Source organism: Chrysoperla carnea, chromosome 5 (assembly GCF_905475395.1).
Source record: "Chrysoperla carnea chromosome 5, inChrCarn1.1, whole genome shotgun sequence".
In the NCBI taxonomy this organism is placed as follows: Eukaryota; Metazoa; Arthropoda; class Insecta; order Neuroptera; family Chrysopidae; genus Chrysoperla; species Chrysoperla carnea.
The window spans coordinates 61,025,535-61,602,250 of record NC_058341.1 but is presented as its reverse complement, the minus strand read 5'-3'; the positions used below and the strand labels follow the sequence as shown (position 1 = coordinate 61,602,250).

At 29.8% G+C, this 576,716-nt stretch overlaps 17 protein-coding genes and 1 non-coding gene across 18 annotated transcripts; 7 read left to right on the top strand and 11 right to left on the bottom strand.

Annotated features, from left to right (window-relative positions):
• The first annotated feature begins 7,172 nt into the window (after nt 1–7,172).
• LOC123301281 lies at nt 7,173–13,010 on the top strand. Its single transcript, XM_044884016.1, has 4 exons — nt 7,173–7,247; nt 8,695–9,334; nt 10,542–11,390; nt 12,619–13,010. The coding sequence occupies exons 1-4, from the start codon at nt 7,173–7,175 to the stop codon at nt 13,008–13,010; spliced, it is 1,956 nt and encodes a 651-aa protein (XP_044739951.1).
• A 6,814-nt stretch (nt 13,011–19,824) lies between these two features.
• On the top strand, nt 19,825–23,253 carry LOC123301006 (aquaporin-11). Its single transcript, XM_044883716.1, has 4 exons — nt 19,825–20,113; nt 21,331–21,605; nt 22,669–22,813; nt 22,878–23,253. Exons 1-4 carry the CDS (start codon nt 19,933–19,935, stop codon nt 23,069–23,071), a joined length of 795 nt encoding a protein of 264 aa, XP_044739651.1. The 5' UTR covers nt 19,825–19,932; the 3' UTR covers nt 23,072–23,253.
• Nucleotides 23,254–24,088: 835 nt separating this feature from the next.
• On the bottom strand, nt 24,089–40,810 carry LOC123300993 (protein I'm not dead yet-like). Its single transcript, XM_044883698.1, has 14 exons — nt 40,744–40,810; nt 37,157–37,272; nt 35,780–35,891; nt 34,895–35,160; nt 34,042–34,156; nt 32,889–32,962; nt 31,705–31,836; nt 30,885–31,049; nt 29,440–29,646; nt 29,283–29,377; nt 28,046–28,132; nt 27,784–27,977; nt 26,800–26,937; nt 24,089–24,217 (listed from the first exon to the last, which is right to left on the bottom strand). The coding sequence occupies exons 2-14, from the start codon at nt 37,234–37,236 to the stop codon at nt 24,128–24,130; spliced, it is 1,755 nt and encodes a 584-aa protein (XP_044739633.1). The 5' UTR covers nt 37,237–37,272; nt 40,744–40,810; the 3' UTR covers nt 24,089–24,127.
• A 1,525-nt stretch (nt 40,811–42,335) lies between these two features.
• On the bottom strand, nt 42,336–102,742 carry LOC123300994 (protein I'm not dead yet-like). The gene is made up of 13 exons (XM_044883699.1): nt 102,611–102,742; nt 54,148–54,259; nt 53,818–54,083; nt 53,069–53,183; nt 50,914–50,987; nt 48,146–48,277; nt 47,939–48,085; nt 46,865–47,071; nt 46,711–46,805; nt 45,142–45,228; nt 44,866–45,059; nt 43,568–43,705; nt 42,336–42,514 (listed from the first exon to the last, which is right to left on the bottom strand). Exons 1-13 carry the CDS (start codon nt 102,628–102,630, stop codon nt 42,425–42,427), a joined length of 1,677 nt encoding a protein of 558 aa, XP_044739634.1. The 5' UTR covers nt 102,631–102,742; the 3' UTR covers nt 42,336–42,424.
• Nucleotides 102,743–107,445: 4,703 nt separating this feature from the next.
• LOC123300833 (GPI transamidase component PIG-S) lies at nt 107,446–171,143 on the top strand. Its single transcript, XM_044883479.1, has 9 exons — nt 107,446–107,595; nt 152,852–153,082; nt 155,143–155,346; nt 158,660–158,878; nt 159,597–159,896; nt 161,795–161,985; nt 162,363–162,536; nt 169,245–169,417; nt 170,942–171,143. Exons 1-9 carry the CDS (start codon nt 107,559–107,561, stop codon nt 171,054–171,056), a joined length of 1,644 nt encoding a protein of 547 aa, XP_044739414.1. The 5' UTR covers nt 107,446–107,558; the 3' UTR covers nt 171,057–171,143.
• On the bottom strand, nt 108,759–120,532 carry LOC123300831 (protein I'm not dead yet-like). Its single transcript, XM_044883478.1, has 14 exons — nt 120,379–120,532; nt 119,609–119,721; nt 118,407–118,518; nt 117,392–117,657; nt 116,198–116,312; nt 115,673–115,746; nt 115,020–115,151; nt 113,932–114,066; nt 113,296–113,502; nt 112,448–112,542; nt 111,476–111,565; nt 110,848–111,041; nt 110,641–110,778; nt 108,759–109,086 (listed from the first exon to the last, which is right to left on the bottom strand). Exons 2-14 carry the CDS (start codon nt 119,665–119,667, stop codon nt 108,958–108,960), a joined length of 1,746 nt encoding a protein of 581 aa, XP_044739413.1. The 5' UTR covers nt 119,668–119,721; nt 120,379–120,532; the 3' UTR covers nt 108,759–108,957.
• LOC123300834 lies at nt 155,572–157,502 on the bottom strand. Its single transcript, XM_044883480.1, has 2 exons — nt 156,989–157,502; nt 155,572–155,638 (listed from the first exon to the last, which is right to left on the bottom strand). Exons 1-2 carry the CDS (start codon nt 157,385–157,387, stop codon nt 155,630–155,632), a joined length of 408 nt encoding a protein of 135 aa, XP_044739415.1. The 5' UTR covers nt 157,388–157,502; the 3' UTR covers nt 155,572–155,629.
• Nucleotides 171,144–176,129: 4,986 nt separating the features above from the next.
• LOC123301280 (zinc finger protein 665) lies at nt 176,130–211,610 on the bottom strand. Its single transcript, XM_044884014.1, has 11 exons — nt 211,351–211,610; nt 187,099–187,293; nt 186,984–187,031; nt 186,100–186,376; nt 184,878–185,157; nt 184,188–184,332; nt 184,044–184,126; nt 183,238–183,348; nt 179,265–179,315; nt 177,770–178,659; nt 176,130–176,167 (listed from the first exon to the last, which is right to left on the bottom strand). Exons 2-11 carry the CDS (start codon nt 187,273–187,275, stop codon nt 176,130–176,132), a joined length of 2,100 nt encoding a protein of 699 aa, XP_044739949.1. The 5' UTR covers nt 187,276–187,293; nt 211,351–211,610.
• LOC123301279 lies at nt 190,995–195,580 on the top strand. The gene is made up of 5 exons (XM_044884013.1): nt 190,995–191,072; nt 191,259–191,739; nt 191,799–192,100; nt 192,165–192,910; nt 195,568–195,580. The coding sequence occupies exons 1-5, from the start codon at nt 190,995–190,997 to the stop codon at nt 195,578–195,580; spliced, it is 1,620 nt and encodes a 539-aa protein (XP_044739948.1).
• Nucleotides 198,940–199,555, bottom strand: LOC123301278. Its single transcript, XM_044884012.1, has 2 exons — nt 199,490–199,555; nt 198,940–199,434 (listed from the first exon to the last, which is right to left on the bottom strand). Exons 1-2 carry the CDS (start codon nt 199,553–199,555, stop codon nt 198,940–198,942), a joined length of 561 nt encoding a protein of 186 aa, XP_044739947.1.
• An 18,531-nt stretch (nt 211,611–230,141) lies between the features above and the next one.
• Nucleotides 230,142–233,732, top strand: LOC123301276 (BTB/POZ domain-containing protein 2-like). Its single transcript, XM_044884011.1, has 3 exons — nt 230,142–231,399; nt 232,433–232,547; nt 233,662–233,732. The coding sequence occupies exons 1-3, from the start codon at nt 230,179–230,181 to the stop codon at nt 233,730–233,732; spliced, it is 1,407 nt and encodes a 468-aa protein (XP_044739946.1). The 5' UTR covers nt 230,142–230,178.
• A 35-nt stretch (nt 233,733–233,767) lies between these two features.
• LOC123301275 lies at nt 233,768–236,713 on the bottom strand. The gene is made up of 4 exons (XM_044884010.1): nt 236,616–236,713; nt 234,646–234,840; nt 233,980–234,121; nt 233,768–233,902 (listed from the first exon to the last, which is right to left on the bottom strand). Exons 1-4 carry the CDS (start codon nt 236,711–236,713, stop codon nt 233,768–233,770), a joined length of 570 nt encoding a protein of 189 aa, XP_044739945.1.
• A 2,211-nt stretch (nt 236,714–238,924) lies between these two features.
• On the bottom strand, nt 238,925–245,659 carry LOC123301538 (cylicin-2-like). The gene is made up of 4 exons (XM_044884314.1): nt 245,553–245,659; nt 245,034–245,481; nt 239,791–241,263; nt 238,925–239,170 (listed from the first exon to the last, which is right to left on the bottom strand). The coding sequence occupies exons 2-4, from the start codon at nt 245,437–245,439 to the stop codon at nt 239,046–239,048; spliced, it is 2,004 nt and encodes a 667-aa protein (XP_044740249.1). The 5' UTR covers nt 245,440–245,481; nt 245,553–245,659; the 3' UTR covers nt 238,925–239,045.
• Nucleotides 245,660–246,836: 1,177 nt separating this feature from the next.
• Nucleotides 246,837–258,338, top strand: LOC123301537 (eukaryotic translation initiation factor 3 subunit C). The gene is made up of 12 exons (XM_044884313.1): nt 246,837–246,954; nt 247,135–247,244; nt 247,424–247,556; nt 249,197–249,484; nt 249,548–249,758; nt 249,818–249,971; nt 251,052–251,314; nt 252,143–252,506; nt 253,369–254,058; nt 256,760–256,963; nt 257,965–258,132; nt 258,197–258,338. Exons 2-12 carry the CDS (start codon nt 247,152–247,154, stop codon nt 258,302–258,304), a joined length of 2,676 nt encoding a protein of 891 aa, XP_044740248.1. The 5' UTR covers nt 246,837–246,954; nt 247,135–247,151; the 3' UTR covers nt 258,305–258,338.
• Nucleotides 258,339–260,766: 2,428 nt separating this feature from the next.
• LOC123299603 (cytospin-A) lies at nt 260,767–437,026 on the top strand. The gene is made up of 16 exons (XM_044881864.1): nt 260,767–260,784; nt 260,873–260,924; nt 321,888–322,003; nt 325,591–326,211; nt 415,768–416,128; nt 417,441–417,605; nt 418,237–418,604; nt 420,504–421,218; nt 421,286–421,555; nt 423,442–423,604; nt 423,836–424,522; nt 427,133–427,327; nt 430,074–430,334; nt 430,498–430,617; nt 434,816–435,090; nt 436,688–437,026. Exons 2-16 carry the CDS (start codon nt 260,880–260,882, stop codon nt 436,775–436,777), a joined length of 4,452 nt encoding a protein of 1,483 aa, XP_044737799.1. The 5' UTR covers nt 260,767–260,784; nt 260,873–260,879; the 3' UTR covers nt 436,778–437,026.
• Trnal-uag lies at nt 260,995–261,074 on the bottom strand. The gene has a single exon. It is a non-coding gene; the product is annotated as a tRNA-Leu (tRNA).
• A 32,253-nt stretch (nt 437,027–469,279) lies between the features above and the next one.
• On the bottom strand, nt 469,280–556,485 carry LOC123301274 (pancreatic lipase-related protein 2-like). The gene is made up of 6 exons (XM_044884009.1): nt 556,324–556,485; nt 552,393–552,651; nt 550,614–550,953; nt 548,511–548,658; nt 547,906–547,967; nt 469,280–469,347 (listed from the first exon to the last, which is right to left on the bottom strand). Exons 1-6 carry the CDS (start codon nt 556,431–556,433, stop codon nt 469,280–469,282), a joined length of 987 nt encoding a protein of 328 aa, XP_044739944.1. The 5' UTR covers nt 556,434–556,485.
• Nucleotides 556,486–557,874: 1,389 nt separating this feature from the next.
• On the bottom strand, nt 557,875–562,994 carry LOC123300727. Its single transcript, XM_044883357.1, has 5 exons — nt 562,868–562,994; nt 561,707–561,965; nt 560,600–560,939; nt 559,625–559,772; nt 557,875–558,122 (listed from the first exon to the last, which is right to left on the bottom strand). The coding sequence occupies exons 1-5, from the start codon at nt 562,975–562,977 to the stop codon at nt 557,978–557,980; spliced, it is 1,002 nt and encodes a 333-aa protein (XP_044739292.1). The 5' UTR covers nt 562,978–562,994; the 3' UTR covers nt 557,875–557,977.
• Nucleotides 562,995–576,716: the final 13,722 nt, after the last annotated feature.

Sequence of the window (576,716 nt, the reverse complement as noted above, 5' to 3'; positions counted from 1 at the left end):
ATTTGGGGGGGCTAGCGTGACGTCAACCTAGCCCCCCCCAATTTCAATCGTCGATTCCTGCCAAACGGCTGGAGCACAAAAATCGGGAATAGAGCAACTAATTAGCACATAAATAGCACAAAATTCTCATATATTCACTTTTTCAATTTGTGTCGTCATAACGATTTGGGGGGGCTAGCGTGACGTCAACCTAGCCCCCCCAAATTCAATCGTCGATTCCTGCCAAACGGCTGGAGCACAAAAATCGGGAATAGAGCAACTAATTAGCACATAAATAGCACAAAATTTTTTGGGTTGAGCCAATTTGGTTTGCGATGGTGGGGGGGCTAGGGTGACATGGGTCCTATATCTTTATAATAATTATATTTTTTGTAGGGGTGTCACTGAAAAAATGCATCGATGTTTTTATTCGATATAATGCATCGAGGCTATGCATGTATCGATCTTTTTCTAACAAACTGTAGTCAACCCTCAGACCAGTGTTGGATTAGAGGGAAAAGGTACAGTGGACAAAATCTATAAATAGACAAGTCTTCGGTAATGAACTTGGTGCTCCCTTATGGTACCCTTTTATACAAATTTGTATTTTTCGTCCTTTTTTTTTTAGTCTTCGTATAGGCACTTTGGGCTCTCTTGTAATGCCCTGTTTCTAGGATCCACTGGGCAACTGGACTACCTTTGTCCATCTGTTAAACTTTGTTACCATTGATTCGATGGTTTATGAAAATACATCGAAACATCGAGTAAATAATATCAATTCTCAAAACATCGGATTGATTCGATGCAAAAAACGGACATCGAATGAATTCAAAGCATCGATGTGTATCGAATATCCCTACTTTTTGTACATATTAGTGTAAAAAAATTGGATCATTTGTGTAAAAAATTGCCTTTTGGGTGAATCAAATTATCTTCATTTACAAACTTGCCTTGTTTTGTATTTGTTAATATTTACTGGCTAATTAATCCTATATGCTGTAAGCGTATGGGTCCCAAAAAACTGCTAGTTTTAGAATTTAGCGAATAGACAAATGTCTAAATTGATAGACGAAAAATTCGACGTGGTTGTTGGTGAGTGCAAGTACAGCAATAACAAACAAACAGTGAGATAAAAAAATCACAAACAATCTACAAATATTGCAAATAGTATTAGGAAAACAGAGAAATAAATTATTTTCGTATCACACAGCCCCCACACAATATCAATACTAACAGTGTACATTGCGCTATCTTTGTGAAGTATAGTAAACTGTTATAAATTACCTGCTGTACAAAATAATATATTGTTCTTAGTTCTTATTTACAAAAATAGATGGCACTAGCTCAATACATATTAAAGAAAATACTAGTACAAGGAAATTAAATAAATGTATATGGTAATAACGAAAAAAGTTTTGCATTCTTGAAATTTTCAACAGTTGTTTAGAAGATTGTTAAAACTTTGCACCAAATCGGCCAATGCGGTGGTGCCGGCACCTTTTTTGGGGAACGAGGAGTTGTTGAGAGTTTTAATTAGTTTTTACTTATTTCAAAAAAATTATGCATCTAATAAAAAAAATTCAAAAAAAAGGTCTAGCTGATTTAATTGTGTACATTTTTGTTACTTTTTCGACTTTCTACTACTCTAAAATTACTACTCTAAAATCATGGACTAAGCGAGTACAACCAGTGGTACTACAAATGTTTTCTTATACTGGAATCTTTTCGAGTGAGCTTCGAAGTATAATAATGCATTTTATAATTGCATTTTAAATAGACCATAAAATTATTCTAAATTCACAATTCGGTTAATAGTGATGCAAATGATTCCAAATTTATAACACGGGGTTTTTTGGGGTCGCTGAACACGAATACACGAATACAAAATTGGTCTCCAAGGTATTTGGTGCTCTGGGTGAATGGTATCCCCGTCGCCTCTTAGAGGTACGGGAAATTCCTTATATCCTTATATAATCAGTAAAAAGTTACTCGGGGGCTTTTGGGGTCGTTAAATACAAATATCGCGACAGAATTGGTCTATAAGTTCCCTGGTGCCCAAGGTGAATGGTATCTACGTCATATCTTGGTGTCCCGGTAAATTCGTTCTATAATCAGTCCAATTCCACCAATTCTGTGAATTGTGAATTTAAGTCACAAAATTACAAATATAAATCAATTAAATCAGAAAATTTCCTGACGCTCTATCGAATCGAATACAGAAAACCGCATTTTAATCCGTGATACTGGTCAAATTTTTCGAACTTTGACTGTTTTAAGTGTTTTGTTTCCGCGACTAAGAGAATTGTGTGTTGATGGCATCAGATCTTTAACTGACTACATGTTTAATTACATATTGTACACGCAACAATGTGTGACACTTTTTTTTTCGCTAAAAGGATTCTTATGTCATTTTAATTTTATGATTTTATCTGATTGTTAACGAAGGCAATTCATTGAAAACGTTTTATCTACTTTTTTGTAGTATTTGTTAATTATGTATGTAGAATATGATAAATTCAAGAATTGTGATATCTCTATATAAAAATGGGTCTAAAATATTAACAGCTTCATTACAAAATAAACAATTTTGAATAAAAGTAAATAAAGTTTCTTCAAAGAGCAGAAGCATCAAAATTTCGGTAGGTAACTAGCGTTATTTCTTTATCGTTCTAAATTGCTTTATTAATTAAATGAAATGTATTAGGGTATATAGTTTTATATAGTTAAGCTTTTCAATAGTTAAATTAAAAATTTTGAACATAAAAAAAATATTTAATCTGTATAAAAACTCACGGTAAAGCACTAAAAGTATGGTCCAGTGCACTTACGTTAATCGTAGTGGGGTGACCCAAAAGTTTTGACACTAGATTTTTCATTCAATAGGGGGTTGTTTGGAGACCTTTAATCTGATTTTCGAGATTTTCGGATTGCGTATTGGGGTAATTAACACTTTCGCTGCCATCTTGAAAAATGACTTTCTTTATGTTTTAAGATGCACTATTAAAAAACTATTTGCAAAAAACTGTTACAAAAAGAAACTCTAGACAAAATTTTTGACTTTGAACACGAATACCTACTTTTTCTATCAATCGTTTTATCGTAACGTGAACTTTGACATAAATGGGTTTAAATATAAAACGCAAGCAATTCCAACAACATCAAAATCATCAAATTTGAATTAATAGAACGCAAGATATGGGCCAAAACGTAAAAAAAGCCAAAAGTCAATGGAAGAAAACTACCTGGTTTTGAGATTTGTATTATACGTGTGGGTACTTTAATACGTTGCCCGCGGACTGCCGCTTTTGCAATTTTTACTGCTGTTTTCAAATCTGTCGGTTTTTTCAATGCATTTTGCCTTCTCACCGATTGAATTAAATTCCCTAGCTGCAGCCTTCTCACCGATTGAATTAAATTCCCTAGCTCGTTTCCAAGCTGCTTCAGCTAATTGGTTATCTGCTAGATGACGCTCCTTCAAATATTTACTTTTCGAATCAGTGATATTAGGAACTATACAAGCCTGATCCAATAAGTTTCTTGGTTTATCACCATGTGTTAATCGCATCTGAAGTTTAGTTTTAGGTCCATAACTAAAATAAGTTTGTATGTGTAACTCAACCGATAATTGGCAAATCAATACTAGTTTTTTTTTAAAAATTGGATGAGGATATAGCAAGGGCTGATAAATTGGGACTCAGTATATAACCTTGGCCGAAGCTTAGGCAAACATTGGCATATTTTGGCTCATTAGATTTGGTTGAAGCTTGGAAAAGGAGCCCAATCTCGATTCTATCGTCAAGTATTACTATTTTCGTAGCACATGCCTTCTAGTTATATTTACAGAAAGAGCTTACGCAATCTAGTTGAACTAGACATTCATTATGAATTTAATAAATCTACTAACATACTTTTTTAATAAAAGCAAAAAAAAAAAAATGTCAATATTTGAAGTAGAATTGAAAGAAATACTGTCATTTCATTTTTTGAATATTTACTTATCATCATATAATTTATTTATACAGAGGGTTTATTTATTGTAAAAATTCGTAATGTGAAAACATTCATTGAAAATGTTTTAAACAGAATTTTTAACTTTTAATTTTATTTGCGATTCACAAGAACTTTGAGAAAAGTAGAAAAGAGATGCGTTCGGTTGAAATTATTGTATTCTATGAAGCTATTAGCTGGAGAGGTGTGTGGCTTTTTTGAGTATATATTTGAGGCACATTGAAAATATTAAAATGATAATTTGCGATTGTGTGGATGGTGAAATCGACAACCTGGTTGGGAGGTTAGGGAGCGTTAGTGACCCATGAAATTTTTAATTTGCAATTTTTCCTAAAAAAAGCCTGGCAGATGATTTAAATGATATTTAAATCACCTGCCAGGCTATTTAAGTCCCCACCAAATAATGGCAAGCGATGATATTTCGTATGGTTCAATATTAAACTTTAAAATGGTGTAGGTTTCAAAGCGCCTCAAGAACATTTTTTACATAGGAAAAATTGTAAATTAAAAATTTCATAGCTCACTAACACCCCCAAATCTCCCAGCCAGGTTGTCAATTTCACCATCCACACATTGACAAGTTATCGACTTTAATATTTTCAATGTGCCTCAAATATGTACTCAAAAAAGCCAGTCAGTTCTTAGACCATATATGTCATTTGGCGTTTTTCGTCACGACCTTTACGATTCAGGGCTTCATCAATTATGGTTTGTAAGTTTAAAACTATTCCGATAAGTGTTATTTGTCAAATTGAGTTTTTTATGTTAAATAAAATTTCAAAAAAAAAAAAATTTATTGCAATTCTTAAATTTACAGAAAATCTTTAAAATTTACGGAAAATCGTTCTAATTTATTCAATAGTTCAATATTTCAAAATACAAAATTTAAAGTTCTTCGACAAATAACATCCTTCAGAACATTGAACATATCTTTATATAAATATTAAACTGATAAAAAAATTTATTGATGAATTCAATTAAAGAAAATTTTTATTTCCCTTAACTTTAATTAATTGTATAGAGCTTTACTTTGTAGAACTCCACAATTAGGATTTTGAAGAAATAAAACTTCTATTTTTCTTGACTTAAACTGACAGTTTTGAAAATTTCTATGATAGATGAAACATGTCAACATATTTTAAATTATAAAAATATTAAAAAATAAAAAGAAAAAATTATAGTGGAAAGAAAATTAGAAGTTTTATTTCTTCAAAATCCTTCTCTAACTTTGCTTATTATAAAACTTTTCATTTCAACTGGTTTATTCTGCCTGTAAATATTTGGGACACCTCTATTTATATAACTAAGAAAGTTTACCAAAACATGTTAAAATAAAAATTTGTCGCTTGTTCAAAGTGTTTAAGTTAGATTAACACCCTATATAAATCAATTAATAAATTGAATCACAAATAAAACGAAGCTTTTGAGTAAAACGCCGTTAAGGACACAACATTAATTTTCTATGTTACAATATTGAGCTTCTTTATTACTGTAGTATCAAACATTCATTGAAAAAATTCCGGACTAAGGCTGAATTTTGTACAAAATTTCCATAAATCTACGTGCTGCAAAAGGTGATAAATGGTCTCGAATAACAGTAGTATTTATTTTTTTCAAAAAATAATAAAGACAAATTCCCAAAGATCAGCCTTCCTTGAGATAATACCATCGAGAAAGGTAAGATAATTGTTACTTTTGTTTAACGCGTACTTATACTCGTTAAACTCGAGGTAACATACAGTCTTTTTAGAAATTAATCCGTCAGCACTCGCGTTATGGGTATTTCGCTTACGCTCGATTTAAAATATAAATAACTTTTATAAGCTTTTGGGTCTTCATATAATTTTATCAATTTTTCAAGTATGCTATAATCTTTTTAAATTTTTTTTTTTTCAAATCCTACAGAAATTGTGAGAATTTATCTCATCACGAGAGTAAAGGTGTAAGAAAAAAATATAGAAAATTTTCAGGCCTGTTCGTCTACTTTTGTTTAAAAAAACTTGTGCTAGAAATATGATGATATAATATTTTCACTCTCAAATATCATTCAATAATCACGTAATCAAACTATTTTTAATTAGCTAGTGTAATAAAAAATAACATTTAAGACCCGAAATATTTGACGCGCGTGTACAGAACGCATGAGAAAACCATCTCTCATCACGCGACTAAAGATTTTGACGGGATAACTATTACCAATATTAAAAATTTGAGCTGTAAGTCGGATTTGAATGCGGTTTTCGGTATTCGATTCGTTAGAGTGTCAGGAATTTTTTTTTGACCTATTCTGATTTATAAGAAATTAAAAATATGCAATTAGCATAAGTAATATGCATTTTATAATTGCATTTTAAATTAACCGTTAATATAAAATTCATAATATGGTTAATAGTGATGAAAATGATTTCAAGCTTGTTATATGAGGGATTTTGGGGTCCATGAACACGAGTAATATGACAGAATTGGTCTCAGAGGTACCTGGTGCACCAGTATCCCCATCGCCTCTTGGAGTTTTGTAAAAATTCGTCATATAATCAGTCCAAACTCGTTACTCGATAGTTTTTTGGGGTCGACTACAATAATATCGTGGCGAAATAGGTCCCAGAGGTACCTGGTGCAACGGTATCCCCGTCGTCTCCTGGAGTTTTCGAGAAATTTCAGGAGGCGGTGGCGATACTGTTGCACCAGGTACCTCTGAGATCAATTCTGTCACGATATTCGTGTTCAGCTATCCCATAAACCCTCTAGTAACGAGTTTTTTTGTCTACATTCATGAAATTATAATAAAATTCATCATCAAAGTTGAAAATAAGGTACAAATAATTTCAACCGTAAGTCTAAAATTGCCTTAGCGCTCATACTACCTTAAAACTTTTTTGTATATTTTTTCTCGGGGTGAAAAAAATAATTTTATATAAGAAAGCTAAAATTAATATTATTTTAATTTTATAAATTTTTACAGAAAATTAAGCTAATAAATTTGTTCTAGTTTGCAGTTTTTCAAAATGTTTTGGATTACATTATTTGTTGTTTGGATAATTATATTAAATTATATCAATGGTTTAAATCGATATAATTTAAAAGGACCGACACGTCAACAAAGAATTGGTGATTGTATATTAAATTTTTCTCTGCAAAATTTTGATAAGAGCTATGGTCTGCTGGGAATATCATCCAGTTTTAACATGACATCACCCACAGCAGAGATTGAAAAATATGTTATTGTTAAATTACATAACGCGGGTATTTGGCCAATTGAGGTAATCATACTAATAGGTATACAGTGCATCAGGATTGAAATGCCTTGACTTGAAACACTTTAATACGATAAATGACCTAGAACTTATTATAAATATTATCGAAGATAATAAATGAGAACTCTAGGATATGTCGAAATAAATTTCCTAGATCAGTTTTTTGTATTTTTAAAATACGTATTTTCGACTACCAAGTAGTCATCATCAGTAAGAATTAGCTAGTGAATGTTACTCTTTGCTAATTTGGTGGCGGACTGCACACTGTTACTTTCGTGTATTTACAATTTATACTGTTCACAGTATCTGTCAAATTGTAGTATCAGTGGCGCTAGCCAATCAACTTCCATCAGTTGACTGGTGCTGGCCAATGAGCGAGATACTTGTGCGCAAGCCCTTTCGAGTATTTTTTGACGTTTAAAATAATAAATTACAAATCAAACCTAAATTAAAAAACTATAAATAAATCATAAAAATAAATAATCCTTTATTTTTATAACGTATTCACAATTTTTAGAAATTCAACCTTGATTTTGCAATTTTTATTAGATCCGAATTTGGAATAGGTCCTTTGTCCAAGTTCATTGCTTCATTACCCATCTTTTGAATGAAGATGCTTTCATAAGCGTCTAATTCGCAAGGATTGGGTACTGATTTCAGGAGCTTAAGGTTTGATTTGTCAATTTTGTGGTCGTTTTCGATAACGTGAGCGGCTACACATGATTTTTCAATTCTTCCATATTTTAAATGGCCCATATGTTCTTTGAATCTTGTGATAATTTGTCTTCTACTCTGTCTTCTACAAATTAAAATCTTGTTTTCATATTTTTAAGAGCACGATTCTGTAATTGTCGGGGTTATAGCCCCTTTAGAGGGGGCCATATTCAATATAATGTGATAGTACATTACCTATAACTAGCGGACGATCAAGACGCTTCTAACGATACCTCATTTTTCAAATTATGATAAGTAGTTTAGAAGCTAGGTCCAAACAGATGAACATAAATACATATCGGTCAAACATATAACCCTCGCCATTGTATAGTCGGAACGATTCGACCGAAATTTATGAAATTCTTTTCGAATCATATCACCGCTATATAGTATCGATCAGGAAAGAATTTAAGAAAAAACTCGCCCGACTCGCAACGACTCCACCGAATGTAATGAAATAATTTTCAAATCACATTGCCGTTAATACGCTTTGATCGGTACCTCAACAAAGTCGATATAACTTTTTGTTCGCGTGATATCGATGACGTAAAAATGACTACGAACGTACACACACATATTTCTTCTTCAAATTGGAATGAATACCTTGTCCTAACTATGAAACGTAAAGATATGCTGAAAATTTCGATTTCGAAAATCGGACCCATTACAATAGCTTTCTATACTGTTAATAACTATTTACTGCAGTTACAAAACTCTATCCATATATTTAATATTTCAGATTGTTAATGACGACGATGATAAACCCAAAAGTGATCGTAAAACAGTGATAAATCCAGACGATATAATACCATCCGATCAGGATTTTGCATCAAAGCGTAAAAATAGTTTTTATATATTGATATTCGATACTTGGATACGTTTTAAAGAACAAATGTCCGATGTATTCGAATCAAAATCATATAATCCAAGTGCAAATTTTCTCATTTACGTACATAATGTACACACACAATTTACAGCATTCGCACAACAAGTCTTAGAATATTTATGGCAAAATCAGTGTCTAAACGCAGTAGTCTTATTGCCTTCGTTACATAACGATACAGTGAATGCATACACTTTGGATGTGTATAATCCGGCGAAAATATGTGGAACGAATCTCACCTGTAGGCGAACCGCAACATGCTCAAATGGTATCATCAAAAATACAACTACATACTTATTTAATAATAAAGTACCAGCGGATTCACATGGTTGTACAATACCAGCGGTTGCAATGACATGGCCACCATTTGTTATAAATGCAAGCGCAGAAACTGATCCTGGTATGGAGATTTATGTATTGAAAGCGATTGGTCAATATTTTAATTTCACTGTGAATTTTACACAAAGTGCAAATCCGTGGGGTCGGCGTAAAAATGGTATTGATAAGTATTGAATTTTTAATAAAACAATTATACCAAAAGTGAAGTTCATATTTTGACCTTCTGATATTGATACATACCAAAGGAGTAGTCAGAAACACTTACTCATAGAGATAATATACATATAAAAGACAAGTCAGCATAAAATCCGTCCGCAGAAATAAAAGAGACAGAGGGAGTTGCGGTAGCTGTTGTCTGATAGAGACAAATGCTACCCACTGTTTTTTTATGCTACCCACTGTTTTTATTTATTATGAGAAAATCGCAGTAGCTGTTGTTAACACATGACTGACATAGACGCTACCCAATTTATATTTTTTGCAGCCATTTCCATTTATATTCTAGGATTCACGTGGAAAAATCCATGAACCCTGACTTTCTGCCGCGTGGTAAATAAACTCCTGAGTCGATGTGGAGCATTTTCTCCCAAGGGCGGCAATTTTCGACATTTTCTAGATAGAGGGAAGGGTAGAAATAAAATGAATAAAATTAGAAAACATTTTCTGCTCTTTGCCAAATAAGTTTCCTGGTGATCGCCCTTAATGTTACGTAATGTTAGCAGACATATCTCCCCTTCCCTCACGGGCTAATATCAATGAATGATTAGAGAGCTTATGACTCCCTAGTATTTCAAGTTTTAGTTATTTTCGAAATATACAGAGTGATACGAAACGAATATAATTTTAAAATGTACAAACAATAATCTTCCATCTATTCATGAAAGAAAATTTTGTCAAAAGCAAGCCGTTCTGCCATAATCTTACGTGTCGTATAGCGTGAACAACCCTGTATATGTACAACGAGAGAAAATGCTTCACATTGATTCAAGAGCTTATTTACCACGCGGCAGAAAGTTTGGGCTCATGGTTTTTTGTTCGTGCTATATTCTAGAATATTACACAGCTGTCTCCTCTATATACAGGGTGTCTTGTTTAAGGTGATATATGCTTGAAATTCGATAAATAAAATTAATCGAGGAAAATGCTTCAATCAAAAAATGTTCGTTTCAAAGATTTCAGGTTCAATTAAAACCTCACTCTCATTCATTACTGACAAACATTAAATGAACGCTTTAAATTATAAAGTAATTCTTTATAAATACGTGAACATTTGTTTGTAAACCGAATAGTTTAAATAGTAATTTGATAGCAAAAATCTAGCTTTTTTTTTAACTAAGACCTATAAGTTTGTTTTTCTTTATCAGGTACATGGACGGGCTTATTTTCAAAAATACAAAAAAATGAAGCAATGATTGCTCTTGGAAATATATTCTCGAACCAACAAATATATGAAGATTTTTACATTTCAACGCCATATTACAGTTCTTGCGTTGTTTGGTACGTACCAATTGCTGAATTGGTACCTAGATGGCGAAGTATTGCTGCAATATTTAAATTATCCGTTTGGATATCATTAATTTGTACGTTATTCGCCAGTGCAATCTCATGGTATTGTTTAGCAAAATATAGTAAGACTGATATTGGATTACGGGATATTGGAATATGTCTTTTAAATGGATTGTGTATTGTATTTGGAATATCGACACCAACACGACCCTTATCCGCATTAATTCGTGCCATTTTTTTAATGGTCAGCGTTTATGGCATCCATATTAATGCATTCTATCAAGCGAGTCTAATACGAATTTTAACAGATCCCCCACGAGAACATCAAATTTCCAATTTACACGAATTAGTCACATCATCGTTAAAGTTTGGTGGAACACCAAATTTTCGTTCATTCTATAATGAGTCAAATGAAACGATTTCGAAATATATTTTTGATAATTATGAGATAATTGAGAATTATACAACACCACACCCTTATTTACAAAAAGTGACAACAACGAAGAAATATGCAACATTAGCGAATAAATTCTTTTTCGATTTTTATGTTGCACGAGGTGATAAATCTGTATGCGATAGTACACATTGTCCAGCTATTTATAGTTTCAAGCAAAATGTTTTATGTTATACAATTAATATGGTAGCCACAAAAGGTTTTCCGTACATGGAGGGTATCAATAATTTGATACTATTATTTCGAGAAAATGGTTAGTAATAAAAATAAGTTACTTAAAATAAAATAATTCCTTAAATCATAGGCGTCACCAAAGGAGGGCAGATAGGGTCAGCTGCCCCCTCTAGAGATTCTTAAAAATGATTCATTCTACTCATTTCATTTAAAAATATAATATTCTACTGAATTCAAACTTTCATTTTCATTTAAATCGCATTTCTGATAAATTAATGATAAAAAAAGATTTAATTTTAAAACACTACCATTTTCGCGTTTTCCTCTCTGCTATATTTTGATTTGAATGATTTGTCAAAATAATTCATAGTCTGTATCTTTCAGGTTGCTCCTCCCCACTGGCATATTGCCTGGCGACACCCTTGCCTCAAATAATATTAAATTTAAAGAAACTCGCGACATAAAATCAGATCTGATCGATTCGTTTCTGGAATCGTTCTCCGAAACAGTGGAACCAATTCAGATTTTTTTTTTAAGCTAATTTGATCAAGAGTGTTCTTAGTTATGCTTCAAGAAAATCTGCTCATACGTTAGAGAGTAATCACCCTTTTCTAGTTGTAATAGCTTACGGAATCCTAAACTCGGACTTGAATCATAGCCAAGAACACTCTCGGTCAAATTACCTTTCAAACAAAAAAAAAATCAATATCGGTTCATCTGTTTTGGAGCTACGATGCACTCTTTTTAATTGGGGGAGAGACAATACCTCTTGAAATTTTTTTTGTATAAGCAATCCTTTGGATAATTCATTTGAATTCAAGTAACTATAGAATTCTAATGTGTAGACAATGTAAACAAATGACACCACAGTGTTGTCCATATGTCTATAGTCGATGACCATAGCTTAAGAGCGTATTTCTTTACAATTTAAATTCAAAAGTGCCTGGTTTACTTTTGTCTAAAACCCAATAGGTGAGGAGCTATGTGCACTATTATATTTAACAATAACGTCAGAACCTTGTTGAGTATTACAATTTTTTGTATTGCTAACACAAATGTAGTAAAAATTTTAGTTCAAATGTCCCCCGACTACCTTTTTTTTACCTTAGTACAAGCAAACAATTGAAACCATATTTAAAAATTGGGTAAGGAGCATGTCCTTGAAAGGAGACCATGTTACATCATTATATATATGTTAAGCAAAAATTTCGCAATACCAAGCTCTTAAAAAAACTAGCAATTGAGTACAGGAAAATTCTGAAACGATTTATATTTCTCCAAGTGAAATATATATTTAATTTTTACAGGTGTTCTAGAAAAATGGATGAAGGATATACAAAGTGCTTTACGACGTACATCTGGTCAGCGTAGTTCAGCTACGGTTGCTGCAGCTGTAGCAGCTAATATAACTACCTCCAAAATAGATACAGATATGGACGACTCTTCAACAACGTTAATCGAATCAAATGACAAAACCATTATTTTAACATTAGATCATTTACAAAGTGCATTTGCATTTTTTACTTTAGGCATCTTCTTTAGTTGTATTGTCTTTGTCATCGAATTTTTAACAAATTGTGAAGGGGTGATTAAATATATTTATTATCTGCGTGCTATGAAAGTAAAAGTATATTCTCAATTGAAAACAATGTGTCGATATAAGAGAGAAGTTAAAAAGGTTGTGATTAAAAAAAAGTAAAGTTGGTCTTCGTACAAAATCAGTTTTCCATGTGTAACATAACAGGGCAGAATCCATTTCTTGAAATGTATTACTTTTTCTGATAATAATTGGAATATAAGTGTTTATTAAAAATTTCAGCAAAATGTTGCGAGTTGATTATTTTTCTATCACTACAATATAATTAAATACGTTTGCAAAAAAACAGCCATTAGAAGTAAATTTTTTTAATTAATCAACATACTTTCTGATTACAGTTTATGATATTTCTAACAACAAGAGCCCAAAAATATTTCAAGTTGTCGACATTTAACATGTAAAGGATAGGAATTGATACTCTTTTGGAGATATTTTTAAAAATTCTTAGTTCGAGTTTTTTCTGTAGAAAATAATTTGGCACTCAAAGCCAAAAAGTGTCTAATTGACCGTTTAGTTTACGAAAAAAAAAAAGATTACTTTTTGACGAATATTTAGTAGAATGGAGAAGTGAATTGTATAAGCGACAACGTCATTGAATTTACTTCGTGTGTTGTAACTATGACATGTTGATACCACAGTGAATCAGATTGACAATATATGATAGTATTCGTTGTAGTGTCTTCAAATTTATGTACCACTATTTAGAGAACTATATTTTTTCTCTTTTAAAGATATCGCGTTCTGTCTTATGTCGATAGAAACGAATTTAATCAATTAAATACCAGTGCTGATCGACAAACCCGGCGATCAATTTGCACATGGATTAATTGCAAATATGTTGTTGGTGAACGTTAGGTGATTATACATTGTTAAGGATTCTTAACTTTACTGGTAATTTTATTATATTAAAATATGTTAAAATATTGATTGGAATAAATAAATAAATTTGTTTGTAAATTGTAAATAAAAGCTTTTTCAAAATATTTTAATTTATTATTTTACAAGATCTCCAATCCTATATCCAAAATAGGAGCTGCTTTTGTCACTTTCATAATTTTTATTAAATTTGTCTCTACATAAAATCACCATACGTTAAAAAATTTATTTGGTGGATTTTTACAACATTTTCTTTGATCACTGATATTTTTATGCATAAAACGTCTTATATCTGTGTGACTTGATATAACAGGAGGACAAGTGGAGTGGAGGTCTAGTGAGGACTTCTGTACAGTAGGCTAATTCCAGTGAAATTATGAAATATTAAATAAAACTGATATTGAATCTGTCACAACACTTAAATGACTTGATGTGTGATAGTTGAGGGTGGTTAAACAAAAATATATGATTACTGTTCTGGTTGTCAATGAAATTAGTAGGTAATTAGTGAAACAAAAATTTCCGGTATACAGTGGCGAAGTTCGCCTTGGAGGGGCTCTGTATCAAAATTAGTTGGGGGTTCAAAAGAAGGGTAAAGATTTCTCATAAAAGAAAAAAAATGCTTGCATTAATTTCAAATAAATATTTATTGATTATAAGTTATCACTTCCTCCTAGAAATTCAGCTAGTCAAACAATTCAAATTAAATACACACTTTTCTTACCTTTTTTCGACAAATTGATTTATCAAATCGTCTATTGCTTACACACTTAAGGGCCTCTGTAGGCCGGAGGCCCCGTATCATTGATACGGCCGATACGGCGGAAGCAGCTACACCTCTGCCGGTATATCTACTTTTTTGTTTGTTTTGAATTCTTTGCTATCCTGATATAAAGTGGGCAAAGCTGGTTATGAAATAATGACTATAGAGTGGGAATAGGAAAGTAGTCTCTGGATAAGAATTTGCTGCTTATTATATACTCCAATAAACGAGGAGAAAAAAAGACGAAATATCTAAATTTTGACCTATAGCTCCGATTTCTCTAAAAATTTAGGATTAAGATTTGTTCATCCTCTAGATCAAAAGCTATAGGGTGCCTAGAGGTGCTTTTGCCCATCGGGTGGTAATCACTCTTTCTAAAGAGTGGAACATTATATGTTGAAAATGGCAAGAGGAATCGATAAAGCGGTGATATCTAAGCAAAAAGTGTTATTTAAGTATATTTCGAAAAGTCAATACTTTCCAAGGTATTGGCGATTGAAATTTGAAGTATTTAACGTTAAATAACTGAAAAATTTTGCGTTTTTTGAAAAACGTATACCACAATCTTTTTAAAGTACTATGAAAAACCTTGAAAATGAAAAAAGTTTCAAGTCTATTGAAGGAAAATTAAAGAAGTATGAAAAGAAAGTTGTTCGTACTTTTTTTTTATGTTCTATTCAGCAACAAAACTGATGAATTTACTACGGACTCGACAATAGTATCAAGCTGCTATATTACCTGTATTAATACCTTTGGAGTAAATTTTAAACTGCAGCAAAATGTGGAAAACTGTAAATTTTTTGTTCATGCGAAGCTATATGAAAATTTTTATTCTAGACGCAAAATATAGCTTGACGCTTTTTTAACTTATATAATTTACAAATTTTTGGGCGAAGTAATATACAGGAAAAATACCTATTATATTCATTCTTGCATGAAATAAACGTCATGTCAATTAGTTTAAAAAGACCTTGATATTACAAATGTGGATATATAAAAATTATTTTTTGTTACATAATTACAACAATGTCATGACTATATAAACAGATGCTATGTACATACATACAAACGTTTAGGGACATCACTAATAAATGAATTCAAAATACAATTGTTGAAAACAGTACGAGACCCATATACTAGGATCTTAAAATAGACAATTGGTTTTGACGCACTATTATGAATATATTAAATAAGTTTAGTGAGTGTAGTTGAAATGATGTCTTGTTCTTTCTAGTCCAGTGTGGTACTGTTTGTGTTACTTAGACAAAGATAATTTCAGCACACTGAAATAAAAATTATCTTTTTATTCTTACACTTAGTGTACTACACCGAACTAAAAAGAACATGCATATGTACAAAAGTTATCTGTATTGGACGAATTCAAACATTTTATTAGCTTTTTTAACCATAACGCGATGTTAGTTAGCTCGAATAACATACTTTAAGTCTTTACAACATGGAATATGACTCGGTAAATTGTAAACCTTACTAAGAGTATTCATTTTCGAGAAGCAGGGTATCGATGTTTCAAAATGAAAATATGATAAGTTAAATATTTTTTTGAGATTCCTGTCATAAAAATAATAGAAAAAGGACATATAGATGTATGGTTAAAGGCTTTGCATTTTCGAGATATACGATCAAGTATTCGGATGTTTGTTCCAAAACTTTGATAGAATTTCTGAAAAGAGGAAAGTCTTTCACCCAGGGTTGTCTTTTCAGCCATTTCAGCCATTTGAAGATCGTCAGCTCTTTTCAAGTTTATGAGTAGATATGAGGAAAATGAAACGTGGGTGTTTTAATTTAAACTTTATTCTTGTTTAATTCAATAAAAAAAAAACTCATAGCACAAGAGCGTAGCGCAGAGATTGAAAAAATAACACATTTTTCTTATAATTGAATATTGCATTTTTAATTTTTCAATAATTTTTATTACGAAAACTAAGCGCCCAGAAAACAAATTACAAGAGTTAAAAATTTTTGTACTTTGTGCAAACCAGTTTGTATACAGAGTGTCTTTTTTAAGTTGACATATGTTAGAAACTCGAAAAATAACTTTTATCGATAAAAATATTTCAAGCGAAAAATGTTGGGTGTGTAGGTGCACATCTTACGCAGGCATTAAACTTGACCTAGGTTTTCAAGTTGAAACAAAAGCTGACTCTAGTCCATAACTGATAATCGATAGATGAACACTTTAAATTAGAAAATTGTTATTGATTAAAAAAGTAATATTTTTCTGCAAACCATACAACAGTGTAGGAAAAACGTACTGAAAAGTTTTACTCAAAATTATTTTCTCCTATCAAGCCTGTTATTTAATATAATTGTTTCTGCGAAATCTAGGCAATCTTCGAAAAAATTTTGCCAATAAATAATAAAGTCGTCAGTTTTTCTATAAAGAACATTTTTGTTCAAATTGAATTAATAAACGCACAAAAAGCTAGACTTTTGCTACCAATTTCTGTCTAAATTATTCGGTTTACAAAAAAATGTTTCAAACAAATAATTTTTGTGTATTTATAAAGAACAATTTTCTAATTTAAGACGTTCATCTAATGTTTGACAGTTATGAATCAGAGTCAGGTTTTAATTGAACCGAAAAACTACGAATCGAATTCAATGTCGATATAAGAATATACTTTTGAATTTTTTACGTTTGAAGCATATTCCTCGGTTAAATTTATTTATGGAGTTTCAAGCATATGTCAACTTAAAAAGGACACTCTGTACAGGGTCAAAGGTCTTTATTTACTAAAATAAATGTATTCAGACGGTACCCAAGACGCCATTCCCATTGGTCAGCTCTAGACTATTAATGCTTAGCTATTGTGATTAAAAAGTTCGTAATCATTTTTCACTATTAATCGGTTTTACTTTATGCCAGCACTGTGCTAAATACACATAATGTATTATGGGTAAACATTTCAGGCAATATCCAAATTCGATTATTGAGGATAACATAGGTGTATTTTATACTAAGTGATTGTATACAATTACTGATATATTTTTGATTGTAACAAATTATTATGAATGTCATTTTCGATGGTAACGTACATAAAAAATAAGCATTTATTTTAAAATATGTAATTCATACCAATGCACCTTCCACAACTATCCAAACCTCCAGCTTCGTATTGGCTAAAGCATAGTCTCGTTGAAAATGGGTGTCAATGGCAACATTTTTAGTGACCCTAAAGAGCAACGTTGGTTTTGTGCTTACCTACTGTAACAAAAAAGCTACTAAAACCGACTACTTCTGAATCATCGTAAATCCGCGGAAAAGGTTCTGTCTGGCTTTCCTTGATCCTCTGTTTTGCGTAAGTGATATTGTTTCCGTATTATAATCCCATTGAATTATCCTAAATGCTTCAAGTTTAACATATTCATTTCTAATAAGACGTCCCAAAATGTTCCAGATTATATATTATAACTAACTAATACTAACTTTTTATCAGCGATTATTAATCTAAATGAACACCTAAAGTTCTAATTATTCATTAAAAGCTAATAATATTAGTCTGTCCGCTAAACACATACTTTTCTCCTGTTTCTAGCTCAATTAGTCCTATGTCCCAGTAGCTCGCCGCGTTAGGGTTTGAATTGCAAAATATCATTTCTTACAAATACATCGTGTATCAGGAATCTGTACACTGCCAGTTTTGAGATTTGTACATATAATATTGTAACCATTGTTTTCAATTTATCTTGCGATGACAAAATATACTGTGCAAAAGAATATTTATTTGCTAATTTAAACTATACATAGTATATTTTTTTTCAATTACTGTACCTATTATAATATATATATTACATTTTACAAGTTACAATTGATAAATGGTAAGTAACCAGGTGGTCAAAATTGGAACTACTGAAAAAGTGATCCACTTCCTGTTTAATAGTAAAAATTTTTATCACCAGTTAGTGGGATTTATCTGATTTGAATTTGAATATTTTTATTAGCCTTAAAAAATGATAAGTATTGCATTTGATAATCGAAATTGTAACTACTGAATTTGGACCTTCTTCTGAGTTTAATTAGAACGAATTATTATCGACAGTTGGCGAGATTCAATTCTCAGTTATCAATATTAGATAAAATCTTTATTTAAGCTTCTGATTTTCGATTTTTAAAGAAGCATCCCTCACATACTGCTTGTGAGAAGAATAATTAGAGTTCGCTTTTGTAAATATTATGAACCATACGAAGTTAAAAAACCATAGTATCACAGACATTTTAGCAAACATTGATGCGTATTTGTCCTGAAATTATTTACATGGGGTTTTCATATACAAACGATCATTCCATTTTTCACCAACTTAGAGTGGGGGTAGCAGGGTGAAAAAACTTTACGACCTTTTCTCATACCTACCGAATGCCATTAAAAAATATCATTAATATCGAACCAGCTGTTTCGGAGGATTTTAAACAGAAACACCGTGACACGAGATTTTTATAAAGGATGTCCCACGGTGACCGCCCAGTAGAATTTCTGAACAACTAGATATAATAGAAATCTGAAAATTGGTATTCCCCCATAACTGCTTGGGATAAATCCGCCTAAAATATTTTCATATTTGTGACACTTCCGGTTATACCAGAAGTTGACCCTATTTATTTTTAATGTCCTATTTATTTATACACAACTTAAGTCAATAATTTTGTGTATCTTTCGTAATAAAGTGGCCCCCCCTAATCGTTAAGGTTTTCGAGATAAACGATATTTATTCGAAGTTTTGCAGCAAATATCAGTATAGCCGCAAGTGTCACAAATCTGAAAATACTTTCGGCGGATATATCCCAAGCAGTTATGGTGGAATTTTAATTTTCAGATTTCTATTATGTCTGGTTCTCCAGAAACTTCTAATCGGCCATAACCGTGGGACACTATGTTAGATAATAATTTGAATAGCGTAATGTACGAATATGACACAGGAACTTTTGGTATTTTCCAGGCAATGTGACTGCGATCATTACAAGTAATTTTTTAATAAACCAGCATCATACTTTGGTACTACGAAACCTGCAATAAAATGTAGACTTGAAGAATTAATTTTTCTAAAATATCCTCTTTCATATATTCTAGAGAGCCAGCCGTACTATTAGACAGTTATTTACAGCATTAAAAATATAATCAACACATATTTTAATATGTGGACGTTATCGGTCTCTAATTTAAAAATAATATCGAAGAAAACACTGTTGTGAAAATATGCAATTATAAAATCTATAAAAAAGAATTTTTTTTTGACTTTTGAATTATGTAATTAATTAACAATCTTTGTGTATTTTATTAAGTAAGTGCGAAAAAATGAATATGTTCTATGGAAAAATAAAATATTAGAATCGGTCAAAAGTAAGAGATATATTTTTCACAAGCGAAAATGACGACGGAGCTCTCAAATTTAATTATTTCATTATTGTATATGGTATTAACGTCAGTATTAGCGACATTTGCTAGAAAATTAGTGAAAAAAACTATTGAAAATGAATTTGTTCAGGAATTATTCAATGAAGCAATTGCTTCTGCTGAGTTATGTGCTTGTTGTTTTGAACTGATCATAGGTAAGTAAAAGATAGTATAAGAATTTCCTTAATCAGATAACAAATTATCTTAAGTCTATATTGTTTCCGAAAACATTGACTTATGCACCATATCGGAGGTCAACAAGGAGGGTTGATGTGCGTTATAAATCGTAAATAGAAATATCACTGCAGCCAATATGCCCGGCATAAGCTGAATCAAATTTTAATGTCAGAAGAATTACGGCAGTCGAATTAGATCAAAAGTAGGGTTGTCCCGGAAAAATTACCGCGCAAAAATTTGCCTTCGGAAATCGTTGGACGGGCTCGCTGGCAGTCTACATATCGGTTTTCAGGATTTCAACCCTGTTACGACATACGCGATCTTGAATTTGAGGATGAATTTTAGTTTATTGAATAACTCGTTTATTTTCAATTTTACACGATAAATGGTTATAACCAAAGTTATTAGCAATTAAATTTCCTACAATTTTGGCCATTGTCAATTTGAGAACTGCTCGAATAAGATGACATCGATAGTGATTAAAACTTAGCGTCAGAACGAGTTACTACCGACCCTCTTGAGCTTCTAGGCGAAGTCATCGATAGTAATGATGAAGACTCAGATAACTCAAACTTGGCTGGACCATCGGCTTAACGTTCCAAACAGGCATACTTGGAATTTTGAAGGTTTTTCAAAATAATGTAGGTACTGAAAAAAAATAAGTTATTTTATTTACAAAAGTTATTTAAAAATTGAACAAAAAATGTGCACCATTACTTCAGCTAGAACATTTATTTAAACTTTTTTTTATTTGACACATAGTTTTTTTGTAAATTGTAAAAAACTGCACACCTCTTTCAAATTTCGCATTAATTTGCCTCCCAAAAGTTATGCACACTTCCTGTAATTGCGCATACCCGGATGGCACGCCAAAAGAAAGTATTAAAATGATTTCAAACTTCCTACCGATATTTTGTCCAGAACCTTTTGTATGTAAGATTAACTCACGGGCAAATTTTATAATAACTAAAACTGCTACAAACATCATAGTTTACGAGATATTTGAAAAAACCTATTTTCGCGACCTTTGATCTTGAATAATTTTTTTACGCACATGATTTTGCAATGGGCTTTTCATTTTTTAAGCCGATCGGCTGTTTTTTTGTCTTATTTATCTGGGTTATTAGCATCTAATGAGGGGTGAATATAACTTTAGTGACGAAGCTGTTCTGCTAATATGTTCATTTTTTTATAGTTGCGGATAATTATGGAGTATCTTCGTATGCAATATGCTTATTTATTTTAACAATATGGTGGGCAAATCAATGGGAAAATGCTACAGCATGTCCATATACGCATTTGGAGGATGTAGTGAATGGAACAACTACATTACGTGTAGCAATATTTAAAATATGGGCACAACTTACAGGTGGATGCCTAGTGTTTCGATATATTCAATTGTTGTGGAGTTTAGAATTAGCCAGCACACATGCTGGGCGAGCCTATGAAGATTGTACAGCCGATTTGCAGGCAAGTTATTCATTACAAATTTTACTATTGCCACGATAATATTATTAAAATATCTTAGAGCAGGCGTTAGATAGTGTTGGGTGTGCAAAAATCGAGGGCCACATTTTGTCAATTCGTTCTTTTTCATATAAGCTTATAGATAAATATTCCGGATGTTGCCCAAAACCCTATTGGTTCATTCCTCCTTTTCATCCCTACTTTCCACAGAAACAGTTAAGTGTTTTTTGAATCAAATAAAGCTGAGCCGAGGTTTTTTGAGTAATTTTACGTCAAAAAGGCTCCTTGTGATTTTTTCCTAAAGTTCATAGTTTTTGAGTTATTAACAGTTTAATGTTTGGAAAAATTCCAGAAAGTATATTTCCAAAGATTAAAATTAATGAAAATAAATTTTTGTGCTTTTCGAAATATTAAAATCATTTCACATTTTATAAAGTTCTGGAGACTAATTAATTACAGATTGATTGATTCTAAAGCGTCAATTTTCATTGTTAAAAATTGTTTAATTATCTAAATAGACCATGAGTTTGACAGCAAAATTAATAAAAAAATTATTTTTTTGAAACACTTACAAAATTTAAAAAACCCTCGACAAATTTTTCGGTTATGGAATCTAAACTCGCACTTGAAACATATATAAGAACACTCTCCATTAAATTACCGTTTTTCTTAAAGTATTTTCAAGATCGTCGCAACTTTTTAAGTTTTTTCGGGTATGAAACCCTAAACTTGCTCTTGAAATATAGCTAAGAACACTCTCCGTTAAACACCACTCTCTTTTAATAGCGAGTAACACCGTAGGGCGCAGATACTTGAAATAATATAATACAGGTAATAGAGAAGTTCGGTACTCTTATCCATAATACACTAAATTACAGGAGTTATTTTTTAATAGGTTTAGTATCACCTGTTGAATGATAATGCACAAAATTCTTTCAAATTTTTTTTCTCAAAATGGCAGCTAATACAAAGAGAATACTTCCTTTAATTTAATGCAAGAAAAAACTCTCTATTATCTGTATTAAAAAGCTTCTGATGAAATTTCATCACATTTTTATAATTTTAGGTTCCTATGATCTTTGGAGCAATTGTGGAGTGTGCAGCCACATGCTTGTGTCGTCTAGGATCTAATGTTATATCCGATAATCTTAGTAATACAAAAGTTGCCGTAGTTCTGGATTCATTTGTAGGAACATCGTTAGTTGTTGCCGGTATGTATCATTATTGAAAAGAAATTATTATTAGCATCTATTTAAAATTATATTGATTTTTCAGCCTTTAATTATTCGGGTGGATATTTTAATCCAGTTTTAGCAACAGCATTGAAATATGGTTGTGCTGGTAACACATTTACTGAACATATGGTTGTTTATTGGTTTGGAGCAATTGCTGGATCAATTGCATCCATTTACATTTATCAGTCATCCATAGTTAAGCAATTGTTAGGTCAAAAATCAAAAATTGAATAAATAATTTATTTTTTTATGTGAATTAAGGACATTTTATTATACGGATAGTAAGTAAACGTGTTCAAGGGCAGTTACTCACATGTCAAATAAATACCACAATACTCGAAATAAAATTGTATATTGAAAAATTTATGTCAATAAAAATTTAAATATATACCACACCTCCGTGTGACCAAACTAAATTCTTGATTAATACCATTTCTTTTCTTAAACGCTGATTGTGCCTGAATGTACCTTTAACAAAAAAATGCATTGTTTCTTTTTTTTTTTTGGGTTAGATCCATTATATATTTTTATCTAATATCATTTTTTTCCTTGGAATTTCTCAATAGGTCAATGCAGTTTCAAAAAAGCCTGTGTAGTCAGGTTACTCCCACCACTTTGGGGCGAGGGGTTCAATACATTTGTGTCCGCTCCTAAGAATCGGTATTTAACATTTCTGTTACTTAAGTTTTTTCAATAAATTGAGCCCTTTCTGAAATTTTTTACCCTAAAGTTTAAAATAACGAATTTTTGCCCTGTTAAATCTAATCGGTTCATCTCATCGGCTTTTATGAATTTCTTCTAAGAAACAAATGTTTTTATTATATATTTTTTGCTCATAAGCAACCCACTCCCCCATCCCCGTATTTTTAGTTTTTACCCTTTATATTCTGGAACAATCCTTTATTAGTTGCATTAGTTGCGGAGGCCAGCGCGAAGTTAGCCCTCGCATATATAAAATTGAATACCTCGAAAATAGGGCGGTACAAAACAGTGAAATTCAAAAAAAAAAAAAAAAAAAAAAAAACGAACCATATCTTCAAATTCTTTAAGAACAAAGCGGGGGCTAAATTTTTGGGGGTTATTAAATCGATTGAATTAAACAACTATTTTATTCAATGAAGACACTTTTCTTTAAAAAAAATCAAGTAAACAATTACACTGATTTATAAAACACTTTACAAAACATTTTATAACAGGTTTAGTGAACTTTTTACTCTCCATAACCATACGAAAATTCCCACTTGTAAATTATTAATTTACCTTGATTTCCTGTCCAAAAATATCCGAAATTTACCATTTGTATATTAATTTACCATAAGTCATTACTGCAAGAATGTAAACAAACATTGCCATAACACTTACAATGATACCACACTTTGCCTACAAAATAATAGAGTATCTTTATGCAATAAGTAGTTCTAAAACAAGTTGACATGTCGCAGTCTCAGTCAACTATCTTAATTAGCCATACTATTAACTTCCTAGTCTTTATACTAAACGGCGCGCTCTAATGAAAGAGTGAAGTTGAAAGAGTTCAGACACTTTGAAAATTTGAATGCGAAAGAACAGACATAAAAATTATAGGGTATTATCGTTAGTCAAAAATAAATCATGAAATTTGAAAAAAGTTATAATTTATGTAAAAATATACTTAAATATTCTGATTTCGAGTCATAAAAGCACATTTTACTTTTAAAATATTAAAATTAAAAGTCGTAATTTTTAAACTGTATATCACGTGATCAAAAACGCGGGCAAGTCTTGCTGTGATGTCATAGCGGTATGAGTCATAGACCATCAATTAGTTCAGTGTAGACAGTTGGGTATAATATATACATAGATAATAAGTATTTATATTTATTATAATCAGATGTCTATGAATATATCTGTCAAAAGTTTTTTGTGATATTTCGTATAGTGATACCCATATTACGTCATCAAATTGGATGCCCGCGTTTTTGACAGTTTAAAAAAGGTTTAATATTTAATTTAATTTTTTGGCAAGAAGTGGATGCCCGCGTTTTTGACAGTTTAAAAAAGGATTAATATTTAATTTAGTTTTTAGTGGCTTTTTATTAGCAAAATCAACATTTTGAAGTTATTTTTCAAAAATAGTGGAATACCCTACTGTAAATATAATGCACTAAGTTACAGGAGTTATATAATAAAAACGAGCTATGCATAGTGTAATGATGAAAATTAAACAGGTAAATATGTAAAAAATAATTAATTGTATGAAAGTAAGAGGATTTAAGAACAATTATTAAATTCCGATGGGAATAAATTTTTATTATACGCTACGTTTTATGCTTGAATAAGCACTTCTTCTGGTGATCTATAATCAAAAATATCAAAATAGAATGTTGGAGGTCACGCTACTCAAATAAAGTTAATAAAAATTGATAAAAAATCAATACTACATATCATAAAGTAGGCCGAAAAGCATTTAGTGCATTTACATTCAGTACGTGGCACTGGTAAATTTATCTTATCTTATATATTTAAACGAACAATTCTTGTATATATATATTTACGATCTTGGAAATGGCTCCAACGATTTTCATGAAAATGAGTATGTAGGGGTTTTTTGGGGCGATAAGTCGATCTAACAAGGTTTCATTTTAAAAAAACGTCGTTTTATTCGTTTTTTAATGAAAAACTGAAACATACATCGCAAAATATGACTCTTCCTGACATCTTTTGGTGTATATCGTAGTTAATGAAATAAACGACATTACCGGGATATTCAAAATGGTATTTGTGTGGAGACATTTTAAACGGTCTTATACAATATAATTAAATCTTTATGGGTCTTATATTAGTGATAAAATTTGTGTCTTTTTAACTCAAAAAACACCGAGCAAAGCTCGGTCATCCAGATATTTTCAATAAAAAAAAAGTGAAAACAAACAATTTACTGAGTTAATAGATGAAATACCCTGTATAGAAAGTATTGAATTTCACTGCATGCATTATTTTTTTATAAATAAGAAAAGTTTAAAAACCAAAGCTATGATATTTAGTTTTCGAAAGTATTTTCTTAAATTTATTTTGTCGGTTTTCGAGAATGTTTCTCAAGACCACTATTTGAAGCTACCTACAAATTTTCAAATGCATATTTTTTATAGTTTTAGAGAAAATGTACACCAAAGTTTTGTCCTAATTTGCGCCCCCACTGGTAAACAGTTTACAAAAAAATGTTTCATACAAAAGTTATTTATTTTTGTATATAATGAACATTTTTTACGTTCAAACTTTTGTTTTATCTCTAACGGTTAACAAGGTCTTAACTTATGTTGCTCACTTGCGAACTCAAACTCATTTTTTACTTCCTGAGCACGCTTCGAAAATTTCAGCTTGAACAGACAGACAGACAGACCGACATACAACCGAACATAAACTATTTAGGTTATTTTATGAATACCCAAACAAAATTTCATTCGACACTATAACATTTTTAAGCGTTACAAACTTGAAACTAAACTTAGTATACCTTGATACTAGGTAAAATTATCCTGTAATTTAGTGCAAGAAAAAATTCTTTACTATCTGTATTAATATGTATAATTACAGAGAGTTGGAGCAATTCAGTATAGTCCTTTTGAAATTGACAATGAAATGTTTTATATTATCATTTTTATATTGTGATTTTACATGACAACACGTGGATAATCACAATATACAGATTTGCACCTTTTGGCAATTGAGAAGTGTTAACACACATACTTATCCACTTAACGAACCAAATTTACGCTCATGGGTGACATTAAAACTTTTATTGCCAACTTCCAAAAGCGCTGTACTTATAACTGAATTACATAAACTCTGATTATCCCGGAGACTTGAATAAATGGAACTCTGATGTAACTTTTTCTAATTCTTTTTAAATAGTAACAAAATAACTTTTTTAATTGAAATGTTCCTTAATATTGGTTTTGGTGTATAACATTGAGCATATTTACCATCTGGGGTGTTGGAATATTCACGAATCCTGCAGCAACAGCATTTGGTGGCGTTCCTACTGGTAACATAAAGGAAAACGAACAAGCTATTGCAGTTGGCAAAGCTAAAAATTGTGGATCTATTTTCAAATTTTCAGACTGAAACATAAAGATTATTAAGAAAATCACATTTTGTAACATAGTGATGTCTAATTAGACGTAAAATACAAGTAACCTTCGAGCTCCGCTACGCTGAACGGGTTCAAATAGTTTTTTTTCTTTTATTTTTAGCATAAAATATTTAAAGGTTTCCCACTTGAAAATTATCGTTTTGTCCCTACACTGGAACCTGTGAGGTTGAAAGATGGCCTAAGAATGTTTACCATAGACATAGTAATATTAGACTACGAGATTCATATACTTTCTATGTTGAAAAGTTGTGCCAACTTTGGAAAGAGTCCTTGATCTAAGGTAGCGCTATGTATAATCTATTTACTATCTATAGTAGAGTATAGTAGAGATGGTAGAGATCTATCCTATCTACTATCTATCTACTAATATTGGAACATGAATTTCATCGAATACGTACTCTAAATATATAATCTCTTAGATGTGTGCATTTTTATTTACAAATACCTCAAGATTTATTAGGTTTAAATCACAAAAATTGTGATGACCCGGTGAACTTCGATTCACCTACAGTTTATTTAATTGAAACTATTGATCAGCGATTATTAATCTTAACATACAGTTTCAATTAATTAATATCCATGCTATGTTAAGCCCGCCTACTAAGTCTGTTAAGCTCACCCCCTGCATAGCCCGCGCGCTAAACACAAATTTTACTACTATTACTTGGACAGGCATTCGGCCTTCAACCTGGCTGAAGTCTTTGACAGTGAAGTTCGCTGCCCTCACATATAGCTCTAATAAATACCTATTAACAATACATGAATAATAATAAATACTACCTCAATACTATTCGACTATAAATTAAGTACATACCAAACTTAGGCATATGGGAACTACAATATTACAGATGGCAACATTAGCTGATAGTTCTGTCATAAATGAAGCAATTGTTGCAATTGTTCCCATTATTACCCAATCGGGTAATACTTTCATCACACTTAACCAATCGCCAATCATATCATTCATGCCAGACTGCTTTGATCCTAATGCAAGGGCAAAACCACCTCCTAAAAAATTGTATTAAATTTAGTTGCAAAGTTAACTTTTTGAAATTTTAGACTAAATGAAAATTCACCCAGAAGAAACATAAGTCCCCATGGCGTCTTTTGATGCAATAATTTCCAAGTAATTAGAGGTTCACTTTTTTGTGGCCACTTTGTTCCTGAAAACCATAAATTTTGTTTAGATACTTCAACGGCAATTTTTTCAGGAGCTGTTCAATTTCCATAGGTTTAGGGGCAGGAATAGTATTTGAAATAAATTTCAAAAAGGCTGTTTATTTGAGGGGTTATTGTTAAAGTCGTGTCTAACAACTTTTCCTCCACGAAAATTTTTGTGTAACCAGCTCATTCACGTGGCATGAACAATTTTTAATTACGCAGTAGAATTAAAATGAAAAATAAAATAGTCATAATTTATTGAGTATATCAGAAAACATGGCCATGAATTGTATTTCGTTTACCATTTTTACAGAAACTTTGGATTGGTGGTTCAAAATGATGCTCATATATGGTGCAGTAAAATGTCAGAAAAAATTAAAAATGTGTCAGATTTTTAAATTTAAAAATATATATATATATATATATATATATATATATATATATATATATATATATATATATATATATATATATATATATTTATAAATCATGAGTTAAATTATTCCTCAGTCTGATTTGTGGCCTATAATACTGGACAGTTTCATTCAAATCCATTCAGTAGTTTTTGCATGAAAGTGTAATAAACAATTAAACAAAAGTTGCTCGAAATTAACAATTATAACTCTAAAAATTCTGAAAAATGTCTAAAAATTCTACAAATTGACATAGCTTTGATCACTGTAACATATGGACCAAGTAAATTTGTGAATTTGTTTTTTTTTTTTTCATTTTATTTTTTACTCTCTCATTTCGTGATTTAGTGGGAACGTCGTTAATTCTCTACCAACAATTTCCAACAATTTTGCAAATAAAGTTGGGATTTTAAAAATTATTCAAAAAAATGAAATACATAGATATAACAAATTTTGTATTTAACCTTTGTAATAAACAAAGACGATTCGGCTTAGACTCGATTTAGCATCTAGTTTCCTGAATTCACCTAGGAATTGTGATCAGGTAGAAAATTTTAGTTCGTTTTTATTATTATTCGTTAAAAATAGCAATTTTCTTTAAACAAGTAGTCATAATCGATCCGCTATTTTGAACTCTCCACTTGCTACGTAACAACCAGGATCAGTAACTTCGGGAAAAATTCCCTAGAAAAGTCTGTTTAATTTTGAAAAAAGCAATTTTGACACTATAGGTACTTACGATCACTTGTACATGCTTTCAAAAACGTTGGTTTTGCAGGAACAAGAAACATTAATATTATAATAAAAAAAGCCACACTTCCATCGTTTATTTTCCTATATAATCCACAAAAACTGTCAAGTATCTATCATAAAACTTAAATACATAAAAATCTTACACGCTGGAAATTGCTTTTCCATAACCGGGCATAAATCCAGGCTCAAGAAAAAACCATAAAATAATACACAATAGAAAAAAAAACAATACCCATGATTCATGCCATGTTATTGTTCCCAAATCATTATACTTCTGTTTTAATATTGTTCTGGCGGTACTTTTTAACTCTTTACCTTTTTGTACCATTTTATATCCTTCCGAGTTTTTTCTAAAAATTATGTTAAAATCGTGCTATTTAAAACAAACGTTTGGAACAAATTATAAATAACTCAAAGTATAAGACAAAAAAAATTAGATTCTCATTTATTGAAATCGAAGTAGCAGTAATAAATAGAAATATAATAATGTAACCAAACCTGAAGTTAATTCTACGAAAATAAGTCTGCCGGAAAATTCTTTTTTCTAAGTACAGAATTTTATTCCGATAAAATGAAAGAAAGTATCATTTTTGAATAAGATTTTTGGAATGTACATGATTTGAAACAAAATTATGACCGATAAACGAATTTTGGTCGCAAACAGAAATTTTTTAGCCAATTTTAGTGTAGAAAAAAGTTTTACACTAAAATTTTGTTTTAGGATACAAAACTTACGATAAAAAAAAAATCCAATATTATCGGAGAATGTCAGTTTTTAAAGCAGAAATTTTTCATTCGCCGCATATTATTCAGGTTAAAATTTAGTAATTTCGATAACTACATATTATCAAATTCTTTTGTCTTTTTTTATTAATTTATTCATTTTTCTAACTTCAAATTTGGAAAAATAAAAACGACAAAGAGAATCAAAATTCTATTTTTTATTCTAGGTGTTCCATTATAGTTGAATCACACATTTTTCTGCTAAAGGGTTCATTCAAAAAAAATGTCTCCTATATTAGTTACATCTATTAATGCAGCTAAGGGGGAAGCAGGGTGAGCAATGCCCACTCTACGCATTTCATTGCAAATCCTATTTAGACTAATCGAATTTTCAAAAAATTTATAGTTTAAGTCCAATCTTAGTACTTTGACATAAATGGGTTTGAACATAAAACGCAGGCAAGTCCAACGCCATCAAATTTGAATGAATAGAACGCAAGATATGGGTTAAAACGTAAAAAAGTCATTTTCCAAGATTGTGGCGAAAATTTAAGGTTTCCAAACAACCCCTATTGAATGAGTGAATAAAAAAATCTAGTGTCAAAACTTTTGGGTCACCCCTCTACAATTTACGTAAGAGCACTCGACTATATTCATTTTTATCAAAGAGCAAAGTTTCTTACGCTTTGTACCGATCACAAGTATCGATTTTTCGATATTGAAAATCAAACATTTAAATGTTAATGTTATATTATTTAAAAAAATTACGCTCCCTGGAAGAAAAATTTCTGGCTCCATTATGATGGATCATCCTATATAAGTATATAAATATATCCAAGATCTTGATGTTGGTTAAAAAATTTACCTGAATAGACCGAGGTACATCATTTCTAATATGAGAAATGTTAAACAATTTATTATAAACATTATGGGACCATTGAAAGCGATCCATAAAGCGAAGTTAACACCTTTTGGCTTGTAATCATACCAATAGCTGGAGGTGTCATTTTTGACCTTTTCTTTTAAATCCCTGCAAATAAAATTATTTTAGATTTAACATTCATTTTGGCATTCTAATCTTATTTAACTAAACGAGTAAGGAAAATAAATCGTAATCCCTGTCAGGGCGTACGCGACATTTTGTGGCATCAAATTCTATATAAAACATATCTAGCTCTGACTTATAATGTCATTCCCCTAGATTTGATAATTTACAAGAAAATTGATAAAAAAACTATACATTTCGGATTTCTTTTACTTTCAAAACTATAAATTTATCAAAAAAGTGAAATTATTGACCAAAGATGGCACGATTTTAGGAAGTTGGGCAGAATCCGTGTAATCGGACATTGTATTCGTAATTAGCGCTTAAAGTACCTCCTAGATAACAGTTTGGGCAATAAATACTAAGTTTTCTGTTTAGTTTCGAAAACTGGAATTTCGGGGCAAAAATTAGATGACAATTTTAAGCCAAAATAAGCATTTCCAAAAAACTTAAGTCTGCATATGCACTCCACTAGGGCCCTATGCCCCCTTATGACTAGCTTAAGTTGGTTCTGTTTCCCCACTTTTCCCCTTTCGATACTTTTTGCTAAAAAAAAGTACGAAAATGAGGATAATTATCAGGAAGATAAAATAATCGAAAGATTTTATGACATAATTGGTAGGATTTAAAAAAAACTTACTCTTCATGTCCTTCAAATAACCCAACGTATGTTAAATTTGTTCCAGTTCCTACTATGGTGGCACATCCTCCAATTGTAGATGAATATGCTGCTGCTAGAAAGTACGCCAGTGTAGAATCAGTCGGAACTCGTCTGTTAAAAATAAACAATTTTAGATAACTCCCTTCCGAGTGTCAAGCGGGTCATCCTATCAATTGAAGTCTACTGTTCCGAGGTATTTTCTACTAAATTTTTATCTACTAAATTCGAATATTAATGGGGAATTTCATATATAATGGATATTTACCGATTTCAAAAAATGGAGGCTTCTAGTTTTGGTCTTTGTATGTACGAAAGAGTAAGTGCATGGGCGACAAACATCAGAAAAATTCTTCGTATTTCGATGCGGTTTTCAAAAGTGAAATGACCCCCACTTCCTAAGGTTGTGAGTTGTATTGATAATATAAGTGAAACTTTGCTGATTGAAAATTGTGAAATAAAATTAATTTGATTCATTCAAACTTTGATATTTAATTTATATCCGAAAGTTGATTTATCGACAGTACCGTATTCGATTAAAGTAAAATCCCATTGAAATGGTAACGAAACGGAGGCTTTTTTTGTCATCGGTTAATGTCTCTTATTTTTTAATAAATCTTCTTTTCAATAAATAATATTCAAAATTATTGATTGATTTACTTCCTTTTAATTCACAGGCCAAAGACTGCTCATTGAAATAAACTTTTGGCGATTTTTGAGACATACGGGGAAATTTTTTGAAAAATCTTAAAAAAATTAAATTGCTAAACACTTTCTTCCTTGTGCTAGAACCTTATTTTATGATTTTATAAACACCTATACCAAAATTTTGTTCGTAGCATCAATATTTTTAAGCTTTACAAACTTGGGACTAAAATTAGTAGGTATTATGATAAATATATTTATTGTAAATAATTCCTAAAACTAAAAAAAAAAAAATTATAAAGAAGAATAATTAATTTTAAATTTGTTGCGCTGTTTTTCTTATTAGTTTGCGGTTTTTCAATATAAGATCGCGCAATTTCCTTCGGAATTATTTCAGACAATCCTGAAACGAGGTATAAAATCATGGAAGCCAACAAAAAAATTATCACTAATATTACATAATGTCATCTGTTGCAATCAACATTTTTTGAATTTACTTTTATTTGAACAAGAACACTCACTTTGCTTGTTTTTCCGCTTCTGGTAATTGTTGCTCTTCTTCAGATAGTGGTTTATACAATGAGCCCATACCTTGCTGTAAAGTTAATCGTTTTAGAAGCTTATTATTTATTTGTGTAGTAAATTTTGCATTCGACAAACATCAATAATTCTACGATTGACCTATAAAAGGTCCATTGCAAAATCATGTGCGCAAAAAAAAAAAAATTCAATGGTCAAAAGTTATTATTAAAATTAACTTTACGGCAGTTTAACTATTTATTCACTAGTTAATTTTGCATAAAAAAGTTGTGGACAAAATATCCGTAGAAGCAATAGTTCTTAAGATATTTGGCCGAAAAAAATTTACTTAAAAAAATAACAAAAAAAAAAAAAAAAAAATATTTTTAATTTTTATATATATTTTTTTATATTGTTAATTTATAAAATATTTGATATTTTTCGTGTAGTAGAGTAAGCGTGGACTTACTCTAACTTTTCTCAGTTAAATATTTCGAAAACTACTTCTTCCTCGAAAAATTTTGTAAGGAACCATTTTCTGAAATTTAACTCACAAATGCAGAGGCACATAATGGAAACCCTGAATTTGATCTTGACCATTCGTGTCAAGTTGTTGGTAATTTTTATGACAACCTTTGTTTTTAGGGTCACGTATCCAAAGGGCTACCAACTGGATCCAATTACTAAGACTCTTTGCCTGTCTGTCTGTCAGAGGGCTGTAATTGCTGTAAAAGTATGTAATTTCTATAACAAAATAATTCAGTACCAGAAGAGACACCTACTATCTTTGGTAATCGGAAAACATAGACCCGGAAAAAATAGATCTAAAATATAGATCCAGAGTAGGTATTGTTGTAACTACGAGTTGGTTGGTTTGAGTTTGTCGACTATAGAGGAGTTGGTTGGGTTCTGAAGTTTTTAGCCCTTGCACGTTCAAAAATTGGACACTATTACAGAAATTTATTTTTGCCTAATTTTTCCGGTCTATCTTTTCCTAAATCTACTATCTTTATAACACTAAGTAGTTTGATCTCTGCAACTATTGTGAATATTGATGTATCTAGTTAATTTTCAAAGCCATCACTTAAGTCATAAAACTCCTTTAACTTTTCTCTAAAATACTATGTATGCACTTACCAAATGTTTAGATTTTACCTTTTCTAATTCTTCTAAAACCGCTTTGATAATTGGACACATCATTGCTGTAGCAGCTGTATTTGACATCCACCAGGAAATAAACATTGTAATCGTCATTATACCAAAATGTAATCTAAAAGGGTAAGAATATCTAGTTTCAATGAGTGTTTGGCTATTTTGAATGCGGAGTTTTTTGAAAAAAGAACTTTGTTTTTTAAAGTTCAATTTTTAAGTAATCTTAGTGCCCTACCCTAAAATCCTCAATTTTATACGTGTAGTCCGGAATTTCATACAATGTCTGATTTATTCTGAAAGTCTTCTAGTAGTCGAGTCCAAAAACTTATAAAAATGCAGTCTTTATAAGTTTTACATAGACCTTTTCAGAGTGATCCAGAATTTTTCAGATTTACTCAGTCTTCTAAAATTGTTTTTCAGAACACTGCAAGATTAAATTAGACTATTGGTAGAAAATTCCACCAGGGCAGTTTTTATGGATTTTCGTTTAATTATACAATATTTATATGATAGTTCACATATAAACATACTAATTAATAAATTAACATCGATTTATTAATTATAACATAGATTCGATAATACAGAAAGATAACGGACATGATAAAATTGTAATGCTTGCCATTCGGCTACCGATTTAATGTTCCCCTCAAGTTAAATTTGTGTAATTATTTTATGTATTTTTCATTATTGTCGAAAAATAACCGAGAAGATGAGTCTGAATGAACCAAAAATCAATTCTACGAGTGTAAAATGTCCCGTATATCTCGGGTAGGACTTTCAAGATCCAGAAAAATCATTTAAATATAGGCGCTATTACGTCCATACTAATACAAATTAATATTAAAGAATTACTTACCTTCTGGGGCTACATCCAATAAGAAGAATGAAACCTAGTGCAATACGATAATGTAATCTGCTATGCTCAACAGCCAAAGCAACCATAATACCACCAATAAACATTACATTCGTTTTGTTCATATATTCTTTGGTTACTATAGCTGTCGGTACAATGCTCATCGCTGGCAAATAGACAATAGGCAATGTGGACGATATTGCTAATGGTATACATTCAGTAACCCAATAACCTGCCATTACAAGTACCAAATACAAACATCGATAAGCCTGAAAAATTTAAACCAAAAATTTTAATAGACTAGTTAATGAGTTAAAATCATTATCAAGCATATTATTTGTGGTTTTTTATGGTTTCCCATAGATGTTACGGTGAATACCAAGATAGATAGACAGACATACAAATTACAAATTAAAGACAGCCATAACCGGATATCTAGAGGGCCCGAGTTCGCGTCCCAGTTTCGATGTGATTTTTACGTTTCTTTCTATTGGTTCAAATAAAAACATCTTGTTAACTGCCGGTTATAAAAAAACACAAGCATAAGTTTTTAATTTAAAGTTAAATTTTCTAACAAGTTCGCCTAAACAAATAAAAATTTACAAATTAATCGCAAATATAGGCATTAAAAAAAGCAATTTTCGTATGTGTACCTACTGTATGGAAAATTCACTTTTTATTACTGTAATTTAAAAAAAAATTTATAGAGAGCGATGTACAGCGCAGTATTTAAAAAACCACATTCACCTCTACGTTTGAGGTGTTCCAATTGTTTACACTTCGTAAAATAAATCGAGTGTCTACCGATTCTGTGAGTCTGACTAATTTTGCCTTTTAACAAGCGTACTTTTTTTTTTTTACTTAAATTTCAATACAAAAAAGCCTTACTTTGTCATGAAAATTTAAAAACAATACCGGACACCATATTATAGGCCAAATTACACTGAATAGAGCTTTCCAATATGTTTTCGTAAAATTCCAATATATTTCGGAACGGGAACTGAAATGTATAACTTTTTTTTAAATCATAGTTTTAAAAGATACTATTTCGAATAAATTAGTTTTATCTCTAGTTGTGGATAAAAATAGTTAATTTTTTAAAACAAGTATGTATAAAAATTTGTTTATATAAAATATAATCCAAAAAATGTTTTCAGGAAATTGGAGAAAAATCGATATTTAATTCGAAATATTCTAGAGTTTTCATTTATTATCTTTGATGAGGGAAAATGGAAATTTGACGTCTTCTTGTTATGCTAAAGCTATGCTAATGTTCATACTATAATGTTTTGTCTATTGCCTATATTGTAAAATTTTCTTAATTTTTGTACATTTTGTTTATTCTGAATTTTATGTAAATTACATCTTTTTAAGGAATTACATTTTCTGTTTAAATAAGTTTTTTAATATCGTCAATTGTATAATTTAATAATCTACGAATTCCTTGTGTGTAGAATCGTTTTAGCGACGTTCGCAGAAATATTTCATTTGATCATATTAACCAATTGGAGTTCAGACAATAATTTCAACATTTATGTAATTGCAGTGCCTATTTGCCTAATTATTTAAAAAAAAAGGCCATAAAAATTACGATTTACTTTAAAAAAATCTTATTTCTAACAAAATCATTCTGAATAACTTAAAGATAATATTGCGCGGACAATGTAATCCTTTTACAGTAAAAAAAAAAAGCGAGTGAAATTCAAATAAAATAAAGGTGAATACAGGTAAAAATAGAATGCCACACCCCTTGGTGTCATCACCCCTGCACTAGCAAATATATACAGCGTTGCTGGATACTAACTCAGCATTAAAAAAAAATTTGTGATATTGTGATTTCCGGTCAATCTCCGAAGCCCTACGTGATTTATTTCTGTACGACAGTTATGTAATTCGTTTCGAATACTTATGCAGAGCTTCAATCCATCAACGCCGTACATATTTGATGGTGCAGAGGTAAGGCACCAAGGGGCGTGGCATTCATATTCTTACGGTACCAACATGTACCGTGCAAAACTGACGCCATTTAATTGTGCTAAAATTTACTTTTACATTTAGGAGCATCTTTTTCAACATGATTCATTTCAACACTTGAAGTCTTTTGTATTCTTGAAATTCAAATATGGAAGGAATATAAATACATAGAAAAGCTGAGGGTGAACTTAATAGATACCAATGGCCATCGCTTTGACTTAGATGTAGAATTAAAAAAGCTTCATATTAAATATATTTTATGCTAAAAACAAAATAAAAATTTTTACTCACGCAGGGGGAGGCGGCGGTTCAGGTTGTTCTGGATCTACTGGCTCCACTGGCTCTTTTGGTTTGGTTTTCTTTTGTCCCATTTCGGATATTCATGAATAAAACTAAAATTATTGTGTCTAAAAACAAAACTTCATTTGGACAGAGAACTTTTTATTTCGTATATGGGCAGAGTGTCCCAAAACTATCACATTAAGAGATCAGAAGAGTGATATAGACTTAAAACTTCGTGAATAGCCTCCGTTTGGTTAAGTCTATCAAACTTTTTCTCTACATTTTTTCGAAAGTGCTGCGTTTTCAAATGAGCATGATCACGTCATATTTAAGCAATCGATCTAAGGAAACGCAGCACGAAATTTTTTGTACACTAAGTCAGCTTGACAACATCAATAATTATTAAACAATAGAATATTTTTTCCGACAAAGATATTGCATCGATTAGCTTCTTTACCACGACGATCATGCCGTATTTAAGCATTTTTAATACATGCATGATTCACTTTTATTGAATTGTTTAATATCTATTATTAATGTTATCAAGTGATCATGGTATCCGGTAAATTCGATACTCCGTTTTTTCAGACCGATAGCTTAAAAATGACGTCATCATGCTCATTTGAGAACGCAACAAGTTCGAAAAAAGTTGTATAGAGAACTAAGTGGCTTCACCAAAAGGAGGCCACTGACGCAGTTTCAAGTATGTATTGATCATTTAACAAAAAGGGTGCTGTCCCGCAGACTACTGCAACATCCTAGAGCAGTAAAACACATAAATTTATGTATTTCAACAATTAACTCAGTCAATTGTTTTTTTTTCACTTGTTTTTCTTAATTTCAATTTTTCGTACACAAATTTGTAATATTGAATCCTTAAATTTTTATATCCCCTTTTGTATCGCTACATTTTGGGCGTGACATTAAAATGGGATCACTCAAGCAGTATGTATATACAGTGTGTCCCCGGATAGAGGTAACTATACTTGTAAATTTTCTTATTTTGCATTTTAAGAAAAAGAGTCATTCTTTATAAAAAGTTTTGCTTATTATTAAAAGTATGTAGGAATATTTAAAATTTCTAAATAATGTACAGGGTAGCCAAAAATTTGGTATCACTATTTTTTTTTTGTTAAACTACCCTTCGTTTTTAAATGTTGACAAAATGTTACTAAAAAAAGTTACTCGAAATTAACAATTATGACTCTATAGCTATACAAAATATCAAGAAGATCTTTCCAACTTTGACAATTCCATTCTTATAGTGAATGTTTATCCGAGAAAATAAATTTTCTTTTTAATTTTCTAAACTAGAATTGATAATTAATTAATTGATTTATTAATATTTTCTTTCTTACGTTTTTTATAATTAGAGCTTTTGTTCAAATAAAAAATGATTCTATAATGAAAGTACACGGATCTTCTTGATATTTTGTATAGAGTCATAATTGTTAATTGCGAGTAACTTTTCTTAGTAACATTTTGACAACTTATAAAAAAGAAGGGTAGTTTACCAAAAATAAAAATAGAAATATCACTGCCACCAATTTCAACGAGAAGCTTAAGCTACTATCCTCCCTGGCAAACACTTAACATTCATTGTGATTGGGAATGGAGCCAGTATGACAGACCATCAACGCCATCAAAAATTTACCGATCGCTATTCCGATTAATGAAGGAGAAATATAAAGATTTTGATGAATATTATACTGACGGATCCGTTGTAGATAATCGAGCAGGATATGCGGTGACAACCGAAACAGCTGTATTATCCACCCAACGCTTGAACAACCTTTGCTCCATCTTCACCTGTGAAATCTCAGCCATTATCTATGCATTAAAAACCGTCACAACAAAAAATTACAATCCAAGAACGTCATCTACTCCGATTCCAACTCCGCACTGAAAGCTATCAGCAACCAGAATAGTACCCATTCACTAGTACATATAGCTCAGCAACTCATAGACGAAACAACAAATCAAGGTTCCAGTGTTGTACTAGCATGGATCCCAGCACACCAAGGAATACAAGGCAACGAATTAGCCGACCAATCAGCTAAGGAAGCCACACGAAGTGAAGATATAACAAATACAACAGTAACACATTGTGAAGCTAAGAAACACATAAAAAATGTAATAATGCAACACTGGAAGCAAAAATGGCTACAACTTTTACCGACTAAGCTCCATGCAATACGCGATAATATTTTCGACAAGCTACCAACCCTTGACCGCCAAAAATATTGTACAATCATTAGATTACGGATTGGACACACGAACATGAGCCATATTCATCTCATAACCAAAAGTAACCCAAACCGACAACGCAATAATATCGGTGAATCACGTTCTTTCACAATGTCAGGGATACCAGCATCAAAGAAACAAAAATGGATTACCCTCGGAAGCCAAGGATATCCTCAATGATCCCAAATATTTCCCGAGTCTCTTCAAGTTTATTAAGGACAATGCCTTAATTATATGAACACATTTTGTATTAATAATAACACATGTAAATAATGTATAAGTCTCTGCGGTCGCTAATGACCTAGACGTTAAAAGCGGCCTTAAATAAAAAAAAAAAAATTAGTGATTCCAAATTTTTAAGAAGTTTAAACATTATTAAGAAGTTTTAAATATACGTACATACTTTTCAGAATAAGCAAAACTTCTTATAAAGAATGACTTTTTTCTTAAAATGAAAAATAAGGAAATTTACAAGTATAGTTAACTCTATCCGGGGACACACTATATAACTAGCCACACCCAATGTACAGGGTGGGCCATTTTAATTGATACATCTAAATATTTCGTTTTTTAGGTAACCAATCAATAAATAACTTAAACAAAAAATGCAGTTTAATGGGGGACATTATGTTCTGACATCAGATTGGGCCTAGTTCTTCGGGTTTCTTTAATAGCCAATTTAGATCCTAAGCGGTAAGAGCTATAGAGGAAATTAGAAAGTTGTTCCTCATAAAAAAAACTAACAATTTTTGTTGAAAACATTTTTTCGAAAAACAATAGATTTCGGAAGAGAAGAAACACGCTAACTACGGAAAAATACTTTTGCTTAAAGTTGTCAAGGGCAATAGAGGACATGCGCCTGTGTCCATAACTTTGACCAACAATTATCCACTTTTGACCTACAACTTTAACCGTATTTTATTTCGATTAAATGCAATAATACATATTTCTAAGTCGCATTTCCTTCGAAAGCTGACGTTTTTCGAAAAAATGTTTTGGACCATTGCTAGTTTTTATGAGGATCAACTTTCTAATTTAAAATATTATTATATCTCTTACCGTTTAGGATCTAATTTGACTATTAAAGAAACCCCAAGAACTAAGTCCACTCTGATGTCAAAATATGATGACATCCATCAAACACTGCAACTTTTATTCAACTTATTTTTTGATTGTTTAACTACAAAACGTGATATTTAGGTGTATAGATAAAAATGGTCCACCATGTATAATTCTCCAGTAGGATTGTGGTTTTACATGTCTATCTCTATTACAGGGTTCATTTCCCTCATTTTTAGCTCAAAATGACCATTTAAAAAAATGCATACTTGGAAATTAAAATTTCTTACCTTTAATACTAGATTAGTAAGTTCGTATATCACCGTAATGAACAATAGCGTCACGTCTATCTAAAACGCTAGTTTCTAAAATGACAGTTTTGACCAAAAAAAAATCCATAAATGAATAAATTGTGAAAATTTATTTATTCAATTGTATAAGCCTTGGTAACGTAGGAAATAAAAAACCAAAGTGATTTGCATATGGAAGTGAATCAACTTGGAAAAACCACTTTATTGGCGGCGACATAGCGTCGAATAAAATATATATGTTACAGTCAAAACTCTTAGCCGGACAAAACTACTCTTAAGTGGCAAAATCAGTCAAATGTAGCTTTGACTGCATAGTTTAGTCAATAGTAGTTTTGACTGAAAATCATTGATTATTAGGGCTTTTGGCAGTAAATTTGCGGTCAAAAGTGATTTTGACTGACTTTGTGAACGGATCCTAATTGTACAAAGGAAATTATATTTGAGCACGACGGCTCGAGCTAGATACTCGAGAATTCATTAAAGGCACGGAGGCCGCGCGTTTTCATGGGAATACCTTCATTAAAATCTACTTTGGAGTGAAGAATTTAAATTAACCTTTCGATTGGAATGGCCAACCCGTAAAGAATTGTAAAATCAGAAAACTCCTACCAGTCAAAAATACCTTTGACTGGAAAAAATAAGCAAAGTACTTCTCGGTCTATAGTAGTTTTCGATCTTTAGACTGAAAACCATTGGTTAAAAGTGCTTTTGACTGTATATTTGCGGTCAAAAGTGGTTTTGACTGACGATTTAGGACAAAACTAGATTTAATCGATTGAGAGCCAGTCAAATTTACTTTTAGTTGATACGAAAGCTTGTAACGTTTACGAGAGTTTATTTGGAAATGCTGAATTTCTGATATCTCTTCTCTTATTGAAATTAGGAAGGGATGTAATATGAGAGCAATTGCGTCACTTAATTGTCAGACAATTATGATTTATATTGGTAAAATGACAAATTATTTGGTAAAAATTGTCTTAAAATGATTTTAAAATTAGCAACTTTCGTAACTTTATTCGGTAATAATTCAACCCTACTTATTTTCAAACACAAATTAAATGTCCAAAATCCATCAACATTTTCGTGGCGTTGCTAGCTCTTATACCAAATTGTTTGGAATGGAAATAAAACTATTTATATATGATTTATATATTTAATATTGCGAAATTGTTTATTAGAAAGGTATGGTATTACAACTGATATAATTATCAAAGCTAAAAAGTAAAGAAAAAAACGAAAATGTGCACAATTACTTCAGCTACAACTTTTATTCGAATTTTTTATTTATTTGTTACATAGTTTTTTTGTAATTTGCTGTAAACTAATTTTTTTATCCCCTAAAAAAGAGGTTTATGCCCCACCCCAGTGAGAAGTCGCTTTTTTGGTACGAAGTTGTTACAATCAACATCTGAGTCAAATTTCAAAGATGCAACACTTTTTTCAAGATACATATTTAATTTTGTTGTCCGAAATTAATATATACTACTTTGTTTTATATTAAATGAATATTTAAATTAAACACTTCTTAATCAGTCAAGACATCTTTTTTTTAAATAAAAATCAAACACACAATTACTTATAAACACTTTATAAAACATTTTAAGAAGTTCAGTTCACTTCAGTTTTAACATTGGATTTTCTTTCCATAACCATTCAAAATTTACCAACTATAGATGTATTTACCATAAGTCATTACTGCAGCAATATAAACGGTCATAGCCATCACACTTACAACAATGCCAGCTTTTGCCTAAAATAAAACGGAATAATATTATTTTTTACTGATACAGTAGAAAAGATTCCAAGAATATGCAAAATAATCTGTTATTTTTTTCATAATCCTAAATGCATTTATGTAGCCAAAAAACTTTAGTCGATTTTTGGCACTTTTCAAGGTTGCCTCAATATAAAAATATTGTCTGCCACTTTTAGCATTTCGGACAACCAATACCATGGATAAACGATGTCCAAGACGGCCACGAACAACAATTCTAGTTTTTTTTTGCACAAGTTGAGTTATAGCCAAGAGGTCCTTAGGCAAAAGTCTTACCACTCGGCAGACCAACCCATGTGTTATAATCTTGTTATAACATTTCTCTAACTATAGTGTTTTGTATTTATAATGAATTTTCCACCGTTTAGAGCGTCTCAAAAATTTAAACTTGGAGGTATTCGAGCTCGTTGATTACGAATTTAAGTTTATATAAAATACTCTGAACTTATAAGATCAAGTTGCTGAAGAAGTCTCAATAAATGAGACGAAACGTACAACAGGATCAACTGTAAATTCCTAGTCCAACTGTGATTCAATTTGTTCATATACTTTTCGTTTTGTACGTCATAAACAATTTTAAATTTATATAAAACTTTTTAGATGGTACTAAAAAAAAGTATTCACTGAAACTATTTGTCAACTCCAAAGGAAAATATGAGTATTCATAAAAAATTACTGTCAGGTAAACCAAAATGAATTTTTGTAAACCCATCTTTTTCTTCCTTTTCTTTCCTTTGGAAGGCAAGATTCTAGTTCGTAGTTCTCACAAAATTTGATGGAAAAAATAGAACTTGTATCAAGATAAACATTGAACTTTCCTTTTACAAACAAGCTCGAATTTACGATTGCCATAAAAAACTTCGAGTCTTAAAATATATTATGAGTAACGTATCTTCAAGCTTTTTTAGACTTCAGATTTTTTTACTCTTAAAATGAGCCCTGTGTAATTTTATGGAAACGAGAGTATCGCGTCTTCATTCTTCAAGAATTTTTTGTTGATATTCGGTTTATAATATTAATTATATTTACCATTTGGGCTGTTGGAATATTCACATATCCTGCCGCAACGGCATTTGGTGGAGTTCCTACTGGTAACATGAAGGAAAACGAACATGCTATTGCAGTTGGCATAGATAAAAACAGTGGATCTATCATCAAATTTTTGGACTAAAAAAATAATAAAGATTAGTGCATAATAAATATGTAAAAACAAAATTTATCAGACTTTTAAATTATTTGTTTTGGTGGAAACTGACATATTGTGATCGAAAAATGAGTTAAACTTACAATACATCCGTACAACTTTATAAGTTATGGTAAGTCCACACGATACCAACTTCACATTGACTTCTTTACAATTTTATCAGCGCAACAAATCAGTGCAAACCAAAGTCGGTATGATGGTAAAGTCTTTTACAAGAACATTTTTACTCAGACTTTCAATCTGTACAGATATCTGTACAAACAATAGTCTGTATCGTGTGAACCAACCATTACTCTGTTATTCACAAAAATGAAAATATTAATTTATTGAACTTACTAAAAGTAAGATAAATGTATCCGAAAAAGACCTTACTCCCTTGTATTTCGACATGGAAAGTCTTAGGTTTCAATATTATAATCCCTTAATTTTAATAACACCCCAGTTCCATTGCAACGCGCTTTTTTTCAAACAACAATTTCCTCAAAATAGAATTTTTTTCGTGTTATTCATTATCCAGTAGCACTTTTAGTCGTCTGTATAGTTAGGTACTTAATTTCGATCAGTATTATATCAGATGTTGTGGGGGTGAGTCCAGATTTTGTTTATTTCGCGGTCGTCCAAGGATACCAGGCTCAAATAAAATAAGGTATAATATTGAATCCCACATTCATAACTTTCCACCCCGAAATCCTAATTGTAAATTTAGTTAATATATTTTTCTTAATAGGAAATTTTTTGGCTAATTTCACTGTAGTAATAAACAAGGATATTAAAATAATTTTTGTAATAAAATTGGTTTTTCTATTTTTTAACCCCCGGCCTAAAAAAAGGAGTTTGACTGCTATGTGTGTGTGCCTGTCTGTTTGTCTGTGGCATCGTAGCGCCTAAGCGGATGAACCTTCTTTTTTGGTTTGGTTTGAAAGGTAACTTAATGGGGAGTGTTCTTAGCTATCTTTCAACTTCGAGTTTAGGGTTCCGTACTCGAAAAAACTAAAAAGTTAGTGATGATCTTCAAAATCGTCTCAGCTTGGAAAAGGCTTTAAGGAAAAAGATAATTTAATGGGGGTTTGTTAAATTTTGTAAATTTTACTTGTATACGATTTAATCTAAATTATTTACATACCAAAGATAGAGCTATGGGAGCAACAATATTACAAATGGCAACGTTTGATGACAGTTCGGTCATAAATGATGCGATTATTGCAATCAAAGCCATAATTATCCAATCAGGTAATACATGCATTGCACTTAACCATTCTCCAATCATTGTGGACATACCAGATTTTTCTGATCCCAATGCTAGAGCAAAACCACCACCTACAAAAATTCAATTTTATTAGTTAAAAATGTTGACTTCCCAGAGTAGTTTTCAAATAATTCAAGACAAAAAAAACTTTACCCAAAAGGAACATTAGTCCCCATGGACATTTTTGATGTAATAATTTCCAAGTAATTAGTGGTTCACTTGATTTTGGACACTCTTTTTCTGAAAATTAAATAATTTCTTTAGATATAATTTAACGGAAATGGTTTTAATAAACAGTGACTGGATTTAATACTTTTTTTAATTTAATTTTAAATATGTTATTATTATGCTGAGAAGTCGAACCAAAATCTTTCTTATGAGGAAAAATTGCTTCAGAAAAGTGGTGTAGTTCAAAGTATCGAAAATTAATATAGTAATTTTCTTGGAAAAAATATTATTATTTATTTATAAAATCGGAATATTAATCTATACCTAAGGCAGGTCCACACACTGCGTTTAACACGAAGTTTTGTCTGCACAGTTCAACACATTGCAGATATAACGTTGCGTGTAGATTGGAAAAGTTTTGAATTCGGCGCGAAGATGGCATATTTGCATCGATAACTGAGCTAGATGCTATGTGCCATCAAGTATGATGGAACGATTGAATTTGTCAATTTAATGCCATAGATTGAACTGTGAATAATGATTTTAATTCCTTCGTCGATTCCTCGTCATATACAAATTCATAAATTTAACAGTGGTGACGAAGAGTAAACGGCATTTGCGTATGGAAAAGTATTTAATAATGTAGGATGGTGGGGTAACACTACATCGAAGAAAACGGTCCTATCATGTGGTGATATTGCTGTCCTCATAAAAGTATTTTCTTTGATGATATGCGGTGTCACTAATTCCAATAAATTAGTATACGTGCCTTTTTCAATTCTCTTTAATTAAGATTACTAGACAAGATATTTGTCAATATTTAGTTTACGTTGTATGTATCAAATTAAAAACATCAAATATAATCGAATAGACCATGATGTAAATAAATATCGTATGCATGATTAAAAGTAAACAAAAACAATAAATAAGTAATAATAATAAATAAGTGGATAAACAAAGTAAAAAATTCATTGACCTGAAAAAATTGCATTCGTGTTTAGAACTCGAATAGCCTAATTGGTAGGGCGCTTGACATAAATCCAAGAAGTCCGGTTTCGAATCCTTGTTCGAGTGTATTTTTTTCAATTCTCTTTAATTACGTGCCTATGTTAATCACGTAATTCACGCAGTAACCTTATATGGAAAAATTTCTGCCATCTTAAAAAAATTTAGCCACTTCCGCGACCACTTAGAACGCTGGGTACTTCTGAGACGTTTCATTTTTTTTTTTTTTTGTAGCAAGACACCATGCCAAAATTAACCTCCTCCATGACAATATCACACAAAATATAAAAAATAGCGAAATATACAGATATATAAAAATTGCAACGATTTCATTTCGTCTTAAGACTGCGCAGACAAAAGGTTGTGCAAAACGTAGGGTGTGGGACTACTTTAAGATTTTCTGAATAAGAATCAATTGACAAAATGAAATGAAAATTCAGAATATCAGTATAACATATATCAAATTCATAATGACTCGAAAGCAGTTCTCAAACAAATTGATGTCTCCTTTAAAATTAAAAAATGCCAGTTTCAGTTATATATACTTACGATCTTTTGAACAAGCATTCAGAAAATATGGTTTTGCAGGAATGAGAAACATTATTATTACAATAAAGAAAGCTACACTTCCATCGCCTATTTTCCTAAAAATCCACAAAAATTATCAATTATTTATCTATAAGATTGTAGTAAAAAATCTTACACACTGGAAATTGCTTGTGCAAATCCGGGCATAAATCCAGGATCACGGAAAAACCATAAAAGTATACATAGTACAAACAAAAACAAAACCCACGACTCATGCCATGAGATCGTTCCCAAATCTTTAAACTTCTGTTTCAACACTTCTCTTGCAGTTCCTTTTAATTCTTTACCTTTTTGTACTAATGCATACGCTTCTGAATTTTTCCTAAAAAAAATTACATTTTAAAACAATATGGCTTTGAAACAAACGAAATGTAAGGCTAAAACCAGTTGCAAGAAAAGATGAGACACAAAAATTTTGTTCTCCTTTTTTTTCAATAGAAATATATTAATAAACTTTAAAATTTTCAATTACAAATATGGAAATTGATTGGGTTGATTTTTCTTGGTGTAACCTGGGCTGTTCCATTTGGAAGAACAAAAATTATTATACGCTTGGCGTGCCTATTTCATAAAAAACACTGACAATCAATCTTTGATGTAAAGTTTCAATATTGTTTAATGTATTTCAAAAAAAAAAAAGAAAAAAAACAATTTTTAGTGCCCTTTTTTTCTTGCAGTTGTGTTTGTCTAAAATAATAAATTGGGGCGATAATTGAAGACTGCCGACAAAAGTTTAAATTAAAACCATAGAGATATTATATAGAGTTCGTGGAAATACAGTGAGAGTGTCCGCAGGTAAGAGAGATAACACTGCCAGGCTACCGTATAATTTCCTCACGTTATCATATGATACTTAGAGGAGATACGGTAGCTTAGCAGCGTTTTCTCTCTGACCTATAGACTCTGTCACTTATGGCTAGCATAGGTACTCGCCTTATCCATTTTGTTCAATAATATCTCTATGCTTAAAATTATGCAATATATACGTCGCAGCTAACTAGTTAATTAACCGTTTTTTACTAAACAATCAAACAGTTAGGCAAACGACTTGGATCGATTACGATCAACTACTTGTCCAGTCTAGTCATTTAAAATTAGTTTCACCTGGCGCTGAAACCGACACCCCAGCAACAATATTGTAAACAATAAAAGTTTTCAACATCTTAGAGTGGTAATTAGAAAAAATTACCTGAATAAACCGAGATACATGTATTCTAATATGAAATATGTTAATACATTTATGATAATCATTACGGGAGCATTAAAAACAATCCATAAAGAGAAGTTAACACCTTGTGACTTGTAATCTTTCCAATCAGTAAGATTTTTTAAACTCCTGAAAATGAAATTTAATTAAAAATATTATCGAACATAGCGTTTTTTAAAAAATAATTACTCTTCATGTCTTTCAAATAATCCACGGTATGTTAAATTTGTTCCAGTTCCTACTATGGTGGCACATCCTCCAATTGTAGATGAATATGCTGCTGCTAGAAAGTAGGCCATTGTAGTATCTGTCGGAACTTGTCTGAAAAATTTTCAATAATTTTAGTGATACTATCAGGCGGGTTTTTGTGATGGTAGCGCCAACCGGGCTCCCATATTCGAGGGCTCAAGCAAGATATTTTTATATCTACTGGATCCGATTATTATTTGATCTTTTCGAGGGTTTCCGTTTCTTTTTATTAAAGAAAATTGTTCATTTCATGATCCACTGCTATAAAAATGCATAAATATTTAGGTAAAAAATTTTTATAAATAATTTGATTTTTAAATTTTCTATAAATAATTTAAGGCTATATCGAGATGATTCGCAAAGTAAATCGAACTAGCTAGGGAAAATAAAAATGAACAAGAGGTATCGTGGGAACTCGGTGGGAGCTATGTTCCTTTCATTATGTATTATTGAATAACAAGAACAATGGAGGAATGGTAATAACATTAATTATATTTATTTAAATTCATAAAAATGATTATTTAAACTATAAAATAATATAATATTTTTGCATATTTTAAAAATTCACGGCAAACTGAATCCATTGAAAAATTTTTTGGTCAAGCCTCCCTACACATAAACAAATTAAAACAATACCTTGCGATAAGCAATATAGTTTCAAAAAGTGGTAGAACTATGCATATTAGAAAAAAATCTACTCTTTAAAAGCCAATTATTTTATTTCAACGTCCATAAATAAAACTTTTCGATACAATTATAACATTATTCTGAACCAAACGGAATCAAATATTATGAAGAAATTGATTGATTTTCAACAGCCCCGATTTGGTCTATTTTACCTTCATATCGAGGTAAAATGAATTATTACATATAGAAAAACAAAAAAATTAAAGAAAAATGTATAGAAATAAACTTCAGTCAAAGAAAATTGTTAAGAGCTTTTTCAATGTGAACATTATAACTTCATTATCATAATTATTATCGATGCCAGTGACCCAGAGATTTACAATGAGCTCATAATTGTGCCCGGTTCAAAGTTTAATTAACACTTGTTGAAATCACGAGCGATCATTTGGTCACACATAAAAAACATAGTAAGAAACACAATTCAACTAAAGGCTAATAATATATGTAGTTTTTTTATTTTTTTTACATAAAACTAAAAAAATCGTTTTCCTCAATAGAAGCTTGTGAAAATAAATCACAACTTTGACCGAACGCAGAGGAATAATAACTAATATTCTAGCCTAAGAAACGAATAGATGGCACCAATAGTTTATAAGTTATATAAGCCCGGTTCGACTTCCTTTCTCCTAATTAGTTATACAATGTATGTTAGGTAAATTTTATTGTGTGTCCGTCCTGAAGGGGATAATATTTGGACATTATCCACTTAGAGAGCTGTGTGAGTAGCTGAGAATTTTGTTAAGAGTTATATACAGGGCGATACAGTTAATCGAGTCAAGCAATTGTTTTTTTGCCTTTTTTCAAAAAATATTTAGTACCTACTAAAGTTTTGTCATTCGGAGGAGGAAATCTATCAACAATAAAATGTCTTTATAATTGGGTGGTTTTGTGTTCAAGTGAAGGTCGACTTCATTTTTTAAATAAAAACTTTTTTTTTTAGTAGATTCGTTTTTCTTGGTAAAATTGTGAAACCTTTTTTGGAAATTTTTTTTCCTGCGTTTCAATTTTTTAATTTTCTTTTTTATATTTGACTTTGAAGATGTTAGTAAGTCACAACCATAGAGATAATACAGTTAGAGAACGCAAGGGTTTTGCTAGCCTGTAAGCGGATGCGTTATGCGAAGCAAGAGAGAAGACTGTCAGTGAGTTCCTCTGTGTCCTTGTCATAATCATATGTACATATATTGTTTATTATATGTATTAGTAAGTATAAGTATATGTATTAAACAAGGACACAGATGAACTCACTGGCAGTCTTCTCTCTCGCTTCCCATATCGCATCCACTTATAGGCTAGCGTTCTCTATCTGTCATATCTATGGTCACAAAAATCTATGGTATTTACTGCTTCTATTTGTATAAAATATTTTAATAATTTTGAAACCAATTTAAAAGGAGAGTTAACAATAATTACTTCTTATTTTTCCTAATAACGGTAGACTCCCTTAATATGGTTCACTATCACTGATATAAGAACATAATTACGGGAATTATAAAGACGATAATTTAAAGAAAATAATTAATGTAAAATAGTTTGAAAAATCTTTAAAACGATTTATTTATTCATTCCAATCAATATTTTAACATATTTAAATATAAAAAAACTTAAAAATCCTTAATAATGTATCAGTTTAACCTTAAGTACACAGACAAAATATTTGTAATGAAACCAGATGTTAACTGATCGCTCATTTTTTCGACGGGTTTTCAATTGATTAGATTCGTTCAAAAGTTGATTTTTTTTATTCATATTTCAGTTCTAGAGGCTGTGTTATTGTTTAAAACTAAAAATTTATTTAGCGTTTCTTAATTTTTGATTAAAATAAAAGACTCCCGAAATAACGTAGGTACTACCCCATAATAATGTACATTTACCTTAATTCGGCTTTTTATAATAATTTTAAATAACACTTTCATGGTTCGCGTTTCTTATAACTCTTTACATTTTACTCAACTCAATACAAACTAGACGTTACGACAAACAGTATTTGCATTTCCTGTTATTAAAACAAATACACTTACCTTGCTTGTTTTTCTGCCTCTGGTAGTTGAGCTTCTTCATCAGAGAGTGGTTTATACACTGAGCCCATACCTTGCTAAATAAACACCATTTAATTTATTTTTCACATGATGGGTGTATTAAAGAAAACTTCAGAGTTCTTATGGGGAATGGATTTCGGCAAAATTGGTTGAACATTTTGTTGAAAGTAATTCTAATTAACAGGCCTTATCTCTGTATGAACTAGATTCGAGCATTTTCAGGATTAAAGGATCATTTCCCACATATATAATTCAGAAATGAGTTAACAAAAATTGTTGGTATATATTTTTACGATAAACTTGATGCGCATTCAATCTCTAGAATAAAGAGAGTTTTTTTAAGTTTGGACGAGTAGTTTTGGGGTTAATCATCATTTTTCTTGATTGGAGTGTTCTGTGTTTGGAATACCAACAGTCGAATTAAGTTGTGTAATGAACAGTTTTTGACATATACAGAGTGCCTTTTTTAAGTTGATATATGCTTGAAACTCGAAAAATAACTTTTATCGATACAAATGCTTCAAATAAAAAATGTTGGGTGGGTAATAGCACATCTAAATATTAAACTTGACCTAGGTTTTCAAGCTTAATCAAAAGCTCACTCTGCTTCATAATTGGTAATCGATATATGAATACTTTACATTAGAAATTAATTAAAAAAATAACATTTTTGTTCGAAACATTATTTCAATCGTACAGTTTAGGCAAAAACGGACTAAAAAATTTTAACCAAAATTGTTTTTTCGTATCAAAATTGTCATTTTGCATAATCGTTTCTGTGAAAAATAGACACCATTCGAAAAAATTTTTCAATTAATCCAATAAAAGTGGTTTGTTTTTTTATAAAGACCATTTTTGTGCAAATTGAATGAACAAACGCACAAAAAGCTAGATTTTTGCTATTAATTATTGTCTAAACTAACCGGTAACAAAAAAATGTTTCAAACAAAAAATGTTAGCGTATTTTTAAAGAACAACTTTCTAATTTAAGTATCCAATGTTTGTCAGTTATGAATCAGTGTAAGGTTTTAATTGAACCTAAAAACTTTCCGGTATAAGGTGTGAGCCTTTGAAACTAATATTTTTCGTTTGAAGCATTTTCCTTGATTAAATTTATTTATCGAGTTTTAAGCATATGGCAACTTAAAAAAGAAGACACTCCGTATAGCGTCAAAGGTCTTTATCTCCGTATTAACTAAATTAGAGTGTTTTCAGGTTTAAAGGATAAACTATTGTATCTTCATGTCTAACATGGAAATAAGTCCCTGAATACATGAGCACATACATATGCCTAAATCTAGTTTACTAGTCTGGCATGTAATAACTTAAAACTTGGTTACTTTACCATCAACTGCAATTTCATCATCCTTTTCATTAGGTGAGTAGGAAACAAAAAGCTGGTTTTTACAACTTTCTGAAATCTTGTGTAAATCCTGATTTTTAACATTTTTACTTCATGAATATGTCCATATGGACTGAAATTATTCATTATTTTAAGTATATTTAATGTCACTATCCCATTAGTCCCTTAGTGTATGATACGACTAATTGTTTTTGAAAAATATGCTTCGTATTCCCCTCATATTGTCTCATTTTTTGTTAATACATTTTTTTAAATTTGGATAAAATGCTTTAATTGCATATTTTGAATACGTATCGAATTTAGAGTAAATATATGCTAGTCATCTGTTTACTAATTTCTAAACACTATATTTCGGAATTTCCTTCCTTCCGGAATTTCCGGAACAGGAGAATGTTGGAAACTAGTTCATAGAGAAATAGGAAAGTTAAACCCAAATATCTCAAAAACTGTTCACTACTTACCGTTGCGTCCATTGAAACTTTTAATAAGCATGTTAAGAATTACTTTCCACCAAACTTTCAGCTAATTTAGCTCCCACTGGGAGGATCCAGGTAGCTTTACGAACATTAAAAAAAAACAGCAGTGTCAATCGTGACGTGGGGGCTGAAAAAACTCAAGCTACCTTGAAAGTGAGGTTGCACATTAATCATTATAGAGTTTTATCCTAGAAGCCTAGACGTTTAAAATTTAAACTTTTTTAAATAGTTAGTGCAGAAGGATACCAACTTAAATACACAAATAAACAGGGTATATTTAGAATAATAATAATTTTACCTTTTCTAATTCTTCTAAAACTGCTTTTATAATTGGACACATCATTGCCGTAGCAGCTGTATTTGACATCCAGCAGGAAACAAACATTGTAATCATCATAACACCAAAATGTAATCTAAAATAAGTGAAAATATTAACGGATGGGTTTTGCACGAAGTTAGAATCAATATATTCACTATTTGCTGGTGGAAAACGCTGGAGGCATACAAATTATGCTCGATGATTTGAGCTCCATTTATAAGGACGTATGTCTAATAATAATAAATCTCAGCAAAACAGAGTTCATTTTCAACTCCCTACAGTTAACGAACTTAAAAACCATTGAAAAAACTTATATCTATGCAGAATAGTTCAAACGAAATGGCAAAATCATGGAAAACGTTTGCTCCTTCAGTCCTTCAAACGCATACTTAAGGGCGGTATACCAATAAATCTAAAGAGGAAGGTGGTGGATGGCTGAGTACTACCAGTGCTAGCGTATGGATCTCAAGTTTCGATACTAGCTAAAAAAGACATATTTTGTAGTTTTGCACATCATACGATTTAAGTGGCAATGGGCGAGACATGTGTCGAGGCTTAGGAGTATGCGCTGGATTAAAAACTACAACTTGGGCACCTTATAATTTCAAAGTAAGGAAGGACGCTAGAAATATTACTATTTCATTGGCTAAATTTTGATAGTGGTTGAATATTCTAAATTTCGTGATTTGATACATTAATTTCTAAGCAAATTTAGATTAGTGACTTACCTCCTTGGACTACATCCAACAAGAAGGATAAAACCTAACGCAATACGATAATGTAATCTGCTATGCTCAACAGCCAAAGCAACCATAATACCACCCAGAAACATTACATTCGTTTCTTTAAAATATTCTCTGGTTACATCATTTGAAGATAGGATGCTCATTGCTGGAAAATAGACAATAGGCAATGTGGAAGATATTGCTAATGGAATACATTCAGTAACCCAATAACCTGCCATTACAAGTACCAAATATAAGCATCGATAAGCCTGAAAAATGAAAACAAAAATTTAGTTTAACTTTATTTAAAAAAAATACAAAAAAACAGCTTACCTTATCATTCCAATGAAGAAACAATACTGGAGACCATATTATAGGCCAAACTATACTGAATATACCTCTCCAATATGTTTTTAGAAAATTCCAGGCTAATCGTTTACTAGTTCTGCAATTTCAAGAAATTTTTTATTTATTTTCAAATCAATCCTATTTTAAATTAACATTTTTTACCAACAACTTTTTATTTTCAAACAAAACAATTTTGACCGAGTTATTATTTGTTGTTTCTTAAAATTTTGTGAAAATATTAATCTTCTAAAATGATCATCGACCTTTAGATTGATGGTAGCATATTCAGGTATTTCTGAAAGTATCGCTTGATGTAACTAAATTGCAAAAATACCGAGGTTGGCGATGAAATCAATAGGTTGGCCAGAATTGGTATTCCTGTCTTCGATTAAGCGTCAATTAAATCGAATAAATCAAACCAATTTGTTTCCTAAGTCTCGATCAAGAAAGAATAGTAAATCATATCTTGCTCTTGCCCAAATCTTAACCAAATCTACCAAGCCAAGCTTTGGCTAAGACTATTCATTCAAGTCTTGATTTGTCAGGTCTTGCCCAAGTGTGTTCACTCAAACCTTGGTGTTTTGAGTTTTGGGCATTTTTAGATTTGGATTAGCTAGGCATGGAGGATGAGAACTTTCGTTTTGGACAATTTGCTCCCTTTCATATGAAATGCTTTGAAATATTGATGGTAGGCACAAAATTGAGTCACCGGTGTTTATCGCCTAATAAATTCATTTTCGCCTGTCTGTATTCCTTGACCGTTAACAATATAGCTCAAAAAATTTCAGTTTGTGACCGAACAACGTCCAACAGTGTGTTCCTTAGATACATAACGCATATTTAGAGACATAAGAAAACAAATACAACAAGTGAATATTAACAATTGACTGAATTAATTGTTGAAATACTCTGTATGGACAGTGTCGAATACCAAACCTTCTATGATGGTTTTCGAATACTAAACCTTATAAAATGGTGACCATCAGGCTGCCCTTTCGAGATAACGAATTTTCAATCTACCCCTCTTCATATCATTCGATAGGTTTGGTATGAAATGAATTAATAGACTAAGTAGTTGAAGGTACCTATAAATTTTCAATCTACCTTGTATAGTTTTGGTGAAAATGGAAACTTATGTTCTAGCCTTATTTGCGCACTCTCGGCTAAACAAAGATGTTTACAAGAAACATTTTTTGTAGGGAACATTTAAGCTCGATATTTATTATCATGCTGCCAGGCGGAGAGATGGACGGTCAGACGAAAATGGACTTATTAGATGATTTTATTACTATACCAAAATTATGTTCGTTCATGAATATTTCTAGGCGTTACAAACTTGGGACTAGAATTACTATGCCTTGATAAAAAATTTCTTTGTTTTTTAACAAAGTACAATTCAAATAATTATTATACTATATATATGTAATATATATCAAGGTATACTAAGTTTAGTTTCAAGTTTGTAATGCTGAAAAATATTGTTCCTACGAACAAAATTTTGGTGTAGGTGTTCATAAATTCTCCTAAAGAGCCCATTTCCGGATTTCTGTATGTCAATACAATAGGTCAAAAACAAAAATAGATATCAAGCTGAAATTTTTATAGCGTGCTACTGACGTAAAAGTGAGGTTGAGTTCTTAAATAAGGAACATAGGCTTGTCCGTATTACAAATACAATAAATCGTTAGCGATATAACAAAAGTTTAAATATAAAAAATTTTCTTTATGAAAAAATAAATCACTTTTTTTGAAACATTTTTTCGTAAACATAACTGTTTACCCGGGAGGGCGAAAATTTTGGTATCTATGGACAAAACTTTGGTATCTATTTTCTTCAAAACTATAAAAGGTAGGTAGTTGAAAATTTGCAGGTAACTTCAACTCATGGTCATGTGAAACATTGATCTTGTTAGAACATACTTTCGAAAATTTTCGAAATCTTCGAAAAGCAAATATTATTGTGTTTGTTTATTAAACTCTTCTTATTTATGAAAAAATAATATAAGCCCTGACAATTAACTCTTTCTATACAGGGTATTTCAACAATTTACTCAGTCAATTTGTTTTCACTTGTTTTATAATACATTCTTATATAAGTGTACTAGCTGTGAACTACCCGCTTTGCTGGGCAACATTCCCACTTTCACCCCTCCCCCCATATTCCATATCCTTTTCTAGGTCACTATCTATCACCTAACTAAATTTCATCAAAATCCGTTCAGCCGTTTAGGCATGATAGAGCAAAACTCCCAGCAAAAACCATAAAAAAATCACTAACTCAATTCAGTTTTCTGCCTACTTCCTACCCCCTAAGTACGATGACGTGATCATTTTGATCTTATATCCGTTTTTAGGTAACCATCTATTACCTTACTAAATTTCATCAAAATCTGTTCAGCCGTTTAGACGTGAAAGAGCAAAAGTCCCAACAAAAACGACTAAAAACCACTAACTCAATTTAGTTATCTGCCTACTGCCTACCCCCTAAGAACGATGGCGTGATTATTTAGAGCCTATGACCATTTCTAGGTTATCATCTATCACCATACCAAATTTCATCAATATCCGTTCAGCCGTTTAGGCGTGAAAGAGTAACAGACAGACAGACAGACAGACAGAGTTACTTTCGCATTTATAATATTAGTATGGATTTTGTATATTTTAATACTCAAGCATAATAATTAAGGTATAAGGTAAGGTAGGGTGTTTAAACAATTAACTTAGTTGTTATTTTCATTCCTTTAGAAGTTGTGAGTTAAATATGCCCTTGTTTCATAAAGTCAGTAATAATTAGTTGATATGCTCTCTGTTTTCATTACCAATTCATTACCATAAATAAAACAATCACGCACGAGTTTAATGTTATTTTGGACGTGTGTTTAATTTATATTTTTTGGATTAATAAATAGTTATATTAGGTGTCAATTCAAAACATTATATTTAAGTATTCATTGTTACGTCATTCAAAATTACCTTGCTTATAATGTCAAACCTTTACCTAAATTTGTATCCTTTCATAATAGAATAGGATCATACACTGTGATAAAGAAAAGGTCAAGTATTTGTTATAATTGTTAATAAGCATATGAAAATAATAAAATTAGCTATTTTACTCATTTTATTTACGGTAGGAAATGAAGCATTTAAGGTTGCAATTCTATGAAACAATATGATTTTTAGTAGGCTCAGGCTCAAAATGTTCGAATGAATGTGTAGAACAAAGTCATATAGAAAGTCTGGTAAAAGCTCACTTTTTAATCAATATGACTTTGTTCTTAATACTAACATTTTGAGCATGATCCCATACAAAATTATGTTGTTCCATAGATTGGTTTTTCGCCGGCTTCATTTCTTAGATTATTTATAACTAAATATTCAATGAAATTTAATTTCTTCTTTGGGTTTGCACCCTTTCAAATTTGAGCAAGAGTTGTCAGAAGCTTGGTTCCTAGTTTTTGAGACCTGGTTCCGATCTCCAGGCAATTCACTGTAGCGTATAAAATTTTAAACTTTAATAGCCTACAAGAAGTTTTAGATATTGTTAAGAATATTCAGGGATTAATTCAAAAACTTGGATTTTAATATAAACAATTTATTTTTTACATTGCTTATTTTAAATAAATTCGAAAATGTTTTTTTTTCACATTACATTCATTCAACACTAGAAAGTTGTTCCTTATTAAAAAGATTTTTCCATTCCACATTTTTTGTTCGAAAGTATTTGGAAAAACTGTTTAGTTTAGGCAGAAATTAAATGCAAAGTTTTATCAAAATCGTAATTTTGCGTCTTCAGTGGAATACAGGCGCTTTTGGGAACATTTTTTCCAGTGGTTTTTAGTTTAGGCGTAAACTGAGTGCAAAGTTTTATCAAAATCGTGATTTTGCTTCTTCTGTGGAATCAAGGCGCTTTTGGGGAAATTTTTGTTAGTAGTGTTTTTTGTTTGTAATTAAACCATTTTACAAAGATTAAAATAATATGATTTTATATAAATAAAAAATATTAAGACTTTAAATAAGTGAGAATGCGAACCTATTAGTAACAACTATATTTTTGAGAATCTGTTACTCAGAAAAAGATCGTCCAATCGCAATCAAATTTGGCATGCATAATCTTATCAACTAAACGGTTGCTTCAAAATTGACCGAGGAAAACCGAGCTTTTTCGTGTTAAGATTGTGCATGCCAAATATTGGGACAATTATTTTTGAGTAATAATTTAAAAGACGCTATAAGGTCGACTTTCTTCCATCTATTAACCAGATGAGACATATTTTTTATGAAATTTTATTGATTGATAAACACGTCTGTGATATACCTTGCCTATATAATTTTAATCGATTTTGTTTTATAACGGTTTTTTGCAGGCAAGCCTAAGCCATTATTTTCGATATTAACAGATTAACAGATCGGTGTAGTTACCTATATTGACTTCCAGTATGAACAAGTAATGCATGGCGTTTACTACAATGCTGGTGTGGTATAGAGACAGAAACTATAATGTCTATGTTAGCATAAGCAATACTACAGTATTGAATAGGACTTTTCATAAGAAATATTGTGGGTATCGCTAACCAGTATGGGCCTGGCGCCCATATAGCTTTGACTCGTACTTCATAACAATTGCTGATGTTACTATTCCCTCAATACAGTACACAGTATGGCGTTCACACCGATACTGACATAGTGATATCCACAAAAATTTCTTACCATGTAGATTGCAAAAACATCCTTAGCCCGAGGTGAAATAGAGAAGCGGGCGAATCTTTTATCAACAAAAATCCATTCTATGGATCAAAAAACATATTAAATGATTTATATCTCGACTAAACACTCTCCGCAGAGCATCTGCTAAGGCTTGCGGGAATACATCGCTCAATAGCGCGAAAAGTATAACAACTTAACAAAAAATTACAGAAGAAATTTTGAATGAAGAAAACTTCATACTGCTTAGAATTTACAAGCAAAAGGTTTTTTTTCTTATTTTGAGGCGCGATTTCTACAAAATGGTTCTCTTTAGGAAAAAATCACTCTAGAAACTTTGAATTTTGCTCACATATATAACAAATAAGATAAAAAATTTTGAATCTAGGTACCGGGTCTTATAAACCATCAATTCTACGGGTCAAAAAACATAGAAAATGGGTTCATGGTCATAGAACCTTTGCTTTGCTAGTGACTGGAGTAAACCAGTATCTATAAAATATTTGTTATGAGTACATAATTCTGTGAATTGGTGCTTAGTATTATGATTCTGAAGTTATGGAGCTGGTTTCCAGTTACAAATAATAAACTATGTTTATAATATAAAGTAATTGTTATCAATTGATTTTCAAAAAATTTGTTGATTTTTTAATTGTTTGTAGGTATTATGGTTGACTAATTTTTCACAAACTTCAGTATATAGAGCAGGAAGTTATTTTGCATAAAAATGTATGCTAAATTTGCATTTTAAGACTGCCCACATGAATGGCAAGTGGGAGTCGTTGGCGATAATAGAAAGTTCCTTATCATAACCCGAATGAATAAACAGTCGGTCACATGTCGTTCAAACATTGTGAAAGGTTGAATATTTAAACAATTTTCATTTTAACAATATTAAAGCATGGAATATCTAGAAACATTAGTTTAATTTATTAATTTTGACTGAGTGTATACATAACTTTTTTATGTGAGCTACCACACAAACGCTAGCCCGCGTTGAGTTGAATAAAGTAGGTTTGGAATCAAAAAAGTCATTTTTGTATAAAATTAGATATAGCCTAAGAAGGGCAAGCAAGTTTTGCTTACGAAAAGCGACAAGGTTAGTCAAACAAGTGCCGGAACATCAGATAGTCAACCGGGCACCGTAGGTCTGAGCGGAGAATCAAACATTTTTGCAAGGGCCAACCACGTGGCTGATGTTTTGCCAGAATGTGAAAAGTAATGTTAAAAAAAGTTTGCCAAAACATCAACCAGGCAACCGTATACAGTAAATCTGGATGGAGTGCCAAACAGGCATGAAACAATTGTTGGTATCAAATGATGCATAAACTTGATACAGTGACCCTCTGCTTTATTATACAATTTTCTGAAATACATGCATACATTTGTATAATTTGTTAACCTTCGTCAATTAACCATGCATAAAGTATTTTTTAATTAGTAAAAATGCGTCCTGCAATCTTATTTTGTCTTAATATATGTTTTTTTGAAGTAAAATTCCTTCTAGAACGCTATAATAGCCAACCAGTGGTTATATTATTTTAACTTTTTTCTCTTTTTAGCAAAAATGATAGACAGAAAAATAAATTTTAATCCATAATGAAAATTTGACTTTTTTCGTTTGAAAGTACGAAAATACAATAAAAATTTCTATGCGGCGTACGTTTCCATTCATGATTTTCTCCGAAATTATGGAAGATACTAGATAGTAGGTTAAAATATGCCTTTATCAGTATTAAGCAAGGAGCTATTTATAAAACAAGGAAACACAGATTTTGACCTCACAGTGCTAACTGGAAATTTTATGCTTAACAACTTTTATCCAAAGTATTTTTTCGACTGCAAATTTTTTAGAAACTATGAAACATAATAAAAAGTTTATATAAACAAATCGAAATTTTACGCCCGATAACTTTGGACCTGTTTTTTCTCCTAAATGCATAGCTTTCTCTAAAAAATTGACTGATTTTTCCGAAATTTCTTTCTGCACATATAAAAATTTTTATTCTACAGGTAAAAAGTAAAAAAAAATAGTATAGGTGGCATTTCTGCATACATAACTTCAGCAAATTCTACTTAATTGAATGGGACTAAACGAAAATTTTTTGTGAAGTGTAAATAGCAATATTTATTAGCAATAGAGAGGTTGCATGTTTTTTAATTTTATTTTCTTTTGAAAGTTTACTAAGAATTACAAAGAAAAATTTTTCATTGAAAGATTTTTCATGTAATTTTACAATAGAAAATGATTTTTCTAAACTATAAATTCAAACGCCAGTGACGTCAACACATTGTTTTAGAAACGTTACCGCACGAAGAAATGATAAAATAACATGCAAAATAATAAATGATTTGTCTAATTAAACGTAATTTTCCATAGTAAGTTTGTTACTACTAATAAAAATTTACCGTGATTCCTTACAGCCACCACGGGTGTAAATACGTCACTACGGTTTTTTTTATTCAAAAATATAACTTTTTTTTTTATTAATAATTAATGACAAAATGGAATTATTAATTTAGAAAAAAAAAATTATAGATGAATTATTCTTTCATTTATACACATATATGAATTTGTGGTAAAAGAAATTTATGCAAGTTCTCTATTTATTAATTATTTATCATCCGCTTATATATTAAGAAAAAATCACGGTATGTGAAAGGATATAGTAAAGGACAACAAGAAATTACGTGGACAGATTTGGTTTTTCCTATCGAAAAAACCCTGTCTGCGGTTTTATATTTTTCTACTATATTGGATATAGCATGTATACAATTGAAAACAACAACACGCGAAAAGAGAATATAAAATTCCATAGAGAATATTCCACGATTACCTAAAATTCCATAGTCCCTATCATAGACAATAAATTATAATATATATTATATATTATAGTATAATATAAATATTTATTATCTATGGCCCCTATGGTATTGTATTAATTATATTATTTTAGAGAAATTAGAATATTCATTATTCGAAAAAATAATTTTAAAAACTTTCTATTGTCATAAATGTACGAAATTTACGAGTTTTCCTAAAAACGAAAGGAAAAACTGTAATTCTAATTACAAAATCAGATGGAAAATTCAATTTCAAATACTTGTCATCTTTGTTTTTTTTTACCTACTTAAGTTGGCTTCATACAGAAAACTTTTTTGTAATAAGGTTTACGAAAAAAGGTGTTTTGGCCTCAACGTATTCACTTTCGCATTGATACAAAATTCTTTAAATTTGAAATGTTCAAAAGATTCCTATCGAACTTTTTCTGTACAACTCTGTAGAGAAAAAGAACAGTACCTCTGTGTCACAAAAACACAAGGATTTGCATAGAGATTCATGACACCGAAATTCATTCGATGTCAAAAGTGAATACCTGAATGTTAATTATCGAAAGCAGAGATTTTTATAGAGAACAACTTTTGTTCGCAAACCTAATATACAATAAAAAAGTTCACCAACTTAATTATAGACACCCTTAAATTTTTTGAAGACGTTAGAATTTTTTTTATTTATTTCTCATTTTTCTGCATTATAAAAAAATTCTTCTTATTTAAATTTTCATCCATTTTTATCTTCGTTTGCTGCATAGTAAAAAGAAATATAATTATAAGGAACTAGGAGGAATCTATCTCTAACGATTAGCAAAATGGTTTATACGGACCCAAGACCCAATTGACTTCATTTACGTGCACAAGCACATTTTTTTCGTCCTGAGCACGTAATAAAACTTCTCTTTTCGTTTCTGATTTATCGTGATGACGGACGGGAGGACAGGAGGATGAACAACCGGAAATGGACTAATTAGGTGATTTTATGAACTCCTATACTAAAATTTTGTTCGTATCATCAATATTTCTACACGTTACAAACTGGAGACTAAAATTAGTGTATACCTACCTTAGTATATATCTCATAAATACAAGGTATAAAAATGATATCAAAACATTCGCTAAAACAGTAAAATTTTGAATTATATATTTTTAAAATTTCGGGAAATTAGTTGAATAATAAAGCGCCATGCGTCCTGAAACTGAGCACTCAATCTACAGTTTTACATAGGTATTATTAAAAACATTAATTGAAGAATCATTTTCTGTTTCATTTCGGTTAACATTTTCTAAACGTTACAAATTGCACTTATAAAAATGATATTAATTTTTGTACTCTGTATACAGTACAAAAATCCTTGACATTTCTTTTAAGAAAAATTTATAAAAAAACTACGCAATTTAGGCAGTTCAAATTACATTATATGGTAGTCAATCTTATCTCAATGTAATATTTAAACTAATTACATGACGGCCAAATTTTATTACTGCACCATTGATTTTTCAATAAATTAGTAATTACAAATTTTACTACGCTAATAAATCAAAGTTTTTTACAGTAAAACGACGAGCAATTAATGTATACGACAAAATGTGGGGAAAAAATGCACCTTTTAATATATTGTAATAATTATTTGAAAATTATTTTTTTTTACATATTTCTAATAAATCGTTCTTATATACATTAAGAATTTCCATTCTGCATGTTCTCTGTTTTAGTGTGGTGGCGAGGGGGTATGTATGGTTATATAACTTTCTTATATGATGTATGGGGGTGTATGGTTAACGTCAAAAAGTATGGTGTTACCTAGTTATCACTATCACTACATAGTATAAAACAAAGTCTCTTCCCGCTGACTGTCCCTATGTATGCTAAGACTTTTAAAACTACGCAACAAATTTTGATGCAGTTATCTTAAGGTGATTGTAAACCTACAGTATTGTAAAAAACTTTTGGTTTATTGCACGGCACATACATATAAACCAAATACATGCTTTGTATTCAAGTAATGTGTTATTTTTAGCTTTACAATACCACGCAACTACAAAAATATATAATCTATTACGTGCAAGCGCTGCTTATAAATTTGATAATTTAGATATCTTCTTCAATCATCAATATTCTAACTATTGTCGTCTCTGTTCTTCAATCGATGGATCTTCGATGAACTCATAATTAAATTAAAATTTTGTTGTTATATCTTCGACAACCTTAAATTTTTATGGTATTATTATAAACTACAAGATTATTAAATATTTTAAATAGTTTTTTATCACACTCTCTAGATTTTTTTATATAGAAATATCCAATTGAAAAGGATAACCTGTATGATTCATCATTTTTTCAGCCAACTTTGAACGATAAAATAATAATAAAAAGCCCGATGACCTAGGAATTCTTGGAAACTTTGCTAGTCAAAAAATGTATTTATAAAGTTTTATTGAAATCCCTAGTATTATTCAATCCTTGCATACCTTCTTAAATAAATATAGAGTGATCCCAAGAGGAAGTTTTATATGTATTATACATGCATAATACAGTAGATAAACACTGATAATTTTAGAGGTTTCTAATATAATGTCGTGAATAATCTGTAGTATATTTAGTATTAGAATTGCACCCGTGTGAAGCCGGGGCGGGTAGCTCTTGATATTTTAGATACGATCAGCTATTGCAAAAAAATTTTCTAATCAATTTAATTATTAATAAAAAATTTATTAATATACGAATAATAAATCAAGGTTTGTCAAATGAAATTTAAAAAGAAATCAGTTTTATAGATGCCATGAATCAGTTTATGGGCATGCCCGTGCGTAATATATAATAATATCTCAATGTCAGTGTATTTAAACTATTTTGTTGTTGTTTGTCCTTCTACTAGAACTAGATCAAAACAAAACAACTACACACAGTCACGAATTGACATTGCTTTCATGTCCCAAAACAACTGCAAGCCCATAGATAAAATATATGTGCAAGCCCGAAGAGTGGCATAGATCCCTTTATATCTGCTTACTTATTACATTTTAAGAAACACTGTAAAAGATTCCATGCTTACCTTTGATAACATAATAGTACAACCAAATTGAAGCTATAATAATTGAAGGCATGCAAACCGCAGAGGACGAAAGGGCTCAAAGAATTACATAAAAAAGAGAAAAGTTACAGGAAATATCTGTATTTTTTTCCAAATTATTAAGTTTTAAGCACAAAACACTTGAAAATTTTCGACATTCGCCGCTCGTATGCTAGAAGTGAAAAATGTCAGGAAAACTCCAGTCCAGTAGTTTGAAATACAGATTTTCCGTGATTTCAAACTACATACCTTAATAAAAATAAGTATAATATTACACAAAAAACTAGAATCCTCCACAAAAAAGAAAATCGATTTTCCTTACATCAGAAAGTTGCTCTGCAGTCTTGAAAATGAGACTTTTTCCGATCAATTTTCTTGGAAACTTTACGGCCTAAGTGATTGAAAGACTTAAGTGGTCTAAGTAGTAGGACTTGATCAGAATGATACCTTCACATTTTTCCCATTACGATTGGTTAATTTTGGAGTAAATGCCCCACTCATGAAGTTCTTCGGATCGTATTGTCTCAGTTTTAGTGATTATAAAATTTGTTCGTGAATTAATTCTACATAAAAAAGATTCTGTACAAAATATCCGTAGAAGCAATAATTCTTAAGATATCAAGCTGAAAAAAAAAATTAAAAAAAAAAAAAAAAAATTAAAAAAATTAAATATTTTTAATTTATAAAATATTTTTAATATTTTTGTATAGTAAAGAATGTGAGTTACTCTACTTTTCTCAGTTAAATATTTCGAAAAGTATTACTTCTACGAAAATTTGGTAAAGCATCTTTTTTGTGTAAAACTTATTCGCAAACAAATTTTATAATAGCTGAAACTGCATTAAACTTAAAAGCTTACGACATAATTGAAAAATACCCATTTTTGCGACCTTTGACCTTGAATTTTTTATTTGTCGCACATGATTTTGTAATGGAGAGGTCATTTCTTGCATCCGAATAAGGATAATTCCGATGACAAAACATCATTTGGATTTTTTAAGCAGAAAAAACTTTATTTTCCCGGGCTATTTAATAAATTGATAAATAATAATAAATCAAACTAAATTCACTGTAAAATTTTATTGAACTTTAACCTATAAATATTTTATTGTACGTATTAATAAATATAATATTTTAATATAGCCATTCAAAAAAAAAAAAAAAAAAAATGAACCACAAGCTATACGAAAGTGTAAATGAGAAATAAACAAGCCGTGGTGGATTTGGCCTTTAGAGGCCATATCAATAAATCTGATTAAGAAAATTATTGTATTTAATTATTGATCAATTAAAGCATAATTTATTTTCTATAACTGCATATCAATGGTAATATACATGGTGGACCATTTTAATATATCATGGCTAATAGCTCATTTTGTAATTAGCCACTAAAAAAATATCTTAAAAAAGTTGCAGAATTTTGATGGGGGACAACATTTTCTGACATCAGATAGAACCTAGTTCTACGGTTTGCGTTAATAGTCAATTTAAATCCTAAAAGGTAAGAGATAAAATTACACCTTAAATTAGAAAGTTGATCTTCATAAAAAAAATTAACATTATTATTTAAAACATTATTTAAAACAGTTTTTAGAAAATCATTACCTTTCGGAGAAAATGCGACAAAGAGAGATTAAAATGGTCCACCCTATATACTAAACAAACACGCTCCTTGTAAAATCCAAATATAGTAATTATTTTAATGATTACTAAGTAAAATTTTATCAATTGATTGAAGAACATGAAAACTAACTCTAATTTTAACTTTATTAGGGCTCGATTGGTGAACTTCACCTTTCTTACATGTACAGGAAAAAGTAATTTTTTTGGGAGTTTTTTCATTTTTCCGGGGAGTTGCAATGAAAAAGTTAAAATTTCGTGTCGAGTGCATAAACTGCATTTTTCTAGCATGTCTAGAAGTGTCTAGGACTTTGTACATGTCAGTAAGTGAGTCAGTCAGTTTCACTTTAGGAATTTGCAATAGCACGGTTACATTTAGACTGGAATAATTGGTCTCGCTTTTTGATTTTCATAAATTCCTAAAATTCCTAACTTAAGGTTATAAAAATTTCAAAATGCCTCAAAAACATTTTTATAATAAAGAAATTTTCCTTTAAAGTTCAAGGGTTCGAAGGGTGCCAGACTTCAACTATCTTACTTAGAGATCCTTCAAGGACAATTTCCTTAGTTCGTCAAGAATGTACTTCAAATTGTTCACCAACTCTCCTACTAGTTGACGTTGACGCCAACGTACTGCTGCTGTTCTTAAACAGCTCCAGGTAGTAAAAAATAGAAAAGAAATGAACCCAACCCTATGTAGGGGCTGATCGGTGAGCATCACCTACTGAAATTTACTTCAGGGTCTCATTAATACACACGTATACAAAATGGCATCGCTTTATTATACCAGAGTACCGGGCAAGTTAAGGCGTCTTTACTTGCTTTGACTACTACCTAGGAGGTTGCGGGTTCGAATCCAGGCAGTTGCTATGTGGACAAAAATAGTTAATGGGGTGGTGAATTGATCACACTGTCTTCGCTTGGATAAGAAAAAGGTAACCAAGAAGTAATAAATAAAGATCAAAGATAATGATGTGGGTGGCCTCTGTTATAGACGTGGTCTGAGAAACGGAGGTTACACCCCATTATCATTATGGCAGAATAAAGAGGTCAAAGTTTTTAAATTGTTTACTATTGTTAATAAATATTTAATCCATCATGTCAATCCAACTGTAATTATTTCTGATTTAATAAAAATCATATAAAATTTCCATAATTTTTATACCATGCATATATGAAATATACATAGTATATTAAGTTTAGTCCCAAGTTTGTAACGCTTAAAAATAATGATGCTAGGAAAAAAATTTTGTCATAGGTGTTCATAAAATCACCTAATTAGTCCATTTCCGGTTGTCCGTCCGTCCGTCCGTCTGTGGTCACGATAACTCAAAAACGAAAAAAGATATCGAGCTGAAATTTTTACAGCGTACTCAGGACGTAAAAAGTGAGGTCAAGTTCGTAAATGAGCATTATAGGTCAATTCGGTCTTGGGTCCGTAGGACCCATCTTGTAAACCGTTAGAGATAGATCAAAAGTTTAAATGTAAAAAATGTTCCTTATAAAAAAATAAAAAACTTTTGTTTGAAACATTTTTTTGTAAACATCACTGTTTACCCACGAGAGCGTTAATAAGGTGCAAATTTTATAGTATGTATTAATATAGGAATTGTGTGTTGCCTATTTAAAAGTGAATATCTTTTGTTATTTACGTGACGTCAAAAAACAAACAATTGCGCATCAACACTGTCTATATATTTTTGTATGTGTTATGTGATAAAGAAATCAACACTGACTATGCATGGTATTTCAACAATTAACTCAGTCAATTGTTTCTTTTCACTTGTTTTTATATTACAATTTAACATTAACAATCAATTGTTTTTCTAAAAACATGCCGAACCCATTTAATGGATCACTGATTCTGTAATCTAACTGACATAAAATAGTTATAATATCTTCTTCTATATCCGTGTTTACAAATCTTTTAAATAATTATTAGCAATTTCGAATATTAACAGGCACCATTATAGACCACAAGGCCATGCTAAAATCGGGTGAAATGGGCCACCAGCAATCATGCAAGCTCGGATCCAACCCTCAAACAAAGTGATGGGCACGGCATAACACCCGATAATCCAAATGCGAATCGGAGTATGAACTCGCTTATGATCAATATAGTATGTTCCTATAAAGGTTTACAAAGTACATGACGCCCTGACCAAGATTTTGTACAGTGTATTTGTAAATTAATAAACCTGTAAAATGATAGTTTGTTCGCTTACAAAAATTACAAAAGTAAATGTACGCTTGTTTGCACATCACAGTGTCACATTTAGACTCTAAACTACTGAACCAATTTTGATGAAATTTCTACAACTTCAAATTAAATTAAACGCCAGTATACATTTTACATTAAATAATTTTATTTAGGTTCTTTACTTAGATAACAAATTCAAGCATTCAAAGTGTTGATAATATCATCGATTTCCAGGTGTTTAGGAACACAAGAAGCAATAATATATCCTGTCCCATTGAGGTTTATGCCAATCAAGATTTTACCCCGTGAAGTGTAAAAAACGATCATCTATCTACAGTAGCTACGCTGGCCGGAAAAGTTACGCTACAAATCTTGGTCGCATACACATTCTGTTTTCCATTTGGCCATCCAGAATCATCCAGTGGTACATCGGAACCACTTTTTTCACTGCCTGGATATCGATATTCAACTATACTTGACACCAACCATTCGTTCATTGATAACAGAATCTAATTTAGGAGTATTTAATTGATTTCCGAAAGTGTTCTTCTACTCTTCTACAGATTTCGTTTCGGATTTTTTTTCGATTTTTGGAATCTGCAAGTTTAAAAAAAAATGTTCCACCAAAAATTATCAGACGGGTATTCAGTATGAAATTAGAAACAATAGACTAACTATTTAAAGCGATTCATTGTTCTTTTATTATAATTTTATTAAATGATGAGTCTATTTAGGTGATGGGCATGCCCATTATGCCCATGAGGGCGGATTCGCCACTGGAATCATGTTGAAAAAGATAGTCCTATATGTAGAAATAACTTTCAGCACCATAGCGATAGTTTTGCGCGGTACAATGTCACTCCCCTTGGTGCCTCACCACCAAACATGTACGGCGTTGGTAGATACTAACTCTGCATAGGTATTTGAAGCGAATTACGTAAATGTAGTACATAAATAAATCCGGTAACTTCGATGCCGGAAGTTAAAAAAACTTTTGATCTCCTGTCAATTTTAAAATCTATTCTTGTTTATTTCTGTACGGTAATTATTTTATTCGCTTGGAATACTTATGCAGAGCGAGAATCCAGCAACGCCGTTCATATTTGCTGTTGCTGGAGTGAGATACCAAGGGGTGTGACATCTATATTTTTACCAGTACTCACCTGTATCGCGAAACATTGACGCCATGGTGCTTAAAGTTGCTTTTACATATAGGAGCATCTTTTTGAAAATGTTTTCTGGTGGGTCATTTCACCCGAAAAATTCCAGCATGGGCTTGTGGTCTATTAGTGAAATTTAAAAGCTAATAGAATTAATGGTTTGAATATTCTGATTTGAGTATCAGTATTTGGAAATGAAACGTTTAAAAATTATGAAACAAGTTTCAAATAAACATTTTTTGGCTTTGAATAGAACATTTTTTAGATAATGAATTTATAATAAATAAGTAATCAAAATAATAAAAAATAATTTTATTAGTGTATGAATACAAAATTTTTTTTATTTGAACTTGCGTTCATTCTCAAGAGATTTAATCGGTAGTATTTTTGGTAGTATGTACTACCAAAAACCTTATATAAGTTTAATTAATGAATTTATGTTCTTGTCGCTTACTCAGTGTGTTCATTTAAAAAATATCCACCCTTCATAACTCTTGCCCTGATTTTGTTTAAGATGAAAATTCAAAAATGATACCTAGAGAGTTTTAGGTTTCGTCTCTTCACCCTCCAGCCACCCAAAATTTGAAAAGTCATAAAATTATCTATTCAACCTTAAAATAGACTACACAGAAAATGGAATTCATATCTTCCAATTTCTGTAGTAGTCTACCTTTCAAATTTCATATGGAACCCCTACATTTTGATACATCATTTAAAAGGGCATAAAATCTAAAATTCTCTAGGTACCATTTTTGAACTTCCCCTTCGATATCTAAACTGACATATTTTCACTCAAAACAATCATCACATTAGGTCAAGAGTTATTAAGGGTGGATACCTTTAAAAAATCCGGTACCACTGCAAAATAAAATAATCTGCGACTTTGTGGTAGTGTAGTGGATATTTGTAGCCGTCGAAAAACCAGGATGATGATCTTCGACGGCATACTGATGATTTTCGCAAAGTATTAGTTAACAAAAACATTTTCTAGGATTGTAGTGTAAATAAAAGAAGGATTGATAATTTTTCTTTATATTTTCGTTTTATCTTTTTTTTAAAATGCTGTTACCTTGTAGTTTTCTCCAATTTTGTTACATAGTAACCTTACTTCCTCGACAAGAAAGGATTTTTAAGAAGAGTGATTTTGGCGCACATTGAAAAAAATTGTCTGTTGTCCTTTGGGTAACTAGATCGAAAATATTGTATTTGAAAATTATTTTTCCAGGCGGAATTTTTTTCAAATAGTATCACAATTGTTGTTTATTTTTCTATTAATATTTATTTTGTAAAATGTAAAAAAATGCATGTTTACTTTGACCAGTATCAATATTTATTAAAAGTATAAATAATAGAAAACTTGCATTAATTTTTTCTTACCACAAATTCATAAATAAATGAAAGAAAAATTTATCTATATTTAAGTATTTTTTTTTAAATTAATAATTCAATGTTTTTATTAATTATTAATAAAAAAGAGTTCTATTTTTGAATAAAAAAGCGGTAGTGACGTATTTACACTCTTTGAGGCTGTGAGCCAATCGGAATCACGTTAAATTTACATTTTTCGGTTTTTATTTCAATGAAAAATTACGTTATAATATTATGAAATCAGTTCAGAAACAAACCACTTATCATTCTGCACGTTATTTTATTATTTCTCCTTGCGATGGCGTACCTTAAGCCATGTGTTGACATCACTGGCGTTTGAATTTGTAGTTATAAAAATTCAATTGTAAAATTACATGAAAAATCAATTTTTAAAAAAAGTTTTTGTAAATTTTTTATAGTAATTTTTAGTAAACTTTCGAAAAAAAAATAAAACTAAAAAAGATGGAACTTCTCATGGAGATTATTCAATATTAAATTAAAGCTATAAATAATTGAGATGGAGTTCCAGTACTTTTTTATAGGAAATTTCTACATATTCAAGGGTCAACTTTTATTTTACATTAATGCAAATTGTATTTTTCAAACTGTTAGTATAAAACTTAAAGATTCTTTTGTATAAATAAATTGTTTATCTAAAAAATATAAATCTAAAAAATATTTATATTCCCGTTTTTGAAAAAAAAAAAAAAAAAAAAAAACGTTAAATAGAATTGTAATCGAGCAAGGGAATTTTTTATCACCCTGAAATTTTGGGATACTACATTTTAGAGTACGCCGATTCCTAAAATGAAATAAACTAGTGAAAAACAAACAATGGACTGAGTTAACTGCTGAAATACATTGTATATGCAGTGTTGATTACGCAATCGTTTTTTATTTACGTCATTTAAGTAAGGAAAGATATTTCCTCTTGGATCCACAGTCATGTATATACAGGAGGTCTTTTTTAACTTGACATTTGCAAAAAATTTATGAAGAAATTTTAAAAAATTCTCAATGATTTCGTGTTTAACTAAAAAGCACTTTTTCACATTCTATGAATATTCTTAAAAAACAACAGCTCTCGCAACAAAAATCAATGGGAATATCTGTTATTTTTTGCTCGAATCACTCTTAAATCGAATCCGGAGAACTAAGTTAAAGCTGATGTCAGAACATGATATCTCCCATCAATCTCTGCAACTTTTTGAAAAGATATTTTTTGATTGGTTAGCTACAAACCGAGCTATTAGCCACAATAAATTAAAATGGCCCACCCTGTATATTATTGAAACATGAAAACTTATTTCGAGAAATAGGAAATTTTTTTATTAAATTTTTTTTAAAAACAATACAAAAGTGTTACAATCAATATTTATAAAAGAAGTTAAGTTTTCTAATGCAAAAACATTTTATCACTCAGGCTATAGTCCACTTAGATTATATATACATAACGTAGAATTCCAAAAGGCATATCATATGCAACAATTTTCCATTACAGTGTAATACCATATATTGTGTGTTTTTTAAATCATTTCTCATAGCACATCAATGAGTGTGAGAGAATACATACTATTAGATGACTGCTTGCATGTTTGCATTGCTGCTATTGTACTGCTTCTGTTCACAAGCATGGAAACAGGCATATGATAGTATCTTTCTTATACATATTGCTTAACGTAGTTCCAGCATGGTATTTGCAGTTTCTATGTTAAAGCAATGGTACAATTTTTTTTTCGACAGAATTTAACGAAAAATTAAATTTAAGAATTTAATAATGCTTACTATTAATTCCCAAAGTTTCAGAAATTTTGACCGTTTAAAATGGGAAATAATTATGCCAACGTCCCAATTTCGATCAATTTACGTCAAAATTAATATCTCGAAAGTGAAAATTAATTTCTAAATTTTTTTTTTAGAATTGTATTGTATAAACATTTTTTTCTACTTTTTCTTCAATATATAATAATATCATAAAAAATAGTTGGAGAGACCGGACATTTTACATGCTTTAAATGGGACATGACCCTCAAAATCGCGAACTTTGTCTTTAAATATCTCGCGATCTAAACGGTCAAAAATTATGAAATTTTAGGAATTCATAAATAAAGCTATTATAAACCCGAGAAAAAAAATTCGGCCAAATCTGTCGAAAAGTGATTTCATGCTGGTACTACCTTAAGTACTCTCTCAAACTCATTTATGCTGTATTAGAAAATGATACAAAACACACAGTATACTTTTTTACAAAAAACAAACATGTGTCAAATTTTCAAAGGCTATGAAATGATTCATTGCGAAATCGTTTCTATGCACGGTCAACTCGAATTTGCTCAGTTATTTAAAATCAAGTTTGTATTTATAACTCTGTATTTTTATTTAATAAAAAGCTTTTATTTAACTTCACTTGTATATATATGTCCTGGAATTTTGAAATCAATATTTCACCCATTTCCATTGAACCATCGGCCTGAAATGTATCGGCATTGAACGATTGGTTTTCATGACAATACACGTGTATGGTAGGTATGATATGATTTTACCATGGCTGCCACCACATTTTATATACATACGCTTTTATTTTTAAGTTCAATGTATGTACTAGAATTTTTCAATCAATTTTTCACCCACTTATACTGAAGCTATCGGTCTGAAATCACATATGTTTGGTTCTCAGGACAAGCACGTTTATGTTACGTATGACCTGATTTTCCCATGGCTTCCACCATATTTTATGTTCATACGCTTTTTAGTTTTAGGTCCTATGTATGTCTTGGAATTTTGCAGTCAACATTTCACCCACTTCTATTGAAGCTATCGGTCCGAAATTTGGAACATATATTTGGTTCTCGGGACAACCACATTTATGGCAAATATGGCCTAATTACCTTGAAAATTAAAACCACTTTTTTAGAGACAAGCTGTTATTGTACTAAAAAGTAGAAAATAAATTTTCTTACGAGTTACTCATAAAATACTATTTGTAAAAGCTTGAAGAGCTCCGAATCTTGAATATTTTAAGTTGAGCGCGTTCAGATTTTACAAATCTCATGTGTGAGTGACTCATAAGAAAATAAAAAAATTACAAACTTTTTATTTACTACTTTTTAGTACAATAAAAACTTGCCCCTAAAAAATTATTTTTTACCCGACTGAAAAGAGAGGTAACGTGTTTATCAGTCTATGTATGTTTGTTCCTTTGAGACACCAAAGCGTAGGCTGATTTTAAGGATTTTTACATCAATTGATCTGTCGTAATCTTGCGAGTGTCACTAAAAGACATAGCAAAAATTGAAAATTCAATATCGCGACAACTAGACGCCATATTGTGAAAAAATGATTGTCGATTAACTATATCAAGTGGAGTATCATTAAATAGGTAATTAATAAACAAATTTATTGACTTAACAATCATTAAAATCGTTCCATGCGTTTGGTTTCATAGCGCCACAAAGCACAAAATATACATACATACATAGGCTGAAAAAGAAAGTCGACGAACTACTTTATGTGGGGAACCATTGAATAGGTATTTAAACATCCTTACTGAAAAGTTCAAAATAATACAAATAAATTTAAACCCAACTGCGTTAAATATGAATTGAAAAGAAAAAAAAACAAGTCCAGTAGTTTGTATAGCAACTTTAACAGTTGGGACCCATTAAAATTTAGACCAGATAAAATCTTTCCAATAATGGGTCCCGAATGTTAAAGCCACTATGTCGCTACTGGATTTTTTCTTTTCACTTTATATTTAATGCAGCCGAGTTTTTTTATTTTTTCATTTTTTATTTAAATTTTTTACTATGATATGATGATGAACTAGAATAACTTACACTGTTAAGTATCTAATAATATAGCATTTGCATTGATTTGGGTGGGAATTATTACTTGACCCAGTCAATGAATAATAATAATAATGTTTATTAATAAGTAAATATTAAATAATCATAATTAAATTTTAATTAATGCAGATATAATAATAGTACAGGAAATATAGATATTTTACTTAAAAAAAGTGTTTGGGGGCATGCCTTGAGTTTAAAGCCGAGTTTTCGTATTCGTGTTGGTGGAGCAAGATACAACCCCGTGTCAATACACGGGTAAGTTGGTTTTTATTAGTTATCTTTGTTGCAATCGCATGTACAGTCAAGTTCTATATGTCAATTATTTGGAATTTTGAGATGGTAGGTCAATAAGGCCAAAGACAATGGCCGGTCAAATGCCAAATGTGAGAGATAGTTTTCGTTTAATAATAAATACTGAATAACTGATATATTTTTTCGTTCATTTATACTTACCTATTCATGGTTTGATACCTTTTACAGACACTGAAAAGTAGGTCAATAAGATCAATGACATCGGGCGGTTAAAGGTCAAATGTGAGAAGTAGTTTTCGTTTATTGATAAATACTGTATAACTGACATGTTTTTCCGTTCATTTAGACTTCAAACCTGTTGATAGGTTTGAAACCTATTACAGAACCTAAAAAGTAAAAAATAAAAAAAAAGCGTTTAAAAAAACCCATTTAAAAAAACTAAAAAGTTTAATATAACTTAATAAGCAATCCCTGGACAATCATTGTTCTACAAGATGTACGGCGGAAACAAATCCAATGATTCTTTGAATTTCTATCGTTGCAAGCGTTTTCTTCAATCTGCAAAGAAAAATAATTTCTATTTGGATTCTCGACCACCTACTGAAGATGCTGTTCACATCCACGCGTATAGAGTATATCATCAGGTTCAAGAGTGGATGGGAAAGATTTAGAAGACTGGGGTTGGAAAAAAACAAAGAACATTTTTACATATTAAATAATCACAATTAAATGGTAATTAATGTAGATATAATAATAGTACAGTAAATATAGATATTTTGCTTAAAAAAAAAACTTCAGGGTTGAAAATTTTAGGGGGTGTTTGGGGGGCATGCCCTGAGCAGGGCCCCCGCAAGGGCTACTGACGCCTATGTGCAAAAAGCTATTTTGGCGCCCCTTAAGGCATTTTGAATTAAGTATTAAATTGACAATAAAAATAACTTTAAATATAAAAATTAAGAAGATAACTTTTTTGTATGCACTTGTTGCACAGTCTAGTAAACATGTTCTCGCAAGTCTCGCAACAAAGGAATCGAGAGTAACTGGATGATTTACTAATAAAATAAACTCTTTCACCGTGTCAAAAAGCATCGAAACCTCAAAAGGACTGAGACAAGGATGCCAGCTCTCAGCGATCTTGTTCATACTGTTTATGAATGACCTACCTGATGCCCTAGAAGAAGTTGATACAATAGCACCTTGTATTAAAAACTATGAAATCAAAACCTTGATGTATGCTGATGATATAGCGCTATTTTCTGAATCGCCAGGTGGCATGAATCGGGCATTAAATACAGTTTCTGAATATTGCGATAAGTGGAGACTAACAATAAACGCCCAGAAAACCAAAATGCTAGTCATAAGCAAAGGAAGTAGGGCAAGCAAAAAAGAAATGTTTTTCATTGGAGAAAAGAAAATCGAAATAGTTAATAAATTTAAATACTTAGGAGTATTTTTAACACATAATGGTAGCTGGAAATTTCATCAACAGCAAATGATACTTAAATCGAAACAAGCCCTCATATCTCTGAGAAAGTATATCTATAAACTCAAAAGCTTACCGGTTAAGATTATTCTCATGTTATTTAATACGCTGATTATACCCATTCTATCGTATGGTAGCCAAATTTGGGGAGCACAAAAAATTGAATATGAAAATGAAGTATTTTGTAATAAATTTTATAAAGAAATATTAGGAATATCAAAATCATCATGCAACAGCGGGGTTCTAGTAGAAATTGGAAGAAAACCGATTGCAGCGCATTTTATCTCACTATCATTGGCTTATTATGGAAGAATTAAAAATGGCAACAAAAAACTACAACAAGCAGGTCTTGCATGCGGATTAGAAACTAATATAAAAGAACAATTAAATCTTATGGAAATGACAGCTAAAAATTGCGAAAATTGGACAAAAGGAAGAATAAAAAAACAAGTGCAGGAATACTATCTAAAAAAAGTATTACATGAAGTGAACTCTATGGTATCAATGCAGATGTTCTCATGCATACCCCATTTCGAAACTGGCGCACCATATCTAAATATATTAAATAGAGACCAGAGGAGAATCCTAGCTTCGTTCAGACTAAACACTTACGCCTGGAACTATGTACGAAATTCATTAGGAGACAAGATGTGTGTTCTATGTGGTGGGCTAGAGTCTGGACAACATTTACTTATGGATTGTGAAGGTACCAGAGGAACAGAAAGAGATAGGGTTTCTGCAATGGGATTGAATAACCTAACGAACATTTTAAATGTTTCTGAGTATGATAAAGCAATAGTAGTGACGACTTATATTAATTTCATTCTATCGAAGAGGAAAAGTTTGTTGTTTTGATGGCCAGGTTTGATGCTTTACACACATTAAAAATATGAGAATTAAGATTTTAAATATAAAGAATTTTATGTTATTTTATTTAGTTTTATTTTATTTTTCATATATTGTAACACAAAATGTAAGTTTGTAATGATTGATTTGCTTTTTGTATATCAATAAAGAATATATATATAATAAAATTTCGTGTGTATGGTAGAGGGGCCCTGGCTGTAAAACGGAGTTTTCGTATTCGCGGTGGCAGGAGGAAGATACAACAACGTGTCAATACAGGGGTAAGTTGGATTTTATTAGTTATCTTTGTTGCTATCACACGTACAGTCAAGTTCTATGTATCCAATTTTTGGAATTTTGATTTTCTATCGATTGGTAACAAGAATCGTAGGTCAATAAGGACAGTGCGCGGTCAAATGTCAAATGTGAGAGATAGTTTTCGTTTAATAATAAATACTGAATAACTGATATGTTTTTCGTTCATTTATTTGTACTTCGAACCTATTGATAGGTTTGAAACCTATTACATACACTAAAAATGAGGTAAAGGAGGTCATTAAGGTCAATGGCATTTCAAAGATCAAATGTGAACGGTTGTTTTCATTTATTGATAAATATTTGTTTATTGATAAAATTGTGACTCGATAATCAATTTTAATGCACAGTTTTTATGCTTGCAACGTCGTTCTTTTGAATGGACAACTTCCGACTTCTTTGTATTCGTCATTGCTTCCGAATATTTCACCATGGTCCTTTTCTATCGAATCACCTTCATCTTATTTAAGATTTACTAGCAGGCTTTTGTCGTTGCAACAAAATCATTATCTTTTCATTGGAGAAATTAATTACTCCAAGCTGGAGTATTGGGCGATGTTGTTGCAAGCGGTGCCGGTAGATGGTACACAAATTGGAGAGCATTCCAAATCAGTTTTTCGACATTCACAGGCCTTCCCACAGTCAGTTTTCCACGTGCATGAAATCAGTTTCATCAAACTTGGCGGCGCTGGTTTTTTTTTTAGCAATAAATAGGAATATAATTGTTCTTTTTTTTTTCTTACCACAGCCTTCCAAATCTTTCCCACCCCCTCTTGAACCTGATAATTTACTCTATACGCGTGGATGTGAGCAGCATCTTCAGTAGGTGGTAGAGAATCCCAACAGAAATTACTTTTCTTTGCAGATTGAAGAAAGCGCTTGCAACGATAGAAATTCAAGGACTCCTTGGTCTTGCTTCCGCCGTACAGCTTGTAGAACAATGATTGTCCAGCGATGGGTTATTAAGTTATTTTAACTTATTCGTTTTTTTTAAAGTGGGTTTGTTTTAAACGTAGTTTTTTGTATTTTTTACTTTTTAGGTTCTGTAATAGCTTTAAAACCTATCAATAGGTTTGAAGTCTAAATGAACGAAGTAGGTCAGTTATACAGTATTTATCAATAGACGAAAGCTACCTTTCACATTTGACCTTTGACCACTCATTGTCATTGACCTAAGATTCTCTTAATTTTGTTACCATTCGATAGATAATCAAAATTCCAAAAAATTTATATATAGAACTTGACTGTACGTTCGATAGCATCAAGGATAACTAATAAAAACCAACTCACCCCTTTATTGCCACGCAGTTGTATCTTCCCCACTACCACGAATACGAAAACTCGGTTTTAGACTCAAGGCATGCCCCCAAACACCCCCTAAAAATTTCAACCATTAAATTTTTTTTTTTAAGCAAAACATATTTTCGTGTTCATATTTACTGTAGTATAATTGTTCGATTAATTAGCATTTTATGCATTTTAATTAATCAATAAACTTTTTTACGTTAATTGTGATACAATAAATTGTTTTCATTGACCTTGCCCTTGAATAAAGCATTTAAATGAATCAAATGCGATTTTCATTATTTCTTTAATTGAATTTTATTATTGTTTTAATTTTGATTTTTTTTTTTTACATTTTAGTAAAATTAGTAATTCGGTCAGTCGTATTTTTTTGTTAGGTCATTCCCTGACATAAGTTAAGATAGTAGAGGATTGTGGGCCACAGTGAATAAAAACCATTTTTGTCCATTTAAAAAGGAAATACATATGAAGATATGAAGATCTAAAATGCAAATAGATATGAAGATCTAAAATGCAAGGAATTTAGAAAAATGAAGGTTAAGATAGGTATACATATACATTACAACAGTCCTAAATATAAAATTTCCACATAGGGCTAATTAACTGAGTTATGCGAAATACACACTAGCATGAAAGCTGTTATTCAAGATATGCTACTCTAAATGTATTTACTAATCGCTTCCACCATATTTAATACACATATGTTTTAAGTCTTAAGGTAGTTGTCGTGGTATGTAAATAAATATTTGCGCGCTGTAAAAGTATACGAGCTTGTAGCTAAGTGGCCCATATTATTTAAGCAAGCCTGTATTCGTGGAGACGTTACACATATAATATTCATGTGTACGTAACCAACACTAATCCTAACACTCTTCTGTCTGACTCGCTACTATGTATACTCGCTACTACTTCTTTCTGTCTGACTCGCTACTATGTATACTTGCTTATAAATTGTTGAACTTTAAACCATTTTTTAAAAACAGCTAGACGATCAAAAATTTTTTTAAATTTTTTTCTTGAATCGAAACAAATCAATGTTAGTTATCAATGACTGTTATTGATCAATGACTGTTAGTTTTTGAAAAATATCTGACAATTAGTTTGTTTTTTATAAATTAATAACTGATGCAAAAGTATAAAGAGTGTATACCATACATTTTAAATATCGAACTTTTAATGAAATTTATCTCGAATTCTAGACGGTCAATCAGTAATTGTATAATCAAGTCTTTAGTAAGTACACAAAAATTTAAAATTTTCTGACGCTACTCAAATATCGCGACAACAACCTTAAATGAAAATTTGAATAAAAAATACTTTTTGATGATCTAGTTTTTATTGCACTAAAAAGTAGGAAAATATTTCTTCTTAGAGTTACTTATACACGACTATATTTGTAAAAGTTTGAGGCGCTCCGAATCATCCTTGATATTTTAAATTGAGTGCATCTAGCTTCTACAAATAGTAGTGACTGAAAGAAAAAATTATTTTCTACTTTTTGGTAAAATAAAGCTTGTCCTTAAAAAGTATTTTTATATGAAGTTTTTTATTTTGTGACACAAGTTTTTTGAATAACTCGACGACCGTACATCTTATTAAATATAATATGTGATTAAAAAATTAAGTTAATACAATAGTGAAGAGATAAATTTCGAAGATTCTTTTTTTCTTAAATCAATATTTGCCGACCTATACATTATTAAAGATAGAATTTTGTTTACCGAAAACGTTAGGCGAAATTTTCAACATGATTGACGACATCAAATTTGAACGTAATGATTCAGCGATACTGCATGGTATGAATTTTCAATATACCAATATCGTATTTTTAAGAGAGCAGAACCATAACCAAACGCCCCTGAAGGGTGCGGTAAGTGAAATTTTTTGCAAAATATGCACAAAAAGAAAATAATTTTAAAGTACCGATTTCAATAAATAATTTCCTTTTAAACAATAACCCTTTGAAGGCAACGCCACTGAATCGATTTTTATTTAAAGATATGGCTAGTATCGACTTCAAAGCTTAATTATACACAAGGTAACAATTGATTGGAGTCGGTAATTGTGCATTTTTCGTCGGTCTAGAAACATGCTTAAAAAACAAAATACATGAAACGCTAAAAATTTTGTTTTAAACTTTCATTTTCATTTAACACATGGTTTTCAAGCCATTTAGGGAAAACTGATTTTAAGGTAGACAAGTGAGAACAAAAATTGTTGAAATACCATGTATAGGCAGTGTTGATTACACAATCGTTTGTTTTTATTACCTACGTCATGTAAGTAAAGAAAGGTAGTCACTCTTACATGCAAAGTAATCAGAATATCTTTCTTCTCACTTCCTCAGGAAATATAGTATTCTATATGCTATAAACAAACAAACACATGCATAATATATGCAACGTATAAATTGAAAATATATACAATACCTGTAAACATAGATACTTTTTAATGTATCTAACTTAATAGGGTACTTTCGGTAGTGAAAAATAAATCATGAAATTTGAAAAAAGTTAAAATTTATGTAAAAATATACTTAAATATTCTTATTTCGAGTCATAAAAGTACAATTTTCTTTTATAATATTAAAATTAAAAATCATAATTTTTGAACTGTATATCACGTGACCTAAAACGCGGGCAAGCCCTGATGTGATGTCATATCGGTATGAACCATATAGTGTAGACAGCTGGATATAATATATCCATAGATAATATGTATTTATATTTATTATAATTAGTTGTCTATGAATATATCTGTCAAACTTATCTGTGTTATTTTGTATAATGATACCGATATTACGTCACCAAATTGGATGCCCCGTTTTTGACAGTTTAAGAAAGGTTTAAAATTTAAGTTTTTGGCAAGAAAGCGTGTGTATTCTTCCGAAATAAATTTTTGGTGGCTTATTATTAACAAAATCAACATTTTGAAATACTTTCTCAAATATAGTAGAATACCCTATTTGCGCCCTCACGGGTAAACGATGATGTTTGCGAAATAAATGTTTCAAACAAAACAAAAATTTCAGCTTGCCATATCTTTTCGCTTTTGAGTTATCTTGTTGACGGACAGACAGACAGACAACCGGAAATGGACTAAATAGGTGATTTTATGAACACCTATAACAAAATTTTGTTCGTAGTATCAATATTTTTAAGCGATACAAACTTGGGAATAAACTTAGTATACCTTGATATATTTCATATATACATGAAATAAAAATCCACCCCCTATCTCCGTGCAAGGAGTTTCATCGTGGCACAGTCTTTGAAAATAAATGTTTGGGTGCATAGAGTTTTCATATCAAGCTTTTTTGGCGCCTATGTTCCGAAGTCCTTATTAATACGTTAGCAAATAATTACCCTCATTCTAAAATAAAAATAATTAGTTTGTAAATCAATCTTTACACTCGGCGCGGTGTAGGTAGAAAGGAATTGTGCTATACATATACACATAGTGTGTTATAAGATTTACACCAAGTGTACCTAAATTACCTGTGCAAAAAGGATCTATTATAATACTACCGTATGTTTTGCAATCATTTTCATAAAATATAATGATTATTGAATACAAAAAGTTTGTCTAGACATAATTAGCTCTTAAATCGTCTGTCTTCTAATCGATTTAACGAGAAATATTATTAATTAAAACCAAATCTATAATAAGTATAATACCATAATTTAACTTATATTATAAATATTATATGATTTTAATGTTTATGAGTTAGATTTATAAAAGAACAGGCATGATAACGGAAAGATTACTCGTTTTTATGAATCTAAATTGTCACCAATCATTGTAAACTAGCGGTTTGCAAACCTATGCCTGCAATTTTTGAAAGAATAAAGTAATAATTGTATATTTAGTGATTTTGTTTTCCATTTATTAGGGCTCTATTGGCAAATAGCACAAAATAAAACCTGTTTGTATCTCAAAAACAAAAAAGATATAACATCGAAAAAAATAAGCTTAAGAAAGAATTAGAAAACATACAGGGTGTCATTTTTATATTGACATATACTTGAAACTCGAAAAATAAGTTTTATAGATAAAAATGCTTGGGTCTACAGGCGCACATCTTACGCAAGCATTAAACTTGACTCAGGTTTTCAAACTCAATGAAAAGTTCACTCTACTATACAAGCGGTAATCGATAGATGAACATTTTAAATTAGAAAGTTGCTATTGATTAAAAACATTTTTCCGCAAACCGTACAGTTTAGGCAAAAACGGACTGAAAAGTTTTCCCCAAAAATTGTTTTTCGTATGCGGAATCTAGACACATTCCGAAAACACATTCAAAAAAAAAATTAAAGTGGTTTGTTTTTCTATAAAGACCATTTTTGGTCATAAATTGAATGAAGAAACTCGCAAAAGGCTATGATATGGAGTTTCTTATAGGATCCAAAAGGGCATTTTTGCTATCAATTATGGTCTAAACTATTCGGTTTACAAAAAAAATGTTTCAACCAAATATGTTTTTCGCTTTTATAAAGAAGAACTTTCTAATTTAAAGTGTTCGTCTAATGTTTTCCAGTTATGAATTAGAGGGAGGATTTAGTTGAACCGGAAAACTTAGATTGAATTCTATACCCGTATAAGATGTGTGCTTTTGAAATTAACATATTTCCTTCGAAGTAATTTCATCGATTAAACTTATTTTTCGAGCTTCACGCATATGTCAAATTAAAAAAGCACCCTGTGTATCCAATTAAGTCGGTACATATGTAGAACGCAATAGGAAACAAGTGAAAACAAACAATTGACTGTGTTAATTGTTGAAATACCATGTATAGACAGTGCTGTTTACTCTATCACATTACACATATATACATGTCACACATATATAACTGATATACCCATTTAATACACAATTTGCGCATAATTTGCGCTCTCACGGGTAAACAGTTATGTTAACATAAATTTCGATTTTTGCCCCAAATTCCTAGATCAGTTTTTTGTATTTTTAAAATACGTATTTTCGACTACCAAGTATAGTCATCATCAGTAAGAAGTTAACGTTAACGTTAACAATTATGTTAACGAAAAAATGTTTCAAACAAAAGTTGTTTATTTTTTTCTAAGGAACATTTCTTACATTTTAACTTTTGTTCTATGACTAACGTTTTACAAGATGGGTCCGGACCCAAGACCCAATTGACCCATGTTACTCATTTACGAACTTGACCTCACTTTTAAAGTCCGAAGCACGCTATAAATTAAATATATAAATTTCAGCTCGATATCTCTTTCCGTTTTTAAGTAATCAAGATAACAGACGGACAGACAGATGACAGACATACAGACAGGCAGACAGACAACCGGAAATGGACTAATTAGGGGATTTTAGGAACACCTATACCAAAATTTTGTTCATAGTATTAATATTTTTAAGCGTTACAAACTTGGGATTAAACTTAATATACCTTGGTATATTTCATATATACATGGTATAATAGTCAGATATCAATTTTTTGCATTCGTATTACGTTATACGATATTTGTCGAGAAATGTAAATTTTGATCAATAAAGTATCATTATTTTTACAACATTTATTGAAAGAAGACAATATTAATTAACAGTTAGATATCCAATATTATCCATCTACCATGAAAATAAAGATTTTGTTATTTTTACCAACTCTTCTCTGTATTAGAATTGATTATTTACGTCAATACAAATCGACATTTAATCAAGGATGCACTGACATATTCTGTGTGATACACTGGTATCAATTTATCTACTCGTCGATCTGTAGACATAATTATATCAATGCTAATACAGAGAAGAATTAGTACAAATAACAAAATTTATTTTGATTGATCTACGAGTGATCAAATGATATTTGCAATTTTAATATACCAAAACATAAAATTTTTACATATCTCGTTTAGTGATTAGCATGAAGAAAACATAAATAATAATCATAAGAAAATTTCACATTATAAAATTAATAATATGGCCCCCAACGGGCATACCCACCCCGCCTACTTATCATTTATCAATAAGCCATGACTCTAATAGCCGAACTAGACTGTTAATATTATATTATTTCAAAATTGAACTTTGAGCCTACATTTATATGTTTTTAATTTATATTCTAATTTCCTTGAAATGTTTATAATTATTTATAAATGAAGTTCAATGTTTTGATTTGAAAATACTAAAAATAATAATTGATACCTGCATTTACCTACCATTATTATTCTAAATAATAATAATACTATAATAGTAATAATTATCAATAATTTACAATTATATAGAAGTAGGTAAGCCCTAATGGCGCCTAATAAACAGTAATATTTGTAATAATCATCGTTAATTAAGATTTTTAAGTTGCTACAGACACCATTAAAAACTAAAAATTTCATAATTATTAACTTAAAATTTTGAGAAACTGCTCTTAAGTAGATATGCAAGGATTGAATAAATTTAGAGATTTCAATAAAACTTTGTAAATACATTTTTTGATTAACAAAGTTTCTAAAAATCACAAAAAATTCCTGGGTCATCGGGCTTTTTATTATTATTTATGGTTCAAAGTTGGCTAAAAAAATGATGAATCATAGAGGTTATACTTTTCAATTGAATATTTCTATATGAAAAAATCTAGAGAGTGTGAAAAAAAGATATCTTAAATATTTAGACAATCTTGTAGTTTATAATAATACAATAAAAATATTAGGTTGTCGATGATGTAGAAACAAAATTTTAATTTTATTACGAGTTCATCGAAGATCCATCATTTGATGAACAGAGACGACTAATTTTGTTAGAGTTGAAGAGAGATATCTATATTATCAAATTTATAAGCAGCGCTTGCACACAATATATTATATATTTTTGTAGTTGCGTGGTATTGTAAAGCTTAAAATAACACAATATTTGACTACAAAGCATGTATTTGGTTTATATGTAGGTATGTACCGTGTAATAAACCAAAAATTTTTTACAATCCTGTAGGGAAAAAGTCTAAAAATTACCATATGATGTGGTTAAGCGATTTTCGGTCAATTTTTCTCTATGAAAACAAATTGAATCAAAGCAAAACAGTCCGAAAAATTAACCAGGCCTTTGGCAATGATAGTGTTAGTACATGCACAGTTCGACGTTTGTTTACCAAATTTTTGTTCCGGAGATTTTAACCTCGAAGTTGAGCCCCGATGTGGTCGACTTAAACGGCGCAAGGGATGGCGCAAGAACTGGGCTACAGCACCTATGTGGTTTTTGTATGTTTAAAAACGTATTGGATAGGTCTAAAGGCTCGAAAATTGGGTATACTATAACTTTCTGAAACCGAACCAAACCATCACAGCAGAGTCCTATTGCATGGAAATCGAGGAAATGTACCGAAAATTGGGTCAGCAGTAGCCCGCACTGGTCAACAGAAGAGTTCCGATCTTGCTTAACGGCAACACCTCACCCAGCATACTCTCAAGACCTCTCGCCAAACAACTACCATCTTTTCAAGAACTTTGATAACTTTCTCACTGGTAGAACCTTCGCCAATCAAGACCAGGCTAAAACGGCCCTCCTCGACTTCATCGAATCCCGAGCACCAATTTGTATGTCGACGGAACTAATCGACTTGTGTTACGTTGACAAATGGCGCTTATTTAGAATAAATTGAATAAGTATTCATTGAGATATGACAGTTTAAAGTAGACTCACAAAAACGAACAAAACTTTTGAAACAACCTAGCTTTAAAAAAGAAATGCCCGGAACATTTTGAGAGTTAAATTTTTAGTGAATCAATCGATTGAATACATAATCCCTTCCTATTCCAATTCAATCTGACGCGTGGTTTACAGACCAAAAAAAGGTACCAAAATGATCAGAAAAATTTGCTGAACACGATAAACGCAAAAAAAAACGGGGTCTATAAAAATAGAAATCTCAACCAAAGTTTAATGGGTGGCAAAGTTTAAGATTAAAATGGTATTTAAAACAAAAATTGATTTTATACGTATAAACGAAGAACTAATAGTCATATTGCTTTAAGGCAATAAAAATCTAAATTAAAAAAATAGGTAGGTATTCTAGTTTTTAAATAGTGTAAACACATAAAATTTATCTTCTTTCAAAAGACAAGATACTATAATTGGGCAAGCAAAAATAGGCGGTTTAATGCGCATTTGCTTTTATGCAAATGTGGAACGCATCAAAATATTTTGTGTATAGTAGGAAATTAGAAACGGAAAAATCCAATCAAAAGTCCATTTTATCAAAAACAAGCGGCAACTCCAATTATATCCTCGGATTTTTCCAATTTATTAATTTTGTTATAGGATAAGTTGGCTTGTTATCTTGATAATCCAATTAACTTACGGAGAAAAAATGTTAAATTTTACAAAATTGCTATCAGAAATTAAAAAATACGTTGCTATAGAAGAAAACAAGCCAAGAAACATACAGTTTTCTTGTTTACGGCTGATCAATGGCTATAAGTAAACCTAAAAAATTCGAAAAAGTCTAAAAAAGCACGATTTTCTTCCGATAAAAAAAATTGACGTCAGATGCAAAAATAATTATAAGGGTTCTAGATCTCAAAAAAACCTATCATTGACGTCTAGTAAGTCCGATTTGGATGCGTAGATGCCGAAAAAACTTGAAAAAATGAACGAAAATAGTCGTTTTTACATTTGTTATAACTTTTTTCTTTTTCGATTTTAACTTTGATATTTGGTGAAGTTATAAGTAATATGTTCACAAATCTTCAGTTTTTTTTATCAATAAATTTTGGAAAATTTTGAAATATCATTTTTCGAAATTTTACTTAAAAAAACATATTTCGTAAAAACTTTTCTCTTTGTCGAGGGATTATGGTACAGCAGTTTTTCGGGTCTTAATCTCTTCGTCTATACTTCTTCGATCATGATTTTTTAGCAGCAATTGAAACATATATAGAAACATCCGATTTTAACGGGATCATACCCGTAGCTTCACGAAAACTAACAAATGCAAATATTTTTTTAATTTAAAGTAAGTATTTATTAAAAACGTCTTCAAGTTTCAGAGGTCTACGAATTTTTTTTTAGCGCTAAAAACTTATCCCAAAAAAGTGAACTTTTTAAGAAGCCCAATTTCGGCATCAAAAATTAAAAAATTGCACTTGCTGTTTTTTTTTCGAAAGAATGCGCTATTCCCAAAAACTTTCAAAATTTTTTGCTGAAAAAAAAACTGAAGATTTGCGAACCTATTACTCATTACTTCACCAAATATCAACTTTAAAATCGAAAAAGAAAAAAAGTTATAAACAAATGTAAAAACGACTATTTTCGCTCATTTTTCGCTCAAGTTTTTTCGGCATCTACGCATCCAATTCGGACTTACCAGACGTCAATCGATAGACTTTTTTGAAATCTAGAACTTCTCTATTTAATTTTCTTACATTGGATGTCAACTTTGTTTTTATGGCAATTTTTATGGATGTCAACTAATACTTTTGCGAATTTTTTTAGTTAACTTAGCCATTGATTAGCCGTAAACCAAAAACGCTTTGTTTTTTGGCATGTTTTCTTCTATAACAACGTTTTTTTTTTTTCTGATACCAATTTTGTCACTCGTTTCGCAGATTAATTGGATTATGTGTTTTGAATAAGTTTCTTTATGAAATACATATAGTAGAGTGAAATTACGCCTTGTGTATGGATTAAAAGTTCGAGCAGTGAAACTTTGGGGTTTTTCTTTTCACATCAAAATAAGTATTTTTTGAAATTTTTTACTTTCGCGGAGTGGTGCAATGTTTAAAAAATAAAATGGCGTCAAAAATGGAATTTTTTTCAGAAATTTTATCATTTTTATTTTATATTCGCAAAAGGGGACATCGGTGGATATCCAAATTTGGTAGGTTTGTAGTCAATGTTAAGAACTACTCCTCATATTTTTTTGGGGGGGTTTCGTCCCTTCCCCTCCCAGTTATATATATATGTATACATACATATGGTAAAACAGTTCATTTGACTGTAACTTGAAAAATATTTGATTGATTTTAATGAAACTAATATCAATAGTAGGTTTCATTACTTACAACTTTCGGTTAAAATTTTAGCGAAATCCGTTACATAGTTCGGCCAAAATTTCCAATTTAGTAAATTGCTTAAAATGGCTGCCATTTTATGCCATTTTGTCCTACGAGGTTAAATTTTTTTTTAAATTGTAGCATTTTTTATTATCTTTCGATTTTATAATAAGTGGCTTACCCGTAAAATGACTCCTTGATCCATATTTTTGCGAAAAACGGAAAATTTAACACTTTCTGGAAATAATTGTTTGGGGGGTGTATGGACTGGCTTTGGGGGGTGTTTTTTGCTTTGGCATGAGAAAACTATTTTTAAAAGAGGTCTATATGGTTTAAAGCAAAATTTTTAAGTTTTAACCCCCGCGCTGTAAGGGGGAAGTGGTGTATGAAATAAATGTATCTTAAAAGATTTTAAAAAGAGGTCAAAATAGCGACCCCCAAAACCCCTTTATACGTCATAAAAATTTTGAATTTGCAAAAAATATAAAAGCGGGAGGGGAAGGGGTGGATGTTGTAAAAAGTGCTATATTAATAAAAACATCTAAAATTTTGGGTTACTTTATCATTTTAAACTATTTTGACCTCTTTTTAAAATCTTTTAAGATACATTTATTTCATACACCACTTCCCCCTTACAGCGCGGGGGTTAAAACTTAAAAATTTTGCTTTAAACCATATAGAAATAAGTTCTCTTTTAAAAATAGTTTTCTCATGCCAAAGCAAAAAACACCCCCCAAAGCCAGTCCATACACCCCCCAAACAATTATTTCCAGAAAGTGTTAAATTTTCCGTTTTTCGCAAAAATATGGATCAAGGAGTCATTTTACGGGTAAGCCACTTATTATAAAATCGAAAGATAATAAAAAATGCTACAATTTAAAAAAAAATTTAACCTCGTAGGACAAAATGGCATAAAATGGCAGCCATTTTAAGCAATTTATTAAATTGGAAATTTTGGCCGAACTATGTAACGGATTTCGCTAAAATTTTAACCGAAAGTTGTAAGTAATGAAACCTACTATTGATATTAGTTTCATTAAAATCAATCAAATATTTTTCAAGTTACAGTCAAATGAACTGTTTTACCATATGTATGTATACATATATATATAACTGGGAGGGGAAGGGACGAAACCCCCCCAAAAAAATATGAGGAGTAGTTCTTAACATTGACTACAAACCTACCAAATTTGGATATCCACCGATGTCCCCTTTTGCGAATATAAAATAAAAATGATAAAATTTCTGAAAAAAATTCCATTTTTGACGCCATTTTGTTTTTTAAACATGTTGCACCACTCCGCGAAAGTAAAAAATTTCAAAAAATACTTATTTTGATGTGAAAAGAAAAACCCCAAAGTTTCGCTGCTCGAACTTTTAATCCATATAACAGCCTTTTTTTGCTTAGATTTACTCCAGTAATATTCTTATTTTTATAATTAAATAATTTTTACTTTTTTTTAAACATGTTATCATTGTTAAATAAATAAATATTATATACAAAATTAAAATTAACTTTTAAGTTTATTTAAATTTGAATATAATAAAAATTAAAATAACTCATGAGCAGCAAAGCCCCATCGCTAATGACACATTTCCCCCTCGTTAGATACTTATTATTATAAGTTAATTTTTATTGAAAACGGATTTTGTCTTTTCATGTTTTTGAACACAGAAAATCTTTTCTTAAAAAGGCGAGAAGGGTGTCCAGGGAGTCGATACTACCAAAAAACAATTCCATAACATTAAATCAATTCTCAAATATATTTTCTACTCTTTAGCTCAATTTGGAAAAGTTTTGGAGGTGTGTATAGCAGGCCTGTAAATAAAATCAATAACAAAATTTCTCCAAAAGTCTAAGGAGTCTAAAATAACAGTCATTTTTGATTATTTTTAGTTGAATTTTCAGTGAATTTTTGATATTTTGAAACATAGATTTTTAAGTCACCGCGCAAATCCATTGAGACTTCAATATCCTCTCACTTTTGCGACTTTTTAAACAATGTTTAATAACAATAAATTGTAATTTTACACTTTTTATGAAATTCGGTCCTATTACGTACGAATTAATAAGCTAATAATACGAGCATTGCCCGTACGTGGCTACGAGTCTGGTGTAAAGCCTTAAAAACCACGAAAAACTAACTTTGCGGCGTAAGAAAGGAAGTCATGGTGCTGAGAAGTTTACAGATACAGAAGACATTTTCTTGACATAATTCAATCTATATGTACATTTTCAAACCACGGGCACAATTTGAAAAGGCTGTCGAGGAGGGCTATGCTTTAACAAGTCAGAAAAATCTATTCTATTTCGATATAAAAACGGGAGGGAGACTAGTGACATCTCCAAAAAGCACTCTCTTGACTCAATCTCTTCTCTGTACAGATTATCAATTCTTAAGCTCAATTTGACGGGACCGCAAAGACACGTAAAACTTCAAAAACGCCGAAAAAACGGTTTCCTCCTGGGAATTCCCTCCAAACTGTGGAAATGAATCCCGGATTTTATAATATCATTCTGTTTAGTCAATATTTCGTACCCAATTTCACCTCATTTGGAAAGGAACCCTAAACCGGACTGAAGATGGCCAACAGGATTTCAACTGCTCAATAACTCAATCACCCTGTATCTATATTTTACAGAGATAATTTTAGAAGATTCAAAGATAATTTTGGAAGATTAAAGATATTTTGTGAATATTGAAAAAACGCCTGCTTAGAAAAATTGAAAATTTTCATTAAAAGCTAAGGATCTTTCATGATTTTAAGCTTATCTTGATAAATACGAAAACTGCTTTAAAGATGTGGGTGTGGCATCACCACATTTCAAGAAAAAAATATCTAGCGCCATTGTCTTATTGCGAAGACAATAATGTTATGGAATGCTCCATGCTTGGGCTATTGTGTGCCAAATTTTTCTTCAGAAGCAGTTTTGGTATTATTCACAATAATTTCTTTTTCCTCTAAATAATGTCAAAACGATTCTGTATCTAGAAAAAGGCACTCTCTCAGTTATAAATATCATTATTTTAATGTTATCACCACATCAGACATTCCAAAGCTCCATAAATAGTGCTCTAAGTAATAAAACGGATGTATAATACACAAACCCCACCTCTCTCCGTTGACATTTAGTGTATAAGTTTATATTTTTGGAGAAAATATGACTAAAGAATTATTTACCAATAGATTATACTTATTTGAAATAGAAAATCTTAAAATCCTTCAATAAAATACTGAAGGATTCATAAATTTACAAAAGTTTTCTCGTGGCAACGTTACGTAAATACTTCCTTACTTACAGTGCAAAGGAATAATGTGAAAAAAGCAAGCCAATTTATATTATCAACCGCAATAAGCCGTATCAACAAGTTTCTGTAGTAAATTATTATAGTGGTCCGAATATTATCAGCTCAATTGATTGATTTCCATTTATTTTAAAAACGCAATATTAGTCGTTAATGGTAGGTCCGCACGATACCAACTTCACACAGACTTCTATAGAACTTTGTCTGCGCAACAAATCAATGCAAATCATAGTCGGTATGATGGTAAAGTCTTACTTGAACATTTTTACTCAGACTTTCAGTCTGTACAAACAATAGTCTGTATCGGGTGGACCCACCATAACTGTTCAAAAGTTTATATCTGAATTGGAATAACACTAAAATTTTAGAGGAATTTGTAATTAAAGATGCACAAGCGCCAGGCCAATTTTGGATAAAAGGCTTGATTTTTTTTATATGAAGTTGGACTAAGTCTAAATCAATTCTGAAAATTTTAGGAGTTGTCCGATTATTTAAATAAATAAATGACTGCAAAAGTAGGAATTTAACATTGGTCTTATGAGAAAACAATAGATGGATGATATGTTTTCATAGATTTCTCCAAAACTAGTCGGTGCAAATTTAAAAAAAAATATTTAAATTAACCGGCCGACTAATTAAAGATGTATGAGCTAATGATAGTGGGGACACAAATTTTAAAAATTATATTTGTTCAATTTTGATAATGAATTATGTTATAACTTGACAATATAAGAGGAAAAGTAAGAATAAATTTTTCGATATCTGGAATAATTTTCAAAATATCGAAAATGGATTTTTTTTTTAACTATTCAGCTTCCGATATTTCGAAAACCAAGACAGATATCGAAAAATTGTATTCTAATTTTTCGTGTACATTCATGAAGTAATAACAAAATTCATCATCAAAGTTGAAAATAAGATACAATAAATTTCAACCACAAGTTTAAACTTGCCTTGGCGCTCGTCGTACTACCTTAAAATAAAAAAAATTTATTTTATTATTATTATTATTGATTAAATCTTAAATTTCATCTAAAATTAATTTCCTTTGTTATTATTTTACATTTACTTACCTACCTAATAGTAATCGAGAAATTTCAAATATTTCTTAAATTCACAAATCACTCTAATAGGGTATTATCGTTAGTCAAAAACAAATTATGAAATTTGAAAAAAGTTAAAATTTATGTAAAAATATCCTTAAATATTCTGATTTAAACTGTATATCATGTGACCTAAAACGCGGACAAGCCATGATGTAATGTCATATCGGTATGAACCATAGACCATCAATTAGTTCAGTGTGGACAGATGGGTATAATATATCCATAATCAATATTATAGTTGTCTGTGTTATTTCGTATAATGATACCGATATTACGTCACCAAATTGGTTTAAAAAAGGTTTAAAATTTAATTTAAGTTTTTGGCAAGAAAGCGTGTGTATTTTTCCGAAATAAATCTTTGGTGGCTTTTTTTATTAACAAAATCAACATTTTGAAGTACTTTTTCAAAAATAGTAGAATACCTTATTCCCTTAATACAAAAATGATCAAATGAAAATAATTAAATAAAATTTGCAAGATTAAAGTTGTTTTTCAGATAGGAATTTTTTAATTTATAATTCAGATTTATTTTCCAACAATACTAGTCAATTCTAGCTTGAGGGAATTTGTTTTCCATTATCTTTTAACAAAAACAGAATATAATTAAAAAAAAAAAAAAACAAACTTAGGAAAAATTATAAGAATTGCTTTTAGTCAAGTAGTCTCTTTCCGCAAAGTTATTCGTTCGGCGTGACACACAGATAAACTCTTTTTTTAAATTTAAAAAGGAAGCCGTTTCCAAAAAATGTTGAATTAATTTTTTTGCAGCCACTTGCGAGACTGTAACATTCTAGATATTTTGTTAACATATTATTTTATAATTTCATATTTTGAGTTTAATTTTGAATGTTAACAACTTTCTCCAATAAAATTTTTCCATAAAATAAATAATAAATATATTTTGCTCTTGTAGACAATATTCAATACATTTTTTATGCCAATCTTCTTTTTTAACTTTTTATAAAGAATGACTTTTTTTTCGTAAAACCCGTAATTAAAATTTTTTCCTTATAATAATAATATGTAATAAATATTTGTGTTCGACCATTACAAATATTTATTTATTAATTATAATAAATATTTGGTATATACAAAATGTTAAAATTAACATTAATTTTTAATTTTTCTTTAACAGATTCATCTTAATTACAGAGAATTGAAAAAACTACACTCGAACCAGGACTCGAACCCGGACTTCTTGGATTCATGTCAAGCGCCCTTCCAATTAGGCTATTTGAGTTCTAGACACGAATGCAATTTTTTCAACTCAATGAATTTTTTTTAATTTGTTTATCCTCTTATTTATTATTATTACTTATTGTTTATGAATCCAAGAAGTCCGGGTTCGAGTCCTGGTTCGAGTGTATTTTTTTCAATTCTCTTTAATTAAGATTACTAGACAAGATATTTGTCAATATTTAGTTTACGCCTGTATGTAACATATTACATCAAAATATAGTCGAATAGACCATGATGTAAATATCGTGTGTATGATTAAATGTAAACAACAACAATAAGTAATAGATTCATCTTACTTTGTATTAATAGGAGGAATCTTGTTATAAATTCGTATAATATAATTAATTAATTGGACCGTTAAATCTTTTTGTAAGATTGCTATCATTAGTTCTTAAATTATCTTTAAATTTAGTATCATAATTTTGATTAAATTGCTTGTCAATGAACAAATGAGGATACTTTTAAAAAAAATTACCGATTCCATTACCTGTAGATCGAATAGAGTTAATATTTTAAGATATTTAAAAATGGGCTTACAGTGAGCTTGGGATCCAGCTCCTACCATGGTCCATAAGCATATTCTTTTAGTAACAAATAGCTTTGGCATATGAATGGAAACCCCCCCCCTATAACAAACCCATACCAAAGGTGGGACTCAATAAAAGAATAAAATATATTTTTTAATTTGTTCATTGTATTTTCTAAGTCATTTTTCTATTTTTTTCTATTTGTCAATGATTACACCCAGAAACATGACTTATGTAAATGTAATATTTCCAAAAGATGGATGATATAATGTACTATCTATTGCTCTGTATGCTGCGAATGTTTCAAATTTGATGTATTGTGTTTTTTCTATTTTTAACTTAAACCCGTTATCAATAAACCATTTAGTACACCAAGTAGTGACTTATCCACCGATAAGAACAAGTTATTCTCATCTATATCTGCATACGGGATACTCACATCGTAAGCAAAGAGTAAGCCTTACGTTCCACTCCTATAAAATCATTATAAACAATATGAAACTCAAAGGACCAAGGGTGGATCCTTGCGGCACGCCTATGTTTACTTTTTTTAATTCATAATAAACAACGTGGTACCGACCTCCAGATGCAGTAGATATTTGTACCATCTGTTGACAGATATGACTTAATTAATTCTAGAGCTACAATTAATTACTTTTTACGTCCTGAGCACGATATAAAAATATAAGCTTTATATCTTATTTCGTTTTTGAGTTTCATGTTCATAGACGGACAACCGGAAATTATTATTAATAATTATAGTAAACTAAATCCGTGGATATAAGTACTAAATAAATATTTATATCACATTTGGAATTTTTTTTAAGCTAATTTTTTTTTCGATTATGTAAGACAAATGCTAACTTTTTACGTGCTTGACTCATTTTCCCTAAATGTTTTTTTTTTTAATTTAAAACCCCGTATTAGTTATGGGAAATCAATCTCGGTAGTATCTAGATCCAAATTGCTAATTTAGGCACGATGACCAAAATACAAACGTGTTTTATTTATGAGCGTTGAAATCACTGTGAAAAAAGTATATGCATTCTCTAGCAATATTTTTTGGAAAAAATCTTCTAAAATAAGAACAAAAAAAAATGATTTTAATGACAGACCGCCCTATTGATACGCAGAAAATAATTGCTAATTGTAAAGGATGAGACTTGTACGAACGGAATGGGCAATTACTTATGCCCCCCACTGCCGCGTCGCTCGGAAAACTGTGCGGGCAGAGACTATTTATCCTACTTAACTGAACAGAAATCTTATAATATTTCCTAAGTTTAGTTTTTATAACCTGTATTTATGAAATACAGGATGTCTTTTTAACTTGACATTGCGTGAAACTTGAAAAATAAGTTTAATCGTAGAAAATGCTTCAAACGAAAAATGTTAACTTCAAACGCACACATAAGTTTTCCGGGTCAATCAACAGAATAATTTAGGCAGTAATTGATTTAACGAACCTGTAAAAAACTACATATCATATCTCTTTGCGCGTTTCTTTATTCAATTTGAACAAAAATGAAAGGAGAAAACATATAAAAAAACCAATTTTGGGTATAAGTTTTCAGTTCGTTTTTGCCTAAACTGTATGGTTTGCGGAAAAATTTTTCGAACAAAAAATGTTTTCCTTTTTAATCTATGACAGTTTTCTAATTTAAAGTGTTCTTTTATCTATTACCAGGTATTGAATAGAGTGAGCTTCTCATTGAGCCTGAAAAACTGAGTCAAGTTTAATGTCTGCATAAGATGTACACCTATAGACCCAACAGTTTTTGCTTGACGCATTTTAGTGATAAACCTTATTTTTCGAATTTCAAGGAAATGTCAACTTAAAAAAGCCATTCTGTATATATCAAGGTATACTAATAGTCGCAAGGCAAGTTGATAACGCTTAAAAATAGACCACTTTCGGTTGTCCGTCTGTCTGTCTGTCTGTCCGTCTATCAACGCGATAACTCAAAAATGAAAAAAGATATAAAGCTTAAATTTTTATATCGTGCTCAGGACGTAAAAAGTAAATGAGCAACATGTAAACCGTTAGAGATAGATCAAAAGTTAAAATGTAAAAAATGTTCGTTATAAAAAAAAAAAACTTTTGTTTGAAACATTTCTTCATAAACATCATTGTTTACCCGTTAGGGCGTAAATTCTTCGGTGGAAAAAACTTCGGTGGCCATTTAGTCACAGAAACTATAAAAGAATTAAATTATAAAAATTTGCAGGTATTTGTTATTATTTTTCAACTAGTTGTCTTGTGAAACATTCTCGAAAATTTCTTCTTTAAAATTATATTTTGTTTTTGTTAATAGATAATGGAAAAAAATTTCCCTCAAGCAAGAATTTACTAGTTTTGTAGGAAAAAAATTTGAATCATAAATTAAAAAATTCCTTTTGGAAAAACAACTTAATCTTGTTAAATTTAATTAGGAATAATAAATTGGTTTAACAAGTTTTAATTAGTATAATAAGAGGGTTTTTTAGTGCCGGAACACTAAAAATATAAAATAAAATAAATAATTTAAAAAATCAAAAACCCGACTGCGTTAATTAAAAAAGAAACAAGGCTAGTAGTCTACATAGTGATTGAAGTCGGATTTTTTTAAATAGTTTTCTTTTTTAATTGTCATGGTTAAAAAATTTACTATTTAAAAAAATCCAAAATCTAAATCAAAAATTTGACCTTAAAAATAACAAACATATCGTTTTTTTTTTAATTATTGGTAATAAAAATCTGTTTATATATATTTTCCATTAATTTTAATTTGATTTTCAAAATTAAGAATATTTAATGATATTATGGCCATAAAATAAAAATTTTCATTTAAACAGTAATTTTTTACAATCAAAAAATAAATAATTTTCTTAATTAACATTCTTAACTTGTTTAGACTTTTTGGAATGCCAACACGATAAGATCGATTATATTAGCTTTTGGCTCTACGGTGATTGAACACTATATTGAGTAGGATAAGTAATTTATTTGTTTAGCTTTCTGCGTGTTGAGGGAGAATGGACATGAAAAAATCATTATTCGAAAGAGGAACGTTCATTTTTAAGAAAAATTTCTTTATTAACAAGTTAAATTTACAAAATTTAAAAAACTCCCGACAAATACGATTTATTTCTTGTAAACCGATTTTTGGAAACTTAGCTATAAATTGTTCATGCAATCAAGGTGGTTCGACCGTTTAAGGGCTACGATGCCACTGAAAAACACACAGACGCACAGATAAACACTTTAAACTTATAACACTCCTTTTTAAGTCTTTATCAAGGTGATGGTCAAGTACGTCAGATGAGATGAAAAGGTTAATTAGAGATTAGCTATCATTTTTTGGAACAAATGTTTGGAAATATTTTAATTGAAATTGAAATATTTGATTTGAGTTTGTTCTTTTGAATTATTTTTTTAAATTAGGCTAATTATTTTACCATTTCACTTTTCAAAATGAATTGAGCGAGGCACGGGAGCCAGATTAATTTGACAATTTATTTCCATATTAATTATTTATTTGCTAAAATTATACGTCATGCCTTTTCCAAACTGAATCGATTTTGAAGATCACCTACAATTTTTTAGTTTTTTCGAGAACGGAACTCTAAGCTCGCACTTGAAACATAACTAAGAACACTCTCCGTTAAATTACCTTTCAAATGAAACAAAAAAAAATTAAAATCGGTTCATCCCTTTAGGCACTACAACGCCACAGACAAGACACATACACATAGCGGTCAAACTTATAACACCCCTTTTTTTAATTCAGGAGTTAAATAAATGTTTTAGAGGCGTTTTGAAATTTGTATATCCTTAAGTTAGGTATTTAAGGAATTAAAAAATCAAAAAGCCAGACTAATCAGTCAGGTCTAAATGTTAATCAGATAATAAATATAATAAAATATAGTGGACTTGGCGAAGAAAGTAGAATCCTAATTATGGAGTTCCACAAAGTAAAGCTTTCTACAATTAATTATTTTGTAAAATGTTTTTTTTAACAAATCAAAATAATGTTCTTGAGGCACTCAAGTAAATGTAGCTTCTTAAAATTTTATATTGAAGCTTATTTCATAACGAATAATTTGAGCTTAATTAATTTGTTCGAGCTTTACTTTGTGGAAGTTCATATTTAATAAAACGATAAAATATATCACTGCATATTTTAATAAATTTATTTGCAATACCTTTCACGATTTATTCTAAGGTTTTTTTAATTTAAAAAACCGAATGTTTTACTTTTTTTAAATCATCATCAGGTAGAAAAGATCAGCTCTGGTGATGCTTTTAAACAAGTGAAGCAATTGTATCTATCGTTTTTTTTAATTAATAAAAAACCTTAAAACAAATCGTGGAAAATTGCAAATCAATTTATTAAAATATATAGGAATTTATTAATTTAGATACTCTTTGATCTATAGAAGTGGAGATATAAGCGTAAATCTTAATAAAAATATTCGCTTTTGTTATAAATTGTTAAAAAAAAAACAAATGAATCAGATGTCTGATCGCAGCAAAATTATTTTCCTGAAATTCTGCATAAAATAAATTTTTCACCCACTTTGGTTGTTACGAAAAAATAATTCAACAATAAAATATAGACCACAAGCCCACGCGGAAATTTTCGGGTGAAATGACCCACCAGGAAACATGTTGAAAAACATGCTTTTGTACATGTAACAGTTTAAGCACCATGGCGTCAGTTTTCATACAGATGAGTACAGTTGAGAATAAGGATGGCACACCCCTGGATATCTCATCCCTGTACCAGCAAATATGTACGCCGTTGATGGATACTAACTCTGCATAAGTATCCGAAGCATAAATGTCGTACATAAATAAAAGCGTATAGCTTCGGAAATTGGCGGCAGATCAAAAGTTTTTTTTAACTACCGGTACCGAAATAACCGGATTTATTTCTGTACGGAATTTATGAAATTCTCTTCGAATGCCTATACAGAGTTAGTATCCACCAACGCGGTATAAATTTCACATCTCACAAGGATGATTTTGTCACATCTCACAAGGATGAGATGTGACATTCATAATCTCACCTGTACTCATCTGTACCGCGCAAAAATAACGGCATGGTGCTTAAACATACTTATACATATAAGAGCATCTTTTTTAAAATGATTCCTGGTGGATCATTTCACCCGAAAAATTTCAGCATGGGCTTGTAGTCTAACTTATTACAGATTCTATCCTCATACTTTAGACATATAGTTACTATTTTTAATACATGGTCTCCTAAAATTATTTTAAGAACTTTTGATTTTTTTCACCACTTGCTACGAAAGTTGTTGTTTGTTTTTTTAGCTAGCCACGATAACAGAGTAGCCACGGTTGCGGTTACTACGGTAGCGGAATTTCGCACGTGTCAAGCTAGTTTAATTTATTAAACCACTTCTAAATTTGTTTAATTAATTATTTAATAAATTTGGCCAGCATGGTCGGGATTTGTATCTCAACTCACTAACTTTTTTACCCGCTTCTTTTCCAGTACAGAGCCAAAATAAGCGACACCTCGAAATACTCAAAATACTTTACATTTATGAAACTTCAAACTATAGTGAATTAATTACACGAAGTAGATAAGACAAATTTTTAATGTCTTTTATTGAAATAATATCGTGCTAACGTTTATGATTAATGAATTGTTCATTAATTAAATCAAGTTAGAAAATTTATTAAATTTGTTAAAAGATAATAAAATAAAATTTTATGACAAGTGTGCTATGGAATGTAAAAACTGAACAAATTGATAATTTATTAATGTTATTTATGTATTCAAATATTTCAATAAACTTTTAATAATTATAATTATAAGTGTTGACCAAAATAATGAAAAAAATTAAAAATGCGAATTTTGTCATGAAAATCGGTAAATGAGTATAAAAAAAATATTCTGAGCAAATTTTTCGAATAGTTTTTTCGATATCTCTAACCATCTCCGACGTTAGGAAAAATATTTAGAATCATCCCTATTTGTCGTTTTGTAGCGGGCTGAGTTTAAAGTTCTTAAGAATCTTAAAAAATTTGACCCATCATCTTGTACGGCTAGATATTGGAAAATTTCAAATCGATATTCCTTTAAATAACGAAAAAATGAGTGTGTCTTCACCTTAAATGCGAAACACTGTATTTACGGAAATATACATGTTCACTATTCTAAAGTACAAAATTTTAATATTTTCGTAAAAAAATCAAACTAGATAAATAGCTTCATAAACAATAAACTTTTATTATATAAGTTGTATGGCATTCACACAAGATTTTTGGAAATTTTATTACAAAACTTTTGTGTTTTGACTTTGACACTTTTTTTTATTTACAGATCATTTTACATTTCGGTATTTTTGTTTTACTTTTATTATTTTTGATTTGACTTTCCGGTTAAATTAAAGTAGAAGTTGCCATGGCAAGTTTAGACTTGTAGTTGAAATTATTTGTACCTTAGTTTCAACTTTGGTGATGAATTTTGTTATAAATTCATGAATGTAGACGAAAAAAAAAACAATTTTTCAATATCTGCCTTGGTTTGCGAAATATCGAAAGCTAAATAATTAAACAAAATTTTCAATTTTCGATATTTTGAAAATTACTCCAGATATCGAAAAATTTTTTTCTTACTTTTCGTGTTATATTGTCAAGTTATAACATAATTCACAATAAAAATTGAAAATATATATTTTTTTAAAATTTGTTTCCCCACTACCGTGCTCAGACATCCCTAATCAATCGGACACAACGGATTTTTTTTTTTTTTTTCAATAATTATTTATTCAGTTTTTAAATATTTTTTTTTTTTAATTTCCACCGACTAGTTTTGGAGAAATCTATGAAAAGATATCATCCATCAGCTATTTTTCCACAAGACCTTTGTTAAATATGCCTACTTTTGAAGTCATTTATTTATTTAAATAATCGGACAAACCCCCCCCCCCCCCCCCCTTTAAATTTTATTACAAAAATTTTGCAATCTTTTAAAAAAAAATTGCATTTTACATTTCGGTTTTTAATTTATTATTACTATTTTTGCTTTCAGGCAAAAAATTTTACCCGAATAAGTGTAGTTCCATAGCCCGTTTCTTTTGTAAAATCAAAATATTCATTACGAGAAAATATTGTTTCATTTCATGTTTAAATTTTAAGAAAGTTGTGGTAAAAAAGTCAATTGTAGTATTTATTCAAAAATTTGTAAATACAAAAAAAAAAAAAAAAAACATAAACTTACATCATTTTCAAAATCTTCATTAATAAAACATCAACAAAGTATCACAATCGTTAAAAAAAACACAAACACACACTCACAACAAATGGCCAAAAATAATTATTCTTCTATTCTGGCAGAAAACGTGATGAACTTAAATAATTTAACTTAAATTAAATCAATTCTGTTTTTTTATTGTTATTATTATTATAAATAAATCATTGAACAATGCTTTCAATTAAAAATAATAAAATGCAATGACTTAAACAAGTGACTTAAGTCCAATAACTGATTTAAGTACTGTGAAGTAAGTCTAAGTAGTATAATATAAAATATTTATCAAATATTTGTATTGTTGTAATTCATCTGTAACAGTTCATAGTCAGTTTACAAATACAATATTAAAAAAATTTCTTTATTGTTAATATTATTAATGATTATTAATATTTAAATATGTACATACATCTCATAGCACAATAATACTTACAATTTAATAATGATAATAATGGATTTGATCCCCACCCCACTACTGTTTGGTTAAATGGTTTTAAACTGATCTTACTTGTGTAGGATGTTGGTAGTATTCAGAGTTAAAATTCAGTATTGTTTTAGTATAGCGATATAATAACGTCTAAAACTCATTAATACAACTGAAACTTTAACAATTCACTGTGTTAATTGTTGGAATACTCTGTATAGAAATTTTTATACCCTGTATCTATGAAATATATATCAAGGTATAATTAGTTAAGTCCCAAGTTTGTAACGTTTAGAAATATTGATGCTACAAATAAAATTTTCATTCATTCAAAAATCATCTTAAGGAGATATGTAAGGATTGAATAATAATAGGGATTTCAATAAAACTTTATAAATACATTTTTTGATAAACAAACTTTCCAAAAATCACCAAAAATTCCTGGGTCATTGGGCTTTTTATTATTATTTTATCGTTCAAAGTTGGCTGAAAAAATGATGAATCATATAGGTTATCCTTTTCAATTGGATATTTCTATATCACAAAATCTAAAGAGTGTGATAAAAACTTATCTAAAATATTTAGACAATCTTGTAGTTTATAATAATACCATAAAAATATAAGGTTAGCGATGATATAAAAATAAAATTTTAATTTAATTATGAGTTCATCGAAGATCCATCATTTGATGAACAGAGACGACTATAGTTAGAGTATTGATGATTGAACAGCGATATCTATATTATCAAATTTATAAGCAGCACTTGCACACAATATATTATATATGTATTTTTGTAGTTGCGTGATATTGTAAAGCTAAAAATACTTGAATACAAAGCATGTATTTGGTTTATATGTATGTACCGTGCGATAAACCAAAACTTTTTTACAATACTGTAGGTTTACAATCACTTTAAAGCGTGCTTAGGACGTAAGCAGTGAGGTTGAGTTCGTAAATCAGCAATATAGGTCAAGTGGATCTTGGATCCGTAGAACCCATTTTGTAAACCTTTAGACAGAACAACAGTTGAAATGTTAAAAAAATTTCTTATAAAAAAATAAACAACTTTAGTTTGAAACATTTTTTCATAAACATCACTGTTTACCTGTGAGGGCGCAAATTAGGACAAAACTTTGGTGTCCACTTTCTTCGAAACTATAAAAGATAGAGAGTTGAAAATTTGCAGGAATTTTCAACTAATCTTGTGAAACATCCTCGAAAAGTGGAAAAAATTCTAGTAAATACTTTCGAAATTTTCGAAAACCAAATAAATGGCGATCGAAAGGGCACCATATAATTGTGTTGATTTTTTAAACTTCAACATTTTCTATACAGGATATTTCAACAATTAACTCAGTCAATTGTTTGTTTTCACTTGTTTTATTTCAAAAATATTCCAAATATTGAAACGCATTTTTCAAGAACAAAATTGACCCTTTTAATATTATCGAGTGGATTTGTTATGAATCAAGGACTCACTATTTGAAGATAACAAAAAAATATAATTTAAAAAACCCCCACTGCGTTAAATAAAAGCTGGAATCAAAAAAAAAAACAAATGCAGTAGTTTACATAGCGACTTTAACAGTCAGGGCCCATTATTGGGAAATTTGAGTTGATCTAGACTTTAATAGGCGCCGGTATATAAACAACTCGACTTGTTTTTTTTTTTCTTTTCAGTTTTTATTTAACGCAGTCGGGTGTTTTTTTTTTTTTTTTTAAATTAATTGTTTTATTTCACATTTTTAGTAAAGATTTTCAAATACTTATTCAATGTACCCCACTTAACATAGTTTGTCGACTTTTTTTTCACAATATGGCGCCTGGTACTGGTGGTCACCATAGAGAATTTTTGTTATTGCCATATCTTCAGTGATACTAAGATTAAGAGAAATTGATTGATGTAAGAATAATCAAGATTTGCCCACGCGCTTGACCTCTAGTATGTTTCAAAGGAACACACTTACTAGAGATTTACATACATACACCACTCCTTTGTGTCGCGCAGCCGGGTAAAAAATGTAAACTACTCTCGCCGTCATTCATTCAGTTTTGATTGGTAAATTTAATAGGTCCCCGGTTATTTTTGGGTGCCTGGTGTTCAGGATTTTCCCCTGATCATTTTGGTACATTTCATTTTATCCAAAGTGAGGTAAATTTTCTTAACTGAAAAAAACAATTTTTTAGTTTAAAAAAATTTATCTTTCGATAAAAACAAATGTTCAGGAGAAAATTCTGAACACGATGCATCAAAAAATCCAACGCTAAATGGGTGACGGGGAGAGTAAACTAAAGCTTTGCTGTAATTATCGCCCTTACGGGAAAACAATGATATTTACGAAAAAATGTTTCGAATAAATTACTTTTGTAAGAAGCTTTTTCTAAAACCTATAATCTATTTAAGACTTCATTTTTTATAAATATTTTTTCTAGACGAATGGAAATTCCTCAGGGCCTGTGGTTAGAAGAGTATCATCAACTTCTTCCGCCAGCGTGTTTTATGCTGAACAAGCTAATTTATGTAAAAACAGTTGAAAACAAACAATTGACTGAGTTAATTGTTTAAATACCATGTATGTACAATGTTGATCACGGATCATTTGCCTTTTTAAGTCATGTAAGTAAAGAGAGATAGATAGCCACTCTAAGATAGCCAGACATACATTCATGTCACACACGCTTGACTGACATTCCCATGTAAAACATACTATATAATTTGCGCCTAATTTTCTCCCTCCCGCGTAAACAGTGATGTTTGCGAAAAAATGTTTAAAAAAAAGGTTTTTAATTTTTTTATAAAGAACATTTTTTATATTTAAACTTTTGTTCTATCTCTAACGGTTTCCAAGATGGGACCTACGGACCACAGACCCTATTTACCTATGTTGCTTCTTTACGAATTCAACCTCACTTTTTTCGTCTTGAGCACGTTGTAAAAATTTCAGCTTAGTGTCTTTTTTCGTTTTTGAATTATCATGTCGGCTGACAGACGGCCGGACAGACGAACCGAGATAACCGAGAATGGACTAAGGTGATTTAAGAACACCTATCCCAAAATTTATGAAGATAGATAAAATAATATGAAGATTGAAAAACTTTCAACCACATATACCATTTGAAAAATAAAAGTGCTAAATAAAAATAACATATGTTATATTACCTCGTAAAACTAAAATTTTTATACTATTTTCAATTGAGCTGAGGATTAAAATATTTGAAAACCCGTTTTTCTAGTTGAAGATAATTGAATAGAAATTGCAAAAATTATTTTAATCAGTATAAATGTTTAATCAAGTTACACGTGCGATACTGCCAAAAATATTAATAACTGCTAACTTAATACTAAAATTACTACTGAGTCAGTTTTTCCGGGTTAAATTGGGCCGTGTCTATATTTTTCTGGGTCTATTCTTGATCGCGAAGTCCACCTATCTTTTTAAATTAAAATTTTTTTTAAATATTTTTTATAATATCAGACTTTTTTAAACTCTGTCAAATTTTACTCAACAACACTCGCCTACCCGCGGATAAGCAAAAAATATTTTTATTAGCACTATGCATTCTTCCATATAGAAAAATTTTCTAATTAGGTATGATTTTTATTTTACTTTTTCTTGCATTAAATAGCAAAAACAAAAGCCAAAATGTGTTAAATTTACTTTATTTTTGAGTTTTTGTTGTAATTGATATTAATAACAACAAATAATAAATTTTATTTTTTGTATTTTTCTGGTTGCGTAAACCACAAAGTTTGTGAGAATCAAAGAGCATAGGGTAGAGGAGAAGCAGCCCATATGAGCTAATGTAAAATCGTAGTATACGAGTTTCAGCGCCTCTACCGAGTCAGGCTTTCAAACTTAATAGTTAATAGTCACCCCCGCAAAGTAGTTAAACTTAATAGTCATACCCGCAAAGGCCTACAAACTTAATAGTTGATCGCCTCAGACTCCAGATGTCACTTATAATTATACTTCTGCTTCTTGTCTATCCTATAGTCTTTGGTGAGAATAATTTTGCGGTTTGTTTCTTGACTTTACAACAATCTACAATCTATGATGAAAGACAACAACTATTCTACAACAATGCTAACATATATAGTTGCAAATAGAACGAAAGTAGATTTTTCCCAAAAATTTTCAACAAAGGTAGTAAACGATTTAGTATGCCAATAAATCAAACAGAATATCATAAAATATTCAGATAATTATTATATATTTACAAAAGTAGCATCTACCATCATAAACATGTATCTTAACACTGATAAAGTGTACGGTTGGTAAGTTAGATATATTGTATTACCAACCATGTATTAAATTGTGATCTAGCTGTCAAATTTTTAAAATGCAGGTAATTTTCAAATTTTGAAAGAATCAGGTTATATTTGAAAAAAAAGTGAACAAAATATTTATTTGTTTTATTAATATAATGTAAATAAAAACAGTAACAGTTTTAATAGTTAATTGTGTATATACTAGTCAATTTTTGTGTGCAAAATGAGTGAATCAATGGAATATGAGTCAGATACAAGTGGTGAGTATTTCATTTTGACTTACTATTTTACGTAGATCGAAATTAATTTGAATGAATATTAGGTTGGTAAATAATATTAAATCACTCATGCTTCTGAAAATACAATACAAATACGTAAAAACAATAATTGTTGTGCCCAAAATTTGATAAGCCGCTGCATAACAATTGTACTGAAAATTTTGATTCTAATTGTACACCAAAATATTGAAGCCTAAACAATATTATCGATGCTGCTTCTTGTATTAATTGACCTATAGAATATACCCGCAAACAGCGGAAATTCAGAAACTGATGGGCATAAGACTTGAACAGCTACAACTACCAAAGAGTTGAAATGATAAAACACTTTTTTAATTGATGCTGATTTTTTGAACTCTTGTATTTTATAAAAAATAATTCACACACTGATTCAACACTGTCTATACAGGGTATTTCAACAGTTAATTCAGTCAATTGTTTGTTTTCTTGCTTGTCATCAATATAAACTAGAATACTTAAAGTTGTTATTAAATGACGTATAGGCTAGTCAATTAAGACTGTTTTCTTGCTATGGGCATACTGCCATAAAATCCTAAATTTTTGTCTACTTATGAAGGATATTATATTATAATACAATTACCATCAAAAATTGGAAGTAGATTGATCGTCTATAACTCGAAATAAATAAAGTTGGGATAATTAACTGGGAGAGCATAGGAGAGATTGTGTTTTTATCAAGTTTTTTTTAATTGTAACCTTCAGATATTTTCCAAAATCTAACATTGAGTTAAAAAAAATATTGACCGTTTCATTATTGAGTTATAATAAAGCAACACTTACATAATACGTGATTTAGCAAGTTTTATTGTTGAACAGAAATGACTATAGTTATACAGTAGGTGGTTGAAGAGACATATGTATATAAACAAAATTGTAAACAACTCTTAGTACACAATATGTTGTATGGTAAATATAGTTTGCGTGGTATTGTAAAGTTAAAAATATCACATTATCTGATTACAGTGGATAACGAATTAAAAAATAAAAATTCAACTTGCATCATACTCTTTAACAAAAGTGTAATATATTTAGTTCCAAACTTTTTTTTAACTACACTATTTCTCATACATTTAAAAAAATACAAATTAAAGGTAGCGGTTACAGACTTAACTTTATCCGGCCCTATAACATGCATAATCAATTTCAAGTCTATATGAACGATTCATTTTTATTTTTATTTTACATGCAATTTTGGTACATATTTTAAGTAACAAACTACATAACCGACGAGACGTTCCAATCAGACTAACCAAAATGATTATTATTATCATATAAAATTTTCAGGTTTGGTGTTAAGCTTGTAACCGCTTTGACAAATAACAATCAACTTTTTGGTTTATCCGGATAATCCCAAGATATTTTGTTAAAGTTCCAAAATAATCCACCCCACGTCAAATAGAGACTGAAGTAAACAATTAATGATAGTATACTAAGTATAATTCCAGCTTTTGCCTGAATACGAAAATTTAATGTTTGAGATCATAGTTAATTATATTAGATTTCATTGAAATAGATGAGAAGCATTTAGAAAATTTATGAAATTCGATAAACTCCCGATAAAAGAGTTCACAACTTTTAAACGACTGAACTATTTTTCATGTTATTTTACAGTTTTTTAATATACACATCATTAGTAGGTACCAGATTTGGGTATTTTTGCAAATATTCGATCATTCCTATAGTTTCATATTTTCGATTAATAAAGAGAAATTCCTAATATACTGCTTGTGAGAATAATAATTAAAATTATCTTTTGTAAATATTATAAATCACATAAAATTTAAAAAAACTCTAGTAACACGACATTTAGGCAAACCTTGATTTGTATTTGTGTATAAAATTATTTGCATGGATTTTCCATGCAAATAATTTCAACCTCACTTCCACTCCTTCACCCCTCAGTCTTCACCTCCTAGGGTCCAGATATTGATAAACAAAGATCAGTGAAATTTTTGGTGTAGGATTTGCACACCGCTGTGACTTGTTTAATCGCATTGTATTTTTCGTGCTCATTACGAAAAAATTACACTGTAATCATTTTCGGTCCTATAATAACGTTTAATTTAGGAAAAAAAAAATCTGTCAAAAAAATAATAATAAATACACGTAAAATAGTCGCGGCCTCAAATCGCGTGAACGTTATGATAGGACCGAAAATGATTACATTTTTCAGTTACTTAGCGTTAAATACTTCGAATTTCAATCGCCAATCATTAATAAATATTGACTTTTCGAAATATAATTGAATGCCAATTTTTGGTTAGATTTCTCCACTCTATCGATTCTCGTTTTTATTGTCAACATATATGTTTTCAGCCCCTAGAACGGGGGGTTACCATCCCTCAAGCAAAAGCAACAAAATCTGAATCCCAAATTTTCATTGAAATGAGTGCTATAGCGTTAAAATTTAGAGGTTTCGTCTTTTTTTCTCCGTTTACTAGAGTAATAAGCTCCTGAAATATTTGGTTAATATTTGTTTTGCACTAAATTAATTTATTGTTCTATGCAAATATAGCTGCAGATTATCTTTTAGGACGCTTGGGTATTGATTAAATTATCTGATTCGTTTTTTAAGATCTGAGACGACGCTATACGATAATCTTGATTTTCAATTTTGAGAGAACGGTGGAAGATATTCGAGAGGCAGGCGCATTTGAATGAGATATAATAGATTTCAATCAACCTCTATTAATTTAATCTTTAGAAATATACCAATCATAAAACGGAAATATGTAACGAACTGATATGCTGCTGTAAAAATTATTATGTGTAAAAATTCTAACCGTCTGATGATTGGTAGGTTGATAGTTGGTGATAAGACACAACTTGTTTCCTCTACACTTAACTTAGAAATTTGCCATTTTCGAGATATTTTCTTTTGGGCTGCTAGAAGAGCTTAAATTAAAAAATTTTGTCTGACCTAACACTTAGTCAGTCCAAAATTTTAATTGTACCCCCCTTTTAGCAGTACTTTTTTAGTAATGACTAAATAGCAAATAAATTTACCATCGAACTTGTTTTCATATTCACAAATCCTGCAACCAAAGCATTAGGAGGTGTTCCTACAGGTAACATGAAGCAGAATGAACAGCATATTCCAGTAGGCAAGCTTAAAAATAATGGATTTACCTCTATTTTTCTGGCCTTAAAAAGTTAGAAAAATGTGAAATCGAAATTAAAAATGACCAAGTTTATATGTATAATAAGACTTACCAAAGCCAAAACTATTGGAACTAATATATTGGCAGTCGAAACATTGGCTGTTAGTTCTGTAAAAAAGGAAGCAGCTGTGGCACAAATCATCATTATTAACCAAGGAGGCAATACTTTCAAGACCCCCAACCAATCGCCAACTAATACTGACATTTTAGAATCGTCCGCAGCTTTTGCTATTGCAAAACCACCACCTAAAAATTTTCTGAATTTCAATATATTACAACTACTCTCGGACATAAACTTCTATCAATCGTAATTTTAAACTTCGATTTCAAAAATTCGAATCTTCAAGTTCGAATTTCATATAGAAAAACCAAACAGCTCCTAAGAACCATAACAAATAGAAAACGTGGGTATCTCGTCTAGTGAGAGATAAAGTTGTATTGCCTAAGATTTCCTTGAACATCTACAAGCCTTCAGTTTTGCATTAATTAAAGAGAAATTTTTTTGGAAAATTGGAAAATCATTTTGAAATTCGTTTTTTGGGATATTCTCGTAAACTGGTTTTGTTATTGTTATATTTTAAATAGATTATTCAGCAATCGTTACTAACTAATATGTCTATTGCTTATTTGTATAAGCCAAAATAAAAAATCAAATTAATAAATTATGTTGAATACCTTACCTAATAGTAGCATAATTCCCCAAGGTGTTTGTTCGTGAAGCACTTTCCAATTAATAAGGCCCTCACTCATTTTAGTTGGTCGTTCGTCTCCTAAAAAATAAAACTTGCCATTAATAATTAAAAACTGTTGATGTGTTGATTTCAGATTCAATATTAAAAATCCTGCCACAAAAATCATACAAATTTCTGATTTGCTTTATTTGTTCTTTTTCGATAAATGTAACCCTAATATTTATGGGCATACTTATTGAATAAGTAATTACTGTTATCTTGGTACGATATTGTCAAATGTTTTGAATTATATGCGCAGTAAGAGTATATAGACAAACTTGTACTGAAAATAAGGTACAATTTTTATCTTTACTGTACCACTCATCTGTTTCTCATACAATATACAATCTACGATGAGTTGCTTAAAATTCTGCTAATATAGTTATTTCTCTTCAACCACAATGCTCCATATAGTTGTTTCTGTTTAACAATAAGACTTGGAAAAACGAAAATAAATTTTTTTTAAATTTTTAACAAGTCACTCCATCTATATAAGGTACGTACGAGCAGGGTAGAATTTAGGGTTGAAATTATTTAGTTCTTATTTTCAACTTTGATGAAGAATTTTATTATAACTTCATGAATGTAGACAAAAAATAAGAATAAAATGTTTCAATATCTGCCTTGGTTTTCGAAATAAATTTTCAATATTTTGAAAATTACGCCAGATATCAAAAAATTTTATTCTTAATTTTCGTTTTATATCGTCAAGTTATAACATAATCCACGATCAAAATTAAAAATTTATATTTTTTTTATTTGTTTAACTGAAATTTTCAAATATTAAAAAATTTAGAAATTTCTGATGTAATGCCCATAAGAAGATAACAGTCTTAAACTCTTCAATTCTGGATTTTTAATATAATTTTCTGTTTGCATAATGAGCTTGACATTAAATATAGTGTAAAATCTGATACTTACGGTCAGCTGAACATGATTTAAAACACGTAGGATCTTTAGGTATGAGGAACATTGCGATAAGAATGAATATACATGCAACTGCATCACCTACCTCACTAAAAAGAGTTTGTGAAAATATTTAGAGGCCGAATTCATGCTACCGAGCTATGTTCAAGGTAGCCTCGATACGATCTCGCTTCAGATAATCCTCAAGAAGGCGTATTTAGGCTAGAAGATTTTTGGCAGTAACAGCCCAGCAAATTATTACTTGATTATTGTTTAATAATTTTCCGGCCTGGCGACATACATTTCTATCATCAGTAGTACAATTTAAAGAGAATCGTATAAAAAAATTAAGGTATAATAGTAGTTTGTACACATGGGCCGATTCGTACTGTACTAAGCCGTCTTCTCATTCCAAGTAGTGTGGAAGTGGTATAAAAAAGGCTTCTATATAAGGAAGAGTATATAAAACAATATTGGTCATATCGCAACTGCTTAAAAGTTAAATTTACTCGTCAAAATTATTATATCATTTTAACATACGAAATTTTTCGACATTTCAAACAGCTTTACCTCTCAAAAAATCATCGAATCTAAAAAACACCCAAACCTCATTTGAAAGCTTGTATTTTCTAGGTTAAAATTTTCATCAACCTTTACCGATTTAAGCCGAAAGTTGAAATGGTGAGAAATCGTCTTCTAGAATATATCGTTATCTCAGTTTCTTTACGTAGCACCAGTGGTTTTCGTACCACCGTCTAAAAACCTCGGCTCTAGATTATATACAGAGACAATCCTGAACATATCACGGTGATCATGTGTACATGATTAAATATATTTTAAAATAAATATCACAAGTTTCTTACGTCCCCATGCCAATTTCCTTCCAACCTTTGAAAAGACCAGGATCACGGAAAAGCCATAATAATATTACCATAATAAATAAAAATAAAACCCATGACTCATGCCAAGAAAGCCTTCCCAAGTCATTAAACTTTTCTTTTAATACACTTCTAGCTACCTTCTCCAATTCTTTACCTTTTTGTACTACTTGATAATCTATTGAGTTTGGCCTGTAGATTAAAATAAAGTGAGGATCTTTGCACCGAAATAAGGATAAAAAAGGTCTTTGCAACACATAACTATACCGAAATAAGTCAAATATTTGCATGTAGCATTTGACCACGTTTTCCAGATTAACTTCAGATTCAAAACAATTACTTTTACATTTCGGTAATCTTTTCGCATTTACGACTCTTATTATATTCTAGGATATGGCAGGTACAAAAATCCATGAATGATGAATCCGATGAATGATTTTGCCGCGCGGAACATATATATGGCAGAGCGATCATTTTTGAGATAGAGGGGAAGGGAAAATGAAAAAAAAATAAAATGAGTAAAAATTGAAAAAAGTTTCTGCTCCTTGCCAAATAAGTTTGCTTATTAAAAATAAGTTTATAAGCCTTTAAGAATTATAGATAATATATTGTAAAATTTACCTGAATAATCCCATGAACAAAATTTGTAACACAAGCCAAAACAAACAATTTAAAATAATCATTATTGGAGCATTCAGTGCCATGAATTTTGCGAAATTAACACCTTCAGCCCCTTCCTTTTCTAGTAACCAATGCCTGTAAAATTAATTATTAAAAAACGTACTAGTCTACAATCCCAAGCTTTTTTCACAAGTGAATACTAACAGGTGGAGACCTCGTTTATACATTTGTTATAATGATGGGCATAAAACATGTTTTGGGGAAAAAATTTCGGAAAACGAAAGCTTTTCGTTCATGGGACTCTTAAATTTTTAATTATGTCACAATCTGAATATTGATAAAGAACCGTTTTTTTATTACTTACTCTTAATATACTATGTATATATGAAATATACAAAGTATATTAAGTTTAGTCCCAAGTTTGTAACGCTTAAAAATATTGATACTACGAAAAAAATTTTGGTATAGGTATTGTCTGTCCGTCTGCCATCACGATTGCTTAAAAACGAAAAGAAATATCAAGCTGAAATTTTTATAGCGTGCTTAGGGGAAGTAAAAAGTGAGGTAAGTTCGTAAATGAGCAACATAGGTCAAGTGGGTCTATAAAAAATGTTCCTTATAAAAAAATAAACAACTTTTGTTTGAAACATTTTTTCGTAAACATCACTGTTTACCCGTGATGGCTATATCAGTTATAAACCTATGTGTGATATGTATGTATGTGTAATGTGACAGAGTAATCAACACTGTCTATACATGGTATTTCAACAATTAACTCAGTCAATTGATTGTTGTCACTTTTTATTTTTAGATTATATGATAGATAGAAAAGTTAAGTGGTTCAACATTTATAAAAATAGGGAGTCCGTCGTCCGTCAAGTCAAAAATTGAAATTTTACGAGCGGCGATGAATACCTTGTTTTGTAAAATTTGAAACTTGACTTTTCTGTTCATCATTTAAATATCTTCTTACTAAAGTAAGATTGATAATTTATTAATTTTAAGTTTTCGGAATTTACGAAGTACGAACGATGTGGTCTTTGAAACCAAAAGTGAATTTATTTAAATATAATTACAATCTGACTTACTGCTCAAAATTTTCAAGGTGATCACGATATACTAAATTTGTATCAGTTCCAACTAAGGTCGCACATCCACCAAGCGAGGATGAATATGCAGCTGCCAGAAAGAAAGCTATCGTGTTGTTTGTTGGAACTCTTCTGCAAAATAAAAGAAACAAAAATAGATATTTGATTCAATACACTGTGATCATTAAGTAAAAATAAAGTAAATAATTGGGAAACGTCTACTTCGATAGAGACGTAATGTAGTCATGTTTTTCACAATACGTAAAATGGCATTAAGGTTTAAGACATAAAAATATTCTACTCAACTTGTGGAATTCCTCCCGTTTAGTTACGCATCGTGGTATCTTCCAATGACTTAATTTGTTTCGCCTTGGAACAAAATATAACTACTTTTATACGACGGGCTGCTAGGTTATTAAATCCTGGCAAACCTTTCACCTAATCTAAATTGAATATTTTTAAGTAGCCATTCTTAAAGTGACCTACAAGAAGCCTTCAAGATCGAAAATTAATAGTTTTAATAATTGATATATTAATAATTGAAAATATATTTTCAAATATGTATTACTGTATATTTTCTAATATTTCTCTAACCTTTTCTGCATTCTTTTCAAGCTAAAGACCTAATGCAAACATGTATATACCATTCTTACTTTGTAAGATTATCCTCGGGAGTTTCGTTTTCATCTTCGTCTTCATTAACGTGGTAAATTGGACCCATTCCTTGCTAAAAAATAAAAATTAAATCGAATCAAAAATTAATAATTTTAATTTATTACAGTAATAAATTCATCCAAATCACTAACTGATTAAATAACGCTTTTTAAAATACAAAGGGGGGCATAGAAGATTGTGATTTTAAAAACGTGGCAAGACACAAATCCATCAATTTTGCAATATTATATACCTGGTAATGTTTAATCTAAAACAGCGTTTCAGTTTATCTTATACAGTGTGTCTTATGGAAAATTCCAATTAAGTGGGCACCATATGGAAAACTTTTTTAATAGTTTATTTTATGAAAAAAAAAGTTATTCCTAATAATAAAAAGTCCTGCATGATTTAGAATGCAATATGAAATAATCAGATTTCTATTTTCCGTTCGTATACAAGGTTTGTCGAAAAATGTAAATTTTGCCCAAGATTACAGAACCTAAAATTCTATAATACTAATTTACCTTTTCTAATTCTTCTAAAACTCCATAAACAATTGGACACATCATAGCTGTACATGCTGTATTTTGCATCCACCACGAAAGTAGGTTAGTAATTGTCATAACACCAAAATGCAATCTAAAAATTGTTATAGAATTAAATGAAATTCTATTTTTATTTTTTCTATGATCATTTGTACAAATAGACAGAAACGAAAAAATTACACATAAGCCGGGACTAGAGTCCAGATTCTCAATATATATAAATTGTCATGCATGATGTATGAAGGATTTTAAATTATATAAAATAGTAAATACACAAAAATTTCAAGTAAATGTAAAAATTTAGTTTCTTAATAAAAATATGATTTTCTCTATGATATTATAGGGAGGTTTTGAAAATGATATGAGCGACGATAATATTAGCGGAAATTTCATTGTTCCTAGAGATCTTTACCAAATAAAATAAAAGATTGTTTCAAAACTAAATGAATAGGTTGTTAACAAAGGCATAGTCAGTCGGTTGGCCAGGGGACGTTGGGGGTGGTTGCAGGAGAATATAAATATAAAATTTGTACTTGTAAAATGTAGAATATATAAACTTTTTTTAAATAAAAAATTTAAATTCGAGTTAACACGGAAGCTTACCGACGAAATTCGAACTTTTCAACGAGAATTATAAATCGGGCAATAAAAAATTAAAATTTTTGAATCATTAACGTTAACGTAATCAATAAATATTTGACCTTGAAAATTGCTTTCAAAGCTTATTTCTGGTTCTTTACTTTGAACCAAGAATTTAATAATTTTACCGTTTTTATTTATTTATTTTTAATAACTTTTAATTTAACCATTAGAAATAAGACAATAAAACAGCCAATCTGCTTAAAAAATCCAAGAGAAGTTTTCTCACCGCGATTATCTTTATTTGGATGCAAGAAATGACCTAATCATGTGCGCAAAAAAATCATTCAAGGTAAAAGGTCGTGAAAATAGACTGACGCTGACTTATGTTATGTTTGAAAAGCGAAGTGCTGAAGCACTCTACGTAATGCAAATTTATATTCAGTGTCGTGAGAGAAAACGTATTTTTCCAAATGAAAAATACTTTGCCTAACATAAAGTCATTTACGAGGTTTTAGCATATCGCTTATGAAAAAGACCACTGTTTTTTAGAAAAATAGATAAGAATTTTATGCCTATGAATTAATAAATTACCTTCTTGGGCTACACCCAACTAACAACAGAAACGCTAGTGCGATACGAATATGTAAATTACAATGCTTAACAGCCAATGCAATCATAACGCTTGTTATAAACATAACATTGGTACCGGTAAAATAAGCCTTACATATATCTGTGGTTCCAGTTATGCCCATGATGGGCATATAAAGAATGGGTATGATAGATGTAATTGGTGATGGAATACATTCGGTTACCCAATAGCCTGCCATAACACATACACAATATAAACATCGTAAATCCTGAAAATGGGTAAAAATAATATCAATCATGTTTAAATTCCTCAACGCTTTGAATATGGAAGTAAATATAAATCGCTTTACCCGAATATGATTGTTGACGGTCTTAATGTACGAAGTTATTACTATTAACTTAAGTGTGAACGGTTAAATATTGCTTTCTACGACATGTTGAGTAATCTATAGCGTAAAAACCACTATAAATTAATCGATTTTTTGTTTCCTTTCCCTCAGAGCCTAAAATCACTTTTACTAAAATTACAAAGTCTCTAACTTAAACGAAAAATTTCTGCATTTGATCTCATTAACTTCAAGTAATGTTTTTACGACCTCATTAAATAAAGCATTTATTGAGAGTAAAAAACAAAAAAGATTGAGAATAAAAAACAAAATTGAAATAAACTAACAAAATCTACTTCGGTTTAACAGACTATATTATGAGCTGAAATAATAAATTAAATACCCGCATTAAGTTTAGTTATCAAGCGGGACCCAATTGCAAATTAATGGGTCCCGCCTGCTTATAAACTTAATGCGAGTATTTAACTTAGACTTTCAGCTCATAATATAGCCTGTTAACCCGAAGTACCGTTTACTTAGTTTATAGTTTATTTTAATTTTGTTTTTTTATTGTCAATCTTGTAAATCTTGCCCTTTTTAGTGCACTATTTAATTTCAGTCGGGTTTTTGATTTTTTTTCAATTCCTATATTTACTTCTATACTCAAAGCATCAACCAAAAATAATATTTACATTACGATAAAAGTCGTATGTTAATACTGGTATCCATAATAATGGCCAAATTATACTGAATATGGCTCGCCAGAATACTCTCAGAAACCAGCCTAATCCTTTATACCATTGACTGTAACATTAAAAACAAATTAAATCCTTAAGTATAATAAATTGATTCAAAACTGTGAAACATCTAAATATTCTAAGTAATCTACAGCTTCGAATTTTCAACTCAACCTATTTCTTGAAACAAAATTTTTTACTAAACGTTTTTATTAAAATAGTCATTGCATAAATTGAATAAAGTTAGAATAATTGTACCATTATTCAATTATTATTCTTTATTTAATTTTTATAATTTATTTTAATAAAATATTGTATTTGAAAAATATATTGATTTTTATTTCTAATAAGGAATATTCATGAAATTTAAATTTGGTTCAAATATTTTTCTTCCGTAACTTAAATGATTGGACATTTGAACTAAACCATTATTTTAGTAATTAATATATTTTTAATTACCTAAAATTAATTAATAAAAGTACAAATTCAGTGGGCAAAATCAAACGAAAATCAAATTTTAAATCGGGCGTGACGTCATAGTATGTGGCTTGTCAGATTTGTTGACATAATGTAAGGTATTAATTACTTTACCATATTTTGTATGGTAATACATTGAGTTGTATTATTCTATGGCTTTTTATTAGAAAACTTAATAATAACGTGTGTAATTCTGTGTTAATTCATTTTTTTTTTTAAGTGTAGTAAATTATACATTGGACTGTCACCAATTGACAACTCACATATTAATACGTCATTAACAGAGAGCGCCAAAAGGACTGCATTTAACATCTCAAAATTATTCTCTATTTTAAATATTTTTTTACACTTAATTACAGAATTTTTAAATTTATGTTTTGTATTATGTTATAACGGTGTAAAAAATGAATTAAAAATATTAAAAAAAATAAATGAATATTTAATATAATTATGACGCGATAGTGATAACAGAAAAATTTTCCGTAGACAACGACACTAAGGACGCCCAAAAACCACCCGATGACGAAGCGTTAATGTAAAGAGAACAACGAAACTCGAAAAGCTCGAAACTGGGATAAGACCTTGACTAAATTTCGTTAGAGTAATCACAATCAAAGTGATATGACTTTGATTGTGATTGTTATGAGTATTGTTTAAAAACTACTTCAAACTCTACTTACAAAGGCGGTGGGGGTGGAGGAATTTCTGGTTCTTTTTTTCTTCCTATTAATCCCCCCATCTTTTATATTATATGTGAATTATAACTAAACTTTATATTAAAGGTGAATTGTAACTAAAATAAAAAATTATTTTCATAATCATTTCATTATAAAATTTCTAAAACTAAAATCATTGTTATATCTTTCGTAAATAAGCGATAGGACCTTCTTTGTAGAAAATTTTATTCTCTACAAAAATTCTCTCGACATTTCGCTAAAATCAATAGTGTAGCAGTTATTGCAAAAAAACAAACTCATCCCTTTAAACCAAGATGGCGGCATTCCTCCAAGGGGTACCATCCCGCCATTTCAAATTTAAACTTATCTTTGAACACCCTAACCGTAATTAAAAATGCTTCCCTCCAAAAATGCGATTTAAAAATCTAGGATGACTGTACTAAAAGTAGGAAAATTAATTTCATTTTTACCACCTTGTTCGATAAAATTGAAAAATAATCTTTTTTCACGTTTTTTGATATTTGCCGGCAATGTAGGGCAAAAATATTGGCCCTATATTGGAGTTACAGAGGATCGTAAATAAAATTAGGGGGAGGGTAATTTTATCCAATTTATCGACGTCTCTATTTCAGCAGGATTCACCTCACAAGTCGTATTAATAAGTGCTTTTGAGTGTTTATTATCGTATTTATTACACAAGCTGGGCCATGATATAATCATTATCTATTTATCAACTATTGAACTGACAAGGGATTATATCAGATAATTTTTACCTGACGTTAGGGTTTTGTATTTCCTTTGAATAACGTTGAATGTTATTTTTTACATGTTGCACGTTATACGTAATCTTTTTTCATATTTAATATGCTCTTCAGCACAAAAATTTTGATAGTGGAAAAATTATTTAAATAGTTCTTCGGCTATAATAACATGTTTCCACTAAAAACTCAATTTTCAAATAATTGTAAATATTGATTTTAAATTGTACAATGCATAGTAACGGCAAAACAAACTGTGTAGGGCAAAAAGTACTGATTTGCATTTTTCAATGAACCTTTTTTTGGTGTTCTGAATCAAATGAAATTATTATTTTTAGTCGGAATAATTATAAAGGTTAGGCTGTGGGTACAAATAATGGATTTTGTATCGAAAACGAAACGAAAATCATTCGGACAACATCTAATATTTGCACGCTCTTCCTTTGAGTATAGATATTGAGGTCAAAAATTTTAGCAAGTCGCTGAATATTTAGTTATAAGATGCCCTTTCAAATGATATGTAACAAGGAATGGGGTGTCATTTGAAATTTCAAAGTTGGGTTGGCTAGGGGTGAAACCTAAAATTCTCTATAGATAATATTTTTGAACTTCCCTCTCGATATCTAAATCGACTTATTTTCACTCAAAACAATAAACACACCAGGTCAAGAGTTATTAGGGATGGATACTTTTGAAATGAACACACTATATAAGCGAAATTAATAGATTATTTTCTTTTGTCTCTATTTGTTCATTTTTTTAAGAGGTATAACATGATTCTACCCACTAACCCCTTAAATAGATCTAGGCGTTTTTGAAACGGTTAACACGAATCAGAAATTCTGCAGATCCATTAACTTGACTCCATTAAAGACATAGTCAACTCATACAACGATTATCTATTTTAATCGTAGAGTTTACGCACAAATGCCAAAAAATCTGCAGATTCATACTAAATTAATCCGATTTAATTGGAAAACTTGATTTTTTCCTTGGGAAACTTATTTTCATCAATCTGTAGCAGATGTAGCAGAATATTAAAATAAAATTGGAAAAGTCATCGATGATTTACTTATGGAAACACCTACCTTTATTAATGGTTTAATATATTTGTTTGTAATAGTAATTTTTTACTCATTTTTTATTTCATCGTGGTCGTCCTACGCTAAACGCTTTGTGTGTTTGCAGATAAGCTATTCTGCATTATATCTAAATTTGGGTAGCAGTTTTGTTTAACGTAGCGCACTGACAATCCAGCTGAACGCTGTACAGTTGTTTTACTTACGGAGTTGTTTTGTAAAATAACTAACAGTTTTGTAAAACCGCTGCAGCTGATGCGGCAATGCATCTCCTTCATATACATTGAGCGAGCTCTGAGGTCTCCTTGTTGCCCAGTCATTCTTGTTAAGACTAATATTAAAGGAGGTAGTGTAAATATGTGAAGATATGGTTATGAAAATTGCATTGTCCAGCGAAGTTTACGATTAGTGGCTAGTTAACAATTATTATAAAATTTATTATTTTTGTTTCAGGTAAGTGTCTCGACTATTTGGAATTAATCATTTAATTGAATTGAGATATATATAAGGTAAAATAGTGTAATATCGTCGAAAAATGGGGGTAAGTTGGCGTTAAACTAGGAGAAACATAAATAGTAGTCGGTGTAGGATGTTTGCAGAAAATTTTAGTTTCTGGTCTCGGAACCCATCAGAGGTGATTATGCCATCTGGATTTTTAAGAGTGAGTTCAGTAATTTTCGTACATAATCGTTTTATGGGAAAATGATTGTGACAAAAATTATTAAGGAGAATATTTCTAAAAAATTTTGTTATTTTTAAATTTTTAAATGTATAGTTTCCAAAATGGTCTGAGAGGCGAAACAATAAAGAAAATATTACAATCGATTTATACTTTAATTAAACTCGAGTATACATTGGGTGGCAGGCATGCTGAACGCCTGGGCCTGGCAGTGTATCACGACTACTGCAGGAGCTGTCTCATATTTTTTTTCTATACTTTTTTGAAGCTGATTGTTTCTTTTTTTCATATTTTCATCTAAAATTTGTTTCAATCTGATCTTTGTTATCTAAATTTTCATAAAAAATAATAATAAACAAGTAAATTTTCCTCTTCCACCTTAATATAATATCACTATATTTTCCAAATTCAATTTTTATACCATGTATATGTAATATACAATTTTTATACCAAGGTATACTAAGTTTAGTCCCAAGTTCGTAACGCTCAAAAATATTGATGCTATAAACAAAATTTTGCTATAAGTGTTCATAAAATCTCCTAATTAGTCCATTTTCGGTTGTCCGTCCGTCTATCAACACAATAACTCATAAACGAAAAAAGATATCAAGCTGAATTTTTTATAGCGTGCTGAGGACTTAAAAAGTTTGAGTTCGAGTTCGTAAATGAGCAACGTAGGACAACTGGGTCTTGGGTCCGTAGGACCCATCTTGTAAACCGTTAGAGATAGAACAAAAGTTAAAATGTAAAAAATGTTCTAAAATATATAAAAAAATAATCAACTTTTGTTTGAAAATTTTTTTCGTAAACATCACTGTTTACTCGTGAGGATGCAAATTAGGCGTAAATTGTATAGTATGTATTATACGGGAATATCAGTTAAGTATGTGTGGCATGTATGTATGTGTAATGTGATAAAAGTCATCAACATTGTCTATACATGGTATTTCAACAATTAACTCAGTCAATTGTTTGTTTTCATTTGTTTTTTTTCTAAAGTTGAATTTCAAATCTAAATTTAAGGAGTGGTGGATGATGTTTTTGGTATAATAATTATTACACTCAAAATGTTTACATAAATACTCTTCTTAATTATTTCCTTAATAAAGAAAAAAATAAAACCTTCAAACAATTGAATTTGGAAGAATAAAAAACTGATCCAAATCTATGTCTATGTTTATGATTAAAAAAAAATATTTCATTCGTACAATGACTATTAGTACAACATATAATTATTATTATAGTATATTATATTCAAATTGGTCGATTTAGTTAGGTCGGTTATGTGAAATATTAGCCTGAGTAACAGATCCCTGGAACGAAGATAGGGAGTTTATACACAATAACCACATTACGATGCCTTTTTTGTAAGACTTAAAAATTTTTTATTAGATCATAAGAAAACTATATGTCACCAGTAAAGTCTAATGCAAAACCACTTTTTGGTATGTTATTTGAACCCCTTAGGGGAGTGTGAAACTACGTTTTGCAAGCAAAAAAAAGTTGTTCTGGTTCAATTCAAAAACTATGAGCTTCTTTGGACATTAGTTGCTAGTATCATTTTGAAAGTATATTAAATTTGAAACATTTGAAGCCCACAGCTCCGTATGTCTTAGAACCGTTAGACATAAGACAAAAGTTTTAATGAATAAAATATTCCTTATAAAAAAATAAACAACTTTTGTTTGAAACAATTTTTCGTAAACATCATTGTTTTCTCCTGAAGGGGCAAATTAGGACAAAACTTTAGTATCAATTTGCTTCAAAAATATTAAAGATAGAATACAAATGAAAATTTGTAGGATGTTTCAACTAGTGAGCATTATGGAAAATTTTGAAAAAAAATAATTTAAAAGTTTTCTAGAAAATACTTCGAAAAATTTTCAAAATTTTCGAAAACTAGTACAAATGGTGACCGGAAGGCGATGTAAAAATGCTTTTTTTAAATTTAATTTGCCCCTTAGGGAGTGTGAAGCTACGTTTTGCAAGCAAAAAAAGTTGTGCTAATTGCGTACTAGGTAAAAAATAAAAAAAAATTTAGAAAATTTAGAGCACAACTTTTTTTGCTTGCAAAGCTTATAGTTTCACACTGCGATTTTAATGTAAAATTTGACTATCGTGTATAAATTTATTCAGACTTTTTTAGTACTCTTTTTTTTTCAAACGAAAAAACATACTCCTTTTTTCTTTAAGGTAGTTCCTCCGCGACAGTCCAGTCAAAAAGTTTTGGACTAATACTATCATTCAGCGCATTAACTGTGCTATGACTACTATGACTATACCATATATTATTTTCACAAGACTGTAGTTCCTCACAAGTGTATCTCCTATACGTATAAACACACACACTATGATATATACCTTTACTATTAGTTTTTATATCCTCTCCACAAAAAATTATCGCTAAAACGAGTTATTTATTTAAGTTTTTTATCGAAACTATATGGTAAATAATTTTTATTTTTTTTTATATATTTTCTAAATATAGTATTCTACATTATATTAGTTTTTCATAGAGATGGTGAACGTCATTCATTGATAAATAAATATAATATTTGTAAATTTGTGTATTTTTATAATCTTCTCCCATGTACACGTACAAATTGCGTCACTTTTAATTGCTAATATCTCATGTGTGACATGGTAAAGCATCTTCTAATTTTAACAGCATGTGTATTATGAATTAAATATTTTATATTCTGAGTTTTGAGAAATTCTTGAAATATCACTTTCGTGTAGGTACTACCTTAAATTGCGATTTTTTTTTTTAATCAACAGATATTAATTAGTAGTTTTATGCCACTAAAATTTCATAATTTTCTGCTACTTGTTTAAAATAAACAAAATTCAAACCCTATAACAAAACCTTGAAGAGTAGTTACAGGTTATTTCATTCCAAAACCTTAATTTTTAATTGTTAAAATTACATTATTTTAAGATCTTTCTTTAAAACGCACATATATAAGGTGTTTTTAATTGACCATGGACAAGTTTACTACGAAATGAAGCTCATCAAGACAAACGAAAAAGTCTTTACCAAATTTCAATCTAAGGCGTAATTTCTGAGATTTTCCCAAGTATCTTTCATTCAGTCATAAAGCACTTAGAGTCAAGAGACGAGTAATCAAATGTTATTTAATATTAAGGACATATTAAGAACGTTTATTCACCAATCTGTTTTGCTATGTGCGTTTATAGAGAAACAGTATGTAAATTTTAAATAATTTAATATTTATAAAAAATTGAAAAATTCTGAAAATTTAGATAATAATTATTAACTGATAAGAATTTCTAGTATAGCTATCGAAATTATTTTTGAGAAAATTGATTTATATTTTCCGTATAGTCCCATGTTAAAGCTTGATTTTTGCCATTTTTAAAATTTAAAATCCAACAGTATATTTTGTTTCTTAAATATCATTCAAAATCATATTGTCATAATTTTGTTTTTGTCTTTTAACAAATGAATGTACACGCTCTTAAGTTGAAAAATAATATTTTAAAGGGGCTTTGCTATTAAATCCCATTTACATCATTGCAAATCGTAAATAATTGTAAAATCATAATTAGGTTGAAATTATTATATTAACACTTAATTAAGTCTAAAATGAGCTAACAACAATTAAACATTTTCAATATCTACAAATTTTAGACTAAATTTATTATGCAGAATACAAAAGATGAATGATTCAATGTTGATCGATCTTTAAAACCAATTATGGATGGTTTTAATAAAAAATATGTTTCTTTTTCTATTTGCCCATTAATATAATTTATTATAATAATTTTGGCTTGTAATTATTATTTAAAGTACATAAACATTTTTATGGTAAAATAATCTTTTTAACCTTGGTAAATTTTTATAACACTTTATATTAATCTATAAATCTATAATTCGCGTGTATTAATTAATATAAATTTTGTTAATTAAATTAAATCATATTGTTTACTTTTTTTTGAAACAAAGTCCATCGCGGACACCTCCTGACTTAATTGTACGCTTATTAATGGATTCAGTGATGATCAAAATAGATTTTTCGATATAATTTCAACATTCTACGGTTAAGGGCTTTCAAAACTAAGAACTTTTGGTTATGAGTTATGCGAGATAAATACAAAAAAAAAGTATATAAAACTTAGCTGTTAATGTTCTTATAAAATAAGAAATCTCGTGAAATAAATACCACGATACTCGAAATAAAATGGTATCATCACTACATAGTATAAAACAATGTCGCTTTCTCTGTCCCTATGTCCCTTTGTATGCTTAAATCTTTGAAACTACGCAACGGATTTTGATGCGGTTTTTTTTAATAGATAGAGTGATTCAAGAGGAAGGTTTATATGTATAATAACTACCATTAAATAGTGGAGAAGTACTGCTATTTTTGAGGTTTCTAAAGTGATGTCGTAAATAATTACATTTTTTCCGCATACATTGCAAACGCAGGCTGAACCCTACGAGTTTTATCAAAATAATGTACTAAGTATTGTACACATTGAAAAGGTCTACAGAAAAGTTGCACCCGTGCGAAGCCGGGGCGGTTCGCTAGTATTAATATATATTAAGAAATTTTATTTAAAAAATATAATCAAAAAACATACAACAGACTTGCATTTCGCTAAATATCGATATTACGATTGAAAACCTACCATCGCCAGTAGCTAAATTTGTTCATATAAAACATTATAAACATTTTTTACAAAGTTAAAAGTAAATATGTAACACATTACCAACAAATTATAGTAACATTTATAAAAATAAAAAATACAAAAATTATCACAAATTGAAAATATTATTAATTTTTCAAGCCAGTCAGAGGAATTTGATTTAGCTGAAAAAACACTGAACCTAGATTTTGCTCTTTCTGGGGCTATGTAGAACAATATAGAACTCTCCTAGAAAAAATCTTTATAGATCTCTGGCATGCATGTACGTTATAGAAAATTATGAACAATCTTTACGCAGCTGCGTAAAGATTGTTGTGTCTCTATTGACACTGCGCGCAGTGTCAATAGAGACTTGTTTTTTTTGTGTTGTTTTTTTATTTTCGACTTTCATCATGCCAAACTTCAAAACAAAATCTTCTCTTGATTCTATAAAATCTAAGAGTACGGGCCCCGAAAATCCTTAAAAACATATAACTTTACGTTGAGAAATTGCTCGTTTCAAAATTTAAAAAACGCTTTAACCAACTGTGCCACCAGGCACATATCAATTAAAAAATAATTAAATTCCCGTCATGTAAGAAACTGTAAATTGACTTTAGTTTCACATGAAAACTTTTTCTAATAAAAAACATCAATTCCTCGTTCAAACTAGAGGCAAAAAAAATTTCAGAAATACATCTTAATTGTTTAAACTGGATTCCGTTGAATATCAACTCTATCAAAAATTTTTTTCTATAAACTTTACGCAGGACATTTTTTCATCTACTGGATAGGATAAGGGTACAACTACAAGTCACATTTTCTTTCAGGCCATTCGTTTATAATAACTACATCTGTTTTTATTATACTATTATGCGAAACATCTAATTAAAAATATGATTTGAATCCAAAGCTAACCCACTTTTTTAAGAACATAAAATATACACTTTAAAAAATATTGAGTATTTTCTCAATAAGCCATTTTAGATCTCATATTCCATATTCTATTTTTGCGATTTTTATACTAAATAAAATTTATTTTAGCAAATCATACATAATTTTGAAGTTGATCCGATGAGCAGTGTTTACTCATATTTTAAAAAATTAAATTCCCAGAACAATTCCTAAAATAATTTCTAATTATATTAAACCGGTTGCCAGTTTTTATGGTTGTTGTCTAGCATGTTAAAAAATTATAGATTTTTTTATACAATTATCACAAAAATTTTAAGTAAACTTAATTAAAGTTCGGATCATTAACACGGGGAGTATGTGTTTTCAACAAGTTTTTCAGATATTTGTAAAAAATCGAAAGGAAAAAAAACTTTTTTTTGCATTATACCAACCGCTATTTGGTTATTTTTAGAAAAATCAAACGTTAGATTTTGGTCTATTGCATGCTTTCGACCTACTGAACTTGGATCTAAAAACTTTTGATTGTAATGAATTAGAATCTGGATATGGTTTTTTTTTTCATAATTAGGTTGGTCTAAGAAGAACCAACTTACTTGTCTCATTAATTTATCAACGGGTAATTTTCCTCGTGCAGCAATATTAATACTTGCATATATACAACATACGTTATTAACATATTTTTGTAATTAATGTTAATTAACAATTGACACACGAATTTTAATATAGACAACACTAATTATTGTTGTATTTTATTGACACTTAAATCATTCTATCAAATTACAACCAACTATAATGACCCTGTACATCGTACAGCAAATTTTATTTTTTAATTTTAATATGTTTACAGGATAAAGTAGCAAAAATAAGGATTTTTCGCGCAATAAGCTACAAAGAACCAAATTCATTCACTTTTAATCATCACTTCTTTATATAGATCAGATTTTTAGAAAGCGTTTTCTCGGTTTTCTCTGGTAAATGTTTTTAATTTAATTAGCCATAGTAACTTTGACACCATGGAGTCATCCTAAACCACGCAACGCTGTTAGAGGGAAAGTAGGGTAAGTCTGTATAATGCCACAACCAGGGGGGGGGGGTAATAAATTGGATCAAACTTTGCCCTATATCTGGCGGGATTTCAGCCAATAGAACCATAGACTCTGACAATTCTAAAAGAGCGTGCAAATGAAACCAGATATGCCGGACATAGCATTAAATTTTTAGTATCAGACAATAGAGAAGTTGCATTAATTTTTTTTTGCCACTAATTTCTTTTTTTTAATAAATAATTTATTAATCAAAAATAGTTATATTTTTTATTAAAAAAATGAGTTGTTATTAATTGTGACGTATTTACGTCGGTTGAGGCTGCGAGCCAATCTAAATCACGTTAAATTCACATATTTCGACTAGTTTCTATAAAATTATATTATGTTTCTGTGGAAAATTATAATATAGTGAAAGAAAGTTGAGAGACAAAACATTTATCATTCTGCATGTTATTTTATCTTTTCTCTGTGCGGTGCCGTTACTAAAGCAGTGAGTTGACATCACTGGTGTTTGCATTTATAGTTTAGAAAAACCATCTTCCATTGTAAAAAAATTTAATTTTCTTAGCAATTTTTAGTAAACTTTCCAAAGAAAAAAATTAAAAAACATGCAAATTCTCTATTGTGTATTTATTTTCACACTGTATCAAAAGCCAACAGGCAGGGGTGAGGGCCATGTCTTATAAATTCGTTTCATGACCACCAGAGTAAAATTTATGGGTTTTTGAGTTTTTTTCTGATAAATATATTTGTTTTTGCACGCTATTGTCGAGCATTCCCAGCAACCTCCTTTTGTTCAAATGACTAGAAAATCTATATTCAGGGTTTTTCACTAGGCAAATCGTTGTTATAAAGAAGGGGAGGAGTTGTTTTCATTAATTTGATTATGTTTCAGGGAAACCTATTCAGGGAAAAAACCGTTTTTTCGACGTTTTATGACTTTAAACAGCAATATAGCCTCCTCAAAGTTAGAGTTTGTGTAAGTTAATGTGCCTTTTGGGGATGCTTACTTCTCAGACTCTTCTCCATTTTAATGTCGAAATATTATGTTTTTTTGAAATTTTTAGAGCTTTAAACTTCAGAATAGCCTTCTCAAATTAAGCTAGCGATCTGAAAATGTGTATGTAGCTTAGATTAGTGTTAAGAATGTGCCTTTTGGAGATGAAGTATCAATGCATGTTTTCAAAAAATGGAAAAGAAATGGGAAATTCCATTGCAATCAAAAGCATCTTTCACAAAAATATTAAAATTTGTGGGGGGGGGGTTCAACCATGCCTTTGAATAGATATTTAGTGTTCAAAATTAAATTTTAAGTTCTTTTGGAGTAGCAATAAAAAATTTTCTATCCTTTTTTTCATTGCAAAAAAATTTTGTAGCTATAATTAGAAATGCTTAAAATTGCTATGCACGAGTTCTAGCTGTGTATAAATCGAATTTTTTACAGTAAAAATATTTTTTTAAATTTGATATAATTGTTTCAAATATAGGTTGATATTTAAAAGATCTCTTGCCTAAATTTTTGTCCTTCACATTAATTATTATTCTTAGAATTTTAATATATTTCATTAATTAAACAAAGAATAGGTTTTTTTTTAAATCTTCTTTAAAATTCTAATTATTGAGCGACAAATAGGCGCTTCAATCAATTTATATTTATTAAATAAATACAGATCATTAATTAAATCATTATATATTACACTAGCACTAACTCGCCCGCATCGCTATTATTTCTTCTCACACTCCTTGGATCCTTTCTTGAAGCTCTACTTGGTTGACCCAAGTTGAATTAATTTGTCACATACGTATCTACTAACAAACTTGCCAACTTTAATACCAACATTACTTTTTACCATGTGTGGACTATTTTAATTGTTAAACTTCTATTTTCGAATGTTAAATGGTAGTTTTCAGAATTCTTTTGAGTCTTGTAAAATGTTAATCGTCAAATTTTATCGAATTTCTTGATAATTTCTAATATTCAATTTTGAATCAATACCTCAGACTACAGAGAATTTTTTCTGCATTAAATTACAGGAGTAATTTTTTATTTAAATAGGTTCAATATCCCGTACTGAATGTAAATGCACAAAATCCTTACAAAAATAGGCGGGGGAAGTGCCCCATTTTATGGAAAACCGTTTGGGGCCATATCTCCATAACCGTGCACTTTAGACCAAAAATGGTAATGACGTTTATTGTAGATAATTAAATTTCCTGTCTTTTATGTAATTTTTTTTTTTTTTTTGTATCGTTGTATCACTAACCGTTTATGACTTATGACGACTATGACGATTTACTTTGACCGATATCTCTTCTAATATTTGTTTAAACAATAAAATGCTAATAACTTAACTTTTACCTACAAAAAGGTACGTAATTTAATTATCTACAATAACAATTATTACCATTTTTGGTCTAAAGTGCACGGTTATGGAGATATAGCCTAAAACGGATTTGCTTAAAATGGAGGCACTTCCTCCGCTTATTTTTGTAAGGATTTTGTGCATTTACATTCAGTACGTGATACTGAATGGGTAATTATGGGTAAAAGTAACTAGCTTCTATGTAACCTGTATTATAAGGATTTTTGACATTTTAGAAAATTATGTAAAATGAACCAAATACCGTCCAATGTTTTAATCGCTTACAAGATTTTGCCAACATTCTGATACAAAAAAATTTATTTTTAGAAATTTTTAATGCCTCCTTTCTCAAGGTCTAGACGACTTCCAGCTGCTAATTTATAATTTTCTGAAGTCTAAAAGTAAAAAAGAATTTTTTTGTCTGAGTTGCATACACAATGGGATGTGAAAGCTTTAGGCGGCTAATTTTTAATGCAGATAATTGAATGTGGCAAAAAAATAAATTCAATTAATATACGCAAAAAAATTACTTTTTACTTTTTATTAGTAGTGTAATAAAATAATACAAGAAATAAATACAATAGGTCGCAATTGTAAAAAAAAATTATGGTAATTTAAAATAGTGTTTTTTTATTTAAAGTACCCCGCAATATCAGATAGGAAAATGGCTGAAACTTTTTCTTTCCCCCACTCAAATGTTCTTTGGATCATTCTGATCACGGCCACAAAATTTTTAACGGATAACGTTAAATTTCATTTATTTCATTTATTTCATTTAATTTCGAGCTACCAGCGGTCAAAACTACACATACATTATAGTTATATAGCCCGTAATTCGAAAATTACCCGTTAAAAAATTTTGTGGCCGTGAGCTTTTTAACAGAATTATCCGAAAAACATTTTGGGGGCGGTTTGAAAAAGTTTCACAGAAAGCCATTTTCCTAGTCATATACTAAAACCATAATATATTCGTAGCTTTGATTGCCTCTAGCTCGAAAACAACACATTACAAATTTTTTTAGCTGTGAGAGCTTTTGATCAGAATGATCCAAACAACATTTTAGGGTCACAGAAAGCCATTTTAATATCTAATTTTGCAGCACATAAAAAATTGCAAAAGTTATAAACAATTAAAGATGGAAAAAACAATGTATTTCGTTCTTCGCCAATATTTCATTAAATATTAATATTTTAGAAATTAAAAAAAAAAGAAAAAAAAAGATTCTTAAAGTAGAGGAAATTTCTAATAAAAAACTCTCACGCCCGGAACTCTATTCCCATTTTTTATAATTTTAATTTGACGCCGAATGACGTAGGTCTTTTTGCGTCATTTTTAAATTGTTGCAATATTGTCAAAAACGAATATCTCACACAAAATAATTTTTTTAAGATATTAAATATTAGATTAAAAATTTGAAAAAAAGTATGATATAACCTAAACACTAGAATTTATTATCGTTGGAAATTTATCTTTATGTTTCTCAACAAGTTAGACAATTGTTTATTAAATTACAAATTTAATTAAATATTACATTAACTAGTGAAAACAAACAATTTACTGAGTTAATTGCTGAAATACCATGCATAGACAGTGTTGATGACTCTATGACATAAACAAACATACATGTCACACATACATAACTGATATTCCCATAATTACATACTATACAATTTATGCCTAATTTGCGCCCTCAAGGGTAAACAGTGATATTTACGAAAAAATGTTTCAAACAAAAGTTGATTATTTTTTTATAAGGAATTTTTACATTTAAACTTTTTTTCTATCTCTAACGATTTACAAGATGGGTCCTACGGACCCAAGACCCAGATGACCTATGTTGCTCATTTACGAACTTGATCTCACTTTTTACGTCCTCAGTACGCTATAAAAATTTCAGCTTGATACCTCTTTTCGTTTTTGAGTAATCATGATGACAGACGGACAGACAGACGACAGACAGACAGACGGAAATCTAATAGGTGTTTTTATACTAATTAGGTGTTTATGAACACCTATACCAAAATTTTTTGCTTAGCATCAATATTTTTAAGCGTTACAAACTTGGGACTAAACTGAATATACCTTGCATATTACATATATGCATGATATAAAAATTTGAAAAAAAGTATGATGTAACCTAAACACTAGAATTTATTATCGTTGGAAATTTATCTTTATGTTTTTCAACAAGTTAGACAATTGTTTATTAATAAAATTTTCTCAAATTTTCGCTTTCATTGTAAACTAAGAAATATGTTTAAATAATTGGCGTAAAATTTTTTGGCTTGGTGAAGCCATTCTTATATATATACATATACTTAACGAGATCAAGTCAAGAGAGTTAAAAAAATTTAATACTTGGTTTTTAATAATAGGGTATTATCGTTAGTAACAAATAAATTATGAAATTTGAAAAAAGTTAAAATTTATGTAAAAATATACTTAAATATTTTGAGCCATAAAAGCATATTTCTTTTATAATATTAAATTTACAAATCGTACTTAAACTGTATATCATGCGGCCTAAAACGCGGGCAAGCCCTGATGTGATGTCATATCGGTATGAACCATAGGCCATCAGTTAGTTCAATGTAGACAGCTGAGTATAATATATCCATTTATTATAACAATTAGTTGTCTATGAAAATGTCTGTCAAACTTATCTGTGTTATTTCGTATAATGATACCGATATTACGTCACCAAAATGAATGCCCGCGTTTTTGACAGTTTAAAAAAAGGTTAAAATTTAATTTAAGTTTTTGGCAAGAAAGCGTGTGTATTTTTCCGAAATAAATTTTTTGTGGCTTTTTATTTGCAAATTCAACATTTTGAAGTACTTTTTCAAAAATAGTAGAATACCCTATTTTATTTTTATTAAAACTTTTATGGCGTGATTTTGTTAAATATCACGTGGATTTAACATTAAAGTAAAGTAAATTTTACCATTAATTTTAGTTTTCAATCAAAATTCGAGAAAATTTTGTTAATAAACAATTGTCTAACTTGTTGATAAATTTCCAACGGTAATAAATTCTTTAAAATGTTTATACTTTTCAAATTTTTAATTTTTTGCCCCTCTCCCCTTGGCAACGACCATTTTCTGTAATTATTTTTCAGGATTTTGTTCAAAGATTACGTAATTTTATTCATAGATCTGTAAAAAATTTTTTTATAACTGTACGGGATATTTTAAGTAAAGCATATGGTCATAAGGGTACTGAATCCAATAATAATATCCAATTCCGTCTACTCGTTGTTGACACTTTTAAAATAATTTAAAATGACGCAAAAAGATCTATTTTCAGCTTTAAAATTATAAATTAAGGGATATAGACTTCCGGAAGAGGAGATTTTTTATTGAAAATTTTACTCCTCTTTAAAAATATATTTTTTTTTAATTTCTTAAATATTAATATTTTATGAAATATTGGCGAAAAACAAAAAATATTATCTTTTCATCTTTAATTGTTTATAACTTTTGAAATTTTGTATGTGCTGGAAAACGCTACTAGCACATTTGTTCTAGACATCATTCCGAACCCAACGAGCTGTTACACGTATTTTTACGACCAGTATTTCTATATTTCACTAATTTGAACTTGAAAACATTTTCAACATTTCGAAAACCATATAAATGGCGGCTGAAAGATTGTGTTGATTTTGTTGTGCAAGTACTTACATTCAACACTTTATATACAGGGTATTTCAACAACTCACTAATCTGTTTGTTTTCGCTCGTTAAAATAATATTTTAAACAAATTTGGAGGATGGATTTGGAAAGAGTTAATGGTTACATTTAACTCCACTTAGCTACTCTTCAGAGGAAAATATCTTCGAAAATTGAATTCAGTGATTAAAAACACTTTTGTTTTAAATCTTGAGTATAGCCATGGACATCCAAAGGCTACGGAATGTGTAGTATGGCTCCCAGAGTATGATGTAGATAACATTATTTAAAAATAAATTAATATGTAATAAATCAATCAATCAAAATTCAGTGTCAAATTTTATTAACTTAATGTTTAAAAACAACCCTGATCAAATAATTCGAAAATATGTTAATGAAATATTCAAAAAATCATCAACAAATATTTAAAAAAATTTATTTAGTTTATGTTCAAGGCATTCTGGTATTTCTGATACAGTAAACGTCCTATTAATTTATTTATCATAAATTTTTCTATACAATCCAGTTATCCGAACATTCCACGGTACCTCCTGGTTTTTAATTGTGCCGGATTAATGAGAGTCTTGTGTGCTGCTTTATGGCCACGCATACTTTAATTGGTTATTCATGTTTTTGGACGAGCTTATAACATTGATGTGGTAAAAATTGGTTCAAACTTTGTGCTAACAAAATTACGAGCATTTGTTCGTGACTACATTGCCATTTTTTTGAATTTATTTGAAAAACTACTTGTACCTTTACAGACAATCGCTGTTGAAATATTATGTTCTTGAAATAGTGTTTTTAGTACGTTTTATTACTAGCCAATTCAGAGCAGAAAATGGACTTTTTCGTAATTTTCTATTTTTTCGATTCGGATATGAATAATAAAATTAATGATTTAGAAAAAAATAGTTCGAGTTCGAAAGATATTTTAATATATGGTGGGGGTCTTTTCGTGAGCTTAACTTAACAAACATTCGGGATGCTACATTTGTGTAAACGTACCGTCATCTTGAATTTAAGGATGCATCCGGTTTTCCGCCTTATCTCCTTCTCTAGTAGTTTTAACAAAAAAAGTAAAAAGATAAAAGTTATTATAAATTAAATTTTCTTCAAAAGCATGTCATATAACATTTTGCTAATTTGTGATAATTTGTTTATTTAAAAATTTATCGTATAATTTCGTCTAGAAAATAAAAAAAGTGGTTGAAGCTTTTCCTCGCGCATTCCGCTTTTTTGTTTTTTTTTCCATCAACCATGTAACATTAACATAAAATTGGAAAACTAAAAAATTCAAAATTTTCCGAATAGAAACGAAAAGATATTTCCATTGTTAGCTTCAGTTGAATTTAAAGAAAATTATTTGTTTTCTTTCTAGAATTCTTCTTCTTCTATAATTTTAACAAAAACATGAAAAAACAAAATTTTTTAAACTTAATATAATATAAACCTTAAAAACTCTAAACATTGTTGTGCCAATGGACCCGTCAAACAGTCTTGAACAACAAAATAAACTTAAACAAAATTTAATACTACTGAAATCGCTAAAAGAAGTGTAAAAAAAAAAAACTAGAAAAATTAGAATTAAAAAGCTAATTTTTTGACTATTTTATAGCCAAACACAGGTGGAACCCCACCGCATAATTATTAATTACCATAATATCGAATTAATTTTTAATTATTATTAGCTATTATTTATTTTTTAAATACTACTATTTTGTAAAAACAAATTACGATTAGTTTCTGCATAATAATTATATCGTTAATGTAATAATATTGCCCTGTATATTTTAATAAATGCTAATTTATTTTTAATAGAGTGGAATTGTTAAATTTAAACTAAAAACAAGAAAAAACAAACAATTGACTGAGTGAATTGTTTAAATACCATGTATAGACAGTGTTGATTTCCAGTCTTACATACATGTCACACACACATAACTGATATTCCCATATAATACATACTATAAAATATTCGAATCTAATTTGCGACCTCATGGGTAAACAATGATGTCTTCGTAAAATGTTTCAAACAACATTTGTTAATTTTTTTATAAGGAACATTTCTTAAACTTTTGTTCTATCTCTAACGGTTTGCAAGATGGGTCTTACAGACCCAAGACCCAATTGACCTATGTTACTCATTTACGAACTCGACCTCACTTTTTACGACTTAATCACGCTGTAAAAATTTCTATTTGATCTTCTTTCGTTTTTGTGATGACAGACGGATAGACAGATAGACAGACGGGCAACCGAAAATGGACTCGTTAGGTGATTTTATGAACACCTATACCAAAATTTTGTACATAAGATCAATATTTTTAAGCGTTACAAACTTGGAACTAAACTTAGTATACCTTGATATATTTCATATACATGGTATAATAATAATTCCTCTGTATTAAAAAATGTAGGAAATATCATTGACAAAATCGTTTTATTTAATTTTATTTGCGCGTGTTTTCAAAGCTCCACCTAAAAATTGCATTTACAAAAATTTTGATTCAGTCTAAGATGAATCCAGTGACCTCTATCGCCCATAGGTTAGGTTAGGTTATATTGGTTGACACATTTAGGCTATAGAGCCCATTGTGATACCTTATATGGATTTTACCACCTTCCCGCTCATAATTAAATTTAGCAGCTCCTCAATTTCAGAGGCTGAGTGCACCTCCTTCATGCATATACCATGCATTACACCAGTCCATCACAACTATTTAATTTGGTTGCGACGGCGGGAATCGAACCTGTTACCCTTAGCATAACGCGGACGGAAATGGTTACGTCTTAACCAACTGAGCTAATAGGACGACTTCCTATAGCTTTTTCTTTCGTCCATCCTTCCTATATTTTTTTACACACTGAAATTGGATTACATATTAAGAAACTTTCATCACGTCTGGTTTTCATGCTAAAATCAATTGAAAGATCGAAAAATTGGGGGAATTCAGGGGATACTGACGAAATTCGCAGGCTTGATTATTGTCAGTTGATTATATCCCAACAAAAAGGAAACCTGATTATGAAAAGCGAAAATGAAAAGAGATGATTCCAGAAGATGAAAAGCGAAAACATTCTCGGAGGAGCATTAAGGGAGTGCCATTTGAAACTTCAAAGTTGGGGTGGGTGGGGGTAAAGGGATGAAACCTGAAGTTTTCTACCATTTTGGAACTTCCTTGTTTGATATCTAAATCGACGTGTTTTCATTCAAAACAACAATCACATCAAGGCAAGAGTTTTTAAAGGTGGATACTTTTGAAATGAACACTTTGTATAACCAAATGTTTCCGTAAAATAATTTCAGAACCAAAAAGCTAGTGTATATATTAATGAATAGAATGATAATACTTAAGTTTTAAGAGTGTTTGGCAGTATAAAAATTGTCGGTTCGACGTTCGGAGTAATCGGAGTTCATTTTGCGTAAGATAATAAAGAAATACTTGTAAATAAATGTATTCTTCCTGAAAAAATTATTAAGATTGCTTATCTAAATTCCAAAAAATCATCAATAATCAATTAATTAAAATATATCATCTCTAAGTCACATGCGTAGAAAAGCGCAAAATTCTGCTTACTCTTTTTGAGCAATTTTATCAAAATGGCTGTTTAACATTTTTTCTTGTAATTAATATTATTTTAATTATACTTTATCTTTCTGATTTCCCCCCTCTGGTGATCTGGCCTATTGACTGATGACGACCCTGGCAAATTTCATTGCTAATTAATCTAATTTTTTAGTGCAATATACATATTTTAAACATAAAGACTACATAGATTTTTTAACAAGTGGTAAAATCAGCATCTTCTTCTTATAGTCGAGGAAAAATAAAATGCGCTAGTTTGATTTTCCAAGGACGCCTTCCGGGTCAAACGACAGTCAATTTTGATTTTTTTTTTTTAAGTATCTATTTTCTAGCAGATTATAATTTTTTGTCTATAAATAATCAAATTTCATTTGATAATCTTTTTGTCTAAGGCTGGATTCTTTTGAGGATACCAATCAGAATCTGCATCAGAAAATAGGTAGTCCCATTTTAAAAACAAAGTTGCCCATCATTTGACCCAAAAGGCGCCAGGGGAAAATAAAACCAGGCGCATTTTTTCTTTCCCGTCTACTATTAAGGAAACTCGAATTTTACGGTCTTTTGATATTCTTATCCGTTTTCGAAGCAAATAACTGGAACTTTTTATAAATCAACGTGTACAAAAATACTAACGAAAGAACGTACTTTTACAATAAAAAAAGTTAAGGCTTTGGAATGAAATAATTGTAGTTATTTTTCGATATTTTGAGAGGGTATGTTAAAATCAAGCAAAACAATAAATGAATCACAGCTTACCAATCCTACACAATTGTAACAACTACTCGTTGACTGGATCAAGTAATATCAATGAGCATACAATTATAACAATTAAATGGTAATTAATGAAGATCATAATTGATTAATTAGTAGTACAAACCGAGTAATTAATCAATAAAATAATTTATATCCGACCTTAACCTTTAAAGCAAATGAGTAAAACGCGATATTTTATATATATTTATTATTTAACTATTGAACCAATTATCAATATATAGAATTTTAACGGGTTAAGTAGACAAAATAAATAAATTTGAGATCTAAATACAAGCAAAAATAACCTCCAAGTATGTTCGAATATATGTCGTGTTATGTCACAGGGCCGTAGGAGTGAATAACGATATAACCTAGATTTTTTTTTTTTTTTTGCTTTACAGTAGGTCAGGATAGATTAGAATGTCTGTTCTGGGAGTGGGACGCACTTAGACTATAGAGTCCGTTGTGATACCGAAAAAAGAGTTGGCCCATCCTCGGCCACTACTCCATTTGGAGCTGTTTAAGAATAGTAGAAAAACTTTGACGTCAATGGAAAGAAAAGCTTGCTCAAGTGAGTCGATTTCCTAATGACAAGAATTAGACAGTGGCAGAGAAGATGAGACATCTTTTCCTCTTCTTAACAAAGTGCTTTACAGGAAAAAACAATTATTAAGGTAGTACGAGCACCAAGGCAATTTTAGATTCAGGGTTGAAATTATTTGTATCTTATTTTCAACTTTGATGATTAATTTTGTTATGTAGACAAAAAATAACAATACAATTTTTCGATATCCTGCCTTGGTTTTCGAAATATCGATTTTTTATATCCTGTATATATATATATATATATATAATATATATATAAAGGTATACTAAGTTTAGTCCTGAGTTTGTAACGCCAAAAAATATTGATGCTATGAGCAAAATTTTGGTAAGGTGTTCATAATATCATTTAATTAGTCAATTTCCTGTTGTCCGTCTGTCAACACGATTACTCAAAAACAAAACGAGGTACAAAGCTGAAATTTTTATAGAGTGTTCAGATCTTAAAAGTTCGTAAATGAGCAACATAGATCAATTGGGCCTTGCAACCGTTTGAAATATAGAGCAAAAATTTGAATGTAAAAAAATGTTCCTTATAAATAAATAAACAATTTTTGTTTGAAACATTTTTTCGTAAACGTCCCTGTTACGTCCGCGAGTTTGCAAATTAGGACAATACTTTGGTGTCCATTTTCTGCAAAACTATAAAAGATTGAGAGTTGAAAATTTGCAGGCAACTTCAGCTAGTAGTCTTGTAAAAAATTCTCGTTGTATTTTTAAATTCTTCTAATTCATAAAAAAATAATACCATCACTAGTAATCACACTCTCTATACAGAGTATTTTAACAATTAACTCAGTTAATTGTTTGTTTTGACTTGTTTTTCATTTATTCAGATTCGTATCAGCATGTAACACTTTTAAATGGCAAAAAAATTAAAAAATAAAATAAACTGAAATGGTATCAAAGAAAAAAAATTCGCTGAATATCGATTTTCAATTTTTAAAACATTTCAAAAAATAGCGATAGGAAAATTCGTCCGTACTTTGTTTTGGACTATTATTTTATTGCTGACTTATTCTTTACAATTGATATTGCACAGAAAAGAAATTAATAAAAAATAATTATAGGTAGCTGATCAAAATTGTCTGCAAAAATTTTATCTAATATTGTTGATATCTTTAATTTTTATTTAATTACTAGCTGTTAAACCCGCTTCGCTGGGTTGTTTTTGCACATTTAAATATCAAAATTGTTAAATGAAAGACTTTTTTTTTAATTCTCTCTGTGTGTACGGAACAGTAAGATTTTTTTGGCCGATCCCAATATTATGTCTACACTCTCTGTGTGTACGGAAAAGTAAGGGAAAGATCGATAGAAACCCATGGAACATTCCAGAATATTCGAGAAAGATCTAGAAAATTCGATAGAAATCCATATAACATTCCAGAATGTTCGAGAAAATTCTAGAAAATTCGATAGAAATTCATAGAACATTCCAGAATGTTCGAGAAAATTCGACAGAAACCCATGGAACATTCCAGATTGTTCGAGAAAGTTTGATAAAATTCAATAAAAATCCATACAACATTCGAGAATATTCGAGAAAGTTCTAGAAAATTCGATAGAAATCCATAGAACATTCCAGAATGTTCGAGAAAATTCAAGAAAATTCGATAGAAATCCATGGAACATTCCAGAATTTTCGAGAAAAATCGAAAGACATTTGCGCCAGTAGCGCCATCTAGTGAAAATTGTACTATTGACAGTGGGGCCTATTGTACTATTAGAACTATTTTTTTAATCTATTTTCTATGAATTTCTAGATCATTTTTAATTCCACCCCCACCAAACTCCCTTATTCACAATGGGAGCCTAAGGGCTACCCAATGACATAATCCCCTACGAAGGTCAATGGTTAGTTTTAGGGAAAATCGGGGACATACAAACAAACACTCTCTTTTTATATATATAGATTAAAATGTATTTTCACATGTATGTAATATGTATAGAGGATTCAGCCGGTTATGAGTATGTCAAGTATACTTAATACCAAAAGGTCGTATGTAAAAAATTGACAGAAATTTTATTATCTCTATTTAAAGGTCAGCTATTATAAATCCATTCCCGGTGAAAAATGGCATGCTTAAATCGATCAATTAAAAGTAAACTTGACGCAGATGCCCTCACGAGTAAACAGTGATATTTACGAAAAAATGTTTCAAACAAAAGTTGTTTTATTTTTTTTATAAGAAATAACTTTAACATTTAAATCTTAGTTATATCTATAACGGTTTGCAAATTTGGTCTTTTTTCATTTGACTGAATGAACAAAAAATTCGAAGTTTTCAAAATTTTCGAAAGTATTTTCTAGAACGTTGTTTCACAGGATGTTTCACAGAATTCTCCAAAACTATATTTTATAGTTTTGGAGAAAATGGACATCAAAGCTTTGTCCTAATTTGTGCCCTCACTTTTTATAAGGAATAACTATTAAATTTAAACTTTTTTCTATCTCTAACGGTTTATTTTGAAACTAGAAATTCGAAAAACAAACAAAAATATGCCCAATTACTTAAGCTTGCCCTATTATTTGATGCATAGTTTTTATTTTGTAATTTGTAAAAATCTGATTCTTTTCTTTTTTAACCCCCAAAAACGGGAAGTTTTTACAACCTAATAAATAACTGTGGCAAATTTCAAAGATGCAACTTATTTTCCTTTAAGATATTACGTTTCTAATTTGTCTTAGATATTCTCAAAAATTTTTCCATACTCGAAATCGACTATTACTTATCCCATACATATTATCTAATGTTTTAAGTATTTAAAAATTTATCGATATTATTTTTAATATTTTTCAACAAGTGAAAACAAACAATTGACTGAGTTAATTGTTGAAATACCATGTATAGACAGTGTTGATGAAGCAATCGTTTGTTTTTCGACGTCACCTTAATAAAAAAAGATATCCACTTTTAAATAGCTACACACACACTGATATTCCCATATTAATGCATACTATAAAATTTGCACCTAATAAGCGCCCTCACGGGTAAACAGTGAAGTTTACAAAAAAATTTTCAAACAAAAGTTGTTTATTTTTTTATAAAGAACATTTTTTACATTTAAACTTTTGTTCTATCTCTAACGGTTTACAAGATGGGTCCTACGGACCCAAGACCCAATTGACCCATATTGCTCATTTACGAACTTGACCTCAGTTTTTAGGTCCTGAGTACGCTATAAAAATTTCATCTTGATATCTCTTTTCGTTTTTGAGTTATCGTGTCCACAGACGGACGGACGGACGGACGGAAATGGACTAATTAGGTGATTCTATGAACACCTATACCAAAATTTTTTTCGTAGCATGAATATTTTTAGGCGTTACAAACTTTGGACTAAACTTAATATACTATGTATATTTCATATATACATGGTATAAAAATAATTTGAAATACGTGTAAATCTTATTCAAGAAAAATAAAAATTATTTTAATCACGTAGTTAGTTAGGTTAGTTTTAAAAAACTTGGTCTAAAAAGTCACATAATTTCTGTACCCAAATACCGATTTTCCTCCTACTTCCCAAAGTTTATCCATCTACCAATGTAGTCTATTTTTATTTTTTTAAACAAGATAGATGGGATTCGCCCACATTAGATTTCGAACGCCACAGGAAAATATTCAACGTCACAATATAGCAATAAAAAAAATTGTTACATCCTTCCTTCATCTCATTCCTTTGGCAATACTTTAATTAAAAAATTGCCAAATTAAATTAGGTTTTTCATTTTTGGTCGAGGCTACTTTTGGGATATTAAAGTATAGTACGGCCGCAGGGAGGGTTTTCGACGTATTTTTTTCTGCTGAATACGAAAATCAAGGTCGTTTTTTCGGAATTGGTGCAGTAATTTTTTATAGACAATTTAATTATTTATAACGCTACCAATTATGCGAGGCAATGATTTTTGCAGTTTTAACTGTGAAAACGGATATTATTTTCTAAAAGTAACCCATCAGGAGAATTTTTCAAAAATATTAATTAGAATACAAGTTTTTCAAAAATTTTCGGGAGAAAATCGGGAAAATAACACTTTTTTTAGACATTTCGCTTATATCTCGCGTTCCACGAAAATAGAAAACTCTACTACGTCACATTTTCAAGCTAAAGGTCTAAACATTTAATTTATATACCATGCAATACCCACATATTGTTTAAAAGGAAATTACACCGGTTAAAAATCATGAAATAATACTAAAAAATTACATGCTCCAAACTGATAAACATATCAACCGCCTTTTATGAAGAAGATAGAAAATGGGGCACTCTGGCCTGTCATCATATTACGATTTAAAAGACTTAAAAAATTTAATATGTGTAAAACAAAATATACATTATATATAAATCGTGCTTAGGAACGTGTTTTTACAACGATTTTTAGTTATTATCAAAATTATATGAGCAAACAGATTGTCGTGGCAAATAATATTTATTAGGCATGTCTTTCAATTCAAATGTACGTGTTTTGACATTTTCCAATTTGTTCTTCAAGATTGCAAAAATTTTAACAATGAATCTGTCCACGTATTTATTTTTAATTTATTGTAATACATTTATGGGACAAATTATGCTTTTTTGTACAATTATATCTCCAAAAATCTTTATAAGTCCAAAAATATCCGTTTTTTCAGAAAATATTTTCTATAAGTTTTTTAAATAAAAGATTGATTAAAACAAAAAAGATTGCTACAATTTGAGATCAAAACCAGCTATGTAAGTTTAAGACTTACTAAGATACAGCTCAAATTGGCTGTATCTTAGTAAGAATTGGCAATTTTTTCGAAAAAAATGAAATTTTCATACTTGCGAATGTAATTAGCTTTAATATAAGCAAAGGACGATGTCTTTAGGCTATATCGTTCACTCACAAATCTTAATTGCCAAAAAATGTGTAATATCGTCACAATTACAGGATAACATTTACAGCGTAAAATTACACAATTATTGATACATTTATTTAATGGCAGAAACTTTATAGTCAAAGTAACAGTCGTCTGAAATATCGTATTCGATTTTGTCATCGTTATCATGACATCAGTAACGCATGCAGGTACTGGGAAACGGCTGGATACAGCCGTACTCTTCATAATTTTAATTAATTCACATTGGTTCCGTTGCAATTTTCCATAAAGTGGTAGCATATATTGTGCGCAAGACTTTCTGGTTCGGTGATTTAAAGTACGGTGGGATTGTACCTGAGTCAAAGTTTGTTACTTTAAAAATCTTCGTTGACCGAGTTAGAAATAAATCAATTTTGAATCAATATTACTCGAGCCAGATATACGCTTTTACAATTATTTACTCCGTATATATTTTACGAATGTATTCTTGAATCGTTTCTATGGCTGTTTCGTCGTATACAAGTTTTTTGTCATCGAAATTATTGTCGAAATAGTTGAAGAGATTTTGTTTTACCTTTTTGTATACAAAGAAGGTGTATAGATCTAACGCATACATTAAACTTGACATAGGTTTTCAAGCTGAATAAAAATTCACTCTACTCCATAGCTGGCAATTGGATAGACGAAAACTTTGAATTAGAAAATTGTTTGTTAATTGATTAAAAAATAAATAGTTTTTGTTCGAAACATTTTTCCGCAAACCGTACAGTTTAGGCAAAAACAGACTGAAAAGTTTTACCCAAAGTTGTTGTTTCGTACATATATTTCTGTGAAATAATCTAGGCAATTTTCGAAAAAAAATTTCCAATAAATCCAATAAAAGTGGTTTGTTTTATCTATTAAGGATGTATGAGCATGGTAGTGGGGGCACAAATTTAAAAATAGATATTTTCAATTTTGATGATAAATTAATATTATTACTTGACGATATAAGACGAAAAGTAAGAATAAAATTTTTCGATATCTGGCTTAATTTTCAAAATATCGAAAATTGAAAATTTTGTTTAATTATTTAGCTTTCGATATTTCGAAAACCAAGACACATATCGAAAAATTTTATTCTTATTTTTCGTCTACATTCATGAAGTTATACCAAAATTCATCATCAAAGTTGAAAATAAGATAAAAATAATTCCAACCCTTAATCTACCCTGCTCTTACATCCCTTATATGGACGGTGACACTTAGTTTTTTTCTTTTCTAATTCATTGCTAATATGTTTACTTTCTATTAAAAAGTTTTTTTTAAATTTGTTTTCATTCATTCCAAATGAAAATTATCAAAAAATTACCAAAATATGTCGTTTTTTGAGATTCCTCCATAAGAGCCAATGTATTTTATATCGATTTTTAATGACTTTTTTCTTAAAAATTTGCACGGATACCTAAGCTGAAATTTTAACCACATATTCTTTGAGTAAAAAATTGTTGTCATGCTCATACATCCTTAAGATCATTTTATAATAACTTATTACTTAATTTACTGTTAATATATCAATTACTGTCTAAACTATTCGGTTTACAAAAAAATGTTTCAAACAAAAAATATTTGCATACTTATAAAAAACAACTTTCTAATTTAAAGTAGTCATCTAATGTTTGTCAATTATGAATTAGAGTGAGGTTTTAATTGAACGGGAAAATTCAGATCGAATTTGTTGTCGACATAAGATATGTGCGTTTGAACTAACATTTTTCGTTTGAAGCATTTTCCTCGATTAAATTTATTTATCGAGTTTCAAGCAACTTAAAGAAGCATCTCGTATTAGGTACTTTTATTGACACATAATATTTGCGAAATAAGATCAATTCTGTTCATAAGATCGTTATGTACTTGATTTCTATTGTAATTGATATGTTTTCAGTAATAATATCAGATCAATTAAAATCGACAAATTAACGGATATATTAGGCAATTAAAATTTTTCCAAAATAGTTTGCTAGTAAATTGAGCATAAATAATTAGAAATTGGATATAAATATCAACTAACAGAATTATTAATTGACATTAAAAAATTTTCCTTGACTTTATTTAAGGTTTTTTTTTTCAAACATCGACCAGTTGTTATCAACAAAATTATATCAAGGTATGTTTACATGCAGATTTTCAACCAACATGAATATGAATACAACAGGGGCGTACTAACTGGGGTCTATTTAGTCAAAAAGTTCCAAACGGTTTAATTTTTCAAATGTGAATTGGATTCGCGTGGCTAGGATTTTACCATAAATGCCGTTTTTGTAAATCTGAACCAAATTTATCATAGTATATTGACCCGCAAGTGATCTATACAATAAAATTATTAGCCAGCTGAAAATTCAGATAGAAGCAGATTTTAGTATGTAAAAATTAGATTTTTAAAGTTCCTCACGATATTTAGTTTAAAAATTTAGAAATTTAAAAATCAGTTTTATGAAAATAAAATATAGACTTTTGGGCTTTTATTATCATTTAAAACAAGTGAAAACAAACAATTGACTGAGTTAATTGTTGAAATACCATTTATAGACAGTGTTGATTACTCTGACAAATTACATATACATACTACATGTCACACAATGTAACTGATATTCCCATACAATACATACTATACAATTTGCGCCCTCACGGGTAAACAGTGATGTTTACGAAAAAAATTTTCAAACAAAAGTTGTTTATTTTTTATGAGAAATATTTTTTACATTTAAACTTTTGTTCTATCTCTAACGTTTTTACAAGACGAGTCCTTCGGACCCAAGACTCAATGGACCTTTGTAGCTCATTTACGAAATCGATCTCATTTTTTACGCTGAGTACGCTGTAAAAATTTCAGCTTGATATTTTTTGTTTTTGAGTTATCGTGTTGACAGACGGGCGGGCGAACAAGCGGAAATGTACTAATTAGGTGATTTTATGAACAACTTGGGACTAAACTTAGTATACCTTGATATATTTCAAATACATGGTATAAAAGTAGCTGAAAAATATCTTACAAATTTTTATAAACATTTATAATCTAAATTGCGATTCGAAAGTTCTTGTTCGATACTTTGGTGAATTACTCCCAAAAGTGAAAAATGCTTTTGTAATAAAATTGAAAAACAAAAAGTTTTCATTAAATTTATTTTAAATTACAATTTATAATCTAAGAAATAAAACTGAAAAAACAGTCTTACCCAAGAATCGACTCCTCGTCAGTAGATTTTTATGCTATGGGAGTCGGTGGAAAATGTTTGTCTGAGTGTACTCAAAAAAATCACATAAATGCGAACTTGTGCTTTTTCTATTTACGCCCAAATTTTGGCACAGAAGTACCCTACCCCCGGACACCAAATTCTCTTTATTTTACATTTTAAAAACTATAGTATTTTTTATTATGGCCAATTGCCAACATTTTTTTATCCCTGACATTTTTTACCTTACCTTACCGTTTTCGGTATATTTTGGCCCCACCGTTTGGGAGCAAATTGAAAAATCACAAGTACGCATGAATATGACTTTGTTGAGTACACTCAGACAAACATTTTCTACCGTCTCCCATAAAACTTAACTGAGTAGAAGTTCATTCCTGGGTCAAATGCTTCATTTCCTACAGTATTAGTAATTGATGACAAGGAGGGGAAGATTAATCCTTAATATAGTAATATTCCTTAATATCGCAAATTATTAAAAAAATATTTTTTTAAATTCATAATAACGAACATTTTCTTAAAAACACAACCTCTCCTATTCTCCGTGTTAATTATCCGAACTTTAAGTTATATCGAGTTACAGACGGTCAACCGACTTCAAATTTTATGGTAATCGTATTATAATTATCCTTTGTACCTAAGTATAAAAAAAATTAGAAATTTCTCAAACTATGTCCATAGTCAGACAACTTAAACATTAAATATTTAATTTTTTTCAGAAACGCATTTTAATTTTAAACCAAAATTTACTATAAATCTGCATTCGTTTATTTACGCTTTCGTCCGTTCTTTGTATTAATTGTCTCTCCAGTTGATTATTACGGCTCTGAAATATGCTCTAACATCGTTTTAATTGTCCTTGCTCTTAATAAAGAAACCAATCAAAGTTCTGTTTAAATGCGCCACTGATACATATAGCATAAATAATAATATTTTTGATTTGAGTGCAATCATTAAAAATGATTAATACTGATTACAGATTGAATTTCTATTTTAAAGTTTTTTTTTTTTAGAGTAACGAGGACAAACGCACATACCGGATACAGTCAATATTATCAATTTAAACTCAAATATTTTCCATGTGATTCGACAAATTATAACATTCAATTTGCTACGTTAGCGTGTCTCTTTCCCGAAATATTTATCTATTCACTCACATAATTTGTTAAAACTGAAAATAATAGTTCGAATGCTGACGGCTTCCGTCTCTCCGTTTTAGACGAAATGTCGTTGATTTTCAGATGCAAAAATGCCACTTGCGCCAAGTTGCCGCTTTTAATACAAAGGGAAAAAATGTTTACATACGAGTACAAAAAAAAAATATTTCGGTCAAATCCACAATTTTCTGAGCTTTTCCGCAGTTTCCAATTTACTTAAAAATTATATTTTAGCAAAAAAATACTTAATAAGCGTAAATAAAAAATAAGCAAATTAAACACTACCGAATTTAAACTTTTTTTAAACATTTTTATTTAACCTTATTGTTTCTATAAACCACCAACAGCTTACCCAACTTAGAATTCCATTTTACGAATTCCGATTCGATATTTTTTAATCAAGTTACGAATTATTAAAGCAATTTCGACAATTAAACATCTTTAAGTATTTTAGTAGTAAATGTTTATTGCATCCGAAAAAAACCCCTTTTGACTGAATTACGTAATTTACTTTCACTCGCATTAAGTTAAAAAATTTCAAACAAGAATCCATAATCCATAAGAGCACATTCTTAACAGTGTAGAATTATTATTAATTTAGATTCATATTCCAAAACTACAAACTGCAAACATTTGAATGAATTTCAGATGTCCCGTTAAGACCATTTTTTAACCTCCGAAAAAAGTGGTGTTATAAGTTTGACCGCTATGTCTGTCTGTGGAATCGTAGGACCTTAACGGATGAACCGATTTTAATTTTTCGTTTGAAAGGTCATTTAATGGGGAGTGTTCTTTGCTATGTTTCAAGTGTGAGTTTAGGGTTCCGTACTCAGAACAACTAAAAAATAGGCGATGATCCTCAAAATCAATTCAGTTTGGAGAAGGCTCCAAGGAAAAAGGTAATTTAATGGAGAGTGGTCTCAGATACGTTTCTACATTTTTTAATTCGACAATTTTTAAGTGTCACGCCAACCTATTTGCTTTTTTGTTATTTTAGTATGAACGTAATCGACTCTCTAACCATATTCCGGTACTTTAAAATAAAAAAATTTTAAAGTTCAATAGTTCCAGTTTTTACATTCAATTTCTGTCAAACCTATTCATTTTTCGAAAAAATGTTTCAAACGAAAAATTTTCGTGTTTATATAAGGAACAGCTTTTGAATTTAAAGTTGTCTTCTGTCTCTTACTTGTAAAGAAAACAAGTTTACCTTTAATTGACCTTAAAGCTCCTATACAAGATGCCTGTGAGATGCCCTGTTTAACACGAACAACTTTTGCTTGAAACATTTTTCTGTATCTTACCTGTCTTAGAAGAACTAAACTATAGTGGTAATGAAATAATATTATATTGGGAAACGCAGGCGATTTGCAGTTAATCTAGGAATTTGATTACTGAGATTCGAGTCGTTGTGGCTCAATGCTGTATAAATCTACCTCATGGTAACGTAAATAAGGTCATAGGCTCTTAGACTATAGCAAAGTTCCACTTTATTAAATCAAAATTAAAATTATGCCTCGTCAACGATTGAATCAATTTTTTTCATTCAAAATGCAATTAATTTTCACAATAAACCAATTAATTATGAAATCATTTTTTTGCATGCTATTTTTTCTATGATATGAATTAACTATGCTATTAATTTCAAATCCTAATCATATAGATTCATAATATTAATTATAGAGAAAAATTGATTATGATATACAATTTCATAAATCAACAATATTAATAAATAACGATTGTCAAGTTTAATAATATCCTAGCGAAAATTTAATTTATATACGTTTCATCTAAGGTTAAATTTTGAAGGTTAAACAGTAATGCATTTTTCATTGGTGCATTTAATGCTTCTTATATCAATTTCATGAAATAAGGAATATTCCTTCAGGCAGCTGAATTTCGTTATTAACGTACGTGTCTTTAAGATAGCGTGTGGTTTAGGGTAGCTGATTAAATGATTCTAAAATTTATTTTTGTTTTTTTCCACTAGATTTTGAGAACGTAACCACAATTTATGGAGGACCAAACTTTCACTTTTACTTTGCATCATATTTCGCTCATCTGCCTTCAATAGTAGAACTACTCCCTTTTTCATGGTTTTAATCAAGGCAGATGTCCGAAATTTGATGTAAAGTGTCAAATAGGTTCATCGCTACCTATCGATTCATATCGCGATGCAACTTTCTTGGAACTATTTCAATTTTGGAGGTCTATGTCTCCTCTCTGATTGGGACTACTAAAAATATTTTAATAAAACCGTTTTTTATTAAAATACTATCAACTTATTTTCGCAACATTTTTTCGAAAACTTTCTGAAGGCTATAAAGGGGACGTTTTTGGACACATCAAAATGCGTGTTTGCTATGCCACTCTCTTGATAATAGTTTTGTTCGTGTACATTCAATCGAAATGGCTTCGCCGAGCGTTAATACCAGTCAGAGATGTTATTCTATCTCCCGTTTTCACCAATACTTGACCTCATAACCCCAATCAAGGAGGAGATATAGACCTCCAAAATTGAAATAGTTTCAGGGAAACTAAATTGCGATTACTAACTTACTGTAAAGATTTTTTCTTATAAAGTTACAAACTACTTTTGTTCGAAACACTTTTTTTTTAAATCTAACGCTTTGCGAAGAATTGTCGCTTGTGGTTAACATATGATATTATACCAAAATGATTGTTTTTGCGAAATTACCAAATTTAATCATTTGTTCTTCGTGTTATAGATCCGATAACATGCCACAATGTTGTAAATTGAGAGACCTTAAGCTAGTAATAGAAATATAAAACAGTGTTAACTAAAGTGAGGGAATCTGGCTAGGCGGCAGGTATGCTGAACGCCTGGACCTGACAGCGTATCATGAATACTACAGGAGCTGTCACAGTGAGGAGGAGGAAGAAATGATGTCTCATTTTCTCTGTCACTGCCCAGCTCTTGCCACGAGGAAGTGGACTCACTTGAGCCAGCCTTTCTTTAACGATCTCTCCGATCTGAAGTCCGTTGATACAGTTCCAAATGGTTCATGAAGTAATGGCAGGGGATGGGCCAGCCCTTTATGGTATGGTCTAAGTGTGTCCACCCCAGAACAGCCACTATAACCTAACCTAACCAAGGAAAAATGTGAAAAATTGCCCATGTTCACTGATCGAAAATTATGATCAAACCTAGATTATCGGGAAACGGTAAACTGAAGGCTTACAAGTTGCCAAAGGATTGAAATACGATGACAAAAGGAGATCTTACGAAAAAAAAGTACATTTTTTTGGTTTCTGCCAATCGAAAGTATACTTGCGGGCAATAAAATTGCGACAAAGCTGTATATCAGATACATTTGGTGGCATTAAAACACATATTAATTAATGTGTATGAGGATCAACTTTCTAATTAAAAGTGTTATTCTATTTCTTACCGTTTAGGATCTAAATTGGCTCATTCAGAACATGATGTTTCCCATCAAACTCTAAAACTTTTGTTCAAGTTATTTTTTGATTGGTTAACTAGAAATCGAGCTTTTAGCCATTATAGATTAAAATGGCTCACCCTGGAGGCCATCTGAAACTTTCGCTTTTTTTTTTTTATTTTTTACAAAGTTGCGTTCGGTACTCGAGGTCAGAGACTTCGATTATTTATTGGCCCAACCTAATAAACAAGTCTGCAAAAAATCATAACTATCGAATTTGACGCAAGCTCTGATACATCAAGTTACTGGATTAATATTGAAGTGTTTAAAGCAATACTGGAAAATTTTTTCTGGAAGTATACATTTAAACATATTAAATTTTTTTTCATTGAAATTGATGGTTCAACCATAAAGATTGAACTAACATAAACGGCTTGTTTAATGAATTGTTTAATATCAATCGTTAAAAATTACTACAATTACGCTTCTTTTCTTTTTACAGTTGCAAGACGCATGTATTCTGCTATTTCATATATGGTTGTTTTATTTGGAATTGGTATTCCAATGTGGTGGTATACAACACAACTGTATCGCATGGCTTTACCCGATACACGTATGCAAAATTTAGGTACAGCACCTTTACAAATACAGATGAATATACATTTGGCTACTACATCAGTCAACTTTAAACAATTAATTATTAATGAAATTAACGAACATTTTAAAAATTCAGGTGAGTAATCCAATTTATACAATTTTTTATACAGCTCTAGTCCGAATAGTCAGAAAATATTCCATGTGAAAAACTTCGTTTGTTGCATTGTTTCTTGTGAAAGACATTTGATGCCCAAAAAATATTTTAATCAAAATTTGGTGAAATTTTTCGCAAATTAAATGTTTCTTCTCTGATCGTTCTCAAAATAACTAGGGGGAAGAAAACTTGCAATGCAGAAGCTTAAATTATAAAGAAATATTGAAATTCCTTTACAAAGATCTTCTGTCATAAAATTCCTTTTTTATTTTTGGTTTTAAATTTGTATTTTAATTTATATAGAATAGGTACCTTTAATTTGAAACGTACGCTAATTTTCAATAAGCTCATCAAGACGAACGCAAAATCTCTACCAAATTTCGATCTGAACCCTAATTTTCGATATTGTTAATGTAGAGGCGGTTACATAATTTGCACAGACTATTGTTGGTTAATACTAATTTGACAGTTTTTATGAAGTTTTTTCATTAAGAAAAGCTTATAGATTAATATTCCGAATGTTGCCAGAAATTCTAAATGCTAGTGACTCGGAATGATGTGAGGATTGTAACGATATAACATACACCCAAATATGTTCACGAATTTAGAGGTTATTGTCAAATAAAGATAGTTACAAACATTCGTAAACCCACAGCTGCGGATCCACTCGAAGGGGCATGGAATATTACATTTTTTAATCAAATGAGTGGACTTTAAATTTCATTCTTGGGAAGAGGCAGCTTTTAGAGGGGGCAGCTGTCCCTATCTACCCCCCTTCCTTGGCGACGCTCATGAGTGACTGAACTACCAGTGTTCACCGGAACATGGACCCCACGGCTCTAAAAGGGTGCTTTGAAAAGCACAATATTTTTTTGTAAATTGTTAAATTTTCAGACTTTTTCCAAAGATGATGTATAAGAAAGGTTGAGTTCTTTGACCATTTTTTCTTTTAAAAACGAAGAAGCAAGAAATCTAGACGTTTCCAATCTTATCAATGTTGAATGTATTTGCGAATATGAAAGTTAGCAAGAAGGATTTTAGTAATCATTAATCAATAACGCCTTTTCAATGTACAAAAATAGGAAAAATATGCGATGTATGAATAAATAAGTTTTAGCGCAAAAGAATGTTCGTTTTTTTCCATGTTGTAAAATTGATAGGGGGAGTCCAATAGAGAAGATGGTCCATTTTTCGATGGAACGCATCTCTAAATTGACAGTAGTTACGCCACTATATACAACAATATTTTCTCTCTTTTATAAACAAACAGACATTAACTTTTGTAATTTTCGCGGGCAAACAAACTAATATTTTATAGGTTTATTATTCCCCCCCCTCCCGACTTTACCCACGTGTAACTATACACTGTACAAGATCTTCGTCAAGACGTTATATATTTCGTAAACATCTCCCTTGTAGGAATGCACTATATCGATCATGAACGAGTTCATACTCCTCCGACTCGCATTTGGCCAATATTCGGGTGGCTGTGCCGTGCCATCACCTTTTTAGGGCTGTATCCGTGCCTGTTAACCCTAAACCCATATACTCCTTCTTTGATCAGTGGTGTAAAAAATATGTATCTTTTAAAACACTACAAAGAGAGATTCATTTTCTTGTGAGCATTCCATAGTCTTTTATTAAGATAGAATCGGCCATTAACAAATACACAGACCATGTTTACTGTATTTTATTAACCCCCGAACTAAAACAAGAGGTGTTCTAAGTTTGACCACTATGTGTGGATGCCTGTCTGTCTGTCTGTGGCATGGTAGCGCCTAAACGGATGAACCGATGTTTTTGGTTTCGTTTGAAACGTAATTTAACGGAGAGTGTTCTTAGCTATGTTTCAAGTGCAAGTTTAGGGTTCCGTAGCCGAAAAGAACTAATAAATTGATGAAGATCTTCAAAATGCTTTAACGAAAAAAGTAATTGAATGGAAAAATTTGTCGGGTTTTTTTTCAATTTTGTAAATTTCACTTGTTAAAATCTCACTTTCAATCATTATATAAAAATTTTATAATAATTTTTTTTTTTTTTAGATATAATTAATGTTAATATTCATGAAATTAAAGTAAATAAGGAATGGTTACCGACGAATATTGAAAATGTTAATGATATAGCATCAACAATTGAAAATCATTTTATAATTAATACTGGCGATATTATGTTGATCGAATGGCCTAATTCACCACATGAAATTGTGGTTACATCAAATCGAATTATTTATTTTAACACAGAAACAAGTAAGTATTCATTAATATTTTTTTATTAAAAATCTCCACTAGCTTCTGGAAAAAAGAAAAATATACTTAATAATAATAGATTCATACGTTTTTATTAAGTCACATTAATTCATATGAATGTTCCAAAACATTCAAGAAGAAAACAGCGTAGATTCAAGTCATAACTGCAAAAATTATCAATTACCTTGCTGCATTGCCAATTCTTGTAAAGCTTGTAATAATTCAGCAGGCGTAACGATTGGATGTTGATTCCGGAAATTATCTAATGGTGTTTCGTATGACATTACATTCTCTGTAAAAGTCAAATTGACCATATATTATTATACTTTAGTTAAAATTTTCCCAAGTAACAAAATAAACATAAAAATTGTTACGTTTACCAAATTTTGGTTATAGTTCCTATTCATAGTGCAGTTTAAGAATCCGATAGGTTCCTAACAACTACAGGGGTGAAAATAGATTTTGTCACCCCCTCTTTTCAGTGAGAATCTTTCTACATAAATTTGAACTAACAATATAGCCCTGTAAATGCTGCCATTTATGAAAATATTCATCGCTTTTTGTGTAATAAAACACGAATTGAAATGATTGAAAACGGTTTTACAGGTTCGATTTTTTAATCATCGCAATATTTTATCAACGTTAGTCTCTTTCCCAACAAAATGAAAAATTTTGATGAAGACTCTTGCGCTTTACTTTTTAAACTATACTATTCAATTTTGCACGATTATTCAATTTTGCACGATGAGTCCCGTGCCATCTGGGTCTCTTATTCAATTTTGTGTCGTCTCAAAATATACCTTAGATCGGCAATGTCTGAAGATCGGCTAAATGGTGTAGGCTTGTTCTATAATATACATCACCAAAATTGGATAAGGATAACTAAAATATTATACTTTTGACGGAATTAGATTAAAACAAAATGAAATAGCAACCCCATGAATTTATACATTCCCGTAGTCTACGATATTGAGATCGTAATTTGTTAGCCGCAATGTTACAAAATTTGTATTAAATTCTGTTCAATGCTGCGGGCGCTGGATGTATTTGACTTTGTAGATTAATATTCTGAATGTTGCCAGAAACTCTATTGTTCCGATTTTTTATAAAACTGTTTTTAATTTTGACCTAAAAGTTTTGTATTTAAAGACTCGCTTAATGATCAGAATTTATACAGTTATTATTCGACATAAGAATTGGGATCATTAAATAATCATTCGATAATCCATATACTATCAAAAATTACAATTTTAAATTAAACAACAGACCACCAAGTATTAAACGAATATCAGTGTTTGTGTTACATTATCCTCAAGGATTTTACCAGTCCTTTCCTTATAAAATATTTAAGACTGGTTAGGGCAGCGTATTCCCAAGACCCTTAACCAAAATCACAAGGAACAATGACCCAAAAATCTAGGTTAGCTTTACTTGGTTTAAAAAATTTATATTTGACTGTTTCTCTGTGGAGGAGAGAGTATACAAAAATTGGACGTATAGGATTTCTGGCAACATTCGGAATATTAATCTATACGTTTTTCTGGACAAGAATCAATTGGCAAAATGTGGTCCTCACATTTTGCAAACTCAAAACCCTCCAACTTCTGCTTTAATACTAAAGAAATTGTTTGCTATTACCGACTTGTAGTACTTCCCCCCTTCCACCATTCGTTGATTCAGTTTGATTACCAACTTCACAGTGTATTAAATTTGCAGACGGTGGTTCACCTTCCGTTTGTATACCATAATCACTAGTACCATGTGTACTGGTTTGATTGCCGCATTCACTCACTTCTGGTTGAATTACACTTGAACTGCCTGATCCTTGATTTTCCGTCAATTTTTTGTTGATTACTTTCGAAGATTTTACAGTAGCAATCTTTTTAGAATTTTCTTCGTAAATTTTTATTAATTTCCGTTTGTTATTATCTATCAATGTTTGAATGGAAGATTTATATTCCTCTGGATTTAAATCTTCCATGTATGTTTGTGTACTTAACGTTGACTTTTCGACCCGTCTACCAAATATACGTTTCCACATTGTTTTGTTAAACCTTTATTAATTTAAGAAGAATTTTATGAATTTTGAAACGTCCTTTTCGATTTGATATCTTTGAAAATAATTCATGTATCACTGATACCGAACCTTTGTGACTTTTTGATGATATTGTTTTATTGTTGTTTTGAATGACAGTTGTGTTTATTTTTTATTTTATTAAATTTTTTTGGGTAAAACGTAATTTCACTGCATGTTGATGCGATGGAAAAATGCTCAACAAAGATGGTCCCATTTGTGTTTAAACTTCTTAATGGCCTGTCATCTTTTATAAAAATTTACAATAATATTAAATTATAGAATTTTTTTATGTACCTATATTTTTGGTTAGTTTATAAACAACTACTTAACCATGGATACAAATAAAGTAGACTCGAATTTGGTAGAATTAGACAGACTCGAACATTGACATAAATCGTAACTTAAGATTAGAACAACTGATAACGCGGAATGCATAGGAAAAATTGGGAAACAGCACCGATTTTAAGGAAATTTCTTGTAACGTGTTTATAGGACTCCAAGCAATATTCAGCCAATTTAACCTAGTCATGAGGCGTTATAGGGACCCAGAGGGAGGCTTATATAGTCAAAAAAAATTTTTAAATGCTGTATTTTTTATTGCTGAATACGAATCCGATGTCAGATTACCCGAATTCTATCACATTTTTCAAAATTCGTGCCATTTTTGATCCAAAATTCCACTTTTTGGCACAAAAATTGAAATTAACTAATAATTTATGTCCAAACTGTTATTTAGGAGGTATTTTTGGTCGCTGATTACGAATCATAGAATCCGTGTAATCGCGATCGGATTCGTAGTCAGCGGCCAAAAATACCTCCCAGAGCAAAGTTTAAACGGTAAATGCATATATTCATGGGCTAGTCGGATAATTGAATATAAATTTATTTAGCCAGCACTGTCAAAATCAAACCTAAGAATAAAATGCTAAATTATGTTTAGCTTTTTACGATGTGACGCTGCTAAGTTTTTTCCAGATGCCAGCACGGCCTAAACTGACCACTGAGCCTAATTTGACGCTCAAACTCAAGCATCAGCATGAAAGTAAGCACCTTAATGCTTATTATTAAATATCAATGACAAAATCATCTTTTGTCGCAAATTTGAATGAAAAAAAAGTCCTTAAGATTTCCGTGCTTTCAACGATTTTTGTTCTGAATAAAATTTCGAAAAATAGCCTCTCATATTAATTTAACCAAAAATCATTTGTCAATAGTCATTTGTTTTATTATTTTTAGCTGGCCCTAGGTTAATTAAAGTTCTAAGTAAATGGATACTCCAAGAGGATACATTAAATCATATGATGGAAAATATGAAACAACCTACTTTACAAAAGCAAGATTCAATAGTACGTAAACGAGTATCGGCTGCCGATCAATATGATGTTTTAGTTACTGTTGTTAATCCAGATCCTGAATGGACTAAAGTTAATTGGAATGTTAAAGACGTTGCAATACGTAAGTAATTAATATTTTGTAGTGACGGAATAAGGAATAAACGAAGGAATACGGAATAAATGAATGAATACAAATGGAATACGGAATAAATAAACTTGTTTAGATAAACTAAAATAAGTAATAGCGGAAGTTGTACTTACTTTTTCCTGTATTTAATACACAGTGGAATTCAAATTCCAATTGCTCCAAAAAAAAACTCGTACGCGAACTATCTATAGCTCTTTTTCAAGAAAAATAAACAATAGTGTTAACAGATTCGTTGAAAAATAATTTTTAAAATTTTTGTAGCCTTTTACATTTCTCACCCTTTCAACCGGCGGACAGTGATATATATTTTTGAGCATTAGATCCAAAAACAAGAAAGTACAAGTTTTCAAATGAGCATGATGATGAAATTTTAGATAACGCCTTTTTTGTATAAAATAGCGACCAGGTGAAAAAACGACTAACTTATGGAAAAATTCTGTTTTTTTAATGTTTTCATAATGAAAAGTGGGCGAATGGTAAAACAAACAAGGGCTTAAAAGAAAGCGGCTTAAGTTTTAATAATTCAAAATTTTAACTTTGTCTAGCATTTAAACGGGGCAATATTGTACTGTGGTATTTCCGGTTAAAGTGGCTTATTTTGAAGTTAACCTGGCAAAGCGTTGCAAAGATCTTTCAAGGAAATTATTTAGTATGAACAAATAAATTTATGAATCATTTTTGTAATTTTCAGAATATTTGACACCATTCTTTCAATCAATTAGTCACATATCAAATGTTACATTAAAATCACAATGGTTATATTACGTATCAATAAGTGATAAATTAGAGAAACATGCTATTGTTGATAAAAATGGTTTAACAAACGAATGGAATAATAAAAGATTTACATTAAATGAGCAACAATTACCATATTTAATTACAATGTTTGAAACGAAATTGGCATCACATGTTTCAAAAAATCCATGTTTAAATTTAATTGTTTATATCAACGATTGTAAACATGCTCCATTACAATTTTATAATCCAAAAGGTATGTATATGAATATTTAGATCTTGTGAAAGGGCTTCGGGAAAATTATATTAAGTGTTTCCAGTCCGCTCTTATTTCTATTTTGAAATTTTTTATGTATATTATTTATTTACTAGAGTGATACCCACCCGCTTCGCTGGGTTTAAAAGAAAAGATTGATAAAAATTGCTCTCGCTTATCCCCTTTCTATAACACTCGAAATAATGGTAAAGATTGTTCTACACAGGTAAAATATATGTATGGTTTTCTATTTTTTTAAATGTATAATAGTCGTAATTATTCATTGAGTATATCAGCAAAGATGGCCGTGAAATATTTTATATTGACTATTTTTACAGAAATCTGTAATTTATGGTAATGTCAAATTAAATTAATCTTTATTTATATATTTTTTTTAAAATTAATATATCTTTATAAATTATATCTCATATGTTATTCTGCTGAAGTATAAGCTATATTGCTGTACAGTTTCATTAAAAACCATTCGCTTGTTTTAGCGTGAAAGTGTAGCAAACAAACAAACAAACAAACAAACATGGTTACTTTCGCATTTATAATATATACAGAGATATAGAGATTATTTATTTATTTTTGTAATAATTGATACCTCTGTGTATTTATTTTTTCCCAGATTACGAAACTTTTATCTATTTATTTTTAATTCAATGACGTTTATTTAAATTATTGACACTTTCCGGGTTGATCTCTTATCATTGAAATACGTAATTTAATATTTATAAATTTATTTTTGAAATAATTTACACTTTCCGCGTAGATCATTTATCCCCGGAATAAGTTTAATTATTTATTTCTTTTAATAGACTAACTTTTATCGAGGAAATTTATATATACCTTAATTGAAATTATTGACACTTTGCTTGTAGATGTTTAATCATAGGTATAAGAAATTTTTTTGCGTATTTAAGACTTTTATTTTGTCTTAACATATGCTTGAAACTCGATAAATAAATTTAAACGAGGAAAATGCTTCAAACGAAAAATGTTAGTTTCAAAGGTACACATCTTATACCGTCATCGAATTCGATTTAAGTTTTCAGGTTCAATTAAAACTTCACTCTGATTCATAACTGACAAACATTAAACGCACACTTTAAAGTAGAAAGTTGTTCTTTATAAATACGCAAACATTGTTTTGTAAACCGAATAGTTAAGACAGTAATTGATAGCAAAAATCTAGCTTTTTGTGCGTTTATTCATTCAATTTGAACAAAAATGGTCTTTATCGAAAAACAAACCACTTTTATTGGATGTATTAGAAAATTTTTTTTGAAGAGTGATTAGATTTCACAGAAGTAATTATACGCAATAACAATTTTGACACATAAAAATAATTTTGTGTAACACTTTTAAGTCCGTTTTTGCCTAAACTTTTTTTTGTTTGGTTTGCGGAAAAACTTTTCGAACAAAAAATGTTACTTTTTAAATAAATAACAACTTTCTAATTTCCTTGTGTTTACCAATAGAGTGCTAGTTTTTGAGACCAGTACACGATTAACCCTCATAGAGCGGGAGCTGGATCGAGTTGAGTGTACAAATATGAAGTAATCGAGTTGATATGTGCATATGAAGACCGTATTTTGTCAATTGATTATTGTTTTCCAAACATTAAACTATCAATAACTTGAAAACGGTAGCAAAATGACCCAAAAAACCTAAGGTAGCTTTGGTTTAAAAAATTTATATTTGATTTGGGGTTATACTAAAATTGGACACATGGGTTTCCGGCAACATCCAGAATATTAATCTATAATCCTTCCTGGACCAAAATCAATTGACAAAATTAGGTCCTCATATTTTAGACACTCAACTCCATCCAGCGCCTCCACTATAATTTTATTTTTATGCTTTTAAAATTTATAAACTTTATTTTGTTTAAGGTAATCGATACAATGGTCCTAATGCGTTTATGTCACCCCGTTGGGGTGGTGTAATATTTATAAATCCTGAGGCAAATGAATGTAAAAAAAGTCTTGAAAATCAAACAAAAATAAATGTTACACCAGACTCACAATATATTATGAGTATTTTTATTACACAATTACGTCAATTATTGGGTATACCAGAACTGGTAAGTGTTTTAGTATCAAATCCATATAGCTCAGTCTAAATCAATCCAAATAGCTCAGAATAAATATTTAAAAAAACTCATTAATAAGCGCTTTCCTTCTTGATTAAAAAACATCTGAAAATGAAATGTTTAGATCTATGGTATGGTAGGTATATGGAAAAAATTGTTTATCTTTTAAAAAATCGCATTTAAAACCTCTGATTGTCATATCATAAAATACACTAAATCAATATAATTTCTTTATCTCTCGCAAATTGTTGCCTATTACAAAAATGACACTGTTTTTCTTCCGCGGGTTCCCAAATTCGTATTACTTGGATTATTCATGAAAAATTAAAGAGCGTATTAGTCTTGAAATAATCGTTTTTGTGTTTTAGGAAAATATTAATGGTGTGCATATAATACCCATCACAAGTTCAACACCAAGACAATGGGAATTGGATGCTTTAATGCGATTACGTACATTTGAACAAATTTTATCGGCACGATTAACTTTAAAATCATTAGCACAATTATTGACTGAAATTACTACAATTGTTATTAATGATGAGGTAAGTTTTTAATTAGTATATTAGTAGTATTACAGCAGGCGCTAGAAGGCGTTTCGTTTGCAAAATATAATGATCGTTAGCTTAGCTTTTATTCTTATTGCTGATACCCCAAAGAAGGAGCAAATCCATGTTGCCAGAGTGCTCCTTTCACTCCGTACTCAAACATTAAAATGTCAATTTTTTGAACCTACAGCTACTTTAGATTTTTTGGGTCAGTTTAGGTGAAACATATCTCTTGTAATTTTTTCGTCAAGTTCACTGTTCACCGAAGTATTAACAGTGTAGTGTTTGTAAAATCTCTTAAATTTTTGGGATTATTTGGAAATAAAGTAATTACAGATTATTTCATTTTAAAGCCTCAGTTTTTGTTTTATTTTTTTTTTTTTAATGTTATAATTCCAATTAAGGGGGATCCCTCACCAGTAATAGAAAAAAATAAATTAGTAGAAAATGATCCAAATTTTTAGTATGTTGTAGTTAACGATACATATTATTAAATAAATAAAAAAATTTGGGTATCTTATCGATCAATTAAGAGAGTTTTTATTAATTAAAAATACACTAAATAACATACCATCCTCATATCATGCTATGTTATTTAGTGTATTTTTAATTAATTAATTACTCTCTTAATTAATCGATAAGATACCCAATTTTTTTTTGATTTAATAATATGTATCGTTAACTACAACATACTAAAAATTTGGATCATTTTCTACTAATTTATTTTTTTCTATTACTGGTGAGGGATCCTCCTTAATAACAATGTGTAAAACTTGTATACTGTTAATGAGAATTATTGTTCTTTTAAAACTATTTTGCAATCAGTCTGTTTCCGTGTTTATTTGCACTTATTTCATTTTGATTAGGAAATTGATATTCCTAATTCTCAACAACAAGTCCAAATTCTCAAGAGCATTTGAGAATTAGGAGGTAAGTTATTTTGGCGGAGCATTTTGCTTTACGTACGGATGGACTATCTGAGCAGATATAGACCCCCCGCACCGTACAACTTACTACTTCCTATCAAAGTATGACATAAACCTCGGTTTAAAAACCAATGGCATGTCAACCCTTGCAAAGCTGATTCTCGCGTCCCCCTTCTGAATAAACATTTTCTAATTTTGGGCTATACGTATAGCAAACTAGTGAGTGCTACTCGAGTTTTGCCTCTGACATCTTAGTTAACCACTTGCTTTGTTTACTTTCAATGATGAAAGAGAAATTTCTCTTTCCGCCTTATGTGATATTTGTATGTTGTTATATGTTAAATTCTATTTTTTTTCTTCCCATAGTCCTTCGCCAGACATGCTCAAATGGGAGATCATAATCTATTTTTAAATTTAAACGCTCATATAACCTATGTCTTATTAATGATGATGATGATGGGTTATCCTCTAGAGGGTTATATCCTGTAGAGGGCGTTAGGTTACATTAGGTTCTATTAGCTGTCCATCTGAGACACACTTAGGCCATAGAGCCTTTCCTGTTTGTACAAGTAGAAAACAGTTTTTATCTATAGAAAACAGTTTTTTGGAAAAATAGCTATTAGTTGAGTAATTAGGCAGGCCCCTAAGTAGTATTAGCCCACAAATTCACAATCCGCCCCTGGGAGTCACACTTTTATCTGTTAGATTTAGGATAATTTGTTTGTTATTTCTTGTAAATACAAACACAAATAATACGTTTTTGTATAATTTATTACCAAATAATTTTATTTAAAAATTGATACATTCGTACAATAATAAATATATCAAACATTTAGAATTTTAATGCAAATTTGGAATATATATTTTAATTACAATAAATTTAATAATATCTGTTCAATTTATTATATATATTTATTTTTATTTTTTTCTATAATATATTTTCTGCAAATAAAATAAAATTTTAGACCGTATTTATTATAGAGTGATTCAAATTACGTTTTCGAAAATTTTGAAAATTAATATTATTTGAATAAACATTAAAATTTATGTATACACAGGGTAAAGCAGAGAAGTGTACGGTTTTAAATACGCTGTAAAACAGAAATCTTTCAAATTGTGAAAGTACATAAAGAAACATTTGATACAATTATATCATATGCATTTTCAGAAGAATTATAAATTGTATTTTTAACTAAATAAAGTAAATTGTATTTTTAACAACTTACTTTGTTAAATTACCGACATAAAAAGCATTCAAGAACATTATCTTAATGTAAATGTGTTCAAATAATAACTCCAGTAAAATGTCCATTCACGCGTACACATTATTGTAGGAGATCAAGTTATTTATAACATTTCGCAAGATTTTAACCATCTATTTTAAGTTCTTTCAGTACTTCAAATATTGGTGGTCGGTTCCTCTTTTCGGTTAAACTAACAAGAAAAATCTCTTTTCATTTTTAAGTCAGGGAAGACAGACGGACAGAAAACCGGAAATGGACTAATTTGGTGATTTTATGAACACCTCTACCAAAATTTTAGGACTAAACTTAATATACTATGATATATTTCATTTATACTTGGTATGAAAATCTACATTTTCGTGAATATTTTCATGAGCATAAATTTTTGGAAATACTTCAAATAATAAAAATGAAAGTTTTCGAATAAGTTTGAAATCAATCTATAAAACATACAGAAGGTGTTTGGTTATAATAAATATCACTTCCCAAGATCATTTTTTATTTTATGTAATTACCGCACCTTTAACTTCAGAAAAGAGTTCGAAAAATTAAAAATTAAATTTTTCTCCAATATCGTATATATCCATGAGAATAGTACATACGAAAATACAAAATTTTAAATTCATTTCGAGAGTTTGTCAAATGAACTTGGCCTGAGTCAAGTTGGTCAAGTTTACGAATTTTGGAAATTATACTTCTTTAGGCGCGTTATGAAAATATGATGAGAGTGAATTTTTATGATGCGCGCGAACAGGGTGATACGAAAACTATATGTTGAAAATATTTAAAATTTTTTAACAACATGAAGTTAATCGATGAACGAAAGTCATTCTCAATAGACAAGGATAAAAGAATAGTAGTCTCGTCTAGTAGTATTCATAGAGATATGAAGATAGAGAACGGCAGTGGATGCGATATGCGAAACGAGAGAGAAGGATGCCATTAACTTCCTCTGTGTCCTTGTCTAATACATATACTTATCCTTACTAATACATATAATAAGTATATATGATTATGACAAGGACACAGGGGAACACACTGTCAGACTTCTCTCTTATTCGTCATTTCGCATCCACTTTCAGGCTAGCAGATCCCTCGCGTTTTCTATATATAATGTTCTATGGTAGTATGAGTATGAATGCAATAGATAGGTTAACTAGAGTATGTATTATTTGTTTACATTATTTATGAATTATTATATTTATTGTTACCGAAGAAGTACAATTTCTTACGCGCGTACATAACGTAAACACATCCTTTTTTCCTTTTTTTTTAGTTTACTCCTTATGATCGATTTGCGTATAAAACGCCCGGTATGAAAAAATTATAAACCTATCGTGCGCACCTTTTACTTTTTAGTAATACGTGTGTATAACATATACTTTTGTGCTATCGACAAAGCATCTATTGTTTGAGCTCAGCCAACATGCATCGTACGTCTTCGGGTTTTTTCGGGCTATCATTTATAAATTATGCTACATAGTACGTATAATAGACAAAGCATCTATTGTTTGAAACTGACAGCACACTATTCAACACTTAAGGAGTAAACTCAAGTCGTGCGTCGGAACTGACACACAATTTTTTTTAATAGTTCATACCTACTGTGAATTCAACTCGAGTTATTTGTATAGGTTTTATTATCAGTTCTATATTTGATTTATCGCACGAAATAAATTTTTCCCAATTTTAGAGTGCAGAAATTACATATGATTAAAATCTCTCAATAATCGTTCAATGTGGAAATTACATACAACCATACCGATTTTTGTATAATGTATTTTTATGATTGTCATATATCTCGAGAGCAACATATTAAGAAATCATTTGTACAACGTAAGCAAGCTTTTAATGATTTTATGTCCCTTTTATATTAGCTAAATTATGGAAAAACTAACGCACAAGCACTCTCCCCCAATCATTTACGGAATAAGTTTTTATAATTCTCAAATATTTTCATGCATTCACTTACGCGAGAACGTCCTTAAGCTTGCTTACTTGCCTACTTATAAAAATGATGTTTGAAGGTAAAAACGTTTGCTTTTTTTAAATATTAATTCAAAATGAATCCTTGAAAAAGAATTTCTATCCATATTGAGACGTTTTTGTAATACATTGTTCTCGAGCTATTTCACGCAATCTAAATGAAACACCCAGTATTTGATCATTATCTTTAAACGTTTTATACATAGTTTATTGAGTATTTTGAAAATTATTATTCCTAATTTTTAAGATGAAAGAATATCCTTGATCTCACATACGTACTGTGTCTGATTTTAAACAATGTTCATACTGTTCATATTGTTTGGAATGAATAGTGTGTCGCATTTAAGATGAAGACACCTTTATATTTTCGTTATTTATAGAAATATCGATTTGAAAATTTGCACAGTCATGCAGCGTGATGGGTCATATATTTTAAGAAACTTAACAGAAATCTGATCTTTAAACTCAGCCTACTACAAATTGACAAACAGGGCCGATTACTAATATTTTGTCTAGCACCAGAAAGGGTTAGAGATATCGAAAAAAAAATTATTAGAAAAAGTTGCTTAGTATATATTTTTATATCCATATACCGATTTTTCATTCATAATTATTACAAGTTTATTGAAATATTTGAATACATAACACTATAAAATTATCAATTAGTCCAGTTTTTACATTTCGTAGCACACATAAAATTAAAAAGTAAACTTTTATAAATAGTGTGCTATGAAATGTAATAACTGGACAAATTAATAATTTAATATTGTGATGTATTCAAATATTTCAATAAAATTATGAGTATGGACCAAAATAATGAAAAAATTAAAAATGCGAATTTTGTCATGGAAGTCGTTATATGGATATAAAATGATATTCTAAGCAATTTTTTCCAATAGTTTACTTTCGATATCTCTAACCATATTTGTAGTAAGCTGAGTTTAAAGTTCTGATTTAAGTTAAGTATCTTAAAAAATGTGACCCATCGTCTTGTATGACGCAAAATTTCAAATCGATATTCCTATAAATAACGGAAAAATGAGGGGTCTTCATCTTAAATACGACACTGTATCATATATAAATATTAAGAATAATTATTTAAATTTTTCCCCTGCCGTGGATACAAGATATTTCAAAATTCATTTAAATATGACTTAGTACAATGTATATGCAAATTTAAAATGTAACAATTGTAAAATGACTAATATTTTTCCTCTTTTAAACCGAAGACGTTTTCATAAACTTTCAAGCAAAAAATATACAAAAAAACAAAGCTAAATATTATCCTGAACTTCATATTACTGAACCTGAATTTAGATTTCATATAGTACTATTTTTAATATATAATCCAGAAATTGTAAAATTTAAATATACTGCCCTCAATAAAAGTTGCGGAATTCAAACAGGTATATTTTAGCGAAGAATGATTGGATCTAAATGAAATATTTCAAATTCTATTTCTATTTACGATTCAGTATCTAAAACATTTTATCATCCCTTAATTTTTCAGGCGCAGGGCTGAAACGCTGAGAAAATTTATTAATTTTATATGAATTTTAAAAGCATTGGGTGCATAATTATTTATTCAAGAAATTGAGTATGTCAAATCGAAACCTTGTTCGATCTTTACTAGGTACTCTAATATACTATCCACAACTTTTATATGCAATCGAACCTGGTTAAGCGAAAGTTCAAAAGACTGCAATTTCTTTTTCACTTAAGGAGATGTTTTACTAAACCAGGTTCTCGTTGTACAGGTACAGAAGTGATTATAGGCTCGGCTGTCACTTTGAAGTGGGTATAGGCAAATGCAAGTACTAGTTTTAATTATACAGGTCCGCTAGGGAAAAACAACTTTCTCTTATATAGGTTCCTGTTTCTCACTTATAAGAGGTTTAAGAGGGTTATGATAACGAGACTTGGCAATTCATCTCACTTGTAGAGTTTTCTCGCTTATCCTAATCTCACTTATCAAGATATGACTGCAATTCTTTTTTTGAGTCGTTTATAAAATTATGATTTCCATATATTAAATAACATTCTCATTCTTATTGTTACCTGTTTTAGAGCTAGCGCAATGTGAATTTTCAAATTCATATTCATGACAATGCCATTTTTATGGTCATTTTTTAATCGGGAGATGGAGAAAATAAAATTTCCTTTTATTTCTGTAATTTTTTTATTTATTATTATTTTTACCTCAATTTTAATACTCCTGGATGGAAGTACCTAAATCCTGTGATCATTCTTTGATTTGGAGAAATTGGTTGCTCTAAAACAAGCATCAAGTATCAGCATAAAGAAACATCATATAGTTAGGTGTCTCTCTTGTAAAGCTTTGAATTTTGAAACGCCTTGTATTTAATAGAGTTTTAAAAAAATAGTATAAACTGAATTTCTAGTACTATCGTTGTATATTTATATATTTTTAATAATTTAAACACAGCAGTGTGATTATAACATTGAAAATTTTGTTATTAATATTTTATTAATTAATTATGACAATAAAAATTAAAAAAAAAAAAAAATCATTCTTATCTTCTCCATAGGTTGGTGCTTCAATTCATTCCGCTGTGGATAATGCAGAAATAGCTGCTGAATATTTATCAAACAATGATCTTCATAACGCATTTATAAAATCACGTATGGCATTCCTATCTTCAGAAGCTGCATTTTATGATCCCAGTTTGTTGGCATTACTCTATTTTCCAGATGATCAGAAGTAAGTATTAAAAATGTTCAAAGAATAAAACTGAAAAAATACAAATTAGAAAAATTATTACATTTTTTAGCTTGTCTTTATTTTTATGAATACATTTTTAGTCAAATCACATTACGATTTTAGGTAGAAATGTTTTTTCCAGAAATTTTTTTTGTGTCAAAGTTTCTAATATTTGATATTTAGAAAAAAATTAAACTAACGCGGAATCTGACCAATCGCAAAATTTTCCAACTGTTTTGCTCAGTTGTGACATAAAAATATCGAATAACATTATTTGAACGTTAAACAATCTATTTGAACAACTGCAAGCATTTATAAGCCTCTTCTTAGCATTACTAACTTCTAATATTTAATTTTGACAATTAATACCAAGAAAATTACATTTTTTCTCTAAATTTAATATTTACGGAATTATTTTTGTTCAAAATTCTAAAATTTCGAGTTTTGCATTATTTGAATTTTGAACGTAATATTTGCGCTAACTCGAAGCCAGGGTTTCACCACAACATTTCTTTAAATTTTTAACTTTCGGTTTTCAAAATAGGATGTTCACTACCTTGAGTTTAAGGCCAGGTACAGTCAATTATCTCTAGGGAAATTGAAGTTAAGTGAAAAATGATCGGCAAAGTTTTAGATAACCTTATTTCAATATTTTCAATGTTCAAAATAGTAATAGAGTTGAAAAACACCTGCAGAGAACCAATTTTTGCCTCAGTCCGATTGATAATTTTGATACAAAACAGAAAAAGATTCAACCCCACAATAACATTTTTAGAAACTGTTTAATATTTAAACCCATAAAATCAATAATTACGGAGATAATTGAAATAATTTCTGAAATTTAATATGAAAATTGCTTCTTATGAATGCCGAAGGGAAATACCGAGGCTAGCCTTTACACACCATTAAAATTTACTAATACTTCGATTTAACGCAAATTTACTCTCGTTTAACGCAGGTTTGCCCTACAAATTATAAATCGACATCGCCCCCTTTTTTTGGTATAAGTCAAAATTAAAAATGAAGAAAGATTTCGTCTCACATCTCTCAGAAAGAATGAACACATAAAACACATTTCAAAATTCTCTGAGAATGGAAAGAGCCTTATAGACATTCTTTATAGCACACAAAATGAGTAAAACCTTCGAATTTGCATACATTTGGTCATTATTAGTTGCCTCTCACTCTATAACTAAAATGAACGTTGGGTCTATTTTTCACATCAAAATCTTCACTATGGTATAACGACTAGTATCGGAGAAAACATTTCTGAAAATTAGCTATTTTTGACGTAATATGATTGGACTATTTCATATCAGGAAAGATTACAAAATAATTTTGAAATACCGTACCTCTTTTTTGTGTCATTCGTGTAAGCCGATCATGTATGTTCGCCAAATGAGCCAAAGAGTCCAAAACAATGATTTGGACTCTGTGCTTTTATCATCGCGATAATAAATCTTCCTTGATATGAATTTTTGTTTCTAAAATTAATAATTAATGCTCGTGTTTTTCGCTTTTCAGGTATGCAATTTACATTCCACTATTTTTACCGATTATGATTCCAGTGATCATTTCTTTGAATACAATACGTGCATGGCTAGTTTCCAAACCAAATAAAGCAACGAAAACTGATTAAAATAGCAAATTTTTTGTAAATATTTTGTTCCATTTTGTATTACTTTTGAATTAATTGATTCATTAAATTTTTGTAATTTATTTACAATAGGACGTAAAAAAATTTAGTGAGTTTATTTACCACCTTCTTATCTATATGCTAGAAACTAAACTTTTAATGTAAAATTGTTAAAAAATAAAACTTTCAATCCAGGAGCCTTCTAACCAAGAGAAATAAAAAAATCCCTAGTAAAAAAGGCTATTGATTTTTTTTCATAACGGTTTTTTTTTGCGGGCAAGCGTATACTATTATTTTCGTAATTAAAAATTATCTTTCTTCTGATATCAATTTCGATTGGTTAAAAGATCGGTGTAGTTAACTGTAACGGATTTAGATTCGATACCGCCCTATGCCCTGACCGAAATGGCGCCCTTTTTGCTCTATATGGAAATCATTATTCAATTTAAACATCTAATTTTCAAATATTTATAACACAATTAACGAAAACTTAATTAATTTCGACTTTTAAGGGGCGGGAAAAGTTATCACCGTCTCCTATGGTATTAGAAATGCAATAACGTAATCGCTCTCATTGAAACTCGATTAAAATTCTTATATATTGTATCTAATTTCTATTTAATTAGGTTTCAATAGGAATATCAGAGTTTTTTATTAGGAATTTGTATTATCAAATTTCATATACCACTAGTTCGATTTACATCTAGGCATATAAATATCACGAGTATGACAGAATACAAGCGTTAAGCAATGCATCTAAGTGCGAGGTATTATATACATGTGTTGACCCCTACTCTCTGCAGGCACACAACAGAAGAACTGTTGTATAGCTTAAAAGGCATTGCAGCCACGATACAAGTCACTTTTGCAATTTCATATAACATCTATAATACCTCTTACTTAGATGCATTGCTTAACGCATGTACTCTGTCATACTCGTGATATTTATATGCCTAGATGTAAATCGAACTAGTGGTATATCATGCCATTAATAAAAAAGAAAACACTCAACCGAGAGTATATCGTTAGGGGAATCCTCAATCTAAACAATTATATTAATTTCGGTAATGAATTAAAACGAGGAAGAGGATCATTTAAATCAGAAAGTTATTCCTTATAAAATAACTAACAGCTTTTTGAAGCGTTTTTAGATATTTGGATAAAACCATATGACCATGTATAATGTATCAGTCATATAATTCAGTTGAATTTTCAAACGTCCTTGGTCAAATCTTTCTTACTTTGATCAAATCAAATATCTCTGGTTAAATATTGAATCAAATATCTCTGGTTAAATATTGGTAGTACTGTTCTGTTTGAAAAATAGAACTGACAGGAAACCACTTCTAATTTAAAATGTATCGACAAAAATTAATTGTTTTTTTTTTTTTTTTTTTTTTTGTAATGACAAGGCCCTTTGATGTTTTACAATACATAAAGCAAAAAAGATTGCGGTCGTGGAACCCCCTTTAGGAACGAAGTTCCTTTACATCCAAAACTAGTTATGCATATGTATATGCATTACTAGCTATGCATATCTAGTTTTGGACGTAAATAGAATAAAAATGCAAAATTAGTGTACTATAATAAATAAAAATAATATGAAGCAGTTGATATGACAAATCTTTGATTGAACTCGCTAAGTCTTATTTCGTGAGAGTAAAACTTTAAATGAAGACTGTTTTTCGAAAAATTCAAAGGATATTTTTCTAAAGTTTTTGAAAAATTAAGTCATTGAGCACTTTTCCCTGAACGATATTTGCTTGAAAAAAGTTTTAGTTTTATACAATTTTACTTAAATTAGTCTAGTTTCTTTTTTTTTATTCCTAAAAAACTGTCATATTCTCCAATTTTGTATCATCGTTTTGTTTTTATTTCCTCACAAAAATCAAGAATCGTCAAATTAGAAAAAGAACAACCAATTAGAAAAAAAAATTTGTAAAAATTTTGTTTTAAAAAAAAGATTGAAAAAACTAATTAATTTATTTTATTGCACATTTTTATTGAATTAATGATGAACATAGATCATAATACATAATTAATAAATAGGTTTTTTAAATAGGTTTTTTTTTTGTATCTTCACCGATAAAATCATAAATGGTTTTGGACCCGCATCGGCTTTAATTAAATATAAAAAAAACAATAATATTCATAATTCGCTACAGTTTTTTTTTTCAACACACAAACGATAACGAATGAAAATAAAAAATAACACAACAGAAAAACATCAAAGATTTCGATTTTCTTTTAAGTCTAAATTATTGTAACATCCAGAAAAGCGGTAATTTTCTTTTATCTCAACAATACAGCATATATCTAAAAAAAACGTTAGGTTTGATATTTGATATCAGAACCTATTTTTATACGCCATTTTGGTTATGAGTTTCTAATTTACATAAACTCAACCTTTTTTAAAAAGAGCATAATTTAATCTGACCATGTTGCCCTGAATGTTTTGACCCAAATTTTGTGTAACGGAATAGATTGATTGTCTTTTAAGAAATAGTAATACATATTTTGAAACAACTACTATAAATTTTTTTGTTTTATCAAAATATTCGGAAAATAGTGAAAAATTTAACAGATTTAAAATTTAATATATTATAAGAGGTCGAACTTATTCTTTCCAGCCGTTATTTGACGATGAAAATATTTCGGGTATGTTCCGATATATACTGTGAACACCGTAAGGTATGACGTCAATTTATTTAGTATACTCCAAAGCCGTTCCTTTATAGCCAGCTATACTGGCTGTTGTTTGAAACTGAAGTCCAGTATATTGTCACCCCCTTTTTTTTGCACCGTTTATATTATTATTTTAAGTGTTAAAATCAAGTTATAAAATACTTGAATACCATTGGCCTAAAAGGTTCACTCGATTCATGCTCATTGGCCAAACCATGGAGGTTATAAAGAAGGACAACGATCGCAATAGAAAATATTGTCCCCAAAATATGGACAAAATAAGTGAGGCGCTGGGATCGCTAAGTTGTCTCATTAAATGCGGGCTGTTGTACGCTAATATACTACTTACCGACAACAGCGCGGCTGGTGGCTGAAAAATGAACTATAAATTATACAAATTTTCAGGAACAGGTGCGCTAATGCTTTATTACATAGCGATCGTTCTCCTTCTTTATAACCTCCATGGGCCAAACACTAATCACCTGATCAAAGCTTATTGAAAATTGAAGAACATGCTATTTTTTCCATAATAAAATAGACTATTTTTTATCAGAAGTTTAATAATCGATGCATCAATGCGAACTGCATTGATGCCCTACGCCAGTACCCAGCGTGCTTTATATTAAATCCATCACTAAACATGTTTCTGGAAACCCCTTCATTCGTAGCTAAGCTCTTCATTAACATTGCATGCCGTTTCGGAATTCGTTAGGTTTTCGAAAAAATGTTTCGAATAGAAGTTGTTAGTATTTTTATCAGAAAAATTTCCAGAAATTGCATAAAACATTTTAAAGGTCTGCAATTGGCCAAGTAAGGTAAGGTGCCTGAAACATCGAAAACGGAATTTTCGATATGTTACGTACGCAGTTCACTCGTAAATCCTCTCATTTAAATCAACATTAAAATACATTTCAAATCCCTTCGAAGTAGAAGGGAATAAGTAACAAAAGAAAAATTTGTGAAGGAAAAATTTTTAATCTGTTATATTTCTCACACTAATTCTTTCCAATATATTTTGTATTCTATTTTAGTCTAATCAATCATATCAATATGAAATCATTTTCGAAGATGATAACTCGAAAGTGATAATTTATTAAAAAGTTTTTTAGTATTTTTGGGGCCATGCGTGGTGACAGTCATTTCAGAACGCTGGAAATTTCAAAGGATGTTGTCAATGTCGCGCCTAGCAATATTTCACACTAATTTAATTATTAAAGCTAGGGATTTAGCTTGCTAGAAATGGCACAAATCTGTCCGACACAACCATCAATAGGTATCCGGGAGTTCCGTTTGCGAATTGCAAGCTGTGCCTGAATAAGGATATCTTAAAAAAGATCAATCCTAGATGGTAGTAGAACTACACTTGTAGTACTACAAGACAGATATGGTCTGAGTACAATTGCAGGCGTTACGAAGACCTAATATCGCTTCAAAGGTCCTCTATAAGCAAAATGGTTTCGGCTATTACTGGACACTGGCAAGGCCGCAGACATGATGAACGACTGAACCTGACAGTGCACGATTATTACAGGAGCTGTCATAGTGAGTGTGAAGGAGGAGGAAACGAAGTCTCATCAGCTCTGTCACTGTCCAGCTGTTGTCATGAGGAGATGGACTCACTGGAATCAGCCTTTCTTTGACGGTCGCTCCGACATGACGTCCGTTGACGTCAAAACACTCCTACTGTTCTTAAACAGCTCCAAATAGTTCATGGAGTAGTGGTCGGGATGAGCCAACCCTTTTTCGATATCACAACGTATCACATGGTCTAAGTATATCCCACTCCAGGACAGCCACTCTTACTTAACCTAAACTAGAGACTTCTCTTTCAGGGGAAAGAAGTCTCGGAAAATATTTAATTGCGTGGCAGTGATAAAATTGATAAATATTCATTGAGAACGGTATTTAAATATGAAAATAATAATTGAATAAAAAATGCAAAAAATATTTTTCTTCGCCACGCAACAAAGAGGGTGTTGGTGGCGCGACACCTTGAAAATTTCAATTTTTAAGGTGTTAAGTAGAGGACATCTAGTTTTCCAATGTCGGACAAAAACTGAAAATTTTCCAGACCCCGATCAAATTCCCAGCTTTCCAATATGATTGTCAAATTCTACGCCTGACGCTATAAGAATTAAACGTTATATTTCGTTGTGATTCTGTACTAAGTTTTTATTTTTTAGTTATAAGCTGTAAGATAATTTACAATTCAGCTACGATTTTCTTTCTTGATGATATTTTTTGATGTGTGATAGTCTTTGAATAAAAAGTATTTTTCATTGTATTGTCGCAGTTAAGTATAATAAATAATTTTTTTAAATCTATTTTTCATTAAAGACTATCCCCAAAAAAATTATTTAAAAATTGTTTTCTTAAATTCAAATTTAGGTTTTATTTTGGTTGATGAGAATATGTTTTTTTTAATTCCTCTATAAATTACAAAACTAAATTTATTTTTTTAAATTGAATGAAAAAATTATTTTTTTTTTTTGTTCTTTTGTACTATCATTCAAGCATGCAAATAAATTTTGCTATATAAATAAGGATCTTTTACAATGAAAGGGATTAATGTTAAAGCATTTAAATTTTAGGCCATTTAAAAAAATTTGATAATAGGCCAAGTAAATCTGCGTAAAGCTTGGCACAGATGTTCATGCATTTTGTACAATCTTGTCTGAACGATTTGGTAAAAGTAAGACGTAAGGTAGGATGATTTTGTGCAACCATCATTTTAGCAAAATAATGTTATTATAAAAAAATTGAATTTTTCTAATATTAATTGAAAAATTAACAAAGATAACTATTCCGTTAAGGGTACATCAGTAAAATAATCGTTTTTAAATTCGCAATACCTGGTATGGGTACAGAGTCACAGGGAAATTCCAGAAAATTGTGAAGCCGATGAGCTTGCTAGAAATGGCACGAGGCTGCCGGACACAATCATCAATAAGCATCCGGCAGTTCCGTTTGCGAACTGCAAGCTGCTCCTGAATATTTAAAAAAGGCGGCCAATCTTAGATGAAGGGAGGGACGCACTTCTGGTACTACAAGACTGATATGATCGGAGTACAATCGTAAGCGTTCCAAAGATCGTATATCGCTTCAAAGGGCCTCTATAAGCAAAATTTATGCGGATATTACGGAACACTGGCTGCCATGCTGAACGCCTGTGCCTGACAATGTATCACGACTATTGCAGAATCTGCCCCAGTTGAAGGAAGGAGGAAATGATGTCTCATCTTGCTCTGTCACTACCCAGCTTTTCCCATGAGGAGATGGACTCACTTGAGCAAGCTTTTCTTTGTTCTTAAACAGTTCCAAATGATTCATGGAGTTAGTGGCCGGGGATGGGCCAACCATTTTTCGGTATCACGACGGACCCTATGGTTTAAGTGTGTCTCACTCTATGACTCACTCTAACCTAACCTAACCTAAATTCGCAATATGTGCTCTCGCGAGGTATACTCACAGTGAACGGTTATTTATATAAGTTTATATGATTTCTATCGAAAATATTATGACAAATTTCTCCTTGTAAACTTTTAAGAAAAAACGGCTCTACAAATCTGCGAGGTTATCTGCGATATATAGGCTCACGATTTATTTGTTAGTTGAAGCTGCCGAATCTGCGCTTTACTTATAATGGATACAATTGTTTTCCGTCCATTGTTCAGCTCATACCTTTACATTTTCAGAATAGGTAATTTAAGAAAGATAATTGCGTCATGTAATACAGTAAAATTGAGGGTCATGGTTTAATCTTATCAAAAATTGGCAAGTTTTATTATTTTGATATCATTTGAACTGAGAAGGAATCAGACTGAAAGGAAATTTAAATATAAAAGATCCTTATTCAATATTATTTTACAAAGTAATCTAAAAATTTCGATAAAAACTTGTAGATTGCTTTTGTATAGAAATCGAATTTTTAAAGAAATGGAATGATATTTTGTTTTAGAAAACCATATTAAAGAATTTATTATAATTTTTGGATAAATTATCGATTATATTATTTTCATTATTGATTTGACTAAACGATTTCAATTTTTTAAGTAAATTTAATGTAAAATCATTTGTATCAGTTGTTGTCAAATGATTCTTATAATTTTTTTTGCCATGATTGTATTTACGTTTTAATTTATTTTCTTTGTTTTGATCATCGCAATATTTTTTCGCGGGAAATGTACGACAAGAAACCATATTATTAAATGTATGGCAAGCAATAATATGATTAACCAAAGACGAATTGTCTAAAAATTCACAATCACAAATTGTGCATTTTAAAAATGGCAATTGTATTGTCGTTGATGAGGTGTTGTTGTCGTCTTGGGTCATTACATTTCCCGCTTTAAAAAAATCCGGATGTTTATACATTTTGGCAACATCATTAACTGTTGGATGATTCATTAATGCCGCACTTTTTGCTTTATCAATATACGGTGGTGTAAAAAATGGATTTGGTGTTGGGGCTGCAAAATTATGATGATTTAAAAACATATTTTTTGAATCTGGTAAATTTGGATAATATAAATTTTTTTCTTCATCCAAAAATTTATTAAATACTAAATTTTGCTCCGAAAAATAATTTACTCCCATATTTTTCATTAACGTTGGATCATGCATATATTTTGACCCTTCTCCTAAAAACTGATTATTAAAAAACATTTTGCTGAAATCACCCATTTTCTTGGGATCTTGTGGTTTAAATTGTGGTAGATTTTGGTGCGGGTTTGGAATTTTGTCTGGCGGGAAAGATGGACGGCTTACATTCTGTGTTGGAGGTGGCTGCAGTTGTTGCGTTGGTGGCTTGTTACTGGGTACTGTCTCATCTTCTGGATTTGATTCATGATCACTTGCTTCAAAATAACTAAACAATCTATCGGCTCCATGTGTTTGACGTTTCTTGGGATTCTCGGGTCTGCTAAGAAATCACATTTTTTTTAATTAAATCATTATACAAATTGAAAATTATATTTTTATGATTTGATACTAATATTCTATTAAGCAATGTTTGTGAGAATTTGATTTGGATAGAGCTTTTTAATTTAAATAACGATTCGTTTTTCTTTCCTATATAATGTCAAAAAACTTATCTAGAAAAAAAATCCCATATTTGTTTTTTTTAACGATTGAGCTTCATTCCATCAAACTTTCGTTCCTCTCGGAGAGATCTGAATTAAATACGAGTGGAAGCTTTTTAACCTCCGAAACAAAAAAAGGAGTGTTATAAGTTTTACCGCTAAGTCTGTCTGTCTGTGGCATCGTAGCGCCTAAATAGATTAACCGATTTTGATTTTTTTTTGTTTAGTTTGAAAGATAATTTAACGGGGAGTGTTCTTTATAGATACGTTTCAAGTGCGAGTTAAATTTTGTAAATTTCACTTGTTTCAATGTAATTTTATGTGTGGCCCTTTATTATTATTATTTTAGCTCATAAAACGTATCAAATTCTCCATAATTTACATAACTCTCCTACAAATTTATGACAAAACGCTAAAAAACATGAAAAATAATCAAATTAACTACCTGGATTGTCCTTCGTTAGTCTTTGAACAAGACTTTAATGTATCCAGTTGGCTATAAGAAAAGAAAATTCAAATTATAGTATTTTTACATAGTTGATTAAAAAAAATTGCCCGCATTTGGTGAATTTTTTTAAGAGGAAAAAACTTCGTGAAAGCCACGAAAAAAATTTTTCTTTCATAATTTAATAATAATAGTACAAGAGACGGTATAAGGTCGACCTTCACCCATCTGATAACCAGATGAGACATATTTTATAACAGATAGGCGATGATCTGTTCATACCATATGAACAGATAAGTCAATGTAAGTCAATGTATTACTGATCTGTTAACCAATCGAAATTCGTATCAAAAGAAAGTACGAAGATAAAGTAGGCTTGCCTGAAAAAACCGTTCATGGAAAAAATTGATTAAAATTAATTTAGTTAAATAAAACCATGAACACTTTTCGACAGAAAAACTATGATAAGAGTGTTTAAAAATCAATAAAATTTCATAAAAAATATACCTCACCTGGTTATTACATAGGTTATCTGGTTATCAGTCTCCCCCTCAGAGTTATAGACAGACGCTAAAAATTTTTCCTAATTTGTAGGGTTCTCGAAAATTGTTTCGAAACAAAGTTATTGGTATTTTTGCTATTTAAAGTTTTGCTCTGCTTTTGACATATTATGAGAGACAACGAAAAATTGTTAAAGCTCTAAATTTAACAAACCGTTATAAAGAAAAACTTAAATGGCAAAAATGTTTCTCATAAAAATAGCAAATTTTTTTCAAAGCAATTTTCGAAAATCCAACAGATTAGGCAAAACTTCGACAGGGTATATAAAATTTCTAACGTTTATGATTCTCTAAGGAACATGTTATACCAAAAATCTCTTTTTTTTTTGTGTACCTTTTCAAGCCGTAGATTATTGACCATTTATTCTGACACACTTGTGAATCGTAGTCGATTCCTATTTTGTTCAATAACTAATCATATCTATTAAATATTGTGGATATATGCCCACTTGCTCCTTCAATTAGTGTGCCACTTTCAACTTAGGAATCACTCTATATGTTCAAACTCATGGTAAAAATAATATAATCCCATAGGAGTTGAAGACTTTATTGTTGATACAATTTAAATATTTCCTCCATTATGATTGACTGATTTGGCAACATGACATTCGCTTTGCTCAGCACCTCATTGGCTATTTACGTAAAGCTGCGGGTAGTTATATAGCAAACATCATGTAGCGAACATCGAACAACAAAGGCAATTATCGAAAGTTCGATATTCGTTGTATGGCAATATTCTAATGTAAGGACACAGCCTAACGCGCGTAACAAATGGCGAATGATTTCAAATTTTAATACTGTGCAGACTCCTCGATATAAAAATAATAAAATACAAAAACAAAAGAATAAGAAAAAAAAAAAAACAAAATCAAAACATAAATAAGCAAAAAAAAATTTATTACATAAAAAAATAATAAACCAAAAATTTTTACAAAATTAATAAAAAAATCAGGTATCTAAAAAATTATAATTAACATTTTTATAACAGGATATTTGCCAATTTTTGAAAATTTTAAAGAAACAATATTTTTAAACATAATAGTACCAAATTTAAAAAAATTAACTATCGGTCATGATATGACGTCACGAGTGCATATAACTATTTTGTACACAATCACACAAGCATTTTTTTTATAAAGAATCTACGCAAAGTAAAGCTCAGACATCAGCGCTTGAACAACACACTTTGACAAAAAAGAGTAACTTAGAGAAGGCACTTGTAAGAAGTTAACTTGTTAATTTTTTGAGACACCAGCGCTTGAATAAGACACTTTGACAAAAAAAAAGTAACTTAGAGAAGGCACTTTTAAGAAGTTAACTTCTTAATTTTCTCAGACACCAGCGCTTGAATACTTTGACAAAAAAGAGTATCTTAGAGAACGTACTTGTAAGAAGTTAATTTGTTAAATTTCTCAGACACCAGCGGTTGAATAAGACACTTTGACAAAAAAGAGTAACTTAAAGAAAGCACTTGTAAGAAGTCAACTTGTTAATTTTATATAAAAGAGACTCCCAGGCTATGAAAATGTCCGTAGTGGAAAATGCAATACGAGCGGCGCCATACCTATACCAGCATTCATTTAAAGTCTTTTGAAACGAATAATGTAGATTTATATTCTTTAAGAAATGCTTTAAAAAACCAAACATTTATAGGGACAGTGGAACACGGGCCACAATAAACAACTGTAATATTTGCACCTTATTCCATGAAAATTTCAGACTCAATAATTTTGTGTAATTTGTTCTGAATTTTTCTTGGAATAAGATACAAATATTACGATTGTTCCATTGCGCTCCGTATTCCAGTGTGCTTCATCTCCCCCTACTGAACGCGACATCATATCAAGACTTCGTTTAATCGTAAGCAACAGTTTATGAATTTAGATTTTTCAATCAAAATATCAAAATCAACCACATACTTTAACAAATAATAAAAAAACAATATTATTTCAATTCTTTTTTTTTTTTTTAAATATTTTTATAAACTAACTTACATAATTTTTGTAACTTATTTTTCATTATGGCAAATACCTAATTGTGAAGCTCTTAAAGGCAAACAAAATTCGTAAAAATAAGGCACTCATTCATAAACACAAAAATAAATTCTGTATATTTTGGAACAATTCATCTACCGCTTTTATTAACATTTTACCAAGAAGGTGTTTCAGAATCTCACGGCACTATTTTAGGTATGTGTTCTTTGAACACTATGAATCGAATCGTGGACTACCATCACTTTTGTGCTAGAGAACACATATCTAAATTAGATTCGTGCATTTCTGAAAAACCTTATATTTATTTAAAATTCTTGAAGAAATATTCACGAAATATTTGAACCAAAACAAGAACCAGAACTAAAATGTGTCATATCGTCACCGCGCTCAATATTTTGTCGTGAATGGAATCACACTGTGCTGGAGTTTGAAGAAAGATTTTTCTGGACTTCTTTTTGTGGGCTTATTTGAAAAGCAAAAAGTACGCCAGCGCCTCAGATCATTGACGACCTCAAGGTAAACATTCGTCCCGAAATCATCACTATACCGGCCGAGATGCTCGAAAAGGTCATGGAAAAACGCAGCAAAAAGACACAGTTTGTTTTGGCCGATAGAAGTGAATCGATTTATGTTGTATTCAAAAACTAGTCTAAATAAATTTCAAAGGACCAAATTAAATAAAAATACCTCATATACAGAAATCGATTGTTTTTTTTTTCAAAGTTATTTAATGTTTAAATATACCAACATAAAAGATATTATTTTGTTAAAGGAACCTGATGTATTAGTTATTCGTACTTCTCTTAGGAAAAGGCAATTGTTCCAAAATATATGTAATTTATATTTACACCTACAATAAAAATTAATAATAATAACTCATAAAAATAAAATCATCTCTTTGGCGATACTCGTTTTTTAATCATACGATCACGATGTGGTATAATCGGTACAACAAATCGTTTTATTGGTGGTGGATCTAATTCATCATCTTCGGAACTACTTTGACTATCGTTAAAACTATTAAAAGATTGTACAGCGTTTATTGTATCTATTTGACCATTAGATACTAGAGAAATTGGTACAAATCTTTTTATTGGCATTTGTTGTGATAGTTCGTCTTCCTCTGAACTACTGTGGAGACTTTCGTTATTATAATTATTTAGAGGATATATAATTTCAGATGGATGTGATTCTAATTCTTCTTCGGAATTTATCTGCCTATCATCCATACAGATACTAAGTCGACTTTCATCACTAGAATTATTAAGAGAATGTATAATTTCAGAAGGTTGCGGTTCTAATTCTTCTTCTGAATTAATTTGTTTGTCATCCATACAGACACTAAGATATTGTACAACATTTAAGTCATGTATTTGATCAATTTCTTGTTTGATTGATAATTGAGAGTTTGTTTCATACCCGAATGTCGAACTAATTGGTGTTAACGATGTTGAATTGTTTGTTGAATTTGATGAGTTGTTATGTGAACTTCTATTGTGGACATTTCGATTGTTACGATGATCCAATGGACTGTAATGAAAATATTGAAAAAAAAGATTAGAAATCTGTTTGTAATATCCTGTTAGTAAATAAAAGTTTGAAATTAAGACTACTTGAAGAATTTAAGACATTGATAGTTGAAGCAAAGTTCTAAAAACAAGTAGAATTCAGAAGAGCCTATCGAAAAAAAAACTGATATGTAATTTATTGTTTTATTTTAATTTGCAAGCTACTCCTGAAGGCTTAGATAGAGAATACAATGCAGATATGGTCTGAATACAAATGTAGACGTTCCAAAGACCTTATATCGTTTCAAAAGACTTTTATACGCAAAATCGTTGCTGCTATTACATGACACTAGCTAGTCGGCAGGAACGCTGAACGACTGAGCCTACCAGTGCATCACGATTATTGTGGGAGCTGAATGAGGAACACGGGCTGTATTTTATTTTCAAAAAAAATTTAGGGTACCGTATCAAAAAAATAAAAACCATGAAATTATGAACAAAATGGAGAATAAGTAAGAGCAAAGGATAAGTGAAGGTTATATAACGATGCAGTCTTTGTATTTAAAGTTGAAATTGCCCAGCAAAGCGGGTGGTTAATAAAAAAATTACTAATTTTTCAATATGCCGTTCATATCGAATACAAATTATTTAAAAGATCGGCGCTCAAAAGCGTTTTTAACAAGAAATATTAAACAAAATGATCATCAAAATACTTACTGATTTTCTTGTATATGAAGGGTAAGTGCTGCTTGATCATCAGCTAAAAAGTTACACCTTGTACACGCTCTCTTATTATGGACCTAGATGAAAATATAAACATTAATTGGAGATAATCTTGAAAATAATATTTTTACCACTTACTTTTAAAATATGTGTAGTTAATCGTTCAGAGCGTGCAGCTTTATAATCGCATAACATACACACAAATGGTTTTAAATGTGTATTTAAGTGACGTTTTAAACACCAATTATCAACACCAGTCCATGTACAATAACAACACGAAAATCTATTTACAAAACAAAAAATATAATTAAAAAGGCATGTTTACTAAAATTTTTTATCACTTTAGATGAAGAATTCTGACTGGATGGGGAGAAAAGTGAAATGGGTTTTTGAAAATCTTTAGCAGTATCCAACATATGAACGATTAAAATTCCTAATTAAACAAAGAGGATGATTTAATTTAGTGATGTCATTGATCGGTATCACCATAGAGATTACATATAAAACTTTTGCTAAAAGGAGACGGGCAACAATCTTTGAATGCTTATAACAAAAAGGGAGATATGTTTTAGTGATGTCATTGTCGAGATACATATAAAAATTTTTGCTAAAAGAAGATGGGACAACAATCTTTGAATTCTTATAATATCTTCGTTTTTCAAAACTAGAATTAAGTCTAGTTTTACATTTTTATGGATAATATGGCAATTTCGACATCAGGCAACTACCGTATTTAGTTACATACACGTTCACACGAATATTTTCCAGCCAATGTTTTAAAAACTGGACAAGAAATGTTTGTTTGATAGAACTAATGATATTTCTTACTTTTTTTCGCCTTTTTTCTTATTCGATGATGAAGAGGATTTTGAATTACTAGATTTGGTTGTAGTAGATTTAGGTGTAGTATTATTTATAGGTTCCAATTCTGTTTTAAATGTTGTGGTTTGATTTGTTGTGGCACCAGCACCTGCTCGTGGTGCCATTGAATTTACAATTCCTGTTGGAATATTGATTTGTTGTTGTGTGTTTTGTATATTTTGTGTTTGTAAATTTGTTGTTGTGCCTGGTGTTTGACTTTCATTATATTTATGGTAGAAAGACATTCCTAAAATAAAAAAATTAAATTAAAAGTTTATTTCAGCCACATATAGAAAGTAATTTAGAGTTTCTATTTAATTTTCAGAATTCAAAATGGTATTTCAAATCATAGTTTAATGATTTGAATAATTTGATTTATTTGAAGCCCTGAATTGTAATCAATAGCTAGTTAACGTGAAAGGGAATGAAACAGTGGAGCCGTTGACACGGTAAGGGTCGTCTCAAACGCTCCTTTCACCTGAATCATTCCCACAGCAAAATATTTCGTAATTTACCGAATCAAGGAATGACTGCGACAAACCTATCTTGATTACTGGGATTTTGTGCAGGGCACGCGACAGGAAAAAGTGTGTATAACCACAGCTTGCCATTCGACTGTGCTCGTCTGAAACTTACTAGAGCACAGTTGAGAAGGGTGGCGGAATTCTTAACAGGACACTGTCGATTGAACTACCACCTTCTTAACATAGAGATCACTGAAGATCCCACTTTTAGGGTCTGTATGGAGGACGATGAATCCTCAATACATGTTATTTGCACATGCAGAAACCTGCAGGGTGGCAGGTTTAGAACGGAAATTAGAATATCTGTAAATGATGCGCCATATTTAGTCAAAACCGGTTAATTTTAACTGCTAGACAAATTTAACTGCTCATAAAACGTTCTCCATCAATTTAGGTTCTCTCAAGTGTATTCTTTGGAGCTTAAGTGAAGTAAGAAATGTGAGCGGTTAATTTTGTCTCCCTAATACATTTAATAATTACTATGATGTATGAAGCCATACTGTAACGAGAGTCTAAGCATGACATCGAGTGTACAATCACGACTTTTTACTAAAAAAAAAAACGCACCATACGGATTAATATTATTTCGTCGCAAAGACTAGAATCTAAGTATCTTAAAAACCATTTTGAACTCGTTTAATTGGTGAGATAAATAATGAAATTACCTGAGGCATTTTTGGGTGGCTGTTTTCTGATACGATTCAAATCGTAGGTATGTTCACGATGCATGCGTAAAAAATGTTTCTTAACATGATCGGCACGATTAAATTGTTTCATACACACATAACATTGGAATGGTTTATCTTCCCTGTGAATATTTTCATGCCTAGTGAACAAATCTCGTCGATCTGTTGCATATGGACAATGTGCACAATTATACCTTTTTGCAGACACTGTAGTTGGAGGTGTTGGTGCTGTTGCTGTCGTTGGCGATTCTTGTGGCTGAAAACAATATTAATAGTTATGAAAAATCTGAAAAACTGGATCATCTCTTTGCCTGGGATTATGAACGTACTTTGAGTACAAAGTACCTAAGTACGTAAGTAAGTAAATTCAGGTCGAATATTCCCAAAACGAATACGTGTTTGATGTGTGTTAGAAGGCCGACACGTTGTGTATATGACGAATCGCGGTTGAAAAGCAGAAAGTCCCAAGCTAATTATCGACGCTATTTAATAATTCATCGGTATCTGACGAGCAGTTGATTGATTCTCCGTGAATGGATAGCGGATAGTCAATGCTTGGCACTACCTTATGGAGAATTAAGAAAGCATTTATTTGGAACTTTTTATTTATTTGGGTAAAATGTAAAATCAATTATTTTTGATGGATTATGATTTTTTAACATTCAAATGTTTGGATGAATTTAAATTTATTTAGATATCACCGCAATGCATAATTTATTAAACGTCACATATCCTAAAACACTTCCAACGATACAACGATATTCCAAATAAAGAAAATCCACTCTATTTAGAAGGTTGCTCCATTTGCTGTACTGATTTTTGGGATAACCATTTAAATTAATATTATTAGCAAAAATACTCACTTCAGTAACTGGACTTGTTTTCGGCTGAACCACTGACGGAGTTTCGGACTGCAATAATTCGTAAAACAAAATTAAAATAATTCAAATTGAAAAAACGAGGAATCAATTATCATACCTTTAAATGTGAACGTGTTGCCAAACCAAAAGCAGCGGTTAGATGTTCAACAGATTTAAAACCTTCGGATTCAAAATCAACATCTTCTTCTTCACCATACAATTTTCTTGTAATCTCTTTAAACATATCTTCGTAGCAATCCATGGCGGAAGCCATTTGTGATGCGACTTCTAACATTGAGGCCCAATTCTATAACTTTAAAATAAAAAATGATAAGTTTTTTGTTTGTTTGATATAAAAAGTTATTTTCTTTTTTTGAAACATAAAATAAAAAGTTTACTCATACCATACAAAAATTTATTTATTATATATTTTTTGTAATATTATATTTTATGGTATGGGGGCGTTGTGGGTGTTTTTTTTTTTTCATTAACAATGTTTAGTTTTTTCAACTTTATTTTTGTTGTTTAATTTATATTTTTACATGTGTATCTTGACAATAGAATGTTGGGGACATTCAAGTTTCGAGCTTTTACAATTTCAAAAAAAAACGACTCGCTTCTGCCTTGAAAGGGATTGAAAAGTATTTCAAAATTAACATAAATGAAGGAAAATTTTAGATTGAACAACTTTGATTTCTGGGCTTTTCGAAGACCGTATAAATTGTCTGGAATCGTTTTTCGATGCCAAATTTTATCATATAAGTCATTCAGTGTTCCAAGAGCCAATATTTTCGACAACTTTCTTATATATCAGGATTCGTTATATTGTTGTATAATCTAAGAAAGGGGGGGGGGGGTTAGACGCCTTTGGAAGCGGATATCTCGTATATCTGTCGTTATAGTCACCTTAGGAGAAAGAGAAGAAGGAAAAACCAATGTAATACTATTTAAAAGCCTATCCAGCGAGACCCCACACAATGAAGTGCACGAGAAAAAAAGTTTCACACAAAAATTTTAAGAAAACATAGATGAAAATTTTATGAATAAATGTTACGACAGACTTGCACGCTTACGATGGCGTGAATTATTGCTGAGCGGGTTCTTTTTTATCTCTAACCACTTCAATTATCAGCGGCGGTCCATCAATTTTCAAAAACAAACAGTATAGGCCCGTTTCTATTATTAATACAAGTAGAAGAGTCAGCCCACTTTCAGCACAGTTTGACCTCAAGTAACCCCGGATGGTACACTTTTCAAAAAAGGGCAAACCTAGGTGAATGTTGGAAACCTCGGAAGTTGGAGGGGATAGATGACGTCATTGATCAATAGTAAATCAAGATGGCGTTGGGAGGTGTGGTGGGGGTGAGGAATGACATAAACGGGGCTTGACCAATAGTGGTGGGGAGTGAACGGGGGGCGGGACGTTGACATCATGTACGTTTTGGCCCAGTTGGATAGTACACTTTTCCAAAAAGGGCAAACCTAGGTGAATGTTGGAAACCTCGGCATTGACCAATAGTAAATCAAGATGGCGTTGGGAGGTGTGGTGTTGGGGAATAATGGCTGCCTAAGCATTGATGACGTCATTGGCTTTGACCAATAGTAGCGCTGTAAAAATCAAGATGGCGTCGGGAGGTGTGGTTGAATTGGTGGGGAGGAATGGCTGCCTAAGCATAAACGGGAAATTACCAGGTGACGTCATTGGCTTTAACCAATAGTGGCGCTTGACGGAGAGTGAACGGGGGGCGGGACGTTGACATTAGTTAGCAATTTTCAAGAATATGTTAATTTGACCTTGAAAAATATTGTAATTTGACACTTTATACATGATAAAATTCAAGATACGTGACCGGATGTTAATATTTTTTTTTTTTTTTTTTTTTTTTTTTTTTTAGTCAGCAATGTAATATGACACTTGAAATTTACATAATAAAAATACATGTTCAAACTTGTTTGAATGGACTTTGATCTTAAAATAATTTCACACGTGTCAGCAATTTTCAAGAATATGTTAATTTGACCTTGAAAAATATGATATCATCATCTTGTAACAAGTTCAAACTTGTTTGAAATAATTTTACATGTGTCAAAACACGTGACCGGATGTTAATATTTTTTTTTTTTTTTTTTTATTGAATTAGCAATGTAATATGACACTTGAAATTTACATAATAAAAATACATGTTCAAACTTGTTTGAATGGACTTTGATCTTAAAATAATTTCACACGTGTCAGCAATTTTCAAGAATATGTTAATTTGACCTTGAAAAATATGATATCATCATCTTGTAACAAGTTCAAACTTGTTTGAAATAATTTTACATGTGTCAAAACACGTGACCGGATGTTAATATTTTTTTTTTATTGAATTAGCAATGTAATATGACACTTGAAATTTACATAATAAAAATACATGTTCAAACTTGTTTGAATGGACTTTGATCTTAAAATAATTTTACACGTGTCAGCTATTCTCAAGAATATGTTAATTTGACCTTGAAAAATATGATATCATCATCCTGCTACAAGTTCAAACTTGTTTGAACATGTTCAAACTTGTTTGAACATGTTTAAACTTGTCTGAATTCCAAGAAAAAATAATTAGTTTGAATTACGATTATAAAAATATCAAATTACAACTTTTTTAGTGGTGGGGGTAATGCTATAAAAAGTGATGTACGTAGCTGTTGAAGTATCTCTTTTGAAATTCACCTTTGCTTCAGTTAGTTTTTTCGCATATATTTTTTACGTTATTTTATTATTATTATTATTATTATTATTATTATTATTATTATTATTATTATTATTATTATTATAATTATTATTATTTTGTTTTTGATATATTTATTATTCTAAACTTAGTCTATATATTTTATACAAAAAACAAATATTACTCAGTTGTAAGTTAACTTTAGTGTTGAACGTTCGGTAACGTATATTTTGCTTAGTATTTGAAAATATAACGGTAAGTGTAAAATTTTTTAAATATTATTGTGAAACTTAAATATAATTTTTTGAAAGATGGACACCTACGAACGAAATGTTATGCAGACGCTAAACGTGGTACCTCAAGGTGGTAGCACTGATATGATGAAGAAAGTGGAGAGAGCGTTGAGGCTCATCAAGACGGTGGAGGAAGCTGAGCGATGGATGATACTTAATAAGCAGAACATCCGCTTATTCAAAAAGATGTTGATGTTAAAGAAAGAAAATCCTCTGCGTCTTGAAGCTAATATTGGACTTTGTAAATCATACCAGCGGCAACTTCACCGACTGCGATTAGATTTAGTTAAGCAAGGTGGTGGAGTCACCAAAAAACAAAATCGACATCTAATCTGGGAGACAATTGAAACCCACCATCAGGGCAGGGTGAAGACTGGTATGATTACAAATTTGGATTATAAAGATCCAAATATATTTTTCAACCGGGCATTTCCAATGTTTAGAAGACACGTTCGGCGTGAGCTAGTGAAGCATCCCCTCAAGGTAAGTAAAATTTAAGATTTATAATTTAAATAGTCTAATGAGATCTTGATTTTTTTTTTCAGGTGTATATTATGTTCACGGGCAATTTTATTAAGCCCATCACCAAAGAGGAGGATTTGAAAACTTTTATAACGTCGGCCAAGGAAATGTATCTGACAACGGACATGCAGGAGTGGTACAATGATCATGTCAAAAACTATTTGCTGAAAAAATTGGAAGAATTCCAGGAACGCGATAGCGGTTGGGCTCTTGACATGATCATAAATATTCGAGTCCACATGAATAAGTACTCTCCGATCACAGCTGGGACTTTTTGTGAACTACCACCACTCATCAAAAATAAATTGGCTGTGGTTAATGTCCAGAATAAAGACCAACATTGTTTTCTATGGTCGATAATGTCAGCACTTTACCCGGTTGAAAGGAATCCTCAACGTTTAACTAAGTACCCGCACTATAAACATCATTTAAAATGTGATGGATTAAAGTTCCCCATGTCTCTGGATCAAATTAATAAATTTGAAAAGATGAACCCGCAGCTATCGATTAATGTGTACGGCTACAAAGATACGTTTCTACGTGATTTAGAAATTTTCCCTGTACGCGTTAGTTCGAACACTGCGGGGAAGAAAATTCATCTATTGGCTGTGGAGAATGGGAACAGTCACCACTTTTGCTGGATAAAAAATTTAGCAAAGTTGAGTCGATCGAGTGTAAAGAGTGATAGGCATAAAATTTATTTATGTGATCGATGTCTCAACTATTTTGCTACAGAAGTCAAACTCCAACAGCATTCAGTAAATTGTGGTGAAAAAGAAGCGGTGCGGGTACGAATGCCTGAAACTGATGACGAGCGGTTCGTTGAGTTCAAAGATTTCAACAGCAAGGAACGTGTTGAGTATATGGTGTACGCTGACTTTGAGGCACTATTGGTACCACAACATCATGAAGACATGGAAATGGATCATGGGTCTTATACGCAAAATATTCAAAAACATGTACCCTACAGTGTAGGTTACTATGTTCATTGTACCCATGATCCCAACCAATCGTTTTATAAGGCATACCGTGGTGCTGATTGTGTCAAGTGGTTTGTTCATGAACTGGAACAAGTAGCGTACTCATTAGAGCAAAAAATAAAACACGTTAAACCAATGTATCCGCTCACCGTCGAACAAGAACTGGATTTTATGTCAGCAGAGAAGTGTCACATTTGTGGTAAAGATTTCGTATCCAATTCCATACGTGTTCGCGACCATTCACATCGCACAGGTAATGCAGGTTATTTATTATTTTTTAATTTCATCTAATTTTATATTAATCTATTTTAGGTATCTACCGTGGAGCAGCACACCAATTTTGTAATCTGCATTATCAAGATTCAAGGGTGGTACCTGTTGTGATGCACAACTTAAGTGGATACGATTCGCATTTTATTATTGAAGCTCTGCTGACGGAAATCGACGGTCAAGTTGATGTGTTGCCCATCAACAAAGAAAAGTACATCAGTTTCACAAAGCACGTCTCGGACATTCAATTAAGATTCATTGATTCCTTCCGATTTCTCGCAGACAAGTTGGAAAATCTGGCCTCATATTTAGATAATGATAAAAAATCCATTTTACATAAAGAGGTAAATGATAAAATATAATTAATTTTTAATACAGGGTTGTAATTTGTTTTTTAATTTTTTATAGGTCAGTAATGATGAACAATTTCAATTGCTAACGAGAAAAGGTGTATTTCCATATGAATACATGAGTAGCTGGGGACGTCTCCAAGAGACAAAATTACCACCAAAGGAGGCGTTCTACAGTGTGTTAACAGATGAACACATAACGGATGAGGATTATAACCATGCGATACAGGTATGGAACACATTCAATTTACATACACTAGGTGATTATTCAGACCTGTATATGAAAACTGATGTGTTACTACTTGCGGATATTTTTGAAAATTTCCGTAACACTTGTATTCATAGCTATAGTCTCGATCCTAGTCACTATTACACACTTCCTGGCTATACGTGGAGCGCCATGTTGAAATACACCAATATCAAATTGGAATTGTTCACGGATATTGATGACTTGTTGTTTATCGAGAAAGGAATCAGAGGCGGTGTAAGTCAATGTTCTAATCGCTATGCTAAGGCGAACAATAAGTACATGGAAGAGGGGTATGATAAAACTCAAGAAGATGTCTACCTTATGTATTACGATGTGGTGAACCTATATGGTGCAGCAATGTGTGGATACCTACCAACAGGAAATTTTAAGTGGGTCGACACACCAAACATCGAGGATGTTGCAGATGATTCACCAGTCGGGTACATTTTAGAAGTAGACCTTGAAATACCCCAACATCTACATGATAACTTTAGCGATTTACCGCCATGTCCGGAGACAACGAAACCACCTGGATCAAAACAAAAATATCTTCTGTCAACCCTTTACAATAAGACCAACTATGTCGTGCACTACAGGAATTTAAAACTGTATACACAACTCGGTGTTAAGGTAACAAAATACCACCGTGTGTTACAATTCGATCAATCTGCATGGTTGAAACCATATATTGATTTCAATACCGAGATGCGCAAGAACGCCTCAAATGAGTTTGAAAAAGCATTATTCAAACTCATGATTAATGCCATCTTCGGTAAAACCATGGAGAATGTGAGGAAACATCGGGTTGTGTACATACGAAAAAATTGGGATGGAAAACATGGTGTGAAGAAATTAATTGCCAATCCCAATTTTCACAGTATGATGGTGCTCGACAATGACGTCAGTATTGTTGAAATGAAAAAATCACAGATACGTTTCAACAAACCCATCTACATAGGCTTCACAATTTTAGACATATCGAAAACGTTTGTGTATGACTTCCACTACAACTACATGTACCAACGGTACAACCCCACAAATGTCAGGTTTTTATACACAGACACCGATAGTCTAATTTATAGCGTGAAAAATACTGACGTCTATGAGGTCATGAAACAGGATATTAATCGTTTTGATACGGCTGACTATGCACCCGACAACATCTATGGTATGCCACTACGTAATAAGAAAGTCAAGGGTTTAATGTCCGATGAAAATAATGGTGATGTTATGCTAGAATTTGTCGGATTACGTAGCAAAATGTATGCTATTCGGGTGCAAAATAAAAAAGAGACTAAACGATCCAAGGGTCTCAAGAAGTCAGCTATCCGAAAACTTACTTTTGAGGACTATAAGCGGTGTTTGCTTGAGAACCGTAACTTTTACCATGTTCAGCAAAGCATCCAATCCAAGCGACACCGCTTACATACCATCAAACAGCAGAAAGTGGGCTTATCACCATTTGACCAAAAACGATACATTACTCACAATTCATGTGAAACAAAACCATGGGGCCACTATAGCATTATTTGTTGAGTGTAAGTATTTTATATTTTTTGTTTTTAATATTTAGCTAATTTTTGCTGTTGTTTCAGAAATGTGTCCTGCTGTTGTGATGATCCTCAAAGTGGTTCGGTATTGTGATAGGTGTACAAACAATTGATAGAGTAGTGCGCATGAACAATTGATAGAGTAGTGGTGGGGGTGTCAAAAAACTGATAGTTAGGTTGAATTATTATAGAAAACAATTTAGTGTTAGTTTAAACATACAAAATGCAAGACTTTGGTAATCATAATAGTGATAACAACTGTATTGTTAATATGATTAAAGATAATTGTAGTTTAAGTACTTTAAACAATGTGTTAACAAAGTATTTTAAAACATTAGTTAATATGGCAATTAAATGTGGTCGACCGGAAACTTTAAACTACCTTATTGATAAGGTAGAACAAATGGACTTAGAAGTGAAATTTTCCCCATCGTCAGACGATGAAGACAAACAAATTTGGAACTGGATTTTAAAAAATATCCACTCTGGACAAACAGATGGAATTGCAGGACTATCCATTTTTGAACAATCTTACTACAGTGTATTTACATCAAACGAGTTATCCGACTATGTTCAAGTGAAAGAAATGACTGAAAATTATCTTATGAAGAAAGATGATGATGATGACAATGGACACTTTTCAGAATAATAATTATAATGTATTTTCGATAATTTATAAATATATATTTTTTAAATATTATTATAATACAACTCTGTTTTATACTTTTCAGAATAATAATTATAATGTATTTTCGATAATTTATAAATATATATTTTTTAAAAATTATTATAATACAACTCTGTTTTTATATGTTAGAGATAAAATTTTACAATAAAAATAATATTTTTACAATGTGATATTTTTTATTTTTTTTTTATAAATCACAAGTATGTTCACAAAAGCGGTCCACTATGACAAATTTTTTATTGTTACAAGTATGTTCATAAAAACGGTCCACTATTAAATAAGACTTTTTTGTCAATATATGAATTGTGTAAAGAGTCGTACCCTAACCGGACTTTAACTTTGGATCCACGTTTAGCTAAGACCTTTTCCACTAAATAAATGTTTGGATCGTGAACTTTTTGTAATTCTTCGGCATAGAAACCACCCTTTATATCATCGTTGTTGTAGTCCTTTAGTAGATATGTTCTTGGGTTTGTAAGCAGATACAGACCAATATTAAACAGGTTAAATCCAGTATTAAACAGATACAGACCAGTATTAAACAGGTCAAAACCAGTATTAAACAGGTTATAACCAGTATTAAACAGATACAGACCAGTATTAAACAGATACAGACCAGTATTAAACAGGTCAAAACCAGTATTAAACAGGTTAAAACCAGTATTAAACAGATACAGACTTTCGCTGTTTTTACTCTGGTTTTACTCCGGTTTTCACCGATTTTGCTCCGACTTTCGCCGATTTTACTCCGGTTTTACTCCAGTTTTCACCGATTTTGCTCCGACTTTCGCCGATTTTACTCCGGTTTTACTCCGGCTTTCACCGATTTTACTCCGACTTTCGCCGATTTTACTCCGGTTTTACTCCGACTTTCGCCGATTTTACTCCGGCTTTCACCGATTTTACTCCGGCTTTTTAATTTTTGATAAAGTTATTATAAACTTGTTATTTAATTATATTTGTTTTCTTCAAGTAATGGATTATAGATAGTATTTCTCTTCTGATGTTTGTAGAATGTAGTCTTCTTAATTTATCAATTATTATATTACGATCACTATTGGAATCAATATTTTTTTTTTTTTTTTTTTTTTTTATTTTTTTTTTTTTTTTTTTTTTTCATAAGTTTTCAATACTAGGTTGAAAAAACTGTTTAATACTGGTTTTGACCTGTTTAATACTGGTTTTGACCTGTTTAGAAACAGACCTGTTTAGAAAGAGACCTGTTTAGATATAGACCTGTTTAGAAAGAGACCTGTTTAGAAACAGACCTGTTTAGAAAGAGACCTGTTTAGAAACAGACCTGTTTAGAAAGAGACCTGTTTAGAAAGAGACCTGTTTAGATACAGACCTGTTTAGAAAGAGGTCTGGTTTTCAAATCTAACAAGCATCATCAATCAACCCATATAATATGCTCTTTATATTGAATATAATAAATCAACTTGTACTATAGATTAGATAAAAAAATTTTATTTAAAAAAATTATAATTTTATATTAAAACAAAATACATTTATAAACTGCAATCATGCAAAAAATCATCTTGAGAAAGAATTTATTCAGGATTGTGTTAAAAATTCGACGCACCAATATATATATATATATATATATATATATATATATATATATATATATATATATATATATACAGGGTATTCTGTTATTAACTACACACCGCCTTTTATGATGTAAAAATATTTAATTATTTCCTATGATGGCTTTAAGTTACCAAAGCTTGCAGTTTATACTTTTTATATACCGTACAGTGTGCAACACTATTTTTGGATACATCATGGTTGATAATTCCTGTTTCATATTTATATGATCTTTTAGGTAGGGTGTCACACATAAAAACACTACAAAAATACGGAATTTTAAATTGTTTAGCATACGCATGTAGATCTGTATCGTAAAGTGCTCTGGGTTGTATTGAAATTTTAGTCTTAGTTACATTGCATTTTCATAAACAACAACCCGCTCTGGGTGTTTATTACCAGAAAATACAGACACACAAACATATCATGGTCGTCTATTTTCAGATTCACTATGAACAATAATATGTGGCCCTAGTGGTTGTGGTAAAACCAATGTTATGTTGAATTTAATTTAAGATGAAAATGGTTTACACTTTGAAAACATTTATGTTTACAGTAAATCTGATTACTAACCGAAATATCAATTACTAGAAGAGACTTTAAAATTAGTGGAAGGGGTTGGCTATTTTTCCACTTAGTGATACTAGTGAAATTCCTAGTCTGAATGAAGCTCGAGAAAAAAGTCTTTTCATTTTTGATGATGTGAGCTGTCATTCACAACAGAGAAGTAGAGAATACTTTAGTATGGATCGTCATCGAAAAATTGATTGTTTCTACCTATGTCAGAGCTACGCACGTGTTCTAAAGCATAACATAAGGGGCAATGTTAATTGCTTGGTGCTATTCAAAACGGATGAAATGAATCTAAAACACATATTCTACAATCATGTTGGCTCTGATATGAATTTTCAAAAATTTCATGATTTATATCGACATTGTTGGAGTTCACCAAATGGATTTGTTGTAATAATGAAAAATTTCTCTATGAATGCAGGTCGTTATAGGAATGGATTTGATGAATTTATTGAACTGTAGTGTCACCAATACTTTGTGTGTTTTTTCAGATTCATAATAATAATTTTTTTCTGTAAATTTTTTTAAAATGTAAATTTTAATCATTAATAAATAAAAAAAAAATATTTATAAGATTTTTATTAAATAAAACCTTTATTCTAATCTCATAACACGTGTAAAATTATTTTAAGATCTAATGCGATTCAAACAAGTTTAAACATGTTCAAACAAGTTTGAACATGTATTTTTATTCAAACAAGTTTGAACTTGTAACAGGATGATGATATCATATTTTTCAAGGTCAAATCTATTTCAACATATTTTTGAGAATAGCTGACACGTGTAAAATTATTTTAAGATCAAAGTCCATTCAAACAAGTTTGAACATGTATTTTTATTATGTAAATTTCAAGTGTCATATTACATTGCTTAATCATAAAAAAATATTAATATCCGATCACGTGTTTTGACACATATAAAATTATTTCAAACAAGTTTGAACTTGTTACAAGATGATGATATTATATTTTTCAAGGTCAAATCTATTTCAACATATTCTTGAAAATTGCTGACTAATAATATTCTTTTCTTGGAATTCAGATTTGCAAATTATTATCTAACACGTTCAAGTGTCATATTACATTGCTTAATCATAAAAAAATATTAGCATCCGGTCACGTGTAAAATTATTTTAAGTCGATTAAAACAAGTTTGAACTTGTAACAGGATGATGATATCATATTTTTCAAGGTTAGATGTTATCTATTTCAACATAAAAAAAAAATAAACATCCGGTCACGTGTCTTGAATTTTATCATGTATATTTAAAGTGTCAAATTACAATATTTTTCAAGGTTAGATGTTATTTATTTCAACATATTCTTGAGAATTCTCTTTCTCCTGTCCCGTTAGATTTGGATATGAACCAGATATGAACTGAGAAATCAGAGTATTAAAGCAGATATAAAAACAATTTTATTAAAAAAATTGAAAAAATCAGAGTATTAAAGCAGTTATCAAATCAATTTTGTTAAAAAACTTATAAAATCGGAGTAGTTTTTAACAAAAACTTATAAAATCGGAGTAGTTACCAGAAATATTCACCATTCACGAGGTGAAACTTACAAACCCAAGAACATATTTATTGAAGGATTACAACAACGAAGATATAAAGGGTGGTTTCTATGCTGAAGAATTACAAAAAGTTCACGATCCAAACATTTATTTAGTGGAAAAGGTCTTAGCTAAACATGGATCTAACGTTAAAGTCAGGTGGTTAGGGTTCGACTCTTTACATGATTCATATATTGATAAAAAAAGTCTCCTTTTATAGTGGAAAGTTTTTGTGAACATACTTGTAACAAAAAAATTTTGTCATAGTGGACCGCTTTTGTGAACATATTTGTGTTTTAAAAAAGGAAATGTATTTTTTAATATGAATATATATTAGACTATGTTCATGAAATTTTATTGAAGCAATTTTTAACTAACACAAAACAATATAAAAATATTGTTGTAATACAAATGTTTTTTGATTCATGTTTATTACTCAAAATTACTTGATGGTGCGAATATAATTATCACAAACAAGGTGTATTTATAACCTGAAAATAAGGTGGTGAGGTCATTTCATAGATAAAACAAAACAATGATTAATTAAATTATAGGTGTTTTTTATTGTAAATACAAACACATTTTTAAAAAAAACTTATCATAGACAATTACATTCATGTTTTTATTTCTATATACAATCATGATCATCACTATTTCTTCCACAATCACATCTGTCAATTTCATTACAATTTGTAGCACATATCCATGGCTCGAACCATTTCGGTATATTTCCACCATCCATTTGTTGGTATAGCATTCTACAGAGAATTTTAGGATCTATTTGTTCATACCATAAAAACATTCTCTCATCATGTCTAGCACTATCACCAATCCATTGTTTTCGGCGAATATCGTATGTACCCCAATTTTTTCTCAAGTTACTTCCATGAGTAAGATCATCACAACATTCATTTAGTAATATTTCAAACTGATTGAAATCTCTTTTAAAGTAGTTGAACTTTTTCGCATAATTTACAAATAAGATTGCATCCAAACAATTTCTTACTATGAATGCAGCAATATGAAAGCAATCATCAACTTCTAAATAAGAATACCGTAATGTGTCGATTAACTTTGTAGGTATACTCCAACGACATGCCTCCATAAGTTGATAAAATTCCATCTATAAAAATATTTGGCTACAATTTTCTAAACAGATCTTATCAAACAATACTCACATTAAAATATTCTGGGTAAATCATCTCCGAATTTTGAAACAGATCAATATGATTTTGTAGCGACATTGTACCCCATAATTGTAATGAATTAAAATAAACACCATTTTTTACAAAAATATCCATAATTTATTTAGTATTATTTTTTTTTTAAATATCAAAAACATAAACTTTACAATTTTTTTATAACAATAACAATAAAATATATATATATCTTGCAGTAATAAAATTCAATATAGGAATGATTTGTTAAAATTTTGATGTTCTTGAACATAGTCATCATCATCACTATCACCATCGTCTTCGAATAGGCGCAGTCTCAGTTGGTGACTTCTTCCAATTTTCTCCTCCACCCTCAAATACCCCGGTTTTGTGTTAAATAATTTAATCATGTTGTCCGTCAACACTGCAAACCTAGATGGTAGAAAAACTCCCTCGTTTTCTGTACCATCTAGGCTTATATCCAGTAAAACTTTTATTGATGGCCCATGTATCGTTAGAATCCGCTCCATTTTTAGTATTTTTAATTTTTTTTTCAGTGGCAAGTCGTCCATTTTTATGCATGGTCGCACTAAACAACTATCTAATAATTTTAATTCTGCTCTATTCATTTTGATTAATATTATGAATATTTAATGAAAACTGATGTTACCGTAATGTCGAGCGCCTTTTTTATATGATTACCACCACTCCAAAAATCCCCCCCACCAGCAGAAATTATTATCTAACATGCGTAAAATTATTTTAAGATCTAATGCGATTCAAACAAGTTTAAACATGTTCAAACAAGTTTGAACATGTATTTTTATTCAAACAAGTTTGAACTTGTAACAGGATGATGATATCATATTTTTCAAGGTCAAATCTATTTCAACATATTTTTGAGAATAGCTGACACGTGTAAAATTATTTTAAGATCAAAGTCCATTCAAACAAGTTTGAACATGTATTTTTATTATGTAAATTTCAAGTGTCATATTACATTGCTTAATCATAAAAAATATTAATATCCGGTCACGTGTTTTGACACATGTAAAATTATTTCAAACAAGTTTGAACTTGTAACAAGATGATGATATCATATTTTTCAAGGTCAAATTAACATATTCTTGAAAATTGCTGACACGTGTAAAATTATTTTAAGATCAAAGTCCATTCAAACAAGTTTGAACATGTATTTTTATTATGTAAATTTCAAGTGTCATATTACATTGCTTAATCATAAAAAATATTAATATCCGGTCACGTGTTTTAACACATGTAAAATTATTTCAAACAAGTTTGAACTTGTTACAAGATGATGATATCATATTTTTCAAGGTCAAATTAACATATTAATCATTAAAAAAAAAATATTAACATCCGGTCACGTGTTTTGACACATGTAAAATTATTTCAAACAAGTTTGAACTTGTAACAAGATGATGATATCATATTTTTCAAGGTCAAATTAACATATTCTTGAAAATTGCTGACACGTGTAAAATTATTTTAAGATCAAAGTCCATTCAAACAAGTTTGAACATGTATTTTTATTATGTAAATTTCAAGTGTCATATTACATTGCTAATTCAATAAAAAAAAAATATTAACATCCGGTCACGTGTCTTGAATTTTATCATGTCTACTTAAAGTGTCAAATTACAATATTTTTCAAGGTTAGATGATATCTATTTCAACATATTCTTGAAAATTGCAGACTCATAATATTCTTTTCTTGGAATTCAGATTTGCAAATTATTATCTAACACGTTCAAGTGTCATATTACATTGCTTAATCATAAAAAAATATTAGCATCCGGTCACGTGTTTTGACACATGTAAAATTATTTCAAACAAGTTTGAACTTGTTACAAGATGATGATATCATATTTTTCAAGGTCAAATTAACATATTCTTGAAAATTGCTGACTTGTGTAAAATTATTTTAAGATCAAAGTCCATTCAAACAAGTTTGAACATGTATTTTGATTATGAAAATTTCAAGTGTCATATTACATTGCTTAATCATAAAAAAATATTAACATCCGGTCACGTATCTTGAATTTTATCATGTATAAAGTGTCAAATTACAATATTTTTCAAGGTCAAATTAACATATTCTTGAAAATTGCTGACTAATGTCAACGTCCCACCCCCCGTTCACTCTCCGCCACTATTGGTCAAAGCCAATGACGTCACCTGGTAATTTCCCGTTTATGCTTAGGCAGCCATTATTCTCCTCCACCACACCTCCCGACGCCATCTTGATTTTTACAGTGCTACTATTGGTCAAAGCCAATGACGTCATCAATGCTTAGGCAGCCATTATTCCCCAACACCACACCTCCCGACGCCATCTTGATTTACTATTGAAAGTGGGCTCGATTATCTCATCTAACGTCCAATTCCCGCCCCCTTTAAGCCCCACTTCCAAGAAACACACTCCTGTCAACCACGCCCATCACTATTGGTCAAGCCCCGTTTATGTCATTCCTCACCCCCACCACACCTCCCAACGCCATCTTGATTTACTATTGGTCAATGACGTCATCTATCCCCTCCAACTTCCGAGGTTTCCAACATTCACCTAGGTTTGCCCTTTTTTGAAAAGTGTACCATCCGGGGTTACTTGAGGTCAAACTGTGCCAGGAGTGACTTGACTCTTCTACTAATACATTTCGAAAAATATCATAAATAGTACATAAAAAGTGGTGCCTTTTCGTACTATTATTATTCCTCCATCATTCAATTGCTTAAAACGTATTAAGATACTGGGTCGATTCTCGGCTCAAAATACGTATTTTTGAATTGTCTTCAACCTTCCCTCTTAATGTTATCAGCAAAAATCAATAGTTTTCTCAAAAACCATCTCTCTTTTCAAAATTTTACAAAAAACATCCGCCAAAAAAAAACGTTTCAAGGCAAAATTGTGTGCAACTTTTTTAGATTTTTCGAACCCATTCCCCGTGGGAAATTGACGGACTGAACTACCGCCCAATATCTTTAAAATTAAAGTTTTCCAGACTGTGGAGACTCAATCTATACTCAGAATTATCAGAGTCCACAAAAACACACTTACAAATCGTGTGAAACTTCACTTCAAGCAAAAATAGTTTACACTTCAATACTTAAATGTAATACATATTAATTTATTTAAGTTTGTTAGTAAATAACGCGAAACTTTCAATAAAATTATGAATCATTTATAAATTTGGATTAATAAAATACCTTATATGTTATTAACCAAAAGCTTTATTTATGTTAGTTTCCTTTTACATGCGCCCCCCATTTGTTAACAAAATATTAATTTAGGAGAATACAAAATTTTGTATTTTCCAGCTTTTTTATGATATTATGAGGTTTACCTATTCGCTAGTTTGTCGACAAACATTGAATATAATAAATGTGATACAATGTGAGCAAATAATACATATACATATAGAAATAAGAAACTCGTTAGTCCATTTTTTGTGTACGGTGTATCCAAAAGTCTGTTAGTTAGATCTATACCCTAAAAATCAGGAGATAATAGTACCTAGGTACTTAATTTTTTCTAGTAAAATAGAAATAATTTTTTGTGGTAAAAATTTTGTTGAGCCATATTTAAGTTTTTTAAGCATAACATAAAATGTCGGGGAGATAAAGTTTGAAAATAATAACAGTCATGTACCTTGGACCAAACAAAGTTCTGTAGCGCTGATGAATAACAATAAGTACGCATGAAAATTAAAAATTATTTTGTCCTTTGTTATAAGCTATCACCGAGTCAGGTCAGGATTCCCGTATTATGATGCTGTTTCCTATAGAGTGAACTATAAAGATTAAGCTTTGGAAGAGCACACCCCCAGGTACAATCGGTGGCGGTGATTTTATTATAGTGTGATATATGATACATTCAAGCGCGAGCCTAGGGGGGTGGTCATGGGGTTCGTATCCCTACCCAAAATAACGTTTTCGTATTATTTTTTATTTAAGGAAGTATAATTTTGTTTATACTTCCTACTAATTTAAGGAAATATAATTATTCGTGTCAGTATCTACTGAAAATGATTACGCACACTTCCGTTCGGTAAAGGTTCGAGGTATTAATTATCACTTTTAGATATTTTTTCTAAAGGCTACTTACTGGATATTTGGTAGGAAAAATGAAAAAAAAGACGTTAAAAGTAAAATTTCTTTACCTTCCATGCAAAGCCGGGTGGGTACCGCGGGTTTGGTTCTACATGAAATTGAAATACAAATATAGATACGGTTTTAGTAAGAAAATTTGTTTTTTGTAAAATTAAAAATACTTTACTAATTTTACTACCTGAATAATATTTTTTATTAATTCATAATAAACAAAACTTTTATCTCTCATCTTTCAAGTAGGTATACTTTTTTAACTTGACATTTGCAAAAAAAATAAAAAAATAAGTCAGATACAAAAAAGTGTTCCAAACAAAAGTTTGATCATTTGAAAGCCTCGATCTCTTCCAAATGCATGTTTATATTTAGGTGGATAGGTTCTAGTTTAAGTGGTGGTCAACTTTATTTTTTCAATTAATTTTTTCAAATGAAACCTTGTATTTTTTGTAGGTGAATTGTATTTTATAGGGGAAAAAAGATAAATTTTATCTGAAAAATAATTTTTTTAACGCATATGTTTTGTGATTTTAAGAAATTTAGAATGTGAAGAATATTTTTATTTATAAACGAAATCATTTTTCAAATTCCTTTCATACATTTTTTTGTACTGATAATGAGATACTTATTCTTGGAGCTTTGAAAATTTGACAAGTCTAGTGTCACTCTAGTTAATGAACAAACAAAAATTAGTTCTAATTTCCTTAGTAGGAACATAGGATCTCTCCCTGTTCATCTAAGGAATTCAGAACTCTCATGTCCCAAAACTATCACGAAATCTTCCTTTCCTTCTAAAGAATTCAGAACTATCATCAGAACTCTGCTATCTTAACATGAGGGTTCCAAAGTAAAAGTAGTAATTTTCAGTGTCTATTAGCTATTTTTATAAACTATCAAGAAACTCTCTAATTCTACTATTTTTACCTGGGAGTGATAACTTCACGTAACTAGAAAGTGGTAGCAGAGAAAAAATCTAAGAGGTTTAGAAAATTTTATATTTCTTGTTTGCTTATCATGTTAAGATAGCAGAGTTATAAAATCCTTAGAGAAAATGATAAGTTTTTAGCTATTAACTTTCTTTCCTTCTAAGGAATTTAGAACTCTCATCAAAAATCTTCTATCTTTATATGTGTTAACTTCACATACCCTGTCGTTTTTGTCTAACTTGATTGGATAAAATAAATTTTGAGATAGTAAAACTTATCTTTTGGAAAAAATGCATAAAAAAATAAATCAATTTCAATTTTATTTTAAAATGAAATGTTATCAAGGAAAATTACTGCAATAAAATAGTTAAAACTATACATGAATAGTTACATATAATGAGGTTTTTCACCAAGGAAAAGCCAATGTATCATCCTAAGAGTATCATAAATTTTCAAAATCAATAATCATTGTGATTACTTAATTAAGTTTTGAATATATGTGTACATGCATACACCAACCAAGCTGGAAAATATTCAATAATAATAGGTACATAGACATACACATTAAGAAGGATATATATAGTGATGTATATATATTTAGTATTATAATCGCATGCTCTAGGATATAACATTCTGTTTGAATGTTGTAATGTTTAGTTGGGGTGGTTCTTGTCGTCATCAGGCTGTGCGCTGTCCTGCAATATAGGGAGGGGGTTGCTAGGTGATATTAAGGGGAGGTATATTCACCCTGCGCACCATCACCTACTCGACTACCATCATAATATGGTGGAGAGAGGATCGATACTAGTGAGAGCTAAAAGACCGATTCATATCACAAAACATGTCAACTAATAACATAATGTATATTTTTTAAATACAATAACAAAAAATATTTATAAATTTATTAAATTGATCATCGATTTACGATTACAAATGTAAATATTGGTCTTTTATTAGAAAATGGGTTTTTCAAAGATTGTCTTCTATAAATATACTATTATGTATTTACAATTGCCTATACTCATTATTAATATGTAAATAATTTATTTTTTTCTTTACTTTATTGTCATAAAGTAAAGAAAGCGTTTATTCGCAAAATTTCTTCATGGTTATAGAAAGAAATGAGGAAGCTGTTTTCAATAAACCCGTCCATGAACACATAATTTACTGTCTTTTTTTCATGATTTTGTGTGTTTTTTCACAAACATTAAAAGAGAGATACTGATTCTTGAGCTTTGAAAATTTTAGACAAGTCTAGTGTCACTGTAGTTAATGAACCAAATAATAAAAATATTGAGTTCCGTATTCTTAATAGAAAAAGTACAGTTCTTGATTGTTTTTTTAAAATATAAACGAATACAACACCATGAACTCTTCCGTTTCTTCTAAGGAATACAGAACTCTCAAATCCCAAAACTATCAAGACCTTTTCTTTTCCTTCCAAGAAATTCAGAACTTTTATTATAACTCTGCTATTTTAACATGGAGGTACAAAACTAAACGTGAAGTAAGCAATGTCAATTTTCAAAGTTGATTATCGGTGTCTTAAGCTATTTTTAGAAACTATCAAGAACTTTAATTCTGCTACCTTCATCTGGGAGAAGATGGTAGCTGTATTTATTATTTGTTTTTCATGTCAAGATAGCATAGAGTTCTGAAATCTTTAGAGAAAAGGAAAAGTTCTAACTATTAAAGGTAGTTTCAAAAACTTGAAAGATTAAATAAAAAGTTGTTCTTGAATTAAGTTTAAACAATTTTCTTACGAGGAAATTAGATTAGTTGACGCAGCTCCTGCGTTATCGAATTTTTTTAACTTTCTAGTAGAAAGTTATTGATGTAAGTTTTGATTATTTATTAGGAAATGGATTTATCAAAGACTGTCATTTATATGCAATGTATTATTACTATTGTGTATTTATAGTTGCCTATACTCATCTATAAAGTAATTTTGTAAAGAATGACACATTCAGGTGCGGATACAGAGAGGGATTAAAGCAACACAAAGAACTGACAATTAGGCAAAACCATTCGGTAAATGGATATAATACTAAAATTTTATCAAATTAATGCTTTGAATGGCCTTTTAGATTTGCTAGGAAACTTGATTCTGAACGATTTTATCTCTATATGTGTATTATTTCTTAAATTTTAAAGAATGTGGTATCATTTTCAATATAATTTTTTTCAACTGGGGTCAAAAATAATCAAAAAGTCCAAAAAAGTTATTGTTTTCGTCACAAAAAAATTATATTTAAAAAACGAAATGAAACGACGATTCTACAGTGTGCTTTAAGATGAAAATACCCTCATGTTTCGTTATTTATAGGAATATCGATTTGAAATTTTATACAGTCATACAGGGTGATAAGTCTCATTTTTTAAGATATTTAACCGAAATCTGAACTTTAAACACACTAGAGTTATCGAAAAAATTATTTAAGAAAATTGCTTAAAATATTTCTTTATACCTATTTACCAATTTTCAACAAAAATCGCATTTTTAATTTTATCATTATTTTGGTCTTTATACTCAAATTATTACAAGTTTATTTTTTAATTTTATAACTAGTGTGCTACGGAATGTACAAACTGGATAAATTGATATTATAATTGTGTTATGTATTCAAATATTTTAATTTATCATGAAAATCTGAACATGGATATTAAAAATTTTTCTAGCAGTTTACAACATTGGTTCTAAGAACCATGAAGGTTATAAGAAGGAGAACGATCGCTATAGAAAATATTGTCCCCGAAATATGGATAAAATAAGTGCGGCGCTGCGACCGCTAAGTAGTATCAATAAAAGCGGGCTGTTGTGCGCTAATTTGAAATGATATATCAATTTGTACATTATGCAACTAACTTCATCTACTTGTACTCATAAACAGCTAACTTCGCAGATACTACTTCTTGATGACAGCGCGGCTGGTGGCTGAAAAATGAACTATAAATTCTACAAATTTTCAGGGACAGACGCGCTAATGCTTTAACACGTAGTTTAACACGATCGTTCTCCTTCTTTATAACCTTCATGCTAAGAACCCAAGACACACTTGATCTATATTGCTCCTTTGCCAACTTAACCTCACTATTTACGTCCTAAGCACGCTAAATATTTCAGCTTGATATCTCTTTTCGCTTTTGAGTTATCGGGTTGACGATCGGGCGGACAATTGGAAATGAACTAATTAAGTAATTTTATGAATACCTATATCAAAGTTTTGTTAGTAGCATCAATATTTTTAGTCGTTACTCACTCGAGACTAAACTTAGTATACCTTGATATAAATTTCATAAATACAGAGTATAATAATCTAAAAAAAGAACGTGAACGCATAGTATTTCATATGCATATCATTCATATCTTGCATATTACTTTATATAAAGTAATATGCAAGAAGTTTTTAATCGATTAAAAAACTTTTTGTGACTTTGATGTACAATAATTTTAGTTGATAAAAAAATAAAATAAGTATAAGATATGGGGGGTAAAAGTATATCTATCTAAACACACATCCATACATGCATTTACATATGAAGCACATGTGTTTTAATATTTAACAACAAAAAAAATAATGAAATATCAGGGGGAATTACAATTTATAATAACTTATTCAAATAAGTGAGTGACTCACTCATGTTCATGTCATCATCTACGACCATTCACGATTGAATTAAATATTCTTCTTTTAATTTTTTTCAAACATTACGATACACATAAATATAATCATTCTTTTCAATTGATGACAGGGAAATTTTAAGGTTATTCGATTAATCAAATCAAAATATATCAAATAACCTACACTAATATTATAAACAGGAAAGATTTGATTTTTTGTTTGTTGAACCGATTTTAAAAATTATTTCATCAATTTAAAGCTATCAGAGAGTAACATAAGTTTGTATTTTATTTTTCAAAAATTAGGGTCCTGTACCAAAAAATCAAAACCTATGAAATTGAGAACAAAAAGAAGCATAACTGAGGGCAAGAAGGAATGAAGACTATAGCGCAGTAGTCTTTGTTTTTAAAGTTGAAATTACCCAGCGAAGAGGCCGGGTAACTGGTAGTATATTCATAAGCGAAAAATATTTGTGTTGAAAGAAATTGAAGTGTTAATGAAGTTTAAGCTACCGAGTTCTACTTCATTCCACGGTAGCTCAAACTTCAATTTTTTGAGTTTTTTGATACCTAATTTTTTTAAACTCACTCTATTTTTTGCTAATTTTTTCATCCATTGTTACCTCTATATACGAACCACAGTTTAAAAATCTAAATAGGACCATGATGTAGTCCAAGGCAACACAAAAAACTCTAAGTATGAAATAGCCTGCTTTTAAAAGATCTGGCTGGGTAAATAACCTGCCGAAAATAACTCCGGTTTTGTTTAACTATATTTGCAGAAGGTTTGTCAGTTGTACTAGTTAGAACTTTCTTCCCTTCGCCAGATCCCGGCAAAACTTTCACTAGAAAACAATTTTATATCCAGAACTTAAAAATAACATTTGCAAAAACAAAATAAACTGGCTTTTGATCAGATGGTTTTGACTTTTAGACAAGTTAGCAATAATTTACCCTTTTCAATGCAAACATGTTCAATAAATTGATTATTTCAAAATAAAAATCTCCGTGTTTAGAAAAGAAGTAGAAACAACTGTAAGTCGAATTTTTGATTACGCTTTCTTTACGGGTGGTATCATTTATAGGTATCGCAAAAAATTTATTGTGATTCGTTGCTCAAAATAAGATGTATACATAAGAACATATAATCAAAGGCTTTTCATTAACTACTAAATTCTGCCTACACGAGTACCATGCAAGGATAGGGCTACATGAAGAATTTCCCTTGGACTTTTCTCTTGCAGCGTATGGTACGCGATTATTATTTAGTATCACGGTAGCTCGAAAACTCTAATTTTGTATTTCATCGAGAAATTCGAGTTATTGTAGCTCTATTTATATCACATTTTACTAATCTTGAAATCAAAGTTTTGAATAGATCTAATTGAGCTAAAGTTTGAAATGGTGCACATCAGAGTGCTCGAAATTCAGTAAATTTGAAATTCAAAGTTTTTCCGGGTCTTCAAGGTTACAAACGGCAGTTTTTTTTGTTTTTCTTACTTGAAGTTCTTTAAATTAAAGACTTTTTTAATTCGACAATCGAGCCAGATTACGTACTTATTTTTTATACAATATATTAAGAGACTTTCTGTATTATTTTTTGTTTTTTTCAGGGTATTTTCTCGATTTTTTCAGGAGCTCTGCTCATGAATTTGATTTAGAAGGCTACTGAAAATAATGGCTTGATTCGAGGTCATAGTTTAATTCAAAAATGGGGTATGAAATAGACTTATGGTAATAAATACATGAAAAATTTATAAATAGTGGAAAGCACTTTTGTTTTTATAAAGCAACGGGCTAGAAAGTGAATTTTAATGAACTAAAAAGTATAAAATAAATTTATTTTCCCATGTAGTACCCTTAGATGAATGACAATAATGGACGATTTAGATGGTTTAAATTTTTAGGAAATTGGTTGTATGACTGAATAACCTTGAGGTTCTCAATTCAGAATGGGGATTTAAAATGAATATAACTTAAAAGTGAATTCGCCTAAAAGTGACTTAGGCGAAGCAATTCTCAATTTTTAGAAAAAAAAAACGAAACGCAGATTAAAATTGGTCAAATTTTACAGTGGCTAAAATTTGTGCATTGAGATGTTTTTTTATTTAATTATTTATTGTGAGTGAAAATTTTAATTCTAACACATCAAATAAGAGTGAAGAATTAAATAACTGTAGGCGAATTTAATTGTATATAAAAATTAAAAATTCAATTTTTTGTGTAAAAAAATTAATTAAATAGGTATATTTTATTTATTACATAAAATCTTTTTTATTTTAATTTTTCAATTTAATCTTGAACGATTTTCATAAAAATTAATCAACAAGACAACAAACCTCAACAAAATTAAGTTCTTTTGAAATAATAAAATAATAATAAATTTTTCTAAATTATATTCGATAAAAACTATTTTTAATTGCTTATCAAATAAAAATTATTTATTGATTAAAAAAAAAAGTTTTCCCAATATAATTTTATTTATAAATAATTAATTTTTAATAATTATATAATTTTAAGCCAAAATCTAATTATTTTAAGTTTAATAGTATAGGTATTCTAAACCAAAACTATCCGGAATTTATAAAAATAAATTTATTATTATAAAATTTAAAAACGAACAAAATAGAAATAAATTCTGTTCGTGTTCGCAGCAACACTTGATTTGATAATGATATGATAATTATTATGAAAATGTACTATAATAGTTTTTTTTTTTTTTAAATAAATATATATTTTTTTAGTAAAATAAGCGGTATGTTGTTACTATGAAATAACTAAACATGAAACTACTATACAAATATTACTATATATTGTATATATGTATATGTATATATTATTTATATTGATAATACTACGTCTGTGCTACGAAAAACGAAGATAAAACTACTATATCATTATAATATTTGTCATTTTTAAAATAAGTACCTAGAATCCCACACTTCACTCACAATCAAACCACAAAAAAACAAAAAAACAAACATAACAAACATAAAAAACAACAAAACACCGCATCGCATTATCATCACATGATAACCAGAATTTTTTTAAAAACCACTCTGTATATAAATTCAAAAATAATTTTTGACAATTAAAAAAACAATCGTTTACTAATAACAATAGTTTTCATTAATCACTGATATAAAGTATTTATTAAAAATTTAATTAATTAATTTTAATAAAAAAATAAAATAAATAAATTCACTTACCTGTGATTAAAATAATAATAATAATAATATTTAACAATTATTTTTGCACTATTTTGAACTACATGATGAAGAGAAACACAGGGCACACACAGCCTAACCAACCCACCCACCGGAATGGACTGCGGGTCGGTGGGTCCCGGTCTGCCTCCCCTCATCATAGTCCCCTGTCTACCTCTCACCGACCCCTTGACAGTCCTGGAGTGCGCCACCCCACGTCTTCACACACCCACTCGTGTGTCCGCGTCCCTATACCCCGTACACACCCGTATCAGTCTATTTACTACATATATATATATATATATTGCTTCCATCGTTCGACCGACATACACACATACATAGACATACACATATACATTGTATATACAGTCAAGTCAACATCACTAAACGAAGTTGTTTGTAAAAACATCGAACACTTTTGATACAATAATATTCATGATGATAATATTTTGTACAAATTGTATCTTCTCGTCAAATTTTTAATCAAAATTTTTATTGGAAGACCAAAAAATATGTACAAATAAACTTTAAAAATATTAAATAAAAAATCCGACTGTTAAATAAAATCTGAAAAGAAAAAAACAAGTCCGGCAGTTTACCTAGAGACTTTAACAGTCAGGGCCCATTAATTCTAGATCGGCCTTAAAGTCCTCTCAATAATAGGCCCCGACTAGTTTCTTTCTTTTCAGATTTTATTTAACACTGTCGCATTTTTCATAACAAACATTTACATTCAAAAATTTTAATAAACATTCTGCCTTTTGAATACTCAAAAAATAGAGTGAGTTCACAATGTGGAATAAAATTTTGTGTAGTTTAACATAATGCAGGGGTAAAAATAGTTCATGTTCGAGGCTGATTTTTTTTCTAGTAAAGAGACAGAGGCAAATTTCTTTAACAATTTTATTAAACAAAACATTCTATATTAAACAAGAAAAAAAAAACCTTTTTCGATATGAACTATTTTAGCTCCTTCAAGACAGACCGTAAAAAATTTCGAATTCCGCATTAGAAACTATTCATATTTTAAGTATTCAAAATGGCAGATTGTTTCTTCATGTAATTTGTGCGTTAAGATATTAAAATTATTTAAAAAAGTGTCGTAAACATTTATTAATTCGATAAAATCGTACATTTATATATTTAAAAAAAGAAATCACAATTTCAAGAATTGTATCACAAGAATTGATGAAAAACAAGATAAATGGACCATTTTTCTGAAATTTACAACAATTTTTCGATAAAGACCAAGAATTAAGACTGGAATTCATAATTCATCCTTGAAATCTCAAGAAATTTATTATATTTCTATGGCATTTATGTTAAATTTATTTTTCGATAATTTGTATTGTTAAAAATTAAATTATTCATATTTAAATGTTTATGGTAGTTCAAAGAAATAAGACTTAGAAATTATTTGAAATTAATTATTAATGGATTCCTAAAATTAAATAATTAATTTAAAAAAATTGTTTAGATAGGCGCTATAGCTGGCTCGTTTCTGATAGGAAGTTTTGAAGTCTCATTCTTATTATATCTGCTTCAATTTTGCATGCCCTGGGAGTTCCATTGTACTACTTTTAACCCTCGACTAAAAAGAGGGGTGTTATCAGTTTAACATGCCTGTGTATCTGTGTGTTTGTCTGTGGCAACGTCGCTACTAAGCGGATGAATCGATTTTGGTTTTTCTTTATTTGAAAGGTAATTTTTTAGAGAGTGTTCTTTGCTATGTTTCAAGAAAATCTGGCTAACCGTTTGAAGATGATAACCTATTTTCCAGCTGTTGATGAAAAGGTATAAACTATCATAATCTCGACAGGAGGTGATAATCTTCAAACGGCTGAGCATATTTACTTAAAACACAGAAAGAAAACTCTCTATTAAATTACCTTTAAAAAAATCAAAATCGGGCCGTCCGTTTTGGAGCTACGATGCCATAGACAGGCACACATAGCGGTCAAACTTAATAATAGTAGCAAAGTAATAGTAGCAGTAGTTTAGGAAAAGTAGAAAAGATGGAGCCGAAATTGTGGAGTGGATGGCGGGTAATAGAGCGTATACGAAGGTTTTCAACAATCAACTAGAAGGTTGGCGAATCCTTGAAAAACTTAGAAAGATACGAAATGACGACATGGAAGGTAAAGGCCGGAGGCGGACAGCAATGGAAGAATGTCGTTCGAAAGACCAAGACTCTCTATGAGCAGTAGCACTATTTCTACCATTTGGAAAAATTCATTATGGAAGTATTTGAAGTTATTTTTTACTTTTTAATCAAAAGCTTTTATTTATGACTGCATTTGTATGTTTGTATGTTCTGCAATTTTGCAAACAATATTTCACCCACTTTCACTGACGCTATCGGTCTGAAATTTGGCACGCACCTTTAGTTATCTTGGCAATGCAATTTATGGTAAGTATGACCCGATTTTCCTATCGATTCCACCATATTTGATAAACTTACGTTTTTCAATTTCTTCACAAAGGTAGGTATAAAAAAAGATGGTATTAGTTTTGAATATGTTCAGGAATACACTTATCTAGGAAAAATAATTGCTTCCACTGACATGATGTCCAAGGAAGTCGACGAACGAATATCAAGGGATTGGAGAAAGTTCTGGTCACTAAAGGAAATAATGAAGAGCAAACCACTAAGCAATAGAATTAAATTGTGGGTGTATTATGGGTGTGAGTTTGGGCACTCACTGAAAAGCATCGCCAGAAGCTAAGATGCCAATGAGCTATGGAGAGAAGCATATATGGCGTAAAGCTCAAAGATACAATCAGACAATCTGAAATAAGGAACAGAACAAAAGTAATCGATATACTCTACCGTATTGATAACCAAAACTGGGGTTAGACCGGTCATATGCTACGGTGTAATAAAAATAAGTGGAGCAAACCGGTTACTTTATGGTATCCAAGATACAATAAAAGGTGACATGGTTGCCCAATAAGAAGATGGGAAGATTACTGGAAAAGTGTTGCAGAAGTGTGTATATACACTTTTAAGAAATGACCTACAATTCGGAAAAGAAAATCTATTAGTTTCTTTGCTCTTTTAGTGCAGCTTGCCAAAAAAAAATATTTTTATTAAAAACTTTTTCCCCTGTTTTCTTTTTAACCGACTTCAAAAAAAGAGAAGGTTTTCAAGTCGACTGTATTTTTTTTAATGTTTGTTACCTCAATACTTTCGACTGGGTGAACCGATTTTAATGATCCTTTTTTTATTTGAAAACTGAGGCTTCCCGTGTGGTCCCATTGTAATTTGGTCCAGTTCTGACAAGGGCATCCATGTCTTAAATTTGCATTAAGTATATGCGCGGCAAATGGGCGAATAACTCAATATCACCCTAACCGATTTTGATGATTCTTTTTTTAGAGACAAATTAGTTAGTGTACTTCAGATTCACTAAAAATCACAGTAACAACAAAAACCGACTTCAAACAAAAAACTATTCCAAAACAAATTAATATACACTAAAAATTACAAAAATAACGATAATATAATGTAGTTACAATTATTGATATTTTTCGAGTCGGGCGGTGTCAGGCAAGTAGCAATGTAGCAAACTGTTCTGTCATAGTTGTTTACTTGGCTGACACCGACTTCAAAAATAACAATTTTGTAACTACATTAAATTTTTTTAAATTTGCATTGGCGAAAATACCTAAAAATATTTGTAAATAAAACAATATATATTTTTGATAGGTATAGAAAATTAAAAACCATCTGTATTTAGTATGTATGTATGTTGACGAATTGGTTCGCCCTCATACCGAGAGCTCGTCGTCATTCGGTGCGGCAGTGAAGCGCGGCTCTCACAACCAACCACCCGTCACCCCTCAAATACAACCCCCATAAGACAGTAGAGGCAACCAGCCCTTTTGTACTATACTAGGCGAGGGTTTCATTTCCACCCCTAAATACATATTATACATATATAGAACACATATACAACACATTACACACATACATGTGAATATCAACACACACAACACAACTAAATATCATCGCTATTGCATCCATCGTATCGTATCGTTCTTATTTGTCTTGAAGCGAATGAAATGAATGTGTTTGTTACATATTACTACATTCCATAACACAATAAAATTCAATCAAAAATATCATATACTTATAGTACCTAACTGCCTAATCGAAATCCAAGTCGAAGTCGAAGTCGAAATAGAGTATTCTATTTATATTTATACCAACATTGTATTGTATTGTTGTTTAGAGACATATTTATATATTTATTTATAAATATTACAAAGTATTTACTATATTTATAAATAATTATTATTTAAGGTAGTATGAGTGCTAAGGCAAGTTTAGACTTCATGGTTGAAATTATTTGTAGCTTGAATGAATTTTGTTATAACTTTCTGAATGTAGACGAAAAATATGAATAAAATTTTTCGATATCTGTCTTGGTTTTCGAAATATTGAAAGAAAAATAATTAAACAAAATTTCCAATTTTCGATATTTTGAAAATTACTCCAGATATTAAAAAATTTTATCCTTACTTTTCATCTTATATTGTCAAGTTATAACATAGTTCACCATCAAAATTGAAAAAAATATTTTTCTCAATTTGTGTCTACCGTGCACATACATCCTTAATTAGTCGGGAACAACGGTTTTTTTTTCATATATTATTAAGGTTTTAATTTTCCATCATCCATCTATTACTTTCCCATAAGATCAATGTTAGAAGTCATTTATTTATTTAAAAAATTGGACAATCCCCTTTAATTTTTCAGAATTGATTTATACTTAATCCAACTTCATATAAAAAAAAATCAAGCCTTTTATTCAAAATTGCCCTGGCGCTCGTACATCCTTAAAAGAATTTATTTTTTGTATTGAAAATATTTTTGTATTTTATTATTATCAAAGCAGAAAACCTGTTGAAAAAAACAACGATATCTGCTTTTGTCCTCATATACCTACAGTGTTTCATATTTAAGAAGAAGACTCTCATATTACCGTTATTTTTAGGATTATCGATTTGAAATTTGCACAGTCATACAGGGTAACGGGTCACAGTTTTTAAGGTACTTAACCGAAATCAGAATTTTAAACCCAGCCTACTACAAATTGACAAGTAGGGCCGATTCTTAATATTTTGCTTAGTGTCCGAAATTGTTGGTATACCGATTTTGTTGACAAAATTAAATGTGTAATTTTTTTAATTTATTGAAATATTCGAATACATAACACTATTAAAATATCAAATTGGCCAGTTTTTACATTTCATAACACACTAGTTATAAAATTAAAAAATAAACTTGTAATAATTTTGAGTAAAGATCAAAATAATGGAAAAATTAAAAATGCCAATTTTTTCATGAAAATTGGTATATGGGTATAAAAAAATATTATAAGCAATTTTTTTTCGATATCTCTAGCCATCTCTGACGATAGACAGCTAAAATATATGCCCATTTTTCAATTTTTTTAAATGTAAAATAGTCATAGTTCATCGATTACATTAGAAAAGATAACTATGACTTGTTTTCCTAATTTACAGAAATCTTTAATTTATGATTGAAAATGATGATCATAGATGGAGCAAATGTCAATTAAATTTAATTTTTTTCTTAATATATCTTTAAAAATTATACCTCATGTGTTATTCTGATATATGAGCTATATTGTTGTACAGTTTCATTCAAATCCATTCGGTAGTTTTTTCGTGAAAGTGTAACAAACATCTTTACTTTCACATTTATAATATATAGGGATAGGGATATATACAGGGTATTATAAAATAAATATAATATCTCACCTTTATTTTAAATCAAAAACACAAGCAACAATTAGTTTTAAAGCTAGTACAATTCAATTTTGAGGTGTTATAATAAAAAGAGACAAAGAAGTAGAGAAATATTACTTAAAAAAAAAAAAGCAAAAACACAAATAAAAAATTTTAACGTTTCTTGTTAGAAAAAAGGAGACAGAGAAACGGAAAGAAAGAGATAAACGCACATACAACAGTTGATTGCAGGCTACTGGGTATACACATACACATTAGATTACACGGTTACGTGACGATTTTTACAAGTTGGCTCACCACGGCAAGCCGCGTTAAGGAACTTCGTTCCAAAAATATTCCCTTAAGAAAAAAACAACTTATTTTAAAATTTTTGCCCAAAAGGTGAATATTCTTGCATGCTTACCAAAATTTCATTTGTCACCCTTGATGTGGACCCCTGACTTTTTACAATGAACTTTAATTTTGAAAGCAACACTTCTTATTTTTTTAAATTACTCAAATTTTATGAGCTTCTGTGCAGTAGCGTAGATAATGTGTGCATAATACAAAAGTGATCAAAGATGATTCTTTTTCAAAACTCCATTAATTTTTTTTTGTTTGAACTTGAATCAAATGTTTCTTTTTTGAAAATTCTTTATCATATTTTCGAACACAAAAGAAATAAAAAAGTTCTGCTATACTGAGTACAGATGCACCAAAAAATAGACCTAATGTTCCACCAATGGAGACTGTGAAAATAAAAAAAAACCCATCATAACAAATAATAATTTTTAAAACATGTTTCTTAAATATAAACTCACCAACTAATTCTAATTTATCTCGTACAACGTTTCGCTTAAATTTTTCAGTTGGTAAAGATTGCATTTTAATATCAAATCGAATGTTATTTTTATCTTCGATTGTTCTAAAATATCAAAAAATGTTTTTCTCAAAAGGAACAGTCTTGCCAGATTGGGGGATTTTTTCCTAAATTTAATAGATTTTAAGCAGACATTTGATAATATTTTGGTGTTTTTAACAGATAAATTTTTGTTAAAAACAATTATTCCAAAATTTTTATTTAATTATACCAAATAAGAATCGCCATTCAGGTTCTTAAGGCAAACATAGTACAGGGAAGGCCATTTTTATCTATAATGGCTTATAGATCCTTTTGTAGTTAACCAATCAAAAAATAACTCAAACAAAAGTTGCAGAGTTTGATGAGGGGCATCATGTTTTGATCACCTGGTTTGAACCTGGTTATTTGGGTTTCTATAATAGCCAATTAAGATGCTAAACGCTAAGAGATATAATAACAGTTTAAACTAGAAAGTTGATCATCATAAAAAACTAACATTTTTTCGAAAAACGTTAAATTTCTAAGGAAATGCGACTTAAAAATATGTCATTATTGCATTTAATCGAAAGAAAACACGCTAACTATGGAAAAAATCTTCAGCCAAAAGTTTTCAAGGTCAGAGGACATTGTCAAGGTTGCCAAGGAGAATAGAGGAAATTCGCCTGTGTCCATGGCTTTTACCTACAAGTATCGATAAACTTTAAGCGTGTTTTCTTTCGATTAAATGCAATAATGATATATTTTTAAATCGCATTTCTTCAAAAAGCTAAAGGTTTTCAAAAAAATATTTTAAACACAAATTGTTAGTTTTTATGAGGATCAGCTTTCTAATTTAAAGTGTTATGCTATCTCTTATCGTTTAGGATCCAAATTGGCTATTAAAGAAACCCGAAAAACTAGGTCCAATCTAATGTCAGAACATGATGTTCCCCATCAAACTCTGCACCTTTTTTTAAAAGCAGATTTACCTTTTTTTATTTTTTTATTGCTTAACTGCAAAACGTGATATCTAGGTGTATAGATTAAAATGGCCCACGCTGTATATGGCGTTAAATACTATGTTCGATCTCTATACCATAATGTTAGTCTAATTTCTCTTTTTGTCATCTCTTTGAGTATTTTCATATTTTGTTAAGTAATACGAAAAAACAAATAATCGAATTCTCTATTATCCTGAAGTTGTAGAGTTTAAGTACACTATATCGCATCTTCCGTTAGAATAGATATATTTGGTGGTTGAAAAATACACATTATTTAATATACAGAATGTTCGATTTACATCTAGGCATATAAATATCACGAGTATGACAGAATGCATGCGTTTAGCAATGCATTTGAGCTTCAACGCAGGTATTATACAGAACGTTCGATTTACATCTAGGCATATAAATATCGCGAGTATGAAAGAGTACATGCGTTAAGCAATGCATCTAAGTAAGAGGTATTATATGTGTTATATGAAATTGCAAAAGTGACTTGTATCGTCGCTTATCTGTTGTAGTTCATCTATTCAACTAAGAAATTCCCACTCTCCAAGCGTCTTACAACTATCTCAACACATATCGAAGCTTCAACACAATCATGTATATAATACCTGCGTTGAAGCTCAAATGCATTGCTTAACGAATGCATTCTGTCATACTCGTGATATTTATATGCCTATATGTAAATCGAACATTCTGTATACATGATTGTGTTGAAGCTTCGATATGTGTTGAGATAGTTGTAAGACGCTTGGAGAGTGGAGTGGGAATTTCTTAGTTGAATAAATGAACTACAACAGATAGTGGGGATTACTTAGGTGCATTGCTTAACGCATGTACTCTTTCATACTCGTGATATTTATATACCTAGATGTAAATCGAACGGTCTGTATACACATTATTTAATATATATAGGTTAGGGGGCGTCCATAAATTACGTGAGATGATTAAGGGGGGGAGGGGGTCGAGTCAAATATCATCTAATCTCACGTTGGGGAGAGGGGGGGTCTCGACAAATATCACGCAATTTTTTTTTCTGATTGAAACAAAAAAATTTTATACTATTTTGTTGAATTTAATCCAAATTGTATGTACATGTTTAAAATTTAATCTTAAGCGTTAACGTAATATGATTACGATTATTCACAATTCGTTCGGAAAAAAATTATTTCATTCATACTTCGACGTTATATATCTACTGAATGTCGAACCATCATATTTATTTTATACTAAATAGCTCAATTTAGTCTGAATTCACGGTACAGTGTAGCCTGTCCTTTGTTTTCGCGCCACTATCAGCCGAACTTGCGACTCGATGAACGAGAGCGTACGAGCTGAGTGGCAGCGACACACGGACAGGTTCTAACCTTTAATTTTTAACATAATTTAAGTATTCTATTCTTAACTTTTTATTACATTTATAACTCTCAGCAATATTGATTGGTAGTCTTAACTAGTCGTAAATAAAAGCACAAACCAAATTGTTTTTTTCTTTTTACAATAAACAATCTAACGCGTTTACGTATTAAACCCACATTCTGAAAAATCTCACGTGAGATTGGGGGACGGGGGAGGGGGTTGACTAAAACCTCACGACATCTCACCAAGGGGAGAGGGAGGGGCAGAAAATTTAAAAAAACACCTCACGTAATTTATGGACGCCCCCTTACATATGGAAAACTTTTTTATTATAAGGTTTACGAAAAAAATTTATTCTTTAGAAAATGCTCAGCTTTCAAAAATATTAACAATCAGCTATTCACTTTTGACATCGAATATACAGGATGTCCACAAAATTGAGAAAGTTCGATAGGAATGTTAATGGTCGTTTAAAAATATAGATAATTTAGAACAGATAATACGAGAAACGGTTCAAGAAATCACTCCCAAGATATGTAGGAGTGTGTTTAAAGAATTTTGTAAAAAAAAATAACATGAATGGAACGCGAAGAAGGTGGATACTTTATTACGATAACTTTTTGATATGATAACAAGTACGATTTGCAAAATTAAATTTAAAATTGAAGTGGTCAAAATATTCCCTTCGTTAACAATTCATTCCTAAACAGTTATTTTCAGTTCGTTTAGCCTCAACGTATCCACCTTCATGTTCCATACATTTAATTATTCGTTTACAAAATTGTTTAAATACACTCCTAAATATCTCAGGAGTGATTTCTTGAACCTAGATATTTTTTATTGACCGCAAGATACATATATATCGAGAGACATATGTATTTTGTTTTTTAAAGATTAAAGAACTTTATTGCATTTACCTGATACTTTTTAAAACAATATTATAAGCAGGTTCTTCACATGATGGTGGACATTCGCAATGTAAACTTTTCGTTTTATGACTGTTTTCCCGAATACTATTCAATGTTTCTAGAAAATTGTTACAAAACAAAGTGTAATATCGCAATGAAAAAAACTGTTAAAATAAAATTTTATTCAACATACCATAATAATTGGTTAAACATGTTAACTGCGAAACATTACAATATTTCTCCCGATCTGGAAAAATTTGATCTATTTTAAGGTATTTACAGTTCCTATACTAAAGCTAGGGTAAAATTTTTTTCGACAGAATTTAACAAGAAATTAAATTTAAGAACTTAATAGGGCTTACTATTCAATCCTAAAGTTTCAGAAATTTTGACCGTTTAAACACGAGATAATTGTGCCTACGTTCTCAATTTTGACCAATTTACGTCAAAATTAATATCTCGAAAACGAAAATTAATACCTAAATTTTTTTATTAATTTTATTCTAAAAACATTCCTTTCAACTTTCCTACTTTTTTTTTCAATTCTGCCGAGAGAATTTTTTAATGTTGTAAAAATTAGCTAGGAGGACAGTGAGTTTTACATACTTTGAATGGGGAAATCATGAACTTTGCAGCTGATTATATCGCAATCTAAACGACTAACAATTCAGCAACTTAGGGATCTCACGCATAGGTTACATTATTGAGTCTGTGAAACAGGCCAAATATGTATACAAGTCCGTTCACGCTGGAGATATCTTTATAAAATATTAATAAAGCTTAAATATATATAGCAACTAATATTATTAATTGTCTTAATACCCTGTAGGCCTTTATATATATTGAATGGAGTATAAGTCCTTAGCCCTTTTACAAATTAAAACTGTTAAATTAGATATAGAAAGAACATAAAGATTTATATGATATATCAGTACGGGTGATATATTTCTAAGCGTTACACACTTAGGGCCCCCGCAGACTGGAGACTTTTTATCGGCCGATAGTTTAGTCGGGTTGGGCTGAAAGTGCGCACACCGAGCCAACTAAACAGTTTGGTTGGTGAACAGGGCGCAGACTATCCAACAGCCGGCCGACTATTCTCGAACTAGTTTGTAACTGACTGTTGAAGCGGTCGCACAATGAAAATATTGTCCAGGAAAATTATTGGTCTCATCATACTCCGGAGGAGGAAAATCAACAAGAGATTCCGAGAGTATCGGGTGCATCCCATTCTCAGTGATAGATTAGTTAGTGGAAAATTTTACACTATACATTCCAAATTACTTGATTACCCGAAAAAAATTTCCGCCTATTATTGAATGAGCATTACCAGCTTCAATGAACTCTTCAAGCAAATTGGACCAGCAATAGCGAAGGAGGATACAAATTTAAGACTTTCTATACCTGTGGAAGAGCCAAATCACAGAGCTAACTGAGCTATCGGCCGACTAAACAATCGTCATGTATGCGCAGGCGTATATGCGCCAATACTGATTAAACAGTCGGCCGATAGTTGGCCGACAGATTTGTTTGAATGTAATCGGGTAGCCCATCAAACTTTTTTATCGGCCGATACTGAATCGCTGTAGTGTGCGCATATGCATTCCTCTCCATACTGATTAAGAAGCCGACCAAACTATCGGCCGATAAAAAGTCTGCAGTCTGCGGGGGCCCTTACTCGTGCCTTGAAAAGCATATATACCCCATAATAAAATGCTTAAAATCCAAACCTGTTAGAAATTTTTCAAGACTACATCTTGAGTTTTCCCCTTTCACTTTTTGCAAACAATTAGGTAAACTTTTGGTGATATATATAGAGTTCGAAGCGTAGAATCCAATAAAAGAAAGTTTACATTTGTATCGCGAGCTCAACATAAAAATGTAGGCCTTTTCTGCCCAGAAAAACCTTGATTGCAGATATCTTCAAAACTATTTGAAACAAAGAAATATAGTTTAATAGAAATTTTCGTATTGTTTACAGGGCTCGAGAATGCTTATATCATGCGAAAAATCGAAATGGAAGTGAATTAAAAACGAAATACAAGAAGATAAACAAGTGAAAACAAACAATTGACTGAGTTAATTGTTGAAATACCCTGTATAGACAGTGCCGATTATCAGTGTTTGCATTATTTTTCATAAATCTGATAAGTTTAAATACTATATTTACATCAACAAAGAAGCTTCTAAATTTTATGATATGAATTGTAGCATTAATTGCAACATTCGACACTAATTCACAGCGCCGTGTTGGACACATAAGATTAGTGAGCACCATACTTGTAAAGTAAAACGCGAAGCGATATTGAAAATCGCATAATGCACGCTTTTTCTGCATTATTTTCAATCTTGAATCTATCAATAAAAAAACTGAGAAGGGCGCGTGAAGCGCACCATTTTACGTGAGCTTTATTGTATGACGCAAAGAATGCTCTATTAAGTAACTTGATAAAGCACGAAGCGTTACTCGCCAGACGGAAATGGACTAATGAAGTGATTTTATAAACACCTATGCCAAAATTTTGTTTGTAGCATCAATATTTTTAAGCGTTACAAACTTGGGACTAAACTTAATATACCTTTTATATATTTCATATATGCAGGGTATAAAAAGACTTTTACTGGTTTGGGAATATTAAACTCTATAAGTCACCAAAAATTTGCTTGCAAAAATTGAAAAGTTATATAGAAATTCAAAACCTTGTTGAGGGTTTTACGGGCATTTTGGGGTTAAAATAAAAAATCAGCGAAAAAATGCAATATTTTATATACAGGCTGATCTGTTATAGCTGATAACTCATTTTTTAATTTACTACAAAACGAGCTGTTAGCCATTATAGATTAAAATGACTCACCCTGTATATAAATACCTTTTTAAAAATTTAACAACTTTATGTTCCAGAATTTAATAAACCAAAGGTTTAATTTGCATCAGCAAAACAGAACAGCAAACAGCTTTTCAAGGCAGTAGGTACAGTAATATAGATTGAATTATATTTTTTTAGGGTCCCCTTTTTTTTTAGTAACAGGCTAGTCTCGCATGTCTATAAAATTAAATACAGCTTGTATAAAAAATCATTCCATTTTAGCTTACGTACAAATTTGAGGAATCAAATGTTGAGTACAATTACATAATTTTATGGAATTATCCACACGACATTGAACAACACATGTCGAATAACTATAATAATTATACACACGCAGATCATTCGGAATTTCGTCTGGATATAAACATCCACGATGCTCGGGAACAACCGATCTCACACCTTTGTCATTGTCAATTTCATTTACCTGAAAGAACAATATTTCTTTTGAATTTATTATTAAGTTTTGCAACTTTGTCAATCATACAGAAAATAGTAGTTGAATACTTTTACCAAATCCTACTAATTCTTTTAAGGTAGGATCTTGATTAATAAACGGTACATCTTCTTTAGAATGCAATGAAACCTTAAAAACAAACAGAATTTTTTTTGTTTTGTAAAGGACCCTGCATAAAGTCAAAGTAAATAATGCTACCAATGTACCTCAAATCTGTGAGAGAATAGTTATTCGCTTAGTGCAGAACCAAAATAAGCGGCACTTCGCAGAAAAAACTTTAAATACACATTATAGTCCATACTTGAACTAGGCAAATTTTAAAAAAATATCCTATTTCTCTCCATTTAAATAAAATCTTATTAATATCAATGATTATAATTACTAGCTCAATTATTAAATAAGATTTGTAAGAATTTTTTCAATGTTTATATTTTAGTTAGTACGAGCGCTAAGGCTAGACTTGTGGTTAAAATTAATACTGCTTTATTCTCAACTTTGATGATGAATTTTGTTATAGCTTCATGAATGTAGAAGAATAATAAAAATTAAATTTTTCGATATTTGCCTTGGTTTTCGAAATATCGAAAGCTAAATAATCAAACAAAATTTTCAATTTTCAATATTTGGTAATTACTCCAGATATCGAAAAATTTTCTTACTTTTCGTCTTATATTGTCAAGTTATAACATAATTCACCATAAAAATCGAAAAAATATATATTTTTTAATTTGTGTCCCCACTACCGTGCTCACACATCTTTAATAATCGACCACAACGGTTTTCTTTTGTTTTCAATAATTTATGAAAGTTTTAACTTTAATTTAAATAGTTTTTTTTTTAATTTCCACCGACTAGTTTTGGAGAAATCTATGAAAACATATGATCCATCTATCATTTTCCCATATGACCAATGTTAAATATGCCTACTTGAAGTCATTTATTTATTTAAATAATCGGGCAACCCCCTCACCCCTTAAAATTTTCAGAATTGATTTAAACTTCATATCAAAAAAATCAAGTTTTATATCCAAAATTGCCCTGGCGCTCGTACACCTTTAATTGGCCGTGTTCAGAAATTACTATGCGGCGTCAGTATTTTTTTTAACAACGTGAACCCTACCTGTAAATTTAACACTTCTATATATTGTTTTCTTCTTTATCTTTTTCTTACAGAAAAAGTACACAGCAAATGCTAAATTTAAAGACATAGCTTTCGCGTAGTTTTCAGCTGAATACGTCCATTCTTATTGCTACGGGTGATATATCAATATCGTTTTTCGATTAATTAAAATATTCTAAATACTCTGAATTTCTAAACAATTGTTCTATTACTTCTGTATTAACATTGCCTATACTTTTTTATAAATGGAAATTTTTATTTATAGTGTGAAGTGATGCACCTCTGACTCAAGCTCTATTCTGCACTCAGCCAATAAGATTTTGAACAAAATTATCATTGGTGTCTAGAATTCAATGATTAGTGTTCGAGTTCTTTATCTTATCTAACTTCAGCTTATCTACCTTTAACAACGAGATGCCACATTGAAATTAGATGATAAACCTACGATTGAACAAAATAAATCTAAAAAACTCTTCCAATTTTTTGGTATTTACCACACAAAACAGATAAAAGTTTTTGTATAGATCGGTTATTTAAAGCAACAGTTAAGAGTATAAGCAATAAAAATGTATATATATCAAATATTGTGGAAGCGATGTGAAAATCAGGACGCCACAACCTTACCAAGCATTTTCATTCAAACTAAATGTACTTGCAAAATTTCAGTTCAATCGGAAACCGGGAAGTGGATCAAATTTGACTTGCAAGATTTGATTACAGGCAGACAACGAGACAAGTGAGACTCAACACGAGTTTGATCATTTTCATTTGCGAGTTTTTTTACAAAATAAGTTAATCGACACAACAATAACACATACTTTATACAAACTTTCAACCCCTAGGGGTAGAATTGAACACACAGGGGTAGAATTTTCAAAAATCCTTTCTTTTTATTTATCTAGTTTATAAAAGCAACCTATTTTTCAAAATTCATCATTCTACGTTCAGGAGTTTCGTATCTCCGTTAATGAGTCAATCAGTCAGTTTCTCTCTTTATGTAATAGTATTGGCAAGGAGCATAATAGATGAAGAGGATAGTTAAATTGACCGCAGCGCTGTTCTCTTTTAAAATTTGCAATTCATCATGCGCTTTATTTAAAATATGACTAATTTTCAATTGTTTACATGTAAATTGTATAGGAAAATGACAAATTAAAATTATTAAAAAATAACAATTCATTAAAATTTTTGAATTAGAAATTGTGAAAATAAGAGACGAAATTGCATAAATAATATTTTTAACTATAAATTAACATAACCATTTAACAAATTTGCTAGAAAATATTATTAAATTTTCAATTAAAACCATAAATATAACCCAGAAACTTATATGCCCATTCATACACTTATATTAATAAAGTAGTGTGTCGTTACTATGGTAACTGCCTGAAATGAAACTCATGCACGGAGCGAATAGATATAGATTATTTATTCCAATGATAAATTTTGTTCATAATATCAAAAAACTATGCACTAAGCTAGATTCAGATGAATTATAGTATAATTTACATTGACTTTATTCAGGATTCTTTAACAATGGATCAAAAATTATTTACCATTAAATTTTCAAGAGTAGTTGCCATTTGTAAACGGCCTGGTCCAATAAAACGATTTGAAATCATTGATAATTTTGGAACGGTAGGTCTGCAATATTAAATAAAATACTTCTATAATATTTTAATAATGATTCATGATAATTCTTAAATATTTCATGAATAAAAACTTGTGGCGAAATTGTGATTGATGTATAGTGAAACAAAAACGGGAATTTACAAAATATAGTGTATATTGTCTTCACAGAGTGCATAGTATTTTACAGTGGTGTAGCGAGCTTAACTCGCGCCCAGGTCACAATAACTTTTTAGCAAAAAATATGGGCTAGGTCCCAACTGTGTCCTATAACATGTCTTTATATCCAAAATAACAAAAAAAAGATTAGTATTGAAATATTAAATCTCAAATCTCTCTATACTTTTCTAAATATAATAGAAAAAGGAGATTAACCGATGATGGACTGTAGTAAAAATTATTTTCTACAAGATTTTTCCGCTTTTCTTATTCTACAAATTTTCCATTATTTAAATGGGTGACGAGTAATATAAGTAATTTCCAATGTAAGTACGTCTAAAAAATTATAATTATTAAGGATACTGCACACTGTAGCCAAAAAATCATTTTCATCTTTGAATGTGACGGAAAAAGTCAATAAGATCATCATCAGATAACTTGATCAGATCAGTTTAAGTAAATTTAAATGATTTTTGGATTAAATTTTTTTTTAAATTAGTTATTGTAATGGGTCCGATTTTCGAAATCGAAATTTTCAACATATCTTTACGCTTCATGGTGAGTACAAGCCAATAACATGATTTTCGAGAAGACCTATATGTGTGTGTGTGTGTGTACGTAAATACGAACCTACGTCCATTCGTTGTCATTTTTTTCGTGATCGATTTCGGCCGAACAAAAAATGGTATCGACTTCGTTGAGTTATTGATGGAAGCGTATTAACGGCAATATTTTTTATTTTTTACGGCAGGCTTTCTTAAAAATCTCTATCTCTTGAAAAGATTTACTATGCCGAGCATTGAAATTTTTTGCAACATATTTATTTATAGACTTCAGTTTTTCAGTGCAATTCACTCCTTTGGCTTTAGTTCGCTTTTTTAACTTGTTATTTTTTTCAAAATATCAATTACTCGACTCGACTTAAATATTGTTGTTCAAATACATTTTGCAAAATTGCACGTTTTATTATTTTATGACTAAATAGTTATTAAAACCAAAATACGAGCAAGTCTTAAGTTGTATAATATGTATAATATGTTCTTTTTGCTTACACTATTTACACTTGGTGTAAATAGAAAAAAATAATGCTATATAGTATCTAGTGTATGATAAGGCTATCTTTTTCTACTTACATGGAGTGTAAAAACTATAAACAAAATAAACATTCTAATATTATAAATATGTATAACATTCTAGGAAAGAATGTAATACCAACACCAAGGTTCAAAGTTTATTTGTTTTATGTTTTTTTAAAGCCAATATTTTAAAAGAAATAGTCTCTCCTAATAACACTTTTATTCCTTAACACCCTGCTTTGAGTATTTAAATACTAAAGAACTATCGATAAAAACTTGTAATCCATAGTATAATACCATAATGTATTATGGATCACATTCTAATATACGTAGGATCAGACCCAAAGGTTGTTCCTAAAGGCGCTTTTTTCAAATTGTAATTTTTACAGATCACTGTAGGAAACTGCATCATATTATAATATACAGAGTGTATTGAGTGAGTCCTTTGTAGTTAACCAATCAAAAAATAACTTATTCAAAAGTTTCAGAATTTGATGGGGAACGTTGCATTCTGACATCAGATTGGACCTAGTTCTTCGGGTTTCTCTACGAGCCAATTTATATCCTAAACCATTTTTCATCGAAACCATTTTTTCGGAAATCGTCAGCTTTCGGAGGAAATGCGACTTAAAAATATGTCATTATTGAACTTAATCGGAAAAAAACACGCTAATTATGGAAAAATGTTATAGCAAAAAGTTGTGAAGGGCAATAGAGGACATTCTCCTGTATCCATGGCTTTGACCTACAATTATCAATTAACTTTAAGCGTATTTTCTTCTGATTATATGCAATAATGACATACTTTTAAGTCCGATTTCCTCCGAAAACTTACGTTTTTCGAAAAAATGTTTTGAACAAAATTTGTTATTTTTTTTAATGAATATCAACTTTCTAATTTAAAGTGTTATTCTATCTCTTACCGTTTAGTATTAAAATTGGCTATTAAAGCAACCCGAATAACTAGATCCAATCTGATATCAGAACATGATGTCCCCCATCAAACTCTACATATTTTGTTTAAGTTAGTTTTGATTAGATAACTACAAAATGAGGTATTAGCCACTAAATATATTATCTTAATTTAATCTCGAGCGATCAACAACGGCTTCAACTCGTCTTTTTAGTAACTCAAGGTGAATGAGACTTGTTTTTATTCACTTGTACTACGCTAATTAATACATACATAGTAATTCATAACAAAGCAGAAAATAATTGTAAAATAAATAAACATTAAAGAATATTTTTAACACTAAAAATGATATCCTTTTCTTATCGGAAAAGAAATTTAAATTAATATTATCTAATTTGCTTGCTAATGTTTTCCAGTGTAAGCTTTGTCTTCATATAGATGCTGTATTACAGTTAGCAATATCTAACGAGAAACTATTGAGTGCTTCATCATTCAAGGTACAATGTATCCTGGGTACTGCACATTACCCTAATATACAACTACCCGAATGATCAAATATTAATGTTGGATGCAATGAGCATGTGTTGCACTTGCGCATTGAATATTCTCGTTTAGTTCTTAAGAAAGAAAAATAAAATATAAATTAAAAAAATAATCTGTTAGTCACTGTTAGTTTAAACAAGTGCGTCTAATTTTTGAACTTTAATTTAAGGCTTTTATTACGAACGATTATTTGATTTTAAGATGAATTCAAATTACAATAATTCATCTACAATATTGACAGTCAAAATACCACAACAAATCATCAGAAAACGTTTTGGAAACCTGTGTAACAGTGAAAATCTAGCCGACATTTATTTTATTCTTAAAAAGGATAAAGAACAACGGCGAATTCCGGCTCATAAATTTGTTTTGTCTCTTGGAAGTGAAGTATTTAAAAAAATGTTTTTTGGAAGTTTAGCAATCAAAAGTGATACAATTGGGATAACCGACGTTGAACCGGCTGCATTTATGGTATTACTTAATTTTTTGTATTTTAATGAAGTACAAATTAATTTTAAAATAGTTACGCATACTTTATATGTAGCTAAAAAATATGTTGTACCTGCATTAGAAAAACATTGTGTCGACTTTTTAAAAAAAAATTTAACTACCGATAATGTTTTTTTATTGTTAAAACAAGCTCTTTTATATGATAAACCAGATTTAAAGGAATTATGTTTAACTGTGATTGAGAAAAATACAACGGAAGTATTGGAAGCTAATGGTTCTAATGATATTGATTTGAAACTTTTAATATTGATTTTAAAACAAGATAAATTACAAGTCTTTGAATCAAAATTATTTCAATACATTGTGTGGTGGTCAGAAATCGAATGTGCGAGAAAAAAATTACCTGTAACACCCAAAAATCAACGTTCAGTTTTGGGTGAAGCACTTACTTTAATACGTTATTCATTTATGACAATCAAAGAATTTATAAAAGGGCCAATTCAAAGTGGATTATTAACTGAGATGGAAATTAAACAATTTTTGCAAGATATAGCATTAAACGCAAATTCTATGGAAAGGCCAAGATGTAGTAACAGCCATCTTGAGAGCCGTTTAAAATTCTATACTGAAATGACACCGATAACAATGATGCAATTTTTTAGTGAAACAAAACCAAGGCCGAAAGAATTAAAATCTGTAAACAATTATTTTAACGTTAAACAGAATATATTTGTTGTTGGTTTTATTGTACTCAACATTTTCAGACATAAATCAAATGTAAAATTAACATTGGAGAAATATGAACCACTTGAACAGAAGTTCACTGTGAGTCAAAGCAACAATTTAATTCCTGCACCAGACGTATTAACTTTTATGTTTGACAAGCCAATTATGTTACCTACTGCTGGATCTGTTGATCGTTCGTACGCTTACGGTCTTGAAACTAGCTTTGACGAGTTAGCTGAGGATGATGTAAGTATTTTATTAATTTTTTTAATATTTCATTAGTTTGTGTTTATTATTTTACAGGCAGGTTACAGAGCTTCAGTAGGTGGATACAGAGCTTCAGTTTTGTGTTTTACTCGAAATTGCTGATTAAAATAATATTACAGAGCGCAACAACCAACAGATAAATGATGATTCGGTTTCAAAAATAGCGATTATTACATATGAATAAAAAACTAAAACTTTGTTTTGAACGAATTTTCTAAAAAATATGTATAATTACACAAAAATTTCTCTCTTACATCTAGAACGAAATCATGTATCAGGGCTTCTGTGGATATTCAAAATTTTGTTCGCGATTGAATTGAATAGAGTAGTTGCATGTTTTTTTATTTTTATTTTTTTTCAAAATTTTAAGAAAATTAAAAAAACAAATTTTTTTAAATTCTAAACTATAAATTTAAACGGCAGTGATGACAACCGATAACTTGCGTAACGACAGCGTACGGAGAAATGATGAAATAACATGAATAATGATAAATGATTTGTCTCCCAACTGGTTTTCACTATATTATAATGCAATTTTCCATAGAAACAAGCCGAAAAATATGAATTTTGTGTGATTCCGATTGGTTCATAGCCTCAACGGATGTAAATACGTCACAACCGTTTTTTTATCCGAAAATATTATTTTATTAATAATTAATAAAAAAAAATGGAATTATTAATTTAACAAAAATTACTTAAAAATACTTTAGATGAATTATTTTTTCATTTATATACGAAATTTAGTAAAATCGTTTTTTTTTTATAGTAACTGTGATATATCACTCTAAATATTTTTATGAAATTGGAAGTATACATTCTATTAGCGGTATTTCACAAAAATATTTTGAGTGATATAACAGATAAAATTTTTCTTAAAACTTTACCACATCTATATCTTGGAAACGAATTGCTTGCGGACTTATGCTCTCATTTTTTTTCATATAATTTTCTAGAGAATTTATGCTCTTAAATTTTTTGTACTTATTTAGGAAACACCTTATTCCGATTTTAGGTAAATCCGATTTGGAAGCCATTGAAAACTGGTGAAATTGAACAATGTGGGCAAAGAAAGAAGAAAATGAATGAGTATTTTGATTGGGGCATCGGATACGATCCTAATATTATTTGTGAAATTATATTTTACGATTAATAAACATTTTGTAAGTATGTTCATTCAAAAATAAAATAAAATAGATATTGTTTAATAATAAATGATAGTTCTTCCTATTCGTTCCGTTCATAAATTTTATTTCAGGGAGTTACCAAAAGTAATGATTTTGAGTGTAGACCAAAATAATGAAAAAAATTAAAAATGCTAATTTTTTAATGAAAATCGGTAGGTATATGGATATACAAAAATTTTCCAAGCAACTTTTTCGAATAATTAATAATAATCGGCCAGGTATTTGTTAATTTCTAGTAGGTAGTTGTAATTACAACTACCTTCTAGAACTTAAGTTCAGATTTCGATATTTTAAAGAATGTGACCCATCATCATCCTGTATTACTATGAAAAATTTCAAATCGAAATTCTTATGAATGACGAAAATATTATGTCTTCATCTTAAATGCAACACATTGTATATATATTTTTAAATTTAAATCAAAAATTTATTTGACCCACTTAGAATGGTATCATCACTTAGAATGGTAATTATGAGTATACATAAAAAAAACCTACAATTTCAAAAAAAAAAAAGTTTAAATATGGTGATTTGCCTGAACTGTAAGAGCTGCTGAAATTCTTCAGAAAATTTTTTTTTTTCGTTTTTCTTATAATTGAGATTATATATTATGCTAAAATTTGTCACACTTTTTTATGATCATTTAAGTAATAATTTTTTCAGAATTTCAACTCAATTCCTTCATTTTTTAAAAAGTTATTAGAGAAAGTTGAAAATATGATGTTACTGCGGTTTTCTTAAAATTTTGAGGTTGTTTTGCTATGACCAGGGTTCAATCTGATCATTAGAAGCAAAGATATCCAAGAAAACATCACCAAAGAAAACAATCTAGAGATAAATTGTCCCAAAACCTCATGCAGAAGGTCGTGCGGAAAGTTCCGGAATCAAAAAACTCCGTTTCTATGTTTTTTTACAACGAAAGAAACCTAATTAAAAAAATTGAGTTTCTCCCAAAATTTTCCGAATTGATTATCAAAATCCGGTAAATTTACACCACTATATTCATATAATCAAAATATATAAATTCTTATAATAATAAAATCTGATAGTGCATCAGATGCCAGAGGTTCTGCCCGAGATCTAGCGCACGTTACCAGAAATTCTGATGATGTACAGGATCTAATTTAAAATATATGTAGGCAATAGTAGAGTTTTTGTTAAAATTACCTTGTATGTAAAGAGTTAATGGTGTAACAAATTCCATATTCAGTTTCCAACGGCAAAAACTGATCACAACAATTAAAGGGCTCATCATTCCATAAACATTTTACAAATATTTCTTCACATTTGTAACGAAACTGCAATCGAACAAATTCATTCAACGAACAGCTTTTATTAAAAACATATCACAGCCCCCCTCCTATCATATGCTTACCTCTTTTAAATTTTTTGTTAAATTTATATAACGATCGCAATCGGGACAATCTCGTAATTTGTCACAAGTATAACATTGACCAGTAAAAAATACTGTTTCAGATAAGTATTCTTGTAAAGTGGATTTTGATGTGAGATTGTACCTAAAAATCCAACACGGATGCTTATTTTGGAAAATTGAGAAACAGAAGAAATTGAAAGTTGTTTAAATGATTTATAAACCTATATTCGCCATGGGAATTGATTCTAGAGCTGTCTAGTGGTAGAAAATAGAAGCTGTCTATGACAAGTCAAATTTATATTAGAATCACCTAAATACTTGATAATGTCATTTCTATTTATTTCAAAACTTTTATTATTCATTATGAATAACTTTTGACACGTTCGTATTCTTATTTCTGTTGAAATTTGACTTGCCATAGGCAGCTTCTATTTTCTACCACCAGACAGCGCTAGGATCAGTTCCCATGGCGAATACAATTGTCAAAGATAATTTATGAAAACTATTGGATTTTAATGCTAAGAAGGACTCTATCTAGTCAGTGATGGATTTAGGCCTAGGCCCGTGAGGCCCGGGACTTTAGAACAGGAGTTTAGAACTATCCAGCAGAATCGAATGGACGGAAATCAGATAACATAATAAAAGAAGTAAAAAAATTGTATTAACTTATCTAATCGTTCCCAATATTTATTTTTGTACCACACTTCACAAATTGACACAGCTGGAAAACTTGTATTCCAATTTAAATATGTTGTTTCGGTTACAAAACTAATACTATTATATACGTACGCTTCATACGATCGAATAAATATGTACGTGGATCCAATACTTGAAAGTATTATAGGAATTAACCAAAATATCCTACAACAAAAAATATATTTTACTAACTTTTGCCCACGGCTTCGCTCGTGATTAATGATTCATTACAATGGATTCCATTTAGTGGTTCGAATTTATTTATTTAGAGAACCTACTTTTACCTCCCTTATCCCCTGTATATACTACTTGCAATATAGACAATTAGTACAGATTTGTTTGGGGGCATTTTTACACTAAAATGTAAAAATAAAAAAAACTAAGTTTAAAAAGACAGACTTCAAAAATTAAAAAGTATAAAATAACTTAATAAAGATTTAATTTAATACACCTCTTATATATAGCAAACCTAATAATCCTTTAATACAAACCATCAGCACACGTATCAATTTTTATATTTCTAACTTAAAAATGACATATAAACTTTCATCCCCTATTTTAATCCCTTGAAGAATGTATTTTTTGAAAATCGTAATGCAATAAACTTTTGTTTTGAACCAGGAACTTATTTTTTAACATATCTAACTTAAAAATTGACCAAAATTCCAAAAACTCTTCTTATTGCACAGGAACGTTTGTGCATATAATTTCATGCGTCTAGACTAATTTCAGTTGTGGGTTTATCGACCAGTCAGTGAATCAATCAGTCAGTCAGTCAAATTTTTCTTAACCTGGTCTGGTTCACAGATTATAGTTTTTAGTGGTCTGGTTCTAGTTAGCACGGGTTGGGGTGGTTTTTGACCGTTTTTTTTTGGAAGATAAATTGACAATTTTACTAGTTATTTTACAATATGATGGAAAGGACAATTTTACCGTAACATATATAAGGGCATAAGATATAAGATAATAAACAAGAAGCAAGAAGAAATAGTTCCTCCATTTTATTTAATAGATTCAAAGAATTTAAACTGTCAGATAGTGACAGAAAACAAAACATTTTTATACAGCCTGCCAATAATAGGGTACATATTTACAGCCACAAGTAACAGAAAAATGTATAAAATGACATGAATAACGCATTAATGCATAGTTAAACAATAACATTTGTTATTGTAAAAGAACCCAAATTACCACAAAGGTATATATTTGCAGTATACCTATTTTACCATTTATCGAAAGTAGAGACATAACAATGAATAAGTGAGCCAAAACAAAAGTCCGTAGAAAGCGTAGTTTCAACTGGAATCGCAGTTAAAAATTTGGCTGTTTATTAAATTTAATTTAACAATAGCTTTTAAATATTTGCGTCTGAAAAAATTATTGCCTTATTGCTACACACTAAAAAGTATTTTTTGCCCTTTCAACTACATAGAAATTTTTTTGGCAAACAAAAAAAAAACTAAAATCCGGTTTTCCACCGGTTGGAAAAATTTTGAAGTTAAGATGAAAATGATCCACCTCATTAAACCCCGGATAGCTGCTGTCGGTTCTATTTATTTTTTCTTCTTTTACAAGAGCTTGTTAGAAAATATTGCTATCAGATTGCCGTATTTTGATGTTGTTCGAATCCTACTTCTGTTGAACTAAAAGTCTTGAAGCATTTTATCACATTGGTTATAAATCATTTACTCCGAAAAAAGTTAATCTTGATTTTAAAATGAAAAGGTCTGTTAAGAAATAGACAGTTAATGTTTTACGATCAATCGGACTAAAATGAATCAAATTTCTTACTACCTTAATCCCATTTCTAAGATATTTCTATTCCTAATATATTTCTAAGATAAACATTTTCTATTAATTCATATATTCGTCTAGTATTAAATTACTTTTTAATTAATTGATAAGCGCAATCCAACAAAAACCTAATTTCAGTTACGTACTTGATTAAATACGAATTATTTTCATCGACTAAATATCGTAAGCCATGTACTGAACTCTTTTTTCCATAGAGCAAGACACGTTTTTTAAAAAATTCCATATTGAACTGACATGTAAACTATTTGTTCATGTTAATAATTGTGCCTATAACTTTTCAATAAAATTTAATTTTTTGATGGCATATTAAAAAGGGTATACATTCAACTATAATTACAGTTTAATACATTATTGGATTCTATTAAGATTACAATCTGATTGCTTGGACAATAATAATATATACCAAACAATACGAGATAAATGGTTATTTCAAATATTCAATTATTTAATACCAGCATTGTTATTTAACTGTGTAGAGAAATAAAAGGATTCTCGGTCGTGACTGAGTATAACAATCGTAGGTTCTGATTTCCCAGAAGAGTCAAAAGAAAAAACATTTTGGTGGGTCGCCAAATTCAAACACAAAGGACCTCACACTTTTTATACCATGTATAAATGAGATATATCAAGGTAAATAAATGTAAAAAATGTTCCATATAAAAAAATTAACAACTTTTGTTTGAAACATTTTTTCGTAAACATCACTGTTTCCTTGTGAGGACGCAAATTAGCTTAGAAACATTATATAGTATTATGTATATACAGGTAGCTATTGCACACGTTACATATATTATGTATGTGTTTGTTTGTTTATCTCTTTTTACTTATATGACGTAAAAAAATAAACTATTAGGTAATCAATACTATCTATACATGGTATTTCAACAATTAATTGAGTTAATTGTTTTTTTTTTCACTTGTTGATAAGAAAATGGTTTTAAATCCGTCGGAAAATATCCTTTGCATCATCCTAATAATAATTTTTATTGCAACGAAACATTGTAACGGCTACCTTTCAACTTACAGTCGATTGAAGGTATCAGTACCCAGTGACTACGTCTAACGTGTCATATGTATGTAAAAATTTTTTTAGGACCTCCATTCATTGGCGGACCAGTCAGTCCAAAATGGTGCTGACTGTGATGTTGGTTGTATTAATAAAAACTTAAAAGTATAAGACTTTGGTTGTACTCGTTTTGGACGCTCACAGGCTTTAGAAAGAGCTATGAAGCTAGTAACAATAGTGACGGATTAACCATTAGGCGGAATAGACAATTTCCTAAGGGGCCCGCTTCGGCTAGGGGCCGTGGGGAAACTACAAAAAAGACAAAGATAAATTTATACGCCAAGGGCGCCAAGTTAACTTGGGAAGTTTATTTTCGTAATACCTCCGTGAATTATCATTAATGACGTCTACTAGAGTTCATTTTGATAACCTCTTTTTATAAACTATAAAATAGGTCCAGAATTTCCAAATAACATAATTTGCGCCCTCGCGTGTAAACAGTAATATTTACGACGAAATTTTTCAGACAAAAGTTGTTTATTTAAGTTTAAGGAACATTTTTTACATTTAAACTTTTGTTCTATCTCTAACCGTGTAATAAATGGGTCCTACGGACCCAAAACCCTAATGATCTATATTGCTCATTTACGAACTAAAACTCACTTTTAACGTCCTGAGCACGCTATAAAAATTTCAGATTGATATCTCTTTTCGTTTTTGAGTTAACGGATGGACAGGCGGACAGATAACCGGAAATGGACAAATTAGATGATTTTATGAACACCTATCCCTATATGATACCGACTGAAGTACCATTTGTAGTTTAAACGACTACAGATTCCAGTACGGTTTGCTTTCGCTATGACTATTAACAAATCCTAGGGACAGTCATTAAGTGTTTGTGGTATTAATCTAGAAAATCCATGTTTCTCGCATGATCAATTGTATGTTGCCTGTTCCCGTGTTGGAAAACCATCTGCTCTGTTTGTTTAGGCGCCAGGTAATCAAACGAAAAATATTGTGTACCATAAAGTAATATTTAAAAAATAAACTTAATTTAGAATAAGTAAAAATAAAATGCTGTTTTTAGACTTTTTCAGGCAATTTTTTAAATTTTTCTCTTTGTAAGAACCATCCTCGTACTTCAAAGAATATTATAAATAAAGAATTAGCGAAATCGGTTCAGTTGCTTTCGAGATTTTTTCAATTTCAATAAAAAATTTTGTATGAGGTTTTTTGAACAAATAATCCATTATTTTTTTGTCAGATCGCGCCAAATTGATTTTAAAATCCATATTCTATAATTATGCAGTTATTAGTAATTATGACATTATTTTTCACTATTCAAATTGAAATGAGTATTTCTGTGGGATGTATTATGCATTTTGTCAAATACCCTATTAGGACAAATTGTAAAATATTAACGAATTTAATGAATTAGTGACGCATTAAAAACGTATTCTTATTATCTTATAAAAAATTACATATAAAAAATTTTAACAAACGAATATATTATATATCTGTTAATTTTACGTATTTAAAAAATATCTTAATCTGAATCGCTATCAACCAACGCTCGAATTCGATTGAAAGTTCGTTGATACTCATTTGGATCTGGTGTTGGTGATCTTCGCTGCCTTTGTCGAAATGGAGTTCCACGTTTTGGTCGGCTATCTAAAACCAAACAAATTTTTTAAGTAATTAAATAACTTCCAACATGAACTTTCAAAAAATCTAAAAACTCTATATATTCGACATAGTCCAGTCAGTGTCTTTGAAATGATCATGAGAGCCCCATTAAGCCGGTCATAGCTGCATACCTCTCCCTTCCTTTAATTTTCACTATCCTTTTTTTATGACATGTTCTGAACAATATCTATATTCTTTAAAAAAGAATTAATAAATTAAATTGACGGGTCTTTCATGATTGAAGATTTATGGTGATAAAATTACGAAAACCAACGATAGAGATTTTAGTGAATCACCACCCCGTTTCTAGCGCCATTGAATTTATTGAAAATACAATAACGTTATCCAATATGATTGGGACATAGAGAAATACTGTCGAATTCTCGATAGCCGTTTTGATAATATTCACAATATTCTTTTTTTCTAAAATTTCAGCACTCTGTATCTTGAAAAGAACGCTTTTCAGGTTATAAGTTTATTAAGAAATTGTCATTATTTTAACGTTATCCACCATTTGATTAAGTCCTCGTGTTATCACTTGGACCACTTTCTATATACGGTGTGACTATAACTAAAAGTAGATATCGAAATAAAAATAAAATTACCTTTGGCAATAATGTTTGAAGTGTCTAATTCAGCTACTTCTTTGGCAATATCATTTTTCTTTCGAATTTCTTCACATTTCTTAATAGTTGGACGCCCTTCTAAACCATTATCTTCTAACAAACCCAGTAATTTTCTTTCTTTGCCCTTTATAGTTTTGATATTATCAAACAACTTCCCAAAATTGTTGACATGAATACCAGCTATTCGTAAGAATTTTTTTAAGCGTTCAATTCCTCTTTCTGGATTTCTTTTAGATTTAGAATCGGTTTCAGACTTGTTATCAATTTTTTTTGATATATCAAGATTTTTCTCTTTTGTAAGTTGATCTTCTGTATCAGATTTATCATCAGGATCGTCTTCGTTATCCGAATCTGTTTCATCTTTACTGTTATTGTTGGTAGATTTTTTTGAGAGTTTTTTAGTACGACTTTTAGATTCTGAACTACTGGATTTATAATTTTCTTTGTCTGAATTTTCATCTTTTTCAGATTCTGAACCACTAGATTTTTTTTCTTTATCAGATTCTTCAGAATCACTACCATTTTTTCTAGAATTTGCATCAGAATCATTTTCTGATTCAATTTGTACTGTTTTTTTGGCTAATTTTTTAAAATTAGCTTTCTTTTCATTTATTTTTGTGGATTTTTTAAGTATTTTTTTATTACGAGATTCATTATCTGAATTGTGGGATTCTGAATCCATAGATTTTTCTCCAGGAGATTTCTTAGGTAGTTTTTTGGTTTTAGTACGAGATTTTGATTCGTTATCACTAGAATTTGAATTATCCGATTCCGGATCCAAAATTTTTTTCTCATTTTGAAGAGATTCTGATTCAATACCTGAATCTTTAGACAATTTTTTCTTGTTTATTTTTGCAATATTGATTCCTGAATCATTATCAGATTCACAAGAAGTATCCCCTTTATTTAATTTCTCATCGTTAGAATCACTATTAATCAGATCGCTTATTTCTTGTTCCGAAATTTTCGTATTACTTTTATTAAGAGTTACGGAAACATCATTTTTAGCTTCATCACAATCCATAAATTCAACATTCGAATTTTCAATCTTCATTTTTTGTTTTTTTGGTAATTTTTTCTTGTCCTTTACGTTTTCACCTTCTGAATCAGAACTTTCAGATATTTTATGATTTATTTTTGCTTTTTTTATTTTCTTAGCTCCAGATACTTTTTTACTTGTTTCTTCGTTTTCAGAACTTAAACTATTTGTTTCTGTATTCGATGGTTTCTTTACCAAATATTTTTCAAAATTCATACGTTCGCAACGAACAACAACCGGCGTGGTTTCAATATGTTTTAATACATTTGCATAAATACTTTCTAAATTTTCATTATTTGATTCTAAATTTTCATCATTCACAACTGCATCAGTATCGGAATCAAATTTTGAAATTTTTGCTTTATCATTTCCTTGGGATTTTTGTTCATTACTTTTTTCCTCTGACAAAGACTCTAGACAAAACAAAAGATTCGACATTAGTATTTTTATCTACTCTCAATTAATAAATTTTGTATATTATTTTTCGTTATCTTTTTTGAATGTTAAAATAAGAGATATGAAAATTGAAGTCGACCGTGAATGACACTCAAGGAGGTCTTTTTAATTCAATTGAATATGTTAATTTAAATTGTGCAAGAATTGTTTACGATACACTTTGACTTTGAAAAAAATTTCTTCTTCTCACTTATCACTCTGTTTAGTACTTTTGGACCCGAACTACGTTTTATTACAAGCTTTTAATACTTCATTTGTTTATGTAAATGTTTATTAGGGTCAAACATCGCTCTTGAAAAGTAAGGTACCCCCAGACGTAGTTGGGCGCTAAATTGAGGACTCCTGCATCACCCAAGTTTATTTAATGTATATTTATTTACCTCTTTATTGTGAATTTTGAGGATTGACTCTCAAAAAATAAGACATAACAGTTATTAGAAATTTTTCGAGGAAGTTAAGAAGCTCGATTTTTTGTAAACAAATTGTTTTTCAAGATTCTTTCGATTTTAAAGCATTTTTTTTAATGTGTATGGAAAATTTTTAATTATTTTGAATGTTTTTAAATCGTTAAATCGTTCGTTATTGAAAAGAAATCATTTTAAGGTAATACGAGCGCCAAGGCAAGTTTAGACTTGTGTTTGAAATTATTTGCATCTTATTTTCAACCTTGATGACAAATTTTGTTATAACTTCATGAATGCAGACTAAAAAAAATAAGAATAAAATTTTTCGATATCTGCCTTGGTTTTCGAAAAATGGCAAGCTAAATAATTAAACAAAATTTTCAATTTTCGATATTTTGAAAATTACTCTAGATATCAAAAAATTTTGTTCTTACTTTTCGTCTTAAATATTCTCAAGCTATAACATAATTCACCATCAAAATTGAAAATAAATATTTTTTTAAAATTTGTGTCCCCACTACCGTGCTCATACATCCTTAATTAGTCGGGCACAAAGGGTTCTTTTTGTTTTAAAAAGTTTACTAAAGTTTTTAATTTAATTTAAATAGTTTAATACTTTAATTTTTTCCTTTTCGCCGACTAGTTTGGAGAAATCTATGAAGACATATCATCCATCTACCGTTTTACCATAAAACCAATGTTAAATATGCCAACTTTTGAAGTCATTTATTTATTTAAATAATCGGGCTACCCTCCAAAAATTTTCAGAATTGATTAAGGCTTAGTTCAACTTATATTTAAAAAAAAATCAAGCCTTTTATCCAAAATTGCCCTGGCGCTGGTACATCCTTATTCGTTTATTATTTAAATTACGACTAATTATTCAAAACAGACAGATTAAAATGACAATTTAAAACTATTAAAAATGATTAAACGTTTTATTACCAACAAGAAAATTTTTTATTTTGATGGTACCGTTATGGCTACTCTACTCTATAACTAAGTCCACATTCGAAAGTAAATTTTTAACAATTGAAAGAAAAATTGAAAATCATTTCCATTTATTACTAAGAGAGTTTTAAAAAAAATTTTCTTATTTTAAGCAAGAAATATACAAAATTCAATTAAACAAGTGAAAACAAACAATTGACTGAGTTAATTGTTGAAATACCATGCATAGTCAGTGTTGATTTCTTTATCACATTATACATACAAACATGTGACACATACATAACTGATAATCAAGTATAGTACATATTATAAAATTTTCGCCTAATTGGCGCCCTCACGGGTAAACAGTGATGTTTACGAAAAAATGTTTCAAACAAAAGTTGTTTAACTTTTGATAAGGAACATTTTTTACATTTAAACTTTTGTTCTATCTCTAACGGTTTACAAGATGGGTCCTACAGACCCAAGACCCAATTGACCTATGATGCTCATTTACGAACTTGACCTCAATTTTTACGTCCTGAGTATGCTGTAAAAATTTCAGCTCGATATCTTTTTTCGTTTTTGAGTTATCGTGTCCACAGACGGACGGACGGACGGACAACCGGAAATGGACTAATTAGGTGATTTAGTGAACACCTATGACAAAATTTTTTTCCTAGCATCATTATTTTTAAGCGTTACAAACTTGGGACTAAACTTAATATACTATGTATATTTCATATATACATGGTATAATTATTGATTGCACAATTATACAATTTTTTTTATTTTAATTAATAATATACGCGGAAGTTATTATGTTCACTGATAAGAGATTTGTATAACTTGAAAACAACAATTTAAGCTATAGACTGTTTACAAATTGAAGTAAACAATTTAAAATTTTGCTTAAATTTCAAAGAGCTGTTTCAATGGCAAAAATCATCGAATATAAATTACCTTTCGCTTATTAATGGCAGCTTAGAATTTTTAGTTTATGATTAAGACATATAATCATATCTTAATAATTAAATCACATCTTTTTGTGTAGACTCGTTTGTATCGTTTAAAAGAGAGCAATACAAAAACTTCAAGTTATTTTATCGGATTGCTTGTGGATATGAATTACCCTTAATAGCTTTCAAATAAGCTTCAATTAAGCCATTTTTAGCGGAAATATAGCTGTGTGAAATTTGAAAAAATATTTAAATGGTTCACTTCAATTTGTGAGCAGTTTATTTTAAAATAGGGTGAGGCTATTCGGACACCCGTGTGTTTAGCGTGAGTCTCACGATAAGATAATTCTGAGTAGATTATTAGCGTGAATAGAATACTATCTAAGTTTTTTGAACTTTTCTCAGATTTTCTGAAGATCAGTGAATGAACGCAATCACAGGATTAATCAAAAAGTCAAAAAACTCGCAAACCCCTACTAACTCGACTCCATCAAATGCATGGCCAATCGGTGGATCATTGAATGAACGCAATCATATAAAAAAATTGTTATTTTTTTTACCAGCTCCGATTTCGGATTCGTAATCTATGTAAAAAATGCTAAATCGCTAAAGATAGCGTTCACGCTAGATACACAATAGTGCCCGAATATTCTTACCGTAAAAAATTTTTAAGCATGAAATGCATAAATTACCGTCGAAAATTCTTAAGCGTGAAATACATAAAATATAAAGTATAAGGTTTCAAATAAGCTAACGGTAATACATATCCGACCATTTTTAGCGGAAAAATAGCTGTTCGAAGTTTGAAAAAATATTTTAAATCACTTCAATTTGTTAGCAATTTATTTTAAAATAGAGTGAGGTCACTATCGCCTGTTTAGCGTGAGTCTCGCGTTAAGATAATTTGCAGTAGATGATTAGCGTGAACAGGATACTATCTATGTTTTTTGAGCTTTTTCAGATTTGCTGAGGATCAGTGAATGAACGCAATCACAATATTAACCAAAAAGCTAAAAAAACCTACAAACCCTTGCTAACTTAGCCCACATTGAATGAACGCAATCGCAAGGAAAAACTATTATTTTTTCACCAGGTCCTCTTAAAGCTAAAAAAATGCTGTAGTTTGGCCGCTAAGGATAGTGTTAAAGTTAGATAGCCATTAGATACACGATAGTGTCTGAATATTCTTACCGTAAAAAATTTGTAAGCATGAAATATATAAAATAAAAAGTATAAGCTTTCAAATAAGTTCGGGGTAATTCATATCCGATCACTTTTAGCTGATAAATAGCTGCCACTTTGTGAGAAATTTAAAATTTCTAGTTTTCTAAAAATATGCTTAAAAAATGACAAATGATTATCAACAAGTAAAACTATAAATTTACACAAATTGTAGGCTACTACAAATTTTATGATTGTTTAATGTTTACATACCTTTTAAATTTGGAGTATTTTCAAGCGGTATCGGCACATTCAATGAATCGGATACTTCTTTATTATCATCAGTCACATCAATAACATTAGATGAAGTTGCACTTGATAATACATCTGATTCCTTGTTTACTTCTTGAAGTTCTGCACTTTGCTCAGCATTTGCACAACTTTTATACTTCTTGTTTGGGTGTAAAGTCTCTTCGTCACTGTTTTCATTGTCACTGATGTGTCTTTTTTTTTCATTGACACTATCGCTTTCATTATCAGTGCATGTGTCTTTAAATAGAGGGTCACATTTGTTATCAGAAGTTTTGTTTACATTTAAGCTATTTTCAGCATGCTCCACTTCTGATAAAATTACGGCATCATCCACAGTTTTTGTATTTGATTCATCCGTATCTGACATGATGATAACAATTTTACAATTAAAATAATTTATAAAGTTGTACTAAAATTATAAATATTTGATTAGTTTGTTTATAAAATAATTTTATCAATTTAATGTGAAATGTTTCATACCAAAATTTACGAGGAAAGTATTTAATTTTTCCCTATATTAAAAAAAAACCGTTTTTACGATGTTTACGACGTATCGTTCCTAGTTTTTAAACTCACTAAAAACTTTTTTTCCCGCTTTTAATAATTTCATTTAAAAGAATAATAACTACATAATTTTTGTTTTTATTTTGCGTAGGGTATAGTGAAAGTTGTCTGCTGAGTGTAGGTAAGAAAAGAGCACCGATATTACATTTTGTAAAGACTGTCCTTTTCTACTTACACTTAGTGTAAATAGTATGTAGACTATAGTACAAAAAGAACAAACTTATTGTTTAAATCAGGTGCGTCCAGCCCACGCATAAGCAGCATGAGGGTTTCGTTGTAAGTGGTTTCGTGTTAAAAAAAACGGTACATTACGTAATACTATCCCTAATAGCTTCTGAGATAAAAATTTTTATTTTTCCTAACTTTATCGTATGAAGTACCATTGTTAAAGATCTCCAAACTAAAATAAAAAGCTTCAAACAATCAACTTTTCTTTGCAGATAATTATTTTTCTAAATGTTCCCACAATCTTTAATTTTTTTTTTTATTCCTTCGTGATTACTGTTATATCAATCTACACATATGTTCTATGCTGCAGTTAAGTGTGAGTTCTTTGATATATGTATTTTTGTTTGAAAAAAACGTTTTTGTTTGACACGATTTGCGTGTATTTTAAATGAACAGCGTCGGAATGTTCAAATCCGGATAACTTTTAAACAGAATGGTGGGAAAATCGGAAAAAATTGAGGATACATATTATTTTAATATTAATGTGTGGTCAAAAGATCAACTCTGCCTAACATTTCTTTTTCACTTTTGAAATTTAAAAAAAATATAGTTTTGGCAATTTTAATAAATATTAAGGAAGTTATAACAACTTAATTTTAATTTATTTAACTAATTATTTATTTCTAGATACGAAAAATAGTTGAAAAATTAAAAAATGAATGAAATTTGTAATTATTTTCGTTAACATCTGCAGTGCCCCTGCGAATATATAGCCACACCGTAAATAATTATATTCTTAGTTAAATATTTGCTTTTCAATTACTTGTATTTTTTATTGGTTTAATTATAAATTATTATTGCCTGCCGGGTAATAAATAAAAAAGCAAATTTTAAAAAAAAGTTTATTGAGTTTGCTAGCGTGTCTAGTGAACTTTGTTGAGTGGACGTGTCAATGGAGCAGAATCCTAGTTTTATAAGTCTATGATACATCGTATCGAAAATATTTGCTGTCGTCTTTCGGATTAATTATATATCGACATTTAAAAAAATAGAGACAATTCTCTAAAAAATTGACAGCATTTCATATGCTCTCATATTAAGTTAATATTAAATATTTTTGTTTTTTAATATATTTTAAAATAATCAATAGGTAAGATTTAAATCTTAATTAAAGATTTGAAAAGTTTTTTATTCAAAATATCATAATGTACATTTTTAAAATTTTTTCTGTAATCCTAACCAAATTATGAGTAAGGCACGGCGTGTACATGAACCGGATAGTTTAGTTTCTCGAATATATTATTAAATTGAGTAAATATTTTAATTACAGATTGAAAATAAATCAAAATGAGTAGATTTTTTGCCACTGGATCGGATTCCGAATCCGAAAGTTCGTCAGAGGAGGAGCAATTGCCAAGAGCACCAGCAGCAGTATTTACGGTAACATATTGCATCATTTATACCAAGAATACTTAAACTACAGCTATTTATAATATTTATTTAAAAAATTGGGCTCAATAAGTCCAAACATAAGGCATATAAAATATTTCGTTCATTACTAGTTTAAAAAAAATTGAAATAAGTAAGAATTAATTATTAATTGGATATTTTGTTTTCAGTTTAGTGATGATGAAGAGGAAACTAAACGTGTTGTGCGTTCAACAAAAGTTAAACGTTATGAAGAACTTACAAATATTATTAAACAAATTCGAAACTATAAGAAAATTAAGGATATGAGTAGTATGCTTTCAAGTAAGTTTCCATTCATTCTGAACTGCCCATTATTATTATGCCCACTCGTTAAGTTTTGGCAAATATGTATGGTAACGTCTTGATAAATATTAACGATGATATACAGATAAAGCCATTTTTAAGTATTTCATTAAATTTAACTAGAAAATCAATTTTTATACCCTATTTATGAAATATATCAAGGTATATTAATTTTATTCGGAAGTTTTTAACGCTCAGAAATTTTGACACTACAAAAGAAATTTTGATAAAGCTGGTCATAACATCATCTTAATAGTTCATTTACATTTGTACGTCTGTCCGTGAGCACAATAACACAAAACGAAATGAGATATTGAGCTGAAATTTTTATAATGTACTCAGGACGTAAAAAGTGAGTTTGAGTTCGTAAATGAGCAACATAAGTCAAGTGGGTCTTGAATCCGTAGGACCTATCTTGTAAGCCGTAACAGACAGAATAAAAGTTTATATATAAAAAATATTTTGATGTTCAGAGCGATACAGTAGTGAGATCTTGCAGTTTAATCGTTCAAGACTAGGGTAAGTTCCGATCCTGAATTCAAGTGACCGTTTCAAATACGTTAGTTTTACTCCGATTTAATCCTTGCTGCACTTTGTGTCACAAAAAACTCACAAATTTACATTGGGTATACAGCTCTACCACATATAACTTAACTTAAAATAAATCGAATTACCTAAACATGTCCCAGTAAAAGTTGCATCGTTTTGGTGCTATACGCCTTTCATAACTTTGGAGCGCGATTTAAATAAAATTTGGTGTGTTGACACTGTTTTTCATACAAAACAATTCATATTAACTTAAACAGTAACATCAATTTATGGGCGTAATATGTGGGGTTTTTGGTAGCTAAAACCACCCAAATTTCTCATGGTTTACTCAAAGTTTGCAATTTTAAGCTTTGGTAGCAGCAAGATTGAGAAAAAAAATTAAGTTCCGAAAAATTATTTACATTTGATTCAAATATTTTTTTTAGATAGAAATAAGACTTATTAATTTCTAATTTTAAATACATGTGCATGATAGTATAACTCTTAACGAAGGAATAGAGCTCCGAAAAGATGCACTACGATGTCGGAGAGATGTAGGCGAACTATTTTACGAAAACACAAAAAGAAATAATTATTTTTTACAAAAATAAAAATTACACGAATTTCTTCATGTGGGAGACACTACTTGACATTGCACAATACATAAATCGAAAGCTAATTTCAATACCGACAACTGTATCATTTAACCTTTTGGATTTCTTAAGAAAAGACTATTTTTTTACTTTCACGAATTTTTAAGGTTAGGTTCGCTTATAAAATTCCAGAAAAAAACACTACCTTTCGCTTTGTTTCGTTTAGCTTTGCTAATTTGAAATCAATCGAAACTTTAAGCATAAATTTCTAAGAATATTAACGATTGTGATTCTCAACGACACGGCACATTATGGATACCTACGAAGTTTGTGTACACCAATTTTCTCGATCAAACTTATCATTTAAGAAAAGATAATCTTCAGCGCAAGAAAATATTTATTCGCAATAGAATTTTCGATTATCTTCTGCATATTTGTATTCTGTTGTTAATCAAATCAAAGTTGAATTGACATTAAATAATGATTTATCTTTTACAGGTTTCGAAGATCTAATGCGTGCATACACAAAAGCATTACCTGTTGTCGCCAAGGAAGAGAATGGACAAACACCAAGATTCTATGTTCGTTGTTTGGCTGAATTGGAAGATTTCATCAACGAAATGTGGGAAGATCGTGAAGGACGTAAAAATATGTCCAAAAATAACTCAAAATCCTTAACATCAATGCGACAAAAGTTAAGAAAATATAATAAAGAATTCGAAGAAGATATAACAAAACTTCGTGAAAATCCTGATCAACCTGATGAAGAGGAAGAAGAAGAAAAACGTAAAATTTATTATTAAATTTTCGAAAATATAGAAACTTTATTTATTTATTTTTTAACTTCAGCTGAAGTCGAAGTTGAATCAGAAGAAGAATTACCAGTACGTGGGGGAGTTCGTCGATCAGGTTCAGAAAGTATTAGTGCACCCATTCCTACATCAAAAGGAGACGATGCTGATAGTGAAGATTCTTATTGGGGCTCTGATTCCGATTCAGATAGTGACTCCTCTGAAGACGATGCTCAATATACTAGTATTCGTGAAAAGTTTTTGAAAAAGTATGAATTACATTTTAATTTGAAATAATTCTTTATATTAAAATATTAATTTTATCTAGAACTAATGTTGAAAAAGACGACGATGAAGATCGTGATAAGAGAAGAGAACGTAAAGAAAGAAAAGAAAAGGAACGACGCCGTATACGGCGTGAACCTGGCGAAGATGGCGAAGGAGAATGGGAAACTGTTAAAGGTGGAGTTGCCATTCCAAGTGTAAGTTTATATAATTTCCTAATTTTTCAATTTTATAACCTGTTTTTTTAAGACATTTAACCCAGGAATTTACTCTTGACTCCACACCAGTAGATTTGTATCGGAGATGGTGGAAAATGATTGTTTGAGTGTACTCAAGAAAATCATATTAATCCTAACTAGAGTTTTTTTTTCCATTCTCGCCCATAAAGTGAGATTGAAGTACCCTATTTCTTGACACCACAATCTTTTTATTTACATTTAAAAAAACTATTAGATTTTATATTTTGGACAATTCTAAGAATTTTTTGATCCATGATATTTTTTACCTTACCTCATCGTTTTCGGGATATAAGCGTTCGAAAAGAAAAATGCGGATTTTCGACGAAAACTCGTTTTTGTACTCGTTTTGTCATTTTGCGGTTCTGATCAAAAATTTAATTTAAAAACTATTATGTTTTATATTTTGGACAATTCGTAAACATTCTTTGACCCTTGACAATTTTCATCAAACCTCACCGTTTTCGATATATAAGCGTTTGCAAAAGTGTGAGTTTTTGCCGAAAATTCGTTATTGACGAAAATAAAGATTATTTTGTGGTTTTGGTCAAAAATTTGATTTGAAAATCGTATGGTATTATATTTTGGATCATTCTAAACACTGTTTGACTCTTGACATTTTTTACCTTTCCTCACCGTTTTCTATATATAAGAATTTGGAAAAAAAACGCGAATTTTAGTTTTAAATTTTTGACCGGAAACACAAAATAATCTTTATTCAAAAAAATTTTTAACTAAAGTTGATTTTTTCGAATCGTCAAATGACCAAATGTTTGTATTCGAGACCGTGTACACACGATATTTGGGAAGCTGTAATAAATTTTTGTCATTGACAGAAAAAAAACTTTTGTAACTTCGAAGGATTAGAATTGGACTAGATACTACAGGTTGTATCTGGAGGGGTTATAGATGCTTCATTTAACCTTTCTTTCGTAATATTTATTTGTGTTGACACAGGAATTTACTTCCTCGTATCTTTTTTTGATCCCATATAAATTACAGATTAAATTCTATATTACTTAAAAAATTTGTTCATTGTAGGAAAAACCAAAAATGTTCGCAAAAGATGCTGAAATCGATACTAATTTGGTTGTACGTAAATTAATCGAAGTGATGGCAGCGCGTGGTAAAAAACGTACTGACCGCCGTGAACAAATGGAATTATTACAAGAATTACAATCAGTAGCTGAACAACATAAATTGGGAGCTGGTGTGCTATGTAAAATTAAATTTGCCATTGTTTCAGCCATATTCGATTACAATCCAAAAGTTTCTGATGCAATGAAACCTGAATATTGGACAAAGTAAGTAAAATTATTTAAATAATTTTAAATGTGACAATTGATTGACCCCCCCCCCCTCTTAACGTGTGACGTAATTTATGGATAGACCTTAGTCTTTTCGATCGGTGAGAAAGTCGACTAGCTTTTCAGTTTGTGCTGAGAAAGCCAAATTACGTCCGTGTGAACCCGGATGGTTCATCTGAAAATGGAATGAAAACCTTAATATTAAAATATGTAGAATATTTGTTGTGCTTTTATTTTGAATATTTGAATAGGGGGGAGGGTTATATATTATATACAGTGTGATCCATTTTAATCGTGCCCTTTTTTGTAAGGAGTGCATTTTTATTTAAATGTTTCGTATAAGACTTTCGTCATTTGAAGAGAAAATACATTTTCTATATCAGTTTTTTTATAATTGGACGGTTTCATGGCCAATGAAGGTCAATTCCATATTCTTAAATGGAAACCCATTTTTTTTTTTTTAGATACGTCATATAATAAGATGATCTTAATTTTAACATGAAACCTCTCTCCTACTTCTCCAAATGATGAAACTTTTGTGCGAAACATTTATTAAAAAAATGCACGCCTTAGAAGAAAAATGTCTGACACGATTAAAATGGATTATCCTATATATAATTACGAAAATTTAATCGTTTCCGAGCAAAAATATGTTGAATTAAGGCATTTTGCTTACAAACCTCATATTCATATTCAGCAGTTATTATCAAATAAAAAAACAAATTTTAGAAACGAAACATACCAAGCAAATCGATATGTTCCATTCTGTCTTTCACCTTTAAATTTCTTTAGACCATTTTTTGAAATAAAAAAAATTAATTTCAGATTATTGGAACGTATGGGAGACTTATTAGACTTGTTGTTAGCAACTCCTGATTTAGTGTTGTCTGAAACAATTGCTGATGATGGCGAGCAAATGGAAACACCTCCATATAAAGTACGCGGTTGTGTGTTGACATCAGTGGAACGTTTGGATGACGAATTCACAAAATTGTTAAAAGAATGTGACCCACATAGCAATGAATATGTTGATCGATTGAAAGATGAAAGTCGTGTTGCAACAATTATTGATAAAGTTCAAGAATATCTAGAACGTACCAGTGTACAATCAGAATTGTGTCGAATTTATTTAAGAAAAATTGAACATTTGTATTATAAATTCGATCCACAAGTTTTAAAACAAAAAAGTGTAAGTTAAAGTTTTTGTTTCAATTACTTTTTACTTTTGGTAGTTATAATAGTACGTCAAAGCGCAATTGGGAATGTGACTTAAATAAAGTATGCGTTTTATTTGTTGTTAAAAATAGATAATTTTGAATTTATATATTTTGCCAGCCAGTTTTACGGTAAGGAGCGTACATACAGTGGCTTTCGTGGCTAGAAGCGTTCATAATTTAAAAACAGTAACGAGTGGTTCAATTAAAATATTTTCCCAAGTTCATTTATTTATTTATTTTTTGTTTACCACGAAAATTGCATTGTTTTTAAAATTTCTAAATATAATCACTGGACGTGTCAAACTACTGAGTGTTCCAGTGCCGCATTTACCGTTTAGACAGCCTAAGTCCGGCTCTGCTTAAGTGGGCCTAGACAAAAAATCGGCCTACAGGCCACAACAGTTGTAATTGCGACACTGGACTGTCCGGATTATGCATTTTTAGCTTGTCGGTTACTACAGTATACGAGGGCTAAATCACTAAATTCTTTCCTATAACTCCGATTGACTTGAAAATTTGACGGTAAGTAGATAAGACCCCAAGAAACCAAATTTATATGATGCCGGTTGCTGCTTTTGTTCAGGGAGTTTTTAATTTTGCGGTACAATTTTCAAACCTGGACATAATAAGCTTGAAAATGAGGGGTGAATCATGAAATTTGATAAAGGAATAAGAAAGATAAGGGTAGGACAGAAAAAAACTTGCTAGACTAATAATATATAAGATTTTTTATTAAGATTTACTAATAATGATCATTTCTTATTCAAAGAATTCTGTACCTAATAAAAGGCATATGTGATATTTTTAATCTAAAATACATTTAATTTTATTCAGGGGGAAGTACCAAGTAATGTTATTACATCACAACAAGTAATGGACAAACTATGTAAATATATTTATGCCAAGGATGGTACCGATCGTCTACGTACCCGTGCAATTCTGGCACATATTTATCATCATGCTTTGCACGATAACTGGTTTGAAGCACGTGATTTAGTTCTAATGTCACATCTTCAAGAAACAATCCATCATTCTGATCCCTCAACACAAATTCTATACAATCGTACAATGGCTCATCTTGGATTATGTGCATTCCGTCATGCCAACATTAAAGACGCCCATAATTGTCTAGTTGATTTAATGATGACCGGTAAACCTAAAGAGTTACTGGCACAAGGTTTATTACCACAACGTCAACATGAACGTAGCAAAGAACAAGAAAAAATTGAAAAACAACGTCAAATGCCATTCCATATGCATATTAATTTGGAACTGTTGGAATGTGTGTATTTGGTATCGGCTATGTTACTAGAAATTCCATATATGGCTGCTCATGAGTTTGATGCACGTCGGCGGATGATTAGTAAAACATTCTATCAACAATTACGGTCGTCTGAACGACAATCGTTAGTTGGGCCACCAGAATCAATGCGTGAACATGTAGTTGCTGCAGCTAAAGCTATGCGTCATGGTAACTGGTCGGCGTGCAATAATTTTATTATCAATGAAAAAATGAATGCTAAGGTAATGTTTACGAAAATAGTTTTTTAAGAAACAAGTAATGAATAATCGTACACGATTTTGTACACATTGATTAATGTGCCGCGTCATTCATATGTGTATGACAGCAGACTTTCCAGTGTTATCACCTTCAAATAAAAAAACAAGTGTTTTTATTTAAAACTAAATTAAACACATAAAAGTAACGTTCTTCACCATGTAGTAAAGTTTAGTTCTTACCATTTGTTTTTAAATTTTTAAATATGATTGTGTGTATAAAACGAATGAAACATGCTAGTTGTAGAAAGTGAGTGCAGGCGCGCATCCATCCCTCAAAAAAAGTTGTGTTCACTGCCACCCTAAAATCGCCCAAATGCGAATCCAATTATGAACTCGCTCATGATCGATATAGTACATTCCTACAAAGGAGATGCTTACAAAATAAATGACGCCCTGACCAAGATTTACAGTGTACACTACTAAATTAATAAACCTGTAAAGTGTTAGTTTGTTCGCTCACGAAAATTACAAAAGTAAATGTGTGTTTGTTTGCTAATCACAGTTTCACATTTAGAATCTTTTAAGTACTAAACCGATTTTGGTGAAATAGGGAATATTCATGAAATTTAAATTTGGTGCAAATATTTTTCTTCCGTAACTTTAATGACTGGACATTTCAACTAAACCATTATTTTAGTAATTAATATATTTTTAATTACTTAAAATTAATTAATAAAAGTACAAATTCAGTGAGGGCATTTAAAAATTTCTAAAACGGAAATTCAAATTTTTATACGGACGTGACATCATAGTACGGGCTTGTCAAATTTGTTGATATACTGTATGATATTAATTTCTTACATTTTATATGGTATTTGATTAAATTATACTATTCTATGGCTTTTTATGAGTAAACTTAATAATTATTAACGAGTGTAAATTCTGTGATGTAAATTCATTTTTTAAAAGTGTAAATTATACATTGAATTGCCACCAATTGACAGATCATGTACTTAGACGTCATCAATAGAGAGCGCCAGAAAACTGCGTTTAAATATCTCAAAATTATAATGTATTTTAAATATTTTTTTACACTTACAGCATTTTTAAACAATATTTATATTTTTTTACTTTGTTATAACGGTGTAAACTATAAATTAAAAATATAACATGAATATTCCCTATTCTTACAACTTAAAGGTTATTAAATTAAACGCTAGTATACATTTTACATTAAATAATTTTATTTAAGCGCTTATTTAATTGCAAATTCAAGGTAACGTTTCATTTTCGCGAAAACGTTGATAATTTCATTGATGTCCAGATTCACATTTTTGTTTTTGTATATTTAGGAGAGCTAGCCCGAATAATCTTTCCTGTGCCATTCCATCGGAAGTTTTGGCGATAATGTATATGTGTATAGAACACACGCTTTTAAATTAGTAAATGTCTACGCACTATTCTTGATTACCATTCGCGCACTCAGCGAATAGTCATCTCATTTTTCCAATACAAGCATTCATGTGTCAAAAAGAAAGAGATAATATGTTTTCAAAAATGTGGCATAACGTGAGAATTTATGATGACTAAGTATTGGATATAATATCATCAGCCTACCGACCTCAATAGACCGTGAAAATGTGACAAGTCTATTAGGATTGTGAACATGCCCATCGTCCCCACCACGGTGGATCCGCGCTTGAGTGAGTGATGTAAAAACAATCTATGCCGACTCTTTATTGAAAATCAAATTGTCAGCACAGATGATTTTTGCACAGTTTCACAATTTGTTAGATATCAGGGGCATTAACATTAGACAACTTGAAAGTCAACATTTGTCGGGTTATTGCCTCTAGCTGCTATTCCATACATAAGGAAGGACAGATTAGAGTAGAAATTTGTTTAACTCTTTTATACAAAATCTAATGTATGATGTTAAACGTAGTAAATTGATAAGCATTCGGGTCAAATAAAATAAATAATAATAATAGCTATTTTATACAAAAATCGAAAATTCCATATTACACTTCATTCCAGCTAGTCACGGAACTTAATAAAAAGGATAAGCCCAAAATGAGATATTGACGCAAAACACCATGCTAGCCAATAACGTAGAGATTAAGATTATTTTTATGTGCTTCATTTGGTTTTATACTTAAAAAAAAAAAAACAACAACAATATTTATGAATGATATTGAGTGAGATTCTTCAAGTTGTTTGAATATATGAAACGATTATCCATAGAAATGTCTAATTTTTATTCAGTATTGTTGTAGCATCTAGTCACACACACCTTCCTCTATACGTCTTTGAACGTAACAATATCGAAAATTTTCTATAGCTCCCATAACAAAAAATCATTACCTATAAAAAGTTGAAATTTTAGATTTAAGACTGTTTTAATTAAAATCTTGTTGCACATCTCCTTTTTTAGTATTTAATTGTTCGCTTCTTTTTTTATATTCTTTTGAATGTAGTTATCTTCAAAAATTTCGATAACTTGCATAACTCAAAACCATCAGCTTTAGAATGTTCAAATTTTGAATGTTGTAACAGCTAGTTTGTACACCTCTTCATACTTTTTATAATTTTAATCGAGAGTAATATAAAGTGTAAAATATTTTTATTTCGTAAGTTATAAAATTCCCGCGGTTATCGACAATTTAAAATAGTTTTAAGAAAAATTGATTAAATACTAAATAATTTATTTTTATTTACTTTTTAGGTTTGGGATTTATTCTATCAAGCTGATAATGTTCGAGGAATGTTAACCAAATTGATTCGTGAAGAATCCTTACGAACATACTTATTCACTTATTCCCATGTATATGATTCCATTTCAATGCCAGCTCTAGCAAAAATGTTTGAATTAGATCGAGCTGTTGTTCATTCTATTATAAGTAAAATGATAATCAATGAAGAATTAATGGTAAAAATAATTTTTTTAATGACCAGTCAATACAAATAATCTTAATCTTGCAAAAGGTGTAGGTGCTTTTATATAGACGACTTCCATCCAACGCTTATGCAAACTTTTGAAAAGTCGGATTGCAGACATTGCACCATTAGATGAAAGGCTTTAGTCAAAGGGGTACCGCAAGTAGATTCATAGCATCTAGACCAAGGGATCCTCTGTATCCTCCTCAAAAACCTACCTGAAGGCGTGACGTCTCCGGGTTACAGATGCTATATTAAGCAGATGGTGCTAAAAGATCATGTTAAGGCCTGACGTCAAGCAAAAAGGTCACAACTTTCCTCTGGAATTTCCACTTGTATTGATGGATCGAATGTTTCGAGCCAAACATCTTCCACCCTTAAGCGAGTCCCACCATCATTGAGTGAGTTTCAGACGAGCCCAGTCGAATGGCCTAGCTGTGGTTATACATAATTTAGTCTGTCACTACCCTGCGCAAAGTCCATCAATTAAGATGATCTTGTAGCCATTTCTTGATTAGATAAACTACAGAGCATCTTGCAATGGGAATGACTGGCTAAAGTGAAAAGGCATATGAGACAACCTCTCTCGTGCCAACGAGTCTGCTGCCTCAAGCTTTTAATTTTAATATTTGCAGAAATATTAACATTCAAAGTTTTAAAATATAAGATTTGGGATTATTCGGAAAAAATTACAAAAAAAAACTTATGAATTAAATGCTCGTGTTTTCCTTATTTTTATTAGATCGAGCGCCACCTAGCTAAGAAACTACATATTAACCTGACAAAATGAAAAACGTAGTGAACATTTCGGCCAATGTTCTTTCTTCACTATTTCCTAGTGGTGACGGAAATCATTCGTATGTCGAAAATTTTAATAATATCTAATTGAAAATATTCTGCCATATATTAAAGCTCCTATATATTGTGCAAGATGAACTTATACTATATTTCATTCGCATTAAATTTTTAACCATCTCCTTTTATTTTCCACAGGCTTCATTGGACGATCCAACATCTACCGTTGTTATGCATGGCAGTGAACCTTCCCGTTTACAATCGTTAGCACTCCAACTTACTGACAAATTAAACAACTTTGTGGATTCAAATGAACGAATATTCGAAATGAAACAAGGAAACTTCTTTATCCGGGGCACAAATCAAGTAATTATTGTAATTAATATTTTAATGTAAACTTTTTATATATAATCTTTGTTTTTTTTTATAGGGTAACTTCCGTGGTGATCGACAAAATTATCGTGCAGGTCAAAATCAAGAATGGAATCGTCAACGCCGTGAACGTGGAGCACAAAGAAATACGGAATATAATCAATAAATATTTATAATAAAATTTTTTTTAAAATAAAGTACATGAAATTGTGCAAAATTTCTATTATAAATAAAGATTTTGGAAATAATATTTATTTTTATTTGTCAGTGGCTGCATTTGAGCACATCGCGGATCGACAAGAACGATATTGATCAAAATGTATTTTTCTCTAGGTGTCATTTTATGCTGTTAAAATTAATAATCTGAACCGTTAATTTAATGAGTGATAGTTAATCGTCAAAATGCAATCATATTGAATTGAGCATCTTTAGAAAAAGGCGTTAAAGTATGGTATATTACCATTACCTCATTTCATTATGGTAGTTCAACCCAAATTTACTGGATGAGAATATTTGAAACTACAGTTTCCATTTTTTATTATGAACTCTGTGATATCTTTCTATGTCTATTATCTACCTTAGTTTTCGAGAAGTCAGGAAAAGAAGAAATACGTTATTTGGAGGGCACAAATGGCATTCATATCATAAAAAAGGTCATTCTAATCAATAGATCTAATCAATAGATTAGAATGACGCTAGATTATTGATACTAACAATAAGTAATGCTTTAATGATATTTTTGCTATATCTTCAACTGATGAATATTTTAGTTTTCCAAAATAGACCTTAGAAATTATCATTGTTGTGAAAAAAAAAACATTTTAATATAGATCGGTATAGAGCGTGCCATTTAAAAAAAAAATGTTTCATGAGGCGATAGACGTGCCGTCAAATAATTTTAATGACACCAATGATATAAGAGGATCGAAGTTAATGTCAATTTTTTGTTAATCTGTTACATTTCCGGTCAGTTTTAAGGTTCTTTTTTTTTTTTTTTGTTTCTAGATAGAGTATTTAATGCGTAGTCCACGATGTAACTACAATAACAAACCTGAGAATTTTGTGATCGGCGGCGTGCCGAAAATATTGTGTCACGTGGCCGCCATCCCTGGCATGGGGTATTTATTGTGTTTATGTGGGGGGGGGGATCATATTTATTTAATATTCATATTTTGTTTTTATAGGGATATTTGTCAATCGTCTCCGATACGATAAAAGGTTCACAGGTAGATTTACGAAGGCTAAAACTAAAAACGTCCACGACCACAACTACAAATCCCCGTCATCATCTCTGACCCCCCACTTAGCTTTAGATTCGCGCCTGATAATTGAGGATTTAATATTTTAGTTAAAAAAATGTATTTTTAGCGGAACGTTTTTAAGAGATAAAGAATACACTAGAGTATATTTTTGATTACTTCGTTTTTCCCGAAAAAAGAAAATATTATATTTAGGGTTAAAGTTTATCAATTAATTATATTTTTAATGCATTTAATGTTCTATAGTACGACGGATTAGTGGAGTTTCGATTCGAATTTTGTGTATATTGATTACCTCAAGTTTTTTTCCTTAACGAATTTTTAGGGTGATTTGTCCCAGAGTTGTCTTTAGTAGAATTTTTTATAAACAAATCAAATCATTTAATTCTAAAACAAATGAATACCTATTTACTGTTACGAATAAATGAACATTTTTTTGTGTATGGTCAAGTATGGTACAGAAAAAATTAATTCCGTGTCAAAAAGGCAAGTTCTGCAAGACAAATTTTCAACAAGATTAGATCTTTAGAATAAATTATGTTTCGTTATCAAATGTTGAATGAATGAAAAATGTTTAACAATATAAATGTTCAAATATTGTAAAAGTTTAAAATTGACTCCAAATTATTATTTCAAATAAAAAAGTTAAATTATTTGTTTTTAAAAATTTAGTATAAGCGATTGACTCAGTTACTTTTGGAAAAGTCCCTCTGAAAGTTCGTATCAGAGAGGGTCAAAATATTAAGGTATAACTTGACGGAAATTAGGACATCAAGGTATGCGGAAGAACCACTTAGCCACTGTAGTAATTTACTGGTGGGTGGTTCAAAATGTCACTAAAATTTAAATTAGAGACATGGTCATTTTGCTTGTTTTGTTTTTTGAAAAGAACGCTATCCCCTCTCCTCAATTAATATTTGACAGATAAAAGTGTTTAGTTGTTTGGCGCGTACTAAGAATGTTTGAAGTCGGATGAAATATTTATTTTTTAAGTTAAAAAAACAATTAAAATAAAATTTGTCAACGAATTTCAATGTGAAACTTAAATTTTAATTGATAAAAACAAACAAATTAAAGAATGTGAAATTTTAATTTCAAAAGCTACAACCGTTAAAAACAATTGAATTTAAATTGATTAAACACATGGTCTTAATACGATTTTTTTGTAAAAACTATACTGAAATTTCATAGAAAAAAAACTTTATTAAAAATAACATAATATTCGGTTACTGAAGTTTGAAAATATTACGTAATTTTTATTCGACACAAAATTAAAATTAAAAATTTTTCAGAATAAACAAAATACATTTTGAGTGATTTAAAAATAATTATTAATAATACTTTATGTGATGAGTGATAGTGATATTATTGAAAGCATTGATTACAGGTATATCTATATCGTATAAAAATTATTTCACATTTTATTAATTAATTAGACGTTGTGTGGTGATTATTACAATTTAATAAACTTTCAGATGTAAGATGAGTGCCAAATTGCCTAAATTATTACATCGTTTTCATTCGTTGGTATGTTAATGTTATTATTATTTTTATGTTTTTTTAATTCCTAGAAAATAAAAATTGAATAAAAATTATTTGACAGCGGTGGGATTCGAACCCACGCCCTTTCGGACTGGTGCCTAAAACCAGCGCCTTAGACCGCTCGGCCACGCTGCCTGTTATGTGTCCGACGTATATCATTAAACAGTATTAGAAAATCATTGATTAGAGAATACATTATAATAAAATTATTACGAAACCAATGTTTTCCTATTTAAGTGTAAATATATTTGAAAATTTACTAATTTTAATCTTGCTTTCCTTTAAAATCTAAGTGGTTAAAAATTTGTAGAATCACTATACTAAAGTCTGTATATCTAAGCTGCATAGAGTACTAGAGTGATACCCACCCACTTCGCTGAGTATATCAGAAAAGTTGGAAATATATTATATTGACTATTTTTTCAGAAATCTATAATTTATGGTAATGTCAAATGACTACTTTTACAGAAATCTGTAATTTATGGTATTTTCAAATTTAATTAATTTTTACATTTTTTTTTTATTATTAATATACCTTTATAAATTATGTCTCATGTGTTATTCTGAAGTATGAGCTATATTGTTGCACAGTTTCATTAAAAACCATTCGCTAGTCCAAGCGTGAAAGCGTAACAAACAAACAAACAAACATGCTTACTTTCGCATTTATAGTATACTAGATTGATACCCGCCCGCTTCACTGGGCTTAAAAGTAAAAACCACTGCTTTATAGCCTCCACTCTCTCTTGATATACACAGTTTTCAATTTTGTTAAATGTAAAATAGTCATAATTCATTGAGTATATCAGAATAGTAGAAAAGTAGGCCATGATTTGTTTGATAAATTAAAGATTTCTGTAAAAATTTAAAAAATGATAAATGTCAAATTAAATTTAATTCTTTAATTTTTTTAATTTTCTTTTAATATATCTTTATAAATTATAGTTCATGTGTTATTCTGATATATCAGCTATATTGCTGTACAGTTTCATTAAAAACCATTCGCTAGTTTTAGCGTGAAAGCGTAATAAACAAACAAACATGCTTACTTTCACATTTATAATATATAGGGATAGGGATAGAGATATGTCACTGTAATATTGTAATTTCCGTCAGATTGTGAAGTAATTAGTAAACTAGTAGTACTTCCAAAATAAATAAAAAAAATTATTTAAAAAAACAAAAAGCCCGACTGAGTTAAATATAAACATTTCAAATGGAGGAAATAATCTGGAGGGGGAATAGGCAATGTCGCGACTGATATATCGACGCCCAGCCAAAATCGCTAATGTTAAATCGTTAAATTTGAAATTTCGAGAAGATATTGATTTTATACAGCAGGTGTCACATAAGAAAGATTTTTTCGAAATTTGTTCCCTAAAAGGATGAAATAGTGGATGAAAGTTTGTATGCAAATATATACAATCCGTCATTTTAGAGTCCACTACCGATTAGCTTTTGGTGCGGAACCCCAACTTTTTTTGAAAATAAAATACAACCCATGGTGATAATGTAGCATTCTATAGATTAAAGAATTTTTAAAATCTGTGAAGTAGTGAACTCAAAAATGATGGTTTGTATATATTTTCATACAAACTTTCATCCCTTATTTCACCCTTTTAGAGGATGAATTTCAAAAAATTCTTTCTTATGTGACACCTACTGTATAAAATCAATATCTTTTCGAAATTTCAAATTTCTATCATTAGCGATTTAGGCTGGACGTCGATATATTAGTCGCGACATTGCCTATTATCGTCGCGACACCCCCTCCAGATTATTTCACCCATTTGAAATGTTTCTGATTTGAAATAATATACAAAAATAATCTTTTTGAAAAAAAATCATCAAAATCTGAGCTGTTATTTAGGACTCCCTAAGAATGGCTATTTTATGTATTCCTTTATCCGACTATAATAAGAAATTCGTATTTTGCTTGGAGTATACGATTTTAGATAATATTTTTATTAGTATTAATTAATCATATACATTTATTATGATTATATGTAATTAAAAATTACTTTTAATTAAAATAAAAGTAATTCATTATTACGTAGCGTAGACAGTTACAGTCACATTCATTATAATTATGTTTTATGTAGAATGTTTAGCTGTCATATATTAATTATTCAGTTCATTTTGTGTGAGGCAATTACTTTGTTTTATAATGAGTCAAAAAACTTATTGGAAAATTGACGCTATCCTATTTTATTTATGAATCTGCCACACCAGAAACATAATATAAAGTCAAACATAATATAAACTGAGTACCGATTTTAATGAAACTTTTTGTAATGTGTCTACTGGATCCTAAGGAACAGTCGGCCAACTTAACCTAATTATAGGGAAGCATAGGACTCTAGTAAGGACATATGTAGGCCAACATTTTTTTGAAATGGTTATTCTGGCTTAAAATTGTCATCTAGTAAGTAGGATTCTATCAGGTACTCCGAAAATCATGCCATTTTTGATCGGAAATTCCACTTTTTGGCACAAAAACGGCCAACTGTGCTCCAGGGGTATTTTTGCTAGAGATAGAAAAAAATTTTAAATGTAAAAAATAAAAAATGTTACTTATAAAAAAATAAACAACTTTTTTTGAAACAGTGACGGTTTGCACAGGGGTTCGCAAATTAGGACAAAACTTTGATGTCCATTTTCTCCAAAACTATAAAAGATAGGAAGTTGAAAATTTGCAGGTAACTTCAACTAGTGGTCTTGTAAAAGATTCTCGAAAAACGAAAAAAATTTTTAAAAAATACTTCCGGCAATTTTTGAAATCCAAAACAAATGGTTATCGAAAGGCTGCCAATAATTGAGTTGATTTTAAACTTTTCTAATTGCTTAAAAATAATGCAAGAATTGGAATTCTGCACTGCCTGTACAGGATATTTGAACAATTAACACAGTCAATTGTTTGTTTTCACTTGTTTTTCAGAAATTTAACCAATTTCAATAATCATAAGTTACTTCAATTAATTCAAAGACATACGTGATTTCAAGATTAAAAACAAAGGCGCTCGTCAAACAATGTACCCTCACTACTCAATACCTTCCAAACACTTCCCGCTGTGGTTGTTGTGTCTCGCTAATTAAAATATATATCATTTTTACGTTTTAATTGATAAGATTTTAATAAAAAACTTTACTTACTGGTACCTAATTGTGAAAATAAATAAGTATTTTGTCCCAATTAGATATTTATAATATGATAATAAAATACAGGATAGAAACAGCGGAGAGTTCGCAAAATATTTCTAGTTACTAAAGGGGTTGCCCCATGAAAAAGATTGAAAAACACTGAATTATTATACGGTCTGAATTATTAGTATTTAATATATAGGCAACTTGAATACCATTTAAGTCAATTGATTGGCATATTTAAATTGAAACTTCACACAATTGCAACAATCGATGACAAAACAATAATTTAATAAGTTTGTCCGATTACTTGATCAGGACCTTCATGATTAAGAAATTTTGTAAGTAGATAAATGGTGGAAAGCATGTAAAACACTTATTTGGTAAATGTGAGGAGTGATTTTCGCTCTTAAATTTAAAATACAGTTTTAAATAACTAGCTGGACTAAAAAGTAGAAAAAATAATAATAGTTTAAAGAAACTAAAAAAAAGACGCTTTAGTAACTATCTGACTTAAAAAGTAGAAAATAATTTCTATAAGTTAAAAAAAAATTATTAAGAAAAAATCATTTTATCGTAAATAAGTACACACACTTTTCGTACACACTTTGGGACCATAGAGGATGGGTTCGAAATGTTATCAAAAACAAAAATCCAAAATAGTTGCCCAAAAACGATCTTTTTTGGCGGATTTTTTGAAAAATTTTGAAAAAAGGCGGTTTTTTAGGAAATTATTGATTTTTGCTGATGACTTTTATATGGAAAAGTTGAATATAATTCAAAAATACGAATTTTGAGCCAAGACTCGACTCTGTATCTTTATCCGTTTTCCAAGTATAAGCATTTGAAGTTTTGAAATAGACAAATTTGTTTCTCAGAAACGGCGGGGGGGGGTGTGGGGTTATCATAATAGTATGAGATGGCAGCACTTTTTATGTACTGTATATGATATTTTTTTCGACTTTGTATTAATAATAGAAACGGGTCTATACCAGTTTGTTTTTAAAAATTGATAGACCACCGCTGATTATTGAAGGGATAAGCGACCAAAATGAGCCTCCTTAGGTCAAAGTATGACTAAATATTTGCAAAAAATATCAAAAAATCAAATTTTTTTATTAACTTGCCTGACAGTAATTGCAGGATGCAGGATTAACATTTGGGGCATTTTTCAAAAAGTTGGTCATTTTTTTAAAATAATTTTTTATATTTTTATTTAAAAAATTTTACATAAAAATTAATTGTTAACTAAAAATTTAATTTAAATTAATTTTTGAAAAATGGACCAAATGTTAATTCTGCAATTACTTCCAGGCAAGTTAATAAAAAAATTTGATTTTTTGATATTTTGTAGATATTTAGTCATTAAAAAAAATATCATAAATAGTATACATAAGTGCTGCCTCCTCTTACTATTATACTCCTCATAGTCATACCTCTCATAATATTATCCTCCCACCCCACCGTTTCCGAGAAATAAAATTTTCAATTTCAAAACTTCAATTGCTTATACTTAGAGAACGGATAAATATACAGGGTCGAGTCTTAGCTCAAAATACGTATTTTTGAATTATCTTTAACTTTCCCATTGCCAACAAAAATCAATAGTTTACCCAAAAAACCGTCTTTTTTCAAAGAATCCGCCAAAAAAGATATTCTCGTTTTTTGGCTGATACGGGTACTGCTGGCCTGTTTGATAGGGGTACTGCTTATTTACATTGATAATTATATGTTTTTAAAGATAAAAATACATGAAAAACTTCATTAATTTTCTAGAAAAATTAAAGCAAGTTAAATTAAAATAACCTCTTTAAATTTCTGACGGAAATGGCTAATTTTGACTTCAACACAATGAGCCTACCGTGCTAAGCAGCCATTTTTGACTAAAAATTTTGTTCAATACATTGCTTTTTGTTTTACTGGTTGAAAAACTCAAGAACGAATTTCTTCCGCTCTAAAAGCGATTATTATCGGAAACAGTAAACAAAAATGATAAAAACGTGTGAATAATTTATAAATGACCGTTGAAAGAACAAATTATAATTCTCACTTTTTATATAATTGTAAATATTTGCCAGTTTTTACATTCTTGATAAATATCCGATATTAAAAGACAGTAAAAATATTTTTATTGATATAAATAGAGCATTCCAATCACGCCTCAAATTAATGTCATTAATGTTAACGCACCTTTAATGTGGTTGGTTCAATAATAATTTATATATATGTAGTTACGTAATAGTTGTAACTTCCTTAAAGCTTATTACTACAAAATATATACATGGTATTAAAAATGTACACATGAACAGTTAAAATTTTTTTTTTTTGTACCAGGTGTTTTAAAAGTATGTGTTCCAACTTTGGTGTTCCAAAAATTGGTTGAGGATAATTACTTTAAAATCTCCAGTGGCAAGATTTAACACGAATAAACATACATACATACAAAAATTACAAGTCAAATAAAAAATAATGTCGCTTGTAAAAAAATAATGTTTGTTCAATTTTTTATTTATTATTTGTGCTAGTTACTTTAATCATGTGTACAATATTTATTTACCGTCAAAGTCTCTCGATTATAATTGACGATTTTATTATGATACAAATAGCGCAAACTATATATAAAAAAAAATCTTGCCAAGTAATTTTTATTAATGAAAATTGAAAAAAAAGGCACTTGGCATGAATCCAAGAGGTCCGGGTTCGAGTTTTGGTGCGAGTGTATTTTTAAACCATGTATATATGAAATGTATCAAGGTATACTAGTTTAGTCTCAAGTTTGTAATGCTTAAAAATATTGATGCTATGAACAAAATTTTTGTGTATGTGTTCATAAAATCATTTAATTAGTCCATTTCCTGTTGTCCGTCTGCCTGTTCGCCTGTCTGTATATTCTTGATATCAAGCTGAAATTTGTATAGCTTGCTCAAGTCGTAAAAATTGAGATCGAGTTCGTAAATGAGAAACATAGTTCAAGGTCAAGGTTTTTAGAGTTACTGATCTCAAATTTTCAGTCAAAATGTTTATTTTCTTACCCCCACCTTCTTTTAGTCCAAAAAGTAGACCCACTAAATAAGAAAACCATTTTTTTGATTTAAGCCTTTTTAAGACATATAAGGGGGTGTTTAGAGTTGCTGATATGGAATAAGTGGTCAAATTGATTTAATTTTCACTCTTTCTTGCTCTTTTAGCTCACTTAAGTAGACTTCCAAATAAAAAATACAATTTTTTTAAAAATTTAAGGCATGTAAGTGGTCAAATTTATTTAGGTGGTCTACTTATGTAAGTTAAAACAGAGGAGAGGGGGGGGGTGAAAATTGAATCAATTTGATCATAAATTATAGGTCAGTGATTTTAAATTTTCAAATAAAGAGTATTTTTTATTTCGGGGGTTTTTAGTTATGTAAGCTAAAGAGGGAGGAATGAAAATTGAAGCAATTTGTTCATAAATTCAAGTACAGCAACTTTAAAAATCCCCTAACATGTTTTAAAAAAGGTTAAATTTTCAAAAAATGGTATTATATTTATTAGGAGGCCTACTTATGTAATCTAAGAGGAGGGGGGAGGGGTTTAATAAATTTGACATTTTGGCTGAAAATTCGAGATTGGCGATCCCAAAACCCCCTTATATGCCATTAAAAGTTTTAAAGTGCAAAAACAATGGTCTTTTTCATTTTGAGAGTCATTAAGACTCTCGAAAGCGGGGGGGAGGTGCATAAAGAAATTTATTAATAAAAGTATCTTAAATTTCGGAGCACTTTAGCATTTTGACCTTTTTAAAATTTTCTAAATGTTATTTTATTTTATCTGATTTGTTTTACGATTTAAACTCCTTTCACGCCAATGACGCGGGGATTAAAAAAAAAGTTCCGCTTTAAACCATATAGACTTATTTTTTAGGATATTTTTCTGAAGCAAATGCAAAAAACTGCAAGTCAATACTCCAGTACACAATTTTTTCTTAAGAATCAATAAATTCTAGATTCTAATATCGTACTGTATTAGGCTTTTAATTACTTATATTAAAAGTTTTGAAGATTTCTTAAGATTTTGTTTGAATGACCCGACTATCTTAATTATGATACACAGTGTCACAGTACTTACTTACTTACATGTATGTATTTATTATTATAGACATATGAGGCTTCTTTCACTTTACCTACCTCACGTCAGTCCATGTAATGGTATGCAGTGTGCTCGTCCATATCACTCACTCTATTCTTATCGTTGCGTTGTAGTGTTCTACTAGTTCTACTGTGTTGTGTTGTGGTCGCGCGAAACATATCAAGAAGATTAATAGAAAATATAGTCCAGTCACTTCATAATTTTTTTTTACATAGAAATAGAGATTTTAAGGGATGTTTACATTCTTGAAAAATTGATTGAATATTATTGATTAAAAGTTTTTGGATGTTACCCAAAAAACTCGGATTATACCAAAATTATGATAGTGTAAATATTTAACTTTGGCAGAAAGATATTTTGATGAAATCGTACTAGTTGCTAGTTTCGCATCAATTCAATACATTGTTATTTTTTAGGTAAAAAAAAAAATTATTTCAACACCTTTTAGACCGTGGACACCACAGTTTAAAAAAAAAAAATGATGAATACATACTTGAAACTTCGTGAGTGGCTTTTTGACGAGTCTAACAAAGATGAAAATTGCAAAATTTGAATAAACTATGATAATAATCGATGTTTATGTAGAGAAACTTTTTTGTAGTAAACCGTTAACTTCATCCGAAATCCGTATTTAAAATCTTTTACCACCATGGGCCTAAAAATTTGGAGGATTTTAGCGACCAAAAATCTCACATTTTACTACACCCATGAGTTGATATTTCTTATAAGGTTAATTTGAGTTGTTTTATATGAAAAACAGTGTCACTACACCAAATTTTATCATAAACGCGTCATCTGTTCTAAGTTGTGGAAGAAAAACGATTTCAAAATTGCAACTTCAAGAGTATATAGCGCCAAAACGGAGCAACTTTTACTAAGGCATGTTTAGCTAAATCGACTTATTTTGAGCTAAGCTATATGTGGTAGAGCGTTGTAAAGAGCTTTTAGCGACACCCTGTAATTTATTTGCTACTGCTTCCAGTACCCGAATTTGCAACAGTACTATACATAAAAGTTTTAGGCGTCCCCATAATAATACTGTGTTCGCAATATACCTTGCTCAAAACTACATCATCTAACTGCATTCTTCATCCTTGTTAATCTTAACCAAGCAGAAACGTATAGAGGCGCTCGATTAACTTGAGTGTGTAAAATTCTAGGACCGCATGTGATTGTCAATTGATTCTTGTTCAGAAAACTTAAAGATTAATATTCTGGATGTTGCCAAAAACTCGATTGGTCCAATTTTTTCCTAAAGTACACCGTTTTTGAGTTATTAACAGTTTAATATTTGGAAAAACTCTAAAAAAATTATTTTCAAAGCTGAAAATTAATGCAAATAAATTAAATTTTTGAGCTTATCAAAATCTTAAAATCATCTTTGAACATCTTCTATGAAGTTGTAATTACAGATTGAATGATTCTAAAGCCTCTATTTTTAATTTTTTTTAATTTTTATATTAAAAAATTATTACTTGTAGCGACATTGTCCACGTTTTTATTTAAACAAAACACTTCACTACAGTAAAACTCAAATATATTACCTGAATAAAAAAAATCTATTCCATATTATTAACACTTAAGTCTTCATAATAACGTTTAACAATTAAACAATTTTTAACAATTAAAAATTGAAGCTTTAGAATCAAACAATCTGTAATTACTCTTCAGAACTTTGTAAAAGATGTTCAAAGATGGTTTTAAGATTTTAAAAAGCTCAAAAATTTAATTTATTTGCATTAATTTTCAGCTTTGAAAATAAGTTTTTTGGAGTTTGTCCAAACCTGAATCTGTTAATAACTCAAAAACGGTGATTTTAAGGAAAAAATCACAAGGAGCGTTTTTGACGTAAAATTACCCAAAAAACCTGTCTTATTTGATTCAAAAAATTGACATTTGCCTGATTCTGGAGGTGGGGGAGGGATATACAAAAATTGAACCAATAGGGTTTCTGGCAACATCCGAAATATTAATCTATAAGATTTTCAGAATAAAGAATCAATTGACAAAATGCGGTCCTCGGATTTTGCACAGTCAACTCTATCTAGTGCCTGCTCTAATAGGGAATATAATAATAATAATAATAAAACAAAAGAGAGATACTCCAAGTGGGTCCCTAGCACTTACCGAGATTCCTGTGTACCCTCCTTGAGAACGACCTGTCACACGAAAGCGAGACGTCTTCGGGTAGCAGGCGCTATTAAAATCGGGTGAAGCTAAAAGATTCGATCGAGGCCAGACGTGACACAGAAAGCCCACAGCTACTTCGCCGGGATCTCTCCTAAGATAGATGGATCCAAGATTTCGGACTCGAACATTCTGAATCTAAAACCTTGCAGTTTTCCGCAGGTGTAAATAACATGTATGGAGGTTTCACCATTCTCCATACAATCTGTACAAGTGGGATCATTAGAGATCCCCATGTTGTGAAGGTGATAGTTCAATCGACAGTGTCCTGTCCAAAGTTCGACCCTTCTCAACTGTGCTCTAGTAAGTTTCAGGCGAGCACAGTCGAATGGCCTAGCTATGGTTATACACAATTTGGCCTGTCTCATACCCTGCGCAAAGTCCCAGTAATCAAAATTTGCTCGTAGCCATTCTTTGATTCGGTAAATTACAGAGCATCTTGCTATGGGAATGACAGACTCATTTTAGGCTCAGGCTCTGCTGCTTCATTCCATTTAACGCCAGAGTGATCTGGAATCCAGATCAGCCTGACTGTGATGTTCAGTGCCAGGTGATTCAGCTCCTTGAAGCATTCATAGACTATCCTTGATTGGAATCTTGACGCTTCAAGGGCCTGAAGAGCGGCCTGACTATCTGTTAAAATGCTGATATGCTCCCCACTGTAACCTTTCGAGTTACAGATTTGAGCACCTCTCAGCATGGGGAAGATTTCCGATTGAAAAACCGACGCATATTGATCAAGAGGAATCGATTTGCTCTTACAGAATCCTTTTAAACTTTGACTGGACTATAAAAAATAAGTATATTATTATACTTATACCATTAGTTCAATGCTGTTGGAATGGGAGCACGTTTTTAGTTCCACCATCACATTGAACATATATATTTATCTATCCTATCCAATCCATTTCATTCCAATCCAATCCAATCCAATAATAATAGTAATCACCGTATTTTACTATTTTATTTAAAAAACTCGTGGTGGCCGTGTCCGTGGCATGGCAATATGTTTGTTGTTTGGTTTTATTATTTATTTGCTTGTCAATCGTGTGTGTTTATTATTATTATGTTGTGTGGTTTGTTTTTAACGATTTAAATACCTCTTTACATCACATATCATCATCATATTCATATGTGTTTGGTTTTGTACGACGTACACACGTCCGTCCGTTTATTTATTATCTATCATTCTTCTACGAACGACAACAGTCATAGTGTTTTCATTTCTCCTGTATTGTTACTGAGTTAAAATTGTTTGTTGCAAAAAAAGGAATGTTTGTTTGTTGACAGTTTAATGTGGTTTATGGGAAACGTTTGTGTAGTGTTTTATGTGTGTTGATACAAAAAATTATATGTATTTAAAAAAATTGTTTTAATTTTACATTTCAAATAAAAATAGTTTGAATTTTGAATAAAAAATTAGAGTAAGTTGGCCGATTATTAAGGATGTATGAGCATGGTAGTGGGGGCACAAATTTAAAAATAGATATTTTCAATTTTGATGATAAATTTATATTATTACTTGACGATATAAGACGAAAAGTAAGAATAAAATTTTTCGATATCTGGCTTAATTTTCAAAATATCGAAAATTGAAAATTTTGTTTAATTATTTAGCTTTCGATATTTCGAAAACCAAGACACATATCGAAAAATTTTATTCTTATTTTTCGTTTACATTCATGAAGTTATAACAAAATTCATCATCAAAGTTGAAAATAAGATAAAAATAATTTCAACCCTTAATCTACCCTGCTCTTACATCCCTTATATGGACGGAGACACTTAGTTTTTTTCTATTCTAATTCATTGCTAATATGTTTACTTTCTATTAAAAAGTTTTTTTTAAATTTGTTTTCATTCATTCCAAATGAAAATTATCAAAAACTTCCAAAATATGTCGTTTTTTGAGATTCCTCCATAAGAGCCAATGTATTTTATATCGATTTTTAATGACTTTTTTCTTAAAAATTTGCACGGATACCTAAGCTGAAATTTTAACCACTTATTCTTTGAGTAAAAGACTACCTACAAACAAATTTTGAGCCTTTAAATCAAACATTGTTGTCATGCTCATACATCCTTAATACGAAAGTAAAATTTTTTTATATTTAGTTCACTCCGGGCAAAAATAACAATTGCCGCTGTTTACACAAATACTATATACAGGGTGCTTCTTTTTTAAGATGACATATGCTTGAAACTGGATAAATAAATTTAATCAAGGAAAATGCTTCAAATGAAAAATATTAGTTTCAAAGGGAGGAGGGAGACACTGAGCCAGTTTTCGTGGCCGAAACGAAAATGCGATTAATTCGAGTAACGGGATCTAACTTCAAATGATCATCCGGGAAAAATCAAGTTAGAGATGTTTTGTAAAGTGGAAAATATGTGTTTTTAGAACAATAATATGGCATTTTCATGTTATTGGTATTTTATTTAAAAAAAAAAAAGAAGTATAAACAAATTACATGTAATTTTTTTGTTAAATTTCATGATTTTTAACCGGTCCAATCTTTTAAACAATATTTTGGTATTGCATGATACTTAATAGTCTTAGGACTTCTAGTTCGCCTTAGGGTGGATAACTTTCCAAACTTTTTTTTAAATATTTTTTTTTCAAATATAAAGCACAAACGTACATTCATATTAAATTAATTTTTCATAAAATCACGATTATAATTAAAGAAAATTAAAATTATATAATTAAATATTGCAATTTTTTTAATTTTTGGTACAAAAAATCACTTTTAGAAAATAGACAGCTTTCAATCAAGTAAAGACATTTCACATATTATATTATATCTTTGTCAAAAAGCGCTATATATAATTTTAGCAAAACAATCATAAGTCGGATATTTCAAAGTTGGCGCCCCCACGTATACAGACGCTTTAAGGATGTATGAGCATGACAACAATGTTTGATTTAAAGGCTCAAAATTTGTTTGTAGGTAGTCTTTTACTCAAAGAATATGTGGTTAAAATTTCAGCTTAGGTATCCGTGCAAATTTTTAAGAAAAAAGTCATTAAAAATCGATATAAAATACATTGGCTCTTATGGAGGAATCTCAAAAAACGACATATTTTGGAAGTTTTTGATAATTTTCATTTGGAATGAATGAAAACAAATTTAAAAAAAACTTTTTAATAGAAAGTAAACATATTAGCAATGAATTAGAAAAGAAAAAAACTAAGTGTCTCCGTCCATATAAGGGATGTAAGAGCAGGGTAGATTAAGGGTTGAAATTATTTTTATCTTATTTTCAACTTTGATGATGAATTTTGTTATAACTTCATGAATGTAAACGAAAAATAAGAATAAAATTTTTCGATATGTGTCTTGGTTTTCGAAATATCGAAAGCTAAATAATTAAACAAAATTTTCAATTTTCGATATTTTGAAAATTAAGCCAGATATCGAAAAATTTTATTCTTACTTTTCGTCTTATATCGTTAAGTAATAATATAAATTTATCATCAAAATTAAAAATATCTATTTTTAAATTTGTGCCCCCACTACCATGCTCATACATCCTTAAAAATAAAATGTTTGTAAAATCCATAGAGTTATGAAGATATCTTACGAACTAAATCGTTCACGAACTACTCAAGATTAATACTTAAGTTAAATGTTTAGGCCTTTAGCTTGAAAATGAGAAGTAGAGTTTCGAGTTTCGGAGTTTCCCATTTTCATTAGAACTCAAGATATAAGCGAAATTGTCTAAAAAAAAGCTATTTTTCTACTGAAATTTTGGAATAACTTTTATTCTAATTAATACTTTTGAAAAAAAAATCATTATCTAGCTTGATTGGTAGCGTTATAAATAATTAAATTGCATATAAAAAGTTACTGCACCATATTTTGAAAAACTACCTTAATTTTCGGATTCAGCACAAAAAAAAATGAAAAAGTATTTCATTTTTCGCCAATATTTCATAAAATAATAATATTTAGGAATTTTTAGAAAAAGATTCTAAATGTGGAAGAAATTTCCAGTACTGGAACCCTATCTCCCTTATTTATCATTTTAATTTAACGCTGAAAATTGGTCTTTTTGCGTCATTTTTAGATTGTTGTCGTAGTGACATAAATGAGTATGTCACTAAATAATTTTTTTAAGGTATTAAATAATAATTTAAAAATTTGAAAAAATTATGGTATATTCTGAACACTTTAAAGAATTTATTACGTTTGGAAATTTATCTTAAAGTTAATTTTTCAACAAGTTAGACAATAGTTTATTAAGAAAATTTTCTGGAAATTTCAATTTCCTGTTCTAGATTCAATCCACTAACCTTGTCGTCTGAAAGTATGGGGTAGTTTCCATCAAATCCTTAGTTTTGATTTTTGCAAACTTGTTTCCGATGTTAGCCTAATGAATAATCCAAGTTTGTGACCTTTAGCGCCGAACGCAACTCAAAAAAAAAAATAATGAAAATTTCGCCAAAATCTGAAAGAAAGCCTTAATTTTTTCGATTTTTTACATAGTTGCGTTCGGCAACATCAATTGGACAAAGTTTAGTAAAACTTAAAACTGTTATATCTCTAACTAGCGACCCGCCCCGGCTTCGCACGGGTGCAATGCTGATACTAAATACACTACAGAAAAACTGTGAACGTTGTATATAAAAACATAGCGGCCCGCTCTGGCTTCGCACGAGTATAAAATATATAGCCTATGTGATTAAAATGGATCCAGTAGTTTTGATTTATTCATTACTGCCCGTGGCCCGTAATAAAACTCGTAGGGTTCAGCCTGCGTTTGCAATGTATGCGGAAAAAATGTAATTATTTACGACATCACTTTAGAAACCTCAAAAATAGCAGTACTTCTCCACTATTTAATGGATGTTATTATACATATAAACCTACCTCTTGAATCACTCTATCTATTAAAAAAAACCGCATCAAAATCCGTTGCGTAGTTTCAAAGATTTAAGCATACAAAGGGACATAGGGACAGAGAAAGCGACTTTGTTTTATACTATGTAGTGAAGGACCTTCTTCGTTACACAGTCTTTTATCTGGATACGGAAGTTTAGTTTCCTTTCTACATTTAAGTCAACATTGAAATATTTTTTAGTCCTCTCACTATCTTAGGGTCTAAGGGGGCGTCCATAAATTACGTGAGATGATTAAGGGGGGGAGGGGGTCGAGTCAAATATCATCTAATCTCACGTTGGGGAGAGGGGGGGTCTCGACAAATATCACGCAATTTTTTTTTCTGATTGAAACAAAAAAATATTATACTATTTTGTTGAATTTAATCCAAATTGTATGTACATGTTTAAAATTTAATCTTAAGCGTTAACGTAATATGATTACGATTATTCACTAATTCTATTCTTAACTTTTTATTACATTTATAACTCTCAGCAATATTGATTGGTAGTCTTAACTAGTCGTAAATAAAAGCACAAACCAAATTGTTTTTTTCTTTTTACAATAAACAATCTAACGCGTTTACGTAATAAACCCACATTCTGAAAAATCTCACGTGAGATTGGGGGACGGGGGAGGGGGTTGACTAAAACCTCACGACATCTCACCAAGGGGAGAGGGAGGGACAGAAAATTTAAAAAAACACCTCACGTAATTTATGGACGCCCCCTAATGGCTTTCATTTTAAATTTTGCAATATTGCTCTGTTACACAAATTGTTTTAAAATAAGCATTACTTTTTTTAATACAAATTTTTTTGTATAAACAAGACAAAAACGATAAAAATTAATGAATGTGTGTTTTTTTTCTTCAAATTATTAATAAATTAATTCATTTAATTATTTGAAATGTTCAATTAAAATTCATTTAACTTTAATAAATTACTTTTGTGTCTTGTGTGTGGGAATTAGTTAAAAAAAAAACGTCAAGTGTTTTCTATATCTCAGAGTATTTATATTTATTATTGTGACAAAGTTTTGTGTATTTATTTAATATTTAATAATATTAAGTTTTATATGATTCAGTTTAGTTAATTTAATAATTAATATATGCAAGAATTGTGATTGTGATGTGAATATGATAAGAACAAGAAGGTACGGTTTATGTTACATTTTTATTTTTATTTTAACTCTTATTATTTTATTATCGGTTTTGTTTACAATTTTTGTTTTCAATGTGATATTATTATTTATTTAAGTCGGTTTTTGCTACGACTGCAATTTAGATACGAATTATTCTGACTTTTACGTTAGTTAAGATGAGGTCTTTTCGGTTAAAAAAGGAATTTTTGTATTATTTAATCTCTATCTCTATATATTATAAATGCGAAAGTAAGCATGTTTGTTTGTTTGTTACGCTTTCACGCTAAAACTAGCGAATGGTTTTTAATGAAACTGTACAGCAATATAGCTCATACTTGAGAATAACACATGAGCTATAATTTATAAAGATATATTAATAAAAAAAATTTAAAAATTAATATAATTTGACATTACCATAAATTACAGATTTCTATAAAAGTATTCATTTGTAAAAATAGTCAATATAAAATATTTCACGACCATCTTTTCTGATATAGTCAATGAATAATTACGACTATTATACATTTAAAACAATAAAAAACCATACATATATTTTACCTGTGTAAAACAATCCTTATCATTATTTCGAGTGTTATAGAAAGGGGATAAGCGAGAGCAATCTTTATCAATTTATACTTTTAAACCCAGCGAAGCGGGTGGGTATCACTCTAGTAGTATCATAAAATTATATATCTAAAGAGAAAAAAGTGTTGCATCTTTGATATTCCTCACCGTTGTTTATTACGTTGTAAAAACTTTGTACCAAAAAATCGGCCACTCAGTGGGGTGTTTAACCCCCTTTTTGGGAGGAGGGGTTGAGGGGTTTTAATCAGTTTTTTACAAGTTGCAAAAAAAACTATGCATCAAATTAAAAAAAAAATTGAATAAAAGCTTCTAGCTGATAGTTAATTGAGCACATTTTTGTCTTCAAAATTGACCGAGGTATGCCAATTTGAAAATGTTGTATTTGTTCAATGGTGCATTCAATCAAATGAAAAAATATCCAACTTGTAAGCCGTTAGAGATAAAACGTTAAATGTAAAAGTTTTCCTAAAAAATTAACAACTTTTGAAATATTTTTTCATAAAAATCACTGTTTACCCGTGAGGGCGCAAATTAGGCCAAAACTTTGGTGTTTTTTTTCACCAAAACTATACAAGAAAAGGAGTTGAAAATTTGTATGTAACTTCAACTAGTGGCCTTGTGAAACATTTTCGAAAAATGAATAATAATTCTAGAAAATAATTTCGAAAAATTCGAAATTATATTTTCGGGAGGACCTCTTTACCTGAGTGATGTTTACCAAAAAATATTTCAAACAAAAGTTGATTACTTTTTTATAAGAAAAAACTTTTACATTTGAACTTTTGTTCTATTTGTAACGGTTTATAAGATGGGTCTTTTTTCATTTGATTAAATGGGCACAAAATTCTAGAAAATATTGCCGGAATTTTCGAAATTTTTGAAAGTCTTGTTATTCGAGAATGTTTTACAAGGCCTTTATTTGAAGTTACATACAAATTTTCAACTTCCAATGTTTGGAGAAAATGGATATCCAAAGTTTTGTCCTAATTTGCGCCCTCACGAGTAAACAGTGATGTTTATGAAAAATTATTTCAAATTAAAGTTGTTAAGTTATTTATAAGGAATAACTTTTACATTTAAACTTTTGTTCTATCTCTAACTGTTTACAAGTTGGATACTTGTTCATTTAATTGAATGAGCTAAAAAGACATCATTTTAAAATTGGCATATCTCGATCAATTTTGAAGCGAGAAAGTTGAAAAAAAAATTTGCAAAGCTCATAAAAGAATGAAAACAAGAAAATATTTTCATCGGAAATTGTGATGAGAAGTAAAATCGTCATTACAGGCGGAGGATTCCAAGATTTAAATAGTTTTCCACAGGACCAAAAAGAGATCGCTCCACTGTTATGACGATTTTACTTATTTTCATACTTTTAAGAGCGTGATTCTTTAGTTGTCGAGGTTTTAGTTTTCGAACTTGATTTCATTGTATTTAAATTTTTATACCATGTATATATGAAATATACATAGTATATTAAGTTTAGTCCCAAGTTTGTAACGCTTAAAAATAATGATGCTAGGAAAAAAATTTTGTCATAGCTGTTCATAAAATCACCTAATTAGTCCATTTCCGTTTGTCCGTCCGTCTGTGGACACGATAACTCAAAAACGAAAATAGGTATCGAGCCGAAATTTTTACAGTGTACTCAGGACGTAAAAAGTGAGGTCAAGTTCGTAAATGAGCATCATAGGTCAATTGGGTCTTGGGTCCGTAGGACCCATCTTGTAAACCGTTAGAGGTAGAACAAAAGTTTAAATGTAAAACAACAACAACTTTTGTTTGAAACATTTTTTCGTAATCATCACTGTTTACCCATGAGGGCGCCAATTAGGCGGAAATTTTATAATATGTACTATACTTGATTATCAGTTATGTATGTGTCACATGTTTGTATACTCACTGTCAGAAAAAATGCCATAGTTAAAACATTCTAAGCGTACACATCATATGTTATGTTATAATAGTAACACTTAGAATGTTTTAAAACGAGCATTTTTTCTGACATTGACTATATGTGTAATGTAAAAGAAATCAGCACTGTCTATACATGGTATTTCAACAATTAACTCAGTCAATTGTTTGTTTTCACTTGTTTGATAATAGTTTTGAAGTAATTAAAAGATAAAACAGACTTGTTATTTATGTGATATTCTCAAATTGTTCAGTATGCGTGCAATTTTTTACGTAATAAGCTTTTATTTTGTTCACTACCGTAACTTTACTGTATATAGTGTAGACTGTATTCTATATACAGTACGGTACGACGAGGGTGGTATGTTTTTATCAACACAGATTTGCCCTTGATATGTGTTTGCTATTACATAGATTCTTCTAGGTTTATTGTTACGTAAACCTATTTCTTTTGGGAGATTAAATAGTTTCTATTTAAAGAGAGAATACAATTTTTCGATTGATTTAACTGTAATTTTCGTAATTACTTATTAGAGTAATCCGAAGTTAATACCTATAAGTGAATTAAACAAGTTAAAAGGTTTAGAATTAGATAACTTGTATATAATAAATTTTAGATTTAATGCATAATTTTTTGCCGTTATCTTAGGATATAAATTCAAACTTAACCCAAATTTGTAAAGATTTTTAGCGTTTTTGAATTATTCGATTCGATTCGAATCGAACACAACTATTCGATTCGATTCGAATCGAACACAACTATTCGATTTGATTCAAATCGAACACTATTCGCAATACTTAGTAAAAATATATTGGAAATGGAAAAATCGAAAAATTAGCATTTCCATACAAAAAATTAGCATTTCCACAATTTTTATGCAACTTTAAATGAAAGGCTCCCTTTTTCTTAACCAAATATATTTTTATAAATTAAAATGTTCCCTTAACTTACATCAAATACTTATTCAATTTTGAAGTGAGTAATGGTAGAAGAAATTTTGGTATTTATTGAAAGAATAACTTTGATTTTTATACCATTTCTGATATGATCAGTTTTTTCATTTAATGCCAATTTTACACGAAAGTGTAAAAGACTTTTTATCCCCTAGTAATTAAATTTAAAATTGTTTTTAGTCTCAGACGAAAGTAAAATTGAGATTAAATAAAAACTCTGATCATATCAGAAAATGGTATAAAAATCAAAAGTTATTCTTTCAATAAATAACAAAAATTTCTTCTACTATTACTTTAAGGGAACATTATAATTTAAAACAAGTGAAAACAAACAATTGACTGAGTTAATTGTTGAAATACCATGCATAGTCAGTGTTGATTTCTTTATCACATTACACATACAAACATGTAACACATACATAACTGATAATCAAGTGTAGTACATATTATAAAATTTCCGCCTAACTTGCGCCCTCACGGGTAAACAGTGATGTTTATGAAAAAATGTTTCAAACAAAAGTTGTTTAATTTTTGATAAGGAACATTTTCTACATTTAAACTTTTGTTCTATCTCTAACGGTTTACAAGATGGGTCCTACGGACCCAAGACCCAATTGACCTATGATGCTCATTTACGAACTTGACGTCCTGAGTACGCTGTTTCAGCTGGATATCTTTTTTCGTTTTTGAGTTATCGTGTCCACAGACGGACGGACGGACAACCGGAAATGGACTAATTAGGTGATTTTATGAACACCTATGACAAAATTTTTTTCCTAGCATCATTATTTTTAAGCGTTACAAACTTGGGACTAAACTTAATATACTATGTATATTTCATATATACATGGTATAAAAATAAATTTAGATACGAAAAAGGGAGCATTTCATTTAAAGTTGCATGAAAATCTGTTGTGTGGAAATGCTAAATTTTTCGATTTTTCAATTTCCAATACATATCTACTAGGTATTGCGAATAATATTCAATTCGAATGAAATCGAAAAGTGGTGTTCGATTCGAATCGAATCGAATAATTCAACAAATTATTACAAATAAACGATCAAATATACGAATAATATTTTTATTAATTGATTAAATAATGAGTAAGTTTATTATCTCGTAAATTAGACATCTGATCCAAATTTGGTAAAGAAAATTTGTTTCTTTTTTTCTCAGCTTATTCAGGAAGTGAAAGTTCTGCAGTCAATTATAGAACATCCTGTGTAACTGATATAGAGATAGTGTCGCGTTTTTATTGAACGCAAGATACATATAGTTACTTACGTATATGATTGGGCTAATTTTAATGTTTCTTACTTGCCCAGTGCAGCTTCGGACTGATCAACGACAGGCAGGCAAGTCCAACGAAACCAAAATTAGCATTAATGAATAGAACGTAAGATATGGGTCAAAACGCAAAAAAAGTCATTTTTCAAGATGGCAGCGAAAGGGTTAATTTCCCGAATACGCAAAATCAGATTTAATTTATCCAAACAACCCCCTATTGAATGATTGAAAAAAAAGTGTCACAAACTTTTGTGTCATCCTTTACGACTATACGTCAATGGATTTGTATTATTAATACCTATTAAATGATAACATATCTCGTCGACTTTCATTTTTTTCTTTTTCACAATATGGTGTCTGGTTAACGCCATATTGAATTTTGATTACTAGCATTTCTTTAAATTTACTCTGACAGTTTAGACGAATTTAACGATACCTCTCAAACTCTAATCCATCAAGCCGTTTAGACTACAGAGCGTGCTAAAGAAATATACATACATACATCCTTCTGGCGCAGTCGGGTAAAAATAAAAATAATTAAAATCATTAAACTTTAAAAAAGGTATGCAACTAAAAAATGTTGAATATAATAATTTCACCAAAAAAATAAAATACCTTCATACAATAGGAAGACACCCTTCTGCTCCCTAGTGTGCCTCAATTAAATTTACATAAATTACATAACATATATAAAATATCTTTGAATGCAGTTAGCTCTCCGTTACCATATCTCTCTCGACGTTTGTGTTCAGTCCGCATGCTTGTTAAATAATTTTGTGAGCAGCTGTACAGTGTATAAGGGTAGTTTTTGAGTAGTGGGGTAGTTAAGGGTTTTGTATATGTGCGTATGTATGTGTAGTTTTTTTTGAATCATCAGTTCATAATAATTATTCTAGTTCATCCAGGACATACATTGTTATCGAAATATTATTTAGAAATTTCGGAGACGTGTGAAGTGTTGTACTTATTATTGAAGTGTGTTTGATTTTTTTTTTAGTGTTGTGTGATTTAAAAAACATATAAAAATACATTTTTACCTAATTCGGTGAGTTTTTAGCTATTTATAAAACTAGAATTTTACTTTAAAGTAGTTGATTAAATAACAAAATTTTTATTTTAACTTTGATGAAGTCATTTTTTTGAAAAATTTATTTAAATTTTCTTATAAATAATAATTTAAAATTTAAATTTTATGTTAATTTTATTCGATGTGTTTTATTAAGAGATATAATGTTCTAATAATCTTATTTTAAATTTTTAACGTTTATTTTAAATTTTCTTTACTTACTTTTTTTTTTTTTAACGGTAAATTTGCAGAAAATTACGAAATTAAAGTTTTTTAAGGTGTTTTTTATTGTGTGTGTTTGTTACTGCACGTGGGTTTGCCATTGATAGTTTATCTAACCTGCACATTCTTTACGAAACTTGATTTGTAAATGTTATTTAGTAAAGTTTACCATTTTTTAACAATCTTTTGTTTGAGGAGCTGCAGAAAATAGGAATAGCTTTGCTTAGTTTTAAAAAAATATATCCTTTAGCTTTTATAAACATGAAATTATTATGCAAATTTATATATGAATGATACAGTATTTCAATTATTACGAGGGTGTCGTCATGCTTACGCACTAATTTATGTAAAATTCGAACATTTATACTGATATTTGAACTTATTGTTAAGGCAGAAAAAAAAATTTAATATTTTAAAAACTAAAAAATACTAAGTTTTACCGGAATTCAAAATAAAAACTTAATTTGGTTAAGCTTTTTTAGTTAATATGGTGGCTTTTTCAAGTAGGGATATGCTTGAAACTCGATAAATAAATTTAATCGAGGAAAATGCTTCTTAAACCGGCATCGACTTCGATCTAACTTTTCATGTTCAATTAAAACCTCACTCTGATTTATAATCGACAAACATTAGATGAACGCTTTAATTAGAAAGTTATTCTTTATAAATACGCAAACATTTTTTGTTTGAAACATTCTTTTGTAAACCGAATAGTTTAGACAGTAATTGATAGCAAAAATCTAGCTTTTTGTGCGTTTGTTCATTCATTTGAACTCAAATGGTCTGTATAGAAAAACAAACCACTTTTATTGGACTTATTGGAAAATTTGTTTCGAAGAATGCCTAGATTTCGCAGAAACATTTATGCTAAATAACAATTTTGGTACCAAAAAATAATTTTGGGTAAAACTTTTCAGTCCGTTCTTCTATAAATTGTATTTTTCTATCTATCGATTGTCAGTTATGGAGTAGAGTGAGCTTTTCATTGAGCTTCAAAACCTAGGTCAAGTTTAATGTCTGCATAAGATGTGCGCCTACTCAACATTTTTCGCTTGAAACATTTTTATCGATAAAAGTTATTTTTCGAGTTGCAAACATATGTCAATTTCAAAAAACACCCTGCATATAGTGTGTGAAAAGTACCGAAACAGCAGAATAAATTGAAAAACAATGATTAAAAAAGTTTTATATAAAAGTTGTAGGGTTAACAGTGATGTACTAAATGGAGACCTTGACATTGACCTTTAATTTCAAGTTCATTAAAAAGTAAACTTGTATTGTTTAAGGCAAAGGAATTTTTTGATAAGAGGTAGAAGAAATTGTTTCTCAATATGTTTCTCATAAGCAGCGTTCATAAATTACGTGGATTTTAGTATGATCCCCCTCGGATGAAACGTAGTTTATTTATTATCAAGTCAAGAAGACATTTGGTATTTTCTTTTAAAACTTTTATTTATTTTCATTGTGCCAAAAAAAAAATTTCCTTAATAAACTCCCATCCCCCCTAAACGGACTTAATAATTAACTTAATTTATCTAATTTTTTGACGTACATCGATGGAATTTATAGTAAAGAACAATATATTATCAAAATTGACATGTGCAAAAGAACGTAAATTATGGCCATTACAGTGTTCGCCTAAAAGTAACAAATAACGTAGAAAATGTTTATAAACAACTGCCATTTTTTCCTATTTCCTTTGCTTTCGGAGTTTTGCTTAGCGTGACGAAATGTGACAGGGGGGGGGGTGGTATATTGTTTTAGAAACCGTGAATTCACAGTACAGAGTCAACGTTATATGTTTTAGGTGGTTCCAACCAATATGATGCATTGTTTCGCAGGGTTAGAGAGGGATCTAATAAGACGTAACTTTGTCTTACTTATGTCATGAACGACCCCCAAAAACATAAATCCGATTAAATTATATTTAGTGGGAAAGAAAGGTTGCTTTGTTAAATGATTAATACAAAACTTCGTGAGTGGCTTCCATTTGGCGAATTGACTAAAATTTCTCTCTACGACTTTTTTTCGAAAGTGTTGCGTTTTCAAATGAGCATGATAACGTCATATTTAACGAATTTGCCGAACACTATGATCGCATAATTATTTAACAATAAAATATCTTGTCCGTCAAAAATACTACACCGATTAACTTGTCTACCACCTCGAATATACCGTGCCGTACTTATTTTGTTTGTTTTTGAATACATACATTGTTTTTCAGATCGATAGCTTAAATATGCCGTTATCATGCTCCTTTTAAAACACAAGCATTTTCATAAAAAAGTTGTTCAGATGAAGTTTGATAGTCGCGGCAAAAGCTACTCACGAAGTTTCAAGTATGCATTTATCATTTAATAAAGCATCTTTTCTGTCTATTAGTGAATATTTTCGATTATGAAAACAATACGAATTAAGTTTAAATCATTATAAGTAGTAATAGTAGTACATTGTAATCAGTAGTTGTGAATTTGTGATTGTAGAGAAGTAAAAATCATATTTAATTACTTTTAAGTAAATTATACTTACGATATTGAATATATAATAATATAATTACTATATTTTTATAAATTATTATTTAATTAAATAAAAACATTTATTACATTATCGTATGAATTATAAGAATTTACTTATTATTTTTATACCATGTATATACGAAATATATCATAGTATATTAAGTTTAGTCCCAAGTTTGTGACGCTTAAAGAAAATTGATGCTACGAACAAAATTTTTATATAGATGTTCACAAAATCAATTGATTAGTCCATTTCTGGTTTTCAGTCCTTCTGACTGTGGACACGATAACTCAAAAACGTAAAAAGATATCAAGCTGAAATTATTGCGTGCTTAGGACGTGAGGTCGATTGGGTCTTGGGTCCGTAGGTCTCATCTTGTAAGCCGTTAGAGATAGGGCAAAAGTTTAAATGTTCCTTATAAAAACTTTTGTTTGAAACATTTTTTTCTAAACATCACTGTTTACCCACGAGGGCGCAAATTAGGTGCAAATTTTATAATATGTATTATATGGGAATATCAGTTATGAATGTTTCGCTATCTAAGAATGGATATCTTTCTTTACTTACATGACGTCCAAAAATAAAAACCATTCCATCATCAAAAACTGTCTATACATGGTATTTCAACAATTAACTAAGTCAATTGTATGTTTTTATTTATATTTATTATTTAGTTAATAAATACGTACATAGTTAGTTTAGTTAATATGTATCAAGTACTTGTACACAGTCTAATTATTATCAAACTACGCTTTAATTATAAAAATATATTTAATTTGTTTTACTCCAATTATTATATAAAATAATCATCATCATTTTTATTTTATTTACTATTCAAATATTTATATGTACTATAATACATATAAAACAAGTGAAAACAAACAATTGACTGAGTTAATTGTTGAAATACCATATACAGACATTTTTGATAGCCACACATTCATAACCGATATTTCCATGTAATACATACTATAAAATTACACCGAAATTTACGCACTCGTGAGCAAACAGTGATTCACAAAAAAAATGTTTTATACAAAAGTTGTTTATTTTTTTTATAAGGAAAATTTTTTACATTTAAACTTTTGTTCTATCTCAAACGGTTTACAAGATGGGTACCACGGACTAAAGACCCAATTGAACAATGCTACTCATTAACAAACTCGGCCTCACTTTTTACGTGTCCTGAGCACGCTATAAAAATTGCAGCTAGATGTTTCTTTTCTTTTTTCAGTTATCGTATTAACAGACGGGCTGAAAGACAACCGGAAATGGATTAATTAGGTGACCTATACAAAAATTTTGTTCGTCGCATCAATATTTTCAATCGTTACAAACTTGAGAATAAACTTAATACACTACGATATATTTAATATATAAATGGCATACAAATACCTACTGGGTGGGATCATTACTTAAGAATTGTTCGTGAAAAAAAGAGAGACTTTGAAAAAATCAATGAAAATCTAATGATAATTACATAATAACCCATTAAAAAAAATGATTGAACTTTTCACCTCTAAAACGAGATATAAGTAAACAAAAGAAATTTTTCCAGTTTTTTCATTGATTTAACCGCAAATTTTCATAAAGAAAGCGCCGATATGAATAACTAGTGTTGTAAAGGCTTATTTTTATCTAAAAAATATCTGAAGTAAATGTAAATAATTTTTCGAAACTTTTTGTATCAATCTTGCTGCAACCAAAGATTAAAATTGCACATTTTGAGTAAACACTCCAGAAGTGTCTTCTGCCAATGAACACTTGGGTTTTTTTTCATTGTTTTCACGTTTAGAAGACACTCCTAGAGTTCGGTGCATTACTCTGTATTTGACGTTTATACATGTTTTTAACTGCTAACTGCTCATTAAATTTTAGTGTGATGAAACTTGACAGTGGGGAGACTCTAAGGGAGTATGATATTTGTAGTTTATTAGCACAAAAATTTTTTCTTAACTTGCTGATGCTTTATCAGCAATCCTTTGACAAAATCAATTTATTTCATTATTATTGTTCTTGGGAATAAGTCAAATTTTTAACTAAAAAATTAACTTATTCCAATTATTTGTTTGAATAATAGTTCGTTGTTAGAATTATTCGAAACATTCGATTAATGTTATCGTAAAACTGGAACTTTTCGAAAATATTTGAATTATTCTGATTGAATTAACTATTCAATTCCATTCCATTCGCACGCCAATTATACCTAATACCACAAAAATGGCGAGTTGTACTGACCAGTAGACAAAATTTTATTGACCCTTTTGTGTAAATATATAATACTCAATTTTTATGTATCAACACCCCTATGATTGTTATAAACATTAATAATTACATAAAACAAAGCAATTAAAATTAATTAATAGCCCCTTTCATTATTATTTATAACATAAATTAAGTACAATATTATAAAAGTGCATTTATTATAATATACGTAACGACGAGTATGTGTGTAAAAGTAAAGAAAGTTCCTTAAATATTAAAGGTGTAAAATACATATAGGATATCAAAAAGATTAGAGATGTTTTGTTATTGATCGATTACTTTGATAAATTAATTCAAATTACTTCATCATTGGTTAAGTGATCAAAAGTCTTATATTATTTATTTTTGGTCGGTGTTAGAAGATTCCTTATTATGCTTCCCTTTAAATGACTGAGAATTTAGGAGAAACAGACAAGGTGGATGTCGTGTATCCAATATTTTGAATCTTGACAGGCTTATTTCCATCCTTAATTTTGTAACATTATACGCCATGAATTTGATAGTAGCCTGGCACGTATAATATATTGAATAAGCCGGAAAAAAGTGTCCAAAGTCGAAAAGTAGGGAAACAGCATCGATTTTAATGAAATTTTTTGTAACGTACTTAGAGAACCCCATAGAACATTCAGCCAACTTAACCCAGTCATAAGGGGGTATATGACCTCAGTGTGGGGCTTTGGAAATTCCATTTTTTCATACGAAAACGACAAACTAAGCTTTGCTCTAGGAAGTATTTTTACTTTTAGGCCGCTGATAATGAATTCGATATCCAATTACTCACGGATACTCTGATTTGTAATCAGTAACAAAAATACCCCTTCGAGCACAGTTTGGACGACAAATACTAAGTTTACCGTTTTTGTACCAAAAATATCCAAAAAATAGCACGATTTTAAAAGACGTGGCATGCATGTAGCCTGACATTGGGTTCGTAATCAGCGAACGAAATTCCCCTTAAAGGCAATTTGTACGATAGATCCTAAGTTTACCCTTTTTCTGCCAAAAAAATGAAGCATTTCCAAAAAATTTGGTCTATATATGCTTGCGCTGGAGCCCAATGCTTACTTATGACCAGGTTAAGTTGGCTTAATGTTCCTTGGGATCCTGTACGCACGTTACAAAAAGTTTCATTAAAATCGCTGTTTCCCAACTTTTTCTATGCATCCCGGTTTGTTAGTTGTACTAGTATATCTCTCTGCGTAAATTTTGGAATTTCTGGGTACCATAATTTAAAGGAACTCTCTCTCCAAGTAAATATCTCTGGGTGATCTGTCAGTTTTCTAGTATTCCTGCACGCTTTGTAGTCAGATCGCCTATCTTTTGTAGAAAAACTGTTACGATTCTTCCTACAATTTTTAAAAAATACTCTACATAACGGCATTTAACTTACATAGCAACGTGAAGCGTTTCTAACAAAAACCGGTGCAGTTATATTACGTAACGACCATCGTAACTATGGTATTATGATGCAGTTGTGTTGTTGTGTATGTGTTCGGATGCGCCACATTCATTGCTGCCGCCGCCGGTGTCCACATACAATATATTTACGTGTATGAAGAGAGAGCGTCGATGGTCGGTCTCGTCGCGATCGATAAAAGCTTTAGTTTATACACGTGTGCTGTGTTGTGAGTCAATGAACACACAATTTAAACGGCTTTTCATTATGTGAAATTTTCCTTTATTCTGTTATTCTTCCAATTTGATTTTATACCATGTATATATGAAATATATTCAGGTATAATAAGTTTAGCCCCAAGTTTTTAACGCTTAAAAATGTTGATGTTACGAACAAAATTTTGATATAGGTACTAAATAAAATTACCTAAAACGTCCATTTCCAGTTGTCTGTCGTTCTGTTTGTTTGTCCATCTGCCCGTCTGTGATTACGAAGTAAAAAGTCAGGTCAAGTTCGTAAATGAGCAAAATAGGTCAATTGGGTCTTGGGTCCGTAGGATCCTTTTTGTAAACCTTTAGGAATAGAACAAACACACTTTGAAACATTTTTTCGTAAACACCATTGTATACCCGTGAGGGCGCAGGCTAGAAACATTATATAGTATGTATACAGGTATTGTATATATTTTAAATTTATACGTTTTATTATGTATGTGTATCCATGAGGAAGTGATAACAAAGGTACTATGATTACTTTGTTTGTAAGAGTGGCTATCTTTCTTTACTTACATGACGTAACAAAACTAATGATTGCGTAATCAACACTGTCTATATATGATATTTCAACTATTAACTAAGTCAATTGTTTTTTTTTTCACTTGTTTCATTCACTGTTTTATTCGTAGTCGCTGTCATATATGTGGCTTGCTTCTATTCGAATAATAGATAGTTGTATTCGAAAACCGTTGATCGATAGATACATATGTCTCGAGGAAATGGACAAACTAAGGAGAGATAGAAGTTGAACGCACTATTTGATGTTAAATGTGTGAATTATTCTCATTTCTAGTGACGCTTTTTCGATAAAAAATGGTTGATGATTTTATAACTAATTGATAGTATTGATAAAATTTTTCTGATTAAGACTTAATTTGTTAACTTTAGCAGAATAAATTGTTTCTCAAGCAATTTTGAACTATAATTTTTTTAATTTGGATCAAATTTATTTCAAATTGTAAATAAAAAATGGATATTCGATGATTTCGAATCTACGAACGTGTATCATTTAAGTGAATTTTCTGACCTTTTGATGAAAAAAATCATTGACAAATTTGACGGAAGTATATGAGACCCCAAGAATTAAAAGTTATATGATGCCGAGTGATGCTTTTGTCCAGGGTGTGGTAGCTGCCCCTTCTTGAGAAGTGGAAAATGACAACGGGAATCGACAGAGGGATGAGTTTTAAGCAAAAAGTGTCATTTATGCATATTTCGAAAAGTCAATACTTTCCAAGTTATTGGCGATTGAAATTTTGGAGTAATAAACGTCAAATGACTGAAAAATTTGACGTTTTTGAAAAATTATGTCAAACATTTTTTAAAGTACTATAAACAACCTTGAAAATGAAAAATCGTTTGATGTTATAGTGAAAAGAAACTTGCTCGTACCTTTTTTTATTCAGCAAAAAAACTGATGAAATTTAATTACAAATCTTTGTTTCAATTAATTAATTCATTTTGCATCGTTTCAAGCAGCAATAGAAAGATATTTTCATTGTCTGCGAAAAGATACATTAAAAACATTATATTTTTTCTTTTACTTTCTTGATGAAGTTGACGTATAAAAGTTGCACTCAAATAAACGACTTATTACTTATGCTTTAACACTCTGACATTTTTTAAGTATTCTGTCTTGAATGAGTTTCTTTGAACACACTGTATCTGTTAAAAAAAAGTCATTGACATCATATGACGACAAAAAATTGGCAGGAAGTTTGCAAGTGTCATAAGGGTTAAAAAATGGGATGAACTTGTAAAAACAAATTTTTTTCCAACCCCTTCAACAATTGCAAAACTTCCTGGTATTATATTACGTCTTGAATAATCAATAAGTAGCAATTTTTTTAGACGTGTGACAGACAAGAAAGGGTCGACATAAACTGGATTTTCATTAATTCGAGACGTGTGCTACGGTTAAAACTTCAAATAAATTTGTTATCAAACTTACTTTTAATCAATTAATAATTTTTAAATATTAAGGATGTATGAAGTCCTTTCTGGTAAACAAATAAAAAAAAATTTTAAATATTGATGGTGAATTTTGTTATAACCTGACGATATACGACGAAACGTAAGAATAAAATTTTTCAATATCTGGAATAATTTTCAAAATATCGACAGTTGAAAATTTTGTTTAGTTTTTTATCTTTCGATGTTTCAAAATCCAAGATAGATATTGAAAATTTGTATACCATGTATATATGAAATATACATAGTATATTAAGTTTCGTCCCAAGTTTGTAACGCTTAAAAATATTGATGGTACGAAAAAAATTTTGGTAAAGGTGTTCATAGAATCACCTAATTAATCCATTTCCGGTTGTCCGTCCGTCCGTCTGTGGACACGATAACTCAAAAACGAAAAAAGATATCGAGCTGAAATTTTTACAGCGTACTCAGAACGTAAAAAGTGAGGTCAAGTTCGTAAATGAGCATCATAGGTCAATTGGGTCTTGGGTCCGTAGGACCCATCTTGTAAACCGTTAGAGATAGAACAAAAGTTTAAATGTAAAAAATGTTCCTTATTAAAAATTAAACAACTTTTGTTTGAAACATTTTTTCGTAAACATCACTGTTTACCCGTGATTGCGCTAATTAGACGGAAATTTTATAAAATGTACTATACTTGATTATCAGTTATGTATGTGTCACATGTTTGTATGTGTAATGTGATAAAGTAATCAACACTGACTATGCATGGTATTTCAACAATAAACTCAGTCAATTGTTTGTTTTCACTTGTTAAATTAATATTTAATACCTTAAAATAATTATTTAGCGTGAGATACTCGTTTTGGACACTTTGTACGTTTTTTAATATTTTTTTAATATGAATATTTTAAGAAATATTGGCGAAAAACGAAATAACTTTTTTTTTTCATCTTTAATTGTTTATGACTTTTACAATATTTTATGCGCTGAAAAACGCTTCTAGCTAATTTTTCTAAGCATCATTCCGAATCCAAAAACCTATCACACGCATTTTTACGGCCAGTATTTCTATATTTTACCAATTTGAACTTGTCGACTAGTGTATTTTGTTAAAATTCATCAAATCTATAAAAAGTTGAAAATTAGATTAAAAAAATTAAAACCCTACCCTGCTAGTGCTTTTGAGATTTTTGAATACATCGATCAAAATATATATTTTTATAAATGTATACCTATAGTTTATTTTATCGTCACTATAGATATTGCTTACTTTTATAATAACAAATCAAACATGAACAATAACCCTAATAATAATAATAATAATAATAATAATAATAATAATAATAATAATAATAATAATAATAACAATAAAATCAAATAAACAACAAAAGTAATAATAATCTTGTTTTTATTAAAAACAAGTACAGGAAATCAAACATATTTATTATTAAATATATTTAATTTAGTTTAGTTTTACTTTTATCATGATGGATATTTATAGAAATTTTATGTAATAAAATCATTATTTATTTTGATTTTGTTTCCTGCATTTATTATTACCTACTTTTGTGAAGAATTTGATTGTTTTGTTAAAATAATTATTACTAGTTCAGTTAAGAGATCATTTCACGTATGAAGGCAAAAAATCGACGTTTTTTTGGTTTTATTTTGCAGAAACTTTATTATTTTTGGAGGAAAAAAGTTACATAATATCATGCAAGTAAATATTCGTGTTGGTGGTGATAGTTCTGAAAATGGGATGCAAATCGGTTCCCACTCTAGTATCGCTTTCAGTGGTGATCAGAAGCAAAAAAAAAAAAAAAAACTAAACAAAATATTGTTGGTAATATCGTCGCCTGGTCCCTAAATGTCACAATTAGTAAATGATTTAAAAATGACAAAAATTGCGCATGTTTTTGTGGAAAAAAAAAACATAAGAACCTAGTTTTTCGACCAAAAATTGATCTAAAAATAACAACAATTAATTAAACAGATTATTATTAATTTTGAAAAAGATTCGTTTGGAGACTGGTTTTAGCTATTATCGACAAGGTGCACAAACACTTAAGTCGATAGGTCAAATAGTTTTTTCAGAATCGTTTTGTAACCACATTTTGAGAGATACACGTTTTTTTTTATGTATATATATATATTATTAATATATATACTTATTATTTATTAGTCAGCGATTCGTTGACCATATAATAAGCAAAATAATTCCTCATAAGATTCTTCCTATTCTGCAAGCTGCTGTTTTTAGCTTTTAGAGTTATAGAAGTGATTTTTATTATGCGTATTAAATATCACACTAAAACTGGTGATATGATTATCAGTCTATATGCAAGGTGGGCTATTGTATTATTTGCATCTGAATATCTCGCCGGAGGGGACCTATTAAAAAAGATTAACAGATATTCTGATATCAGATTTCTACTTCTTCGGGTTTCTTTAATAGCCAATTTAGATCCTAAAAGGTAAGAGATAGAATTACACTTTAAATTAAAAAGTTTATCCTCATAAAAAAATTTTTCATCTAAATATTTTTTTCGAAAAACGTCAATTATCGGTGGAATGTGACTTAATCGAAAGAAAACTATAGAAAAATGCTTTAGCCAATAGTTATCAAGGGCAATAGAGGACATACACAATTACCAATAATTTAAGGCGTATTTTCTTTCGATTCAATGGTTTCGATTAAATCGGCTTACGCATGGTCTCTAGAGCGCCACAAAGACCGAACATATATACATACATACATAGACTGAAAATGAATGGCGACGAACTATGGCAAGTGTGGTAGGTATCATTGAATAGATCTGTAAAAATTCTAACTAAAAAGTTTAAACTAAAAAATAAATCTAAAATATCTAAAAACTCGACTGCGTTAAATAAAAACTGAAAGGAAAAACAATATTCTAGTAGTTTTTACATACATTAACAGTCTCGATCCATTAAAGTCTATACCGGCTCAAATCTTCCCAATAATGGGTTCCGACTGTTAAAATCGTTATGTAAACTACTGGACTGATCTTTTCTTTTCAGTTTTATTTAACGCAGTGGGATTTTTTGATTTTTAACTTCCCGATAAGAAAATAGGGAAGTTATTGTTTTCACCCCGTTTTGCCAAAATCGAGTTTCATCAGATCTCGACGTTTTAAGGTGTCAGGAAGCTTCCCTGACTACTTCCGCGAGGGTGTCTGTATGGCTGTATGTATGAGTGTGTGTGTGTGGATGTATGTAAACTTCTCATAAATTTTGAACGGCTTGTCTGATTTGATCGCGGTTAGTGCCATTAGAAAGGGCTTGACCAAACTTTTGAGGCCTATTTAGACCGATTCGAACCGATAGATTTCGAGAAATCTCAAAAAAACTGCAAAAAAAAGTGGTTTTTTTAAAGTGGTTTTTTTTGAATAACTTTTAAACGGCTGTATCGATCAATTCCAAAAACTAATCAGCTCTCAACATCAAAAAACCACGTCGATCACCACCAGTCCGGTTAAAATCGGTTGATTCGTTCGTGAGTTATCGTTGACGAAAGAAAACCCAAAAAAGCGTTTTTTCGGAATGACCTAATAAATTTTTTGTTCTATCAATTGAAACTTAAAGATTCTTCATGAAGCTTCAAAAACTGCGTCGAATGTCACCAACCGCGTGAAAATCGGTTTATTCATTCTAAATTTATCGCGATTTGAAAATTTAAAAAATAGTGTTTTTTCAAAAATTTTAGTATAATTGTAAAAATTTAATCAGATTTTAGTCTAAGATCACATCTAATTATGTTACAATAAAATGCGAGTGGATATAACATCAGGATAGAATTTTTTACACGTTATGAGTCAATACTTAGCGGGAAGTTACAGGGATGACCTGCAGGGTCAACCGTTTTCCAAATTTTTTAAATTTATTTTTTATTTACAAATCCAAGTAATATGATTTTTGCTTTTAAACTTTGGTTTCTAAACACATTAAATAATAACAAACAAACAATTCTATTTTCATTAAACAATACAAAAACACAAAAATATTTGGAAATATCACTGCACCATGAATAATGGGAAAAGCTGTTACAATGATGAGGAAAAGAAGACGAGGAACCATATCATCAGCCATTTGCCAGGTCTTGCTATGAAAAAACGAATAACTCTGTTAGGTTAATCATTTTTGACGACCTTTTAAAATGGAAATTAATCAACGTCAAATTTCTTTTGCACAGCTTCCAATTCAAGTAGCTAGCTTAGGAAGTAGTAGCCACGAATGGGTTTGTCACCTGGGTACCATAACCTAGCCTAGAACATAAACTAACCTAGCCTAATGTATAAATAAAATACACGCTCTAAATATCATTTCTTTTATTTATTTTTAACGATGGGATGTAATGATGCAGTTGGTTTAATAAATATGGTAATTAGATATAATTACTCATTTTTATGCAATTATTATTGTTATAAATAACTAACTAACTATATCTTTAAAAACAGACGTTTTTAAAATGTTTTTATTCATTTCTAATCCTGTTTTTGCTAAAAAACTAAAATAGTCCCATCAAGTTAGGTAAAATTTACTGAAGTTTTGGATACACACAGCCACCTATATCAATTTTTAGCTTTTTATCTGTAGAATAAAAATTTTCAACGATTTTCCACATTTTTTTTTTGCAATTTACTCAAAAACTATGCATTTTAGAGAAAAAATAGGTCAGCCCAAATTTCTCAACGATTTGTATCCATATTCCATAACATTATTCTTACATTTCATATTTTCTGAAAAATATACATCAATGTACAATTTTTTGGTGATTTTTCGAATTTTACTTGAAAACTGTGCATTTTAGGGGAAAAATACTTTGAATACTAGTTGTTAAGCGTAAAATTTCCAACCAATCTATATATTTTGATTGTTCCCAATATTTCGCATTTTCAGAAAAATTAATATTAAAATAAAATTTTCCGCAGTTTTTTAGAATTTAATTAAAATCTGTGTATTTTAAGAAAAAAATACTGCAGCCTTGATGACAAGAAAAAAGTAATTGTAATCGAGCCAGGGGAAAAAAATCTTAAATATCACACTCCCCTCCAAATTATGGTTTTGAGTTTTACGTTTCAGAATACGTAGAATCTGGAAACACAAAGAAATTTCTGTAACACCAAAAAAGATTACAGACATTTTTCCCGGAACTATAAAATTCGTATGCATTTTCTAGTGGTTGGTCTATAGTGCCTAATTTCATGCTTATATGTCTGATAATATTCTGATAGTATTAAAGAGATGAAATTGCATTTCTCTAAACATTAATTTCTTTTTAACACCTTTAATTATATCAAATCAGGTTGAAATTAGGCACAATAAACCAGTTATAGTTTCGGAGAAAAGCTGTAGGAAACTCTGTAAAATAAATTGCGTAATTTAGTTTACAGAGGTTTTCTCGAAAACTTTCAAAGATAGGAAGTTGTTAGTAGGTATATCGCTTTAAGTTGGTAAAATTCTATTTTTTAATATTAACAGGATGAAAAGTGCTTGTAGCAAATTCTATCGACGGCTGTTAGTCTAACCTATATGTATACTCAATGTCAAAAAAAATGCTCGTTTTAAAACATTCTAAGTGTTACTATTATAACATAACATATGATGAGTAATAAATTTCGATTTTTGCCCCAATTCCTAGATCAGTTTTTTGTATTTTTAAAATACGTATTTTCGACTACCAAGTAGTCATCATCAGTAAGAATTAGCTAGTGAATGTTACTCTTTGCTAATTTGGTGGCGGACTGCACCGAACGGCGGACGTGCAGTCCGCCACCAAATTAGCAAAGAGTAACATTCACTAGCTAATTCTTACTGATGATGACTACTTGGTAGTCGAAAATACGTATTTTAAAAATACAAAAAACTGATCTAGGAATTGGGGCAAAAATCGAAATTTATTTCGACATATCCTAGAGTTCTCATTTATTATCTTCGATAATATTTATATATATGATGAGTACGCTTAGATGTTTTAACTGTGGCATTTTTTTTTGACATTGAGTATACGATTTTTTCTAACTTTTTTGTATATTCTCGGAAAATTACGAAACAGGTGTCATTCGATTTGTAATTTTATGTAGAAAGTTTACTGAAAAATCCGAAATGGCGCTGAAAAAAATTGCAAAAGTTATAAACAATTAAGTGAAAAACAAAATAGGGGGCTCAGTTTTTTTTTTAATAACTCAAAAAATATTGAAAATTTTCAAATTTTGAAAAAAGATCCAAAAAGATGAAGAAATTTCCTAAAATAAAGTTCCGACTGCCAAAATTGTATCTCTAATATTTATAATTTTTACAGAGCCTTGAAAATAGCGCAAAATACGGCAAGTCTGGCTCTCGCGCGCGTTCTGTCTCTGAGACCTACTAACAAAAAAAGTTATTTAAACATATAAAATATGAATATTAATAAAGAAAAAAATTAATGTAGTTTTGAGATACATGAATAAACAATAATCCGTGGTTGAAAAATTTTTTTCCCAATTTTTCCATTAGTTATGTAATTGTTAACTAACAATTTTTTCTATACAGAATGTTAACATAAAATCTCCGATAGTTATTAAATTAAAACCCCATAATTTTTTTCCTTCCGTGAAGTTATTCTTATTAGGCTTACAAATAAATTACCGTTTTTTAAATTTTAAAATTTTGATTTTTCAATTTGTTATTAACATTTGAAAATTAACAAATAAAAAAAAGTAATGAAAAAAATTTTTTATTTTATTTTTTTTAATTGTTTTTATTTTTTATAGTTAAAAGCTACATAAAAATAATTTTTTCAAATTTTTTACAATTGTGTTTAAAAAATTGTTATAAACAAATACATTGTTTATGAGTGTAAGATAAATGTTTGTAAATTTATGAGAATTTCTTAAGGAAAAAGAGAGAAAAGAATTCATTTATTGTGCTAATATAGCAATATTACGTACAAAAATAATGCTCATAAAGGTTTACGTATAAAAGCTACATTTTGTTAGGAACAACTTCGGAGGAATTCGTTCCCAAATGGTAAACCCGAACCTTTGTAATAATTGCATGATTTTGAGAAGCTTTGAAGTTTAATATCTTGCAACATTCGTGTGTCTTGAAATATGTGCGGTGAATTGAGTTAAGAAATATTGAACAAGCTCATTGATTAAAAAAAATGTTTAAAACCTCTGATTATTTTAAACAGGGGATTGTCATTTCCGTTAAATAAACTTGCAAATAATATTGATTAATAAAAATAGCTCGAACTTAATTAGATATGTGATTCAATATTTAGTAATAGTTATTATTGTTAGTTATAACAATTAGTTGCAACTTGTTAAAAGGGCTTATTATCACACCCTTTTCTTATTTTTGTATTTTAACAAAGCCAAATATTTTTAGCTTGCTTTTTTTATATATAAAATCACTGCAAATAATTCCACAAAACTTTTATTCCTGTTTTGCCACAATCATTTCTAATTTTGTACAAAAATTTGGTGTCCAATTTCGGTTTTCGCCCAAAGAAGGTATATAGAAAAATGTATTCCTGTGTCAAAAAATATGCACGTGTTTTACCATTCTAAGTGATATTACTACACGATAGCAATCGCGTCTACATTTTGTGACGCAGAGTATACAATTCAAAAAACATCGGTAAATGTATATTTTATACCTTAGAAAAGAACAATATTTTTGGGAATCCTTTGGGAAATTTTTTTTTTAACTGCAGGTCCTAAAACGAATTTTAAAACTTCACAACTTTTTGCTGTCCAAAAAAGTTAAAATCGCCTCTTATCACATGGGGTTGATATGTTATAAGGATCAGTAAACCTACTGTTTGAAGCTCCTTACTTTGCTATTTCCTATAGCTTTAATAGTTTTGGAGATATCCTTTGGAAATTGGATAACTAAATTAAGAGCTCTGCTAAGAAATAAACGGTTAATGTTTGGTAGGGAAGTCTAGTTATTGGTTTATTGTGTCTAAATTCAAATCAACCCAATTTGAAAACATTAATGAAGCGGAAAAAGGGGTAATTTTTTTTGAAAAATCGAATTTTATCCCCTTTATTTACTTCCTTAATATTCATAGGGGTTGGTTGCTACGTGTCATATCACATGGGTTGGTTGCCACGTACTAATTATGTATCTCTTATAATTCGGAATAAAATCACTTCTCTATAACGCCGTACAATTGGCAGCAATTTTAATCCCCTTTATTTACTTCCTTAATATTCATAGGGGTTGGTTGCTACGTGTCATATCACATGGGTTGGTTGCTACGTACTAATTATGTATCTCTTATAATTCGGAATAAAATCACTTCTCTATAACGCCGTACAATTGGCAGCAATTTTTATCCCCTTTATTTACTTCCTTAATATTCATAGGGGTTGGTTGCTACGTGTCATATCACATGGGTTGGTTGCCACGTACTAATTATGTATCTCTTATAATTCGGAATAAAATCACTTCTCTATAACGCCGTACAATTGGCAGCAATTTTAATCCCCTTTATTTACTTCCTTAATATTCATAGGGGTTGGTTGCTACGTGTCATATCACATGGGTTGGTTGCTACGTACTAATTATGTATCTCTTATAATTCGGAATAAAATCACTTCTCTATAACGCCGTACAATTGGCAGCAATTTTAATCCCCTTTATTTACTTCCTTAATATTCATAGGGGTTGGTTGCTACGTGTCATATCACATGGGTTGGTTGCCACGTACTAATTATGTATCTCTTATAATTCGGAATAAAATCACTTCTCTATAACGCCGTACAATTGGCAGCAATTTTTATCCCCTTTATTTACTTCCTTAATATTCATAGGGGTTGGTTGCTACGTGTCATATCACATGGGTTGGTTGCTACGTACTAATTATGTATCTCTTATAATTCGGAATAAAATCACTTCTCTATAACGCCGTACAATTGGCAGCAATTTTTGTTACAGAATCGAAATCTGATGCGTACTCTAAAACGTAAAAAAATCCAAAATTTGAAAGAAGCTAAAAATTTTTATTTCCCTAGTTTTTGTAAAAATGGTACTTTTGTTTCTTAATCTATCTAAAAAAATATTGTTTGTCTAAGAATTAACTTATTTTTACGCTTTATGTGTTAATGTTTTAACAATGCATAATTATGACTTCAAATTATATAAAATTTTTGTGAATTGTAAAAGATTTGTATGTCTTGTTCTTGTTTGTTAATTAATTTTCCTCATAAGTATTTTCTAATTTTGTTTGTTGGATTGACTTTCAGTTGAGTTCCAAAATCACCAAGAAACCTAAAAAAGATTTTCACATACAACTAAATTATTTCTATAAATTTTTATGCATAATATTTCAAAAAAAAAATCGATAGTTTCAAAGACGTTTCATTTTGTTCTATTGTTTTAGATTAATTTTTGAATATTTTCACTACATTATAAATAAAGTTTACATTGAGTACTAAACTGTTCAACAAGTTGCATAACATCATAAATTATTAAAATATAAATGAAATGTAACAAAATCAAGTTAAATTACTACTATAAATACAGGATGCTCTAAAAGGTCTTTCCAACGCTGTGCCAGCTTTAGTTCAGCTCAAAATACGATAGCTTAGGACGGAAAACTGCCCTGAACAACCAACGCGATTTTACAGGAAAGGAAGAAGAAAAGAAACTTGAAACTAAAGAATTTGTATTTATTAATAGAAAAACGTCGTTATTGCTAAATTTTAATTAAAGAAAACGCTAATTTTTCAAACTGTTTACAGGCGCAAAATTTATTATTCCCCCTCTGCTTATGCGTGTGGTTTTTCAATACTGCGTTCCACCACAGCCACAGGATTCATTCAGTAAAACGTTAGAGTCGACTAAATCGTTCCGACGGATTGTTCAATATGTGAGCAATTAAGACCTCGCAAATTTTTCATTCTTGTCTCAAAACTGGTAAAAGAAATCTCGGACACTTTGATAGAAGTATTTATTTTGATAATCTTGAAAGATACAAGTTTAACAAAAAAAAAAAAAAACAAAGTGTAGCGTTATGGAAATAAAATTTACATTATTTTTATGTAACTTATGTTATTGAAATGTATTGTAGATTGCATATAGAATAGCATACTAGCAACAATTTTAGCGATATTTAATAACTTAAGGTTGATCGGAGAGTTCACTGCAATTTTATAGTACATTCTAAATTTTTTGTGTGTAAATTAGGTTAAATTTAAATTTAGATATCATTTACCATCAAGAATTAAACGGATTTTTATCTTTTTAATTACGAAACTCTTAACAGTGGCGTAGCGAGCTTAACTTGCGCCCGGGGCACAATACGTTTATAGACTCCCCCCCCCCAACCTCATTCGAAAACCAAATAATATTATATGTAAAATACACTCGCAAATTAATAAATAAAATCATAGGCTCAAGCTGGGCTTTAAAACAATTGACTGAGTTAATTATTGAAATACCATGTATAGACAGTGTTGATTACACAATCGTTTGTTTTTTTACGACATGTAAGTAAAGAAAGCCACTCTTACACACAAATAATAAGAGTATCCTTCTTCTTACTTTTTCAGTGAATATAGTAATAAACAAACACATACATATATACTAAACATGTATCTATACTTGATACAATATACACGTACAACATTTGTTTTGTTCCAATTGACGCCCTCACGGGTAAATAGTGATTATGAAAAAATGTTTCAAAAAAAAGTTGCTTAATTTTTTATAAAACACATTTTTTACTATTAAACTTTTTTTCTATCTCTAACGGTCTACAAGGTGGGTCGTGGACTCAAGACCCAATTTACCTATGATGCTCATTTACGAACTTATTCTCACTTTTTGCCTCCTCAGCACGCTATAAATTTCAGCTTGATATCTCCATTTGTTTTTTAGTTATCGCGTCCACAGACACACAGACAGATATTTAGACGGGCAACTAGAAATAGATTTTATGAACACCTATACCAAAATTTTGTTAGTAGCATCAATATTTTTAAGCGTTACACACTTGAGACTAAACTTAGTATACCTTGATATATATTATTTACATATATACATGGTATAAAAATGTAGTTGAGAAAACAAGACTAGATTTTGAAATGTATATATAATCATCCAGGCTTAGTTCAAAAGATACCTATTATTTATTTTATATATTTATAATGACCCCTGGTACTAAATTTAAAATATATTTCCCCAAAATCAATTACATTATTAAAAATAAAAATTATCCAACAATTTTTTGTTTTGCGGACCATTTGGCGCCCTTTGTGAGTAGCGCCCAGAGCATGATGCAACCCTTTGCCCCCCCCCTCTCTAAGCCACTGATTCTTCAGTCAACTAAAGCTCTCTACCATGAATAAACTCTTCAGACAATTTTTTTTAAATAAATTTTTTCCCGATCTACCTTAACTAAACAATTTAAGAATTATGTGAAAATATTCATAATTTATTCAATATTTAAAATATGTGCCTGCAAATACTTTGAGAAAAGAAAGAATAATTTACTTTTCTTCATTAAATTAAAATAAATTGATTATTCTTTTTACTTATTGTTGTTGTTTACATTTAATCATGCACACGATATTTACATCATGGTCTATTCGACTAATTTGGATATATAATATGTTATTCGTAAACTAAATATTGACAAATATCTTGTCTATTTGGTAGGGCGCTTAACATGAATCCAAGAAGTCCGGGTTCGAGTCCTGGTTCGAGTGTATTTTTTTCAATTCTCTTTAATAATGATTATTGTTTGTCACAAAGTGAATCCATGCATTCATGCCGATTGAGTCAGTTCTGAATCGTACTTATTCAATCCAACACTAGTGAAGTGTATAGGGGAATAACTAACATTTTTTGTCTAATTACAAAATAATATTTAATTATAACACTTTTTATTATCTAATAAAATTGTTGTATTATCAACTCGGTCGTTGATAAAATATTTTATCAATATTTGAGTCATATTTTAGTATCTAATTAAGGTTTGTATAATTATGCTTTTCCGTAGTTTTATTTAATTGGTAGCCTTATTAGCCTTCTTTATGTATATTTCCGACATAAACTGGGTGGACCATTTTAATCTATTATGGCTAATAGTTAGTTTTTTTGCTAACCAATAAAAAAATAACTTAAACAATAGTTGCAGAATTTGATGGGGTCTTCATGTTGTTACATCAGATTGAAACTTGTTCTCCGGGTTGCTTTATAAAGGTTGTATTATAATAGCCAATTTAAATCCTTAAAGAGATAAAATAACACTTTAAATTAGAAAATTGATACTCTCATGAAAAAACGAACATTTTTTATTTAAAACATTTTTTCGAAAAAGGTTAGCTTCCGGAAAAAATATGTCAGTATTGCATTTTATCGAAAGAAAACACGTTAGTTATAGAAAAATTAGCCAAAAGTAGTCAAGGGCAATAAAGAGGACATTCGGCTGACTTTGCCCAGAAATTCTAATTTCAAGGCCATTTGTTCTTCAATTGATCCTTGATATTCAAACGAGTTTGAAAATTTACATATACAGCGTGCCCGTGTCTCGATGTATTAAGAACGTATTCTTTGGATAATTTTAAGTCGAAAGTGCCTTATGTACGTCTGTCCAAAACCCAATAGTTAAGGAGCTAAGGAACGCACTATTAAATTTAGCCTATAAAGACATCGTTGAGCAAAGTATAGTTTAATATTTTATTAATTAAAATTTTTTGTATTGCTTACACAAATGTAATTAAAAATTTATTTAATAATGTAAACTCCACCCCCTCTCTTGCTGCCTCAAAACATATTATTGTTCTTCCAATAATTAAAGACGTAGCTCTCTGAAGAGTATCTGGGTCGTATCCTATGGATGCAGTTGCACTGATAATGTTTTAAATTAGCTCATCTCTGATTTGTGATTTATTAATTATGTAGCTGCGTCTATACGAAGCGATCCAGATACTCTTCAGATAGTTACGTCTTTAATTATTAGAAGAGCAATAATGTGATGTGGGAAAGGGGTGTGGGGTCATTTGGAGCCGAATCTTTAATTATATTTGTGTTAGCAATACAAAAAAATTTAACCAATAAAACATTAAACTGCTTTACTCAACAATGTATTTACTTCATTATATTTAGTGTAGTATACGAACGTTCTTCCTTAAAAAAAATTTGCTGGATGTATTGAATTGCGGTTTTTATACCATGTATATGAAATATACCAAGGTATACTAAGTTTAGTCCCAAGTTTGTAACGCTAAAAAATATTGATACTATGAACAAAATTTTGGTACAGGTGTTCATAAAATCACCTAATTAGCCCATTTCCGGTTGTCTATCTGCCTGACCGTCTGTCGCCTGCCTGTCGTCTCTCTGTCCGTCTGTCATCACGATAGCATGTTTAGGATGTAAATAGTGAGGTCGAGTTCGTAAATGAGCAACATAGGTCAATTGGGTCTTGGGTTCGTAGGACCCATCTTGTAAACCGTTAGAGATAGAACAAAAGTTTAAATATAAAAATAGGCCTTATAAAAAAATAAGCAACTTTTGTTTGAAACATTTTTTCGTAAACATCACGGTTTACACGTGAGAGCGCAAATTGTATAGTTTGTATTATATGGGAATATCAGTTATATATGTGTGTCATGTATGTACGTGTAATGTGACAGAGTAATCAACACTATCTATACATGGTATTCAACAATTACTCAGTCAATTGATTGACTGATTCACTTGTTTGCATTGGCTTCAAAAAATTACCCTAAAAAAAGTCTATATGGTTTAAAGCTTAACTTTTTAGGTTTAACCCCCGCGCCATTGTGGTGAAGAGGGTTTATATCGTAAAGTCAATCAGATATTTTTTTTAAAGATTTTAAAAAGGTCAAAATGCTAGAGTTACCCGAAATTTAAGATATTTTTATTAGTAAACTTCTTGCACGTAGCCCTCCTTTTCGGGGTCTGAAAGACTCTCAAAATGAAATAGCTTAATTTGCTAATTAAGACTTTTAATGACGTATATGGGTTTTTGGGATCACTGATCTCGAATTTTGGACCAAAATGTTTAATTTGTTACCCCTGTTCCTCTATAAGCACACATAAGTAGCCCCTAAATAAATCATACCATTTTTTTTGAATATTTTAGCCTTTTTGAGGCATCTAAGGGGGTCTATAAAGTTGCTGATCTTGAATTTATGATCAAATTTATTCAATTTTATGTAAATTGAATCACAGGACAGCCTGTATATACTTGAATATAGTACAACAGTCATACATTTGTGGTTTTTGAATAAACTACAGTAATTTCTACGTTGTTGATATTGTAATAAATCCATATTGATCATAATACCTACAAAACATAAAAAAAATAAATAAAATGATATATTTTGATTTATTCATTGAGTAGTTGTAATTAAAGCTAATTGTATGTCTATATGTATATTGATATGAATGTGTTTTAGTGTTATGTTATGTTCATTCTTCTTCTACACAGCTAGCTATCTGAAGCTGACTGAATCTGAATCTGAATTCAAGAAAGAAATAATAAATACAAATTAGAATGCATTGCAACCATAATACATAATACATATAATATAATATACATAATATTATTTATGTTGTGCAATAGTAAATTTAGCGTAGAGGTTTTGTTGTTGAATAAATGAATTATTATTAATTCATATGAATATCTGATATTTTTTATTATTTATTTCTTATAATATGAATTTATTTTATTTATTATTTAACTATTCAATAAATACTTACTATGAGAATTAAATTAAAAAATTTTTTGAAGAATTAATTTCCAGCAATATGGAAATCGTTTTGATACCTTCATTTGGCCCTAAATGCGTGTAATCCGAGCATGTACAAGAGGGAATATTCATGAAATTTAAATTTGGTTCAAATATTTTTTTTCCGTAACTTTATTGGCTAGACATTTAAACTAAACCATTATTGTAGTAATTACTATCTTTTTAATTACTTAAAATTAATTAATTAATAAATGTACAAATTCAGTGAGAGAAATTCAAATTTCTAAAACGGAAATTCAATTGACATACTGTATGGTACTCATTTGACATACTTTATGGTATTAATAACTTATATTTTGTATGGTATTACCATGGATATATACTATAATTACTACATACGTGGGTATTAAACCTGTAGTAAACAGTTCATTAAACTGTGACCAATTGAGAATAAAATTTTACGTTACATAGATACCTCAATTTTCAAATTCAGACTAAATTTGGTCTCAATTCAATATGGGTTTTTTTCTTTCTCAATTGCATTTGAGGCAGCTTTGCGGCTAAGAACATTTCAATGCCCAATCAGAAAACTAGTCATAGAAATATTCACACCCTGAGTAGAGATTCGAAGTAGTATGAATGAAAACCATTTTATCTACGCCCGTGAGAAAAGAAGTACTTTTGTCACTCAGTATGCGTGGAAAAAATAGTTCATTACCGCACTAGGGTGGTACTGAAGTACCGTTTTCTGAGGGTAATTGCTTGTTAGCGAAACCAAAGCGTTAGCGAAAAAAATATACGAGATGAGAACCATGAACTTAGTTGATCCTGTATATGAAATCAATAAGAAATAAGAATCATCGTGTCGTTACAATCCCTTCGCTTTTTCGGAAGTGTACATAGAATATCTCAATTAACTTGTGACTGAGCAATAACTCGATTTTGCCCCTATAAGGGATACAATACTAGAAAATGATTGATTTTTCACCCACTTAATTATCATTTCCGAACCGACTCTTATGTATGTTCACCAAAATCCGATTGAAAACCGGTTTAAAAAATTTTTTATTTGTTTGCAAGAGTACTCTCCAAGCAGTTCTATTTTGCATTAGAACTTGTGAAAATAAGAGACTAAATTGCTTAAGAAGGTCGTTTCGTTTGGGGAAATTAATTGTGCACTCGCTGGAAGTAAATTTTTCATTTTTTTAACATTAACATTAAAGTGTCTGCTCAATTCAATATAATAAGTATTTGACTTCTTAAAAATTATATTATAGAAAGAAAATATTGTCTTAAATCAAAGTATTTACTTGCTGCCTGAAGAACAAATTGTCCTGCTAGTACGGTTTTTTCAGGTTATTATTTATTTCTCAATAAATTTTACGGTAAAAAATAAGTTTAAGTGTAAAAACAGAAACCTGAATATTTCGAAAAACTAATTTTCTTTTTTTTTCACTCCATCTAATCAATAACTGGTAGTATAATTCAAGAAAAGTTGGTAAGGTGTTACTTTCTCGTAAAGCTGCTAAAAAATGTTAACATTTTTGAAAAAATTATTCACAAAAATTTATACGGTGAGGTATGATCGAAACTTCACTAAACGATAAATAAAAATAGAACCGACGAAAAACACACAAAAGAATTTAAACAACGTAATGATTAATTAGATCAATAATTTCCTTGTAAATCGAATTTTTGCTAAGAATATGATTAGCCATGACTTCAAAGAGTACTCATTGCTCACAAAGAAATTATTGATTTGAATTGGTTTAATTTTTTGTTGTTGTATTTTTGGTCGGTTGTATTTTTTTGAAAAAAAATATTTATAACTTATTCCGAAAAATATGATAAGTAATAAGCTAAAAAAAAAGTTGACATCCCTATACCGGGAGCTTAAACCCGACTTTTGTATATGTTTAGAATATGGTTTTTAATAAAAAACTATTCAATTTAAAGCAAAGTGTATTTTGTGATTTCAGAGGAAAATTTATTTTACACTTTTCAGTGCATTTAAAGTTTGTTTTTTAAAAAATTTTTTATCGTTAGATTAAAATTAAACAACAACTTTCATTTGAAACTCAAGAACCAAGATTAAATTTGAGTTTAAGGATGTGTTTGTATAACATTATAATTATTTTTTGTGTAAATAAAATTATTTAAAACAAACTAAGGTGTGCGTTAATGTATTTAATTTATAAAAAATAATTAGGTTGATAACATAACTTTAATGTATGCGTAATGAATTTTTATTTGATCAACGGTACCTAAAACAAAATTTTATAATATTCAGTACAAAGTAATGGCGCCAAATCAAACTGTTTATGTTCCAAATATGATGTTTTATGGTGTTTTCAAATAAAAGTCTATATTTGAAATACATAGCGAGAAAGTTTTGATTGCTTTTAACTTGAACGTTAAAGCAATTTGTATACGATTTTCAGTGTACCTGGAAAGATTTAGTGCAACAAAGTTAAATTGCTAAAAAAATTTCTTATAAATTGCATGATAGTATTTTTGTCTTTGAAATAAATGAGAGTTGGAAAAACCAAGTTGGAATTAACCATAATAAATTTGGTGGAGGCGCAAAAATATAGAATATAGGAAGGGAGCCCTCCATCCCCCCATGTAGCCTACCGTAACCTTGTTTATGACCTTGATGAAATTTTGTATTTTCTGTTAGAAAACTATAAAAAAAATATATTTTATTGTCCCAAGATATCAAGAAAATTTAGCTTACAGCTTGACTTTATTGCCACCTCTCCCCCCTCGTAACTCAGCGCTTTTAAAATAGCTCCCCCCTGTATGGATGCTCGCTAAGAATTTATGACCGATGTAATTATTTGCGCTTCCACTAAATATTGCGCTTCCAGTTCATTTATAATTGTTTAGATTATTGTACAAACTAAAACTAAGAATATACAGAGTGATTTGTTAAAAAAAATACAAGCAAATTTTTTCAAAAACGAATTGGAATATTAAAAATGGTAAAGTAGTTTTATTTTCCTATTTTATTCGGATTCTTTGCCTCACAAAAACCAACCTTGGTAAACTTTTCTCCCGATTTTACGATTTTTTAACGCTAAAAACTTTAAGAATAGTAAAAATTTTGCAGCAAAGAAGAAGAATCTTCTACAAAATGTAAGTATAGATTCTTAATAAAAAAATAATAATAATTTGATCCCTGTTAAATCCGGAAGGCGCATTTGGAAAATAAACTAGACAAATTTTTACCGTTAATAAAGGAACCTATACAAAGACCTAATTTTACCGCTTGTTTTTTTTTTTTTTTTATATATATGTCAATCCGTTTTTTAAAAAATTAGCTGAAAACTTTTGAAAAAATCCGCCCTATATGTTTTTTTGAAAAAACATATTAGTTAAACAAATAAAAATGCTTATTTCACAACTACGATTGCACTTTTACTAAGCCGTTAGCTAATTTTTACTATAATAGGGTAATGTCTTTTCACACTCCTTTCACTCCTTTTCACACTTGTTTCAAACTCCTTAACAAAATAAGACAATTCGCCATAGATTGTGACGTCAGAGTCTATTACCTCCATATACTACCACAATTACCCCATATCAAATCCTGTTTTGCTAGAAAGAAATAGAAACAAATCTTTTATGATTTCTATCTTGAATGACCTTTTATTAAAACAAAAAAAACAAAAAACAGGAGGACTGTCGGTGGAAGTGAAAACTTAAAACATTTAAATAACTGGCCTTTGGCCTGGCTGGAGTCTTAATAAATACCTATTCACAATAAATAATATCTCACCTGAATAATAATAAATAATATCTCAATACAATTCTCGATAAATGTGATGAGAGCGCAAATAAATACATTTGAATAGTAAAATGTAATGTAATATATTATTTATATGCGCTTCCACCATTTATTTCATGTTTTTTAATTTGTGGTGCAGAACCTTCAAAAACATTTTGTAGTGGACCGAAATGTGAATCTAAACCATCCTCGCATCCACTGAACACACACACACACACACACACACACACACAAAATCACATTCAAATCGATCCATCGCTTTGGAGGAGTTCTATTACAAACACCGCGCGAGTTCTTTGATTTTTTGCTCATCCAAAAAGTGCACATCGTGCCAAAAGAAGTTTTCACTTCAAAAAAAAATCAGGTCAGGTAAATATCTGTAAGTGCATGTTTGATTTTAAAACTTTTAATCAATTTTCTATTTTCAATGATATTTTGTTTTGAGCAGGTAATTAAACGAACGAAATAGATTTCAATGAATGCGGATTAAAGAATAATATTTACAAATTAAAAATATATGTAATAATTATTATAATATTTGTGTTGTGTGGAGGTAGGTAGTTTGATTATGAATTAAATATGATTTAATATAATATTTATGTATGTTTGAAATGTATAATCTATGACCTGCAAATATATATACTTTTTCACATATATACATACATTGAACACTCTATAGGTACTGTATATACATACAGTATGTAGTGTATGTACACAGACATATACTTTGGTAGGCGTTATACAATACATATTATAATACCCAAGTATATAACAAGTAATACAAATATTTTCAATACAACGGAAGTTTCAACCATAGCTTAACTCATCAAGCACTTGACCGAAGAAAACTTTGAGAATGGAGTAACAACCATTTTGCTCCATCAATTTTTAAATTGCAAGCGTCGTCGATGTTCACAAAAATTGTTACTGTTTTGGGACAAAAATTATATGTGCATCAAATGATTAACTGTATTAAAAAAGTAAAAAATGATACATACTAAAGTTAATTAATTACGTAAGCATAGTTCTGATTATTTTGACCCCCCCCCCCCCCCCCCCACGTAATTGTGGGCAACTTTGTTTCGGAGATATAATAACATAAAGTTAAACAATTTTATTGTTGAACAGAAACGGTTATAGTGAGAACATTGGTGGTTGGAGAGAGATATCTATATTAACGATCACACTGTCGTCGCTTGGATAAGAACGAAGTAATCGACTCATCCCACATCATAAATTTAATTGTTTATTCGGATGTAGTTTAAAATAAATAAAGATTAAAAATAATGATGTGGGTTGCCTCTGTTATAGATGAATGTCTGAAAAACAGAGGCTAAACCCCGTTGTTATTATTATTATATTAACAGAACACTTCGCATGCTATATATTCTATGAGAAATAGTTGCGTGGTACATTATAGTTTAAAAAAAGGACGAGCAGTGTCGTGGGACATCCGGTTGAAACTATGTTCCTGTCGTTATAAATTATGTATTATTGAATAACAAGAACAATGAAGGAATGGCAATAAAATTTCATTTAATTTTTATTTAAAGTATTCGTTTCCTAAGCCCCATTTTTGAACAGAAGTTACCAAAGATCAGAATCACTTGGTTTATAGTTAATTGTACAGCTTTAATTATTATTACACAGGTGTCGGTTTTCAATTGAAAAAAATTTTAGTTTCCTAGGTTACGGTATTACGTTGTTAGACATTACATAGTTTTTTTGTTCTAGACCCCTCAGCACACAATCAAATCAGAACGATAAGGAACATAGTTCCAATAACACAATATTTGACGATAAGCTTGTATTCTGTTACCGTACTTGTAGTCCAAAACATTTTTATAATATTGTAGGAACATAAACATCTTAAACATACAATGTATGACATATGTGTCTATAATAATAATACAAGATTCGATAAAAATTGGCCAGATACAAAAAAATTTGTTTAACAAAAACCAGCTAACAAAACTTATGATTGATATTTGTGTCATTATGGCGCTGAAATCTTAATTGACAAACCCAAATCAGTGAAAAGTCTGTCATGAATTTTGAATTGCACCAACCGTTATAAATTGAAAACTTTGAATGTCTTGAACCATACATTGTATGATATGTGTACATAATATTGATATATCCAGATAATAATATTTATATACACATAATATATGTTTTTTTTTTTCATACTTTTAAAATAAAAACTTTTAATATTTAAAATTCTACATATTAAAACACATTTGTGCAAATACTCTACCATCCATAAGTATTATTATATTCACAAAAAATATATAAATTATTAATATTTTTTTTGTATATTTATTTATGAATATTACGTGAGAGTTTGTGTGCTGTCTACACACTATATTCAATATTTTTTTATTGTTTATTTACAAGTGAGAGTAAATCGTTTGATTGATGATAAACTTTTTAAAAAGAGTCAGTGAATGTGTCCGTTGTTGCTTTGCGTCCAACTGCTACTCAAACAGATAAATCAAAATTTATAATATGAATCAATTATTATCAATTTAAAAATATTATTTGTTTTTATAATAATCAATTTTAATGTGCTCTTCTTGATTTAGTGTGTAATATGTAGTAACTTTTTAATAATCATGTGTACAAAAATATTATTAAACTTGCTAAACTAATTGAAATTTTTTTAAAAGTGCTTTTCCAAGTATTTTCTTGTAGTATTGAATTTTTTGTGTGTACATTTTTGTATTTTTGTGTGTAATGAAGTGTTGATTTTTGTGATTATTTTATGTTCGATTCTAAATGGGAATTTTTGATAGTCTTGAATCATTATTTACAATACGTGGTCGGCGTAAGATGAAGGTTTGTGTTAAAATTAATTAATAATAATAAAAATGATCGGCGTTATAGTAATTTAGGGTGTCCTGCCTTTATTATTATTAGTTTTTTATGTTTAATTAAAGAGAATTTACTAACCGGCCATTTAATACTTCTGTCTTTATTTTATGCCATTGTATCATAAATATATAGATTTTGATGTTAAAATTTATATAATCAAAATTTGATAAAAAATAAAAATAAAAAAGAACGAGAGGTGACGTGGCACCCGGTAGGAACTACATTCCTGTCGTATCTTGGTACATTATAAATGTAGAGCTTATTTATTTTATTTACAAGATATTTTTCTGAAATTTGAAGGTATTTATTTTAGAAGTCAAATACTTGTTTGATTCTTAAAGAATTTAATTTTATAGCTACTTTTACTTTTTACTGTATGCATTGATTGTAATATTAGTTTAAAAAAGACATACTTCTGATTTAGTAGTCAACTCAATATGGGCGTACATTACGTTTGGTTTGATCAGGATAATTATTATGATATATAAATTTTCTTGTACTTACTTTAAATTATTCTTTAACTTCTGATAACTTTCATTTCACTCAATTTTCCTAAATGATGAAACATAAAATTTTAACATAAAATACAAATTGACAAATTATAAAAATATTTTTGCATTTTCTCAAAATTCATGGCACGCTAAATCGATTGAAAAAAAGTTTGAGTTTTCTAGGTAACCTACATGAAAATGGTAGGTTTTTGGTGTCGTTTTTTTTGTTACACTTTTTTGTTTTACTTCGCAACCAGCAAACAAATCAGAACTATAACGTTCGATAAGGAACATAGTTCCGATAAAGTTTTTTACTTATTTAAAAAATATTAATAATGGTTTACTCGAAATTTGCAATTTTAATTATCAGAATCAATTTGAACAAAAAAAAATTGAACTTCAAGAAATGTCGCTTGCATAAGTCACTATTTTTTCTAAAACTTGAAAATTAAACATTTTCTATAATTATATTTGCCAAAACTTGAAAATTTTTGAAAGCAATGTGAAATAATTCCTATTTATCTAGAAGAAAATAAGAGTTTCCTAGAAATGAGTATTTCCGAATGAGTATTGAATGGCTTTACTTCCTAGCAAACAATAATCTCATAATGTTATGATAATTTTGACGACTTGATAATTTCTAATAAGCCGCTGTAAGACCACTTTAAAAATTCATTATGAGCTCTTAAAAAAATCTTTTTTTCTGACTTGAAAGTAAAAATATGACGTCTTTACGAGCTCTGAAATACCATATCATATTTAAGATTTGCAAATCAGAATTTTTTCCCAAAATGCAGTATATGCAATCATTATGAGGTCTCCAAGAAACTTTCTAATGCGCCGTTGTAAAATCACTTTATGTCTTCCATATTGAAATGTATTCGAAAAATTTCACACAGTTTCTTTCATTTTAATAATGTCTTAAAATTAAATATTTTTTAACGTTTTAGTTTACTATTTTAGTGTATTGTATATTTTGTGGATGATGTTTATCGTATTAATATTTTTAACAAGAAATTAGAAAATGATAAAATCTTTTCCATGCTACAAAATTTTGCTCGCAATAATGATTCAATTAATTCACTAAATGATTCATTTAATGAACACTAACTCTTAACACTAACTGAAGCTAGTTTCAACAATGCACAATAAGGCAGGTTTCGGCCACATAGCTCGCTTCGCTCGAAATTGTACCGAAGCTTGTCTCTCCGGGTGGCCATGGGCCCACATCACAGGAAAAAAACTATTCTATGATGTAAAAAAGCATATAAAGAAACCAAATGAATCGATTTTCGGGAGGGAAGTGGTTTTGGGGAAGTTTTAAACATAAGTTTCATGTTTCACTTCGAAAGCAAAACCGCATTTTTTCTAACATATATAGAATAAAATAGGTAGTTTTGGGGTTTTGCGACGTATATCTAAAAAATTTTCGATATATTCTGTTAATTTGACATTATTACTCGTCAAATGGAAAGGCCCCACCATTCTAGCTTGAATAGAAGTGAAGATGGTAGATTGAGAGGTATTTTTCCTATTATCGGGGAGTTATGATATAGACATTACTGTGAATAACTTAACCCTGACTTGAGAAATGATTGGTTATTCATACAACTTTCATCCCATATTTTACCTATTTTAAGTTTTATCTTAAAAACCTCATATTTGTGATCTTTTTGCGAAGTCAAAAAAGATTTAAATGAGCTCATATCTATGATAAGTTTATAAAGGAAGTGAAATTCCATAGAACCGAAATAACAAACATTTAAAAAATTAACTTTTCTGCCTTTTTTTTAAAAGCATTTCTGACTTTTTTAACAAGTCGGAAGCAAAACGTTTGAATCATCCTGATTAAAACCTAATGAAGTTAGAAAAATACGCCACTTTGAAGTCATTCTGACGGTGTGTCTGTTAAGAAATTACTTTCTGAGAAATTAAAAAAATGTCAATAAAAATATCTTGAAAGCTATTTTTGTACCATTATTATTAAATTATACACAAAATTGTTAATTTAATGGTTTGTCTTATCAATAAATCAATAATTGATTGAACTTTCAATTGCATTGCATGGTTTTAATTTTTATATTGATGAAGTAACCGGTTATACTTGAAGGATTTGTGTAAAAAAATTTCCCTTCATAAATTCCAGACTTAGCATAAATAATAAGATTAAATTTTTAACACAAATACACAATCACTGTTTTAGATAATAATAAAGATTAATGGAATATTGTGGGTGAACTTTGTTTTTATACAACGTGTATGGTGATTTCTTGCGATTTCGAATTGTTTGAGTATTGTTTTATGCCAGGAAAGTAATTAATTCAATGATGAATTTAATTTTTTCTGAAATTGGTATAAAATGAATGTAAAGAGATAATCATGCTTGGAATTTTCTTTACAATTTTATTCTCAATTCTAAAAAAATATTGCAAATAATTCCACACGAATTTCTAACTCCGTTTTGCATCTACTCTTACTTTTTATTTTTATTTTGGATTTAGATAATAAATGAGGACTATAGAAATGCACGTGATAATTCATTTTCTCAATCAAAATTCGTTTCAAAACTTGTATACTAGCTATGTCACAAAAAATTCACATTGTAGTATTTACTGGGTGGATCATTTTAATCTATACACCTAAATATCTCGTTTAGTAGTTAACCAATCAAAAAATAACTTAAACCAACTTTGCAGAGTGTGATGGGGGATATCATGTTCTGACATCAGATTGGACCTAGTTCTTTGGGTTTCTTTTATAGCCAATATAGATCCTAAACGGTAAGAGATAGACTAAGCACTTCAAATTAGAAAGTTGACCCTCAAAATGTTGGTTTAAAACTATTTTGCGAAAAACGTCATCTTTCAGAAAAAATACGACTTAATGTGTAATGTGTCATTATTGCATTTAATCAATATAAAATACGCTAAAGTTTTTTCGATAATTGTAGGCCCAGGTCATGAACACAGGCGAATACCCTCTATTGCCGTTGATAGCTTTTGGATAAAGCATTTTTCTGTAGTAAGCGTGTTTTATTTTGATTAAATACGACACTGACATACTTTTTAAGTCGCATTTCCTCCGAAAGCTTACGTTTTTCGAAAAAAATGTTTTAAACAAAAATTATTGTTTTTTTATGAGGATCATCTTTCTAATTTAAATTGTTATTCTATCTCTTACCGTTTAGAATGTAAATTGACTATTAAAGTATGTAATATCCGCCATCAAAATTTTTTGATTGATTATTTTTTAACAACAAAACGAGAAATTTAGGAATAAAGATTAAAATGACCTACCCTGTTAATATACTTTATGTAAATCTGTTCGTTTTAGTGATAGAGAGTGTACATTCCAAATATATTCCCTTTTTTGGCCATTAAAAATTTTAAGCTCGATAAGTTTAAACAAAAAATGAAATAAGAAGAAAAACCCGTGTCACAATTTGCCACACTTAGCCATAAACCCCGCCCCCTTAACGAATGTAGTTTATATATGCCCTCTTCAGACTTGAGGGAAAATAGTATTTTGCTATTGGGGGCGTTAAAAAAAATATAGTTGTTGAGATCGGCAGTTTTCTGGTTGGCCATTTCCTGAAAATCGATAAAAGATATGGTGAATTGTTTTTAAAATGAATTAACTGAAATAAAAAGCAAAGATAGTTTTATTACGCGGAATCACAATTCCAGAGATTGAAATTGCTCGCCGCCGAAATATTTGTTGCTCTAATTTACTTATTTTAAGTCCTACTAAAGACGTTCTTTATAGAAGTCTTTATAGAAGTTCTCAACTTCTATAAAACAAGAACTTCTATAAATTATTTCGAAATAATGCATATTTTTAGCCTCTACTTATCCCACTAAAACTTTCAAATTAAGTTGTTTAATAGAGTAAAACGGCAATCGGAAAAAATAGACAATTTTATAGGCTCAGGATAAATTTTATAGGTAGGAGTATTGTTGTAATTACGGGTTGGTTGGGTTGAGTTTAACGACTATAGAGGAGTTGGTTGGGTTCTGAAGATTTTAGCTCTTGCGTTCAAAATTGAAGCATAAAAATTTTTTTTGGTTTATTTTTTCCAAAATCCAAGTAAAATTATATGGAGTCACAATACTCCGTTGTAAAAGTATAGTTTATCGGCGTAATATAATATCTTCAGATAAACACAATTATCTTTGTGATATAAAATTATAAACTTACTACTTTTTTTCAAAGATAATATTTAATAAAATTTTAAAATTTATCATAGATAAATTTAATGAGTCATATCACGCAAAATAAATGAATGGTTGCTTCTTCGTTTTCTTCATATAGCATTTAACAATAGCATTATATAATGTTGCGTTCTAATGCTGTTGATTGATATAAACACGCATTATCGCATGTTTTTAAAAATAGATAAAAATTTTATTTTAGTTAATAGAAGCAATTTTTCCCCCATCAATGTACAAGGTGATAACAGTTTGTAGTTAAGGATGTATGAGCATGGTAGTGGGGACACAAATTTAAAAATAGATATTATCAATTTTGATGATAAATTTATATTATTACTTGACGATATAAGACGAAAAGAATAAAATTTTTCGATATCTGGCTTAATTTTCAAAATATCGAAAATTGAAAATTTTGTTTAATTATTTAGCTTTCGATATTTCGAAAACCAAGACACATATCGAAAAATTTTATTCTTATTTTTCGTCTACATTCATGAAGTTATAACAAAATTCATCATCAAAGTTGAAAATAAGATAAAAATAATTTCAACCCTTAATCAACCCTGCTCTTACATCCCTTATATGGACGGAGACACTTAGTTTTTTTCTTTTCTAATTCATTGCTAATATGTTTACTTTCTATTAAAAAGTTTTTTTTAAATTTGTTTTCATTCATTCCAAATGAAAATTATCAGAAACTTCCAAAATATGTCGTTTTTTGAGATTCCTCCATAAGAGCCAATGTATTTTATATCGATTTTTAATGACTTTTTTCTTAAAAATTTGCACGGTTACCTAAGCTGGAATTTTAACCACATATTCTTTGAGTAAAAGACTACCTACAAACAAATTTTGAGCCTTTAAATCAAACATTGTTGTCATGCTCATACATCCTTAAATTGTTTAAAATTGTGTAAAAAAAACCCTGCAAATGATACTAGAAGAGCTCATAGCAATAACAATCCTGGTACTCTTCTATTACTTTCGATGCTTGCAATAATTTGTTTCAAAAACATTTCAAAAATTATATCCATAATTAAAAGTTTCACCTAAAAATTCGTTTCAATGTATGCAGTTTCCAAAAACCATATCACCAAAAGAAATTTTTCTACGAAAAATTTACTCTATTAAAATTTTATGGAATCTACACTACAGACTACAGGGAAATTTTTTCTGCATTAAATTAATAGTTATTTTTATACCATGCATATAATGTAATGCAAGGTATATTAAGTTTATTCCCAAGTTCGTAACACTTAAAAATATTGATGTTACGCACAAAATTTTGGCATGGGTGTTCATAGAATCCCCTAATTAGTCCTTTACCTGTTGTCCGTCCGTTCGTCCGTCTGTCAACTCGATAACTCAAAAACGAAAAAAGATATCAAGCTGAAATTTTTACAGCGTACTCAGGGCGGAAAAAGTGTGGTCGAGTTCGTAAATGAGCAACATAGGTTAATTGGGTCTTGGTTCTTGGGTCCGTAATACTCATCTTGTAAACCGTTATAGATAGAACAAAAGTTTAACTGTAAAAATATTCCTTATAAAAAATTACCATTTTTTTTTAAAACATTTTTTCTTAAACATCACTGTTTACCCGTGAGGGCGTAAAGTAAGCGTAAATTGTATAATAGGTACTATATGGGAATATCAGTTATATATGTGTGACATGTATGTATGTATAATGTGATAATGTGCGTAATCAACACTGTCTATGCATGGTATTTCAACAGTTAACTCAGTCAATTGTTTGTTTTAATGCGGTTTTGCTCGAAAATAAATAACTTCAAAAGTAGGCATATTTAACATTGGGTCTTATGGGAAAACGGTAGATAATTGATATGTTTTCATAGATTTCTCAAAAACTAATCGGTGGAAATAAAAAGAATAAAAAACTATTTGAATTAAAGATGAAACCGTAATAAATTATTGAAAACAAAATAAAAACCGTTGTGCCCCACTAATTAAAGATGTACGGTAGTGGGGACGCAAATTTAAAAAATATATTTTCAATTTTGATGGTGAGTTATGTTATAACTTCCAATATAAAATTTTTCAATATCTGGAGTAATTTTCAAAATATCGAAAATTGAAAATTTTGTTTAATTATTTAGCTTTCAATATTTCGAAAACAAAGGCAAATATCGAACAATTTTATTCTTATTTTTCGTCTACATTCATGAAGTTTATCATTTAACAAAATTTATAACCATAGTTGCAAATAAGGTAAAAATAATTTCAACTCTAAATGTAAAATTACTTGGTGTTCGTATTATCTTAAAGCATTTCGGTTTTGTATTTTTTATTATTTTCTGTTATAGCTGGCACTACTGCGATTAATAAGATCCTCCTTAAAAAATGATTCGAGTCGTGTTTTCACGTTTTATGTTCTACCATTCCGTTTTCGAAATATACGGGTACGGTTTTTTTTAATTCACCCTATATATTAATCATACACATAAAGTATCTGTTAAAATGGAAGACCGGTATCGAGTTACGCCTACTATTAAAGTTTTCTTTTGTATTAATGCATGAAATAAAAATTGATAAAATCGCAATAAATAATTGAAAACATTAGAAAAATAAAAAATCTTTTTGAAATAATCTTAAAAACAAAATCGATAAAAACAAAAACCGCACCTAAAATAAATAGTAAATAGATATGTAATTAATAAATTAATTTAGTGACGGCATTAAATCTCTCCCCCAACCTCTTCAATTGAATTCGTGTCTTTAATTCTTGATATTAACACAGTAATATTTACAACTAATATAAAATAATTTAAAAGGCCAATAAAAGTTCAAATTACTTTCTATTTAAAAGCTAAATTGAATTTTTTTTTTGAAAATATTTCATGAAGGATTTTTTATTGATGTTATTTTAATGTTAACTCAATTTGTGGTTGTTAATAATTTCTTAAAAGAACAAACATTATCAAACAAAAAATGTTTGCCTAGTTGATTTTCTATAAATTAGAGGCCTTTTAGAATTTTTTAAGTTATCATAAAAATCGTGTACAGAAAACGAAGATTTTAATTCCCATAATAACAAAAGTCTTTTTCGTTTGATATAGAAGATCGTCTGAAATTGGATACTTAAACTTAATATATTACTGAATAGTCTAGTCAATAAGTTCAAATTGGTGAAATAAAGAGATAAGGGTCGTAAAAATACGTGTGATAGTTCGTAAGATTCGGAATAATGTCTTGAAAAATGTGCTACAAGCGTTTTAGTCACATAAAAAATTGCAAAATTTATAAACAATTTGAGAAGGCAATTATTTTGTTTTTCGCCAATATTTCATAAAATATTAATATTTAAGAAATTAAAACAAAAAAAATTTTTTAAAGTTCAGGAAGTTTTTAATAAAAAAATCCAACTTTCGAAAGTCTATCTCCATTATTTTTATTTAACGCTGAAAACAGATCTTCGTGTGGCATTTTTATAGTGGTATAGTAGCGATAAAAACGAGTATCTCACACTAAACAATTTTTGTAGGTATTAAATATTAATTTAAAAATTTGAAAAAATTATGTTGTATTCTTAAACACTTTAAAGAATTAATTACCGTTGAAAACTTATCTTAAAGCTAATTGTTCAAGAAGTTAAACATTTGTTTATTAACTAAATTTTCTCAAATTTTCGTTTTCATTGTAAACTAACTTAAGAAGATTTACATAGGCCTGCGCAGTGCAGAAGAATTCAATTAAATTGACCTTTAGTTAAGCGAAAGTTTGTTCTTTATTAAATTCGCAAAAATGAAAAACCTGGAACCACTAGTATAATTTTGCAAAAAAAATCATTATGAAAATAAGAGATAATAAAAATAAAACTATTTCTTTTAATAATTTTTGAGAACCCATCAAAATGTCTGCATTACGTTTCAAGAATAAATCAACTGATAGGACGCTCGGAAAAAAATTTGAAAACCTCTGACTATATGACGTAATGGCGTGACGCGCAAATACAAGTCTTACTAAATTTACAACTTAAGTTTTTAGTTGTATGAACACACTTGAACAATGGCAACTGTTTTGCAGCTACAACTCGCACGCTAGCTCATACTGAGTAAGCCCAGAAATACTCTAATTTTGACATTTATTAACCGACTTCAAACAAAAAAGGAAGAGGTTCTTAATTCGACTGTATTTTTTTTTTAATGTTTGTAACCTCAGAACTTTTAACTTGAACCGATTTGATGATTTCTATTTGAAAGCTTTCCGTGTGGTCCCATTTCAATTTGGTCCAGTTCTGACAATGGCATCTATGAGAAAATCATATAAGTCTTAAATTTGCATTAAGTATGTGCGCGACAAATGTACGAATAACTTAATATCACGCCAATCAATTTCGATGAATCTTTTTTTAGTGACAAATTAGTTAGTGTACTTCAGATTCACTAAATATAAAAAAATATAAAAACTTTTAAGAAAAAAAAACTACTTCAAAAAGTAAAGAAATAAAAAGGCCTAATAAAAAAATAGCGATAATATAATGTAGTTATAATTATTGTTATGTTTGGAGTCGGTGTCAGCCAAGGAAACAACTGTGACAGAATAGTTGTTGGACATTAACTTGGCTGACACCGACGTCAAAAATAACACTAATTATAACTACATTATATTATCCTTATTTTTTTACTTTTTAGTGCATTTTAATTTTTTTTACTATTTGAAGTCGCTTTTTTTTGCAAAATCCTATTTTTCATGTCTGCACTAAACAATAGAATAATTATAAATTTTGATAAAAACCATTTACACTTATAATTATTTTCTTAAAATAAATTACTTACATCAATTTTAAAAGAGGAAAAAGAAACCGAATAAATATTAGCAAACATAGATATTTATACATTTTAAGAGAAAATTTTAATTTACTTTTAAATTTATAATCAATATAAAAAAAATAGAAAACTAATAATATAAATTAATATTTTTTGTGTTTATTTACAGAAACAAGATAAATTAACGAGATTGGATTCTGTGACGTCTGACAGTCCAACAACCATCAGACCACGAAGACCATTGTCACAGGCAACAAAATCTAGTACCAATGTTCTGCAACTTCGGTGAGTTTCTATACTATTTAATCATAATACTTACATATTAGTAATAAAAGTTGCCTATCAAATATAAAAGAATTTATATTGTTGAAATATAAATTAAAATGTGTTAAAGAACTGAGCATGGTATTTGCAGTTCCTATGCGAGAACTACGGTAAAATTCAGTTTTCGACAGAATTTAATGAATTTTCAAGTAAAAATAGGGCTTACTATTGAATCCCAAAGCTTCAGAAATTTTGACCGTTAGAAACATGAGATAATAATTAATGCACAATTTTATCTCATTCAATTTTGTCCAACAAATTCCCAATTTTGAATGATTCACGTCTTTCAACTCTCTTACTTTAAAAAAAATTCTGTCGAGATAATTTTTTGATATCGTAAAGCCCAAATCTGTCGACAAGTGCTTTCATGCTGGAATATCTCGAAATTTTCTTAGTGAGAGACAATAAGATTTGTTAAATATATTTATTAACGTTTAATAATTTGGAAATTTTTAATGGAAAATGTGAAAAATTTATTGAGAAGTAGAGAATATTAGTAATAAAAGTTGCATATTTAAAGATGAAGATAATATTGAAAATTATTGTGAAAACAGTTTGTTATTAATAATAAGCGAGTTTAGAGGGGTACTTTCTGAAATATTTACCTAACGAAAAAAGCCATTTTAATTTTTTAATCCATTTTCAAAGATTTATACAATAATTCCCAATTCGAGGCTACCTATAGTTTTAATCGACTCATGGAGGAAGCTATCAATTTTCTTAAGTGTATTTTATTCGCTTTTTTGCTAATTGTTGACCGATTTTATTTATGTTCTTTTTATTGATTAGTCAGTACTGATCTCATTTAAATTTGAAGATTAAAAAAATTCCACTTCTAAATTAAAGTAGAGAAGAAGGGGGTAAAAACTTATACTCTTTAAGGAGGAAACTACATATTTTTAATGATGTTGGTCGTGAAAGTGATGATATCCAAATACATTTCACTTTTTAAGAAAAAATGAAAATTATAAAATTAAGAAGTAAAAAATAGTTTTAAAATAAACGCTTCTAGCAATAATTCCCTCGGGAGCAATATATAAAAATGACGCTAACCGTATAAAAGGTAAAAAACTTTTTATTGCCGTTGATTTCAAAATATCATTTCTCACAAGAAAATTATGTATAGAAGTGCATACATAGTATGGATAGAAATATTAATGCTATAAACAAATTTTTTGCATATTCGTCTATCCTGCTAATTTCCATTTTTCCGTTCGTTTGTCTGCCTCTCATCACGAACTGTAAGAGATTTCGAGGTGAAATTTTTATAGTTCACCGCGTAAAAAAGTTACTTTTAGTTCTTGACGAGAAACTTAGGTAAATGGGGTCATGATAATAATGGATCCGTATAACCAATCTTATAAACTAAAGATAGAACAAAAGTTTAAAAATAAAAAATGTTCAAATTCATGTACAAAATTTTGGTATTGGTGTTAAAAAAAGGAATAGAGATATAGAACTGAAATTTTTATAGTGTATTCAGAAGGTAAAAAGTTATTTCGAAATTATTAGTTATTTACTAAAAAGTGTTTTTTATGAAGAAATAAACAATTTTTGGTTGAAACATTTTTTCGTAAACATCATAGTTTCCTTGTAAGGCAGCAAACTAAAGTAAAATTTACTTTCCCATTTCTCCAAAAGTATAGATGGTAAGAGGTTGAAAATTTGTATAAGTCGCTTCAAATAATAAGTCGGTTGATTTTAATTTCAAAACAAACCCGTGGGATAATATTGGGAGGGTCACTAAGGTCAATTAAAAAAAAAAATTTCACAAAATACAAAAAATTTTCGATTTTTCGAAATGATAGCAGAGAGACCGCCATTTTTTTCTATATAAATGTTTATGCTTTTTAAGCTTATAGATTCAATCAGTATTTATAAAAAATAATGCAAACACTGATATTCAACACTGTTTCTACAGATTGTTTCAATAATTCAATCAATTTTTTGTTTCAAATTAGTTTGAAAAATTATACTATACAGAATACAGATGTTTTTGCTTTTTAATAGATATTGTGTTTCCATTTTACGATATATTAATATTAATTATGTTGTTTTTTTCATTTTCTCTAAGAATATTCGAGTCTGAGTTATGGCAACACTTACTAACAATAATAAAATAACTGGCATTTATTTATTTAAACTCTCATTAATAAAGGCATTTATTAAACAGTTTTATGCAATATCTACTACATTTGTGTTATGTGTAGAGCATTTAACTTCATCTGTTTGAAAAAATCTTTAATAATTTATATTCAAAAGAAGATTTGTTTAGCATATAAGATTTAAATTTAAGTAGTAACATTTTTTTTATATATAATAATTTATGTATAATAATTCTGAACCATAGTTTTGTAAATTATCTTTGAAACGGCTATTTTTTTAATAGAAACAGTTTAAAAGCAGTCATAAATACAATTTGGTCCCAATAGTGAATTTGTAACATTTTATACTAATCAAAATAAATGAAAATATTCATTTTGGTCCCTTCAAATAACCCTTATTTTGAAAAACCATATAAAATAACACTCCTTTTGGGAGCATCATTTTGGGACGAACGTGATCTAATTCTCGGAAATTATGATGTCATTTGGACTTCATAATTTTCGGAACTTTTCGGACACAAATGAAGAGGTAGTAGTAAAAAAAAACAATAGTTATAAACAATTTAATAACAAAAAAGTAGACTGTCAGCCTATAACAGAAAAACATAATCAATTTTTTACAGCCTGCCAATTATAGAAGATATTTATTCAACCACAAGCAACAGAAAAATGTATAAAATAACATTTATATCGAATTAATGCATAGTTAAAAATTAACTTTGTAAAACACAGGGAAAAACTTTTTACAGTCTGCCATTCATTTAAATAAAAGGCAAGAACTGTTCAATTCACTTAAATTTGATTGGAAGACGGTTTTCTCGAGTACAAACTTTACGTTTTGAGTACGCTATACATTTAAACTTTTATTCTATCTCTAACGATTTACAAGACCCAATTGACCTATGTTGCTCATTTATGAACTCGATCTCACTTTTTACGTCTTAAGCACGCTTTAAAAATTTCAGGTCGTTATCTCTTTCGTTTTTGAGTTATCGTGCCCGCGATCTGACAGACAAACAGACAACTGGAAAATGGACTAATTAGGTGATTTTATGAACGCCTATGTCAAAATTTGGTTCATAGCATCAATATTTTTAAGCGTTACAAACTTGGAACTAAACTTAGTATACCTTGATATATTTCATATATACAGGGCATAACTGAGTTTATTGAAAAGACGATTGTATACCATTTGTCAGGCCAGGCCCAATTCTGACAGTAATACAAGCATAGACAAAGCTTAAATATATTTCATAGTCAGGCAACTGTGATACAATTTTCCAAACTTGTAAATTTAGTATATTCTCAAACCACCGCATGTCGCTTCAGTTAATTCAATTGGTTTTTTTAAATACTTATTTAATTAAATTTTTATATTCATAATTACTGAATTATTTGTATTTTGTTATAATAAATTCCTAAACGTAATGTTTTTTTTTCCAGGTCAGTATCGCGTAGTGAAAGTGTTAATTCACAATCATCTATACAAAGTAAAAGAAAAACTCCAACTCCAACAGAAACAAAATTAACGCCATTATTTAATCGTAATAATAATTTAAATCAAGTAACAAAATCCAGTCAAAAATCACTAGTCGTAGCATCTAGTAACAATAATAATAATAATAATAATAACCTTAACAATAATAATAATAATAATACAGGAACAAATCCAAAAATAAATCGTACCCCATTCGTAGTATCAAATAAGAATAAGTCAACAGTTCCTAACAATAACATACCAATAAGTACAACAATTACACCAAAAACAAAATCAACATTTATTGTACCAAAGAATTTATTAGATAAAAATGCAAATAATAAAATTGTTAAAAAACAATCATCAACTGTAGTCGTTCGACGTAATGGGAGGTTAGCGACAACGCCTGTTAATCATAATAACAATTTAATTAAATCGTTACCACCACCTCCACCGCCTCGAGCATCTTCTACATCGACTACATCAACGCCAAAATCACCTTCACAAGTACAACAACGCCAACAAAAAGTGCGAAAATCTATTGCATTCCATACGCCCACGATTTCAAGGAGTGCTTCAGTCAAACGGTGAGTTAGTTATTTATTATTACTTATTCTTTTATTTTGTCCTTTACTTCCATAATTGTATAATGTTATGGAAGTTTTATAAATAATGCAGTAAATCTACATATAAAAATTTAATTGATTTTAAAAATAACATGCATCATAAAAATCTTTTTCTTTTGAAAATGAAGGCAATGAAATAGCAAATTTTTCCGATTTTTATCAATTTTCCCTCCATCGGAAACAAAGAGTACTAAATTCATTTGGAATAGGAGAAAATGTATTTCGCGAAGTCGCTAAACTCAAATTCGAAAATGAGAGCCATAATACCTAAAAAAAATATAGATTTTTTGTTGTTTCATCCCCAAACATAGATAAATTTTAAATCCAAATAAATGGAAAATAATGCTACTGCAGTGATTTGCAAGGTCTGGCTATTAAAACAAAGACTCGCAAAATGTCATTGAAAATAAAATTAATAAAAATAAATGTTCGAGCTCGTCGGATCGAAAATTGAATTCAGTGGTATTCGTTAACGCTGTATTACGATAATAACGAATTAACGAACGTTATAATTTACAAATGTTACCGCTGGAATATTCCTTATATTCCATTTTCTGGCATACTTTTTATTTACTCTGATTTTGTATCCAATTACTTCAAAAACATATATGAATAGGTTATCCTTTTATTGGGAATACTGCATATTCCGACAACCACTTCGTATTATTATTTTTCGTAGACTTTTTGTAGAATTTAGAATATATTTTGGATAGCTATTTCCAATGGAGGCAGAAAAATAGATATAAATCTAGAAAATAAATTTTTTTAAATTATTTTGGAAAATGTAAGATTGTAGTATCTTTTTTGTCCTTTTTTGTCAAAATTATTAATCTTCAGAAAAGCTTCTTTCCAAAATCTAGATTTACTGCACTAAATTGGTTTTCAAAATGGAATTATAAACACAATTTGTTCTTTATTTTTTTCGGAAATAGATAATTTTTTATGCTAGTTGAGTGTCGGATGTACAGAATGGTCCAAGCTATGACAGTAGGACTTAAATGGTATTACATAACGTTATTGTATTTGCAATAAAGTCAGTGACGGCACACTCATATCTTTGCTGCTGGCTTTCGTTATTTATCGCTTAATAAAAAAACTGATAAATCTTAATAAAGAACCTTATAATCATGAAAAATTCTTAGCTCATAACTTCAAATTTTCTAACCAAGTTTTTTTGTACAAAATATCCCTATTTTTCCAAAATTTATGGTTTAGGATATGGTGCGTCCAAAAACCCATGAATCTTAACTTTCTGACCCGTGGGAAATAAGCTCTCCTGATCCAGTGTGGAAAATCATCTAATAAGAGGCCATTTTCGAGATAGAGGGGAAGGGGGTAGAAAAAAAGTAAATATTGACAAAAATTTCTGCCACTCACCAAATATGCTCTAATAATTGCACAACAATATATATTGCTGGCAGACATTTTCCTCCCAAGCGCTTGAGAAAGTGTAACATGGTTTGAGAGATTGTAATCGAGAAGGGAAGGGGGATTGTGTCTGCTAGCGTTACATACCATTTGGTCGGTCGTAAGAGAACTTATTTGGCAAGCAGAAACTGTTTTTCAATTTTTACTCATTTAATTTTCAGTTCCCTCCTCTATCTCGACTCAAGAGCTTAATTGCCATGCAGCAGAAACTTAGAGTTCATGGATTTTTGACGCGCTTTATCCTAGAATGTTATAAGTGAATTGAGAAATTGCCATTGTCATTCTTACTGCAATGCGTTTATAATATCATACTCTGGCTACGGAAAAGATATGTCAATCAAATACATTCCATTAAATACTAATTGTTGACTCTAGTATTATTTATGCTTCGACTTCACTACCTGAAAAAAAAAAAATTCATATGCAAGAATAAGGATCAAAAGCTAGCCTTAAGGATGTACGAACGCCAAGGCAACGTTGGATAAAAAGGTTGTTTTTTTTTTTTTTTTTTTTTTTTTTTAAATATGTAATTGGACTACGTCTAAATCAATCCAGAAAATTTTAGGGGGCGTTGCGCGATTATATAAATAAATGACTTCAAAGTAGACATATCTTCTTATGGGAAAACGGTAAATGGATGATATGTTTTCATAGATTTCTCCAAAACTAGTCGGTGAAAATTAAAAAAAAAAAAAACTTTTTAAATTAAAGTTAAAACCTTAATTAATTATTGAAAAAAAAGTCGTTGTGCCCGACTAATTAAGTATAAATAAGTACGGTAGCGGGGACACAAATTTAAAAAAATATATTTTTTCTTTTTTGATGATGTATTATGTTATAACTTGGCAATATAAGAGCAAAAGTAAGAAAAAATTTTTTTCGATATTTTAAATAATTTAGCTTTTGCTATTTTGAAAACTAAGGTAGGTATCGAAAAATTTTACTCTCTTTTTCTTCTATGAATGAAGTTATGACAAAATTCATCATTAAAATTGAAAATAAGGTACAAATAATTTCAACTACAAGTCTAAACTTGCCTGGCGCTCATACTACCTTAAAACACAGCTGTGCTAAAACACTTATTTGTTTTTGTATCGAATAGCCTCAGTTACAATTTATCTAAATTGCAAATCTCAACAAATGTTTACGTAAACGGTAAATATCCGGCACTCAATTTATTGCAAGCAACGGAAGTTAATAAATTAAAATAAATTACGATCGAATATCGCTAGATAAGTCACTATTTTAAATTTTAGTAATATGTATATTATTTCCGTGAATTCCGAAAATAGAGAAATTCTAGAATACATTCTTTGTCAAATATTTATATCTATTTCCAATATTCAATTGAATTTCTATTGAATTATTTATACAAACTATTTTACAATTATTTATTTTGCATAAACATTTTAAACGTAAACGTATTTTTTGTAATCGATGTATCCGTTAGATAATCACATAATGGGTGGTCGTTTTTTATTGGTAACAGAAAAACATAGTAATAGTGAAAGAAAATAAAATGGGTGTAGTGTTCTGGTTATGTTCTTTTTGTACCAGAGTGTACAGGAGTATGTCTTTTCTAAGTTGACAAATGCTTGAAAATCGATAAATCACACATCTTATACCGAAATCGAAGTTTTAAGATTCAATTAAAACCTCACTCTCACGTTGATTGGACCAAAAATGGTAATACTCTTTATTGTAGATAATTAAATTTCCTGTCTTTTTTTGTACAATACTTTTTTTGTATCACAAACCGTTTATGACTTATACGACTATGACGATTTGCTTATTGATTATTTGGTCGAAATCTCTTCTTATATTTGTTTAAACAATAAAATGCTTATAACTTAACTACGGATAATTGAGAGTTTTCTCTTGCACTAATTTACAGGAGTTATTTTTTTCTAAGAATAGGTTTATTATCACGTTCTGAATATATATACACAAAATCCTTACAAATTTGGAGGATGAAGTGCCACCATTTTGAGCAATCGTGCACTTTAAGCCAAAAATGGTAATTACCTCTCTTGTAGATAACTAAATTTCCTATCTTTTCAGTCAATGTTTTTTAATCTTAAAAAAAAATTCAAGGGGTGGTCGCTGCTTTTAGGCAAATTATTTATTGCTAATTATGTCACTAACATTAACATTTTTCATATACTATGTTTACTTCAACATTAAACTTGGTGTTTACAACATTAAACGCGATATAACTTAATAAATAACAATTTTATAAAAAAATAAGTAAAAATTTTAGGAAATTTGTAGATTTAAAAGTTCAGTTATTATATAATTTATAATGTTTAATGTTATATGATATATAACGTTTTTGGTCTAAAGTGCGCGGTTATATGGAGATTTAGACTAAAAGGGTTTACCTTAAAATGGAGGCATATCCCCCGGCTATTTTTGTAAGGATTTTGTGTATTTACATTCAGTACGTGATATTGAACCTATTTAAATAAAACAAGTGAAAAGAAACAATTGAGTTAATTGTTGAAATACGTCACGTAAATAACAAAAGATATTCACTTTTAAATAGGCAACACACAATTCCTATATTAATACATACTATAAAATTTGCACCTAATTAACGCTCTCGTGGGTAAACAGTGATGTTTACAAAAAAATGTTTCAAACAAAAGTTTTTTATTTTTTTATAAGGAACATTTTTTACATTTAAACTTTTGATCTATCTCTAACGGTTTACAAGATGGGTCCTACGTACCCAAGACCCAATTGACCTATGATGCTCATTTACGAACTTGACCTCACTTTTTACGTCCTGAGTACGCTGTAAAAATTTCAGCTCGATATCTTTTTTCGTTTTTGAGTTATCGTGAACACAGACGGACGGACGGACGGACGGACAACCGGAAATGGACTAATTAGGTGATTTTATGAACAGCTATGACAAAATTTTTTTCCTAGCATCATTATTTTTAAGCGTTACAAACTTGGGACTAAACTTAATATACTATGTATATTTCATATATGCATGGTATAAAAATGACTCCTATAATTTAGTGCATTACGGACAAGAGTCCGCGAGAGTATTACCTTCTATACAACCTGTATTAATTTTAGCAAGACAACAGCCTTAATATTGAAATTATTTTGACAGTGAATTTATTTACAAACAAAAGTACTAATAACAAAATATGAAACACACCCAGATCATAAAAATTTTTCTTTAACGTGAAAATATGTATAAATTTATATTATGATCCACTTTTCTTTTATTTAATTTATTTTTTTTAAACATAATTTTCAATTCAGTGTTCGTCTATATGAATACAATTTTTAATAAACATATATGAATGACATACATAAGACCAATGTTGTTGTTTTTTGTCACTAAATTATTTGAAATATGTATTATTTTTATTGGCAAGGTAGACCACTTTTCAGTTTTTTAGAACATATGAAAAACTATTGTACCTTGGATCACCATTAACATATATAGGTTTTTATAGCTATTTAAAAAAATATTACAATAGAAATTGTCTATCGTGGGTAGCATCATTATTCTTAGTCTTTTTGTGAAAATTTAAAAATTAAACACTCGATAAAAACTATATTTAGTAAATCTAAATAACTACATAATCCTATTTGATGCTGACTGAAGCTCACGTGCCGATACAAATTCTAAGGCACTTCTAGGCGTGCCACAAAGATTTTTGGCATTCGGCGTGAAACTTCTTAAAACCCCCCGGAAAATCGGACCCCCCCAAATTCCTTTTTCTAGTTCTTCATATGCTAGAAGGATGAGATTTTCTCCAATCGTCTCGAAATAAAATCAAATTAACAGAATATTTTGAAGAATTTCATTACCCACCTCGAAACCTCCCCGAAAATCGGAAAACAGCTCTAAAAATACGTTTTTCAGTTCCATACATGCTAGAGAAAGATGCGGTTTTGTTTAATTTTTCATTACATTCTTCCGGAAAATCAGAGCCCCCCAAATTACGTTTTTTGGTTCTATTTATTTTTGGTAAATATTTTTGCTACTTTTCTTACAATTCACGTAATGTTATGTTCTGTTTCGCGGAGCTAAGGCCCAAGGCCGCCACAGAAGTTAAGAGGGAACCCCCTTGCGAGCAAAGCGAGTATTTTATTAATATATAAATAATATGTGATTCAAATATTAAAAACTTACAAGCTTCTATTAGGTGTGCTCTTTTCTGAACGTTCATTTAATAGTTTCAATGGCTTATTTCACGGAGACAGAGTGTATGCGATCCAAGTTGGTAACGCTCTAAGAGAAAATTTTAAATAAGAAAAAACCTCCTTATGGAAAAATACTTCATATGAGATAGAAGATTGCAAATGTGTAGCTAACTTTTAATAGGGAGTCTTTTCATTCTAATTTCATACCAAACTAATTTAAAAAATATACAAAAAGATCAATTTGCCGGGAAAACTTTTTTGTTTCAAAGTTCGAAATTTCGAACTATGTATTATAATATAGATATTAGTTTTTAAACTTACCAAATTTACAAAGAATAATGCAAGCACTGATATTCAACACTGTCGCTACAAGATATTTTAAACAAATAATTCAGTCAATTGTTTATTTGCACTTGTTCAATTTATACTAAGGACCAAAATGTTTTGACTCAAGGTAAACAAAGGCTTTACCTCCTCAAAATTTTACGTTATACATTTTTTAAGAAACTCTAAACTTAAACTTAAGGATTATTGTATTCAAGGTACAACATTTGACCCTGCTACATAGTTTACATACAAGATCTAATAACTTTACAAAATTAAAATGATATACACTGGAAACATACTAAAATATAATGTGTTTATCTATTATAGATGACTTGGTCTTCTCAATGTCATGGTCGGACATTGTTCTTAAATATACATATATATCATATATACCTACATATGATGTTTAAAAAGTATATGTATATATACATTTTGTAATGTCTTCACTTAACAAAAAAGTTCAGTAAACATTTAATAATAAAAAAAAAGAATTAAAAAAATATAAAATTGATTAAGTACGTCTAAATACCTATAAAAACCTCTATGCTTTACGATTACGACTAATATACCTAACTGATGGTTTCGTAGTATCGGTTTTTGAACACATTTGGTGTAAATATTAACACTGAAAATAAAAATGATTGTATTAGTCTGGTTAAGGAGATATGCAAGGATTTAATGATATTTGGGATTTCAATAAAAATTTATAAATACCTTTTTTGATTAACAAAGTTTCCAAAAAGTACAAAAAATTCCTATATCACCGGGCTTTTTATTACCTTCTCGTCCAAAGTTGGCTGAAAAAAGCATGTAGGTTTCAATTGGATATTTCTATATCAAAAAATCTAGACAGTGTGATAAAAAATTATCTAAAATATTTAGACAATCTTGTAGTAATAATAATACCATAAAAATATAAGGTTATCGATGATATAAAACAAAATTTTAATTTAGCTATGAGTATCCAAGATCCATCATTTGATGAACAGAGTCGACTAGAGTTGATGATTGAAGAGCGATATCTATTTTATCAAATTTATAAGCAGCACTTTCACACAATATATTATATAATATTTTTGTTGTTGCGTGTAAAGCCAAAAATATTTCATTACTTGACTACAAAGCATAGATTTGGTTTATATGTATGTACCGTGCAATAAACCAAAACTTTTTTACAATACTGTAGGTTTACAATCGTCTTAACAAGTTGAATTTAATTGTCCGTGAAAGCTAGTGATACCTCGTTGGAATCGCAATCATATCTAGAAAAATATGCTAGAAGCATTTTTCAACACATAAAAAATTGCAAAAGATATAAACAGTTAAAGATAAAAAAAGGTATTTCGTTTTTCGCCAATAAAAATATTCACATTTAAGAAATTTTTAATATTTAACAAATTTTAAAACAGATTCTTAAAGAGGACGAAATTTTCAATAAAAAACTCCTACTTTCGGAAGTCTATCTCCATTATTTCTAATTTTAATTTAACGATGAAAATAGGTCATTTTGCGTCAATTTTATATTGTTGTTTTATTGTCAAAAACGAGTATCTCACACTAAATTATTTTTTTAAGTTATTAAATATTTATTTAAAAATTTGAAAAAACATATGGTGCAGGTATTCTGAATACTTGAAATAATTTATTCTCGTTGGAAATTTATTTAAAGTTAATTTTTCAACAAGTGAAAACAAACAATTGACTGAGTTAATTGTTGAAATACCATGTTGATGACGCAATCGTTTGTTTTTTGACGTCACGTAAATAAAAAAAGATATCCATTTTTAAATAGCCACACACACATAACTGATATTCCTATATTAATACATACTATAAAATTTGCATCTAATTAGCGCCCTCCTGGGTAAACAGTGATGTTTACAAAAAAATGTTTCAAACAACAGTTGTTTATTTTTTTGTAAGGAACATTTTTTACATTTAAACTTTTGTTCTATCTCTAACGGTTTACTAAATGGGTTCTACGAACCCAAGACCCATATTGACCTATATTGCTCATTTACGAACTCGACTTCACTTTTTACGTCCTTAGTACGCTATAAAAATTTCATCTTGATATCTCTTTTCGTTTTGGAGTTATCGTGTTAACAGACAGACGGGCAGAGAACCGGAAATGGGCTAATTAGGTGATTCTATGAACACCTATACCAAAATTTTTTTCATAGCATCAATATTTTTGAGCGTTACAAACTTGGGACTAAACTTAATATACTATATACTATTACTTAATATACAAATTGTTTAAATAACTGTCGTAAAATTTTTGGGCTTCGCGGAGCCCTTTTTATATATATAATTAAAAAGATCACGTCAAAAGATAAAAAAAAAATTTAATATTTTGTTTTTAATAATTTTTAAAAGTTAATAAAAGAAGCATGATTTTTTGTTTATTGGGGCTGAAATATGATAGTAAATTTCATTGCACCAAGCCACATATTATGTTAAGAACCGCTAAAATCCATGATATTTCTTCATTAAAATGTAGAACAGAAACTATCGAAATTGCCACATCTAAAAGACACTTCCTAAATTGTAACTTAACCTACAAACAAATTTTCAAAATCCTAGCTCAACATTAAGGGTGGTCTACACAGGTGCGTAAGTTCTAAAAATGTCGAAATGCACGGGTTTTCCCTGGGCAAGCCTGCCAAAATACTGCAATCAATCCCTGTTTTAATAAATTCGAACTGCCTGGTAAACAGCTCTAAATACCGATAGAGCTCATTGGAATTAAACAGGACTGCTCAAAAGTAGCGGGGAAAAAAACATCAATTTCAAAAATCTTAAGGATGAAAAAATGATGAATCATATGGATTATCCTTTTCAATTGGATATTTCTATATCAAAAAATCTTGAGAGTGTGATTAAAAACTATCTAAAATATTTAAACAATCTTGCAGTTTATAATAATACCATAAAAATATAAGATTACCAATGATATAACAACAAAACTTGAATTTAATTATGAGTTCATCGAAGATCCATCATTTGATGAACAGAGACGACTATAGTTAGAGTGTTGATAATTGAAGAGCGATATCTATATTATAAAAGTTATAAGCAGCACTTGCACACAATATATTATATATTTTTGTAGTTGCGTGGTATTGTAAAGCTAAAAATAACACATTATTTGACTACAAATGCATTTTGCTGCACTTGGTTTATATGTATGTACCATGCAACGAACCAAAACTTTTTTGCAATACTGTAGGAAAACAAAAACCTTAAATAGTCTTCTAAGAACTATAAAATGGAATTATATATTTTATTTTCTGTCTAAAAATCATAGACTTTTCACTTAATTATAGACTTACTGACTATTTAAGCATCAAAATATTAGGTTTTGTTGTTATAGAATCCTAATAAAAAGCTTCTTGATAAATAACTTTTAACTGAACGTTTGTTGATGTTGTTATTGTAATGTCTATAGCGCGTACATAAAATGTACATTTAAAAAAAAAGAATATACATACTCAACACATCTGATGCACACACATATGTTGTTTTTTATTAAGAATTTTAATGTGAAAACATTAAAAAGTATTTTCTCTTTTAATAAATACCAACTGTATGTAAAATTGTTGGTTAGTTAGGATTTCAACATACAACCAAAACAACAACAAAAAATGAAAAAATTTATTATATTTCAGGATTTTAATTCATTGACCTTATTTACGTATTTGTAGAATATATAGAAAGAATTTAGGTCTATCGAGATTTTAACTTGACTTTCGTAATTAAAGAGAAAAAAATAAAAATAAAAAATAAAAACTTAACAAAAAGAAAACCGACTTCAAAAGAAAAACTTTTCCAAAACAAAGTAATATGCACTAAAAAGTAAAAAATAACGATAATATAATGTAATTAAAATTATTGTTATTTTTGGAGTCCTTGTCAGCCAAGGAAACAACTCTGATAGAACAATATGCTACATTTGCTTGGCTGACACCGACTCCAAAAATAACAATAATTTTAACTACATTATATTATTGTTATTTTTTTACTTTTTAGTGCATTAGTGCATATTAATTTTTTTTTTGAAAAGATTTTCTTTTGAAGTCGGTTTTCTTTCCGTTAAAAGTTTATTTTTATTTTGTGATTTTTAGTGAATCTGAAGTATAATAACTAATTTGTCACTAAAAAAAGAATCATCGAAATCGGTTGATATTGAGTTATTCGTCCTCTTGTCGTGCATACTTAATACAAATTTAAGACTTTTATGGTTTTCTCTTGGATGCCGTTGTCAGAACTGGACCAAAATAAATGGGACCACACGGGAAGCACCAGCTTTCAAATAGATAAAGAATCATCAAAATCGGTTCACCCAGTCGAAAGTAGTGAGGTAACAAACATAAAAAAAATACAGTCAAATTGAGAGCCTCTTTCTTTGGTTTGAAGCCGGTTAAAAATACACTCGAACCAGGGCTCGAACACGCAAGCGCCCAACCAATTAGGCCATTCGAGTTCTAGAGTGCAATTTTTCCAACTCATTGAATTTTTATTTTTACTTTGTTTATTCACTTATTTATTATTATTACTTTTTGTTTTTGTTTACTTTTTATCATGTATACGATATTTATTTACATGATGGTCTATTCGACTATAATTGATGATTTTTAATATGATACATACAGCGTAAACTTGTCTAGTAATCTAAATTAAAGAGAATTGAAAGAAAATGATGAAAAGTTGACTTTCGTAATTTTCGTTGTCGTTATGGACTCTGTGCTTTCTCCCAAATTTAACGTGTTTTATAATACTTCTCAAAAACCCAAATATATCAGTATGTAGGCTTAGTATCAAAAATGACAGAAAAGCGTTGTACTTTTTAATTTCCTACGCCAAAATAACTAACAATTTTTCTACTTAAATAAGACGATTTTTAAATAGTTCTACGTTAAAATATTTTTTTTTAAATTATACTTTAATTAAAACATACTGCTAAATAATTCACTTAACAAAAAATCTGCTTTAACATTTTTCTACTCCAAAATAAAACAAATCTTAAAAAATTTATACTTTAAAATATTTATGCTTTTAGATTTTAGCTCTTAAAGTAGTCCGGCTGTTTCAGCAAAGTACGGTGAATGTTCATTTTTCTTTGCCGTAAATGATAGTAAGTCCCTTGATTACAATAAACATAGTTTTGGTGCCTTTTGCGAGGCAAAATTTTGAATTATTTCATTTTTAAAATTGTGATTTTTAACACAGTACCTTATGGAAAAACTCACAATAATGTTAATTGTACAAAAATTAATCGGTGATTGGAGCTTCCAAAAAGTTTTCATCATGAAGAAAATTTATCACAGATTCTGTTTATGCAAAAAAAACATTACCTTATGGCGCTTTCCAAAAAGAAAACATAAAAAAACTTCTTACAAATTGTCTTGTTGATGATATTTTTAGAGCATTTTATTACGTTTACGTCATACAAATTGCCTCGTCATACAAATTACTTAGAAAAATTGTACCTTCAAACAAGAATTTCTTAATATACAATTTTATTTCGAGTATCGTGGTATTTATTTCAATAACTATGTCTCAACTCGAAGTCAACAAGAATTCATCCTTATAAGAATTTTTAGGATTATTTTTGTAAAGATCTTTTTTAAATTGTTGCCAATGTCCTTTTCTACTAATGATAATGAATATTGTCATTTATAGTGTCATAAATATTTGAATATTTTAATTTAAAATATTAATTAATCAATAAAACTTAATTTTGCAGTCATTCGGCACATGTCAAGTCAAAGATTGGGTCTATCAATATGTTAAATTAAGAATTTTGTCATGTTCTTATCGCTATATGAATCATATGAAAAATAATATGCAAACTAAGTAGTGTGTAAATATGTAATGCAAGAAAATGAATCATGAGAGGCCTCATTTTCAAAACTTAAATATAAATATTCCTCAAAAAGAAAAAAAGAATTTTAAAATATATTCATATATTTTGAGCTGAAATTATATAGAATGTAGCTTTCTTAACATTTCCTCTATCTTCTTCGATTTAAATGAAGTCATGAATTACTGGGTCCCATGGTAGAGATGATAACATTAATAATCTCTATCTCTACATATTATAAATGCGAAGTAAGCATGTTTGATTGTTTATTTGTTTGTTTGTTTGTTACGCTTTCACGCTAAAACTAGCGAATGGTTTTTAATGAAACTGTACAGCAATATAGCTCATACACATGAGATATAATTTATAAAGATATATTACTAAAAAAAAAATTTTAATTAATTTAATTTGGCATTACCATAAATTACACATTTCTGTAAAAGTAGTCATTTGACATTACCATAAATTACAGATTTCTGTAAAAATAATTAATATAAAATATTTCACGGCCATATTTTCTGATATATTCAATGAATAATTACGACTATTATACATTTAAAATAATAGAAAACTATACATATATTTTACCTGTGTAAAACAATCCCTACCATTATTTCGAGTGTTATAGAAAGGGGATAGCGAGAGCAATCGTTATCTACTTTTAAACCCAGCGGAGTGGGTGGGTATCACTCTATTTTTAAATATTTACATTTTAACAATTTTTGTTTAAGGATGTACGATCAAGTAATTTCTGGCATAGAATTTTTTTTAAATTATTTTTTCAATTCCGATGAATAATGATGAAATATGATATACATTGACGAAATTGGTTGAAATGCAAGAATAAAATTTTGTTTTATCTGTCTTAGGTTTCGAAATATCGAATAAAAATTTCGGATTAGTTATTCAGTTTTTGATATTTGAAAATAAGACCAGACATGGAATAGTTTTATTTATAATTTTTGTCTAAATTTTTCAAGTTGTCGAAATTCATCATCAAAGTTGAAAATTTGACTTGTACCTCCTTAAGCATAAATTTTAATTGAAAAATAATATTAAATTTGTAGTTTTTTTTTTTTTGTAATTAAAAATAAAGAAAATACAAGCAAGAAGATAGGATCTGGTTGGGAATATCATAGAATTTGAGATTAAACGAATCATAGCGTGGGCAGGTGCCTACGCAAAAACATAGCGTATTAATTCTCTATACCGTGCTAAGACCCTTTCTCTAATTCTGATCACTCACGAACTGATAGACATTTGTTAGAAATTCTTTTTTTTTGGTTTGATAATAAAACATACAGGTAAATAGGAATGTATTAGTTAATTTTTTGGACATTTAAACTAAAATTTTGTTTCTACGTTAAACTGTGTTTACTGTACCTCTCATGTGTTGTAGTACAATAGACGATTTAAGGTCGATTTTCACCCATCTGATAACCAGATGAGACATTTTGTTAAGGTCGAACTTCATCCATCTTCCTTATACCGTCCCCAGTACGGTTGAAGTTCCTTATACCGTCCCCAGTACTAAATGAGACATATTTTTTATGCAAATTTATTGATTTTTAAGCACGCTTATCGCAGTTTTATATCGAAGAGTGTTCATGGCTATTTTTGATTAAATTAATTTTTTTCCATAAACGGTTTTTTTCAGGCAAGCATAAATCATTATTTTCATAATTATATTATCTTCTGTTATCAATTTCGATTAGTTAACAGATCGATATAGATCTTTTCATATTAATATGAACAGGTAAGTCAATAATCGATCAACATCGATCTTTTAACCAATCGAAATTGGTATCAGAAGAAAGATAATTTAATTACGAAAAGAATGGAATAGGCTTGCATGAAAAAAAACCGTTTATGGAAAAAATTTATTAAATCTAAAATAGCCAAGAACACTTCTCGATAGAAAAATTATGGTTGACGTGCTTAAAAATCAATAAAATTTCTTAAAAAACATGTTTCATCTGGTTATCAGATGAATGAATTTTCGTTCGACCTTATATCGTCTCTTTCTTTTTATACCATACTCTCTATACATGGTATTTCAACAATTAACTTAGTCAATTATTTGTTTTCACTTGTTTTTTATAGAAAATTTATTGAATCTTAGATATTATTTATGATAATGAATAAATTACGTAATCAAATTAAAGTTACATAATTTATACAATCAATCATCAAATGGTATGTTGAAATAAAATAATTACTGCATTGTCTTCTAACCTTTTATTCAATTTATAAAATAAAATATTTTGAAATCAAAAATATTTATCCAAAGTAAATTACTATTATTAAAATATTCTTTAAAAAAAAAGAAGAATTAACTCACCCAAGGCTGGATTTAGATAAAACATAAACATAATTCGTAGCTTCATTAAAATTTCTTCGCATAATTTCTGTTGAACTGAAAGTCTTCTCAACAATATCGAACCAGGAATTGAGAGTGTACATTTTTAAATTATTCGAACAAAGCCGTTTGTCTGATGTCGGACAAAAAGTCGAAAATGCTATGGAATGCTATTAAGAGTGCCATTATCGCATTTTTTTCGAATAATTAATTTCTCTGAAACCATTAGTTTTAGAGAAAATTGTTATAATGCTTTTTTGTTCTAAATTGTCCAAATAAGCTTATAATCTTTCCGAAGCATAAAAAATAATTTTCGCAATTTTATTAAGGAAAATTGTAAAAAAATTTTTTGGCCAGGCAATATGCATTTATATCATCACTAGCTTGATACCTGCACGCTTCATTGAGCTTAAAAGTAAAAACTACCGCTTTATAGCCTCCACCTCTCTTGATCTCACTTTCCATAAAAATTGAAGGGGTTGTTTTACACAGCTAAATTATATGTACAATTTTCAATTTTTTTAAGTGTAAAATAGTGATAATTCGAGTATTTCAGAAAAGATGGCAATGAATTCTTTACATTTATTTTTTTTAAATTTTTACAGAAATCTTTAATTATGGTTCAAAATTATGATCATAGATGGAGCAGTAAAATGTCAGAATAAATTTAATTTTTTTGTTATTTTTTTTAAATTTATCTTTATAAATTATAGCTCATGTGTTATTCGGGTATATAAAACTATATTGTTGTACAGTTTTATACAAATTCATACGCTAGTTTTTGCGTGAAAGTGTAACAAACAAACAAACATCATTACTTTCACATTTATAATATATATAGGGATTAGGACAATTTGAAGTGAATTATGTAAAAAAATGAGGTGTAATAATTGTTTGTACTCATGCGCCGATTCATACTGTACTATATAACTTTTAGTGAATTGGAGCTGCATGCGAGCGCAGTGACAAAGCTCTAAAATTTCTCAGTTTTTAGAGCTTTGCTTATTGGCACACAATCTTTCAATATAGATATAAACGATGTTAGAAACATTTATGGAGATACCATCAAATAATTTCATTTCCGAGAATAGATATTTTGTAAATCTTCCTTTTGTTAAAACACACAGAATAAAATTGCGTAATTTTTACAGACAGTGAATAGGCGCCTATTGTAAACAAGAAAGGATAGGCGTCTTTAAATTGTCCTTGATAGATTTCTTTTAAATTTTATTTACAAGAATTCAATATTAATTTTTACAATATTAACATATAGAAAACGCAAAGTAATTTCTTTCATATGTACAAGAAGTATTGTAATTTATTTCAAAATTCTTGTTCGTTTCATTTGATATTTCAATTTTAATACAGTGAATAAGCCAGAAAAAAGTGTCGATAGTGGAAAAGTTGGGAAGCAGCAGCGATTTTTAACCGACTTCAAACAAAAAAGGAGGCGGTTATCAATTCGACTGTATTTTTTTATGTGTGTTATCTCAGAACTTTCCACTGGGTGAACCGATTTTGATGCTTCTTTATCTATTTAAATGCTGGTGCTTTCCGTGTGGTAACATTTCATTTTGGTCCAGTTCTGACAACGGTATTCATGAGAAAACCATAAAAGTCTTAAATTTGCATTAATTATGCACGACGAGAGGACGATTAACTCCATATCACGCCAACCGAATTCAATGATTCTTTTTTTAGTGACAAACTAGTTAGTGTACTTCAGATTCATTAAAAATAAAAAAATAAAAATAAAATTTTAACAAAAAGAAAAACCGACTTCAACGGAAAAACTTTTTCAAAACAAATTAATATGCACTAAAAAAATAATGATAATATAATGTAGTTAAAATTATAGTTATTTTTGGAGTCAGTGACAGCCAGGCTAATGTAGCAAACTGTTCTGTCAGAGTTTTTTCCTTGGCTGACACCGACTCCAAAAATAACAATAATTTTAACTGCATTATATTATCGTTATTTTTTTACTTTTTAGTGTGTATTAATTTGTTTTGGAAAAGTTTTTCTTTTGAAGTCGGTTTTCTTTTTGTTAAAATTTTTTTATATAATGAAACTTTTTGTAACGTGTTTATAGGATTCAAGAAACATTCAGCCAACTTAATAGGGCATCAATCCCCAGCGAAGACTTACGTAGCCCAAAATTTTTTATCACTGATAATATATTTAATATATTTTTCAAATAATAACAATCCTCAAATAAAAAAAGTCGATTAGTAGGTAGAATTTCTTTTTTTCTGTTAGATAAGGACGAAGTAATTCAAGTAAATCGTATTGATCCACGATCCTAGGTGCTATAAAAGTGCTTTAGATTAATAATACACATTTTGATTTATCGTTAATGATATTTGCTGGTTTTTTGGTTTGATGAAATAGATTGTTTGAATAAAACGTGACTTACGCATATATTTCGAATTATAATTTATCCAATTCAATTTCATTTCGCTTTTAGCATGCTGTCTTTAATGTGTAGAAAAATATAGGTGTATATATACAGTATACATGTATTCAAAATAATTGATCTTCTAGTACTTATAATACATACTACTGTGCCCAAAATATAAGGTGACATTGTATTTATTTTGAAAATTCTTTATTTATTCTTCTAAATCAATTTCATCCCCTTCAAAATAATCACCTCCCGATGCAATGCAATTATGCCAACGGATTTTCCAATCTTCGAAACACTGGTTGTAGTCACTTTCCGGGATTGCCTTCAGTTCCGTCTTCGCTGCGGCTTGAATCTCCTCTATCGTATCAAAACGGTATCCCCGGAGCGGTTTTTTGAGCTTGCTGAACAGCCAGAAGTCGCACGGCGCCAGATCAGGTGAATACGGTGATTGCGGAACGATATGGGTTCAGTTTTTGATGAAATGATCACGAATTATGAGTGCAGTACGTTACGCAAATGATGCATAACGTTCAAATAATACTCCTTGTTGACTGTTTGGCTGGGCGGAAGGAATTCATAATGCACTATAAACGCGTGCAGTTTAAATTCAAAAGTCACCTTATTTTTTGGACACAGTATGTACATCGATCATAACATTAAGTAACAACAGACGTAGGCCAATCATATCTTACACTAAAAAAGAGTCTAGTTTTGATTTTTAATATATTGTTAGAACCAGTACCAGTAGCGTATACCCAAGTTTACAGCTTCAAAAGACCAGTACTAAATTCAAAGAACTCAAAATTTTTGCCTTTTTTTAGTTTTCTCCAAATAAGTCCAAAACTATGCGTTTTTTTAGAAAATATTTTCCATAAGTTTTTAAAATAGATGAAAATTTCTACAATTTAAGATCAAAACCTGTAGGTTCAATACTTACCGAGATAGCTCCCCAAAAATTGACTATTTTTTCGAAAAAAGTGAAATTTTAATACTTGGTCTATTTTTGACTCTGATATCGGAGAAAACACTCATTTTATGGGTGAAATCATAAAAAAAGATGTTATAGCAAATGTAATTATCTTTAATATAAGCAAAGAGCGATATCCTTAGGCCATATCGTCCATTCACAAATCTTAAAAATCCAAAAAAGGATCCAAGAAAACTTTATTTTTCGCCAATTTGCTCTGTTTAGATCTCACAATGTTTGAAGGTAGTTTGAAAGAATAAATCATATACATCCACAATAGTCCGGAAGCGAATGCCAAAATAATTGTTTTATCGGTAATGGAGGTGTTGTGGGACATCCGGTAAGAACTATGTTTCTTTCGTTATAATTATATATTATTTTTCAAGTTTTCGTTTATCAAGTTTTGAAAATAGACATTTTCTTATTAATAACATAATAATCAGAAGTTACCAGAGATCAGAATCAATTACCTAATTATTATTACATAGGTTTGGTTTTTTTGTTACACTTTATTTTGTTTCCACAGAAATAATATATATTTGTTACACAAAAAGTTGTTATGATTTTTTTTGGCGTAGCCTCTCTTACCGCAAACAAATCAGAAACGTGCGGTAAGGAACATAGTTCCAAAAATAGGTTGCCAACCGAAATCGGTTGGAAAATTTAGGCAACCACCTTCCATAGTATGAATAAATTTAGCGATTCTATTATTTGCGATATGATCGTCTATTACATATAAAAAAATTTTGGGTAGTGAATATTAAAAATGATTATTTTAGTGCCTAAGGAAAATGTCAACATGCGATTGCGAAAAAAATGTATCAATTTAATATATCTGAGTTAGATTCTCTTTTAAGTTAGTCGTTACCTGCCTATGCACTCTCCAACTATATAGCTTCTTTGTTTAAAAAGGTAACACAAAGCCTTTTCAACTATTAAAAAATAATGAAAAACTGCAAGGGTTCTTTGCTAATTTCGATGACAAAAAATTTGTAGACTATCATTGGGTTAACTCGCCGTATTTGTCTACTTAAATGAAGTTAAGTGTAAAATTTAAAGGGAATTTGTATTCATTTGATAGTTTGAATTTTTCTATTCAAATTGTACTCGAACGTTAACTTGTACTTCCAACCAACTCATACAATAAATATACTTCGATTACCTTTGTTTTAAAAACCTGTTTTTCTAAAGACACCATCAGCAACAAAGCAACAAACAAACTAAAAAAAGAGTATTAAATGATCCTCCAAATTTATTGCAATAAAAATAAATTGCCTTTATTGGATATACATAGTACTTACTTCCAAATGTACAAACGCGATTATAACGTCTTTAAATACTAACGACATGGTTGCCAAATAAAGTCAAAAGGAGTTTCCAAGTATTTTAAAGTGGTCCATTAACTTTCAGTGTGCTTAGGGTGACGATTTAATAAAATGCTTCCTGATATTTAAACGAAAAATCTAATATTTATTTTACGTTATTGAAAATATTTTTATTAGTATTCATAATCTTTAATGCAACTCTAAATACAGGTTTCTATCGATTTCTAAATTGTGTATTTCTGTCATGGAAGAAAAAATTATCTTACCTGCATTTTATATTTAAAAAAAATTATGTTAATTATAATTTTATTAATAAATTCATTCCATTTATACATAAATCACGAATAATTCACTTTAAAAATTCTAGGAATTGGAACGTTAACTAATTTAAGAGGTAAAAAAAAGTGTTACATCTTTGAAATTTTCCACAGTTGTTTATTAGGTTGTTAAAACTTCGACCTCTCAGGAAGGGGCCTAACCTCCTTTTTTGGGAGGTATTTGGTGGTTTTAATCAGTTTTTTACAAATTACAAATACTTTCAAAAATTTCGAAATTTTCATTTCGTACTCATTGTAAACTAAAAAAATTGTTTAAATAATCCGCACCAATTTTTTTGCTTTGATGCCCTTATTATATGTATACTTGACAAAATCACGTCATAAAAGTTTAAAAAATTTTTATAAACAAAGTATTAAAATTTTTTAAACTTTTATGGCGTGACCTTGTTAAAAAGTAAATATATAAGAAGAGCTCCACGAAGCCAATTATTTTTTTTTTCAAATAACTTTATTGGTTGGACATTTGAACTAAACCATTATTTTAGTAATTAATATCTTTTTTAATTATTTATAATTATTTAATAAAAGTACAAATTCAGTGAGAGAACTTCAAATTTCTAAAACGGAAATTCAAAATTTAAAACGGACGTGACGTCATAGTATGTGGCTTGTCAGACTTGTTGCCATACTGTATGGCAGGGCTTCTTAAACTTTTGTAATTCACGACCCCATTTATGATTGCGAGTTTCTTGACGACCCCATACAAATATAAATGTTGATTTATTTATTAAGTAACAATATACATATACATATGAAAATATATAAGTTTAGAATTCGTTTTGAAACATACAAAAATCTAAAATTAAAATTTGCACAAAAAATTATAAAATTGTATTTATTATAGTTTCAAAAATAAAAGTGGATTCTGACCGTCTTAATTCTCTCGAATATATTCAAGTAGTTGCGTGGTAAGTATTAAATTAAAGTATAAGTTAAAAATTTAATGAGATGCATGTGCCTGTTTCTTATTGCATAAAAAATCAAATCTTGGTGGAATGTTTGAAACTGCTGGACGTAAGACCTCTTCAACATTTTTTATCGCTGAACGATATTGGGATTTAATATGTGTTAAAGCTGTTTCTTCAGCAATAATACCTAGAAATTTTGTTGATAATTATTTCTCGGGATTATTTCGGCTTTTAGAGTTTGACAAAAATAAATTTATATTTTTTATTAATTCCAATAACATTTCATAATTCATAGTAAATGTTATTCAAGTTATTATAATACTCTTAATAGAAATGCAGGTACAAACAATCTTTCCGAACTAGAAGATTTTATGATATATTTATCTACGATAATTGTTATTTTATCTTTATAACAATAATTTTACAAGTTAAACATTTTCTGTTAAATTGTATTTTTATCTCTCGCGACCCCAGAATTTTGCTACGCGACCCCAAATGGGGTCGCGACCCATAGTTTAAGAAGCCCTGCTGTATGGTATTAATTACTTATATTTTGTGTGGTATTATCATGGATATATACTATAATTACTACATAATTTGTTTACACATAATTACAGCATTTTTTAAAAAGTATTTATATTTTTTATTATGTTAAAACGGATTATAACCGTAAACAATGAATTAATAATATTATAAAAATACATGAATATTCCATATTGTCTAACTTGTTGAAAAATTAACTTTAAAATAAATTTAGTTAATTTAAACAATAAACTTTTATAAATAATGTGCTTTAGAATCTAAAAACTAGACAAATTGATAAATTTAATAGTGTTATGTATTCAACTATTTCAATAGACTTATAATAAGTTTGAATGTGGACCTAAATAATGCAAAAATTAAAAATACGAAATTTGTCATTTTGTAATGTCAATCTATATATGGGTATAAAAAAATTATCTAAGCAAGTTTTTCCAATAATTTTTTTCGATATCTCTAACCATCTCTGACGTTAGACAAAATTTGAAGAAACGGTCCTATTTGTCAATTTGTAGCTGAGCTTAAAGTTTTGATTTCGGTTAATTATCCCAAAAACTGTGACCCATCACCCTGTAAGACTGTGCAAAATTTCAAATCGATATTCCTACACTGAAAAAAAGAGTCAAATAATGACAACCTCATCCCGAAGTTGGCCGTTTCATATTGAAATAAAGTAAAAATATTTTCAAACAATTTCCTAATGATTGAAACAAGTACAGTTAAATATTTGTATTTACAATAGAATGGGATTAAATTTTAAAATACGAATTCATTGATATAAAATCACTGAAGTTAAATAAACAAAATCATTACTTTAATGAAAAAGATTGATTTTAGTTTAAAGTCATGAATTTTATTGATGGAAATGAAAATTGTATTTAGCTGGAAAATATATCTTTGTGTAAATAAACCGAATCGATGAATTAAAAAGAAAATTTTTTTGCGTTTGCTTTAAATAGAGTATTTGGTTATTACGAACATATAGCTGCCATTCCTAGTTCATATGTGATTGTGTCAACTACATAAAGATTGTTGTTACTAACTAACAATGAGTTTGTATACAACCATCAGTAGCGCAGTCGGAAAGCAAGTGGACTTAAGACCACTAAATTCAATATCAATCCATGTCGCTGGTTCACATCCGTTTCGAAGAAACCCAAATAAAATAATTGTAGTAATTTTAAATAAACCCAATAAAACTGCTCATGTTATTGTGACAATCACATAAGTATTTTGTTATAATATTTATAAGTGGTAGAATCAATCAAAAAAAGATTGTTTAAAACTATTTTGCATTTTAAAACAACAATATTTGAAATTTGTTAGACAGTATATTACTTTTATACAAACACAGTTGACACAAACAACTGATGCGTTTGTGTCAACTTCACATTCGTCGCTACTTTCCCATATTTGATCTCGCGATGAGGTTGAGACAACCTCATATCGTTTAGTAATAAAAATGTTTTTTTTTTCAGTGTATAAATAACTAAAATGTGAGGGTATAAATAACGAAAATAAAGGTAAATTATTTATTCAACAACCCAATTTTGAAAATTTTTTGGGACAAGATTAGAATCCAAAAAAAAAGGTAAATAAGGAATATCAGGAAACTCTTAAACTTGTGGCTTCTTTTGAAGATAGATTAGTGACAAAGGTTGATAAATGGAATTACCTACATAGAATTTCAAACATGATCGTACTGCTTATGGTAAAAAATGAAAAACAAGCATAGATCTTATTTGATTGACATACATAGTCAACTTTGTGTATTGTATCCGTAGTCCGTACTATAGCTACGCTACGGTACATTTTATAAAGCCGACGACACGACACGATACACGGATGGATGGATGGACAGACGATATCATGACATACGGCTGCTGCTATGGTGCTGATCATCAAAGTGAGATTAAATATTTGTGTATAAAAGGTACATAATTGCTATACCCTATGTGAATAATAACATCCTTGTGGTCAAATTTATCAGGTTCCAATATTTCTTGTGGTGTTAGTACGGCCGCTAAGTTTTTCCTTAGTGTTTTCACCTGTTGGCCCCCAATTTAAAGGGCGGTATGTCTAAAAGTGATGACATCAACTATTTATTAACAAATGCAGTTTATTCATATAAAAGTTTTAAAAATTTTTATTAAAGTCGGGATTGATTTTCAAAAATCTCTATTAGATCAGAAGTTGCAAAATAAAAATCGTAGGGCGTCGCCGGTACTTATTACGCCTATTCGCTCGCTCATTATTTCTCTTCTCGAAAAGTTTGCAAGTTTTTTTACCCACTCCTTTTGTAGAGGAGATCTTAACAAGCAAGAATATGTCAAACGTCCTTAGGACAAAAACGGTTAAAGCGAATAAACTGTGTCGATTTACGTAATTCTAATTGTTTATACACTACTATATACCTTATTATTTACAATATACAAACGGATACTAAACCTCTTTATTGAGGTGCGGGCGCCGACCCTGAAAATTGTCTTGTCTTTTTTTGCTCAACTACTATTATAAAGTGGACTAAAATGTATTTACCAACCATGCTCACTTCATCTCTACAGCCTTAGTCGCTTTCGCTTTAATATGCATTTTTAATATTCTATGTTTATTTTCAATTTCATAGATGTCTAGATCTTTGTCAGCCAATCCTAAAAATGGAAGGTTTGGGCCTCGAAAAAATTTGGCTGACATGATTGGTAAATTGGAATTTTACACCCCTTTTTATAATAGTTAATATCTCCGGACAAAATATCCCCGACAAAATATTCCTGTACAATGCTTCTCTAATATATAATAATCAGTAATCACCATGTTTTTAATGGGATCGAGTTAACACAGGTCTGCGGAGCTTTTTTCTTTTTGGTTAACCCTGTGATTGCTTTCACTCGCTGATCCACGGATTGGCCATGCATTGAATGGTGTCGAGTTAGCACGGGTCTGCGGGACGTTTTAGTTAACCCTGTGATTGCGTTCACTCGCTGATCCATTAATTAGCTATTCCTGTAATGGAATCGAATTAGCATGGATCTGCGGGGCTTTGAGTCTTTTGGTTAACCCTGTTCTATTTTATGCTAATATTTATTTTGCCTAGAGATATTTTGCCCGGGGATATTAACGAAAGCGTCTTTATTATTAGTGTTATAAGTCTGGAATTATCACAGGGTATACAAATAATTGACTTAAGTCAATTGTTATCCTCAACTTGTTTTTTTTCTTATAAATAATAATTGAATAGGTATTGCCATATAAAAACAAACAATAACCATTTGAAAATAAAACATAAAATGAGGGGAGTGGGGACACTAGAACGACTAATAAAGGCATAATATATATTTTTCTTTGCATGCAATATATACCTCAGTGTCTGTCTGTCTGTTTTGTAGTCTACGTTTGTACAGGATGGTCTGCGCCAAGAACAAATAATCTTCCAAATATTTCAGTTTGATTTGCAAATATAACAGTAAATAATTAATTAAAATGAAAATAATGCAAAGATGGTGGAGGTTTAGATAAATTCAGTTTAATAATAAATAATTCAGGCGTTAATATGAAAAAAATTAATGCAGGCTTTAAACTTTGGTTATAGGATCAAAATAAGTCAAAGTTTACTGAGCCAAAGAGTTAACCTTGTTTGTGGATCAAGCAGGCGTGGAATTAATTTTTCTTTATTTTCTCGATAAGAACGACATTTAAAGAAAAATCGGCCGAGTTTTACTTTTATAAATGTTTACATTTTTTAGAAGTTTAAAGGTTAAGGTGTAGTCATGAAAAAATGACAATTTTAAATAATTTTTTTTGCCAGTAAAATATTTTCTTTTATAAAAATAAAAACATGGCATCATTAAATAAGGCATCGACTTGGCAAAAATTGGGAAAAAAAATTTTCATTTTAGAAGTAACGGGTGTTTGTGTTGATCCAGTTTTAACCAAAGCTCTTTGCGGTGACCATCACTGATCCTTGGAGATTCATCGAAATTCATTCGGGCAGAAAAAATTAGTTTTATTAATAGATAATCTAGTACCTGATCAGAGCTTTTTTTTTTTAAATTAACAAAATGGTCGCTTCGCGAAAATTTTGCGCAGATTTTGGGGAAAAAATCAACAGGTAATTGTTTATACAAATTCGAAAGTTTTCAAAAAGCAGTATAATTTTCGTTGAAATCTACCGAGCGGATTTCGAGCTATAGTGGTGACCAGTTCAAAAAACGACGTAGCACTCTACCTTCTAGAGTGTTGTTAGCGCGCTTATCTGTCGGTCACTTGCAGCTGCTGCTAGCTACCTGCTCTCGAACGTTCCAGAGCGCCCGAGAACCCTATGCTAATTATCAAATAACTCGAAAAGTATTTGTCGGATTTACTTCAAATTTTCAGAGAATATTTCTAAGATACTATACTTTAAGAAAATGCAAACAAATCGATTTTTCAATTTCAATCCAATTTCAATTTTTAACGAAAATGTTTAATTTTATCAAAAAAAGGATGATGGCACTGATTTTCAAAAAAAATGTGATGCTAGCGGCTCAAAAATTTCAAAAAAAATTTTTATTAATATAAAACCTACGTGTGATTGTTAGTGGCCCACCCTATAACATTGTTGGTTGCATTTATGTGAGGAGAGATTGAGTTGATTTCTGATATAGTTTTAAAAAATATATATTAAATTTTTTTATTAGAAAATGTGTACACGCGATTTGATTTACTGATTCGAGGGTATTCTTTTTGCGTCATTGATTTTAAAATAAAAAATAATAAAAATAAAAAAAAATTTATGAAATATTCTAAAACGTCTTATATTTTGTTATGTTAATTTGTTAAGAAAATTTGTTAAATGTAAACATATGATTCATCAAATCAATTGATAACAAAGTACGACTTATAATTTTTAACTTTAAACTTTTATTTCGAAAAACTGAAAATATAACCACCTTGGTACAATGTGTTCAAAAATTTTTAGAAAATTATATATAATATATACAATACATATTGGTATTAATAAATAACCGTGTTTACAGTTGACTGAATTTTTTTGACAATTATTCTAATTAAATTAAATAGATTATCATGGTAATAAAGAAAAAAGTCGATCTCTCAGGGACGCACCCAACTCCTTTTTGGGGGATAGTTTAATCACTCTAATTGAAGTATTTATGCACATTTTCGTTTGCGTTTCGACTTTCTAACTTCAAAATTGACTGAGATATGCCAATTTTAAAATGGACTCTTTTTTCTCATTTTATCAAATGAAAGTGTACCCATCTTGTAAACCGTTAGAGAAAATTGGCATATCTCGGTCACCTTTGAAGCTAGAAAGTCGAAAAAAGAACGAAAATGTGCACAAATACTTCAGCTACAACTTTTAATTGGATTTGATACATTGCTTTTTTGTAGTTTGTAATAAACTGATTAAAACATCGCAAATACCCCACCAAAAGGGAGGTTAAATACGCCCCTGAGAGGTCGACTTTTTTTTGAAATGTTTAAACCCTAATAAACAACTGTGGAAAATTTCAAAGATGCATTAATTTTTTCCTTTTAGATATTTAGTTTAATTGTACTTAAAATAATTTTTGAGTTAGAATTTTTAGCAATATAATTTTTTTAAATTAATATAGTCAAAATCGCTTATAACGACATTAAAAGGACCATCAATTTTGTTTGTTATAACCGATAACGAAAGAATGTGTGCATATGTAAACTTGTTGCTCGTTATTGCTGACGGATATATGAGTTAATAATAGATTCAAAATAAAGTTAATAATGTTTTAAATAGGAATGCTGCTGTTTCGTTTAATTGAAAAAATATGAACATGTGATAAAAGTCTGTTTTTGAAATGCGTTGATACTTTGGTAGTTGTTCGCTCTGTGCATGGCCTTTACTTCAGGAAATTGCCATAGTAACGACACACTACTTTATCAATATAATTGTATGAATGAGAATATAAGTCTATGGATTTTATTTATGATTAACATAAAAAATTTAATACTATTTTCTAGTATATTTTAATAAATAATTTTGTTAATTTCCATTTTAATTTTTCCATTATTTATGCAATTTTTCTTATTTTTACAATTTCTAACGCAACAAGTTTTATTAATTGTTATTTTTCAATAATTTAAACAATTGAAAGTTAGTCATAACAGCCTCTTTTAACGCCAAATTTATCGATTGGGAGCGCTGGGGTCGATTTGATTGACCCTACCATGACGCACCCCAACAGATGAAAATACATACATGCAAACATGTCCACCCACATACATACATACATATATACATATCGGTCAAAATCATAACCCTTGCCTTAGTAGGATAAAAACGAACAGACATATTAAATAAACTTAATCTTGCTTCAAAAAAGTTAATATAAAATATGCATCTGTTATCAGCTTATTAGTTAGCTAGATTAGTTTCATTAGAATTTCTTTCATTAAAAGATTATCTGACTTGAGTTCTTAATCAATATTTATTTTGTTTGTCAAACATAACATGGTGATTTTATTTTGAAGTTATTTTGATACTTACAAAAAAAAACTGTTATTTTATCAAATAGAAATTGTTTGAAAAAAACTGTCAAGCGTTTATTAAGTTCAATAGAGGTGAGATAGAATTTATTTAAATGTTCAATAAACCATTATCAACAGGCGTTGTTCGTTTGTTTTTTTTTTTTTATGGAAATTAGGCCTCGTTACAGCCAATATTTGTAATCGTCAATTTGATCTAAACAGATAATTTTTTATTGATCTTTACTTACTTTTTATGTTCAATTTCAAGGTTTTTCAAAAATTTTTGAGACCAAAGTTATTTTTTTATGAGAAACATTTCTGCGATTTAAGGTTTTGCTCTATCTTTAGCCTTTTTTGTAAAGTTTTGCTGCATCTCTCACAATTTTGTTAAAAATTGAGCTAAACTTTCTTTTTTTTTTCAGTAACAAAATTTTGTTCAAAATATTTTTTCGTAAAATACTCGGCAGAATCTAAGCAAGGTGTGCAAAGTTTATGATACTTTTAGCTCCGGAGCGTTTTCACTTGCTCCAAATAACAAAATAATTATTTGGACGAATCCTGTCATCACCTTGGTTATTCACTCTTTATTCAGTTACACCCTGTAGATCTGAATGTCCGCGATTGTCCCGTTTGACCCTCTTCCCGCTTTCCTAATGGGCTGAAATTTTGCATGCATCTGTAAATCGGATGACAATGCATTCATATAGTAAGTATGACCTAATTTTCCCATCGCTTCCACCATATTTATATATACATTCGTTTTTTAGTTTTAAATTACAAATTTAAGTAAAAAATACTTGTTAAGACACACTTGTTATAAAATCTACTATAAAATAATAATTGTTAAAAAATAGAAAATGGATTTTTTCTTTGTAACTCATTCACGACTATTTCGATAAAAGTTTGAAGCGCTTTGAATCATCCTTGATATTTTAAATTGAACACCTCCAGCTTTTACAAATAGTCGTGTATGAGTGACTCGTAGAGCCAATTATTTTCTTCTTTTTAGTGCAATAAAAGCTTATTCTTTAATAGGTATTTTTTATTTAAATTTTTTAGGTAATATTTTTTTTAATTAAGCAATAGTAATTGTTTATTAATTTCAATGTTGGTGCTCCATTTCCTTCGGCAATTAGCAAGTAAATGTTATTTATGTTTTAATAAAAAGGGGAATGTTGAGGAGTATTAATATTATTTATGGATTGAAGAAAAATTCAACTTTTAAATCGGATGTGGATTATTAATAAAACAATTTTCAACACCTTGTAAAAGTAACTTTCACCAATATTTTTTTCTTTTAAAAATGTCTTGATTTCCTGCTAATAAATAATATAACAATTGAATTATTAAAACAAAGCCAAAATTTAAAATTTTATATCTACGGATCCATTTGATTATATTAAACATTACACAAATATTAAAATGATGTAATTTTTTGTACACATTATAAAAAAGATAGTACTTTTTTTCATATTTTCCCCGAAAACATAAACTAAGGCACCTTATCGAAAGTCAACGAGCAGGGGTAGGGGTGTCTAGGAACACAATTACATGTTTTAATCAGACATCTCCAAAACTATTTGTTTCTCGCGACTTTTGGGAGTCCCCAGCAACTCCTTTTTGTTCTAATACTTTGGCTGGTTAATATGCAGATCGTTGTTATAAAAGCGGCGGCTCTTTTAACAATTTGTGGGTTATTCCTTGGGGGGTAAAAGTTCGCTTTTTGACAATTTAAGGTGGTTTTTCAAAATTCGCTAAAAAAATGCCGAATTCCACCTAATTTTTCTGTTATATCCGAATTATGACGAAATGTTGTTGTAATTATAGTTTCTGGATTTGGATACCAGCTTTGAAAACCAATTCTGGCCATAAAAATGTGAAAATTCAAAATGGCTGCTGGACAATTTAATTTTTTTGCTATTAGCCCCCTTTTGACTCCCGATAATATAAAGAGCGATTAAGACAAATATATTAAGAAAATAATATTATCCGGGGGGGGGGCTTTCGAGGTTGGTGAATAATGCTATTCTACACTTAAAAATGAAATCCAAACTTTTATGATATCCAAACTTTTTTTTTTGTCAAAAATTTTATTTTGACCAAGAAAACAAAAATAAAGTCAGATCTCTTTCTTTTTATTCTTAAAAAGTTCTTTTTTTACGAGAAAGTGGTAGTTCGAGGTTGAAAACTTGAAAAAATGTTAACTAACGATCCCTGAACAATATCCCAAAGTTTCAATGACTTTCAATTTATTTACACCTAATCCCACTTTTTCCTACCTGTCGTCTGGAGTACTAACATTAAGATACATTTAATGAGAGGAAAATATATTCTGAGTGATAGAGTTCTGCTGCTCACGAGTTTTTTTTTTTATTCTCATGTAATGTACAATATCAAATAATTTGATTGTGTTATTATTTATTAATAAGTTTTATCATTTATTATATTATTAAAGAATTGTTAAATAAATTTAACATTAAAAAAAATCTTTTTTTCAAAATGTTTATAATAAATTCAAACATTACAAAAGATTAATCTACTTGATTCGTATATTATATTATTCTATTCTGTTTTGAATATTTTTATCTTTAAAAAAAATTCTGTTTTATTGATAGAATAATGTCATTAGACTCATACAAAAAATTTTTATTGTAATATTTCTTTTTAATTTTTTTTTTTTAGCAAATAAGCATTTTAATAAATTGTTATTCATGTATAGAAAAATGTACAATATTTAAACAAACAATTGACTGAGTTAATTGTTGAAATACCATGTATAGACAGTATTGATTACTCTATCACATTGTACATACATACATGTCACACTTACATAACTGATATTCCCATATAATACATACTATATATAAATTTACGCATAATTTGCGCTCTCACGGGTAAACAGTGATGTTAACGAAAAAATGTATCAAACAAAAGTTGTTTTATTTTTTACATTTAAACTTTTGTTCTATCTCTAAGACCCAATTGACCTATGTTGCTCATTTACGAATTTGACCTCCCTTTTTACTTCATAAGTACGTTTTACTTCATAAGTAAGTTTACTTCATAGTATCAACTTGATATCTTTTTTTGTTTTTGAGTTATCGTGTTCACAGACGGACGGACAACCCGAAATGGACTAATTAGTAGATTTTATGAACACCTATAGTAAAATTTTGTTCGTAGCATCAATCTTTTTAAGCTTTACAAACTTGGGACTAAGCTTAGTATACCTTGTATATTACATAGTATAATAATGACAATTATTTATCGTATTAAACGCTGAATCGGGAAGTCAGGTTAAATCGCACCAGTTTTGACTATAGGATTAGCCACCGTTATCTTAAAATCATCGTATCACTGATTAAGGTAGTACTAGCGCCAACGCAAACTTAGACTTGTGGTTGAAATTATTTGTATCTTATTTTCAACTTTGATTATGAATTTTGTTATAACTTCGTGAATGTAGACGAAAATACGAATAAAACTTTTTGATATTTGCCTGGTTTTCAAAATATTGAAAGTTAAAAAATAAAAAAAAATTTTCAATTTTCGATATTTTAAAAATTACTTCAGATTTCGAATAATTTTATTCTTTATTGTCAAGTTATAACATAATTCACAATTAAAATTGAAAAAATATATATTTTTTAATTTGTGTCCTCACTATCGCGCTTATACATCCTTAATAAGTCAGGCACAACGGATTTTGTTTTGTTTTCAATGATTTATTAGGGCTTTAAACTTTAAACTATAATTCAAATAGATTTTTTTTAATTTCCACCGACCAGTTTTGGAAAAAACTATTAAAACATATAATCCATCTACCGTTTTACCATAAAATCAGTGTTAAATATGTACTTTTGAAGTAATTTATTTATTTAAATAATCGGACAACCCCCCTTTAAATTTTCAGAAGTGATTTAGACCTAGTCCAACTTCAAATAAAAAGAAATTCAAGCCTTTTATCCAAATTTTCCCTGGCGCTCGTACATCTTTTAAAAAACGCAAGCTTTTAACTAAAATATACATTTTTTACTTGATTGGAGTGCAAGTCCAAACATTATTATAGCAAGGTAGAGCCTAAATGGCCGAGCGGTCTAAGGCGCTAGATTTAGACCGTTGGACTATTTAGACTTAGGTTGCGTTGGTTCGAATCCAGGCAGCGGCAGTGTGAACAATTTATAATTAATGGGAGTGCAGAATTGATCACATTGTCGTCGCTGGGAAAAGAACGAAGTAACCGACTCCACCCAAATCAAAAATGTAATTGTAAATATGTATATGTAATGGAATAAATAAAGATTAACAAATAATGATGTGGGTGGCCTCTGTGATAAGGCATGCGTCAGAAAAACGGAGGTTAAACCCCCATTATTATTATTATTATAGCAAGGTAAACAGAAATACAACTTGCATTAATGTTATCTATTCAGTTGCGTCATTATCAAATTTCAAATTTTATATATCACCTGCTGCTATCTTTCAACTAACTATCTTTCTTCTTTTAAGTTTTAATATTTAAAAGTTAAAAGCCGTCGAGAATAACAAATGAATTTCATTTGATCCCCTAGATAGATAAATGGCCTAGTTAAATACTTTATATTGCGTACGTTTAACTTACCCTATTCATTAAGTGTGCTCTCACAAAGCAATGGAAATATTTAGATTTCATTTAAATGAATTTTTTCGCTCATTTTTAACAGATGAAAATTACCAACAGTAGAAGGCGACCACTAAAGCATTCGTTAGTGTTTCCAAAATAGATAAAAATAGACTATTTTAAGAAAATCTAGAAGTGGTGCGATTTAAATGACGGTACGATATAGTCAACTTTCCTCTATACAGTAATAAATAATGGTACATTGCAAAAATCACTAATTTTATTATGAAATGCATATATATTTTGACTAATGTTATCCAAATTAATCATAATATTTATTTAATTAAATTTGTGGAATTTTGTTTATGGTTTTTCCCTGTACTATAAAAATAGAAAAAAAATTTCAATTTCTTAAGTATATTCAAATTTTATCTCATAGATCGGCAATATGTTGTGAATGCTAAACGAAAGAAAATTGAAAATTGAAAAAGAAAAATACGCTTTGGCTCCTGGGTTAAAGTTCGTACAAAACGAAGTGGCACCGAGCAAGAGAGAGTGTAGATACGAGTGCACATACATATACATCATACACTCTCTCTTGCTCGGTGCCACTTCGTTTTGTACGAACTCTACGATTTAATATATCCCAATTATTAATATGGTAAGAAATGCATGGCGTTTACTGCAATACTGGTACGGTATAGAGACAGATACATAGTATCTATGTTAGCATTTAGCATTATTACAGTATTGAATAAAGCTATCCACCATAATTATTGTGGGTAGCTTAGGGCTAACAGTATAGGGCTGACGCTCATATTGCATTAACTCATCCGCCATAACTATTGCTAATGTTACTATTCTCCCAATACAGTATACAGTATGGCGTTCATACCGATACACTATGTAGTTCACACCGATATACTGGCATAGTGGTATCCACATTAAATTTCTTACCGTGTATCTTTCAAATGTTTTCGATGCTTGTACCTATCGGTAGTGGTGAACCGGCTATATTATATCACTTCTAGTTTGAGTCTAAAGTGAAATTTTGTACCAACCTCAATTTTTCGTAAATATTTCGAAAATAATATTGAATTTTTTCCACTTGAAAGGCGGTCTTTGACGGTCTATGAATGTACCAAAATATAGTTGATCATGTATTTTCTTCAATTTTTATTTTCATTGATAAGAAATATAAAGCTACTTGAAATATGAATGAAAAATTTGATGAAAGAAGATCAAAAATAATTGAAAACTAAGTATATATATTTTTTGAACATGCCCCTTTTCTTAAAATAAATATAACATGAATACAATGTCTTTCATTCACTTAATAATAAATACGATACTATAATATATTTATATTTATATATATTTATATACTTATTTGTGTGATGAAGAAATAATGAAATACTTATACAAAGATACTGAAGTTTGATTAAATTTGAATGATGGCTCCGAAAAAGAATCGAATAAGATGCATGTAAATAATCACATGAAATAAAAATTATAATAATGTGTGTAACAAAAGTTTTTTAACAAATATATCATCGAAAAGTTTTAATCATGCATAATGGAAGTACGAAATAGAAAGAACTACGAAATAAGCTGATAATCCAATCATCTTAGTCTAAAAAAAAGTGGTGAACCTTGGAATCTAACGGAATAAGCTGAATTTTTGTACAAACCTTTATTTTGATAGTACAAATGTCGTGTCAAAAGTCACATATGGTCAACTATGCGCGTCCTTAGATATTCAAGGTCAAAGATTGTATAAATCAGTTTTTCGAAAATATTTTGTCTTCTTTGCCCAAAATATTTATGAGTATAATGGAAAACATTTTGTATAATGGAAAAATGAGGTTTTAATCGCGGCACGGTTGCGAATTTATGGAAATCGAGTTTTTCAATTTTCGATTATTTTTCTTACTGCGTAATTTTGCACATACGTATTAAATGCGTAATTCGTAAAATATTTCTGGAATCTAGTAACTTTCCAAAGTGTTTTTTTACAAGCTTTTATTTAAATTGAAATGTTTATATTTATGTTTGTTCGGGTTAAATCTTGCTTTTGAATTTTGAAGCAATTATCCTCAACCGATTCACCTGCAATATGCATACGCTTTTGGTTGGGATGACAATGCATAGTTAGCTAGGTTACGTCAATTTAAATCCAATATGGGATATCCCAAGATAGCGGACCAGTTATTTTTTATGTACTCCCATGGTAATGCATTTTAATGGTATGCATGACCTGATTTTCCCATCCCTTCCACCATATTATTGATGCACATACCTTTATTATTATTATTTCATTTTTATTATAAGTACACTTCAATGTTAACATTTTCGTCAGTTGCAAATTTCTGGTCATTTTTTTGGACGTATTTTATTTTGTTGGCTTTCTGTAAATTTTACATTCGTACCACAATTAAAACGTGATTTTACTTTATATCAAACTCACTTTTATCAATTCCCAATAAGGCAGATAGAATTTGATATATCTTAAAAAGTGCTATATTTCAAGAACTTTTATTTTCCATTTTTTTTTATTCATTTAGCCAGAATTGTTGCAAATTAGCTAAAGTATAATCCTTTAGGTGGAAGACCTTGATAGCATTATTTGGTATTTTAAAGCAACTGATTTTAAAATTATCCCATTATTGTATTTGCGAATGTAACAAAAATTGTCAGAGATAGCAAGATAAAATTTTAACCATATTTTTGATCTAGAGCTTAAAAATTAGTTTTATATATTGAGGGGGCAAAATTAGCGCATACGCGCTAACAAACCCTACCTTGCCGGGGTTTTTCTTTAATGTGTTACATCCAAAAAAAAGTGTTTCACGAGATATTTGGCTAATTTCCAAGGAAAAAAATGGTATTTGTAAGTGTGACAATTTTTTGAAGGCAAATGAGATCCAGTAAGCCACAGCTGAATTAATAATAGCCTTGTTATATGTTTTGTTTGCTAACAAGAAGTTAATGACGTTAGTTAAAAAATTTCAAAGAAAAGTGCAGTGATTTTTTTCTAGTCATGATCAATTTATTTATGCATATTAACACTTGATGTCAAAAATGTTTTATGCTTTTTTATCCAAAAGGTGATTGTAAACCTAAAGTATTGTAAAAAAGTTTTGGTTTATTGCACGGTACATACATATAAACCAAATACATGCTTTGTAGTCAAGTAATGAGTCATTTTTAGCTTTACAATACCACGCCACTACAAAAATATATAACATATTGTGTGCAAGTGCTGCTTATACATTTGATAATATAGATATCGCTCTTCGATCATCAATACTCTAACTAAAATTTTGTTTTTATATCATCGACAACCTATTTTTATGGTATTAGTATAAACTACAAGATTGTCTAAATATTTTAGATAGTTTTTTATCACACTCTCTAGATTTTTTTATATAGAAAAATCCAATTGAAAAGGATAACTTTGAACGATACAATAATAATAAAAAACTCGATGACGTAAGAATTTTTTTTAATTTTTGGAAACTTTGTTGATCAGAAATTGTATTTATAAAGTTTTATTGAAATCCCTAGTTTTATTCAATCCTAGCATATCTCCTTAAAAGATCTTAAAAGATTCATCCGAAACTATTCACAGTTGTTTTTAAACACACAGTACAGTATGTGTACAAAACTACAACCACATATAGCCTGCTCATAATAACAATTGTATTACATATACATTCACATACAATATAATACGTATTTATGAAATCAATGGTATTTTATGTACACAACCAATACATTTATACACAATGGTTTACTTACATTACATGTACCGAGTGTATCATGTATCGTGTTACATTTTAAGTTTGATAAATGTTTAATTCATTTGCGTTGCACTAATCTTCTAATGGGGGCCATAAAAAAAAGGAAGATAATAACTCAACATATCACGAAGTCAATTTTCAAATATTTTTAAGGTGAATAGTAATTATATCCAACGTTCCTAAATTAATACAAAGTTTTCAGTGTACGAAATTTTTACGAAAATTTTGTTGGAAACCTCTTATAATTTATTTAATTGAAAGTCTACGCTTTAAAGAAATTTCCTTTAATCACTCTTCCCACCCTTATAAGAAGTTAGAAACAGCTCTACCAGGGCTCATTTTCCGGTTAAAGAAGTTAACTATTTGTGTATTCTGACGCATGACACATATCACGCTCCTTTTATGGTAAACTGTTATACTTTTTACGTTAGAATTTTACGTAGGTAGTCCTATTTTTATACCCTATATATATGAAATATATCAAGGTATACTAAATTTGGTCCCAAGTTGGTAATGCTTAAAAACATTGATGCTACGGACAAAATTTTGGCAAAGGTGTTCATAAAAATCACCTAATTAGTTCATTTATGGTTGTCTGTCCGAGAGATACGAAGTTGAAATTTTTATAGCGTTCTCAGAACGTAAAGTGAGTTTGAGTTCGTAAATGGGCGGTAGGGTTTTTTATTTCTTGCAAATGGTCTTAATTTTCCGATTGCCCTGACAACATTTTGGATCTTACAATATATTATAGAGTATATTGGAGTAAAAATATTTTCAAGTTAACTTCTTTATCCTTAAAACAAACCCTGCAATGGCTTCAAAAATTGATTTTGTTAACGAAACAAACGTATCACGTTATTATTTTGCGAAGAAAGGAAAAAAATCAATACAAGCATACAAATAAATCTGCTCATTGGAATTCTAAATTTATAATTTCAATACTTTTAGTCGAAGTGTATAATATATATACTACTCCTTGTAATTAAAGACTTATTCTATATGTTCTATACTTTTAACTGAAAGTTTTTCCCCTGACAGGTTTTCTTGTAATATTTTCTTGTCCACTAGGGATAGTTGATTCTTTGTTTGGTTCAATAACCCTTGACCACTTTTTCTTAAATGATATGGTGGAAACGCATGGTATTAGTATTAACATATATGTATATTTGTCTGCCCGCTTAGAATCATTAAGCAACACATCTTTCAAAAGCAGTTTCTTAGATATTCTTTGAACCATTTTGCGTAATACACCCTGTACATTTGTGGATTTAAACAAGGTGGTAGTGTGTATGTGTTTGTGTGTGTGTATGAGTGAGTGAGACTACTACTTGTGGAACTGGAGAGACTTACTTTGCAGCTTAGTAACATTTCACAATATAATCAGTTACATAGGTGCGTTTTAGTAATATACAACGAACAACGCGGAGTTTTAGTTTATATTATTATTTTTTATTTAAAATGGTGCATTTTACACATCAAAACAAAAACATGTTGATTTAATTTAGGAAAAATTTTTATTTATGTTTTGTGTAACATAACTTAGTGCCTTCTTGTTCTGTGAGAAATAAATAAAACACAAGTGGTTTAAGTGTTGTTAAAAGAAAAAGTGTGTTTAAAAAAATAGTTATTTTCTGATGATGTTGTCTTGAAATCATCTCTAAGTCAGTGGTTGTTTTGAGTGAAATTTTTTGTATCAAGAAGTTTTAAATTCAATGTTTTCCGTTTATTGACATAATCTTTAACCTTATATATTTATAGACTTCATTGACGCGATTAATAAATTTATATCTCTTAATAACGTCTATATTAAAATTATGAATCATATTTATTTTATTAATTATTACGGTAACATATTTTTAAAAAAATTTTTCTTTTAAATAATAATTTTTGCAAAATCATTAGTTTTTTTTTTTGTATGTTGTACGGTTGTGCCACGGTGGATGTTTTGTTGGAATTTTTTGATGTTTTTTTAAATTTTGCTGTAGTAATGTGTTTTTTTTATATAAAAAAGTTTTGTTTGTAACCTAACTTTTTTCTTTTGTATAAGAATTGATCATGCGTGAATTGTTGTTAAATGTTTATAATTTTCTGTTATCTAGCAAAAAAATTATTTTTTAACCGTTTTATTTTTTAATTGATAATTTCAGGAGTTTAAATAATTTAGAAAAAAATGGGTTTTAAATTTCAAAAGGTATAAAATAAATTTATAGGCTATTAAAATTCACGCTTCGAATTCAATTTTTAATCTTGTGTAAAACTTTTAAATTTGTTTCATTTGATACACTTTAGTTTCTGAAAGTATGAGTTATGATGAATACATTGAAGATTCTGTATCATTTTGGATTAAATAACAAGTGAAATTTTTAAATTAAAAGAAACAAGCATGTTTGTTTTTGTCCATATCATAAAGAAAATTCTTTTTTACGACTGAGCAGATTTTGTCAAACATAGCTAAAGCTTAATAAATATTTCAATTAGACCTGCTTGCGAATAATAAAATAGCTATAATGTTAAAAACACGCACAACTTAAAAGAAAAATTCATAAAATAATGGTGGAAGCGTCGAGTACATTTACATTTACAACAAATAGATATGGCAAATGCAATGACCTGCGCTTCAATTTATAGAAATTCCAACACTTTTGGCTTTATGTTCATACGTTTGGAGACTGAACTGAAATCCTTGTTTATTATTACTATGGCTTTAGACAAATAAGCCAAAAATTTCGTATTGAATGAAATAATTAACACGCTTAAATTATATATTTTGAGCTAATATATGTGAATCGAAAACTTTAGTTCAAAAGATCGGGAATGGGGATACTTTTTTATTTTTTAAATTAAGTTTAGAGCAAAGTTTGCTACCTTATGGCCACTGGAAAAACAAAGATGAAAAATAAAAAATGTTCGTTTAAAATTCAAATGAATTACCTAAAAAATAATGAAAAATTTAATTTAGAAAGAGATTTTATTCTTGTTAATTTTCATTATTGGCTCCGTGTATAAGTTTTCGATCATGCGTTTTCCATGGTAAAGATATACTACTTTATTAATATAATTGTATGTATGGACATATATCTATGGATTTGCATATATGGGTTACATTAAAAATTTAATATTATTTTCTAACAAATTTAAATAAGTAATTATGCTAATTTACATTTAAAAAATATTATTAATGCAATTTCGTCTCTTATTTTCACAATTTCTAATGCAACAAGTTTAATTAACGGTTATTTTTCAATAATTTTAATTTAACATTATCTATACTATTTACATGAAAGTAATCCATATTTTAAATAAAATGTCAGCGCTTCAGTCGATTTAGCTGTCCCCTCCACCTACTATGCTTCCTGCCAATAGGTAATATTCTCTGAGAAAACCTATAATTGAATCTCGTTTAGAAGTATCAATATATCAAATTTATCGAACATTATACGTTTAAAGTATTTTTAAAGCAAAAGAAAATGGAATTTCATCATTGCATAGAATATCATAAAGAAAGAGAGAACTAATTTTGCATTCTAAATCTCCTGTCCATTGGATTTGTGTGCATTGTACTGGGTAGTTAACTTTTCTTGCCCAATGAATTTAATTGACTTATTTAAAAAAATTATTTAAACTTCAAAATCGATTTTACCAGTTTTTAGTTTTGGTACATATTTCTTAAAAATAATACCAGGTACCATTCAATAATCTTATACTTCCTAGTATAAGAGTCTTGTAATGGGTCCGAAAAACCAAAAAATTTTCTATATGTATCTTTACGCTTTACAACATTTCACTGAATGGATATTGTGGAATTTGGTGGTGGCGCAGTGAAATATGTATAATTGAGATACATATATTAATAGATCAGTCATTTTAAAATCATTTAAAAACAAGTGCAAATAAACAATTGGCATAGGACTAAACGTAATATACCTTTGATATATTTTATACATACCGAGTACAAAAATAAATAATAGAAAAGAGAAGAAAAAAAAAAGTAAATTTTTGTACCCTGCCATGTAAAATATATATGAAGGTATACTAAGTTTAGTTCCAAGTTTGTAACGCTTGATTATAAAATATTGATAGTACGAAGAAAATTTTGACAAAAATCCTTTAATAAGCCCCTTTCCGATTGTCTGTTTATCCGACTGTCTGTGAACATGATAACTCAAAAACGAAAAGAAATATCAAGCTAAAGCTTTATAGCATGCTCAAGACGTAAAATGAGGTTGAGTTCGTAAATGAGCAATATAGATCAATTGGGTCTTTGGTATGTAAGACCCACCACAGTTTAAATGTATAAAATATTCCTTATAAAAAATTAAACAACTTTTTTCATAAACATCACTATTTATGAGGGAGCAAATTAAGGCAAAAGTTTGGTGTCTATTTTCTCCAAAACTATAAAAGATAAGTAATTAAAAGGTCTTGTGAAATATACTCGAAAAACGAAAAAAAATTCTGGAGAATACTATCTAAAATTTTTCTAATCTTTGAAAACAAAATAAATGGCGCCATAATTGTGTTGGTTTTTAACACTCTTCTAATTTATAAAAAATAATGCAAGCATTAACTTACAACACTTTCTATACAGGGTATTTCAACAATTAACTCAATCAATTGTTTCTTGCTTGATATCTCTTTTCGCTTTTAAGTTACCGTGTTTACAGACGAACAGGAAATTGAACTCTTTAGGTGATTTTAAGAACACCTATATTAAAATTTTGTTGGTAGCACCAACATTTTTAAGCGTTACAAACTTGGGACTAAACTTAGTATACCTTGGTATATATTACATATATACATGGTATAATAAGATGCTTTTTACGACATTTACGATGAAATAAAATTAATTTAAACAAAAATAACTAGTGTCAAAAGAATGAAGTTTTTTTTTTTTAAATAAAAACAAATTAATGAATAATTATTTTTTTAAATTAATTAATAATAATAAAACAACAATATTATTTATATTATGTTATATTATATTAAAATGAATATTTATTATTTCCATGTTAAGTATTATAATTATTTACGTGTGAGATTAATGTCATAACGTGGTGTCTTGTCGTTGTTATTCTTATACAGATACACAGTGTACAGTGTACAGTGTACAGAGTACAGTGTGAGTATCTTGCGGCTAGGAAGATCCCATTACACATTTATATTACACATACTTGTGCTATTGTATGTATATGGTATGGTATGGATGAGTATGTGTTGGAAATTGACCTAGCAAGCTACTTTTTCTTACAATATATGTAGAATCGTCACGTAGATATATCATGTGTATTTTTATGTGTGTAATGTGTGTATCAAAAGGACCCCGCACATTTAACATTCAATTTGGCTATTGGTTAAAATGTTTTAAAACTGTTGATACAAGCCAGACGATATAGCCATCAATTATAGCTCTTAAATATCGCGTTTCATATTTCGGCATGAATTAAACATTTGAATAGATTATTATTGTAGTTGAACGTATACAAAGTATACGCTTTTAAACTAATATAGCCAATAGCTCGTGTTGTAGTTATTGCTTAAAGCTGGGTAGGAACTTCCTGCTTAGAATTTAAAATTTTTTGTAAACTGAAAAAAAAATAATGACAACCTCATTCTGACGTTTGCCGTTTCACATTAAAATAAAGTAATAATACTTTCAAACAATTTCCTAATGATTGGAACAAGTACAGCTAAATATTTGTATTTACAATAGAATGAGATTGAATTTAAAATATGAATTCATTGATACAAAATCACAGAAGTTAAATAAGCAAAATCATTACTTACTATGAAAGAGATTGATTTTAGTTTAAAGTCATGAATTTTATTGATGGAAAATAAAATTGTACTTAGTTGGAATGTGTAATATGGTGTAAATAAAGCGAATATACAAATTAAAGTAACATATCTTAACGTTTGCTTTAAATATAGTATTAGGTTACTACGAAAATATATCTATCATGTCTAGTTCATATATGGTTGAGTCAACTACATGAAGATTGTTGTTACCAGTTAACAGAGAGTTTGAAAGGAACATATTGATCATTTTTATAAAATTTACCATATTTTTTTACACAATTTTTAACAATCATCGATAGCGCAGTTGGTTAAACTATAGATTTAGGACATTAAAATCAAAAGTAATCCATATGTCGCTGGTTCAAATCCGACTTGAAAAAATCTAATTTTTTTTAAATAAACCTTTTAACAGGTATAACCCTTTTATTTTTTTTACTTGTTCGTGTAGTTGTGACAATCACATAAGTATTTTCTTATAATATTTATAAGTGGTAGAACCAATCAAAAAAAGATTGTTTGTGTCAACTTCACTTCTCAACCCCGTACGGTAGTTGTATCACATTCGTGGCACCATTCGCCATATATGATCTCGTGATGAGGCTGGGATAACTGTATAAACCTCATATCGGTTGGTATTAAGGTAGTTCCTCCGCGACAGTCCAGTCAAAAAGTTTTGGACTAATACTATCATTCAGCGCATTAACTGTGCTATGACTACTATGACTATACCATATATTATTTTCACAAGACTGTAGTTCCTCACCACTGTATCTCCTATACGTATAAACACACACACTATGATATATACCTTTACCATTAGTCTTTATATCCTCTAAACAAAAAAACATCGCTAAAACGAGTTATTTATTTAAGTTTTTTATCGAAACTATATGGTAAATAATTTTTATTTTTTTTATATATTTTCTAAATATAGTATTCTACATTATATTAGTTTTGGTGAACGTCATTCATTGATAAATAAATATAATATTTGTAAATTTGTGTATTTTTATACGCTTCTCCCATGTACACGTACAAATTGCGTCACTTTTAATTGCTAATATCTCATGTATGACATGGTAAATCATCTTCTAATTTTAACAGCATGTGTATTATGAATTAAATATTTTATATTCTGAGTTTTGAGAAATTCTTGAAATATCACTTTCGTGTAGGTACTACCTTAATAATTTTTTTTCAGTGTTTAGCTCATAATTTTGGTACAGCCGGTATATATTTACACACATACACAAGCATATTACTTTACTTTTTAAGTACAAACATATGTTTTAGTAAATATTATTATTTTATATAAATTACTTATAAAGTAAGAAGTTTTCATTTGAAATAAAAAAAGATTAAAAAAACGGTACTCAAACAACAGGTATATTCATTAAAGTTCTTTATGTTTTCGTGTAATAAGTTAAGATTGGATTTATTCTATTTATCTTATAGTTAAAGAAGATTATTAACTCCTGGTTATACTGGTTTTTTTTTTTGCTTTGGACAAGTTTTTCTTTGTAAACTGTTATGATGATTTGTTATCTAGTATTTGTATACGACAACGCCAGGCTATATATGGTTAATGAAATTTTTTAATTTTTATGTAAATCCTTTAAGGTATCTCTCTTGTTTTTCTCTGAGTTACTCATTTTCGTCTGGGATTCAAACAGATTTTATAAAATTTTAAAATGCAGATATTTGATCCCCAATGAGAAGAAAATTTTCGTTTTGGAAGATATTTCATCCAAATTGAGTAGAAATATTTTTTCCCGATTTTATTAGTTTAAATAAACGAATTTAAACAAGTGAAAACAAACAATTGACTGAGTTAATTGTTGAAATACCATGCATAGTCAGTGTTGATTTCTTTATCACATAACACATACAAAAATGTATAGACAGTGTTGATGCGCAATCGTTTGTTTTTTTGACGTCACGTAAATAACAAAAGATATTCACTTTTGAATAGACACACACAACTGATATTTCTATATTAATACATACTATAAAATTTGCACCTAATTAACGCCCTCGTGGGTAAACAGTGATGTTTACAAAAAAATGTTTCAAACAAAAGTTTTTTATTTTTTTATAAGGAACATTTTACATTTAAACTTTTGTTCTATCTCTAACGGTTTACAAGATGGGTCCTACGGACCCAAGACCCAATTGACCTATGATGCTCATTTACGAACTTGACCTCACTTTTTACGTCCTGAGTACGATGTAAAAATTTCAGCTCGATATCTTTTTTTGTTTTTGAGTTATTGTGTTACAGACGGACGGACAATCGGAAATGGACTAATTAGGTGATTTTATGAACAGCTATGACAAAATTTTTTTCCTAGCATCATTATTTTTAAGCGTTACAAACTTGGGACTAAACTTAATATACTATGTATATTTCATATATGCATGGTATAAAAACATACTAAGTAACCGAGCTAGCAGACAAATTTATTCTCCTCTCATGTATAAAATGATCACTCCCTGTACATCATTCTCAATTTGAACAAAACTAAAATATTATCGAAAATAATATATTTTTATCAGTTTATACTTAAACAATAATTAGTTTTGAAAGGTTCAAGTTTCTAAAGTTGTACAAACTCGTTTTATAGGGAGTCTAAGTATAGAAAATCGGGATTCGTGGAGATTTTTGAGTAGTACAAAGCTACTTTTCGGGACTCTTTCAGTTGGAACTGAAGCTAGCAAACAATTTTAAAAATTCAACTTTGTGAAAAGCCATTTATATATTTCCCTCCCTAAAAATTCTTATTAAAATTGATTAATTATATACTAAAAAAGATTTACTGAATGTTTCAGCTGTCTTAAGTGGTGCAAACCACTTTTATGGGGACCTTTAGTATGGAATATTCGGATCCCTGGAGATAGGGGTGAAAAACTAACCTAATGATTTCCCCCTAACGATTTTGATTATTTGATTTATTATATACTAAGAAAGTTTTCTGGGCATACCATGATTTTAAAATGGGCGTCAGTTCCAAAAGTCCCGAAAAATAGCTTTGCACCACTGTGTAAAATCTTGATATGCTCAGAAAACCTTCTTTATTATATAATTAATGAAATAAAATCAAAATCGTTTGGGAGAAAAATCATTAAGTTGCTTTTCCACCCCTATCTCCATGGATCCCGATAATCCATACTAAGAATTTTGAATTTTGTAGAAATAATTTGGAATTTTGTAGTACAGGAGACGTTATAAGGCCGACTTGACCCATCTGATAATCAGATGAGACATATTTTTTATGAAATTTTATTCATTGATTGAATACTCCCTATCATAGTTTTTTTTTACCGAAAAGTTCATGAACGGTTTTTTGCAAGCAAGCCTACATCATTATTTTCGTAATTAATAAATCTGTTCATATCATATGAAGAAGTAAGTCAATAGAAGTAGCTAAACCAATCTGTTAACCAATTGAAATTGGTATCAGAAGATATATAATTTAATTACGAAAAAAATTGTTTAGGTTTGCCTGAAAAAAACCGTTCACGGGAGTAAGAGAAAATTGATTAAAAATGATTTTATTAAAAATAGCTATGAACACTTTTCGATTAAAAAAAAAAACTATGATAGGGGTGTTTTTTATAAATCAATAAAATTTCATAAAAAATATGTCTTATCTGGTTAGCAACTGGGTGAAGTTCGACCTTAAACCCGTCACTTAGACCCTTATAAATTGCTTAATCTTACGTTACGTCAATAACCTTTAATTAATGTTTCATGAAAATTAATCCAAAGTTTTAGATGCGATTTTGTAATAAACATTTAAGAAGTATACTTATGATCATCCAAACTTGAAATCGCAAATGAACATGATACAGATATTTTTAAAAATGTCTTAGTCATTAGTCAATTTCAATAATAAACATAATACGATTAATTTACATTGTATAAGCCTAGATTAAAAATGTTGATTTGTTCATTTAATAAAAAAAAAACTTTTAACAAAAAGAAAACCGACTTCAAAAGAAAAACTTTTCCAAAATAAATTAATATACACTAAAAAGTAAAAAAATAACGATGATATAATGTAGTTAAAATTATTGTTATTTTTGGAGTCGGTGTAAGCCAAGAACAACTGTGACAGAACAGTTTGCTACATTAGCTGACACCGACTCCAAAAATAACAATAATTTTAACTACATTATATTATCGTTATTTTTTACTTTTTTATTTTTTATTTTGTGATTTTTAGTGAATCTGAAGTACACTAACTAATTTGTCACTAAAAAAAGAATCATCGAAGTCGGTTGGCTTGATATTGAGTTATTCGTCCTGTTGTCGTGCATACTTAATGCAAATTGAAGTCTTTTACGGTTTTCTCATGGATGCCGTCAGAATTGGACCAAAATGAAAAGGGACCACACGGGAAGCGTCAGCTTTCAAACAGATAAAGAATCATCAGAATCGGTTCACTCAGTCAAAAGTTCTGAGGAAATACACATAAAAAAAATATTAAAAAAATACAGTCGAACTGATAACCTCCTCCGTTTTTGTTTGAAGTCGGTTAAAAAAGAGAGGTTATTGCACTAAAGAATTTGGCAATTTTGTATTGTTGTTGTTATTTTATAGTTCAAATGTGATATTTTTAAACTTCAAGATCAATAAATATAAAAAATAGAAAGAAATCATTTTAAAAAATGAAAAAAAAAAATGCTCTCAGACAATGAATTTGTATGTAGTATATGTATTATATACCGAAAATAGAATCTGATATTATATTTTGTTTTTTATTTAACGTATTTGTAAGGATTCCGTTACGTTTAATTAATACGATTTAACTTGTCTAAGATCATCTTTCCAATGTGTTTAGATTGGGTAATATAAAAAAATTATGTAGACAATTTGATGCAAAAATTTTTTTTTAAGGCAAGATAATTAGTAACTATGAAATTTAATGCATACCGTTATTTAAAGCCATTCATAAGAAATTATTTTGTGGTTTAAGCATAGGCACTTGTCCGACAAGACGACCCAACACTTCTTTGGTAAGTGAGGAGTAATATGGAGCCCGACAAATTTAGATTGCTCGGCAATCTTAAAATTGAGAGATATTTTATTAAAAATATTGAAAGAAGAATAAACCCGAAGAAAAAATTTAAAAACTTCAAAGCCTCATACTTTTACAGATATTGGTTACTCGGAATAAAAAATATCTACTATTTAGATACGGGTACGAGTTCCCCGAGAAAGATTTTTGCATTTTTTAAAGTATAAAATTTAAAAAAAAAGAGTTAAAAAATAGTTTTATTTTCGTCGTTGGTTTTTCCAGTATTCAGATTTGAACCGAGCAGGGCTGAAAAGAAAAATGATATAAATTTGAATGTAAAAACAAACAATTGACTGAGTTAATTTTTGAAATACTCTGTGTAGAAAATTTAAAAACGAACATGATTATGGCGTCCATTTTTATTAACGTTTGTTTTGGTTTTCGAAATTTTCGCAAGTATTTTCTAGCACTTTTCTTCGTTTTTCGAGAATGTTTCACAATACCACTTGTTGAAACTATACCTGCAAATTTTATATGAGGAACATTTTTTACATTCAAACTTTTCTTCTATCTCTAATGGTTTACAAGATGGACGCAAACGGACTCAAGGTCCAATTGACCTATGATGCTCATTTACGAACTCAAACTCACTTTTTACGCCCTGAGCACGCTGTAAAAATTTCAGGCATTTTTCGTTTTTTAATTATCGTGTTCACGGGCGGACAAACGGAAGGATTAACGTAAATGAGCTAACTAGGTGATTTTATGAACAAAAATACCAAAATTTTGTTCAAAGCATCAATATTTCTAAGCGTTACAAACTTGGGACTAAAATGAGTATACCTTGATATATATTTCATATTTATAACAGGGTATAATAAAATACAAATATAATGTTAATTTTAATCTTATCCGCGCAATTGAAAATTTTCCGAACTTGAAATTAACAACTTGACAAATCTCAAGTCGCATACGAGGTCTTATTCCTATGACTGTCGGCAGAAATAGTTCAGTATCTTTGATATACCCATTTGATGACAAAGTAAGCCAAGAATTGTGCAATTTTGAAAACGCTGAAATGACGTTCATTCAGGTATATACCCAATTGTCTAGGCGATTAAGTTATACATCACATTCCGCAAAATTTGAACCTCCTATTATCAGTTTCGTTCTTTGAGAGCTTCAACTACATTGGTGGTCGACTATCTTGATACAAGTTCATATCTCCTGATTTCCTATTTTCAGAGACAGTCACAAGAAATAATCGTAAAATAATCAACTATATTTACTTACAATATACAATTTAAAATTTACTTAAAAAACTTTTTTAGAAAAGTTGATGGAGTTTTGTTTTACAGCGTTTTTAAAATCGCACATTTCTTTGACCCACCTTATATCTTTAAAGCCCTACAGATCACAAATGGTGAAGTTATTTTTCACCACTTACCAAATAATATTAGTTCATACAATTTTTTTAATATTCTTCTTAAAAAATAACATAATATATCTTCATCCAATTAAACTGAAACTAATCAGTAATGATCTTCCATCAACATCTTCTAATACCAATTCAACTTAAGTATCAAAATCATAAAGTAATTTGTTACGTTCTATTTCATAAATAATAATTCAAACACAAACAAAAAATTATAAAAAATAATGAAACATATTTCTTAGGAAAGTTTAAAGTTAATCATTCGTCACGCTGGATATGCGTAAATTCAGCGAATTCTTACTAAAAGAATAATTAAAAGTATATAATTTTCACTCATAAATTCCATTTTATAGTTATTATTAACTAAAATTTAAAAAAAGAAAGAGAACAACGAATATTTTGTAAGTTATATAGAAAATAATCATGAAAAAATTTATAAAGAAATTCACGGTATACCTGGGGATCGAACACCAGTTAATTCATTACAGAGGTAATGGCTAAACATTTCGACAGTTCCATCACAGAAAACATACACCGATATGTTTTTTAAATATAGGTTGATCTATTTTAACCGAAACAACATTTTTTTTCAAACAGGAGCCTTTTCTAAAAATAATTAGAAGTGTAAAAATCTTTTTACTATACTAACAAATTTTCACACTCAAAAATTCATAAATTGAAGCCTGGGGAAAATTATTGATCCAAATAAATTATGGCTCATTAAAAACTAAAATTTTGTGTGAATCAATTTTTAATGACCTTTTCAGGCGAAAATACACCCGCTTGAAGATAAATAAACTCCTGGCTTGGATATCATTGTATGTACATTGTTCTACACTAAAGATTTATTTTTATACCATGTATACTGCGTGTTCTATAATTGACTGCAGAACTTTTAGGTTAATTATCTTGTAAATTAAGCCTCAGATCCAAATTTCTAAAGTCAATTATAGAAATCCCTGTATATTTTTAGTTCCAAGTTTGTAACGCTTTAAAAATATTAATGCCACGATCAAAATTTTGGTAGAGGTGTTCATAAGATCACCTAATTAGTCCATTTATGGTTGTCTGTCTGTGAACACGGTAACTGAAAAACGAAAAGAGATAGTAAGCTGAAATTTTTATAGCGTGCTTAGATCGTAAAAAGTGAGTTCAAGTTCCTAAATTAACAACATAGACCAATCTTGTAAACCGTTAGAGATAGAACAAAAGTTTAAATGTAAAAAAGTTCCTTATAAAGAAATGTTTGAAACGATTTTTTTATCCGTGAAGGCGTAAATTAGTTTCGAACATTATATAGTATGTATTATATGGAAATATCAGTTATGTGTGTGACATCACAGTCATGTTATATATACACGATTTTGGCTAGCTAAGAGTGCCTATCTTTCTTTACTAATATGACGTAAAAAACAAATGATTGCGTAATCAATACTGTTTATACATGGTATTTCAACAATAAACTCAGTCATTTATTTGTTTTCACTGGTTTTTAAATTTAAATAAAAATGGTAACATTTTAAATGAGTCGTAAAACGGTCAAATGATTAATGAGTAAAAATAATCCCCAACTCTGATTATCATAAAAAAATTTGATTTTACTTAATATTAAACGAGAAATTAAAAAAAAATTGTTTTTTAACCTTTCTCGGAATCATTTTTTGTATACCCTCCGATTTTTTCCGTTAGCGAATTTTTCCTGTTTTTAAACTAAAAGCAGTTTCATATACTACGTAAGATCCGTGGAAATTTGAATAATTTTGTGCAATATAACAACATCGTCGCAAGCACAAGAGCTTATTTTCTTTGAATAGGAAATTCTCCAAAAAGAAATTATTATTAATAATTAACTATATAATATTTTAATGAAAATAAATTAATAAATAACTAATAAATAATTGTTGTTTTTTTTTTTCGTGTAACTATTTTTATGTATGAATAGTTCTCATAATAATTATTTATAACAATTAATTAATTAATGCTGTTCATAATTACCATGTAAATATTTAATTTGAAAGAAAGTATGACAAGATTATCATATATATCATTTTCTTGTTTGTTCGATGTATAATGCGTTCTCAAGCATACACTCAATGGGATGTAGTTTTGTGTAGAAGAAACTACATGCAAAGAATTATCCTTACGGTGTGTAAGTTAGATCTTTAGGCATTAATATTTCAAAAGCTATGGTATATCGAAAAATTTTACTCTTAATTTTCGTCTAATTTTTAAAGGTTCTACCAGAATTCACCCTCAAAATTTGAAACTTAAGTCTCAAATATTTTGGGTCCTTAAATAATTTACAGTGAATATCAAATAACTTTTAAGCTGTGACTATCAAGCAAATGGAGAAACCTGCAATATTACATAGCTTTTGGAAACAATAAGTGGTAAAAACCATGATAATATTTTAGATACCGCCACAAAATGGTAGCCAAATGAAAAAGCCCCTGAAATTCGGATAAATCCATCAATCTCATTCATGGAAGAGAGACTGAGTATATAATAGATATTTCTGATATAAAAACTTCAATTATTGACAAATATTTTTAATTTAATTGTTCCTCAACAAACGTTAATTTCTTTAAAACATCAGATTGTAAACCAGGATCCATGTTATTATCCGCTGTGAAAATATTCAATTCATTTTTTATTTTAAATTTATGAGAAATACAACAAAACCCATCTTTATTAATTTGTAAATCAAACCAACGAGGATGACATACATTACATATTTCAAAATTCAAATTCTTTTGAGCAATCTCAAAATTTTCTGCGTACATTTTAAAATTAATATCGTCTCGATAAAGATATATAATATTATATATTTCCCCTAGAAGATATTTCTTCTCGATCTTGTTTTCGTCGTTTCCGATCATCACCCATTAATGATCGATTACGATCACGATCTTTACGACCCGTCAACGTACGACGTCGTGGTATTTTTTGTTAAAATTACAATTAATTAATAAATAACTTTAAAATTATAATAAATTAATTAAAATTTTTGCATTACTTGTATTAATATCACTTGTTTATGTTTTGTTATCACGTTTTTTTTATATTCATTATGACGTTTTTTAATACTTGAAAGAATCTACAGATGGCCTACAATAATAAATAAAAATACTGTTGTTTTTTATTATTTATATAATTTTTTCTAAAAATAATGATTGATAACACATCTAGACATAAATATGGAACTACATTTCATGCCTAAATCTTTTGTATTTTGTTTGTAAAGTTTACCACCAAAAAGTTACATTTTAACCTAGTAGAGGCTCGCTTTGCTCGCCTGATAAATTATTTATTTATTAAAGTAGAAGGGCTTACGATAAAATAATAGGGTAAAATGCTATGGAACTTTTTGTAAAGCGATTTCTGGTTGTTAATTATGCGTCGATTGGTACTGTACTATATAGAACAGTTGATTTAAACTGCTAAATTGGCACAAAGTACTCTAATGAACGATAATTAACTAAGGTTTATCTTGTTTATGGCATCGCACCCAAGAACTATAAGGAAAGTTCTTACAATTTATTATATTCTTTATTTCGCTCTGCTCTTCTAATTGGCTGCAGTTAAAGATGCAAAAAATAGAACGTTTGTTCATTTTTCAATGAGTTTTCTTTGGTGTCTCATTGCAGTTGTTTTATTATTTACTGAACAATATCATATAACTGAACTACAACGGTACTGTCAAGTATCCGCTTCAATAGCGATTTATTTTGAAAAAAAAATGAGTGTAATTATATACAGGATATAATATAAATAATGTTTTGTTCTTGTAAAGGATGTTAAATGTCTCTATTTTAAAGTTTATTTTCAATTTTATAATAGATAGTTTGCGGAGATATCTTTTTTCCACAAGCATTTGTCATTTTTATAATGAACTATGGTAAATCTAATCTACGACCGTAACGGAATTACGTATAATATATTTTTACTACATTTTAAGTGCAGGCGCTGAGTTAAGAGGTGCCAAATTGAAGTGGTTGGTTTTTTCCCACCAATTAGGGGGGGGGGGCAAATCAACTGTCATATTTTGGATTTTTATATTTTCTTTTTCTAAGCAATTGCAAAATCATGTACGAAAAAAAAAAATTCAAGATCAAGGATCGCGGAAAAAGGGTTTTTTTCAAATATTGTCTATTAACAAGTTTAATGAATGTACATCCTTAAACCAACCCTGAATCAATCTAACACTCGTGGGCCAATATTAATCAATATACATAAAATTTAAGTTTTATTTCTTAAAAAATGTCACAAGATATTTATGAAGGCTATTTGTTTTTTTAAAACATTTGTACGTCAAAACAGCTAGAAGGTATATAGTCCAGTCTATCTATTTTGAGCACAATGTTAAATTTTAGTAACCGAGATACAGCAAACCAATACATGTAAAAAGTCGTAAATTTTCCGTAGAATTCAATGCACTGTTTTTTTACACTTTTAAATTACGGGATGACATTCAAAATGGCTGCCAAAGTTGCTCGAAAACAGTTTTTTAAGTTTTTTTTTAAAAAAAAGCTTAGTATAAAAAAAAGTTTCGAACAAAAAATGCGTAACTTTTAATTTCGAATCGATCTAGCCCAGTTTGATGTCAAAAAATTATAAAATAAAAAATTTATTGAAAAAAAACTGTTGAAAATTGCATTTTTTTGAAACGCCCATATCTCTTTGAAAAAAATATATTTTTAAACGACCCTTAGTGAAAACTTTGTCCTTAATATGCCCAAGAAGATCGTTTTTGCAAATTTGAAAAATATTGAAAAGTTTGGGCAAAAACCGCTTTTATTGACCAATAGCCACGTTTCTTTAAATTCCAATAGCTCATATACGCGTACTTTTTTATAAACGTTTCTGTGCTTAAAATTTTCTTTAATAGTTGCCCGAATATGTGCGGATATTGCGCGCTTGATTAATTGATCGATAACATGCGAAATATCGGTCGAAAAATCAGTTGTGAAACATTTTGAAACACTATGTTAATTATTTTTTCAATTTTTTATGTAATATAATTGCTTTTAGTTGATATTTTATACTATTAGTGAGGTCTTAGTTATGGATGGAGGTTTTTTTCTTCACAAATTTGTTTGGGTATCTCGTAAAACTGTGCTAGAAGTTTTAAAATTGTTTCTAAACTGCAAGCAAAATCGTTTTTTTTTTACGGTCATCCGGATGATGCTAGAGTACTAAGTCAGTAGAACGTATGCATTGACAATTGAAAAAAACCCGCTCTTAAAACAGAATTTGACTGATAATAATACGCCCAAAAGAAAATTTTTTTGTAATTTATACTAAGCGTATTTTTTAAAGAAACCTAAAAAAACTGTTTTCGAGCAACTTTGGCAGCCATTTTGAATGTCATCCCGTAATTTAAAAGTGTAAAAAAATAGTGCATTGAATTCTACGGAAAATTTACGACTTTTTACATGTATTGGTTTGCTGTACCTTGACTATGGCTCGAAAAATTTAGATTGACCAGTCTAATATAAATTGATGTATATCTTGTTTGCCTCGCATTAGCTACGCTACGCCACATATTTAAAAATATAAAAGAACGACTTTATTAAATAATTATTCTTGTTTTGAAAAGTAAACAAATGCGTGGAATAGAGTGGAGTGGATATTGACTTTGTGTCTCTATTTAAACAGTAATTTAACTTGAGTTCTGTTTTAAAAAATGGGTAATTGTGAAAGTAACTATGTATATATAGACTTAAGTATTAGATGTTGTGCTTAAGCATTTATCGTGGTATTCTTTTCTATTGAATCAATACATCTTGATAACTGATTTTCTATAATCACGAACAAATATTTATTTTAAATTAAAATCAATATTCATATCGCAGATTAAATATATGTACCTACTTATATATGTGAAGATATCGAAAGAAATTCAGGTTATTCGATGATGCATTAAAATTTAACATTAAATCATTTTTGAGGGGTCTCTCTTGTTTTTTAGATAAAAACTCGACTTCACCCATCTGATAGCCAGATGAGACATATTTTTTATGAAATTTTATTAACTTCCCAGTGGGATAGTTATTGTAATGGGTCCGATTTTGAAAATTGAAAATTTAGACATATCTCCACGTTTCAAGGCCCTTAGAGTCGAAAAGTATGGTTTTTAAAAGGATGTCGTCCGTGTGTGCACATGTGTTTATGTTTGTTCGGATTCAAATGTTGATATTGACATGGAACCAGTTTCATTTAACGCATAATTATGTAACTTAGACCTGATTAGGTTTTGAGCAAATTCGGTCAAGCCGTTTTTTGTACCGAATGAAAAATTGTATAATTGTCACTACTATCATTTATCATTTATATAGTTTTAATGTCATGGGGGGTGCAGGAGACGAAGCCCCCGCTGGGTTCGCAAGGGGTCCACGGAAAAATGAAAAAAAAAAATGTTTTCCAAAAAAAATTATAAATATTAAAACATATGATATTTTTTTATCGTTTCCACTGGGAAGTTAGTCGTGTGGACCTTTCGGGTCGCAACTAGACTGCTTTTTGATTGATTGAACACTCGCTATCATAGATTTTTAACTGAAAATTGTTAATTTTTCAGTTTTTTTCAGGTAAGCTTATACAATTATTTTCGTAAATAAATTATCTTTCTTCTGATATCAATTTCGATTGGTTAACAGATAGGTGTAGATCTGTTCATATCATATGAACATCAAAGTAGGCTACTACACGGATCTGTTAGCCAATCAAAGTGGTAAGAATCAGAAGAAAGATAATTTCATTAAATAATTATATAGGCTTGCTATATAAATGAGCTGTATATTGTCAAAGTTGGATCATTTTTCGGTGAGATAGGTATCTGAAATTTTTTCAATCGTCAATTTTTTTGGTAAGTAATTCTGTCTGGACGAAATTCTCTACTGATGTATGGACTATGTGCAAGGGGGAGGGTCTTAGGTTTGGCAATACACGTGGCGCGCCGACGGAAAAATGCCGAACTATTTACACGCCAGCCGCCGACAATGTACATTGAAAATACATTGACAACTACTTTTAGTATAGAGTACAAAATGTAGTATATATTGTATAGTGTATTTATATTATACTAGTATTATACTTTGGTAAATATTTCGAATTCTACCTATTTAATCTCAGTTTAAATATTAAAATTATTAATGTTATTTTCTCAATAAATTTTTATAATCAAAATAAGGACACAAAATATAACGATGTTAATATATGTGTCTTTGTTTAATAATTAACGTTATATGTACTTTATAATATTCAATCGACTTCAATCTTTAAGTGTAAAATAAAGATTTTTAGTGCATTTTGTGTATAATGTTATCTTTATTTAGTTGTTATCTCTCTTTAATATATAGTGTTTAATATTTGTGTATTTGGTATCTTTGTTACACTTCTGTTTAAATATGATACCAACCAATTCCACATGGTGGTTGTAAAATATTGTGTACTCTTTTTAACACACATCTAAATACTATAATGCTATTTCATTTTTCTACATTTAATACACATTTTTATTGAGAACGAGTTGAAATAGCTAGCGAATGTTTATTTAATAATTACAATACCTTTTTTACTACATTTAATACACATTTTTATTGAGAACGAGTTGAAATAGCTAACGAATGTTTATTTAATAATTACAATACCTTTTTTGGCGTTAGTATATAATAATTATAACAAGTATTGCAAAAAACTTTCTGCTCTTTTTACATGCAGTTCAATGTATACAAAGAAAAACAATGGCCGCATGACAGGTGAATAGTTCTACACTTTCCACTAGTTGGCGCCACTTGGCTTCATGCACATAGTCAATATTCGCTCATTGAATTTTTTAATACTATACTACGACTAGAGTCTTCTGTACTGGCCAGGTAGGTAAGTATATTATTGAGAATATAAACACACAACAATTCAACAAATAATAATTTTTATTGTTTTATCAAAATAATTATCTTTATCAAAATTAATAATAAATGTTTTATTTGGAAAGTTCGTGAATTCAGTACTAACTTTGAGTCGAATTGAATTGATTGGAGAATAGATATGAAGCAATTATTGATATAACACATAGTGGAGGACATAAGGGTCGCATATGCTAGGAAAAGTTTTCGAATTCGATTTCTTTTTATATTCTCGTTCAAAGTATGTCCGTTAATAAAGATCAAGAGTTTCTCGTTCGAATTTTTTTTCAATCAATTTTATTTTTGACAACTGGATGATTCCATGAAAAAGTGTACCATGAATGGGAAAAAAATTGCTGTTTTTGATAGTAAAAATACTTGGGTATGGTTCCAACACTGTAGTACTTTTAGCTTTCTATATCTTAAGTACCTTAATAATATTTTTCTTCGTAAATGTTAACTTTTCATTAAATTTTTATAATGTTTATAAAAACGTACTAATTCAAATTATTTTAAATTTTATTGGCGAATAGCATTTTTATATCTTTAAACTCGTTTCGAAATTTCTATCTTGTGTCCTGTAATACTTATTTCTCAGGTTTTTTTCAATTCAGGTAGTGTCAGTCACGTTTTGTTCTGTAGTGTCAGTCACAATTTATTTTTCTAATAAATTTGATTCTAAAATACCCTTTATTTTACCATTTTCCATTAATTTGTTTTTATGTAATTTGGCCTCAGATACAATTTAAAATCATAAATCGTTCGGAACATATTCGAACTTTAAAAATAAATCTCGAACGTGAAATAAATCATACATCATAAAGTTTTTAATAAGCACATTTTCATTAAAGAAGGATAAATGTAAAATCAACTATAAAACTATACTAAAACTAAAACCGTTATAGTAATAGTATTCATTGTATGACGCAAAATAAAACGTATTTTGGATCAATTGTAGTGTCAGTCACGTGTGGAATCACCCAGCTGTCAAATTTTAATTATATGAACCAAGTAAATATATTTTTATGGACATTTTACGTTCAACAAATAAGGGTCGATTATTTTTGGATTTTTTATGGTTTTCTAGTTTTGAAATGATCTTTTTGAAGTTTTTCCAAAGATTAAATTGTTAATATCTTGAATAAACGGTCTATATCTTGAAGAAATCTTTTTGATGTACTTGTTTCCAAAAAACTGATATTCCACAGATTTTAAAACGGTCTTCGAATGGGGTTATGCAAAGAAATCGAATATAGGAATTTTTCCATGACAGATGCGATCACATGAGCTCCACTAATATAACACTTTTACAAATCATTACGTTTATTTTTGTGTTTTTAAATTTTTAAAATCGTGTATAGTAATATTATACGTGCATACTCCATTGTATTTTAAAACTATAGAATGGTGCATTCAAGCAAAATTAAATTATCCAAGATTAGATACACGTGTAAAATAAAATATAGTTTTCAAATTTTTAATAATGATATCTTTATCAAACATTTAGCTCTTCCCGTGACCTAAAATTTCGTATTACTTTTGGGGATTCTCTTATGGTAGAGCAGCACAGCCAAGCAATATGAGAAAATATTCACTTTTTTAGAAATTTAATTTTTTTTATTTTCAATTTGAGATGAGCATAAAACTTTGTTCAGAATCAACCATATAACAAGCAAATGTATGTTAAATCCCGAATTTCAGCCTGAGAACCTGGATTTAGAAAAAAATAAACCGAAAAAAATTTCTGTAATAGTGTCTCATTTTTGAATGCAGGAGCTAAAAATTTGAGAATCCAACCAACTACTCTATAGTCGACAAACTCAGTCCAACCAACTAGTAATTGCAACAAAACTCGGGGCATATAAAATTTTCGGTCTATGTTTTCCGATAAAGAATCAACCCCCGCCCCATATATTTGTGCTTTTTGATAAATAACTAGCAAGCTAATAACCAATAGCTAGCAAGATATAGCACGATTTGCATAAAAAAAAGTGCGAAATGAGTGTTTGGATGCACCCGCCTTCGGGTAGAAATATTGGGCACAAAACTTGCACAAGTATTTTTCATAAAACTCTAACGTGCTAACGTTTTTTATTCCATACATTCAACCGATTCGATACAATTCATACACATATTTGTAAATTTCTTTTATTCTACTTGAATTGCTATCGTTTTCTCGAAAACACTAGTTATATGTGTTATGTATGCACTGAAAAAAAATTAAAATAATGACAATCTTATTCCGAAGTTGGCCGTTTCATATTGCCTAATGATTGGAACAAGAACAGCTAAATATTTGTATTTACAATGGAATGAGATTGAATTTAAAATATGAATTCATTGATACAAAATCACTGAAGTTAAATAAGCAAAATCATTACTTCTATAAAAGAGATTGGTTTTATTTAAAAGTCATGGATTTTATTGATGGAAAATAAAATTGTACTTAGTTTGAATATATAATAAGGTGTAAATAAAGCGAATATACAAATTAAAATAACATATCTTTACATTTGCTTTAAATATAGTATTCGATTAGTACGAAAACATATCTATCATGTCTAGTCCATATGAGATTGAGTCAACTGCATGAAGATTGTTATTACCAGTTAACAGAGAGTTTGAAATAAACATATTGATCATTTTTATAAGATTTGCCCTATATTTGGTACATATGTAACAAGCATCGATAGCGCAGTTAGTTAAGCTGTAGGCTTAGAACATTAAAATCATAATAACTTCCATAAAGACTGGGTAGTTAATAGTATTACTCCAAAGTTTTAATAATAATTTTTAGACAGATTAACATCTGTTTCTCACAATTTTCAAGGTTAGTTTATCTGACCAACTACATTTTTTCACAATAATGGAGGACACTTATAGGGTATAAACAAATTAAATTAATAACACCAACCCAACGAATAATAATAATAATTCCAAATATAGACATTTAATTTAAAATAGACGTAATAAATATTTAATTTTTATATAAATTAAACATATATACTTAAATAATTAACATAAATTTATTCACTCAATATTTAATAACAATTATTGTATAATAATTTTATACTGAGGCTTTGTAAAATGTCGAATGAAAACATGTAGTATGTCGTATGTTATAATTACATCAAATAAATGATATTATAAAAATGGAACTTTAACCTTATTGTGTGTACGGGGTGTTAGAAAAGTACCGGAACAGAACAATAATTTTTGTCCAATCTAATCAGTGAAAGCCTATTCAAAAAAATACATTCTTCTTTTAATACAGAGTAACTTTGTAATTTAAAAATTTACTCTATCTCTGGGAAGTTCAATGAATAAACTTACATCAATACAAGAATAGATAGAAGTTCATTCAATTCTATTACTGGCGAATCTAATATCTTCTCGAAATAATGTTTCGAATAAAAGTTATTGGAACTTTTGTTTAAAGTTTCCCTCCATCTCGTACCAATTAAAAGGTAGAGTTAACTTTTCAGTGACCTTGAAAATCACTTTCAAAGGCAATTTATACAACTCCTACAGCTCTACAATTTTTTTATGAAATTTTTTTTTCTAAAACAATTATTTTTCGAGTTTGATCCAGTCATTTAAGAAAGTTTTTTTTGAGAATTCCACCCCTTAAAAGAATGAAATAGGGAATGAAAGTTTGTATGAAAATATACACAAATCTTCATTTTTGAGTTTTTCTACTCAACCGATTTTGAAAATTCCTTCCCCAATAGAATGCTACATTATTAGCAATAAACATGAGCTATATTTTATTCTCAAAAATATTGGAGTTCCGCACCTAAAGTAAAAGTTCATTAAAAAGTGAAACCGTCATTTTTAGGTTCACTACTTAACCGATTTTAAAAATTCTTTCAACTATAGAATTCTTCATTATCACCAATTAACATGGGTTGTATTTTATTTTCTAAAAAAGTTAGAATTTTTCACCAAAAGTTAAAATCCATTTCTATTTTTATTAAGTTAAAATACATTTTTTGTGAAAAAAGATCACGCAAGAATGATTTTTTATATATAAGTTGCACAAATATTGTTTAAACAATATAAATAACTAGCAGTTATACACGTTACAGACTTCAATTCTCGTAACTTCCCTTATGTTCACTATTTAATAGATTTTAACTTTTAGTGCGGAATCCCTTATTTTGAAAAAAAAAAAAAAAAACCAGCCATGTCACTTGCTGATAATGTAGCATTCTAGTGGAATTTTTAAAATCGATTACGTAGTGAACTCAAAAATGTCGGTTTCACTATTTAATGGATTTTTCTTTTTGGCGCGGAACTTTAATTTTTTTGAAAATAACATATAGCCCATGTTACTTGCTGATAATGTAGCATTCTATCGGGGAAGGTATTTTTAAAATCGTTAAGTAGAGAATTCAAAAATGAAGATTTGTGTATATTTTCATACAAACTTTCATTCCCTATTTTACGCTTTCACATCTACAGCATAAAATTAATATCCTCTCGAAATTTCAAACTTCTATCAATAACGATTTAGGCTGGGCGTCTATACACCAGTCGACATTTCCTATTCCCCCTTCAGATTATTTCCCCGTCTGGAATGTTTCTGATTTTAAATAATATACAAGACTCTTTTTGAAGAAAAAAGTAATCATAATCGGAGTTGTTATTTAGGACTCTCGAGTAAAAACATTCATTGATGCGACTAAATAGGTAGTCTATTTAAATGCTGAATCGATAGAATCATCTATTTATGGCTTAGTTAACATGTCACTCTTTCAGTGTTTAACAAATCTTTTTTTATAACAAAGAATTTCTATATCGAGGAAAGAATTAAGAAACCTAAGTCGTAGGTGTTGTTTGAAAGAATTGTCAGAATCATTATTATATTTTTCCGTAATAATTATTGATTGGCTTTTAGTCTTTATATATAAGAAATTTTTGATTAAAAACAACAATAAAAATATTTATTTATATAATTTTTATGATTTGTAGTATAACGCCTTCTTAATTTTTAATTCAAATTGTATTTTATTGAATGAAGGTTTGTTTCAAATAAAATTCAATTTGCATTGAAACTTTAACGTTTCAACCAACGTGTTCTGTCTATAAAATCTCTTTTAACTTTGATGTTGATGTGTGGATGTATTTAAAGATTTCTAAAATATAAAATTGATCCCCTAATTATTATTGTATTATACACAACCAAAATATTAAAGAAAAATGTTTTTACCAGAAAATTTTACCATTATTTCAAACAGCTGTATCTCTGCGGAAAAATTATCGAAGCGCAATACTTTGTTTGAAAACTTGTACTGTCTAGTTTTGTTATATTTTGCTCAAAAGTCATTTTATCACCATTTGCCGCTTTGAACGAAGGGTTGAAAGGGTAGAAATGTTAAATTTTATAAATTTTATATGAGGATTAGATTTTTTATGTTAAAATTATTTTAGGACAAATTTTTTAAGACCACTACAAAGCTTATTTCGACTACCAAGTACTCATCATCAGTATGAATTAGCTAATGGTAATTACTCTTATTATGTATGTTACTCGTTGCTAATTTGGTGGCGGACATTGATATTTTCGTGTACCTACAATTTATACTGTTAAGTACACGAAAATATCAATGTGCAGTCCGCCACCAAATTAGCAACGATTAACATAAATATAATAAGAGTAATTAAAATTAGCTAATTCATACTGATGATGATACTTGCTAGTCGAAATACGTATTTATAGAATACAAAAAAATTATCTAGGAAATTGGGACAAAAATCGAAATTTATTTCGAAATATCTTAGAGTTCTCATTTATTATCTTCGATAATATTTATACTACAAAGCTTGTTTATTTGTCTTCCAAATGAGGTATATAGAATTTCCGTACGAGCTTTTTGGGCCAAGATATTTGCTTTTTAATCAAAATTGGCATTTCTGGATTTAAAATCTTGTATCTTTTGAAATAATCATCGCACTGAAATTTTGTTTTGTAAATACTTTCTTTAGATTCCAAAACTAGAAAGTACAAGTTTTCAAACGAGCAATTGTTATTCGAAATTCTATGTTTTTTCGCAGAGATACAGCTATTTAAAATTATGGTAAAATTTGGTATTCAGAAATTTTCCTTCAAAACTTTGGTTTTGTATACATAATAAATTTAATTATAAATAATAAAATTCAAATCGGACACTTATTTTTTCTAATCCGTCGAACGCGGGTTAAGAAACATAGTCTCAAAAATTTTGCCTTTACCCAATGTTTATTAAAAATGTTAAATTATACAAATCCAGGCTCATAATAGCTTTTTTATCATAATCATGGGCCACGTGTGTGATTGTGAATACACCCTTCTATAAAAATTTGTAACAAATTCTTTTTTTATTAGTCAAGTTATCATTATCTAATTTTGTACTTAATTTTTTAAATAGCATTTCAAGTAAAAATAATATATAGGCTGTGTTATTAACGTTTATCATACTATACTGTGAATAAAACAAAAATGTTTTACAATAATTAATTAAATTAATAAAGAATAATTTTATTATTAGTGTATGACTACAAGTTTTTTTATTTAATCTCAGAATTTTTCGGACTTGCGTTCATTTTCAAGAGATTCAATTTAATTTATACAAAATTTGTTTATAATAAATATAACAAAATGAATACCATTTATATTAAAATGGAATAGTTTGAGTAACGAGTAATTTACAAATGCTTGTAGAGCTGTTATTATTAAAGCTGCTTCTAGGTGTACATCACGAATATGATGTATAAAGGACAAGCCGCAGCGGTGTTCCCAGACATAACGAAGAGTATTTTAAACATCATATTTGTAATCAGTGATGTTCCTAGGTCTGTTATTTGCCACCAAGTGCATGGAGGAACCTTTTTAACATCATATTCGTGATCAGCGAACCCCCCAAACACTCCTGAGTAACAAATTTGGCCAATTTTGTTAATTGTTTTCCAAATAAATTCTTTTATAATAATTCTTTTAAGATCACTTCACTTATGAAAATGTATCCAAGCGATGCGCGATGCAGAAAAAAGTGCGTGAATTGTATATAATGCAAATAGGTAAAAAATATTAAAAATAAATTCCCAAATCGAATGAAAAAAAAATCTCAACGCATTTTTAGTGCTCTACAGTCTCGTCTAAAACGAAAAATTTACAATAAGAACAAGTCTTTATACATCGTACGGGTTGAGTAAGAAACATGTTCTTCCATCTCTATGAGTTTTAAATCAGATTGAGCTTTTAATTGAACCTGAAAGCCTAGACCGAATTTAACTTGAACGTAACATGTGCGCCGAAATAATTTTTATTGTTAAAATGTTGTGTGAAAAATTTTTGTTCGAAGGATTTTCGCGAAAAGACTTATTTTGCGAGTTTCAAATATGTGTGAATTATGTGTTCTTTCATCTCTATCAGTTTTAAGTCAGATTGAGCTTTTAATTGATCCTGAAAGCCTAGACCTAATTTAATTTGAAAAGACTTATTTTGCGAGTTTTAAATATGTATCAAAAAAAAGTACTGTGTATATGATTACAATACAAACTTTAAAAGTTATACCCCTTTTAAGAAAATACCATGCACTTAATCCGTATACATTTAAGTACCGGGAAGTACCTGGGTGACCGATCTTTACACGGTATTTTTTGAGTTAAAAATATATGAACCATTATCACTTATATAAGAACCATTTAAAATGTCTCCACACAAGTACGAATTTGAATGTCCCGATAATGTACTTTATTTCGTCGCCAATAAATGTCAGGAAGAGTCATATTTTGCAGTTGATTGTTTCAGGTGTTGCTGAAAACACGGATGAAACATGCTGCATACTAATTTTCATGAAAATCGTTGGAGCCGTTCCGAGATTGCTTATATATATATAACGCTTATCTAAAGATCCGTTACACACATGGTATTGTAATATTTGTATACAAGTCTACATACTTGAAGAATTAAATAAACAATACAATAAATACTGTAGTTACTAACTAATGTTATAAAAATGCTATGAATTTTTTGTTTTTGTTTAGAATAAAATAGGACAAATTGTGTAAATTAAAGTTTTAAAAAAAATAAACACAAATAAAGTAGAGTAATTATTTAATAAATATTATTACATCACATTATATAATTAAACTTTTGTGTGTAAGTTGTGTTAAGTAATAGATTATTATTATTATATTATTATTTTATTGTAAATAATTGAGTGTAGTAAATTTTATTTGATGTCAGTTACACTTATTCAAATAATTTATTATTTTGTTGAGTATCCACTGTTGGATACCTACTCGTTTCTGTTCAAATCTTAGTAAGATTTACAAAATTGAAACGTATGACGATCTAAATTGTTTCAAAAAACTCAAATTTTGTCTCTAAGGGACAATTCATTAATTACGAAAGCATCACCCACCTCCCTAACCCATCTTACGTAAGATTTAATCTGGTTTTGCCGAATAATAAATAAATTTCAGAACTAAAACCCTTTACTTCCATTAGTATAGAAATTCGAGTTGTATTATTGAGACCCCGCATATTCTATGCCAATAAATTAAATATTAGTCACGTGTTTGCGAAAAACAGCTTCATTATACCAAATTTTAGCAAAGTTTGTTGAGCTAAGGTTGCCAATTTTGGAGTAAACTTTTGATTGATGGAGCATTACACAAACCTTTCAGATATTACTCTGCAAACTTTCTTGTACAGCTATTCTTTTCTAAATAATAGCAGTGTTCCGAAATAATCCTGATATATGTTTTTTACTTCTTTCTTCTATAAAAAAGCGCCAAAAATCTATAAAAGATTCAATTATTTTTTCAACAGTCTGTAGTCTTACAGCATTTATAATTCCAAGCTTGTAACGCTTAAAATTATTAATTCTTCCAACAAAATTTTGGTATACGTGTTTATAAAATCACCTAATTAGTCCATTTTTACTGGTTACCCTCAAGGGTAAACATCACTGGTTACTCTTGAGGGGGCTATTTAGGTTAGAACAAATAGAGTAACGATACATGTTTTGTTTTATACGATCTACACTGAGAAAGTGGGAAGAAAAATACTCATATTACTTTGTGTGTGAGTGACTATCTTTCTTTACTTACATGACATAAAAAAATTAACGATTGCGTAAACAACACTGTCTATACATAGTATTTCGACAATTACTTCATTCAATTGTTTGTTTTCACTTGTTTATATATGCATTTGGTGTAATATTACGCATTTTTTTGTAATATAAAACAAATAAATTTATATAAAATCATATATTTAAATATAATAATATAATATACTTATGCATATTTTATAAAATACCATCAACAGTGGCGTAACTATATAGACATACCACAATAAATCGAACAACATCTATCAAAAAGAGTCTCGCAGATTGAATTGAAAAGATGAAAAGTACTATATTTTATTTAAAAAAATAATTTTAAAAAACTTATTAAATCGTATATATTTATATATTTTATCATGGCTTTATTATTTCAGAAAGTTTTTACAAATGAAAATTTATTTAGCCGCGTTGAGCGATTTTATTATGATAGTTTTTTAGTAAAGGGTAAAAATTCTAGTTTGATGGTTACCAGGGGTTGGATCATCACCTCGAAAGTAAATCCTACCCAAACCTAAATCCTTAAAAATATCACGGATTGTTCTCATTCCGTGCTATTGCCTTTTTATAATTTAGAATAGTTTATTTATTTAGAATAATATCCATTATCATCTTATCTCAGCCGATGGATTGACATTTTTTATACCCAAGAGAGTTTATACATACCTTATATTCCAAAGTTATCACGGGAACGTATATTTAAAAAAAGGATGATAGTTATATTAATTATTTACTCTACTGATCATAATATCAGACAACAACACTGCGAAACGTGGTCAGGTTTAGCTATATGGTAATAATTTTAATTTTCAAAATTGTGAAATTTTAATTTTTCACACTGTAATTATGGTTGATTAGAATTTTAGTAGGAGTTTCAGTTATATAAGTTCACAAGGGAAAAAGACCTTCTCTTATAAAGCTTCCTGCTTCTCACTTATAGAATATTAAAATAACAATCTGGAAATTAGTCTCACTCGTAATTTTCTTTCTTATCCAGGCATCATTCCCTCAGGTTTGACTGTATTTTAGTACCAAAAATTAATTTATTTTTTAACTTTATGTATGTTTTACCTACGCTTCCACCAAATATCTTATTGCGTACACTTTTTTGATTATGTATTTTCATCGAAATCTGATCTATGTTAGATTTCATCATACTTGTGATTATTAAAGTTTTTAATAATTGAACGCCACTGAAATTTAAACAATAATATCGCGTACCAAATGACACATTAAACTAAAATAAAGATCTGAAAGGAAAAAAAACGCTCTATGCAGCTGGTGGCTGTTGCAACAAATGAACATAATATTATACGATATTAAATACTGTGCTGTGGTTAAAAAATTTTTATTAATGCCTTTTTTAGAACAAAAAAATTAACTATTAAGTATTATACTCGAGCAATGTGTGTTATTAGACACTTGTGTCGCCATATTGCTCATACAGACACTTAGCGCTCATGTGTTTGACTCACCCACCAAATATGACTATGATTGAAATGAAATTTTAACTGGCGTTTCTTGAGTTTGAATCAATTTTCGTCTATTCAAAAATCTTGTACGATCGCAAAATAAACTGATAATTGCAAAGTCGTTAAATTCATATTAATTAATTTTTTCTCGAGGTGAAAAATATCCTTCGAGGGCATTGAAGTTTGGGCATACCGTTTGTGTAGTTATTCAATTAAAATAACTATGTATTTAAAAATTAAATTCGGCGTTCTTGTGCGATTAAGAGCGGAAAGATTAACCTACATTGAAATTGAGAATTTTGTTGGCGAATTCGGATTCTTCTGTAAGCATGTTTAATTCAGCTAAAAAGTAACCATGCTACCACAACAAACATATAAAATTTTTTATTTTACTTATACTTATGCTTGACCGAAGAACGGAAATCAAGCTTGGGCCAATAACGTTGGAACGATGCTGATATGAGACTGGACCAGTCTTAGTTTCCAAGGTTTGCTATCCATGCTTAACAATAGCCTGAAACCAATATTGGCCCGGTTAATATGCACTATATGGGTTTTTCATCTTCATATTTAACAACATTTGGAGAGATTTCTTAAATAAAATTAGATAGTAGTCACTACCAAGCCATTTTAAAGATAGCCTGTAAAAAGGACACATCTTTCTGGTAACTGTTAATTATCCAAGTAGGTGTGTATGGCCTGCCATTTTATGACATGCCATATATTTAAGAAGACTGTACCGTTGGATTTACCATGACACCATAATTTGTTTAAAGCAGGCATGGGCAAACGGGACTCACAGAAGTCTCTCGGACTCCTAACATACGAGTAAGACAGTGATAACCTAAAAAACGAGTACGACAGAGAGACAACATTTTTTTTCTACCTATATCATTACTATTAGAGAAACTAAGATAGGGAGAAGAGTCATATACCCGTCTTGCTTCCTCCTCTATGAGCAATGCGGACGTGGATAAAGAAACACACAATAAAGTTTATGACACACAATAAATTTACAACAATGGTGACTTCGACTTAAAACAACTCGCCCATGCCTGCTTTAAAGACATATTTATTTCGGGATTCTAAGATTCATTCATCATATAGCCTACAGTTATAAGCCTCATTTATTTTACAAGTTAATTTTTAGTTTTTCTCCTTTAATTAAATCTATACTATATTTTCTGTTTCTGTTTTTATTTTTGTACTTCTTTAGCACTTCATATTTTTATTTTATAACATTGTATGAAGTGGTAGTAATTTTATAATAGCAATGCCCTCATATGACATTTAATTTAACCATAAAATAAGTGAATATTTATGCGCTTCAAGCATTCCGTAAACAAAACTCCAACATTTCAAAATCCGACACAGATTTAGTAAAAAAATTATAATAAAAAGCGGCTAAAAAAACAATTAAAAAATAATTTGTTGTGTTTTTACTAAACTATTTTGTGTCAGCCTTTTTCTTCCAAGTTACAGCTTATTGGCCGATTTTCAAACTTTGGGGTTATAGAATCTTTTGATCCAAATAACCTAAACTAACTAAAGTATCTTTAATCGAAGTTTGAACAAATTTTAACAAAATCTTGACGACGTTGACAAAATTAACAAACAATTTCAACAGAAAGTTTTGTGATGTTTCTTCCAACACTAGTTCTTCCAAATGTATTTTGTATAACCTAAAAGATCGAAAAGACGCAAATTCTTTGCATTACGTAGTTGACTCTAGTTTGTATTAACGGAATTCAAACTATAGTCAACTGCAAAGTTGTTATTCAAGTCTTAAAAACTTAAAAATTGTATGTTTCCAATATTTTTTATCGTAAAAAATTCTAGAGATGAAAAATGGGTAATTTTCTCAAAATTATATTGACCAATAGAGAAATTTTTACACCAAGATCATAAAAATTACATCAATTGAATAAATTATGTATTGTAAAACACTCACAGTACACTTTTTGTATACGGGTTGAATAATATTCATGAAAATAGGTTGGCGTCGTTTTGGTTCATGCTTGTCTAGTTTTTATGATAAAATGACTTTTTTTTAAACCGTTTCTTCAGTCATTGAAACACGTTAATGCCGTTATGTTTACATTATCCGTTAATATACATATTACATATGTTGTATTTATTTTTTATGTGGTGAGTGCATCAGGGGTGGAATATGAAAGGGGAAAGAATAATTAATATTTAAAAGGGTTAAAATTAAAGTTTATCGTTTATTTAAAACAAAAAAAATTGTATATTGACATTATTTTTTCTTCTCATGCATCCACTGCCGTAACTTGCTGTTAAGGTAATTAATAGCCCCTGATCCTGGCCTGTCATTGATAATACTAAAGTTCGTTCTTATCCAAGCGATAACTTAAGAACGAAGTAACCGACTCCACCCAAATCATAAAATGAATTGCATATTCGGATGCAGTTATAATAAAGATTAAAAATAATGATGTGGGTCGCCTCTGAGAAATGGAGGCTAAACGCCATTATTACATTATTAATAAGAAAGTTTAATAGCAATATCCGCCCGTAGGTGAAAGTGGCTGTAGCACTACAATATACGAGGGTTAAACCTTTAAATTATTTCCTACAACTCCAATCGATTTGAAAATTTGACGGTAAGTAGATAAACCCCAAGAAACAAGTTATATGATGAGTGGCCGCTTTGGTGCTTTTACCCAAGGGGTGATTATCTTGTGGGTGGAAAAATATATGTTGAAAATAACTGGGAATCGATAGAAGGATGAATTCCAAGCAAAAAAAGTCATTTAAGTATATTTCGAAAAGTCATTACTTTTCCGAATTATTGGCGATTGAAATTCGTTATATTTAACGCCAACTAACTGAAATATTTGACGTTTATTGAAAAAAGTATACCATACACTTTTTAAAGTACTATAAAAACCTTGAAAATGAAAAAAGTTTCAAGTCATTTCCACGAAAATTAACGGGGTTATAATAAAAAGAAAGTTGCTCGTACCTTTATCTTAAGTTTTATTCAGCACAAAAACTGATTAATGACAACATGCTCAAAAAGTTCTACCAATTTCAGATATATATTTATACCATGCATATATGAAATATGCATGGTATACTAAGTTTAGTCCACAAGTTTGTAACGCTTAAAAATATTGATGCTATGAACAAAATTTTGCCATAGGTGTTCATAGAACCACCTAATTAGTCCATTTCCGGTTGTCCGTCCGTCCGTCTGTGGACACGATAACTCAAAAACGAAAAAAGATATCGAGCTGAAAATTTTACAGCGTACTAAGGACGTAAAAAGTGAGATCGAGTTCGTAAATGAGCACATAGGTCAATTGGATCTTGGGTCCGTAGGACCCATCTTGTAAACCGTTAGTGATAGAACAAAAGTTTAAATGTAAAAAATGTTCCTTATAAAAAAATAAACAACATTTGTTTGAAACATTTTTTCGTAAACATCACTGTTTACCCGTGAGGGCGCCAATTAGGCGGAAATTTTATAGTATGTGCTATAATCAGTTATGTATGTGTCACATGTATGTATGTGTTATGTGATAAAGAAATCAACACTGTCTATGCATGGTATTTCAACAATTAACTCAGTCAATTGTTTGTTTTCACTTGTTTTTTGAAATATTGCAATTTAAATGAAAATAAAATTTTCGAAAAAAAAAATGTTTTTTTTAAAGCTACAAAAACAAAGTTTTAAAGATAAATTATCTGTGAAAAAAGAGGTAAATTTTCTCCCTCTAAACTTTGTTTGTATTTTCTGTGATTCTTAAAGCTATCTACACGGTTTTTGCTATACTATAGCAACTGTAGCTTTAAAAAAAGATGAAGAAATCGCTATCTAAACTCGTTAAACCCTTCCATTCCAATGTCAATTTTTTACGAATATTTGAATTTGACATTGATTATTTTTATAATATTGTTTTATATTTCTGTGAGAATTATGAAAGTATGTGAAAGCAAAAAATTTAGTTTAATTTATATTTAAAAACAAGTTTTTGTTGTCATATTTTTAACACTTGTGTGATATTGTTATGTGTATTTTAATTTAAAAAAAAAGAAACTGAACGTTAATTACTCAGGAGAACCTTGAATCAACAAATCATATGGTGGTGTGTTGGTTTTATAAGGTTCCGTAACTGAGACACTTATAGTATAAGGCAGGTTCTTCTTTTAGTTTGATTTATGAAGATAGTAGACTACTATTAAATCTTCGCTATTTCACATTTACAATTTTTGGCATTTTTCGAAAAATTCAAATTTTCTTCTAGTAATTCGATTATTTTGATAAAACGCGAAATAATTTTCTATGAAAGAATTACTTCAAAAGAAAATGAAATTAATAAGCTTAAGAATGTACGAGCGCCATGGCAATTTTGGATAAAAGAGTTGATTTTTTTTTATATGAAGTTGGACTAAGTTTAAATCAATTCTGAAAATTTTAGAGGGGGTGTTCCGATAACTTAAATTAATAATTGACTTCAAAAGTAGACATATTTAACATAAGTCTTATGGGAAAACTTTAGATGAATGATATGTTTTTATAGATTTATCCAAAACTAGTTTATTGAAATTTAAAAAGGTAGCAGGGACACAAATTAAAAAAATTAATATTTTCAATTTTGATGGTGAAGTTATAACTTGACAATATAAGATGAAAAGTAATAATAAAATCGATATTGTATTCTTATTTTTCGTCTACATTCATGAAGTTATAACAAAATTCATCATCCAAAATAACAAAGTTGAAAAGAAGATAAAAATAATTTCAACCCTAAATCTAAAATTGCCTTGGTCCTCATACTACCTTAAATGCTTAAATCAAAATTATGAAATTCGTCATGTATAATTCGAAAACGAATATTCGCACATCTTAAAATAATATTTATTATAAAAATTGAATTGTTCTTAACTTTTAGCCAACTTAAAAAACGAGATGAGGTTAAGTGATCATGTAAAATTTTCCCAAAGGAAACGGAATCATATATTGTCTTATTGTAAATACACGTCTATAAACACTTGAACTTTTTGAAAAAAAATTTTTATTATCTTATATTTATTTACACATTATTTCAATTAGTTAAAATGTGATTAAAAAAAAAAAAAAAAACATTTTTAAATAATTTTTACAACCTAAACTAGAACATTTCATTTTGGACAATTTTAATTGAGTATTTAATCAAAATTAGCTCTCCTTGTAAATTGTGTACGCTGGTGTATCATCCCTTCAGTTAATATTGTTTCCACTAAACGAAACATATAAATTACAGATTGCTTTAATTATATAAGATACTGTTTACATTAAGGCTGTTGTCTTGCCACAATATTGTCAAATGAAATTGGATTATTTACGCGGTAAGATTATATAAGTTTTTAGTGAAATAAGGTACAATTTTGATGTATACTATACCACTTAACCGCTACTCATACAATATACTAGTCAACAAGTTCAAATTGATGAAATAGAGAAATAGTGGGTATAAAAATACGTGTGTCTAGAAAAATGTACTAGAAGCGTTTTTTATCACATAAAAAATTTCAAAAGTTATGAACAATTGAAGATGAAGAAAAAAAAAAGTATTTCTTTTTTGAGGAATATTTCAAAAACTATTAATATTTAAGAAATTTAACAAGACTCTTAAAGAGGAGAAAATTTCCAATAAAAAACTCCCACTCCCGGAAGTCGATCTCTATTATTTATAATTTTAATTTAACGCTGAAAATAGGTCTTTTTACGTCATTTTTAGATTGTTTTATTTGCGACATAAATGAATATATCACACTAAATAATTTTTTTTAAGGTATAAAATATTAATTTAAAAATTTGAAAAAAATATGGTGTATTTTGATTACTTCGAGAAAATTTTGTTAATTAACAATTGCCTAACTTGTCGAAAAATTAACTTGAAGATTTTCCAATGGTAATAAAATTCTTTACAGTATTCAGATTACACTATAATTTTTGAAATTATTAAATTAATATTTAATCCCTTCAAAAAATTATTTAATGTGTCGCAATTAAATAATTAACAATCTAAAAATGATCTAAAAAGATCTATACTTAGCGTTAAATTAAAATTATTAATAATGGAGAAAGAGAATTTCTTCCTCTTTAAGAATCTTTTTTTTAAATTTCTTAAATATTAATATTTTATGAAATATTGGCAAAAAACGAAATACCTTTTATAACTTTTGAAATTTTTTATATGTTGGTTACTATAATTTTGTGTTACGTGTGTTGCAAAATGTAAAACCATGATTTTTACCGTGATTTTAAAGATATAATAATTTTATTTACTTAATAATAGTTAATTATAGTTACATTTTCTTGAAAATAAGAGATCAATTAATTATATGTAAAATATTTTACAAGTGCAAAGCCATGGGCAAAATGTGACTAATAAATAAAATACTCGGACTAAGTCAAGGTGATACACATAAAATTTACAAATTAACCTTTGGGTAATGTTTTCTCAAGGTCTTGCAAAATTATAAGAACGTTGGTTTCATTTCAAATACAATGTGTATAAAAATATCGATCCTTTCTCAAGATTCGTTTTGGAAAAAACGCAAGTTATAAACGATGAATTCTCATAAAAGGCTATTATTTAGTAGCTTTATATTATTTCATCGTATATTTGTTGAGAATATATACAGTGTGTTTCCTAAGTAAGTACCTAAAATTTAAGAGCATATTCTTAAGTTGTTACAACTTAATATTATTGACTGTCTATATTGAAATTAGAATTATAAACAAAGTTAATAAACTAAAATCCCAACGACTACAAAATCACACTCTAAAGAGTGCTAATTACACCCTTTCATTTGATACCTAACACGGTATCATTATTAAAATTTGTTTTTTATTCATAACTTCTTGTATTCAAGAGAGCGCCATATTCAATTTAATATGGCTTTACGTACGTGTCGGTAAACACATAGCCCTCGCCGTCATCGGGGGAAATAATGACAGATGAAAAATTCAGACAATTTAACTGGGATCCGATTCCCATAATGATGGGAGAGCCAGGCCCAAAAAAATTATTTAAATTTACTAAAGCTGATGATTTGAGGATTGGTTGTAGTAGTTGTGTGCACACACGTACTGCGATCAGTCAAGCGAACGATAGAACAAGGGTCAGATATATGCTATCGCAACGGTTATGATTGCCGTGGTATTTAAATGAATTTACTAAGGCTGAAAATTGTTATACAGGTTGTATATTGCATATAAATAACAGTTATGCCAGTCAGTCAGTTAAATGTGAGAACAAAGCTGGTCAGTCGGCCCTAATGTATGAACAACAAATAAACAAGATTCAGTTCTGACTGACCAGCTCTGTTCTAACATTTACTGACTGATTGAATAACTGTTATTTATGTGCAATATACAATATGTATAACAATTTTCAGCTTAAATAAATGCATTTAAATATCACGACAATCATAACTGTCTTGATAGCATATATCTGACTCGCTCTTTGATATACACATTTTACACATCTGTAGGCATATTTTGTATTATTGAATTTTATTTACGAATTTTTAAGCAGCCTACTTTTATTCAATACCCCTCAGACCTAGATATATCGGACACGAATAAAAATTTATTTTGTTCCATCAAAATTTCATAGGAACAGAATAACAATCATTTAAAAAAATATTAGCTTATGTCAAAGAAATTTTTTTATGTTATGCTATTTCGAAATGGTATGTTTTTTATTTTTTTATTTTTTGAGAAATATTTGAAATACACATAGGTACCTTTGGTACATCAATTCCAAAAAGATCCAAAAGGGCGACCATGCTAAGGCCTTATGCACTTTCTCTGTTCAATACATCTAAGATCTTTGCGTTTATTTAGGAGAAAATCATCATTCGTTAAAAGAAATGCATTATTTCGAAAATACTTCAATTTTTGGATTAGAAAATACTTAATAAACCTTACATAAACATATTAAGTATAAATAATTGCTTGTATTTAAAATTAAGTGGAAAAATTGAAACAAAACAACATTTTAGGGTTCACTGATTATTTCTATCCGTTCCGTAACCACAATAATAATCACTTATGTAAAAATTCATTAAATAAAACAATAGAATGGCCTTCGTAAACTTTTTTTTTAACTTATTTAATGATGTCTTTTTGCAATAATATATTTTTTTTAAAGTTTTGTTTGTTTAATCTTATTCGATAACAAATTTCTGTTTTTTGTTAATTGTAAAATAATTATTTTATTGTTGTTTTTTTTTTTTTTTTTTTTTTTTTGTTATGAAATAATTTATGGTTTGACTAGAGTGATACCCACCCGCTTCGCTGGGTTTAAAAGTCGAGATTGATAAAGATTGCTCTCGCTTATCCCCTTTCTATAACACTCAAAATAATGGTAAGGATTGTTTCACACAGGTCAAATATATGTATGGTTTTCTATTTTTTTAAATGTATAAGAGTCTTAATTATTCATTGAGTATATCAGAAAAGATGGCTGTGAAATATTTTATATTGACTATTTTTACAGAAATCTGTAATTTATGGTAATAAATTATATCTCATGTGTTATTCTGAAGTATGAGCTATATTGCTGTACAGTTTCATTAAAAACCATTCGCTAGTTTTAGCGTGAAAGCGTAACAAACAAACAAATAAACATGCTTACTTTCGCATTTATAATATAATAGAGATAGAGATAATATATCTGTCAACAATATGTGTATGCGCTCTCATAAAATTTATGTTTACTTAAATTAATATCTTTCAAAAAAAATTTATGTTTTAATGACGTAATTAGTGCATTTGTTTTAACGATTGATGATGAGATATTAATCAAAATACAGACATATAATTTTGCCTTTTTTGCGTCTGTTTTACAAGGATGCCTACTGCATTGGACGTCGAACAAATTGCAACACAAGTTGATATCCATAGTTTTTTGTCATAGTTCCAAGTTTGTACCGCTTAAAAATATTGATGTTACGAACAAATTTTTTTTATATGTGTTCATAAAATCACCTGATTAGTCCATTTCAGGTTGTTCGTCTGTCTGTTCATCTGCCTGTGGATACTATAACTTGAAAAGAGATACCAAACTGAAATTTTTATAGCGTGCTCAGGTCGTAGAAAGGGAGGCTAAATTTATAAACGAGCAGCATAAGTCCATTTTGCGATGAGTCAACAGGACTCATCTTGTAAATCTCAAGGGATAGAATAAAAGTTAATCAGGACAAAACTTTAGTAACTTCAATTTGTGTCTTGTGAAACATTCTAGAACAACGAAAAAAAGTTCTAGAAAATACTTTCGAAAACCAAGTAAATGGCGGCGGATAATTGTATTGGCTTTTTAAAATCTTCTAATTTATAACTAAATATTGCAAGCACTGATATTCAACACTTTCTATACAGGGTATTTCAACAATTCACTAAGTCAATTGTTTGTTTTCACTTGTTTGTTACTTATTTTAAATGTTGAAATAAATAACAAAAATTTGTCTAAATTAACTGTTCAACGATGTATTCGTTATGAGTTTAAAAAAGAAAAAATTAAGAATGTTTCATTATTGAGATATAAAACGCTAAATTAAGCAATTTTATTGTTAAAAAGAAAAATTTCTATTAGATTATTGTGATTGTAAGAGAAATAATTATAGTAGAAGTTTTTAAACAACACAACTATGATAACTCACTGAGTGTTGTATGTGTGCACAGATATGTGGTACAGTATAGACAAAAATTATACCTCATTTTTCTAGAAATATACTCTTACCGCACATATAATCCCAAACTTTTTAACAATATCTAGCAAAACAACATCGTTAATTGTAATTACCAGAAGACAAAAAAGTAAATTTGGGCCTGCTATGGATATACACATAAGTTAGGAAAAGTGGAATTGTGTCTATGTTATTTGTACCGGCTAAGTGGCCGAGCGAGTAAAGGCGTAATCACATTAAACCGTTTGACTACTTAGGCTGGGAGGTTGCGGATTGGAATCCAAGCTGTGGCAGTGTGATCAAATATAATTAATGGGGCGGTAAATTGATCACACTGTCGTCGCTTGGATAAGAACGAAGTTACCGACTCTACCCACAAAGATTAAAAATAATAATGTGGGTGGCCTTTGTTATAGACCATTTTACTTACAGTAAAAATGGAAATTTAAAAAATCAAATGAATTTGGATATCGAGAAAAAGTAAATTATTTCTAAAATGAATGAAGGTAATTAATTCGATTATTGAGGGCGTAAATGTGGGCTTAAAACTAATTGTGATCTAATTAATGATCTTTTTATTTTTTCCGACTATGCTTCTTTAGAAAAGTGTAGGATCAAAACAAATTCTCATGCAATTACCATTTATATCACATTAATTTAAATTTCATTAAAAATGAACTACTATTTAAATTGAATAATGAATACCTTAGATGGTATCTACATACTTAGTATTGTTTTCTGATTTATAATGATTGATAATGAATAAATAAATAGGTACATGAAACGATTCTTCCATTAGGAAATTTGTACCTATACATAAGAAGTTTGAAATTTTCTGAAATAAATGCGAATAGTAACTTTAATAAACAATTTAAACATGGTCGGTTTGAAGCTTATCGACTTATTATTGATTAAATATCTGAAAGATTTTATGCTATTTCTAGAGAAAAGGTCCCGCATTGATTTATTCACCTGGGACGCTGCGCTCACATATAGCTCTAATAAATACCTATTCACAATACATGAATAATAATAAAGAATACCTCAATGCTATTCAAATACCGGTTCACAATTCTAGATAAATATGGTGGGAGCGCAAATAAATACATAAGTAAATAGTAAGGTAATATAATACATTATTTATATGCGTTTATACCATTTTTTGTATTTAATATTTTTGTCTTAAATTTACTTATGTTCCGCTCAACTTCCTTAACTTTTTCTTTCATAAGGACCTCCTCACAAATAGCCTTGCGTTTGTGGAAAAATGATCGATTTGCTAACAAATAACTAAAGAGTTTATTTTTAAAATTAACATTTCAATCAAATATATTTAAACTTTAGTAACACCTTTCTTCTTAACAGATACACTCCTTCTTTCTCTTGACCAACTTTGATTAAATCTAATAAAGTTTATGTCTTCATTAAGTTTTAAGAGTCCATATTTTAGGAATAATTTAAGCCAAGTGTTAAAATAAATTAAAAAACAAGTTGTTTACATTGAATTTTATGAGTTTATTAATAAAAAAAGAGGAGGATTAAATTTTTATGATCTATAAAATATTAATAATTTGAATCATAAAAATCTAGAAGAGTTTCCTTGAAATTATATACATGACGCATAAAATAATTTTCGTACATAAGTATTTATTTACTAGCTTGATACTCGCCCACTTCGCTGGGTTTAAAAGTAAAGACCACCGTCCAATAGTCTTCATCTTCCTTACTCTCACTTATCCCCCCTCCATAACACTCGAAATAGGGATAGGAATTGTTTTACATAGGTAATATAATTGTACAGTTTTCAATTTTTTTTTATTAGATAATTGTAAAATAGTCATAATTCATTGAGTTTATCAGAACAGGTGGCTATGAATTGTATTTTTATCATTTTTACAAAAATCTTTAATTTATGGTTCAAAATGATGATCATAGACGGCGCAGTGAAATGTCCGACTAAATTTAATTAATTTTTTTTAAATACATTTTTCTAATATATAAAATAGCTCATGTGTTCGCCTGATGCATGGGCTATATTATTGTAGAATTTCAAGCAAACAAAACAAACAACTTTACTTTCACATTTATAATATACTTAACTCTTGCTCTCACTTAGTCCGCTTCCATAACCCTCGAAATAGGGGTAGAGATTGTTTCACACAGGGAAAATATATGTAAATATTTCAATTTTTTTTAAATGTTCATATAGTCTTGCTTTATTGAATGTATCAGAACAGGTGGCCATGAATTGTATCTAGTTCATCATTTTTACAGAAATCTTTAATTTATGGTTCAAAATGATGATAGTAAAATGTAAGAGACTAAATTTAATTTTTTCATTTTTTTTTATTAATATATCTTCATATAAATTGTAGCTCTTGTGTTATTCTGATGTATGAGCTATATTATTGTATAGTTTCATACAAATCCATCCAGTAGTTTTTGCGTGAAAGCGTAACGAACAAAACAACAAACTTGCTTTCACATTTATAATAGGGATCTACTAAGTGCTGATTGATGTCCTCAATTGTTGTATGAGAGCGTATATGATTGATAAAAGAGTGTTAATAAAAATATGCAAATGACTTAATTTTTGAGCAATGTTTCAAATTGTTTTTAATTTAAATTTTTTATTACATGGCTACTTAAGGTTGATCGGTCTGTACACTGCAAACATTTTTTAATGTAAATTAATTATTTAAATTTACAACAACAAGTATTTGCGCTACACTATTTTATATACTTTATGCAAATTTTATGATTTTTGAATTTGTGACGTCACATGAGGGGGGCCTTTGCTGCTGTGACCATTTGTTACAAAGGGGTGGGGTCAAAAACCCCCAAAGGGGGGGGGGGGTCTTTTATAAGGGCTGGCTACTACTCCCTGGGAAAATCACCACTCTGCATGATATAACTTTCTTGGGGTCTTAATTACTTACCGTCTTTTCAAGTCAATCGATCTCTTCTTTTTTTATTATGAATAAAGAGAAAATTTAATGCCCTTTCAAATGAAGTAGTGCAACGTAGGGAGTACTATATAAAATTTCAAAGATGAATTTCATCTTCTGTGTAGCATTAAGAACAAAGAATTGAAGAGAGAATTATATGCCCTTTCAAATTATGTATCACAAAGTAGGGGATGCCACTATAAATTTCAAAGTTTGAGTTGCTAGTGGTGAAGGGATGAAATCTAAAATACTATAGGTATCATTTTGGAACTTCCCCTTCGATATTTAAACCGTTGTGGTTTCACTCAAACCAATAATCACATCATGTCAAAATTTTTAAGGGTGGATACTTTTGAAATGAACACATTGTATAAAAATAATGAAGACTTTTACTGTAAGTTGCTACTCTGGCTCGTACTTCATTAATAATATCTGCCTGCTATTAATATTCAAAAATAATAAATTTTCTCCGGTTGGTCTCATTTATTTTTCGATTTTATTTATTGCACGTAATTTAAATTAAAAAATAGTCATAGTTTTAAAAAAACATCGATTTGAAAAAAAAAATCTTAATTAAGTTATACAAAATAGCGACAAATTAAAAGAACAAAAAAAAACAAGTTTATGTCGTTTGATTGATTTCGTAGACATAATCAAGCAATCAAATACATCCCGTATATAGATTTTAAAAATAAAATATTAATATATGTAAGGTAAAGTGTTAAACCTTGGAGACAGTACCACTTAATTTTTTCACCAAGACCCACGAAGCACAATATAATATACTGTAAAATGAACTGACTCACTCTCGCTTCAGGCTTCGCTTTTATATTAACTACGAAATGTATTTTTACTAACTTCCCAGTATAAAAAGTTACTGTAATGGGTCCCATTTTTGAAATCGAAATTTTCAACATATCTTTACGTTCCATGGTCAGGACAAGGAGTATGTGTATGTGCGTGCTTGTGTGTACCTTCGTGATCATTTTTGATACCAACTTCATTGAGAAGTCGAGCGAAGCGTATTAACGGCTATGATCCGAAAATAATTTCATAACATTCGGTCGAGTTGTTTCGAGTCGGTCCAGTTTTTATTTTATTTATATTTTTATAACTATTTATTATGCTGAGAAGTTATTCGTGTGGACCTCAAGGGTGGCCCCACGGCTTATTTAGAAAAATTTACTTGCTCAAGATGATTGTTCTAGACATATGAACACTCTAGATTGCAGTTTTAACAATTTACTACACCTATATATTAACAATAATATAGCTCATACATTATAATAACACATGAGCTATAATTTATAAAGATATATTTAAAAAAATTAAATTATTTTTTTTTTGACCTTTCTTAAGACGTTGAGCATTTTTTGAGAGAACAAAGAACTCGCGTCATCGGTGTTTTTTATTGAACTCCTATTACATTACATCTTACTATTCAAATGTATTTATTTGCGCTCCTACCATATTTATCTAGAATTGTGAACAACCATTTGAATAGTGCTGAGGTAGGCCAAAGGCCGAAGACCAGCCAAGGCCAGTTATTCCAAAATTTAAGTTTTCACTTTCATCGACAATGAAAGATACAATTTATGACCTTTTCCATTTTATACGTCACCTTTAATCTTCATATATTTGCACCGGATGGAAGAACATCTAATATGGTATACAGAAGCATCCTAGGATATTATTCTATTTTGGGGTAATCTAAGGAGAAATTGCTTAAATAAAAGTTATATATAGATTAAGTAATAAAAAATATGTTCATATTATTTCATTTACTTTTTAATGATCTTAGCCAGTTATTTATAAGGACGAGAACGCGGACAAAGCCGCGGGTAAAAGCTAGTTTATTTATAATTGTAATCAGATTAATTAATGGTACAGAATAATCTAATATGAAAATAATGCTTTATTTATGTTTTTAAAATTTGCATATAAATATTAATGTACTAAATATAAAGAGTGGGAAACAGACTTCTAAAACGAATTAGAGTAAAACTGATCCAAGGTACCAGAGTAACACACTCTTCCATATTGATTTCTAAAAATATCTACATACTATACAATAATAATATTGAAGTTGATTTGAACTACTACAACTTATAATATTATCTTGAATGATATTAAATATAATTTAAGTTAATTATGTCTTTACATAGTTAATTATTTTTTATTCAGGGTTAAACATTAATCATTGTACGAACAGTTGCAGTCAGTATACACAATCAAACAATCAATAACTACACTCTACACACACTCATAGACTCATAGTACAATAATTATGTCATTAATTATTATTATTGTATTATTTTATTATTTTTAAATGAATGAGAATTCAAATTAAATATATTTTCTAATAGTAAATTATAATCTGTTCTACGTTTTTTAAAGTAAATCCACATTGACAATCGTTTTTTGACATTACTTCTCGGTTTGACTACATTTAGACCACGAGACAGCAACAAATTTTCACGACCAAGTTCCTCTTGGGTGATAACTCTTAAAAGTCACAGCTAGGTGTGTCATGAAGCCTCGTGAACGTTAACTGCGATTCTGTGGGTAGGTTAACCAGCGGTAACTTCCCACGCGACCAAGTTATTTGATTAACTATATCTTGATAAATTCCTAATCGGAGGGAATGATTTTTTCTACGTGAATGGGAGCTGCTTAACCCACTCAGTCTTCGGTAAATGTCGTAATTTGTCATGTTGTAAAAGACACTGTCTAAAGTCTGTCTTTCTATGCGTTCTTATGTGTGACATTTTATTGTATTTATATGAACGCACACACATATTACTATGAGTACACACCATAGAATTAATAACATAAAACCGTAATGGGGCCTCCAAACGGTTGATCGTCATAGAGAGAGACCTAAAAACAGTACGCGCACAGCTGTGTTCGTCTGTCTTATATTACCTCTATGAAATACACACACGTAGACGTGTTTATGCAATAATTCGAAATATTAATATAGAGCTTTGATTGGTTGCGAGACAAAGAGGGAAGACGGTCCCTTTTTTCGGTCTCTTTTTAAGCGGTCAATAATTCACTTATTGTGTTTCCTATGCTTTTAAGCTTCTATGTTATACCGTGTGTGTAACTACCATCTTGGGATATACATATGTCTGTAATATGACTGAATAAATACATTCGTTTACTAATGCATCTAAGCGAGAGGTATTATTCATGTATTGTAAGACTACAGATACGATAAACAGATACGATACGACAGGCTGTTGTATGCATGCAGAGAGTGGGAGATTTGTTGCATACAAATATTAACTATGTAACTAAAAAACTCCCACCTCCAAGTGTCTTCCAAATAATTCAATGCATGTATATAATACCGCTCGCTTAGATGCATTACTAAACGGATGTATTATGTATTCAGTCATACTACAGACATATTTATATCCCAAGATGGTAGATACACACATGGTATATAACCTCTTTGGTACACACATATAAATATTTAGGCAAGAATAGTTCGTGTCTTTGCCTGTAATCACTAAGCATCGCTAGTGCAACGCAATGCGTATAGAATTATAGATGATACCCGTTAAGATGTTGTGTTTATTGATAATAATATTAGATATCAGAACAAGATTGTACATATTTGTCTGAATTATGTAGGGTAGACAGTGTCTTTGTGTCTATATGTAATGCACGCCACTGATTATAACAAATGAAATAATAATAAAATATAATCTGCGAAATAGAACAACCCACATTACCTAATACCATAATAATTATTATTTAAGATAACCACAATTTTGTGTTCTTGATAAATTAAAAATAAAACAATTAAAATTTTACGTTGTATATTTTTAACAAAACACATACCTAATGTATCTAACTACTCGTCACATTTTAATAAATAACAGAATAAGTTACACTCTGTGTCACAAGAAATGGACGTGATTTATCATTCTAAGTGATACAGCTATAACATTATATGTGAATTACATTTGCTGTTATAGTAATATCTGTTAAAATAGTTCAACTTTTGCTTTTATTTCGACTTTGAATGTACATTTAATTAACATCTGTGTATACTAAATAGTAACAAGTGAAAACAAACAATTGACTGAGTTAATTGTTGAAATACCATGCATAGTCAGTGATTTCTTTATCACATTACACATACAAAAATGTGACACATACATAACTGATAATCAAGTATAGTACATATTATAAAATTTCCGCTTAATTGGCGCCCCCACGGGTAAACAGTGATATTTACGAAAAAATATTTCAAACAAAAGTTGTTTAATTTTTAATAAGGAACATTTTTTACATTTAAACTTTTGCTCTATCTCTAACGGTTTACAAGATGGGTCCTACGGACCCAAGACCCAATTGGCCTATCATGCTCATTTACGAACTTGACCTCACTTTTTACGTACAACCGGACAGCCGGAAATGCACTAATTAGGTGATTCTATGAACACCTATACCAAAATTTTTTTCGTAGCATGAATATTTTTAGGCGTTACAAACTTTGGACTAAACTTAATATACTATGTATATTTCATTTATACATGGTATAAAAATAGTCTGTAATAGAGGTCGTAGGTTCGGTGTAATTTTTTTGAAAAATTATGATTGCTCACACCATTATGATTGAAATGAGAAAATATAAAAAACTTTTGATAGGTATATAACACGGCCAAAAAAGACAGTTAAATAAATTTAGGGTGGAGGGGGTAGAGCCGAATCTTACTAAATTTCACTTCGTGGAGAGGGGGGTCTTGGAAAATATCACGTAATTTTTTAGCAGAAAATGTTGTAAAGCTGCGTGAAAATTAAGTTAACTTAAAGTTGAATGAAAATAAAAAACGTATTTTGAATCAAATATGGCAAAATCTGACACAATTATATTTATCATATTTGTCCGAACGCCACAGAGCAGCATAGTAGCTCTTCGATTGTTTAACCGCTATTGATAAGCCGTATCTACACGCGCGACTCAAAGATCGTTGCAGCGTAACAACAGAGTAACAGTGACGCGTAGGCAGGTTCTAACCTGCTCTGTTTACACTCGTAAATATTTTTATTTACAACGATTCACCCGAAGTTTTTACTAATTTTAAAGTGAGTTTTCACGATTATTATAATGCTTACGTCAAAAAACACGCCTTAAAGACGGAAAAGTGCTGTCAGAAAGAGGTAATAAAAGTAATTGAGAAATTGTGTGTGTTTTTTTTTTTAAATAAATCCAATACTTTTATATCCAGAGTATAAGTTTTGAAAAATCTCACGTGAGATTGGGGGAGGGGGTAAAAAATCCTTAAAAATACCTCACGTAATTAATGGACGCCACCTTAAGAAAAGGCACAAAACGTCGCTGAAAGATAAAGAAGTAAAGAAATATCTAATCAATATTTCTAAATTTGAAAAATTATTACTTACTTGCTATAAAAATTTATATTAATCAAATAATACGACAAATGAACATAGAATTTATTAATTCTTAAGAAAAAAATTTGCTGGATGATCTGCAGTTTTTGGTATTGGCTTCAGAAAATTATCCTTAAAAAAGTCTGTATGGTTTAAAGCGGACTTTTTAGTTTTAACACCTGCGCCATTGTTGTGAAAGGGGCTTAAATCGTAAAGTAAATGATATAGAATAAATTTTCATCTTCTGCGTAGTCTATCTCATGAAACAATCGATCGATTTCATTTTTTTATCATGGTTGATTAGAGAATCTTATGCTATTTCAAATACGGTATAACAAGGTAGGGGGTGCCATTTGTAGTTTCAAAATTGGGGTAGTTGGAGGTCAAGGGACGTAACATAAAATTTTCTAGGTACCATTTTTGAACTTACCCTCGATGTCTAAATCGACGTTTTTCACACAAAACAATAATCACATCATGACGTAGACGTTAAAAGCGAACTTAAATAAAAAAAAATCACAATAGGTCAAGAGTTATTAAGGGTGGATAATTTTGAAATGATCACACGGTATAATGCAACCATCTGATCTTAGTTTTAAGCATGCTTTGTCTGATCAAAGTATAATCTTATACCATTGCATACTTGGATGGTAATAATAAACAACATTAATATAACCAAAGGTACACTAATTACATGGTGAATTAATGTTCGTTGTACCTAAAAAATCTTTTAACTATTTTATTTTAAGGTTAATGATTTTATTCTTTGTGTCCTATATACTAAAAATACTAAAATCAAATTGAGGTTAAATTTTGTTGAATATAAATTTTTATATCATAAATTTAAATTATTTATACTTCCATAGTTAGTTATTTTCTAATAATATTTGAAATTTCAAATGAAAAAAAAAATTAACAATAAACAATAGAAAATGTTATTCATTGTTTAATAATAATTTTTGACAGTTCAAAATGTCATCTTTTTGATTTTTTTTACAAATTTTTTGAAAATTTTTGTATTTCCTTGGAAACAAAAAAATAACAATTGGAAAATAGATGGAGGGTACAACTAAGTTGTTCGCAGCGCTGTCATCTTATAAAATTTGCTATTAAAATTAATATTACTTTTTTTCAATTGTTTTTCATGCAATTGGTATAGTAAATGTCAAATAGAAATTATTGAAAAATAAGAATTAATTAAACTCGTTGTATTAGAAATTGTAAAAATAAGGGACGAAATTGCATAAATAATATTTTTTAACTGTAAATTAACATAATTATTTATTAACTTATCATAACTTATTATTTGTTTATAAAATAGTATTCAATTTTCAATGTAAACCATCTATACAAACCGTAGACTTATATGTCCATCCATAAAATTATATTAATAAAGTATTCAATCGTTATCATGGAAACGAAATAAAACTCATACACGGTGCGAATAGTGCACAAAAATGACTAAAAAATTACTGATATTACTTTTTATTTTAATTATTTCCTGGTTCTTGTTTTATTCTCACCGCGCATGAGTTTTATTTCAGCCTTTCCCATGATACCGATTGACTATTTTATTAATATAATTTAATGGATGGATATATAAATCTATGGTTTGTATATATTATTTACATTGAAAATTTAGTACTATTTTCTAACAAATTAAAATAAGTAATTATGTTAATTTACATTTAAAAAATATTATTTTCGAAATATCGGTTCTTATTTTGACAATTTCTAATGCCGTTATTTTTCAATAATTATATTTTTACACTTACTATACTATTTACATGTAAACAATTGAAACTTAGTCATAACAGCCTCCTTTAACGTCAAAATTATCCAGTGGGAGCGCGAACGTCTATCTGATGTTCCCTATCATGACTACGCAAAGAGTCAATAGCGTATCTAGGGTGTGTTCCGTAATAGTCACCAGTATACATGCCAGTGCTCATGACGTCAGAAATCGGCGCCATATTGTACTGGTAAAACGGGCATGGCAGTGTACATGTGTTCAACGGGTGTTTGTGCAAGAAATTTATTTATTTATTGTTCATTTAGAAGGAATAATGGCGTCTGAAAAAGACTTACTCGTAATTGACGAATACAATATGAATATATATTTAAGAATACACGCGCTGGCCAGTTTATTTCGGAACAATTCACAAGTATACCGTCGGTTTATGACGTCATCAGCACTGGTCAGTATACTGATGAATATTACGGAACACACCCCTAGAAGGATTGGCCAATACATAACAAATACTTCGTCCCAAAATATATACCAGCGTCGACAAATTAGTTATCAAAACTAAATAAATACGATTATAATAGCGCTTGCGCAATCTAGTTTTATTTATTTTCTAGTAGTATGCTTTTAAACTTAACAATTATTCGTATTGTATATTATGAGAATTCTATATCCTGTAAGTTGTATTTTATATAGAGAATGATCCGTTTATGCATTTTATTTAAAATTCGTTTTTTCAGTGAAAATTTTGACAAACCTCCTTGATTTTGAAATATTATGAAATGATTTTGACGATATTTATTAATTACCTTGACAATCAACAATAAAATTGTATATTAATGACAAAAATATAGTTTCATAATTTTCTAAATAAGTGTCAAAAGGAACTGCAAGTCTAATTAATATAGATTTCTGTTGTAATCTATTCTTATATTGTTTCTGATTATATAATTATTTGTTGAGAGTAGAGAAATTATGAAAAAAATGAAACACTTATTTTAAACAATATTGAATATGGAAGTTTTTATAAAAGAATTTACAGTACGATTTAATAATAATAATACGTTACGAATCAGTAATTATTTTTAAATTTTAACTGCATTCTTTTATACAGTACGTTTTGTGCAACCTACGAAATTAATTTTTTGATTACGCGTATGATGTTTGAGAGTATGAATCTATAAAGAAGCCCAGAAGGCATTAGGTGTATTTGAATACCCAGTCAGAAAATCTATGTTGTCAGATTAAAATGGTCTATTTATACGTTTACACTAACAATTTTTGAAGAGGTGGGGTTTACCCTTATCGAGCTTAATTTTTGTATTCGAAAGCTCCATTACTATAGTCGAAAGGTCTTAGGCAAAATGTTTTTAACGTTTTCGAAACGTATCACCCTAATTTTGGAAAAAATAATTTTTTGCTTGCTAATTCTAAGTAGTCCAAGTAGCTAGTTCTAAGTACTATACAATAATTTTTTGCTTGTTAATTCTGGTATTGGAATAATATGAAAATGAATATGTAGCATAAATAACTAGTCAAGTGCAAATTGATTAAGTCTGAATGATAGAAAGTTTTTATGGTAGAAAATGTAACTCATTTTTACCCCGACAACGGCGAGGTTACAGGATTTTGTCCGGGAGAGGGGGTGTATTTCATCATCTTCGCTTCTAGATTTTTGGCATTTTTAAGCATTTATTTTGTTAAATTATATAAAACGACATATTAATAATTAATTATTAACAGTAAATAAATTAGAAATAAAATACTGTTTAATTTATTTATACGTGTTTTCTTCATGGTACTTTATTTACATAGTCCTATATTATTTGTAATTATAAGACTCAATGTAAATCAAAGTACTATGTGGAAAACACGTATAAAACAGTATTTTATAACCCAGAATAATATATATAAAAAAAACTCAAAGTAAAACCCCGACGACTACTAAATCACGCTCTAAAAAGTATGATACTAGAAAATATTATCTTAAAGTCGCCAGTCCTGTCGGGGACCGTTCTGTGGATAAGTTTTTAATCTTAGATAATTTTCCATTTATCGCAAAGTTTAAGCCTTTGGGTTTTCGTCTAAATTTTCATGTTTGAATAAATAAGGCTCCACATTGCATACTTTCCTTAAATTTCAACCCGGTATTAAATAACTTAAATGCCGCATGATACACTTTGAAAAAGGTTTGTTGACCAATAAATTACCTCGAAAAACTAACCCGCAAAGACAGACTATAGTTTTCTCTTAGGTTTTTCTCTAAACTTTAAGTGAAGCTCCATATCCAGTAATTTCTTCCAAGTTTAAACTCAATAGTTTTCGAGATGAAGGGAAGAATGATGTATTTTTGTACCCGTAATTGGGTAACCAAACTCTTAAATAAATTTTTGTCGAATAGATTTGGAGAAAATAACTTATGGCCATCGGGGACAGACAGACAGACAGTCACAAAAGTGTAACGTATTCTGTAATGGCTTATTTTTTCATCTTTGTTTACGGAAGCCTGAAAATAGGTCCCAAACGAAGATACAGATTCGATTTCTGCTCAGATTTGCATCTCAAATGAGTGGTAATGATTAGGTAAATAAGAGTTTAGCTTTGGAGGAGATTTGTCAAAGTATGAATAAAAATTGGAATATTTTTTGTAATTCTCTCTTTTAAAAAAGCGCAGGTCTAAATTTTGTTGACCAGAAATCCTGATACTATTCTACTGGCATAATGATCAATTTATTTTTCTAATTGTGAATGGATGCGATGTAAAATCACTCTCTTTTTTTCCAATATGTGTAGAGATTTGGCGAATGATAAAATGTGGAACGGTGCAAAGAGTAAAAGATTATTGATATAGGTCGTTCAAACCAAAATGACACCGAACAAGAGAGGCTGTAGATGTATACCGTATGTGCACTCAAATCTACACTCTCTCTTGTTCTTTAGAATTTATTGTTAGTATTTCTCAGCTCTAACAAAATAAAAGCATAATAATTTATAATCACAGATAAAAACCGTTTTACGTTGAGTCTCAAATTTTGCAAATTTTATTATATATGATGTTTCATAAAAAAAATTTGAAAACAAAAATAATAATTTTTACTGAAACATCCTGTACCATATACTAATTTACTATTCTCCAAATAATTTTTAGACGTGTTTTTTGTTAAATAAAAAATAAAATAAGTCAAATCATCGTGATATTGAATGTGAATCGATTTTGTGATAAACTTTTGATTTTATAAAATTTGACAAAGAATGTAAAAACCGAACTGTTATCGATTTTTTTTAAATAAAAAAGAAAAAAAATGACGATCAACTTTAAAAAATTGTGTTTTATAATTCTATAACAAAAAAAAAATTGTTTTTATTTATTAAACATACGCCGACAAAATGATGAAAATAAAGTCCTTATTTCGTAGAGGTGGGCAAGGGCAAACTGCCTCGTCCAAAAATCTTAGTAATACTGGTGTGGGTGGCGGCACAACAACAACTTCACCACCAATTACATCACTTAAAGAAGCAACATCGATATCAAGTTTGGATAGTAAACATAAAATTGCACCGTTACATCCATCCAAATTAACGAAGGCAGCATCTAAAGAGAAATTGGATAAAAATGAGAAAGCAAATAATAAAATAGCAAATAATGAACGTAGCGGCAATAATAAACCAAGCAACGATGTTTTGAAGAATAATAATCGAATTGAAGTCAAAGATTCATCATTACCGCCGACACCAATTATTCCAAATGGAGATACAAAAACAAAAAATATAAACCAGGTTTGTATTATTTAACTTTGCTCTTCGAACTAATTTCTTTTATTATTGCGAAAAATATACAATCTTTCCTCGCCTCATTCACTCAACGAAAAAACTGAATACCAGGGGTAGGGATTGAATCTTCGAGTTAGCTTAACTCTTGCATAACTTATGATCAAGATAGGTATTGATATACATAGGAATTTAAGATAGGAGAGTAAAATGTTTGAAATCTTGAACGATTCAATCGTTTGAGGATTCAATCTTCATTAGAATTATTAGTGTTTCTTCTGCATGTATTGCGTCAACTTACTTACCGCCTACCTGTAATCATGCCCCTGTGTAAATCAGTGGCCAGGGGGGTCCTTATAGAGTTGAAGGTCTCTTGATTTTAATATAACTCCTCACAAATCTAATATTTAATTCTATAAAATTTTGGTAAATAATACTGCGCTGTTCCGTTATTTTTACCATGCAAGGTTTTTATTTTTATTTTTGGCCTCAGCATTACTCAAAATCTTTCAGTAAAAAGTTATATACAGTGTGTTCATTTCAAAAGTATCTAGCCTTAATAACTCTTGACCTGATATGATAATTGTTATGAGTGAAAACACGTCGATTTAGATATCGAGGAGAACGTTCAAAAATGGCATCTAGAGAAAGGGTAAAGGTATGAAACCTAAAATTCTCTAGGTACCATTTTTGAACTTCCTCCTGGATATGTAAATCGACGTGTTTTCACTCAAAACAATAATCACATCATGCCAAGTGTCATTAAGGGTGGATACCTTTCATCTTCTGTGTGGAATAGAGAATTTCATGCCCTTTCAAATGATGTATAATAAGGTAGGGGGTGCCATTTAAAATTTCAAAGTTGGAGTGGCTAGGGGTGAAGAGATGAAACCTTAAATATTATAGATACCATTTTTGAATTTACCTCTCAATATCTAAATCGACGTGTTTTCACTCAAAACAATAATCACATCTTGTCAAGGGTTATTAAGGGTGGATACTTTTGAAATGAACACACTGTATATTACTTTATAGAAAATCTAATGAAAATCTAGATGAGTTAAAAGCGAGTAGATGCTTTTCCTGCGATACTTGGAATTTCGGTTTGCGTAAGACAAACAAATTTGGTGCTTATCTATTTATCGTTGTACGAAAAACGGGGTCTAAAAAAAGAACTTATCCCAAACTTTGTTTAAAAAATAATATGAGCATTTCGTTCGGGTTGCCTATTAACTTTACTTCTTGGGTAATTGATAACTTCCTGCAAACCTGTTGCCTAATATACTTTTAACTAATTCATAATTTTTTTTTGTTTTTTTAGCAACCCGTGTCTTTACCAATCGAGTCTCTGGATTATCACGAAGAAGGAATTATTGCAATGCAGGACTTAGCATCAGTACAAGAACAATTGGAAAGAATGGCAAGAGAAAATGCTGCCTATCAAGACGAAATTCGACATTTGCTTAGTGAGAAGATGAAATTGCAGGTAACTAGATAAAAATTACCGGAAATTACTAAATTACTAGTAGTTGCTCGAGAAGAGCTGCTGCATTATAGTCGTAAAAAATCTACGAATTACTCCACAAATCTAACCGTTTTGACAAATTTTCTCATCCAGTGTTTGTTTTTGTAATTTAGTGATTAATATTATAGCCCAACACTACCTAAAAACAATTTTGAACTCAATATCTTACTCCATTTTAAAAATACATTTATTTGAAATTTGTGATCCGAAAAATACAAACAATCGAAATCGTTTGTGTGATGAATCCTTTTATAAAGCAATTAAAAAGAATACAGTATGTGCTATGACAAAAAAAAAATTGCGGATCATTTCTTGGTTTTGAAAATTTGGAACCAGGTAATTTTTTTGTTGAATCTATGGTTATGGTCACACGATGCGCCAAACGTGCATTTGACGTGCGTGCTAGCAATACATTGCCGATAAAAAGAAATAAAATAAAATTCTAAAAAACATCCGTTGTAAAATCGCGCATTAAGTTCGGCTCTCGTTTCATTTAAACCTAAAGATCTAATAAAAAAATGTGTTATCCCTTTTTCATGTTATTCTTTCCAACACTTAAGAAAAGTTTCTCAACTGGCAAATCTTGTTACAGAATCAAATTCAATTAGATCAAATACATCATGCAACGGAAATTGAACAATTAACAGAAGAAAATTCAACGTTGCGGAATCGATTACGTGATGTGGCACATTCACCACTTTCGGATAATGAAAAACAACAATTACTCTTGGAACCCACCACACATCGTCAACATAATTCAGCGCCAGCATCTTTTGCTGCGTCAAATGAAGCTGTGGAGAGCTCAAATAATGGATTATTAAACTCGGGTACGACATCGCATGATGCACCATCATCATGCCCCACACCTGATTGGGATAAGCATTCCAGTAGTAGTATGAGCGAAGTTTCTGTGGCTTGTTTGCAAGATCGAATTCTACAAATGGAAGAAACTCATTACAGGTAACTAAAAGTTTCAATTAATTTTTTATTGCGTACTAATTTAGAAATAAATTTAAAAAAATTGAGATTAAGAATTAATATTTAGCTGGAAATTCCGAGGAATTTCCTTTTAAACCTTTTAAAATAATTGTTGATGGCGTTTCATTAAAAGTTACATTTTATTAAGCATTTCCAAAATTCCAAGGGCAAAAGGTCCTAAATACATGGATGTTAACATATGGATGGATGGTATTTCAGTCAAATTAAACATGAAAAAGAAAAACATGAAATTTTTATATTTTTGATATATTGTTTGTAATATAAAGGCAATGTTAAATCCAAATTTTCGACATCAACAGACAACCAGGTCTTTCTCAAAAATAAAAAATGGAATAAAATTTTTAACCTTATTTAAACTTTTGACGATTTTGACCCGAAAGGACTGATTTTTTCACAGTATCAAGATAGTATATTAATTTTTAAGTAGGCTAAATTTGCAATCCTTTGAGGTCAAAACAATATGTACGATAACCCATCCACTGATGACATGCCAGATGAAGATGAAGTAAACGAAGAATTGTCGGTGCCCGCCTGAATATTCTTTAAAAAGCTCCTGACATCTTAAAAGGCGATGTCTTGGACCAACCAGATCCATCAAACAGGGCAAAATTAGATTAAAATAAAGTCACTCTCAAAACTGATCAGATTTTCAGATATTTTTTATCGATGTATTTAGCAATTGAACAAAATTTCATCATTTTTCTTGGAAACCCTCTCCCTTCCTCTCGGTTGGCTCTCTTGGGTCTCAGGGGACTCCGAAGTGACCCCCCTCAATCAAGAGAGCCAACTGAGAGGAAGGAAATTATAAAAAGGAAATATATAAATATATATGTGTAAATAAATCGATAAAAAATATCTGAAAATCAGATATTAGATTAGATTTGTGAATGTATTTATTTTATTCAAATTTTTCCGTCTTTGATGGACTTGGTTGGTCCAAGACGTCCAAGAATATCCAGTAGCGACAACATCGGGCACCGGTAATTTTTCGTTAACTTCATCTTCACCGCGCACGTCGTTTTTGGGTGAGTAATCGTGTAACTTGAAAAATTGGCCAAATTTTTAAAAACTTCTCCGAAACTATCGATCCTATAAAAATTGTTTTGGCCTCAAATTGTTGTAAATGTAGCCTACTTTAAATATTAATCTACAATCTTAGATGAAAAACCAATCCTTTCGGCCCAAACTGAAATAAAGAAAAAATTCTTTTATTTTTGAGGATGGTCCGATCGTTTACCGTGGTCGATCTTGGATTTAACATTGCCTTTACATTACAAACGGCATATTCAAAAATCAAAAATACCTGATTTGATGCATCATTCAATGTTTAATTTGTCTGTTTTCTATAAGAGCTCACTGTTACTACACGATAGGTATACGTTCCCAAAAGTATATCATGTTTGAACTTCGACGATGCGTATAACACTCTTTTGTTAAATTTGTTTTTCAGAAATTTTGAGTATAATCCAATTTAAATACAAAAAACTTTAAAGTTAAAAAAATTTTAAACGCTTAGTGTTAGTGTTGAAAATGTTTTGTGATAGTTCCTCATCTGTTTTTTCCTTATGACGAGAAAAAACTTACCATTAATTTCATGGAATAGAAACTGAGAAATATATATTTTCTCAAATATTTCGAAAGCGGTAACCTTGTGCCTATAATCTAATTTCAAAAAATTTTAGCTGATACAATATTCTACAAATAATTTTTCGGTATATCGAAGCCTGAAAATGAAAGCTCAGATCGTCCTTTGAAAAGGAACTTTTAAAAAACATTTTAAACAATAATAATAATCTTAATTTTGATGTTAGATCTTAATTTTTTTCAATCTTTATGTTTTATATTTCTTTGTTTTTACAGTACACATGAAGAATTACAAGCCACATTACAAGAATTAGCTGATTTACAAACACAGTTATCCGAATTACAAAATGAAAATGAACGATTAATTGATGAGAAATCGGTATTGCTCGAATCATTATGTCGTCAAACCGAAAAACTAGAAGATTCCAGAGCCACAGTAGATACGTTACAAGAATTACTTGTACGTGGCGATGGTTTGGAGCAAAAAGATACTGGAAATGAACGTGAACAAAAGTTAGTTGAATTATTAAAAGGAGCCCAAGAAGAACGTGAAGCTTTGCTCCAAAAACAAACTGAAATGACTACAGAATTACATGAATTAAGACAATCGGCGCTCCATCAAAATGAAGAACGCGAACGATTGATAGATCGTGTACGGTTATTAGAATCCACTGTAGACTCAGTTCATGCCGAACGCAAATTAATTGATCAAGAACTAGCCCAAGCCAAAGAACAAGGATCCGCACGCCGAATTGAAATTAGTCGATTGACTACATTGTTAGAAAATGCTCGTGCAAAAATTGATGAATTGGAGAAGGAGCGTGATCAGGAGGGTGCCCGATCTGAAATGGATGCATTATTAGATACAGCACGCAAGGAAAAAGATACGCTTGAATCACAGTGCGCCACTCTTCAAGGCCAGGTGTCACGAGGTCAATGTGAAAAAGAACGACTTCAAGAACAAATATCATTGCTTCAAGAGGAATGCAAAGTATGACTCAATTGATTGCCAGTTAAATTAATTTATTTCATTTGGTTTTGTTTCTTTGTTTATTTAGGTTGCGAAAAATAATGCAAAATCAGTGATATCCGATTTAGAATATCAAACATCCGAATTAAAACGTGAATTAGCAACATTACGTACAGAATTGCAAACTAGTCAAGACGCGGTAATTGAAACACAAGCTCAATCACAACGTCATTTAGAAGATAAACGAAATTTAAAAGCAATTCTGGCTGAGACACAACGTCAACTTACTGAAGTGCAAGAAAGACTGACAGATACTGATGAAAAATTAACAGATGAAAAAAGACTGAGAAAAGAAGAGGTAAGTTAGCAAAATTATTATTGGCTAGCTTCTAGTTACAATAAAATTAAAAATTTATCATTGTAAAAATTGTAAAAAATTTTTAATTTTCGAAAAAAATGTTATTCTAGCTATCGAAATGAATTTTTTTCCTTTTTATTAGAAGATAACGTCATTCACCATGTATCGTAATTTGCTAAATAAGATTTTTAATTGATTTGGAGCATTTTTCCCAATTGTTTGAAAAATTCCTGCTAATTGTTAGCGAGTATTGTCAATAATCAATAAACGTCTGATAGGTGTCTGTGGCATAGCGTAGTTTTTGTGAGTCATTTCAGAAAGTCTGAAAAATTCATTTAAGTAATTCGGCACATGGTTTAGAAAATGTAACCCATTAGGCCGCTCTCCTACACTTTAGTGATTAGATAGATTGGCTGTAGATTCATTATAGAATAATAACAGTTGCTTAGTTGCTTGGGTAAAGCGTTACAATAAAAGTCTACAAACAAAATCAAGTATTGGCTATCATGGGTCTGCGAAAGGCTGAAAATTTTATAGGTGATAGCCAACATCGCGTCCTCAATCTTAAGCCTATGCTGCATTGTCAAAGCGGGGGCCTTTGGCCCCAAAAGAGTACCATAATTGCAGCGTCCGCCTGATTCCAGATAGGGTAGAACCAGTTTTAATCGACAGATATTCTAAAAAACTATAGTCGATATAAGATCGCCCGGTATGATAGTGAGGGAAGGGATGGATTTAGCTAATCTGCAACGCTAAACATGTCGCTTCTGTCTCATCAGGAAACTGATTTCAGAACGGCTGAAAATATTCCATTCATGTTTCAGCCATTCTGAAATCAGTTTTCTGATGAGACATAAACGACATATTAGCCTTGCGGGCTATCTAAACCCTTCATTATCATTGTGGACAATCTCACATTGACTATATTTTTTTTTTTGAATTTCTGACTAAAACCGGTTTTACCTTTCTGAAATCAGTTCAAACTTTCAATGGCTTTCATGGCAAACTTCCAAAGAAAACACACGCTACATATTTGGCACTCTATCGGAGCCAAAACTCCATTTTGAGAACACGATGCTGGAAACTTCATCTGTGAAATTTTCAGCCTTGCGCAGACCTATGATAGCCAATACTTAATTTTGTTTGTAAACTTTTGTTGTAACGATATACCCGAACAACTAAGCAACTTTTATTATTCTGTAATGAATCTACAACCAATCTACCTAATTACTAAAGTATAGGCTAAAGAGAGTGACCTGACGTGTTAAATTTTCTAGGTAATGACAAATTAGCAGACCATACCTAAAATTTGAGTGACGATTTTTGAAGCAGAAATCTTCGAACTATCTAAAATTTGTAACACGAAAAGATACAATGAACCCTCCTTGTATTACTTTTTTTTAAAGTAATTTTCTTAGTCAAGTGAAATTTGACACTACAGTTCGTTCTAAACGATTCTTTCATCGAAGCGAATACACGAACGACTGTGTCAAGCCCATATTTATTCTTTTTAAATTTTGGGGAAAACACGCGATAAAGCGGGCACACAAGCGTTAATTGCAGCAAACGTTGAATTATATCCTCGTGTGACAGCCCTATCTTTAAAAATGAGAGCAAATTTAATGGCACACGAATATTGAAAATAATTGTCGTTATATTCAACGAAGTCGAGCTCCATCCCACATTTAGAAGTTGAACCTCTCTTCCTTACATTCACTCATAATATAATATTTCATAAGGAGGTTTCACGATCTCTAGATGATAGATTGCTTTTAAGGAAAGCGCTAGGGGCTCTGTTTTGCCCAGTCTATACAATCTACTTATATATGATGCCTTTCTAAAATGATTTTTATTTTTGATCATGCTATGCCTTTGCTTTTTTACAGAATGAAGAGTGGGAACAATTCCAACGTGATTTGTTAATGACCGTGCGTGTAGCGAATGACTTCAAAACAGAAGCTCAATCTGAACTTGAAAAACTAGTCCATGAAAATAAAGCATTACGTGATAAAGTGCGAGCATTAGAAGCTCAAGTGGAAAAATTAAAAGGTTTGTAAAATTATTTTTCAATATTTTGCATGATTATTATTGCATGACAGTAAAACAAAATTTCCAAAATTAGAGGTCGTTAGAAAATTAGAATATCTAGATTTTAAGCTCAGTATTATATTTTTTGGTCTAATGTGTTTACAAATTTTTTGAAGAGAAGAAACTCGAAATACTCTTATCTCGTCAGAAACCTGTAAAATTGTATTGCATTAATTAATATATTTAAATTAGGGTTAGAATTTTCCAATATAGAATTTAGAAACAACAATCAATCAGATACAGCTTTCCAAAATCCATCATCAGCAAAACGTTCAACTACACGAATTGTGGCATCGATATTAAAAAATGATAAACTAGAGGATCAAATTGATTCGAAATCACTAAACACAGTGAGTGAGCAAATTAAAAATGAATATATACGAAAAATTGAACAAATTAAATCGAAAAAAAGTTTATTGCATACAAATTTGAAACGTGGTCGAACATTATACAAAGGTGATTATTTATATCGAAATTCGAATTTAATTGTAAATAAAAAAAAATCCAAATCATTGGCTGACTTAACAATCAACAATTTCAACAATAAAAAAAGTTCGTTAAACATATCACATTACAATACACAATCGTTGACTAACATCATAGAATTCGAGGATAGCGCCGAAAATTTATCAGAAATTAATCATCAAAGGCGGCGTACACATTACCCGTTATGTGATAGAGACGAATTTTTAAAAATAACCAAATCGTTATCAAATTTAAGTTTACAAAATTTACAACGTAAATTAAGTTTTAACAAACCAAAAGTGCGATATAGAGTTAAGATTTATCGAAGTGTTAGTCTTCCCGATTTTTCAAAGGAAAATTATTATGGTAATGATTACACTTTAGCAAGTGTGTTTGGAACAAAAACGGTTCAAAGTAAGTAATTTAACTATTTCGGGCTTTTTTATTGCTCTGCCAAAAAGTACCAGGAATTATAATATTATAATAAAGCCTTCGAAGTAGATCCCATTTGACGAAATACACTTAACTTCAACCTTTTTCTCTTTCGTGATTTTACTCAAAGTTAGATTCGAACTGCTCTAGATTTATGCTCGTCCCGCAGTTACGCCGATTGACACTGTCTATATATTGCAAAAGTTTGAGTTTGTTTCTTCGATCAACAATTAAGTTACTAGAGGAGAAATTAAATGGCTTTATGAAAAACAAATTGAAATCTCAAGATCGGAATGGAGCTTCCAAAGAAACGGGACTTTTTTTTAAAAATTCTGTTTTATATTTTCGGTCTTTGAAATCATTTTTGAATTGTTTTTTACAACTAATGATACAAAAAATTTATAATAAATTAAAATAACACAATATAATTAAAAAACTTAAGTATATATATCAGGGCTCCACGAAGCCAAAAAATTTTACGCCAATTATTAAATAAAATTTTTTTTAGATTACAATGAAAACGGAAGTTCCAGAAAATTTTTTGAATAAACGAATTTGTTGAAAAATTGACTTTAATATAAATTTCCAACGATAATTAATTCTTTAGAATGTTCAGAAGATAACTTCAGAATTTTTACAAATTGAATTAATATTTAATACCTTAAAAAAATTATTTAGTGAGATACTCGTTGGGCTATAGCACGCGTTATTTTCGTTGAAAATCCTGCGACATACTAACACTCAGCCTCAACACCATCTTGAGAATGTGACATATTTTTTGGGCTACCCTTGAACGTTTTGTACTCCTAAGCCTAGGTTTTTTGATTTACTATGAATTATTTAAAATATCTGAGCACACGGAATTCGATTCCCAAACAAAACTTAAGACCTCTTACTTAGGTGTAGTAATTTAACCAGTACTTAAAAACCTGATCACGTCTATCTTAGGCAATTAATTTTAATATTACATATTCCTGGTACTTGATTACAGAATAATTTTGGGTTTCTATAATGTGGGATTTCATTTCTGTTTTACGTCAAAATTTTTGTTCTTAAAATAATATTGTGATTTTGATTAAAAAAAAATAATGTTCTAATTTTTGAGAATGTTAATTTTATGTTTTCAAAATTTATTTTTGTTTGTGAAAAACTTCGATAACATATGTGATCGTCGAATTGTTTTTCTAATTTTCCACAATAATAACAGGTAAATACGGAAACACTTTATTTTCAAATTTTAATAATATGTGTACTGAAAAATGGATTGTGTTTAGACCAAAAGTTGTATTATTGAGCCTTTATACTTTCTTAAGCATGCAACTAATTATTTTGTATGTAGCTTAAAATTTTATTGTATTTTGCTTTTTTTGCACGCATTCTAAATATTTTTTCAGCTTTTGAATAATTTTTCTACTATATTTTTCAAATTACTGCCAAATATTTAGAACAAATTTTGAAAATTTATTGTTTTTTCTTTTCAAGAAGCTGTTTCTTAGAAAAAGTCTGTTGTTTAGAATTTCAGATGTTCTGAACAAAATCTTTTATGGAATAGTTGTGATTTTTTAAAAATAAAAATAGACTTGGAAAAATTTAGAATGTATCAAATTTTGATTTTGTTTGGAGTAACTTCAGTCGAAGTTAAATATCAACTTCGCTTGTAGTCATTGGTACAACCATGTTTCCATCTAACTTTTCCATATCCTTTTCTATTAGAGTATCAAATCATCACGTGGCACCTTTTTCAGCTATGATGTCATTCAAATGATGATTAGTACAATATTGTATAGATTAGATGAACAGATCGTGAATCGCTCTTCCGATATCGAAATCTTATTTATGTTTCGAGGTTCCAAAAAGTTTTTTTTTTAACTTAGAGTATGTTGCATTATAAATAATTTCACCACATTTTAAAGAATGATTACTTAATAAACACATATAACAAAGGAAAAATTTTTATGACGTTTGGATATCCCGAAATTGAATGAGAAAATTATAGTTGCGATCTTCTTACTCGGTCGAAATTGCTTTGCTTTTTTCATAAAGAAAAAATTAAAAGTATTTTTCAAAAAACTATCTTATGTAAATAAGAAATTAAAGAATTTTTTTACTTTCAAATTTATAATATAATATAGGGATAAACCACCTCCTTTAAAAGAGCAGGAGTTTGAAGTATTTGAGTTTGCAAAATGCGAGGACCGCCTTTTTATAATCGTTTCTTGTTCAGAAGTGCTAACAGATTAATATTCCGGATGTTACCAGAGTCGTTTTAAGTTCTCTGTAATTGGATAATAACATTGGATAATAATTCACTCACAGATGGCAAGACTATAGTTTGCGATATATCTTAAAGTAAAAACTTTAACTTAAATGAGCGGAAAATGTACCTAATGGCGATTTGACTCCTAAATGTAATAAGTTTGCTTTAACCTTTCAGAATAAATTTTCTCTCTATGGCAGATTTGTTTGTACATCTATTAGTAAATTTTTTAGGATTATAATAAAGTTTTTCAGATGACTCAATGGAATTTATCTTTGAAAAAATTGTATTTTCGTTGTTAAACAAAGATCCATATTATTTTATTTACTTTATAGCAGCAAAACCTCAGACTCCACCTTTATTACGACAATCTTCAGTACCTGTAGAAACACAACAAAGTGTGTTCACATCTGTACAACAAGAAATGGCAGCCAGAAGACAAAAAGCTGCGGCAACTCGACAAGATAGTCGATTATCTGTTAAATCACTTATTGAAAGTATTGAAAATACAACCAAACAAGTCAAAGCAGGTAATTTTTTTTATTAATTTTGATTGTCATGCTTAATTATACGTGAGTATGGCTAAAATATTTTATTTCTCTCACGCGAATGGCACACTTTTTGTTAATTTTGTAATTTTACTATGCTCCCAGTAGAGGGAACTGCTTTCGTTGATTATTTTATTTTTAAAATGCTTTGCTCCATTGTCTTAAAAGAAAATATTGACTCTATTATAAATTAAATCGCATAAATCATAGAAATAGTTTCAATATATCCCAGATGATTTTATGTTTTAATTTTGACAAAAAAAAATGACCAGGTTTGTCGGACAAGCATAAAAGCGTTCCATTACTTTTAATGAAGTATCGCTTTTAGTATATCGTTAAATGGTTTTTTTTTTAATGCAATAAATAGATTCAAATAACTTTTCTTTCCAGGCGAATATTTGACGAGACGAGCTCTCAAAATATTTAACTAGTAGTAAGCCCGACTACATCCCTAATTAATTTTTTTCGAAATATTTTTCTTTGAAAGAGTTTATCGGGTTCTACTATCGACACATTTCAGACTTCTGAAGCACAAGGCTTAAAATTTAGAGTATTTGGTAGCTTATATTTCACACAATATTCATATGACACAAAATTTTTTTGCATTTTTTATTTATCACTCAAAAACCTATCTAGACATAACCTACATGAACAAAAAAAGTAGTAAGTAGAATAAACAAAAAACAAAAATATGGAAGTTCGAAATATTAAATAATGTACACATTCTTAGTTGCCGATATGCAAGAGGTGGTGCATATGTCACAGCCATGAAGACTATAAGAGAAAGAGACAACTTTGGATCTCGGGCAATGAATTCGATGGGTTCATATACGTCCGGCACTTGTAATTTCGCTTATTTGAATTTGGCGGTGCTGATTGTATCTTACAAATTCTGGGCGTATATGGGCCCACTCAAAACCCAGAGCTAAGTTTCTTTCTTTTATAATCTTCATGGTCGCAGCCAACTAGTTTAATTAGCCGTTCAATTAACAGCCTAGCCTTTTTACTAAAAGACATCCTTGAATTAGCGGCCTTAACAATATCAACCATTCAATCAAACAGCTACTACAATGTCTTGGATCGATAACGTTTAACTACTTGCCTAGACTAGTCATTTAAATTTAGTTCCACTTTCTGCCACCGGGTTCCAAATCCACACACTTTCAATGTTGTTATAATTGTTGACGTTTCTGACAGTTTGATTGGGTTACTGCAAAAAAAGTACGAGTGGCGAAATTTCAGAAAGTTCAATTTCCTTTAAGAGAGATTGTGGGGAGTCATTCACCTTTTGGTGGCCAGAAATTCCAAAAATGTAGCTGTAAGCTTCCCTTGTGGGAATAAATCTGTTCTGAAACTCAGAATACTTAGTTTGAAATTCAGAAAATGTTAAATAAATTATTATTAATCAATAATTTAATGACAGAAAATGGTATTAGATTGTGACTCTTTCGAAAGAAATGTTCTGGAAAATTTTTCAGAAAAGTAGTAACTCTATTACCATTTTCTGTCATTAAATGATTGATTAATACTTAATTTAATATTTTCAGACTTTTTCTGAAGTTTTCTGACTTTTTCAGAGATAGTTTCCCTTCACATATTCTTTTTCTGAATTTCAAACTAAGTATTCTTTCAAGCTAAGAATTCCAGAACAGATTTATGTCCACAAGGGCTTCTTTGAACTAGTGTCGCAATAATAGATGTGATTGTTTTAGAAACAAAGTTTGCGAATCCTAATGCCATGGAAATTTAACTTGCTTTTACAAATAATATTTTAATTACTTCCATGTGTACTTTATTATTTAGTTAAGCTATTTGATCTCATGATTACCAAATAACAATATGTTATATTTTAAATTACGTATTCCGCTAGTAGAACGGCGCCGTTTAGTTAAAATGCTAGGATGTTAACTGAAGGGCTAATTAAGCTAGTTGGCTGCGACATACACATCTCGAAAATGTATATTTTTCATTACATGTTATCTTATATATTATTACTCTAGCAAGTTTTTTCTGTCCTACCGTTATCTTCCTTATTCCTTTACGAAATTTCATGATTCACCCCTCATTTTCAAGCTTCTTATGTCTAGGTTTGACGAAAAATATACTCACAGTCTAAAAATGTACTACTTAGGAAAAAACACTCTAGACAAATAATTTGAACGAAAAAATATCATAAATTTAAATAATAAATTTATTAGGCAAACATGTTAGTTTTTAAACCTGTTCTCCTAATACTAATTTAAACAATTAAGTTGTTGCTTTTAGCCACGGGTAACGATAGCACGGGAGCAGAATTCCGCACGAATCGAGCTAGTATTTACTTATTTTAAATGAATGAAATTTAAAATAATATTAAATAAAATTTTTAAAGAGACCCTCGTCATAAAATCAGGTGTGATCGATTCGTTTGTAGCATCGCATCTCCTAAACGGATGAACCAATTCTTATTATTTCCAGTTTGTTTGAAGGCTAACTTGATCAAAAGTGTTTTTAGCTATGTTTACAAGAAAATCTATTCAATCGTTTAAAGATCATCGCCTGTTTTCTAGTTGTTTCGGGTATGCAATCCGAAACTCGCACAACAACAAAAAAAACACGAAATCGGTTCATCCGTTTCCCCCTCCTCCCTCTTTTTAGTCGGGAGTTAAAAAATGATGACAGTCTCAATAACCTTTAACTCCATTTTCAAATTTAATTGAAATAAAAATTTTAATTTTTTCCAAAACAGGACCTGGTGGAGGATCTCGTAGTAGCTCCACATCCAGTTTAAATAGCATTGCATCAGATGCGACACGAGCAGCAAATTTAACATCATCCAATAATCAACAATTGAATAATTTAACGCCGAATTCCGGTGGCGTTAACAATACTGGACAAGATTGGAATGAAGAAGTATTTGTAAAATCTCCACTACGAGAACAACAGCAATTAGTACCAACTCGAAATAATAAAATTTCAAGTCAAACCAATGGGAAGAATATTATATCCGGTATGTTGTTTATTTTAGCAAAACAAAAAAGTCTGTAAGCACATTAGAAAAAGTATTTCGAACGATATTATTAATTTGCACATTTAAAGGAAGTTGTAGTTTTTGTTTTCGTGTTTTATGTTGTTTTTTATTTTTTTTTTTATGTTTCTTTTTGTTTTGGTAGATGTTAATTTTGGTGCCAAATGTGATGTCGGAATTACTGAGGACACTATTAGGGAATCTGTGGCACTTTTAAGTGCAAAAAATATTGATTTCGTCCGAAGGAATAGTTATGGTGATTTAAGTATGTTTTTTGTTTTTTAATTTCAAGTTTCTGTTTTTTAATTAGATTTAGATATTCCTACGAACTCTCCCGATTTGAAGGTCTAGTGATGTAGAGTTGCCACTAAATAAAATTTCAAAATTATTTATCTATTTTAACCAAATATTTAAATTGTTTTGTTGTATAAATTCTCGGGTTAATTTGCTACTTTAAAGCGACTTATAGTTTTAAAGTTTGCGTTTTTGTAGGTAATTTATGTAAAAAAATCATGGGTTTTACAAATTGTACAAAAATACGTGAAATAATCAATTGAAAAATAGGAAGATTGAATAAAATACAATAAAAATCAAATAGATGATTTTATTAACTTGACATATGCTTGAAACTCGAAAAATAATTTTTGTCGTAAATGCTTTAAACAAAAAATGTTGGATTCCACAAAAACTCACATTTAATTTCCCCCGGATTTTAATGTTCTATGAAAGTCTCACTCTGCTCGATAACTGGTAAAAAATAGAAGAAAACTTTAAATTATAAAGTTATTCCTTATTAATAAGTTAACATTTTTTCGAAAACACCATAGTTTAGGCAGCAGTTGAATGCAAAATTTTACCCAAAATTGTTCGTATTTCTTAGATGGAATCTAGTGAAGTAGTTGTGAAATTTTTTTTTTGTAAAACTTTGCTCTGTCTCTTACTTTTTTTAGAATAACGGGAAAAATTCACAAAAAGAATAGATCTTTGCATTCTATTTCTTCCGAAGCTATTTAGTTTTCACAAAAAGTTTCAAACATAAAGTTTTGGCCTTTTTATTAGAGACAACTTTATGTTCTATTTTTTGTTAAGAGGATGGGAGGATATCAACGAATAATGGCATTGTTTGTCAAGGAGCAGGAGGGGCCAGACACTTCGTCACACCATATGCCAAAATCTGAAATGCATGTCGTCGGCAAGTGCATGCTTCGGCAAATGCCATCGCACGCGCCGTTTATGTTAATTTAAAATTGCCTGGGTGCTCGTACATTCTTAATTTAATTATTTCTAAATATAAAACTGAAAGATATGTTATATCTCACCAGGAAGGTTCATAAATGTGACCATCTGTGACAAAATGGGGGCCCCCCTATTTTTTTAGCCACCTCCCCGGTGGTTAAAAAAATATAAAATTTGTGTAATGTAATTTATGAATGGCCTCTTATCCATTAAGAAGTAGAGCTCTTCAATGAACGTGAAAGCTCAGGTGGAATTTAATGTCTGCATAACATGTGCGTCCATGAACCCAACATTTTTTGCAATAAAAAATTATTTTTCGAGCTTTAACCATGTGTCAAATTAAAAAAATCATCTTTATACATTACTAAAAATTGGTCTTTTATTTAACTAACTCATAAGTACTCTTGATCACTGCGACGCACGACTACTTAGTTAATTCCCTAATATCTGGATGACCGAGCTTTGCTCGGTATTCTTAAAAAGACACAAATCACTAATAGAAGACCGTTTTAAATGTCTCCACACAAATACCCGGTAATGAATGTCCCGGTAATGTATTTTATTTCATTAACTACGATATACACCAATAGATGTCAGGAAGAGTTATAATTTAAGGAAGAGTTTAAAAGACGAATAAAACGACGTTTTTTAAAAATGAAACCTTGCTAGATCGACTTTTCGCCCCAAAAAACCCCTGCATACGCATTTTCATAAAAATCGTTGGAGCCATTTCCAAGATCGTTGATATATATATATATATATATATATATATATATATATACAAGAATTGCTCGTTTAAATATATAAGATTAGTGAGCCAAATTTACTTGTCTCACCCAAATTACTATTTGTATGTGGCAAATAAATTTAAAGCACTACTGGATAACTAACTATTGACATGGCATAAAAAATCGTGCACAAAGAGAGAACTAATATTCCCATTCGTAAAAAAAAGTATTAAGATTCGTTGTTGCACAATATACTATTTCATATTTATTCACGCCATCTCGTGATAATTATTAATATTTCTTATTAGAAATTTTTGAACTTGCTTAAAATATTACCCACCAAACGCATTTATTGTTTTTCAAAACGTGTGTAGGTTGAGTGGCAAAGCTTTTAAAATTGCTCTGTGTTAAAATAACGAAACATTGTTTTGCAAAAGTAGAGCAATGCAATTTTGTAAAGGGTTCCGCGTATGTCTCTAAGTGCTACGTCCAGTGATTTTTCTCTTCAAAAAAATATTTTATATAGCTTTAAACTCAGCCTACTGAAAATTGACAAATAGGGTCGATTCTTACGCATGCTGATTTTCATGACAAAATTCGCATTTTTAAATTTTTCTTTATTTTGGTTCACACTTGTAATTATTACAAGTTTCTTGAAATATTTGAATACATAACACTATTAAGTTATCAATTTTTCCAGTTTTTACATTTCACAGCACACTAGTTATAAAATTAAAAAAATAAACTTGTTATTATGAGTGTGGTCTAAAATAATAAAAAAATTAAAAGTGCGAATTTTGTCAAGAAAATTGGTATCGAGTATAAAAAAAATATTCTAAGCAACTTTTTCTAATAATTTTTTTCGCTATCTCTAACCATCTCTGGCGTTAGACAAAATAATAAGAATCGGCCCTATTTGTCAATTTGTAGCAGGCTGAGTTTAAAGTTTTGATTTCGGTTAAGTATCTTAAAAATGTGGCCCATCACCTTGTATGACAAAATTTCAAATCGATATTCCTATAAATAACGAAAATATGGGGGTGTCTTCATCTTAAACGCGACACATGTATATTAGTGCCCATTTATACTTATTATTGTCTATTTATTCTTGAATATTGACTCCTGATTTTTTGTAATGGAATTGAGGATGTGTCGATTATAATCGTGTTCATCGAAAGTCTTTTTCCATAAAGTTTGTGAAGAATTTTTAAAAAAGTATATCTTTTCAACACGCTTATCGTTTTAAAAGCTAAACGATATTAGTAAAGTCGTCAAGGGTTATCACTCCAAACGATATTAGTAAAGTCATCAAGGGATATCACTCCTTAAATATTATTTTTGTCAGATTCTTATCTGAATTATTCAGTGTACAGAAAAACATCAGCGGCAACGCTACAATTATGACTTCCTGTTATAGATACAGTTTATTTTATTTTATTTTATTCATACAAATTACCCCGTTGAATTAGTAATATATTGAGTTTTTTTGGCTATCACTAATAGTCCAGTGCCCTTACGAAATCCCAAAGATTTTGTTATTCATTCATTCAATAGAAGATTGTTTAGAGCCCTTAAATTTGATTTTGCATATTCGGGAAATTATTCTTGGTTTGAAGATAAAACACAGGCAAGTCAAACGACATCAAAATCCTCAAATTTGAATAAATAGAACGCAAGATATGGACCAAAACGTAAAAAAAGTCTTTTTCCAAAATGGCGGCGATAGGGTTAATTTCCCGAGTACGCAAAATCAGATTAAAGGTATCCAAATAACCCCTTATTGAAAACTTTTGGGTCATCCCTCTGCGATTTATGTAAGTGCACTGTACCATAAGCGCTTCAACGAGAAGCGTTAACATTAAAATCAACCAATGCTTATAACATTATTAGTATCACACAGACATTTCTTAAATTGGTTGATTTTTTTTTTAAATTTGGAAGACAGCAAATGTTGGTGCAATGGGACTAGAATAGAGAATAGGCATGAAGTTTTGTTTCGCATTTCTTAGCAATATATGAAAATGCCTAAAATTATTTGATCCATACGATTGTGTTTGGGGAGAAAAATAAAAATTTTTAGGAAATTTTATTAGCTACAAAATTGGTCTCTGTTATTTATAGGTAATTGTGGGGGCAAATTCATAAAAAATTCGATTGACATTTTACAGTTACATAGACTAAAAAAAAGTTGTATAAAAAGATCCAGTTAGTGTGAAATTTTTCCTAAGTTTATAAGTACTGGATAAAGTGGAAATTTTGTTTTTTTCCTTTTTATTTGTAGGAATTATATTTAGTGAGAGTAAATAGGGTTGCCCGGTTTTTACATATCTGTCAACCATACATTCGGATTATTTTTTGTGAATAAAATAAAATGGTTTACACTGTACGTACATTTTACTGTAATTCACTTCTAAGCACCAAATTTTTCGTCTTCATTTTACAATTATAATTTGGCAAAAATTTTACAATTATTTATTAAATAATTTTTTCTTTTCATAGGTGAACGAAAAGATCCATTATATGGGTTGGTCAAAAATGGTGGATCAAAACGGAATGCATTATTAAAATGGTGTCAACAAAAAACAGTTGGCTATAGAAATATTGATATTACAAATTTTAGTAGCTCGTGGAATGATGGTTTAGCATTATGTGCAATATTGCATACATATTTACCTGATCGTGTACCATATGATACATTAGCCCCAAGTGAAAAACGACGTAATTTTTCACTTGCATTTTCAGCTGCCGAAAGTGTTGGCATACCTACAACATTGGTAAGTTAGATTTTTTCTAGTGGTCTGATTTCTAAGAGGAGAAGAACATAATTACTCGCCACTTTGAAAGAAAGATTGAAATTTGGCTTACTTCAATATAAATACAGGCATCGGTGGTTTATTTGCTTTCAAAATTAATTCTAAATTTATTGAAAATCCTTTCCCAAAAAAAAAAATTACTAAAATCAAGATACACCAGAGTCTATGTTACTGGTGTCTAGTCTACTAAGAGGGGTACTTAGACATACTGTAAACACATCTCTGAATTCGATAATTGTCATGCAGGCTTAAACCCTTTAAAAAATGTCTTTCAATCTCTCTTCACTTGTGAACAGAATACAAGATTTAATAATTTTTTCGGCTCTAATTCTCACGAGAATCCAAAGAAAAATGAAATCATTCTTCGAAAAGCATGGGTACCTTCTTGATTTCTTTGGCGCTCCGTCTAAAACCCAATCTTTTATAATTTTGTCCGGTCTGCTTATTTCTGTTTAAAAAACTTCAAGTCCGCTATCTTCTATTCAATTTTGCAATAGAGTTAAAATTTTGAGCGAGTTTTTGTCTTAGATAAATGTTGCGAAAGATAATAATAATAATAATAATCTTTCTTTGAAATTGCATAGACTCATGCGCGCCTCTCTCTTAAAAGAAAATACACAGAAAAAGATTAAAAACTCATTGTCCTCATCTACTCTTGTCCACATCAATCCCATACGAAAAAATTCATATCTCATCATTAATTAATCGTACCGTAAATACGCTCAATCCGCCAATGAAACCACATATCCGCTGCTTCCAGAAGTTTTTCAGTTCTTTTTACCACAGTCCGTGATTCGCATGCATACATAATAATAATAGAGCAGGCCACACATAACACTTTAGCACTCAAGTATTTGTTCGTTTAGAAATGTTTTTGTTTGCCAGTAACGACCTGAATTTATTAAAAGCTACCTAACGCGAGTATCTCCATGGTATACATATTGGATCACTTCTTCCACCATGGTGTTATGAATTTTTAATTCGTATTTGATTTTTGTTTGATTATCACATTGCACTTTGTCTTATTTGTGTCTATCTAGAAATAGAAAAAGATTTAAGTTTAGTTTGAAAAGCATTTGAAAACTCGAATCTTTTAGAAATATTTCCAAAAATAAATGATTCAAAATCGTATTATCTAAGGTAATTATTAAAAACTTCGAAAATCGGTATGCTTTGAACTTTGGTTACGAATAACTTTTAAAAGCTTGCAGTAAACTAATAAACAAAAGAGATCATTTTTGTAGATCAGTTAATTTTCTTTAAAAATATGTATTGCCCATTTTACGTGTTTCATTGAGCAGCGAGTTATAAAATTTCAAATCTCATGACCACCAATTTTTTTTAACGAATAGATTGATTATATAACGAATGATTATTTGGTGGCCGTGAGACCTTTTGATCAGAACGATCCAAAGAATATTTTGGGGGCGGTTTTTAAAAGCTTCACAGAAAGCCATTTTTCGATGTAATCGTGAAGGGTCCTTTGTTTGCTCAAAATCTGTATATCCTGCACTAAATTTAAATTTTTTTAATTTTTTGTTGTCTTTTTATTTTACAGAATATAAATGATATGTGTCAGCTGGAGCGGCCTGATTGGCAACAAGTAATGGCGTATGTTACAGCTATTTATAAACATTTTGAAACTTAATTATTAAAAAAAAGGTTTTGATAGATATTATTACATTAATTTATTATTTAAAATATTATAAATATTTAAATAAATACTTTACTCATTAAAAATCAGTTTTACTGATAAAGTACACCTCACCGATTTTGTAATCAATCAGGATTTTAATCCAAAATTATAAAATAATGTTAAGTCTTAAATCTTTGATAATTGTATTTATAAATCAAAAAGCTTTAGTGAAAAAATTGTCCTTGTCTAACGAGAGTTGAAGAAATTTCGTACTTTTACAAGCTTTATTTTTTCTAAAATTTCAAACTTTAACATTTTTAAATATTATATTATGATATTTCCAAGATGAGGTAAATTTGAGAAAATTATAAGAAAATATTTACTGTGTCTTTTTTAAATGATTGATAAATATCGGCGAAAGATTATTACGAATGTAGGATTTTTTTAATGTAATTAATAGCGTTATGCAACGGATTTGATAATACACTCCTTCTCTATTTTCTAACATGTATCGTAAACTGTACATGTATTTATTTATTTCCAAATTTAAAAAAATATTTGTATATGCCTTAAATTTCAAAATTTCCTTAACTTTATTAATATTCGATATCTTAATTGTATTTTTAGAAAATCATATTTTATAAAAAATAACAAAATTCGAAGAAAAAAAACCGATTAAAATTAGTTTAGTATAGTTGTTTTTTATATTGATAGTATTCCAATCTGTTCGCATTCATATTTAAAAAATTTAAAAATATTCTAGATATGAGCATTCAAAAAACACGTGTGCCTAATTTTAATGATTTTATAATACTCCCTCTCCCCAGCATAGGTGAAAATTTTCCTTCCCTCAAATGATAAGATGTAATAAAAAAATAAAATTATTGAAAATTAAAATTCACGTTTTAAAAATTGATTATTTAAAAAAAAAATAGATTTAGATTGTGTTCTAATGACATTGAAAAATATAAATAGTAATAATAAATACCACTATATGGAAATCTATTAAAATTAGGACACTATAAATCGTGCCGTTGGGTTGTTGGATCCAACATGCAGATCCGAGACCTGCACCTAAAAACCCTTAATATCGGACTTATCTGGCAGGTAAGCTGGACTAAAACTAATCAAAAAGAATAAGAACCTATTTCTCCACATGCATTTGTTGTATTCGAAAAGTTTTGAAATACAATCAAGATAAGAAAACTATATTTATTATAAGATTTGAGGTAAGATCGAATATTTTATGAGGCTTCTAAAAAACAAAAGATTTAATCGTACTGAAATCTTTGATGTATAAAAAATTAATTAATTAAGAAGTATTAAGACTGCTCTATGTATTTTATATTAATAAAAAAAAAACATTAAGACATTAATAACTTTATTATAAATAATAAATATTATATATTTTGAAAAATATTTAAAGAAAATGTGTGATGTGTAATTTTATAAACGATTTTTATAATACACTCTTCAAAGACATTTTCATATGCGGATAAATTATACCAAATTGTTTTCCTTTTTCTTTATTATTATTATTTCTTTTTAAATAAAAATCTGTTTATTATTATTGATCTGTACTTTATTGTTAAAAATTTAGTTCCTTTGAAAAATTTATGTAAATAAAGTCAATGAAAAATTATTGTTAAATTTGTTAGTTATTATATCCTTTTATCCATAATCCTTAACATTTTAAAACTTGAAAAATTTTACCCTCACAAAATTTCATGCTTTACAGGTTAGTGAATAAGATTATTTTTTTTTATACCATGTATATATGAAATATACATAGTATATTAAGTTTAGTCCAAAGTTTGTACCGTCTAAAAATATTCATGCTACGAAAAAAATTTTGGAATAGGTGTTCATAGAATCACCTAATTAGTCCATTTCCGGCTGTCCGCCCGTCCGTCTGTGGACACGCTAACTCAAAAACGAAAAAATCAAGATGAAATTTTTATAGCGTACTTAGGATCTAAAAACTGAGGTCAAGTTCGTAAATGAGCAATATGGGTCAATTGGGTCTTGGGTCCGTAGGACCCATCTTGTAAACCGTTAGAGATAGAGCAAAAGTTTAAATATAAAAAATGTTTTTTATAAAAAATTAAACAACTTTTGTTTGAAAAATTTTTTTGTAAACATCACTGTTTACCCACGAGGGCGCTTATTAGATGCAAATTTTATAGTATGCATTGATATGGGAATATCAATGTGTGTGTAGCTATTTAAAAGTGGATTTCTTTTTTTATTAACGTGACGTCAAAAAACAAACGATTGCGTCATCAACACTGTCTATACATGGTATTTCAACAATTAACTCAGTCAATTGTTTGTTTTCACTTGTTTTACTCAAAATATAATAGTCTACAGTACAGTGAAGGGGTCAGAGAGGGGGTAAGACGGGAAACATGTCAATTAAACGATATAAGAAGAATCAATCTATTTATATTAGCGCATAAGACGCGAATACAAAAAAAAATTTTTTTTGTAGGTTATGACACACGGCTCAATATATTTGGAGACTATTACATTTTTGTTCATAAAATAGTTAGACTTTCATGCGTTTTTCGTGGCCTACAAGTGTTCATAATTAAACATATAGTCGTTAAATTGACTTGTTTAAGGCGTGGATCTGAAAGCGTTTACTTTTTATTTACTAAACATTTCTGTAAAAATTAGTCGGTTGTTGATAAATTTTCATACCCTCGTTTTTCCGACATGTTGGGGGTGGAGGTCACGCCAAACGGTTTAATATTTTTGTTGGCTAAAATTATTCTTACTTATTATATTCCAATAGCTCATTTAATTGACATGCTTTCCGTTTTCCTCATTGAAAAAATCCCAATTTCCAAAGTTTTCGTAAATGTAAACGTTGTATGTTAGACTGACATGAAGAAACTCACGAAATTTCGTAAGAGTGTTATTAACGAAACCATACCCAGTAGCGGATCCACTCATATGGGTATGATGGGTAAACCTAAACAAAAAAACAAATGAATCGCTTCAAATAGTTAGTTGGTCTATTGTTCCAAATTTTATAAGAAACTCCCATTTGATAATTTTTTAATTTTTGGGGGAAACATTTATTTTATTTAAAAATTATTTTCAAAGCATGTCGATTTCAAAAATCGAAAAAAATCATAACGAAATCGGTAGAAGAGTACGTTCGGAAATCAATTTACATACCTCTATTAAATCCGTTATCAATGATTTGGGACAAAGATTGTCTCCGGAGATACTGGACCAATTTCAGTTGGAAATTTTATTACCTGAACCAAATGTTGGTGTCAAGGACTTCGTTAATGATAGTGAATCAACTATCAGTATATACCGATCTGAAAAATATTAGTATGTATCGATTTTCAGTACAAAATTCGCAATTTTAATTTATTCATTATTTTGGTTTGCACTCAAAATTATTTCAAGTTTATCGAAATATTTGAATATCAATTTTGTACATTCCATAGCACATAGTTATAAAAGTTTATTTTTAATTTTCTAATTAGTGTGCTGTGAATGTAAAAACTGGACAAATTGAAAATTTAATAGTGATAAATATTTCGATAAACTTGTTGTAATGAGTATAGACCAAAATCAGTATATAAGTATAAAAAAAATATTCCAAGCAACTTTTTCTAATAGTTTTTCGATATCTGCAACCATCTCTGATGCTAGACATAATATTAAAAATCGACCCTATTTGTCAATTTGTAGTAGGTTGAGTTTAAAGTTATGATTTTTTAGTTATGTTAAGTATCTTACAATATGTGACCCTTCACCCTGTATGACTGTGCAAAATTTCAAATCCATATTTCTATAAATAACGAAAATATGAGGGTGTCTTCGTCTTCGTGTCGCAATGCAACACACTGTATAGTTTTGCACTGAACTATACGAAAATATTTAAAATAATTTGTTTCTAAAGCATCTCGAAAACAGACGAATGATTTAACAATTTAAAACATTTCAAAATTATTAAAATCTTTATGATTTTCAATTGATTTAAATCGTTTTTCTTAATCTAGACTAGAAAAAATCAAAATTGGTTCATTCGTTTAGCAGCTACACGCTGCCACAGAAAGATATACAGATACATAGATACACAGACACGACTCTCTTCGGGTGCTTTTAAAAATACTGGACAAGATTGGAATGAAGAAGTATTCGTAAAATCTACACTACGAGAACAATAAGAGATACCAAGTCGAAATAATAAAACTTCAAGTCAAACCAATGGGAAAAATATCAATATCCTGACATATGCTTGAAACTCGAAAAAGAAGTTTTGACGAGAAAAATTCTTTAAACAAAAAATATTTGATTCAACGACACACATATATTAAGCAGACATATAATTCCACCTGGACTTTAATGTTCTAGAAAAAGCTTACTCTACAGCTCTTCATAACTGGCAAGAAATAGAAGAAAACTTTAAATTATAAAATTATTATTCCTCATTAAATTTTCGAAAACTGCATATAGTTTAGGCCATAGATAATAAATATTTATATTATACTATAGATACTCATCTCTATCAACACCCCGGAAACTTGCAGATTCAGTTCTCTCTCCAATCACAGCATAGCTCATTAACTCTTAAAATGATCTTTATTTAGACATGCGAGCCAACGAATTAAACTATTATTAACTTGTATATATGCGATAATAACGAACGAAAATTTCATCCCAAACTTCTTGGGTAGTTGATATGGTAAAGAGGTAAACAGTTAGCTAACGTCTTCTGATCTTTTATAAGACGTTGACAATATCAAATAAAAGTATTTTATTCTGTTTTGTGGAGCGTAGTGTACTAATTGAAAATTTAAATGAAAGCGCGTTTAAAATGTTCCTACAGTGCTACTCTCTATAAGCTATGCATCATTACTAACTTATATATATGTGATAGGGACGTCCAAATATTTAATAATTAATTTATAAATAATAAAATATTTTTATTTTGTATTAATCACTGAAAATTACTATAATATAAAAATTATTTTCATGATTACCTTTTAAATTAAATAATTAATCTTCAAAATTGTACTAAGAATTAAGTAAATTGTATAAATTATATTAAAATAATAATTTATAACCCTTGAATTGTGAGGCTAGATGTTTGGCGCATGCTCAGTATAAAACTTTTAAAATATTTTAACTGATTCAAAACGTTATTCATTTGTTTCAAATAGTCAATTGTTTAAGATAGCGTCATATTTTTTTAGAAGAAGAATTGAACTTTGTTAAATAAAATTTTAATAAATTTTAAAAAGAATAATGTAAGCGACGTACACATTTGTAAAACTTGAATGGATAATTAATTTTATTTATATTATTTATAGGGAGGATATAGAAAAGTATTTCGATCACGACAAATGGAATTCGATGGGTTCTTACGAACGTCAAAGATATTCAAATATTTATAAAAATTATCTAGAAATGAGAACTCTTGGTAAAAGTTATTATTAAAACTTTAAACTTCTTTTTTGTAATGTTTTTAATTTTTTTTTTATTTAGACTTGGATATCCCTAAACCAGATTTTCTAGAAGAGTATGAACTTAAACAAACTTCTAAAAATAAGAAGCAAGGTGGAAAGAAAAATTTGAGAAAAGATTCAAAGATAGCCTCGGTAAGTTTTCTTTAATTATACAATAGAGTAAATTTTTCCAGAATGTAGTAGTAATTAATTACTTAAGAGTACGCTCTCCGTCTCCAGTTTCCTTATCTCTGTGTTAACCAACCTTCGAAAAAACCTGTCATTTTATACATAATGCACTAACCATAGTAATACTTGACGGTGCATATACTTTCTGTGTTGAAAAGTTGTACCAATTTAAGAAAGAGACAGCCTCATAAAGCTAGCTTTGTTCCACTGGGTGGTAATTATAGAGGTTTGACAGAAATAACTCTACCGTAACTTCCTTTGCATCTCTTCCTAATTTTGGAACATGAATTACTTCGAATGCACCCTCTATATATATATAATCTCTTTGGCACTAACGGTCACAATTATGGGTGAGAACTTCTGATGACCCACAAGAAATTCGGATGATGTGCCAAAGTAAAACAACTGCAATATCTTTTTCTTGTATATGAGAAAATTTCGGAGAAATTTATTATGAGATCATCCATCAGTGGTGGATACACCCATATATACACTTATGATTTAATAAAATTAAAAAAAAAAAACAAACAAAGAATCGCAATGAAAAAGTCTTATAATCTCTGAATAATTTTTAATAAGACGTAATAAGTCGAAATTATTCCAAGATTTCTGACTCTACCAGAAGAGTTATTCAAAATTAATAAAACTATTAAAAGGTTTATAATACTTTAAAAAAAGTTCTCGGATTCATGATCAGCGACCCCAAAAACACCCGAGAGACGATATTCCTGTTCCACCACTTTTCCACATTTTTCAGCTTACTGAAAAAAGCCTTAGAAGTTTAATTTTTTTGCAGATGTTATTGCCCTTCCTAGATAGGTATTAATTTTTTTTAAACTCGTATGAATATTCTTTCTGCAGAATAATTCTTATTTTTTTTAAATTTTGAAGATGATAATCTTCAGACGATAACAGCTCTATCTTTCTGGGTGTCAGAGCTTCTCTCTCGCCCGTGTTGCGCTACTTTTTTTTGCCAACTCTTCTTTTTTCCATACAGCATGTGTCATTGTGTTTACAAATTTCGATGGCACAACATACTTGAAAAACGTCCTGAAAAGATGTTATAAAAAAACTAATCCTTTAGGGTTAATCGTTAAAATCCGAAATTTACACGGATTTTTCGATTTTTAACAAAGTTGCGTTCTGCGCTCGAAGTCACAAACTTCATTAGACCATTAGACGAACATCATAAACAAGTCTGCGAAAAATCAGAACTACCGGATTTGATGCAGACTGTAATGTATAAAGTTGCTGTAATATAATATTATTGCCATTGTTTTAATAATTACACTTAATAAAGTAGATCGTCGATAGAGTAAAAATTTCTATAAATCAATAAATTTTTTCGAGTTAAACGAATAATTTGGGCATTGGACCTCGATAACTTGTTTTGACAAAGTGATGTCTTTTAAGCAACAAACAAAAGTGAATCACTAAAAACTCGATAACTCAAATTATTTGACATTTTCCTTGGTTTTTCACGTATCGAGGTTCTACTATATATACATTCCAATATCTCTCATATTGTTTTTTTTTACAGGCAGAAGAATATGATAAACTGTTGGATGTTCATAAAGAAATTGGCGACAAAGGTTTTTCCTTGGAGGAAATTAAATTGTATGTTTTTTTTTTTTTTCAATTTGTTTTTATAATACAATGAATAAGCCGGGGAAAAAATGTCGAAAGTGGAAGAGTGGGGGAACACCGATTAAGGAAAATTCAGCCAACTTAACCTAGCCATAAGGGGGTATAGGGATCCAGCGAGTGACATATGAAGTACAAATTTTTTTGAAATGCTTATTTTGGCTAAAAATTGTCACCTTGTAGGTATTTTGGTGCATTCCAATAATCGAGCCATTTTTGTCACAATAACGGAAAGCTAAGTATTTATCGTCCAAACTGTTATCTAGAAGGTATTTTTGGTCGCTTATTACGAATCTGATGTCAGATTAACGGATTCTGTCACGTTTTCCGAAAATCGTGCCGAAAAACTGCAAACTAAGTATTTATTGTCAAAACTTTGCTTTTGTATATATTTTTGGACGCTAATTACGAATCCGATGTCTGAGTATACGGATTCCATCTAAAAATGGCACAAGTTTTAGTTGACGTGTAATCTGAGGTTGGATTTGCATTCAGTGATAAAAAATACCCACAGCACAGTTTGGATGATAAATTCTTAATTCCGTGTTATGGGACAGCAGTAAGAATCCGTGTTATGGGACAGCAAATTTCGAAGAATTTGGATTACATATGCCACCTGCTGGAACCCTATGTTCACTTATGGCTAAGTTAAGTTTGCTGAAAGCTCCTTGGGGTCCTATGAACACGTTAAAAAAATTTTCATTAAAATGGGTGCTATTTCCCAGTATTTCCTATGCATCCCGGCTTATTAATTGTTCTTTTATTAAAAAAAAAACTTTGCATTAACTTTATGGGAAAAAACAATTTCGGTTTCAAAAACCAAGAAATCTAGACTCTCGAACTCTAGAATATTAGAATTAATCGAAACTTGTATGTCAATTGAATCAACTTTTATTTTAAAATTAATAATTTTCTATTTTAGTTCGAAAAAGAAATTTGTAACAATTTCTGATTTGATAAAAGAGCTTCAAATAAATTTTAATAAAATGGTAAAACATTGTGAGAAAACACATCATATCTATATTTTGGAAACATTAAGAGACGTAAAACAAAGTGAAAAATTGGAAACAACTCCTCCAAGCAGAAATAAACGTTACCCAAAAAGAAATATTAAGAAGGTTGATTATACGGAAGAAGATATACCCGACGATTATTATATTTGTAAGTCAAAGCAGACTCAAACTATGCCAGCGCGGATCGAAACAAATTTTGGAAAGGAACAATTCGTCCTTTCCGTGAATGTTTTAATAAATGTTCGTTGTTTTAGTACCTGATTTACTAAATTGCTAGTTAAACTACACGACCATTGGCTTGTGCTTGCGATTTATTTGCAAATTTTTTGGAAAAGTTGATGGTGGATCTCAGGACTTGCAAACCTTTATGATATAAATAGAAAAATCGTGCATAAATTCCGTTGAAATCATTCCATCTCTATCTTTACCTTCTTTTCCTTTTCGACGAAATTTCATTTTTTTAAATTGTAATTTAAAGAAAAAAGAAATGTTTTACAATTCTCAGTATCAGATATCGAAGGCTGGTGTTATTCCGAAGGACTCGATCGTTTAAATTAAGCTGCGTAAGTGTATCATTTTGATTGATACATTAAAAAATATCTTAGAATACACCAACTATAAAAACTTCGAGGTTATTTTTTAAAACTCAAGTTCCTAAACGATAAGAAATAAGAAATACAATTTAAATGAGACAGTTTTGATCTTAACATATATTATTTGAAATATTTCGGAAGAAATGAGATAAATTATTCTTGTCTCAATTTAATCAAAAGAAAATGGCTTAAGATTGATGATTGATCCTAAGCAGCTGACGTGCTTTCGATTAAATTGGATCATGACTGTTTTTTAAGCTTTAGCTCCTCCGAGAGTATTCGAATGTTCAAAAATATTTTAACTAAAAATGTTATTATCTTATTAAGGACATATCTTTTAATTTAACGCGTTCTTCTATCTCTTTTCGGTTCTTCTATCTCTCATTGGTAGTTATTAATTTGACTATTAAATGATATTAAAGACCTAAGTCAAATTATGGGTTATAATAAAATACCGTCCTTCGAACTCAATAATGTTATATTTTTGGATGTATCGATTAAAATGATAAATCCTGCGTTAATCTAGCCTGACTATTTAGAGCGCAATGTTAATTTTGGATAATCAATACACAGGAAATCAAAACATGTAAAAAATCGGAAATTTTCCGTATAATTCAATGCACAATAATGCAATGTATTTTTCGCTTTCCGTTTCCGTTTTCCGTTTCAATGTTTTCCGTTGCAATATTCAGATTGCAATAGAGATTTCGAACTCCGTTATCTTTTCTGCCATAGTTTTCCTTTAATCCTTTTCCAACCATTTGTTTTTGTTCCGTACACAGATTGTGACAGATGCGGACGTGAATGGGAAGGTTGTTTTTGTCCATTTCATGGACCTTTGTTAAATTGCATCGATAGTAAAGTGCCTAAAGATGAAACAAATTCAATGCGTGCTATGCAAACGGTACCCATTGATTATCTGTGTATTCGACAATCAGCAATACCTAATGCTGGTATGGGAGTGTGGACAATTAAATGTATACCAGTTGGTGTTCGATTTGGTCCATATGAGGGTATTGAATCTGATAATGGAAATGATGAAGGATACTGTTGGCAGGTACGTATCATTGTTTTGATTGCAGATGAGAGTGGAAGCGGTTCATCTAGTGTTGAAAAAAAATTCCCATATGGCCGCATTTTAGGTAGTCTAGATTATACCAGTAGGTTTCAGATTATACTCTGAGCGACCAAGACCTGATAATTATACCAGTCTTGTTAAATACGCAGTACACGAATACATTCGTTCTTGGGTAAATACTCATGACTAGGATTATTCTAGGGCATTTATAAAACGTTTTAAAAACAACATTAAGTCTTCCGTACTATATAAAAGCAGAAAATCCGACTGAGGATACTTACGGACCTGATAAATTCAATGAGTCACATTCAATTCAGTAAACTCAATAGATTAAATGGCAGATGGCAGTGCCGACACTCACTTGAAGACTTGAGGCACATTTGAGGTAAAACTTTTAAAGACCTGCACAAAATTCATACCAGAGGTAATGACCTATGTAGATACAGATTTGATTATGAAGGGAGGAAAACGAAATTCAAATTCCAAAAGTTCTATACTTAATTCTAATTCGAAAATAAGCTATTTTAATTATTGGTGGGTTTGTGGTAATTGCGAATTTGGATAAAGTTTATTAATGGTAAGTAATCAGGTAGTCTAAATTGTAACTACTGAAAAAGCGCTCCACTTTTTGTTTAATAGTGCAAAATTTTATCGACAGTTGGCGGGATTTATGTGATTTGATTTGAATATTTGTATTGGCCTTAAAAAAATGATAAGTACAAGTATTGCCATCTGGTAGTCGAAATTCTAACTACCAAATTCGGACCTTCTTCTGATTTTAATTAGTTATCAATATTTAAATAATCCTTCTTTAAGATGTAGGGATGTCGTCTGATTATTAATTCTACAGGATTCGATCAATCCCAAAATGCTCAAAACTTACCTGCTAGGACTTTTCCATGGCGAAGGGCGAAGGCTCCAAAGTTTTTGACCTAAATATTCTGTATTTCACTGCCTCGTAGGCTTTTGCAGATACAAATGATTTGATTGGTAGTTTCATTATCTTCCATAAAATGCCGTTGATCAAAATGTTGATTTTGTCCTATCTACAATCTTTCTAGATTAATTCGAAATTCTACTTCTTTAATACCAATTTTTTTCATCTAGATCCGTAAAGATGGACGTGTTCATCATTTTGTGGATGGAAAAGAACAAGGTGTGTCAAATTGGATGCGTTATGTAAATTGTTCCCGGAATATTGTTGAACAGAATTTAATGGCATTTCAGTATTTGGGTAAAATATATTATCGCACAATACGAAATATTTACCCACACACAGAATTACTTGTTTGGTATGGCGATGAGTATGGCAAACGTCTTGGAATTGATACGAAAGATTATTATAAACCTATTGACAAGAAAGTACTATCAGGTGAGTTTATTTCTCGTTCAAGTTATCGTATCTTTCTCCGAAACATCGAAGTAGAATGTATATCAGAGAAGAATAGAAAAAAAAAGAGGGGTGTAAAAGTTACGCATTTAGAAGGTTTACTCTTCTTGAGAATCCTCTCGATACCAAATACCGTAAATACAGTAATACCTGAAGGATACCATTATCCTTTTAAAAAAGGATCAAAAATCGCTTTGAGGCTAAAGTTCCAAAACGCTAACATTTTAGGATGGCAAATTTTTAATGCTTGAAATAGTAGAAATTCTATTTGAAATTTTAGCTTTTTTCGGTATGTTTTAAGTAGTCCATGGGCTTCAAATGTTCCGATGCTTCCCTTTATAAATTTGACTGGTTTTATAAATATATTAATTTATTTGTTTGTAAATGATTTCAGCAAATAATTTTCCATGTATGGGTTGTCATTTGAATTTTTCAACTCCTGTTTTTATGGAGTTACATAGAAAACGATGTAGCAAATTCCGCACAGCCGTGTATAATCATAGAACGGAATTAGAAGGTAAGATTATAATTTATATATACTAAAAAATAGAGTAAAAGTTTATCCGCTCGGACGGAGATATATCACGGTAAGTTTTAATTTAACTTTACCTTTGAAGGTCAATGCTAAAGTTAATTTAGCGTTAATCGCATGCAGTTTAAACTGGAAGTAAAAAAAATAATTCTGCTTGATTTTGAGGATATTTTCTCCTCAATTTTTATACCATGTATATATGAAATATATCAAGTCCCAAGTTTGTAACGCTAAATATTGATGCTACGAACAAAATTTTGGTACAGGTGTTCATAGAATTACCTTAATCAGTTCATTTTCGATTGCCCATCTGTTTGTCGACACGATAACTCAGAAACGAAAAGAGATATCAAGTTGAAATTTTGATAGCGTGCTTTTAGCACGTAAATAGTGATGTCGAGTTCCATCTTGTAAACCGTTAGAGATAGAACAAAAGTTTAAATATAAAAAATGTTCCTTATAAAAAATAAACAACATTTTTTCGTAAACATCATTGTTTACCCGCGAGGGTGCCAATTAAGTGCAAATTTTATAGTATGTATTATATGGGAATATCATAGTTATGATTGTGTGGCTACACTAAGAGTGGGTATCTTTCGTTACTTACGTGACGTCAAAAAACAAACAATTGCGTCATTAACACTGTCTATACATGGTATTTCAACAATTAACTCAGTCAATTGTTTGTTTTCACTTGTTAAAATGTAAATTTAGGTGGGGGGGAGCAGTTATTCTTTTTATTCCAAATTGCAAATTTTAATTTTCCTCCATATATGTTTGTTGATTTCAACTTTATATGGAAAGATATTTCCCATAAATTCTTAGTTTGGGAGTCACGGAGCTACGGACAATACGGACAAACAACTGAATGACTCAAATATCGTGATTTTTCGGCTTTTGTTAGGTAACTTCCATTCAGAAATTGTTACAAATTTATACCGGATATATCAGAATAACAGGAATGATAAAACATTTTGGTGTAATAAAAATGTATCCGGAAACGCCCCACTTTAGAGTAGCAAGCCTTAGAACTTTCAGAATTTTCGATGACTTGTAACAAATCTGTTTAGCTTTCGAAAAAATATTTCGAAAGTTGTTGAAAACATTCTTTAAAAAAGCCAATGGATTGAACACCAACACGAAACAAAGTTTCTGATGCATGTGGCTTCGAATCAGTGCATTTACGAACCCACGTTTTTCATACCTAAATGTTGTTTTGGCTCACATTATTATCTTCAAACGTCGATTAAATACATTAATTAGTTTAGATTTTTGAATCTAAAAACATCTAATAAATTAAATATTGTTAATATAATAAAATAAAGTTCAGATAAACGCAAATAGAAAGTTTGTTCAATATACAAATGAAGCAGAAAACTAAATGTTCGATTTATAGTAAAATTTGTTTATCTTTAACTAACAGTTAGAGAAAGAGCAAATTCTAAATTACAAAAATGTAGAAATCCAAAGTTCTGAGGTCTGTAGCTTCTAGGTATCAGCATGACTGATCTTGCTGGTTGACGACTACTGTAGTCCGGTATCATAGGAAAATTTTGTCCGTAAAGTTGGAAATAATTCTATTTTATGAAAAAATTTTCTCAGGAATTCGGGAAAAAAAGTTTTGTTTCGATCAGACAACATCTGCTTCATTTGTTTATTTAATATTTTATAAATAAAAAATGAACATTTTAATTAAGATTTTCGCTTATAGCTCCTTTTCTAGAGATTATAGGAGTACTGAAATAAAGCTCAAATTGTTGTTATGAAATAAGCTTAAATATATAATTTTTATTATATGCTAAAATGTATAATTTTTTTAATAAACGAAATTTAATTGTTAGTAATAAAATGTAAAAAACTTAAAAACTTCTTTTACTCCAAATTTCAAAGTACTGTACAATAAAATGTAATTTATCAATACATTCATAAAATCACCTAAAAAGTTCATTTTCGGTTGTCCGTCTGTCTGTCCGTCTGTGGGCTCGATAACTCAAAAACGAAAAGAAATATCAAGCTGAAATTTTTTTAGCGTAGCCATAACGTAAAAAATTAGGTTGAGTTCGTAAATAAACAACATTGGTCAATAGGAAATATTCATGAAATTTTAATTTGGTTCAAATATTTTTTTTCCGTAACTTTATTGGCTGGATATTTCAACTAAACCATTTTTAGTAATTAATTAATTTGTAATTTCTTAAAATTAATTAATAAAAGTACAAATTCAGTGACAAAATTTCTAAAACGGGAAATTCAAATTTTTAAACGGACGTGACATCATAGTATACTCGTTTGTCAAATTTGTTGACAAGCGAGTATATGTATGGTATTAATTACTTACATTTTATATGTTATTACATTGATTTCTATTATTCTACGTCTTTTTATTAGAAAACTTAATGATAACGAGTGTAAATTCTTTGTTGAAAATTCATTTTTATAAAGTGTAAATTATACATTGAACTGTCACCAATTGATAGATCACGTACTTATACGTCATCAACAGAGAGCGCAAAAATCTGCGTTTAAATATCTCAAAATTATAATGTATTTTAAATATTTGTTTACACTTAAATACAGCATTTTTAAGCTGTATTTATATTTCTTACTTTGTTATAACGGTGTAAACATGAATATTCCCTATTGGTGAAGAATGTTGTTCCTTATACAAAAATTAACAACTTTTGTTTGTTATACTTATCGTAAATGTCACTGTTAACCCATGAGGGCGCAAATTAGGACAAAACTTTGTAGTCCATTTTCTCTAAGACTAAAAAAAGGGATTTGAAAATTCACAAGTAGCTTCAACTATAGTGGTTTTGTATATGTTTAAAGTATCTACAACAGATACTATTTTATCGCTACTAATATCAAGAGTCATGGTGACGCAGTCGGTAGATCATCTGACTGACAACCAAAAGGTCCCCGGTTCAAATCTCACTGGATGCAAAATTGTAATATCTTCTTTTTTTTCTTTCTTCTCACTTTATATGCTCATTTCAATCGACTCCAAATTCGGTGGTTTGTTGAATTGAGCATTCCTCCCATCATGGCTGCCAGCCAATCAGCGGGACCTTCATCAATGGGTGTTGGTGATCAGTGAGCATCGACCGCCATCAGAATCAATCTAGTTAACAACAGCGTTAAAAGTGCACGTGGCTATAATCAACTTGGATTATCCAAGCAATCATCGAATAAATCAATTATATTTTTGTGTTTATTAGTGTAGTTTATCGTTTTGTATTTGTTAATGTATATCGTTTGAGTTTATTTCAACGGATTTAATAAAATTGTAGAATTATTTTAATTACCATTTTGTGTCAATAAATTCGTAAACAAAAGTTTTGTGTATCACTCAAAACCACCTCGAAGCCTATCCTCAAATCGAAAGCAATCAAACATTGGTCCTTCGAGCCGGATAAATAGGATTAGGGCGTTGGTTTCATTTCCGGAAAATAATAGAAACTTTTGTTTGTGAAAAACATTGAAGTGAAGTGATCACGTGGTGAAACTTGGACAAATTGTAGTTTGTTTCATTTCGTAACAAACAATTTGTTATCAGTGAACCCATTTATTAGTGAACTTTTGTGCTTAATTCGGACAAAATCAAAGTTTTTTTTTTTTCTTGAAACTATACAATTTTAAAATCGTGTGAAAACTAGCTTATGTGTTCACGTGTGTGTACCGTCGCATCAAATTGATTTTCTAAATATTTATTTTCATATTTGACTTCAATTAATAACCAATCAATTTCAACAATTCAATTTTATCATGACGTCTCTTGAATCTCGCATAAGCTTGCAAGAATCGCGTATCAATTTATTGAAAACTGCCATCGACCCTATTAAAGACATCGACATAGCCTTGTTAACAAAACAAAACGTACAAACAAGGCTTGAGGTTTTGGAAGCTAACTGGTTAAAATTCGATAAAGATCACGATCGAATTTGTGAGGCTAAGGTGGATACTACGAAGGATCTACCTTACATGAAACTGAACTTTTACGCTATCGGCCAGGAGGCCTACATGACGAATAAGGCAACAATGTTGGAACTGTTAGCTAAAATTACTGCAGCTAATCCATTGGATGGAACCACGTTAGCGGATACTTCCATGGGATCTACTTCCAATACATCGCGACACATGTTGCCTAAAATTCAGTTAGTCAAATTCGCTGGAGATTATCATTCATGGCGTTCATTTAGCGACATGTTTACGTCACTCATCGGAACTAATCAAGATCTATCGAACGTCATGAAGATGCACTATCTGAAGGCTAGTGTGATTGGAGAAGCCGCGAATCTCATCTCAAATTTTCAAGTTAGTGGAGATAATTTTACCCCTGCTTGGGATAAACTTGTCAACCGATATGAAAATAAGCGGGTATTAATAAATAATCATTTGGATGCTATCTTTAAATTGAAACCTTTGCAACGTAAATCATCGAAGGAGCTATGCAATTTACTAGCAACAGTCAACGAAGCTCTTGGAGCACTTAAAGCTTTGGGATCACCAACTCATAAGTGGGATCAGATCATTGTCTATACCCTAGTAAACCGATTAGATCCGGAAACGCATGAAGCCTGGGAGATCAAAGCAGGGCCATCCGTTACTCCATCTACATATGCAGAGCTAGAAGATTTCATTTATGGCAGAGCTCGAGCATTAGAATCAATTGAAGGTCGTAAGACTACTCCATCCATATCTTCCACAAAACCATTCAGCATCTCTAAGTCAGCCAACACACACGTCACAGCTCTCGAAAAACCCACGAAAGGACAGTGTTCTCTGTGCAATTCCAATCATTACATCTCAAGTTGTAAGAAGTTCGCTCAAAAGTCTCCTGCTCAACGTCGAGAGTATGTTTCTTCGAAAGCGTTGTGTTACAATTGTCTTGGTCCTCATCAAGTGATAGATTGCCGATCGGGGAAAACATGTTTAAAGTGCAAGAAACGTCATCACACCTTGATTCATGATACGTGGAATTCTACTGTACCTACAAGTATGACATCACCTTCAACATCAAGGCCTCCCACTGAATCAGCTGCAGCTTCTGAAGCGACAGTCAATCATGCACTTTCACAAAATATGAGTAACCTTCCCTCAACAGTTTTACTTGCAACCGCTCAAGTTAAAGTAACTAGTCCCGATGGAAACATTACTACAACTAGAGCACTCATAGACCAAGGATCTGAAATCTCATTCATAAGTGAACGACTGGTTCAACAACTACATTTACAACGGACACACGCATCAGTTTCTCTTATCGGAGTCGGTGCTGTGCAATGCTCAACTACTCGAGGAGTGGTCTCTATCAACCTGGCACCAGTATTTGAATCGGAATTATGTTTGGGGGCAACTACTTACGTTCTTCCTAAGCTCACATCAATTCTACCATCAATGAAACCATCCAAATCCAGCTGGGCTCATATCAGTGGTCTTAGACTCGCAGATCCATTATTTATGAAACCGGGATCTATCGACTTGATTCTTGGGGCTGAAATCTATGGCAGCATTATTCTTGCTGAAACTATCAAAGGACCTCCTCTCACCCCTATTGCTCAATCAACTATATTCGGATGGATCTTGTCAGGTCCAGTGGCTCAAGATTCACCAGTTTCAATCGCCAAAATTCATCATTGTTCATTGGACTTCCACCTCGATAAACAACTGGAACAGTTTTGGATTCAAGAATCCATTACTGAGAATCAAGGATCAGAATTATCACTCGAGGAGGAAGATTGTGAACAGCAATATGTGTCTACCGTTTCTCGAAATGAAACCGGTCGGTATATCGTTCGGTTACCTCTCAAAGGCTCACCAAAGAAACTTGGTAATACTCGATCTTCGGCTATCAAGATGATTCAATCACTACAACATAAGTTGAACTCTAATCCTGAATATCGTCACTTATACTCAGAATTTCTACGCGAGTACGAAGCACTTATTCACATGTCCAAAGCATCACCGACATTAGTGGAAGGTAAACCAATATTTTATCTTCCACACCATGGAGTGTTTAGAGAAGTCAGTTCTACAACTAAATTAAGAGTTGTCTTTAATGGCTCTTATCGCAGTAGTACTGGAGTGTCATTAAATGATATTCTTCATACTGGGGCAAAGTTACAAACAAATATCTCCGATGTGCTTCTCTGGTTTCGCCAGTATCGATATGTGTTTGCTGCAGATATCGAAAAGATGTTTCGACAAATACTCATTCATCAAGAGGATTGGGATCTGCAAAGAATCTGGTGGTTTTCGGATAATAATTTGCAAGAGTTTCATCTACGAACTGTTACTTATGGCTTAGCATGCGCTCCATTTTTGGCATTACGAACAATTAATCAACTTATAATCGACCATGGACATCAATTTCCATTAGCAATTGGACCACTTACTAAAGGACGATACGTGGATGATATCTTTGGTGGAGCAGATTCTCTATCAGAATGCCTTCGAATTATTAAAGAGGTAGATAGTCTCTGTAATGCAGGCTGCTTTCCACTTCAAAAATGGATAAGTAATGTTCCAAGTGTATTATCCAACATTCTCCATGAACGTCATGCTAAGGAACCAACAATCATCATCGATGAATCATCAGCAGTTCGGACGCTAGGTTTATTATGGAAACCGTCGAGCGATCAGTTTCAATTTTCTGTAACATCTAACACTGTTCAACAGGTCACAAAGAGAAATGTTCTTTCCAGAATTTCTCAAGTCTTTGACCCTCTTGGATTCATTTCGCCAGTCATCATCCAAGCAAAAATTTTCATGCAGCAGTTGTGGTTAATTAAGTCAAATTGGGATGATCCGCTACCAACTCAATTGGAAAACCAATGGCGTGCAATTGAAATCCAATTTCAAGAGTTGTCAAATGTCTCAATTCCGAGATTTCTGGGAATAATCAAATCATCATCAATTCAGCTGCACGGATTTTCTGATGCATCGCAGTTTGCTATGAGTGCGGTCATTTATATTCGGGTTGAAACCGCAAATTGTACCGATGTCAATTTCGTGTGTGCTAAAACCAAAGTAGCACCCCTGAAGAAAATGACTATCCCTCGCTTGGACCTCACCGCCGCTACTCTTCTCGTCAAGTTAGCTCAGTATGTTCAAAAGATTTTGGTCATTGAGAATGTACCAATATGGCTGTGGATAGATTCGTCTGTGGCTTTGACTTGGATTACATCCCATTGTTCTAAGTGGAAGGAATTCGTTCGAAATCGAGTCAGTTTTATTCAAGAGAATCTACCATCTGCTCGATGGAGATTTATTTCTGGAAAGGAAAATCCAGCTGATTGTGCCTCACGAGGAATTTCACCGGCGGTTTTAAATAATCATCCACTTTGGTGGAGGGGTCCTGATTGGCTCTCACTACCGGCAGATCAATGGCCTGATGGAATTTGCTCGTCTTCATCAGCCGCAATTTCAGAGATGAAGTCTCAAAAGGAAAGCTACATATCACAGATCATTCCGGAACCGGACCTCCTGCAGCGTTACTCTAAATTAAATCGTCTTTTGCGCATCACAGCTTGGATAAAAAGGTATCTTAATCAGCTTCGCTCTATCAAACCTACTCCAAATTCAAACAATCTTTCTCCACTCGAGCTTCACGAAGCTTTGTTGCTGTGGGTTGGCATTGTTCAACGCATTTCATTTTCGAATGAGATTAATCAACTTACTAGAAAGCTATCCATCACAAATTCTAGTACTCTACGAAATTTAAATCCTTTTCTGGATCAAGATGGCTTACTTCGAGTAGGTGGTCGACTGGATCAGTCATCACTAGAATATGATATGAAGCATCCGTACATCTTACCCAAGGATTCAACTTTATCACGACTAGTTATTTGGGATGTTCATCTACGGTTATTGCATAGTGGTACACGCAACACATTGGCCACTATACGACAACGCTTTTGGATCCTTGGAGGCCGAGTTTCTGTGAGAAAGGAAATTTTACGGTGCGTTATCTGCTCTCGTTATCGCGGTAAGAGAGCTCAACAACTAATGGGTCAACTTCCGCCTCGCCGAGTTACACCAACGCGTCCTTTTACAAATTCTGGGGTGGATTATGCTGGACCATTCATTATCAAAACTTGGCGTGGAAGGAATGCAAAGAGTTACAAAGGCTATGTTTGTTTATTTATCTGCTCTGCAACATCTGCAATTCATTTGGAATTAGTATCAGACTACTCAGCTGATGCTTTCATAGCTGCCTACAAACGATTCACTGGACGTCGAGGTCTTTGCTCAACACTCACCAGTGATTGTGGTACTACGTTCGTGGGAGCTGATGCGGAACTCAAACGTCTTTTTACTGCATCATCTTCAGAATCAGAAAACCTCCGCAGATTGTTAGCAAACGATGGGACAGATTGGCATTTTAATCCCCCTTCTGCATCTCATTTTGGAGGTCATTTCGAAGCCGGTGTCAAATCGGTTAAGGATCATTTAAAGCGAGTGGTTGGGAATTTATCACTGACTTACGAAGAATTTACTACCGTCCTCTCTCAAATAGAAGCTGTTTTAAATTCAAGACCCCTTTGTCAACTAACAGAAGATCCTGAGGACTTATCAGTTCTAACACCAGGTCACTTTCTTATCGGGGGTCCTTTATCTTCTATTCCTGAACCGAATCTGGAAAACGTTTCTATGCCTAGATTAAGTCGTTGGCAACTTACTCGACAAATTATCGATAGTTTCTGGGTCAAGTGGTCTAGAGAATATCTCCAGCAACAAGAAGCGATATATAAGTGGCGATTCCCGTCATTAAATATTGAAATTGGCTCTATAGTTCTCGTGGTTGATGAGAGATATCCACCGTCAAAATGGCCTTTAGGACGAGTAATTCAACTACACACCGGCAGTTGTTACCTTGAAGACCGCTACTACGATCCTCAAACGGCCCATCGTCAAGCTCTGTCCACTTCCAATTCTGAACTCCACATCCCAGGAAGAAACTGAATAGTGCCCTGGTTGGAACATTATATCTTGCTCCAAATATTTTGGCGCAAGGGGGGGAGTATGTTTAAAGTATCTACAACAGATACTATTTTATCGCTACTAATATCAAGAGTCATGGTGACGCAGTCGGTAGATCATCTGACTGACAACCAAAAGGTCCCCGGTTCAAATCTCACTGGATGCAAAATTGTAATATCTTCTTTTTTTTCTTTCTTCTCACTTTATATGCTCATTTCAATCGACTCCAAATTCGGTGGTTTGTTGAATTGAGCATTCCTCCCATCATGGCTGCCAGCCAATCAGCGGGACCTTCATCAATGGGTGTTGGTGATCAGTGAGCATCGACCGCCATCAGAATCAATCTAGTTAACAACAGCGTTAAAAGTGCACGTGGCTATAATCAACTTGGATTATCCAAGCAATCATCGAATAAATCAATTATATTTTTGTGTTTATTAGTGTAGTTTATCGTTTTGTATTTGTTAATGTATATCGTTTGAGTTTATTTCAACGGATTTAATAAAATTGTAGAATTATTTTAATTACCATTTTGTGTCAATAAATTCGTAAACAAAAGTTTTGTGTATCACTCAAAACCACCTCGAAGCCTATCCTCAAATCGAAAGCAATCAAACAGTATAGATTTTATAATTTTATTAAAAAATAATAATGCAAGCACAGATATTCAACATTTTGTATACAGGATATTTCAACAATTATATTGATGCTACCAACAAAATTTTGGTATATGTGTTCATAAAATCACCTAATTAGTCCATTTCCGGTTGTCTGTTCGTTTTTGAGTTATCGTGTCCGTCCGTCTGTGGATATGATAACTCCAAAAACAAAAAGAGATATCAAGCTGAAATTTTTATAGCGTGCTCAGGACGTAAAAAGTAAGGTCTATTTCGTAAAAAAAGCAACAGGGGACAATTGGATATTATCTTGCAAACCGTACTAGAGATAGAATAAAAGTTTAAATCCAAAAAATTGTTCCTTATAAAAAAATAAACAACTTTTGTTTGAAACATTTTTTCTGAAACATCACTGTTTACTCGGGAGGGCGCAAATTAGCTTAGAAATATTATATGGTATGTATTATATACAGGTACCTATTGTTTATATTTTATAATTTTACGTTATATATATTATGTATGTGTTTGTTTGTTTATCGTTCTTTACTTACATGGCGTAAAAAAGACAAACGAATGCGTAATCAACACTGTCTATACATGGTATTTCAACAATTGACTCAGTCAATTGTTTGTTTTCACTTGTTTTTATTTATATATTTTACAGGTCAAACAAAAAAACAAGAGGAGGCGGTTGACAACATCAAAACAAAAACAAAGCAAAAAAATAAGTGTGATAAATATGGAAAAATTATGAGTTTAGAAAATCATAATAATTTAAGTGATGTAAGTGACATAAATAAAAAACTTTTTAAATGTGACAAATGTGACTATACAACCAAATTGAAAGCAAATTTAAAAATACATATAAATGGAGTACATTTAAATGTAAAACAATTTAAATGTATGGAATGTAATGCTTCGTTTACACAGAGTGGCAGTTTAAAAACACATATTAATGCAATACATTTAAATTTAAAACCTTTTAAATGTACTGAATGTGATGCTATGTTTGCACAAAATATCCATTTAAAAAGTCATATAAATGCATTACATTTAAATTTAAAACCTTTTAAATGCACTGAATGTAGTGCTACGTTTACACATAGTGGCAGTTTAAAAATACATATAAATGCATTACATTTAAATTTAAAACAATTTAAATGTATGGAATGTAATGCATCGTTTACACATAGTGGCAGTTTAAAAAGACATATAAATGCAGTACATTTAAAATTGAAACAATTTAAATGTACTGAATGTAATGCTACGTTTACACAGAATGGCGATTTAAAAAGACATATAAATGCAGTACATTTAAATTTAAAACAATTTAAATGTACTGAATGTAGTGCTACGTTTACACAGAATGGCGATTTAAAAAGACATATAAATGCAGTACATTTAAATTTAAAACAATTTAAATGTACTGAATGTAGTGCTACGTTTACACAGAATGGCGATTTAAAAAGACATATAAATGCAGTACATTTAAATTTAAAACAATTTAAATGTACTGAATGTAATGCTACGTTTACACAGAGTGGCAGTTTAAAAACACATATAAATAATATTCACAACAAAAAATAATAGCCACTGTTTATAAGTGTTTACTTAAGTTGGCTACATATGAAAAACTTTTTTATTATAAGGTTTACGAAAAAAACTTATTTTATATAAAAATCTCTGCTTTCGAAAATATTATCATTCAGTTATTCACTTTTGACATCGAATGTACAGAGTGTCCATAAATTGAGAAAGTTATATAGGAATGTTAATGGTCGTTTGAAAATGTATACCATTTTGAATAAAGGAAATGGTTCAAGAAATCACTCTCGAGATATGTAGGAGTGTATTTAAAGAATTTTGTAAAAGAACAATTACATGAGTGGAACGTGAAGGTGGATATGTTGAGGCAAAAACGAACTGAATATTACTGTTTAGGGATTAATTGTTTATGATGGGAATGTTTTGAACACTTTAATTGTAACGTAATGTATGAAAAATAAATGATCTGTATTTAGTGGAGAGCCTTAAGATTTATACCTCGGAATTCAAGAACAGTCAATGAATCTTTATGAAAACTGTGCGACCGCATTGTTTAAAGCTTACTTAAAGAAGTAAAAAACAAAACTTTGTGCGACCTTGCCCAGGGAGTGGAGGCCACCTATTCTTGGTGGTGAAAAAATTTATGCTGAAAATGATGGAAATCGATATAGGAATGAATTCTAAGCAAAAAGTGTCATTAAAACATATTTCGAAAAGTCAATACTTTCCGATTTATTGGCGTTTGAAATTCGGAGTATTTATAAATACTCCGTTATAACGTCAATAATAGAAAAATTTGTTGTCAGTACCTAAATAAAGTTAATAGGAAAGCGACAAGCATTAATTTTAGTTTCCGTGGTAAATTCATCAGTTTTTGTACTGAATAAAACATAAACGAAAAGGTCCGATATACTTTGTTTTCATCATAACTCCGTCAATTTTTATGCAAATGGCTTAAAACATTTTTCATTTTTAAGAACTTTTATAGTACTTTAAAAAATGTTCGATACACTTTTTCAAAACGTCAAATTTTTCTATTATTTGACGTTAAATACTCCGAGTTTCAATCGCCAATAATTCGGAAAATATTGACTTTTCGAAATATGTTTCAATTGTACTTTTTGCTTAGAATTTATTCCCATATCGATTCCCGTTACCATTTTCAGAATAAAGGGGTGGCTCACACCTCCTGGACAAGATTGCACAAATTTTTGTTTTTAACTTCTTTATGTAGGCTTTAAACAATGCAGTCACTCAGTTTTTTATATTGACTTTCCCTGGATTCCGAAATTTTAAGGTATTTATACCTTACGCTTCTCTGTTAATTAATTATTTTGCTATAAATCTTTCAAATTAAACATTAATTAGGATAACAGATTACGTGTTTCCAAGTAGGATTTGCAAATTTTAATTTAAAATTGAAGAGGTCAAAGCATACCCATTGTTAACAATTCATCCATAAATAGTTATCATCAGTTCATTTTTGCCTCAACGTATCCACCTTCGAGTTCCATACATGTAATTCTTCTTTTACAAAATTCTTTAAATACTCTCCTACAATCTCGAGAGTGATTTCTTGAACAGTTTCCCTTATTATTTGTTCAAAATGGTATACATTTATTTCTAAACGATCATTAACATTCCTATCGAGCTTTCTCAATTTGTGGAACCCTGTACATTCGATGTCAAAAGTGAATATCTGAATGCTTATATTTTTGAAAGCAGAGATTTTTTTAAAGAACATGTTTTTTTCGTAAACCTTTTAAAAAATTAGTTTTCCGTGTGTAGTCAACTTAAGTAGACATTTTGTATCTTATTGTATAAAATAGCGTTCTATTATTTCTTTATAATTTTTTCAGAAAATTTTTTTTGAAAATCGAATAATTATGGCAGAAATTAAATGATAAACTCTACCTATAAAATAATGGAATGTCTAAATCTTCTGATTTACATTTTAGGCTATGAGCTAGAGTCTTGGTGTAAATCGGAAGATAGGATGATATCTTTGATTGCATCTCTCGAGTCTTAATCTTATAGTAGAAAATTGTTTTGAAATGAAGCTGATTTTTTGAAATAAGACTTACTAACCTTTCAAAAATATATTCATCTCGTTATTTTATAGGTAGAATTTTTCATTTAATTTCTGTCATAACTATCTACTTATCTTAAAAATTTTCGAAAAAGTAGTTTTTATTTTGAAATTGACTTTCCGTAGTCATTTCTAGATTGTACAAATATTCCCACTAAATTGATTTTTTTGACAATTGAACTTTTTGTTACAAAAAATTTTCAGAAAAATGATATTTAATACATTTTTGAAGCGTTCCATTACATTTTGTGACATCTGACCTTTTTTCAATTTAAATTTAATTATTATTATTATTATATTTTCCATTTTCTTATAATTATTAACTATCGTAATTTCATAATCACAAAATCGCATAATTATCATTTTATGTTCCATAAAATTAGTCATTTCTATGTGTTTTTCTTTATAAAAATTTTAATGTTAGGTAATTTTAGAGAACTTTATTGTAAGCCCCGATAAAGATGCTTTTACATCGCGGACCACCGTATTTAATTGGAATTCATTTAACGTTTTTCAATCTTTTAAACAATAAATCGGGCGATTTTAACATAAAATATCTAATGCCAGAAGTCAGAATACAGTCTGCCCTTTTGAATACTGAAAATAGACATAGTTCGTAATATAGAATAAAAAATTTAACCCGATTGCTCATATTCGTGACTGTTAAAAGTTAGAGGAAATTTATATAAAAACATTGTTCTATATAAAAGATCAAACAACTTTTCAGCTATTCAACGATTTTCGTTGAAGCTAGTAAGTTTATCAAAAAATATTTCTAACAAAAGAAGTAACTTTTACCGGAAACAAAAATGAGCAATTTCGTAGCATTCTGCGATATGTAATATCTATAACTGTTTTACTTCATTAGCTCTATTTTCAATATTCAATAGAGTAAACTGTATTCTGCCACTTCAATTTTTCTGTTAAAATGAATCGATCTATAATTTAGTGATTGTAATTTTATAAGATAGTTGAATAAATCTACCGGATTTTGATAAAGAATTCAAAAAATTTTGGCAATTGCCTTTTTTTTTTTAATAGACTTTTTTGATGTAAAAAATTACAGAAAAGGAGTTTTTTGGTTCCGGAACGATCCGTGCGAACTTCTTGCGGTTTTATCTTCCCATTGCTTTCTTTGGTGACGTTTTCTTGAATTTCTCTGCTTTTCTAATGATCGAATTTAGATTTTAGAAGAATAAAAAAAGAATTGTTTATCAAGAATTTCTGCGTCGACCTTGCCTGCTATCGAACCCTGAACATAGTAAAATAATCTCAAAGTCTCAGGGAAGTCCGCTGTAACCTAATATTTTCAACTTTCTCATATAACTTTTCGGAAAATGAAGGAAATGAGTTGAAATTCTGGAAAAAAATGTAATTTATGTAAAAAAGGGTGATAATTTTAGCCCCATACATAATCTCAATTTTGAGAGACACGAATTTTTTCTGAAATATTTCAACAGCTAGAAAGTTTAGGCAAATCATTGGATTTTTAAATCGCAAGTTTTTTATGTACTTTCGGATAGTGCGGACGATTCTTTTTAAAAATTGATTATGTGCTGAAACATTACAAAACAAAAATGCAAAAATTCGGAAAAACTCGGAAAAAAGCCAGATTTGCATCATTAAAAGGTAATAACAACTGAAAATTTCCAATTTTTTCATGTTTTAATTACGGTTTTTTTAAAATTAAAAAAAAAAAAACCTGAAAAAAATTGGAAATTTTCATTTGCAATGATGTAAATCTGGATTTTTTCGAATTTTTTTGCATGTTTGTTTTGCAATATTTCGACTCACAGCAGGGTTAGAAAACAAATCGTTCGCGCAATATAAAAATACATAACAATATAAAAAAAAGTTTAAGTCCGATGATTTGCTTGAACTGTACGAGCTGTTGAAATTTTTCAGAAAAATTCTCAAAATTGAGATTATGTATCGGACCAAAATTGAACACTCTTTTTTTATGTCCATAAGTTACATCATTTTCCAGAATTTAAACGCAATTCCTTCATTTTTCGAAAAGTTATGAGAGAAAGTTGAATATATGAGGTTACAGCGGTTTTCTTGAGTTTTTGAGGTTATTTTACTATGTTCAGGGTTCGATAACAAACAAGATCGATGCAGTAATTCTAAAAAAACAATTCTTTTGTTTTTATTCGTCTCAATCCGATCAATAGAAAAGCAGAGATTTTCAAGAAAACGTCACCAAAGAAAACAATGTGGAGGCAAAACCCCGTGAAAAAGTTCGCACGGATCGTTCATGAACCTGAAAACTTCTTTACTGTATTTTTTTCAACAAAAGATATCTATTAAAAAAAATTAACCATTTGCAAAAATTTATCGAATTCTTTATCAAAATTCGGTGGATTTATTCAACTAAAAAATCATTTTGCGACTAATTTTTTAATACTTAAAATTTAATTTTTGTTGTAATTTTTTTCTTAATTGAAGAAATTAAAAAAAGAAATTTTTTTGAATATGCTCCATCAAATGGGTGTCATCTTGCATTTAATTAATTAATTTAGAAACATAAGTTTTATATATTGTATGAAAGAAAACTGAAAAAATTCTCAACGATTTCGTGTTTAAATAAAAAAATTTCTTCACATATTCATTTGGAGTTATTAAATATTTATCTGTTGAATAAAATTCTATTTGTTAAGCAAAATTGTATTTTAATAAATTGTATTTTATAATAGGAATATTTTAATTCATTTATTAATTTAGTTTTCTTGGCCTACCCCTCTATCCATAGATCTAGGTCTTTAATTACCAGGAAATCTTGAAATTTGTGCAAACTCCGGAAACTTGTAGTAAATTTTCAACTACTCCTTCATCTGCAACTCTCAAGAAGACCTCTCTCGTTTTTTAGGATTTATTAGTTGCGTGTAGAACCAAATTTAGAGCCGCTAGCGGAAACATTTTTAACAGAATAAAGAAAAATGAAATAAATCGCTCATTTTTTTATGGAATATAATTCTTAAAGGTGTCAAATATCATTTAGTAAGTCATGAGTTAGTTGCGCAAATGTTTCTGTTTGTTGAGACAGCCCATGTATCAAAGAAATAAATTTGCTTAAAAAATGAATAGGCAACTTGATTTATGTATATTCTATACATGTATAAGATCTTATATATTATTAGTCTAGCAATTTTTTTTTGTCCTGCCGGATGCCCTTATCTCCCTTATTTCTTTATCAAACTCCATGATTCACTCCTCATTTTCAAGCTTTTATTATGTCTAGGTTTGACGAAATACTTACGGACTAAAAATGTACCGCATAGGAAAAAACGCGTTAGCCAAATAATTTGAACGAAAAAATATCATAAATGAAAATAATAATAAGTTTATTAGGTAAACATGTTAGTTTTTACAGATTTTGTCCTAATATTCTAGATATATCACTACATAGTATAAAACAAAGTCGCTTTCTCTGTCCCTATGTCCCTGTGTATGCTTAAATCTTTGAAACTACGTAACGGATTTTGATGCAGTTTTTTTTAATAGATAGAGTGATTCAAGAGGAAGGTTTATATGTATAATAACATCCATTAAATAGTGGAGAAGTACTGCTATTTTTGAGGTTAATAGTTAAAAATGTAAAAAGTAAAAATGTAGTGTATGAATTTAGATATTCCAAAGATAGCAGGAAATCTTCATGGTATAGGGAAAGGGGGATTGTTTTACTCCAAATTTAACGCGCGCGGGCCACGGGCAGTAATGAATAAATCAAAACTACTGGATCGATTTTAATCACATAGGCTATATATTTTATACCCGTACGAAGCCAGAGCGGGCCGCTATGTTTTTATATACAACGTTCACAGTTTTTCTGTAGTGTATTTAGTATCAGCATTGCACCCATGCGAAGCGGGGGCGGGTCGCTAGTAATTAATATTTGTAATACATGCATTGTGAGTCCTTCGATAAGGTACTGTGTTAAAAATCACAATTTAAAAAGTTTTGAAAATTTTGCCCTGCAAGAGGCCCCAAAACTGTGTTTATTGTGATCAAGGGACTTTGAGCTATCATTTACCGCAAAAAAAATGAACATTCACCGTACTTGATCAAACAGACGAACTACTTTTTAAATAGCTATTGATAAATTCAAGAAATTTTAGCTTTGTTTTTAACAGTAGTTTTTGCTTCTTATGTGAAACAAAACAGAGAAATTCGATTTGTGAATTGATAATGAAATATTTTATTCGAGACAATCAATGCTCACATAATGTTAGAAGTTAGGGCAAAAGTATTAAATGTTTGGTTCTCCAATGTTTATTGTTTTTGTATTTCGTCATAAGTCATTTTTTGTATATTTTCCAATATTTGTGTCTTTTACATTTTCTTGATCCAATATACTCTTTCAAAAAAACATTTTACAATATAAAATACATTAATGTAAAGATCAGAATCAAATCTGTGCTGAGAAATAAACCAAGTATTGCATACTGTAGTTTACACAGCGATTCAAAGATGTAGATAGCATTACTGTTCTTTATATACTGTACACTAACTATTCGATTATCCAAAACACATGCCATTTATAGAATGTAAATTTCTTTTCTTTCATTAAAATATTAAAAATAATCTAAAATATTTCTTCTTTTAGGAGTCGAAGTCGAAGCAAAAAGTTTCAATGTTATAAAGAAATAAAAAAATGTGTTTCTCTGTTTTTCATTTGCTACAACAAAATCATAAAAATTTATTTACCATTTTTTACCGGTCAAAATCAGAACCCTAAAAAAATTATAATTGTAAAATTTTTAGCAGAAAAGTTTAGTAGACAATTCTCACACGATTGTGTAGACGGTCCTTACAATCTTCATTCAATTATTTGAAGAAAGTAATAAACTATAAACGGATACGGCGAAGAAATTTTTTGGGGTATAAGGTTCTCTTAAAGTTGAGGGAAATTAATTCCAGATGATCGTTAGTCCAATCCCAATCTAATATCAGTGGAGTATTTTTCAATAAATCCAATATTCCAGAGCAGATATATAAAAGCGGGAAAGCTAGAAGATCATACCGGCCATTTAACCTGTAAAAACCGCCAATCTATCATTAAAAGAGTCGCCTTTAATGCTTGGACGTCTTTACGAGAGACTGTCGGGATTACGAGAGATTTTCACTATTGGGGAATTTTTATTAGGATAATATGGCCGACTGTAGCGAGTCTTTTATCTTGATAATTAAAGAGGACATTCGCAGATTTACCGAAAGGTGAAAGAAATTATGATTCCATTCCTCTACAAAATTTTGACAATATATAATTTTCCACTCATTACAAGAAAATGACGAAATATAAAATAATTTATTGACTAAAAATTATACTTTCTTAATGAAAACATTGTAGGAAAACTTGAGCTTTGGAAGATCCGTGCTTGATATTGTTTATCAAAAATTTTTCAAGATTTATTACATGTACTAAGATTACCTTAACTAAAAGAAAATTCCAATAAATAAGCATTATGAAAATTTAAGAACATGTTTGCAGCGCATGCCACCCCTACGCCATGGTGTTACTGGCGAAGGCCATTTTCCGCGTCTGTGGACGCCAAAAAAAAAGTAAAATATCTAGTAATTGAAATAAATACCACGATACTCGAAATAAAATTGTATATAAAGAAATTTTATTTAAAAAATATAATTAAAAAACATACAACAGGCTTACATTTCGCTAAATATCGATATTTCAATAGCAACGCAACCATCGTCAGAAGCTAAATTTATACATATAACAAATTGCAAATATTTTTAAGTTAAAAATAAATATGTAAATAAAGCATTAAAAAATTATCACTAAGTTGAAAAAATAAAGTTCTTAAAATTATATTTTTTTAATAACGTTTTTTAATTTTATTTTTTTCAAAAGTTACTAAAAATTACTAAGAAATAAAAAAAATTTGATTTTGAATTTCATTTTACCATTGAAAATAGTATTTCTAAACTGTAAATTCAAACGGCAGAAGAGAAATGCATAAAATAACATGAATAGTGATAAATGATTTGTCTCCCAACTGGCCTTCACTATATTATAACGTAATTTTGCATAAAAAAAAACCAAAAAATGTGAATTTTCGAATTTTCAATTTAGCATGATTCCGATTGGCTCACAGCTTCAAGGGTTATAAATACATTATTACCTTTTTTTATTAAAAATATAACTTTTTTTTGTTAAAAATTAATAAAAAAATGGAATTATTATTTAAAAAAAAATTTCTTAAATATATTTTAGATGCATTATTATTAATTCATTTATGTATGAATTTGTGGCAAAAAATTAATGCAGCCTCTGAGTTCAGTCACTTTTTTATTTAAAGACTAGAATAGCTTAATTATTTCATAAATAAAATTTTTTTTATTGAACCTTGATTTAAATCATACATTTTGTGCGCAACAATATCGAAAATTTTAAATACCGAAAAAAGACTGCTTAATGCGTTCATATTTCTGATGTTTTAAAAATCCAGAAAAGAAATTCTTTAAGAAATTCTAATTCTTCTATTATGACTTCTTAAAAATCGGTAGCAGGACACTGTAGCCTATTGTTATAACTGAAGGGATATGTTATAATCAAATTGGGGTATCCGGATACATGTGATGGAATTATTAAGTATGAAAATAACTGAGACTTCCGTTTCAAACTTTCAGGGTGGACTCTGTTAGAACTTTCGAAAACTTGTAGAGGTGTTTGTTTCCATAATGCCACAAGTCACACTTTCATAAGTGGTCTTTCATATACAAGATTTAAAGATTGTCCTAAGAAAACGATTTTTTGGTCTTTACCGAGGCACGTCCTTAAACAGAAAAACTATACAGTTGTGTGTGTGTGCGTTTATTGAGTATATGTAAAGATACAATGTCTTAGTATTATGTAAACTATTGTCACAAACATAAGAGTATGTTTTTATGGACTTCACTATAACGAGTGAACTGCCTTAAGTTCGACTCGATATGATTTTTTGATGGTTTAACAAACAGGGATCGAGAAAAATGATTTGTTTAAACAATTTTGGTTTCAACTATCAATCATATCTTGATTTTTAGGTGGAAGAAACATTTAATTGGAAGCAGATTTATGAGCAGGTATTTTATTTATATTCAGTTATAAATACCTAATTAAAAATTCTTTTAATAAAAAATACCTAATGTATTCGCCACGTGACTTCCTTGGATGCTCACGAACTTGTCAAAATGGGTTTAGGGCAACTAAGAAAATATTTTAATTAGTAAAAAGAGGCGTATATGTCAGAGAAACGGAGGTTAAACCCAATTATTATTATTATTATTATTAGTAAAAAGAGAGGCCCAAAACTAGATATTAACTTTTTTATCATAATAAATTGTACAATTGTACAATAGTCCAAATATTCAACGTTTCAACATTATACGACTAATAACTTTTGATTTATGCGGGATAATGGAAATTGTCGATATCGCTATAAAGAAAGAAGTAGATTAGTAAAAACTACATGACTAAAGTAAAATATTCAATATTCTACGATTATACAGGAAATGGATTCTGACTTATGCGTGAGGCACGTATTTACGTAGGTATATACTAGTCGTGGGACGAATGTTACATTTTGTACATTCGCGAATGCGATTGTTTATTTCCCATTTTCGCGAATGCCAATGCGCATGCGAATGTTAACTTCTAAATGAAGCGCTCACAAATTATAATCTATTCACTAAATTAATCCTTATATATTATTTCTCCAGCATGTTTTTTTCTGCCCATACCTTATCGTCCTTATTCCTTTTTTAAATTCCACGATTCATCCCTAATTTTCAAGCTTATCCTGTTGGTTTCAGACGAAAAATATACTCACGGACTAAAACTATAGTAATCGCTTAGGAAAAAACGGGCTGGGTAATATAAATAATTTTAACGAAAAAATAATTTTAAATGATACGAATGTTACTTTTTTATAGATGTTTTCCTAATACTCAACCCATCATTAAGAAGTTAATCAGCAACTGTAAAAATATTTTAAATGGCACTGCTTTTAAAACATGTTCTCCTAATATTAATTTAATACATTTTGATTTTTTGCACTACTTTTCTACGAAATTTGTGTGTACACATAAATAATATTTACTTTCATATAATCTACATATTGATAACTGATCTGAAGGCGTTGCTAAAAAAATGGCTTCGTAAAGTGTGTAAGAAAGCTTTTGACAGTATTTTTACATTTAAAAAAAAATAAATTTAAATGCAATTTTTAACTGGTTCCTTCCGATCTCTTTTCGTTTTTGAGTTATCGTGTTTCCAGACAGACGGACAGACAAGGAAGGCGAGACTAAATAGGTGATTTTATGAACGTCTATCTATAGGTATTTCAATTTTTCAAATATATTAGGCTTAAATTATTGATCTTCTAGAATGTTTCACCACTAGTTGAAGCCATGTGCAAATTTTCAACTCCTTATCTTTTATAGTTTTGGAGAAAATCGACACCTAAGGTTTTATCAAAGTTGCTCCCTCACGGTTAAACAATAATGTTTTTGAAAGAATGTTTCAATCAAAAGTTGTTAAATTTTATAAGAAATATAGCTTTTACATTTAAACTTTTGTTCTATCTCTAACGGTTTACGAGATGGATCATTTCTCATTTGATTGAATGGGCATAAAAATTCAATTTTAAAATTGGCATATCTCGGTCAATTTTGAAAATAAAAAGTTGAAAAAAAAAATGTCTACAATTACATCAGCTGGAATTTTTATTTGAACTTTTTTATTTATTTGATGCATACTTTTTTGTAATTTGCATTTTTTTAAATTTCGCCCCTGCTCATAAACCCTTTGGAGGGGGGAGGTCGCCTAAATTTTGGTAGAACTCGGCAGATTTTCATTTCTAATACCAAGATAAAGTTAATTAACAACGTTTCATTGTGGTACATATTTTGCCGCCAAATTTTTAATTTAATCTTACTTTACCTGTACTATACTGTTAAAAAGCTAGCCGTTTTCGTGAAAGTTGCCCTCTAAAACCCAGTTTCAGCTGCTTATCGTCATGTTGTGTAAACAGATTGGAGTATAAATTTCAGCTAGATATCTTTTTTAACTTCCTAGAGGAAGTTAATGTAATGGGGCCGGTTTTGAAAATCTCCAGTTTGACATATTTCCGCGGTTTCAAGGCCGCAATATCCGAATCAAACCTTCTCAATGTGATTTCTGTGTGTGTGTGTGTGTGTGTGTGCGAATCAGTTATGACATTAACACCTGACTGGGCTTATTTGACGCGTAATCGCGTATTTAAGAACTGGAAGAGTTTTCAGCAGAATTAGTTGAGCCGTTTTTTAATGATATTAAAAAGACTTTATAAAACTGAATAAACACAATCTGAAATGTAGATAAAACACATTATTTATCTATGGAGATAATGATCGTTTCAGCATAAGCTGCAGTACATGTTCGAAGAATAATCTATGAAGGCTAACAATACCTTTTTTTAATGTTTTTTCCCCCTCTGGGAAGTTAGTCGTGTGGACTACAGGGGTCGCAATCACACGACTTCAGTACGAACACCTATTTCTAAGCGTTACGAACTTGGGGCTGAAATTAGTATACTTAGAAATATATTTCATATATACAGGGTATAAAAATAGTTTTTTACGCTTTGCATTTTTGTTTTATAGTTTGAAGTCACATATCAAAATAGATTCAGGGATCTTCAAAATCGTTTTTTTTTTTATTTGGACAATCCTACTAAGGAAGACTCTATCTACCGATTTTAATTGGAAAATTTTATAAGGCACTTTATAGAATATTATATAGATGTACGGCTTGGCTAAAATTATGATTGTTAATTATATGCGATTTATAGTGATTATCTACGATTAAATAATTTAGGTTGCCCATATTTGGATATATTATTTTTGGTTTGTTTTGAAAAACGAAAATTTTTTTGAAAATCAAATAAAATTCCTTTAAATAGACATTGCTGTGTAGCTGAATGTAATTCATTGAATAATATTTTACATGAATTTCCTAAAGCTGAATAACATTTAAAAACGTATCGATAATTAATAAGTCGAAAGGAAATTTGGATAGCTAAACTGGGAATTTCGGCAACAACATCCAGAAAAGTTTGAAAGTTTGTTATTATTCTTAGATAAATTTATTTTATATCAAATTAACTTATAAGTTTATACGAAAAACACTAAGTTTATGAACGAAAAATATACTAAGTTTATAAATGAATAATACACTATAAGTTAATAAACGACAAACACGCAAGTTTATACGTAAGAAGTGAAAACAAACAATTGGCTGAGTTAATTGTTGAAATACCATGCATAGACAGGTTTGATTACTCTATCACATTATATATATACCTATACATGTCACAGATACATAACTAATATAAGTGATATTCCCATATAATACATACTATACAATTTACGCCTAATTTGCGCCCTCACGGGTAAACAGTGATGTTTACGAAAAAATGTATCAAACAAAAGTTGTTTTGTTTTTTATAAGGAACATTTTTTACATTTAAACCTTTGTTCTATCTCTAACGGTTAATGGGTCCTACGAACCCAAGATCCAATTGACCTATGTTGCTCATTTACGAACTCGACCTCACTTTTTACGTTCTGAGTACGTTGTAAAAATTGAGCTTTATATCTTTTTTCGTTTTTGAGTTATCGAGTTGACAGACGGACGGACGGACTAGGTGATTTTATGAAAACCTGTACCAAAATTTTGTGCGTAGCATCAATATTTTTAAGCTTTACAAACTTGGGACTAAACTTAGTATACCTTGCATATTTCATATATGCATGGTATAAAAACTACTAACTACTTTCTATCCTAATTTATACGAAAAAGGTACTAAGTATTAAGTCTATTACTTTTTAAACACAATAATTTCTACAAAATAAATAAATAAAAATTCTATGGTCGTTCAACAATCTTTTTATTCAATGAAAATGATCAGCTGGGTGACTAATAAAATATCTCTTTTACTTGGTACATGGAAGTAAAAGAAATCAATGACAATTGAAGCCTTGAGCGACTTAGATATTTATCTATTTGTAACAAAAGTATGGCATGTATTTTTGTAATTGACGTCTAATAACAATGTTAGTTTCTAAATGACTGATGTGAGTGATAATTTTTTTTGAAACATTTGAAGAAGTTTAATGGTTGATTACTTATTATTTATGTAGGCGATAGGTTTATTACAAGGAATTTTTCCTACAGAATATAACGATATTCATAAACTTTTTTTTAAAAGTTTTAATTTTATTCTTTTAGTGCCAAAATTATGACCTGCATGACAAATTGTAGTCATTGTACTAATTAGATAGGGTGTAACAACACTTTTGATGATATTCATTTAAAACGCACTTGGTCTTATTTTGTTCGTCTTAAATTTCTTCAAGTACTGGCTGGTCAAAATTTTATTGTTTTGTTTTTTATTTTATAGAATTTAAAAATAAAATTTTCGAAAAAAACCGGCTACCATTTTTTCTTGGCGACCTTATCAGGGAAAATACGACGACAAAATTTATCCTTATCCTTATCCTAATATTCTTATATAGGGGAAACCGGGTACGAAAGTAACACTTTGTACTTTCACTTTGGTTGCTAGATAGGTGTTACTATTTTAATGAAATTATTATATCCATATATAAATTCCGTGCATTCTCTTTGCATTAGTATTTTCATTTTCCTTATAATTGTATATTTTGTATGAATCACATAGAAAAAAAAATTCGTAAGTTGTTACTTTCGACCATACTAGCGGGTCGAAAGTAACACGAAAATAACAGGAAAAACTGTCATCATAACATATTTATTTCAAAGGGGTTTGAAATAAATATGTTGTTTGTAGAAAATGAAAACCAAAGTTTTGTCTTAATTTGCTCCTTCACGGGTAAACAGTGGTGTTTATGAAAAAATGTTTCAAACAAAAGTTGTTTATTTTTTTGTAAGAAATATTATTTATGTTTAAATTTTTGTTCTATCTCTAACGGTTTAAAAGATACTCAATTGAACTTTACGAACGCAAACTCACTTTGTACGTCGTGAGCACGCTATAAAATCTTCTGCTTGTTATATTTTTTTTACCTTGCTATATACTTCATATATAATGGATATACATACTATTTAAAATATAATTATTTGCTCAAACAATAAATTTTTCCGAAAATCGAAAAATAATGATCGAAAAATAAAGAGCACAAAAAAAAAGTGGTAAACTTTTCAATTTATGCTATAAAAAAGACAATTCCACTTCGACCTTACAAATTCATTCACCATTACGGAAATCCTATGTCAAAACTCCCAGGAGGAACTGGGCTGATATTATAAATGTGAAAGTAAGGATGTTTGTTTGTTTGTTTGTTACGCTTTCACGCAAAAATTAATTATTAAACCAATTAATAATTAGATGCTCTTACAAAATTAGATACATTATAAGTTTAACAAACCATGGGGTGGGTCTGGTACGACCTTTGAGTTCCACACGAATAACTTTCCAGTATATTAAAGAGTTATAAAAAAAAAATTAAAAACTCAACCGACTCAACTGAATGTTATGAAATTCTTTTCGGATTATATTGCCGTTAATACGCCGTTAATCGATACCTCAAAGAACACGATATAATTTTTTTGTTCGCGCGATATCGATGACAAAAAAATGACTACACATACTTCTTCTCTAAATTGGTGTTAATGCCTCGTCCTGACCATGAAAAGTAAAAATATGCTGAAAATAATTTCCTATTCGTTGTGTGCGTAGTCATGGTAGGGCTAGTAAAATCGATGCCAGCGCTTCCAGTGAAAAATTTTGGCGATAAAGGAGGTTATTATGACTAATTTGAAATTCTTTACATCTTAATGTTATAGAAAATGTCAAATTAAAATTATTAAAAAACACTAATTAATTAAACTTAATGTATTAAAAATTGTGAAAATAAGAAATCAATCGCACAATATTATTTTTTAAATGTAAATTATCACAATTACTTATTTAAATTTGTGAGACAATAATATTTAATTTTCAATGTAAGTCATAAATGCAATCCATATAATTATATATATATATATCCATACAATTATATAATTAAAGTAGTGTATCGTTACCATGGAAACGCCTCCAATAAAACTCGCGCACGGTGCGAATACTGCGAAGTTAACAATAGACAATTACCCTCATAGATAATAAAAATTTATATAATCATTAGTTGTCTATGATTACCCTAATCTGTAGCTGGAAATGTAAAGGACATCCTATATAATGAGTAGATTTGCGTGATTTAGTTAAAATAACTTCATAACATTATTCGTTAGTAGATATAAATGAATATAATTTTATTTAAATATATTATATTGTATTAATATAATAATTATTTAATCATAAATATAATTATATAGTAGGTAATTTTAATAGGTTGTTGTATACATCTTTTAAGTATTGAATATTATAATATAATTAAATTTTAATCATATACCTTAGGTTACACATATGGGTGGGTATTATTTAGCTTTTGTAAAAGATATTTTTAATTCTAAAATAAAATAACGTTTACTGGGGGTATACATAACTGTCATATATATAATATTATTATCATAATATAATCATTATTATTATTATTATTATTATTATAACAAAAAATAAAACAAAACATAAAAATATTATTCATATCATTTTGAGATTATGTGATTATAAAAATTGTATGATGATGCAGCGTTATGCTGTAAGGTATATGAATTATTTAAAATATAAAGTTTAACTCGTACAAATGTTTTCAAAACTGTTAAAAAAATTTTTAATAAAAAATAATTTTTAAGGGGCAAGCTTTTATTGTACTAAAAAGTAGAAAATAATTTTATCTATGTAACTCGACTATTTGTAAAAGCTTGGGACGCTCAATTTAAAATATCAAAAATGAATCGGAACGCCTCATCTACTCCACAAGCGCCTCAAGCTTTTACAATTAGTAGGGTATGAGTGAGTCATAGATTAAATTATTTTCTACTTTTTAGTACAATAAAAATTTGTACCTTAAAGAGTATTTTTTATTCAAATTTTTAATTTAAGACTAAAAAAAATGTATATATATGTATATATCAAATATGGTGGAAGCGATGGGAAAATCCGGGCGCCACAACCCTACCATGCATTGTCGTACAAATTAAATGTGCATGCAAAATTTCAGTTCGCTTTTGAAAAAAAAGGGAAAAACCCTGTAGTATAGTGATTTTGTGTGTCAGACCTCGTACAAAGCAATTTATAACAAATGCCTCATTTCTTAATTATAATAATCTGAAATAATCCTTATCCTACCTTAAAAATATCGAAACTTTTAACTCAAAAATAAAAAGTAAACTTTTATACCCCGTATATGAAATATATCAAGAAATATATGTTATATTTAGTCCCAAGTTTGTAATGATTAGAAATATTGATGTTACGAACAAAATTTTGGTATAGGTGTTCATAAAATTACCTAATTAGTACATTTTCGTTAGTCTGCCCGTCCGCTAGCACAATAACTCATAAACGAAGAAGATATCGAGCTGAAATTTTTATAAAGTGTTCAGGACGTAAAGAGTAGTTTAAAGTTAGAGAAAAACTTAATTCTGCATGTTGGAAAATGGTGTTCGGACAGCGCCACAAACCTCTCTGAAAAGGTTCTATACATCACCTCAATCAATCGTTTGCTATAATAGATGTTTGATGAATAGTTTTCAAAGTTTCTTTTTCTAACCAATACAGGACACACTTTTTAATTAACAGTAACAGTCACGGAGGTTAAATATCTAACTTCCAAGAGTGACAAACGTGCTACATAAGACGGCGATTAGTAACTTTCATTGAATTACAACCATTTGTTTGTCTTTGATTGTACTTTTATAATGGTATAATAATATTATTAAGATAATAGAGGTACATATAACATTTTTAAAATAATAAAAAAGTATTTAGCAGTTATTTTTCATGTGCGGATTAAAATAATTTAATTTTTCATTGATAAGTTTTAAGAATATAAAATTAAATTTTGGAATAATTTTTGTTCCATTAAAATAGAATAATTTTTATTTCATTAATCTCAATTCTTATGTTTTTTATTTGTAAATTATAATTCTTGTAGAAAGTAATTTTTTACCAACAATAACAAAGTAGGATTATACTTCAGACTACATGGAATTTTTTCCTGCATTAAATTACAGGAGTTATTTTTTTATTTAAAAAGATTTAGTATCACATACTGAATGTAAATGCACAAAATCCTTATAAAAGTAGGCGAGGGAAGTGCTTCCATTTAAAGGATAGCCTTTATTGTAGATAATTAAATTTCCTGTCTTTTTTGTAAAATATTTTTATGACTTATATACGACTATGATGATTAATTACTTATTGATTATTTGACCGATATCTCTTTTAATATTTGTTTAAACAATAAAAAACTTTTAACTAATAACTAATAACTTAACTTTTAAATCTATTTTCTAAAACTTTTACTTGGAACTTTTTTTTTTTTCTAAAATGAATATTGTTGAAGATATTACGCGTTCAATATTGTATTACAGCTACAGGTAATTGAGAATTTTTTCTTGCACTTAGTAGTTATTTTTTCTAAAAATAAGTTTTTTTTATCACGTACTGAATGTAAATACACGAAATCCTACCAAATTTGGTGGAGGAAGGGCAGCCATTTTGAGAAAAACCGTTTCGACCTATAACTCCGTAACCGTGATTTTTATCATTACATCATATGTATTTCTATCTTATTAAGTTAAAGTTTTAGGAAATTTGTAGATTTAAAAGTTAAGTTATTATCATTTTCTTGTTTAAACAAATATTAGAAGAGATATCGATCAAATAGTCAATAAGTAAATCGCCATAGTCGTATAAGTCATCATCAGGCCACCATTTTCGCTACAGAGTGTGCATTCTAAAGCTTTAAATTTTAATTATTAATAATTAAAATGGTACTATGATACCCATTAATAACGTTTTTAAGAATTCAAAGATTATTTTTGAATTTTGGAAAGCTCAAAAACTTAACACTCAACGATGCATCAATAAAATAACAAAAGAACTTGGAAGACAAACAAAAGAATAAAACCTAAAAATAGCTCCCGTCAGTAGAACTAAATTAAAACAATAGAGAAGTTACATGTTTTTTAATAATATTTTTTTTGAAAGTTTACTAAAAAGTTCTGAAAAAAATTTTTTAATTGATTTTTGTTTTAATTTTACAATTGAAAATGGTTTTTCTATACAATAAATTCAAACTCCAGTGACGTCAACATATCGCTTTAGCAACGCCACCGCACGAAGAAATAATAAAATAGCATGCAAAATGATAAATATGGTTTATCTAATTAAACGTAATTTTCCATAGAAACAAAATAACAAATGTAAATTTAGTGTGATTCCGTTTGGCTCACAGCCTTCACGGGTAAACGAGCAACCCAGGTCCGTAGGACCCATCTTGTAAGCCGTTTGAGATAGAATAATAGTTAAAATGTAAATAATATTACTTATAAACAAATTAACAATTTATGTTTTAAGCATTTTTTCGTAAACATCACTGTTTACATTTATTGTATATATTTATGTTTTTGTTTATCAATATGTCCACTGAGGAAGTGAGAAAAAAGATACTCTTATTACTTTGTGTGTAAGAGTGACTATCTTTCTTTACTTACGAAGAAAGTAAACGATTGCGTAATCAACACTGTCTATACATGGCATTTCAACAATTAATTTAGCCAATTGTTTCTTTTCACTTGTTTAATACCTGTGTTTAGATTAGCTCAATTCTAGGACTACTTCAAGGACAATGAAAATCGAGGAAAATGTTTATGGAAAGTAAATCTATTTTTTAAGTGGAAGCGAAAATATAGCCGTAGGCAGAGGGTGTGTAGCTCACACCAAACCTTTTTATAACTTTGAATAGTTTAAAAGCGAATATCTTTACGATTTTCTTACGTAATTTTTGATTTAGTATAGTAAGCATTTGTGCTGTAAACGATTTAAATAACAAAAAAAGTATGTTTACTAAAATGTAAATAATAATACTTTAATATCATCTGTTAAATTGAATGTAAAAAGCGCATTTAGCAATAGTTATAACAAGATAGTGATTTTATTATTTTTAGTGAAATTCCTTTTTTATAAAGCTCAGTTTACAGTTATGGTTTATGAAAATCCTTGTTTATGCTATTAAACTGGTATATCTCCATTTTTTAGGTCAAAGCCAAGATACAGTAAACCATTACATGTAAAAAGTCGGTAATTTTCCGTAGAATTCAATGCACTATTTTTTTTACACTTTTAACGTAGAGGATCACATTGAAAATGGGTTGATTTTTTGTAAAAACTCGCTTTATCTCAAGCTTGGTACAAAAAATATGTAACTTTTTATTTTGGATCGATTTAGACCAGTTCGATGTCAATACCTGCACATATTCAGGCAACTATTGAATAGAATTTGAAGCATAGAAACGTTTATAAAAAAGTACGCGTATATGAGCTATTGGAATTAAAAAAAAAAACATTTATCGTCGATAAACACGGTTTTGCCAAAACTTTTCAATATATTTCAAATTTGTAAAAACGTTCTTCTTGGGTATGTTAAGGGCTAAATTTTCACTAAGTAACGTAAATCATCACCATGTAAGACTGTACAAAATTTCAAATCGATATCCCCATAACTAACGAAAAAATGAGGGTATCTTCATCATAAATGCGACACACGATGAACACATTTAATTCTATAAATTTCGCTTAAAACATTCAATAATTAGTATAAAATCTGCTTCCGGAAAATTTTCATATCTCGAGCTCTCTCGATAATCTTCGGTTCACTTGTGTGGTACAAGAGAATAATCCAAGTATCTCATACTTTTGCCATTTACTATCCTTTTTTGCCCGTATCCCATAGAAGTGTATGGGGACTTCCCCTGCACGTATGCTTAGCCCACCCCCTTATAAACGCGGCGAGTATATTTTATTTTACCAGAAAGTTATTAGTTCTGATCGCTAAAGGTTATATAAAAGTTAAAATTTATAAGGTACTGACTTGCAGGCAAATATGCTTAACGTGTGAGCCTACCAGGTCTTCACGCCTATTGCAGTAGACTCACAGGACAACACGATGAGGAATTGAATTAACCGATCTCTATTATTTTGAATCTGTTCTTGAAAAAGCCTTTTAAATATTTTGGAATTGCTGTAAATAATTGCTCAGGTAGAATTAGCCCTTTTTTGTATCATGAGTCACCTTTCATCGTGAACTTGTATCAACTCAGGACCGCCGCTTAGACCTAGGATGAAGATATCGTGCACGATACTATCATTGTAAATACGACCTTCTAAAAATGATATAAAAATCGATCGGGTGCTACAAAAGTTTGTTTACCAGTAACTTCATTCTTGTCACACCATTTCTCATACTTATATTATTACTCCTTTATTCTTCCTATTACCATGAAAAATATTGTGGAAAGTATTTTTATATTATATGCCTGAACATTAGAAAAGAACTAAGAACCCATTTTTTTAACATAGTATTAAGTCTAGTATTTTTTCTGTAAAATTGTTAGAAATATGCCTTCGTTAAGAAGTTATTTTTATTAATTTATTATAAAAAGTTGGAACTTTTTCTACCTACATACTTCAATTGAAGGCTCATTATACAGTCTTTTTTTCTCATATGGTATACAGTCGGAAAAAACAGCTCTTTGAAAAATTTCAAAACATCTTTTCAGAATTAATCAAGATTTTAAAATCTATAATACCTTCTTAAGAAATCAGAAAGATGTTATATTGATTAATTAAGAAAGACATCTCGAGGAGCTTTTAAAAAAAATTATTTAAAGTACCATACGTACTGTATTCATAAGTAACAAGTGAAAACAAACAATGGAGTTAATGGCCTCTACAGAAAGTGTTGAAAAATCACTAGTTGAAGCTACCTGCAAATTTTCAACAGCCTATCTTTTATAGTTTTCGAGAAAATTGCCACTCAAGTTTTGTTCTAATTGGCGCCCTAACGGGTAAACAGTGATGTTTACGAAAAAAATGTTTCAAACAAAAGTTGTTTATTTTTTTCATTTAAACTTTTGTTCTATCTCTAACGTAAACGTTGATTAATAAACAAAAATAAAAATTCGATGAATTAAAAAAATTACACTTGATGTCTAGAGTTCGTATAGCCTAATTGGCTAAAGCGCTTGGTATAAATCCAAGAAGTATGTGTTCCAGTTGTACTCCTGGTGCGAGTGTCTTTTTTTTAAATTCTCGTTAAATACAGTATTCGTTTTAGAGAAATTAAAGAACAGGAAATCTTAAATAAGAGTTGTTGGAACCGAATGAGAAGTTATTCTTCTTTTTCGAATGCTTATCAATTCTCTATGTATATCTACAAGGAGTAATTTTTGGAATACCCAATATATAAATAACGTATAAAATGCCCTTTTGAATATATACCAACTGTTCTCGGTAGTTATTATTTAAATAAGGATTTATATTTATAATTTAGTTTGGTTTCCTCCCATTTGCATACGAGTATAACATATTTGATAGTCAAACAAGGTCTTTTTGAAAAATTATTTTTTTATTTTTTTTGATTAATTCTTATTGTAGAACATTGAAAAAATTTAGTATCTTTTATTAAATTGAGTTTGAAATATACAGTCTCTCTTTTGAAAGTCTTTACAACGTTAGTTTAGCCAAATGAACTAACTTCGTTTTAAAGTCAGTCTGTTTGGGCGCTAGACGACTCTAAGGTTGAAATATGCATTTCATATTTTCAAAATCATTGAAAACTGCACGATTTTGCTCCCATTTGGTATGAAGTGCGTTGTTTTTACATTGTGTGCCCGGAAAATATTAAATATTCCCTTCCCGTCGTCAAATAAATTCATCTCTGTTTTTTCCTTATTGTTATAAAGTAAACGATTCTCTGAAATTGTCGACATTTGCCGGACATTCAACAAAACAACGAGTTCGTAGTTCGGTAATTTGAAAATCTACTCATGATATGTAATATGTCCGCACTTTGTCCCATATAATTTTAGTCACCTAAGTAGTGAAAATTGAAGTGGCCGGATGACCAGGTCTTGTCTAAGGTGTGAAAAAAAAGAAATAAAAAACCATAATTTTTTTTTTGACATTTCTTAAATTTGGGTGAAGGAGATACAATTTATGGACATCTGTTAATAATGATATAAGTAATGTTAAGCTTGGAGTTTATATTAAATAATGTAATTGCCTATAGGTACATTTAGCAATATATTATGTAATAAACAACTCCTTACTAGTCCTTACTAACATTATAAATGCGAAAATAACTCTAATCTGTCATTCTGCGTGTTCGCTGTAAGGGGTTGAAATATAAGACGCAAGTTTGTATGGAAATAACGTAATTTTTAAAGCTAGAAGCATGAGTATTTTTTTGGCTTTAGCTGAGATATAAATAAATGCAACATTCAAAGTTTCTATTCGACTCCTTGGGGGTGAAAATGGGGACAAAGTTTGTTATTTTCATAAAAACTTGCGTCCCCTATTTCAAGTCTATGTACCAATATAATTTAAATCGGGTCATTTGTTTAGGCGTGATTGAGAAACACACAGACAAAGAAACAGACAGAATTATTTTCGCATTTATATCACTACATAGTATAAAACAAAGTCGCTTTCTCTGTCCCTATGTCCCTATGTCCCTTTGTATGCTAAAATCTTTGAAACTACGAAACGGATTTTGATGCGGTTTTTTTTAATAGATAGAGTGATCAAGAGGAAGGTTTATATGTATATTAACATCCATTAAATAGTGGAGAAGTACTGCTATTTTTGAGGTTAATAGTTAAAAATGTAAAAAGTAAATAAGTAAAAATGTAGTGTATGAATTTAGATATTCCAAAGATAGCAGGAAATCTTCATGGTATAGGGAAAGGGGGATTGTTTTACTCCAAATTTAACGTGTGCGGGCCACGGGCAGTAATGAATAAATCAAAACTACTGGATCGATTTTAATCACATAGGCTATATATTTTATACCCGTGCGAAGCCAGAGCGGGCCGCTATGTTTTTATATACAACGTTCACAGTTTTTCTGTAGTGTATTTAGTATCAGCATTGCACCCGTGCGAAGCAGGGGCGGGTCGCTAGTAATATTAATAAGGACTAATAATAATCTGTTCATTACATAATATATTACTTAATGTATAGGCAATTACGTTATTTAATAAAAACTCCAAGCTTAACATTACTTACATTATTATTAACAGATGTCCATAAATTATATCTCCTTCACCCTAATTTAAGAAATGTCAAAACAAAAATTATGATTTTTTTAATTTCCTTTTTTCACTTCTTAGACAAGACCATAGTCATCCGCCCACTTCAATTTTTCCGCCATTACCGAAGAAGGTTGCATATCACGAGTAGAACACGTCTCTATCTCCTAGTCCATTACTTGATTTACCTTAACTAACAAAACAACCCAAGTGAAGCTAAATAAAAGTTTATGAAAAACCATTTTCTGTTTACTTTCTGACGAGAAAGGGGGAAATAAAGATTTTCCAGAGAACAAAAACATAAAAAAACTGTGATCTTAATAAAGTTACAGAATTTATTTCCACAAAAAAAGAAGAAAACACAGGAGTGAAGAACAGAAAATTCGATTAACTTTCTTACAAACTCATTATAACACTTGGTGATAATACAAACATAAATATATCTATATATAAACATTAAAATCTAAGTAATGCTGCTTTTATACTATAATGCATGTACAAACGTTTAAAATAAGATTAATTCTATTCAGTTTGCTGTTTTGTTGGGAATCGAACGAAAAACCGGAAACTGTATTGAAGAGATTTCATCTTATTCATTGTAGTAGTTATTATTTCAAAGAAAGTAGCAAAACACTTAAGATATTATATTTTAGGTATAATAATATTTAATGTTAATATGTGTACGTTGCGTTGAGAAAAAAAAAGATGATAATGGATATTGAATTGATTTAATTCTTAACTGGTATCGTAGTTCCCAATGCATGACGTATTCTTGATTTTCTAATAAACTAAGCATCGTGAGCATCAGCCATTCTAAGTAATCTCATTACGTCGCTATTCGCAGCGGATGCCGGACGTTCGGCGCTGTATCTTTTACTGCGACCCAGATATGCATATGTTGTAGTCCGCCAGGCCCCCACGATACCAGATTTATTTCATGTTGATTTTTGTGAAATTTTGATTAGAGATTATAAAACGTTATTTGTTTTTTAATTTACGTCTTATAGATTAAGTAAAATCATGTTATTTTTGATTTTAACTTTTCAAACTATAATTTTCATTGATATTTGTAACGGAAAAAAATATTACCAAAATGTTGATACTATTTTGTGATCTCTTCTACTATTGAAGGAAGCAGATTTGTGTTAATAAAAACTATTTGATTACGTAAAACAAGCCTATTATTTATTATTTTTGACCATTTATTCAAGTACATAGTTAAAACTTACATGCTAGAAGAAAACATACTATATGGGGGCCGCATTGCTGCCACGATACCAGTTACGTATGTCAAATTTACGATACCAGTTAAGGGTTAAAAAACAAATGAAATCAAACACTTAGTTAGTCGTCTTAGAGTTAGTCGTTGAAATATCATGTAAGACAGTCTTGATTACGGAATCGTTTGTTTTTTTACGTCATGTAAGTAGATAGCCACACAGAACTGATATTCCCGTATAATATATGCTATATAATTTGCGCCCTCAAGGGTAAACAATGATGTTTATGAAAAAATGTTTCAAACAAAAGTTGTTTATTTTTTATAAGGAACATTACATTTAAATTTTTTGTTCTATATCTAACGGTTTATTAGATGGGTTCTACGGACCCAAGACCCAGTTGACCTGTGATGCTCATTTACGAACTCGATCTCACTTTTTACGTTCTGAGCTATAAATATGCCAGCTTGATATCTTTTTTCGTGTTGACAGAAAGACGGGTAGGCGGACAGACAAACGTAAATGGATTAGTTAGGTGATTTTATGAATACTAATATCAAAATTTTGTTCGAAGCATTAATATTTTTAGGCGTTAAAAACTTAGGACTAAACTTAGTATACCTTGATATATTTCATAAAGCTTCTTTAGGCATATAAGTACTCTTGCAAACTATCTACAGGTGTATTAGAATCATATGTGTTGTACAATATTTACCCCCGAATTAAAAAAAGGGGGTGTTATAAGTTTGAGCGCTGTCTGTGTGTCTGTCTGTCTGTGGCATTGTAGCGCCAAAACGAATGAAGCTATTTCGATTTTTTTGGTTTCGTTTGAAAGGATTTTTAACGGAGAGTGTTCTTAGCTACGTTTCAAAAACGAGTTTAGGGTTCCGTATCCGAAAAACCTAAAAAATTGGCGATGATTTTCAAAATCGACTCAATTTGGAAAAAGCTTTAAGAAAAAAGGTAAGTTAATAGAGAGTGTTGTTAGATGTGTTTCAAATGCGAGTTTAGGGTTCCGTACTCGAAAAATTTGTCGGGGGTTTCTTTAAATTTTGTAAATTTGGCTTGTACTGTGAAGGTAACTTCAAAGTCAACTTTTTAAAAAAATTGCAATTCTAAAATGATTTAATGATTTAATTAATTCACTATAATAGTCTAGTCAATAAGTTCAAGTTGGTAGGTATAAAATAGAAATAATGGTCTTAAAATAAGTGTGATAGCTCGTTGGATTCAGAATTATGTCGTTTCGTTTTTCGCCAATATTTCATAAAATATTAATATTTAAGAAATTAAAAAAAAAGATCCTTAAAGAGAAGGAAATTTCCAATAAAATATTCCCACTTTTTATAAAAAATATTCCCACTTATTATTAAAATTATAAAAATAATTTTTTTAAGGTATTAAATATTAATTTAAGAATTTAATTATGGTTTATTCTGAACACTCTAATTTATTTTCGTTGGAAATTTGTTATAGATAATTGTTTCTTCAGAAAATTTTCTGCAATTTTCGTTTTGTCATTGGAAATTTCCTCCTCTTTAAAAATCTTTTTTTAAGTAGGTATCTTAAATATTAATATTTTCCGAAATATAGGCGAAAAACGAAATATCTTTTTTCTTCATCTTTAATTGTATATAACTTTTGCAATTTTTTTTTCTTAAAAACCGCTTTTGGCACATTTTTCTAGACATCATTGCGAGTATTTCTATATTACACCAATTACACTTATTGACTTGACTAATAGATTGGTAGATGAAATTTGAATTTGGTGGCTTTTTATTAGAAAAATGAAAAAAAACCGAACAATTTTATATTAGTGCAACCAAATCAGTCTTAAATTTAAAATAATTATCCCGTCCAGTTTTTCAACGGCATAATTATGATAAAAAAAGTAGTTTTCAAACAAAACATACTTGGGAAAAAATCGGAGTGTAGGAAATTGTTTAAAAACCATCGAAATGATCGGATCTAGGAAATCGGATTTTCCTAGATTAACATAATTCAAAAAAGGGCTGTAAAGGGTTGAAATAGGGGTGGAAAGGGGTGTGCTTCAAAAACATAAAAAGTTGTGAATCGATTAAGCTCTGCAAATTTGGACAAAATATACACCCAGCTTCAAGGATTGTTTTATCTATTTTTAGGCTTCGGAGGTCTGAAAGGTGGAGCGAAAAAGTGGGGCTGAATAATCGAATATTTTCAAATAAACCCAAGTGGGGTATCAAATAAAAGAGCATAGCGTGATAAGTGTTTTCTCGTAAAGTTTCGATCGGGTTTAACTTTAGGTAGTCTCATTTTTTTTCTTTGTTAGCTCTAGAACGCTCTATTCTATTTTTTATTTTTATTTTATTTTTATTTTTTTTTATTTTTATTATTTTTTTAAAACCTTATTTTATCAACTTTTTGATGGTGTTTGAACAAGTTCCTACACTTCGATTTTTGCCAAAGTATGTTTCATATATCATAATTATCCCGTTAAAAAATCGGACGGGAGAATTATTTTAAAATCTAAGGTATTTTTCTACGTATTTACTTCACTATATGAAAAACTTTGTCGCTAAGAATTCTACTAGAATGTCTAATGCTCTATAAAAGTGATGTTTTCCTTCCCGTCCATTGTTTTAGTTGTTTATAAGCAATTCAAGTAGTACGTACGCGTGGTTGCTAAATGCTTTTCACAACAATTGTATATAATGGCGGATAAAAAGCAAGACAAGGCAATTTTCAAAGTCAATTGCCGTACTGTGCACATAGTGTTAAAATAAATAATTCATATGAATTTAGGTGTTGTAATGAAAACTGCTATAGTTGATTGAAAAAAGAACAATATTCTAAATGTTCATGAATTAAACATTAATGAAAATCAATTTTCTATTGCTTGTGATTATTAAATCGGGCTGTATCCCGTGAATATAATGCTTACACATGAGTTTATAAAATTAAAAGATGTATTACATGATACTACTACATGTAATTTATGTTTGAAGGATCGTTTTTATGAAACGAACAAAAAAGAGTAATGTTATTTTTGGTACAAAAAGGTTAATGCATTTTACCACATACACAAAAAAGAACACGAGAAGAAAATTCATGAAAAAATAATGCTAGTCTAAACAGTGGTAGCACAAAATTTATGAACTAGATTTAGTTGAATGTGTTTTGGGGTGTAAAAAATACGTGTGAACAATGCTGTGTATAATATAAGAATACAGTTAGAATATAAATATACAGTTTGGTTGTTTACATTTGACCATTGTCAGGTGAACCAATGTTCAATATTATTAGTATTAAGGAGATATGCAAGGATATTGAATAATAGTAGGAATTAAAATTCATAAAACAATTTTTAATACATTTTTTGATTAACAAAGTTTTCAAAAATCATAAAAAATTGCTGGGTCATCGGGTTTTTTATTAATATTTTATCGTTCAAAGTTGGCTGAAAAAAGGATGAATCATATGAGTTATCCTTTTCAATTGGATATTTCTATATCAAAAAATCTAGAAAGTGTGATAAAAAAATATCTAAAATATTTAGACAATCTTGTAGTTTATAATAATGCCACAAAAATATAAGGTTGTCGATGATATAAAAAGACGCCTATAGTTACAGTATAGTTAGAGCATTAATCATTAAGAGCGATATTTTTATTATCAAATTTATAAGCCTCACTTGCACACAATATATTATATATTTTTGTAGTTGTGTGGTATTGTCAAGATAAAAATAACTCATTATTTGACTACAAAGCATGTATTTGGTTTATATGTATGTACCGTGCAATAAAGCAAAACTTTTTTACAATACTGTAGGTTCAATGGGGTATTATCGTTAGTCAAAAATAAATCATGAAATTTGAAAAAAGTTAAAATTTATGTAAAAATATACTTAAATATTCTGATTTCGAGTCATAAAAGCACTTTTTTCTTTTTGAATATTAAAATTAAAAATCGCAAAACGCGGCTAAGCCGTGCTGTGATGTCATAGTGGTATGAGTCATAGACCATCAATTAGTTTAGTGTAGACAGCTGGGTATAATGTATACATAGATAATAAGTATTTATATTTATTATAATTAGATGTCTATGAATATATCTGTCAAAGTTATTTGTGTTATTTCATATAGTGATACCCATATTACGTCATCAAATTGGATACCCGCGTTTTTGACAGTTTAAAAAAGGTTTAAAATTTAATTTAAGGTTTTGGCAAGAAAGCGTGTGTATTTTTCCGAAATAAATTTTTGGTGGCTTTTTATTAGCAAAATCAACATTTTGAAAAAATGTGAAATACTTTTTCAAAAATAGTGGAATACAATATTTACAATCAGCTTAAGGATGTATTAACATTTATAGGTAGACTTTTACTCAAAGAATATGTGGTTAAAATTTTAGGTACACATGCAAATTATTAAGAAATAAAAGTAATTGAAAATCAATATAAAACACATTGCGCTTATGGAGAAATCTCAAGAAACAACATATTTTGAAAGTTTTTAATAATTTTCACTTTGAAGGAATGAAAAAAAAATTAAAAAAAACTTTTCAATGGAAAGTAATCATATTAGTAATGGGATGTATCAGTAGGGATGTAGATTTAGGGTTGAAATTATTTTTGATGATTGTCTATTTTCAAATGCCTATCTTTGAACATTTGTGATTGCCTACAATTAAATGCCACAATCAATAAATTAATACTTTCCTGTGCCGAAGGTTCTTCTAAATTAAATTAAATAATTTACACTTTTTTTACAGTCAAATATGCTATCATTGAAATACTATTAAAATAAAATACAATTAAATATTTTCAATGCATTCAACAGGAGCCGTTTAGTTTGAAAGTGGCCTTATCTGAAAGTCCATTTATCTTAAAATCGAGATATTTAAGGGTTTGCGTTTCAATGAATTTAAAAATATAAGTATAGGACATTAATGAGTCGTACTGCTTAAGATATTTTATTAAGGGTGTTAAATTTAAATTTCCTATTAAAATAGTGGCAATTATTAAGCGAATGTATGCGTTTTCTTAACAAAAATGGAGTTAGGCCACTTTCAAAATTAACAACCAGATTCATCATAAAATTTGAAGGTACCCAAGTCCATTTAACACTCCAGGAACATAATTTATGCGATTCAATTAACTACATAACGTGCAAAATTACAAACATAAATTTATTACAAAACAATTTACTACTGATCTACATTTTGTGCTTGTAAAAGGGATTTGAAGTAATCATGATGTTCCGGTGGTATATATCGTAATAGGTCCATTATATCTTTGAATTTTGCTGTTGTAATTTGTCTGATATTTTTATACAGTGGTGTCAATACAATATTTTCGAACTTTTTTGGTCAACCCTGACGTGGTTATAAATTCAGGACTATAAAATTTTCATTCTTATTTATTGATGTCTTATAGAAAATTCAAAACGCATCTAACATTCTTTTAGCCAGTTTATTGATTCTCCATTAGAATCTATTACTAGTTTTCGACATTATCAATAGTAAATATAAATATTATCTTGATTATTCAAGTGAAATGGAGTTAGACCACTTTCAAACTACACGGTACGATTATTAAACTAACTCTGAAATTAGCTAAAAATATATACGTGTTGTTATTGTATACAATGGGAAAATTGAAGCGTACTTTTAAATGACAAATTATTAACTTAGCTAGCTTAAGTAAGAACAGTGAAGCAACGTCAATATATGTGTGGTATCAAAGATTTTGATTTTATATCTGTTTTAATACTAATAACAAGTGAAAACAAACAATTAACTGAGTTAATTGTTGAAATACCATGTATAGACAGTGTTGATTACTCTGTCACATTACACATACATACATGTCAAACATATATAACTGATATATCCATAACATAGATACAATACAATTTGCGCATAACATGCGCTCTCACGGGTAAACAGTGATGTTTACGAAAAAATGTTTCAAACAAAAATTGTTTATTTTTTTATAAGAAACATTTTTTATATTAAAACTTTTGTTCTATCTCTAACGGTTTACAAGATGGTTCCTACGGACCCAAGACTCAATTGACCTATATCTAGCTCATTTTATGACGAACACAACATCACTTTTTACGTCCTGAGTATGCTGTAAAAATTTCAGCTTGATATCTCTTTTCCTTTTTGAGTTATCGTGATGACGGATAGACGTCAGGCATACGACAGACAGACGGACAGACAACCGAAAATGGACTAATTAAGTGATTTTATGAACATCTATTCGCTCCGTGCGTGAGTTTCGTTTCCATGGTTGAACGATACACTACTTTAATTATAGAATTGTATGGATGCATATATAATTGTATGGATTGCATTTAAGACTTACATTGACAATTTAATATTATTGTCTCACAAATTTAAATAAATAATTATGATAATTTACATTTGAAAAATAATATTTGTGCAATTTGATTTCTTATTTTCACAATTTTTAATGCATTAAGTTTAATTAATTCGTGTTTTACAATAATTTTAATTTGACATTTTTATAACATTAACGTGTAAAGAATTGCAAATTAGTAATAACAGCCCCCTTTACCTCAAAATTTTCCTCTGGAAGCGCTGGCATCGATTTTATTGTCCCTACCATGACTACGCACACAACGAATACCAAAATTTTGTTCATAGCATCAATGTTTTTAAGCGTTACAAACTTGGGACTAAACTTAGTATACCTTGTGATATTTCATGGTATAATAATATTATTTGAACATTGATTCTCAAAATGGGCATATAAAAAAAAAACAAACTGTATACTATTTCACTAGCTACAATAATCTAAAGCTATTATCTATGTTAACATATATAATGCTTTCAATTATAAACGAGCTAACGTTACTTATTCTATATACTTCCATGTGCGTGCATCTTAAGGACTTTTTACGAAGTAACAATTGCTTTGCGAATGAAGTTTAACTTTATATTAAACAAGTGAAAATAAACAATTGGCTGAATTAATTGAAGAAATACGCTGTATGAACAATGTTGAATATCAGTATTATTATACCATGTTTGTAAGAAATATTTCAAGGTGCACTAAGATTATTATACCATGTCTATATGAAATACTAGATTGATACCCGCCCGCTTCACTGAGCTTAAAAGTAAAAACCACCGCTTTATAGCCTCCGCCTTCTCTTGATATACACAGTTTTCAATTTTGTTAAATATAAAATAGTCATAATTCATTGAGTATATCAGAAAAGTTGGCCATGATTTGTTTGACACTTATAGGTACCATTTTAAATTTTTATATAATTCTTTAATTTATGGTTCAAAATGATGATCATAGATCTGCTCCACCGACAAGAGAAGGCGGAGACTATAAAGCGGTGGTTTTTACTTTTAAGCCTAGTTAAATTACATTTTTTTAATATATCTTTATAAATTATAGTTCATGTGTTATTCTGATATATCAGCTATATTGCTGTACAGTTTCATTAAAAACCATTCGCTAGTTTTAGAGTGAAAGCGTAACAAACAAACAAACAAACAAACAAACATGCTTACTTCCACAATTATAATATACAAGGATAGGGATAGGGTTATCAAGGTATAGTAAGTCTAGTCCTTAGTTTGTTATGTTTAAAAATATTGATGCTACGAACAAAATTTTGCAGGTATTCTTATAATCACGTAATTAGTTCGATTGTAAACCGATAGAGATCGAGTTTAAATGTAAAAAATGTTCCTTATAAAAAAATAAACAAATTTTGTTTGAAACGTTTTTTCGTAAACATCACTGTTTACCAAGTGAAACTTACAAAATTTAAAAAATCCCCGACAAATATTTCGGGTACGGAACCGAAAATTTGCACTTGAAACATATCTAAGAGCACTCTCCATTAATTTACCTTTTTCCTTAAAGTCGATTTTGAAGATCATCGCCATTTTTTATTTTTCCGGATACGGAACCCTAAACTCGCACTTGAAACATAGCTAAAAACACTTTCCATTAAATTACCTTTCAAACGAAAAAACAAATCAAAATAGTTTCCTCCGTTGCAGCGCTACGATGCCACAGATAAGCAGACAGACACATACTTTTTTTAGTTTGGGGGTTAAAAAAATCAATTTCCAATATGGATGCTACATGACAGTCACTTGAGCTTTGATAAAGAACCACACTTCTCTCTAAGGTAGTCAACCATTATTATCTTTTGCTCCTTCTGTTGTTTTTTTTTTTTTTTTGTTTAAAAACTATATTTTTCACATCACATAAAACTAAACTTAAAGAAAATGTCATCATCATATTTATGTCACAAAAGAAGAAAAAACATAACAATAATACGTAGAGAGTTTGTGTTTTATCACAATTGTTTGAATGAAAATGGAATTGAAAAATTTATTTTATACAATTTCCTTTTATAATAACAAAACCTTACTAGTTATTTTGTACTTTTTAGTTCTTTGTAGTGTTGTAGTACCTACTATACTTTGTAATTTTTATTTAGATTAATTTTAAATGTTGAAAAATCATTTTAAATTTAAAATAAAATGCTGTCGTTTGGAATAATTGTGAAATATTTTATCTGTTATGACACATCTTTCAGAAAAAACTATGTAGGAAAAGTTACATGTAGAACAAGTAACAGAAAGGGGATGCTTCGAGTCTAAATATTATTTAATTTACCGTGTTGTTTACGAAAAAACAATAAACAACTATTAATTTTTGAAGAATATTTATTCGCTCCGTGTGTGAGTTTCGTTTTCATGGTAACGATACAATACTTTAATGATAAAATTGTATGGATGCATATATAATTGTATAGATTGCATTTCTGACTTACATTGAAAATTTAATATTATTGTCTCACAAATTTAAATAAATAATTATGATAATTTACATTTGAAAAATAATATTTGTGCAATTTGATTTCTTATTTTCACAATTTTTAATGCATTAAGTTTAATTAATTAGTGTTTTTCAATAATTTTAATTTGATATTTCTATAACATTAACATGTAAAGAACTGCAAATTAGTCATAATAGCCTCCTTTAACGCCAAAATTTTTCACTGGAAGCGCTGGCATCGATTTTATTGTCCCTACCATGACTACAACTACAACGAATAGTCCAGTTAAATTGGTGAAATATAGAAACACTGGTCGTAAATAGTTAGCTTGTTGGATTCGGAATGGTGTCTAAAAAATGTGCTAGAAGCGTTTTTCAGCACATAAAAAGTTTCAGTAGTGATAAACAATTAAAGATGAAAAATTAGTTTTTTTTTCGCCTATATTTTATAAAATATTAATATTTAAAAAGACTCTTAAAGACGAGGAAATTTCCAATAAAAAACTCCCACACCCGGAAGTGTATCCCCATTATTAACAATTTAATTTAACGCTGAAAATAGAATTTTGTCGTCATTTTTAGATTGTTGTAATATTGTCAAAAACGAGTATTAGTATAGTCATCTGATAGTTTTACCTGAAATGTTTTCCGAGAGTTTTGCATATGGGTGATTTTATAGATTTTGAGGTGCCCTTTTTGAATTTCCACTTTGCTACCTCGTCGAAAAGCAGTTTTTTGATAATATCTCCTCTTCGAGTCATTTTACGAGGAAAATATCTTCCTACTAAAAGAAACTACAAAAAATTTCCTATAATTTATTTCTTAACAATTTTTCTGTAAACTCAATAGTTTTGGCGTCGCAAATAAATAAGATTAAGTGAAAGATTAGTCTAGGTTAGGTTAGGTTATATTGGCTGTCCACGAAGACTATAGAGCCCATTGTGATAACATATATGTGTTTTACCACCTTTCCGTTGATAATTTCATTTATCAGCTGCCCAATTTCAGAGGCTGAGTGCATCTCCTTCATGCATATACCATGCACGACACCAGCCCATCACAACTATTAATTAAGTTAATTTTGTTGCGACGGCGGGAATCGAATCCGTTACCCTAAGCATACCGCGGAAGGAATTGGTTACGCTTTTTTTTATCATAAGTTAGTAGATTCTCGTAAACAAAACAATTTCCTTTATTATAAGCCATGGTTCTATGAACGCAAACGACGCTGTAAAAGGTTAAACGTATACTGATGACTTAGATTATATATATTAACATATTGAGTTCTGCCGGCAGATGTGTCGTACAATGACAATTCGCGGCGCTCGTACGCCGAAACTATTGAATTTATGAAAAAAGTGATTAGGTCATAAATTGTAGGAAATTGTTTCTAGTTTAATTTTGTATAGATGTTTTCCCCGTAAAATGACTCAGAAAGGAGATATCGTTAAAAAACTGCTTTTTTACACCATTTATACGATATGGCAACGCGAGCGGCAAAGTTTAGAGGTGGAAATTGGTAAAAAACCCATTTTCAAACAACTCCAAATAATTTGTAGGTATTAAATATTAATTTAAAAATTTAAAAAAAAAATTATGATGTATTCCAAACACTTCAAAGAATTAATTATCGTTGGAAATTTATCTTAAAGTTAATCTTTCAACAAGTTAGATTGATTTAGAGTTTTGGAAAAAATGGATGCCCAACGTTTTTTCTAATTTGCGCTCTCACGCGTAAACAGTTATGTTACGAAAAAATGTTTCAAACAAAAGTTGTTTATTTTTTTATGAGAAACATTTTTTATATTTAAACTTGACCCATGTTGCTTATTTACGAATTCAAATTCACTTTTTATGTCCTGAGCACGCTCTAAATATTTCAGCTTGCTATCTCTTCTCGTTTTGGAGCTATTGTGTTTACAGACGGACAGACGGTCAGCCGGAAAATGATCAATTTAGTGATTTTATGAACACCCATACCAAAATTATGTTCGTATCATCAATATTTCTAAGCGTTCAAACTTGGGACTAAAATCAGTATAACTTGATATACAAATATGTGGTATTCGCAACATGTAAATGTGAATATGAATATCGCCCCAAAACTAGTACAAACATCAAGTCAAAACTAGTTAAAATGAATTGAGTTGTGCTCAAAATGTATATTTTTGTTGAAACGTCACCGTAGAAAGACAAATTGGAAAGAATTTAATAAAGTAAACTCGGGTAAAAGAAAAGTAAAATAAAGATTTTTTGCAATTATAAAATCAAAGAAAAGAAATCTTATGTAAAGTTTACTTTTATATAATTATAAAATAAACTTTATTTACTATACCATTTTTTTAGAGTTTGAATATAAATATTAACTTTTTTTTCTAATGTTGGCACAAATAAAAGTTTTTTCTAGAAGGATACATAGAATCTGACGAATATATTCTCGTAGTTTTACTTACCATTGAAAGAAATAAAATATTTTGAAAAAATCAAGATTCATACATTAATAAAAAAAACTTTTAACAAAAAGAAAACCGACTTCAAAAGAAAAATTTTTCCAAAACAAATTCATATGCACTAAAAAGTAAAAAAATAACGATAATATAATGTAGTAAAATTATTGTTATTTTTGGAGTCGGTGTCAGCCAAGAAAACAACTCTGACAGAACAGTTTGCTACATTAGCTTGGCTGACTCCGACTCCAAAAATAACATTAATTTTAACTACATTATATTATCGTTATTTTTTTTACATTTATTGCATATTAATTTGTTTTGGAAAAGTTTTTCTTTTGAAGTCGATTTTCTTTTTGTTAAAAGTTGTTTTTATTTTGTGATTTTTAGTGAATCTGAAGTACACTAAATAATTTGTCACTAAAAAAAGAATCATCGAAATTGGTTGGCGTGATATTGAGTTATACTTCCTCGTGTCGTGCATACTTAGACCACACGGGAAGCACCAGCTTTCAAATAGATAAATAATCATCAAAATCGGTTCACCCAGTCGAAAGTTCTTAGGTAAAACACATTAAAAAAAAGTACAGCCGAATTGATAACTTTCTTTTTTGTTTGAAGTCGATTAAAAATTAGTTTATTATTCTTATTTTTTGAGAGAACCTACTTAAGTAAACTTTTGGAATCTGAAATTGAGAGTAACTACTAAATGCTAAATATGAATGTCTAATTGATTCTAATTTAATGCAGCGCCAAGTGGAAAAGTGAAGCATCAAAAAAGCTTACACTTGCCAAATCTGCACTCGATGAATTCATCTTGATAAAATTTGTTCCAAATCTGATAATCGTCTTGACTTTAACATTAAAGCCAATCAAAATGAACCAACTCTTTCTCAAAGTTGTCGGTGCATTTAAATATATTTATAAAAAAAAAAACGGTTTTTCAAACAGAAAGGTTTTTAATTCTTGAAGTATCTCTATAAAATTTGTTTCCTAATCTTTAAATACCTTTGTGATTTAATTTCCCAGTTTCAAAGCAGCATGTGTAAAATTGAGTTGTACTGTGGAAAATAGGTGAAAACAAACTCTTTTAACCTTCAAGCATGTACAAAAATACCTATTGTTCATTTTATATGCAAACGACCTTCTTCTAAGAACTTCAATCAAAATGATCCTTTTCGCTGATGATACGACTGTTCTTTTTTGCGGGAAAAGCGGAACAGACGTTAAATCAAACATAAATAAAATATCGAATATCTTATGTATAAGAAATTATATTGAATCTATCTATCAAAGAAACTGCCGAAGCTAATAGACTTCAAGTCCATGCAATTTTTCGGGTGAAATGACCCACCAGGAATCATGCTGAAAAACATGCTCCTGTACTTATAAGTAAGTCTAAGCACAATGCACCACACTCCTTGTCGTATCACAATTGTCGTATAACTAACAAATTTGTACGGCGATCCAGGATACTTACCCTGCATAAGTATGCGATGCGAATTACATTAATGTCGTACAGAAATAAATCCGGAAACTTCAGTACCGGAAGAAAAAAAATTTTTGATCTCCCGTCAATTTCCGAAGCTCTACGTGATTACCGAAAAAAATGAGGCTGAGACAAAAAATGTGGGCTGACAAATCCTTAAAATATGATATACAGTAATATCGATAATCGGGACTCAATAAAACCCATTAGAATCTATGTATTTAAGCGAAACTGTACATATTTTACGAATATCCTGTATAAGTTGACTTTTGCTTGAAACTCGAAAAATAACTTTTATTGATAAAAATGGTTGAAGCTAAAAATGTTGAGTGTGAAAGCGTACTTCTTACGCAGGCATTAAACGTGACCTAGATTTTCAAGTTCACTCTACTTCATAGCTGTTAATCGATAGATGAATACTCTAAATTGGAAAGTTGTATCAAAATGTTTATTTCGCTTAATTGTTTCTGCGAAATCTAGTCACTCTTCGAAAAAATTTTCCATTAAATCCAATAAAAGTGGTTCGTTTTTCTATAAAAAACGAACCATTTGGTTCATATTGAATGAACAAACCCACAAAAAGCTAGAGCTTTGCTAACTATTCGGTTTACGAAAAAATGTTTTAAGCAAAAAATCTTTGTGTATTTATAAAGAACAACTTTATAATTTAAAGCGTTCATCTAATGTTTGCCAGATATGAATCAGAGTGAGGTTTTAATTGAATCTTAAATGTCGCTGGACAAACGTGGACAAATCGTTGACAAACGAAATTCCAACCAGCATTTTATGAAAATTCGCATTTGGGGTTGCTTTCTGTACGTAGCTAAGAAAAGGGTCATTTTTCTTTAAAATCAGGTTCACATTTCACCTCTACTGCATCGTGTAACCCTTTATTAATTTTAATCGTTTCCGATGCTCGGAATTGCATATCCTATCTAATCTTCTGTGTGAACATTTCAAACAAAATCGTAGCTGTTGCAAAAAATGAATCAAAATTTTTTTCTATTCTAGTCAAAATTGAAATGGAACTCCCTGACTATCTACTTAATCTTGCGGTATAAAATAGTAGACTTTTGTGTAAACATTTGCCAATTTTTTGTTTAATAGCATTTGACATTATATATGAAAAAACTTTTTCTTACTTAAAGTTTTTCTGTCCCACAACGGGTTCCGTATAATAAAAACATGAACCTTTTCTCTAATATGAAAAATGTGGTTTCACTAGGAAAAAATATGTAAAGTGTGTAAAGAATATCCATTTGTTGTAATGTATAAAATATATGTGTTTTTCGTGCGAAACATAGCGAAAATATATACTTTCTAGTGGAAATATATATCATATGTGTATGAATGTGAATATGAGATATATAATATCTGTAGCGTTATCTATCTCTATGGGATTTTCTTTATGGATACAAATTGTGTATTTCGAAATAATTTTACCATACTGTAAGGAATGGAGTGGGGATAAAAACCAGTTCTTATAAAAATAATAATTATAAACATATCAAAGTTAATTTGTGGGCACTGATAAAATCTGCAAAGCAACTATCCGAAAAATAAATTACCAGACCCCAACCAAGAACGAAATGCGAATGTTGGCGATAGAAACAAGGCAATAAGCTTTGATATTTGTATACTGACTTCAGCCAATCTTAAAAATTCACCAAGCAACAACCGGACCTATTAAACGAAGTCTTGCAAGTTTTTGCCCAAATCTCGACAAGGTCTAATGTAAAAGGTCTTAGTCATTCCTATCCCAAGTTTCAACCAAATCCTATGACTCAAACTTTGGTTTGGCAGTTTGGCCCTGCTAACTCTCCAAGCTTTGCGCTTGTTGAATAGTTTAACTTCTTGGTTTTAACCCTTTCCCAAGTTGCAATTATTTCACTAAATCAAGTCTTGGTTTGTTAGCCCTTTCTCAAAGTGGAATTATTTCAATAAATCAAGTCTCGGTTTGCTAGTCCTTCCTCAAAAAAATTCTATCGATTTACTGATTTTCATCCATACTTCCAGGTCCTCATTTTTAAGAAAACATAAACTCTTAAGAAATTAATTTTTAAGATTGTGATTTTGTAAGAAATCTTAAATATGAGCTCCTTCAAGCGTGTTTTTTCTAACCCCAAAATTCCTCAAAATTCTATCATCAGTACAACAGCAATAGCTATTTCCTTCGGAAATGCGCTAATGAAAGAAATTTTTGCAAATTATTCAAATAGATTCCATGAGTGAGATATCAAGGCAATGACTTGTGGTAGGTATTGGAATGCTATGTGGTAGGTATTGGAATCGAAGTTAATATAATGAAACCTTCTTAAATGTTTTCTAAAATATTTTTTATTCTTTCTGTAAATGTGAGCTTATAATGATTCTATTCTTTACTATCAAGTCAGCAAATAGTTTTCTAACTGGCCACACACCGGCGTTATATTGTTTGGTGGATATTATTTGTTTGACAGTCTTTTCCCAAACCTCAATCATTGTAATTAACTAAAATGGAGTTTGCTAGTTTTTACCTAAGCATTGGCAAGAAGAGTCTAATGCTCTTCTGTATGTTTTTCTTACATATACGAACGAGCAACATGTAATCATTTAATGGCAAAGATAAAAATCTGGGTATTGACGTACATGTTTATTAAAATAAGAGTATAGATAAGAGCAATAAAATTGTTAATCCGATAATAGATAGTTTAAAAAAAAAACTATTTTCACACTGTAGTTATCGTCAATATGAATTAGCGAAACGAAATTACTTAAAATAAGTCTCCAGAGATATTATATTACTTATCGCCAAAATGTTCACAGAACTAAATCGCCCGTGAAACTGTCACCAAATTATCGGAAAATATCGGTGATAACGTTTTCACTGTTGAAACAAGAAACCAATGAGCAAATAACATATCTTGTATCATTTACTGCTTCTACTCGTAAGTCAACCGGTAGAAATTCACTTTCACTTTACATTTTGTTTTATCTTCTAAGATCATGTTTACACTCAACTGTCGGACTCATACCCAAATCAGTTGAGCTCAGTATTACAGGGTTTCATTGAAACATAAATTAATGAATGATACATGCAATTTTACTTAACCATGCAAAGTTCGTAAACCAACTGGATTTACGAGCAACCGCAAGTACATTCCACCCTTAGGTTGTGATAGCCTTGTTATATTCGAATAAAAAATTTTTTCTTTATTTATAAAAGGTTAAAGTTTGTAGTAAGTTTTTTAAGTCAAATACACGATTTGTATTACAAGTGTGAAAACTATGTTCTACCATGAAAATAATCCCTGAGGTAATGATTATCTCATCGTAATATTATTACATGTAATGCACTATAGTCGGAGTGCTGGTCGCCACCTTGACTAAGGTACTCGCCACAAAGCTATAATTTTTTCTATGATTGATTTAATTATAGTTAAGTATTAAAACGTACTGGCCCAGTTGCAAGAGTTACCCCCTCTATTTTTATAATTATAAATTTAAAAAAAAATTGTTTCACACGTATGTGTAATAATAATATTGTTTTCACTGCCGTTTACAAATGTTTTAATTTATATTACCTGGAATTAATAAAATAATTGGCGGAAGATTCTCGCGGTTGCAAGTACCTGTCAGGTGTGTTTAAAATTGTGACAAATGGACGTATTTTATAATATACTTTAACAAGTCTGCCGTTTACGTATGTTTTAATTCATGCTATTTGAAGCATGTAAAAAAATTGGCAGAAGATTTCCCTAATCTGAAGAGGATGCATTCGTGTTCGAACTCGACATTTTATAAGTATTTACAACCGAGAAAATCTTCTGCCAATTTTTTTACATGATAAAAATAGCATGAATTAAAACAAACGTAAACGGCAGACTTGTTAAAGTATATTATAAAATACGTCAGTTTGTCACAATTTTAAACACACCTGACAGGTACTTGCAATCGCGAGAATATTCTGCCAATTTTTTTATGAATTCCAGATAATATCAATTAAAACATATGTAAACGGCAGACGTGTGAAACAACATCTTTTTTTTTTATTTACAATTATAAAAATTGAGGGGGTAATCTTGCAACCGCGCCACTCCAGGCAGGAGTAGGCTGTGATACTTAACTATAATAAATCAATCATAAAAAAAATTGTAGCTTTGTGACGAGTACCTTAGTCAAGGTGGCGACCAGCTCTTGGTCTACTAGAAGTAAGTACATTTAGTACATAAACCAAACATCAAATTCATTCTAAACAGATAAAATCTGTTCTACATTTAGAAAGATATGAATGGATAGTCATAGACGAATTTATGGAAGCCTCAGGTCTCTGTATGCACCTTAGACATAACCCTTTATTTTACGTTTCAGAGTGCTTAGATTTCATAAATGCAAAACAACGTACACAAAATAATCTTTTTTTTTCGAAGCTATAAAATATTAAAGTTGATTATTGGTTCGTAGCTGACTTGTTCGTATATAGTGCCTAATTGCATACCAATCTCATTTAATAATACTAAGGAGATAAAAGGTGTAAAATTCCTTTATAATACGAGAACGGATTGGTATGAAATTAAGCGTTATATTCGTACTAGGTACTGCAATTTTCTGGAAAAATTAAATTAAAATCTAATAGAAATGTAAACTATCACTTGTTGCAGCACGGTAAAGATTTGTGGCATTTTGAGTAGCAAAGTACATCTTTCTTCTGACACATGCACCTCAATGACGACTCACTTTTTGCAATGCTTTTGAGTTGCAAGAACATTTGAAAAATCCTTGCTCACTTCCAAGTTACTGTGAAGAAGCAACATTCTTCACTGTGATTATTTTATCCACACTGACTTTATTTTCGTGGAGCATTTACTGAATTGAGGAATATTATACTTAAATTTAATTAATTTACCTGTAAATTTTTTAAACTATTTCACTTCAATAATCAAACAAAATAATTATTGAAATATAACTGAATAGTTTGTGACTAATATACAACAACCGACAAATAAGATCTGGAGTAGGTACAAACAACAGGTGTTCATACATTCATGATGTGAATACATTCGATAGAAACACAATTGCAATGTCGTTACAAAATCTACAATTAAAACAAGCTCACAATCAACACAAAATATCAGTGAATCAACTTTTACACTGAAAAAAAAAAATTAAAATAACGACAATCTCATCCCGAAGTTGGCCGTTTCATATTGAAATAAAGTATAAATAACGATTGAAACAAGTAAAGCTAAATATTTGTATTTTACAATAGAATGGGATTAAACTTAAAATATGAATGCATTGATACAAAATCAGTGAAGTTAAATAAACAAAATCATTACTTCTATGAAAGAGATTGATTTTAGTTTAAAGTCATGCATTTTATTCATGGAAAATAAAATTGCACTTAGTTGGAAAATATAATTGTGCAAATAAAGCGAACCGATGAATTAAAAGAAAATTTCTTTGCGCTTGATTTAAATAGAGAATTTGGCTATGATGATCGCATATTTATCATATCTAGTCCATATGTGATTGAAACAACTACATGAAGATTGTTGTTTCTAGTCTACAGAAAGTTTGAAATAAACTTATTGATCATTTTTATGATATATACCATTTTTTGGTATATATGTAAGAAACATCGATAGCGTAGTTGGGTAAGCTGTAGACATAGGACACTAAAATCAATAGTAATCTTTAATCGCTCGCGCTGGTTTAAATCCGACTCGAAGAAATCTGTTTTTTTTTTTTTTTTTTTTTTTTTTTTTTTTTTTTTTTTTTAAATAAACCTATTTGTAGATATAAACCTTTTATTTTTATACTTACTCATGTGGTTGTGACAATCATAACACTATTTTGTTATAACATTTATAAGTGATAGAACCAATCAAAAAAAGATTGTTTAAAACTATGTTGCATTTCAAAACAATAATATTTTGAATTTTTTAGAACTTCACCACTCAATCCTCTACGGTAGTTGTATCACATTCGTGGCACCATTCGCCATTTTTGATCTGGTTATGAGGTTAAGACAACTTCATATCGGTTGGTATTAAGATTTTTTTTTTGTGTACTAATCTACAGCAAGCATAGTCAACTCTTCCCAGGAAAAGTATGTTTACTTATTTTAAATCAACGGTTACTGATGATTTTAGTAAGAGTTGACTCTGCCTAGAAAGAGTAAACTGTTACTAACAATCGATAGATATAACTGAACTCGTGTATGCGGTGAAGAACATATGTGTTATATGATATAATTTAGGTAACAAGAATTTGTACAGTAAACCTGTTGGATAGAAATTTACCTAAATCAATGTCTTATTTGATTTACAAGGGATCGTTTTCAAATATAACTAAGATGGAAAATGAAATATTCCAGAAATCACATATTTATATAATAAGAAGGTATCTTCTGTATTAGGTTTACCTGTCCTATATAATTCTAATTTTCAAATTTTTAATAAAAGAATATCAAATCTTACAAAAACTTTTTACTATTTTTCTTTAACAGTCGATTTTAGTTTCAAATATTTCAAATTGTTATTACTTAAGACTTATTTTGAATATTTCCTTCTACTGTATTCGGCAGGGAAAGATGTGCCTAAATCCAAATTTACATAAATAGGTTGTTTAAAGGCTTGCATTAAAATATCACAATGAACATCGTATGAAAAAACTCTATGATAATTTTGCACCATCAGGTTTATCTTTTTTAAATCAGAGGCCAAAATAGCGTTTTTAAAACTATAAAAAAATCATTGGCTGCTTTAATTTGGAGAATCAATTGCAACATTTTGCAAGTCTAAGCTTTTTTATTAAACTACAAAAATATTCTGCCTACTAATTAATTAAATATCCCTGTCCCTATATATTATAAATGTGAAAGTAAGGATGCTTGTTTGTTTGTTACGCTTTTACACCAAAACTAGCTAATTGTTTTTAATGAAACTGTACAGCAATATAGCCCGTACACCATAATACCACATGCGCTATTAATTATAAAGATATAGAATATAGATATTTAATTAAAAAAATTAAATTTAATCTGACATTTACTATTTTAAATTTTTACAGAAATCTTTAATTTATGGTTCAAAATAATGATCACAGATGGTGCAGAATGATAATCATTTTGAAGCATAAGTTAAAGATTTCTGTAAACATTTAAAACAGTAAATGTCAAACGATTCATGGCCACCTTTTCTGATACACTCAATGAATTATGACTACTTTACAATTTAAAAAATTGAAAACTGCGCATAGCTTTTAGCTGCGTAAAACAAACTCTTCAAGTGTTATGGAAGGGGGATAAGTGAGATCAAGAGAGGTGGAGGCTATGAAGCGGTGGTTTACACTTTTAAGCCCAGTGAAGCGGGTGGGTATCAAGCTAGTATGTTATAGAAATGAGTTCCGGCTACTAAAATCACTTTATTTTTATCATTAGTGTGTTTATAAAAATAAAAAACAAAAACAAAAATACAAGTCATATTAATGTAAGAAATAAATCTCGTATGTTGTAAAAATGTCTCATCAATTTTTATTACATAGACTTAAAAGAACGATTAACTATCAATAAAATTTATATAAATAAAAAAACTTCATTCCATTTATTAATTACACAAGAATTTTACTTTCTTCTTATGAATTCGCTGCTTGAAAAAAATCAAACTTCTAATGGTCTGAGATCTGTTGGTAAATTAGTAAACAATTAAATCGTGTTAGTATTTTTGGAAATAATTAATACATCGTGAGCCCAAAATGATACGAAATTTCCATGATTCGTTGTGTTTGGCTTTACGTAGATTCATAAAGATAAATTTGATAATACAAAAATTGAGATTTTACCCGTTAGCAAGAGTGTCAAGCTTATGGAAATCGTCTATTTCGATTTACGCATTTTATTACAATTTTTGTTAGTTTGTCGTATACTGTTAAAATATGGGTATTGGCTACACAATACTTTAAAAAAAATGGCTACAGTCGAAAAGGACGAAAAATGAATTTGTTCTTTACAATTGCACAATTGCCATTGGTTACAATCTGCCTACCAATATTAAAATTATTAAAACCTCAGTTTCAACCTCATCGTAAGATCAAATACGACGAATAGGGACGATTATGATACAACTACCGTACGGGGTTGAGTGGTAAAGTTGACACCAACGATTAGCTGTTTGTATGAAAGTAATATACTGTCTAAAAAATTCCAAATATTGTTGTTTTGAAATACAACATAGTTTTAAACAATCTTTTTTTGATTGGTTCTACCTCTTATAAATATTATAACAAATTACTGATGTGATTGTCACAACCACATGAGTAGGTTGATTAGGTTTATTTAAAAATTAGATTTGTTCGAGGCGGATTTAAATCAGCCACCAGGCCCGTGCGCAGGAATTATCCAAGGGAGGGGTTCAAACTTTTGTTCGCTATGTTAGGTCAATTAAAACAAGAAATTCTTATTTCGAATTAGAGAACATTTAATTAGGCCAAAATGTGACATTCAGTCACTGTTTTTTAATAAGTTAATTTTCCGAGATACAGAAAATAACTTTTCCAAAACTCTGTGTACAATGACCTCTATATCGCAATGTGACGACTAAACCGTGTAGCCGATCTTCACATATTGTCGATCTAAAATATGTTTTGAGACAACGGATTGTTGAAAAGAAGCGTTCATTCGTCGCCGTTGTTATAGGTAAAACTGCCAGAAGGCCAGTAGGCATTCGGAAACTCATCTTTATTGCAAATATCGAGTACTTCAAGTGGTTTTTTGGCACCCCGCCCGGCAATGCGTTTTCGCCAAAGTTGAACTTCTATTTCAAAAAGTCGAGCAAGAGTTTTAATCAAAATTTTCCATTTTATTGAGACAAGATAAATTTGATAAAATATTGCCATGATTCAAAATTCGATCCATAATCTTCGACTGAATCAGTCTGTATATTCTAGCGTTGAGTTTGTTATGACGCGAACCTTGGTTCTGCACTTTTACGTCGTATTTATCGCAGATATCACTCATGATTTTGAAAATTTTTCCCAACGTTTTCTCTCCTTTCAATCAAAATATGTTTTGCAGCATCAGCTGTTTCGATAACCCCGTCAAGATGCAGGTTTTCTACTTGAAGTACTCGACTCAAAGACAATGTAAAATAATGTATCGAGCTCAAAAAATTCGCGTGGATATTGATTCATCAGTAGAAATCCGTCTCATAAATGAGTGCACTTACAAGACTATATTGTTAGTTCAAATTTTATATGTACAGATTTTCAGTGGAGCCCCTCCTTTGCCGGCAGGGTGACCCTTCTTCTATCAAGTAGGAGATTATTTATCATGCCAATATTTTAATTATTCATGTCATGTCAAGTACCTTTGCTTGTTCTAAAAAAGCAAGATTAAACCCAAATTGGTCGCTTATCAGACCTACTTTTTAAACTTACCTTTATCATCTTCCAATTTAATCAAAGAAAGTATAAGATACGTGACTGAAGTATGATTTACATGCAAATGAATATATCTTTAATATTAAATTATTTTAAACACTGTGTTACAAAATTAACGGATCTTACGAAAATCTACTTAGTGAGCATATAAGTGTATTCTGGAAATGATCATGGTGTCTTCCTTTATACTTTATTATATTATAAATATAATAAAGTATTGCGATCTAAAAAAAAAGTTAGCCTTAGAACGTTATACTATTTAGAATTAGGTTGCGGGTTCGAATCCAGGCAGCGGCAGTGCGAACAATTTATAATTAATGGAACTGCAGAATTGATCACATTGTCGTCGCTTGGATAAAAATGAAGTAACCGACTCCACAAACATCAAAAATGTAATTGTAAATATGTTTGTAATTGAATAAATAAAGATTAACAAATAATGATGTGGGTGGCCTCTGTGATAAGGCGTATGTCATAAATACGGAGGTTAAACCCCCATTATTATTATTGTTATAATTATAAAATATTGATGCTATGAACAAAATATTTCTGTCTGTCGTCTGTCCGTCTGTCATTTCGATTACTCAAAAACGAAAAGTGATATCAAGCTGAAATTTTTATAGGGTGCTGAGGATGTAAAAAGTGATATCGAGATCGTAAATGGTCAATTGGGTCTTGGGTCCGTAGTATCTTGTAAACTGTTAGAGAAAGAACAAAAGTTTAAAGGTAAAATATGTTTCTTATAAAAAAATAAATAACTTTTGTTTGAAACATTTTTTCGTAAACAGCACTGTTTACCCGTGAGAGCGCATATTATGCGCAAATTGTAGTATTATATGGGTATATCAGTTATATGTGTGTGACATGGCTGTATGTGTAATGTGATAGAGTAATCAACACTGTCTATACTTGGTATTTCAACAATTAACTCAGTCAATTGTTTGTTTTCACTTATTTAAAAATATACTTGCTTGGCAAGTTTTTGGATCGCCCCGTTACTTTTTTAACACTCGATACAGTTAATTAAATTTAAAAAAAAAAAGTTAAAATTGAATACAATAAAAATGTGTTGTTACCTTCATTCGACATTATAAAATAGTTAAATAAATATAATTAAAATAAAGTAATTATTTTTGTTTGTGTACACATACTAGTGATACGACGTATCAGTAAAAACGAAGATTTTTTCCTGTGCGTGGATCAAAACCATTTTTTGAACTGGCTTATCGCTAATAATATACCTAGATATCTAATTATTTAGATTTTCTTTTTTGGTTGATTTTATGCGAATTTCAAGTAAATTATACAAGAAATATACAATAATTAATTAGTCTAAGAGACGGAGTAAGATAGATCTTCACCCATCTGATAATCAGATAAAATATATTTTTTATGAAATTTTATTGATTGGTAAGCACGCCTTTGATAGCTTTTCTAGCAGAAAGTGTTCCTGCCTATTTTTCATTAAATTAATTTTAATAAATTTTTTTTTCATTACGGATTTTTTTTTGCAGGCAATTCTTTACCTCATTATTATTTTTCTAAGTAAATTTTCTTTCTTCTGATACCAATGTCGATTGGTTAACAGATCGGTGTTGTTTACCTAAGGTAGGAACTGGTAAGTCAATATAGGTAACTAAAACAATCTGTTAACCAATCGAAATTAGTATCAGAAGAAAGAAATAATGGTATAGACCTGTCTGCAAAAAATCCGTAAATAAAAAATAAAGGTACTCAGTAATGGGGACTGTCGACGGAAATGAAAGCCGAAAACTTTGGAAAAATTGTGTTTTTTTAAATATTTTTTAAATTATTAACGTGTGTATAAAAAAACAGGTGCAGGGTCTTACACTTGTTCTCCGTACAATATTGTAAAAATGTGTCTACATTCAACTGCAATAGTATATATATATATATATATATATATATATATACATGCTTAGTACACATACATAATTAAATATAGTATTATTTTTAACTCTAATGTACATACATCAGGTATTCTGTATGATAATAGACATCTGTGATTCTGTATATAGACATGTATATTACACTATTTATACTCTAAATATAATTGTTTCTCTTATAAAACAAAATTTAAATAACTTAACTAGTTAAATTATATCTCGAGAATGATGCGGTCAATAATTTTATTAGTTTTTTTAGTAACTCAGAACAAATACATGAATTAGTACAGTTAAAGATGTTACAAGTAAAGGAAAATGACAGAAGTGGTTCGCATTTTGTTAAAACCTCATGGAATGTGTTTCTTAGGTGTCAAATATCAAAAGTAGCACATGAGTTAGAGGCGTTAAATGTTTCTATTTGTTAATAAACAATAAATTGTTAATTCAATGGAATTGTTAATATTATAGTTGACTTACAAAATTAATAAATAGGCAACTTGAATTACGTATACGTTTTACATGTATAATAATTTTCGATTATTTGACGGGTATACTTATCTATTTTCGTTTATTTAAGTAATTATTGGTTTTTAAAATCTGGTAGTATTATTCACTTAAAGAAGATTTCGATAAAAATTTATAGTCTTATAAAAAGAAAACTAATACCAGATCAAATTCCCATTAGTGTTTTAATGATAAAATATTGATGAACTTTAGTTAAAATACAGCTATTAAATAACATAGCTACAAAAAATGTATACAAGATACCTAAATAAATAAAATAATTGTAAGTAGTTGTATCAGTGTTAAATCTACAGAGAATTATGAAGTTTTTATGAAGTTCATACATAAATTTTTAGTGTCTTATGGGAAATCTACAACGTGCAACTATTTTATTGAAAGTAACAATAAATATTGTTGTGTGCTTCTCTAACTTTCTTTAACACTTCCATAATAATTGTAATATTTTAAATTAATATTTTTATTATCAAATCAAATTTTTATATTTGTTTCAAATTTTTGTATACTTTATTAACCGATTTCAAACAAAAAAGGAGGAAGTTATCAATTTGACTGTAGTTTTTTTTATGTGTGTTACCTCAGAACTTTCGACTGAATGAACTGATTTTGATGAATCTTTATCTATTTGAAAGCTGGTGCTTCCCGTGTGGTCCCATTTCATTTTGGTCCAGTTCCGACAACGGCATCCATGAGAAAACCATAAAAGTCTTAAATTTGTATTAAGTATGCATGACAAGAGGATGGATAACTCAATATCACGCCAACCGATTTTCATGATTCTTTTTTTAGCTACAAACTCTTTATAGTACTTCAGATTCACTAAAAATCACAAAATAAAAAAAAAACTTTTAACAAAAAGAAAATTGACTTCAAAAGAAAAACTTTAAAAAAAAAAAAATTAATATGCATTAAAAAGTAAAAAAATAATGATAATATAATTTTAGTTAAAGAGAATTGAAAAAAATACACTCGAACCAGTACTTCTTGGATTCATGTCAAGCGCCCTACCAATTAGGCTATTCGAGTTCTAGACACGAATGCAATTTTTTCAACTCAATAAATTTTTTTAATTCGTTTATCCACTTGTTTATTATTATTACTTACTTATTGTCGTGTAAATATCGTGTACATGATTAAATGTAAACAACAATAAGTAATAATAATAAATAAGTGGATAAACAAATTAAAAAAATTTATTGAGTTGAAAAAATTGCATTCGTATCTAGAACTCGAATAGCCTAATTGGTAGGGCGCTTGACATCCAAGAAGTACGAGTTCGAGTCCTGGTTCGAGTGTATTTTTTTCAATTCTCTTTAATTAAGATTAATAGACAATATATTAGTCAATATTTAGTTTACGCCTGTATATAACATGTTATATCAAAATATAGTCGAATAGACCATGATGTAAATATCGTGTGCATGATTAAATGTAAACAACAACAATAAGAATCTTTTGAAGGCGGTTTTATTTTTGTTAAAAATTTTTTTTATATAAGTCTTTATATAAGCCGATCAAAAAAGTTATAACCGAGAGATAATTTCCGAGATAATTAACCAAGTCAATTAATAAATTTACCCAATGACAGAGCTCTTAAAAATATACAGATGTTTTTATCGCACTTAATTATCACATTATCTATCTTACTTTTTAAAATTTTAATTAATTCCAATCTAGTAACCTATGTTTGCTATTACATTCCATATAATTACTGGGAGGGGTTTAATAAATATTAGACTAAGGTTCCAGAGCGATTAGACTTAATTTTATAAGACAAAAAGTTTCAGACAATATTTCTAGAAAATTAATACGATTGAAGGCAGAAGAAACGAGATATTCACAAAAAATTGATTGACGCGAGACCACATGTCACTTTTTGACAACATTTTTACTATCAAAATAATGGTTTGTACAAAAATTCAGCTTTTTGCGTTAGATTCCGAGGTTGTTTTTGACTATGATGATCGGGTTATGTATGTAGTATTGTATGATAATTTTCCCAATATTAAGTAGGTATATTGAGCTGCTGAGCGAAGCTGGGACTGCTAATTACCAAACAAATTGCCTAAGTAGAGCAATACCTAGATTCACCTTAAACAGTTCGCTAAAGCTAACTTTAGCAACTAACTCTGTCGCTGCAGCAAGAGCAAATCTCGTGTTTCTGCACAAATACATGGAAGTATTTTGTTAATACTTATGGAAATTCAAAATATACTAGTCTAAGACGCAGTGTAAAATCGAATTCCACTCATCTAATAATGAGTGATAACTGAGACATATTATTTATGAAATTTTATTGATTGATAAATAAATTTGTCTATCGAAAAGTGTTCATGGCTATTTTTATACCATGTATATATGTAATATATATCAAGGTATACTAAGTTTAGTCTCTTAAGTTGGTAACACTAAAAAATACTGAAGCTATCAAAAAAAAATTTATTATAGGTGTTCATAAAATCAACCGTCCGTCCGTCCACCCACCCATCTGGGAATGACGTCCTGAGTATATTTTTACAGCATACTCAGGACGCAAAAAGTGAGATCCAGTTTATAAATGGGCAACATAGGTCAACTGGGTGTTGGGTCCGTAGGATCCGTCTTGTAAACCGTTAAAGAGAGAACAAAAGCTTAAATGTAAGAAATGTTCCTTATAAAAAAAAAAAACTTTTGTGTGAAACATTTTTTCGTAAACTGTCACTGTTTACCTATGAGAGCGCAAATTGTATAATATGTATTATAGATATGGGAATATCAGTTATATATATATCACATGCATGCATGTGTAATGTGACAGTGTAATCAACACTGTCTGTACATGGTATTTCAACAATTAACTCAGTCAATTGTTTGTTGTCACTTGTTAAATAAATTTATTTTAATCTCATTTTTTTAAATTAATTTTTTTTGCAGGCAAAATTATATTCTCATAACACTAATGTCGCATATCGGTGTAGATACCTGTATTAACTTACCTATTTATTCCGAAGTGACCGATCTATTAACCAATCGAAATAGGTATCAGGAGAAAGATAATTCAGTTATGAAAATAATGGTATAAATTTGCCTACAAAAAACGTTTTGAAAAAAAATCTATTAAAATTAATTTAATTATTAATCAGTGATTTAATTCTTGTAAACCGATTTTTGGAAACTTAGCTATAAAATGTTCTCAATCAAGTCGGTTCGACCGTTTAGGGGCTACGATGCCATTGAAAAATACATAGACGCACAAACACTTTAAACTTATAACACTCCTTCTTAAATCAATATCAAAGTGATGGGCAAGGATATCAGATGAGATGAAAAGGATACTTAGAGAGCTATCATTTTTTGGGACGAATTTTTGGAAATATTTTAACTAAAATTGAAATATTTTAGTTGACTTTGTTCTATTGAATTATTGTTTTGAATTACCTAATTATTAATTATTTTACCATTTCACTTTTCGAAATGAATGGAGCCATGTTTATTTGACCATTCATTTCCATAGTTATTATATATATGTTAAAATTATATGCCATGCTATTCAAAACTGAATTTATTTTGAAGGTCATCATAATTTTTAGTTTTTTCGGACATGTAACCTTAAGCTCGCACTTGAACACTCTCCATTAACTTACATAGCTAAGAAAACTCTCCGTTAATTTTCATTTCAAATGAAAACAAAAAAATTAAAATCGGTTCATCCATTTAGGCGCTACGATGCCACAGACAGACAAACACACAGGCACACACACAAAGCGGTTAAACTCTGACATAAAATCCCCTTTTTTAGTTCGGTGGTTAAAAATAAGCTAACACTTTTCGATATGTAATCTAGTTATTAGATGGGTGAAGGTCTATTTTACACCTTCTCCTATACTACGTCACTATAAGTTTATTTAAATTCATTTTTTCAGGCAGTAAATTCATAGTAGGATACAAAATTTTAACAATTTTTACGGTATTTTATTTAAATTAAGGAATTCCCAAAAGAGAAATATAAAAGAAAATTAGTTCAATGATTCTAATTCTTTTCACGAAATATGAGATAATATGACTTAGAAGAAGCGTAAAGCTTGGAAGAAGCTTTCGGACAATTGGGAAAACTTTCGCCCAATAATATTACATTGTTCCGATTTCAATTGCCCATAGCTCGGAAAGTATTGACTTTTCGAAATTTAATTAAATGATTTTTTTTGCTTAGAATTCATCCTTCTATCAATTCCTGTTATCATTTTTAACATAAACTTTTCGAGCAGTCGAACAGTTTTTATAAAGATTCTACTTCTACTATACACTTTTTCCACTTTATAATAATAATAATTTTTTTGGTAGGTTTATTAAGTTCTAAGCTGTACTTCAATTATGTAATATTAATAAATACACCAATCGTGATATTGAATCACTGAAATTTATTTTTATTAATTTTATTTAATAAAACAATAGTCAAATAAAAACTGTAAATAAAATGCCCTCAAACACTAAAATTTAAATATAATAAAGTAAGAAATAAAAGTGTATTTATCGAGTTACCATAAAATATACCTAAAAAAATATTTTTTTATCGCCACACGAATTTTATATATCGATAACGATACGCTTCCATTTATGTAGATACTACATATAGAGGATTTTAGAAAGATACCGGAATATCAGAAAAACTAGAACTTTTAAACTTTATATTTCATTTCAAAGGCAATAAAAAAAATTCGTAACGCAGGAGCTGCGTTAGCTAAGCGAATTCCTTAAGAGATTGAAAAAATAACACATTTTAAGAAGAGTACTTTTTTACTTAAAACTGAACAAAAAATATTTACAAGAGTACTTTTTTACTTAAAACTGAACAAAAAATTCAAAAATATTTTTTTTTTAATTCAAACTTTTGTACTTTGTTTACCTCTTCACCCCTTGTTTATTTAACGATTTTTCTTATTAACTTAACTTATGACCTTTCTAAATACCAAAATCTCTCTTGATACCAAATTTTATTCAAATCGGACTTAAATTGCGACCATTAGAGAGTTTACAGACACACAAAGTTTAAAATTGAGACAATTTTGTTTGGAAGATTAAAAAAACAAAGTCTTCATAGAATTTTGTGTTTTCTTTATTTAATTTTTATTATTGTTGTTATTTTTATTTAATTTTTTCTCTTGATTTATTTTGGTTGTTGCTAAGTGTTGAACATCCATACAATTCCTTTTGTATGGGTGTATGTAACGGAAGCAAAATAAAGTATATTTATTTATTTATTATTTTATTTATACCTTTCAAATACCACAATTTTATACCAAATTTTATTCAAATCGGACTTAAAGTACGAGCGCTAGAGAGGGTGCAGGCACATAAAAGCCTGTTCTATAATTGACTGCAGACCTCTTCACTTCCTGTATAAGCTAAAAAAAATAAAGAAAAAAATATTTGACAATTTATATTATTTGCTGTCTTTATCGTTCCACACATTAAATAGAATCTAATTATCTCACTTTCTTTCACTCTGTTTATTAAATAAGCCCTTGTTTTTAATGAAGGACCTGAAGATATTTAAATTTTCAAAATGTGAAAACAGCATTTTTCAATTGATTCTTGTTGAGATAATCCTGATAAAAAACTCTGATTGCATTAGTTCTATGAGATTGAATCGGAATTCAATCGGAATGAACTTGAAATTTTTTTCCAATTAAACTCAAATTATTTCAGTTAAATTTCGATTCAATTTTAATTGGTTTCAATTGTAATGAATCGGAATGAATCGAAACTTTTTTACAATTGAATCCTATTCATTTCGATTGGTTGAATTTGAAATTTCTCATTCATCAACCGTATTTTTTATCTAGGAAGCTTATTGATTAACATTCCGGATGCTGCTAGACCTTATTGCTGAAATTTTTTTATGCCCCCCCCGCCTTTAATAGAGACAGTCGAATGTCAATTTTTTGCAGGAAAGCTACCGTAGATTTTTTGGATCATTTATCGTAAAAAGGCCTCTTATGATTTTTCCTTAAATTCACCGCTTTCGATTCCAAAAACGGCCATTAATGGCTAAAATGATAATTATCAGAGCTGTAAAATTAAATTTTTGAGCTTATCCAAAGAGATATAAGAAAATGTTTGTATTTAACACTTTTGATGGAATCTATTATCTCATTTAGGGGAAGGTGTTCCTAATGATCCCCTAAGAAAAAATGTATTATACAGCCACTACTCGAGATATGTATAATGTCAAAATAGTGACAATTTCTTTTGATTTGTAAAAATTTGTAAACCTTGTAAGAATAGGTTTATAAAATTTGCGTTTACTAAACAGTTCACATAAAATATTAATTGTTCTATTACGTTGCATCAATGATTAGTATGAACGCAAAAATCACTGGTAAAATCATCCTAATCAACATATTCAAGACCCGCCACATGATGGGAAATATGGGGTATCATTAAATGGGCCATTTTTGCTATTTAACCCGGCATATTGTAATTTCCTCATAAATGCTGGCCTTAAAATTCATTATTCGTATTCCAAAATGATTTTAAATTTTTAACAGTGGATTGAATAACCAGTACGCCAAAATTAACACACAAAAAGAAATGTTACCTTGAAATTTGTCTTGCCAAAATAAAATCAAATTGTGTTTTTGAAACAATCAAATAATATTTTTGCTACGGAACATCAAAATTATTAGAGATAAATTTTTTAGTGTACCTATTTATTAAATTTACGGTAAAACTCTTTAAGGTTTGTGAAGATGGCACCCCCATGACCGAATTTTACGTTCTTTGTGAGCTTAATCGTTTGACCATCGTAGGACCACTTTTGACCACCCTCAATTTTCGTTTGACCACCCTCCGTTCGGAAAATATTCACGATTCAAAATTTTATTTCTCGTAGCCTCCACCATAACCAGCATAGGGAAAATAACATGGTAGCACCCCCATGAACGAAATTTAATTTAATTGTGAGCTCAATCGATTCTAAATCGTAGGACCACTTTTGACCACTCACAATTTTCGTTTGACCACCCTTCGTTCGAAAAATATTTAGAAAAAACAATTTTTTTTTTAACGAAAAACAAAAAAGGCTGGATTCTAATGAATTACTACAAATTCTGGGGTGTTTTTGTGCTCAATCGTTGGAGAATCGTAGGACCACCTGGGAATATTAACAAAAAACGTTAGACCACCCTCCGTTCGAAAAATATTTAGAAAAAACAAATTTTTTTTTAACGAAAAAACGTTCCCTCCACCATCCAAAGATTGTAATAACGACAAAAACAAAAAAATCGATTTTCTATTAAAGGAGTAAAAAATTTAAAGATTTTTTCATCCAAATCCATTCAAAATCGTAGGACCACTTTTGACCACCCACAATTTTCGTTTGACCACCCTCAGTTCGAAAAATATTTACAAAAAACGAATTTTTTTTTAACGAAAAAAAATGAAAAATGAATTTTTATATAAGCAGCAGGAATTCTGGGGTGTTTTTGATGTCAATTGTTAGCGAATCGTAGGACCACCCCAAAATATTCACAATTTTCGTTTGACCACCCTTCGTTCGAAAAATATTTAGAAAAAACAATTTTTTTTTTAACGAAAAACAAAAAAGGCTGGATTCTAATGAATTACTACAAATTCTGGGGTGTTTTTGTGCTCAATCGTTGGAGAATCGTAGGACCACCTGGGAATATTAACAAAAAACGTTAGACCACCCTCCGTTCGAAAAATATTTAGAAAAAACAAATTTTTTTTTAACGAAAAAACGTTCCCTCCACCATCCAAAGATTGTAATAACGACAAAAACAAAAAAATCGATTTTCTACTAAAGGAGTAAAAAATTTAAAGATTTTTTCATCCAAATCCATTCAAAATCGTAGGACCACTTTTGACCACCCACAATTTTCGTTTGACCACCCTCAGTTCGAAAAATATTTACAAAAAACGAATTTTTTTTTAACGAAAAAAAATGAAAAATGAATTTTTATATAAGCAGCAGGAATTCTGGGGTGTTTTTGATGTCAATTGTTAGCGAATCGTAGGACCACCCCAAAATATTCACAATTTTCGTTTGACCACCCTTCGTTCGAAAAATATTTAGAAAAAACAATTTTTTTTTTAACGAAAAACAAAAAAGGCTGGATTCTAATGAATTACTACAAATTCTGGGGTGTTTTTGTGCTCAATCGTTGGAGAATCGTAGGACCACCTGGGAATATTAACAAAAAACGTTAGACCACCCTCCGTTCGAAAAATATTTAGAAAAAACAAATTTTTTTTTAACGAAAAAACGTTCCCTCCACCATCCAAAGATTGTAATAACGACAAAAACAAAAAAATCGATTTTCTACTAAAGGAGTAAAAAATTTAAAGATTTTTTCATCCAAATCCATTCAAAATCGTAGGACCACTTTTGACCACCCACAATTTTCGTTTGACCACCCTCAGTTCGAAAAATATTTACAAAAAACGAATTTTTTTTTAACGAAAAAAAATGAAAAATGAATTTTTATATAAGCAGCAGGAATTCTGGGGTGTTTTTGATGTCAATTGTTAGCGAATCGTAGGACCACCCCAAAATATTCACAATTTTCGTTTGACCACCCTTCGTTCGAAAAATATTTAGAAAAAACAATTTTTTTTTTAACGAAAAACAAAAAAGGCTGGATTCTAATGAATTACTACAAATTCTGGGGTGTTTTTGTGCTCAATCGTTGGAGAATCGTAGGACCACCTGGGAATATTAACAAAAAACGTTAGACCACCCTCCGTTCGAAAAATATTTAGAAAAAACAAATTTTTTTTAACGAAAAAACGTTCCCTCCACCATCCAAAGATTGTAATAACGACAAAAACAAAAAAATCGATTTTCTACTAAAGGAGTGAAAAATTTAAAGATTTTTTCATCCAAATCCATTCAAAATCGTAGGACCACTTTTGACCACCCACAATTTTCGTTTGACCACCCTCAGTTCGAAAAATATTTACAAAAAACGAATTTTTTTTTAACGAAAAAAAATGAAAAATGAATTTTTATATAAGCAGCAGGAATTCTGGGGTGTTTTTGATGTCAATTGTTAGCGAATCGTAGGACCACCCCAAAATATTCACAATTTTCGTTTGACCACCCTTCGTTCGAAAAATATTTAGAAAAAACAATTTTTTTTTTTAACGAAAAACAAAAAAGGCTGGATTCTAATGAATTACTACAAATTCTGGGGTGTTTTTGTGCTCAATCGTTGGAGAATCGTAGGACCACCTGGGAATATTAACAAAAAACGTTAGACCACCCTTCGTCCGAAAAATATTTAGAAAAAACAAATTTTTTTTTAACGAAAAAACGTTCCCTCCACCATCCAAAGATTGTAATAACGACAAAAACAAAAAAATCGATTTTCTACTAAAGGAGTGAAAAATTTAAAGATTTTTTCATCCAAATCCATTCAAAATCGTAGGACCACTTTTGACCACCCACAATTTTCGTTTGACCACCCTCAGTTCGAAAAATATTTACAAAAAACGAATTTTTTTTTAACGAAAAAAAATGAAAAATGAATTTTTATATAAGCAGCAGGAATTCTGGGGTGTTTTTGATGTCAATTGTTAGCGAATCGTAGGACCACCCCAAAATATTCACAATTTTCGTTTGACCACCCTTCGTTCGAAAAATATTTAGAAAAAACAATTTTTTTTTTAACGAAAAACAAAAAAGGCTGGATTCTAATGAATTACTACAAATTCTGGGGTGTTTTTGTGCTCAATCGTTGGAGAATCGTAGGACCACCTGGGAATATTAACAAAAAACGTTAGACCACCCTCCGTTCGAAAAATATTTAGAAAAAACAAATTTTTTTTTAACGAAAAAACGTTCCCTCCACCATCCAAAGATTGTAATAACGACAAAAACAAAAAAATCGATTTTCTACTAAAGGAGTGAAAAATTTAAAGATTTTTTCATCCAAATCCATTCAAAATCGTAGGACCACTTTTGACCACCCACAATTTTCGTTTGACCACCCTCAGTTCGAAAAATATTTACAAAAAACGAATTTTTTTTTAACGAAAAAAAATGAAAAATGAATTTTTATATAAGCAGCAGGAATTCTGGGGTGTTTTTGATGTCAATTGTTAGCGAATCGTAGGACCACCCCAAAATATTCACAATTTTCGTTTGACCACCCTTCGTTCGAAAAATATTTAGAAAAAACAATTTTTTTTTTAACGAAAAACAAAAAAGGCTGGATTCTAATGAATTACTACAAATTCTGGGGTGTTTTTGTGCTCAATCGTTGGAGAATCGTAGGACCACCTGGGAATATTAACAAAAAACGTTAGACCACCCTCCGTTCGAAAAATATTTAGAAAAAACAAATTTTTTTTTAACGAAAAAACGTTCCCTCCACCATCCAAAGATTGTAATAACGACAAAAACAAAAAAATCGATTTTCTACTAAAGGAGTAAAAAATTTAAAGATTTTTTCATCCAAATCCATTCAAAATCGTAGGACCACTTTTGACCACCCACAATTTTCGTTTGACCACCCTCAGTTCGAAAAATATTTACAAAAAACGAATTTTTTTTTAACGAAAAAAAATGAAAAATGAATTTTTATATAAGCAGCAGGAATTCTGGGGTGTTTTTGATGTCAATTGTTAGCGAATCGTAGGACCACCCCAAAATATTCACAATTTTCGTTTGACCACCCTTCGTTCGAAAAATATTTAGAAAAAACAATTTTTTTTTTAACGAAAAACAAAAAAGGCTGGATTCTAATGAATTACTACAAATTCTGGGGTGTTTTTGTGCTCAATCGTTGGAGAATCGTAGGACCACCTGGGAATATTAACAAAAAACGTTAGACCACCCTCCGTTCGAAAAATATTTAGAAAAAACAAATTTTTTTTTAACGAAAAAACGTTCCCTCCACCATCCAAAGATTGTAATAACGACAAAAACAAAAAAATCGATTTTCTACTAAAGGAGTGAAAAATTTAAAGATTTTTTCATCCAAATCCATTCAAAATCGTAGGACCACTTTTGACCACCCACAATTTTCGTTTGACCACCCTCAGTTCGAAAAATATTTACAAAAAACGAATTTTTTTTTAACGAAAAAAAATGAAAAATGAATTTTTATATAAGCAGCAGGAATTCTGGGGTGTTTTTGATGTCAATTGTTAGCGAATCGTAGGACCACCCCAAAATATTCACAATTTTCGTTTGACCACCCTTCGTTCGAAAAATATTTAGAAAAAACAATTTTTTTTTTAACGAAAAACAAAAAAGGCTGGATTCTAATGAATTACTACAAATTCTGGGGTGTTTTTGTGCTCAATCGTTGGAGAATCGTAGGACCACCTGGGAATATTAACAAAAAACGTTAGACCACCCTTCGTCCGAAAAATATTTAGAAAAAACAAATTTTTTTTTAACGAAAAAACGTTCCCTCCACCATCCAAAGATTGTAATAACGACAAAAACAAAAAAATCGATTTTCTACTAAAGGAGTGAAAAATTTAAAGATTTTTTCATCCAAATCCATTCAAAATCGTAGGACCACTTTTGACCACCCACAATTTTCGTTTGACCACCCTCAGTTCGAAAAATATTTACAAAAAACGAATTTTTTTTTAACGAAAAAAAATGAAAAATGAATTTTTATATAAGCAGCAGGAATTCTGGGGTGTTTTTGATGTCAATTGTTAGCGAATCGTAGGACCACCCCAAAATATTCACAATTTTCGTTTGACCACCCTTCGTTCGAAAAATATTTAGAAAAAACAATTTTTTTTTTAACGAAAAACAAAAAAGGCTGGATTCTAATGAATTACTACAAATTCTGGGGTGTTTTTGTGCTCAATCGTTGGAGAATCGTAGGACCACCTGGGAATATTAACAAAAAACGTTAGACCACCCTCCGTTCGAAAAATATTTAGAAAAAACAAATTTTTTTTTAACGAAAAAACGTTCCCTCCACCATCCAAAGATTGTAATAACGACAAAAACAAAAAAATCGATTTTCTACTAAAGGAGTGAAAAATTTAAAGATTTTTTCATCCAAATCCATTCAAAATCGTAGGACCACTTTTGACCACCCACAATTTTCGTTTGACCACCCTCAGTTCGAAAAATATTTACAAAAAACGAATTTTTTTTTAACGAAAAAAAATGAAAAATGAATTTTTATATAAGCAGCAGGAATTCTGGGGTGTTTTTGATGTCAATTGTTAGCGAATCGTAGGACCACCCCAAAATATTCACAATTTTCGTTTGACCACCCTTCGTTCGAAAAATATTTAGAAAAAACAATTTTTTTTTTAACGAAAAACAAAAAAGGCTGGATTCTAATGAATTACTACAAATTCTGGGGTGTTTTTGTGCTCAATCGTTGGAGAATCGTAGGACCACCTGGGAATATTAACAAAAAACGTTAGACCACCCTCCGTTCGAAAAATATTTAGAAAAAACAAATTTTTTTTTAACGAAAAAACGTTCCCTCCACCATCCAAAGATTGTAATAACGACAAAAACAAAAAAATCGATTTTCTACTAAAGGAGTGAAAAATTTAAAGATTTTTTCATCCAAATCCATTCAAAATCGTAGGACCACTTTTGACCACCCACAATTTTCGTTTGACCACCCTCAGTTCGAAAAATATTTACAAAAAACGAATTTTTTTTTAACGAAAAAAAATGAAAAATGAATTTTTATATAAGCAGCAGGAATTCTGGGGTGTTTTTGATGTCAATTGTTAGCGAATCGTAGGACCACCCCAAAATATTCACAATTTTCGTTTGACCACCCTTCGTTCGAAAAATATTTAGAAAAAATAATTTTTTTTTTAACGAAAAACAAAAAAGGCTGGATTCTAATGAATTACTACAAATTCTGGGGTGTTTTTGTGCTCAATCGTTGGAGAATCGTAGGACCACCTGGGAATATTAACAAAAAACGTTAGACCACCCTCCGTTCGAAAAATATTTAGAAAAAACAAATTTTTTTTTAACGAAAAAACGTTCCCTCCACCATCCAAAGATTGTAATAACGACAAAAACAAAAAAATCGATTTTCTACTAAAGGAGTGAAAAATTTAAAGATTTTTTCATCCAAATCCATTCAAAATCGTAGGACCACTTTTGACCACCCACAATTTTCGTTTGACCACCCTCAGTTCGAAAAATATTTACAAAAAACGAATTTTTTTTTAACGAAAAAAAATGAAAAATGAATTTTTATATAAGCAGCAGGAATTCTGGGGTGTTTTTGATGTCAATTGTTAGCGAATCGTAGGACCACCCCAAAATATTCACAATTTTCGTTTGACCACCCTTCGTTCGAAAAATATTTAGAAAAAACAATTTTTTTTTTAACGAAAAACAAAAAAGGCTGGATTCTAATGAATTACTACAAATTCTGGGGTGTTTTTGTGCTCAATCGTTGGAGAATCGTAGGACCACCTGGGAATATTAACAAAAAACGTTAGACCACCCTCCGTTCGAAAAATATTTAGAAAAAACAAATTTTTTTTTAACGAAAAAACGTTCCCTCCACCATCCAAAGATTGTAATAACGACAAAAACAAAAAAATCGATTTTCTACTAAAGGAGTGAAAAATTTATAGATTTTTTCATCTAAATCCATTCAAAATCGTAGGACCACTTTTGACCACTCAGTTCGAAAGATATATAAATATTAAATTCATAATCGTCTAATCGTTTGACCATCGTTGGACCAGTGTTGAAAAACCTGAAAATTCGTTACCACAAACCACAAACTTTATTGGACCACTCTTAGTTTGAAGAATTCTGGTGGTGAAAATTGATACTTTATATTCTTATATTTTATTTATATCATACGCAAGGATGTTAATGAATACAGTTTAGATTCATTAATTAGTGAAAAAATAATGTTCGGAAAAACTAGTTATACTATTTTACACTTATTATCTATATTACGATAAAAGTTAAGCAACAGCGATAATTAGTATTAAAAATTTGGTTTTATGGTGGTTTTTTTTATTACTTTTTACAATTAAATCAACCAATGTATTTCATAAACGAAAGACTATAAGTTACTTTTTATAAAATCCATTAAATTAACAGGAAAAAGATAAGCTTTTGCAATTAAATTATCAAAAATGCTTTATAAACGCAAGAATTTATGAATGTTTTCTTTAAAAAAATTTTAAAAAGAAGGTTCCAGTTTGTTAGTCATTTCCACACCACCTTCGAGGTTGACTTTTTTTTAATGTGGTATCCCCAATAGGCCTATTCCAAATGAATCTAAGATTATGAGTTTTTAAGACTAATGTTGCCATAACAACGTTTTTTTTTTCTGAAATGTTATTCTGTTAGTTAGCGTTCTTATTTAAAATTTTAAATAAATGTCTAAATCTTATTTTAAAAGCGGATTTTGAGAATGTGTTTTAGATTTGTCATTATCTGATTTCAAATTTTGTTTTGATGTCTATGATTAAATAAAAATTTCTTTGTTGAACAAATTTTCATTTTTTGGCCTATTATTGCACACATGTTAAAAAACTTAATAAAATTTTAATTTATTGTGCGTACACTTAACATAGTGGTGTACGGTTTTCTAGCAAATACTATAAAGTTTTTAAATTTTTTAATACTGGAACTTGATAAATGTGTTCCATTTTTTAAACTTCTCTAATTTATTAGAAATAGTGCAACACTGATATTCGTTTTTCGTTAAAAAAAAATTGTTTTTTCTAAATATTTTTCGAATAAAAGGTGGTAAAACGATTTTTGTGAATATTTTGGGGTGGTCCTGCGATTCGCGAACAATTGACATCAAAAACACCCCAGAATTCCTGCTGCTTATACAAAAATTCATTTTTCATTTTTTTTCGTTAAAAAAAAATTCGTTTTTTGTAAATATTTTTCGAACTGAGGGTGGTCAAACGAAAATTGTGGGTGGTCAAAAGTGGTCCTACGATTTTGAATGGATTTGGATGAAAAAATCTTTAAATTTTTCACTCCTTTAGTAGAAAATCGATTTTTTTGTTTTTGTCGTTATTACAATCTTTGGATGGTGGAGGGAACGTTTTTTCGTTAAAAAAAAATTTGTTTTTTCTAAATATTTTTCGAACGGAGGGTGGTCTAACGTTTTTTGTTAATATTTCCAGGTGGTCCTACGATTCTCCAACGATTGAGCACAAAAACACCCCAGAATTTGTAGTAATTCATTAGAATCCAGCCTTTTTTGTTTTTCGTTAAAAAAAAAATTGTTTTTTCTAAATATTTTTCGAACGAAGGGTGGTCAAACGAAAATTGTGAATATTTTGGGGTGGTCCTACGATTCGCTAACAATTGACATCAAAAACACCCCAGAATTCCTGCTGCTTATATAAAAATTCATTTTTCATTTTTTTTCGTTAAAAAAAAATTCGTTTTTTGTAAATATTTTTCGAACTGAGGGTGGTCAAACGAAAATTGTGGGTGGTCAAAAGTGGTCCTACGATTTTGAATGGATTTGGATGAAAAAATCTTTAAATTTTTCACTCCTTTAGTAGAAAATCGATTTTTTTGTTTTTGTCGTTATTACAATCTTTGGATGGTGGAGGGAACGTTTTTTCGTTAAAAAAAAATTTGTTTTTTCTAAATATTTTTCGAACGGAGGGTGGTCTAACGTTTTTTGTTAATATTTCCAGGTGGTCCTACGATTCTCCAACGATTGAGCACAAAAACACCCCAGAATTTGTAGTAATTCATTAGAATCCAGCCTTTTTTGTTTTTCGTTAAAAAAAAAATTGTTTTTTCTAAATATTTTTCGAACGAAGGGTGGTCAAACGAAAATTGTGAATATTTTGGGGTGGTCCTACGATTCGCTAACAATTGACATCAAAAACACCCCAGAATTCCTGCTGCTTATATAAAAATTCATTTTTCATTTTTTTTCGTTAAAAAAAAATTCGTTTTTTGTAAATATTTTTCGAACTGAGGGTGGTCAAACGAAAATTGTGGGTGGTCAAAAGTGGTCCTACGATTTTGAATGGATTTGGATGAAAAAATCTTTAAATTTTTCACTCCTTTAGTAGAAAATCGATTTTTTTGTTTTTGTCGTTATTACAATCTTTGGATGGTGGAGGGAACGTTTTTTCGTTAAAAAAAAATTTGTTTTTTCTAAATATTTTTCGGACGAAGGGTGGTCTAACGTTTTTTGTTAATATTCCCAGGTGGTCCTACGATTCTCCAACGATTGAGCACAAAAACACCCCAGAATTTGTAGTAATTCATTAGAATCCAGCCTTTTTTGTTTTTCGTTAAAAAAAAATTGTTTTTTCTAAATATTTTTCGAACGAAGGGTGGTCAAACGAAAATTGTGAATATTTTGGGGTGGTCCTACGATTCGCTAACAATTGACATCAAAAACACCCCAGAATTCCTGCTGCTTATATAAAAATTCATTTTTCATTTTTTTTCGTTAAAAAAAAATTCGTTTTTTGTAAATATTTTTCGAACTGAGGGTGGTCAAACGAAAATTGTGGGTGGTCAAAAGTGGTCCTACGATTTTGAATGGATTTGGATGAAAAAATCTTTAAATTTTTCACTTCTTTAGTAGAAAATCGATTTTTTTGTTTTTGTCGTTATTACAATCTTTGGATGGTGGAGGGAACGTTTTTTCGTTAAAAAAAAATTTGTTTTTTCTAAATATTTTTCGAACGGAGGGTGGTCTAACGTTTTTTGTTAATATTCCCAGGTGGTCCTACGATTCTCCAACGATTGAGCACAAAAACACCCCAGAATTTGTAGTAATTCATTAGAATCCAGCCTTTTTTGTTTTTCGTTAAAAAAAAAATTGTTTTTTCTAAATATTTTTCGAACGAAGGGTGGTCAAACGAAAATTGTGAATATTTTGGGGTGGTCCTACGATTCGCTAACAATTGACATCAAAAACACCCCAGAATTCCTGCTGCTTATATAAAAATTCATTTTTCATTTTTTTTCGTTAAAAAAAAATTCGTTTTTTGTAAATATTTTTCGAACTGAGGGTGGTCAAACGAAAATTGTGGGTGGTCAAAAGTGGTCCTACGATTTTGAATGGATTTGGATGAAAAAATCTTTAAATTTTTCACTCCTTTAGTAGAAAATCGATTTTTTTGTTTTTGTCGTTATTACAATCTTTGGATGGTGGAGGGAACGTTTTTTCGTTAAAAAAAAATTTGTTTTTTCTAAATATTTTTCGAACGGAGGGTGGTCTAACGTTTTTTGTTAATATTCCCAGGTGGTCCTACGATTCTCCAACGATTGAGCACAAAAACACCCCAGAATTTGTAGTAATTCATTAGAATCCAGCCTTTTTTGTTTTTCGTTAAAAAAAAAATTGTTTTTTCTAAATATTTTTCGAACGAAGGGTGGTCAAACGAAAATTGTGAATATTTTGGGGTGGTCCTACGATTCGCTAACAATTGACATCAAAAACACCCCAGAATTCCTGCTGCTTATATAAAAATTCATTTTTCATTTTTTTTCGTTAAAAAAAAATTCGTTTTTTGTAAATATTTTTCGAACTGAGGGTGGTCAAACGAAAATTGTGGGTGGTCAAAAGTGGTCCTACGATTTTGAATGGATTTGGATGAAAAAATCTTTAAATTTTTCACTCCTTTAGTAGAAAATCGATTTTTTTGTTTTTGTCGTTATTACAATCTTTGGATGGTGGAGGGAACGTTTTTTCGTTAAAAAAAAATTTGTTTTTTCTAAATATTTTTCGAACGGAGGGTGGTCTAACGTTTTTTGTTAATATTCCCAGGTGGTCCTACGATTCTCCAACGATTGAGCACAAAAACACCCCAGAATTTGTAGTAATTCATTAGAACCCAGCCTTTTTTGTTTTTCGTTAAAAAAAAAATTGTTTTTTCTAAATATTTTTCGAAAGAAGGGTGGTCAAACGAAAATTGTGAGTGGTCAAAAGTGGTCCTACGATTTAGAATCGATTGAGCTCACAATTAAATTAAATTTCGTTCATGGGGGTGCTACCATGTTATTTTCCCTATGCTGGTTATGGTGGAGGCTACGAGAAATAAAATTTTGAATCGTGAATATTTTCCGAACGGAGGGTGGTCAAACGAAAATTGAGGGTGGTCAAAAGTGGTCCTACGATGGTCAAACGATTAAGCTCACAAAGAACGTAAAATTCGGTCATGGGGGTGCCATCTTCACAAACCTAACTCTTTAGGCATGCTCTATTGTTTTATAAATAACTGTAATTGACTGAGTACATTCATGTTTTTAGTTTTTGATTTTATGGATTTTGTTTTATTATGAGACCTATAATTATTGAATACTAGAGTGATACCCACCCGCTTCGCTGGGTTTAATAGTAAAGATTGATAAAGATTGCTCTCGCTTACCCCCTATACCAATATTTCAATTACAATATTTCTGAAAAAACTAATTGTGTATTTAGTATAACCTGCGGCCACATATTGGAGAATATGCAAATCTGCATATAAAACACTTTTTTATTTATCAGAAAAAATAATACAAAACTGTATATAACCTCTTTGTATAAAACAAATATAATAGCATGGACACAGGGGAACTCACTGGCAGTCTTCCCTCTTTCATTATATCGCACCCACTTAAAGGCTAGCAAATTTCTCGCGTTCATTATGTACATAAACTCTTTGGATTCAAAACCATTCATAAAAGATGTTTTATATTACCTTGCAAAAATTTGAACTTTAACATTAAATGTTTTGTTAAATAAACGATTAAAAAAACGGTTTCGATAGCTTAGGTGGCATTTATTGGACTTTTTTTCGAAGCGTCTTTTACCTGAAATGTTGACACACCTCTCACTGTCCAGAAAAATAGACGATACTCAGTTTATGAACTTGCGAAATTATGAAGAGAGCAATGCGAAGATACTTAAAATTCAATGTATGATGTATAGAATTATAGATGATACCCATTAAGATTTTGTATTTATTGATAATACTCGTCGATAAATAATATTAGATATCAGAACAAGATTATACATTACTTTTTGTTATTGTTTACTTTAATCATGTATACTATATTTATTTACATCATGGTATCTCGATTATAATTGATGTTTTTTAATATGATACATACAGCGTAAACTAAATTGACAAATATCTTGTCTAGTTATCTTAATTAAAGAGAATTGAAATAAAATACACTCGAACCAGGACTCGAACCCGGACTTCTTGGATTCATGTCAAGCGCCCTACCAATTAGGCTATTCGAGTTGCAATTTTTTATTCAGAGTGCAATTTTTTCAATTCAATTAATTTTTATTTTTACTTTGTTACTTTATTTATTCACTTATTTATTATTATTACTTTTTGTTATTGTTTACTTTAATCATGTATATTGACATGCATCCAAGAAGTCCGGGTTCGAGTCCTGGTTCGATTGTATTTTTTTCAATTCTCTTTAATTAAGATTATACATATTTGTCTGAATTTTGTAGGGCAGACAGAGTCTTCCTGTCTATATTTAATGCACGCCACTGGGTCCTATGGCCTAAGTATATCCCAATTTGGTACTAAAGGAAAATTCGTTTAGCAGCAAAGAAATTGTTCAGGATTTTGAAAGTTTATCTCGGAAACCAAATAAAAATTAAGAAACTTATCTTCAATGCTTTATTTTTTATATAGTTTTTTAAATACATTTTATTTTCTACAATTGCGGTTCCTGGTTCACTATTTTGTTAATTGATGCCATTGATGACATTTCTTATCCAACTGCCATAATAGGATGTGCTCGTGTAATATTGCTCTGATTATACCTATTAATTTGCCATTTTCTTGCAGTATCAAGGGTCCACCTATATCTCCCAACCATGGATTTGTATTAGTTATTCTTGGATCGGAACATACTGGATTTCTTGGACATTGATCACGGCTTTGTAATACAACATCTGCTGTTTTTAATTTAGGTGATACATCTGAATCAAGCTCGGTTCAGTATAGCCCCATCTTTCGGTATTAGTTTCGTTAAAACCAGTCAAATATTTTTCAAGTTAGAAACAAATGAACTGTTTTACTGAATGTATGTATAGCTTGAGGGAGGAGATGAAACCACTCCCCCAAATATGAGGTGTAGTTTCTAACATTGACTAAAAATCTACCAAATTTGGATTTGCACTGATGTCTCCCCTTGCGAATATAAAATAAAAATGACAAAATTTCTGAAAAAAATGCTGCCATTTTTGACGTCGTTTTGTTGGTTAGACATGTTGAACCCCTCCGGGAAAGCAAAAAATTTCAAAAAATCATTATTTTAATGTGAAAAGAAAAACTCTAAGGTATCGCTTCCCGAACTTTGAATACATATACAAGTCGTAAATTTATCCAACTACTAGAGTGATACCCACCCGCTTCGCTGAGTTTAAAAGTAAAGATTGATAAAGATTGCTTTCGCTTATCCCCTTTCTATAACAGTTGAAATAATGGTAAGGATTGTTTTACACAGGTAAAATATATGTATGGTATTCTATTTTTTTTAAATGTATATTAGTCGTAATTATTCATTGAGTATACCAGAAAAGATGGCCGTAAAATATTTAATATTGACAATTTTTACAGAAATCTGTAATTTATGGTAAAGTCAAATTAAATTAATTTTTTTTTATTTTTTTATTAATATATCTTTATAAATTATATCTCATGTGTTATTCTGATGTATCAGCTATATTGCTGTACAGTTTCATTTAAAACCATTCGCTAGTTATAGCGTGAAAGTGTAACAAACAAACATGCTTACTTTCGCATTTATAATATATAGAGATAGAGATATTTAAACTTGCATATTACATGATCATTACCTTCCATTTAAAAAAATAACATTACAATACGTCGTATTTGCATGTATGTTTATGTTTTTGTGCTTGTAATAAAAATGAACAAAAAAAAAAAAGTAAATAAACAAACAAACAAAACGAAAATCTCATAAATAAAGAGGCAAAATGCAACCATTTTCTAATTAAAAATTCTTTGAACAGAATATTATGTTTATGGTAAAATACTACTTAAAGCATATGTTGTTATTTGTTAGCATATACTGAACAAGTATAGTGGGTAGCTATAGTAGAGTCGAATAGGAAATAGTTAACATAATATTATTATTTTAGGTTGTGTAGAAAATTAGAAGTGGGCGATATGAATCGTTGATCTAAAATCGATTCAAAATTTACTTTTGATCTTCAAGCGAGTTTATCAAAGTTTTTACACACAAATTATTTAAAGCATATAGATTGAGTTGATAGTGATGCGTAAATATTTGTACATTGAGAGGCAGAAACCAAACGGATCCGTTACATTATTTTAAAGTAGCCAAAGCAAAAACGTTCTTGCAAATAAGTCAAGATTAAAAGAGCAGATTAAAATTGCAAATACAGTCGCATATAACTTCTATAAAGAGATTCTTGGAGTATCGCGCTCCACTCCTAATTCCGCCATAAATATTGAGCTGGGCGTAAAATCTGTAGAACTTATATGTTGGCAAAGGGCTCTATGTTATTACATGCGCGTCGTTAACAGCAATAAGTCTTTACAAAAACTTTGTATGAATAGAAGCTGGGGTGCGCAATATGTCTCTAGAATGACTGAGCTTGTTATTGGGGATCCTTATGCGAACAATAAAAATATGATAAAAAATAAAATCACGGAGAAATCTATTAAGGAATCACTAAATGACATCAATACCAAAGTCAGCCTTAGTCTTTTTAATTGACTGAGCCATTACCAAAATGGCGCTACGTATCTATCGGTCGCCGGTAAAAATGATAGGCATCTCATAGCTAGCCTTCGCACATATGGCTTTAGATGGAACACTTTGAAAATAAATGGTGAAAGAATTTGCGTGTTATGTGGTGGATGTGAAAGTGTTGAACATCTTCTAGAAGACTGCGAAGGTACAACTGGAGAGCTGGGAACCCAACTAATCAATTTAGGACTTACTACCGCTACCGGCATTTTAAATGTCCCTGACTGCAAAACACTCTCCACCGTTACACAATACTTAATGTACATCCGGTCCAGGCGAAGTGAATACCTGTCTTGATTGCTATGTCTCCACATGTTTGACCTGATATTAATTTAATAGTTTGACCTGGAATTGGTTGATTTTTTTTAAATTATATTTTTTCTTTTTTATTTGTTAACTTTTACTTGTTATTGAATTGTTCTTTCTTTTCGAATTTTATTGTTTATACTATTTATTCTGTTTTGTGATTCGATTTTTGATTGTTTGTTTTGTTTTTGTGATTTACTCATGTATTGTATTGATTTATATATCAAATATACTGAAATTAAAATTGAAATAAGTGAAGGCCGGAATTTATCTTTCTTCCTAACACTATAAGCTAAGAATTCGATAATGAACTAATAGGATTCAAGAGAGGGATATTTGGTAAACTTAATTCAAAATGATCTTGCTTCATACACCTTAGTTTGAAATTTCATGAAGATATTGATTAAAACACTATAAGTGTCAGATAAGGAAGGATTATTCGAAATTTATCTCCTAATAGGGTGAAATAGGAGAAGAAAGTTTTGTATGAAAATATATATAAATCAATCAATTTTAAGTTTACTACTTAACCTATTTTAAAAATTCTTTCACCTATAGAATGCTACTTCATCAGCAAGTGACATGGCCATATTTTTCAAAATTATTAGGGATTCGCACTAAAAATTACAACCCATTAAATATTGAACAAAAGGAAAGTTAAGAAAATTGAAGGCTTTATCGTGGAAAACTGCAAGTTATTTATATTGTTCAAACAATATTTGTTCAACTTAATATAAAAATTTAATCTAGCGTGATTTTTTTCCACGAAAAAATTTATTTTAACTGAAAAACTTAACGTTTGCTTTTGATGTGGAACAATAAATTTATTGAATATTAAATAAGATCCAAATTAATTGGTGATAATGTAGCATTCTATAGGTGAAAGAATTTTTTAAATAGGTTAAGTAGTGAACTCCTTGGTTTATATATATTTTCATACAAACTTTCATCCAATATTTCACCCTTTTAAGGGATGAATTTCGAAAAATCCTTTCTTAAGTGACACAGTATAAAATCAATATCTTATCGAAATTCCAACCTTCTATTATTAACGATTTAAGCTGGGCGACGATATATCAGTCTCGTCATTGCCTATTCCTCCTACAGATTATTTCCCTCCTCTGAAATGTTCCTGATTTTAAATAATATACAAAAACAATCATTTTGAAAAAAAAATCAAAATCTGAGCTGTTATTGAGGAAAGAATGGTTATTTTATGTATTCCTTTATCCGACTATAAAGTGACTTGTAAAAAGGTTCCAATTAAAATCGGTAGATAGAATCTTAATTAGCAGGATTGTCCAATTTTAAAATTATCCACGCCATAATATAGACAAGTGAAATTAAAAATTTAAAAACCCCCGACAAATGTGATTTATTCCTTGTAAACCGATTTTGGGAAATTTAGCTATAAAATGTTCCCAATCAAGGCGGTTTGACCCTTTAAGGGCTACGATGCCACTGAGAAACACACAAACGCACAGATATACACTTTAAACTTATAACACTATTTCTTAAATCGCTTTATCAAAGTGATGGTCAAAGACATCAGATGAGATGAAAAGGATACTTAAGGAGCTATCATTTTCGGCAGAAATTTTTGGAAATATTTTAATTGAAATTGAAATATTAGGGTTGAGTTTTTTCTTTTGAATTATTGTTTTGAATTTCCTTATTATTTTACCATTTCACTTTTCAAAATGAAATGAGCCAGGTTCTTTTGACCATTCATTTCCATAGTAATTATTTATATGTTAAAATTATTCGTCATGCCTTTTTCAAACTGAATCGATTTTGAAGATCATCGCCAATTTTTTTAGTTTTTTTCGGGAACGGGACTCTAAGCTCGCACTTGAAACATAGCTAAGAACACTTTTAAATCTTTCAGATGAACCCAAAAAAAAAAAAAATTAAAATCGGTTCATCCGTTTAGGCGCTACAATGCCACAGATAGACAAACACACAGACACACACACATAGCGGTCAAACTTATAACACCCCTTTTTTAACTCGGGGGTTAAAAATAGTAATGGAAGCTTAAAGTTTCCATTACATATGAATTGAATAAGCCCATCTTGAGTAATTTCCGTGCAACATACATGCATATATGTTGTGTTGTACCAGTCATAAGTAGTAACTTAGTACCGACAAATAACAACTATATGTATGGTACACATATAACAGACTTCCGTAAGGTATAAATATGTTAAAAGGTCGGAATCCAAGAATAGTCAATGAATCTTGATAGAAACTCTTCGAATACATTGTTTAAAGCTAACTTAAAGAAGCTAAAAACAAAAATTTATGCGATCTTACCCAGGGTGTGGGGAGACCCCTTCTTGGAGGTGGAAAGTTTATGATAAAAATGACAACGGGAATCGATAAGAAGGGTAAATTCTAAGCAAAAAAAGTTCATTTTATTATATTTCGAAAAGTTAATACTTTCTGAGTTGTGGGGAGACCCCTTCTTGGAGGTGGAAAAATTTATGTTAAAAATGTCAACGGGAATCGATATTAGGATGAATTCTAAGCAAAAAAAGTCATTTTAGTATATTTCGAAAAATCAATACTTTCCGAGTTGTTGGCGATTGAAATTCGGAGTATTTAACGTCAAATAACTGACAAATTTTAAAGTTTTTTGAAAAAAGTGTATCATACTGCACTCTTTAAAATACTATAAAAAATCATGAAAATGGAAAAAATTCAAGTCATTTGCATGAAAATTGGCGGAGTTATAATGTAAACAAAGTTTCTCAGACATGTCGTTTTATGTTTTATTAAGTACAAAAACTAATGAACTTACCACTGGAACTAAAATTAATGCTTGCCGCATTATAATTAACTTTATTTAGGTACTGGAAACATTCTCAAATAGTTCTAGCAGTTATGGGTATATATTTTTTGAAATATTACTATTAAAATTCAACAAAAATTTTCAAAATTTAACAAAAAATGTCTTTTTTGTTAGATAACTCGATAAATAATAAAGTTACAGAAAAAAGTTTTGCGGGAAAAATTGAGCTTTTTTTCAGCAAAATATTTAACTTCCTAAACTTTTTTCTTTATATTTTTTTTTTCGAGTTATATAACGATAAAAATATTTTTTTGTATTTTCCGAAATTTTTTTTAAAATTTAAATTGCAATATTTCAAAAATTATATAACCGAAACTGTTAGAACTTTTTAAGAATGTTGCCACTACCTAAATTAAGGAAATTGAAAAGGGGAAAGCAATAATTTTAGTTCCCGTGGTAAATTCATCAGTTTTTGTGGTGAATATAACATTAAAAGAAAGGTATAAAAAAATTTATTTTCATATTAACTCCGTCAATTTTCATTCAAATGATTTGAAACTTTTCCTTCATAGTACTTTAAAAAGTTTACCATCTACTTCAAAAAACTTCAAATTTGTCAGTTATTTGACGTTAAATACTCCGAATTTCAATCGCCAACAACTCGAAAAGTATTGACTTTTCAACATATACTTAAATGACCTTTTTTTGCTTAAAATTCATCTTTCTATCAATTACCGTTATCATTTTTAACATTAACTTTTCCACCCCCAAGAAGGGATTTTTGTTTTTAACTTTTTTACGTAAGCTTTAAACAATACAGTCGAACAGTTTTTATAAAGATTCATTGACTATCCTTGGATTCCGAGGTAAAAATCTAACGGGCCTCCAGTAATACAAATACTTATTATTACTATTTACTAACGACATGTGGAGTTTTAAAATATATATTGCCGACGAAGTGGAAAAAGTTATATTTGAAAATGACTTCATTAAGATTATGTATGAGTGTTAATATGTGTATGAGAAAAACGAAGGAATGTTAAAACACTCATTTAACTTCCATATATTGAACTGGTAACGTTTTTGACGTTTTATTTCAAGTCGGTTGAAATTCGACTCTTTTCTCATTCAAATTTTAGGTGGGGAAGAAGTATTTGCGTTTGCATTAATTAACGCCGGATGCCTGGCTGTCACATGCACTCTTTGCAATTTAAATGTTCATGAAACTTTACATCATCTGTTGTTTGTTTGTCCTGTTTACAACTCTGAGCGTGACGGTTTTTTCAAGAAACTCAATTCTACGACTTGGGACTTGGAAGGTTTGTTATACGGTGAAACTATTTCACATATAAAAACTTTTTTATTTTCTACAAACAATTCTCATGATAAGGTCTTTTCTTTTGAATGAATAAAGAAATTTGCTATTTTAGTTTTAGAATTTATATATTTTTTCTATTATAAATTAATATGATTGTTTACTTTTATTGCTAAATTTTTTTTTCCAATCATTTCCAGAATTTTTATTTATTTTGTTCTTTTGAGTTTCATTTTTCTTGTTTTTCTTACATATATTTTTGTGTTTTGTTTTTTTGTTGTTTAATGTCAAGGAATTCTTTGTAAAAGGTTGTAAAATCTTTAGACAAATAAATTTATTATTATTATTATCATATAAACAAGCCGTGAGTAGGGTCTGGTGCATTTCTTAAGGTCCACACGAGTAACTTCCCAACATAATATATAGTTAAAAAAATATTTAAAAAATAAAAACTCAACCGAATCGAAACACTCGATCGAATGTACTTTTTTTCGTATCATATGGTCGTTAATACTCTTAGATCGACACCTCAACGAGGTCGATATCATTTTTTGTTCGCACGATATCAACGACGAAAAAAATGTCTGCGGACGTACTCACACACAAACTTCTTCTCAAAATTGGTGTTAAAGCGTTGTCCTACCCACAAAACGTAAAGATATGTTGAAATTTGCGATTTCGAAAATCGGACCCTTTACAATAACTTCCTATATTGGGTTGTTAATGAATGCTGCCAATATATCTAAGATGAGACCATCTCACCATCTGTTTCAATACAATATATTTCGAGGTTTTGGTAAATTCTGTGTCTACACTAAGTTTAAGATTAAATGTTCGCCTCGCATGGGTCTCGACCCAGGTAGAATCTTCACGACCCTCGCCTCGCCGCGAACTCGGCCGCGAAAGAAGGTTGACTAGCCTTGCCTCGGCCGTGGTAAAATTTTTACCATGCTTAGAAAAAAATTTGTCAGAAAATAAATGTCTTTAAAACACGGAATATAAGTTTCTTATTGTCTAAATTTTTATGACTCCTGGAATGAGTAAATTCAAAAAACAAATTGAAACAAAATAAAATATATAGTACAGTCGTGTATACGACTGTGCTATTTAGATCAAGCTCTCTCTTTCTATCTAATTGTTTCTCTGTCTCTTTTTATTGAAAAATCTCAGTACGAAAATGCTATTTTCTTTTGAATCAGATATTGAAATTATGAGAATAAAAGACAATTCTAATTTGTATTTCCGTAAATATTATTAATTATATTATTATTAATTATATTATTATATTATGATATGATAATATTAAAAAATAATTACATTATATTATATTTTATTTTAAAATTATAAAACAAAAAATAATTAAAAAAAATTTCTGGATTATTTATTAATTTTATTTTAATCATTTATAATTATTCATTCAGTATCTTCTATATAACTTTTAATAAATAAATATTTTTCCTAAAATATTAAACAAAATTTAGGCGAAGGACTCGCCTTGACTCGCGAGGTTTTTCGGACAAATTGCATCGCCTTGACTCGCCTCGGTTTTTGGAACAATATAACTAGCTTCCGACCGAAGAACCGAAGCGAGGCTCCTTCGTAGCCTCGGTGAAACACTACATACGTTAAATATCCACGGAATGATATACAGGTTGACTGCTTCTATCAAGTTTGATTATAATAGACGGTTTTATGATAGCTATAAATGTATTAAAAACTTCCCGGCTAACGAATATTTGTCTATAATAGTAACAAGAAATGTATAAGACCACAAATGATTCCACAACAGCAGTAATTCTCATTTTGCATGAGTTTTACTTTTTTTTTTTCGATTTTTTGTTAGCTTAAAATTTTAAGACTAAATACATATTGCCTTTTTCAAGGAATTTTTTCAACACTCCTGGAAAATTTTCCAGGTTAAACTAGCTGATGACTGTATGATAACTAAACCGCCACTTTTTTTTCGGGGCATTAATATACAAATTTAGGAGATTATTGTGACTTTTCTTTTCATACCCAACACCAAACTTATCTCCACTTTATATATTTTTCCAACAATATATTATTTATCCTATTACACTCCTGGTGAATCCAATGGCGCACATTTGTTTAATATCAGTCCCTGATGTATGTGGTCTGCTTAAAAATAATCCATCCTATATCGTTCCAAAACATGAAAAGTTAAAAAAACATATCCCCCAAAAACAAACAAATAGTCACACCGACTCCGGTTTTAGAGTAAAAATTGTGTACATAAAATTTCCCTTGGCAACAAGGTTCCAAAAATCAAATAAAAAATTGAGAGTTTTTTTATATTATTTATAACACTTGAACCCCCGATTTCAGTCCCTTGATATTTATTATGAGATAGAGTTGATATAAAATTAAGTCCAATAACCCAACAGCTCCAAGCTTTTCGAATTCCACATGCTTTGAAACGCAAAATTGTAATTTTTTTAAGGTGATACATTTTTTTTTCTGCTTCGATTACAAATGTTTCTATTCTCAAAGTTTGTTTGCAAAGACGAGAATAAAAGCTAAAACTATAATTACTGTCGATGTTTCAAGTACTAATTAAATAATTATTTGAATATTTCGTAAATGTAATTGTAATTATATTTAAAAAAAGACTGCATACTTATGTAATTAAACTGTAATAATATATTTAAACATTTGATTTTTAAATATGCATTTTTTTTTTTTAATAAATTTCTGATAGAAAGATATTGTATTCTTATCAGAAATCGAAATAAAAAATTTTACTGCTCTCATAAGACAAGAATTGCCAAAGCTATCACGTAAGTAAAATAACGTAGCTGCGCGTAAAATTTTTAAGTATTTAAAAGTGGTTTTAATGTCAAAAACTTTGTATTAATATTAATAAGTATAAGAAACCTGAGGTAAATACATGGAAGTTATAACATAGAACCGTAATGTGGCCATCAAAACGGTTGATTGTTATAAAGAGAGTCCTAAGAAGTACGCGTTTAGCTGACTTCGTCTGCCTTATATTACTTCTATGAAATACACAGACATGCACGTGTTTATACAATAATTCAAAATATTTATGTAGCGCTTTGTCAGGCTGAGCTAGCAAACACGTCCGGTCAAACTCAAAGACAAAATGGATACCATCTCGAGTCTTATCGGTGTTTATTAATAGATTATTCTTGATTGCGCCGAGAATAATCTATTAATAAATACCCATAAGACTTAATGTTTCATAAATTACAATTCGTTTTTACGGAAACTTCAAGTGTAAAGGTCACAAAAATGAAAAGGTTAAAAAATACGAGTATCTTGGAATAACGTTCAGCTCATCAGGTCTATTTTAAAAGACAATCGAAAATTTATGTACCAAGGGTAGAATTGCCACTGGAAATTTGATAAGCATACTCTCGAAAACTGGATATAGAAATGAGATTTCACGATACATCCTTTTCTTAATTACGGTAACTATCACTATTCTTTATTGCTCAGAAGTTTGTTATCTAGATCAAATAGAAAGAGTCCAATGTCAATTCCTCAAAAATCTATCCTGATTTTCAAAATACACGCATGTGTATTTAGATATGAAACCCAACATATGCACCTATCTAGGTATATATTCAGAGGCACAATTCGTTGATGGAATAAGCTCATGATGATGTCCGAGTACAGATATGCTAAAGGTATATTCCGATGGCAACTCGAACTCAATCAACTACCTGACAACATCGTAAAATACAACTGAGCATTTCATCTACGAATTATGCTAGAGGATTGTGATTTGAGTGATATTTGGAATACCCAAGAACAAAAACATCTGCGAAATGCCTCAGCTATTGGAAGATTACACCGAAGCTTTGGTACAACGAGTTTTACACAAAATATACAATCTCCATAAATGCCTGCTGTACAAACTAATAATTGAAGACAACATATCTGAAATAGTATCCAATAGCAACACAGCCATTGACAGGCAAAGGGTAATATTTTAATTAAGGGCTCCGTCTGTATCCTAATCGACAATTTATAGCAACAAATTAAAGATAACTATAAATCCAGTCAGCATCGTTATATTTCTGATTATATTAATGGACAGAATCACACTAATTTCTTCTTCCTGTTCATTATCAAAAGTAAAGATCAACTGAATTATTCTTTAGTCGAGAAGCCTCAAAAATTAATTATTATTTTTATTATTATTATATTATCGCCCTAAGAAACGGTAAATTTTTTGTTTTATTCATACAATAACGTACAGCTCTGTTTTGTTTTCGGATAATATGTCGTGTACAATAAATACAATGAATGGGTTATTTTTACCTTTATAATAAATTTCTTTATTATTATTATTTTATTAGGGATTTTCTATCCCACCGCGATAATATAATGGCCCACGGACGGCTTTTCAAAAAGACAAATAGTTTTAACTTTAGTAGCCTTTTATTTTCTTTGCGCCCCAAGAAAATGTACAATGTATACAGGACAGGATATTTTGTCTCCCTAATTCAAATTATATGCTTTTTATAGCATTTTTGATGTAAGTGGGCCTTAAATGCAAGAACTTAGTGAACTTTTAACGTTTTTCCTCCTACCAAAATTATAAGACCAAAGTCCAATCTAATCGTATGAGATGATCCCTTTCAATACGAACAATTTCTGCTTCAAATATTTTTCTGTATCTGATTTCCTTGAAGAAAGAAATTACTAAAACTGGAACAAGTTTATTTCTTTCTACTTCAATCAATAAAACAAGAAGTTTTTCATTTCGTTTCATTTTAATTTTTTGTAGCGATATGATGAATAAAACAATACCTATAACACACATTATCACTATTATATGAAAAACAATGATAGCTTATATAATAATCTCTATCTCTATATATTATAAATGCGAAAGTAAGCATGTTTGTTTGTTTGTTTGTTACCCTTTCACGCTAAAACTAGCGAATGGTTTTTAATGAAACTGTACAGCCATATAGCTGATATATCAGAATAACACATGAACTATAATTTATAAATATATTTATAAAAAAAAATTGAAAAAATTTAAAAATTAATTTAATTTGACATTACCATAAATTACAGATTTCTGTAAAAGTAGTCATTTGACATTACCATAAATTACAGATTTCTGTACAAATAGTCAATATAAAATATTTCACAGCCATCTTCTCTGATATACTGAATAAATAATTACTACCTTTTATACATTTAACAAAAAAATAGAAAACCATACATATATTTTACCTGTGTAAAACAATCCTTACCATTATTTCGAGTGTTATAGAAAGGGGATAAGCGAGAGCAATCTTTATCAATCTTTACTTTTAAATCCAGCGAATCGGGTGGGTATCACTCTAGTATTGCATCAACAGTGATCATATCAAACAAACCGTAAAGGGTATGACCCTAAAAGTACACACATCTTACATGTTAAAAAAAAAAAAATGAAATGCCTACCCTTAAAGTAATTACATGACCGCTGGCTTAGAGTTGTACTACAGGTTATATAGAAGCTAGTTTCTCTTGTCCATAATGCATTAAATTACAAGAGTTATTTTATTATTTAAACAGGTTCAGTATCACGTACTGAATGTAAATGCACAAAATTCTTACAAAAATAGGCGGGGAAAAGTGCCTCCATTTTAAGAAAACCGTTTTAGGCAAAATCTCCATTACCGTGTCCTTAAAAGCAAAAATTGGTTATAACCTTTATTGTAGGTAATAAAATTTCCTACCTTTTTTTAACTAATTTTTTTTGTATCACTAACCGTTTATGACTTATACGACTATGACGATTTACTTATTGACTATTTGACCGATTTCTCTTCCAATATTTGATTAAACGAGAAGAAAAGAAGTATACATAGCGTAATGATAAAAATTCAATAAATATATATGAAAAATGTTTACGTAAGTGGCATAATTAGCAATAAATAATTTGCCTACTTTCATGCAAAAGCAGCGAGTGTCGAGTTCGTAAATGAGCAACATAGGTCAATTGGGTCTTAGGTCATCTTGGAAACCGTTAGAGATAGAAAAAAAGGTTAAATGTACAATGAACATTTTGTTTGAAATATTTTTTCGTAAACATCACTGTGAGGGCACAAATAAGGCGTAAATTTTATAGTATTTATTATATGGGAATATCAGTTATGTATGTGTGACATGTATGTATGAGTAATGTGATAGAGTAATCAACGATTTCTATGCATGGTATTTCAACAATTAACTCAGTCAATCGTTTGTTTTCACTTGTTTTTTTTTTCTATTTTATTTTTTTAAATAAGTTTTAATATAATAACACGGTAATTAAGCCAAAATAAGTTGTAAAAGTTCTTAATTTTAAGCAAAAATTGCATTGTTATTGGAAATCACCATGCAAAACTTACAAAATTTAACCGGGTGATGGAAAACTCTCAAAAACCCCCCTAAAAATTAAAAATCTAAATTTGTCAACAGGAAAGCATTAAATGAAATATTTTTTCAAAGATGAAATGAGAAATTATGGGATAAACAACTCAAACAATAGGAAAATTCGTCATCGTTTACAGGAAAATAGAAAAATCCATGTCCATACATAAATTGGCTCTTTTTCGCAGTTTTTTAATACTAAAATAAAAATAAAAGGTATCAATTTTCCATAAGAATGCATATTTTTCCCAAGCTTTTGTGGATATCATTATGTCACTATCGGTAAATGCGCAAAAAGTAAAAAATTGATTATTTTTCATAGGTCCATTCTATTTTTTCCTAAATTTTTTATAAGTTTATTAAAAGATTGTAAATACTTTAAAGCATAAAGATAAGAAATATTTTTTTATTTCGGTTTGGTAACCCGTATCTTTTTATCTACAGAGAGTTAATAATATTATTATAATATTTTACCCCAACAATGGTATGAAATAAATGTGATCCATTCATTCTTATTGCATTTGTTTGTTGTGAATGTAATAAGCAACGCCATTTATAAGTATAATGAAGTTTGAACATTTTAGCACTTTTCTTTTCAAGTAAAATGAGCTATTGGTATTGTAAAAATGGTCTAATTTTTGAAAAAATTTTTTCAAATGCCCAACGTTCTAATTTTAAAGAAACGTTTAGACAACGTCGTTTGAATGTTCCATAATGAAAATGAACGTTACAATCATAACTCAAATAAAATAAAAGTATCTGGATGACCGAGCTTTACTCGGTATTTTTTTAATTAAAAATGCACAAATTTTATTACTACTATGAATGTCCCGGTAATGTACTTTATTTCGTCGCCAATAGATATCAGGCAGAGTCATATTTTGCAGTCAATCGGTCAAAAACCCCTTTCATACTAATGTTTATGAAAATCGTTGAAGCCAAGATTGCTGATATATGTGACATGGGTATATATTATACTATGTGTGTTTGTACCATCTAGGCATATGCATATCTGTAGTATGACAGAATACATCCGTTTAGTAATGCATCTAATAATGAGAGGTATTATATGTATGTGTTGTAAGACTACAGATACGATACGACAGATCTTCTGTTGTATGCATGTAGAGAGTGGGAGTTTTGATGAACTTACTAGTTATCTGAAACTAAAAAACTCCTACTCTCCAAGCGTCGTCCAACTAATGTTCAATACATGTATATAATACCTCTCGTTTAGATGCATTATTCAACGGATGTATTCTGTCATAAACACACATGGTATATTGGCACATATTAAAAGAATTTTTCGTTTAAAATAGTAATTAAAAAAATTTAAAAATCCCAATTCGTTAAATAAAGTCTGGAAAGATAGAAACAAGTCCAGTAGCTTCCATTGCGACTTTTACAGGTGAGGCCCATTATTGAAATTTAATTTCCATTAAGTAAGGGCCCATTAAGGTCTACACTTTAATGGGTCCCGTCTTTAAGTCGCTTTGGAAGCTACCTCTTTTTTAAACATATTAAGACTTTAAGATATTTTTTTTACCAATTTATTATTCCTAAATAAATTAAATATATAATTTATATATATTTTTGATATTTCCTTAATTTAGATACCCTATTCGATATTTTTTCGTTAATTTTGTCTCTTTTTCAAACACCTATCTTGGGACATTTGGGTTCTTAAGACGAATTAAACGATATCTTAGTTGTCGAAACCATCGGGCCGTTTGGAAGATACAAGGTAAGAAAGAAATTTACAAACAAATATACATACACACAAGATACGTGCGAAAAACCACTCCTTAACAGTTGGGTAATATGAAAACCAATTCAAATATTCCTACCTAACTCAACCTACTCAACATTAAAACAAATTCCGAATCTCAATAAATTAACTCTCTTATTTGAGAAATGCCGATACAAGATAATAGATGGCAAAAATCAACATTCTGTTTGGAAAGCCCAACTCATTTGGTACAAACACGAAACGATGCTTAAATTTTCTTATTCAAGTAGCTCCGAATAGGAACGTTTCGGAATACATTCGATTCGAACGAAAATAATTATTTATTCATTCTATTACCTCGTTTTATTAAGAGTTTCTCTACGAGTACTCCTCTGAGAATAGCCCTCAAAAAGAAGTCTTTTTCGAAAACACGAGTTTAAAGAAAATTTGATAGGTCATTTAAAAAAAAAAAGAGTTAGACCGAATTTGTCTATCGATACGCCTGAATCAGTTAATATAAACTAGCTGACCCGAACTTCGTATCGCCTAGCCGCCAATGAATATCGTGTTCGCTGGGAAATTTCAACTTTAACAACAAATACTGCCGCGCTATTTCCTTCACTTCCCCTGCCCTTATGTGTCTTTCCTTTTGTTTACAATTTCATGGGTTTCAATGTCTCCCCTTTTGTTCACAATTTCATGGTTCGAAATCGTAATTTTTTTGAATAAAAAATATAGTCTATTTGATTTTCTGGAAATGCAGCATTCCATAAGCAAACGAAATTTTAAAATCGTTAAGTTGTGGATTTAAAAATGACTGATTTTTACACTACCCCGTTCCTAGTCGAGGTGGGGATAGAAGGTTGAAAATAAATATTCATTTAAGTCGATCCAGCCGTTTCGGAGAGGTGCAATCACAAACACCGTGACACGAGATTTTTATATATAGATTTTAGATTCTAATAAAAATAATTTTTGTATTTAAAGAAGGTTTTAGTTCAGCATTCAGATGTGAGAAAATATATTCTGAATCGTTACTTTTCGAACCTACTTGAATGGGAAAATTTGCAAACGTTTCGTGTTTGAGAACAATCCGTTGAGTTTCCGTAAAAATATTTCGAACAAAATATGTTGGCGTATTGACGAGAAACATTATTTCTATTTAAAGTTTTTCTCCATCTCTAGTTATTTTAAATCTGTTATCCATAATTTGCCTCACCTAATTTTTTTCGCTTCTTTTGAACACGTCCAGGATTTCAAATGAGTCGAAATTCGGTACACATAGTCCTTTATTAGTCAGAACAATGGTCTAAAAGAACCGTTAACCGGTTGAATTTTTAATATGGAGTGGACTCCCGGGGAAAATGGAAATTCGATTAGTTTTCGCAGCTTCTGTCTGATAAATTTTTAAAATTTAAAACAAATAAATTGTTGACTTTAAGAAAAGTTTTTAGCAGAAAAACAAACGTTTCATATAAAGTTTTGAAGACAGTTGTAGACGATTTGGTTCAAAAAGTTGTATATGTCATTTAAATGACGACTTCATATCACAAAAGTTGTATAATATTATGTATGTTATAAGACTTTGTTTTATATATACTTAATTTTTTTTATAGTTAATATATTCACCAAATATTCGTTTTTTAAATCTGCCAAAATAGTTATCTTCGTCTCATACCTAGCCAGGTGAGCACGGTAAAAATAATATGCTTTCACTACGATCAACTAGTAACAAGCTTTATTTTCTTCCACCGCAAACTAATTTTATCCCGTAAATCAGTATTATTTTTATTTTTGTATAAAAAACTTTATTTCCCTCTCACAAAACTTTTCTCTCTCCCGGGAGGTAATGCAACGATATTGCAATTGTGTTTCTATCGAATTATTATTCCTTCGATAAATTCGATTTTGAGAAAATAGTTTTTTGGCTTTTATTTCATATTTTCCCTTGCAGAATTTTTATATGTAGGAACAAAATCCTACATTTCAATTACTGCTCGATACCCTAAAAGGGGTGCTGAAGCTCTAGTAATAACTTGGTACTTAGTCAATGATAACTACCACTTAACATATTGAATTTCTGGCAATTAAAATGATGTAGCAAATCAACAGTAAATAGTCAATAAATTTATTTTTCAAATTAAAATTCACAATATTATTGATTTATTTTTATTTATTCATTTGGGTAAAAAATTCTAAGGAAGTGCATTTGCACCTGTGCTTAGAATCAGTACATAGTAGTATTTAGAGCGACGAAATTATTAAAATTTAAGAGCCAACTGAATTTACTCATCATCAAAACTTACCTGCTTGTCAAACGATTATTTTACATTGTTTTAATCCAAAAATTCTAAAAAATATTTTTTCTCACCTCTGTGCAGAAAGTGTCAACTTTCTGCCCACTGTGCAAAACGAAGTTGCCGGTTTCCGCCTCCGTCGGGGAGGAAAATAGTATACACATCACGAGAGCAAGTAAAGAATGTCTCAGGCCGCATGTTCTTCTTTACTTTTAAACATTCTTTACTTTTGCTCCCTAGGTGTGTAATTTACTATTTTTACTTTTGATCATTAAAATCAACAAACAGCTCTTGTAGTTTACTGGGTCACTACTAGTCCTTCAATGTTGGTGTGATGAACGAAGTCCACCAGAACCTCTCTTTTGTCTATTTGATGTACCTAATTTCGTACGATGCGTAGTTTCGGTTATATTTCAATCATAGAATATTATACATAGAGAACCCGAGGGATATGCTAGCTCGTAAGTGGATGTGCTATGATGAATGAGAGAGAAGACTGTCAGTTAGTTCCTATGTGTTCTTGTCACAATCATATGTCATAATCATATGATGCATAGAGCTTTTGTGTCTGCTATCATATTTGTTTTGTACAAAGAGGTTATATACAGTTTTGTATTATTTTTTCTGAAAAATGAAAAAGTGTTTAGTATGCAGATTTGAATATTATCCAATATGTGGCCGCAGTTTTCACAAGTAAGTAATAAAATAATACCTGTCGACACATTTGACAATTTTTTTATAAACAATACATAAAACAGTCAATAACATAAAAAAATTTTTCTTTCTTAAATGAAATAAAATCATGTCATCAATGCATGAAACAACTCAGTCATCAATGCATGAAACAACTTTGTTAGATCAGCACATAGCATTTTTAAATAACTCTTAATTTATGAAATAACATTCCATAAATCGTTTTTGAACTATCTATTTATTTGATATAAATCATGTTAACAATATCTAGCCAATGACATATAGATTAGACAAAGACCAGTAGAAACTAACTGGTAGTTTTCTATCTCATTCATCATATCGAAAATTTTGGACCATGGCGTTCTCTATGTATAATATTCTATGATTTCAATTTAACAACTTGCCTCATTAGACAACTAGCCTCGATCAACTCTACTTACGAAAATTAATCATTTCGAATTTGCGCCAAGCTCCTTCAGTTTCCGAAAAAAATATGTCGAACAAAATAAATTCAACGGATTTCGTAATGTTTTCATATCAAGAAGTAATGCCTATAGTTTTGATACATTGTTTTTACATTAAATTTATTTTTAGTTAGTGCATAATGATAAAAACTGATAAAAATGCTTAAAATTAAGTTAAATACAAACAAGTTTAGAAGAAAAAGTTAACGAAGTTGAAGATTACGTGGTCGGGTAACAATATATGCACATAATCTTTTCATAACCGCAACTTTGAAAAAATTCAAGTGATATTTATTATTATTTTCAAAATTGTATAAAAAAAGAAACATGGATATTTTTAAATCTAATCGAGCTCAGTCAAATTTATTCTATTTTATCCCCTTTAATACATTCTTAATCTTGATAAATGATTTTATTGCATAATTTTATTATAACCATTTTCATTTAACACTAAATTTTCAATTTTGGCAGCCCATGGGAGGGGCCACCCATCCGTTACCGACAGACAAATTTATAAACATCCCAATCAACCAGGGTCGGATAAAACATTTGAGGGGCCGCGGACCGAAAACATGGGAAGCCCCCATTTAAGAAGGCACATTTTGATTTATATTGAAATAATTTAAACGTAAGTTTCATTGTATGTTAAAATATCTTTATTTGTTTAGACTATCTGATTTTTACAGTAAATTTTACTTTGTGTTTATTACAAGGACTTTGAGTTATGTAGCTTTGGAGATCTACGATTGAAGATCACATGCTCGCTTATTCCATCAGCCATTTGCTGATTGTTTTTTTTACAATTTTTTTATTTGATTGTTGGGATTTCCCAGACACTCGGGGACAATGAGCTTGTGCCCAGTCGTGTCCATGCAATAATCCAGCCCTGCAAACAATACATTCTATCCGATTTCATTAAAACTCGAATATGATTTTTTCAGAAATTTAAATTTAAAAAACAACCGAGTAATTTTAAAATTTGTTTGTATATATCGATTTTGAACAGAGTAATAAAAATTTAGATACATGCTTTTTCATATAATTATTTTCGATTAACGAGTAACAAATTTATTTACTTAAAAATTTATATTGTTCCACATATAAAAATTTGTTCATAATCGTTCAGTAGATCCATATCAATTGGAGTAATATTTTCTATACCATCCATACCCAAACCGTACGGTTCACTTTTACTTGTTTTAAAGTAAAATGTTCCCGGTGCTCTAAAACAAAAACAATGTTGACATACCTTGTGTGAAAATAGTTATATAAAACATGGCATCGACGGAAAAATTTGAGAAAGGAAGTGTTTTTCATGTTTGATTTTTATTATCACAAGATAGCTTATTGGCAAATCGGATAACTTTTTATATCCTGTTATATATAATATATTTAAATATACAGGGTGTCCAGCTAAGTTGGTAACATATGGAAAACTTTTTTATTATAAAGTTTACGAAAAAAATTTATTTTTTATAAAAAGCTTTGTTTTCAAAAATATAAACATTCAGCTATTCACTTTTGACATCGAATACATATATCTGATCCCTGTTCTATCGTTTGCTTGACTGAGCGCAGGATGTGTGTGTACACAACTACTTTAACCAATCCTCAAATGATTAGCTTTAGTAAATTCAACGAATTAGTCTTGGCCTGGCTCTTAATCCACCATCTCATACACAAGTTCTATCATTTAAGTTTAAAGATCATCATTTTAAATTAAAATCCCTGCTTACTTAAATTAGGGCTAATTTAACATAACTCACCTTAAATTAGGACCAAGTTGTTGTATATTATTATAATTGCAGTCAGTTTGATTACATTCCACACCATAAAATAAATCTGGATTCGCTATCATACTTAACCAGTAAAAGAAAGATGCTCTATGGGAACACGAAGCTATTTTTTCCACCTCTGCAAAAATAAATAATTAATTTTGTAGTGATAAAAAGTAGGTTTTATATTTTAAAAGTGCTTTGTCCCCGGCTAGAATATTATCTTGACTTTCCTGAAGTGTTATAAGAACCTTATCAGGTTTAAATAAGATTTCCTCAAATTTTTATTTCACATTTTAATCACAATTAAATTTGTTTGTTGGAAAAATGTAATTAAAGCAAAATAACCTCAAATAGAAAAAAAACTGAAATTTGTCTTTCTAGTCGTAGTGAAAAGGCAGTGTCCAGTGTCCCGACTGATATATCAACGCCCAACCTAAATCGCTAATGATAACAGTTTGATATTTCGAGAGGAAATTGATTTTAAACTGTAGGTGTCATTTAAGAAAGGATTTTTTGAAATTCATCCTCTAAAATGATGAAATAGGAGATAAAAATTTGTACGAAAATATCTAAAAACCATCATTTTTGAGTTCATTACTCAACCGTTGATAAAAATTCTTTCTTTAGCTATAGAATGCTACTTTTTCGGGCTAGGCCATCATACCAAAATTAAGCAGAATAGCGTACTCCGTTTTTAATTTAATAAGAAAAAAACACAAATAAAAACAAAACAAGCCTTGGGTATTATCTGGTACAACCCTTTGGGTAAACATGAATAACATCCCAGCATAAAAAATAAAAATAAAAAAACTCGACCTACTCAAAACGGCTCTACCGAATGTTATGAAATTCTTTTCATATCATACTACCCTTAACACGTTTTGATCGACACTTCCACGAAGTCGATATCATTTTTTGTTCACGCGAAATCGATTAGGAAAAAATGACAATGAACGCATAGTGGAGTATTTATATCCTTCTAGACAAAATATAATGAAGGGATTTTTATGCTCAAAAGTGATTCAAAAGACTCTTTAGAGACAAAAGTATCTCTTATTTGGCAATAATAAAAAAAATTTTTTTGGTCATATTCGTCTTCAAACCCAATTGCTTTATTTTTTACTTCAATTTGTTTAACTTTTACTGCTACTGAGCCATTTTTTGTCTTATCAATGCTTGCTTTATATGTAACAAAATTTCACTGGAAAACTGCTTCCTTCTTTTTTTGACTTTTGCCTTATGCTATCTTAATCTCTATCCTTATCCTTGTCTTAAAAGAAAAGGTACAAAATCGCGCAAATTTTTTGTTCATAAACACATTAAAAAATAGTTAAACTTGCCTTAAAAAAAAAAATTTTGCCCGACAAAACCTCAACACCTAAACAAAAAGCTTTGAGTATGATAAATTTAATAATAAAATTACCTGTCTTATCCGCAAACATGAACTACAAATATTAAATTATATTAATAGAAACATTAACACTAAATACTAATAATTAAATAACAAAATCCATACTTAATGCACTAACAAACACAGTAAACGTAAATTGAATGACACAGTGAATCGAGAATGGCAATAATAATAAGATGCATCCGTGAGAGCAGGTAGATTGCGGCTTACAAAACAGACAGGAGCGAGATTGAGGTAAATCGAGTGATGTGTTTGAGGGAGTCTTTATCTAACTACACCAAAAAACAATTTTCAATGTAAAACAATAGAGTTGGGTTTTCTGACTTTTGTCCAGAAATTTGATATAAATACTCCACTGTGGAATGTACATACGCACACACACACGTACTTCTTTTCCAAATTGGTTTTAATGCCTTGTTTTGACCGTAAAGATATGTTGTAAATTTCGATTTCGAAAATCGGTCCCATTACTTCCTATACTGGGAAGTTAAAAAGGGACGTTTTGAAAATTTTGGCCCAAACGGAACGACTTTGTCATGACTGCAACTGTATGTTTGATTAAATCGGCATATTTATTCTATGGTAAACCGATGTAAAGGCCTTTTGGGACAACCAGTATAGAGGAGTTGCGGCGTTCCAAGAACCAGATTTACAAAAATTTTAATCGTAAGTTTACAAACCTTCATTAGACATGTTAAATACATTACGATCAGTACATTTCGGTTGAATTGTTCCATCATTTGCTATTAGGTCGGAATCAGCATAATTTATATACTGTTGACCATATTGTCCAATATTTGAATGCATAACAATTGTATAATCAGCAATTCCTTTATGAAATGGAAGAGAGTTTTTAACTGGATCTAAACCAACCAATAGTGGTAATTTCTTAATTGTATTATTCGCTGCCAGAAATGCAACACCAGCACCCCATGAATGTCCAACGAGCTCAATACTTTCTACCGGTAATCCCAACTCAATTAATTTAGAAATCACGGAACCATAAAGTTTACCAAACCACTGCCAAAATATAATTTAAATAGTTATTATCTTTATAGTATGATGGAGTCAATTACAAATTTTTGTTGCAAAAATCAATTTTATTTAACTATCGTATTTTTTGGCAATTTGCGCTAGGAAATTTTGTTGGAAAGTCCCAAATGAAGATTTGACACTACAGTACGATAATAAAATCGATAGCTGAATTTTTTGCAGGATCGGATGATCAGGAGGTTTATAAAAATTGAATGATCAAGAGGTTTATAAAAATAAAACTTAATATTATTTTAAGTAATAACTAATAAAATTATCACAGATTATTCTGCTTCTTATAGTTATATTTAATTTACTTTAATTATTTATTTATTTTAAATTTGATATTTATTTATAATGAATTTTAAACGAATTTAATACAATTAATTGACAGGTACAAAAATACACGCCTTATAATCACAGATGTCAAGCTGCCAACCCGGTAGTTTTACTTTTTTATTACTTCAAATTAAATTATATGTAAATAAAAGTATAAATTAGCTTAAATAGCCGGTTAATTAACAGTCTATACTTGAGTTGTTTTATCGAGACAAAGATTAAAAAAACAAAGTACATTTTGAAAGCACACAGTTTAATTTAAGTAGTTCGATCTTTTAAATCTAGTTTGAAATAACTTATAAATTCGAAATATAAATATAAAAAATATAAATTCGAACCAATTAAATTGTACTATAAGGCTCGGACACACACTTCAAAGTTCAAAAAGTTGACCTCGATAAAAAAAAGGCTTTTTACTAAAACGCACTGTTCAACTAGCGGCCTGAATGATATTCAGTTGCAGTTTTTAACACAACTTTGAATGAATTGACTGGCTGAAGTTTAGGTCATTCATGGGTGACCATTTGACCATAAACATGAAATATCTGAAATTAGGAATTGTTTATTTACGAAATTTAAAATATAACGTATTATTATTTGGTAATCATGAGATCAAACAGCTTACTAACAAAATACACATGGAATTTTGATCCGCAAAGAACTTTCTTTTTAAAACATGAACACTATTAGTGGGAAATTGATTCACAGCAGGCTCACAAGAGGTAACTGACTTGTCACAGACTCTTTCAAAGAAATTTGACTATCTTAAATTTCGTCACCAATGTTTGTATCTGAACAAACTGACAGTGTGTGGGTTTCAGCGTCAGGTGGTAGAACGGGGAACTAAATTTAAATCATTAGACTAATAATAATAATAAAAATTTTTATTTCCAAATAAAAACTAGTAATAAAAAAAGTAGGTACATAGCTTTGGCAAAGGTTGTACCTAGCCCACCTGTTTGATTGAATGGCTTAAGTTCAGACCGATAGTTGAACGGCGCCGTTTATCGAGAAAACTAGGTTTGTTAATTGAACGGCTAATTAAGCTAGTTGGCTGCGACATATATATAATGAATAGAAGTACATACCTGCATGACTTCATCAAAAAGACCTGGCATTTGGTAATCACAGTTATGCTCCTCGCATGTATAGTAGCAGCTATCGAAATAAACAACATTGTAGCGTTTTGTTTTAACGTAGGACGCTTCAATGTTCGGGAGCATTTTTTGAGTTTGTGTAGGAGACCCAGGACTTATAAATACAGTTGGTAATAGTGGATTAAATGTAGGTTGTTTTAAAATTAGTTCAGGTTCTGACGCTTTTATAAATACATATTCTGTGGATGATCTATAATGATTTCAAAATATTAATGCAGATTTTTATTATATATTTATAGAATTCAGGTTATACAGCCAATGAGTCAATTTATTGGTAAAAATTAATAGGGGATAATAGGGGTTAATCCTGATGTCAAATACGCCATATTACCCATAAAAATGTAAAACTAGATTTGATACCATGCCAAAATTTGAAAGCGAAATTAAAATTGATTTAAAAACGAAGAAGTTATAAGCAATCAAAGATTGCATTCAAAGATTGTCCATGTCTTTTTAGCAAAATAAATTTTCATATGTAATCTCCATGGTAATAGGCACATATTACGTCACAAGTGGGTATCTTCCTTTTTGTTTAATTAGGTATTTTAAACGTTCATATCTTGTGCATACTTGTAAAGATTTTTGAAAATTAACTTCACTTTTCTATCCGTGAAGTGAGAATTCTTCATCTAAAGTCATAAAAAATTTTAATCTGATGCCCTATTACATCAAGACTTATAAAACACATAATTTAATTTTCGAGCGTAGCTAATAAACTTTAATGAAGCTTCGACTGACTTTAAGAAAAACGTAATGACCATAAAACACTAAAAATAATTAGTAGTAATGAGTGACCCTGAATAGTGTGTTGGTGTACAACCCTCTACCACGTAATTTAGCTAAACTTCACATATTTATAACCGTTAAAAACTTGGGTCTAAATTTAATATTATACTCCGATATATTTTTTATATGCAGAGTATAAAAATATACTTGGTAGGAAACATGACAAATTTTTTTACTCTTTTGCAAATCTAAAATTTCGTTAATAAAGAGTAGATATTTTGAAATTAGAGTTAATAGAATAGATTCTTACCCAAGGATTATCAAGAGAAAGGTATTTAAACTGCTTAATGAACACAGTATGTTTCCTAAGGTTAATTCCAATGGTTAAAATTGCTAGTTTCAAGTAAGCCATGAGAGTAAATTGACTTCTAAAGTATGTTTTTTAGTGAACAATTCACTAAATCTACAATTCTTTATGTTGTCGTAGCAATTTGGGAGGTTTAAGTTATAAAAATCCTACTTTTTCATTTGGGTTTTTTGTGTTTATAGCTTATGGTAAATAATAAAAAGGTACACTGTTTTTGAAACAAATGCTAATAGAAAAAAATTAACGGAAACTGTCTATTTTGGCATCTTTAAAAACATATTTCAATGTTCAGATTTTTAACGCATGGTTTACAAAACGGCGGACCGAAAACGAACGTTTTTCGGTCTTTCATATTTATAACTTTCCAATAATTTTAACCCGTTTTTCAGTTTTTCTATTTCTCTCGAAAACTAAAAGTTCTATGAAAAAAGTATCATTCAAAAGTTGTAGTTTTTAGAATCATTGCTAATTTATGCCTCACATTTACCTAAATAGTCATCAATCACACCGTCCTTGCCAGCATGTATGAAGATGGTTATCGGTAATTATTGTATCTAGTGTATATACTTGCCGTAAACCTACATTTGATTTTTGGCACTTGCAATCTGTAGCTAAATGTTCTTTGCCCAACCATTGCTACACTTGCAGATAAACTGGAAAGATGTGTTCTTGCGCGGCGTCAATGGTAGGGGACAAAGATTTTAATTTGAAAGGCGATGACTATATATTATATATAATTATTTTTATATATTAAACAACGCAGTTTATTCAAACTAATGCTGCTTGACCTACCACCGTACATCGCGTTTATTATTGTACATCAGATGCTATGACTGCACCTTGCACGATCAATGCGTCGACATCTTCGACAGTTTGAGACGTCCCAGGTCCATGAGCTTGAAATTTTCGGATCAGTATTTCGATTAATTGTTTTTTATTTTTATCGTTAGTTAGAAAACAATCTTGTTTCAGCGGCATTCTCAAATTTCGCAGTCTAAAATTAAATTAAAGGATGTATCTAAATCAAAAATTTTATCTACTTTGTCATTCTGACTAAACACTACTCGATTTTCGGGTTTAAACTTTTGCATGCTCGTGTAAATCTGAAAAACCGAAAAACGTGATCTTTTCGGCCAGCCATTTTATAAGCCATGCATTAAAAATCTTAACATTAAAATATGTTTTTTAGGTTGTCAAAACAGACAGTTTCCATTCATTTTTTTATTATTAGCATTTTTTTCAAAAAGTCTAATTTCCATAGGTTATTATTAATAAAACACTGACTTTGGTTTCAAATTTATCAACGACGATGAGCTTTAGTTTTCAATACAACAACAACAAAAATTTTCAAAATTTGAACTTTTAAGTTTCTCGCCTCCATATGCTCAGTGGCGGATTTAGGCTTGATGCCGCCCTAGGCCCGGTTTGATATACCGCCCTCTTGGCCGCTCTCTCTGAAGGTAGATTCTAGAATTTTTTTTCATTTTCCGAAAATTTCTCACAAGACGACTATTTGAAGCTACTTACAAATTTTGAACTGCCTATCTTTTATAGTTTTGGAGAAACTGAACATCCAATTTTTGTCCTAATTTGCGTCCTCATGGGTAAACAATGATGTTTACAACAGCTGCTTATTTTTTAACATTTAAGCTTTTGTTCCATCTCTAACAGATTACAAGACCCCCATTGATCTATTTTGCTCATTTACGAACTAAAACTCACTTTTTACGTCCTGAGCACGCTATAAAAATTGCAGCTTGATATCTCTTTTTGTTTTTGAGTGATCGCGTTGACATACGTACAGACAAACAACCGGAAGTGGACTAACTAGGTAAATTTATGAACACCTATACCAAATAAAATTGTTTCAGGGTGTTCAATGATTAGATTATTCAATACATTTTATTGAAAAAATCTGAATTGCCCTTGAAATGGTTCTCTTTTAAAATTTTGACTTTCCAAAAATTTTGCCGCCCTAGGCCCGGGCCTCACGGGCCTAAGCCTAAATCCAGCACTGCATATGCTATGTGGTGTGATTGTTAATATGGCCAAAGCAATAAGCAATTTCAAATAAGAGGGGTTTTGGCTTTTAATAGTACCTACACATGAATTTTAAACAAATACATTTATATTAAACAAGTATTTTTGATTTCATAATAAAAAAATGAATTTTGTATGATTTATAAGTATGAGCAGTGAGAACATGTTCGGGCATAATACAGGGCGCCCATGGTGACCGCCCATTAGAAATTTCTGAAGAACCAGACATAATAGAAATCTGGATATTGGTATTGCACCATAACTTGGGATATATTTGCCTAGAATATTTTCTGATTTGTGACACTTCCGGTTATACTGGAATTTGATCCTAACTTGGAATGCTTTATTTATTTTTACATAACTCGCTTAAGTGAATAATTCTGAGGACTTTTGTGATCAAGTGAATCCCTTAATCGTTTCGAGATAAACGATATCTATTAGAAATTTTGCAGAAAATAGACGTGTTATAATAAGGCTGTAACTTCCATACTACACTAGGTAGAACCAACCAGGTTTATTTAAGAGCTAAAATATTCAGCCACACCTGAGATCTTAAAAACAATCAATTTCCTCATAATAAAAATTTAAAGTTTCACTAAATCAGCTTATTTTGAGGTGTACCATATGCGGTAGAGCGTTGAGAGACTATTGAGACTGTTAAGACACTATCCAGAGACACTCTATATATATTAAACATAATATAATAAATAATATTTTGTTATAACTTACTTCAACAAAACACAATATACATTATCAGCTGAAAAGTTTAAACAATTTGTTAAACGCAAAAATATCATCAAAAAAATTGCAGAAATTTTCATTTTTCCATTTGAATTCATTGTTACATTAATCTAATTTTGTCCGGCGATTTTATTTAGATAAATTTTTGAACTTAAAAACACTTTTTGCTTTTGTAAAAGACCATAAACTTTTATTGTGCGGGATTTTATTTTATATTGTATTAAAAGATTAACAAATTCAAATTGAAGATAGGCGGCTTTATTGCATTGTATTTTTCCCAAAAATAGAAGTAGACGTAGACAACTGCTATAGTTTTGTTTACGTGCCATTTTTTACAAACTATATGCTCGAAATTTCAGTTTTCTGAACTGTCTGGGGTGTGAGGGGATCTGCAAAATTACGAACAAAAAACCACACCTTTCATTTAATGTAATTGTGCTGGGAATTTAATTAACCGTTTTGAAGAGCATATTTGAATTATAGGAGTATTACTTAAAAAAAAAACAAAAGAGCGGCCTTGTTACGCTCCCGTAAAAAAAGATCAAACCAAAATTTTATATGATATGTTTCCGTGTATAGCAGCATTCAATTGAAGGTTTTAAGGAATATCTTCCAATAATATATAATATGTTATTTACAAAAATGCAAAACCCCGCGTACGTTACACATTCAAAGTTAAGGGAAATCAAAATTTAAAAAAATCCGCAAAACAAAATACGATACAACCACGGAATATTTATTTTATTTTATTTTTTTATTTTTTAATCGTCGTAAATTTACTTGATGCCCTTTTATGGTATGTGGGCCATAAAATAATAAAAGCTTAATGCTTAAAGTCGAGAGTCGTTAGATTTTTACCTCGGAATCCAAGGATAGTCAATGAATCTTTATAAAAACTGTTCGACTGCATTGTTTAAAGCTTACTTAAAAACCCCTTCTTGGGGGTGGAAAAGTTTATGTTTAAAATGATAACGGTAATCGATAGAAAGATGAATTCTAAGCAAAAAAAAATCATTTAAGATTATTTCGAAAAATGAATACTTTTCGAGTTGTTGGGGATTGAAATTCGGAGTATTTAACGTCAAATTTAACTGAAAAATTTGATGTAATATGAAAAATTATTAAAATTATATTGAATTAATTTACACGTAAGTTTTATTGTATGCTCCAATTTTTTAAATTATTTTGACTATCTCTGCTATAAGCACTCTGAGTTATGTAGTTTTAGAGATCTACGATTGAAGATTGCATGCTCGCTTATTTCATCAGCAATTTGCTGATTGATTTTTTTTACACATTCTTTTTCATTGCATTGTTGGGGTCCTCTAGGAACTCGGGGACCCATGCAATAATCCAGCCTTGAACTCAACACATTCTATCCGGTTCCATTAAAACTCTGATATGATTTTTTCATTACAACAAATCCTAGGGTTTTTCTTTTCAAATCTTAGGGTCTTTTTCGTGCTTCATTAGTTATTAGTTTGTATATTATTATAGCTTAACTTATTTAAAGAAATTAAAAATTAAAAGACAGGCGAGTAATTTTAAAATTTGTTTGCCGATATTGAACAGAGTAATAAAACTTTGGACACATGTAGTTTCATATAATTATTTTCGATTAACGAGTAACAAAATAATTTACTTAAAAATCTACTGTTCCACACTGAAAAATCTGCTGATAATCGTTCAATAGATCCATATCAATTGGAGTAATATTTTTTATACTATCCGTACCCAAACCATACGGTTCACTTTTACTTGTTTTAAAATAAAATGTTCCGGGTGATCTAAAATAAAAACAATGATGAAATAACTTAAGAAGTAAACTAGAAGAAAATAGTTTAATAGTACATGGCAACGACGGAAAAATTTGAGAAAGGCCGGACAACCGGAAATGGACTAATTAGGTGATTTTATGAACACCTATGACAAAAATTTTTTCCTAGCATCATTATTTTTAAGCGTTACAAACTTGGGACTAAACTTAATATACTATGTATATTTCATATATACTGATAATAAAAAAAATTCTTAGATAGATTAAATTATTGATAATTTAAATATTATCAATACATGGTATAAATATATTTTAAGGGACAAGCTTCTATCGAACTATAAAGAAGAAAATAATTTTTTTATAAGTCACTCAAACACGACTATGCGTAAAAGCTTGAGGCGCTCAATTTAAAACATCAATATACCCACCTTATTTTCCGATTCATTCTTGATATTGAGCGAATCAAGCTTTATTTAAATTATTTATTTATATATATATTTTAAGCTTGTCCCTCAAAATATATATCTTTTATTAAATTTTTTTAAATAATAAAATTTAATTGTTTATCGACTATGCTATATCCGGTAAGATATAGCATTTCTTTATAGTTCAATAGAAGCTTGCCCCTTAAAATATATTTTTTATTAAATTTTTTTAAATAATACAGTTTAATTGTTTATTGGTTTCCAAAATTTAACTAAACATGCCTTATTTGCTACGTTTTGTATTAAATTGTTTCAGAAACTCTTTAAATCTATATTTCTAAACGTTTCGAACTTGGGGCTAAAAATAGTACTTATACCTTGATATATATTTAATTATTAAATTTATAACAGGGTATAAAAAGTTATCCGATGGGAAAATTAACACGGCTAGATACTGCATCTTATCCTAATGCACAAGTTCTATCGTTCATTATACCATGTATATATGAAATATACATAGTATATAAAGTTTAGTCCCAAGTTTGCAACGCTTACAAATAATGATGCTAGGAAAAAAATTTTGTCATAGGTGTACACTAAATCACCTAATTAGTCCATTTCCGGCTGTCCGTCCGTCCGTCCGTCTGTGGACACGATAACTCAAAAACGAAAAAAGATATCGAGCTGAAATTTTTACAGCGTACTCAGGACGAAAAAGTGAGGTCAAGTTTGTAAATGAGCATCATAGGTCCATTGGGTCTTGGGTCCGTAGGACCCATCTTGTAAACCGTTAGAGATAGAACAAAAGTTTAAATGTAAAAAATAAAAATTAAACAACTTTTATTTGAAATATTTTTTCGTAAACATCACTGTTTACCCGTGAGGGCGGCAATTAAGCGGAAATTTTATAATATGTACTATACTTGATTATCAGTTATGTATGTGTCACATGTTTGCATGTGTAATGTGATAAAGAATTCAACACGGGCTATGCATGGTATTTCAACAATTAACTCAGTCAATTGTTTGTTTTCACTTGTTTTAAATTAAAAACAGTACTAATTTTAAATAATTAAAAACAACTCACCGTAAATTAGGACCAAGTTGTTGTATATTATCATAATTGCAGCCAGTTTTATTACATTCCACACCATAAAATAAACCTGGATTCGCTATCATACTACACCAATAATTGAGAGCTATTCTATGGGAACACATAGCTATTTTTTCCACCTCTACGAAAAATAAATAACGAATTTTGAAGTGATACATTTTATAACGCATATCATACATAAATTATAAAATTATATAACCGAAAGGCTTTGACGTTTAATAAACTGTATACAAACTAGTTAACAAAACGTATATAATAAAGTTTATAGCAGGCTTTATATTTTAAAATTTTTTATCGAACTTGCTTTGTCCCTGACTGGAATATTTTCTTGATTTTCCTGAAGTGTCATAAAAACCTTATCTGATTAAAATAACGTTTTTCTCAATACGGCAAGCATGGTGAATTTCACGTGGCATCGGTTTTTGTTTTATAATTCTCTTTTCTCGAGAATTCTCTTATCTGTAACCGAGACGGAAGAAAACTGAACGTCTTGAGAATACAAGAAATCATTGAAACCTGTGAACGTCTTAGTTCCTTTTATAATGGCATAGTCAATAGACTATTATGTCAATACAAAACCGAAAGTGGTTGATAAATCTTATAAGGGTTAGTTATTATTTAAAACCGATTTAAAAGGGGCGAGAATTTGATATACAAAGATTCTTACTTAATAATCTGCCTAGTTTTAAAATATGCTTAAATCCAAACAGCGTCAATAATCGCTAACTCGTTGTCATTGATGTGATTGACATCCAGATTAAAGTAAAAAAATCAGAAATACAAACGACTTCGTCATGACTGTAGCTGTAAGTTTGATTAAATCAGCTTATTTTAGGTTGAAGTTTCCCTGCTAAAACGACGTAAGACCTTTTGGAACAACCAGTAAAGGGGAGGTGTGGCATTCCCAGAACCAGATTATAAAAAAATTTTTATCGTAAGTTTACAAACCTTCATTAGATACGTTAAATACATTACGATCAGTACAGCTCGCTTGAATTGTTCCATCATTTGCTATTAGGTCGGAATCAGCATAATTTATATACTGCTGACCATATTGTCCAATATTTGAATGCAAAACAATTGTATAATCAGCAATTCCTTTATGAAATGGAAGAGAGTTTTTAACTGGATCTAAACCAACCAATAATGGTAATTTCTTAATTGTATTATTCGCTGCCAGAAATGCAACACCAGCACCCCATGAATGTCCAACGAGCTCAATACTTTCTACCGGTAATCCCAATTCAATTAACTTGGAAATTACTGAACCATAAAGTTTACCAAACCACTGCAAAAATATAATTTAAATAGTTAATGTCTTTATAGTATGATGGAGTCAATTACAAATTTTTGTTGAAAAAATCAATTTTATTTTATTATCGTATTTTTTGGGTAATTGTACTAAAAAATTCTGTTGGATAGTTCCAGATTTATATTAAGGACTTCAAAAGATATACAGAACGATAATAAAACCGATAGCTGGATTTTTTGTAGGATAGAATGATTAAGAGGTTATAACAATAAAACTTATATATTAATATAAATATTAAAATTATTTTCAACAAGTGAAAACAAACAATTGATTGAGTGAATTAATGAAATACCATGCATAGACAGTGTTGATTACACTGTCACATTACACATACATACATGTCACACATATATAACTGATATTCCCATATAATACATACTATACAAATTCCGATCTCACGGGTAAACAGTGATGTTTACGCAAAAAAGTTTCAAACAAAAATTGTTTATTTTTTTTATAAGGAACAGTTTTTACATTTAAACTTTTGTTTATCTGTAACAGTTTACAAGATGGGTCTTATGGACCCAAGACTAAATTGACCTATGTGGCTCATTTACGAACTCAATCAACTTGATATCTTTCTTCGTTTTTGAGTAATCGTGATTACAGACGGATAACAGACAACAGACAGATAGGCAGACAAGCGAAAATGGACCTATTAGGTGATTTTAGGCTGGGCTTGTAAATTGAACGGCTTATTAAGCTAGTTGGCTGCGACATATATAATGAATAGAAGAACATACCTGCATGACTTCATCAAAAAGACCTGGCATTTGGTAATCACAGTTATGCTCCTCGCATGTATAGTAGCAGCTATCGAAGTAAACAACATTGTAGCGTTTTGTTTTAACGTAGGATGTTTCAATGAACGGGAGCATACCTTGAATATGTGCAGGAGACCCAGGACTTATAAATACAGTTGGTAATAGTGGATTAAATATAGGTTGTGTTAAAATTTGTTCTGGTTCTGACGCTTTTATAACTCGATAGTTTGTGGATGTTCTATAAAATAATAATGTAGATTTTTAATATTTATCAAATTCAGGAGGTTGTACGGCCAACTGCAACGGTTTAATTTATTGGTAGTGTTAATTGTTAAAGAAATCGCTCGAAAACTCACCCAAAAGTAATGATTTTCTGTTTCATTCAAGGCATAAAGATTGGATTTTCACCGATCTACTCGATATAAAGTAAGATTAACAGAAAAGATTGGAAATTAACATTTTCAACAATCCTCCGGGAATTTTCCGAGGAGTAGCGTTATGAAAATTGAAATTTTTCGAACTTTTCTGTTAATTTGACTTTATAAAAAGTCTATTGGTGAAAATCCGATTTTCATAGCATGTATAAAATAGAAAATCGTTATGTTTGGGTTAAGAAAGTAAGTAAGTAAGTTTTACACTACCAATAAAAATTTTATACAAAAATCTAATTTTTTCATAGACTTTTTGATTGATGAAAATAGTAAAAATCCCGTTTTGTCAAATTTGACGAATTTTTTATTCGAAATCTTGAGAGTTTAGACAAAACAGTCTAAAAACATTTCTTGTTAATTTTGACCACAATTATATGCTAAAAATTTTTCCGAAGTGATTCGGTCAATATTCAAAATTTGTTAAAAAAATTAATTTAAACAATATCCTACCGGGTTACCCACCGGAAACCTGCACTATTACATTCAGGAGAATGTTTTAAACGTGATCCTGCAAAAATTTTTCATCCGATAATTAATCATGCTCAATGACGAATTTGCCGGCCTGGTAAGTTTAGCTAAATCGACTTATTTTGAGGTGTACTATTTGTGGCCGAGCGTTGAGAGACTACTGAGACTGTTAAGACACTATTCAGAGACACTCTATATAAATTAAACATAACATAATAAATAACATTTTGTTATAACTTACTTCAACAAAACACAATATACATGATCAGCTGAAAAGTTTAAACAATTTGTTAAACGCAAAAATATCATCAAAAAAATTGCAGAAATTTTCATTTTGCCATTTAAATTCATTGTTACATTAATCTAATTTTGTCCGGCGACTTTATTTAGATAAATTTTTGAACTTAAAAATACTTTTTTCTTTTGTAAAAGACCATAAACTTTTATTGTGCGGGATTTTATTTTATATTGTATTAAAAGATTAACAAATTCAAATTCATTCAAGATAGGCGGCTTTATTGCAGTGTATTTTTCCCAAAAATAGAAGTAGACGTAAACAACTGCTATAGTATTGTTTACGTGCCATTTTTTTTATATATGAGAATCTTTATTGACATGCTCGTAGAGCTAATCAAATTACATTACAGTGTGTAACAATAACAAACTAAACATAAAAAAAAAAAAAAATAATAATAATAATAATAAAAATAAAAAAAAACCAAAAAAAACAATGTACAAAATAAAGAAATAGCACTCTAAACAATAATAAACATAATATTAAATAATAACCAGAAAGGTAAAGAAAAAAGAGGAAAAAAAAATTCGTAATAAGATAAATAGAAAAAAAATATCAAACACTTATACCAGTCGGTCTTTTCTTCTTTTTAATATGTCATTGATATATCGTCCTACCATTATCACATCCTCCTGTTTCCTCACATTTAGTATTTGATCCGGATTCTTCAACCCAGAATCAAATATGCTTACCCTCATGTTCTCATCTGTGCCCTGGCAATCCATTAATAAATGATGCCCCGATTCGATGCCATGACACAGCACACACACTCTTTCACCATTCACTCTGATTTTATTCTCCCAAATATACCTTCCAAGTCGAAAATTTGCAAATACTCTCCTCACCTCTCTACCAGCAACTGTTAAATAAGGTGCTCCGTATTCAAAATGCCCAATACAGTTGAATAATTCCAGAGAGGGCTTTAACTTAACAGACTCCAGAATTTGTTTTCGAAATGAGTTTAGGAGGCATGCTTTAATGTGATTTTTTTTCGTGTTATATGTGACGATTTCACTATTAATCAATGACATATCAATATCGTACATTCGTACCCACTCATTCAATTTCTCGTCAATCATAACTTTCATACATTCCTTTTGCAAATGTTTCCCTTCTGCTTCCTTTAATCGAACATAGTACATTATGCATTGCTGCATAATATATGCGTCAATAGGCATTTCACCAAGCTCGATTAAAGTTGCGTCATTAGGGGCCGATTTACCAATACCTAGCAGTTCTTTAAAAATACCACACACAAACACACGTACACTGTTTTCAATTTTGCCTGTTCCCCACACTTGTGCTCCAAATGAAACAATTGAATAAATCATAGATTTAATCATCTTCATGACTACATCTAACGGAAAATTCCCATGTGCATATAATCGCTTCCTTATACACGCCCATGCATTCTTTGCTGACAAAACCATCTTTTCTTGATGAAATTTCCACTCACCATTGCACGAATGCCATTCGCCATTTTTTACAAACCATATGCTCGAAATTTCAGATTTCTGAACTGTCTGGGGTGTGAGGGGATCTGCAAAATTACGAACAAAAAACCAAACCTTTCATTTAATGTAATTGTGCTGGGATTTTAATTAACCGTTTTGAAGAGCATATTGGAATTATAGAAGTATTACTTAAAAAAAAAAAACAAAAGAGCGGCCTTGTTACGCTCCCGTAAAAAAAGACCAATCCAAAATTTTATATGATATGTTTCCGTGTATAGCAGCATTCAATTGAAGGTTTTAAGGAATATATCCCAATAATATATAATATGTTATTTACAAAAATGCAAAACTCCGCGTGCGTTACACATTCAAATTTAAGGTCTGCGAAATAAAAAATTTAAAAAAATCCGCATAACAAATTACGATACAACCAGGGAATATTTTTTATTTTTATTTTTTAATCGTCGTAAATTTACTTGATGCCCTTTTACGATATGTGGGCCATAAAATAATAAAAGCTTATTGCTTAAAGTCGAGAGTCGTCAGATTTTTACCTCGGAATCCAAGGATAGTCAATGAATCTTTATAAAAACTGTTCGACTGCATTGTTTAAAGCTTACTTAAAAAAGTTAAAAACAAAAGCTTGTACGATTTTGCTCAGGGGGTGGGGTAGATCAATCCTTGGGGGTGGAAAAGTTTATGTTTAAAATGAAAGATGAATTCTAAGCAAAAAAAGTCATTTAAGAATATTTCGAAAAATCAATACTTTTCGAGTTGTTGGCGATTGAAATTCGGAGTATTTAACGTCAAATAACTGAAAAATTTGAAGTTTTTTTAAGAAAGTAGATGGTACACTTTTTAAAGTACTATGAAAAAACATTAAACAATTTCAAGTCATTTGAATGAAAATTGACGGAGTATATATTTCCGATATATATTTTTTTAAATATTACAATTTAAATGCAAAAATTTTTTTCGAAAAATACAACAAAATGTTTTTATTGTTACATAAAATTATTACTCAAAAAAAAAATCAGAAAAAATTTTAGGAGGTTAAATATTTTGCAGAAAAAAAGCTAAATTGTTCCTTCAATACTTTCTTCTATAAACTTAACAAAAAAGACATTTATTTTTAAATTTTGAAAAATTTTTGTGCATTTAAATTGCAACATTTCAAAAAATATATATCCATAACTGCTAGAACTTGTTGAGCATGTTGCCAGTATCTAAATAAAGTTATTTGGAATGCGGCAAGCATTATTTTAGTTCCAGTGGTAAGTTCATCAGTTTTTGTACTAAATAAACCATGTCTGAGAAACTTTGTTTACATTATAACTCCGCCATTTTTCATGCTAATGTATTTTAAAAAGTGTATGATATACTTTTTTCAAAAAACTTCAAATTTGTCAGTTATTTGACGTTAAATATTTCGAATTTCAATCGCCAACAACTCGGAAAGTATTGACTCTTCGAAATATACTTTAAAGACTTTTTTTGCTTAGAATTTATCCTTCTATCGATTCCCGTTGTCATTTTTCATAAAATTTTCCACTCCCAAGAAGGGGTCTATCTCACTCACTGGGCAAGATCGCACAAATTTTTGTTTTTACTTAAGTAAGCTTTAAACAAGGTATTCGAACAGTTTTATAATGATTCATTGACTTTCCTTGGATTCGGAGCTTTTAACATATTTATACCTTACGAGTCTCTGTTAATATTCATTAGCTAATTAATTTATTTATTTTTATTAGGTTCTTGAAAAATTATTAATACGACTTGAAAATATCAATAACTCTAGTTTTTTAGTTTTTATAAAATCATACTTTAGGACTGTATATAAAATAGAAAAAACATTTTATTTAAACAAAGAACGTATTTTTATGAATATCTCTTAGGCTCAAAAATGGCTATTAATCCAATCTGATGCCACAACAGAATGTCCCCCTTCAAACTCTCAAACTTTTGTTTAAGTTTATTTTTTTGATTGGTTAACTACAAAAATAGTTATTTAGGTGTATGCATATTAAATTGGTCCACCTTGTAATCAGTAACCACCATTAGTAATCGTTAAACTAATATTTATTCGAGGTTTGTTTTAGAAGGTTTGAAGGTTTGGGTATACATTTAAAATGATTTAAAAACCTTTTCGTTACATTTTCCAATTAATATTACCCTAAATACGTGTAGTATACCTTTGTTTTATCCAATTGACATATTTATTTGGTTTAATGGGTTAACCTATTCAACTGTTTTGATACCCATATTCAATACCATCGGCTTATTTATATTTTTAAAGAATGATTTTAAATAATTGATGTTTATAAAACATATTCTATACAAAATTATTACGTTAATGAAACTCGTACACTTTTATTTAAATTCACCATTTTATTTTTCAATTCCACACTAGTGAGTAAGTGAGTGTAGTGGGTAAGTGCGGCGGGTTTCATTTGAGTGAAGCAAAAACGCTGAAGTGGTGAATAGTTTTGACATGATACTGCGTTGTTTGACATTTCTTCACATTTTATTCGCAATAAATTAAATTTAGTAATTTCACTGGAGAAGTTTGGCCTTTTTGGCCTACGTTTCGGATTCGATACAGACAAATCGTGCTCTCTTTGATTATGATATTGAATCGTGCTGTCTTTGATTATGATTTGATTTCACATATTTTTGTAGATATGTGAAATATAATAAAGAGGCTATGTTCGTTGCCTGAACTAGTATCAACATTAATTTGCATTTTGGTTCCACGGGCTCAGTTTGCGCGGGTAATTGGGTAATTCTGCGCATGCGTACACTTAACATCATGAACAATATTTCCCTAAAAAGTGAACATTGGCTTCGTTGATAGCATCCTGAGGGATGCAAATTAGGATTTACACTAACAATAAAGGTCCAAAAATCAGTAATACTCCATTTAATGTAGATTCATGTCTTTTTATGTACCAACGTTTCGCTTTCGATATAACATATGGCGTTAATTACAATCATTTTTTCTTAATCTCTTTGTAAATCAACAATTAGTGAGTATTTCTACAGAAAGAGAAAGCTTTAAGCTATGCGTTCCACAGATTCGAATTACAATTGACTTTTGCAAAACGTACTTTTTTAGCAAAAATATTGTACATGTATGCGTATTTACATTATTTGTGTAAAATGTGGTTTTATACAAAATCTTTCATTTATCTTCATGATATGCAAATTAATATAAACAATTGAAGTGTGTATAATTCACTTATAATTAAATATCTATAATGAGCTTGACCAGAAATTTTTATACTATATATATGAAATATACCAAGGTAAACTAAGTTTAGTTCCAAGTTAGTAACGCTTAAAAATATTGATGCTATGAACAAAATTATGGTATAGGTGTTCTTAAAATCACCTAATTAGTCCATTTCCGGTTGTCTGTCTGTCTGTCGCTTGTCTGTCCGCCTGTCACGATTACTCAAAAACGAAAAGAGATACCAAGCTGAAATTTTTATAGCGTGCTTAGAATGTAAAAAGTGAGGTCAAGTTCGTATTTGAGGAACATAGGTCAATTGGTCATCTTGTAAACCACTAGAAATAGAACAAAAGTTTAAATATAAAAAAATGTTCCTTATAAAAAAATAAACAACTTTTGTTTGAAACATTTCGTAAACATCACTGTTTACCCGTGAGACTGTTTATGCGCAAATTGTATAGTATGTATTATATGGGTATGTATATCAGTTGATTCTTATGATCAATATTACAAATATACTAATAACAACACAAAATTATTTAAAAAAATGTAAGAGGTATAACCTCATATAGTTTTAGAGAATGTCTTAAAGAGTGTTTTTATAATTTTCCACCTATTTCTACTATTACTTAATAATGATAGTGGAAATTTTTGAAAACATATGATTGATCAAAAAGTTTACAGCTCCATCTTTGACACTATTTCAACTTATATACCGAATTTCAATCCTGTAGCTCAATTTGGAGAGGCTGCACAGATATTTAAAGCGACAAATACTGCGAAAATATAATACTTCAACACAAAAAATGATGGCAAGGTTCTGGATAGTTGAAAAATTGCAAATAGTTAGATCCACAATACATAACTTACTCATTTCATTGTTTTTAGTTGAAAATACAATTCACAATTTATGCAAATTTATTAAATGTTTTTTTTCTTATAAATATTAAGATGGTAAAAAATTCTTTTGAAAAAACAATGAATTTTTTTGAAAAATCAATTAGATGGCATTCCGCTGCGAACCTTCAAATAATTTTAATTTTTCGGTGTGGAACCCTTAGTTTTTTACAATAAGGCCCATGTTATTAAAAACTACCGCGCTACAGTCTTCAATAAATTATTAATTTTGTTTATTAATATATTATACACATGAAACCTTAGTAACATTTCCATATACAAACTATCATCCTCTTGTTTTACCATCTTAGAATGAGGATAGAAAGATGAAAAATATTATTCTCATACCTACCGGTTGTATGCAAAAATTTCATTAAAATCGGTCCTGCCGTTTCGTAGCAGTTTAAACACAAACACGGTCACACGAGATTTTTGTATATTATAAATAATAAAATGTTTGCAAATGATAAAAAATGAAATCAATAAAGGACCTTGCACAAATTATATGTTACCTGCATTTCGGTCAAACTTTTTAAATTTTGGGTAATGATAGTTTAAGTCATTCTGAATAAAAGTTCCCATGGTCACAAGTCATGAAAATGACCGGATTTCAAGTTATCGCTAAGTTAAAATTGGCAAATGTACTCATTTATATAAAAAAAATTATTTTAATTTAATTGTCAAAAATCATGTACGTATGTATATACATATATGTAGCTGAAAACATTGATCTTAACACTTCATATTATTGATCCACTGATTTAACACTGCTTCTTCTTTGAATTTCGTAACATATTCTTCAAAAAAACAAGAATTAAAAAACAAATCCCTTACATTAAAAAACACACGTATGCATGTAGTTATACATATCTGTATATGTATTTGCCTTAAAAAAAGTTTGACCGTAATGCAGATTACATATAATTTGTGCGAGGTCTTTTAATTAATTATAAATATTAACCTAGAGGCATTATTTAAATGCTTATATAAACATTTTCATATTTATATCGTTATAATTATAATTATATACGCATCTATAGTCATCGAAACAATTATTAAAATTTTCTGGTTAAATATTTGAAGATTACAAAATTATACAGAACTAGCTTGATACTCGTCCGTTTCACTGGGATTATAAGTAAAAATCACCGCTTAATGGCCTCCACCTCTCTTAATCTCAACTACCCCCTTCTCGAAATAAAATCAAAGTAAAAGAAAATTTCTAAAAATTTCATTTTACACACCTCCCGCATAGTTTTTCAGGATTTTCCTATTTTCCGGGGGGTTGTGTTGTGTAAAAAGAAATCACATTTCTCTGTTTTGTCAATGATTTCCGGATTTATTTTGCAAGCAAAAAAAAGTTGTGCTAGTTGCAAATTAACTGCAAAATTTTCAAACTTTTTCCAGTTTTTATAGTTTAATTCAAAAACTATGGGCTTCTGCCATTAGTTGCTATACTATCATTGATGATTTCAACCCTTTATCGAAACTGCTCGTACTTCCTTAAATCCTGCACAAACATTTCTGGAATCATTGTGTACTTATCATTTACCAATTTATTTAAAATATTAGAGAATATTATAAAAGGAATGAATCTCTTCATTTTTAGCCCCCGACTAAAAAGATGGGGTTATAAATTTAACATAGCTGTTGTTTGTACTATCCGATTCTTAAATGGATGAACCAATTTTAATTTTCTTTTTGCTTGAAAGGCAATTTGATTGAGAGTATAGCTATGTTTCAATCGGCGAGTTTAGGATTCCGTACCCGATAACAAAAGAGGCAATGATATCTAATGCATGAGCAGATTTTCTTGAAACAAACACTCTCGATTAAATTACTTTTAAAACAAACAAAAAAATAATAAAAATCGCCTTATACTTTTTTCTGATTTTGTAGCATCGTTAGCTGAGTCGATTTTCATTTTTTTCTGTTTGAAAGTAAATTTAATGGAGAGTGTTCTAAGCTATGTTCTAAATGCGAGTTTAGTGTTCTGATTCGATAACAACTAGAAAAGAGGTAATGATCTTCTAACGGATGAGCAGAATTTTGTTGAAAGCTAAGAACACACTCAATCAAATTGCCTTTCAAAAAAAAATTTTTTTAATCGGTTCCCCCGTTTAGGACACACAACGCCATAATCGATCAAACTTGCTTTTATGTCGGGGGTTTTTGAAATTCTTAATATATTATTAAACTTTAATACACCCACAAACGCATTCATCGATCCCCAGCACATTGACACACACACACACAAAGAACAATATTCATTATAGAGCAGGCGCGCGTTAGATAGAGTTGAGTGTGCAAAACTCGAGAATCGCATTTTGTCAATTGATTCTTGTTTAGAAAAGCTTATAGATTAATATTCCGGATGCCGCAGAAACCATATTGGCCCAATTGTTGTATATCCCTCCCCTTCCAAAGACACAGTTAAATGTCAATTTTTTTATTTAAATACAGCAATTCAAGATTATGCATTAATTTTTAACTTTGAAAGTAACCTTTCTGGAGTTTTTCCAAACATTAAACTGTTAATAACTCAAAAACTGTGAACTTTAGGAAAAAATCACAAGGCGATTTTCTGATTTAAAATTATCCAAAAAAATGAGGGTGGCATTATTTGGTTAAATACTGTAACTGTTTCTGGGGAGGGGGAGAGATATAAAAAGATTGGACCAAAAGGGTTTCTGGTAACATTTGGAAAATTAATCTATCAGCTTTTCAGAATTAATAGTGAATATTCATGAAACTTAAATTTGGTCCAAATATTATTTTCCTTTTTTGGCTGGACATTTGAACTAAACCATTATTTTAGTAATTAACATCTTTTTAATTACTCAAAATTAATTATTAAAGAGTACAAATTCAGTGAGAGAAATTCAAATATCTAAAACGGAAATTCAAATTTTAAAACGCACGTGACATCATAGTATGAGGCTTGTCAGATTTGTTGACATGCTGTATGGTATTAATAATTTATATTTTGTATGGTATTACCATAGATATATACTATAATTACCACATCCGTGGGTATTACACCTGTAGTAAACAGTACATTAATAAATATCAAAATAATTCTGTATTTTAAATATTTGTTTACATTTAATGACAGCATTTTTAAACAGTATTTATATTTTTTAATATGTTATAACGGTGTAAACAATGAATTAAAAATATTAAAAAACAAGTGAAAACAAACAATTGACTGAGTTAATTGTTGAAATACCATGCATAGAGTGTGTTGATGAAGCAATCGTTTGATTTTTGACGTCACGTAAATATAAAAAGATATCCACTTTTAAATAGCTACACACACACTGATATTCCTATATTAATGCATACTATAAAATTTGCACCTAATAAGCGCCCTCGTGGGTAAACAGTGATGTTTACAAAAAACTTATTCAACCAGTTGATTATTTTTTGATAAGGAACATTTTTTACATTTAAACTTTTGTTCTATCTCTAACGGTTTACAAGATGGGTCCTACAGACCCATAGGTCAGGACAAAATTGACCTATGTTGCTCATTTTCGAACTCGACCTTAATATTTACGTCCTGAGTACGCTAAAAAATTTCATCTTGATATCTCTTTTCGTTTTTGAGTTATCGTGTTGGCAGACAGACGGACAGACGGACAGACAACCGGAAATGGGCTAATTACGTGATTCTATGAACACCTATGCCATAATTTTTTTCATAGCATCAATATTTTTATGCGTTACAAACTTTGAACTAAACTTAATATATTGTGTATATTTCATATACACATGGTATAAAAATACATGAATATTCCTTAATAACAAAATGCAGTCTTCGGATTTTGCACACTTAACTCTATCTATCGCCTGCTCTATTATGAGAAATGGTTGATTTAATTATTATATTGTTTTCTGCAATGAAGTATAACAATATAATTTTCTTTGTATGTATGTAGTTTATAAGTATAGTATTATCGTTACACATTAAGGAATCAAAACTTCTTATCTTTGTATTATTATTATATACCACTAATTACTACGTTATTATTATGTTAGTAGAGATTAGGTTATATTATTCATGTGTAGCAATTATATTATATACTACTGATAGATGACGTGTGCGTAGCGCAATCAACAAAGACGAGAGAGCTTTTAATTGTTCCATTTGTGTAATGTTCCATTTCATTTCATTTCACATATAATGTGACATTATCTTAACAACAACAACAACAACAATATATAATTACTATCAATAAAGGATAATGTGTAAAACGTGTTAATCGGACAAGCGCGGATCCAGCCCTCAAAAAGGGTGATGGGCACGGCACAGCACCCGAAAATCGGCCAAATGCGAATCGAAGTATGAACTCGCTCATGATGATGATATAGGACATTCCTACAAAAGAGATATTTCCAAATATATGACCCCCTGACCAAGATTTTGTTTGATACCATATTTCAACTCGTAAACATAACGTTAAATTTTGAGATGCTAAAATTTCAAATACGCAAAGTAATGTCCCTTGAATCTAAACACATAATGTATCTAGGACACTTGGTAATTAAGATGTACTAAATAACAGGTGCGCCATTTAAAAAAAAACTGATTTCTATATGAGATATTTTTATTGAATTTAGTCGTTTGCAATTTATTAAGAGTAGTTTTTGAATACAGCATCAATCACGTGGCCGCCTCTATTGGCCAAAACAAAATGTGCCTTTATTGCTACATGGGCCCAAACAGTCACCTTTTGTGCATGCAATGGCGTATCATGCATCTATTGTATGGATTCTCCGTTCCCTAAATTTGGCAACAGATCAAACAGGGATCAAATATGAATTTTGAAATTAAAACTACGTTAGCGTTTTTGATCTGATGCACCGCACTAATTTTTTAATTTTCACTTCGCGTATAGTACACGTAGAAACATGGTGCAAACTTTGTTCTTTTTATACCATGTATGTATGAAATATATCAAGGTATATTAATTTTAGTTCCAAGTTCGTAACGCTTAAAAATATTCACACTACGAACAAAATTTTTTTGTAAGTGTTCATAAAATCACTCAGTTTTCAAGTTCATTTCCGGCTGGACCGTCTTTACGTCCATCTGTCCGCATGTCCCTCTATGATTACGATAACTCAAAAACTTTAAAGAAATCAAAATGAAATATGTATAGCGTGCTCAGAGCGAAAAAATGAGTTGAGTTCGTAAACGAGCAGCATAGGTCAATGGGGTCTTGGGTCAGTAGGACCCATCTTGTAAACCGTTAGAGATAGAATAAATGATTAAATTAAAAAAATGTTTGAACTATTTTTTCGTAACCATAACTATTTGTTATAACATTCTGTATATAGTATGTATTCCTGGGGAATATCAGTTATTCGTTGTGTGCGTAGTCATGGTAGGGGACAATAAAATCGATGCCAGCGCTTTAAGTGAAAAATTTTGGAGTTAAAGGGGGCTGTTATGACTAATTTGCAATTCTTTACATGTTAATGTAATAGAAATGTCAAATTAAAATTATTGAAAAACACGAATTAATTAAACTTAATGCATTAAAAATTGTGAAAATAAGAAATCAAATTGAACAAATATTATTTTTCAAATGTAAATTATCATAATTATTTATTTAAATTTGTGAGACAAGAATATTAAATTTTAAATGTAAGTCTTAAATGCAATCCATACAATTATATATGCATCCATACAATTCTATAATTAAAGTAGTGTATCGTTACCATGGAAACGAAACTCACGCACGGAGCGAATATGTGTGTGAAACCACGATCGTGTTATATATACACGACTGTAGTTACCCAAGAGTAGCTGTCTTTCTTTACTTACATGACGTAAAAAACAGACATTTGCGTAATCAACACTGTGTACACGTGGTATTTCAAAAAATAAGTCAGTCAGTTGTTTGTTTTCACTTGTTTACACACAATTTAATAGATTAAAAACCTTTTTTTCCGATTTAATTATACTCTCAAGCCGAAGTAATATCGACTTTAGAAGCAATTATTTATTTTCCTTCATTGAAGCAGGCAAAACAAAGCTAACCGTACCTATCGATTCTACCCTCAGGATCAGCATTTCTTGCGTGAAAATAGAAACGACTAAAACCAATAACTTCGAATTTTAGGCCCTAGTTTTGATTATCACTGATTGCCTATGAAAATCAACTAAAAAATTTTGAACCACCGTGTACATATTCTTTTTTCAGTTATATAGTAATTTTGTATTTTGATTGTTATTATGAAAAATAAAATAAAACAAATGAAAACAAACAATTGACTGACTTAACTGTTGAAATACCCTGTACAAAAAGTAATGAATAAAAGTGTTTGAATTATTTTTTATAAATTATAAGAGTTTAAAAAACACAATTATGGCGCCCATTCGGCCGCCATTTATTTTCAAAATTTTTTGAGAGTAATTACTAGAATTTTTGTTCACGATTGTTTCACAAACCACTAATTAAAGATACCTGCAAATTTTCAACTCTCTATCTTTTATAGTTTTGGAGAAAATGGACTCAAAAATGTTGCCCTAATTTGCGCTTACAGGGGTGAACAGTGATGTTTACGAAAAAATGGTTTATATAATAAAACGGTTTAACTGTTGTTCTATCTCAAACGGTTTACAAGATGGGTACTACTGACCGAAGATCCAACTGATCTATGTTGCTTATTTACGAACTCAACCTCACCTTTACGTCCTTAGCACACTATACAAATTTCAATTCGAAATCTTTTTTCGTTTTTGAGTTATCTTAATTACAGACGAACAATCGGACAGACGGAAATCTTAACTGGACTAATTAAGTGGTTTTATGAACACCTAGAGCAAAATTTTATTTGTAGAATCAATATTTTCAAGCGTTAAAAACTTGGGACTAATCTTAGTATACATTGATATATATTTCATATCTACAGGGTATAAAAACACGAGAGAAGCAGAGCTTCGTCTCAAAGGCCATATTTTCCATTTATTAGATGCTTCTTATTATTTTAATGTTTTCTATGGAAATGAGATTTTTAGCTTTTCATTCTTTTGAACATATGAAAACCAAAAGGCACTTCCCTTACTTTAATTGGATCTTCAGATAAATTTTCAATCCATTTAGATATTATAGGAACCCTAAAGTCCTAAAAACGACGAAAACTGGACTTTTCGACATAAAAATTGAAAATAATGGGCAGAGAAGTGGACATCCTACAAAAATCATTTCCATGACACGAGTTTAATCGAAGAAACAGATTTTCATACCTAAACTTAAATTTGGAGGGGCCGTAGACATAAGCAAAACTTTAAAACTGGTGAAAAAACGATTTTTATTCAGGATTATTCTCCAAATTGCTACCACAGATCCGACTTTAAACATTTCACAGAAATTTCCGAAACTTTTTAAATTACTAGGCGAATAACAACGGATTTATAACACACAATCATCCCTCGCTGTTGACCTTCGAAAAAAATGCATAAGTCTATATTTTCGTGGTAAATGTGACTAAAACTTCCACTCATTTCACGTTTTACCCATCATCATCATAAAGTTATCATCCACCAAATGTGGAAAATATAAAGATTGTCTCAATTTATTTATAACCTAACTGGGTTTTTGTGCAGATATAGGAAAAAATTTTTTTTTTATAACAATAAAATAAAAATATACCCGTTTTATATTTCACTTAGGGTATGCAGATATATTTTTTATCTCATTAATAGATACTATATTTTAAGTATAGAGAGCTAAGTGAAAAAATCTCTGATGGCTGAAAACGAAAGTGGGAAGATGAAACAAATAATGAAATTTTAAATTTTATTAAAAATTGAAATTTTATTTCTGCAGCAAAAAAGGTTAACAAATAGTATAGTCATCTGGTAATTTTACCTGGAAAATTTTCCAGGAGTTTTGAAAATGGGTGATTTAATAGATTTTGAAGTGCTCTTTTCGAATTTCTACTTTGCTACCTTGTATCTTTACTGGCAAGCAGTACTGTATTTTTTCACCATATTAGAAAGCAGTTTTCACCCATGGCGTCGAAAAGCAGTTTTTTGACAGTCTCCTCTTTCTGAGGCATTTTACGAGGAACATTTCCTACAATTTATGTCTTCAACTTTTTTCATAAATTCAATCGTTTCACGCAGTTCCCTTCTTAGAATTTGTCCCTCGAATTTTATAGCCAATGTAAAACAAGCGAATATTCAATGTCCTCTAAA

Bases quoted from the DNA above. Each gene is read 5' to 3' on its own strand.
- LOC123300831 (XM_044883478.1), bottom strand. From the start codon at position 119,667: ATGGGGGGATTAATAGGAAGAAAAAAAGAACCAGAAATTCCTCCACCC. The intron at 115,747-116,197 runs GTAAATTAGTAT...TTTATTTTTTAG, and splicing joins TTTTAGAAGAATTAGAAAAG to CAAGGAATGGGTCCAATTTA. The intron at 111,042-111,475 runs GTAAGGTATTCA...GAAAATTTTTAG, and splicing joins GGGAATTATGCTACTATTAG to GTGGTGGTTTTGCAATAGCA.
- LOC123301537 (XM_044884313.1), top strand. From the start codon at position 247,152: ATGAGTAGATTTTTTGCCACTGGATCGGATTCCGAATCCGAAAGTTCG. The intron at 256,964-257,964 runs GTAAAAATAATT...TATTTTCCACAG, and splicing joins TAATCAATGAAGAATTAATG to GCTTCATTGGACGATCCAAC. The intron at 258,133-258,196 runs GTAATTATTGTA...TTTTTTTTATAG, and splicing joins TTATCCGGGGCACAAATCAA to GGTAACTTCCGTGGTGATCG.
- LOC123301006 (XM_044883716.1), top strand. From the start codon at position 19,933: ATGACGACGGAGCTCTCAAATTTAATTATTTCATTATTGTATATGGTA. The intron at 21,606-22,668 runs GCAAGTTATTCA...TTATAATTTTAG, and splicing joins ATTGTACAGCCGATTTGCAG to GTTCCTATGATCTTTGGAGC. The intron at 22,814-22,877 runs GTATGTATCATT...TTGATTTTTCAG, and splicing joins AACATCGTTAGTTGTTGCCG to CCTTTAATTATTCGGGTGGA.
- LOC123300993 (XM_044883698.1), bottom strand. From the start codon at position 37,236: ATGGGACAAAAGAAAACCAAACCAAAAGAGCCAGTGGAGCCAGTAGAT. The intron at 35,161-35,779 runs GTAAGGCTTTTT...TAAATTTTTCAG, and splicing joins TTTTAAATTTTCATGACAAA to GCTTATCGATGTTTGTATTT. The intron at 31,837-32,888 runs GTGAGTGTTCTT...TATTTTTAACAG, and splicing joins GAAGCGGAAAAACAAGCAAA to ACGAGTTCCGACTGATTCTA.
- LOC123301280 (XM_044884014.1), bottom strand. From the start codon at position 187,275: ATGTTAGAAGTCGCATCACAAATGGCTTCCGCCATGGATTGCTACGAA. The intron at 184,333-184,877 runs GTAAGAAATATC...TTTTGTAAATAG, and splicing joins AAGAAAAAAGGCGAAAAAAA to ATTTTCGTGTTGTTATTGTA. The intron at 176,168-177,769 runs GTCAAATCAATA...TGTAATTTATAG, and splicing joins TAAAAAATTGAAATCGTTTA to AGGAATTAAAAAAAACATAT.
- LOC123301276 (XM_044884011.1), top strand. From the start codon at position 230,179: ATGAATTCAAATTACAATAATTCATCTACAATATTGACAGTCAAAATA. The intron at 231,400-232,432 runs GTAAGTATTTTA...TTCCGATTTTAG, and splicing joins ACGAGTTAGCTGAGGATGAT to GTAAATCCGATTTGGAAGCC. The intron at 232,548-233,661 runs GTGAAATTATAT...ATAGTGCATCAG, and splicing joins ATACGATCCTAATATTATTT to ATGCCAGAGGTTCTGCCCGA.
- LOC123301281 (XM_044884016.1), top strand. From the start codon at position 7,173: ATGACATCACCCACAGCAGAGATTGAAAAATATGTTATTGTTAAATTA. The intron at 7,248-8,694 runs GTAATCATACTA...TTAATATTTCAG, and splicing joins CGGGTATTTGGCCAATTGAG to ATTGTTAATGACGACGATGA. The intron at 9,335-10,541 runs GTATTGATAAGT...TTTCTTTATCAG, and splicing joins GTGGGGTCGGCGTAAAAATG to GTACATGGACGGGCTTATTT.
- LOC123300994 (XM_044883699.1), bottom strand. From the start codon at position 102,630: ATGAAGATTTTGAAAATGAT. The intron at 53,184-53,817 runs GTAAGTCACTAA...CACTTATTTTAG, and splicing joins GTTGGATGTAGTCCAAGGAG to ATTACATTTTGGTGTTATGA. The intron at 50,988-53,068 runs GTAAAATTATTA...GTGTTTATTTAG, and splicing joins TTTTAGAAGAATTAGAAAAG to CAAGGTATGGGCTCAGTGTA.
- LOC123301275 (XM_044884010.1), bottom strand. From the start codon at position 236,713: ATGGAATTTTTTAAAAAACGTGTCTTGCTCTATGGAAAAAAGAGTTCA. The intron at 234,122-234,645 runs GTTAATACAATT...TTGGATTTTTAG, and splicing joins TATTGGGAACGATTAGATAA to GTACAATCTCACATCAAAAT. The intron at 233,903-233,979 runs GTAAGCATATGA...GTTCGATTGCAG, and splicing joins TAACAAAAAATTTAAAAGAG to TTTCGTTACAAATGTGAAGA.
- LOC123301538 (XM_044884314.1), bottom strand. From the start codon at position 245,439: ATGTCAGATACGGATGAATCAAATACAAAAACTGTGGATGATGCCGTA. The intron at 241,264-245,033 runs GTATGTAAACAT...TGTTTTGTCTAG, and splicing joins AAATACTCCAAATTTAAAAG to AGTCTTTGTCAGAGGAAAAA. The intron at 239,171-239,790 runs GTAATTTTATTT...GTTTGGTTTTAG, and splicing joins TTCAAACATTATTGCCAAAG to ATAGCCGACCAAAACGTGGA.
- LOC123300834 (XM_044883480.1), bottom strand. From the start codon at position 157,387: ATGTGGAAACGTATATTTGGTAGACGGGTCGAAAAGTCAACGTTAAGT.
- LOC123301278 (XM_044884012.1), bottom strand. From the start codon at position 199,555: ATGTCGCTACAAAATCATATTGATCTGTTTCAAAATTCGGAGATGATT. The intron at 199,435-199,489 runs GTGAGTATTGTT...ATATTTTTATAG, and splicing joins TTTACCCAGAATATTTTAAT to ATGGAATTTTATCAACTTAT.
- LOC123301279 (XM_044884013.1), top strand. From the start codon at position 190,995: ATGAACCCGCAGCTATCGATTAATGTGTACGGCTACAAAGATACGTTT. The intron at 191,740-191,798 runs GTAATGCAGGTT...AATCTATTTTAG, and splicing joins CGACCATTCACATCGCACAG to GTATCTACCGTGGAGCAGCA. The intron at 192,101-192,164 runs GTAAATGATAAA...AATTTTTTATAG, and splicing joins AATCCATTTTACATAAAGAG to GTCAGTAATGATGAACAATT.
- LOC123301274 (XM_044884009.1), bottom strand. From the start codon at position 556,433: ATGAATTCAAATGGAAAAATGAAAATTTCTGCAATTTTTTTGATGATA. The intron at 548,659-550,613 runs GTTTGTAAACTT...TTATTTTTGCAG, and splicing joins ATTTAACATGTCTAATGAAG to AGGTGGAAAAAATAGCTTCG. The intron at 547,968-548,510 runs GTGAGTTATGTT...TTTTTGTTTTAG, and splicing joins CAACTTGGTCCTAATTTAAG to AGCACCGGGAACATTTTACT.
- LOC123300727 (XM_044883357.1), bottom strand. From the start codon at position 562,977: ATGAATTTAAATGGCAAAATGAAAATTTCTGCAATTTTTTTGATGATA. The intron at 561,966-562,867 runs GTAAGTTATAAC...ATTATTTTATAG, and splicing joins GTATATTGTGTTTTGTTGAA to AACATCCACAAACTATCGAG. The intron at 560,940-561,706 runs GTATGTTCTTCT...ATATTTTTGCAG, and splicing joins TTTTTGATGAAGTCATGCAG to TGGTTTGGTAAACTTTATGG.
- LOC123299603 (XM_044881864.1), top strand. From the start codon at position 260,880: ATGAGTGCCAAATTGCCTAAATTATTACATCGTTTTCATTCGTTG. The intron at 417,606-418,236 runs GTAACTAGATAA...ATCTTGTTACAG, and splicing joins GTGAGAAGATGAAATTGCAG to AATCAAATTCAATTAGATCA. The intron at 421,219-421,285 runs GTATGACTCAAT...TTGTTTATTTAG, and splicing joins TGCTTCAAGAGGAATGCAAA to GTTGCGAAAAATAATGCAAA.
- LOC123300833 (XM_044883479.1), top strand. From the start codon at position 107,559: ATGAGTGAATCAATGGAATATGAGTCAGATACAAGTG. The intron at 155,347-158,659 runs GTAAGTATTCAT...TATTATTTTTAG, and splicing joins TTATTTTAACACAGAAACAA to CTGGCCCTAGGTTAATTAAA. The intron at 161,986-162,362 runs GTAAGTGTTTTA...TTTGTGTTTTAG, and splicing joins TATTGGGTATACCAGAACTG to GAAAATATTAATGGTGTGCA.